Genomic DNA, 576716 nt, shown 5'->3' on the forward strand with positions numbered 1-576716 from the left:
TTATGGTTACTCCTACTTTTTGCTTGGTGTTATGCTGTTTCTGGGTAGTCTGATTGGGATCCTACTGATCAGGACCCCAGTCTCTGTGCTTTCTCCCTTAAATTGGTTATGGTGAGTACCTAGGTACATCCCAGATTGGCTACTGGTGTATCCTTATAAGCCCCTAGTATATGGTACTGAAGTACACAGGGCATAGGTACACCAGGAATCCTTCATGGGCTGAGGCATGTATTGTGTCACCCATGGGAGACCACTCAAATTGTGACTAAAGGCCTGCCATTGCAGCCTTTGTAAGCTGGTGCTAGCACCACTTATGAATGAAATAGTTTTCCCTATATCTGAGGTCACTGCACTTAAAACCGATAAGCCACCCCTAAAGTAGGCCTTTCAATCCTTAAAGCAGGGTTCTCGGTTCAAAGTGTGAGGGTGCCCCTGCATGAGCAGGACACCCCTACGGACTCCATTCTCCTGGGTTGTAAGTGCATCAGCCACATAACATATAGAGGGGCCACACAATGACCATCTCTAAACTGGCTGTAACAAACCCTGTCATGTTTTGTATCAAACATGTTGGAATCAGTATGATTCCATGCACTTTAAAGCTCCTCAGGGTGTCTTTCAGTGCCCCTGGTACCAGTCTTCCAGAACCGGACAGCAAGCTAGGGTTGCTGCTGACCAGGGACATGTTTCTGCTCTCCTGCTGCTGAGCCAAGCTCGAGCTGGGGAAGGCAGAACAATAGATATCCTGTCACAGGGAGGTGTGACCACCTCCCAGACAGGGTTTAGTGTATTGGGGCAGGGTGGGGGCGCTTCCCAGCACCACTGAGACTGCTTGAAGGGCACACTCGGTGCCCTCCATGCATACTCCAGTTCTAACCAGTTCCGGAAGCTGTTGGCTCCCGCGCTGGAATGAAACTGGACAAAGGACATGGGAGTCCTCCCCCCTGTCCAGCCCCTCCTCTGGGAGGGACCACTGAATCATCCCAACCCATTCCTTAGGGTACTTAAGGGCTTACATGTGGGTGGGTCCCTAGATTCGTCATGGGACAAGATTCATATCAACATACCACTTCATCTTCAAACCGTCTGGGCACGCTGGACTTTGCTCTGGGCACCAAGACTGCAACTGGATAGACTCCTGATGCTCCTGGTCTTGTCATTCTGCTCATCTGCTGCGACATCTGTGCCTGTGCTCCACACAGTAACCCTCCAAGGCATGTGGCCATCCACGACACCTGAAGGAATCTACATTGAAGTGAAGGAGTCACTTCCCTGTATCTGCAGGCACCGCAACCAAGCTGACCTGTCTGCGGCTCCTGGGCTCCCACGGACTCCGAAAGGCTCAGCAACACAGGTGGTGGTTCTACAACTCCCTCGAGGCCTGCCCAGTGTTGTCGTCGAGATTGAGGCCAGTATCCCTCGGGGGAACTGCAGGAACCAAACCCTTGTCCACCACGTCGACTTCCCATTGCAAAGGCTTGTTGGCTTCCTTCCTCCAAGATCTTCGGGCTTCAAGTAGCCTCAACCTCAAGCATCGGCTCTGACCAAGATCTTCATCCTCACCGCATCGCTTACACAGTGGGCCTGTATCCTTGATGAGCTGCTCGAGGTCCTTTTTTGACTCCAGTGCCACTGGCCTGGGGTCTTTGTGAGGGCCTTCTTTGATTCCAGAGGGCTTCCCTGATTGTTCTGGGCCTGCTCTGACCCTACTGGTCCCGACATTGCCCCTTTTTCGCTTGCCACGTTGGTTGCAGTTGCCAAGGATAGTTGGTGCTCCCAGCGGACACTGTTCCCTCAACTCTCGACATCCGACGTGGGACAGCTCCTGAACGATTCCTTGTCTTCCACAGTGTTGCCTGGTTCACATAGCTGCAGCTCCAAGGTCAACGTCAACTATCCTGCAGCACCCGACATCGGTGGGCATTCCTCTTCTGTGCCTCCTGGTCACTCCTAAGTGGCATAGACTCTGTCCCCTCTGCTTGCAGGCACATCTCAACTTCATTCCACCTGTGGGTTCCACCGGACACCTTCACCTTCTATGCCAGCACATCTTCCTGAAGTCCTCCATTGAGTTTGACTGTGGTTTCCGATGCCACTTTGCACCTATGCACCTGGCATTCCTGGTATTGGCATCCTGGTTCCTAGGGTATCCACGGCTGGGATGGCTCCCCAACCTTCTGTCTTCCACTGGGTTTCTTCAGGGTCCACTGGAAAGGGCCCTTCTTTAAAATTGCAACTGCAACTTACCCATTGACTTGAATTAAGCACTTGGTCGTGTTCCCACTCTGCAAACAGCCTCTGTGGAGTTCCTGGTTAGTTACTTCGGTGGTTCCTTGGGTCCCCAGCATTTATATGTTTTCTGGGTATCGTCTTGACCTGGGTCTGGTTCGCATCCCTCTATTTTAGTATATGGTTTGGTCCCCCCCTCGGTGACCACTGTGTACATTGTGCTAATTTCCTGTTTTCTTTGCAAAATATTGTGTGCATTGTGTATATCTCAGGGTAGGAGATATATGTATGTGTTAGTGAGTGTCTTATAATAAATACCTTTTTTATAAATACTTTGTGTGGTTCTTTTTCACTCACTCTATCCCAATAAGATGGCGTTCTAGTAAACAAGTTGCTTTACACTCCTTCAGGACTAAGACTGAAGGCTACTTTCCGCAGCTACCACTTAGAGAGCTTTCTAATGTTGTCTAAGACCACTAAAATCACCATAAGGGTTGTCTGGATTAGTGAAGGGTGCTACACTTACATAAGTGAACACCATATACTAAACCAGCCTCCTACATCATGTATTTAATGGGTTGCATGAGGAGGGCTTTCTTCATATGGGCACATTTTCCACGTGAAGTAAAGAAAGGGCAATTCTTCGAACAAACTAAAATGATTTCATCATTTAAATCCTAGAAATAATCTAGGCATTCTTTTTGAATGCCATAAAAGTCAGAAAACCACCCAAATTTAGTATGAAACATAGGGGGGCAGTTTTGCGACGTTCAAAATCTAATTGAGTGCATTTCCTCAGCGTTATGCCTACAACACATGTACTCACTTGATCTTATCTACCAGGAGCCCAGCTGCTCCAACCTCCAAAACCCTCTTCCTTCTCCCTCTCCTTCTCCCTTGTATCTTTATATGGAGAGAAAATTAAGGAAAACCGTTCTAAAATCTTGACTGTTTGTGAATCTGGACCTTGTGTACACACTATAGTCGACATCTACATAATACGTTCTTACCGGTTACTTATGAGGGCAAATGCTGCTGTGCTCTGATTAATTATTGACATTTTCGTTCCCAAAACAGAATCATTTCTCATAATTATATCTTTAAGTATACACTATCCCAATGGTCCTCGCCTGAGTTATTTTTTTCGCTTGCATTAAATCGGAGACTGATGAGGAGCTAGATGTGTTAGGACGAAAGGGTCGCTAGAGCTCAATATTTCAGACGACACCACATTGCATTCCTCAGTCAGAACTGGCCTTTTCCATGTTCAGGATCTTCTGCACCATTGATGAATCGCTCGACTGTTTGATCACATAATCTAAGTCCTTTGAATTTTTAGGAAGCTTTTTAGCAATGCGCATGAACCAGTTATATTGGGCACCTGCTCTACAGGATGGGCCTTTTGAGTCGACAAAGCTGCATGAGATGACAATTTGTGGGTAAACGAATCAACTACCTTAATATTGTACAGATAACACTAACACCTCTCCAGTGCAAGCAAACTTCAACTACAACCTCATGCGTGCACACATGAGCACATGCATATACACAAATGCACACCTACCCCACCACTGAACCTGTATTTGTTAATTTCTATTGAGTGGAACTTCATCTGCCCCACTAACCTATATTTTTTTTTTTCTAAACTGCTTATATCCTTTTTTACATTTATTTATTTTCATAGTTGGATGTATGCAAAAGCAGTCGCGGCTGACATGGTTCACAGGTGAATGGTAAGGGGGAGGGGTACGGGCGAGTGTTCGCGCATGGAGGGGGGGTAAATATTAATATTAAAACGTTCCTTTCCCGGGTCCCACATTTTCCAGGCTCCGGCTTTGCCGCCTGCTCCTGCTTTCCTGCCTCCGCAGGAACAGGAAGCAGGCAGCCTCCCTCCCCTCCCATCCCCTAAGCCAATCACAACGCTGCAATAGCAGCATTGTGATTTGCTGTGATTTGCTGGGACGTCGACCGCACAGGTATCTATGGGGAGACAATTTTTTCCATGTAGGCTGCATGCAGCCCTTCATGGAGAAAATGGAGAGCGCACATGGCTGGTTTGGTCAGCTCCAGAGGGCCGACCAAACAGTCAGGACCCGCAACATTGAGCTAGCCGATTCTACCCTGCCCTGTTGCAGGACTGCCCACCTGCCCGCCCACAACCAAACCCTTCTTCTGCTTTCTCGCAGTGCGAGAAGCAGAAACATAAAATGGTATTTATAACAACATTTTATGTTCTGCTTCTTGCACTGTGAGAAAACTGTGTTGCGATGCTCCCCCGCCCACATGGAGGAGCTGCCCCTGCGCAAAAGGGTCTAAAACTGGCCACAAAATAAGAAACAACGCAAACACTCTTCTTCAACCTTAACATTTTTTTTTTTTGCTGGCTTCAAATATTATTTCTTATTGAGCTAAAAAGAACACCAGTTTTTCGATTTTTGGCCCACCTTCAGCATTCTTTTGTGAACTATCGGGGCTAGGAACCATATGTGCCAGTTCGATTGGCCTGCAGCACAATGTACTCTGTTCTTTTATCTTGAACTAGAATGTACATCCAGTAATCACTGGCGGACAGTCCGTGCAGGACCTGGTGGTATACATCCTTTCATCCAGTGGCATGTCATTTAATTAAAATAAAATAAAAGTGCTGAATCACAGTAGCATTCGGTATGGGATTTACTGTTGTCTATTCAGCAGAAACAAATGTTACTTATATCACATTCCCTGCAAGCACTATGCTATTATCGTTAACAAGCTGCTGACAGTGTTAGAGGTTTCTTCTTCTCATTGTATCGTTCCTGCTTGTCTTTCACAATGAGAAGGCTTCATAAAAAACAAAGAGAGACATGTAAAAAGTGCTATTTTGCATTTTTCTTGCGATTCTTGCAGCTCCAACTTCCAGGTGCTAGAGTCACCTTGGCGTTTCCCAGTGACAAGTCAGAAAGTCATCAACTGCAATGAGACATTCTTCAAACATCCACAGAGAGCATGAATGAGAGTAATAGGCAGAAATCAAATGCTGGCGCTTCACTCAGCAGGACAAGGCAGTGCTGGATTCACATTCAGTCAGTGGGCTGGATCAAGTCACTCGCCACACGCAGTTCCTTCCTCAATGAACAAGAAAGGGACACTTTTCATCATCGTTCATGTTTGACATTGGCTTCGCTGCGTTCTACAGTGACCCCACTTCCATTGGGCGTCAACTCTTTCTTGCCACAGTCTTTGTCCATGTATAATTCCACTAAAACCGGGCAATGGTCTGATGCCACACCACCCCAAGACCAGTTGTCCGGGATCCAAGGATTTGTGAGGCCTTCTCTCACGACCGCCCAGTGACCTAAGAGAAAAAAATACGACACAATAACGATAAACATAGCCTTTTCATGGACAAAAAGAGAACAAATATTTCATCAAAAAATATAAATTCATAATTTGTTTTATTGTTTTCCACAACTGACGAACCTTCGTTTCCTGTTGAAAACAGTGAGTTAAAACTAGACAGGTCTCTTTAGTTCATCCTGTGCAGATGTTCACTTGTGTAATGCACTGGAAATAAAAATGTTCCCAAATAATGACACCCATAATATATGAACAGGCATCTCTGTTGAAAGTACTTCTTTTGATTAAGATAGGACAAGCGGGAAATGATTTGGGCAATCCACACATGGTTTGACACTCACAAGCGGTTTTTATATTTGTAAAAAGAAAATATTAATGTGAAATACCATCTGTTTTGTTCATATTAATTCTAGAATGAGATCTTGTGGCTTTGTACCATACTTATACCTACTTGGCTCGCACAGGTGTCCTAGACTGAACCTAGTGTCTTCACCATTCCCACTGGGTACAACCACTATAACAGTTATACTAAACAGCAGAATGTAGGTACAGTTAAACTCGAATAGCCCCAACAATGCATTTGTCTATAGCTGGACAACAGAAAGGGAACATGCAAACATGATGGACTCCAGGTGGACAGTTTCTAATCTATGGGGTGCTGAGACACAATTTTCGTCAACAATGGTCTATAGGGTAACTCAAATAGGGAGTCACAAACACACAAGCTCTTTCAACTCTTGTACACAATAGGGAACAAAAGACACCTGATTATTAGGATTTATAGAGCAATGCTCACATTCACAAAATCCCCCCTGAAGAGTTGAAAATGTAATGTGATGTAGACATTGGTCGGAAACTGGGGGAAGTAGAATGGTGGAAGGTACAGGAACATGTGCATAAGGTGTCCATTAAAGAATATTCTAAATATGTCCATTTTAACGATTCCCACAGAATGCACGTAACCCCTGGAAGATGAGTAAGGTATTTGAGTCTGTTTCTTCGGAATGCCCTAGGTGCACAGGTGAAGATGCAGGTTTCTACCACATCATAAGGGACTGTGCAATGATAAGATGCTTATCTGAGGAGAAAATACCTTTTCACACAAGGTGGATACCTACTTGGATAATATCCCTGACCTAAACCCAGGAAATTAAATGATAGATTTCCTGATGTGTCTCTACTACTCGCTAAAAGGTAAATCACATTCTGTAGTAGGGGATCTCTGTGTATAGTCATAATCTAGTGAATAGTCCCGCTCATGTGCGGGGACCCCGGAGCAATCAAAAATAATCTCTTAAGCGGTCTTCTTTGCAGAACTGCATAGACACTTAAGAGAGAATTAAAGACAGATAATGCAGCCTGTGCATGCAAGGCTAAACTGTCCAGTACTTCAACTAGAAATGCAAGGAAATTCCACCAATATCACACTTAGACCTGTCTGCCAGGTTTCACCATGGAGAACACTTCCCCCTTCACCAAATCCTTGGAATGATAGAGAGGAAGGACAGGACAGACAAGCCCCCATAGGCTGCCATTATGTGGCTTAAAAAGGGATACCGTGCCTTTAAGGAAACTTTCCAGAACGCTCCTGGTATCCCAGAATGCACAGCAACTCCCTCCACTTTCAGTTCTTTTTTCCGGCTCTTGCTAGCAGGACCCTGGAGCATTAAGCTCTCCTTTTGGGGTTTTTTTTCTACAAATTGTGCACTTTTAAAGTGTTAGAGTGTGTTCACTCGACTTGTTTTTGCCTCTTCTCATCTTTGCTGGAGTTTCTCTGGTGTTTTGGCTGCTCTTTTATCAAATATGCCTGCCTTATTTGATAAATGCCCCGAGTGCTCCAGGAAAAAGGCAAAATCGGATCCTCACAGGGTGTGCATCCTGTGCCTGCCTTCTTCTCATGTTCCTGAGGAGTGTGATATCTGTCTACAGTTCCCTAAAAGGACACTGAAGGACAGGGAGAAGACCAGGCTCCAAGGCTTGGAGCAGAGAAGGCAGCAAGGACAAGGTGGGTCTGGGCATGAAGGGGATCCTTCCTATGCCCGTGCGCCGGCCTCTGGGGGGCACCCCAGTAAGGAAAAGGCCAGAAAACGCCACCGGCCTCCGTCAACGTCGATAGCCTCGACGTCGGCGTCGAAAGGTATGACCACAGTCTGTTCCGCGTCTCCCCAGGGCTCTGGGTCGAAGCACCGTCGACGTTCGCCGTCGAGGGGACTGACGTCGAGACCTCCGACGAGGTCGAGGACTGATTCGTCGTCGAGCCATCATCGACGTCGAGAGGGGTCAAGACACCGGCGCTCGCCGTCGAGGCGACACCGCCGGTCACCTTTGACGTCGACACGTAAGTCAGTGACGTCAAGACGAAGATCAGCGTCGAGACGGAGGTCGTCGATGCCGAGGAGATCGCCGTCGTCGAGGAGACGATCGACGTCTAAGCGACGGCCATCGACGCCGAGCAGACGCTCGTCGACGTCGAGGCGACGTTCGTCAACGTCAAGCAGACGCTCATTGACGTCGAAAGGACGTTCAGCGTCGAGGAGGAAGCCTAGACGTTCTAGGACCAGGACGGAGTCCTCGGCTTCAGCGAGCACATGGTCGCGGTGGCGCCGTCGCTCGTCTACGAGGGGTAGGGCCTCAAGATCGCCCCCCTCTGGTCAGAAGAAGAAGAAAAGGAGAGTGGGACAGTCTCCGGGCTCGGAGTACTCTCAAGTTTACTCACCCTCCAAATCGAGGTTGCCTACACCTCCTCCTTTACCCGTGGATCCTCCTCCGCGTACCCCAACTACTCCTCCACTGCCTCAACCTCCTACTCCTCCACCACCTCCGGTTCCTCCTCACCGCCCTCCTCCACCGGCTCCGCCATGGTTTGCCTCGCTACCTCATTTGCCTACGCCGCCGTCCGAGGCCGCGAAGGTCGAGGTCTCGCTCAAGAGATAGGTCCAGGAGTCGCCGTCGCTCGTCTACGAGGTCTAGACGGCGCCGTAGGAGGGACAGGTCTAGATCCCGCCACACGGATTCGTCTAGTGCCAGGGACTACTCGCCGACCCTGTCGGACTCTCCTCGGACGAGGGTGTCCCCGATAGACGACATTGTCTCCTTCCAGGAGGTGTTGCTGCGAGGAGCGCTAAGCTGGGCATCACACTCACGGTGCCCACGCCCTTTACTTCCGTCGTCTTCGAGACCCTGCACAAGAAGTAGTTGTCTCGCCCCTTGTTGCTGTTGGTGCTGGAGCTGGTGGAACTCGCCATGGAGCTCTTCCTCACGCCTGCAGTTGCGAAATCAGCGCCTTCCAGGCTGCAAAAGAAGTATCGGGCCCCTGACTCGGATCCTGCGTTTCTTCGCTTGGTTCCTGCGCCGGACACAGTGATTGTGACGGCGGCGAGGAAGCAACACGGCACCACCCAGTCATCGGCAGTGCCTCCTGACAAGGAGAGCCGCTAGATGGATTCAGCAGGCAGGAAGGTCTGCGGGCAGGCCTCCACATCTATTAAGGCCGCGAGTGCCTCGGCCTTGTTGGGACGTTATGATCGGTCCCTCCGGGAGTCCCTAACACGGTTCGTGGAACTCCTTGCCCGGGATAACAGGGAGGATTTCCAAGAAATCCTTAATGAAGGACTGATGGTCTCCAACCAGGTGATCAGTTCGGTTGCGGATTCCTCCCTCCTGGCAACGCACGGATACTGCCATGGGGTCAACCTGAGGCGCCACGCCTGGCTGCGTCGGACGTCCTTGAAGCCCGAGGCGCAGCAGAGGGTTGCCAATCTACCCTTCTCTGGTGAGACCCTCTTTGGAAAACATGTGGACGAGGAGATGGCCCGCATGAAGGCGGAGGCCTTGACGGCTGTCGGATTGGAAAAGCCGAAGGAACAGAAGAAGACCTTCCGCTCATTCCAGAGACGGTACGGGGCGCAAGGTAGAGGGCAAGGTCGACAGGCTGGGCAGCAACAACAGCAGCGGCGCCCGTTCCAAAAGCGCCAGAGGGGCCGTGGTGGTCAGCAGGTTTCATCCTCGACCAAAGGCCCGGCTTGGTCTAGGCCCTGAGGTGCTTCTTCCCCCTCATCCGTTATCCGCTCCGGTGGGGGGAAGCATCCAACATTACCCGGCAGAGTGGGGAAACATTACTCAAGACAAGTGAGTGCTGAATATTGTTTGCAATGGATACAGTCTTTGGTTCACCAGTCCGCCTCCAGCGATTCCACCGGTTGGCTCGCAGTTCCGGCTGCGCGAGCTCCAGGTGGAGGCAGACACCCTGTTAAGAAAAAAGGCGATAGAAGACGTCCCTCTGTCTGAAAGGGGAAAGGGCCTTTACTCGCGCTTCTTCTTGGTGCGGAAGAAGGACAAGAACGAGTTCAGGCCCATTCTGGATTTGCGACAGGCAAACAAGTGGATTCGCATGCTGTCATTGCACCAGATTTACCCTCAGCTACAAAGGGGAGACTGGCTTTGCGGGATAGATCTGCAAGATGCGTACTTCTATGTGTCCATTGCACGGAAACACCGGAAGTTCCTGCGCTTCCTCTTCGGCACCAATCACTATCAGTACACTGTGCTACCGTTTGGACTGAAGTCTGCACCCAGGACGTTTTCCAAGTGCATGGCTGTGGTGGCAGCGCACCTGCGAAAGAACAAGGTGTTTGTCTACCCGTACCTGGACGACTGGTTGATCAAGGCCTCCACCTTCCAGGAAGCACAACTGCACTTCAACAGGACGGCCGTCCTGCTGAATCGGCTGGGGTTGCACATAAATATGTCCAAGTCTGTTCCGATCACAGTCCAGTGCCTGCAGTACTTGGGAGCCTCCATCAATATGCTGTCAGCAAGCGTGTCTCCTTCGGAGAAGAGACGCTTATCACTCCTTCGGAAGGCTCAGGCTCTCATAGCTGCTCCATCTACAACAGTGAGGACGGTGTCTTCTCTACTGGGGTCGATGGCCTTTTGTATCTTCCTCACCCCACATGCGCGCCTGCACATGAGGCTGCTGCAGGAATGTTTGGAGGATCAATGGGACCAGAGGACAGGGTGCTGGGACGACAGGATCCAGTGGTCTCTTCATGCCCAACAGTCCCTGAGATGGTGGTGCTCGGCAGATAATCTACTCAGAGGGGTTCCTTTCCACAAGGATATCCCGACTCAGACTATCGTGACGGATGCGTCTCTCCTGGGCTGGGGTTCACATTCAGACCATCTACAGATCCAAGGAACGTGGTCTCCGGTGGAGTTCACGTATCACATAAATTTCTTGGAACTCAGAGCAGTTCACTTGGCACTGAAGGCCTTTCTTCCGTCCTTCCAGACCAGCTCCTTGCTTGTACAGACGGACAATACGACCACGATGTATTACCTCAAGAAGGAGGGGGGCTCAAGATCGCGCACACTGTCACAGGAGGCGCAGGCGATCTGGCACTGGCTGCTAGCCAGAGGACTGACGATAAAACGGCGACTCATCTGCCCAGTGTGCAGAATGTCAGGCGGACGCCTTCAGCAGGTTGCTGCAAGAAAACCACGAGTGGGTCATAAACGACGAGGTGCTCGACGACATCTTCGCCATGTGGGGCACTCCAGACGTGGATCTGTTCGCCACCGCCGAAAACAGCAAATGCCGCGACTTTGCCTCGAGGTATTACCAACCGGGGACTCTGGGGAACGCGTTAGGATCAGCTGGTCGAACAGCTTTCTGTACGCTTTTCCACCCATTCTCCTAATTCCGGCGGTGCTCATCAAGCTGGCCCAGTCCCGGGTGCGGATGATCCTCATTGCTCCGGAATGGCCCAGGCAGTGGTGGTTCACGGGCCTGCTTCATTGCTCGATCCTGCCTCATCGGCGGCTGCCGTGTCGGCCGGACCTTCTCACGAAGTTCGGAGGGCAGATGGTGCACCCCAACCTCTCATCGTTGAGTTTGGCGGCATGGCTCCTGAGATAGTGCAATATGGCCACTTGAATCTTCCTGAAGATTGCATGGACATATTGAAGGAGGCTAAGAGGCCATCTACTAGGACCTCTTATGCTTACAAATGGAAGAGGCTGCATCTGGTGCATGTCTAAGAACTATGATCCGACGACCTGCATGGAGGATGTTATCCTTCCATACCTTCTGCATCTAGCTCAGTCTGGACTTAATTTCCATTCCATTAAGGTTCATCTGGCTGCATTGACTGCTTACAGAAAATGCCCTTCGCAGACATGCTTCTTCCAGATTCCTGTGATTAAGGATTTTTTGGAAGGGTTGAAGAAGGTGTTCCCTCCTGTTCGGCTTCCTTCGCCTGCAAGGGAACTGAATGTGGTGCTGTCCAGGCTGATGAAGGAACCTTTCGAGCCTATTCACAAGGCTTCGCTGCAGCACCTGTCTTGGAAGGCGGCGTTCCTCGTGGCCATTACATCGGCCCACAGGGTGAGTGAGATTCAGGCATTATGTTGCCAAGAACCTTATACTGTGTTTCATGCTGCTAAGGTTGTTATGCGTACTCACCCTAAGTTCCTTCCCAAGGTGATTTCTGATATTCATGTTAATCAGACTATAACTATACCGACTTTTTTCCAGAATCTTTCCACTCCAGCGGAAAGGTCTCTTCATTCCCTGGATGTTAGAAGGGTGTTGAAATTCTATCTGGATAAAACCAAAGACATTCGCAGGTCCGACCAATTGTTTGTCAACTATGGGTCGGTTAGAACTGGTCTGGCTACTTCGAAGCAATCTATCTCTAGGTGGATTGTGTCATGTATCCAGGTTTGTTATCAGAAAGCGAATAAGACCATAGGGGGTAAGCCTAAGGCTCATTCCACCAGGGGCAAAGCGGCCACAGCGGCTTTGCTTCGTAATGTTCCCATCTGCAAGGCTGCCACTTGGAAGTCGGTCCAAACCTTTGCTAAGCATTACTGTCTGGACACTGATGCCAGGGCAGATGCTCAGGTCAGACAGGTTTCGCTGCGAAACTGTTCGTATAATAGTGGTGTTGCCTTTTTTCTCCACCGCCGGGTTGTTTTTGGATGGGCTTGCCATTCTATTCACTAGATTATGACTATACACAGAGATCCCCTCCTACAGAAGGAGTAGTTTCTTGCCTGTAACTCGAGTTCTGTAGTAGGAGTATCTCTGTTATAGTCATAAGCGCCCGCCCTCCTCCCCGGTGGAGAAAGGAATGAAATGATGAATGCTACAGGCCTAGCCTATACACCTCCAAAAAGAACTGAAAGTGAAGGGAGTTGCTGTGCATTCTGGGATACCAGGAGAGTTCTGGAAAGTTTCCTTAAAGGCACAGTATCCCTTTTTAAGCCACATAATGGCAGCCTATGGGGGCTTCTCTGTCCTGTCCTTCCTCTCTATCATTCCAAGGATTTGGTGAAGGGGGGGAAGTGTTCTCCATGGTGAAACCTGGCAGACAGGTCTAAGTGTGATATTGGTGGAATTTCCTTGCATTTCTAGTTGAAGTACTGGACAGTGTAGCCTTGCATGCACAGGCTGCATTATCTGTATTTAATGCTCTCTTAAGTGTCTATGCAGTACTGCAAAGAAGACAGTTTAAGAGATTATTTTTGATTGCTCCGGGGTCCCCGCACATGAGTGGGACTATTCACTAGATTATAACTATAACAGAGATACCCCTACTACAGAACTGGAGTTACAGGCAAGGAACTACTCCATCGCCTGGAAGCCCCTCACAACACCATCCCTCAGTCAGTAAACACAACGGGGTGAATAAAAAGGGGCAGAGGCTGTGAATGCAGCCTTAAATAGATAGGACAATACGGACTACGTAAAACACAAATGGAACGAGGTGACGCAGATGTTTCTCTTGGACCTCAGGGAGAATGGCGAGCCCCCAATTCAGATACTACACACTTGATATAGGATTGATAATCAACCTCAGACAGTGTAACAGCCTGTCCTCTGCACAAAGTTACTCTGGATAATAATAACTATACAAGCCTGAATGAGGTTTAGGGGTGGCCACCTCTCAATTTACTGACCACTGGCTCTATCTCCTGCCCCCTATCCCCCACACCCAACGCCTGACACATCCACGGAGCACACACTGGAAGACTGACCAGCACACAGGGAAAGTGGATTTAGCTCCAGCACTCATCTACAGATCCACAAAGTTCTTAGTTCTGTTTCCAACTAGTTTCTCATGAAGCGTAGCCTTAGTTAATAGCCCTGCTCTTATGTTCTTAATCACTGTGGATCATGGGTAGATAAAACAACTGCAATGCAAAGTCTGAGTTCAGGGACATACTGCGGTAAAAGCACATACCAGGTAGAAGCTGAATATTAACTGAATGCAAGAATGTAAAAAGGATATGTTAAAGGAACGCAGAGTAATTACACTTACACCTCCAACATTTCTCCTTTAACATTTTCATTTGACTTTGATAGTAGAGTTGAGAATGCAACCCTCGCCGATATAATACTATTTAAAAATATCAGCACTAGAATGTTGTAACTATTTTCCTTACCACATAGCTGTGAGATAATGCAATATGCAAATACCAAAAAAATGTTTAGAAAGTGAGGACTAAGATGTCATAAAAGCCTTGTTTTGTTAGACTTCTTCCTATGCTATTTCACATTAAAAGATGCTACCTTGGCAAAAAATGTATCACTGTCTTTTGCATTTATGTATTGGTTGTGCTAAGGCTTGATGTGCCACCACGCACTAGTGGCTAGCAAATAATCAAGGTGGTTATACCTGGTGCGCATACGATGTAGATTTAAATGAAATGCACTAGCCAGTACCAAATCAGCACATACTAAAGCAGCCTGATGAACTATATTTAAACCCTCCACCTTCATCTGTCTGTGAAAATCATAACACTTTCTATGTTCCTGATCCCACTATAGGGAATTGAGAATTTGAAGGCTTAAACCCTGATACCTAGCTAAGGGATACCATGAAAAAAGGCATTAAAAAGGTGCAAACCATGTACAGTCACGATAGCTCAGCAGAGGAGAATGCGTGGAGGATTTAGACGTGTGAACCCAATTACAGCAAATATGAGATCATTAGATTATGTATGCCAGTGAAAAGAAAGGCAAAAGTATATTTATGCATAACTTTCATTCATGCCTATTTATTATACTTGTATAATATTAATCTATGGTTTGCCTTTGGTTTTATGGATTTTTCAGATACCTATCAAACTAACATTAAATGTTAATTATAGCAAGCGCTCAACTTTTCAAATTCTAATATCATATATTTCTCATTTAACTCTAACAGAAGTGTTAAAAGAATCCGATCTGTGCAGGATGTTTTTTTTTTTGTTAAAGCCAGGGATATGTTTCTTCTTCCTAATGACACAGCAGAACCAATAGTTTCTGAGTGTAAATATTTTAATTCAGTAAATGTGCAAAAACCTTTGAACTATATAAAACTTTTGTACTCAGAAGATACTGAGACACTATTGTGGTAAACAGTGATCTTAGGAACATTTAACGGCAGATATATTTATATACAAGTACAAGAATACACACCTAAACAGATCCTAAACGGTGCATGCTAACATTTGGTGCAACACAGTTCACAAAGAATGACTTGTGGCGTATTGTTTTCATAGTTGAACATTTTCAAACTTCAATTTCCATAGTGTACAGGAAAACTGTCTTTCTTTAGGCTTCCTGGACATATTTACCTGTTAACATTTTCTTAAGACTTCGACTGATCCAGATATTGTCCAGTGACTTCGACCCCTGAGGAGACTTTGTGCTGATATTTGTAAATGTGCTTGCAGACACTGTGGGATGAAACTTTTCTTTTCGAAACACATCAAACTCGCAGCAGTCTGGCGCAAGGCTAAAACTTCCTAATAGCATCAGATCTTTGTCCCCTAGAGAAAGAGAGAAAATTATATGAAAGAACCCCAGTAAGCAGCGGAATAAATAATCGACGTTTCTCAAAAGCAAGAATAATGCCATGCTGACTATAACATAACGGCCATAAGTTCTTTTTTATTAAAGTAGGTCACTCCACATAAAAGTGCAACATTTATTACAAAATGCCATACAACATCAAAAGCAACGAAAACTATTAATTATGGCAGTGTCAAAATGACTAGTTCCAAAATGTACAAGCAAAGCAAGAGTATATACGCCTAGTGGACATTTCCTGAAGCAGTGACATAATGGGAATGTGAAGTTTAATTCTCGGCAAGCCCAGTACTTCTTGGACTTGCCACTGAGTGTTTTTTAAATTAACCTGCTTCGACTGAACACGAAAAAAGCTATTACTAAGCCCTTTACAATATCACAATAAAAGTACATTACATCAGCTTTTTACAAAAAACATAGCACTCAGAACATAATAATTAAATAACTACAGATATGAAAATAAAACAGTAATAATCATTATAAACATATAAATATGTCTGTCAAATAAAACCACTAACACTTTACTAATACACTGATAAATGCTTTAAGATTGCGACAAATGTACTCCTAGAGTTGCAAGCATAACCTACAATTACAACTCATCTCATCAAGAGAGTTTGTCAACAGCTATATAGTTGAGGCACACTGAAGTATTATCTCACTGTGATTGGCAAGCAATGATGCTCCCTGAGGATGGGTACCATTTGGTGGTATTTCTTTAGTGAAATATCATCCGAAATGAGGTGAAAAGCACTTTCAGGGGAGCCAAAGAGATTTCTGGGTATTATTCGAAACTACACTAAAGTTGACACTCATTTGAGGAAAGATGCTGCTGATACATCACCACAAATATAATGGCTGATTTTCCATTTGTTTTGATACATATTTGCAGTTACCGTCTGAAGTTAAGTATGAATCTCTTAGACCTTACGTGCAGGAATAGAGAAAGAACCATAGTGTTTAAGTGAGGCTTAGAAGCGAATGTGACAATTGTCCTGGAGAACAGAAGAAGCTCTTTTTTGCCCAGGTAAAGCGTGAATTAATGAGTACTCACCTAATGGACACCAGACAGAGTCCGAGAAGTTTCATCCCATATATGTCATTTTAATGGAAACAATTATGGTTGCTTCCTAGCAGGCTAGTAGACAAGTACTACTCTGAATTACTGTAATCTCAAGATACAGATTAAATAACACACAATAATGGCTACGATTTTTTTTTAAAGGGCCACAAATGGAAAATAGCAAAGTAATGTATTCGCCGGCCAGCCTGGCAGTAAAGGCCACTTCTTTTTACCGGGTGTGAACGTGGTCAAGCAAGAGGCCATCCCACACAGTTCAAGAGTGCCAGTGGCTGAGGTTTGTTGGCCCACTGGCTCATGCTACCGCGGGCAGACGCAAAATGTGAATGAGAGGTGAACAGACGTGTAGAGAAAAGGGCTAACCCAGAGCCTCTCCATGCATGCATTTTGTATGCATTCGTATGATTTATTTTGATTACATGAGGCTGGTGAGAGTTTTAAAACTGGCTCCATGCCAGACCTAAAAATGAGCAGGGGATTCCCTGAGTAACAACATAAAACCTGCAAATTCAAGCAGTGGTGTGTGTCACATGGTATCTTCATTTTTAACTTAGCCCTTTGGTGAGGAGCCATAATCACACAGTGAACAAAGAGCTGAGCTAGAACCAATTACAGAGGGTATGTTTCCAAATTATGCGTGGATGCTCTGCACGGTTTTCGTCCAGTGTGTGTGTGCTGACTTCCCAGATATGGGTGGAGGTATTGAATGCCGCCAGGTATATTCAGGCAGGGTAGGTATACTGCTCATGCAGTGCTCACAATCATAAACATTACCCCCTCCAAGTCTGTACATCGACTCACGTGGTGGGAATTATTCCAAGGTTGGCAGGTGTTCGAGATCCTTTTGCCAGCCTTGTTGAAATCGCAGCCCTCCAATAAGGATCAACATAGAAAGCAGCTCTGCCATGTGCTGGCCCTGATGAAACTCAACCCGTCGAAGAAATGAGCCTTTCCATGATACCCGAGCCAAATTACATTTTGCACTATCAAAAAACACGAGTCACGAGGGCCACGCGGTCTATGTCTGATAATGCTGACTTGCTCTTGTTGGGATATATCTTAATTATGATGTTAATACTGGCATTTTGCAATGAGTATGTCACAGAAAACCGGAAAATCATTATGAGGGACTATTCATACACCCCTGTGGGTTAATGTAAGTCTGTGAGTACTTGCATAACACCAGTTAGAGGCCTTGTTCACAGGCCTATTGCATCCCCAGGCCTATTACATTCAAATATTTGTCCTGGCTTGAATTTTAGGCCTAGTCAAACACTTTTTATAGATTCCTAGCATACTTGGACAAAAAGGTTAGCATCTGGCATATTAACTACCAGATGTGATATCTTGAGTAAATAGTATTAGGCCCTGTTACGTGAGTAATCAGCATAATGTTGTGAGTTTTGAATTACATGAACTTCCACAAAATGATGCCATTACACCTCGTTGCATGATTATGCAGTGGCAAAATTATAGCTCAGGAGTGCGGGAACAATGACTGGAACGTGAGTCGCTGTCACTTGCACAAGGTGTTTTTGGTGCTATTTCGTTAGCACAAAATCTGTCCTTGCGCTCAAAATGGGCATGTGGACACTTGTCACACTAAAATATTGCGCTAAATGCCATATTTGTTTTCCAGGAAATTTCCCAGAATTACTTGAAAACAAATTATGCAGATTTCTCTATACCCTTTATTTATTTGCAGAGTTTTATATAGCGCTGGCTAGACCCGGAGGTATCAGAGCGCTTTACATGAGGATCAGCGAGTTACAAGTTACAAAATTACATCAGTTACATTTGTTTTAATGTTTTCCCCAACTGATGAACCTTCGTTTCCAGTTAAAAAACAGTGTGTTAAAACTAGAATGGTCTCTTTAGTTCATCTTGTGCAGATGTTCACTTGTGTAATGCACTGGAAATAAAAAAAATCCAAAATAATAACACCCATAATATATGAACAGGTATCTCTGTTGAAAGTACTTCTTTTGAATAAGATAGGACACGCTGGAAATGATTTGGGCAATCCACACATGGTTTGACAGTCACTCACAAGCTGTTTTTATATTTCTAAAAAGAAAATATTAATGTGAAAAATCATCTGTTTTGTTCATATTAATTCTAGCATGAGGTCTTGTAGCTTTGTACCATACTTCTACCTACTTGGCTCGCACAGGTGTCCTAGACTGAACCTAGTGTCATCACCGGTCCCACTGGGTACAACCTCTATAATAGTTCTACTGAACAGCAGAAGGTAGGTAATCATGGCATCATAGTTGGCAAACATATTTGAGTCACTTCAGGTACCAAAACTACAGACAAAGAATGGGAGGTCTATTTCCTCATCTTGAGTTGAGGGGGTATTTTGCTTCTGGATGTTTACTACATGTGATAGAAATCAGAACACAGTAATTCTTCCCTTTCCATCAGGTCTTCTTGCACCGAGAAAGATAAAAACCAAATCTTCAACTTGATCCAACGCGATGGTATATCAGGGTCTGAATGTCGGGGTGGTAGGCAAGGTGTGGGTCGGTCTTCAAACCAGGAATTATCTTATGGTGGCTGATTATACAGGAAAAAATGACTGATCAAGTCACAAAAGATTTCAGTGCCTCAAAGTATTCTGTTACAAACTTAGACTATGGAAGCTCTTTCTCAGAGCCAAAGCGAGAAAGAGCTTCTTTCATTTAAGTTTCAGAACCAATAGAACGATAAAGCGTTTTTGTCCAACCTTTTGGAATTTAGCACCGTGGAAAAAGGTGGCTCGGCACCGGGGGAAGGTGATCCCTTGCAGGGAGGCTGTTATTGAACAGGTGCTCACATCATTTTGGGGAAAACTTAAATATGAACTGCTTTCAGACCAGCTGTGTTGCATTCCTTTCAAGAGCTCAGAAAAAAGTTTAACATTTATCAGGAATTGTACTCAATTGATATGTTGTACCTCAAGGGGCACAAAGCACTGGAAAGGGATACTTAGTCAAATGACTGGATATACTGGTGTTGCGAAAGATGAACTGTATGATACACAACTATAGGGTCCAAAATGCAAAGCAAGATTAGATACAAAGAAAGTGTATTTCAGCCATGAGCTGCACCTATAAGTGATTGCTTGATGGACTAAGCGCTCCATGCTGTATTTTTAAGTTTTGCACATCCATTTATTAGGTTTTGCCTAGCCAATGCGTACGAAGTACGCATGCTCTAGCAAAATCTTATGTTTCTCTGTGGGGTCGGGTATCCGCCCCCTCCTCCCATTGGCTAGCTCCATAAATGGAGGCTAGCCATTGGGAGCCGGATCTGTCCGTCAAGGCCGGACCAGATTCGGGGGCGTTCCCGAGAATTTTTCTCTTTTGGCCACGTCATGCAGCGGTGGGCGGGGCTTTTTTTTGGGCTCGTCGAGGTTTGTTTGGGCCATTTGGCGGCCGACCGCCGGCCGAGGAAGTCCAGGTGAGTGGTTCCTTTCCTTTCCCGCCCCCCCCCTCCCGCTGGCCGTTCCTTTCCCGCTCCCCCCCTCCCGCTGGCCGTTCCTTTCCCACCCCCCCCTCCCGCTGGCCGTTCCTTTCCCGCCCCTCCCCCCCCTCCCACTGTCCGTGTGCCCATCGTCAGCGTCTCTCCTCACAGTACCTGTCACGGCCGTACTTAACCATGCGCTGCAGAGTTCACAGAAGCTGGTTCAGCACCGAAGATTTTCCAGCCCTTGCAGTTGTTGTAAGGTAAGAGAAAACTGCAATCCGAGTGTGAGTGAGCGGCACGCGCTCGGCTCGGCTCGGCCTTTCTGTTCAAGGCTTGCTTGCCTTTGACGGTTGAGCTGTGAGTTCCCAGGGAGGTAGCCACCGCACCCGCTCCAGCAGGAGTAGTGAGTGGGCGGGGTACCTACGGGTTTCTGGAAGTTGTGTTGCTGGAGCGTCCTGAACATGCCGGATACCGGCTCCTGTAGCCGTGCAATAACCTGGGATAACAAATGGGCAGACTTTGCTGTCCGGCACTTCAGCGCTGAAGGTGAGGCAGCATGAGAAATTATTTGTCGCTGCTTTTTGAGGGACTTGTTCCAAAAGGGAACGGGGAGCACTTGCTATTACAAACCAGCATACACCCTCCCATAACATTGCGAGAAAAGTGAGTTCCAGTTCATTTGCGGAATACTGCAACCTGCCGAACCTCAGTGGCATTTATTGGATACTCAGACGCTCGAGTTTGAATCCGTTGCTTTTCTTGTTCGACAGCAAGACGTGGCAAGCATCCTGAGGCCCTTCAGTGCGCAGGTACCTCAAGGGCATGCTGGTCAGGGTAGTTTAATTGGGAGTTAACCGAGTGCCGGGCTGTATAGTAGTTGCCCGACTCTACTGCCTAATACATTTGTGACTTAAGACAAGTAAGCTTGGGCATGTCGGGCTGTTGTGGACGCTGTGTTTTGTTGGGGGGAAAGAGTGGAGTTCGGGCCTGCGGTCTGGCGTTGGTTTTGCTTCGGTGACTCTGAGGGCATTGGTGTGGCTCATGGGGGAAGCAGTCGCGATGTAAGAGTGGCACTGGGCGGCGTGTTGGAGCCCTACATTCTCTGGGGTTGCTTCTCAGAGTGGCTGTACTGTTCCTTTGGTGAAGCGCTCTGACACCTTCGGGTAAAGTCTGCGCTATATAAAAACGCATAACATTTAAAAATTACATTCATGATAAAAAAAAAAAGTCCCCAGCTGCCAGTGTGACCAGTAGGTCACGACTTGCAATAGAAAGAGGCTGGGGGGGCACTGGGATTGCGTGGTCCTCCTCCCCAGTAAACACAGACGTTTCTTGTATATTCATGATTTTCACTTTTATTTGCTTATAATTTGTATTTTATTTCCACGCTGAACGTTGTGTAGTGACTCGTTTCAATACACCGCTGGTGTGGTTTTGGAAGTTTTAATTGTTTTTAACGGTGACATATCGTCGTGCATACACTCTGTCAGTTATTGGGAGACAGGGTGTTACCGGGAGAGCCCCCTTCACATTTAAACCATCTATCTGCTGCCCGGACTTGTGGGGTCAACAAAGGCTTGATGCTTAACGTAGGCAACGCGAGACAAAACGTACCTTTATTTGTAGCACTTTGTTGAGGACGGTGTACTTGATCAATTGTATCAGTGCTGTGATAGTTCTATTGTCTACTTGGGCACAAGGGATGTTTTTGGGGGTTAAATCTCTTTTCATGACCCTAAACTGCTATCAGACATAGCCCCCCTCCCTCCGTTTGCCCTTGAACGATGTTTATGTGCCTCGCATCAAAATGACAGGAAGCCCCCCGCCCCGCCTTCATTAGGAGCACTGGTCCTAGAGGGGGTGCTAGGCATTTGAAAACAGGTACTCTAGGTTGTAGCGGCGAAAGGGCTTCAAACACCTCTGTGCCTCGGCTTATCTCTTCTGTTTCATGTCTAGTGCTACCCTTTGTCCTCGCTGCCCCCTCCCTCCTTTTTGTTTTCGACGCCCCCTCCTCACGGGGTACCCCTGTTCCGGCTGGCAGGGGTCCTCCCACAGTTTCACTTGCTGGTTTGTTTCAATGACCCCTACTGACCCCTCCTTTAGTGCGAAATTCAGCTACCAGTTACACGTGTGTTTTTGTTTTTCAACCACCTCTTATTGTACGGAAATTGTGTTTATGGTAGGAATCTTGTACAGGAGACCTGGCCTATGTAATTTTACAGTATGGCTGAAAACCATGTCAACTAAAATCCTGACCAGTCAATTTGGCTAGTGGGTGGGACTGGTCCACTGTTTGTGCCCACAATAACTTGTTGTCGCCTGCTTGTGCCTCCGTTTTCGTGCCCCTGTCGCCTGCTTGTGCCTCCATTTTCGTGCCCCTGTTGCCTGCTTGTGCCTCCGTTTTCGTGACCCTGTCGCCTGCTTGTGCCTCCGTTTTCGTGACTCTGTTGCCTGCTTGTGCCTCCGTTTTCGTGACCCTGTTGCCTGCTTGTGCCTCCGTTTTCGTGCCCCTGTTGCCTGCTGTGCCTCCGTTTTTGTGACCCTGTTGCCTGCTTTTGCCTCCGTTTTTGTGACCCTGTTGCCTGCTTGTGCCTCCGTTTTCGTGACCCTGTTGCCTGCTTGTGCCTCCGTTTTCTTGACCCTGTTGCCTGCTTGTGCCTCCGTTTTCGTGACCCTGTTGCCTGCTTGTGCCTCCGTTTTCGTGACCCTGTTGCCTGCTTGTGACCCTGTTGCCTGCTTGAGAGTGCGAGTCCAGAGTGCCAGTGAGTGGCTGTGTATGTGTAGAGCTATGTGTGTGTGATACTATGTGTGTGATGCTGTATGTGTCTATAACAAGTTCAAACTGTGCACCTCTGTACCTGTGTATGTGTGCAGCTATGTGTACAAGAGCTAAGTGATGCTGTGTATGTGTGTGTGATGCTATGTGTGTATTATGCTATGTGTATGTGTGTAGCAATGTGTGGCTGTGTGTGTCTGTAGCTGTGTATGTGTGCAGATATGTGTCCAGGAGCTGAGTGATGCTGTCTGTGTGTAATGCTATGTGTGTGTGATGCTATGTATGTACAATACTGTGTGTGTGTGTGTGTGTGTGTAACTGTGTCTGTCTATATAACTGTGCATGTCTGTAGCTGTGTGTGTCTGTAGCTGTGTATACAAAGCCTGTCAATGTGTGTAGAGGAGGAGCTCTGTGTGTGTGTGTATAGCTCTGTGTACATATACCTATATGTGTGTATAAGTGCAAATGCAATAGGTCTCACATTTCGTAACTATAAAGCTATTTACTAGTCAACGACAAAGCCATTTGTTTATCTGTTTTACAAAAAAAACATGCACAAGCAAGTCTGGGAGTGTGCATGATGCGAGTTCCTCCAGATAATATTTGCCTCCAGATAATATTTGCCTCCAGTCTTACATTTAGAGCACGCGTTTTCCCAGACAGTCTTTGAAAGCTATTGAACGAAAAGAGGAGGAATCGAGACAGACTGTTTATGATAGCAATGGAAAGAGGGGACTTGGTATCGAATCCAACAGCGGCTATGATGCTATGGAACGAAAGGACAAAGCATATTGACCCACTGTTGACACTATGGAAAGAATGGCGGAAGTATCAAAGAAAGACAGGTGGAGCATAAGAACCGAGCTAGGGGATGCTCATCCATGAAAAAGGAGGCTGCTGTTCTTTCCATGCCCTCAGAAAGTTCTCTTTAGGCCACAGGCCCCTAGATTTGAAAAGGCTTGCTACCTACCATTTTTAGAACAAAGAAAGGGGCGTGGCAGTTATTTTGATGAGGAGAAAAGATAATGGGCCAGAAGGTGTGTGGGGGGCTCTGTGTGGGTGTGTGTGGAGGGCTCTGTGTGGGTGTGTGTGGGGGGCTTTGTGTGGCTGTGTGTGTGGGGGGCTCTGTGTGGCTGTGTGTGTGGGGGGCTCTGTGTGGCTGTGTGTGTGGGGGGCTCTGTGTGGGTGTGTGTGTGGGGGGGCTCTGTGTGTTTGGGGGGGCTCTCTGTGGGTGTTTGTGGGTGTCATTTGCGAGAGATAAAGCTAGTGGCATTGTAAATGACAATGCCATTTATTTATGTTAAAAAAAAACATAAATAAAAATAATGTCAAGAGCAATGCCAATAGCTCTAACTTTAACAAAGGCAAAACCATTGCATTGTACATGCTTGTCTATTCTTCTTATGAAAGGGATGGGGAAACAAATGTAAAACGTTCATTGTCTGAGGTCAACTTGCAAGCTTAGTGCTCCCTGCAGAAAGAGAAATGATATCCACAAGTGGGGTGGCTTAGCAAAAAGAAAGTGGCCACTGGTACACTGGCCTACTAGACCGGATGCCAGTTGTGTGGGCACTTGGGAGCTTATGAGGAGGATAGCTAGTAATGAGCAGTTATCAGTTTCCTCTGCAAGATTTGAACTAGTTCTCCATATGATTACCGTGTTAAACCACGGCTACTGGATAAATGCGATTATGCAGCCGCAGTGTTTTTCCGCAGTAATATGCCATATAATCTGTCAGCTGTTGCATAATTTACAGACTGGCAAAATATTTTTGTTTTTAACTCAAACTGATCATAGGTAATTTAAATTGCTGCGCACAGGATCCAATGTCAGGTCAGGCAAATGACTAAAGTTAACTGGTCATCTTCAGTAGTTAACTGCAGCAATCAAGCATTAAAAGAGGTTAAGTATTCACATATGGGAAAGGTCTTTTCTCTACAGCAGGGAATAAAACCCGTAACACTTTAATGCAATTCAACCAGGGCGAATTGAATGAATCCTTATTTTTCAACCAGTGTGAATTGAATAAATCCTTCTTTGTCGTAACTGGTTTTGTTTCACTATTACAATAAAGTCATGGTCAAACGACAGACAGTGTTCTCAAAGATGTAGTTAGTTATTGACAAGGCGTTAGACATCTGAGGCATTTTTTAAGCTTTAGAAACGTTCTGCATCTCTTTTGAGGGTCTAGTGTCTTGAAACCTAAGCTACATCCTAGTAGGGCGTAGATAAATAATGTTACATGTATCACTCTGTTCTGAAAAGCTGTTTTAAATGGAAAGAGGCGAAGCTTGATTGCTGCATAATTTGCCTTTCCTTCGTGCATAATTTAGTCAACCCTGCCACATAATGTATCCTCGACTGCTGCATAATTCCAGTGGCCTTAGCAGCAATACCTTTGCTTCCAGATGACAGTGAAGGAAGTGGGTGCACAATTAGAACCTCAAGTCTTCTAAAAAATAATGTGCTTGTGCACGTCAAGAGGATAGGTGTCAGGCTGAGTCACTAATCTATCTGATCCACGCTGCCCGTAAACACCAACTTGCATAACGATTTATATCACAAACACACTTTATTTAAAGCTTCTCCTTCTTAGTCATCTGTATAAAACACACACGAAATAAGTAAGTGGCTTATCATCAGCTTAGCATTTTCGTGATTTATCCAAGGGAGCACTATTTCATAAAGTAGGCAAGTGAAAAAACTGACATGGTTTATAAAAACAAGCGTCATTAACAAATGTAACTAATCCTAGAATAAACTAAACGAAAACTGTAAATGACGTCAAGCTCAAGTGCGAGAAGACAAGAACACACTACACTCCAGACAAAAATTCCTAAACAGAAAATATCTCAAATCCGCTACATTATTACACAGCAGTAAAAAGTAAGTCAGCACAAGTGTGTGGGAAACATAGTTTACAGCGTGCGTCATTTAACCCCTCCGCTGCGCCGAACGTTCCACACTGGTGCAGAACGTTCTATTGCGCGGGCGGGCTGGAACGTTCAGCGGACATGCGCAACACTACCGAGGTAGTGCAGGTGACGTACGCTGAACGTGCCCCGCACAGAAGGGGTTAAACACATTTTTTACAACCTGAAATCCATTACAAAGCATGCCATTACAAAACATTCCCCAAAGTAACGCTGCAGCGGAGTTAGAATAGTAATTTGCATTGTAATGGATTATGGGTTGTAATGACATGCGTTGTAATGTCATGCGTTGTAATGGATTTTGCATTGTAAAAATGTTGTTGTAATGGCACACGTTGTAATTGCGTGCGTTGTAACGTGTCCTATTCACAGCATGTATTGTCATCTGGTGTTAGAGAAAACAATTTCATAACAAATGACTGTCTAATAAAGATTCAAACTATTCCAACGAAAGTTGGGTCAGTGCACAAATTATTCATATAGTGTTTCTGACACCTGCCCGCAAGTAAGAATCACAGGCAGTTGGAATGCTCCTCAAAGTCACCAGCAACCCACTAAATAGAAGGGGGATGGGGAGAGAGTGTGTGTGAGTGTGTATATATATATATCTATATATATATATCTATATATATATATATATATATATATATATATATATATATATATATATATATATGACAAGATGAGCCACCAACCACCGGGATGGTTAGGTCATTTCAGCAACAGATAGAGTTAGCGAAGTGACTTGAGGGACGAGTATTTTGTGACTTTGCGTGAGCCTCACTCCCAAGTTTACTTAGGAGGGTGGCCCTTGACTGGCGTTGACGGACACCTAGGTACAGAAGACTAGAGGAATACAAACACTGGCAAAGCAAATTGGTCTGTGGTTGTCTGAAAGCGTTTTGGCTTTGTCAATGATTGTTTTGCCATGGCTTTAATAAAACATTACTGTGTCCCTGTAGGCCCATTCACAATATAAAAAATTTAAAATACATATATATTGTATGAGTCCCAAAAAGAGCACATTGCCTTAGTAGGTCCTGGCCGTGAAGGGAACTAATTCTGTGTGGATGTGCTCTTTGTGAAAGGGCTTGACTGGAATCCCCCATAAGTATGTATATTAAATATATAATTTTACAAAAACAAAAGGATTTGGCTAAGGGAAACCTAAAAATGACAAATGGATGACCAGATCTCCAGCAAAAGGCAAGCAAGTGCCAAATAAAGAAGAGATGACCCCAGGTCATTTTTTCCACTCAGATTACCATTTGGCTTTTTACATTCATGTTTTCTGCTTGCCTTCAACACAATCAAACATGTTACTTACCTTCAGTGACACTCTTTTTAGTGAAAACTCTTTCATATAAATAAAATATGTAGCAGTAAAATAAAAAGATTGCTTTCTGAATAAAATTGTGTATAAAAGATAAATCATTGAATGCATGCTGATTAAGGGTAATTTTAAGTTGCTAAATAGTCCCTCATGTATTGCAATGCAAACACTCCATAAGAGATAGAATGATACACCAAAGAGCCAGTCGCATGAGGTGAGAGAATAATCAGAGTCCTCTAGGATGAGCCAAAGCCCATTTGTAGATTTTAAAGAACTGGTAAAAATGTATCTCGCAGTTAGCTGTTCTGTCAAGCCATACATGAAAAACAAGAGCCAATCCTACTACGAAGGATTTGCAATAACATCCTTTCAGAAACTAGGCAAACATCCATACAGTTCTTAAAAGAGCTAAGGACGTACCTCTTTAAAGAGCATTTGATTGGCCTTCAATAAGAATCCTCCTTGATTCACTGGTCCCTGACCTGTAATCCCCCGTACAGCATCCTACTATTATACATGTTCTTAAAAGTATCCACACTACCTTCCTGATTGGGTCCTATGTTATCCTATTTGTTGTATATAGCATTCAGCTGCGTCCCTGCTAGGATAATGCTATATAAATCCTTATACCAGTACCAAAATTACGGAATGTCATGGGAGACACTTCACCGTGAAAAACATGCATTGACAAAAGAAAAGCAAACACAGTTACTGGTGCACTGCGTCCTAAGAAAGCTTTGAGTGATTTTAAGGCAAGGAAGGGGGCACGTTATATTACCAAAACGTATGTCTCTGGTTTATCATCCCTATATGTCACTTCTTCAATTTGGTAGGAAATAAGGATGACGTTCTTGGCACCAAAGTTGACACCAGTTTATGAATTCAGGTCTTGATGGAACATGTTCGCTACTTCAACTGAAAGTTGTCAATTCTGCTCAATGTGTAAGGACACTTTTGCTCATTATACTTGTACAGGCCCTCATTTTCAAATATAACTAAAAAAAAAAGTAGAAGCCTCTTTTGAGAGGGTTTAGTTTAATACATGTATCATTTGCACTAAGCAGAGCTAATTTGATAATGAAAACATGGTGAATACATATGTGGATCTTATAATTAAGCACATGCTGAAAAAAGTTTACTATGTTTTAATCTACTGCCTTGGTAATCTAACACTTTTTTCGTTTCTATACATGATAAGAACATAAGTTACTTACCTGTAAACTGTGGTTCTCCGGTATTGGTGCTTTTCATAGATTCCCATGTTCGAATCATTCCCCATCGTCAAAGTGGGAGTCCCACTGTACATAAAATGGCAATATATCCATAGAATAACAATAGCATAGCTAAAAAATCCATAAGAAGTATTGTAACACAGCAATCAAAGGGAAAAAACTTGTCACTTTAATAACTCGTCCAAGTCATTAATATAGTCCAAACTCCAGCCAGTCAGGCACAGCACCCTCTAGAACCTTCTCCCCAGAGGCTCAGACCCTCAGATTTTCTAGCACAAGAGTGTCATAAGAGTCAAGTAAACGAGGGGAGCCTCTGAGGGGAGGTGGGTGGGTCGCATGTGAATCTATGAAAGACACCAATACTGGAGAACCACAGTTTAAAGGTAAGTAACTTATATTCTTCTCCAGTAGTGGGGTGTCTTTCATAGATTCACATGCTTGAATCAGAGTAGATAGCAGAAATTCCAGAATTGTACATTGCAAACTATAAGTCAATCGTAATATAATATATATATATATATATATATATATATATATATATATATATATGTTTATGCAAACGCCCTGGAGCTTGGAGGCGCACTCGACGATTCTCTCCCTTCCAGGCTGACAATGCTTCCTGCTTAAGTAAGTTCGTGTGCTGTTTTCCTTGTGCCTACGCGTTTCAGGGCCATAAGCCCCTTCTTCCTGGGCTTTAAACAGCAACAATGAAATCCGCATTTTCACTTGAGGACATTTATTAACCAAGCCTCCCACATGGGCGTGTCAGTTTTACACATACCTGCGTGCATTGTGGGGCATGGAGTCCTATATGCAGATTGTCGTCATCATCTTTAAGTAAGTTCATGTTTGCGTTTAAAAGTTATTTCCTTGTTCATCTATTTCTCTCTAAGTGAGTCACGTTCTTACAAGACAGGCTTCGTTTAGCATGTTGAGAGTCGTGCCGTTTTTCAGTGCTGAACAGTTCAGAACGCCGGCCTCAGTCAGCTGGAAGAAAACAGTTGAATTCCAGCTGGTGATGTTGCTGCCTCCCACGGCCAGACACCGTGTGTTAATGTTTATGCAAACGCCCTGGAGCTTGGAGGCGCACTCGACGATTCTCTCCCTTCCAGGCTGACAATGCTTCCTGCTTAAGTAAGTTCGTGTGCTGTTTTCCTTGTGCCTACGCGTTTCAGGGCCATAAGCCCCTTCTTCCTGGGCTTTAAACAGCAACAATGAAATCCGCATTTTCACTTGAGGACATTTATTAACCAAGCCTCCCACATGGGCGTGTCAGTTTTACACATACCTGCGTGCATTGTGGGGCATGGAGTCCTATATGCAGATTGTCGTCATCATCTTTAAGTAAGTTCATGTTTGCGTTTAAAAGTTATTTCCTTGTTCATCTATTTCTCTCTAAGTGAGTCACGTTCTTACAAGACAGGCTTCGTTTAGCATGTTGAGAGTCGTGCCGTTTTTCAGTGCTGAACAGTTCAGAACGCCGGCCTCAGTCAGCTGGAAGAAAACAGTTGAATTCCAGCTGGTGATGTTGCTGCCTCCCACGGCCAGACACCGTGTGTTAATGTTTATGCAAACGCCCTGGAGCTTGGAGGCGCACTCGACGATTCTCTCCCTTCCAGGCTGACAATGCTTCCTGCTTAAGTAAGTTCGTGTGCTGTTTTCCTTGTGCCTACGCGTTTCAGGGCCATAAGCCCCTTCTTCCTGGGCTTTAAACAGCAACAATGAAATCCGCATTTTCACTTGAGGACATTTATTAACCAAGCCTCCCACATGGGCGTGTCAGTTTTACACATACCTGCGTGCATTGTGGGGCATGGAGTCCTATATGCAGATTGTCGTCATCATCTTTAAGTAAGTTCATGTTTGCGTTTAAAAGTTATTTCCTTGTTCATCTATTTCTCTCTAAGTGAGTCACGTTCTTACAAGACAGGCTTCGTTTAGCATGTTGAGAGTCGTGCCGTTTTTCAGTGCTGAACAGGCCCTGAAACGCGTAGGCACAAGGAAAACAGCACACGAACTTACTTAAGCAGGAAGCATTGTCAGCCTGGAAGGGAGAGAATCGTCGAGTGCGCCTCCAAGCTCCAGGGCGTTTGCATAAACATTAACACACAGTGTCTGGCCGTGGGAGGCAGCAACATCACCAGCTGGAATTCAACTGTTTTCTTCCAGCTGACTGAGGCCGGCGTTCTGAACTGTTCAGCACTGAAAAACGGCACGACTCTCAACATGCTAAACGAAGCCTGTCTTGTAAGAACGTGACTCACTTAGAGAGAAATAGATGAACAAGGAAATAACTTTTAAACGCAAACATGAACTTACTTAAAGATGATGACGACAATCTGCATATAGGACTCCATGCCCCACAATGCACGCAGGTATGTGTAAAACTGACACGCCCATGTGGGAGGCTTGGTTAATAAATGTCCTCAAGTGAAAATGCGGATTTCATTGTTGCTGTTTAAAGCCCAGGAAGAAGGGGCTTATGGCCCTGAAACGCGTAGGCACAAGGAAAACAGCACACGAACTTACTTAAGCAGGAAGCATTGTCAGCCTGGAAGGGAGAGAATCGTCGAGTGCGCCTCCAAGCTCCAGGGCGTTTGCATAAACATTAACACACGGTGTCTGGCCGTGGGAGGCAGCAACATCACCAGCTGGAATTCAACTGTTTTCTTCCAGCTGACTGAGGCCGGCGTTCTGAACTGTTCAGCACTGAAAAACGGCACGACTCTCAACATGCTAAACGAAGCCTGTCTTGTAAGAACGTGACTCACTTAGAGAGAAATAGATGAACAAGGAAATAACTTTTAAACGCAAACATGAACTTACTTAAAGATGATGACGACAATCTGCATATAGGACTCCATGCCCCACAATGCTCGCAGGTATGTGTAAAACTGACACGCCCATGTGGGAGGCTTGGTTAATAAATGTCCTCAAGTGAAAATGCGGATTTCATTGTTGCTGTTTAAAGCCCAGGAAGAAGGGGCTTATGGCCCTGAAACGCGTAGGCACAAGGAAAACAGCACACGAACTTACTTAAGCAGGAAGCATTGTCAGCCTGGAAGGGAGAGAATCGTCGAGTGCGCCTCCAAGCTCCAGGGCGTTTGCATAAACATTAACACACGGTGTCTGGCCGTGGGAGGCAGCAACATCACCAGCTGGAATTCAACTGTTTTCTTCCAGCTGACTGAGGCCGGCGTTCTGAACTGTTCAGCACTGAAAAACGGCACGACTCTCAACATGCTAAACGAAGCCTGTCTTGTAAGAACGTGACTCACTTAGAGAGAAATAGATGAACAAGGAAATAACTTTTAAACGCAAACATGAACTTACTTAAAGATGATGACGACAATCTGCATATAGGACTCCATGCCCCACAATGCACGCAGGTATGTGTAAAACTGACACGCCCATGTGGGAGGCTTGGTTAATAAATGTCCTCAAGTGAAAATGCGGATTTCATTGTTGCTGTTTAAAGCCCAGGAAGAAGGGGCTTATGGCCCTGAAACGCGTAGGCACAAGGAAAACAGCACACGAACTTACTTAAGCAGGAAGCATTGTCAGCCTGGAAGGGAGAGAATCGTCGAGTGCGCCTCCAAGCTCCAGGGCGTTTGCATAAACATATATATATATATATATATATATAAGGTACTCGCGTGCTGCATCGCGCTAAGCACTCTACGTGCCGTGCTATTATTTTAAATCGCCCTATTTGACTATTCTAGGACACCCCCGTGCCGCACGGCCACCAGCTGCTGCGTGTGCCTCCTCGCTGCCCCTGCTGCCGCCGTGTGACCACGCCCCCTGCCACCGAGCGGCGTGGTCTCCTGCGAGATAGCGCTGCACTCCTGTACCCCTTTTTTTCTGCTGTGTGCCCCCTGACTGTTGAGTAGTTATCTTGTGCATTTGTGGTCTTTATTTTGTTTTTTTGTACTGTGCTCGTTGTTTGCCGGTCCCCCTGTTTAGCGCTGTCCTCCCTGCCCGCTTCCCGCCACCGCCGCTAACCACGCCAACTTTTCTTCTGTACCCTCCCCGCTCCCGCCTCCCAGCTGCTCCGCCCTCCCTCGCACTTGGCCATATATGGCGACCGTGCGACGCAGGTGAGTGTGTCCTATTCTAGGACACCCCCGCGCCGCACGGCCACCAGCTGCTGCGTGTGCCTCCTCGCTGCCCCTGCTGCCGCCGTGTGACCACGCCCCCTGCCACCGAGCGGCGTGGTCTCCTGCGAGATAGCGCTGCACTCCTGTACCCCTTTTTTTCTGCTGTGTGCCCCCTGACTGTTGAGTAGTTATCTTGTGCATTTGTGGTCTTTATTTTGTTTTTTTGTACTGTGGTTGTTGTTTGCCGGTCCCCCTGTTTAGCGCTGTCCTCCCTGCCCGCTTCCCGCCACCGCCGCTAACCACGCCCACTTTTCTTCTGTACCCTCCCCGCTCCCGCCTCCCAGCTGCTCCGCCCTCCCTCGCACTTGGCCATATATGGCAACCGTGCGACGCAGGTGAGTGTGTCCTATTCTAGGACACCCCCGCGCCGCACGGCCACCAGCTGCTGCGTGTGCCTCCTCGCTGCCCCTGCTGCCGCCGTGTGACCACGCCCCCTGCCACCGAGCGGCGTGGTCTCCTGCGAGATAGCGCTGCACTCCTGTACCCCTTTTTTTCTGCTGTGTGCCCCCTGACTGTTGAGTAGTTATCTTGTGCATTTGTGGTCTTTATTTTGTTTTTTTGTACTGTGCTCGTTGTTTGCCGGTCCCCCTGTTTAGCGCTGTCCTCCCTGCCCGCTTCCCGCCACCGCCGCTAACCACGCCCACTTTTCTTCTGTACCCTCCCCGCTCCCGCCTCCCAGCTGCTCCGCCCTCCCTCGCACTTCGCCATATATGGTGACCGTGCGTACGCGCAGCATTGACGCGCAGCGGGCGCGCCGATTGTGCGCCAAAGGTAAGCCCGTCTGCGCCCGTCCGCGCCTGGACCGCGCCCAGCGCCGGAACCCCTGGCCCCGCAGACCCCAGCCCACCCACCGGACGTACGACGCCGCCACCCTCAACGCACTCAACGCCGGCCGAACCCCTGGATGCTACCGAGCCACCCCGAGACGCACCCACGGACCCTTCAGCTGCCGCTCCTGCAAGTTCACCTGCATCCGGACCTGCACTACACCCGCACCCACCAAGACCAAGACGGACAACAACAGCAGCCACCTGAAGTGCATCCTGCTCAACACCCGCTCCGTCCACAGACACGCCGTCGAGCTCTGGAACCTGCTCGACACCACAGACCCAGACGTCGCCTTCCTCACGGAAACCTGGATGAACGCCTCCTCAGCGCCCGACATCGCCATCGCCATCCCGGACGGCTACAAGATCATCCGGAGAGACCGCGTCAACCAGACAGGAGGAGGCATCGCCATCATTCACAGGAACACCATCCGCATCACGACCAACACCGACGACACCATCGCACCCGCCGAACACCTGCACTTCCAGATCCACGTCAACCCCAAGACCACCCTCAGAGGCACCCTCATCTACAGACCCCCGGGACCACGCACACAATTCAGCGAGGGCATCGCCGACTTCATCAGCCCGCTCGCCCTCCCCTCAGCCGACTACATCCTCCTCGGGGACCTCAACTTCCACCTGGAGAACAACGACGACCGCAACACCACCACCCTGCTGGATAACCTCGCAAACCTGGGACTCAAGCAACTGGTGACCACCCCCACCCACCTCGCCGGACACACACTCGACGCCGTCTTCTCATCCAGCAAAGACATCGCCTTCAGCCACGCCACAGGACTCCAATGGACGGACCACAGCTGCGTCCACTTCACCTTCAGAAGAACGACGATCCACCACCACCAGCAACAGGTTGCCCGAAGAAGCTGGAACAAGATCACAGCCGACCAGCTCGCCGCTTCCCTGAGTCAGCACCCTCCCGCCAGCTCAGCGAACCCCAGCCAGGCCGCCGCCAACCTCACGAAGTGGATCAGCAACTGCGCGGACGAACTCGCCCCTTTGAGGACCCCGCCCAGCAGACCCGGCAGCAAGAAAGCCCCATGGTTCACCGACGAACTCAAGAGCTCCAAGAAGAACTGCCGAGCCCTCGAGAAAGTCTGGAGAAGGGAACCAACACCGGAAAACATGACCACCCTCAAGCTTGCCACCCGGAAGCACCACCAACTGATCCGCGCCACCAAGAGAACTGCATTCAAGGAACGGCTGGACAACAACGCACACAACTGCAAGGAACTCTTCAACATTGTGAAAGAGCTCTCCAACCCCAACGCCGGAAACAACGACATCACCCCATCGCAAGACCTCTGCAACTCCCTCGCCTCCTACTTCCACAACAAGATCACGGACATACACAACAGCTTCAGCATTCAACCATAGCACACAACGACACAGCAACGCCGCCCACCACCACCCTCCGCGCCTGGACTCCGATCAGCACCGATGACAACGTCCGCATAATGAACTCCATCCACTCCGGATCTCCGACCGACCCCTGCCCTCACCACGTCTTCAACAAGGCCGACACTGTCATCGCACCCCACCTGCGGGACATCATCAACACCTCCTTCGACACCGCCACCTTCCCGGAGGGCTGGAAGCACGCCGAACTCAGCGCTCTACTAAAGAAACCAACAGCGGACCCCACCGAACTCAAGAATTACCGCCCCATCTCGCTCCTCCCGTTTCCAGCCAAAGTCATCGAGAAGACCGTCAACAAACAGCTGGCCGCCTTCCTCGAGACGAATGGATCCCTCGACCCCTCACAGTCTGGCTTCCGAGCCAACCACAGCACCAAGACCGCCCTCATCGCTGCCACCGATGACATCCGAACCCTGATGGACAACGGAGAAACAGCGGCCCTCATCCTCCTAGACCTCTCCGCAGCATTCGACACTGTCTGCCACCGCACCCTAGTGCAGCGCCTCAGCAACGTCGGAATCCAGGAGAAGGCACTGGAATGGATCGTCTCCTTCCTCGACGGAAGAACACAGAGAGTCCGTCTACCACCGTACAAGTCAGAGGCCACCGAAGTCATCTGCAGCGTCCCTCAAGGATCCTCGCTGAGCCCCACCCTCTTCAACGTCTACATGAGCCCCCTCGCGCCCATCGCACGCCAACACAACCTGAACATCATCTCCTACGCCGATGACACCCAGCTGATCCTCTCCCTGACCAACGACCCCGCCGCTGCCAGAGCCAACCTTCATGAAGGGATGAAAGATGTAGCCGAGTGGATGACGACCAGCCGCCTGAAACTGAACTCAGACAAGACGGAAGTCCTCATCCTGGGCTCCTCGCCCTCCGCCTGGGACGACTCCTGGTGGCCCCCCGCCCTGGGCACCGCACCCACACCGACAGACCACGCACGCAACCTGGGCTTCATCCTGGACTCCTCCCTCTCCATGACCAGACAAGTCAACGCCGTCTCCTCGTCATGCTTCAACATCCTGCGCATGCTACGGAAGATCTTCCGGTGGATCCCCACCGAGACCAGGAAGACGGTCACCCAGGCCCTCGTCACCAGCCGACTGGACTACGGCAACGCCCTCTACGCCGGAACCACCGCCAAGCTCCAGAAGAGACTCCAGCGGATCCAGAACGCCTCAGCCAGACTCATCCTCGACATCCCCCGACGCAGCTATATCTCCGGACATCTGAGAGACCTGCACTGGCTTCCCGTCAACAAGAGAATCACCTTCCGTCTCCTCACCCACGCACACAAAGCCCTGCACGATCAAGGCCCGAGCTACCTCAACAACCGCATCAACTTCTACGCTCCCAAACGCCACCTCCGATCAGCCAGTCACGCCCTCGCCGCCGTCCCCCGCATCCGAAGAACGACAACAGGAGGAAGGTCCTTCTCCTACCTGGCCGCCAAGACCTGGAACTCCCTCCCGGCCGACCTGCGCCTGACCCAAGACCACCTCTCCTTCAGGAAGAAGCTCAAGACCTGGCTGTTCGAGCAGTAGCAGCACCCCCCCCCCCCCCCCACCCCCCCAAGCGCCTTGAGACCCTCCGGGTGAGTAGTGCGCTCTATAAATGTCCTTGATTGATTGATTTTGGTTATTCTTAGTTGCATTATTCCTTGTTTTTAATGGGACTTTATAATTCCCCCTTACCTGCACTCTAATCGGCTCCCCACCGCTGCTTGGCGGGTCCGGTCCCTCGGGTGGGATTCTGTTTGGGCGCCATCTTGGAGTGGTGTGCACTCTGTTTGGGTGACATCGTCGAGCGCTCTAGCGCTCCGGCTGAGGCGAGGGACGCCTATTTAAAGCTCCCCTAACCGCGCAGCGGTTCTGCGCAGCGGGTGTGCCTTCGCTGTGCCTGAGTCGTGCCAGAGTCCTGCCCGTCTGCGCCCGTCAGCGCTAAGGAAGCGCGGGCCGTGGCAGGACTCTATGCCTGTTGGTCCTCAGGATGACATCACCTATTATCAGGTACCAAAGGGATGACTTGCTGGCTATTCGGGGATTGATCACTGCCTGTGCTCTCCCCCCAGTGGCGCCGACACGCGGCCCTTATCGCTGCACCTGTGGCGGTTGGTCATTGACCTCCCCTTCCCGCATCGGATCCTTAGATTTACCATCCCGGCAGATTTGCGTGCCAGGAGTGCGTGACCCAACCATCTGGAACTTGAATGTCAGGTCCCTGGTAAAACATCATTTGGAGATTTTTGATCTTCTCACTAACGAGTCCCCTGATGTGCTGTTTTTGACTGAAACCTGGATGCAGGACTCGGATCTCTCTATACTTAACTTAGCCTTCCCCCCTGACTACGCTGTGTTTACTCTTAACCGTGGTACTAGAGGGGGTAGAATTGTGATGGCGGTTAAGCTGTGCTACCCTTGTGAATGGAAGGATCTAAAGCTCTCAGGGTGTGAATGTGCCCGTTTTAAAATCTCTTTTAACCACCATTTTACCTTCTCGGGCCTTTTAATATACCGTCCTCCGGGCTGCGATGCTGCCTTTAGGGCCGCTCTCCCGGATTTTATTAGCACGGAGGCACTAGGATGTGCGAATTTTAATGTCCTGGGCGACCTCAACCTGCATTTTGACTGTCCTTCCTTGCCCGCTATCCGGACCTTTTTGGCTGATTTAGAAGCCTTACAGCTCTTACAGCCGGTGACTTTCCCTACTCATCGAGATGGGCATACTCTCGACCCGCTCTTTACTAATTTAGAGGGTATTAAAATATGTTGCTCTACCCAGCTGATCTGGACTGACCACATGTTGGTGAAAATGACTGTCCCTATGTCTGAACCCCTTTTTATATCCCAGAATAAAACTACCCTTACACGACACTGGAACAAATTAAAATTAGAGGATTTTTATCTTCTATTGGAGAAAGCACCCCGGGCCCTTTCACTAATGTTGACTGTGGTTATGACTCTTTCTGTGAGTGGATCTCCCGCGCCCTCGACTCTTTGATTCCTCTGGTCTGGTCTAAACGTCGGTCTAAAGACCATAGTCCTTGGTATGATAGCACTTTAGCTTCCCTTAAGAGAGCTTGCAGGCAGGCTGAAAGGCGATGAAGAAAATCTTTTGATCCTGCGCTTAAAGCCTGCTACTTTGTCAAAACGAAATTATATCATAGAGCGGTATGCAGAGCTTGTGCAGCTTATTATGCTCAAGAGTTTCTGAACAGCCCCAATCCCTCTAAACTGATATTCAAGGTATTAAAAGATCTTATGGCCAAAAGGGGTACTGCAGCAGAAATATGCTCGGACCTCCATTGTGAAAGTTTGGCATCTTTTTTCATCGAAAAAGTGCAAGCGATTTATCGCACTTTCCCGACCGACCCGCTTAATCCAGAACCAGTCAGCTGTTCTATGGATGGAAGTGTGGGCCTTGACACTCTGCCTCCCCTGTCTATGGATACTCGCACGGGTTCACACTCTGCAGCTCTGGGCATTAGCCTGCTTAATCTCCACTACGGCCCCCCGCGGCGGGATGCCTGGCTTTCACCTTGGGGAAGCCAGGACGGGTTCCCAAGGCAAGCGCCGAGATGCCTACGGGTAATCGAGCGCTATATAAGAACGCATAATAATAATAATAATAATAATGGAGGCATTTGATTTGCTGAGCCATAAAATTAAGTCGGGTTCCCCTGCGGACCCACTTAAACCTGTTCAGCTTAGGAATATGCTGCCGCTGTGTCGTACCCCAGTGCTATCTCTTATCAACCTGTCTCTGTCCTCAGGTATTGTGCCCATTAGGTGGAAACAGGCTGTAGTCACACCCATCTTAAAGAAGGCTAACCTGGATACTCTTAAACCTGAGAACTACCGCCCCATTTCTCTGTTGCCTTGGGCCACTAAAGTTGCTGAGGCCCATGTGAATGGTATCCTGGCAGATCATCTCGCCAGAGCTAACAACTTAGACCCCACCCAAAATGGGTTTCGTGCGGGCCACAGCACGGAGACTGCCCTACTTTCCATGGTCGAACACCTGCGCTCCGTGCTGGACACTGGTCGGACTGCGGCTCTCCTGCTATTAGATCTGAGTGCCGCGTTCGACACGGTTTCGCACGGGATTTTACTTCAGCGACTCGAGGAAGCGGGAGTCAGGGGGTCTGCTCTGTGCTGGTTTCGGTCTTTCCTCACGGATAGATCGTTCCAGGTTGCTATTCCACCCGGCAAATCTAAATCATACCCGTTGACACTGGGGGTCCCACATGGGTCATCACTGAGTCCCACTTTATCTGTACGTAAGACCGCTGGCTGCGGTCGTCAAGCGCTGGGGCCTGACAATGGTCTCGTATGTGGATGACACGCAGCTGGCGGTCACGTTGAGTGGGGACTCTGATCTGGAGGTCCTCAGGTTTTGCGACGGTGTACGGGCTGTGGCTAATTGGATGAATTTGAACTGTCTCCAATTGAACACTAAGAAGACAGAGGTCATGGTGGTGGGAAGGCAGGTGGGGCTGTGGAATGACAATTGGTGGCCTCCAGAACTGGGGCTGACCCCTTCTCCTGTAATGGAGATAAAAAATCTTGGGGTCTGGCTTGACCCGGCACTCAGTTTCACTTGCCATACCAAGAGGGTGGCAGCTTCTTGCTATGGCATAATCAGAGGTCTTAGGCCAATACTTAAATTTTTTGATGCTCCCACCAGACAGCTGGTGGTTCAGGCATCAGTGCTATCCCGGCTGGATTATGCCAGTTCGCTTTTGGCGGGGATCAATCAGGCCGAACTCTCTCGACTGCAGCGAGTGCAAAATGCTGCAGCCAGAGTGGTGGTAGGTTTGCCTGGGCGATGCCCGGTTTCTAAAACACTGCACTCGCTTCATTGGCTTCCTGTAAGCCAGAGGATTAAATTCAAGGTGCTCTGCTTGGCATTTAAAATCCTCAAAGGTACGTCTCCACAAATTCTGGCGAACCTCCTAACTCCTTATGTCCCTTCGCGATCCTTGGGCCAGAACCTGACGGTGGTTCCACGCTTCAGGTTGAGTAGAATTGGCGGCCGCTCCTTTCGAGTGCTGGCCGCGAAGTGGTGGAACTCCCTTCCTACTGAGATCCGGGCAATAGATGATCAACTTCAGTTTAGGCGGGCCATTAAAACTTTTCTGTTTGTTTAACTCCCGATCGCTTCTTTTCTTTTATTGATGTTGTGTTTACCTTCTCAGAGCGCCAGGACGCCCCTTCGCTGGGGCAGCTGTGCGCTGTACAAAAATAAATAACATAACAAACATATATATATATATATATATATATATATATATATATATATATATATATATATTTCACCAAGCTATTTTGTAGTATCAAACAGCCAAGCTCGAGCCCAAATTCTTTTCAGCGTGTTATTTATTCATATGCATACGTGTTGTAAGCGGGTGTGTGTCTCAAAAATAGGAAGTGAACGCTGACAAACACACTCTTCACTTACCGGCTACACGAGGAGGGACTGTTAACACAGTAACATGTTCTGACTCTGCCACTAGGCCAGCAAACCGATTACCGGTGAAACCGAGCCTTTTTGTAGAAGCTCACTTTGTAAACCAATCCCGGCCTTGAGAGTGACACACCCTTTTCACAGATACGCCCGAACAGCAATGACGTAAACGTAATAAGATTACGTAGGGTGTAATGGCTAACACTTTAACATGTGGGTAATGCAATTTATACAACACAGGGCTCACCAATGCAAACGATATAAAATAACTAAGTGTGGTATTTAAAGTATTATGATGCGTTCGAAACCCGAGCAATTCTAAAACATGATGATAATGTTTAGAAAACGTATAAATTAATGTGACATTTGGTAATTGATGCTTTCGCTAAAATGTTGAATCCATGTGATTGGTCACGTATACATGTGGGTGTAACCCAAGTCACCATGGTAACAAACCAATGCCAATTAGTGATGTTAATTATGACTCATGTGAGTATGTAACATGTGTATATATAGCGCAACTTGCAAGGGTCAGATGTTAGTGAGCAAGGCGGGAGTAGCCGCCGAAACGCGTCTGAGCAGAAGCTGATGTAAGAAATAAAAACCCTTGAACTAAGATACACGGAGTCAGCGCCTTCTTTGATGGTGAAGTTTGGTTGGTGTCAATACAAAGGGCTGGAGTCCTGGAAGCCCAACGCTGACCCTCCTCGTTCTGGCAGCACTGTGTCGCAAAGGACAATTCTGTGGTGAAACTTTTGGAGAAAAAGACACACAGTGCCCCCCTAAGGATCGAAATGCGAAGAGTCCCGAGGAACCTGTGAAAACATCTGAGACCGGCAACCTGGAGATCGACGATCGCTGGAGAGCAGTCGGGGATTTCTGGTAAGCCGTGACTCGATGCGATTAACGGGAACGGGCGCAAGGGAATGATCTAATGGGAGAGTGAGCCCAAGTGTGGAAGAAACTCAAAACCACACGGGCTGTGTATCTGTACAAGCGTCAAATTTATTGCAAATCAATCAGCATGGCTGCTGAATGGGAAAAGGGAAGAGAGGAGGCTGCAAAAGACATATTTACTGATACAGACACGGGGAAAGGCAATAAGACCAAACAAAGTGCTCAAACCCAACCCAAAGAAAAAGATGAAACTAAAGTACTTTTAAATGAGTTGGAGAAACTACGCAAAAAAAAAGTCGCAAAGTGGTGGGAAGTAAAATCATTATCCAGGTACCTGGATGTAAATAGAATTCCCAGAGGTCTAAGAGTACTAGTAGCACCCACTTATGAAGACCCCGACCCTGAAATGCTGCAAATGTGGGCAGAAAACAGTGCAAAATCGTCAGAAAATATGTTGAAAATACTGATCCAATTTGCAGCAAGCGACAGAGCGAAAATGATCACACGGATTGAGGAGATACTAAAAGAACTAGACTTGAAAGAAAATAAGGAAGAAATTGCAGAGAAAATGAAAGAAATCCAAACAAGATTAGATAAACATGAGGCGGAAATCAAAGAAAGAAAAGCCATTACATTTCAGAGGGACAGAAATGATTATTTAAACGGAAGGATATATACTTTCGCGAGAAAATTTGACCAGATAAGACAACAACCCCTACAAAAAACACAGAGTAATCAACCCGGGGCTACTGAACAGAGTGAAAATGAGATAAGCTCCGAATATGACACAGACAATGAAAGTAACCAAGGTGCAGAAATGCTTGGACCAGCACCAACTCCGGCACAGGAATTTGCTTTTTTACGCCTACAGCGCCTCAGAACATTGCGTCCAAGAAGTACGTTAAATCAAGGAGAAGGGCCAGGCAAAAGCAATCAGACCCAAAAACAAAAACAAAAAGCAGGAGAAGAAAAGACAGGAGATGGGGGACAACAAGCACAAAAGGAAGAAAAACAAAAGAAAAAACAACACCACAGATACAACAGACACCGATGATGGATACACACAAAGATAACACAGTCATAAATCTAACAAACATGGAGTTATCGAAAGAGGAATTGGAAATCTTATCTTTAGGTTTGACTTTCTGCAGTAACACGAACTTTGATTATACTCAAACGAGGATTGATTTGTTTTTATATGTGAGAAAACTAAAACTGCAAAAATATTTCTACAACACCAAAACGAGCACCACTGACCTAATGGCCAACAATGACACAACCGAAATGCTGAATGTAGAACACATGGAAGCACTACAAGACCTCATAGACCTGGAAATGGAAAATGAAAATGCAAACGAAGAGATCACACCGAGTGGGGCTGCCCTAAGTTCAGACATTAATATTTGGCAAACAGTGAAAACAGGTTTCAAACCTAAATCAATATTTGTGCCAATAATGCCGAAAGATGGGCTGGACTTGTTCGCAGAGTATGTGATAAAAGACCTAAAAGAACTTTCCATTGTGAGCACAAAACAACGATACAAACAAAATGAAGATCACACTAGAAGATATAATGCACTACTGGAGAAAATAAAAGCCAGGTCGGACATCGTTGTGAGATGGTCCGACAAAGGGGGAAACATAGTTCTCTGGCCGCTTGAAATGTATAACACAGAGGCACTGAGTCAACTACAAGACAGGGAATGTTATACGAGAATAAGTCCCACTTACCTGGTAGGCATTCAAGAAAGATACCACAACGAGCTGTATAAATGGAGAGGAAAAGGCCTACTTAGCAAAAGTGAATTTGAATTTCTAAAAACTGATTATCCTGTTACAGCGCAAATGTATCTAATCCCCAAGATACACAAAAATGACAAAGTGCCACCTGGAAGACCAATAATTTCGGCAATAGGGAGCCTATTCGAAAATACAAGTGTGTTCATCGATCATTTTCTTCAACCCAAGGTCAAAAAACTACCGGCATATATAAAGGACACAGGAGACTTCCTGAGAAAGATCTATGATATCAAGTGGAAAGAGAACTATATATTCTTGACACTAGATGTCCAGGCCCTATACACGAGCATTAGGCATAAGGACGGTCTGAATGCCATAAAACATTTCTTGGGAAAAAGACCTATCAACCAATATGAACATACCAAAATGCTGCTGGAGATGGCTGAGTGGTGCCTTACAAACAACACCTTTATATTTGATAGACTGTTTTATAAACAAATCCAAGGTTCAGCGATGGGCACTTGCTTCTCCCCCAGCTATGCGAATCTGCATATGGGCTGGTGGGAGGAGCAGGTGCTTATGACGCTGCATGGAGAAACAATGAACCAAAATGTTGTTATTTACAAGCGCTTTATTGACGACATTTTTATTTTGTGGGAGGGCAGTGAGGAGAGTGCAAAAAGTTTTACAGAACAGCTAAATGAAAATTCGTTGAATCTCAAGTTTACTTGCAATGCAAACAGGGAGAGCATACAATTTTTGGATGTAGAACTATTTGTAGAGAATGACAAAATACAAACACGCACCTATAGGAAGCCAACTGCGGGCAACGCAATCCTCCACGCCAATAGTTTCCACCCGACACCACTCAAACAATCTATCCCATACGCAGAATGCCTCAGGATGACACGCAACTGCAGCACTAATGAAGGGTTATCAGAAGCAAAAACTAATCTCTTTACGAGATTAAAACACAGGGGATACACTGACAAAACATGCAAAACAGCGGAAGTAAAATGCAGCGCTAAAAACAGACAGGAGTTACTATTCCCAGATGTGACAGAGTCTGGAGCCCGAGCACAGGAAAGGCAACCCCCCAGGTTAATTACGGGTTTCAATCGCCACCACGCTAACCTTCGAAAAATACTTAGAAGGCACTGGCCATTGATCCGTAATGACGCAACCATAGGCAAGATAATGGGTGATAAACCACTAGTATCTTTCAGGAAAGCCAGATCTATGCGTCAACAATTGGTTCACAATGCTCCAGCGATACAAAAACAGAAAAACTGGTTTCAGTCACAAAAAGGTTTCAAAAAATATACAAAATGCAAAGCCTGCACTCACGGGAAAAACACAACGAGCATTACTGTACCCTTCCGTAAGCAGCCCTATTCCATCAGAGAACACTACACATGCAAAACGGAATATGCCGTTTACGTGCTTGCATGTGTATGTGGTAAACAATATGTAGGGTCGACTATCCACCCAGTGCATGTAAGAATTTTGCAACACCTGAGGGCTATCACAAATAAGGACCCAGCCTACCCAGTAGCAAGACATATCCATGAGACACATGGAGGAGACGCTAAAGGTTTGACATATTTTGTCATAGACAGCATCCCAAGGAATGTAAGGGGCGGTAACCGCAAGCTTGCGTTACGCCGCCTGGAATCCAGATACATTATCTTACTGAATTCCAAGATCCCCTCAGGGCTGAACGCAGACGAAGCCCTAAGTGTGCACATTTAGAGCAGCCTACCTCTTACTTTACCCAAGTACCTTATAACAATGACCCAGATTGCGCCATCACTGTAAATAAATATTCACGATCAGTCACATGGAGTCTATACCAAAAAACCACACCAATCACTATATGATTATACACAGTCCCCGTATACTGTAACAATGATTTACCCACATCATATGAGGGTTTGCATTCAACACAAAGAGAGTTGTTGCGCACTTGCGCGGTATTTAACTTCCATACGTGTTGTAAGCGGGTGTGTGTCTCAAAAATAGGAAGTGAACGCTGACAAACACACTCTTCACTTACCGGCTACACGAGGAGGGACTGTTAACACAGTAACATGTTCTGACTCTGCCACTAGGCCAGCAAACCGATTACCGGTGAAACCGAGCCTTTTTGTAGAAGCTCACTTTGTAAACCAATCCCGGCCTTGAGAGTGACACACCCTTTTCACAGATACGCCCGAACAGCAATGACGTAAACGTAATAAGATTACGTAGGGTGTAATGGCTAACACTTTAACATGTGGGTAATGCAATTTATACAACACAGGGCTCACCAATGCAAACGATATAAAATAACTAAGTGTGGTATTTAAAGTATTATGATGCGTTCGAAACCCGAGCAATTCTAAAACATGATGATAATGTTTAGAAAACGTATAAATTAATGTGACATTTGGTAATTGATGCTTTCGCTAAAATGTTAAATCCATGTGATTGGTCACGTATACATGTGGGTGTAACCCAAGTCACCATGGTAACAAACCAATGCCAATTAGTGATGTTAATTATGACTCATGTGAGTATGTAACATGTGTATATATAGCGCAACTTGCAAGGGTCAGATGTTAGTGAGCAAGGCGGGAGTAGCCGCCGAAACGCGTCTGAGCAGAAGCTGATGTAAGAAATAAAAACCCTTGAACTAAGATACACGGAGTCAGCGCCTTCTTTGATGGTGAAGTTTGGTTGGTGTCAATATATATATATATATATATATATATATATATATATTTCACCAAGCTATTTTGTAGTATCAAACAGCCAAGCTCGAGCCCAAATTCTTTTCAGCGTGTTATTTATTCATATGCATACGTTTTTAATCTGCACTGAACACTTTAGTGATGGCACATTGTTTGTATTTTTGTAGGAGACATTGCTGTCTGCACACTGTGGGAAGGAACGACTGAACGACAACTTTAGCAAATATATTAATCAATGTACGGTGAAGAATTTGGTCATCGGATTTGTGTTTAATTAAGCCCACTGGGGCATGACTTATTTTGAGAACTCTTTTTGTAAACTAATTTTGTGCACATTAATGACACTGTCCAAAGCCCACTTGGGCACAATGTTTACTAAAGGTAATACGAATAGAAGCCTGGGGGCACTGTTCAAACGACTTTGGACTGGGAATATCGAATGTGACTAGGATGTAATAGCTTTAACCGATATGACCACTGTTCACCTTATGCATTGCGAAACATTCCAAGATGTCTGCCAATGTTCAATTTATTTTGCAGTGTTTGGGACGGGTAGTCCTACTTTTATTTCATTGTTTAAACACTTGATAAGGGAGGCACTAAACAAACTGATTTACCCGTGACCAAGGTGCGGCTGCACCGAAACGCGTCGGGTGTTGTTTGACACTGTTTATGAATAAATAACACGCTGAAAAGAATTTGGGCTCGAGCTTGGCTGTTTGATACTACAAAATAGCTTGGTGAAGTATTTAAGAGGGGTCGCTCCCTCGCTCGGAGCCCGCCGTCGCTTGTGGATTGGCGAAATTGTTCGAGGAATATATATATATATATATATATATATATATATATATATATATATATATATATATATATATATATATAACCTACTGGCAGTGGCCAGTAGTTAGGATCGTTTTCCATAGGAAATCCGCAACATTCTATTGGGAATAACTTTGGCGCCGAATGAGGGATCTGCCTGTAATTTTCCTTAACTTTGCCTCGCTCCTTCCCTGAAAGTCTCGGGGGGATCCGTCAAGCGGGGGCCGAGATAAAAGGGGGGTCCCAAAACGTGTTTTCCCCATGTTAATTTCCATAGGGCGGTTGGACTCACTTTTAGCCCGAACGGCTGAATGGATTTCCACCAAACTTGGCAAAATTGTAGGGACTGGTACCCCGATGTGCCTTTGCTATGTCTCAAGATATATGCTCCAGTGGTTTTTACGAAAATTAACTTTGAAAAAATATATATGGGGCTACATTGGGCTATATATATGTTAGAGCCCAAATGTAGCCCAAAGATGGCCACCAGAGACAAAAAAAAAACAAATGTAGCCCAAATATCAGCCAGATGTAGCCCAACTATAGCCCAATGACAGAATGTCCCAGAGTGTTCTAAAGAACAACTAGAGCGCTAACAGTCTTACTTATGACAAAAGTATGGCACACCTGAAGTCATCTTGATTGGAATAAAGTGTTAACACTTAAAACATTTAATTTGCAAATGAACAAAATAAGGGGGTTCATTTTGTCATAGAAATTATGATTAGTGCTGAAGAAAGAAAAATTAGGGCATATTTTGAGTGACTTCTCAAATCCTCTTATATTTCATTAAAAACATTCTGATATGCAGTCTCCCAAGATGGCCACCAGAGACAAAAGAGCCCAAATGTAGCCCAAATATCAGCCAGATGTAGCCCAACTATAGCCCAATGACAGAATGTCCCAGAGTGTTCTAAAGAACAACTAGAGCGCTAACAGTCTTGCTTATGACAAAAGTATGGCACACCTGAAGTCATCTTGATTGGAATAAAGTGTTAACACTTAAAACATTTAATTTGCAAAGGAACAAAATAAGGGGGTTCATTTTGTCATAGAAATTATGATTAGTGCTGAAGAAAGAAAAATTAGGGCATATTTTGAGTGACTTCTCAAATCCTCTTATATTTCATTAAAAACATTCTGATATGCAGTCTCCCAAGATGGCCACCAGAGACAAAAGAGCCCAAATGTAGCCCAAATATCAGCCAGATGTAGCCCAACTATAGCCCAATGACAGAATGTCCAAGAGTGTTCTAAAGAACAACTAGAACGCTAACAGTCTTACTTATGACAAAAGTATGGCACACCTGAAGTCATCTTGATTGGAATAAAGTGGTAACACTTAATACATTTAATTTGAAAAGGAACAAAATGAGGGGTTTCATTTTGCCATAGAAATTATATATATATATATATATATATATATATATATATATATATATATTCACTGAAAAAACCATAGGTTTCACACCAGTTATAGTTAGGAATTAGCATTTAAAAAACCTATTAAATTCACTGAAAAAACCATAGGTTTCACACCAGTTATAGTTAGGTGGAAATTTTACTCGCATAAAACCATTGAAATTCCCACGTTATAGTTAGTTGGACTCACTATAACTTGCGCGTGCAATGCACTGCTGATGACGTCACATATTACATCACTCATGACATGGTCAGTGACATCACTCATGACATCACTGATGACTACTCAAATTACATCACTGATGACATCATCCAGTGAATGTGTATCTTTCTGAAAAATAAATATTTTTTATATATGTATATCTAAAGGTTGATGGAAGAATAAATGGGTAAATAAATGTCTAAATGGATGTTTTTGTGTAAAATTGATTGGTTAACGGACTTATTAAATGTATCTTAGTGAATACATATATTAGCGAGTAATGTTTAAATATTTAAATATCTGTATCTGTGTCTCACTTTGTGTATAAGTGGCTGCATGGGTTGGTGAGTAGCTACATGAGTGTGTATATGGGTTATTAGTTGTTTTTTTGAGTATCAGTATCAGTGTCTGTATGGTTCGGTGGGGGATATGACTTAGAGCAGAGATGCATGAATGAGTGACTCACTATTTGTATGTATTTTGAAGACAGCATGTGTGCAAGACTGTATGGGTGGATGATTGTGTGTATGGGTGGGTTAATGAGTATGTGTTTTTATAATTGATTGTTTAAGAGAGTAAATATGTTTCCGTTTCTGTAGAAGTATGTGTAGTGGTGTGTATATAGCAGTATAATCAAGTAAATGTTTTTTGATAGTTTATTTGCATGTGTGAATTTGTGTGTGAGTAACTATATGGATGAGTATTAGTGTGTAACAGGATGTATAGGTGTATGAGTACATATGATGAGTAAGTACATGCATGAGTGACCATATAGAACTGTTGGTGAATGAGTGGATGTGTATGTAGATGTTGGAATTACCTAATAAGTTGTTGTAATTGGTATTGGTTTCTCCTTTAAGAAAATGTTAGTTTCTATTTTTGAATGTGTGTGTCAAAGGTTATTTTATGCTGATAGGAGGTCTGCCACTTTGTCACAAGGATGTTGTCATCAGTGATGTCATTTGAGATGTCATCAGTGATGTCATGAGTGATGTCATTGACCATGTCATGAGTGATGTAATATGTGACGTCATCAGCAGTGCATTGCACGCGCAAGTTATAGTGAGTCCAACTAACTATAACGTGGGAATTTCAATGGTTTTATGCGAGTAAAATTTCCACCTAACTATAACTGGTGTGAAACCTATGGTTTTTTCAGTGAATATATATATATATATATATATATATATATAAATATATACTCCACGTACACCAAGAAAATCCGCTGGCGCCAGTTCAGAGGGCGTGTCAACGGAAAACGGACCTCCAGGCACAGTCCGATTAATCTGCCACACTCCTTACAACAAGAGAGTCAACGTCCTGTCCTTGCAAACAATTAATTTAATGTCAGCCGGTTACTGTTTCGCCTGCCCAGCAGGCTTGCTCACTAACCTGTGCAGGAGGAGGGAAGAAAACAGAGGCTCACCTTACTTAAAAAGATAACATAGCACGGCTTGCCCCACCGCTGTGTCCGCATTTTCGGCAGCTTCCAGACAGTAGTGCTTCATTAAGGTGTGTCTGCTGGACCATGTGGCAGCTCTACAAATCAGGTGAAGAGGCACACCTCTAAATAGAGCAGCAGAAGAGGAGACTGCCCTGGTAGATAAACAACCTTTACAACGCAACTTTTACCACGCAGTGCCTTTACAACGCAACTTTTACAACGCAAACTATTAAAACGCATTGCGCTGGGGGGCGCTCTAGGATAGGGAATAGGTTTAATGTACTATCCAACACCTTCCCTACTATCCACGGGGACTGGAGTAGGAATAGTAAATTAAACAATTCACTATCCAGCGCCTAAAAGCACTATGCGTTGTAAAGGTATGCGTTGTAAAACATGCGATGTAAAGGTAGGCGTTGTAAAAGTATGCGTTGTAATGTCATACATCCGCCCTGGTAGAATGAGCCTTGACTGTTTGAAGTGTCTTCCCCTCTTGCTGATGACAAAAGGAATTGTACTAGATATCCAACGTGCAATAGTCTGTTTAGTTACTGGATGACCTATACGCATCCTGCCGTAGGCTATAAACAGTTGATCAGTTTTACGGACAGGAACATCTAAAGAGTGGAAAGTCTTTTCAGTCGGCGACTGTGGATCAGGTAAAAAAGTATTAGGAGGACTGGCGCATTTAAGTGGAAGACTAATACACAGCTCCCCCCACTGGAAGGAGACTCCCGGTGCACAGCTTGAAAAAGACAATCCTGTCTTGTAAATGTACTTCAGTTCATCCAAAATGTAATCACAGCGAATGCTTGGAAAGGTTCATCAATGATTTATTCCATACATCCGATTGTTTTCATAAATCATAAATCTTTCCAGATGCCTGGAATCGACATCATTCAAAAATCAAATTTTCAATTCAACATAACTCCCAGCATAACTCCCAATGCATTTCGGGCTGTACAGAAGCCCTTCCTCAGGGGATCGCTCTAAGAACATAAAGGAAAACAAAACAGTTTCAGTATCATGTGATACCAACTACAACCCAAAACCATAGTCTCACGAGTGTACCGTTAATACTGCATTAAAAATAAACCTAAATGCTCCTAAGTACTCTTGAAGAGGTGAATCATAATCAAAATTCGTGCGCATGCATAAACATATGTGTGAAGCACTCAAAAATGAAAAAATGATAACAATGATAAAAACGGTGCGCTGATATAAAGTATAGTCCAGTGTGCACGCTAAAAAAGATAAGCGCTGCCTGAAATCTCCCCAGACCGAGAGAGTCTCAATGTTTAAATTGCGCGCGGCGTGAGCAAAGTTCCAATTGTCATGCGATCCCAGTGCATCATGCCACTAAACCCAGTGATACCGCTATCAGCGTCCTCAACGCGAGGTACTTACATGCCACGAAGTGCGTGTGCCGGCTATGTGTGTCCACAGCGGGCAGCCTCGAAAAACGGGGCAGCCAGCAAATTAATAAGCGTCCAAACCCAAGGAACAGGATCATCTGACAACATATAAAGGTTTGAGACCATGCTACAACTGCAGTAATTGCAACAATTGCATACAAGGGAATGTTACTGGGATCGCATGACAATTGGAACTTTGCTCACGCCGCGCGCAATTTAAACATTGAGACTCTCTCGGTCTGGGGAGATTTCAGGCAGCGCTTATCTTTTTTAGCGTGCACACTGGACTATACTTTATATCAGCGCACCGTTTTTATCATTGTTATCATTTTTTCATTTTTGAGTGCTTCACACATATGTTTATGCATGCGCACAAATTTTGATTATGATTCACCTCTTCAAGAGTACTTAGGAGCATTTAGGTTTATTTTTAATGCAGTATTAACGGTACACTCGTGAGACTATGGTTTTGGATTGTAGTTGGTATCACATGATACTGAAACTGTTTTGTTTTCCTTTATGTTCTTAGAGCGATCCCCTGAGGAAGGGCTTCTGTACAGCCCGAAATGCATTGGGAGTTATGCTGGGAGTTATGTTGAATTGAAAATTTGATTTTTGAATGATGTCGATTCCAGGCATCTGGAAAGATTTATGATTTATGAAAACAATCGGATGTATGGAATAAATCATTGATGAACCTTTCCAAGCATTCGCTGTGATTACATTTTGGATGAACTGAAGTACATTTACAAGACAGGATTGTCTTTTTCAAGCTGTGCACCGGGAGTCTCCTTCCAGTGGGGGGAGCTGTGTATTAGTCTTTGAATTTCACGCTGAAAGGCCAGTCGGCGTTATAACCCTGGGAGCACGCTACAACCTTGCAATTGGTTTTACTGAAGCTTTATTCAGCTGTGCAAGTCTGCTTCCATTTTTTGCATTTAAGTGGAAATCAGAAGGTACTTTAGGGATAAAGGCCGGGTTACTGCAGAGCACCACCGAGTCTTTGGTGAATTGAAGATAAGGCGGTTTAATAGTAAAAGCCTGTATGTCGCTGACTCGTCGAGTAGAAGTAAGAGCTAAAAGCAATAAAGTCTTTCAAGAGATGAATTTGAGATCAGCCCTATGAATGGGCTCAAATCGGGACTTCATGAGTTGAGCCAACACAATGTTCAGATGCCAAGACGGAGGTGGACGTCGTATTGGTGGGAACATTCGAAATAAGCCTTTGAAAAATTGTTGTATTATTCTTGAAGAATAAAAAGAGTTGGAACCATCCTGTCAGAATCTGGAAATTGCGACCAGAAAAAACTTAAGGGTAGAGTGAGAGAGCCCAGATTTAGCTAATTGTAAGAAAAAGGCAAAAGTTGCTCCAGCGTAGAATGAACTGGGTGAACATTTGAAGCTTCACACCAAAAACAAAACCGTTTCCTCTTAAGTTTGTAGGTTTTGATAGTGGAGGGTGCCCTGGCGTTAGCAAGGACCTCCCTGCAGTCCAAAGGGATAACTAATTTGGCAAACTCATAGTGTTCAGGCGCCAGGCTGCCAATCGCAGAGCTGTTGGATCCGGATGGCAGACCTGTCCTTGGTTCGTAGTAAGAAGATCCGGAATTGGACGAAGCACAATCGGATTGCACTCCAACCGAAGAAGGCGTAGCTCTGAAAACCAAATCTGGCGAGGCCATCCCGGAGGCTACGAGAAGAATGCGACAGGCTTCTCTCCGCATTTTCCGAAGCACCCTTGGGACTAGATGAATCGGTGGAAAAGGGTAAGCATACATTTTGACCAGTTCATTAATAAAGTATTCCCTTACGACCTTGGTTGGGGAAGTCAACTTGCGTAGAATGGGCATTGGCGGTTCCGTTTGGTCACAAACAAATCCAGATTGGGGCGTCTGCAAACCTGAAAGATGCGGTCCAGTATTGGTTCATGAAGTTCCCACTCGTGATTGGACGAGATTGACCTGCTCAGGGAGTCCGCTAGAATGTTGGACACTCCCGGAACCTGAACTGTTTTAAAGTTATATGATGTTGAATTGCCCAATTCCAAATTTGCTGAGCTTGTAGGGATAGCAAAGTGGACCTCATGCCTCCTTGTTTGTTTACATGATGCATGCTTGTTGTGTTGTCTGTCCGGATCAACACTGAAGCTCCATGAAGAAGGGTGCAAAAGGATTTCAGCGCCAGGAATATCGCAAAGTAGTTCCAAGAAGTTTATGTGCCAAGTTCGTTGCTGTGTATCCCATTTGCCCTTGACTTTGAGGCCCTGAGGATGCGCCCCCATCTCTTGAGGGAGGCGTCTGTCCGGAGGATGAAATTTGGAGCGCCCACTACAAACGAGCGGCGTGCTGAGATGTTTGGCATGGGAGTCCACCATAACAATGCTTTTTGCATCCATAATGTGATGTTGACGACATCGTCAAAGGACCCTGAGACCTGTTGCCATTGTTTGTCGAGTTCCTCCTGTAAGGGTCACATTTTGAGGCGACAGTTGGGAATTAGAGGGATGCCGGAAGATAGCATCCCCAGAGGCGACTTGAACTGTCGAACAGAAATTGCCTTTCTTGTGCGGAGGAGAGATGCCAGTTTGCAAATTCGTTGTTGTCTTTCGTTTGATACAAACGCCTTTGCTTGCGGAGTGTTTATGATGGTTCCCAAGAAAGTCCGCACTTGAGAGGGGGTGAAGTGCGACTTCTCCAGATTTATGGAAAGGCCCAGAGACTGAAACAGAAACCGGCATGTTAGAGTGTGTCTGGTTCCAATTGTGAACGACTGCGCCTTTATAAGGCAGTCGTCGAGGTAGGGAAATAATTGGATACCAGCTTCACGAAGGTGTGCTGCCATTGGTGCCAAGACCTTGGTGAACACTCGGGGCGCACAGCGGAGGCCAAAGGGAAGGACCTTGAATAGGAAGTCTCTGCCAGCCACTCTGAAGCTCAGGAATTTCCTATGTCTGGGTAGGATGGGGACATGAAAATAGGCATCTTGAAGGTCCAGGGTTGTCATGTAATCCCCTTGAGACAGTAATTGAAGTACTTCTTGGAGAGACAACATCCGGAATGATTGTTTCTTGAGGAACTTGTTGAAGGAACGAAGGTCCAGAATGGGGCGCAACGATTTTTTCTTGATGAGGAAGAATCTTGAATAGAAACCTGCACCCTTTTGTAAATTTGGTACCACTTCGATCGCTCCTTTATTTAACATGACTTTGATTTGATATAAAGGTTCCTTCAGATGGGCAGGAGGAGGAACTCAGGGAGGAGAGTTTGGGGGAAATTTTACAAATTCTAGAGTGTGTCCTCTGAACACTATGTCCAAAACCCATCCATCTGTAGTTATGGCAGACCAGTTTGAGAAGAAATGGGAGATTCGCCCTCCAACCTTGGTTGGGTTGATGGGTAGAGTGGTTGGCAGGTGGCGGCTGTCACTGCTTTTTTGAGGAATCTCTGCCCCTGTAGGAAGATTTCCCTCTGTACTACTTATAAGAGGCAGCTGACGGTTGACTAAAAGACTGCTGCTGCTGGGAGGAAGAGTAACGCATTGTCCCTGTTAGGATTGGTACTGCGGGTTTGATTGTAGCCTCCTCGAAAAAAATAGGAGGAACCACGACCCCTCGCACCACGAAAAGGCAATATTTTAAATTGTAAAGTGCCAAGAGCATGTGCAGTGTCGGTATCCTTTTTAATCGCCTGGAGGGCGTCGTCAATGTGCTGCCCGAAAAGTGATTCTCCGTCGTAAGGCATATCGATAATTTTAGTTTGTACTTCCTGCCAAAAAGAAGTAGCTTTTAACCAGCCCTGCCGTCGGAGGACTGATGCCCCTGCTAGTTGGCAAAAACCAGTGGAAGAGACATCCACTGCCCAGTCAATGATATCAGCAGAGATCCGCTCACCCTCTTGGAGAATCTTCAAAGCTTCCAATTTAGAGGCTTCAGGCAACATGTCGATAAAGGGGGAAATGTCCGACCACATTTGCCTGTCATAGCTGCCTCGGATAGCAAGGGAATTAGCCGCCCGGACAGTAGCTGCCGCCATGGTGGAAAAAAAATTCCCAATGGATTCAAGGCGTCTGCCCTCTCGATCAGGAGGAGCCAACAAAGGAGACGAGGGATTCCTCGCACGACGTTGTGCCGCCTGAGAAATAACCGAGTCCGGCTTCGGGTGACCAATTAGACAGGCTGGTGAATTGTCCGGGTCTTGTCTTTCTTATCCAGGCATGGCAGGACTGCAGAAATGGAGGCAGAGGTTTTCATGACCCTCAAACCCTCCTGCCAGATGAAATCAATTATAGGTATAGCCCGTACCGGTTTCTGTGCTTGATCTTTGAAATCATATAGGAAACAGTCCTCTGTTTAGGTGACCATAGAGAGAAGGAATCTCTTGGCCGCTCTGTCCATGAGAACTGAAATCCACCTATATCAACAGGTGGAGAGTCAACAGGAGTTGGAGTGAAAGCCGAAAGAGCCTGGATTTGATCATTATACCACTCAGTAAGTAGGGATCTATCACCTAACTCCCCCTCTTCCCTGTCTTCATCAGTGTTGTGTGTGTCATCTTTGTTTTGAGATCTTGATGCCACCGGAGAAGCTGGAGGGGGCGGCCCTATGATTGATGAAGGTGCAGGAATAGGGGTTTGAGGTACAGATGAAACTGTCTCTGAAGGAGGAAAACGGCAGTAGTAATCATCAAGCATATGTTGCAAATTAGAAATGAGTGACACAGGCATCTGTGCTGTCTGATTTTCAGTCTGAGTAATAGTCATATTCTTGGTCATCCTCTATATCCTGGCACTTGATGAGAAGCTTCGAAGGACTACGAGCAGCCCGAAACCTATCATCCTAATCTGAATCCTTCTCATCCACCCCATAATCAAACAGTTCCACTGGAAGATTAGGAGATGCTTGAATTAGTAATAAATGGTCCATTAAAGATTGTCTAGGTTGAAGCAAGGGAACATTCTTTGGTTCTAAATGTGGCAAAAGAGCTGCTGAAGGCTTCAAAGGAACTAGAGGCATCAAACCTGGAGGTGAAACCAAAGATTCCGCTGATGAAACTGCAGCCGTCGACGAGAGACATAGTTAAACCTCTGTCTGTGAAGGTTTCATTGCCGTCGATGTAGCAACCGTCGACGAATCAACCGTCGAGGAAGCAACCGTCGACGAGGCAGGCGATGACGAAACAGGCTGATCCTTGGAGGGCATCGACCGTCTCCTCGACGAAGAGTCGTCCGTCGACGATGCTTCTTTTTCGTCAACGACGAAGAGAGGGAGGTGGTAGATGAATGAGTCCTCACCGTCACCGACACAAGCGTCGCCGTAGAAGACACCGATGACATCACCATAGCAGGTTGAGGCGAAGAGAAGCTGGCAGTCGTTGACGTAGTTGTGATGACAGAGGACTTTGTTGACAGAGGGATCAATCATGAGCTCGTCAACGAGATGCCAGGTTTCTGAGGCAAAAGTCTCTCAGCCTGAGATTTTGATGCCCGAGTCTTAGATCTCGGAGGCGTAGAGGGTGGAGACTGACTCTTAGGGAGAGCAGGAGCCCCTTTTGATGAGGATCGCTGGTATTCAGGCTTAGATGCGTGGTGTTTCTTCGGCACCTTAGCCTTAGGAGATGCCATCTACGCCTCACCAGCCCTTTTCTTAGAGGCAACAGTCTTGAGAGAGGAATCACTCTCAACATATGATCATGGGTTATCCTTCGTCTTGAGCTTCTGTAGCCACAGAAGAAGACGTCCCTCTCTGTCTCTTAAGGTCTTTTGAGGAAAAGTCCTGCATATTTTACAATCTCTCACCTGATGGTCAGGGTAGAGGCAGTAGATACACTTTTTGTGTGGGTCTTTAGAATGAAGTTGCTGTGTCCCACAAGACTCGGTGTCTGAAGAGTGATCTCTTTGTAGTAGACATTGTAGTGAAGATGTTTTGAAGAATTCCTGAAGAGAAAATTTGAAGTACTGAGCAGACCTCAGGGAGACTCCCTTCACATGACGCGCGGTAGAAAATCTGACGGTCTGAGCCTCTGGGGAGAAGGTTCTAGAGGGAGCTGATTGGCTGGAGTTTGGACTATATCTAATGACTTGGACGAGTTACTAAAGTGAAAAAAAAATCCTATTGATTGCTATGTTAGAATACTTCCTATGGATTTTTTAGCTATGCTATTGTTATTCTATTGATATATTGCTATTTTATGTGCCATGGGACTCCCACTTTGACGACGAGGAATGATTCAAGCATGTGAATCTATGAAAGACACCCTAATACTGGAGAAGTTCCATTCCAATATTTCATAGCTATTGTACATTTTTTAAAACTTTTGTTGTGTTGATTAAAAGTAATCAACAATAAACTGATTATGCTACACGCTTAAATGTACTCGAAAAGAACCTTCATTGTGAAAAAACATGACTTGCAAAAACAAAATGCAGCTACCCGTGCACTGAAACACACATCACTAATAAGAGACAATAATTGAATCTCTCATATACACTGCAAGGAGAGAGGTTTTTTTCCCATATAGCAGCAAAGACCACTGCCTTCTCCTATGCTCACCAATAACTAATCGCAAAACCTACCACTTCGCATACCACAACAACTTCATTCTTCTTATTGTATGTATGTACAAACATTTGCTAAGTATGGTACTAACGTTTCACCAAATGCAAGCAAGTTAAAAGAAAGGAAAAAAGAGCAAAAGCTGAAAACTTAAATATTGGAGAAAAAGTAATGAAAAAAGTGAATGAGAAGCAGAAGGAAAAGAAAAACAAATTAAATAAAGAAGACAAAATGGGAACAGAATGTGAGAATGAGTTGGAAAATAAACATGAAAGGAAAAAAAATTGAGAGAAAAGAAAGGAAAAGACTACAAAAAAAGAAAAATACCAGTCCATGTCAATAAAAGATTTATCGTATAAGAATATTTTTCCTCACTGGGGAAACAGATCATTCTTAATTATAGATCTCCACATTCTTTACCCCAGAGAAGAAATAAAGTGCAAACCATGGTTACCAAATTCACAAAGCTTAAAGTTTGTTCCACATGCCCACATCCCTGACTTACTTACAACAAAATTAGTAGAATGTCACACCTAAGTGAGGTATATGTCACACCCACAGAAAATATATGTTGCGATTAGGGGACCAAGACTTTGCGCTCCTCGTACTTAACCATTTATTACCTTCAAAGCTGCCTTAAATGGGAAATCCTCAAGCAGTCGCGTGCGGGTTTTTGTTGTTCATATGCAACAATAAGTACATACCCTTCAGTGCTTCTGGCAGTGTCTGTACAAATGTTGCTAATCTGTGGTTGTCACTGTGACTCTTTACTTCGCTGTCCACCGTGGCAGATGGGAGGTGAATGTTCACCATTGTGATTTCATTTGTTCCGATCTAGAGAGAAGGAAATGCCATTAAAAATACAGTGAGGAAAATAAAAAAATGCTCTGCCATTTTATTTTTGCTATTCGTTCCTTAAATGACAGACAGCATTCATGTTCATAGTAATGCATTGGCTGGAGGAGCAACCGACATTTCCTCCCTCAACCTGCAGCACTTGACCTTGAGACGGAACAGAGGGTGAAGGAACATTAGCTTTACTGGCAGTATCTATTCCTTCCCCCATCACTACTTTATTACTGCCACACTACGGCCACCAACATGTTTGGGCAGGAATGTATAGGCAAATGGTTGGGGTTACTGCTAGGCTTAAGGAGGAAACACATTCATCTCCTTGTGCTGGCTTGAAACCCCATCCCTTCCCTGCCCAGGTAGTCCCACTGTTGTGTCACCCAAGAGGCCTAAGATGGTGATCTACCTCCGCTCCTAAGCGCGATAACCCATAAGGGATGATTGGAGGTGCACCGGAACTGACAGACAGAGGGGCTGTGTCGACTCCTGCCATTGGGTCACCTTTGGAATTACAACCTCTCAATGAGCTGATGTTGGGTCATGGCGGAAGCAGTATTATAAAATAATTCAGCAATTCAAGCATCTGGCCACTGGTCACCTTTAAATGGCGTTTGTGTGAGATATGGGGGCGTTACGTACCAAAAAGACCAATGTTTTCAAGAATAGTCTTGATGTTCAGAATTATAAAATTAACACGTTTTTTAACTGCAACACGTCTTTTTACAGGTGCGTTCTCTTGTGTTTGCTCAAAACCATAAGTTTGTTCCACAACAATGGCACTAAAAACTGGGTGGACAGAACGCATCATAGCATTGCATGTTGCCAGTACTCATTTCAATGTTGACATTAAGAACATTGGATTTTTAGTTATCCATACAGGTAAACCCAATACCCAAACTGATCTAGAAAGGGCCTAAGATGGTTACCTTGAAATGTGCGAAATAGTGCTGCGGACACATGTGCCTCCCGTTGCCGTTCGTCTGTAGGTTGTCTTCCAGACTGGCCTCTTTAAGCTCTATACCCGCAGTCGTATCCCACAAGAAGCCACAATACCCTGCACCCTGAAAGAAAAGAAGAGCCGGTAATCAATTGTGCCTAGTGAGGCTTCTTGCTGCTCTGTCACCAGATTGTAAAGCTGTTAAATGACTTGTTCAAATTGGTATTTTAGTTAGTACTTTTATCAAATTACTTGTCATTTGCTGAGGCCAGGAGTACTGAATTAGCAGCTTCACCACATTATTCCTGCTCTTGGTTTTTGTTGTTAACTTTCGCGGAAGGTAGACATACTGGACCTCATAAGATGCAATGCATCCTTTGAAAATATTGTAATACCATCCAATATTGTGCCGATCAGTGTGTGAACTGAACTTGTCAAGTTTGTCTGGGAATGCTTGCCTGATCCTCCTTCGTGGCCATTTTTTTTAATGGGGTAAAAATATTCATTTTACAAAAACATTTTTTAAATATTTCATTAAGAGAAAGGCGTAAAACAATGCATTGCTTCTGGGTCTGGCACAACAATTGAGAGCATTATTTATCTGCTGCAGTAAATCATGCATGTTGTGCCCATGAAGAACTTGTATGGTGGTCCTTCCTTTATTGCTACTTTCATGGTTAGGTGGGCTGAGGAATCCATCTTAGGAAGCAGCCCACCATCCTCCAGACTTGCCGACAAAATCTCTTTGTCACGTATGGATAGTCCAACTGAGCGGATGACAAGGCCAGTGCACATGGAACATTATAAACCAACACTACAGGCTTTTTTATTTAATACCAAGGTAATCGATGAGTGAAGAACCATTTATGCACGTATCAGCGATATTTCCTATGTCCCACACAGTCTCTCCAGCTGAACAGATAATGAGGCATTTGCAGGCGTAGACAAACACTACAAGCACAGTACTGGGTGCATGGTGAAAAAGCTTTGATGTATGGTATAAAGCTGTTTAGGCACTTAATAACTACTTTTTTCAGATCGAAAATTTGGTTTTGAAAAAAGCAAGACACACAAGATATTTAATTAGCACAGTAACAAAGTGAGTTGCATTTGTCAAAAGTAACTTTGGAAAATAGCCTTTGTGTTCATCTTTGTGCAGTGTCACATCTACCATAGTGTTTTGCCCAAGGAATATCCTCCAGGTAGAACGTAGTGGAAATCACCCGGGCAAAACATAGGAGTGTCGTGTAGTTTCCACTTTACAGTAGGAACTGTGCGTTTGGGGTGGTGCCAGCCTGATTGCGCCCCCCCCCCCCCCCAGGATTTGTTGTCCTATAGACCAGATAGCTCACAGCGCCATCATAAGCACCCATGAACCTAGATAGGTGGCAAATGGCTTGGGCAACCACAGAATATGACAACTCTGACTACCCCAGGAATCATGGTAACAGATCTAGAACCCTTTCACTCAGGTACTCGTGCTCTCTCTCTCTGAGACATATACGAACAATACAGAGAGGGGTGATTTCAATATTTATTGAACCATCATAATTCTTGTATATAATATATATGTGCTGCAATGATCAATAGACAGGCAGATAAAAGTAATTAGCACTATAAGGACAGTGAACAAAGTGAATAGTTGCACCATTTTGCTAAAACAATGTATATAAGCAAGCATATAAAATGGTATATTGATATATATAGCATACTCCTATCATGCGTTCCTTGCTAAGTATCTGGCGTGTGTGTGTGTGTTCTGCCAAGAATTCCCTATTGGATGATCCAACCCCCATCACCTGAAGGGAAAGTATGTCGTTCCTGTCTTGGTCACGGTTGGACATCTCGCTTCGCAGAGGGATCAGTAAGCAGCTGGGCTAAGGTTTCAGCCTGTAGTGACCTCGCAATGACAGGAAGTGTTCCTCTGCCCCAAACTGGAAATGCTTGTTTGTTTATAACAAAAAGCATCCTTGCTTCCAAGCCAAGACCTTAGTCAAGCCACCATTGCTGTTACTAAGTGTAATTTGTAAGGAAATGCAGTTTCATGGAAACTAATCCGGTAATGTCACACAAGCAAATGTGCGTGAAAAGTCTTTTTTGCGAAGAAGGCAACTTAGGAAAATGTGTGAGTGTTAAATGGCAATGTTTCTCACAGGAGTGAATGTAAATTATGCTATTCTTGTAATGGATATAAGGTAAAAACCCAGCGCATACTTTTATGTTCCATGTGTGCTTTGCGGCCAACTCAGAGTGCAGAGTGAAGCCTTGTGCATTTTGCTTCATTCGTATACCGTACTGCACCACAGACCATTGCTTTCTTCTATCCTCACGAAGTATCAATAGCAAAACCTACCATTTCACATACCAGAACAACATCATTCTTACTGAATGTGCAATCATTTCCTATGTATGTATGGTAGGATGCTAACCTTCCATAAAATGCAAGCACACTAAAACGAAGGAAAAAAGAGCAAACGGTGAAAACAGAAAAATGTAAAGAATGAAAAAAAAAGAGAATGCGAAGCAGAAGGTTTGAACCCGACGGTGGTACTCGTCAAGCCACTTATTCCATATCGCAGAACTTTTGTCAACCGCAGGCTGATGCACAGCTGGAGAGAATGTGGGAATGAAACATTATATGAATAAACAGTGCAATTGTTATAATACATGGAAATGGGACTGAGAGATCATGTGCTTTTTCTTAGGTCTCTCCATTGCACCGCCATTTTTATCAAAGGGCCTGAGGGTGACAGGGGGCTTCATTGTCTCCCAGTCTGATTATCCGCTCCAGTGCTGCCCTAAGAACCTGCCAGGGCTGCTTTAAGACCAGCACACTGAAGCTAGCCTTTCTACAAGCTCAGCTTTTGCATTTAAAAGCCTTAACACATCTTGCCATTTTTGCTAACGTTTGGAGTTCACGAGTCCTAGCTCGGCCTGACAAATGAATGTTGTCAAATCAATACTGACGTCAGTTTCATTAAGTGCATGATGTTGTATGCAGAATTATCGAAAGGGAAATTTTTGAAATGCCCAGGTCTCATCATTTCTCTTCCTCAGAGGAAAAATCAGAAATGAGTTATTTCTTGGGCTGCAGCCAACACTGGCAAGAGGCAGTTTGCAGAATCACAGATTCGGGCAGTGCTAAACTTAACTTGGGGTTCACGAACTCAAACAGGCTGGAAAATATACTCAGTAATGTGCATTACAGCTGCCCCAGAAAAGCTGCCTCTCAGATAGCTACTGAAGCATCTAGAGAAATCTTTTATTAGCGTGGCAACGTTGTGCCGCACTGTACAACAGTACAGAAACTAGACAGCAGATTGGGTCCTCGCAAATTGATGTGAAGAGTGAGACACTGCACAAGGGGTTATAAGCAGTTGTGTTATGCTATGTTATGCTATGCCAGGGGTCTCCAACCTTTTCTGTAATAAGAGCTACTTATGTTCAATAAAAAATCCAACCAAACTACTAACATTATTAGTGATGTAGTAGTTACCACATCAGACAAGATTACATTAGTGGCCACCAAATGCAAAAATTACTAGCAGAGATCACTTCAGTGCATCAGACATGACTGCTAGCAGTAATGTAAAAATGCCTTGTCAATGTGGAATACCTCTATATATGTAATAAATGATAGCCATAGGTGCAATGTCCCTGGCACCAAATTTATATTATTAATTAATCTCCCCAATACTTTTTGATTTCTCACTCAAATATCAGCTTTAAATATATTTTGGAAATTCTACTGTTTCTCCACACACGAGCTTACGAGTTCTGTAAATACACCCCTTTTTGTTTCAAATGCACATATATTAATTCAACCAAGCATGAGCTTCTACTTTAGTTGAAGCGGCTTCACACAGGAGAGTTACTTCCAGGTAGCTGTAAAGCTAACTAGCTCACGAGCTACTAGTTAGAGAAGCCTGTGCTAATTCATGCCATATTATTGGGCGTTTTCTAGTTCATAGAGACAGCCAGGATCAGCCCCATGCCTTACTAGGATGGTGAACCATCTGCCTTCAGTGCCCCCCCAAAGAACAAGCCATTGTCCAGATTCACTATCTCAGGGGGTGGAGATTTCCACTACTAGGCCACCTGTAGAGAGGCAGCTCGACCACCAAATCAGTATAACTTCGACTATGGTACTCTAGGCAGCCAGTGAACGACAAAGAGCAACATCCTAGGAGGGTTAAATTGTTTGAGGTGGCTTAGAATGAACACAAGACTCTCCCCAAGCCCAGTGTGCAATGCGACGTGCATTAAACTTGACTTTTGCTTCAAAACGGGTAATCAGTGAAGGGCATGCAAACCTGGGGATATGCGATTAGGCAATATTAAACTCCAGAGAACCCTAAACACTCTGTTTTAACAATATATTTCAAGGGGTACCCGGTGGTTAAGCTGTAGAAAGGATGAAACCAAGAAAATGCATTTTTTTCTTTCTTTATCGAAAACAACATTGGTAAATGGAGAGGTAAGATCAACACTGAAGGCATAACCAAATAGTGAGGTTATTAAGGCAATCACTGCATGCATTTTTGGTGTCAGCTTCAAAAAGTGCAGGATATCTTTAGAACTCAGAAACCGAAACAGTCATCTTTGACCACAATTAGTATCGGTGGACTCAGAGATGATTCGGAGTTTAAGTTACTCCTAAGTATTTACCTTTTGTGACAGCTTTAAGGGGGCATATATATCAACAACGAGAGAGGTAGGGAAGGTCAGAGACACTCTCTTACACCCCAGTTAAGTATCAAACAACAAAAGAAGAGAGGTCCGGTCACACACAAAATATTTGAGCAAGGAGATAAGTGGGTAATATTAATCACAGTCACTCCGTTTGAGTAGGAAAGCCCTCACACACCGACCTGGTCAGTGTCATGCTTCATCATCGGGCCCCACCGAAGAGACCGAGTGTCTCTTCGGTGTGCTGCGACGCCAGAAATACTGCGGAGCTGGTCGTGTGGGGAGGACGTGTTGTGGAAATTGCTAAATTAAAAGTGACTGAGGGTATCGGAAAAACTTTTAATGAATGATCCCTAAGACACGTGTAAGTGGTATATGTGTCTGAATTTAAAGGCCAAGGTTTTTAGGATTTTGATTAAATTCAGCTAAATACCACAAGTTTTAAAATCAGTCAACATGTTTCTGCCTTATCTGTGGTATATATTCACCATAGCATTCTTCAGGACTATACCCCGGCGGTATGGACACTCTAATAGTCCACCCTGACCTGGGGACGTGTAAGTGAAAAAAGAAAAGTGAAAAAAGTGCTTAAAAATTAGAAGAGCAATTGCTCATTCCAAAAAAAACCAAAAATTCAGGGGTGTGTCAGCACTTTAAAACAGGGCGCTATTAGCACCATGGGTCTCGGGAGGAGGATTGGAGCGCGCTTGGCACATCGCCCTCGGCGCTCACAACCCGCTTGTCAACCTGCAAGATTCCTCTGAACCGGACCCCGACGTCGGGGTCCGGTTCAGAGGAATCTTGCAGGTTGACAAGCGGGTTGTGAGCGCAGAGGGCGATGTGCCAAGCGCGCTCCAATCCTCCTCCCGAGACCCATGGTGCTAATAGCGCCCTGTTTTAAAGTGCTGACACACCCCTGAATTTTTGGGTTTTTTTGGAATGAGCAATTGCTCTTCTAATTTTTAAGCACTTTTTTCACTTTTCTTTTTTCACTTACACGTCCCCAGGTCAGGGTGGACTATTAGAGTGTCCATACCGCCGGGGTATAGTCCTGAAGAATGCCATGGTGAATATATACCACAGATAAGGCAGAAACATGTTGACTGATTTTAAAACTTGTGGTATTTAGCTGAATTTAATCAAAATCCTAAAAACCTTGGCCTTTAAATTCAGACACATATACCACTTACACGTGTCTTAGGGATCATTCATTAAAAGTTTTTCCGATACCCTCAGTCACTTTTAATTTAGCAATTTCCACAACACGTCCTCCCCACACGACCAGCTCCGCAGTATTTCTGGCGTCGCAGCACACCGAAGAGACACTCGGTCTCTTCGGTGGGGCCCGATGATGAAGCATGACACTGACCAGGTCGGTGTGTGAGGGCTTTCCTACTCAAACGGAGTGACTGTGATTAATATTACCCACTTATCTCCTTGCTCAAATATTTTGTGTGTGACCGGACCTCTCTTCTTTTGTTGTTTGGAGCTTTAAGGGGGCACCAAGTTCTGTAGAACAGAAAGCTGTGGGTCAGATACCGCACCCATAACAGTAATGTTTTGGTTTCAGTGGGGAAGCCACTTATTCCACAACCATCTGTATGTAGCCAACAGGAATATATAGATGAGCTCGTTCTCTGACTCCGATGCTTTAAGCCACACTGCAGTGCTCAACTTTAGCGGAGAAGCAAGATGGCGGAGGGCCACTGCCCAGTCTTGGAAGGGCAATCCCAACGTATTCCAAGGAACAATCTTAGATGCCCATGGAGTTTCACTTCTGTATCACCATAGTATTGTTAAGAGGATTGAATGCAGCTGAAAAGTCTACTAATATCAGCAAACCAGCCCCACCGTTGTCAGTTATCATTTTCTGGACGTCTGGTATTCATTTGACCACCAGCTCTATGCCGTCTGCATTGGACAGAGACATTTATAAACTTTGGCAAACATCTAAAGTTGGTGGCAAATGACTCATTCAGCTGTTTTCCTAAATAGAAGCAAGACAGAATACAATCAGTTCCTAAAAGGCTGAGCTCCTGAGCATGGAAGAAGACAAGCGGTTTATTCACATAGCACGCACTTGGGGGCCCATTAGGATGTCGGGCGGATTGCCCCGGCCAGGCTGGCGGTAGCCACCGCCGGCCTGGCGGGGGCAATCCGCCGACATCCTCTCCTGAATTCCCCCCGCCATATTAGAATGGAGGGGGGGACCGCGGCGGACGGAAAGACCGTCTGCCGCTTTTCCGTCCCAGTCGCCTTGCGGCTGGGACAGAAAAGGATTAATATGGTGGCGGTGTATCATAGACACCTCCAGCCATATTATGATGGGCCCAAAGAGATGCCTTTCCGTGGCGGCAAAGGCATTCGGTCTTCACTCTGGGGGCCCCCTGCGGGCCCCCAGAGTGAAGGAGAGGTGGGGTCTGCACACGGGGGCGGGGGGTACCTGTGGTACCCCCCGTCATTTGCATGAACATAGCAGCAGGCACCGCGCGGTGCCTGACGCTTTTCTTATGCAAATGCATTGATGCATCTATAGCATTGTGGCGGGCGGTGCAGAGAGCATCGCCCGCCACAATGCTATAAATGCAGGATGTGGCGGGCACATCCTAATACCCCCACGGAACCCCCGCCCTAATGGCGGGCAGTCCCGAATTCCGCCAGGATGGCTGGCGGACAAAGTCCGTCCGTCATCCTAATGACCCCCTTGGTGTTCATTTTCCAATGTTATCTTACCACATTTGTGAATGGATGTTTAGCTGCAATCCCATTTATTCAATGGTTATCGCCATTTTGGTCTTCTTTAGTGTTTCTTCTTACATCAGTATTGTGCTATGCAGAGTAAAGGGGTCACTGATGCTGCAGCTCTCCACTGTGTTGAAGATACTTAGGGGGTCATTATTAATCCTTTTCTGCCCCGGCGACCAGGGTGGAAAAGCGGCGGACGATCTTTCCGTCCGCCGCGGTCCCCCCCGCCATTCTAATATGGCGGGGGGGAATTCAGGAGAGGATTGCCCCCGCCAGGCCGGCGGTGGCTACCGCCAGCCTGGCGGGAGCAATCCGCCCATCCTAATGGGCCCTCAAATGTACAATATGTATTGCTAGAGCAGGTTATAGCTAGAGCTTTGATTTTTCTGAAGTTAGCCAACCCCTCATGAATTTTATGCTCGTTATTCTCAGAAACATTAGGCAAACTTTCGGTATTTTGGGTTCTTCACGGTTTTCCCACCTGAGATAAACATTAAAATGGCACCAGACATTAAGATGGCGCCATAAGAGCACAGAATTCAGAGAAACAAACTGGCCTGGGTAGACAATCAGAGCATCGTGGACATGTCTTCGTGCAATCCCAAAACTGCTACCAGTTGCAACATTCTTCTTTGTGGTTTTCGATGATGAAAGAAAAGAAGAACTTGGTCTTGGTTTCATCATTTCTGCTGCTTCGCAGCCGACTAGCATCATCGCTCAGCAGAGCAACGTCAGTGACTGGGGCCAGGCTAGCGGCCAGCAGACTCATTTCAGCAAGGCCAATGGCCTATTATCATCCTGAAATTGCTTCACATTGAAAACCAAACACAAGGGAATCATTACTCCTTGCTGACAGTTGCCAAGCTGTGCATGACCCCAATGTCTCTTCTTGAATTCTCTTATTTTTCATAAAGGAACAGCTATTTTTAGCTCCTTTTATGGGGCGAGCTTCACCCCAGCCATAGTTCACTGGACTAGCGTCATCTACGAATTTAAAACACAGTTCAAATAGCAACATTCATCGCGGTGAGATCAAGAGGGGGGTGGCTGGGCTATGGGACTATATTGAGCATCAAAGCTAAATGCAAGCCGACAGGTAATGAAAGTGCTGCAGACTAGATAACAAGCATTGGTAAATCCAATAGGCCTCGCTCATCACAACGGGGAGCAGACCTATTGGAGTGAGCTTCTAGAATAGTTTTTCTTAAAGCCTAAGAATCTGTATGGCTGCTGTAAAAGAAATAAATATCTGACTGCACACCTAAATTGCAGAGAGTTTGCTTGGTTTCTGAAGGTTTCTGAAAAAACACAGGAAGACAAATTTGATAGTTCATATCAATATTCAATGACTTTTATTAAAAAATGAGTAGTCCGAAGGAAGTTCCTATGCTTATTGTAAATCATGAGAGGTTTCCTAGAAAAAATACGGATGTCTCACTACTTCTACAAGCACAGATAACCTCTATCAGGAAGTAACCTTCCCTGTCACCAGCTATGTTACTGGATATCAAACGTAAACGAGCCATGGTTCGGAACAGATAACAACAGCATGCGAAAGACGTGCTAGATGCCTGATCACAAGTGGTGATCCAGGATCACACAGGCCCTGCATCAATAGTGAGGGTATCCAAAGTTATGTGTAGGTTAAGGTCCAGGAAGCAAATGCACTTGAAGAGCATCAGTAAGAATCCCCCAGGAGTGGAGTTCAAGAAGAAGAAGGCAGCAAGGGTGGCGGGAACCTCACTACAGCTTCTGCAAGGGAGGAGAATATCGTTGGTGCACCAAGCCAGGATATGCAGCAAGGAATGGCTATCTTGGGCCATAAAACACGAGTGGGCGATGCAAAAAAGTTTAAACCCAGCCCATCCGCAGATACTCTGATCATGACGGTGAAAAGCAGAGTTTAACATGGAGGAGCCTCAACTGGCTCCGCTACAGGGAACATTTGAGTTGGTAGACCGTCTGCCACAGGACCACCAGGTCACGGTGGTGATACACCAGACAGGAAAAACTAACAATGGGCACCACACGCAGGCCAAAAGTTATACATATATTCTTGCTTTGGGAGTTTGCCTGTTGAAAACTGGTGGATACACTGTAGACTCAGAGATACCGGTCAGGCAGGTGGGGATCACAAAATAAGGTTGAAGGTCCTGCTCATGGTAAGGGATGGGGGATTTGCAGGCGAAGGTCTATGCAGCTGACCAGCAGGGTATAAGGAAGGCTATAGCAATATGGATTATCATTTCAAGGGAGGATTTTTTAAAAGAGTTGCATCTCGTCATCATAAAATGGACCACTGGATCCTAAATACTCATAACTCTGCTCACACGTAGAGGAGATTGACTAACACGTTGGACCTATTGGTTTGGCAACATTTCTAAGGGCTCAGATTTATACACATTCCTTAATGCAATCTTAGGTCGAGTTGGAAAGATTGTGATGACAGAATGCTTCAGACTATGTTGCAGGGACTACGAGTACCCCATGCACATTTGGATGTTATATCAGGACCTCATAAAAGTTTCCTTAAGTAGGGATTCGTGCCTATGATAAAGATTTTACCTACTCCTTAGCTGGGGATTCTAATTTTATTTCCGTTCTAGTGGAAACATGTGTACAAGCTGGTTCTAAGAGCTTGTCTGAATATGCACTTTGGCGTTACTACAACTTGCAGATTATGTTTTGTCTATGTTTTTAACCAGATGATGGTTTTTACCACTTTTCAGTTTTTAGTCAGAATGTGCACTTTTATACATTTGTTTGCTTGCCTTTGAAAAACATATTTTGTTTTCTTTTTATTGTGTATGGCTTTTTATATCTCACACAAAACGTATCACCAGTCTCCTGTGGAAAGCATGCTCACTTTCAGTGGAAAAGAAAGAGGCGTGTCAACACTATGCGAAATGACGTGGGCATGCACAGGTGGACTTATCATTTAATATCTTTCTTTGAAGAGGTTTGTGGATAAGATGATGGAGAGCGACATTTTAGTGTGCAGATCCATAGAAAGTACCTCATCATGGACGCTAACCAGGAACAGCCTTGACTACTAGCTGCATCCTGTGACTTAATCATTATCTCTGGCAATGCCCTTGGTCCTGCAAGCGGTACAAAAGGGGGTGGTGATGGACGGAGCATCTGAATCAATCAAACACTCACACCCAGTCAAAAGATCTGGGTTTGATCCATCACCGTTCTTTAGCCCACTCTGCCACCCCAGTTCAGACATGGTTATATGCAAATCAGTCTGACCCTGTGCCTCATGGGAACAGTCCAGCCCGAACTGCCAAGCCATGGCTTCCCAGGTCCGGAAACAAGCTTCTGAGGACCGGTTTCTGGCATTCCAGCCGTCTTCAGCCCGGCTTGCTTGAATCCAGTGGCAAAGTGAGCAAGGGACTAACGTCTGAGCATACCCTGCCACACTTATGGCGGCCAAAAGCGGTACAAAAGGGGGTGGTGATGGACGGAGCATCTGAATCAATCGAACACTCACACCCAGTCAAAAGATCTGGGTTTAATCAATCACCGTTCTTTAGCCCACTCTGCCACCCCATCGCCGTTCTTTAGCCCACTCTGCCACTTCCCATGGTCCTGCAAGCAGCAGCAGAAACAAAAAACACTGGCAAAGTCAATAGGTTTGGCTTTGGATGATAATGGGATGGGTGAACAATGCGAGCCTCCCAGCACTGACGGACGTGTTTCGGCACTACGCCTTCATCGACCCCAGGACACCCCCACGCCGCACGGCCCACCGCTGAAGGCGCGTCTCTGCCCCAGCGCCACAGGTCTGTCCCTGACCTCGGTGCCCCCTCGCTGCTGCGCGTTCTTTTTCTCCTGCTATTGCCCTTCTGTGCCTTCGTTTTATTGCATTGTATTTTATTTACTGCATTAGTGCTTTTTCTTCTGTCAGTAGGTTTTTGTTGCGCTTTCTTTCGTTACTGTACCCCTGGTGTGACCCCCCTCCGCTCCCCGCCGCTGCTCCCTCGCGGCCCCGCCCCCTTTTTTTTCTGTTTCCCCATTGGCCGCCCCGCTCCCGCCTCCCAGCTGCTCCTCCCTCCCACTTCGCTTTAAATGGAGCCCGCGCGTACGCGCAGCTGGCGCGCCGATTGTGCGCTGAAGGCACGCCAAAGGCAAGCCAGTCTACGCCCGTCCGCACCTGCACCACGCCCAGCGCCATGACCCCTGGTCCTCGAGGATGCCAGCGCACCCGACGGACCTACGACGCCGCCACCCTCCACGCACTCAACGCCGGCCGAAACGCCGCCTGCTACCAAGCCACCCCGAGGCGCACACAGGGACCCTTCACCTGCCAAGCCTGCCGATTCACCTGCCTCCGGACCTGCACCGCACCCGCCAAGCCGAGCACCAGCAAGAACCACCTCAAGTGCATCCTGCTCAACACCCGCTCCGTCCACAGGCACGCCGTGGAACTCTGGAACCTCCTCGACACAACCTCACCAGACGTGGCCTTCCTCACGGAAACCTGGATGAACGCCTCCTCAGCCCCCGACATCGCCATAGCCATCCCGGACGGCTACAAGATCACCCGGAGGGACCGCGTCAACCAAACCAGAGGAGGCATTGCCATCGTCCACAGAAACACCATCCGCATCACGACCAACTCCGACGACACCCTCACTGCCGCCGAACACCTTCACTTCCAGGTCCACACTGACCCCAAGACCACCCTCAGAGGCACTCTCATCTACAGACCCCCGGGACCACGCACACAATTCAGCGAAGCCATCGCAGACTTCGTCAGCCCGCACGCCCTCACCTCCTCAGACTACATCCTCCTAGGGGACCTCAACTTCCACCTGGAGAACAACAAGGACTGCAACAGCGCCGCCCTGCTGGACAACCTCGGACTCAAGCAACTGGTGAACACCCCCACCCACTACGCCCGCCACACGCTTGACCCCGTCTTCTCCTCCAGCAAGCACATCTCCTTCAGCCACTCCACCGGACTACACTGGACAGACCACAGCTGCGTCCACTTCAACTTCAGGAGAACCACGACCCACCACCACCCGCAACAAGTTCCCCGCAGAAGCTGGAGCAAGATCACCGCAGACCAGCTCACCACCACCCTCAGCCAGAACCCGCCCACCAACACAACGGACCCCGACGAAGCAGCCCGCAACCTCACACAGTGGCTCACCGACTGCGCCGACGAACTCGCACCACTGAAGAACCCTCCCAGCAGACACGGCAGCAGGAAAGCCTCGTGGTTTACCACCGACCTCAAAAGCTCCGAGAAAACCTGCCGCACCCTTGAGAAAGCCTGGCGCCACGACCAGACAACAGAACACATGACCACCCTCAAGAACGCCACCCGCAAACACCACCAGCTGATCCTCACCACCAAGAAGACAGCATTCAAAGAAAGACTGGACAAAAACACCCACAACAGCAAGGAGCTCTTCAGCATCGTCAAAGAGCTCTCAAATCCCAGCGCTTGTAACACCGACATCACTCCCTCGCAAGACCTCTGCGACTCTCTCCCCTCGTTCTTCCACCGCAAGATCGCTGACATTCACAACAGCTTCAGCGAACAAACCAAGCACCCAACCGCCGAACCAGCGCCCCCAACCAGCACCCTCTGCACCTAGACCCCTGTCGGCACCGAAGACACCACCCACATGATGAACACCATCCACTCCAGCTCCCCCACCGACCCCTGCCCACACCACATCTTCAACAAAGCCAACTCCATCATCGCACCCCAACTCCGGAACATCATCAACAGCTTCTTCGCATCCGCCACCTTCCCGGAGAGCTGGAAACATGCTGAGCTGAGCGCCCTCCTCAAGAAACCCACCGCGGACCCCACGGACCTGAAGGAAGACGGTCACCCAGGCCCTCGTCACCAGCCGTCTGGACTACGGGAACACCCTCTATGCTGGAACCACAGCCAAACTCCAGAAAAGACTCCAGCGCATTCAGAACGCCTCAGCACGACTCATCCTGGACATCCCTTGCCGCAGCCACATCTCTGCCCACCTGAAAGACCTACACTGGCTCCCCGTCAACAAGAGGATCACGTTCAGACTCCTCACCCACGCACACAAGGCTCTCCACGACATGGGCCCGAAGTACCTCAACAGCCGCCTCACTTTCTACACACCCACCCGCCAGCTCCGATCCGTCCCACGAATTCGGAAATCCACCGTCGGAGGATGATCCTTCTCCTACCTGGCAGCCAAGACATGGTAGTCCCTCCCCACTCACCTACGGCTGACCCTGGATCACCTCTCCTTCAGGAAACAACTCAAGACCTGGCTGTTCGAGCAATAGCGATCCCCCCCACCTCCCCCCAGCGCCTTGAGACCCTTACGGGTGAGTAACGCGCTATACAAATTCTTGTGATTGATTGATTGATCAATAAAGGAGTAGTGCGAAAACGAGTCTGTCAGTGCTGGGAGGCTCTGCACATTATAAAGCACTTTTTGTTATGAATTGCCGTGAGTGCTCTCCTTTTTGGCCGACATCGCTTTGTTCGCCCTTGTGGATAAACATTTAGCAGCCCACAATCGCTGGCGATTTGCACCCGGGACGCGTGGTGTGGCGGCGGTGACTCTTCGCTCTTTGAATATATATATATATATATATATATATATATATATATATATATATATATATATATATATATATAGCTTCCAAACTTCTCTCGTGTATCACTGTACGGATGGAGTGGTGCACTTCATTAAATAATTACAGCAAATCTACCTCCTTGGGTCCATTTCGTTTTTACGCGGCAAGCGAGGAAGGAAAGCGAAGTTCTGGTAAAATATATATATATATATATATATATATATATATATATATATATATATATATATAGCTTCCAAACTTCTCTCGTGTATCACTGTACTCACTGTGATCAAGGGCACCTGCCCGAAACGCGTCAGTTCGCTTTTGCTGCTGAGTTTGCCTTATTAAAAATCCTACTTGCCTTATACCGGATTCGTTTGGTCGTCTGTTTCGTCCTGGGGACCTGGGGCCACAGTTCGGCTATTGTCGTGCATATATATATATATATATCTTAAGGGACCCCACACGAGCGGGTCCGTATTTATTCACAAATTCCTTTCAAACAAGGACGACGACGCCTCGTGCAGTTAGTTCAAGTTTTATTTGGCCACCATCGAACGCGTTTGAGCTGCACAGCAGCCTTGCTCACAGCTCGGTGAGCAGGTCTGCTGTGCAGCTGAAACGCGTTCGATGGTGGCCGGATAAAACTTTAACTAACTGCACGAGGCGTTGTTGTCCTTGTTTGAAAGGAGTGTGTGGACATATATACATATATACATATATGCTAAGTATTTGAACTTTTGCTGTTCTATGCGACAAGATTCATCATATATATATATATATATATATATATATATATATATATATATATTACCTCTCCGATCCCATGTCACCCACAGTAACCCAAATGAAGTCGCACTCTCACTTTCCGATTTTCAGCAGCTGTATATTGATTTATTATTCCAATCAAAATCCAAATAAGGGTACAGGCGAACAACCTACGCGTTTCGGTATGCTTATACCTTGATCACGGTATATCATATAATCATATAATTTTAATATCAGAGTAATGTTGCTTCTTAGAGCACTGCTGCATTTAAAACAGCTCTGGAAACCCTTCTTAGTTTTAAAACACATCACAGAACAATTGATTCTAAATGGTGTAAAGCAAGGGTGCTACGGACTTTCACTTACTGTAACCTAAAGACATAGTTTAAAAACAGAAGAATGATTAAAAACAATAAGAAGGGATAAAGACTAGGGAAAGAAAAGCCACATTACAGAATTGCAGCTACTACTGGCACTGAAGTGCACTTCTTTTTAGGTGAAGGTGCACATGTGCTTTAGTCAAATCAGTTACTCACAGTGCAACAGAGCCAGTGGTTGAAGTGAGCTTACCCGTTGCCTCATAAAGAAAAATGTGAATGACAGTTAAACACAGCAGTTGATTAAAAGAACTGAGTAAAAACTCATCTTTATAGGTTTTTATATTTATTCATGAATTTTTGATTGATTGAGCCTGGCAAAACAATCAAAGCTATTCCTAAAAATGCAGCGAAGGCTCGATATTTACTTTCAGCATTTTCCACGCCTTTCCATTTTTGTGAACAGACGTCAGCGCGTCCCACATTAAGGTTGTTAACGTGGTCTACCTGTGGCATCTCATTTATAATTTGATGTGGCTTCGTGCGACTCTGCTGAGCTTTCGGCTGAACTGCGGTCTGACCCCGTTAGCAAAACACAATGAAGCATCAGCATTTTCATTAGACAAAACAATAGCGTCTGCTATCTCTGTGGAACAGGCTAACATGAAACGGTATCATGTAATAGCCTTGCAATATTTATGCGCTTGTTTGCTATCAAAGGGTAATCGTGTTACAAAATAAACAGTGCAGGGCACTTGCTTTTACGAGACTATAAAATTGGCAAATGCCTGTTTCTTGAACCAGGCGCTGGTCTGCGAGTTCCTGGACCCCGCCCCCCCCCCACCCTTGTGTTCAGATCTTGTTGAGAGAAACACCCGACTGGTGCCTATTAAAGCAATAGCAGGCAGCACGTGTTTTCAAGGTCGGGATGCTCAAACCACAGGCATTCGGCCTACAACATCTTGTCTTGGACTACAAGTGTGGGCCAACACACAACACAAGAGTGGGCGGTGTGACAGATCAGTTACAGACGCATTCTTGGTGCAAGCCTGCATTCCTGCACACAGAAGTGGGTGAAAGGTCGAGGGGTCAAGAAGGACGTACCTTGTGCGGCTGACCTGAGGACTTCTCGGAAACCACTGCCTTCCAAGCTCCCTTGGGGCCTTTCCACTTCCGGATGTTTGGCAGGGTCGGCTGGTTTAACTCCGTACAAAGCTGAAAAACAGATTGAAAATGTGTGCGTAAGGTTATGGTTTTCATGACGCACTTTTTGTACCTTCAACACTATTGTCTGATAGAATATACAGAATGCTTTCACTAGAGCAGTAACACATGTATTTACATAATTTACCAAAACCGCTCTAAAGACACATTTTTCGGAGCAAATGAAACCAAGCATTAGCAAGCCAATAGGTCTGCATTGGGAGCCTGCCTTTTTGCTTAGTTAATACTTGTTTTATCATGTCTTTATTACAGGGAGAGGTACTCGGACCTTTGCAATATAAACAAGCATTGGCCATACCAACTGGTCTGGCTTTAAAGAAATGTTGTATTGTAATGTGAAGCATTACAAGTAAATAAAAAGGGGATAGGTATGAATTTGTGTGGAAGCCAAGGACTGTAGAATAATATTGGGATGGGTTAAGAGGTCAGGAGAGAGTTGCACTAATAAGCCAGATCTAAAAATCTATGTATAATGACTGCCTTCCTCACATCTGCACTGCTGCAAGAGAAAAACACTATAAATTATCTATCTATGTAACACACTTTAATAGCATTACAATACCATGTGTATGTCTGTGAAAGCTCAACCTTAAGTAGCTAGCTAAATAAACACAATGGTCACAGCTGCGTAGAGGGCAAGAACTTGCTGTGTGGAACCACACAACATCTGCCTAATCAAAACATGTACTCCTGGCTCCCAACACCTGGGTGGAGGCCAAGCCCCGCTCTAGTGATGCTCACTTAACTGTCTGGCAGCAGCCGAACTATCAATCCAGACCGTTAAAAAAATGCATTGGCAAAAAGCAAACGTATTTTCTGTTTCAAGAAGTGCACACTGGAATAGTAGTTCAGACTGCTGCTGGGATTCTGGGTGTTTTTAGAGAGATATGCAGAGGCTCCAAATGCAAACTGGATACCTACTGTAAACAGGGGTGTCTAGCCCACCTTGTGATCTACCATGTGATGCTGGCCCCTCAAGTGGTGACCATCTGAAAGGAGGCAATATTATGTGACACACAATGACACTGTGTGTGGTGGCAAATCTGGTAGTCCTTATCACTGTACTACTTTGCATGGAAATGAGATACTTGTCAAGGAGCATGATTCCATCGCTCACAGTGACGTGTTCCAATGGCTAGCGCCAGGGCTCGAGTCGGGGTACCACACGAGTGGACGGCGTCCCCCCACTTATTTTACAGGGAGCTCGATAACTATAAACTGCAACTGAGTGCAAGCTACCTTTCGTGACGTCACTTCCTGTTGTGACGTCAGCGTCCCCCCACTTCTTTGTGCCCTGGCTAGCGCCTCATGCTGCAAGCTACAAAGGGTGGCAGAAAATGTACATAAAGCAATAGATAAAGAGGGTTGACTAAAAGCCCCTACATGTAAATATAGCATATATCCGATTTTGTTAAAACCAAAAGTTTTTTTATATCTCCAGATCTAAAAAGCATGGGCAAAGTCAAGGTTTGCAAGGTATTGCAAGGTATTGGCTTTGAGAATGTTTTAGCCATTGTGCAAAGTGCACAGCAGCTGGCGCAAGCGAGAGCAGGAGGCAACTCAGAAGGAGAAAGGACATTTCGATTTTCAGGAATCAGCATTTACATTTCCTCATCAGACTTCCACCCAAAGTAAGAGAGAGAGAGAAACACAGAAATAAGCGAAAGACAGAAACACAGTGACAAAAGGAGAAGGCCGAGATTAAAAAGAACCTGCTAGAGTGAGATAAAGGAGTGCATGGTAGTAGGTCAAAGATGCATGAGGTAGAATCAAGATTATGGAGCCCTGGTATTTGTCACCCCCAATATTCAGTGACGCTGGCTGCAGGCTTCTGAGCAAAACTTTGAGTAGCAGCATTTCTTGCTTTACAAATTAAGTACTGAGTGAGTGTGTGGTACTAAAAGAAGAGAAAGATGTCACAGGGGGGGATACATGTTCACCAGCCATACCCACTAAATATCTGTAGAGCAATCACATATTTACTGTTATGATCTCATATTCTATTAAGTATATTAAAGTTTAAAGGATCTTTGTTCTTCTCAGTGCATAAATAGGTGAGGCAAGGGGTAGATAGGGGATACCAGTCCATATACCTGAAGAATGGTCCACCTTAATGTCTGTTTTCCCCAATACATTTTAATTGGTAAAACCCAGCAATATTATTTCCAACACCCTCCTGCGCAGTACCCAGGTCCTGTTATTTCATTTACCAATTATTCCTCAAAGACAAACAAATTTAAAACCTCCTCTTGTATTGCCGCCCTTCTCCTTCACTGCACCTCAAGAATGACCCAATATCCTATCACACAAAAATCCTTGCGCTGGAGTACTAATATGAAAGTCTTTTCTAGTGATCAAGCACAGCCAAGCCAGATGCAAACATTAGCTACAAATGTCAATATAAACAGTTCCTTTAATATTTCAAGGATTTTTGTCTTTTAATGGGCTTTGGCACTCAGATCTGGGAAAACATCTGCTTATATTTATCATGCAGAATTACTTATTTTTTCTTTGCCAGTGGAGCCAGGACTTGATTCCAGTCTGCTTAGAGAGACCAGTAGTATCACTTGACCACCCACCTAGTCCTGCACTGGAGGTGGGGCCGTCAGTAAGCCTTTACTGACTACTCAGAATCCTTTATCTCAAACACAGTCTTAATAATACTCTGGATGATCAGCTTCAATCTTTATTGAAAAAGTTCGAGGACAATCACATTCCTTGCTCTGATCTTGTTTCCATCGTTTCTACTGTGCTTTGCAGGCTATAAGAGAACTCTGCTGCACACTCTTGAAATATGGGGATGTCCTTTAGAGTACAGACAACCCCATCGGTGCCCCTTCCAGGATGTTGTTAATGCACTTCACTGATAGTCGTGTCACAATCGTCTCCATGGGCAAATGCCAGGACTCTTATATGTCTGACATCTTATGATACTTCTCTAGGGATATCAAGATCTTATGCTGGTCTTCTGCCATGTGTCTGGTCTTTGGAGGCACTTATACTGTCTTCTCTACTTTGAAATGAAATTAAATTAAATTAAATGTATAAAGCTCTCTTCTACCCAGTGATATCTAGGCGCTTATGCTCTAACTAGGAGGGAAGTAGAAGAGGAAAAGATAAAACTGAAACATGGGAAGGAGAACAAGAAGACCAAGACGTTACTTATTGAATAGCAAAATATTTAGGGTTTTGCGGAAGGAGAGAAGCTCTGACTTTTTCTTAAGATCTGAAGCATAGAATTCCAAACCCTTGCTTTGCCCGATACAAAGCTTCTACCACCCCTGGTAGCTTTTCTAGCATTGGGAATCACAAGATTGAATACAGATAAAGACCGCAGGAATCTGTTGGTTACATACCACTGTTCAAAGTATTCAGGTCCTGAGCCATGTAGTACCGTAAAGGCAATGCAGAGGGACTTGAATTGGATCAATTTTTTACAGAAAGCCAGTGCCGCAAGGGCAGAGCATGAGATACTGACTGATATTTAGGGATGGCCAGCAGCAGCCGGGTCCGCATATTTCCTCTATGCCTTGAAGAATTCCAGGTGTGGGTTGTGGCTTATTTTTCCCATTCTCTTTGCACATGAGCCTGAAACTCTTGATAGGACTGTTTAGGATATTGCCTTATTCTATGATCCCCAAGCTTTTTAACTAAATGTGCAGCTATTTGGAATCTGGGCAAGTTTAGACATTAAACAACACCCAGTGCATGTGCTCTGCCCCCTAAATCAGGGCATGTAACTGGCTAACGTCAATTAACTGTGTGACTTTTAGGTAATGCCCCAATTACAAACGTGGCAAACTTCACTTATCGCACTGAGGGCTTAAGATTGCCTTTGAACTACGCCCATCAGATGTTTTAAAACTTGGCATCAGGACTTCCACTGCAACATAACCTTAGTTATGCCATCTTCAGTAATGCCTTATTGCCCAGACTGCCTAGGTACTAAGAGAATAAGGGAGACATCCAAAACATGAAGTTGGCAAGTGTCTGCAAGAACAGAATTCAAGAGAACTTCCCTACAGCACAGACTGAATCCGCTTTTCTCATTTTTAAAGGTCTACTTATAAAGATCTCATTGCGCTAACTCAGGACAGGTTTTGTCCACGTTTTTAGACATGTTGTACAGCAGTGTAGGCTACTGTGCAACCTGGCTTTAAAAAAAAGGTGATCTGACACGGCCAGCGTTGACCGTGCCAGACTGCTTTTTTAATTTATTCTACTTTAAGCCATGTTGCACAGTAGCCTGCACTGCTGTGCATCATCTCTAAAGGGATTAACAAACCCAATAGATGACCATGTCATAGTGCTTTTATTTTCTTTACTTTCAGCCATGTTCCATAGCGGCCGCGCAGCTGGGCATTGCAGCTAAAACAAATCATTTACAGAGCCAAAAGGTCTCACATATGCAAGACCTATTGGCTTTGCCAATGCTTGTTTTAACTCTGCACTTGCAGCTTGGGTAGCGCCAATCCATTTCTAGATGTGCACCACAAACTAGGACAGAAGAGCTGAGGGAAAGAAGCAATTCACCCATAAGCACATTTGTGCGCCCAGTGTTGGGCGTGGAGCTAGAAAAAGTGAAGCACAAGGAAGCCACCCCCGTTGCATGATTTTATTTACAGGCGATGTCGCAGGCACAGCGCAAGTGCAGGCTAAACCTAAAAGGTCACTTTTGACTGTGCTGCGACAGCCCTATCAATGGGCATGGCAATCACTTCCCTGCTGCAGGGACAGTTATATAGATTTAAATAGCCCAGAGCTGACCTAGTTTAGGTGTAAACAATCCTCATCATTCACTATATGCAAAACAAGGAGCCATCTGGGGGATCCCTGGCAGGAAGAAATGAGAAGTTAATCACAGGAACTTCAAACAACATTTATCAAATGAGTGTGGGGGGGTGAGTGAAGAGGACAATAAATGGTCAGACAAAAACACAAACATAAACACTGGAATTTACCTTATTGTTGTAAGGACTTTGATTTAGTGAACCCCTGCCTTTGAAGTGGGCCTGTTCCCAGCCAGGCAGAGACTACTCCAAATCCGAGATGTTCGTTCCTTGTTGAGAGAAGAAGGAACTTCAGTTTAACCAGAAGTCATGTAAACTGCTCCTAAATTGGCAGATTAACTCGTGTGGGGACCTAACTCCTGGACAAAAGAGGTCACTTTGGAAAAGGGAATTACAGGCCCAAAAGGACAATGACAAGGCTTTTGCTCTAATGTCGACAAGCACCGACAGCCTCCCAGACAAATTTGTGTAAATTCAGACTAAGTTGTGAATGGAGCTTTGGCTCTGTCCCTGAAGCAGTAGGGTAGAGACGTCTGTCTTCCACTTGAATCTGTGGCCTGCCTCTCCCCCCACCACCAAGAGATCAAGGACGTCTGTTATCATTGAAGTGCACTAGACTGCAAAGTAATTGGTGCTGACCCTGCTTTCCCAAAATGTGAGGCAGAGCAGTTTGGCGCCCTCTACTGGCTTGCTTTGTTGATGCACATAGACTAACTTTGGCAATGGCTTCAACGTGGTCTTCCATGTCTATTGTTTCATTTTCTTTATAAATTCATAGCTTCCAATATTCTGATTTTTGTTGCTTTTTAGGAAATAAGTCACGTATTTTAATGTTAATCTCATCCTTTGCTCCCCCAGGTTAATCATCCAAATTCTCCCATTAGAGCAGACTTGTTCTCCCTAGTTGTAGTTTCCGTCCACAAGAGATTGCTCCCTTCTCTGCATCTCCCAGGTGCCGGCCCCTAATCGGCTGAGACGGTTGATAACTATAGGACCTCCTTTTTCCTCTGCCTGTACACTATAAACAAGGCATCCCCTCAGTCTCACACCTGTCACCTTATTTTCTGCGAATAGGGAGTGACAACACAAATGGTAGGTACCACAATGACTGATACATTTACAATGATGTGCTTTGGAACATATGGCTTCTTTTCAATTAGTTATAATGAATGCACTGCTATCAGTGAAAACTGCATCTTTTCACTGAGTGAGGAACTGAAGAAAGTAATTCCTATTTTGATGTTAGCCTGTACTTATTTTACATTGCAGTTGCAATAACATTTGGACTGCTTATTTTTAGATAAGATATAAAAAACAATACAAGATTCAATCCAACAGTGAATTGCATTAGCATGTTCTCAAGCACTGGGTGTATAGAGCTAAAATGTGTTGGAAGACATATATACACAGTAAGTTATGCCTCGAAAGAAAACTACGTTTTTCTAAAACAAAATTATCCTCTTGTCTGACGCAGAAAATGTGAATACACACTTGGATCCTCAGTCCGAAGTTGACAAAAAAGTAATAACGCTCATTATTAAAAGCACTAAGGGACTGTTCAGTCTGAAGAAAGTGGTATATACGTGGTGAATAGTTACAAACAGTGAATATTTATAAGTAAACTCAGCGCAAACAATGACAGACTAAAATTGCGTATTATTTTATGGAGTCGAGAGGATGGTTATGAACTCAACAGAAGGAGGTCTGTAGGTAGGAGAGTGGAATCTGGTAGCCTGGAATATCGATGATAGCCGTTGAGTGTTGTGCTTTAGCTGTCGTAGAATGGAGTTCAGAGTTATTTTGTGAGGGTCATAGAGTGGCTGGATGTCGTAGAATGGGGGCGTATTGGACTGTAGTGGACTGAGTTCCTGTCTGGGAAATAGTGTGTTCAGTAGTGTGTTTGTGGCACTTTGACTTAGGGCAGGAATACACTATGCAGGTCATAAAGGACCTAGTCAATGTCAGATTTTCTGCCTATCCAAATTAGATACATGTGCATGTTATGATTAAAAAATGGAACTCGCTCACACATTGAGTGATTATACAAAACATCTGAAAATCTAGCTTTGATTCCTTCTCCTGGCCTACAATGGACACCCATCTTAGAGTGTGTTGGAATTTGGTGTTATGTGGTTGAATGATGGTGCCATATGAAAGCAAAAAAGACAGCCTTTAAATATGGAGATTTACAAAACAAAGGGTGAAAATTCTGAGACAAAATGGGAAACAAACTGCGTTCTTAGAAGTCTGGAGGTTGTTTTTAGGGACATGCATGATTCACGAGTTAGAAGATCTAAGCATGTGTAAAGAACATTACGTACAAAGATGTTGAGCCAGACTGATGTCTGAAAAAAAATCTTAGATTTTTCTTGAGCTTAAATAGGCAAATATATTTTGGATTCCATGGAGAGCAAGCATTTGTGTATGTGGTATACAAATTTAGCATAGTAATCCAGCAAACAGAAGTTGAACAGTGAATTCATCTTTTCAACAAACATAACATACAGAATATTTATTAAGAGCTTGAACTTACTCTAGAATCGCTAGGCCACTACTCAGTATTACAATCAATTGCACTTATACCTCAGTTCGATAACATATGCAGAAAACATCAACGACACAAATATTGAAAACGTAAACATGCAATTCTTTCATTTTTAAGTTCTTTATAATCAAGAGGTTTTTTTTAAAAATAGGTTAGTATTAGATTTAGGTTCACGGTTTAGGGTAAGGTTAATTTCAGACAGATGGCACAAAGCTAGGGATCACTTTAGGATTAGAATTAGACTTCGGTCAGGCTAAGGTTATGTATGCCGAGGCTAAGGATCTCAGATCAGGGCAAGTGATAGCCTTAGGCTTCAGGTTAGCAATGGCCATATGTTTAAAATGGGTACAGTAGATATTCTCTTGCACTAAGCTCAGGACTAGTGACAGCCTTAGGGTGAAGGTTAATATTAGTCTTAGGTTTAGGTCATTAGATATCCGCGGCAGCCTGTGCAGGTAAGAGCGGTGAGGCCCATGGGGAGATTTCGACAGATGACCCCAAGGGACAATTAAATAAATAAATAATGATCCCTCGCCGTCGTCTGTCGAAATTACTCCCCACCAGGCCCCACTACCCCACCGCTCTTCCCTGAACGGGCTGCTGCTGTTAGATATTCTCTTGTTTACATGCATTTCGAAACTGTATTTTCTGGATTGTGGTCATGACTATTATTATCATATTTTTAGGCATTACACTTCAGTATGTTGTTTGCAATCTAATGCTTTTAGTCATTCCTCTTTAGGTATCATGGCCGGCAGCTTTAAGTATGCCAGTGATCAGGATTGCACTGTTTCTGTATTCCAGTAAGTGACTGCTGTGTGAAAGGGTTGGATATTTTAAGTATATTAGCTCACATATGATATGGATGTTTTAAACTAGGTTTGTAGACATAAGATTATTTTAAGCATTTACACATAAACGTTTGCTGTCCATTACTTATATTCTGCCTTATCGGGAAGGATAAAAGACCCCAGAAAAGGGTGCAGTATTCTATCCTATTACTAGGACATGCTCATTCAATTTAGATGCCAACAATATAAAGAAAACACATTAAGGAAACTTTTGGTTGCCCATGCATCCCTTCACGAAGTAATGTTCATTATTTTCACAAGTAAACCAATTGCATACCAGTACTGACCTCTTCCTTTGTAACCCTTACATGGTTCCATTAGTTTCAGATACTGAATATCTATTCTGCACGCTTTCCGACTAAAGTCCCCTCAAGTTGATGATATATTTGGGAAAAATGGAGAGCTACCCACTAGGAGGCTACACACACATACACTGCATGATTATATATTCCATGAGACCGTTGATACACACACCACCTAATTTTTTGAAGAAAAAGATTGGAACAGCATCCGACAGTGGGATACTTTCAAGGTGGTGATGTGGGGCCTATGCATATAGACAGAGTATGGCATGATATACACACTGCAACACGAGGTCTTGGATCGAGAGAATGCCATACCTGAGGCAGAGGTGCAGGTTGGAGTAGGAACAGGACAAGCAGAAGAGCTCCCTGCTCCTACAGCTGAACACAAAGCCCTACTGGACAGGCTCGGGAAACGGGATCATATGAAATATGTAGCCAAACAATATGCAGAGGGAGACAGCGCACGGTTTGAGTTTGAGTTTATAGGGCACGTAAATCACCCGTAGGTCTCATAGCGCTTGCAGAGCTCAGTGAGAAGACAGAGGGACGGGCAGATCTAAAAGAGCCAGGTTTTTAAGTTTCTTCGCCATTTCTGGTGGTTGGGTTCTGCTCTGATGTGCAGAGGCAGAGTATTCCAAGATTCTGGGGCTATTTTAGAAAAATATCTGTCGCCCTTTCTAACCGTGCAAACTTTCGGGCAAGTTAAGAGATGCTTATGTATGGAACGAAGGGTTCTGGTTGGGCGATAGTCAGTGAGTTTTTTTCTAGATATTTAGGCCCTTGACCATTGATGGTTAAACAAACAGTTGGTTCTGTCGGGTAGGACAAATCTCTTTGAGAAATGCTAGTATATGCAAGCGATACAATCAAAAGAACTCTCTGATACACACACAACTGAGAAATCAATGCTCTAGTTGACAAGAGAAAACAAATGATATAGCCAGGTATTGAATTCAAGAGTGTTTATAATTAGAATTAGATTTTGCTTGTGCTGAATTACTTCATTCAGTGACAAAACAATCAATACAAATTACGACCATCACAAATAATTACAGTTCATTGACAAATTAGTGGGAAAAAAATGCTCCGGTGTCAAGGTATTTGTACAGTGAAAATCAACATATATAGTTTATACAGAAGAATGATAGGTAGGCCAAAAATTAATTGATCTCCAATGGATCCCGGTGCTTTGTAGGGGAGTCATGGAGTGTCTGGACCTAATTATAGCGTCGACGTTTCGACCCTGGTGCGCCCCAGTTGGCGTTCGCTTCGGGTCTTTATCAAGACAGAATGCAATTGGTGACAGTATGAATCAGGAATAACGATTTCCCTGATGTACAGCCACTCATGCGCAGGTCATATCTGTCGTGGAGACGATCAGGAAATACCTGGTCAAAACGGACTTGACCATTGATGGTTTTGTGGACTAGACAGCATACTTTGAAATTAATGCGTTTTTTTATGGGAAGCCAGTGTAGTGTCCTGAGACAGGGCACCGACGATGTGGGGGGCAGGGGTGGGGGGGGGGGAGATTAAGCACCATCCAGGCTGCGGTGTTTTGCAGGACCTGAAGCTTTGTCAAAGGCTTTAGTTTGTGGAGGCAAGCAGTGCATTGCCATAATCCATGCGGCTTATGATTAGGCCTTGGATTAGGGGCATGCGGGACGGTAGGGGGATCTATTTAAAGATTTTCTTGCGACTGTGCATCAGTCCAAAGCTTGTGTGTACTACTTTGTTAACGTGATCAGTCATGGACAGTTTGTTGTCGATTGTGACTCCCAGATTCCGGGCTGTGTTCTTGGGAGCAGGGCAGGGACCTAATGTCGGTGGCCACCATTCATCTGTCCAGTGTTTGTGAGCGTTTCCAAACAGCATTATCTTGGTCTTTCCGGCATTAAGCATCAAATAGTTGTTGGTCATCCAGTCCTTTATGGAGGTCATGCATTGTTGGAATCTTAGTTTGGTGTCCTTGGGGTTTGGACCAAGGGTGATTAGAAGATGTGTATCGTCAGCATAGGACACGGTTTCAAAACCATGTGCTCTAATCACTTTGGGCAGTGGTGATAGGTATAGATTAAAAAGCATGGGGCTCAGTATTGATCCCTGGGGGACACCCTTGTCGTTTTCCATGTGTATTGAGCAAAAGGACCCTAGTTGGACCTTTGACCGCCTTCCAGTCAGGTAGCTTTTGATCCAGAGTAGGGCTGAGCCTTCAACACCAATTTCTGCTACGGTTCTAAAAGAATACCATGTGAGATGGTGTTGAAGGCAGCTGATAGGTCGAGCAAGATCAGGATGGCGGATTGTCTTGCATCGAGGGTCAGCCTAATGTTGTCCTCTATCTCAAGTAAGGCAGTTTCAGTGCTATGAAACGCTCTGAATCCTAATTGGGATGGGTCTAGCAGCTTGTTGTCTTCTAGGTGTTTAACTAGTTGTTTATTTATTAGGGATTCCATGGCCTTACTGAAGAGTGATTCAGAAAAGGGGGTGGTGATGAACAGAGTGCCTGAATTAAGCAGACCACTCTTACCCAGTCCAAAGATCAGGGCTTGATCCATCACCGTTTTTTAGCTCACTGCCCCATCCCAGCTCAGAACTTGGCTATATGCAAATTAGTCTGTTCCTGTCCCAGTGCATGATGGTAACAGGGCAAACCAAACTACCAAGCCAATTCTTATACTGGGAAGGAAACAAGCTTCCGGGGACCGGTTTCTGCCATTTCAGGCGTCGTCGGCCCGGCTTGCTTGAATCCTGATGGTGCAATGAGCAAGGGACTCACATCTGAGTATACCCTTCCACGCTTATGGTGGACAAAATGATTCAGAAAAGGGGGTGGTGATGAACAGAGTGCCTGAATTAAGCAGACCACTCTTACCCAGTCTAAAGATCAGGGCTTGATCCATCACTGTTTTTTAGCTCACTGCACCATCCCAGCTCAGAACTTGGCTATATGCAAATTAGTCTGTTCCTGTCCCAGTGCATGATGGGAACAGGGCAAACCAAACTACCAAGCCAATTCTTATACTGGGAAGGAAACAAGCTTCCGGGGACCGGTTTCTGCCATTTCAGGCGTCGTCGGCCCGGCTTGCTTGAATCCTGATGGTGCAATGAGCAAGGGACTCACATCTGAGTATACCCTTCCACGCTTATGGTGGACAAAATGATTCAGAAAAGGGGGTGGTGATGAACAGAGTGCCTGAATTAAGCAGACCACTCTTACCCAGTCCAAAGATCAGGGCTTGATCCATCACCGTTTATTAGCTCACTGCACCATCCCAGCTCAGAACTTGGCTATATGCAAATTAGTCTGTTCCTGTCCCAGTGCATGATGGGAACAGGGCAAACCAAACTACCAAGCCAATTCTTATACTGGGAAGGAAACAAGCTTCCGGGGACCGGTTTCTGCCATTTCAGGCGTCGTCGGCCCGGCTTGCTTGAATCCTGATGGTGCAATGAGCAAGGGACTCACATCTGAGTATACCCTTCCACGCTTATGGTGGACAAAATGATTCAGAAAAGGGGGTGGTGATGAACAGAGTGCCTGAATTAAGCAGACCACTCTTACCCAGTCCAAAGATCAGGGCTTGATCCATCACCGTTTTTTAGCTCACTGCACCATCCCAGCTCAGAACTTGGCTATATGCAAATTAGTCTGTTCCTGTCCCAGTGCATGATGGGAACAGGGCAAACCAAACTACCAAGCCAATTCTTATACTGGGAAGGAAACAAGCTTCCGGGGACCGGTTTCTGCCAATTCAGGCGTCGTCGGCCCGGCTTGCTTGAATCCTGATGGTGCAATGAGCAAGGGACTCACATCTGAGTATACCCTTCCACGCTTAGGGTGGACAAAATGATTCAGAAAAGGGGGTGGTGATGAACAGAGTGCCTGAATTAAGCAGACCACTCTTACCCAGTCCAAAGATCAGGGCTTGATCCATCACCGTTTTTTAGCTCACTGCACCATCCCAGCTCAGAACTTGGCTATATGCAAATAAGCTGATAAGAGCAATTTGGCAGGAAATGATTATAAAATACAGTGCAGTTCAATACAATTCGGTGAGAAATTTAAAAATAAGATACTTTTCAAAACCTGACAGAGTCAGTGCTGCCTGCTAGTAGCAGTCTGAATGTCTCTCTTAGGATTTCGTTCTGGCTGCGCGTGTCCGCTCGGCGCACTCGCTTATGAGCAGAGAGTGGGCGGGATCACAAACAGCAGTGTGTGGAGCGCTGACCGTGCATTTCCAACCGGAAGTGAGTCTTTTTGGCGTTTTGCCCCTCTGTGCAATCGGCACATGCCGCGTCGGACCAGGGGGACACCATGGGAGCAAGTAGGCAAGCTTATAAGAGCAATTTGGCAGGAAATGATTATAAAATACTAGCTTGGCTGTGCGCAGATGTTGACAGACTCTTATATAGGCTGAAGAAGAGACATGAGAGGCCTCTATTACAGGACTACCTCGACAGGTTACCGAAGCCACAACTAGACCCCTTGCAACACCATTCTCTTGACAAACCATTGACAGTTGACGAGGTCCAACTTGTAATTGACCAGATGGCATGCAACAAAACCCCAGGGACAAAGGGACTACTTGTGGAGTTTTATTCGGGTATAGGAAGATCCTTACCCCAAGGCCACTTCAGATATTTCAGCTTGCCAAAGATAAGAGCGCTTTACCAACGTCCTGAGGGGAGACGTCCTCCCCAAGCTGGACCATGACCCGCTAGAGGTATGCTCCTATAGTCCACTTTCCCTTCTCAATACGGACTGAAAGATCCTTGGGAAGATAATCACAAATCAGTTGATGCTGTGCCTCACCACACTGGTACTTGCAAAAAAACAGTTGATGGACAGAATGTAGAACAATGTCATACATTCACCCCAGTACAAGGATCTGGGCCTAAATCCATCGTTTTTTTGCACTCCACACCACCCTGGGTTAGACACAGGCTATATGCAAATCAGCTCCGACCCTGTGCCTCATGGGAACAGTCCAGTCCGAACTACCAAGCCATGTCTTTCCCAGACCGGAATCAAGCATCCAAGGACCGGTTTCTGGCTATCAGCCTTCATCAGCCTGGATAGCTTGACCCCAGTGGTGTGGAGAGCCTGGGACTCACGTCTGAGCATACCCAGCCCACTCGGGGTGAAAATTGCAAAAAACACAGATGGACAGAATGTAGAAAAATGTCATACATTCACCCCAGTACAAGGATCTGGGCCTAAATCCATCGTTTTTTTGCACTCCACACCACCCTGGGTTAGACACTGGCTATATGCAAATCAGCTCTGACCCTGTGCCTCATGGGAACAGTCCAGTCCGAACTACCAAGCCATGTCTTTCCCAGACCGGAATCAAGCATCCAAGGACCGGTTTCTGGCTATCAGCCTTCATCAGCCTGGATAGCTTGACTCCAGTGGTGTGGAGAGCCTGGGACTCACGTCTGAGCATACCCAGCCCACTCGGGGTGAAAATTGCAAAAAACACAGTTGATGGACAGAATGTAGAACAATGTCATACATTCACCCCAGTACAAGGATCTGGGCCTAAATCCATCGTTTTTTTGCACTCCACACCACCCTGGGTTAGACACTGGCTATATGCAAATCAGCTCTGACCCTGTGCCTCATGGGAACAGTCCAGTCCGAACTACCAAGCCATGTCTTTCCCAGACCGGAATCAAGCATCCAAGGACCGGTTTCTGGCTATCAGCCTTCATCAGCCTGGATAGCTTGACTCCAGTGGTGTGGAGAGCCTGGGACTCACGTCTGAGCATACCCAGCCCACTCGGAAGCTTGTTTCCGGTCCAGGGAAGGCATGGCTTGGCAGTTCGGGCTGGACTGTTCCCATGAGGCACAGGGTCAGACTGATTTGCATATAGCCATGTCTGAACTGGGGTGGCAGAGTGGGCTAAAGAACGGTGATGGATTAAACCCAGATCTTTTGACTGGATCTGAGTGTTTGATTGATTCAGATGCTCCGTCCATCACCACCCCCTTTTGTACCGCTTTTGGCCGCCACAAGTGTGGCAGGGTATGCTCAGACGTGAGTCCCTTGCTCACTTTGCCACTGGATTCAATGCAAGTCGGGTGAAGACGGCTGGAATGCCAGAAACCGGTCCTCGGAAGCTTGTTTCCGGTCCAGGGAAGGCATGGCTTGGCAGTTCGGGCTGGACTGTTCCCATGAGGCACAGGGTCAGACTGATTTGCATATAGCCATGTCTGAACTGGGGTGGCAGAGTGGGCTAAAGAACGGTGATGGATTAAACCCAGATCTTTTGACTGGGTGTGAGTGTTTGATTGATTCAGATGCTCCGTCCATCACCACCCCCTTTTGTACCGCTTTTGGCTGCCACAAGTGTGGCAGGGTATGCTCAGACGTGAGTCCCTTGCTCACTTTGCCACTGGATTCAAGCAAGTCGGGCTGAAGACGGCTGGAATGCCAGAAACCGGTCCTCGGAAGCTTGTTTCCGGTCCAGGGAAGGCATGGCTTGGCAGTTCGGGCTGGACTGTTCCCATGAGGCACAGGGTCAGACTGATTTGCATATAGCTATGTCTGAACTGGGGTGGCAGAGTGGGCTAAAGAACGGTGATGGATTAAACCCAGATCTTTTGACTGGGTGTGAGTGTTTGATTGATTCAGATGCTCCGTCCATCACCACCCCCTTTTGTACCGCTTTTGGCTGCCACAAGTGTGGCAGGGTATGCTCAGACGTGAGTCCCTTGCTCACTTTGCCACTGGATTCAAGCAAGTCGGGCTGAAGACGGCTGGAATGCCAGAAACCGGTCCTCGGAAGCTTGTTTCCGGTCCTGGGAAGGCATGGCTTGGCAGTTCGGGCTGGACTGTTCCCATGAGACACAGGGTCAGACTGATTTGCATATAGCTATGTCTGAACTGGGGTGGCAGAGTGGGCTAAAGAACGGTGATGGATTAAACCCAGATCTTTTGACTGGGTGTGAGTGTTTGATTGATTCAGATGCTCCGTTCATCACCACCCCCTTTTGTACCGCTTTTGGCCGCCACAAGTGTGGCAGGGTATGCTCAGACGTGAGTCCCTTGCTCATTTTGCCACTGGATTCAAGCAAGTCGGGCTGAAGACGGCTGGAATGCCAGAAACCGGTCCTCGGAAGCTTGTTTCCGGTCCTGGGAAGGCAATGCTTGGCAGTTCGGGCTGGACTGTTCCCATGAGGCACAGGGTCAGACTGATTTGCATATGTCTGAACTGGGGTGGCAGAGTGGGCTAAAGAACGGTGATGGATTAAACCCAGATCTTTTGACTGGGTGTGAGTGTTTGATTGATTCAGATGCTCCGTCCATCACCACCCCCTTTTGTACCACATCACCACACTGGTACACCATTACCAAAACAGCTTTCTCCCTGGAAGGAATACGTTTCTCGATTGGAGGCATCTCTTTGATCTTATGAAGGAACACCCTCAAGTATCACCACTGAATGTAGCGCTTTCCCTAGACATCGGACAACGGATGTTGGACTTGCCCTACCTACAGGGAGGGCTACTCAGAATGCGGCTGGGACATAGGATTCTGCAGTGGATAGGCCTCATGCTGAGGAGTATTCAGGACCCAGGCAACGGCAGTTGGCACCGAAGCTACAGGCCAGCAACATCCAGACAAAATCCACCAAGTGATAGTCCCCTTCTTGGGGCACGACAAGCTCCAGGCCACCAAAAGTATGCGGATAGTCTAGATGCAGTCACTCCTGCCCTAATAATTCCTCATGTCAATGTCCCAGGTTCGAACCGGCATAGTATGGTTCCAAATCCAAACGTGACCCTAGCTGCTGAGGTATCGCCCCACTAGTTAAACCCACAATGGCCTCTGAAGATACGATCAGTTCAAAAGGCCACCTTTCAAATGCACAGGCCCTCTCTAAATTTTGTCCTGTCTGCCATCCTACCCCGGGAGATATTATAACAATTTTTAGTGGGGCCGGGACTTTGCCCTTTGGAATGCAGGTGCAAATTCCTTTCCCACATAACCATCCCAGAAAGGCCCCCTCAGAGCCAGAGGTCTGCAGATTCTCCTGAGCCCCTAGTTTATGGCCTACTATCAGGAATGCTTAGATGCGGCTGTCCCCCTTGCACCCAGTTGTGAATTAGGAGACAGACCAATAGGCACAGAGAGCCACGAGCAATGAAAGGTACAATTTCCCAAAAACTGCATTTCCATCCCCCTAATGTCGAACCCACATCCACTGCCACAGAGAATTCACCATTACGAACTCATCGATACAAAACACAAAACTGGTACTATTCTGCCAGTAGCAAATACTGCTCGATAGCCTTTGACTACATTCCCCCATAGTAATCCAATGTGAGAAGCAGGCCCCGTCGTACTAAACACACCACCTGGTGTCATTCACAACCCTTACATGTAACGCGCACATGCCCAACCTCTTCCCAACACTGCACTCTGTCACCACGGAGAACTTCGATCTAGCAGCCACACAGAGCCTAGACACGTAGCTCTTTTAATGCCAAGCCGAGTAACAGTAACCCGTGCAAACAGGCCGCATCAGGGCAAACCAGTGGTACAATTGATGAGCTACCTTTGTGGATGGCCTAACCAGTGCGGCAGGCCCACTGAAGCACATTTGAGATACCTGCCCCAGGTATAGGTCTTACCTCTTGACAAGGGACTTACAGCTAACTTGAATCAGCCAATTATGTACACACCAATCACCAGTATGCATATGACGAGCACAGAGCTTTGGCACAAACGGGCTCAAAGTCCTAATGCTAGCATCCAGAGCAGCAGAAACTGGGAAGGAGAAAAGCACAAATTTGACGGAAAGCAGCCTAGAAAGGGCCATTTCCAACACTGATCCAGTTTCGTCCTCATACATTTTTCGTACATACTGGGATGACGCATACGCTGGCCACAAAATATTGCGGAGGTAAAGTGATTTGTATTTGCCGTCCACAAACATGCAGCCATTGGAAACATGGCAGCTCCCATTGAAAGAGCTAATGTCATGTGATTTCCTGCATACAACTTCGCCATTAAGAAAGGCAGCCCTTGCCGAATCGCGTCTGGTTATATATATATATATATATATATATATATATATATATATATATATATATATATATATATATACTGGGGATAGCCAGTAGGTATATATAGTTAGGATTGATTTCCATAGGAAAATCGCAAAATTCTATTGGGAATAACTTTGGCGCCGGTTGAGGAATCTGCCTGAATTTTTCAGCAACTTTGCCTCGCGGCGCTCTGGTCCTTCTCTGAAAGTTTGGGGGGGAATCCGTGAAGCGGGGGCCGAGATAAAAGGGGGGTCCCAAAACATGTTTTCCCCATGTTAATTTCCATAGGGCGGTCGGTCGCACTTTTAGCTCGAACGGCTGAATGGATTTCTATGAAACTTGGCAAAATTGTAGAGACTGTTTGCCCGATGTGCCTTTGCTAGGTCTCAAGATATGTGCTCCAGTGGATTTTGAGAAATTAACGTTCAAAAAAATTTATATATCTGTGACAGCGTTCCGGTTAGCGCCCCGGTTCGCGTACCAAACGCGTAACGGAACTTCGCGAGGAGAAGCGGATTGGCTCTCCGGTGACTGTCAACATTCTAAACAGTCCGGAGCGGCCGCCATCTTGTCTCTCGGTAGGATCGAGAGACAAGAGGTGGAAATAAACGAAGGGGGAAATGAATGAAAGGGGGCAAGGTAGACCCCTCCTGACCCCTTAGGATTGATGTGGGGGCTATTAAAGGGCCCCGCGGGGCAAAAAAAAAAATAAAAAATCTAATTTTCGCGGTGGAACCGCTACCCGGTACGCGAACCGGGTAGCTCACCGGTAGCGTAACGGGAGTCCGCCATCTTGTGTTTCGGACAAATTTAGTCACAAGATGGAGGATAAACAATGTTGGGAATGGGTATAAGGGGGTATGGGACACATATCCTGACCTCCTAGGTTTTCTTAGGGTGGCTGAGGAGGCCCATATATGTAAAAAAAAACAACCTTGTTGAATTTAGAAAACCAAGACAACTATAAGGTAAGTATTTAGTACTCTTTCCCTTACATCTCTATCACATTCAACTTCTATTAGTTCCACTGCTTTATTTCCTTAACCCTCAGTTTCCTTCCTTTGCTTTTTCCCTCATTCCTTTTCTATTATTTACTTACTCAACTCCTTCCACTCCTTTTGTCAGTCCCTCTGTTCTCACAGTTCCTCACTCCTTTTCACTCAGTCCGTCTCTCTTACTCTCACTGTCTCTTCACTCTTTTACTAGTTGTTCATTATGCTTTCTCCCTGTAGTTCAAGCACACTATGTGATTTACATTTCTTTGCTGCTTCAATTACTTTTCTGTCACTTCTTCTTTTCTTCTTTCTGCTTTTTCTCTCTGTCATTCCACATGTTTTAACCTTATTCACTATCATACACCTTGTTTTATTCCTATTTACTTTCGCTCACTGTTTTTTTAACACCTTCCCTCAGGGTTGTTGTTTTAGTCCGGTTCTATCCCTACCTCTCATTCCACATCCTTTACTCTCTTTCTTTTTAATTTGAACATTCACTCACATTCTCAAAGTAACTCTTGCTTATTATTCTTCTACTCTCTTTTTTTCTTTCACTTCCTTATCTATTTTCTTTTTCTCAATTATACCCTCTTACATCTTTTCTTTGTCTAATTATCTATTATACAGTATCTCTGTGTTACTCTCTCTAGCTGTCTTTCTTTTAACATTATTCTCTCTGTCTCCTTCCCTTATACTCACTCTTTATTTATTTTTTTCATTTTTTTTTGGTTCGCTTCCGGTTCGCGCACCGGCGCGCGAACCGGGAAGCGAATCAAAAAAAAAAAAAAAAAGATTGCCAGAGTGCTAAACATTTTTGCAATTTTTTATAAATGGGAGGTAGTTCTGAAAAGAACTTTTTTTATTGTTTTATATTTTTTTTATTTTTCTGATTTTTTTTTAACAATTTATATTTTTTTGGTTGTTTTGGGGCGGAACAACGAAAAACAGGCATTAGAAAGGGCTCAACAGGAGCAAAAAAAAAAAAAAATGTACTTCTTGGGGTGTTTTGAGCACTTGTGGTTTTCAAATGCTCTATTAATTAAAATGATACTCCTCTCCCCATAAGAAATTAGTGCACCACAATAAATGCACACTAGCTTCAGGTGCACAAAATTCTTTTGAATACTTGGGACCGTCTCCCTCGCCTCTGGTCCCGATAGAGTTTCCTGTGACGATATACTGGCCACAGGAGTTGGTGGGTTATCCTGGAGGTGACGCACCTCAGCAACGCTGTAATTGATTGGATGCCACCTCTGCATGTGGCGGTGCATAGTATAGTTTCCAAAATTATACTTTTTGTCTGTGCCTCGGGACAGAACTGCATTGCAAATGAGGCATGTCACGTACCGGGCATTGACCTTTTTTTGCTCTCGAGGGTAAGAAAAAAATTGCCATATAAAATGGTCTATGTGGTGGGATTGCCGGGGCTCTTCACGCAAGAACTGCCTCGGCTCTACCTCCTCTTCCTCTTCTTCCTCTTCCTCTGGGTTTGGAAGGAACTGTGCAGGTGGTCCTTCCTTCCTAGGTGGTTGTGGTGGTGGTGGGGGTCCACTAGCTGCAGCTACTACAGATGCCATGACTGAACAAGCAGAAACAGGTCTTCCTCTCACAAAGATGAAAGTCAGAGTGAGGAAAAAAGGTGGGGTTTTCATCATTTGGGAAAAAAAATGTTCTAAACCAATGAAAAGTGTTATTTTCAGGTCACATGACCTGTCACGCTTACGTTACGCGTCCCGCTCCGCGTCCAGAGCGCTTCCGCGGTGCTGCGCTTCGCGCCTCGGGTCGCGCTCCGGAGCACTTCCGAGTGCGCTAACGCGGCGCGTCATATGACGCATTACGCGGCAACGCGATACGTCGCGCTTACACGACGCGTCACGATGTTGTTCTCGAGCGCGGCAGTTGTGCAAACAGAACGTTTCCCGGTGCGCGGATCGGGTCGCGGCACCAAATTGAACTAACGGGAAGCTACCCGGTGGACGGACCGGTAGCAAAACTAAAAAAAAATTATATACATAAAGAAATTATATTAATTACATATAAAATATATTTTTCCTTTAAAAGAAGAATACATTTTACAGCTTTTAATATTTGCTATTAAAAAACCATTGAAATTCACTGAAAAAACCATAGGTTATAGACCATATATAGTTAGGAATTAGCATTTACAAAACCTTGAAAATTCACTGAAAAAACCATAGGTTATAGACCATATATAGTTAGGAATTAGCATTTATAAAACCTTATTTTACTCACACAAAACCATTGAAATTCGCATATATAGTTAGTTGCACTAACTATATATTTCGCGCACTCGCAATCCACTGCTGATGATGTCACATATTACATCATTCATGACATGGTCAGTGACATCACTGATGACATCTCAAATGACATCACTGATGACATCACTGTTGACATCTCATTTGACATTACTGATCACATCACTGATGACATCATTCATGTGATAATACGATGAACCTCTTCAGACTCTAATATAACCTTATATACACTCAGTGTAAACAGACACTCACAGACTGTCACTCATCCATGGAGTTACTCACACACCTAGTCAGTCATGCAAAGAATCAATCACACCTCCATTTCCTCAACTATACAGTTATACACACCTTACTTATTCAAACATATACTAACACATATTTACTCTCTTATACAATCCCTGATACAAGTTCACAATGATCCATACAGCCACTCGCACATTCACTGGCTCTTATGCACAGTTATTTATATATGTCAACTCTCACATATACTGTGTTTCACATATGTTCTTACTTTGACATGTAGTACTGAGATATCCATTCACTCACCAATACACTCATGCACACAGTCAACCGCCCATACAGCTTTTTCCACATGCACTTTTGAACCCATACATCTAGTGAATCAACTGCTCACACATCTATGCACAGAGTCATACACCTCCCAACCACCCACACACACACTCAGTCTCCCATACAAATACTTGGGCAACCAATCAATAACCCATATAGTTACTCATATAGCTACTGATCAATCATGCAGCAGTTTACAGAACAACAGACATAATGATGCACAAATTAAGACAGTTTAGTCACTAACCCATGCACTCAGTGAGACACATTTAATCACTCACTCATACATTCAGTCATGCACCTACTAAATCCTTCATCCAGACATTTATACATCCACTCATTCTTCAATATGTAAGACATATTTTAACTTTACAGAAACATACAGTCACTGGATGTTGTTATCAGTGATGTCATCAGTGATGTCATTGGAGATGTCATCAGTGATGTCATCAGTGATGTCACTGACCATGTCATGAATGATGTAATATGTGACATCATCAGCAGTGGATTGCGGGTGCGCGAAATATATAGTTAGTGCAACTAACTATATATGCGAATTTCAATGGTTTTGTGTGAGTAAAATAAGGTTTTATAAATGCTAATTCCTAACTATATATGGTCTATAACCTATGGTTTTTTCAGTGAATTTTCAAGGTTTTGTAAATGCTAATTCCTAACTATATATGGTCTATAACCTATGGTTTTTTCAGTGAATATATATATATATATATATATATATTAGAAAGGCTGCTGCTCCAATATATTGTCGGTAAATCAATGGGGAATTTAGAGAAAATATGAACTTCTAAAAAAGAATTAGCCAACTATTTTGTAGACAGTCCCTGCATGCATCACAAAGGATTTGCACCTCATGAGCCGATAAAATTATTCTTCTGATGTTCTCTTGGTGTCTGAGCTCTTTAGACAGTAATATCACCGAGCTTGTGTGTTCTCTTGGTGAGACTGACTACTGTAAGTTTAGAGCGTCACTGTTAGGACTAACTGTGTCTGTATCGAGCATAATATATCATTTGGCCATTGTTGCAAGCACTGGCTTAGGAAGAAAATGGCAACTTTTAGCACAGAACTCGGCAAAATTGCTTGCTTTCTGCTTTTTCGTGCTCAGTTTCTTTCCGAACAAGCACTGGCACAGCCAACAGGACTAGAATTAATGTGAAAGCACAGCAGCAGTGGATCTTCGCTAGGGCGAGGAGCGTCATCCTCCATGTCGGAATTTGAATTTGAAAAATAAAAAATTAATAAAATGGGTTTCAAACCTGTTACATTATCGTTTTGTTTTTCTTGGGTCGGCTCTTGGGGGTGGGTCAGGGTGGTGACAGGCAGGAGGGGGAGTGGTTGGCAGTGAAGCTCTCACCTACCCTAGCTGCTTTGCTGGGGTTGAAGAGAGCAGGCAGAGGCTCCCAGTCTGTCCTGGAGTGCAAATCATAGAATAAAGTGGCTTCAGAATTGGCAGCAGGGCAGGTAGGTAGCCTTGTGTTTGCTCAGGTAGCCTGTGTCTGCCTGCAGCGGAGAGCAAAGACACAGAAGAGCGTGACGCGCAGCTGGAGAATGAGGGGTAAGTTCCCTTTTGAAAAAAAATGTATTTGTCTCCGTCGTCCCCCATTGCCCTACCTCCCGGATACCTTCCCCTGCCCCACCTCTTACCCCAACACGAGCCGCTCCTGAAGCACAGGCATTCCACATATGCTGTGTGTAAGAACTGGGACCGCCAGTTCTCCGGGGGGTAGCATGGCTCGAGCAGGAAGGCAGCCAAGGGCTTGTGTGTAAAGCAGCTACTTAATGCACACATCCAATGTAAGACACAGTGGCGCAATAATGGAGACCACACCAGAAGTTGTATTTGGAAGAATCAAGATCTTTTATATAAGCTTTCAAAAAGAGCGTTGCATTATTAATTCGTCAGCATTACATTGAGACATTTCATGAATCACGTTCCGGTTACATTCCCTATAAATGGGTGAACATTTCATTAGAATAATAACCAGTTCATCTAGCAGTGAAACACTAGCTGACCCTGCCTATCGTATCAAACTCTCTGACAGGCAACGGGGTAACTGTATTAACCTGGAGGATCCTACAAGAAGCGACTATAGTAATGCGTTTAAATATCACATCAAAACCTTTCATGGACGCTTTTCCTTACAGGTAATACAACATATCGGCAAGTACTTATTAGTCCAACCAGAAACTCCAAAGAACACAACCTTTACTTATTTGTGACAAGCCTTTCTTCTTGTGAATACAGGTCAGCTGCGACCTAGATCAGATCATCAGAATACTATGGAAGCCCACCTCTGCAAGAAAATTCAGTACAGTGAAGTGAATCTCCCTCTCATTTCCGGCTTGTACATATGGTGCACTAGGAGCAAATCAAGCTTGTAAATACGGTGCACACTAAACACTTTAGTCTTGTAAATACGGTGCACGCTAAACTTCAGGCTTGTAAACACGGTGCACGTTAAACACTTCCGTCTTGTAAATACGGTGCACGCTAAAAACTTCAGGCTTGTATATACGGTCTCTTGAGGCACAGTTGCAGGGGGGAAGGGGCCAACAGGGCCCAGTCTCAGAGCACCCCGGGGGAGGGGCGACCTCGGGCCTCTCGCGGCCTACCGCCCTCCTCCCCAGGGGGTTACCTCACTTCTTCGGCCCTCCAGGGCCCTTGCGTCGGGTTCAGCGGAGGAGAGGGGGTTCCAACCCTCTCTTGGCTGCCCTCGTCCCAGCGCAGTGCAGGCTCAGCTTCAGGGCACCGGCGCTGGGGACGAGGCAGGGGCCGGGTGTGCTTCGCCTCGAGGGCGCGCCAGTCAGAGCCAATGGTAGCGCGGCCCTCGGGGCGGGACGGAGGAGCACTCCTGTCACGTGGGGTGCGCACTGGCTTCGGGCCTACCGCGGCCCGGCTCACTTAAGGCGGCGGCCCTCTCCTGGCGTACGGGGGCCGCCGAGGGGGGTAATCTCAGCCCTGGACACTGAGCAAAGGCAGGCGGCCACAGGACAGGCCGGAGGCACCTCGGAGGTGTCGCGAAGGAGGCGCCCATGCCGCGATGATGACGCGGTCCCCTCAGGCGCCTCGGGGCTAGTCACAGCGCTCTACACCGATACAGGTGAGCCCATGGGGGCAACTGCGCCCCCTCACAGGGCAGGATGCTTCTTGAGGCGAGAAGCGCCTCAGGATCTCAGCGCTTGAACCACGGGGGTACAGTTAGCTCAGAGCAGGCAGTCTTAAATACAGCGCTGGACAGGGGAAGCGGAATATAGCGCTTTCCACACAGTTTAACCAGGACAGCAGAGCAGTTCAGTCAGGGGGAGGCAGGTAGGGCAAGGTGGGCCCAGTTGAAAGCAGGGGATGCGCAGGGCAGCACAAGTCCAGTACCTGGTCGATCACCCCAGCAGTCTCTGGTCAAGGAGAAGTAGACTTCTTGGTGCTTGAATGGTTCTGCGCCCTTAGTTGCTTGTTTCTTGAAGTTGCAGAAGAGGGGGGGGGGGGAATGAGTTGAGGGCCTGAAGAATTTCTCCTCAGTCACTGCAGATGGGCCCTAGGGTTCCCTACCACTGGGCCAGATCAGGGGGCTAGCTTTGGACACCTCACTGAGCTTAAGAGGCAGCACCTAAATCCTGTCACTCCCAGTAGCATAGGTTCCTCACTAGGCCCTCCCGCCTAAAACTCCTGCGTGGATTCCCCAGGTCAGTGATGCCCCAACTAACTAGAAAGTTTCCCTCCTTTTCCTTATATAGTGTCAGTTGGCAGTTGGCATTGGCAGTTGGTGCCTCCCCTATTCTGGAAGGTTCCAGGAGCTTCCCTCATTCTAGCTATGGGCAGGCTGGCAGGCTGGTATGGCAACATTGTTTAAGGGTACCAGCCAGCTCCTGGCTACTAGAGTGCGCCTATACAGACCACGCTGCAGTAGCAGGGGTCAGTGGCAGCCATGTTGGGGGAAGAGAGCACCTGCACCCTGGCATTGATTAGCAATGGGAGGGTGCCCAGAGTCCTAAAGCCAACAAAAAGTAGGTGTGAAAAATGAGGCAAGGGCAAAGAATACAGGGAAAGACCACCCTAGGGCTGACAGGTCTAACACTGTGTACATGTATTGCACGCCTAAAATGCTATTAAGCCTGCCCCATTGGCTTTTTTTTTTTAATAAGAGTTTTATATAGTGCGAACTTGACCCGAATCTGGTATCAGAGCGCTTTACATAGCACCAGTTGCATTACATGAGGACAAATTCATTTTTGTTTTGGTCAGGGGGAGATTAAGTGATTTGCCCAGAATCAATGGATGTTCAGGGTCATTGTGGTGACTCGAACCCAGTTCTCCAGTTTCAAGGTCGACCACCCTAGCGATTAGGCCAACACCTCCAATGCAGTGCAGAAAGTCGCTAAAAAGATTCTAGAGAGAATGCATGTGAGAGAGGGAACTGAATGCGACAGTGTGTTGATTTAGTAAACTTTTCTGATGTGAAACAGTCTCCTATGTACCCTAGAAGGCGGAATGATACATCAAATAATCAATAACGTTGGTTGTGACTGAAATGCGCCTCTAAGAGTAGCCTTAGCCAAACATATGAATGTTTTGAAGAATTGATAACTTGAATTGATAACTTTAATTGACCAATTTTTTATTATCAGATTGTGACTCAGAGCAAGGGAAAGAAACGCAACGTGAAATATAGGAAAAGCGTGTCAAGGAGTAAAAGTGGGGGTGAAAAGTTACCTGCAAGACTGAGATGAGGAGAAGTGTAGGGTGGTGAAAAAAGAAGCATGATAAAGAGTCAAAATTAGACAGCCTTGGTATTCGGCAACCCGGCATTTGGAGCAGATTATTCTTTGCAGCCCCGAAAATATATTTTTTACAAAGTAAGCAGAGTCCAGAAGCATTCATTTAATCTACAATGCAAGACCGCACCCAATGCTTTCAGTATAAATATCGTCAAGGCCATGATAATATCACAGAAATAACTAAAGATCAACTGTGAAACCATCTACATGATTATGCATTTCCTCAACGGGAGAACTGACTTTATAAGACTGTTTATTTTCCAGCAGAGATCCTGAACAGGGCGTAGCTTCCTGTCAATCCATTTTTAAACAAGCGAAATGTGTCCTGTGAACAGTAATGTCCTTGATCTGTACCGCATAAAATACAGGAAGCACTTGAGACCAGTCATTTAATTTATATTGTGAATGGCCCTTCAGATTGTTCTCTTCTGTAATTTTTATTCTGGAAATTGTATTTATTTTCTTTTTATGAAAACCGCCCACTGTAAATTGTATTATTTCCATTTGGGACCATTTTCAATTTTATTTATTTATTTATCGATTTGTTAAGCGCAGTTGCTGCCCAGGGGCGTCCAAGCGCTGAGTTTAGACAGAGACGAGACGGAACACAGGGAGAACTAAAAGGGCTTCCTAAATAGTATGGTTTTCAGTTTCCTGCGAAAAGGGAGTAGGTCGGGTGTGGATCGAAGATCAACGGGGAGTGCATTCCACAACTTGGCGGCGTTCAGTGAGAACATCCTGCCCCCCGACCTAGCTCTCTTTACTCTGGGTACCACTGCCAGAAAAGCACCGGAGGACCGGAGATTCCTGTTAGGGTGATAGGGGGTGACGAGGCTGGTGTTGATTGCTGATCCGGTCCTCCAAAAAGCTCGATGTGTGATACACAGAGCCTTGAAAGCCACTCTCTGTCTCACCGGTAGCCAATGTAGGCTTTCCAGTCCCTGTCTGACAGACTGTGACCGTGGGATTTGGAGTATGGTACGTGCTGCACAATTTTGTACCACCTGCAGCTTTCGAAGAGTCATCTCAGGCGCCCCCAGATGTAGGGCGTTATTTGAGTCTAAGCGGGACTGGATAAGGCCTTGTACTGCCACATTTTCAATGTTAATATAAAACAAAATGACACAGATGTACCTTAGGCAAACATGTTGGAAAATGAATAACATACCCATGAACTAGCATAATTTAAGAAGAATATTTCTGACTTTGAGATATATTCAACTACAAGATGTCTTCACCCTTGGATTTGAGAAAAAGAGCATTAGGAAGCAGCAGGTAAGCTGATGTGACAAAATGTACATTTATACCGCATCCAGTAGTTTCAATATATGCTGTTTCCACAATATCAACCAATCGCCCTCCAAAAAAATACTCCTCTTTCCGCCTGATGGACTCTCACACCGCTGCGACTGTGTTTGAGACGGATGTACTAAAAACCGTATATGAGCAGTGACCTAATGAAAACTCTATTGAATTAAAGGCTGAATGGAGGCTGGGAAAACCACGTGGAAAGAAGTTTAAAATAATAAAGGGTAAACTAAAGGGCAATCGGTGTAATACTTGCTAAAATCTCCCCCTGACAATCGCTGGAGGTTAAGAGATGATTTTTTTACAGGCCCTTGAAGTGGTGTCCAGCAGCATACAGGATGCTCTGAAGAGGTCCAATGTGAAGTCTGGGACGCCTTGAGCCAGGCTGTTGTCAGCATCCAACTCTACTCCTTTTGTCTACCCCGCCGCTTCTTCAGGCGCCTGACTCACCTGCTCTCTCTTCCTTAGGCTAACTCTCATCTTCTGCTTCTTCTTTAGGTCCATTCAACACTACTAATTGTGCACCTGTCCTTTCTACTGACTCAACCTGCTCTTGCACCCTCTCACCTCATGAACTCTCCCTGGCCTCGATTCTGGTCCTTCTTCCTACCTAAACCCGAGTTACGCTCCAGTGTTTTCTCACACTTTACCCTCTGTGAAACCTCATATCCTTCTGGCTCTTGAGTCTTCTACTAACCAACACCCATGTTATAATCTCTTATTTTTTGCAGTCTTCCTCCTGTTTGTTGTTAGCCCATTTTGCCTAGTGTTCTCCAGCCCAGTTTTCCTCCCTCAGCACCCATCGCCCTATCCTGAGCTCATTCATTGCTGAGATGAGGCTTGATGCTTAAAGTTCAGCTCAGGTTAGCTCGATCTTCCTTGACTTCCTCTCCTGCCCTCTCCTCTAGAATTCTTTAATTGCACATGATCTCACTTTCATTTACTTAGAATCTGCTCATTCATATAGTTTTAATTATTTGTTACAAGACAATATTATTACTGTTCATTTTGTATAGTAAAGTAACCTTATATACTTAACGTGCATAAGCATTCTCTAAAACTGTTAAACAAATAAAATTGTAAGGACATTTCTAGTTTATGCAACATGGCAAATCATTTTTTGCAGGAGTACTGTGGGTGTTTCCTGAGAGACAGAAGGACAGTTTTATTTTTTTGATTTAAGGGCACTGAAGGAGCTTAATTGACTGGGAGGTACCAGACAAGCCATTTATATTCAAAACAATTCCTTTTTTATTTGATCTCATATTACCGAGCTTACTTCAGGCACAGGTCCAGCCATAGAGACACGCTACAAAGACCCGAAACATATTGGCCCCCTGGTGTAATCATAGGACTAATTTGGTTTACAAATCTAACATTCAATCCCATCTCAGAACGCGATCCCAAATAGCTTTGGCTCCTTTATGTTCAGTTCCAATATCCCTTTTTCAGGTCCGATGAGCAGTTTCTAGCCATGTCTCCATAGAGGGATTTATGGGATTAAGTCAATTTTTACATATTTCCCTTCTGGCAAGGGCCAATAGATAGAACAGAAGAGATCACTGAGTAGCATCCAGGGAGTTGTAAGTACGTGGAATTGCCATGCACTGGCGAGCTCCGGCAGGGCCCCCATTAGCAGCTGGAACAGGCGCGGTCACTAAATGGGGAGCGTTCGACATGAAAAAATTCTGGGGAATGCGTGAACAACGTATCTAAATGCGATGGACAATGCTCCTGCAGGACTTCAAGCTTATCACTGAAAATACCGCACCCCTCCTGCTATTGCCACGAGCATCGCAAACGCTAATTGATGCATCTGCTCCCCACGGACGCACACAGAACCCACCCCTCACCAGAACAATACGGAGAGCCTAATTAAATAAGGAGCCACCATAAGCGGCCTCCTCCGAAACCCAGCAGAAACAAGCCGTCTATACACATTCCCCGCGAACACAAACATAGCAGAAATATACCCACCTATTCATATCACTCTCTCTCCGTACCCCCCTCAGTGTATCCCCAGTTAATACCCGACCTTCCCAGTTCAATAAGAGTTATTCCCCACTTACAGCCAATTCCCCACGTGTACATCCGAAAGAAATGCCACCACGAAGGGGTAGGCATCCATACACAATAGAACATACCACTCGCAATATAACCCAGTATCAACAGGATACTTGTTCAAAATGACTTTTCACTTACCAGTTGATACTGTGTATGTGAAATTACCATCATGTATATGTCTCTGCACTCATTTCAACTGACAATTATGTATTTTTCTTCCCTGACAAATGTTGAAAATCAAATAAACATTATTAAAATAAAAATCCAGCCAGTTGTAAGTTACGATACCAACCCCAAATAGAACCAGTATAAGATTGGCCCTAATTGAGACTCCGAAAATCCCCACCAAGGCCATTCTTACATTCTCCTAGAAATTGGAAAGCGAGGCACAAGAGAATAACATATGTTCATCATGTGCTTCAAGACAACCACTCCATCTACATCCAAGGGCTTGTTTTTTGGTGAATCTCGCAATCCTTTGGGAGACCAAAAAATCCTATTAAGCGTGAAAAATGGAGCCACTTTGGTGTTAATACTGAAACCGGCCAAGGACCCCAGAAATGCAGACTTGTATCGGCCTATTTTATTACTAACCTGTTTACCAGCATCCTCGCAAGTAGACTGGTATCTTTGGCCACCCAACTAATCCGCCCAAACCAGAAGTGCTTCATCCCTACAGGGCAGATTTATGAGCTCACACAGCAGCTCACTGGTACAACTGATCTTGCTACGGTCTATTCAGATCCTTTGGCTGGACGCAGCCAAAGCCTTTAATAGACTCTGCTGGGAATATCTGTGGGAGGTTCTGAAGGTACTGGATTTTAGTTCGAATTTTATTACCACCTTCCAAAAGTTATATGGAGCTCCGTCCGTACAAATTCTACTCAACGCGGCGTTGGCAAAGAACTTTAGCATCTTCATAGGTACTAGGCAGGGTTGCCCTCTTTCTCCTCTCCTTTTTGATATCTATAAGGATCCACTTGCACAAATGCTTTGGGGAAATCAGCGAGAAGTCATGCTTGTATCACGGTTGTATGACATCACAACGCATGCTTTTACCACGCATGCCATAACAACGCAGTTTTTACAAGGCAAGTCGTTACAACGACTTGCGTTGGGGGGCGTTGCATAGTGGAATAGTTTAATTTTCTATTCCAACTCCAGTCCCCGTGGATAGTAGGGAAGGTGTTGGATAGAAAATTAAGCTATTCCCTATCCTACAGCGCCCTCCAGTGCAAGTCGTTGTAATGACTTGCGTTGTAATGGTAGTGCGGGGTAAAAGTTGCATTGTAAAGGATGTTCCCCTGTATCACAGGGTTTTAGTACTAAGATAGATTTATATGCCAATGATTTGAATATTTATATGGCAGATCAAGATACGTCCATCCACAAGTAGAGGAATTAGCAGAAGGGTTTGGGGCTTTTTCTGGTTATTCCATCAATCAGACATCATGTGTTGGAATATGGTAGACCTGATCAGGAGCATGAAGCCAATGTTCAAATATATGCGTATATCTCTAGTCCACCATTTGGAAGCAATACCGGCTCATAATTTGCGGAGTGTCACTAGAGAAGTCAACATGTTGCTTAGTAAGTGGAGAAAGCACCCACTTACCATATACAGGCAGGTAGACCTGATTAACATGAGCATCCTACCTAAGTTTACATACCTTTTTAACTGTATCCCGCTGTCTATCCCTGAAACATTAATTGCAAAAATTCTGGAGAAAGTAGCAACCTTCACATGGGGTGCAGTAGCAGTTAGAATGACGTTGAAGAAATTGAGGGGCAGACTGGAGAAAGGAGGCTTGGCATTACCCGACTTGAGGAAATACTGTGAAGCATTTCAGTTTAAGAGCTACAGAATATTGCTAGGAACCCCAGATACTGCAACGTGGGGCTGGTTGGTGTCAGCAATGACTAAGGACTGGGGAAATCTATGACCTGCTTTATAAATCAGTGATCCGAAATACTTTAAAGAGATAGACTGAAGGCCCTAAAGGCTGTTCTTAGGCTTTGGTTTAAAATCAGGAGGGTATCAAATATTATTCTGATTATTCCCCTTTTTGGGATGTTCCATGTACTCCGGAGTGTCTACTGGATAGCTTGCCTCATCCTCTGAGGGATGCTGGTATAACAGTGTGGCAGGACCACCTTACGGTACAGGATCTTGTACCCTGGGATACATTGATGAGCAAGACTATGGAGCAGCCATTGGCGCTCAACATCCTGTGATTCTGGGCAAATAACTTAATCTCCCCGTCCCTAACAACATGAATGTGTCCCTGTGTAAAGAAACCGGTGCTCATGTAAAGCGCTCTGTTACCCTATATCTTCGGGTCTAGTTCACGCTATATAAAATTCTTTAAAACATTTTTAAAAATGAGAAAGGTATCTCCAGTTCCCATCTTCACCTCCTTTCACTGGCTTTTAGACTCAAGGCAATGAGAGAGTTACGTTAGTGAACTGGGAGGGATAGAATAGAGCTGTGACTCAACAGGTGCCTTTCCCTGCAGCCTTTCCTTGCACTGGCCCATGCAGCTATTTACCCCCCTGCAAGTGCCAATAAGGATGCGGGTGCTATGCCACACTTGCCTAAATAGGAAATAGGGAGCTGCGCCAATTATCAGGCACCTACCACGTGGCTCTGTCCTCCAGACTCACTGGGGTGAGGAAGATCATAGTGGAAGAGGAGCTACCACATTACACTATGTAACACATTACTGGGACAGTATTATTTGAAGTACTAATCAAATTTAAAACCGGGTACATAGAAATTCACAAGTGTTTCCTCTCATAACTTGAATGTTTTACTCTGTAATAAAATGGTTAAACTGTTCTTGGTTGTTATGTGGAAGAAAAAAAGGATTTATATAGTTTTTTAAAAATTTTCTGATGTTCAGGAATAAATTTGCGATCTCTGCCTTACCCTACCGGGACCCATTTTGTTGCCCGGCTCGAGTAAGACAATCAGCATGAAGGTTCCAATTTGAAGACCCTTCGTTCCACGGAGAGCCACCGCGTTAAAATGAATCAGGCTGAAGCTTCAATTATCCGCCACTGGGCGATAACATCAGTGTCAAATTTTGCCATGTGTTGTGATCTTTCATGTGAACTACCACATTAATTAGCAGCATAAATTCATGCCCACTCAGGGGAACAAAGACATTTTGGTAGTATGAAATTTTTACTTTTTGTGACTCATGGTTGAGTTTCCTAAATTTGGAAGGTGCTTTAGTGCTTCTTCAGCTGCACTGTTCTTTTTTAAAAGAAGTTCATATATTCAGGTTGCTCATATGTTTCTTTTCCTTTTCTACAATAATATCTTGTATGCAACAATGTAATCAATGCTTATCATTTCCCAAACCAATTTTACTCAGTCATCAGTATGTTTAACCCAATTTGTTAGACGACCATTTGGATGATGCAATTAGAATAAGCAAATGAGACAATAGCCATCTCTGATACCTCTGCCGTTGGATCGCATGTCATCAGACTTCATGAGCTCTCCAATCCTTCCATAATAATGACATTTCCCTCCTTCCTCTAACTCTCTCTGAAGTCTCCTACTCTCACCCTCCTCCCTTTAGCTGACCTTCCCCCTCACTATGAATCATTATGTTTGTTTCTCGTATCTTGTATATTACAAGGCTTAGCTTCTGACAATATTGTATTCTGCACCTAGAAGCTGGACCCCCGGCATTAACTGTGCATTAAAAATGTTATAAATAAATTCACTGTTGATGAATTAAGAATGTGTTTCAGGAACCAAAGATATAACTACTTAAGAGCTAGGATTGAGCCCGGTATCTCCCCTCCCGGAGTTACCAATACCATAGGCATAGAAATTTCTATTGATTACATGATAATTTGCGATTAATATAACAATTCTTGCATTTTCCCCCCCATTTGTTGATGGTCTTTCACCCACAGCATTTGAAGTCTCTGGGTGAAATGCTCTAAAGCCACGAAGTTGTTGCATTTATAATACTGATGGGACCAGTAACTTATAATATTAGCTCCTGCGGGTTTGGCACGACATTCGTCATGTGACCCTTAATCTGTTCGAAATTTGAGCAACAGAATTAATTGCACTTAATGTAGGAATGTCTCATATACTTTTGGCTATGTATCAAATGTAATAAAAAAAATGAACTCACCCAATGATTCCAGGGTGGAACCAAGGGGTAGATAGATCTTTACTTAATATTCCGATATTTAATGCAAGGGATGGCCCTCAAAAGCATAAGAAAGCATGGAGGGAATGTGAAGAGTATCATACACAGAGATACTATCCTAAGTTTCACAAGCGCAATCCAAGTTTCCAAGAGATGCCCCCTTCACCCTCAATCACCCTTCACCTAAACATAGCAAAGAATTATGTAGACCAACTCTGAAGACCTAGTATTCGGTTAAGTGTCTTACAGTAAGGAACAAATCTACTGTAGAAAAAGACGTGTCAAATGTGTCTCTGGTGTTACTCGTGATATTAAAATGATAAAAAAGAAATGTACTTAAAAAAATTGACTTATCTTCACATTTTTCGGGGATTAACAGAAGAAGCTACTCCAGTGTCACCGATACTCTGTTAGAAATGCCAGCAACAGTGCCAATTTAAAAAGCCTTTCTTTATTGTGCAAAGCAAGTAAGACGTAAACAGTGCAGCCTGCTGCTTTGCTACACATAGGCAATCCTGGCATTCATATATCGGAAAAGATCCACTGTTCCAGAGTGAGTAGTGCGTCTAAACATCAATGGAGCTCAATTGATTTCAAGCTAGCCAAGGAAGTCGCTTGAGGGTTTGTCTCATTGTTCTGATGTTGTGCCAGCCGCCAATATGTATTTGTGACTCATCTCCTGTTTACCTCCTCAGACAGTGGACTCATTCAATCAAAAGACCAATTTACATTGCTGCTTAGTTTGAAGCTCAACCAATCCAGAGCAATAAACTTCACAAATTGTCTTCATCAAAGGGAGTTCAGTGTAAAAAAAGACATACAGCCCCTTGAGTTCAGCTTTATTCTTAAACCAGAATCTAGTTACATTATTCATGATAATAGTAAGTCATGCAGAAAATGGCAGTGGAGGCATAGGTCAATAATTGAGGGTTCCATAATCACAAATGTAGCAATATTTATACAATCTGTTTCTGAGTTTCGATGGTGTCAGCTCACCCAGGTTTAGGCACAAGACTAGCACCATGGAGCAATCAACCCGTCAGCTCTTCCTCGGTTACAACTATAAGATAGTATTTTCCAAGGTATTATTGCACGTGTAGTAACTTGTGGTATTTATACAGCTATGGGCTTTGGTGATTGAAAGGAACAACCTATATCTGGCATATGTTTCACTCTTGCGTAGGTGTAACCTACACCTGCTTGGGTCATCAAATAAACGTTCATGCTTTAGCGGGTGAAATAAGCAGGGCATCTGAAAAACCCTTAGGCTTTTATATCTTTTATATTTTCGTTTCAAAATAAGTTTCCCTGATCCGTCTCTCTTTCCTACAGCTTTTTAAAATGACACTTACCCGCACAACCGGTTCTTTGAGGTGTAACTTGCTTATTCTGAAAAGGCATTTCTAATGCACCTGCCTCTGTTTATGAACACATTAATAAAATTCGAGAGTGTACTCACCGCATCTTCACAGGATTTCTGTGGCCTGATTAAGAATAGCCAAGTGTAGAAGAGGCTGAGAAGTAGGTCTATGTAAGTTATGCACACACACGTGCATTGAGTTAATTACACCCGTGTACTCTGCACACTTACACCATTAAATATCCCTTTGAGCATGATGGGTATGCAAAGTGTAGGCAGATTAAATAATTCTTTAGCAACAGGTCTGACTAATACCTGACAAAGTCCTTTACAAATCAGGCCCTATATTTTGACGAAAGCTTCAAAGTGGTTTGTGGGTCTGACAAATTCCTTTACAAATCAGGCCCTATATTTTGACGAAAGCTTCAAAGTGGTTTGTGGGTCTATTAAAAGGTATTACCCTAATCTCTGTAAACATGTTTACATGTGATTCTGCCTGTTTACCTTCCAGCCACATAAATGCCACTAATCGATACACTATTTTCCTATAAACAAAAAAGACATCTAGCAAATCTGGTTATAGTCTGGTGACTCTATTCTGTGCCAGTGGTATGGGAAGGTTTCCAATTCATGTGTAACTTTAAATAAACCGTAGAATAGGATTTATAAAAGTAGGATTTGTTCCCTAGTTAAGAACAAGTGTCTAGTTTTAGGGATTCTAAGAGAATCCCAGGAGTAGTCCTGGAAGTCTAAGAGTAGGTAGAATTTCAGGAGAATTACACAGCTGTCACTGTGTAAGGAATCTTATTAAACATCCCTGGTAGGTCATTTCGGAGGGGACTTAAATGTATATGTAGGCACTCTCTCTGCGTCCACATCGTACCACGGCCGGAGACTCAGGTTTCTACAATACACATGGGAACGAAGGAAATGACATGTACAGTTAAAAAAAAAATACAAAGAGGATTCTAGGTTCTACGTTTTAGGTTCTAAGTGCTAGGTTTAAAGGGCTATGTTCAAATTGCTAGGTTTAAAAAGCTACGTTTAAAATGCTAGGTTGAAAGTTGAAGCATTAGGTTTAAAATGCTACGTTCAAAGCGCTAAGTTCGAATTGTTATGTTCAAAGCGCTCGGTTCAAGGTGCTAGGTTCTGAGTTCTAAGGGTCCTAAGGTACAGTGTTTAGACAACCAAGTTTAGAGACAAACACACACACACACACACCACACACACACACCCACACACACACACACACCACCCAGCACTCTGCGGTTTACTAAATAATAGTTTTATCCATTGTGAAATCAGAACCACAACCCCCAGTTTCATGAGAACCAGGTAAAAATAGGTACTTGCAATTTCAAAGGCATTTTCAATGTTTAAACTGCAACAAATAACAGTGGGTGCCGCCTTCTTGATATTGTGGTTCAAATTAAACCATTAATTCAGTTCTATATATTTAATTTACCTTTACATCATCATTACATACATTTTTGTAATTGTATTAATAAGAAATATAAAGACGCTCAGGCTACAGTAAACCTAATTATTGAATGTAGACAGACCTTATTGCTCTCTCTCCTTTACAATTCACAGCGGAGCAGGTCACCCAGCAGACATAGGAGTCTGACAAAAGCAAGTGCCCAGAGCATCCATCAACTTGACACTTTCACACTCTTCTCTTTGTCTAAATCTTTCTCTTCCTGACTCCATATCTAAGTCACATAACAACAGGCATCCACCGCCAGAAGCCACATTCTGGCAGTTCAAATGGGAGTTCATAGTGCATTATAGCAATCTCATTTAGCCAAACCATTCCGATTTATCTAAATTTAAGATGGCATTAAGTATTTCCTATTTGGCACAAGTGAGAGCAGTGAGGCCCTTATTCTGGAGGCAATTGTTGATATATATTTCCTTATTTATTCTGGATGACAATATTGAGACAGTTTATAATCTTATAACGGTTTATAATCTTATAGTAAAAGACATAGGGGCAGATGTATCAAGATACCATTTTGCGATTCTCAAATAGCGATTTTTAAGGAATCGCTATTTGAGAAGTGCAAAAAGGTATGTATGTAAAAATTCGCTATTTAGCGATTTCTTAAAATTCCTTAATTGCGATTAGCAAATTGCTAATCGCAATTAAGGAATAATTTCCCATTCATTTCTATGGGCCAGGAGGCCCATAGGAATGAATGTGAAATTATTCTCAATTTGCGATTCGCAATTTGCTAATCGCAAATTGAGAATAATTTCAAGGGTGCAAGGGTGTCTTAAGGACACCCTGCTGCACCCCTGAATTTGACATGTGTGCGCATATGGCGCACATACATGCCCTAAGGGCATGTATGAGCGTCATATAACACCTTTAGAATTTAAAAAAAGTGCATTTTGAAAAGAATTCGCCAATTACCACCAACTACAAGTTGGTGGTAATTTGCGAATTCTTAGTCAAAAATCGCAAAACTGAAATGCTTAATACCTTTCAATTAAGAAATCGCAATTTGCCATTTCTTAAAAGCCTCGCAATATTAAGGAATCGCAAATTTTGCGATTCCTTAATATTGCGAGGCTTTTTGCATGGTACATTCCAAACCCCGTTTTTTTGTCGCAAACGCTGCTATTTTGCGAATCGCAGCGTTTGCGACAAAAAAACGGATGATACATCTGCCCCATAATTCAGACGGAGACCTAACTGTGCCCCAATAATTAAGTCTCAGTATATATTTTTCCCGGAGAATTTTTTAAGGCTCGGCTTATAATATACTGCAGGAAGCAAAATAGGATTTAGGGCCAGTTTACAAGTTCAGCGGTAAGCGAACAGCTGTTGAAACAGTGTCGGAAACACCTCCACACAGTTGGCGTCCACCCGCCATATTATGATGTTGGGGGTTTGATGAACGAAAGACCGTTGGAGCACTGCCGCCACTGCCAGTCATTTATGACTGCCGTGGCGATTGCAAGGGAAAGCAGCTGTAAGAGAACGGTACCGAGAAGTTCACCACTGCCCGATTTACGAGTTGGCTTTCCGATGAGCTGACCGTGGTGAGAAGATCGCCTGCTTTGAGTCCACGGAATCGAAGGAATTGGGATGCATACTCACCCATTTCCTTTTCTTCCCTTCAGTCTCTCACGTGGATCCCTTCCTCCGGTCCTCCCTTCACAGCAGCATCTTGACCCCAAAGAAAACTACCAATGTTGGGGCCGAAATCTAGGTAAGTCCGTTTTATACTATTTACCTATTGACTGAACTCGGCACTAATGGGCCAGGCTCCAACAATGAGAAAGTTCTTGTAGTAGATATGTTTACACTTGTCGTCCTGTGAACATATAACACTTGTGCAGTCAAAGTATACACACATGCATCAACACATACGAAAAAATATTCCCCGTCGTCAGAAACACCACCGCTGGGCCAGCGGTGACATCACAATAAGGCGGTCTTCTTGGAATCACTGTTGCAGCGGTACGGCAGTAAGACCACTGAACTCGTAATCAGGCCCTTAGTCTTTAAGGAACGGATTTGATTTTAATTTTAAATAAATCAAATAAACTTATGTACCAAAATTTCAAAAGCTGTATGCTGGGTGCAAATGTTTGTACATTGTGAATCTTGTTGTTCTAAATGTGGAGTGATTTACATTTAATTTGTGGTTTACTGATATATAAACAGAAATACCAAACATTCTAACTTTTAATGGAACAATTTGCTCTGGTTTCACTGCTCGGCTTAAATGTTGACTATAGTAGAGGGCCCAAGTCTCAAAAACTGGGGTTAGACTGCCAATTTCTTTACATACTCCACTCATTTTCCATACATTGCATTTTAATGTTCTTGTATTCCTGCCTTAGCTGTTTTCTTTGTAGCTTTGCAACCCACAGAAAGTGTGACTCATAAATGTGTATAGAAGTACGTCCTATGCACTTCAAGAAAGTAAATATTTTGTTAGTAAGCCATCAATTTGTGTGGTCTTGGGTGTTCTTCTGAATAAATGAGGTTGTACTCAGCTACTTCTAGGACAACACTCCTTAATGGATAAATCTCACGGTGATCCTAAAGGTATAAAGTATAAAGAGTTGTCTGCTCGTGATCTTTAATTAACGAATGAACAAAGTAACCACGCTTGCTCTCTGCAAGGTAGCACCCAGGCAAACAAAGCGCGAACATGGAAGTATTATTACAGATTGCGAATTGTCCAATTACGAGAAAAGCCTTATTGAAGCCAAGCTTCCAGCAGAAGAGCAACTGCATCTTATCCCTAATTACCCCCACCAATCTCTGTCTAGAATTAATGGATCTGCAAGCCCTTGAAGCAGCACGAGAACATGGATCAACTTCTGCTGCCTCGCTCTATTGTTTTGCACTCATGGTTATTTGATGAGCTCTTTCCAATCAAGATCTTTTAAAACAACGTTTGTTGTCTCCATGCTGCAATATGGATTTTTTTTCGTGAGACAGGTGAGCAGTAGAGTATCAAGACAGTAAATAATTAGCTAAAACATATACAGGTAAATAAAATACACAAATTACACACCACCAGTATGATATCCAGAATTCTGTAATTTATTAGATTTGATATCTTTTGACTGCCCTGTCAACTGGAGAGTACAAAAGAACACAAACTTTGACATTATGTAAATGTAATGGCTCCCCCAGCTGTTTCAACACTCTCACCATATTGAACTGTCCAGGGTCTTGGCAGTGTCAAAAATCGACTTATGCAGCAGTGTTTATGACTGATCACCAAAGAGAATGACCTCGAAGATAATAGAGTCAAACTTGGATCTAGTAAGTCAAATATCATCAGCAAATGAAAAGTCTATTTCACAGAGGAGAACAATTTAAGGTATGGGTGCCCACCTCTGTTACACTTTCTGCCAAAACATAGAAATCTCCCACAAAAGGACTAAGCCCAGGTCGAGAATGTTGATTTCATCCATTCAGAGCATTCAATTTCTCCCAAACGTACATTCCTGACACGGTTTGCACAGAGCTGCCTCGACTTATCTGGTTACAACAGCGGCATCTAAATCCTTTGACCCTGAGTAAAAACAGTTTAGAAAGTGGGTCTAGAATTTGTTAGAAGGGATTACCACATCTCTAAATAATCTGCTTCGTGTTTGCTAACAAGTTACAGCGTTTGAGGGAGGAGTGCATGGGAAAAGGAGGCTGGGATATGCATGTTTCCACATGTTCCCCTACAGCTGTTGTTTACTTTCTGTATGCTTTTGAGAAAGCTGAAGATTTCTTTTTATCGGGTAGGTCCGATGACATATTTTTACGGTGCTTTCTTAGTCCAGAAGTATAATCTATTGGCAGAAGAATAAGGGGAAGAAAAATGGATTGTAACTAGAGACTTTGTCATCAAAGTCTCCACCCTCGACCTGCAGAGGAACCCAGGAGCCTGACTGCCACAGTCATCAGTGAGTTGATATTTTTCCTCTGTTCGTCTTTGAAAGGGCGAGATTTTGATCGATACCTTATATCTATTGATCCAAACCTCGATCTGGTCGACTGAACCTTTGTTGCCTGTCTGTAAGGAAAGAAAGTGCACCTATTTCCAAGTTAGTTCACCCAAGAAAGGACTCTACTCCCAAAGATCACAAACAACTTCTAGCTTTCAAAAGTTTATTGTAAAGAAATGATAAGCTGCAAATACAAGCATCTCAGAATGAGATTCACGAGATACACAGGTCCAATTACATACATGTGCTCTCGAAAAGCCCTCAGACGAGCAACAGAAATCACTAACACAAGTTCTAAGAATAATAAAGCTATCAGCATAGACGCATATCTCTCCTTCATTTAGGTTGGAGGAAAACGCAAAGGTTAGGCTGTCCCTACCCTGCTCTAGATGGTATCCCTACTTAACCAAATCCCCAACCTAATAAAGGTGTCAGCAGTGAATGACCCCCAAGGGAAGTCACTCACTCTAAGTCTCTTGGTGAAAACCTATAGTTCTCCAGTCATGACCCCTCTCTGCCTACCCATCCGCTCTCTAAAGGGTCCTCAGGTATCTGCTCTAACTCCACCCAGGGGTGCTGTCCCTAATACAAAACAGTCAACAACATTGAGACGCCCCTTGCGGAACGCCCCTCACGTGGTGCAACTTCTGGCTTTTTCCATGATGCTTTGTCTTGGGCCTCATGCGTTAGAGTTGACCTTGCTTCTCAGACTCTTCTCCGGCCCGCTGATACCCCTCAAACATTCCAGAACCCTCCTCCATGTCTAGGCCGTCTACTGAACAGACCTCTATTCATTCATTTATAATTGGATCCCCCCTTTCCTGTTGCAGACAGATATCTGCCGCCAAGAACCCAACTCTCATATACTTCCAAAAAGAATAAGGCTTGCAACATTTCTCAGCCCAGACATGTACGTGTAAATCAATGCTAAAACATTTCAGGCCTACAATATTTCTCATTATGATTATGCCATTCAACTTCTTCATTTAATTAAAGCATGTTAATACTCTTATTCTATTATTCAACAAACATTTTATAAATCATGGCCCATTTAATGCAATGACCAAAAACCTTAATACTATCTGTGTCGTGAAAAGAACCACCTTCCCTTTTAGCTCTAGCTCTGGCCCTGAGGCCTACCACGTTCTGCGTTTAACCACCTGCCATCTTACATTTTAACAGCTTCACGACATGGATTCAAAAATAATCACATCTAATAAAATCATATAATGTCACACATTTCTGTATTAGTTCCACTTCTACTTAAATCTCTACATTTAGCTATACATTCAGAATATAATTGCAGATACTATTAGCACTCATGGCATTTCTCCTCATGATTTGTGCTTACTACAGATAAGTGTGATGTACTCATACATTTAAGTCAGTTTGCGCTCTCTCAGTTCCCCCCTTTGATGACCTCTCGGGGTCATCACTAACATTTAAACTGCAGTTATTGCTGGCATTCTCTGCGCTTCCAGAGCCCTCAGACTCCTGTACTGATTATCTTGTATGGCAGCCAATCTCTGCAGCTGTTCTCTTTGGGCCCTTTCTGACCTTCTTGCTCTGTACCATTTGAATACTCTCACCAATCCCCACAATATTATCCCACAGATCAATATTATGATGATAGGCTTTAGAATGTACCAAACAAAGCTTTGGCCTAAGGTGGAAAACCACCCTCCAACTGTACTCATTCCGTGGCCCACCTTTTCCCAGACATTTTCTCTACTCAAGTCTTCGATCTCCTTGTGAATATTAGTTATGTTCTTAATAACTTTCTCAAGAGGCTTCGAATTGTCTGGAATGTAAGTGCAACATTCCTGAACCTTCAAAGCCTTACAGACTCCGCCCTCTTTTGCTAAAAGGACATCTAAAGCAAGTCGATTTTGAAGAACCATAGCCCTTATCGATTGCATCTCTCCTTCTACCAGCATTAAGGACTGAGCAGTGCTGGCAGACAACCTGTCGACAACTGTTGCCAGTCGTCTAATTTTAACATCATTAAGGATTACTCCCAAAAGAGGGAACATAGCTCCAAAGACATCTCCAACCATTTCTGCATCGCCTACATCTCTCCTTCCTCTCGAAGATGCCTTGCCCTCAATGATCACTAAGTCTTGTGCATGATATATTTTGGGGAAGACAATTGCTAAATAACATGATCCATACCAGTTGTCAGGTAGTCTCACGTAAGCATTTCTTCCACATACAAAATACACATTTGGAATCACTTGCATTCCCTTTAGGAAATCCTTAGTGTAGTACTCTAAATTAAAAGCATGTTCACAGTCAACTTCACCCACGTATACATTTTCATAATACGTTTTGGCTCGGTGAAGACATAGCTTTCCTCTCTTCGCTATATCTAAAGCTATTGGACCACTACTACCCTTTCTCTTGTGTGACTTCTCTTCCTCGGTCCAATCTGTTTTCCATTGTCCTGATTTTTTCAAAATCTTTTGTCTCCTGTAACGATCATCCACCTGCCCTATGAACTTCTTCTCGACTTCTGACACCTTACATGTCAGGTTATTTCTACGGGCATGTGAAGTATCTAAGGTAATCCAAGGAATGAAGAACTTGGCCAATCTGTCTTCACTCTTCCAGTAGTCCCATTTGTTCATCTGCTTATAATTTGGGACTTCTGGCAACACTGAATCATAATTGGAGAAATAGTATTCAAAACTATCTCTCTCATAAAATATACTAAGCAATAAGCTACATGTAATGCCATATGTCAGCGGGAGGTGATGGTATCTAATACCCTCGTCTACAGATGCCGGCAACTGCATGCAGACATAACAATCCTTAACCTCCATGGCATCCACGTATTCATATAAAAGTTTAGCATAAGCATTCGACCTAAAGTCTCCTTGGGACTCGTCTACATGTAACCTGCGGGCTTCTGCAGCCAATAACGCTTTCTCTTGAGTGTTTTCCCTTTTCTCACCAGCAACAGTAGGTGTAAGCGTCACTACAGAATTCGCATCAGTTACCTTTACCTCTTCTTCATGTCCCTTTACATAAGAAATTGTTACCACTAAAGCTATTAATATTATTACTCCTACTATTAGTGTACCTATTATACATTTAGCTCTGCGGTTCGGGGTGCCGGCCTCCATTTCGTCAGACAATATAGCTCTCTCTTATCTTTAGCAAAAAGTTCTTTTCCTCTCGTTCCTTTACAGTCTCTTTTCAATCCTTTTGCCTTTAGAATCCACACAACTGGAGGCTGACAACCTTCTTCGCAAAAGTCCTTTAACAGTTCAAAAAGACAACCCTAGCCCTTCTCCATCAACTCAAGGGAAGTTCCCTAAAATTCTCTGCTTCCTGGGCGCTAGGTAATCTTCTTTTTCTCTGCTTGCTTTATTTACAAAGTCCTTAACAGTCTACTATCAGATTCGTGGTTGCAGCTTCAATAGCATAGTTCAGTATTTCCAAACGAAGATTGTGCTCTTCATGTGCTGTTATCGTTGTACCAAAATCGGGGAATTGCAATTCTGAAAGAAACATGTGTTTTAACTTGCTGAGGCGGGGAGGTCTGGGGAGCATGAATGTTAGTGACCCTTCTTGTTCGACACCGGGTACCAACAGTCGTATTTCCACGGTGATAATGGGCTCAGAACTGGACACCACCACCGCTCGGATCCTCCCTGTCTCCGGTTTCACAGACATTTGTCGCCAGATATGTCCACTCAGGTGTGGAGTATCTTCTGTTAGGCACACGCACTCTTCTTGACCTTCTTTGGTCCGGTGCTTCAGCGCCCTGAGCACCTTCTTCTGGGTCTGAGTCTTCTGATATCGGAGGAAGGGTTACCTCTGGAGTTGACCTCAGGCTAGAGCTCCTTCTTTGCGGCCAATTAGCTTCTCCACGTGCCCTTCTACTCCTTCTCCTTCTGGTCTGTTCTCGCTCTCTTTCAGACCTGTCAGGGTCAGACTCGTACTCCCAGCTGCTTTCTCCTTCTGTAGCGTCGTCTGTTTCGCTGTTGTACTGACCGTCCTCAGCTGGGTCTGACTCGTTCCCTGCTTCCGCTGGCACCTCTACAGCTTGGCTAGCCCCCTCTATGGCTTCTCGGTCCTCTGCTGGACGTCTATCCGAGAGAGGAGCTGTTCCTTCCAGAGGTGCTGGAACTCTTTGCGTATGTGACGCGTGGATCCAATTGGGCAGGCCTCCCACCTTCACTGAGTATTGGGCGCGCCACCCCTTCACTCCCGGGGCCCCCGTTTTCCAGGTCTGTTCTACCTCCACTCCGGGCCCAATGGGTGACTCCCCTACTCCCTCTACAGTCCCACTCCGGGCTGCTCTCCCCAGCCCCGCAGTGAGTCCGAGCTCGGCTGTCCTGACTTTCCCTTTCAGCTTCCGCAGCATTGATGCTCTTTTGAGCCTTCACTGCCTCATCCCACTGCTTCATGTACTCATTTAGCTCTTGAAAGGATTTTCGTCCAGATCCCCTCAGATCCATTGGCCATCTAGGGCCCCCAGGATCTCCTCCTGGGTCCCCTGCTGTGTGCATCGGTGTACTCCACTCTCTGGGTATCGGCATCTGACTTGGGGAACTAGTGGTATCGTTCCTCCTTGCCTTCTCTGCTCTTTCTCTGTCTTTCCGTACCCGTTCTTCCCCTCTCGCTCTCTCTTGGTCATATATCGATATGATAGGACCTATGGTAACAGGTACCTGTAGTGCATCTGGTAATGGGTAGGATGTGGCGCTTTCCGTTTCCGGCGCTCTTTGTACCACAAACCTCCCGACTACCTGTTGCACCTGATTAGGCTGGGACAGCTCTTTCTTTGGCTCAGGATCCCACTCTGAACTGGGAAGCGGTCTATGCTCTCCTGCATTGCCCCCCTTTTCTCCTTCAGTATTCTCGACCTCTCCCCCTGCTCTATTATACGGGGGTGGCCTGTCTGTCAATAATCTGTTTATCAGGCTGTCCTCTGTTTCGCTCTCATCATCTTCTTCTATGGGGCTTTTATTTACGGGCACCTCTAACACTGGGTACAGTTTATTTATTTCCAGGTTATGCACCCTCCATCTTTTAGCATCCGCATCCCACCTGGCATCCTGCACTGCCCTTACCGATCGTTTCACCCTTTCTTGTCGTCTGTTCATATTCCTTTCATGCGCTGCCCTAATCCATGCTTCAAGAGCTTCAAACTGGGTCGGTCTAGGCAAGGGTCTCGTTGAGGTCATGACTGATTTCAATCGATGTAACACCTCTAATCTGAACGTCCCGTACTTCGGGAACGTCAGTTCCTCATTTCCTTCAGTAATCTTACTCCACTCTGATATCCAAAGGATCGTATGCAACCCAACATTCACTGCCATATAACGAGCTGGCGTACCCTCCGGCGGGGCTTCTTCCCCTTCATACGATCCCCGCTTCTCTCTTTTAAACATTGCTTTCAGCCATTTAAAACACTTCATAATTATGCGCACAAAATCCAGCCTCGCTACTCTGTTTACTTCCTGATGACAATCCACCAATCCTGTCGCGGCTTTGCTAGCTTGGCCTATCACAGCGCGGTCTTTCTCCGGTCGGCCAATCACTGCGCGACACCACCTGACGTCACTTTTCTCCGCTTCGCAGCAGCACCCCTCCTTTCTCAACTCGTCTCCCGGTTATGCATGCGTCCCATTCATACACCGAAAAATGACTACTTCCGACCAAGCGGTCACTTCTCTCGACTGTACGTCCACAGTCTATCTGTAATTGTCAACACAACTGACGAGATGTCTATCGTCTCTCTGATAGGTTGCTTACACACACAGTAACTTCCGACCAGCGTCCGTTACTCACGCACTCACTCTTACGTTCCCCCTATCTCGGTCTCTCGGGTGATCAATGGTACCTCATGACCCCCTGCACACTAGTTGACAATTACTCTGGGTGTCCGATACACCCGAACCACTTAAGCTCTCCTTGAACTTAAGATTTCCACCGGTTGCGCGCGCTCACAACCTGTTCCACAGTCACTCTACAGACATTCAACTCCGCCAGACATTACAACATAGATACAATACAAAACACCGCAATCTAACACGCATAACCCTTTATACTCACTCTCGACCGATACTGCTGCTTTTTCTGTCTCACGTCATCCGGATCTTCTCCAGCGGGCTGTTCTTCCAATCATCGATCTCTAGGGGCCTTGGGGTAAGCTAACCTGGCCTAGGTCACCGTCCTCAAGAAGGCAACCATCCTCTATAGCTACCAACTGAAAGGGCGAGATTTTGATCGATACCTTATATCTATTGATCCAAACCTCGATCTGGTCGACTGAACCTTTGTTGCCTGTCTGTAAGGAAAGAAAGTGCACCTATTTCCAAGTTAGTTCACCCAAGAAAGGACTCTACTCCCAAAGATCACAAACAACTTCTAGCTTTCAAAAGTTTATTGTAAAGAAATGATAAGCTGCAAATACAAGCATCTCAGAATGAGATTCACGAGATACACAGGTCCAATTACATACATGTGCTCTCGAAAAGCCCTCAGACGAGCAACAGAAATCACTAACACAAGTTCTAAGAATAATAAAGCTATCAGCATAGACGCATATCTCTCCTTCATTTAGGTTGGAGGAAAACGCAAAGGTTAGGCTGTCCCTACCCTGCTCTAGATGGTATCCCTACTTAACCAAATCCCCAACCTAATAAAGGTGTCAGCAGTGAATGACCCCCAAGGGAAGTCACTCACTCTAAGTCTCTTGGTGAAAACCTATAGTTCTCCAGTCATGACCCCTCTCTGCCTACCCATCCGCTCTCTAAAGGGTCCTCAGGTATCTGCTCTAACTCCACCCAGGGGTGCTGTCCCTAATACAAAACAGTCAACAACATTGAGACGCCCCTTGCGGAACGCCCCTCACGTGGTGCAACTTCTGGCTTTTTCCATGATGCTTTGTCTTGGGCCTCATGCGTTAGAGTTGACCTTGCTTCTCAGACTCTTCTCCGGCCCGCTGATACCCCTCAAACATTCCAGAACCCTCCTCCATGTCTAGGCCGTCTACTGAACAGACCTCTATTCATTCATTTATAATTGGATCCCCCCTTTCCTGTTGCAGACAGATATCTGCCGCCAAGAACCCAACTCTCATATACTTCCAAAAAGAATAAGGCTTGCAACATTTCTCAGCCCAGACATGTACGTGTAAATCAATGCTAAAACATTTCAGGCCTACAATATTTCTCATTATGATTATGCCATTCAACTTCTTCATTTAATTAAAGCATGTTAATACTCTTATTCTATTATTCAACAAACATTTTATAAATCATGGCCCATTTAATGCAATGACCAAAAACCTTAATACTATCTGTGTCGTGAAAAGAACCACCTTCCCTTTTAGCTCTAGCTCTGGCCCTGAGGCCTACCACGTTCTGCGTTTAACCACCTGCCATCTTACATTTTAACAGCTTCACGACATGGATTCAAAAATAATCACATCTAATAAAATCATATAATGTCACACATTTCTGTATTAGTTCCACTTCTACTTAAATCTCTACATTTAGCTATACATTCAGAATATAATTGCAGATACTATTAGCACTCATGGCATTTCTCCTCATGATTTGTGCTTACTACAGATAAGTGTGATGTACTCATACATTTAAGTCAGTTTGCGCTCTCTCATCTTCCAAAAGAAATTACGGCAAACTATAAGAAGTTGCTACACACCCTTCTATTGGGCGTTACCTTCTGCACTTTCTTCCCTACCTGATTCACAGTAACACATTTTGTTGCTAGGTGCTGGGTCCATTACACACACCTACTCACGTGGGCCAGTGAAGGATCAAATGGCCTCCCGTTGTAAGACCCTCCATTTAGAAAACCCACAATTCCCAAATCTAAGTTTACCAACTAAACCTTAAGTACCAAGGAAACAAGTATTTGGTGAATGTTGTGTCATTCAAAGAGTGTGAAGCATTAAATAACATACATTTTGAACCAGCTAGATTACATAAGACGGGAAACATCCTTTACAACAAAACTTTTTCCACGCAGTACCTTTACAACGCAGGAATTACAACGCAAGTCGTTACAACGACTTGAGCTGGAGGGCGCTGTAGGATAGGGAATAGTTTAATTTACTATCCAAAACCTTCCCTACTATCCACGGGGACTGGAGTTGGAATAGTAAATTAAACTATTCACTACCACCCAGCGCCCCCCAACGCAACTTGCGTTGTAAAACCTGCGTTGTTAAGGCATGCGTGGAAAAAGTATGCGTTGTAACGACATACATCCCACACAAGACATACACACTGGGTGAACTGATTGTTAGGAGAGCAACTAATTTTTGATTGGTTGTTTTTTTCAACACTCACTGCAAATTATTATTAACACATGTTAATCAGTGAATCTGACATTACATGTAGCAAGATGGTATGCAATTGTGCCAAAAAGATTACATTCTAACCTCATTAGTCTCTGCATCACTACATCAATAATAATAAATAATAATCCACATTTGTATAGCGCACAATCACCCGTTAGGGTCTCTAGGCGCTGGGGGGCGTCGGGAAGATTAAGCAAGCTATTGCCCAGAGTCGCATGGTGCTGGGCTAACCTGCCGCCGGGGATCGAACCCTGATCCCCAGATTCCAGCGTCAGTCGCCCTGGCCGCGGCGCCACACCTCTCAGACTGAATATCAAATAAACTCCATTACTCAGTTTATGGATGCAACTTTACTAATAAGATTCATCATTCTGCAAGCACCCTACAACTCAAAGATAGGGTTGTTGTCACAATACTTGTTAGGCGAGTTATAGGACGTTTAGTTTGTTACATTGGGAAAAGTCGAACAAGAAGAACAGCTTCTTTTATCAGATCCAACGTCCTGAACCTGTGCATTTTTTGCAGAAAAGAGAGGGGAATCAGGGTGAGGGCAGAATATGCTGGTTCTGCAAGCATCCTATGTTCAATATGGCCTTGGAGCTATAACTTGTTGGGAGCTACAATTTTCCTCCTACTGCGGCATCAGTAGCCAACTGGGGTACCACTGAAAATATCTGCTCCAGCATAAATGTTATATTTAAACAAGTTATTCCTACAATTAATTTGTTACAAACAACAAGGCTCCTGTGGATTTCAGTACGGTCCAAACCATAATACGGTGAATAATGGCAACTAGATAAAATTTCTTAACTAATTAATACAAGTGGGCATCCTTATGCCACTTTTACCTGCATACTGTGCATCCAAATACTCTAGTAATATCACTCCACGGGTTCTGCACGATTTCTGGCCCCCAATTCTCTAGAAATAGCAAATGCACAGTGCAACATCACATACCGTCCTCGTGTTAGCATTGTTTAAAACTTCAAGAATATATTCTATAGCCACTACCAACAAAATCAAGCATGCTTTCTGATGTTCACCAATTTTCCTGGTGTAATTGGTCCTCTTTGTGTATGGGTTGCCATAGGTTAGTTTAGCTAGGAATTGTGGTACCACTCTGGCCTGCTGTTAGGTTAGTACAAAATGAGCACTGCATTGTTTCTTCCCCAGTGCCTTAGAAACAGGGACATATATATTGTTGAGCAAGTAGACACCAGATGAATGAAGGAGGGCTGTCCATTTACCTCTGCCTCAAGATCTTCCTCCTTCCCCTTTTGTACCGCTTTTGGCCGCCATAAGTGTGGCAGGGTATGCTCAGACCTGAGTCCCTTGCTCACTTTGCCACTGGATTCAAGCAAGCCGGGCTGAAGACGGCTGGAATGCCAGAAACCGGTCCTCGGAAGCTTGTTTCTGGTCCAGGGAAGGCATGGCTTGGCAGTTCGGGCTGGACTGTTCCCATGAGGCACAGGGTCAGACTGATTTGCATATAGCCATGCCTGAACTGGGGTGGCAGAGTGGGCTAAAGAACGGTGATGGATCAAACCCAGATCTTTTGACTGGGTGTGAGTGTTTGATTGGTTCTGATGCTCCGTCCATCACCACCCCCTTTTGTACCGTCAAGATCTTCCTCGCCATGATACACTTGAACAAGCACATACGCACCGGCAAACAGTTGTTTGATGAAAATGTCCTAGTCTGTTCAAGCTAAGTTCTGGAAAGGAATGTAACAAACTATAGCAATGTCTCATCAAAGGCATGAAGAAGTTTGAATACATCATCCAAACGCTGAAGGAAGTGAGCGGGCTACTCCTCTAAGCACGCATCTTCACATTTTTCAAGGCCAGCTGTTCGACATACAAGGCCACCAGAATGGGTACTACTACATTCCTGACTAAGAAACATCAGTCTGTGGTATACAGCGCCATACCAGGAACCAGGACATTGCCAGGTTAGAGTTGAAGAAACATAGGAGGTAATAGACAAAAAAGGCAGGTTTTCGCCATCTATGCACTCTGGTGGATCTGGAACCACATTCCCGTCAACATCAGAATGGATCCTACACCGTGAGGATTCCGAAAAAAACATAGACCCATTTCTTGAAACAGCTCTTCCTCCAAGGACAACTGGACCCTAAGTCTTACTCTAATCTGCCTTTTATTAACTATCATGAATCCTATTTTGGGGCTGACGTCCAGTGTTTAGAGTGCTGTTGCTCCCCAGCTAGGCTCACGCCATGCAAATGCCAAACCATACCAATGTATGCGGCTGCAAGCCCTCTTTGGCAAGCTCTTAGCACCATCCTGTGGGAGTGAACGCAGATGTGACATGTGCAAAGGGCTTTGTGGGTAAAACGGATCTCGCGCTGGCTTTGATTTGTCAGTGGCGACCAAGATTACACTGAAGAAATAATTTGCTGTACCCGGCACGGCATGTGGGAAGCAGTTTTCGGGTGTTGCCCCATACTGTCACCTTGCATGTGAGGTGTCATCCGCCAATCCTCTATCGCCATGCTAATAACTTTGGTGTGTTTTGGAGCTCTCCAAGAAGGCCAGTGGATAATCTGATGGAAAAGAGCAACTGAGCACTGTAGAGATTGCAGTGGTTTATTTTGCACATAAGTGCACCATGCGGCTGTCCTACTGAGCTACACATGGAATTTTAGAGCATTGTATTTTAATGATAACTTTATGTACCTCTGAAATGCTGGCTGCTTTGATTTGCCGGGGGCAGAGAGAATCCAAGAAGTGCTATTATTCCCACAAAATGTCGTAAAGCAGACAGAAGGTATGCATACCCACGCCACGCAATCAAGCAATCCCTCTACAGGCGTACCTGCTGGTGCACAGGAGAATGCAATTGATGTTTTCTCTGACTGCAAAGCCTGGTTTTTATTTCATTTGTGCACAATCAGTCAGCAGCTTCCTAAATCAAAGATAAAACGATTTTAAAAAATGGCAGCCTAATAGTTCGAAACAATAATCGTGCTACGCTAATTCACAGCAGGATCGTGCTTGCCCTTATGTATTAACTTCATACAACCATTATTCCTTATAACCTAGGGTAGAGGAAGGATATTCCAAATGCCAAAGCACGATAATCAAAGTGCATAGCTGCCAAAGTTTCATTTTGCTGTGTGTGACATTTTCATAATTTCAGTGTAATTATGAGTGAAATTTCAACAACTATGAGTGACATATTCTCATGAGCAGAATCAAGCAATGATGACAGGGAAACCTATAAATATCAGCAATTACGTCCAATAGAGCAACGAGAACCTCTAAGAAGGTCTTACAACGGCTGCAAAGTGCCAGAAATGGAAGGGCACTAAAATGTGAGAGAAGCCCCAGCGTGGAGCCTGAGCCTGCCTCACTGAAGCTGAACTCAACAATGCGCAGACTGCAGATAGTGACTGCAATTCAGAGCTCAGCTGTACCTTTGCTTACAGTAGAAGGGCTGAATGATGACATCCCCTAAAAGTAAATTAATAGGTAAAAGATGTGCGACAACATGACACTGCAGCATTGTTATCATTTAGAATGTAAGGAGGGGGAGTAGCTAACAGACAAACGTGGCATACACAAATTAGGGAGGCTCTCCCTCTGCGCCCTTAATATTTGACCACATATGGTAGAGACACATAAGGAACTGAAAAGACGCAGCATATAACTACGACAGACGAAGAAAACACAAACTGGCAAGTTATGAACCATAGTGCACCTGGGGAATGAAGATTTGTAGGCTCGGAAACCACAGGCCCGCCTAATTGGAGCTGGACATGAGCTGATGAGCCTGGAGCTGGGCAGATGGTGTGAGGGGTACTGAGGCCAGGGAAACGTGAAGAATGGGACCTGAGGAGGGACTGGCGGCCACATAATAGCACTCCTTCAAGAAGAGACCACGTGGCCTGCTTCCATCCGGACCTGCTCTCAGCATCACGGAAGGTAACATATGGTAGGTAAGCTGCGGCCAAGCGGGTGACACGCAAAATAGAGCTTTGCCCTCTGCAGGAGTCAATTAAGTGTTGGGGGGAGGCGGGCTGGCACAGGTAACTTTCAATTGGGTGTCGTGACCCTGTGGGACGGGGCCTGAAATGCATGGTGCAATGGTGATAGCACAGAACGTTTATTAAGCAATTGTGCAGACTGTAGACAGACTAGTGACGGCAGTGCAAATGTGCAGAGTTTTGGAAGAAGAACTTAGTTGAGTGAGACTTACTGTAGGTCAGCAAGCTCCCGGCCTGATAGATGGTACGAGCCAGCCACAACGTCACCCGGGCAGCACGGTTGCAGTCCAGAAGAAGACTCAACATGCTGACTCGTGCAGCAGTGGCATTCAATTTAACTCCAGACTGCACTGGACTGCAGTAGTGCGAGACAGAGGTTGCTGTGGACCATCATTAGGCCACACTGGGCCCCGGCCAGGCCTCATAGCACAACGCCGTGTGTAGCAAGCTCCAGATGCCCTCTTCTGGCCGAGCTGGCTGGCAAGTTTAAACTGTGCCGTGGCAGGGCCTGCCTATAGGTGTGTGTCCAGCTGTCCTCATCAGTACCTATTGGGCGAACGACGAGCATGACACTTGTGCCGCCCGCCATCACCCATGCCTTTGCACGGCGGGCGGCCATGTGAATCTCTCAGTGAGTGTGTCGCCGGTGAGAGTGAAATTATTCACTCAGGATCATTCTCGGCTCCCCGCCGCTGGTCTGTGGGGCTGGCAACTTGAACGCGGCACGCAAAGGGAGGATATTGCGGCGCTGCACATCGCAGAATTCAGACAGTCAGCAATGTCTGTGCACCTGGCAACTAGGACTCGTGGACTGACTCAGATTGAGTCCCACGCCGCTTCTGCTCACTTCCTCTTCCTCACGGACGTCACGTGACGGCACTAGTAATACAGTAATATACAGATTTATCCTGGGCCCCCATGGCGTGCCACATGACAGCCAGTAGCAACTACTGCTGAGGGCAGGCCCCACCCCCCGTAATTGGCAGCAGTGAGTGTGTCGCGGCGTTGCGGCGTCGCAGCTTCAGCCTGGAGCCAGGCACGCACGATACAGGCTGGGCAAATTGAATTTGTGACATTGTGGCGCTCTCAGCCACTCGGACCTGAGAGCAGAGGATCTTTAACTGTTTATGAACTCCGAGCCCAGCAAGCAGCTGCCGGCAGCACGTCTCTCGGAGCTGCAGAGCCCCGGCGCGCACAGGTGCTGCACAAGCGCCGCTGTTGGCGCGAGCTGGCGAGTAGCAAAATGCGTGACAATGCATTTCAGTGCGGTGATGCGGAACACCGCACTGAAATGCGTGAGCTTCACACCTGATGCGTGATGCTTGGCAGGACTGAAAGTGCCAACCCCTCTCCCCCTTAGCGAATCAGACAGCTAAAAAAGTGAGCCACATTTCCAAATCAGGCCAGTTTTGAACTAGTAAAGTCAGAATATACAAGGATTTTTCAAAGTATGGGAGGCAGTGGGCACGTGTTTGGGGTAGTATTAGGGAGATCAACAGTACAAACCGGCCTATTAGACCACAAAACAGGCCCACAAGCAGCCAAAACAACAGCTCACACACTAACCTGTCTGACCACCCCGTAGGGCACTGACTGATTACGCTACAGGCCAGCCCGACTTTGGGTTATTAGTAGGGAATTTTAAACTTTGCAAGCAGAAAAGTCTCACCCTACAAAGCCCCTTTTTGACACAGTCTAAATTACACACTACAAAATATTTCGTGAGTTTAGTTACCGATTTATTTCCCATACTGTCTATGTGTTTTCTCTGCAGCGCAGAGGAGAATAAACCTTCTCAAAGCTACTTCCGCAGGCAAGGAGTAATTCACTTTAAAGGGAGGGAAGGGAAAGGACACATTCCCACACCACAGGTGGTGGGGAGTATGTGGGAACACATTTCAAATTTTCCCCATGAAAAAAGGTATTTTTACCGCATGCGAAAATAAATCGGTGCATATTTTTACATTACAAAATGGAATGTAATAAACTTTTCTAGAAATACGCCTGGAAACCTGAGACTAGTGCTATTTTTCAAGGCCTACTTCTGGAAAGTTTTGTGATTTCCCCAAAATTGTAAATCTTCACTCCTGCAAGGTCAACCAGAACCTGTAGGTTGAAATGTACGGCATTATCCAAGAGTCAGGTCAAATGTCACTATATATATTTGACTTTGTCAGGCAAAGATAAATCTCCTTAAGTTGCTTAAGGATTGCTTGCTTGTCCCTCTCATTGGAGCTCATCTTCATGAGGTGATCCCCTCGGGGAATTAAGTTTTGTGGGTTAGTTAACGCCTGATATAATCAAATATATGGCAATACAAGAAAAGGAAAACACACATCCGCTGTCTTATGCAGCAGAACAATATTCCACTTGAAAGATTGCACACCACGCAGACCTGCCTAGGGAGCTTGAATGCTTACGTTCCTCAGTGGGAGCAACACATTTATGTTGCAAAAAAAATTAAGACCGGAATTGAAAAAATTGAGAAGGCACTGGGCAATCTCTCAGTCTTCCTTAAGAACAGCCACTGTGGAAATACCTTGAAAATAGATGAAAATTCAAGAAGACAGTCTCACATTTTGCAAAAGATTGAACATGTTTTTTTTTAAACTTGAACTAGGAACTCTCAAACTCCCAATTCCACATTTTATGCTGATTACCACCCCTTCACAACACCACACCTCTTGCCTGTCACTGCTAATTATCTTCCTTATATCACATTGAAGTGGTGGCTCTTCCGCTAAGGCGGAGGAGTGTCACCCCACTGCTTAAAGGGAAAAATAAAATGAAATAACGTATCGGTATTATCATTTTATTTTTCCTAATGCAGTCAGTGGTGGGGTGGGCCAGAGCAGGGGAGGAGTGGTCTCCGCACCATAGTGCGCTTGATCTGTTTGGCCGACCATTTTGGGGCAACCAAATAGGTCATGCGCAGTTACACAGTTAGCATGTTCTCACCAGGGTGCATTACACAGCCTGGTGAGGAACATGCACAGACCGATCACAACACTGGATTGCAGTGTTGTGATTGGCTATGGGGAGCCTGTGTGCCCGGGTGCTTCCTGCTGCCGGCCCAGAAAAGAAGAATGAAGAGGACCAGGATGGATGAGAGATAGCAGACGGCCGTTTCAGGTAAGCCCCTTTTTAGGTCTCGCCTGAGCCAGTGCATGCATTGCTCTGGCGTGACTTTTAGTGAGTGGGCTTCAAAAAGCCGACCACAGCTTTTTGTGTGGCCTAGAGCGTGAGGTTATGCGCACAGTAACATGCACAGGCGCCATCTGGCTTTTATCTCAGGGCCTTTATCCGTCGCTCTTCGAGGCACGCGAGCACCACTCGCAGACTCACCTCCTGCTCCCCCCTCTCAGTTAATAGTTAACTTTCGAGGCCGCGGGACCGCGCTTGTGTTTTATTTTTATTTTAACTAGAGGTCGTTTTCCAGCAAAATGGTGACCACATCCAATGCTCTTGCGGCACCTGCTTCACGCCATCCATGCTAGTTTGATATGTCATTTTACTGAAGCCACTTTCGCAGTGTGGCTGCCTCCTCCTCCCGTAGCCTTGGTGTGGGCCGGCTGGTGCTGCTGCTCTTCCCCTCCTCCCGGCACCCTCAGTAGTCCTGTGTCCAGCTGCTGCTCTGGTCTCCTCCCCGTGTCCTCTCCAGTCAATGTTGTGTTCTCCGCCTGTGCTATTGCTTTCTTTCCTTTCTCTGTTACACAGACCAAGCACACATCAATTACATTTAATTGATGTCGGTTTGCTCATGCCTTAATTAAACTGCTAGTTGATTGAAGTGCTAATTTTTTACACATGTAGCTGCTTTCCTCTCTCACCCACCACTTCTCCATGTTGTTATCCCCTCCGTCCTACCCCTCCGTTCTTCCACTCCACTCAGTTCAACTCTACACATTACCATGCCACACCACATCATTCAAAAACAAACCACATAATTACACAACGCACCACATACATCCAATCCACACCACAGATCTCCACATCATGCTACAAAATTCTACAGCACACCACATAATTAAACTCCATCACATATCACTCCACAACACAAAATACAATTTCACATAGTTACACTTCATTGCACACAATCCCACTCCACATAATTCCAGGACACTTCATACCACATAACTATCCACATAATTAAAATGCACAAAATTCCTGTACATTCACATTCACACAAATTCACTCCCGCCACACAATTCCACCACACACAATTCCACAACTAACAATTCCAATCCAACCAACATAATTCCACTCGACACCACGTACATCCACTCCAATCCTAACCAAAACATATGGGTAAAAGACACTGTCATTTACAATGCCAAATGCGAGACCTATTGGGATGTATGTCATTATAACGCATGCTTTTACCACGCATGCCTTTACAACGCAGGTTTTACAACGCAAGTCGTTACAACGACTTGTGTTGGGGGGCGCTGGATAGTGGAATAGTTTAATTTACTATTCCAACTCCAGTCCCCGTGGATAGTAGGGAAGGTTTTGGATAGTAAATTAAACTATTCCCTATCCCACAGCGCAAGTCGTTGTAATGACTTGCGTTGTAAATCCTGCGTTGTAAAGGTACTGCGTGGTAAAAGTTGCGTCGTAAAGGATGTTTCCGACCTATTGCATTGCAAATGCTTGTTTTACATTATATTCCTTCCTTCCTCCCACCCCATGCCCGATAGCAGCCGCTACTGTCACATTGTCAGTTTCCATTTACTAAAGAAATAATTATGCTTTTACAAGGGCCCGACATTTTGTTAAATTATTTTATAGACAATGCATTGTGCTGTAAACATTACAGTTGTATGAGATATTGCAATTCTCACATTCATTCACAAGTGGATTTTGTTCCTATTTAGCTCAGGTGGTTCTTCGAGCAGAGAAGAGCTCCATGCCTGCCACTAAGCATCAATGACCTGACAAGCTGTATACAATGGGTCATGTGAAATCAGTCTAAATGTCTATTGCATCGATGTATCTACAGTGTATATGTCTGTACAAAAAAGGGTTAAGACTGTAGTCCATGAGAATGTGTATAATAATATAGTGTAAGCAGCAGTGGTTCCTGTGGATACATTTATACAAAACTGGATACCTTATAACTCCGCATCATCAGGTTTTTGAGTTACAGGTTTCTATAAATACATGAAACGAAATCTAAAAATACAGAGAGATCAGACAAAGCAAAGTTTCTAGAAACAATGCTATTTTCCGCAGTCAATTCTGAGTACAAGGCATACAGGAATGTGCCACTGCAGTGCTCAAAATGTGCTCAGAATATTAGTAAGTAATAGCGCAAAATATATTTTGGTGGGGTCACTACAAACAGCTCTAACTCTGACATAAACAGTATTGGAAACAATATAATGTAGCGAGGGCTTCAGGTCAGACCCTTGCTCATAGCTGGATGGGTTCCTTATCTATCACAGTTCTCTGCTCTTGATTAGCTTATGTCCCTATTTTGTTTGTTCCACTCCAATTTCTTCTTTACTCTCTCTTTTGACTGGATGTCTTATATCCTTCCACTGCTGACATAAAGCATATTTTTTTGCCTCATTTGAGATTTACCACTGCATTGGAGTGTATGCTATGCTCCTTTCTCTAGTAAATCAAGCCCACCCTAGCAGAGCCAGCTTTTAGCGCTAGTGGCGCACAGTGCGACAATCTTTGTTGGCACTCCCCCACGACCTCCTTCTCCACTGATTCACTCTCTATCACCCTCCAATGTTGCCCCTCATCTCTCTAATCTCTCTAAAGCCCCTCTCTCATATGTATTTCATTTACTTTCTAGCACTACTCCTACTAGAGTGGGGTGTCAAAGTACTTTACATCGCATAGCTGGAACACAGTCAGTATTGAGCTTGTATAGGAGTAGAATAGATCATATGGATCTGCACAGGGAACAAACTAGAGGCTCTGACAGGGAAGTGACATGCTAGGAACCTTATCAACATTAATAATTTCAGTCATGTCACTAAAATATAAATAGGTAAAAAAAAAACAGGGGCTATGTTACGTCAAATTTTACAGAGGTGTAAAACATTTATAGAACCATTGGCTGTGCTCCACTGGCTCTGATCATGGTTGGGTGGCTCTTCAAAGGAGGATCATCCTCTAGCTTCAACACAGCTCACCACTCAAATGAAAAGAAGAGCCCAACCCGTGCTGAAGCCTGATTAAATTGGAGATCATACTAACTGTGAATTGCAGTAGGAGATCTGGGTGTAGCGCTTCCCAAGGTGTTTTTGATTCTTTTGATAAGACTGCCACAACTGTGGGTGCAACTTTCTAAAATCTGAGCCATTACAGGTTTTGGCTTTAAAAAAAACATGGAATGGTTGTGTTTGAGCACCAAGCCGTCACAGGTGCGCCTGGTCCTTGGGACACCAAGGTCTCACCACATAGACTTGATGAGCCGGTTCTTCACTGGGCTGCTTTCAGGTCTTCCTGCCCCAGTTCCCTGCAGCCCTACTTTTGTAGACAGCTCCTCCTTTGCCCAGGCATATCCCAGTACTCTCCTTCATCTGCAAAGGGGAGTAAGCAATCCAAGACCCCAGCACTTGAGCCCAGAGGAGCGTCTTGGTCTTCACTCCTAAGGGACCCTGGATTTGGGATGATGACTAAAATTGGCAACGTGACTAGTGGTTTCTGTCCCACATATATACTAATTTAGCAGACACATTTTGTGTATGACACAAGTCAAGTTCTGTGCCCGGTTTCATTCACTTGCTGATGTTTTTGCATTACTTTAAGACCAGTTAAGTCAGACATTGTTCTCTAATGTCAGAAGGAAGGTGTAAAGAACTGGGGTCTCCCTCCAGGCGATACCCAAAAGAAGACACAAAAGAGGGACAGGCTTCCCGACTTTACAACATCTCAACTTGTGGGTAATACTTCTAGTGAAGAAAGGTGGAGAAAGGGAGAACTACACTACACCACAGAGACTCTCTCTGTCTCCTATCCTCCACATCCTAGAGTCCGAGCACCCACTACAAAGGACCTCAAGAATGCTTCAGAGGAACCCTGCAATTCACATTACTTGCTGAGAGGCTCTCTCCAACTTCCATCATATTTACCACTCACATCCAGGGAATCGAATATTGACTGCCACAATCAAATACAGCATATACATTCCATGCACATCCAACCATACATACATAGGATTACCAAACATGTGGCATCCATGTTCCACCTGGGTGGATAACAAACTGGTTGCAGGGAAGTGACAGATTAATGTAAAAATAAAGGAGGGCAGTAAGCAACTCTCTCTGGTAGGTGTTAGGTTAAAAGACTTTCCGCTACCATCTGTTGCTGCCAGCACTGTTAGTCTTTCACAGCCTGGTAAGCTGATAGTAGTTACACTCAGTAAAGGAGGTTGCACACGGAGTACAGCTCTAGACAACAGAGCCTCGCCACGGTTTGGTGAAGCAGCAGTGCTTCACACTAGCCCACCAATCCCACCGGTGGCCTGTCTGATTGATCTGCCAGGGCTGTTTTGTGTTCCCAGTCTGGCCCTGGTGCTCATCGTCTGAGAGAGGGCGTTTGTGAGTTTATATGTTCATCGTATGAGCGGGTATTCTCGGTCTTAAAGAAGGCTGCGATTGCTTGTAGGTTAGCACCAACATACCAGCTAACTCACACGTTGCTCAGTGTGACGCACAATATCGGCTCCCATCACAAGGCCTACCGGTGAAGAGACGATATCACGAGGAGGCAGGGAAATCGAGCTGAAAACCACTGTAAATAGTGTCTTTCGAGGCTTTGAGCTGCCGACTTCCAATAAGCGGTGGAGGGAGGAGGGATCATAGGGGCGGGTGTGGTTCAAAAGTGCCTCTAGGTACTTCTCGGCACGAGTTCCCGCCCAGCCCTCACACAGTAAGATTGTTCTTCAAGTTGGCAGGTTTGCACCGAACTGATACACACATTCAGGTGTGTCACCAGTAGGGAAATATGGCGCCGAAGATGAAAAAACAAGACTGGACATTGAATAAAACATGTCTACCCCTTCAGGGTAAAAACATAAACAAGAGACTAGAGTTCATGGTGGTGCATGAGTACAGTGGGGAAGGTTCAGTAACAACGTTGCAAAGAACAAGGACTACACAGAACACACTATTCCCTATACAAAACAAAAATCAAACTCAGCACATTTCCTCAAACAGTTTGCAATTGTGCAGCACACTAGCAGGGCTTTAGGAAATCAGATAAAGCGCTGTGTAGGATTAATCTGCATAACTAGGGGTCAAACAAAACCGGCAAAGTGAAAACATCAAGGAAAGAGCAAGCTGCATTACACAAAATACATGTATCTGCGCGCGTGCAGGGCACTCGAATGCTAATCATTCCGAACCACTCATTCCTGCTTAACAACAGTCCTTTCACTAAACACACCCCCGCGCGCCCCCGTAAGGACAGGGATTATAAGGAGCGGTGATTACAATGAGGTTAATCTCGATCAAACCCTGCACCCGTCCAATCCAGGACGAGGTCACAGCAGAGCAGATGCGCCGCCCAGGAATTCTGCAGACGCAGCAGGAGTTTTCCAGCAATAAAACAAAGGGCCACACCGTCCTGGTCTGTTTATTTTCCTTCGTATGTTACGTACAGACCTGGGAATGTTGTTGTCGGGAGGGGCGTCATTTTTGGGAGGTTAAGTGAGGGTGGGGGAGGGACCCCCGGGACGTTCACATAAGAATAAGAAATGAAAAACAGAGCCCGAAAACCTCTCTGGTAACAGGAGGGTTTGAACCAAGCCCAGGCAGGAGTGTTTAAAACTATATGAGAAGGAAGCAGGGCGTTTGAGACGCAGAAAAAAACCTTCTCAGGTGGGGACGCTCCTGCAATAACTCCATAGCTGGGTGACACAATCATTTGGTGCCAAACAACAATTGCAATGATTTCACGGCACGAGTCCTAAAAAAATTATTAGGGGTAACTAATCAGAATAGCCAATCACATGGAAGTTTCTTAACCTGTCATCACAGGGTATGATGTCACCGCTCTAACATATCCCTCACTTAAAAGAGAACAGGCCTAATTTACAGTTAAAGCTGAAATGCAGCCCTAACTGTATAAATAAATAAACACGTTGGTTGTTTTCTTTTTCAAAAAGTTCATCGTTTTCTTTTAATGGGTTTGTTTCCTGCTGGGATTCCTGTAACAGCTTCAAAAACATTAGAGCGCCCCATATTCCCACCTCCTTGAGCAATGGAGGAGCAATGGTATGGAGCTGCCTCCTGGTTATGACATCCACAGACACACACCTTCTGGGCCATCCTCACAGAGAAATAGGTTGTTGCCAGTGGGTGGATGGTTGAAAACACGCTGAGGCCGCATTACAGACTACTACAGACCCCTACATTGTTTCTAAATACAAGCAGCTTTGGTGATGGGGCACAAAGTGACAGTTAACACCTCTCAGCCCGTTGACTTGGAGTAAGAGGAACTGGTGTTCCCTCTCTACAAAATACATGGAGAAGGGGGACTTGTTCCAACTTTGGCCACCATCACTTCTGTCCTACATGTATTTTATTGTAATTGTATTTATACAGCACCTCATACTCCACTCACTGCAAGGGGCGCATCACATTATCAGACGGGTGGCACGCTACACCGTGGGGAAGTGCTTGGTTGGAATGACGTTGTACTTGCTATGGGTCTATGTAGGAATGGTTTGTGTCATGTGTGAATGACCAGAGTTAAACAGATATTTTAAGCTGAAAAATTAATTGATTAATACCTATTTATTTATTTTTTATTTAGAATTTTTGTATAGTCCTACTTCACTGGGGTTTTGTAGCACATTGTTGGTTCTTTGTGAAAGCGGCTAGCCACTTTTAAAATTTGGAGACAGTTTTATTTCATAAAAATAGCTGCCAGCTAATTTTAACCTGAGCACACCTCTCACTTATCCTTCCTTCATCACACTTCATCACACCGCTATCCAAGAACTTGGAAGAGCTCCATATTTTCCTATACTAATGCACCACTAATTCTTTTTGGGTTCTGGAGTAGGGTGCTACTCACCTAAAAGCGCCTCGATGCTTTGTCAGGGGTAGTAAGCAGAATATAAATACAATTACTGTTTCCAGTTCCCTAGAAGGGGATTTTACAAGTCAGCATGACAAACTGTTAACCAGAAGTAATATCCCTGTTTCATTTATTCTGTTTCAAACACGAGAACCTGCTCATTCACTTTATTGAGAGTAACCCCACTTCACCTTATCAGTCAATACTGACCAAAAGTGACTGACGTCACTGCAAAGATATGTTTATGCACGTCTAGGGTACAGCCATTGAGAACACTTTTTGAGGATCAAATATATCAGTGGAGCTATTTCTAAAGCACACAGGCTTGGAGAGAACTGTACCTTACAGCTGGTCATCAAAAGCATGATACTCAGGAAAGAGAAAAGTCTGAACAGGACCTTACATTTGAGGCAGTTCATTTTGTGAGGGCCTCACATGACATATTTTATCACAACCTTTAGTGAAATATTTGACGAGAATACTTACTGAAGACATTTTCTTACAGAATGAAAGGCGTGTATGGTGTTAACCTTCATTTTGTTGACAGGGTAGAGAAGGGTGTATGTAAGAACAAAGCTAGCCTGGGTCACTTTATCCTGGAGGATGGCACCCAATATTCTGATGGGATTATTGGATAGTGAAGAACTTGTCAAAAAAGATGGCAAAAGGGAGGAAGCAAGAGAAGTAGATTAGATACTTGGGGCCTCTTCTAGAGTTTGGTTTTGACCACCAACAATACTGTCAGTGGTGCACAGTCAAAATATCGAGTTTGAAATATCGACCTACAAAAATATCGAGTTGGAAATATCGAAGGTACAGAATATCGAGGTCAAGAATATCGTTGGACAGAATATCGACCCTAAGGTAAGTAATATCGATTTTTGTTTATATCTATGTAAGTAAAATCGAAGTTACTAATATCAATATTTGTATTATTGTTATGTATTTTATTATGTATGTGTAATATTTTGTTTGTTAAGTATTTTACTTGTTTTAAATTATATGTGTATTATTTTTATATATTAAGAATGTTATTTTTAAGTACATTTTATGTTCTAGTACCGGAGCAGGTTTTTAGGGGAATAGGGTGGGAAGTAATTTAAATATACTACATTAATTATTAATTTTTAGGAATTATAAATTAATTTTAATTTTTGTGTTTATTTCTGTAGCGGGTTGTGAGTTTATAGGGGAATTGGATGGGTAGTAATCTAATTTTAATTAATTAATGATTTAATTTTTATTTTATTTATTGGTATGGATAATTACTTTATTTTTAATTAATTATTAATAGACAATTAATTATTTTAATTGATATCTAATTCTTTAAATTGGTAATTAATGTTTTTGATTGGCAAAACAATTTTAATTGGCATTTTTTTAATTGGTAATTAATTTTGTTAATTGGCAATTACTACTCTTAATTTGTAATTAATTTGTATTCATTGGAAAATATTTTTTATATGATTGGTAATCAATGTTTCATAAAAAGTATTATTTTGTATTAAAAATAATTTTATTGTTTAATATTTTTAAATTGTGAATTAATTTTAAATAATATTTTTTTTGCAATGAAAAATATTTTATTGTTCAATATTTATTATTTGGTTACTAATATTTAATAATTAATATTTATTGGTATTTATTGTTAATTCACTGTTAATTATTCAATTGTAATTATGTTTTTAATAATTATTAGTGTGTATTTGTAAATGACGTAGAGTTATTAAAACATTTAATTATTTAATATTTGAAATACAAAAATTATTTATAAGTATGTTATATTTAAATTCTGCGCTATCCAACGTTTTGCCTACAGTAGCACCCTCTGGAGCTGGAATAGTAATTTTTACCCCCACGCTATCCAACGTTTTACTTACTGTACCACCCTCTGGAGCTTGAATAGTAATTTTTACCCCCACGCTATCCAATGCTCTCCCTACTGTTGCCCTCTCTTGAGTTGGAATAATAATTTTTACCCCTATGCTATCCAACGCTTTCCCTACTGTGGCACCCTCTGGAGTTGGAATATAAATTTTTACCCCTACGCTATCCAACGCTTTCTCTACCGTGGAACCCTCTGGAGTTGGAATAGTAATTTTTACCCTTACGCTATCCAACGCTTTCCCTACTCTTGCCCCCTCTGGAGTTGGAATAGTAATTTTTACCCCTACGCTATCCAACATTTTCCCTACTGTTGCATCCCCTGGAGTTGGAATAGTAATTTTTACCCCTACGCTATCCAACGCTTTCCCTACTGTTGCCCTCTCTGGAGTTGGAATATACATTTTTACCCCTGCGCTATCCAACACAATTTTTATGTATATGTTTAATTAATGTTATATTATTGTATATGTATTATTTATTAATTGTAAACTTTATTAAATATTTTTAACGATGTTTATTTGGTTTATATTTACTTTATTTTACACTTTTTTATAATTAAAAAAATGATATTTTTTATTACGATATTTTTAACACCTATATTTTGGTTTCGATATTTTTGTACTTACCATGTTGTAGATAGGCTGTCGATATTCTTGTCTCCGATATTCCAACGTCTATTTTTTTGTAGGTCGATATTTTTTCAATCGCTATTGTGTCAGTGGGATGTATGTCAGTACAACGCGATCTTTTAGATCGCGGTACATGACAACGCTGCCATTACAACGCAAGTCGTTACAACGACTTGCGTTTGAGGGCACGGATTGTGGAATAATATAATTTTATATTCCAACACCAGTCCGCGTAACCGTAGGGAAGGTGTTGGAATATAAAATTACAATTTTCCTTATACAACAGCGCCATCCAGCGCAAGTCGTAGTAACGACTTGCGTTGTAATGGCATCGTTGTAAAGGCAACGCGGTGTAAACACCGCGTTGTGAACGATGTTCCCCGTGTCAGTGATCCACTGTCAGCCAGGTGGATATCTCTGTAGCTTCAGCTATGCTGCAGCAGCTCAACTGAAGGCACTGAAGCTTTGCTGAGGTCATGTTTCATGTGCCAGCTCTGCAATTTAATTTATTTTCAAAGAAACAAAAAAACTCTTGAAATAAGAACTTGTTACTGAAAAACAAAGAAATAAATCCCTGGCACGTTGGGAGTACATCCCAGTACACGTTGTCATGTTCTTACTGCTCTGTGACTGCCAGCCTTTCTCTTACAGTTCCGAACAGTAACAATGCATGACGAGCAACATCCATAGGGCTAAAAGGGCTTTACTTTAGCCCCCCCCCTCCAAGCCTGGGTTGATGTAGCTTCAGGACACACACATGTGGTGCTCAAGCATAATTTATAGGCTGATAACTCCTGTTACTGGCTACATCGGAATAAAGAGTGAATTTACAATAAGCCCAAGCCATGGAGATAGTGCAGTAGTGCTGAACCCAGATGTACTTCTAAGGCAATATTTTCAAGACAAAACGTTTCTTCATATGCATGGAGAATACCTGAACTTACTTGTAAATACAGGAAGTGCCTGACTCTAGCAGTGTTGTAGACCACTTTTCACATTTGAGGGGGTAAGAAAATGTATTATTAGTTGGGAAGGGGGTGAGTCCTTCTCTATGTAGTAAGTCCAAAATCCTGTCAGGTCATAAACCCAAGCACAATTAATAAACCTGGGCTCAACCCCTGGTAGTTATGGCAAAGAGAAGACAAATGTAACTTAAGAAAAAGTGTGAAAGTACTCAGCACTAACAAGCAATTAATCAGTTAAAATACAACAGACTAAAAATCCCACAACCAATTTCTAATAGCATTTGCAATGCAATAGATCTCGTATTCATGAGAGTTTGAAATATTGGCATTGTAAATGGCAATGCCTTTTGTTTATGTTTTTTTTTAAACTGATAAATAAAAGGCATTGTCATTTTATTGATTTATTTATGGGTTTTGTATAGCACCTTATAACAGGGTGGTCTTAAGAGGTTTCCTGAAGCGCAAATAGTCAGGGCATTGCCTCAGGTGTGTGGGAAGCTGGTTCCTGTACAGGGGAGCGAGGTAGGAAAAAGATTTCCCACCTAGTCTTGTTTTCCTAATACTGGGGACTAGGAGAAGTGATTTGTTGCCTGACCTAAGAGTCCTAGAGGGGGTGTAAGGCTTGAGTGTCCTGGAAATGTAGAGAGGGCCTTAATTATTCAGGGCTTTATAGACAATGCAGCAGACCTTGAATTTAACACGCTTGCAGATTGGAAGCCAGTGGAGCAGGGGAAGGGAAGGGGTTTTAAACGGAGAATTTGTGACGAGGCGTGCAGCGGTATTCTGGACCACCTGCAACCTGCTGAGGGATGACTCATTCGCAGAGACCAGGAGAGCATTGTAGTAATCGAGACGGCTCATAACCATGGTCTGAATGAGAGTTTTTCGGGTAAAGTCTGTCAGGGAAGGAAAGACTCTCTGTAGCAAGCCCAACACATAGAAGCAGGTGCTGGCAGTGTGGGCAGCATGCTCCTTTAATGTTAAGGCATGATCTAGGCCCAAGTTTTTTTACTAGGGCTTTAGTGTTAAGAGGAATGCCGAGAGCTGCCAGCCACCAATCTGTGGACCACAGAAGAGGGGCGTCTCCAAAAAGCATTATCTCCGACTTTCCTGCGTTGAGTTGGAGAAAATTACTTTTCATCCAAGCTGCAATAGCAGTCATTCGTTCAGAAAAGGTGGACAAAGCAGACTAGGAGGATTTGTTGAAGGAAAAGAGGAGCTGGGTGTCATTAGCATAAGAGACGGGCAGGAAGCCACGGAACCTGAGGAGGTTGGCCAAGGGGCAATGTAGATGTTGAACAATGTAGGGCTCAAACATGAGCCCTGAGGGTCGCCCTTGGTCAGTTCCATCATTTTAGACCGAAAAGGTCCTGGATTGACGGTCTTAGTGCAGGAGGACAGGAAGCTAGTCATCCACTGAAGGGCAGGCCCTCTAAGTCCAATCTCCTCCAGTCTCCTGAGCAAAATCTGGTGTGACACAGTGTCGAACGTGGCAGAGAGGTCCAATAGCACAAAGACAGTAGAGTGGCCACTGTCTAAGGTCATTCTGATGTTATCTGTGACCTCCAATAGGGCCAACTCTGTACAGTAATTGGGCTTAAAACCAGACTGAGAGAGGTTCAAAAAGCCATTATTTTCGACATGGGCGGATAGATGTTGAGTGATATATTTTTCCAAGACTTTGCTTAGAAGAGGTAATAGAGAAACGGGACGGAGATTAGAGAGTTCTTCCACAGGGGCCTTAGGATTTTTCCGAAAAGGATGACCTGTGCCACCTTCCAAACCCGTGGAAGATGACCCTCTTTCATAGAGAGATTAAGGATAGTGCCTAAAGGTGGAGAGAGTTCATTTGAAAGGGAGGAGGCTACTTTTGCTGGGATGACATCCAGGGGACAGCCAGATTTAACTGAACGAAGTAAGGCTGCTGCCAACTCAGATTACATAGGAGGAAAGCTTTAAAGCAGTTGTGGGGTAGCAGGAGCAGGTGGGTCAGGAGGGGGTGCAATCAATTGTTGGCTCCAGGGGGAGAGCGATCTTATCATAGATAAGGTCCATTTTCTGTGGGAAGTACTGGCCAATGTCGTCAAAAAGGGTTTGAGAGGTGGTCTCAGGATTTTCGTAGGCCTTTGGACTGGTGAAGGATTTCAGTATCTGAAATAGGGTTTTAGGAGCGTTCTGTGCTTTGATTAACTGTTGAGCTAAAACGTTTTAGGGCTCCTTTTATATTTTTGTGATAGGAGAGAGCATTCTTTAAATTATCTTTGTCCCTCGTTTCCTGGGACCTATGCCAGCATCTCTCCAGCTTTTAGCATTTTCGTTTTTCGGTGGGCAGTTCGGGTGAATACCAAGCTGTTTGATGGCGCCTGGCTGTATTCGAGAATGTTTTGGGGGGGGGGGGCGCAAGCAGGTCAATGGTCCTAGTAACCACCAAATTGAATCTGGCTAGTCCCTCCTCAATGTGGAGGCGTTCAGCTTCGGTTTCTGGAGGTTGGTGAGAAAGTTGCCTGGAAGCTATCTGGGGAGATCTTATGCCATTGTCTGCGGACGCTGGGGACATTAGCGATGGAAGTAGCAGTCACACTTGGGACCTGAGTAGTAAATTCAATGGACGCATGGTCTGACCAAGTCAGAGGTTGAGGGGGTTCACACCGGATACAGGAGGCGTTGGAAAAAATGATATCCAGTGTGTGACCACAGAGAGGGTCGGGCCATCTTTGAGCTTAGTAAGGACTAGCAATGCCAATAGCTTGAACTCTCACAAATGCAAGACCTATTGAATTGCAAATGTGTTATGAGAGAGTGTGTCCTGCCTTTTCCTGCTGGCAAGAGCAGGCAGGACAGAGTTCTTTGAGAAAATAGTGCTTGGAGGATGTAATTAAATCCTACCGAGCTACAACACACGTCCCAGGGACAATGATACATGCCAATAAAAAAACTGGACGGAGAGTGGGCGAAGGCTCACGTCCATACCTTAATACAGCATGCCGACACAAAGTGGCTAAAATCTATTAAGAGGAACCAGAGTTATGTTTTTTTTTTTAAGTTTCTACCTTCAGAATGAGTTTCTTTTTTAGAGCTCAAAATCCTCCAGCGGGGAAAGCCTGAATCTGTATCCGACCAAGTTTTCTCAAAATCCGACGTCTTGGAACTCCAACTTTTCAGCCATTCTGGAGGGTTCACTTACAGAATATCGATGTAAAAAATATAGAAGTAAAAAATATTGATGCAAAAATATAGAATGCAAAAATATCAACTCCCTATACTTAAACAGGTAAGTACAAACATATCGATAAAAAATATTGATGTAAAAACTATAGTTGTACAAAATAGCCATATGTATAAAAATAAAATAATGCATTTGTTAAATAATAAAATTAATATGAAAAGTAGATTTAATATAAATGTAAAAAATAGAACAAATAAACGTAATTAAAAAAGTTAAACACATACATAATAATGCATATATATATATGTTTGGACACGTGAACAAGGGCTTACGGGCTTGAAACGCGTTGTGTTGGGTCACTCTAAATAAATAACATCTTTGCCCACAAGAAAACCTCGGAGGTCTGTGTCTCTTTCCTCGCCTAATCCGCCGTGGGTGGAATCAGGAAGTGGTTCGAGTTTCCAGGATATATATATATATATATATATATATATATATATATATATATATATATATATATATATATATACTTTAAAACAATTACTAAACTATTAATTGTAACTGATTTTATAATTTTAAAATTATACAAAATGTACGAATATATATATATATATATATATATATATATATATATATATATATATATATATATATATATATATATATATATTACTTTTGTTATCCAAAGTGCCCAAAGCAATGGGAGCGCACTCAAGTTTCAGATGAAACAATTGGGGTTTAATAACAAGAAAAACGAGCTTCAGCATTCATATAGGGTACTTTTCCTTCTGACGCGTTTCGAGGCTCCTGCCTCTTAGTCATGGATGATTTGCATATTCTCCGCAGAGGACTCTGATTGTTTCACTCGCAGCATGTCTCATTTACATACCCCCTGTGGGCCTCGCTAAGTGCGTAGCATTGTCAAATGCATGCTAGGAATTGTAGTCCAAAATCAGAGTCGCTTTTAACTTTTACCCTCCGGTGGGCTCCGCTTTGTATATGCTGCATTAATCTTTTGTTACCCTTCAGTGGGCCATGAAGCTGACGCCAGTTCACATTATTCTTCTCTGTAGTGATGTAAATTAAGTCTAGGCATAGTTTCGACTCACAGTCTCTCATAGATTAAGAGATGGTGCTGCTCTCCACGGCAGGGCTGCTGTGTAAATATTTTTTATTTAAAGTGCCCAAAGCAATGAGAGAGCACTCGACTTTCAGAGGAAACCATCCGGTTTTAATCACAAGAGAAACGAGCTTCAGCATTCAAATAGTGTCCTTTTCCTGCTGATGCGCTTCGAGGCTCCTGCCTCTTAGTCATGGATGATTCACATATTCTCCGCAGATGACTCTGATTGTTTCACTCGCTGCATGTCTCATTTAATTACCCCCAGTGTACCTCGCTAAGTGCATAGCTTTGTCAATTGCAAGCTAGGACTTGTAGTCCAAAACCTAAGTCGCTTTTAGCTTTTACCCTCCGGTGAAACAATCAGTATTGAGACCGCTACGCACCAAAAGGGTTGTTAAATCAGACAAGGCTAGCAAAATATAGAAGTGTTTTCACATATATCACAGTTCTGCATGTTTGTGAATCTATACAAGGACCTGCTTCACTTGTATTTTTATTTTTTTTCAATTAAAGTTTCCTTACAGGACTGTGATTATGGTACCCACTATTCCTACTAGTTGCAGGTGGAGTAACCAGTCATAAAAACTGTATTTCATAGAAAGGGATGTAGCACAGGGATCCGATAGCACTGACGAAAGCCGGGAGAGAAACCAAATGCGGCAGAAACATGTCGACTTTTAGGCAGAACGGAGGGTTGATGGGTGCTTAATTCACTCACCTCACCACCATCCTTTGAAAGTCTTTACCTTTTAACCCTAACTAGGGCATCCAAAAATAAAAGTAGTATGAGGATATCCCTTAGTTAGTTTTAATCTTCCTCTTTGCACTCATCCTTTGTTTTTTTGGATCCTTTTTTCCTTTTCTATATGTTTGTACTGTCTTCCCCACTCTATTACTCCGCCTCTAGCATTGGTCTGCGCAGAGGCGTCGCAGCAGCCCAATGATTAAGCATGCCACAACTTGTTGTGGGTGAGGGCAGTTTTTACAAAGCACTGCACTTTGCTACACTTTGTACTTCTTCATAAAATTTGCGTTTTTCAAGACCTTACTTCTCTTCGTGTGTTGAGAGGTTGGTTGCTGGCAGGCTAATGCTGTTTAGCTTACCGAAGGTTCAGTTAGACAAAGTCTATCTTTTAAAAGTTACTTTTCCTAAATATTTATTAAACGTCAGAGGGTTTGATTTTTCAATAAACCTTAAACATAATGGTGAAATCATCTCTGTAGCTTATCTTAAAAAGTATCTAAAAAAAAAAAGATAGAATTATTATTTTATCTGAACTTCATTATTTCTAATAGGAATGTCTACAGCCCCTTAACATGAAAATAGCTTTTGGGGGCTAGTAAATGCTAACACTGATGCCTTGCATCAATAAATCATTGGTACCCTACCCTGTAGGCTACAAACACTACTTAGGGGTGACTTGTTCAATTTTTAAAAGCAGTGTTCTTTCGCTCCAAATAGAGTTATTTAGGAAAGTTCACCTGAAGGTTTAAAAGCTGCAGTAGTCAGTCTACACAGGTAGGCCTGAAACCATGTTGACTTTGTTAGTCTAGTGGATGCCACAACATGTGCTGCCTTCCTTAGATGAAACTTAACCTTCCATTCCAGTGGCGTATTTTACTGCAACATATATTATAGCCTTACTGAAAGTTGATATTCCAAATGAGGATTACCCAATTTTACCATGTTTTAGAGATCAATGCACATGCACTGAGGACGTGACAGCCGTACCTCAGTGCAGAGAGTTCAAATTCTAGCTATACAGGTTGGCAAAAAATGGGTGTGGCCACCCAAAAAGAGGGATTTTCTCTGCACCAAACAACACTTATATTTACTACAAATATGGTCTCACCTGTAGGCTTCAATTGAAAGAGGGCATAAAGGAATTTAATTTAACGTAATGCATATAATCTTCACTTTTATTATGAGCAATAATTGGGTACACTAAAATATTACTCCTATCCTAATATTTAAATAGTGAAACCCAAATGAAGTCCTCATCAAAAATAATCCTTTGAGCCAGTAAAACCACAGCGCTGGCTGACTGAAAGCGCCCAGTTTTCTTTAATATAAATAATACATTGTGTAGTTGCGTTTGCAACATTTGACCCAAAAAAAAAGAAAACATCCAGAACAATTACAAATGCATTCTGGATTAGGGCGCTGGGTACATCCTTTAAGTTAGACACTACATCTAATAACATGATAAAAAGTACAGTCTGTGAAAAGGACTTGTAGAGTCTTTCACATGGAGGTTACTATAAGCCACATAAAACAATCAGTCTAGAAAAACAAAAGAAGCTGTTCCAAAAGTGAATGTTTTGACATACAGCACCACCTGACCACATATGAAACAAATGCCTCAACCTGGCTCTAGCTACATTTTGCAGGTCATGGTACTAAATCCTGAAGAACACAAACACTGATGTGAAGATCAACTGACTGATCAAAATGATAATATATAGCAACTGCTCTTTATCACTTCAAACAGAGTCTTGGCAATAGTATCCACCCAAACACACAATAGATGAAGGTGAGGAATGCATGCCAATGGTCTAAGAATTGGCAATTCCTCAGTGTACCATTCCACCTGTTGTTTCTTGCCCATTATGCCACCTCAGATTAGACACAGCCATATGCAATTCGGCTATGGTCGTGCTCCAATAGAAAAAGACAAGTACGGCCTGCCAAGTCAGGATCTCTCTTTACCAGAACATAAGTAACTCAATACCAGTTTTGTCCTAGTTGGTCCTCTTCCGTCCAGTGCAGCTTGATTCCAGGGGCACAGTAAGCACAGGAACTGCGTCTTGGCACAAACTTGGCAACTTAGGCCGTTAACAAAAAGACAAAAGGAGTGGTGGAGGGTCCAAGGGGAACCTGTTTTTATAGACCAAATAGTACCTAGTCCCCCAACTTGACAATTAAACACACGGGAGGTACCAGCAGTCTGAATTAAATAAATCTAATGGAACCTAATAGTGTCCCACATTTATACTGAGACCATCAAGTTAGTCCGGAGAAATGACATTGTTATACCAGAAACAGTGAAAAGGAGAAGATACAAAGTCTGAAAAACTAGAAAAAGTACCCATCAGCCCACTCAAAAGTGGAATCTCGTCGTCTGGGTTATTTGCGTTGGAAAATGGTGTCCTGTAGGTTCCTCCTCAGGGAGAGTCTGAGGCTACCTAATTGCGGACCCACTGGTTGAGCATACAACCATCAAAGATGACAGTGTGTGAGCGGAAGGGGCAAAAGTTGCAGTGCTCTAAAGAAATAAAAGGAAAATAATCCAAGTGATTTAAAAATACCTACTTTGATGTCATAAGAAAAACTTTATTAGGTCTGTCCATCAATGTGGTATCATTAAAAGCAGTGTAGTAATAGCATGCAAGGAATTGCTATTCACCATGTGTGTTATTTGGTCAACATGTTTCAGCCTTTAGCGGCTTTCGTCAGGACCTATGATGTACTACTGCAACACTTACTCAATGTGATGTGATAAGTAATCTACACCCACTCTCCAATTTCTGAAAGAAAATTGGTGTATCTTCTCCCTAGTTGAAGGGAGAAAGAGCCTCACCTCACCTGGCAACTGCTCAGGGTAAAGGAGACCACGCACTCTCCGTCGTTGCCTCGGGTTTGGAACTGAAGAAGATACACCAATTTTCTTTCAGAAATTGGAGAGTGGGGAGTGCCTCAGGGCTCGTCCCTGAGCCCTACCCTGTTCAATCTCGATGTCTCCCCTTTGGCAAGAATTGTTGAGAAGTATGGTTTGCGCCTAGTGTCCTATGCCGACGACACGCAGCTGGCCATCTCCCTCTCACGTACCCCGGATCTTGCGGCGGACAATTTCAGGAATTGCATGAAAGATCTTGCAACCTGGATGTCCGCCAACTGTTTAAAGCTCAACGGTAGCAAGACCGAGGTACTGATTGTGGGTGGGACGCCGGCTGCTTGGTCGTCGGCTTGGTGGCCTTCCTGCTTGGGTGAGACGCCAGTCCCTTGTCGGGAGGCAAGAAATCTTGGGGTCTGGTTGGACACTGGCCTGACCTTTGACACACAGGCCGGTCGTGTGGCTGGGGCATGCTTCGGCGTTCTGAAGACTTTGAAAAAGGTGTTAGATCTTCTCCCGCTTGCAGCTCGCAGAACGTTGGTGCATGCCCTGGTGACATCCCGCCTCGATTACGGCAATCTGTTATATTTGGGTGCCACGAGGAAAGTCACCAAATGCCTCCAGGTGCTGCAGAATGCGGCAGCCCGCTTAGTACTGAGGCTCCCCAGGAGGTCTCCCTCCAAACTAGCGCTCCACGCTCTCCACTGGCTCCCAGTTGCCAGTAGGGTGGAATTTAAATCTCTTTCCACATGCCACCGTATTCTGAATGGTAAGGCTCCTGCTCTGCTCAGAAATTTGGTGACTGGGTATGAGCCCACACGCAACCTGCGCTCCTCTTCCACGGGTCTTCTGACGGTGCCTAGAGTAAGGAAGGCGCGCATGGGAGGTAGATCCTTCAGATACCTGGCGGCCAAGCAGTGGAATGCTCTGCCCTTATGTCTACGTTTAGAACCGTCAGAATCCATTTTTAGGAAAAAACTTAAGACTTTTTTATTTAGCAGGTAGACGACTGGGAGGGTGGGCGGATTGTTAGATCTCACTTATCACAGCGCGGGGACACGGCGGTGGGCGTACTTCCAAGCGCTTTACAAATGTCCAAAATGAAAAATATTATTAGGGTAATTGAGGAGAATGTAACATTCATTGTTCACTCCACAGCGTGCATAGTTTCGAATGATTCTGTCAAGCACGATTCAGTCGTTTAATTAATCTATCTCAAGCAGGCAGGAAAATAATTACAAAACCTATCCGTGTAAAGGACCTATTCAGGCAAGACCTGAACCCAGCCCCTTTTCTATTACAAATTGCATATGCAACTAAACAGTTTTTAATGTGCCTGGATAGTCTTGAGTAACACAATAAAAATAATTTCTTTTTTTTAAATGTATTATTATTTTTTAACGTGGCAAAGAAGTAGACATATAAAAAGAGACCTTGGTCATCATGGACCAACTGAAAAATCCCTTCAGTAATCCTCTGTTAGTACATTCGATGTCATTTCTCCTCCTACATTCCAGCCAATCAGAAGGCTCATTACCAAACAAGGTTCATTCATTTACGATTACTCACATAGTCCAAACCAGCTTCATTAGGTATTCTGGGACATCTTGAACCCTTCTCCGGAACTGTGTCAGAGTACACTTTCATCAACATACAGTATGAAATAATAATTGCATCATTTTTCGTTTATTTAATCCTGTACACAACAACTTTGTGTATGATGCCATGCAAAGCCACCCCAGCACCCACAAGAACATACAGGTGTTAAGGTTAATACACGTCCAACAAATAACCGGAGTCACTTAGTGATTTTTCTGTATTTTCAAAAACCAAAACAAACACGAGGTTGAGAAAATATCCCGTTCATTGTATTGTGACCTTGTGTTGTAACAAATTTAAAGTCCAGTTAAATTTACAGCCTTCTTATGTAATACAGTGTGCGTTGTTTTATTTAGATCTTTGATTAAACCACCACTAAATTGTGATGGAAAAAAAGTAAAGTAAATCACGCTGATTCATACTGCACATCACAACAACAGGAAGACTCCACAAATAGAACTGTGATACATTCTATACTTAGAATAATTAATGCCTGTCCACTCTTTCCCCTACGTACTCTTATGTAGTTTTTCTCTGGAGCACAATGCACTTTCTAGTTTAAGTAACCAGACAAATTATGAAATCAATCAGTGTTATGAAAAATTCAGTTGTCACAATTTGTTTCTCAGAATAACTTCCTGTAAAGCTACAAACAATCGCTGGCTCTAATTCCAACCTACTCAGAGGTCAACATTTCTTGGCGAGCCCAGTTTCACTGGGAATCTAGCCAGAAGGTAAAAGTTACCTTGTCCAAGTCTGTATCTCTCACTCTAAAAATGTTCTGGGTTATATACATTTAGCATGGACTAGTTAGGCTTGGAAGCAGAAAAAAAGAGAAAAAAAAGATGTGATTCCCAATTTTCATTATTGTGTGGAACTATTCATGAATTTGGGCACCAGCAGGTACCAACAGCTACCACCAATGAAAATCAAGAACGTAGATAAAATAATTCCAGAATATTGTATGTACTTGTTATTGTTCTGGAGGAAATTCAACATGTTTGGTGGTGGGTCGTTACACCCATTAATTAGGGCCTACAATGCCAAGAGTATACCGCTAATAACATATGGTGCCAGAACTCTATTTCCTTTACGAAGAAGTAATTAGATTTAGGAGGGACCTCGTGCCGCATGTTAGGATTAAGATTAACAACTTTTACAAACTTCGTTTGTTTAAAATTAAAATTGGTACTATGTTGGGCAAAAGCACTTCAACACGTTCTAAACTAGCTTCTCTTAATCTGATACTCCCCGGAGGATAGTATTGCAGAATAGATAAAAGTGTGTTGACCTTTAGATTTTAATAAAATGATATGTAGAGTATACTTACAATGGCTTTCGGACAACCCTTTTAATCCATTAGTCTGTTACTATGTCATTCATATTTTCCTTCTGTCACCTACAGCATACAGCATTGGGCAGTGGTTCAGCCAACTTCAGCCATTGGTTAAAATTCACAAGGGGTGATGGCATTTACCCCTTTCACAAGGAGCACATCCACATACAAAGTCCTTTGCACTTAAGGGTACTCCCCTTAAGTGCAAGGGACTACTGTGGCAATGCTCGCATCTTGAGACCCAAAAATATTTTTGCATTTAGTCTGTGTTTTTTTTAGATTGATAGAGGCCCTACAGCGTCCCCAAGAATCACATTTTGCAAAAACCATGACAAAATAAAACAATCACTGACAAAGCCAAAAGGCAAACGGCTGGCTACCAATGCTAGACCTATTAGCTTTACCAATACTTGTTAACTTATTGTAATAATTTAGGCAAGTCAATTTGGAGTGGCATTTTATTTATTAACTGTGTTTTTTTTAATCATACAGGTATATAGGGTTAGCTGTAAAATGTAATAAACTTTTCTTCAACAGCTATTTTTTAACCATGAAGGTTCATCTGGTTATTTTTAAGCTTCAACAAACTATTCTTCAACTGCTACTGCCATTCTGGAGGTGCATGAAATAAACCAGGTGTATATTCAAGGATTTTTGTAAAAAGCACGTTGCATTTTTTTTAGTACTGAGCAAAGTGCTAGACAAAAAACGATCTTGTAATATCTTGACACAAATAAAGGTAATTCCCTGCTTCTAAAACGAACTGGCCTTTAGTTTAATGGAACCATCCAACCTTCTGTACTTTGTATGGCTGGGATTTATCCACGCATTTTTAGCACCCGGATTTTCGGGAGCTGTGTGGGCTGGGGAGAAAGAGTCTTACAGAAGTACTTAGGGAGACTCTAAGACAAAAGGAAAGGTGAAGTACTGCTGCGCAAAAGAGGGCATTGCCTTCGCAAAAGACAAAAAATGTAAAACCGGAAGTAGCACATGGAGATCTTCCAGTCGCAGTCCGGTGACAAAAGGATTTGTTATGGGCAGAACATTCTAGCGCGTGCCTGCCAAGGAATTCATCTAAAGATGTCCAAGCTCCTAGGAAGTAGCAGGGTTCCTGTAATAATATTGTTTCACTTATTTGGAAAACAGTTGAATCAGGACATTCCTGGTAGTATTTGTCATATTTCTGCACGGATCATTCTTCAAGCTACAGAAAAGAATCATAAATTCATTTAGAGTTGATGTATGACAAAATGTAGGGTTCCATTTTTTTTTTTGCCCCTTCATATTCACTAGAGTTAAGATAATTGGTTTCTTGTCTTAGCTTTTCTCTGCCTCAGCTACGGGAGGTTACTTAGGGAAGGAAGCTTCTAAACTTCACACTGCCTGCCCCTGTGCTTCTTTAGATGTTATGTGTATGATGATACTAGAACTGCCTGATGGAAACCCCAGATGCAACCCCTGAAGTCAATACTACTAATATCCCAACGATATGCTAAAATATCTTCAAAGATGGCTCCTCTGTTCTGTGTATTTATCTCAATCAATAACCTCAGTTAGTTAGATGTATGGATTCAATCCCCCACTCAAGTGAACAGCAGAAGCCTCACACTTCTCAAGTTTTAATTTTTCATAGAAATAAAACATTTTCATACATTTTTTAAATCTCAAGATAATGGGTGCGTGTTAGAAAGGGCACCCACAGGTTTTTATAATTAGTGATATCGCTCTGCAGTTTAATGGTCATTGATACACAACATGCCTACCAACCATAATCAATACAAAACGTAACTACCGCACATTAAGTTGCTTAACCTTACAAATAAAGTACGAGTATATTTCACTTTTGTTTGGTGGTTGCCATTTTTTGAACACACATACATACAAGAATAAAATCTCTGACATTGAAATGGCCTTTGTATATCCTTTTCGAAAAGTATTGTTTGTCAAAGGTTAGGCTTCCGAATCCCAACGAACCAGAATACACGTTTCTTTAACTGGACTATACCTGTGAAATCTAATGTCTTTCAGAATTTCCTGAGAAGTATGGAACACCGGAAAGGTTCATCCATAAGACAGAGGCCAATGTTCTCTTAGAAATGATCAACAGACCACTAGCACTGGTCATTGTGGGTTGTATCTCCCCCTTCCACTCACTAACAGCTGTACCAACCTCTGATCTAGTAAAGCTGGTTAAAGAGCACATTTATAGGACAGGGAAGGCAGAGCCATGATGAATTTCTTAGGAAGTGTGATCTGTGGGCCTCGTAGTCCAAAAGTAAATCCCTTAAGATTCTGGAACTGCAACACTACTGCAAAAGGTGATGCATTTAAACAATAAATGAGGGATTTCCCTTCTGATGAAGGCAGTCTGTAGCCACAAACTTTGAAGTAGTACTTGCTGGAACAGAAAGCAGAAGAATGTGTTCTTACCGCTAGTTGTGCATATTAGATAGCTGGACATTTGTACGAAACTAAATGAGCCCAGCTTACGCAATCCTTTCACGTGGGTCTTAATAACTGCGAATTAGTAAGAATTTCTCAACGGGGTTAGGTAAATCCTCTATGACATAGAAGCACCAAAATCTTGACCCATCTGCTCCACGTGGACTGTGTAAATTGGTAGGCGGGTTAGCGGTTAGGAAGCTGTGTCTGGGAAATACGTGATTTCCTGAGCCTTTCCAGTGATAAAAGACAGTGGCTCCATTATAAAAAAGACCAATGTGTTAACATAAACCATGTTTTGCCATTATGAAGGTTTGATTGGCAAACTTCCAATGAATGTAAATGCATCAGTACATCTTAGAGTATGGCTCCAGGTTGTGTGCTTGTAGAGTATAACTACTACTGCAGACACTGGGGGTAGGAGGGCTCGAGACACGAGTACAATGTGACAGACAATTAAAAATAGATCTGCATTCCTGATATAGAACAATAAGGCAAAATACTCTTACCTTCTCTAGAGCATCTCTGTCAGACAACTCTTGCACAGCTAACAACTTGATACTATATGAGAGAAAACACAAAATCACTGTATTTAATTCCGGGAAAATAAATACAAAAAACATTTATTGTAATGCCTTTGCTTCCTCTACCTCCATTTGGCACTACACAGTTTTTCATTTCACCATTCACAATTCTTGTAACGAGTTTAGTAGAGAGTAAGGCTTTGGAAACCAATGTTTAGTTATCTCATTAAAAGTATCCACCTCAAACTGCCATGAACAGTAACCGCAAAATACTTCTCTGTTTTTTCTAGCATTGCATTTGTAGCAAATGCGTTTTCGGAAATGACACAATGTGAGGCCAGCCAGACTGAAATTCCTAAAAGTCACTTTAAACCAAATATCCTTGCTTCTGCTCATGCACAACGGACCCTGTCGTGGGGCTTGGAAAGCCATACAGAACACAGGACCTCCTGAAAGTAGATTTCCACACAGGACAGGGAGGGCTGAGAAATCTGCGCCCCACCAGCCCTGAGCGCAGCCCAGAGGGAGAGGCCCAATATGTTACATCAAAACAGATGGTTTGCTGGTGCAGAGAAATAGTGATCCTAGGGGCTGTGGCATGTTGGAATATTTCACAAGTTTCTCTGCAGAAATGCCTTCAAAGCTAATGGCTTTTTTGTAAATGAATTTGAAAACCTCAGTAGTAAAATTGATCGTTTTGCCCATGTTTAACAAAAAACAAAAAACATTTGCAAGGGACAATCCATTAGAACACCCATGTGGATGGCGGGGCTAACATACTGCGATAGGAGTCTGGAATTCAATCATTTTTCAGAGCTGCTTTTGGATGTGAATCAATCCCTTTCCTGCGTTGCCTACACTATTTATGGTTTTTCTAGGCTTAAAAGCATTGTATGCCAAAAATAATTTCCAACAGACTAACAAAAACATGTTTCCCCGGGTTCAATGCCCCCCAACCCTCCTCTCCCAGTCTCTCTTTATGAAACAGATTGTGAATAACTGGCATGCTATAAAACAGAAACTCAAGAAAAAAAGTTAATATTCACTAGTTGTACAGCAAATAGAGTGGAATACTATCAGGACGTTATACTCTGCAAGTTACATGCCAACTATATGTAAAATGTGCAAAACCAAAAAACAGAAGAAAGAAGGAAGAACGGAAGGAAAGATAGAGGGGCAGAGGTGAGATGACAACCCCATGGAATTGTGGATCTTAGTAAATCATTCTACACTATACAAAGTGCAAACACCAGGAGGCGCCAGAGTTCATGTCCTCATGTATGAGGCCACCCTTCTTTCTTAGTTTGTCACTGTAGCCCCTGCTCAACCTCTGCATAAACTGGGAAAATATATTGGCCATTTCCTTAGTAAACCAACTCTTACTAAACCAACTCTCACCTTATGCCATTAATTACCCTTCCATTGTAAATAATGACCCGCAGCAAGGTTTTAAACTAGTTTCCAACCCATTCCTGCTAGTACAATGTCTATGTTGATTACGTCCGGTGTTATATGTGCTTCCCTATGCAAGCTGTTAAGTGTAAATTACTATTGTAGGTCGTTCGTCTCCTGCTTTATTCCGCTTTTGAATCTTGCAAGCAAAGCAACTTTTGGGAATAAGTCGCAGAATGTCAGCTTAGGGGGAGAGGTAAGGTCCTGCTTGTACCTACTTGTTAACTCCTTGCTTTAAGAGTGTACAAGTGCATGCCAACCTCTACCTGCTTTTCACAGTAACAGCCTAATTTACAAGCCAATTGCGCCACCGTTGGCTCACTTTTTTTGATGCACCGGCAGCACAATGGGCGTGCCCATATTTACAAAGCCACATAAAGTCACCCTGCTTGACTTTTCATGGCATTGTAAATATGGGCACCATTCCACATTACTCTGTGTGAAAGGGGCGTTCCATGGGTGTTGCTGTGGGTGTTCCCAAAAGCAACATGTCAACATCCATAGAACCTGACACATCCACAGATTTACAATGTTTTGTAAACCTGGAAATGTGTCAGAATCCTACACCTCCCCGGGGAGGCATAGCATTGACGCAACGAGGAGAACTACTTTAATTTCTCCTAATTGTTTCCTCTTTCTATGCATGGGTCATTCTGCAGCACACATAGAAAGATGAAAATGCCATTAAATGATTGTTTTTGTGCAGGAAGGTGTGCCTTACTGCACTAAAACAATCATCCTGCAATGCAGGCACCCTTGCAAAATGATTCCAAGGTACCTGCGTTAGAGCATGGCAGCCAATTATGTGCCAGCACAGGGGTAAGAAAACGGATGTATCATATTGCTGTTTGTACAACACATTCCGGTGCTTTGAAAATGACGCACATCGGTGCAGCTAAATGGCTTGCTGGGTGCGTCATTTTCTTGTAAATGAGGCACTTAGTGTGTGTGACATGCTAAGTGAATGTAACATGCTGTGACACAATTTCATCAGACATCTCTTCACTGATTATTTTTAGTGTGCTAGCACTCTGAAAAATACTGTATTTATGCTGAAGGAATAGGGCATTGTGCAGAAGGTGACATTACACATCAAGTGTTCTGCATCCAGAAATGTGTGTGTCCCTTTCTATGCATCATGATCCAAGCATGGCACATTGATTCTCTTATGCACATGAGAGGCGGCGCACAGTGATATAAATGAGCACTTCTTAGCATCAAACGGGTCCTGTAGGACACAGGGCACCAGCACTTTCTATTCCGTTTCAAGCACTGACGGTGCAGCAATTTAATCACAATAACCAGGATTGTGACAGAAGGCCACCTCAGGTACGTGTACAACTCGCCACCATCCAAATGCCGCTACCGGCCTGTGTTGAGCCTACAGGTCATCTGACATATTAGTGTAACTAACTTACATCCTTGATTTTTCCTCCATGATTTATTCTCCAATTTAGCAACCTTGAGAACACAGTTTATTTCCACGCATCGTGCAGAGGCCCGTCCTCCTGCAGATTTATGAGCTCTGGAAATGCTGGCTCAGAGTAAAGCGTTGCTGCTGCTGATGCAGGAGTCTGGATGACACGGTGTGATGCACGAGCCCAGAGCGCGCGGGCAGGAGATCAGCGCATGCGCATCGCACGCCGAGGTTGTCTTCAATCTACTCGTCTTCTTCACACTCGAAGTGTGGCAACTAACTGTGCGCCGGGAAACGTCACCACCACGAAGAATGACGCGTCCAGGAGGAAGGAGAGGCCACTTTTCAGGATAAATCACTCTAGTCTAGGAAGTGGGTTCTTTATTCGAAATACAAATACAACATGGAGCTTCAGCTTTTAACGCGTTCCTGACACATTTCACCAAAAACTCTGTTGCTTGCACAAAAGATTTCTCTTCATGATACTGGAGTATTTAATTTGTGAAGGTGAAAGGCAGAATGTCTTTAGGGCCCAGGAAATCTCCTTCATTGGAGATAGTTATTTGATGATTAAAATTCACTGAAGATGCAGCGTGTCATTTAACACAGATACAATAAAACATTCTACAGGTCTCCCTACCAAGAGCTAGACGTATAATTATTGTACGTATAGTTAATATAACGTCTGCTTTGAATTCCACCAATATCCAGTGATTGTATTGTAGTTGCATTTATATAGTGCTTCAAACCCTTGACTAGACATCAAAGCATATTAGCGGATGCTAGGAATGGCGCCTCATGTGCTGTGATGGGGTGGAAGGGTGCTGTATTACAATTTCATCTCTGTGTGAAGGGCTCTGGTGTGATGCACACAGTGTTTGGTGGTCTAATCCATCAGTAGCAGATTGACCATCTATAACCACCAATCACTGCTCTTGCTGGCTTCCAGGCACTTGGTCTTCAACAATAGGACCAATCCCATGACCCCACACTAAAAGACAGGGCCCAGCAGTGCTGATGACCAAGGAAGTGGGAGAGGCATCCTGGCATTGGAAGCTATCATTAGTTCTACAAGGCCAGCTGGTAAGGGGTCGTTTGTACGCCAAAGAATGTTCACGGAACTCTTCCGAAGATTGGTCGTATTAGGAAAAATCGACTAACTTGTTTCAAGTGAGTTTATGGCCAAAACCATATTTTCAAATTTGGGCCATCCTCCAACATTTGAGGCAGCAAGAGATGAAGCGAGTCCCAAAGTATTCACTTTCCTGCTCTCCTAACTACAATTTCATGTCCCATTTGTACCTGAAAATATGGCAAGGAGAAAACACACAGGAGAACACGTCACCCCACTCATTCACGTCTCTGGCGAGGGGGGCGCTGAACGGCACAAAGACTTCACTTAGTCCCTCGCCGTGGGAATATAATTCCGTTTGCCTGGGAAAAAATTACCTTTCCTTTAGAAGGGTACGCAGTGACCTTATAGGTTCTCAGTCACCCCAGTTCATTAAACATTATGGGGATGCTAAACAAAATCATACAAATGAATTTTACAACAATTCCCAACAGAACTTGTTTCATCACACAATAATCCATGTACCAGTTTTGACACAAGTCCCCAGCCTGTATGTTTTTATACACGTAGCTTTAGGCCAGGGCAAACAAACCCCCTCAATGGTGGCAAATCAGCTCATAGGCCTGGGCGGTGAACTCCACTCCGTTTGCAGAGTGTTCTACACTCCACGATCCGCGGAGCTTGCAGAGTGCAGGAAAGTCCGCTCCGCGGAGTGCAGCAGAGTTTTTTCCCCACTTGCGCTCAGCGCGAGCTGACGCTCTGGTAGAATTTCTACTTAAGGGGCACTGCACTGCGCCACTTGCGGAACTCGGCATATTTTTTTGTCCTCAGGCCTTCATCAGGGTTTTTTTACACTGAAACACACAGGGTTATGACAAAGAGGAACATGTACACCCCGTAGTTGGCCTGCCCACTGAATCGCTTTATACCTTCCAGATCACTAATGCAAGGGAGCCACTGCCAGGACCTCATGCCTTCCAGTAATCAGCAAATAGGCCTGGTAAATCTGCAGCGGGATCCACAGTCACTTGAGTTACCCGCAGGACTTTAAGTGGGTTGAAAAGCTGGGTGGTCTCTCAAAGGTAAGCTAAAAATCTGTGCTTAGCATATTGTGTCGCCAGACTGGTATTTTGCTGTTTCTGGCATTGCATTCATAGATCTGATACAACAAGTAACATTATAACTACAACAACCCAGGACTATTGGCTTTGTCAATGGTTGTTAGATGCATAAAATAAATAAGCAACAGCTATGGCTTCATTGTATATAATATTGAAAATGCTTCAGTTCTGAAATGATGAGACTGAGAAAGAACCAAAACGAGTCTCTTTGAAGTTGCATCAAAGGCTTTAAGCAGTGGTACTACTGCCGACGATTTTTTTTCTCACCCTGAGGGTGATGGGAAAAATGGAGAGCCTGATAGGGACCCGTCCTAGCATCAGTTTTTAAGTACTGCCGGTGCTTGGTTATCTGTCCAGCAGCAGCCTTATTCTGCACTATCAACTTACATGTACCTTATGTCATCTGAGAACTAATAACACTCTACACACTGTATACAGAGAGCAGATTCAACTCATTACCACTCCCATGTCCCACTTCAAATGCTGTACAGACAGATGTGGACTAAATCCAAACAAGAGAGGACAAAGAAGAGAAATGAACGTGGACAAATTTGAGTTGTTGACTGTAGCTTCCGTTTCACTTTTTAAAGCTTATTGCGCAGGGCTTTGAAATGGTCAGGACAAATTTGTACTCAACTAATCAATTAAACATAAGTAAATCAACTAAATCGTGGTCATGCAGGCTACTGTCAAACATCTGAGCTAGGTTATCAGAAGCTTGAAGATAGGGAGTCTATCCCTTATAGAAGAACGCATGTGTGCTTCTATATCATGGATTCTGAGTAGCAACATATTTGAATGGCAGTTCTACGAATCTACCCACATTTTTTAGGTCTGGCTTAAGAGAGTAGCGGTCTGCAACACCTACTGTTATCAATTTCTTAACATATACACAGAGTGGGAGTTAGCTTTGCTCAGGGGTGTGTCTGTTGTGTCATTCCGCCTCCTATGGAATAGCTTGCATGCAATGCATCAGGGACTATTTTATATCTTAAACGTACACTGAGATTCTTTATCTCCAGGATTCATTTTAAACAGAAAGAAATCTTTATTTCACGTCAGTATGTTTTGCCAATGCTTGTTACCAGTGTAGTCATATTTTCTTAGTAGCCCATTTCAAATGAAGGTCCAACTACCATAAGTGATTGCAGTTTAAAGCAACTGACCACATATGCAATGAAATTCGTTTTATTTATTTATTTGTATACTTACCTCCATTAGGCCATAATCCGAAGTTTACAACCCCCCACCCTCCCCTCCCCTGCCCTGCGTCACTGCCCGGCAGCACTCCCTCCAGGAGCCACTACTGCTAAGAGGAAGAGACGGTATGTGTACTGGCGGTGAAACAGTTACAATGGAGGAAGTGGTGTTAAAGCGCCAAGACGTGGCCAGCACTGGCTGTGTCATTGCACTTTTTTTTGTATATTACGGAGGGAGGGGGATCAGCAGTCAATTCGAATGGAGGGAGGGGCGTCGTGGGCAACATGGAAAATAGAGGGTGTGAGGGGGCTGGAGGAAGACGGATAACGGAGGGATGGAGGGGCAGGTGCAGGCACCAAGTCAACAGAGGGTGGGGGTAATTTTGAGGATAAGCAACAACACAGGCATCAATAAAAGAAGGGCAGGTGGGGGAAAGCAACAACATGAACAAGCGCTAGAGCTACACAAGGGGCGCAATCTGGTAGAGTACTTTAACCGAAATAAAAAAGTAGCACCTAGAACAGGTGCAATGGAAAGACACAAGTAATGGGTCCATGCTCCACAGGAGGGAATAACCCATAAAGAGGAAGGAAGCCTAAGGCGGCTGGCTAATAAGAAGCAAATACATGAGAGTGGCAATGAGGCCAACCAGTGATAAGTAGTGGGCGCCCTCCAACCTCACTGATAGACAACACAATATCTCCAAGAGACAGCACATGCACTGTCTAGGGGAGACCTAAAAAGTGCTGGCATGGTTCTTTTCTAAAAGTCAATAAATAGTTTGGTCCTTGATGACGAGAAATCTAATGGAGGCTTAAATCATGTAATATGTTTTTTAAATAATAATAATCCACATTTGTAAAGCGCAAACAATCACCCGTAAGGGTCTCCAAGCGCTGGGGGCCGTCAGGAAGATTAAGCAAGCTATTGCCCAGAGTCACATGGTGCTGGGCTAATCTGCCGCCGGAGCCGGGGATCGAACCGTGATCCCCAGATTCCAACGTCAGTCGCCCTAGCCGCGGCGCCACACCTCCCCATAAATATGTTGCTGCGAGAGTGTAGCCTTTACAATTCTTGAAAATTACAAAGCATTCAAACTCATGATTGCATCTGATCATTTGCAGATGTTAGTATCAGGCCATGATGAGAACTTCAACAACAATATTTTAACATATTTCTTGATTTTTCAATTACGGACTCAGACAGAATTTGCACAGAATTGTTACACTTTTCTGAAGCAGGCATTACCTACTTGTCGGCTGGCCAGTTAACCATACCAAGATGGTTTTCTTAAGGAGGTTTTGAATTTAAAAATCACATTGCTGTATAAACACACCTCACATCGAAGTACTGAACACGTACAGTTCCTCCCCTCTCCTCTGCACAGATGCACGAGATGCAGAAACAAACTAGCACATCTCCTTTCGGTACTCACTATGACCTTTTACTAGAATAACAATTGTTTTCTCATATGTACTCGTCATTTGGCCTGCGTTTTAGCTGTACTGCCCACGATTCTTATCTGTTAGGAACCCACATACTCTCCCCTGGGCTGGTTCTTGCATCGATCTCGACTCTGCCTGCCACCCTCTTCAGTGAAACACAGTTGTCTCCAAAAATTATAAAATAAGTAATTCTTGACATCAAATATTCATTTTGGAATAAATCACTTATAGTATATAAAATGTTTATACCATTCTTTCATACTTCTAAAACGAGACTTATTTTATAACCGTGGGATACTTTTTTCTGCATTTCGAGCCTTTTGCTCTCTTATCACGTGACTATCCCCTTCAACACATTTTAGCATAGCTGGGGATCTTTTTCAAGTTGTTTCGAGATGAAATTACTATCAGTCATCAATCCATGTTATGACCAAAAGAGTTTACCGAGCAATTTCTCAACAACCAACACGTCCGCGTTCTACATCCAGGCCATCTTGTTTCTAAGAGCAACTTATTAGACTTTCCCTCCCACCATTATCCTAAATAATCAAAGAATGTACAGAATTATAAGAATTTATGTTTTCGACTCAGATTTGTCAAACTCTTTAAATGTATACAGAAATTAAACTTATCTTTTGGGCGATAGTTTACATTAGTTCACCACTTTCGGTTTCAAATATGTTTGTCACAACAAAACTTTGTTTTAAATTTAAGTTTTTCACATTGAAAGGACCAGGAATTTTTCAACCCTCTATAAAGCTAGATATCTGAGAGTTGTTAATTTATATCAGGTCGATCATGCACTGAGGTAATGTACTAGAGGGTTATAAGACTTTTAGACTGCGAGATTTACTTATTTTTCATAAACATTTTCATAATATCAGAATATGGAGAACGAAAAGAAAAATTAATTCATTATTACAAAGTCCTTGCTTTCCCATACTTGCTCACAAAGTACCAAGAGGTCTTGCAGTCATCACCAGCATGCTTGCATTATGTACATAAATATATTGTTACCCAGTTGGTGTTGAGCAGACAAATACATTCCCAAGTTCTAAAGGTTAAATGGTGTCCCAGCAAAACAAGAAAACTAAGCCTATGGATGACACAGAATAATTTTTGTAGCTCCAAACGACTGTCAGTCTCAGAACTACATTTTCGGGTTAAGTAAATTCCCAGTCATAGCAGAGCATGATCATGTCAAAATCCCTTAACAGCCAATGGGAACCAGTCATACACTTAGGTTGTTGGCCTTCTAGTAGTGTACCACAACGTATCAAGCCATGCCAGGGGGACTAATCTAACGGCTCATGCCTATTGATGACAAGAAGATGTCTACATAAAGTGGCTATAATATTCAGACATCTTGGTAAGAATGCATAGTAGTGTCCTAAAATTCTAGGGTATTTCTGGATTTTGAGTGACTGAAAGAGTTGCAACGATATTAGGTAGCTTACCAAGCACTCCTGAAACTCAATCTATTTGGCAGGCCTCCTCTTCAACTGACTGCCTCTAGAAGTCAGCCTTCTGAGATTGCCGACCCACACCCTAGTGGCCCAGTACATATGAGCATAGATTACCAATCTCTAACTGAAGAATGGCATATGTTCATGTGCTTCTTCTACGCACTGCCTTTTCAACCAGATCTACTTATCATTGGTTAGAGCCATGATGCATGTACACACTGGGGCGCCTCAAGGTCCCTACATCTGTCACCTGGGGAATCCCCATTGGCTTCATACTGTCTTATGTCACCTTCAGCCCATATATTTGGTGTTTGCCAATTAAACCCAATTCTGCTTGAAAGTGCTCTCTGTTTCAGACATCCAACGCCTTAAACACTGCCTTCACCTTATCTAGATCTGGATGTCCACAGCCTACCTGAAGCTCAAATCAAAGAAGACAGAATTCCAGTTATTTGATGAGAATAACAAACACAAAATAGTAAAAAATAAGGCTCAATTATATGAACCATGACAGCTTCAAATCCCACCATTCACTTAATGCCAAGTCACTTGGACGCACCTTGGAAATCAACCTCACCCTATAGGAACCCACTGTCAAAAAAACAAAGATGGCCTGGTACCAGCTTTCTTTTCTGAAGAAAGTGAAACTGCTTCTTTCAAAAAATGACTTCAGAACTGCTGTTTAATCCCTCATACTTTGACATTTGGAGGCAGTAACATCCTGCTCTAGAGTTTCCCAGACTCCACACTGACACATCTTAAGGGCACTCTGCACACAGCAGCATGCCTCATTGAGGGCCTGAGGAAAAATGATCACAAAACCTCCATCTTGACTGACCTCCACTGGCTCCTTATCTAGGCATGCACCCTCTTCAAAACTATATGCATAATTTACAAAATAAACCAAGACCAGCACCCCCTCTTATCTTGCTGAGAATGTCACCAACTCCAGTGGTTCTCGGCACACCCACTGCCAGAACACCATCTGACTGCAGCCTAAGAAGTTTAAAAAAAACTCAAGACAGCAGGCCTTCTTTATCTAGGAACCACAGATCTTGAATAACATCCTTGTATGCATCAGGACCACCCCAACACTGCTCTACATTTAGGAAAGAGTTGCGGACTCAGCTACCACTCATATCAATTGTTCACTTTATGCTTGTCGTTGACACTGTACATTGCTCCTCTGCCTTTTGGTAGGTTTGCACTACAGAAATACCAGATTATATAAATACATTCACGGAATGAATGAGAGTGTCTGTAGTGTTCACTTGCAGGATAGGTCTTGTGATGCTGTTTTATCCATTCCTGTTCAATCATGCACACACCAATGCTTTTCATCAATAGGTAATATCTGAAAGTAAGGCAATTGTATTTTACAAAGTCCAGACTAACTAGACCATGCTTAAGTACAAACCTGAGGGATTTCACATATATTTGATTGAATCCAAGCGGTAAGGTTTTTAGTATGAATTGGTAACAGAATGTGTAAACAAATGCTAGCAAAAAGCGGGGTAAGAGGCTGTGAGAGAAAACATTTAGAGACAATATAGATGGGTCCTTGTATAAAGGTGCATATATGTGCAAATATATAGTTGCCCTTTTAGGAGGCATTGTGTTCCCTGACCGCTTTACTCAAAGTGCATTTTATGCAAAGTATTTTTCCCATACAGGTCAACTACTGTCCATGGCTCTTTAAGGCCTCTAAATCTCTACTGGCTCTTAAACTTGATGGTAGAAGGGTATTCTGATTGTACATAGGACACATCCCACACCAGGGTGAGGAAACCTGTACAAAAACCCCTGGAGCCACTTTACTATAGCTCTTGATACTTTCCTATCTTCGCCAATCCTGCGCCGGGGCTAATATTGCAACCCAGTTGGAATTCTGGTGGAGGGTCCAGTTTACCAAGGTCAATACACCCCTCACTATACTTCTATATTACACATTTAAGATGACGGCCCACTGAGCATCAACGAGCATACCACTCAGCAGTGTTTAGTCCTAGAGCAGCGCTGCGTATATCATGCTTCAACACACAAGATGCTTTGACCCTCAGTGCTAACCTCTACCAAATATAGTTTCATCGCCATGCGGCGTGTTTGAGACTACTGACCTTGTTCCCAATCCTCTGGCTTTCTTTCCTGCACCTCCACTTCCTTTGTATCATACCCAATGCCTTTGCTCCACTGATCTCTTTCCTCAGTGTCACACAACAGCCACAGCAGTCTTTGTGAGACCGACCTGCACCAAACCCTCTCTGGCACAGACAAACATGCAGAACCCATCATATTTCAGGCAGAAACCCCCACACACTGCATGCAGAGCCCACACCACAGCAGACAGAGGCCACACACAGCCTCCAAAAGTGCACACACCGCCTCCCCACTGGAAGAAGCTCTTCATTGTAGGGGTGGTATCGGCTATTTTCCAAGTGCTGATGTTTCTGGTAGGAGTTTTCATTGTGCTTGAATATTTTCAATAAATGTTTTCTCACACACATCAAGAACCATATCTGGGCCCTATTTGACCAACGTGAATGTTATCCTGAAGAGGAAAGGGAACCTACAATCCACAATTTGACATTTAATACATAGACAAGCATTGGCAAAGCCAATAGGTCTTCGTCAATTTGAGGTATTGGCTTTGGCATTACAGCAGCGCAGATGCTTTGCCATGTGGCTAAAATTAATATATGAAAGTGCTAAGATGTAGCCTGAGCTAATACACTTTTTAAAAGTGCATTAACACTGGATGCATCATAGTTATTTTATTAATATTACTTTTAGCCATACTGCACAGCAGTCACGCTGCTATACATCCTGGCTTCAAATCATTTCCAAAGTCAGCAATGCCCATGCAGTACAGCCTGAATAAAAGGCAATGGCAGAACCAATAATCTCAAAGGTGAGACCTCTTGGCTTTGTCAATGCTTGTTAGGTCTCAGCGCAACACACTTGTGATTCTGAACAAATTAGTTCAACTCCCCATGTAAGAAAAAGAACAAAATATGCGGGTTTGCAAAAAAATCCTATTACATAAAGAAGGCAACTACGTCCATGTTCATGTCTTAGTTAAAATACAGTCAATAGCAGATAACATTTATTGTCACAATAAAGCTAGATAACATCTGTTGTCACAATACACATCCATTTAAAAGGGGGAAAGGCTTCTTTGAAGTGCACATGGAAAAGTAAAACATAGCTGCAATTAGCGAGAGGTACAACAAGGACAACAGGGAAGAAGAAACAAGCATTTGCAATTCAATAGGTCTTGCATTTACGCTAGTTTAAGCTATTGGCATTGTAAATGACAATGCCTTTTATTTATGTTTTAAAAACAAAAACAAAAATAAAAGGTACTGTCACTTACAATTTGAATAGCTCAAACTCGCGTAAATTCGCAACCTATTGCATTGCAAATTCTTGTTTAGGTAAAAGTGCATGCCTTTCACCACAACAGAACCAAGCCTCGCATGAGGTGCCTGGCTGCAGCCCTGCCTGTGCCCCATATCTGAACTGTTTGAGGTTGGGGGTGTCAGGCCGTGGAAGCTGCTTAGGCGGAGCTTGTGCGGTATTGCTCTTCAGGACACCAAGTGAACTTAATTCAGGGGCAGAGGGAGGCAAAAGCGCACATGGGGGGATGTGGGGGGGAGGGGCTGCAAATTAATTACATAAAGCAGCACAGCCGCTAAAGTGAAAGCGGACCGCGCTGCGAATTAATTAAATAAACAAGCGCAGCCGCTAAAGTGGGCGGACTGCGCTGCAAATAATTAAATAAACAAGCGCGGCCGCTAAAGTAAAAGCAGGCCGCACTGCGAATTAAAAAAAATTAAACAAAATAGTGCTCACAGCCAAGATAAAGCAGACCCTGTAACATGACAAGTAAAAGGTCCAGTCCTTATGCGCAGTAACAAAAGGAGACAAGGCGGTGCCAAGGAGGGACTAACAAACCTATTTACCAATCAGAAGCCAGCATTCAAGAAGGACAATGACACAAAGCCAATGACAAATATGGGTAGAGAGTGGGCAGGGCTTCTAGTGCATACCCTAATACAGCATGCCTTGCAGAGCCAATAGTGCATGTGTGCTGCCGCTAGGCTCGACCTAAAAATAAAAGTAGTACCTCAATCACAGTACAATCAGCGGAAGGACAGCAAGCAAGCTGAAGTAATCAGTACTTGGTCCAAGCTCCAGGCCAAAGATGAGAAAAAGAAACTCGCATGTGCTGGCCAATTAGAAGGCAGCAAAAAAAAGAGTGAACGTGAAGCCAACAAATGTTAGGCAATGGGTGGGCTGCAAGCCCCTTTTATTATACATATCTTTCACAAGTGAGAGCACATACAGAGACTGCGCTGCGGCAGGTAAGACCTTAACCCCTGGAACGCTCATGACGAGCTGAGCCACGGTGGTCGTGTGCTCATGACGAGCTGAGCTCGACATGACCGTTGGAATGTTCGCACGCTGGGCTAATTCCCCTGCTGTGCGAATGTTCTACACAAACGGGTGTGGTCATGACGAGCTCAGCTCGTCATGAGCAAACGACCACCGTAGCTCATGACGAGCTGAGCTCGTCATGAGCACTGGAGCGCTGTGCGTGCCCACCTCCCCCCAGCACAGCGGGGGAATGAGCCCCGCATGCAAGGGGTTAAAATAGACTGAAAGAGCAACCATTAACTTTGTAACTCTACATAAACATACTTATCATCTCAAAACGTCAAAGAGGAGAAAGCTAAAGGAAAAGGAATCCAGACATTTCTAAATACTTTCTCAGAAAGGGCTTTCCGGAGGCCTATCACATTAGAGAGGATGCAGACCAGCTCCAATGCTTCACCAAGTTTCTGTCATAACGTTTGAAGTTCATTAGGTATGTAATAAAAATCATTATGAGAGAAACAGACTCCAGATGTCGTTAAACGGCAGGAGCTGGTCAGTAAGCTTATAAATCAGGCTCTCGGGTGCAGCCATCAGAGCCACCCAGTCCTTGCACATGAGTTCCCATAATAATGTCCATCTTCTCAGGATTCACAATATTGCCACTGCAAGAGCCGAGTCAATGCAGCATTTCCTTTGATTATTCATCCCTGCAATATTTTGAGTATCATGAAGGTCTGCTAACACAGGTGAAGAGGAAACCTCTATTCTCAGGAAGAGTGTACCACATTTGTGACATATTGGGGTTGCTCATAGATTATGGAGAGTAACTTGCAGTCTGCAAGTAATCCAATACCAATCCTGTAGGATCTTGAAAGAAATACATTTAAGGTCGACTTCTTTGAGGCCTTTATCATAGGTCTTGATAAGGGCTGAGCAATCCCCCTCAGTGCACGTTATCTGTAACCTTGCTTGCCACTTGCCTCTGAGATGATCTGTATGTTTAGAGCAGCCCATGCCATTGCAGGCAGAGCCTCCCACAGACACACACTACACAGAGCCCACACTACTACAGATGGAACCCACTCACACAATCTGCATACACGGCCTCCAGAAGCACACATAGCCTCCCTATGGCAACAAACTCTTCATCCTAGGGGAGGTATTACTTATTGTCCAACAGAGGTTTAATTGTGAAGAAACATTTCTTTCTTCATCTCTTATGTCCATTGCTGCCTCTCTTACTGTAACAAACAACGTGTACAGCTTCTGAGCTCCTCTCGGCCATAGTTCGATTTGCAGGGGCCCCTGGAGGTATGTTTATATTTGAGGACTAAGAAGTGACTGAAAATGAGATAACGCTCATGGAACCCACTCACGACCTATACGTTTCTGCCCTACTTTCAGCGCATACTTTGGCTGCACCACCACCCTCAAGAGTATTTCTGCTCTTGACCAGCCTGTGTAGCAGCAGCGGCACAACTCTACATTCAAATTTAAGTTGTGTGTGTTTGTGTGCGCTCTGGCTTCATGAGTGCACCTCTGTTGTTGACTATGTATGCTCATGTATGTCTGAATTCATACAACTCCTGTGCACGTGAGTATGCATGTGTGTTATCAAAGCACACAGCGACAAGCAGACATCAATGCTCTGTCCTAGGATCCGCACATTAAACACAGAACTATTGGCTTTTCCAATGCTTGTTGTATCTATGTTTAAATATTTGCTCAGGCACACGCAGCTTTCTTTGGATTTCCACCTAATTTTCCTTCATTTAAAAATCGTTCCCCTATAGGATATGATTTGACAATCACTGGCAACTGATGCAATAGAAAAATCCCCAAACGTATATTTTTGCACTACCTTGGTTTGGATGGCTCTCAATTGGTTTCTGTCTGCCTTAACAGTGGTGTGCAATAATATACAATAGCATTTAAATAGATAAATGCACTGCTTAATTTGTGCCTGTGTTTTCTGGTGCTTGGCACCAGCACGTATTTCTCAACCACGACATGTATTCCTGAGAATCCACCACATGGTGGAGATGTCAGTCTACTGATGAGGAGAGCACATCCATAGATTGTTTAAAATGTCAATATACATATCTAAATAAAAATAAAAATACCTCGTCCAGTTTGTTAACAGCTTTCGTGGCATGGGTTAACCAAAAAAGAGGCATTTATGTTTTGGTTATAAAAGGCAACAGTGTCACTGGCATTAGGCAGCGCTCACAGGTTGCACACGCTGCAGTGGGGTGCTGTGAAATATATTGGGCCTTGGCACTTATGTTTTTGTTTTTTGTTTTTACAAATTAAGCACTGAATAAATCTACATGTAAGAACGACTGTACTTTGCCTACTATCGTTCATCCATGTCGTCAAGGTCCTAAACATTTGTACCCAACTGTTTGGGTCACTGACTCCAACAGCAAAGTATGATTTGTCTTTGTTTTAACACTGTTGTAATTGGTCCCGCTATCTATGAGTTTTATTTAACAATATAAAGCTTTTGCTGAAAGTCCACAATTAAGCATTATTATCCTTCTGCTTAGGGCGTTAACAGCTGTTAATGGCTTGTTCTCCAATTATTTGCCCGCTAATGGTGAAGGACATTATAAGTGCGAATGGCTATTAACAGCTGTTAACGCTCCACAGTATGTGGGCAATAAAGCTTTTAGAACCTGTACCTCTGGCCTTACAAGGCACGTGTGGACACAAAAAAACCCTGCTCCTGACTTCTTCGTGTCCCTGCTGCACATGCGCAATAAAGTTGGAAAGCAAGCAAATAACAATAAACAATGGTTAATGCCAGCATTTTGCTTGGCAGGGCCAATCTCAGCATTCCATACAGGGTGCTATAAGAAACTGAGCTACGCCCTTGTTTAATAAAGACAAAGGCAACCGTGGTTTACTTGGAGTTATTTTAACATGCAATTCAACTGTTTCTCTCAGATTTGATGTTCACCTGAGTACATTTTTACTACAACTGGCATGGACACATTGTGATCGAAAAGCTGAAGATGTGTTTCTTGCCATATTCAACTACTGTAATTCTTGTATCCTTGTACACACACACACACACAAGCAAACAATGACGGACAGACACATACAAGCACGCGCTCCCTTATTTCAATACAGTGTAGTCCTGTTTTTTATCCCCATCTGACCCAATTGCCTCGAATCAAACAAAGTTTACTTCCAACGTTGAGCTCCTCCTCGATCCACACATGATGTGCATGATGGAGATGAGATGGGCATTCAAGGCAGCATGCCTGTTAGTGTTGTTTTCCTATTCACTTGTACGCTGGGCGTAAGAAGCCGCATCAGGCATAGGATTGGAGGGACACTCTTTGGAGAGATACAATTATGGTTTCAAGTTTTGAACCAGAGTTGGAAAAGGTCATTAAAACATACAAAATCTAGTTGCATGACTGTTCAGTTACCATAGAATTTAGAACCTACTGCTATCTTTCATATAAAGATTATTGGATGTGCTTCTGGGTCCCAGCGGTTTTATATTAGTGGTCAACATGTGCAAAAACAGACTGATCCTTTTGCGGGTGCTTGCTTCGAATAGTAGAAACTTTTTTTTACCATTTCATGCAAAAGTCCCCTCCATGTATAGGGAGAACCCATGAACGTAATAACGATTGCAAATGATTCCCCAGACTTCCTTAGTTACAAAAACCGCAGTAGTTTCAGTGCCAAACAACGTCACTTGCTTTCAAGGCAAACATTTGATGTGGTCTGTTGTCTTGCAATGTAGTAAGATGACACTTCTCTTTTTTTACTTTGACCTAGAGTAACCATTGTGAATAAACACGAAGCTGAGAAGAAGGCCTCAGGCAATCTGGATTGGTACCAGCAGTCGGGAGTGGTTATACGTGGGTAACCCCATATTGAGTTACTTTTGACGAATGTGTGACTAAAAAGGATAGCACCCTCTCCTTGACCAGGAAGAAGGTATCCCCTAAAGTCTAGGGTTAACGTTTAACTTAAATCCAGTATCAGGTAGTTTTCACCTGAGATTCTGGTAGCCTACACATTATAGCAACAGTTGTCTATGTGGCTATTAGGGCCACTGAGGCTAGTTAACGGCTCTATAAGCCCTGAAGAATTCCCAGGACCTGTTAGGCTATAATTGATGGGCAGAAACATGTTGGCAAATAAGAGACGGGTCTGAGTCATAACCCTCTCTATACCCGTAATTGTTTTAGATATTCCGCGGGTCCTCACCAATAAAGGTGAAATACCGAGGAACCCTGAACTATTTTTAGTAAGTCTGGCACCCGCCTTGTCCATTAGTCCTTATCTAAGAACTCCCTCCTTCCTTAGAGTCTTCGAGGAGGTTGAGTCCACCCTGGTGGCATTGACCTACCACGGTGGGGAGAGGATGCTGATGATGAAGCTAGACACTATTATGTGTGTGAGGTTTCCTCTTCCATAAAGGATGACTTTCCTCATAAGCATGGTAGAAGTCCTGTGATGCCTAAACTCTGGATGATTGATTGTTTCTGTAAGATTACGAAACAACCGATCTTTTAGCTCTCTTTTCGTTTCTTGCACTGCTGAACTCATTTTTGTGGTTACATTGATGCTCCAGGGGACGTACGGGTGCCTACCCTCCACCTCTCTGTTTATGTGTTAAAGGTAAGATGCCACTTCTCATTTTTTACATTGACCAACAGTAACCATTGTGAATAAACACGAAGCTCAGAAGAAGGTCTCAGGCAATCTGAAAAGAGACAGAAGACATACTGTACAAGCTGTGCTTATATGCAGCATTGTCTAACAGAAGAATGAATGGCAAAAACATTTCTACAGTAGCCACAGAAGAGACCTTGATCATGTGTGTCCGCGCCTCCTGCCATCCCACTCCGGAGTGGGGCCTGCCAAGCCATCTCTTCTCGGCCAGTGGGGCCTATTCTACTTTGCATATGGACACAATTGTGCTGATTGGCTCCTACATCTTGAATTTAGCGTTTCCTGTTGTGGCACTGATATTCTCAGTGTATCAAAAACAATGAGAGGAGTATCCCCTATGAAGTTGAAGAACAGACGTATCTGGAGGACCGGTTTTTGGCAAGAAGGAGCAAATTCATCCTTTTGTTTAAAACCCCTCACTCACCACCTAGTGGTGACATGCTTCATCATCGGGGTCCACCTTGGCGTCCTAGCGACACCAAGGTGTGCTACGACACCTGAACTACAGTGGAGCGGGTTGTGACTGTAAGTGCAGAAAAATAAATGTTAAAAATTGTCCTGGTTGTACTCAAAAAATGTAATTTTAATTATAGAGCAACTGAACAATGTTTAAAAATACAAAGGCGAGATCCTGGTAGGGGGGTTATGACCAGAGGATCTCTATATGTGTTGGGTGGTCAACATGTTTCTACCTTAGGGGCTATTGCCCGGTATTCATCAGGACCAGAAAAACAGGTGGACAGGAGGTGCGTGCTCCCTAAAAAGCACACCCGTGCCTTGATCCCCTGTGTGCCTACTGGCAAAATGGCCCGTGGTAAGGGCTGCTCAATAAAATAAGTGAGCAGACGAATTTGCGAAAAAGGGACTCGGATGTGAGCTCTCTGCGCTTCAACAGGCAGGGCGTAGGGTCAATGCCTATAGCGTAACATATTAGTTACTGGCAGGAAAGATCAGGTTCGACCTACTCCTCGCGTCCTCTGCTCGGCTAACTAGCTCGGATGTGAGCTCTCTGCGCTTCAACGGGCAGGGCGTAGGGTCAATGCCTATAGCGTAACATATTAGTTACTGGCAGGAAAGATCAGGTTCGACCTACTCCTCGCGTCCTCTGCTCGGCTAACTAGCCGAGCAGAGGACACGAGGAGTAGGTCGAACCTGATCTTTCCTGCCAGTAACTAATATGTTACGCTATAGGCATTGACCCTACGCCCTGCCCGTTGAAGCGCAGAGAGCTCACATCCGAGTCTCTTTTTCGCAAATTCGTCTGCTCACTTATTTTATTGAGCAGCCCTTACCACTGGCCATTTTGCCAGTAGGCACACAGGGGATCAAGGCACGGGTGTGCTTTTTAGGGAGCACGCACCTCCTGTCCACCTGTTTTTCTGGTCCTGATGAATACCGGGCAATAGCCCCTAAGGTAGAAACATGTTGACCACCCAACACATATAGAGATCCTCTGGTCATAACCCCCCTACCAGGATCTCGCCTTTGTATTTTTAAACATTGTTCAGTTGCTCTATAATTAAAATTACATTTTTTGAGTACAACCAGGACAATTTTTAACATTTATTTTTCTGCACTTACAGTCACAACCCGCTCCACTGTAGTTCAGGTGTCGTAGCACACCTTGGTGTCGCTAGGACGCCAAGGTGGACCCCGATGATGAAGCATGTCACCACTAGGTGGTGAGTGAGGGGTTTTAAACAAAAGGATGAATTTCCTCCTTCTTGCCAAAAACCGGTCCTCCAGATACGTCTGTTCTTCAACTTCATAGGGGATACTCCTCTCATTGTTTTTGATACATTTCCTCCCAGGGGAATAGGAGAAATCTCTAGTTCACTTTTAAGTGAACGAACTCCCTTACTCTCTTTTTTGTTTGTAACAACACTGATATTCTCAGACCATTGATTTGCAGCATATGTGGCATCAATGTGCAATATATTTTCCTTAACGAGACCTTACCTGCCAGTGCCTTCACCTTCACCTCTCGCTATGACACTTCATGTAGACTACACAGTGAAAGGACTGATTAAGACTCAAAAAACAAAACAGAGAACACTACAGTCAGCTTATGGAACCCTGTCCTTGGGCACTGTTGATAGCCACTGAAGGTCCCTGCTATGTTAGATCATTAAACCATCTGAACAAGTTTGACTTTGACTTCCATGGGATAGCTAGTTAAATGTTATAGCTGGTGTAACAAATGTGGAGAACTTTGCTAGTAATCATATAACTGGATGACATGCCTTTTCGGGCCTTGCGGTCATTTTCTAATTGATTCCCAAACTGTGCGCCGCGGCACCCCGGGGCGCCGTAATGAGGTGCCAGGGGCGCCGCGCGCACGCTGTGGGAAATTGCTACCAACGGCCCTCAGCCGTCAGTCATTCGGCGGGCATGGCTTAGACACAGTTTAATGCTGTGTAACTTGTGGTTGGGGGCAAGGGCGCAAATAAAGCCGCATTTTGGGGGTGGGGGGGGGGGGGAGGTGCTGAGCTTTAAGCAAAATGGAGAGGGGATGCCAGAAGTTGGTTTTCTACAGGACGTTCTGGCCGGGCAGCTTTTTTCCCAGGACTGCAAGAAGGATGGTTTTCAAGGCGCGCCCCGCCCGTGCAGACATAAATCTCGGGACTGGTGAGGGACGGTATGCATCCTGTGCTCAAGGACAATGAAGGGGCTGGAGGCTATCAGAACTTTCTGGGATTCTTTCACTTTCAAAGCTGCTTCCCGCAGCTCGTCTCCCCAAGATTTGAGTCACGCTCCCAAGCGCTAGAATGGCAGCAGTCGGGTGAGTTAAGCACCATGCCTAGTGTTGACACCTTTCCAGGATAAGTGTACTTGTTGTTTCAAGAGTCTGCAAATGCTTAAATGTGATACCAAATAGAACTAAAAACAAAATCGAATTTATTAATTTGGAACTCGCCATTTCTGTACTTGTTTACTTTTAAGTATTAGCCATGGATCAGCGCTAGAACACATTTAAAAGTGCTTTTTATTTATATTTGTTCTTTGAAGTATATACAGATAAAACAAATATTTACCAGCTTTAGGTGATTTTTTTGTACCCGCGGGAAGAACACAATATCTACCCTCTGTTCTTTTCATACCTGTAGCAAATGCTTACTTGCTAGCAATAAAGTGCAATGGCATGGGGATGTGAGACGTTTTATGGTGAATGATTTACTTTTATATCTACTGGCCAGATAATAAGTTTATATCAGTATCCTATCCTTCCATTTCAAGGGTTTTGAACAGTATCAAGATATTTTGGGGCTTCCTTTTGCTCAAATGGGTTTAATTGCTAATATTTATGTTTTCCTCGTCTTCATTGCTTGACTTTGCTCGTGAGAAAGTGTCACTCATAGACGTTAAATGTCACTCATAATTACAGAGAAGTTATGAAAATGTCACACATAAGCAATAATCTGAAACCTTGGCAGCTATGGCCCTGAAGCCCTTTCAGTCCAATGGGTGTTGCGCGGGTGAGCATAAGTGAGTACATGGAGGGAGCGCCTGTTGGAGGTATGGCTGGAAGGCTCAGGCAGGAGGGTCGGGAGGTAGGAGGGGTCTGCCACTGCTTGGGAGAAACTTCCAAAACTTTAAATTTTCAGGTAAAAGTAATGAAAAGTTAAGAGCCAGGAAGGGGCAGAAAGAGGAGGGAGCACAGGAGGGAGAGAGAAGACTAAAATAGAAGAGAGGCAGAGAGGAATCCATAACACTTAGAACACTTTGGCAATCCGTGTGATAATAGGAAATGCCAACAGAGTGCGCACCAGCCTCAGACTGAATGGAACCCAGTCGAGAAGAGGGAGGGAAGAGAAAAGACAAAAAAAAAAAAAAAAGAAGTGTGTGGGAGTGAGACACACACATAAGGTGAGATTGTGAGAGAGAGAGCGAATAAGGAGAGATAGAAAATAGAAAGAAAAAGGCACCAAGAAATAGGTAAGAGTGACAGAGAGAGAGAGACAACTACACAGAAAAACAGAGAGATCAAGACAAAAACAGGAATTGTGAGAGAGAAAGTCTTCGAAGAGAATATAGAGCACTAAAGACCAACACGGACACCCAGGCGCTGTGGAGGACATGAGCCTGTTTGTTAGAAGAGCGCTAGAAGGGGGTTAGAAGGGGGACGCTGATTTGTGGGTTTGTAAATCTGTAGGAAGGGAGGTCCGTCGTGCAGGTAATGTCTGGGGGTGGTAGGGTGGGGGAGGGGCTGGCTCTCCCTGATGTCTTTCCTTCTGCTCTGAGGTGGGATCAGACATCACCTCTCAGATGACCTCAGCATCCCAGGACATGGTGTACAATGATGCGGTGCTTCAGATAACCCGGTGGCTGCCTACTGGGGCCCTGTGGGTTAATATAAGACTTTTACATTGGATTTGTGCCGCTGCTGGCAGCCAAGCATTTCCTGCAGCTCTGGTGTAACAGCCTTTGTGGCACATAGAGGGCGCTCTCGCCGCATACTTCTGCATCATCACCCGAAGCTGATTTGTTAGATTTCAAGGACCTGTAGGCAGGGGCTTCCATCACCGAGATCACGGCTCTACCTCAACGAGCTCTGTGATCCTCTGGTAAACGGGGATCCTTTCCAGAGAAGCACAGGGTGCAGGCTGGAGGACTGAGCACCCACCTCCCCTGACCACCCACTGCAAGGTGTGCCACCGGACCACCCACACCAAGGTGTGCCACCTGACTACCCACTGCAAGGTGCAGCACCTGACCACCCACAGCAAGGTGTGCCACCTAACCACCCACTGCAAGGTGCACCACCTGACCACCCACAGCAAAGTACACCATCTGACCACTCACTGAAAGGTGTGCCACCTGACCACCCACAGCAAAGTGCACATCACCATTAAAGTGGCAGCGGCTTGAAACACAACGAAAGTTGATGCCACAAATGCCAGGGTCAGCACCATACTCGCAAGCTCTACAGCACACTTACAAACACGCTCTCACTCATGCTCATTTTACAAACACGCTCTCACTCATGCTCATTTTAAACTCACTTACTCACACTCTCTCACTTCCATTCTCACACTGATTCAGTGCTATGCACTATCACTTTCACTCACTTGCCCTCATTCTCAGTCTCACTCATTATAAGTCACAATAGCAGTCACTCACTCCAGTCTCTCACTCACTTTCAAACACACATCTGCATGCACACAACGTTTGACAGATTATTTTTGCACTTCCATGTAGCTGCCTGCCCTGGTTCACTCCAGCTCCTCTCTTGCTAGCGGTGAATGAGTTCTAAAGCCAGGCACATAGCTTTCTCCGCATAGGCCTGCGCGAAGCCTTTACGCAGGTACTGGGATGCATAGTCCTTCACCTGCATGCATCACTCTGGGTCGGTGAAGCCACTCATAAGGAGTCCTCCTTTTTAGTGCAAAAATAATAATGGTGATACGGATTACGACAGACAAAACTCAATGTTCCATTTTCTCAGAGCGGGTCTCAGTACCAAAAGCTACTGAAAGCAGCAGCTGGCATAAATAAGTGTTTTGGATCAGGCACTCTGTTGGGAAAAAAAACGATGGATTGGGATGCAGCCAAAGTGATTGCCAGTGGATGAGATTAATAATTCAAGCATTCCAACCATTGTTACGTCCCAATTACTTTAAGGAAGACATCAGGAATTGCTCCCGAAGTCGGACTTACATCCCCCGCCCACCGGTAAAAAAATGGTGGGGAGCCACGGCCAACTGCCGATTAGGTCAAGGGAGCCACAGGACAAAAAAGTTTGGTAACCAATATGTTAAAGGGCATATCCTACGCCAGTTGGTGAGAGGGTGGATGTGAACATGTAGGAGACTTATTTTCCACAATACGTTCACATCTGAACAAGCTCAGGAACAATTCAGCGTGGGAACAGGATAGTTTCTATAATATGCTAAACTGGCGCACGCCTGTCCGCATGATCCGGAACTCATGCCCTGAGAAGCCGCAGGAACATGCTGTTATGCAACAACTGCTTATGTTGAATGGCCATAAACGGTTAATAACACACCTTCCCACGGCCTTGGTGACTGATAAGGGAGGTAAGACAGACAGGGCAAAGACTACTGGAATGGAGCTTGCGAGGTAGCAATTGACATTAGCTGAGTGGAAGAAAGTGTACAAACAAATCAAACAGGTGTGCCAATGCATGGTTGAAGCTGATTCAATTTCGTTTTCTACGCAGAATAAACTTAACACCTAGAAAGTTGAAGATGATCTACCTTGCTAAGCCCTCTGCTTGTAGGAGATGAGGGTTGGCTTTAAATGACTTCCTACATATGTCATGGGGCTGCCCAAAGATAGTGGGTTGCTAGGGGGAGGTGGTAGAGATGCTGTCACGCCTCATGGGTCTGGCACTAAAAGTGTGCTTGCTAGATAAACTAACAAAGCAGAAGCGTCATAAAATGCAAACTCACATGATAGCTCTAGACATGGTGCTGTAGAATGGTTGGCCTTCTGCACTTCGGATGTAACAGCTTGGAAAAAAGATCAGTTGGAATGGGCGTTCACAGGTGAGCAGCATATGAAATTGACCCGGAGAGATGAGAAAGTCACGGAAGACACAGAGAGATGCTTACAAAAGTAATGGATCCCCCAGTAACAGGCCTCCCTGAATGCACACTGATCGGGGATTGAGACATTGTTCTGTATAGGTGTGTGGAAGATAGGGGTTGATAAACATTACCAATAAGAGAGACCTGACTAAATATTATTGTATAAATAAAGGATGTATATTGTCTGGGGCGGTGGTGGTCTACCATGTAATCCTGTTTGTTTTTATGTTTTAAGATCTCAATAAAACCAATTAAAAAAAATAATGGCATATCCACCTAACATATTGTAGGCCCACAGCTCTGAGCTTTGCTTTAAAGTGTTATCCAAGGCCCGGCCAACCTGTCTAGTGTTAAAGGGTCCATTGGCTTTTATTGTGCCTGCTGGGGGCAGAGGCTGAAAATACCAGGCAACATGATCCTCAACATTTTGTTTGCCCCTCAGAGCTTTGTGGCTCCGTTTCCAGACAGCCTACCCTGCCCACTCTTTGCTTTTTTGAGTAAAACGTGAACGTTCTTGGAAAGTGGGCTCAATTAATAAAAGGTAAAACAAATCCTAAATGTTGCCCAATTTGATGTGAATGGGGAGCATCAGTGCAAGCTTCTCGATACTGACCACTAGAGAGTGTCACCAGGCGGCTTGAGAGAGACCCCAGTGGAGCCCCTGGGAGTGGGGTGTATACTGTATCTCACGGGTGGACCGCTCCATAGGAGGTGACATCTAATGCAAGGATGGCTGCACAAGGCAGACTCAACCTCGTGGTGCTCTCTGGGGTTTTCAGCGACCTGACATGCAAGGCACAGCTGGTCCCAGCCTGTCAACACTGCCGGAACTACTTCAACTCTTCTGGAAGGAAAACATCAGACGCTGCACCTTATCCTTGAACTACCCTTTCTTCAGCTCAACTTTTCAACCATTAGAAATGATGTATGGTGAATGGCGAGGAAAGAAACCCCATTTAAAGCAGCTTTGTTTCGGAGCTATCCGTGAAAAGCACCGAGGGACTATAAAAGTGCGCAACCTATCAGAGGAGAAGCATTGAAGTGAGGATGAAATGCTGCTCTTCAGAGCCCCGCCGCGAGACTGCCTGTCGAGGCAGGACGGGAGCTGAAATGTAGAGCCGGGAGTATGCGGGTCACGTAGTGTCTTAAGACCCGTCGCTCAGGCCCTGTGCCAGCTGCGGTGTGCCAAAGGCTGCTTTTAATGAGCCCCGAGCTTAGCTAGTGCTGTGACATAAGACGCCCGGTGCATGCCAATGGCAGTGCATTGCAAGCACGACGTGTACTATTTCGGCTACCGAATGTGGCTTTCACCGAGCTTCACACAGAAATCCTTTGAATTGCTGCCAAATGCTGCAGCGTGGCAACACCCCAAAACCCACCAAAGGCCACGACTAGGAGCAATCAAAAGGACCGAGGACAAGCGGAAGGCGAGAAAGAGCATTCATGTTATTTCAAAGTGTTTCAAACCAACTTCTGTATGTGAACGGCAATCATGGGGAGGCTGTGAAACCATGTCCACGGTGGAACCTGGCAGCACAGGCCAACAACGTCTTATTCATCTTTTCAAAATCACACTGGCCTCCCACTGAAAAGATCATAATGGCATAACCAGAATCTTACAGCAATGTCAAAGGACAATGCCAGCATCTAGATGGTTGATCAAAAATCCATCGTGAGTAAGAGATAGGGTTTTTGCTGGATGCTTTATGATACACAGTTGAACAATAGCCTGCTTCTTTATCTGTTAGCCATGAACGCACTGAAGAAGGCGAATCCACTGCAGTTCTTAGGTCTTGCCTATAAGAGATATTGTATATAACAAGGGGCTTGCAGCCAGCCCATTGATTGCATTCATTGGCTTCATAGTCACTCTTATTTGTGGCATTCTAATTGGCCAGTGCGTGAAGGCTTCACTTCCTCTTCTTTCAGTTGGAGTATGGTCCAAGTACTGACCCAAGTATACGTATTGCTGCTTCCCCTCCTACCTCCTTGTCCGTGTTGCTTCTTTTCCTCCCATCCCCAGTGTCCGTGTTGATGCTTTCCTCTCCTACAGCCTTGTCCATGTTGCTTCTATCCATCCCACCCAAATGTCTGTGTTGCTTCTTCCCCTTCCATCTCTCTTTGTCCATGCTACTTCTTCCCCTCCTACCCCTTACCCTCTTTTTGTCCGTATTACCCACCCCCACCTGCCATTTGAAAAAAAAAATGATATGACACAGCCAATGCTGTCCTGTTGCCTTTTCCCTTCCACCCTGTCTCTTTCTGTCAGTGTTGTTCATAATCCTGTTGTCCATGTTGCCCACGCCCACTTGCCATAAGAAAAAAGAACAGAGCTAACTCATGGCCAGCTCTGTCCTGTTGCCTTTTCTCTCCCACCCTCCCTCTCATTGTCAGTGTTGCACTGTTGCTCGTTTCTTCCCACCTATCTTCCAATTGTTCGTGTTGCCCACCCCCGCCCGCCTGCCATACACAGTGGCCGTGTCATAGTGCGTTTTTCTTATAACATTCAGCTAAGCTGCAGAGCAGCAATGATGCTCTGCAGCAATGATGCTCTACAGCATGGCTAAAAGACATTGGCAAAGCCAATAGCTCTTACGTAGGCAAGACTATTGACTTTGCCAATGCTCTCTTGCATAGGCAAGACTATTTTCTTTTCTTGGACATTCCAAATTGTTCCATAGAGTTGAGATACAGCAGTTATGGACTAACAACAGCTATAGAAAAAGCCTCAAGTGTTAATGGCATTCATTATAACCCTACATTATAATACTTGGCTTTGAATGTAATTGTATTTACTTGGTGCCCATTCGTTGAAAGCTTAACTTCTAGCCTGAGGTGTTTGCCCCCACACACACCTCCACACTGCTGGTGGGAGAGACACTGGGTTTATTTACTTATTGTCGACAGACAGCTGGTGCTGCTCCTTGTTATTCTTAAATCAGTAAGATGAGCATTAACTTTAATAAATCTAAAATGGTAGGTTTTGGTATTTTAATTAAAGAATAACCAGATATGTTAAGAGTACACTTATATCTAGGGCAATCTGTATAGCACGAAATTAGCTGGAAACCTATGGAGCACTGAACAGAAAGGCGGAGGCCCATTACGTTAAAAAAGTTTCGAAAGAGAAAGCGAGTGTACTTAACGAGTGAGGCCATAGTGTTACAAAAAGGTTTTTAATTGTGTTTATCTTAGGAAAGTGCTAATAAAGACGATAAACAATGTTCTGAAAAAGATGCACTCAATTTAAGGAGTTAGAATGTTTCTCAATGGAGTTTTGGGCTATAATAATAATAATGTGGACAGACGTATGAGAGTGTTGATGATCTAGGCGTCCATTATTTCATTCAAGACCAGGTTGGGCAACATTAAATCATTTTGTATGCCTACACTGTAGATAACTATGTGTCCCTTTTCATCTCTACAATACCAAAGAACTCCCATATTGCTGCTAGAGCCCACCCAGATGTTTTAAGTGTGGGCAACTAGCTCGTGCAGACAAGTCGACGGGCGGCATGAGCTGGTAGGGTGAGGGAATATTAATTAGATGGAATGGTGTGATGGCAGAGCGGAGGCAGAGGGAATCATCCAGGATAGGGGCATATAACTCTAGGAAGAAGAGGCTGGTACATTTGATCCAGTGATGTTATAGGATGGCGCATGTCTAGGCTGAATAGCGCATAATGGTGGCTACAACATAAATTATTTGAAAACGTAAATAAGGTTTGCCTCAGTATGTAGAGAGGAAGAAGACGTGTGAGAAGTAAGGCTAGTGAGTTGAAAGGTGTTCTATACCTTACGGATTTGTACTAGTTCTATCTTCTTGCAATTAAATGGAGGAACACCCAAGGTATAGTGACGACCACTGTGTGAATGATATCCCTAAGTCCTAATGTTTTTAGCCTTCTTCCCCAGGGATAAGAAGCTATAGAGTTACTTTAGAGCTATCCTTGAGAAACTATAAGGACATCAGAAACCTCTAAGAGTGATAATCTGCAGAAGAATTTGTTTGCACGTCAACACCGAGTGGGGGGAAACGAGTGGCCCCATGGGTTCACAGCTAAAGGGGTCACAGTGGCAGGTGATTCACAGTCCCACCCTGCCCTCACAAGAAACCGTTCAGGCTTCTACGATGGCGGCACCAGGTAGGCTTTAGGCCTTGTGGATGGATCCTGGGCACAAGTCCTAAAAAAAGAAGTAGGGGGACGCTGTCACCAGAAGTGACGTCACGACAGGAAGTGACGTCACGAAAGGTGGCTTGCAAAATTGAGTTCATTGCCTCCCGTGTGTTTCCAAAATCAATAGAACCACCCCCTCCCCACCTCACACCAATGAGCGCAGCCATGCTGTGCCAGTGATCGCATGAACATAGGGGGGGATGTCACATCCCTAACTTAAAAGCCCCTCCGCCCCTTCCTCAGAACACCTTCTCATCTTCCTCGCACTGAAGAGAACGGGACTCTGCTATTCCCCGTTTTCTGTTTCTGGCTCCCCTAACCCTAGTTTCCCCCCGTATTTCTCCACCCCCAGCTTCCCCCTCCGCTTCTCTCTATTCTTCTAACTTCTCCAGGAGCCCAGTCCTGTATCTGTTGCTCAGCCAGCGTCTTCTTTTTTTGTTTGTTTCAAAAACCTTTATTGATGGTACGTAACATTAGACACAGCTCATTGCCTACATCCAAAATCGGCCGGCAGCGTTGTTTGTAGCAGATCCTTTCACAATCTAGTTCAACAGAGTGTGCAAACACAGCAAGTTGCCTACATCCACTCTGGGCCGGCCGCGTTATTTGAGACAATAGTTCAACAATTGCTTGTGCTGAGTGATAGAAGGCATATATACTAATCGACAGGGAAGAAACAAATACAGCAAGGCTTTACATTCTGATCTGCAGTAGTATATTCAATGTCCGCTCAAGGTGCAGTGCCATACAGGGAGTATCGCAGCATAACAGAGTACATATGACATTCTCATTCTTGCAGGCTCAAACAAAATGCCAGGGAGCACTCTTAAACCCCTCCAATCTTCTCTCACCCTTGCATGCTCAAGGCAATAGTGATCAAACAGTGCCAACAATGTCTCAAGCTCTCATGGGCGCCCGCGGGTGTCCCCAGCGCATAGTGTCCTGCCCATAGATCCTCAAGAGGATCCAGCCTCCTGTGGTCTCGCCAGCAAATAAGTCGTAAGCGGCAACCAAATGTCTCTATGCCTGGACGCACACGGTAACAACTCAGCATAAATGGCAGATTGCTCCTGACAATGTATCATATCGTTTAGCCAATCCTTAAATTTGGGCGCTCTTCCTCTGCCCCATCTACAGGCTATTCGTCTCTTAGCCAACAAGAGCGCGAGGGCTATGTATCGGCGATGTGTCAGAGGTATGTTTTTAACAAAACTGAGCAATGTCAGCAGTGGCGTGATCTCTACGTGCACTCCGGTCATCTGGGTCAACGCTTCAAAAACATATCCCCAATATTCATGTATTTCCGGACAATGCCAAGCCAAATGCATAAAATCAGCCCGCAGTGCATGACATCTATCACAGTTATCCGAGTCCTGAAGATGGTGTCTATGCATTCGAGCCGGTGTGTGGTATAGTCTATGTATTTGTAGTGTATAATCCGCAGCCTACTGCTGGCCGATATCCGCTCAGTCCGCGAACAACAATATTCCCAATGTTCATCTGTCAACTCAAAACCCAATTCCTCCCCCCAACTCAGCCGGCGTCTTCTTGCGTCCACAGTCCGCAGATCTCACCGCCCCCTCGATTGTCCACAATGTGCAGCACCGCCCCACCTCCCTTCAAATGCCCATCTGCTCGTGGAATGTGCCTGCCTTACTGCTGCATCCTCTCTGGGACGAGATCAAAGCTCCGATCTCGTCTCAGAGAGACCAAAAAGTGAAGTCCAGCTGTTTAGCAGGGGGGACGGTATCCCCTCCGGTAAAAAAAAGTGGGGGGACGCCGTCCACCCGCGTGGTACTCCGACTCGAGCCCTGGATGGATCCTTTGTGTGCACAGACACAAAGAGGAGCCCCTGGCAACAGAGCTCTGCATGCTTTCCCCATCGCCGAGTGACAGGGAGTCTCTAGGGAAGATCACCAAACCGGGGGGCGTGGCCAACTGACGGGCATGGAGGACGTGAGCTGAAAGAGCTCCGTCTCCTACCCTGACACATAGGCAATTATCCTGGCTGTTCCTGGCCCCACGGAACTGCGGTGTCCACCTTGGTGAAGCGGAGCGTGTCTGGAGCCTGCAGCGGGGATCGGAGCGTTGAGTACCTGCAGGGCGCTGCCGATACCAACGCTGATTCTGCACGACTACCGGCCTTGAAAGAAAAGGGGCGGAGTCGCGACTACTGGATGACGGCCTTCAGGGATATTGCGGCTGGACGGAATCCTCGATGCTATTGTGAGGAGCCGATCTGCAGGTGGAGTAGAGGCCCCTGATCGGAAGAGTTGTGGACACCGGCGGAGGCGAGTGCGGAGATGTTGCTGCCTTACAGCGCCACAGCAACGGCCCAAGTACACAAAATGGCGGAGGCGACCGTCCATCTCCAATTTCAGCAGGAGCGAGGACGGAGACTAGCATCGCTCTGCTGAGGGAACGAGCACGAACTATCACTTACCAGCGCTGGGGTTGGTGGGGACAGCGGACATTTTATTCATTCCCAATCCCTTTGCTCAGAGATGTGGCTGATTGATAGCTTATACCGCACTGCGTAGCACGACCCTGGAGCCTGGGGAGAGACGCTCCTACTACTATGCTGGTCATCTCTACTCCCTGCCACTCGGGACTGTGTAGCATTGTACTGTGGCACCTTATACACGCAGGCCCCGCTTTGGAGATGTGCACTGCCTCTTTGTGGCACTAGCTGGAACACTGTTGCATAGCTGCCCTATGAGTCCCTGCATCCCAGCCTGCCCTGATCAGTGAATACACAAACTGGGTGGAGTGACGCCCTTCACTTGTGGTCTGCCCTGGAGGTGGGGGGGGGGGGGGACACGTGGCTGCATTGGTGATGCGGTAGAAATTGAGCCTCTGGGACTGTTCGGAGGAGTACTGGGGATACTGCGGCTGGCATCTGTCAGGGCCTACCGGGTATATGCAACCACGGATCAGTAAAGGCAAAATAATTATAATTATAATTGTGGCCTGAAGACCTTGCGCCTATAGGAGAGTTTGGTGCACTCCGAAGACCTGTGCTTTGCTAGGTGTGTGGACTGTGCGGAGCAGTACCCTCAAGACCTCCCCAAGGGATTCCCTGAGCAGAGGCAGATGTGGGACCGCCGAGACGCTATGGGACGCACCAGAAACAAGCAAGTGGACGCCACCGCTGATGGCACACCGCAGCTCACATTTGGCAGTGATCCCTCCAACGCTTCTGACAATGACGTGATACCTCCTCTGGTGTAGACCCGCATGATGCTAAGTTGGACTTGATCCTGAAAGAAATCCGTCACTCACGTACGGCGCTGGAGTCACGCATAGACACGATGTCCACCAGTCTCAACTTACTACAGGCGGACCATAAAAAGCTGGCCGATAAGGTCAAATCAAATAAATTGGCACTGGACGACCTTATACCACAGCAAATTGAGCAATCCACCCAACTTGAACAATTCCAGCGACAACTGAAAGGACTGCAGGACACGGTGGACGATGCGGAACGGAGGTCCCGTTGTAATAACGTTCGAATACTTGGCATACCGGAATGCAGTGAGGGATCCAACCCAACACAGTTTGTGGAAGACTGGCTGAGAGACCATGTGGCGAAGGAGGGCCTAACGTCTATGTACAGTGTGGAGAGAGCGCACGAGTGCCTTCCAGGCCTCCACGACGGGGCACGCCGCCTCGCCCGATGATAGCACGCATTCTGCAGTACAGGGACCGCGACAATGTCTTGCAGGCTGACAAGGAGAACACTCCTGTGCATTTCGAGAACAGGACAGTTTAACTTTACCCGGATTTTACTTCGGCGGTCCAGAAAGCTAGGGCTACGTTCCTGGGAGGGAAGAAGAGTCTGCGCGATCGCAACTTGAAATAGGCACTACTTTTCCCAGCTAGACTGGAGGTTGTCTATGGTCAGAAGTCATACTTTTTCGAGAACCCTGAGGAAGTGGCGGCTTGAAATAACTTTTAGACCAGAGACTTCTCAAACTACACTGCCATCGGAACAACTGCATCAAGCCTCCCCAATACGAATGACTGGACTACCCCGATCGGGACATGGCGCTCCCGTGGCTGTTATGGACTCTGCCCCCACATCGGAACAGATCACGACTAGCCAAAAAGATGCACTCCTCACAGCGGCGGCTTTGGCGGCCCATGATGCCCGGGCTGCGGCGTCCTCGGAACACTCATCTCTATGCCGACACGGTTCGCTCTGAATCAGGCACTAGCATAACGCTATTTCCTTCCATTACTGCCCAGGTTGCCAGAGGCTTCTGATGATATGATCCGGGATATCTGGAAGTGGTAATGTATACAAGAGATGTGTACAGTGTGTAGCGCTACCGATGTCTGCTTAGTGGGTCCAGACTACATATTCTTTACAGGGAGGTATGTCAATGTAACCAAGACATAGTTAAATGCATGATTTGTTTTTCCGAACTGCTGCAGTTCAAGCCTTCACCCCCCCGGCGACTGCGATGACGCATTTCTTGTTTGTAGTCCATGTTGGACTTTTGTTCTTTGTTTGGTCCTCTGCAGTTTTATGGGGGAACCTAGTATTGGGGTGTTTCCGTGTAGAGGCGTGCTCAGCTTTTCAACAGTTTTTATATACAGGATTCCGGTATCCACAGGATACACTGCAGTTACACTTTTGACACCATGATGGCATCACATAATACGTACACCTACTATACATGGAATGTGAGAGGGCTGAGCTCAATTCATGAAAGACACCGGGTTCTGGCACAACTTAATAGAAGGAACGTCGCAATAGTCTACTCACAAGAAACTCATCTTAATGCTGGTGAAGCAGCCAAATTGCAGAGAAAATGGAAGGGGCAACTGTTCGCAACAACATATTCGGCTTTCTCCATGGTGCGGCAGTATGGATGCGAAACACTGTCCCTTTCAAGCTCTTAGAGCAAAAAATAGACATCAACTGTAGAAATGTGCTACTACATGGCTTACTGGATGGGACACATGTGGCCATGGGCTGTATATATGCACCGAACATTGATCACAATAAATTTCTAGCTACGCTGAGTGCAGCTGTGACGGATTGGGCTGCGTATTCCTGGGTGATATGGGGCGATTTCAACTCTGTGTTAGATATCAACTTAGGCAGGTCACATCCCCCACTACATGCCACTGAAAGCAAGAAACAAGCGGAGGCGCTTAGGGGCTGTACAGAAGGCTGGGACCTACATGACGCATGGCATGCAAGACACACAGCGCACAGGGAATACTCCTTTTATTCACCACCACACCGACAACACACTCGGATAGATAGATTCCTATGTTCCGGCACCCTACTGGGGTCCATTACCTCAGTGCTCCATATGAGAAAAACTCTGTCAGATCATAAACCTGTGGAATTAACTATGCAGGGGGGCAGGATTCCAACACCGATACCGACTTGGAAACTACAACCCGAGATGCTGGAGGATCAGGTCTTCCTCACTACTCTCTCAGAAGTGATAGTAAATTACTTCTCGGTGAATAAGGGGTCTGCTAGCTCCCGTCAAGTAGAATGGGACACCTTCAAAACGGTCATCAGGGGGGTGGCAATTAGCGCTAAGACAGGAGTGCGACTCGCCCTTGTAGAGCGACTTACAGAGAGGGAGGGCAGGTTGGCCACACTGGAGGGGGTGGCTGCAGGGACGAACGATCAATTGACACAATTGCGAGAGACTAACATTCAATACGCGGAGCTACTTGAGGAGTTACGTGTTGTGGATTACAGGTTATATACACAAAAACAACACACACTAGCTGACAGGTCAGGGCCACTGCTGGCACGGTTTGTCCGGAACGCCCCCTTGCCCATCCCCATACTGGAAATCCGGAACGACATGGACGTGGTGGTAAACACACAATTAGACATTAATACCGCGTTTAAAGACTATTATGAACATCTTTACGGCCCATTGGCCGGTCTTACGGACACTGACTTTGCATCGTTCTTTGATGGTTTACGCGTCCCCCAACTTACACAGCACCAGCGCAATGACCTAATACAACTAATAACAGTGGCAGAAATAAGGCAGGCGATGAAGGCGTTACCACGTAATAAGACCACAGGGAATGATGTCCTCCCTGCCGAATTTTACGCAATATATGCCGACTTGCTAACTCCTCATTTGCAATGTCTTTATCACAAATTGCTGGAGGAGGGCGGGCTCCCTGCAACTACATTGTAGGCGTTTGTGGTTTCACTATTAAAGCCCGGGAGGGATGCTTTGCTTATTTCAAGTTATAGATCATTATCACTCCTCAACACGGACTATAAAATCCTGAGTAAGATATTGGCCACTCGCCCTAATCAGTTTATTCCCGCGCTGATACATCCCGATCAGTGTGGGTTTGTACCTGGTAGTAACAGCACTTAACATTAGACGGCTACACCAAGTTATGATAGGCACACACGGTACAGGAATCACAGAAGGCTGCATATCCCTTGACCTGAAACAGGCATTTGACTCCCTACGGTGGGACTATATGTTCTATGCCCTTGCACGCTTTGGCTTTCCTGAGGAATACACAGCATGGGTGAGTTTACTGTATACAAACCCCACGGCGCACACACGCACGGGGCGGCACATCTCAGAACAATACATATTGGCTCGGGGGACAAGACAGGGCTGCCCCCGTCACCGTTATTGTTCATCCTGGCGCTGGAACCACTCCTACACAGACTCCGCGCTTTCGCAGGCTGCCGGAGTATAATGCGTGGTCGTACATTCCACACTGTCTCGGCTTATGTGGAGGATCTCATTCTTTACATCTAGGATATGGGTGCTGACCCTCATCCCATGCCCTCCATGGTTGAATCGTTCCAGGGTGTCTCTGGTCTGGCAATCAATTGCCGGTAAGTCATACGTGTATTTATTTGACGGCATTGAGCAGAAAGGATTTTTTCGGTACGGTCCCTGGGCCTTCCACATAGCACCGGACACCTTTAAATAGCTCGGGATACGGATTTACCGCAACAACTCGGACCTTCTAGGTGGCAACCTGGGCGTTCGATTACCGCTCTCAATTCCCAAATCCAGTTCTGGGTCTCACTGCCCTTGTCGGTGGCAGGCAGAGTGGCCATCACAAAAATTGTATTATTACCACGTCTCCTTTACTTCTTTACCAACCTGCCTCTACTTGTCCCCACGGGGACCTTTAAAGTGTTGAACTCTCTAGTGACAGATTTAACATGGGGCACAGGGCATAGACGTATTAGTCTGGCAAAGTTGTAACTGCATGCGAAACACGGCGGGATGGGAGTACAGGACCTGCATGCCTATTGTTATGCCAGCCAGTTGCAATGGCTGGCGTACTGGCTTGCTGGTCGCAATCTGCATGAGCTGGATATGTCATCACGAGATAAGAGATAAGGGGATCATCCACATGCTTTTACTACCACAAGCCCCCCTATCAACGTCGGTGCCCCACTTAGTGAAATTGGCTATTACTTATTGGCGGAGTGCGGTGAGATATACTGGTCGGAAAGCACCGTATGCCACCACTATTCCGCTGCTGGGTATTCCCACACGTTCGGGAATTACCTCTCACCGTGCCCTGTAGGCATGGACCGAAGCGGGCATCACTACACCAGGAGAATTCTTTGCGGGGGTGTACTAATGACACATGAAACGTTTGTACGTGTTCATGGTGCCCCAGATACACTGTTCCACTTACACGCACATATTGCCAGGTATATACGCACCACATGTTCGCCTGAAGATTTTGAACCACCTACTACTACGCTGCTTACCATGCAGTACCTGATGGGTAACGGGGCCCGACTGACAAAATGGCTAACTCACGGGATTCGAGTCGAGAGTACGTTCTCATTACAGCTGCTGCGTGACAAATGGAAGGGGGACGTGGGCCGTACATTTACGGTCAAAGAGTGGGACACTATACTGGGGTTCCCCAAGAAGGTCTCCCGTAATCCCAAATTTAAATGTATTCAATTGATGCTGTTACACAGAGCGTATTTGACCCCACGCAGGCTTAGTGTTATGTTTACAGGGACGAACGATGACTGCCCGCGCTGTCACGCGCCCAATGTGGGATTGGTACACATGGTATGGACTTCCCCTAGATTGGGTCACTACTGGGCGACGATGTCCAAAATACTGGCGGCGGTGGCCCCGGTGCGCCAGAACGACACTTTGGAATATTGCATACTGGGCCTGGGACCCCGTGAAAAGAAGGGCAACCCTGCCTCTCGTTTTGCTAATCTTGCGCTCCTCCTAGCCAAAAGAGACATAACCACAAGATGGAAGGCCACTATAGCCCTGTCCTTACAGGATTTGCATACCGAAATGTTGAAATGGGGAAAAGCAGAGGGGACTGAATTGAAAAGAGAGGAATATAGAGGTATAAGGAAAACATTGATTTCACTGAGCTGGCATGCAATGCTGGAAGAATACGCTGCAATAGATATTTTGTCCTATTAGGATATGTTGGGGTTGTTGCGGGGGGTCTGGTCTGCGGATATGGGACACTTGGGCTCCTCATGTTGCCTGTGCACTGTGCTGGATACGCTCACAGGACTGTATAATTCAATCATGACGGACTTTGAAACCAAAATACACACAACTGTGAATAGGGAGGACACGCTAATGCCATTGTTGGGTAATGAGGGCCAGGCAGGCGGGGAGGGAAGGGGGTGGGGGATTGTTATTTGTTAAGATGTTTTTATCTATATTACATCCAGGTAGATTTTACAATCAGCCACCTGTTTTGCCACAATTTTAGCGTGCACGGAAATACTGTGAATGATCTGTTATGCTATATTGTTAGTGTATTTATCACGACACCGGCTCATTGTATGGTGCCTCTTGAGGACGATTATGGGTGTCTGACATTAAAAAAGTATATTATCCTATACTGGTTGTTGCCATGTCATAGTATGCCATGTGTTCATATGTCCTTATATACTGCTTTGCGATGTCCGACTCACTTTACTGTAAAATTAATAAAAACAAATTTTTTTTAAAAAGATCGCCAAACCAGTAATGTCAGTGTTGACCTCAAAGACCTTCTGCAAACTGACAGATTCAGTGATCCGGCAACCAAGGCTGCCTGCACTGTCTGTTTTCAAAGTCCATAGTTATTATCATTGAGCCCTAAACTTCATTTGGACCTCTCCCAGCCCAGAGCCCTAAGTTGCCACCTACACCTCCAATGGAACTAGATTAAAGAGGTTAGAGAGTCCAGTCCGCCATTGAATATAACGCTGAAGTAAGAGCTTTAATGATCTGAATGCACAGGCTGACCACTAGGCTTCTCTCAAACCTTCAGAAAACAACGAGAGAGTAAGGGTATAAATATTCACTCTTACACCCCTTACCAGATTCGTAATAAACAACAGAAGAGTGAAGAAAATGGAGAGGAAGAAATAACAAAAACAAACACAAAAAGCGAAGGGATGAGACAGTACAATTTAAGAACCCTCACTCACCAACCTAGTGGTGACATGCTTCATCACTGGGTTCCCACCGGAAAGACCTAGTGTCTTTCCAGTGTGCTTCAACGCCTGCTTACAGCGGAGCTGGTTCTTGTGTTTGTTGAGGGTGTATTCTGGCCAAATTTAGCTAGGTGAGTGCAAAAAATGGGGGTTTAAAAAGCGCAAAAACGTGACTTTCAACAACTTTATTAATAGTCCGGTTTGCACTGGTTAAAAACAGATTTAAATGGACCCAAAGGAATGGTCTCAAATGTTAAAGACCCCTAGTCCATAGTGAAAAACAAGGTTTGGTCGACATGTTTCTGCTTTCTTTGAGCCCAAGTCGCTCAGCTTTCATCAGGACCATATAATGTGATCCTCCGGTGGTGTACACGCACTAAGGTGCACCCTGCCGTGAGGAATTTGTGTGAAAAGACAAAAAAAGAAAAAATGTTCTTTCTTTTTTTTTTTTATATAATATACTTACGGCTTAAAGCCGTTCGAAACAACTACAGCAATTTTGCTGGAGTCGGATACCTGTAGGAAAAAACGTGTCCAAGGTTAGAATGAAACAATCTTAGCTCATATGGTACAATCCCACATAATACCACTCAATCCCTTCACCTATTCGGAAAACACCTGTGTGGTGAATTAATCAGTAGAGTAGCTAATCCCAATGGCGCGAGTGAAACAAGCTCATGTTACAAACTGCTCGGCCTTCTGTGAATTAGTACACTGTGTCCTGCCTCCAAAATCATGTGGCTAGACATAGTATCCAACTGTTTTATAATTTGACAGCGTGGAACTATCTCAGACAACAAACAACAACAAGCTTAAAATGCACTTTGGGTAATTTACACGGAAACAAGGAGTCTCAGAAAAGCTCCATAGGAAAGGACAGAGTCAAATAAATGGAAGTCAGGGAGGTCACTGTCTAAACTCACAAGAGGAGCGTCAGTGCTAGTCCTCATGGGCGAACGCGGTGAGGGGTTTTCTTCACGCCGCTTGTCTAAATGTAAACAGCCAAAAAGGACAACTAACTTCAAATCAAATAAAATGTTCGCGTCTGAGCGCGAAGAGCCGAGTTAGTAATGCAGTGTCTACTCAAGAGTTCTCAAACGAGGTTCTCACTTACATTTCAGCAGGCGACTCCCCGCAGCATAACTATTCGAACACCACCGCGGCCCGATCTAAACACTGAGTTGACGGCGCTGCTTGTAAACATACTTCCGCATGAGCACGTGACCGCATCACGTGATCACGCCGTGCTGTTAAAGGGCCAGTTCTTTTATTTCTCTAACAGTATTGGTATGATACATCTAATAAGTATTCATAGCGTCTTGACACCCATAGGAATTTGTATTTGAAAAATGCCATAAATCCCTGATACAGCTCCACGCAGTTACGCGTGTTGCAGAGGCATTTATCTAATGCAAAAATGAAGTCATTTTCCTTTGCAGTGACAAAGAAAGAAAACTTATGTGAAGACAGGGGATAAAGAGGTAGACGCCCAAGGGGGCGTCCCCATAGGGATTATATATCCACACAATGCTGGCGGTGACTATGTCCATGACGTGAGATATCTAAAATCGCCCAACCATTATTTAGGTAACTGCCTTATTGAAATGGAATATTATTTGCAGAAAACAATGTAATTATTATTTCTTGTGAGATGTTATTTCATATATACATAGAGTTCCATTATAGTGGATGTGCTTGAAACGCCTTAATGTCTCACAATGAGGGGCCAAAGGGGAGGTGACAAATTCAGTTGAAAATTGAGTGGTTCTACCCATGGTGAGAATCTAATAAGTGCAAAGGTCTAGAAATTTTGTTTTGCTGAACAAAAATTCAAGCTGTATTAACGACGTAATACCGATCCCCAAGCGATATCGTCGTTAAGAAAGAAATCACACACCGAACGACATGCGTTGGACTATCGTGGAACAGGTTTTTGGTGATGAAAAGACTCTATTTGAGAAGGAGCAGCGATGGATTTATCGTTTGTCAAGCCATCGCACAGGTCTTAACGACGATATCGCTTGGGGATCGGTATTACGTCGTTAATACAGCTTGAATTTTTGTTCAGCAAAACAAAATTTCTAGACCTTTGCACTTATTAGATTCTCACCATGGGTAGAACCACTCAATTTTCAACTGAATTTGTCACCTCCCCTTTGGCCCCTCATTGTGAGACATTAAGGCGTTTCAAGCACATCCACTATAATGGAACTCTATGTATATATGAAATAACATCTCACAAGTAATAATAATTACATTGTTTTCTGCAAATAATATTCCATTTCAATAAGGCAGTTACCTAAATAATGGTTGGGCGATTTTAGATATCTCACATCATGGACATAGTCACCGCCAGCATTGTGTGGATATATAATCCCTATGGGGACGCCCCCTTGGGCGTCTACCTCTTTATCCCTGTCTTCACATAAGTTTTCTTTTTCTTTGTCACTGCAAAGGAAAATGACTTCATTTTTACATTAGATAAATGCCTCTGCAACACGCGTAACTGCGTGGAGCTGTATCAAGGATTTATGGCATTTTTAAAACACAAATTCCTATGGGTGTCAAGACGCTATGAATACTTATTAGATGTATCATACCAATACTGTTAGAGAAATAAAAGAACTGGCCCTTTAACAGCACGGCGTGATCACGTGATGCGGTCACGTGCTCATGCGGAAGTATGTTTACAAGCAGCGCCGTCAACTCAGTGTTTAGATCGGGCCGCGGTGGTGTTCGAATAGGTACGCTGCGGGGAGTCGCCTGCTGAAATGTAAGTGAGAACCTCGTTTGAGAACTCTTGAGTAGACACTGCATTACTAACTCGGCTCTTCGCGCTCAGACGCGAACATTTTATTTGATTTGAAGTTAGTTGTCCTTTTTGGCTGTTTACATTTAGACAAGCGGCGTGAAGAAAACCCCTCACCGCGTTCGCCCATGAGGACTAGCACTGACGCTCCTCTTGTGAGTTTAGACAGTGACCTCCCTGTCTTCCATTTATTTGACTCTGTCCTTTCCTATGGAGCTTTTCTGAGACTCCTTGTTTCCGTGTAAATTACCCAAAGTGCATTTTAAGCTTGTTGTTGTTTGTTGTCTGAGATAGTTCCACGCTGTCAAATTATATAACAGTTGGATACTATGTCTAGCCACATGATTTTGGAGGCAGGACACAGTGTACTAATTCACAGAAGGCCGAGCAGTTTGTAACATGAGCTTGTTTCACTCGCGCCATTGGGATTAGCTACTCTACTGATTAATTCACCACACAGGTGTTTTCCGAATAGGTGAAGGGATTGAGTGGTATTATGTGGGATTGTACCATATGAGCTAAGATTGTTTCATTCTAACCTTGGACACGTTTTTTCCTACAGGTATCCGACTCCAGCAAAATTGCTGTAGTTGTTTCGAACGGCTTTAAGCCGTAAGTATATTATATACAAAAAAATAAAAAAATAAAAAAAATAAAGAAATTTTTTTCTTTTTTTGTCTTTTCACACAAATTCCTCACGGCAGGGTGCACCTTAGTGCGTGTACACCACCGGAGGATCACATTATATGGTCCTGATGAAAGCTGAGCGACTTGGGCTCAAAGAAAGCAGAAACATGTCGACCAAACCTTGTTTTTCACTATGGACTAGGGGTCTTTAACATTTGAGACCATTCCTTTGGGTCCATTTAAATCTGTTTTTAACCAGTGCAAACCGGACTATTAATAAAGTTGTTGAAAGTCACGTTTTTGCGCTTTTTAAACCCCCATTTTTTGCACTCACCTAGCTAAATTTGGCCAGAATACACCCTCAACACACACAAGAACCAGCTCCGCTGTAAGCAGGCGTTGAAGCACACTGGAAAGACACTAGGTCTTTCCGGTGGGAACCCAGTGATGAAGCATGTCACCACTAGGTTGGTGAGTGAGGGTTCTTAAATTGTACTGTCTCATCCCTTCGCTTTTTGTGTTTGTTTTTGTTATTTCTTCCTCTCCATTTTCTTCACTCTTCTGTTCTCTCAAACCTTCCCACGATGAATAGGAGCAGAACCTTGACCAGACTACGGCTGCCGGTTTGTGCTTCCTAGACAGTTGACAGAGGGCAGCATTAATTCAATCTAAGTAAGTCCTGAGCACCCACAGCAGACAACATTACTCGCATGCCTAAATAAAAAAAGTTATGTTTTCCATGGAAAAGTTAGAAACATGCAGAGATGACTCAGTCAAAAATATGGAATAGTAATGCCACCAGGGACATCTTAAGGACTTTGGGAGCCCTGGGCCAAACATATTTTGCGGCCCCAGTTCGGAACAGATTTGAATTTTTGATCCAGTTTCTGTTTTGCCGGTTCCCTGACAGTGCACAGACACACTCATTCAAATTCTAAATGTGTTTACATTTAATATTCAGGGATAGTGAGCTGTGTTTTCAATATTTTAGCACAGCAGCAGCTCATTAATATTACTACAAATCATCTCTGTGACACCCTCACATTTCCCATAGGTGAGGCCCTGTTTTGGTCAAAAAGAATCTTTTTATGGATGTTGCAGGAAACAAACACATTTCTCTGCAAACGTCTGTAATAGACTCTCACACATCACCCACAAAATAAAATTAAAGGAAAACATATTTAAAACAATCTGTTTAAGAATTGTTCAAGAAGGTCATCAGGGCAAGACTCTCTGCAGAACAGAGCTGGCTCTATCAGCACGCCACCCGAAAGGCCGGTACCCCGAGCCAGGACCCAATTTACCCATGCCTTAAAACGTCTGTGTTTGCCACTGGTAATTACTTGAGACGAATCAAAATCCATTTTGTTTAGACCACCATCCTACCACAAATTAGACCCAGACATATGCAATTCAGTCTCGGTCATACCTGAAGAAGGTGAACACATTTTGATTCTAGTCCAGCATTGAGACAGTTGTAGAAATACAGCTTACTTTTCTACAGAGACACAATCTAATTGAAGGACTCAACACCAGGGGACTAAGCCAATGAACTTTACACCGACATCTACCTCACGGCTACCTCAGAGCTACCTCATAGCTCGAGTGAAGAAACTTTAATAAGACACTACCTCGAGCAGCGAAGGAAACCATCACAGCGAGAAACAGCAGAACTAATAACAAGACGATGAACATTTGCAGAGAGACAACCAATCTACCTCAGGGAGTTGCGGACAAAGGAACTTTGTTGTCGCACACCCAATATGCAAGTAAGGGGGGGAGGGGGAGGAGGGGGGTGCGGGGTACACACACATGGGCTGACAATATTTTCTTTTCTTTCCCTATCTTTCTACACCCTTTTTCTTCTTCAAGAGAGAGCAGGCAGGGGAACCAAGTACAGAACTAAGACAAGTAGGAGGCCAACAGGGAAGCCAGCCAGGCAGGAACGAAAATGACACACAACACGAACCATAATCTCAAAACGGACATAAGAGTAGTATCAATGAATGTGAAGGGCCTCACCTATTCAAACTAAAAAGTGATATTTATGTCCTGCAGGAGACCAGGCTAGCTGAAGAAGACATAGACCGCCTAAAGGCAGGATGGATAGGTCACGTAATAGGGACACCTGCAAAGAACAAAAAAAACGGAGTCATTACTATACTTAGCAAAAAGTCAAAACTATCACCAGTCAAAACAAAGAGAGACGAGGGGAGGTTACTAATCACTAGCTTGCTCAGGGGAGAGGAACCTATACATGTGGTAAACATCTATGGACTCAATACAGAGGAAAAGGCATTCTGGGAACAGACAGGCAAGGAACTAGAAGCGCTACCTTTGGGAGAACTGCTAATAGTAGCGGGCGACATGAACCAGGTACTGGACCCAGCCATAGACAGACACCCACAAAGACACAGCCTGAATACGCAGAGAGGCAACCCACTACAGGACCTCTGCGCAAGACTCAGACTAGCAGACCCGTGGAGGCTACAAAACCCAGATGAGAGGGAATATACCTTTTACTCAAATCCACACAACTCATACAGCAGGATCGACTATATACTGATGTCAGTCACTCACACACACCTTATAGAACACACGGAGATAGGCCCAAGAGCGATCTCAGACCACTCTCACATCTGCCTGACTCTAACGGGCAGACACAACGAGCAGCCCACACGAAGATGGAGGTTTGACGATGACCTCCTCAAAAACAGCAGCAGCAGTACTGAAATAGAACTTGCACTCAAGGAATACCTAGCTAACAATGACACAGCAGACATAGGAAGAGAGACACTATGGGACGCAATGAAAGCTACTGTAAGAGGGACCATAATGAACATTAAAGGAAGACAGAACAAAGAAAGAAACAAAAAGATAATCGACTTAGAAAGCGAAATCAAAAGATTAGAAGCAGGTCACATAATCAATCTATCTAGAGGACAGGAACACCCTCACAACACTAACAAAGAAAAAGTACGAATTAAACAGGATCCTTAGTGAGAGGGCAGGCACCTGGATTAACAAGTATAGAGCAATAAACCTATGCTCGGCCAACAGGGCAGGGAAGGCACTTGCGGCATACCTCAAAGGCAAGCAGAGGCAGCACACAATAGCAGCAGTCAGAGACAGCACGAACAAATCACACACATCGAACAAAGGAATACTGGACACTTTCAGAGACTTCTACGCACAGCTATACAAAAAAGACGAACCGCTAAAGGCAGATGGAGGGAAGGAACTACTAGGGAGCGTCACAACTCCAACCCTGTCGGAAACACAGAAGGACATACTAGACTCAGAAATAACTGGAGATGAGATAGAGAGAGCAGTCAAAAGCCTGAAAGATAAAAAAGCCCCTGGGCCTGACGGTTTCACAGCCAAGTTCTACAAACACTACATCACAGCACTAAGGCCAGCAATGACATCAGTCTTTGCGAACTGCATACATAAAGGCCGCATGACGCCGTCAATGGCGGAAGCCAACATTATAGTGATCCCCAAAGAAGACAAAGACGCACAACATCCGAAAAACTACAGACCAATCTCACTTATCAATGTTGACTGCAAAATATATGCCAAGATCCTTGCCACCAGGCTCAACACATACCTTCCATCCCTCATACACTGCGCACAAGTGGGATACCTGAAGAACAGGATGTCCCAAGACAACACAAGATTGCTGTGCCACGTAATCAACCACGCGGCCAAAAGCAACAACGCGGCGGTCATGATCGCCCTCGATGCGGAAAAAGCTTTCGACAGAGTGTCTTGGCCCTACTTAGACCAATGTATGCAAAAATTCGGACTGGGCCAACACTATAGGAAGATGGTAATGGCACTGTACAATGAACCCAAAGCCCGCGTGGTTGTGAATGGAGGCACATCGGAGCTACTAGATCTCAAACGAGGGACGAGGCAGGGATGCCCGCTATCCCCAGGCCTCTTCCTACTAGCGATTGAACCCCTACTGAGCATGATCCGCTCAAACCCTGACATTAGAGGCATACCTATAGAGGGGGAATCCTTCAAATTAGCAGCGTATGCGGACGATGTCCTCATTGTAACAGAGGACCCTGAGAGTTCCATTAAAGCACTAATGGAGACCATAGATCGGTTTGCGCAAGTGTCGGGATACAAACTTAACAGAGAGAAATCTGAATGCAAACCACTGAATATACACACCAACAAGACGGTACTGGGGACCTCAGGTCTAACATGGCAGAAGAAAGCCATTAAGTACCTGGGTCTCCTGTTCGAGAGAGACTTGCGGACCACAGTAGACCAGAACGAACAAGCAATCTTACACAAAATAAGGGAGAAACTAGAGGGATGGTCACCAAGATTTACTACATGGTGGGGAAGGGTGGAGACCATCAAAATGATGGTCACCCCTATGATCAACTACACGCTCAACATGCTACCACTAACCAACACACCTGACTTCCACAAGAAACTGGACAAACTACTAAACACATTTCTATGGAGAGGGAAGAAACCTAGAATCAGCCTTCAGAAACTCAGACTTCCCAAGGTTCTAGGAGGTCTGAACATAACGAACTTCAGAACCTTCCAAACAGCCTGCTTGGCAGCACAGGGTCTACACTGGGTATCACCAAAGAACGATTACACCCCGGCCTGGCTCTCCCTAGAGCGGAGACTACTAGGAGGAATGGAACCCGTGGCACTACTCACAGCGACAAAACACCCCGCGATTAAACAGAACGCAATCCTCAGGAACACACGACTGGCACTACTAAAATTAGACAAACTACTAGACATCAGCGTCAGACAAACTCAGCTAGAGTCGCTATGGCACAACCCCAGAATTAAGTACAGGAATAAAACACTGGATATGCACACCTGGTACAGGCAAGGCATAACAACGGTGAGCCAGCTACAGGAGACAGGGAATCAGACATCGTTTGACAAACTCAGACACCAATACAATTTCGACAACATAGAGCTCTATAACTTCCTTAAAATAAGAGTGGCAGTAGCCAAAGCCAACATAAACACGCTCGCCCTATCAATAACACAATACGCTAATATCCTGAACATCACAGGACACCAGGTAGCGCACATATACAGAGCCATGACCCCCAAAACGTCCAAAATGAATAACAGAACTTTAAGCCAATGGGAAGAAGCAGCAGGGAGAGAGCTAAGCGAGAAGGAAAGGGCAGATTTATGGTCCTCCACATCAAGGAGGAAGGTGACAACGACCCTTGATCAGACAAAATTCTGGCTAGTGCACAGGGCCTACTGGGCCCCAGCACGGCTTGCCAACATAGGCATCAGAGAGACCGACTCCTGCTGGAACTGCAACAGGCAGAAGGGGGACCTAGCACACCTCCTCTTCCACTGCGCCAAAACAAAGAAGTTCTGGCACTCCATAATCACTCTAATCAATGACATGACAGGAGCCACACTATCAATGGACTTCCACCACCTAATTCTGGGGTACACTGACCCTTCCATAACATCCGAAAATGACAGAGACCTGATTGACCTCCTGCTCACAGCAGCGGTCAAAACGGTGTTGAATAACTGGAAGGACACAGCAAAGGCCACCTTTAAAGCCTGGTTCAACTGGGTCATTTTCCTAAGGGGAGCCGACACCATAACGTCCAACAGCCAAAGGGACTCAGGGAAAAAGAGCGAGATATGGCTGTCACTAGACAACTACTTGTCCTCTCACAAGCCACCCTAAACACCCAGACCAGACAATACTACAAAACGCACACATGCACCCTACTCAACAACATAATGTGCCTACGTCTCTCTCTACTCGGACACCTTTCTTGTTTTGATCTTCTATCTCCTCACATCACCAGGGGGGCAGAAAGATAACCATACTGGTTTGCAAAGGGACACGGGGGGAAACTGGAACGTGCAAGAAAGGAGAGAAGAAGATGAAACAAACTGTAGAATGGACTGTCAAGAGCCAAACTAATTAAAGCCAATGTATACAATGCTTGACAACCCCCCCTCCCCCCCGGCGCTTTTTCTTTCTTTCTTTTTCCCCATGTGTTTCACCCAGTACCATGTAAATATGCTCTTTATTTTCAATAAAAAATTACTGAAATCAAAAAAAAAAAAAAAAAACGAAGGACTTCAACCAATGGAACTGAAGTTCTGCAGTGTGGCCACTTTTGGTCAAACCAATAAGATGAAGTCTAGTATAATGCAGACTGATTTCATATTTCACTGTGACAATGGAGCAAACCTCTCAGTTGTCCATCAAAATAAATATCTGGGATTTATTCATCTCCGTATATATTTCTTCAGTCGACACAATCAGGATCTCTGTTTTGATAGTTTAATTTTAGCCCTTGCTTGACATCATGCCAAGTGGGCATGAAACCATTTCCCAGCAATAGTGTATTCTGTTCACTCAGAAAGTGCAACCAGAGCCAGGAGTCAAGCAATATATAGCAGGACGGATACCCAGAGAATCCAGGCACACTTCCAACTAAACCCTCAACGACAGAGAGTTGGAAGAGGATTAAAATAGCCCTTTATCTCTTCCTGTAAACAGTTACACTCGGAGTACCGACCACCAGTCAATCAATTTCAGAGTAGTTCACGGCTGAAACTGAACACATTTATATCATATGAGAATATTAAAAGTCACAATAGACCAATGGCTTGACCCAAAAATGTTGCTGCTTTAACAATGGCCAAGGAAAAATCCCATTAAATTTTTATTCCACACTTCATCGCGCAAAAAAATATTGTAAGGGCATTTGAAAATATGTACCAATGTCCCACTCAGTATTCCTACCATTGAATCAAATGCAATCAAACATCCCGCTACAAACGCTGTATGTGGCTCTTCCCTATGCCTTTGGAATTGACGACATTGTGGTTCCTTTCCTGGCTAAAAAACTCAGCACTTGACTAGGTCTGCATTTCTTGCAACAACAACAGGTCGCCAATCCTGTAAAGATCGTAGGGTCTTGTTAATGTTGGAACGTGTTTTCAGCCGTTTAAAGTGCCCTGATTTTGCTAACGCTCTGAATCAGCCTTAGTTGTATACATTTCTAAAGCTGCACTCCTGACCACTGTTTTTTCCTACTGAAAAATCATTAGAGGCCATTGAATCACGGCGAAAATAACTTATAAACATTTACTGGAACATCCTGTGCCCGACTTTCTGAGATCATCAACTTGGAAATGATCCGTTTAAGATATAATTCAATTTGTGGGTAAGATATGAAAAGTAAAATGAAAATCTCACAGTGGTCCTGAGTTAACATTTTTACACCAGCTGCACTCAGTGTAGATGATTTTACTGTTTTTCGATTTTTTGGTAGTTTGTTCATTACCGGTTTCACATTTGAGAAGCTCAGTAAATTATTCGGTTGCAAATTTCAAAACATGAAGTCTTACTATAGCTCATCGGAGCTCCTAAACTATTCGTAGCTTTCTCCTATCTCTATCTCAATATATGAAATGAGTCATTCCATGCTTTACTATTTTTAGCCTGCACATTTAATTTCAAACCAAATATGTCCAAATCAATTTCTGGTTAGGCGGCCGCCGTAGTACGGGTAAAGGTCAGACTACTGCACGTATGGGCTCGTTTTTACACTGCAGGTGGAAAACAAGAGCTCTCTCTCCATAGCCAGAACCTTGAGAGGAGCTGCAATTGAGCAGTCAAGCCCTTACTGTTACATGAATGAACACTCGCTTGCCCCTCGTTGTTCATGGGTGAGGGAGAAGTACCACAAAGTGTGCAAGATATCAGTATCGAGTAAGGGGAGCCATTCTGAGAACATGTCAGCATGTAAAACACTGCTCAAAGACTTGTAAAAATAAATTACTACAGATTTCTAAACAACACCTTCCACTAATAGAGGTTTTCACTTATTAAAATGTTAATTGATTTGGCCTTCTTTATAATCTTACTCTTCGATTTTTCATCTTACTAGTATTGAAAACAAGCACTGGCAATAGGCCTTGTTTTTGGAACCTATTGCCTTTGTCAATGCCAGGGCCGGACAGGCCGTATCGGGTGCTTTCTCTGGAGGATGGAAGGTTGGGGGCTGATTTTGCACTGGTGGTGGGCCGGTTTGGTAACTGGGGGCCGGTTTGGCAGCAGTGCTGCAATATCAACCCCCAGTAACAAATGCATCAATGCTTCACACTTGCCCACCCCGCTCCCCCGGGAGGGCTGGTCTGTCAGAATTGCCAGGGCTGCTTTGGGTTCTCAGTCCGGCGGTAGTCAATGCCTTTTGGTGATGCTGTCTAGCATTGCCAAGAAGCATTGGTTTTCGATGCTGTGCAGCATGGCCAAACAAAAAGAAAAAAGAAAAAAATGGTTCAATGACATGGCTGTCAGAGGCACATGAGATGAGAGCTGAGAAACTCTTATTGTCATGAGATGCTGAACCAAAAACAAAAAGTAATTGATTAAAAGCGAGCAGTGGAAGGACACAAGTCAGCCAATCAAGAGGACGGCAAACAGGATATACTCTAAGGAAGGGGCAAACACAAGATGGAACAAGATGGACAATGAACGCCATCAAAAAAGAAGAAAGCACCCGGATAGAGACAATAAAGACAAATAATGGTAAGCAAAGAGCTGGCTTAAGCCCAGTGTAAGCTCTTGGTAAGCAGACAATATGTCTTGCAGCTTGTAGTGCCTGGTATGTGATACCCAAAAGGAAAACACAACCATTTAATTAAAATTGGAGGAGTGTACGTAAATATTAATCATTCATTTCTCCACGTGGTATTTGGAGTGATTCACAAGGTCCTATGGTGAACTACTATCAAAGAGTGAATCTAGGTGAGGAGTGGTGGGTTCCAGTCAAGGAATTCGACTATTTACTATGCCACAATGTAGTGTGCTTCTTGAGGTATATTTACACACAGAAAATTGTCAAGGCTTCACCACTTCTAACTTTTTAAAGTTGTATTGCCTTTCTTTCTCGATTTTTTATTATTTCTTTTTATCAAGCAGATACATAGGGTAATCAATAATACACAGTTAGTAATCATTATTCCATCAACAATATTTGTTTGTGTTGCCTTTCTCCTGTTGTTCAATCATTTACCTCAATTTTCTTTGTTGTGTGCACAGGTTTGGGTGTGACCCACTGATCACTGGGTCCCTGTGAAAACTCTAATTTGCATGTGCCGCCTGTAGGGTCAGAACCTTTCCGTATGCCTGTACTAATTCCGGTGCCAATCTTGACTTCCTTATTTTAACTGTTGCCTATATTTATTGTACGCATTCACAACGAAGTACCATCTGGTTTTGTATTCAATTATCTTTTATTTCTTTATTTCTTTACTTCTTTTATGATTATATGGAGAATTCCAATTTTATTTCTGTACATGAAGTCCTTTACTTATTACAGATTAAATTACCTCTTTAAATCACAAATCCCCAATGCATTTCGGGGATTTACTCTTCTTCTGTGGTTTAATTCATCAATCAGAAGTAAACGTTTTTGCTGAAACAATTCCGTATTCTTCAGCAACAAAGTTTACTTGCAGATTCACAAAAACATCCACTAAGCATTTGAACATATAGGGCCGTATTACGATGTTGGGACCGTTGCGGAATTAGGACCGAATGACCTCCGGACGGCGGTCCCGACTACAGTATCGCAATGTGATGGGTGCGGTCACATACTTCCATTTATCTATGGGAGCTTGTGCTGCGGCCATAAACTGGCCGTAGCACAAGCTCCCATAGAGAAATGGGAGAATCTGTTCATCCCTGAACTGCGTGGCAGGCACCACACAGTGCAGGAATTAAAAGGGGGCACCATAGGTGCCACTTCGGCCCCCAACCAGAGGCCGCAGGGTGAAGGGAGCCCTGCTAGGGGCCCCCAAAGTCGCTTTACGACAGGCTTTTCAAGTCGGAAAGCCCGACATGGAAAGCCATTCGGAAACCGACATAGTAATCCCGATGGCAGAAACGCTGTCCATTGAGATTATGAGGAAGCCTCCAACTGGCCGACAGGGTCCTTGAGCCCACCGGAATCCAGCCGAAATGACCGTCCGTTTTCACTTTCGACCGCCTGCATTGTAATGCGGCGGTTAAAAGTGAAAGCCACGATGTGAGTCGGAAAGCCTTTCCGAGTCACCTCGTAATGAGGCCCTTACTTATGAATCACAAAGATGGATACATTTCCCTCAGCCTGCCCCTTGTTACTCGCAACTGATTGCAATACAGCATTTGTGCATTGTGGTTTCTGTCTTTACAAACTCTGTCCCTTTAAATTAAAAACAGTAATTTACAACCGATGCCCAGGCTGCTGGCACACGACGCCTCTTAGTTCCCATTTTGACCAGTTACCAAATAAAGAGACGGGCGCTGGAAGCGGGAGTGCAAGAACAGAGTTTTATTTCTCATGAGGAGAGCCTGTCATTTCGGACATACGCACAATGTCTTCAAGAGGTGCTCTAACAAGTTTCTCTGAGGCTCCGTCTTTTATACACAGGTTTATGATGCACAAACGTTCCTTATTGCAATAAAGAAACTTTGAAGTACGAAAAGGCATGTTTGGAATCCCAGCTTCAGGCCTATTCCCACACCAGTCGCTCGGATGTCGTTTCCCCTCCCAAATGTAACACGTGATTGTAATCTTGCAGCCGGACATTCCAACAGGACACGAGGGCAAGAGGGGGGGTGGTCAGATCTAAGGTTGGGCAAGCAATAAGATCGGGCACTTCGGTTGGTGTATCACGTTTTGCTATGCGGGGCCAGGGGGAGTCCATCCATGAGGCTTTGTTTTATGACTTGGGACCGGGTCGAGAGGCCAGGTGTAGCCGGGGGGGAGGGGGGGGGGTCATCAGAAGAGGGGAAGGGTGTTCCTGGGAGGAATGAAGGGGGTGTCGGTCAGGCAGGGGTGTCACTTTTAGAGCGGGGTCGCGCAGAGGGAGAGGGTTTTATGGCCTATGCATAAGAGACCGGGGGTTGTCGGGGATGCTTGCGAGGCTGGGGAGTGAGGGGGAGAGAGAGACGCTGGCTATCGGGAGTGGGCAGAGAGGCCTTGGTGCCTGAAATGGCTGTCGTGTACATGCGTGCATGGGCCTATTCTGGCGAGATGATGCGGGCAATGCTTCGCGGTATTCGTTCTGCTTACAGCTAGGGGTATGGTGAACACAAATGAACGCCGCTTATGTACATATACAATGTCATTTTCCACAGTCGCCGCTTTTTAACATAAGTTAGTTCATTTCCGTGTTTATCATAACTGACGGGGTGTACATATAGCCATGGGTGGTCAATGAAATAGCGTTTATTAATACTGGCGGATTGCATATAACTATGTGCAGTCGATGCGATAGACGAGGTGCAATACAGATGAATTAACATTTGTCGTGTTATGTACACATTATGGAACCATGTTCTGACTCTCTCTCCGGCGGTATCAATGTACAGTTAAAAGTGACCGATGAAACATTTTGAAAGCAATACAAAGTGGTTGAGGGAGGAATTCAGTTCAATACAAGCAATTAGTCCAGGGGGGGGTAGAAAGTCCAGAAAGGGGAGGGGGGGGGTCTTCGCCACAGTGTCTTTTTAGCAGCGAGCCATCACTGGTAGGTTCTAGTAGTTCGTTTTCTTCCGTTGGCGCTGTTGAGCACCGGCGGTGGAGCTATAGGTCCAGCTCGGATCCATCCTTACACGTCGCAGGGTGCGATCTGTCCTCTGCTGTTAGACCACAGTCCTGTTTCCTAACTAATCTTTTTAAGGGTGCCTCATGCTGGGCACCTGCATTTCTTTCTCCTTTCGTGGCAAACTCTATTCTACCTAAATGCTGTTCTTCTTCTCAGAGTCAAAATCCATGTGAAAGAAAGGGGGGGTTGTCGGATAATCGAGGGAAGAGAGGGCGGAGTGGGATCAGATCTTTGAGACAAACCAAGGGAGCAAAGGATAACGAGCAGGCAGGCCCATCAATCGGGCTCAAAGGGGCGGGGACTTCTGGCACGCGTGGGTCAGCAAGCAGAGGGCTTCAAGGCAGCCCTCCATCCTTTCATTTTCCGTGTTCGAGAGTGGTGCCTCGTCCCGCGTCTCGTTGCTCTGCGGCTCTACCTTTGGTCGAGGTCACATGTGCTTCATGATCTGCGGCTAGGCTGTGCGTCACGTCCGGCCCCTCTCCTCCGGTGATTGTGTATCTTTGAATGGGTACAAAACAAGCTTTAGAGAACTGGCAGGAGAAGACATTTATACATTTCAATTCCGCCCCCAATCTCAAGTAGCTGGGGATACGTTCATCGGTCACGGTCAGAAGTTATCACTATGGAGTATGTATGTGGGCATTTCTACTTAGGTTGTACCAAGTCTATTTGGCGTTCATTCATGGCGTATATGGAGAGAAAACAACGTGCGAGGTCAAGTGCACTCCTCTTTGCTTTTTAACTCTTTATCGATTTAGTCCATGTTTACAATGTTTGGCGTGCGCTCGATAGCGGTCTGTCCTGGAACCACATGGTGAATAGATGCAAGTGAGATTGAAGCGGGTAACTTCAAGTTTGAGCGCGCCGCATTTGCCGGAACGGCGTATATCAAAAGTTCATCAATCATTTCACATTTCAATAATAGGGCGGAGTCCCGAGGAACACCTATTAATGACGAGCATGTTAGAAAGTAGCGTAAGAACTCATTTTTAGAAACTAAAGGCTGCTCGGACCTCGTTTGAAGGTATGAAATAACTGAATTTCCCACACTTGCAGTATTATTATAACAGGATAACATCTATGTGACTTTGGTTAAAGGTTTTTGCGCTTTTTTAAGCGCATAGAGGGAAAATGTCTATTGGAAAATGTTTATCGCTACGGGTAATAAGACTATGTGTACAACACAGTTGGGACATGTTCATACGTAACAGTGATGTTTGTTTAAATTTGTAGTGATCCCCCTGAAGAAGGGCTACATTATAAGCCAGAAATGCATTGGGAACCAGCAGAATCACTAAAGATTTGTTTGAAAGTACAAGCATGCGACAGTAAGAAGTTTTTAACACAGCTGCCGTGTAGAAGCAGTGTCACTTTCTACGGTCTACCCTGTAACAAGCACAACTGAGGATACAATTTGAATACAAAATAAAAGGATTAAAATGTGAAATGATTGATGAACTTTTGATATACGCCGTTCCGGCAAATGCGGCGCGCTCAAACTTGAAGTTACCCGCTTCAATCTCACTTGCATCTATTCACCATGTGGTTCCAGGACAGACCGCTATCGAGCGCACGCCAAACATTGTAAACATGGACTAAATCGATAGAGTTAAAAAGCAAAGAGGAGTGCACTTGACCTCGCACGTTGTTTTCATATCCTTGTCCTAAATCAAGTTGCACCCAAGATTACCGAGGACAAAACCTATAGAAAGAACCATTACCCATCTACTAAACCCAACTCGTGGATACTTTCGAACCGTTACAATGTTGCTATACCTCATTACAGACTTATTTCTATGTGTGTTTCCATCTATAACGTTCTGATTGACATGTATTACACAATCTAGGGAGGGCGGGGTACACGAATGTACTATCTTTAAACCAAGGTTACAGTATGATTACAATGTTGCATACGTTTTGAAGAAAGTGGAGGGAGAATCGGGGTTCTATACATGGCATTATGGGACCCGTAGTATAAGGGTGTCTCCATCTACCGTTTCATTGGTCAAAAATAATAGGGCGGAGTCCCGAGGAACACCTATTAATGACGAGCATGTTAGAAAGTAGCGTAAGAACTCATTTTTAGAAACTAAAGGCTGCTCGGACCTCGTTTGAAGGTATGAAATAACTGAATTTCCCACACTTGCAGTATTATTATAACAGGATAACATCTATGTGAATTTGGTAAAGGTTTTTGCGCTTTTATAAGCGCATAGAGGGAAAATGTCTATTGGAAAATGTTTATCGCTACGGGTAATAAGACTATGTGTACAACACAGTTGGGACATGTTCATACGTAACAGTGATGTTTGTTTAAATTTGTAGTGATCCCCCTGAAGAAGGGCTACATTATAAGCCAGAAATGCATTGGGAACCAGCAGAATCACTAAAGATTTGTTTGAAAGTACAAGCATGCGACAGTAAGAAGTTTTTAACACAGCTGCCGTGTAGAAGCAGTGTCACTTTCTACGGTCTACCCTGTAACAAGCACAACTGAGGATACAATTTGAATACAAAATAAAAGGATTAAAATGTGAAATGATTGATGAACTTTTGATATACGCCGTTCCGGCAAATGCGGCGCGCTCAAACTTGAAGTTACCCGCTTCAATCTCACTTGCGTATATGGAGAGAAGTCAGACTCCTATCAACTGCGTATTTCCATCAACCTCGAAATCGGATCCTACGGTAGAGACTCGTCTTTCTAACCCAAGCCCTGGCAATCTTCTATTATCATGAGAGAGGGACAGAGGCTAAACATTCTTTTCTCGGGGAGCAACGGTTAATCAGGGTCATCAGTTATACTTCGGGATATGGAGCTGGGGTCAATCGGGAGAAACGAGGACGCTTTGGACATCCGTACTTGGGTGCAGAGAGGTGGGGCAATCTGGGCATTGGGGATTGCGTTTCTAACAAACTGAGAACAGAAGGCCACTGACAAATAGTCCCCCTAAAAAATAAAAGCCAGATTAGGGGACATCAGTCGTCTTACCTGTCCTTTCCTTCTTAGCCAATTCAAGTTCCATCATTTTACAGAAAGGAGAGGTAGTAATATGGCAAATTACAATTTTGCCGAACACCTTTGTGTTCAGAAACCAATTAGGCTTGTGCCGGCGGGGCACAACGTTACCACACAAAGGAAGAGGGAACAGGGGAACCCTCAGAGAGAGAGAGAGAGAGTCGTCCGCATTTTAAACGAACTATTCGGTACACGTCTGACATGGAGAGAGAGAGAGAGAGAGAGAAACGTGTACAATAATAGGCCATTTAATGCGCACACAACACAGAACAGCAGGGGTCAAGTTATATAGAAACACAGACTGAGGGACGACGTAGATCCATACATTACGTACACATGAATTCAGGCGGGGGGGGGGGGGTAGTACATGCATTATATACAAGAATCCAAGACAAAACATAGAACAGTACTTGGCCAAAAAGATTTCTTCCTGGATGCTGCGCATCCTTAGTATCCTACTTAATTCATCTGGCTGCCTTTGCTGGTGGCCTCTGTTGCAAATACTTACACCTTTGTCAATTGTTCGGGAACTAACCTGGTCGGGATGATACTCACGGTGGGGTCTTCGAATCATTTTTAGTGAATGGGTATCCAGGCTGAGGCAACGGAGGGTGTCAGTCGGGAAAACAATGGGGCAGCTTTGAGTTTCATGTCTATGAGGGTGCAAGAAGGAGGTGGTAAATCTTAAACATTTGACAATTTTCCTAGTCTTCCAGGAGGAGGGCACTTGGGCAAACCTCACCCCGGAACATTCCTGAACTTTTCCCTATTTAGTCACCGTATGAATTTACTCATGGGTGCACGTCCTTCTTGGTTGCATTATTTGGGGTGCCGGTTGGAGTCATATTTCATCATACTGCAATAACCCGTCAAGTTTCTGCTTCAGGCCACCCTCCCAGTCGCTGGGTTCGGAGAGAGAGAGACAGTCGTTTCTAAGTAAGGGAGTGCTATATCTTTGTTTGTTCGTCGTGTATAGGCACCATGTTCAGACCCCTTTTCCCCATTCCATCGGCCGTTCGATCATCACTTAAGTCATACATAAAACATTTCTCTTATCAATCCAAGCGTGTGCAACGCGTATTCAGTCGAGCTATACACATCAGGGCATACACGCGTGCATTCATATCACACAAATTCGTCACGTTCTCAGGGGCAGTCCCCATAGACAATATACAATTTTTCCGTGCGGAACCATGGCGTGTTGCTTAGGTTTTCTCCATACTTTGGTCGACGTTCCGATGTGTCCTGCAGAAAGAAGGGAAAAAGAAGGGGTGGGGGGCAGCGTTTTAAAACATATCAGCGCGCATAAACCCGAAAATGCCTTTACTTACCACATACTCGACCTATCTCCGCGGGTTGCAATCCCTTTCATCTCGGCGTTTAAGCCCAGAGGGACCGGTAGTGCGGGAGAGATAATCTTCGATGGACTGTGTATTGCATAGATCGCCCAAGTGTGGTATTACGGATCGTGTGTAGGGAAGGGTCAAAACAGAGGGCAGTCAGTGTAGAGTGGGGGGTGAACTCGTGCTCTCCTTCGAGGAGGAGGGATGGTCCACAGTGGTACAGGGTCGTTTTTGTTCCCTAGGCAAGGAGACTAGAGGGGCTAGGTGGCATTCCTTCGGAGTGGCTTAGGGGCATCTGAATCAACTTCCCTGATACATGTGGCACATAAGGTAAAGGCTAAATACCGGGACCTTTATCGATTTCTTTACGTTGCACAAAAATAAAAATATATAATAAAAAACATATACACAACAAACCTGGACCATTCACATTTGCGATATTTCTGTGTACTCTGCTTTTTAACCTTCAAGTAATCGAGTGGCTTTATTTCACCTGTATTTTACTTACATCGGAAACAGTGGCCATTTATTCGAAACTTACCAATTTAAGCGCTACAACTAAGTTTGCTTTTCACAAAACCTTTATTTAAAAATGTTGGCGCACAAATACGGGTCTACAACCACGTGGGCCAGCCACGGAGCAGACTGGAACTGTACATGAGGGGATATTTATTTGAACGGAGTCAGTGACCGTTGATTTCATAAAGGTGCGACAAGTGCAATAAAATCATATCGAAAATTCATTGTGGGTAAGTACCATAAGTGTCGAAAATTCGAACTTTCAATAATACCGTAATCAATGACGCGTCAGAACTTAATATCAATTCATTGTCCAAGTGTTCAATCAGTACCCATCCCCTCCCTCCACGTGCTTCAAAAAAACTGCATTCATATCTCATGATATCAAGGCTGAGCAACCGGAACACAACAGGGAGTTGCGAGTTTCATTTGTACCGGCGCCATTTTGGGCGAGGTCAGGCAGGTCCAAGTATAGTCAAAATGTCTCCACCAACTCGTGGTTGGACCAGAGCCTCTTTCGGCAGTCCAAAAGTTTCATTAAAGGGCACAGAAGGGGCCGCCGATAAGAACCATCAGTCAAAGGGGGGAGGGAGGCAACAAACTTTCCTACCGGGTCATACTGGTGTTCCACCGGAACTGATCAAATTGGTAGTCGGCAGGATTTCGGTCATTCAAACTGAGGCTGGCGCCAGCATGAGAGCGCCAACGTCTCGTGGCTACGTCTTGGTCGTTCCGTGGGCAATCATGGCAGTCATTCTCCATCGGGGGCCCGCAGGGGTTGGGGGCCCCTGCGGCTCTCATAGAATCTTCAAAGCTGAGGAGAACGCCTCTGGACGGGGGGGGTTCATTTTCTAGCTGGCAGGCGATCTGGCCATCTTTGCACGCCGGGTCCAATCTTGCAGAGTCGACCGCCATTTTACGAGTTCTGCGGCAACCGACAGTCGTTGGATCGCAAGGGCAGACGGACTCCAGCCTGTCGGGCGTGGTGTTGCACGGCAAGAGTGGACGAACCCTTGTCGGGTGAGTGGAGCGTTGGGGGTGCAGCTGAGGGGCCTCCACCTGGGGAGGTGGGAGAGGCTCGTCCGCGCCGCCTCTCCCTCCCAGTGCTCCCCGCGCCGTCTCCCGGCGCTGACTTTCGTGATGGCCGGACCAGGCGATGAGAGAGAGGGGGGGGGGTCGGAGGCATAAGCAAGACATCCCCCCCCGTGGCCTTCAAGGTGCCAGAAGAAGAGGATGGGAAGACCAGTACATCCCGGGCCATCCACCCCTTCTCTCCGGCCGATGGCGGCCAGCCGGGCCCTGCCCTGCACGTGTCGAGGCCTCGTCTTCCGGATGGGCGTGACCGTGGACCTGTTGCACTTCGGGAGCTTCCGGAATGGGGGTAGGTATCTGCTGACTTGTATCTGTCTTATGTTACCGTTATTGGGCGTGGCGGGCGGTGGGACAGACATGTTTGGAGCAGTGAGGGGCGGCGGAGCCTAGCTACCTCGTGGCTGCTGTGATGTCAAGCTTGGCTTCTCTCACCACTTTCATGTTTCTTATTGCGGGCTATTTCTAACGTTTCTTATTTCTAGCGAAATCAAAAAACTCATCAGTGGCCTACTGATTTTGCTCGATTTCTTTTTCCTTCCTTTTCTAGTGTGTTTTTGCGCTAAAGTTTCTGTTAACAGGATACGGTGATTACTTCATATTTTACATATGTCCTTTTTATTAGGGGCGCCCTCCGGTTGAGCCAGATGATCTGCCTCTAATAAATGGTCCGGGTGGAACTAGTTTACCAATCAGTTGGGAGTAGATAGGCATGTCAGATTACAACGGGGGACAAAGGTCCGCATTACCTACCCTTCACTACTTGCAAAGACTAGACAGAATATTTCTATTCCACGTTATTTGCAAACAGAGAATACCTCAAAAGAACTATTCCTTGAACAATAAATGTCCAGACAATCAATCAATCAGTGGGGAGAAAAACAGGCATGACGGATTACAACGGGGGACAAAAGTCCGCATTACCTATCCTTCGCTATCTGCAAAGGGAGACAGAATATTCCTATTCTTCTCTGTTTGTAGACAGGGAATATCTCAAAAGAGCGATAATCGATAAAAATCGATAACAAACAATCAGTGGGGAGAAAAATAGGCATGACGGATTACAATGGGGACAAAAGTCTGCATTACCTACCCTTCACTATCTGCAAAGGGAGACAGAATATTCCTATTCTTCCCCGTTTGTAGACAGCGAATGTCTCAAAGAGCAACAGAGCAACCAATCAATCAGTGGGGAGAAAAATAGGCATGACGGATTACAACGGGGGACAAAAGTCCGCATTACCTATCCTTCACTATTTGCAAAGAGAGAGAAACGTTCCTATTCGTCGCTGTTTGCAAATAGAGAATGTCTCAAAAGGACCAATACTTCAAGTAGCAACCAAGGCTAAATGAACCAATCAATGAACAATACCAGTATTTAAATACCGATTCCAATATAAATAATCAATCAGACGTAAAGACGTCCTACTTAACCTTACCCGGACCGGACCGTGTGGACAGTTCTTCGCCTTCCCTTTCCAGCGCCCGATCGTTCTCTTACTCCATGTTTTTACCGCAGCATTCCTGTGGGATCCCAGTCAGGACAGTAGGTCACTTGAGAGAGGTCCGTTCGGAATCGGTGAAGTTCATTCAATCGGCACCCGGACGAGGGCCCTCTCAAGGCAGGTATACTCCAATCGTTCAGATGTTCACCCCATCGTACGGACCTCTCTTACCGGACCTTATGTCGCTGATGGGCCCCGCGTTGGGACGCCAATTGAGGAAAAACAACCCAATTTACAACCGATGCTCAGGCTGCTGGCACACAACGCCTCTTAGTTCCCATTTTGACCAGTTACCAAATAAAGAGACGGGCGCTGGAAGCGGGAGTGCAAGAACAGAGTTTTATTTCTCATGAGGAGAGCCTGTCATTTCGGACATACGCACAATGTCTTCAAGAGGTGCTCTAACAAGTTTCTCTGAGGCTCCGTCTTTTATACACAGGTTTATGATGCACAAACATTCCTTATTGCAATAAAGAAACTTTGAAGTACGAAAAGGCATGTTTGGAATCCCAGCTTCAGGCCTATTCCCACACCAGTCGCTCGGATGTCGTTTCCCCTCCCAAATGTAACATGTGATTGTAATCTTGCAGCCGGACATTCCAACAGGACACGAGGGCAAGAGGGGGGGGTGGTCAGATCTAAGGTTGGGCAAGCAATAAGATCGGGCACTTCGGTTGGTGTATCACGTTTTGCTATGCGGGGCCAGGGGGAGTCCATCCATGAGGCTTTGTTTTATGACTTGGGACCGGGTCGAGAGGCCAGGTGTAGCCGGGGGGGAGGGGGGGGGGGTCATCAGAAGAGGGGAAGGGTGTTCCTGGGAGGAATGAAGGGGTGTCGGTCAGGCAGGGGTGTCACTTTTAGAGCGGGGTCGCGCAGAGGGAGAGGGTTTTATGGCCTATGCATAAGAGACCGGGGGCTGTCTGGGATGCTTGCGAGGCTGGGGAGTGAGGGGGAGAGAGAGACGCTGGCTATCGGGAGTGGGCAGAGAGGCCTTGGTGCCTGAAATGGCTGTCGTGTACGTGCGTGCATGGGCCTATTCTGGCGAGATGATGCGGGCAATGCTTCGCGGTATTCGTTCTGCTTACAGCTAGGGGTATGGTGAACACAAATGAACGCCGCTTATGTACATATACAATGTCATTTTCCACACAGCGAAGAAAAGGTCAGTTGCTACATTGCGAGATGGGGAGAGAGGTGAGCTGTGCAAAATGTACAAACATATGGCACTTTTCAGCTCTCTCCCTGCGCTGGCGCACTTGTGGTTGCCTAGCGCCAACACAGGCACCCTTGCATCATTGTGCAAGGATGCTTACATTGTGGACAATAATGTTTTTCTGCAGGAAAGGATGCTTTCATGCACAAAAGCAGTCTTTGGAGGCTTAGCCCATGCTTCACCCATGTAATACCTGCCCAACGCAAGGCAGCGCAAGGTGCTCTATTGTGTTACTTAGCAGGTGAATAGTGATGCAAAGCCATGCAAATATCCATTTGCTTGGCTTTGTAAATGTCATTTAAGCACTTGCATTGCCTTGCATCAACTAGCATGATGCAAGGACAATGCAAGTGGTTAGAAAATCTGTACCTCTGTTTCTACGATAAGGTAGCAATCTGGAGAGTAGACAGTGGTCCTGGGGAAACGTTATCTGCTTCCCCATTGGCTGCAGCAGCCGCAGATGAAGTAGAGCAGGTGTGTAATCGCAGGCCTTACCTTGTGAACGCTTAGCATCTGTCCTTGGAAGAAAATACCCATTCATATGTGCAGCTGCAGGTGGAGTAACAAACATTTTCAAAATATCACTGAACTAGATTAGCACAAGTGTATACCTCCATTTGCTAATGGTATGCGATGGCATACAAAAGCCTCTTAAAATGTCATTAATGTTCACAGTATTTAGTACATGCCAATAAGGATTTGTAGGTTAATTTGGAATATCAAATATTATATACATAAATAAAGTTACTATTTTTATTATGATAATCATTTATTTTTCATATAACGATTGCTGCTGCAGCACTGCCATTTCATAGCACTGATAAAATGAACTAATGATGTTATGGACTTCATAAGGAAGAAAGGCCAGACTGGCCCTGCGGCAATTCGCATATGTGCCATGCAGTCTGAATACAAATCTCATCGACCACTTGTCTCACTGAACCGCCGACTGCAGCGCCAATGACTTCTATGTTGGCCCTAGACGACGCAGCCAACCCTTTGAGGAACCAGATAAATAGGTTAAATGTTTCAAGGCGAGCAGTAGCTGTCAATGATCAGCCCCTTTGCGCTGACGTTGAGCTTCACGGTGTCAAGCTCTGCTCTGCACAACCCAGCAGGAACAGAAAACGGAGACCCCACACGACAAACACATTAAACATCACAATGTACTTTAAAAAAAGACAAGCTTCCATTAAGCGTTACCGCGGCTCACGACAGGCTTTTTCAATCTGCTTATAATAATCCACATTTTGTAAAGCGCACAATCACCCGTAAGGGTCTCTAGGCGCTGGGGGCAGTCGGGTAGATTAAGCGAGCTATTGCCCAGAGTCCCATGGTGCTGGGCTAACCTGCCGCCGGAGCCGAGGATCGAACCCTGATCCCCAGATTCCAGCGTCAGTCGCCCTGGCCGCGGCGCCACACCTCTTCCACATGCTTATCGATATATCTGGCATAGACTCTGAAGGCGGAATGCAACAAAACACGAAAACTTTTCATTTAGAAAGGTCCACAATGAAGGGTCTGTATCTATTGAGAAAAGCACGCCCTAAAGAGAGCGGTGATGACTAACTGTACAGGATGCCGTCGCGAACACACACTTCTGTTCTTGCTGACCCTGGAACAAACAGACCTAATAAACTCCGGCTTGGAAAAGGTTTTCCTTCTCATTAAAATGCCTCTGGCCTATGTACTCTTTGGGGCAGGTCTGCTAGAGGGGTGCATTCATTTTTCGGTCAGATTGACAACACAGTTGCCTGCCGGACCATATGTATCCATACGAAATAAAGTTCTGAGAAGCCGAGAGGGGTTCATTGGCTCATTGGATCCACTCACTTGAGATTTTCACTCCAACAATCGTGTAATGTGCTGCCACTTATAAAAAGGTCCCATGGCAGTGCATGCGCTTAGAAGGGTCCACGAACTGCGATGGGGTATGTTGTGTAATCAATAAAAATACAGAAAGTGCTGCCATTGTTTCATTAGAAGCAGCATTTCATGGTCAGCAGCAGTATGGCTGACTGGAAGCTGTATGACGGCTGACTGGAAGCTGTATGACCGATGCCTGTCACAGACATGACCTGATGACTGCATATTACCTGGTTTTGGTTCAGAGGTATAGACATTTTAAGACCTCCTTCGTGGGAAGCCACTGCATACGGTCGTGTGATGTCTGGAGGCTGAGTGACACCGGCATTGATGAAAGATGTCACCCCCAACCATAGGTTGTTGGGGGTACCTTCAAAATGGCAGCATTCATAAAAACATTATCGCAATTGACAGTTTCACTGGTATCTCTTTTAGCGATGGGGGAACCTGCCCTTGGTCCCTATTAGTCTGGCAAAGGAGATGAGAACGACTTGCACAGCCTCTAATCAACTGATCAAAGCTGTTCATCGTGTTCTAATTCTGCCAGCTCACTCGCACACTGCAGAGTATGTGTTTGAGCGGTATTGGCTTCTGATAAAAGCAACTATTGGCAAAGCCAAAAGGTCTGGGCAATCCAAGAGCTATAGGAGTTGGCAATGCTAATTCATTTGTATACAGTGCTGGGGTTGGTTTAATTGATATATGGATTCTCAGCTGAAGAAAGGTCCCGTAGGCTAGTGTTGGCCCTTATAGCACCACTGTGGGTCACACAGCGTTCGTCAGTGTTATTGGTATAAAGTCAGCCTGCTCTGTTTTCATAACCTTGGAGTCTTTCTTCCATGTGCATGACCCAGCTAATTTTATGGTGGACATGGAGCCGTTCACTTTTGAGTTGCAGTAATCGTTGTATTGCACTCGCTGCAGGAACACACCTAGCACCGGTAGATTTTCATGTAAATCATGCATAGAAAATGTCACACGGGTCGTACATTAGTGGAAGTGTGTTAATCTGTGTGCATCGCGCCATCCGAAATCCATTATCTTTCTCTTTATTTACTATTTTGAGTAATTCAAAAGATTTAGAAAAGAGATCAGTCCACAGTTTTCCATATGTGGCACGCTTCTTTCACAGAAGCCATTTCTGCGCAGTAAATAAAGGTGCGCGCGGGAAGCATGTCAGCAGTCGAGATATGGGCAACGCATTCATTAAACCATTTATCAAATAATGTATGCCAATTGACTAGCTTTTACATCGCTCATTATGTGTTCTAGTAAATGAAACCTGGGAATCCTTTGTCATGAGCGCTTGTGCACAAAGCAAGCAGCGATGAGGGAGGGGGCGAGGAGACGGGGCAAGCTGAGAATAGGGAGGGGGTTCTGCGACGGGCAAGCAACACAGGAATGCACAGAAATGTGATGAGATAAGAACAAGATTTACAGGCCTGTTTAGAGAAATGACCGGAGCAAATGTAAACACGAGTGCTTGTGACAAGAACTGTTCACCAAAGAAAAAAGTAGTCCCAGAAACATTTCCTAAAATAGCTGCTGTGTATGGATATTTGTAATTGTCCCTGCTCTCCGGGAGGGCTAAACACAGGAAGAGGCATGACACATGCATGCCATGGACAAATGGGGATAAAGAATAGAAAAGCGACGAAGGAGCCACTAAATGGGAATCTCATGGGTGGGCTGATGCCCACAAAGTAGATATAACAAGTCTCTTTTGAGACAGTACATGCACGGTCTAGAGCGAAGACCTAAAAAGGGACTTATTCAAGATCCTTTGTGTCACAGATAAAGCCATACATAAAACGACCTTATTTACCTTAAACGGCCTGTCTACATTACCGAGAAGCTGTGCTTCTAAATCCTCTTGAGCAACCTACACTCAGCTAGCCTTTTCCAAGCTCACATCCCTTATTATTACTCAAGCCAGAATGGACGGATGCTCTTTCTTCTTTATGGATGTCATCAGATGGAACAAACGTCCCTTGAATCTTACTTGAACTTCGGACTGCCCATTTTTAAGTAAAAACTAGAAACGTGGTTATTTAAAAGTCCCTTGTAAATTTCTAGCTGTATTCAGGACTCTCCAGGCTCTCTCTTAGCGCCAGTGCACCCAGAGTTGGTAGCTGTCTGATTTAACATCCAGAACATAAAATACCCAGAGGGAAGAGGTGGCCACAAGTAATTATTGGTAAAAGGGGATCTTAATATTGCCTGAACAAAGAGGACTTCAGGATGATTTAAGGATGGATAACAGCAGTGGAGTCAACAGCTCCCTCCTTCCATCCAAACCCACCCTCCTCTATGAGACCAGCACAACTATGTGCCATGCCACTCCTTCACCAGTTCTGAAGCTGTCCGATTAAGAACTGGGCAGAGGTAGTAAGTGGAGGCTTCTATGCTGCCTCAGATACAGCAGAGATCCAACAGCAAAGTTGTGCATCCACCACCATGGCAGGCGAGGAAGTGAGATCTCCAGTTCACAGGAGACAGGAAGCTAATCCTTACAGCCTGCCAGACAATGCTTCAATGCTATTTTGGGGCTAAAGATCGGTGTCAGTCTGAATACTAGGCCAGGTTGTAGCTCTGCAGGGCTTTATACGAGGATCAATCAACAGAGACATAGATTATGCAAGTTTTACATAAGGTTGATCCTTGGAGTGGAATCTGAGCACAAAACTGGAACTACTACACCCTTATTTTGTCTAATCGTTGTATGTTTACCTAAGTGTGCTTATCGGCAACTGGTAAACAGCCACGTAAGCACTGCTCTCCACCCCACGCATAAATTACTGTTTAGAATGATGTGCTGCAACGAATGTTTAGTAAATATGCCTAAATATGAGATACACTTTCAGTCTATTGCAAAATGTTTACAGTCCAAGATTTCCTGAAAAGGAGCATATCCTGAAACGCCTGAGGTCAAAACTTTCCAGGCCCAATGCAGATTATTTTTTTGGGCTGTGTCCATTGACCCTGTGTTTATCGGTCACTTTTCTCAGCTGGTATGCAGACTATTGCATTTGGAGAAATTCCATCAAAATAAGTGGAATTATCTGTAAAGACCAAGCAAGGATTGAGAAACATTTTTGTGAGGCAGTTGAAATGCTAAGTAAAGCCAGGTAAAAAAAGACTCGCATTGGCTGCCGGGTATGCTTTATAGATGTTATCCTTTGCATTGTGTTTTCTGAGTTTTGATAGAAGTTGGAATATAAATGAGAACCATTCGCATTCTTTCTTAGCCATTGTACTTTTAACAGGCACAACTCTGCATGAACCCCCCACCTGACTGCTCTCTTGAGCCATACAAAAGACATTTAAAAAAATCTAACTCTATCCCTCGATAGCTTAATTAGCAAACAGGATTTAAGGTCTCTCCTTTGTTATTCCCCATTTCCTTCAAGTTTCATTGCCATAGGGATTGTTTCTCCTCAGGATTTTGTTATACTAACACAAATTCAAGTTGTAGGCCCATTCACATCAACATCTTTTCTTTAAAGTTAAGTGGCATGCTATACAAAAATCGAATCATATTTCCTACATATTACAGAGGTGCAATCTGTCCAAAAAACCCGATTATTGTACCCTTAATAATTTTTGCCTTCCTTGACCAATCTGCACAAAACCCAGTGAAAAAAAAGCTGGGACAGCTAAGACATTGCAAAATTTAGATAAACTGTTAAAAAATGTTTTAAAGGGAGAAGTGTGGCTCACTGGTTAGAGGAGGCAGACCTGGAAGCAGAGGTCAGCCCGGGACAAGGGTTCAATTCCCGGCTCGGCGGGGTCTTGAGTCCTAAAATGTCCATGGACTCGACAATTCTCGCTCCGGTGCCTACTCGATTCATGGGTTCACACTCTGCGACTCTGGGCAATAGCTTGCTTAATCTCCACAACGGCCCCTCGCGGTGGGATGCCTGGCTTTCACCTTGTGGATACCCTGCCGGGGTTATCTCACAGGGGAATACCAGGACGGGTTCCCTAAGCAAGCGCTTAGAAACCGCTTGGTGATTTGCGCTATATAAATTCCTGTACATTTACATTTACAAAGGGGGGCCAAAATAATTTTCTTTCACCAATATAGTGGGATTTTCCATTGAAAGTGTTTGTGTAGGAGTAACTCCGAAACCTCAGAACAGATGGCCACCACATTTTTGAAGCATAGTGACCATTAGACCATTCTGTGCCATTTCTTAGTTTAATAAAAATCTGTTCAGCTGTTTGGGAAACATAGGGCAAAATATGCATGTCCACTTGCTGTGTCAAAGTATGTATATTTTTCAAAAAGTTTGGGGGAAAAAATCTGAACATGCTCAAAGCAAATGCAACAACACAATCAGACTCTCTCATTCCTAGTGAAAGTACTGCTCCCAGTCCCCGAACTAGGCATGTGCAGAAAATACGTTCCCTCCCCCCTTACAGTGAGCATGCACATCTCTCTCTACATGGGCAGTAGAGCATCAGGAGTGTTTTCCTGACATTGTTCACAAATATGGGAAGAAAACAAAAGAAGAAAAAAAGAAGCAGCACGGCGCGTGAGCAGATACTGCAGCAATTGTAAATGAGCAGGTAAACCTGCCTGTTTATGAATGCCCTTCCCCAACCTTCTTGACAGGGCAGGGAGACATGAAAAAAGACATTCGAACCCCTCCATCTTGCCTGTCCAAGACAGGTGGAGCTAATCACAGGGTCTCCTGCCTTTCCACAGGGTAGAGCGAACTAATGAAGGTCTTTCTGGGACTTCCCTATGGGCTAGGGAGAGGGATGGTGAACACAACCTCCCACCTTGGTAGTTTAGGAGACTGATTATGTTGGCAGTGGATGGAAGGGTAATCCAAAATGATACCGACGCAGCTTTCTCGGTTTAGGCCCCCTTCCTCCCCCGCCTTGGCATAGTGCATGCTGTGGCCTACACAAACAGACCCCTTGCATTGCACAAGGGTGGTAGGGTGTACAACTGTTCTCTGCAAAGGGACCATGTGCAAGGGGGAATGCAGATTTTGCCCCACCTGCCTTGCCTAAGTGTTAGAGAGAAAGTTGACCCCCGCCGGAACACTGCTGAATTGCAGGGGGGACTATGCTTTTAACCCCTTCGCCTTGCCATGGCGGATTGGGAAACATGCTTCTCCCTTGACTTGCCAATTGACATGAGATGCTTTTTGATAAAATCATAGGAAGCAAGGATGCCATCCAGCCCACTCTTGATTGGCCTCAACACTGCAGAAGCCACAGATGAGTGAGCCACCTGGCACCTACCCCTTGTACTCAACTGGGAGAAGAACAAAGGAGTGGGTGCTAGGTTCCCCCCAACATTAATATGCTTGTCTTTGTCATTTGTTTAAGCCTCTCTAACCCTTGTGCTAGGCAAGTGAGTGGACATTAATGAAGATCCCCCCCCCCTGCCCTTGGGCAAGGCAGAGGAATGGCTCTAGTGCTGCCTTCCCAGTTACCACCGACATTTTTGGATATCTGTCCGGAAGTTTGCGAATGTAGAGAGAGGCCAAGTGCTCTCAGCACTTAAATGCCATAAGATTGATGTCCCTCACAATTCTGCAAGCCAGCGTTTGCTGTGTGATCTAATGTAAACTTTCACAAATAATCTGACTGGCTGCTCTTCTCATATTAGTCTGCACAGGGCCTGGACCACGTTGCTGCTTACCCCTAGACTTGTTGCCACAATCGAGATTCTTTCAGTTTTCTCTTGCTGGTTGGTAGTCATTTTAAACAGGTTCCTTACAACGACAGGCACCTCTACGTTCACAGTTTTGACTTTCATAACCTCTGCTCTCATTGGCCACTTTGACTGCTACTAGTGAAAAGCACACTTCCAATATGGCAGCCATAGATGACTAAGATTAGGTATGGATGAGTATGTTGGTGCATATCATAACAGGCATAGTGTCTCTCTGATAATTTGTTCTGTGTACTTAACACAAGACTCTACAAATATCTATGCTCTTTTCCTCAGGATCTCCATGCTTGCCAACTGTGCACTCTTGGAACAGTGCTTGCTGACTCTCAATCAATCAAGGAATTATAATGCCCGACTACTCTACCGTGAGGGTCTCAAGGAGGTGGGAGGGGCTGAGTCTGCAGTCCAGTTGAAGAGCCAGGTCTTGAGGTCCTTCCTGAATTGCGGTAGCAATGGTGATTGCCTGGAGTGCAGAGGCTGGGAGTTCTAGGTCTCTGCAGCGAGGTAGGAGAAGCGTCTCCTGCTGTGAAGTCTAGTTGTTGTTACTTTCTGTCTTCCTACAGGACCCCACAAGAACTCTCTTTAAGGACACAGACTCTGGCAGCATTCTTACCATAAAATCCCACTCTGCCTCTCAAATATTGTTCTATATTTGCAATGAGGTGGAGTGTGGTGTTTGCTCTTAGCACCACCTAGGACATTCTTACTCACTTTGCTACTTGATTTTATCAATGGAGCTAAAGCGGAACATATTTTAAAAAAAATTGGAGTCGCCGTCAGACCACAAGGTGGCTATATTTTCCAAGTGTGTCCTGTAAAGATTGCCCAATGTGCACATTGGATTGTTGTAAGTGGTTCCATTTTAGTGACAGCGAAGCCACTCTGCATGTTGTGGGAACACTGAAGAATACACTGGAGAAATTGCAATTTCTCGTTTGTCCAGGTTTTTATATAACAAAAAATCATGCAACACACAACTAATGCAAAATGCGATATGTTTACATGTTTTGAATTATACGTTTAAATAGAGGTAACGGTTTAACACTTGTATGAAGTGTCCTCGGACAGGTACATCCCGGCATGCCCACACACCTCTTTTGCTGTCAGCGGCGAAGGAAGAAGCAAGCACAGTGCAATAAAGTATCTCCCACTTCAGCACGGGACCCCCTTCTATAAATTCAACTTGTTTCCCAAAGCGTCCGCGAGGCAACACAACAAGCTACTGCAGGTCACCTCAGCGTGCCCGCTAGTGAACTCTGTACACAGTGACCCATTTGAACTGAGGTAACACTGAAGGAAAAGATGCACACAGTACTCCCAAAAGGTTACTAGAGTTCATTGCCGGAGGCTAGCAACGTGCTAGTTCCGATAAAAATAGGAATTTGCTACGCAGCACATCATATGCCTCTGTCTTCGAAGGGCCCAATCGTGCGGCGCTCGTCTTCAGCTGGGGCAGTTCTGGCTGTTGAAGGTGCCATCGACTTCACGGTGCGGCGGCTGATGTCACAGGCACGCTGGACGACGCAAGACGCGGTCAAAACAAGGCCACTCGCTCCAGAAACTATCTGTAACAGTGAAGAGAATTTTGCAGCTTTTCACTAGCGTGTTACGTCATCGTCTGCGGCTACCAAATCTGATTCACCTCCACACACTACGAAACTAAACCAAATACTTTTATCGACTACACACCAGCAAATCAAGGGATACATGATAGCGCTATTCAAATGCACATGGCATAATATAAAATATCGATTATCTGTCTGGCCCGTTCTCATCTCCTCCCTTCCAGTCTTTAGTGCCCCAGTGTGGTACCTACCAGAGGTGGAGTTGGTAGAGGATTTTCAAACTACCACACGGGGGATCCCATAGAAATTGACTGGTCATGGCTACCTCTCACAAAACAGACGAGTCACCGTGCCACTAGACAAAACAGACACCTTGCAATAACCAGCAGCTTTTCTTCATCCACACATGAATATGGAGTTGCAAAAAAAAAAAAAGAGACCACTTGTAAATTCGAAAAGGATTCCTAAAGATGGACTGTCAGCCATCAGTCATGCCGTCCCCCACCCCCCCATGTGGCAACAAACACGCATACTGTGGAAAATGTATGTTCTCTGACGCCATGCAGCCTTTCCTGTAAGAGAGAAAGGCAAACAAGAGTTGAGGGGGCGAACGGTCTTTATTATATAAGTTTATTTATTTATTTATTTATTTATTTATGGGATTTTTAATGCGCAGCTACTACCCTGAGGTGTCTAGGCGCAGTGAGATACTCTAAAATACAATAGTCAGGACACGATCTTATACAATAGTCAGGACACGATCTTATGATCTTATGAACCTAATGGGCAGAGGAGACTCTATACTTTCTATTTAGATGATACTTAGCCAGAAAATTAAGTCAAGGAACAATACAGTTTTATTTGGCCTGAGTTTGTACTTGCAATGTATACGTCTGGATGGGTCCTGTGCAGAGCTTTAGGGAAAAGCTGGTTAAAACATCATTGTCTTTAGCCTGTAAAACTAAATCCTCAATTGGTATAGTCTTCAATAGAAAGACTTAAAAATGCATAGTATACTGATTCAATGTTAGTCTTCTCAGTGTCATTTTTTTCTGCAAGCACTACTTCCTTCCTCAGGAGGGAGGCTCAATCTGACTAGGCAGTGATGCAGAATCTCTTTGCTCGACAACTGTTTATTACATCGTCCTTCTTCCTCAGTGCTACTTAGAATGCCATTTAAGACTGTGGATTAAACTATTATGTACAGGATAAAGTACCCTCGTAGATACATGATAAGGATATTGCAACTCACTGAGAAGTTCCCTGGTCACACAAAGGAACGAGGCCAAAGGTCAAGTTCCTTTATAAGGCGATGTAACTCTGAGGTGACTTGGAATACCCTTTTAACATATAGCAAAGTGAGAGAACATGACTCTGGTCCATTGGCATGTGGGGGCTGCACGGCATTAGGGCAGTGGCGTAATGATAATTGAGGGGGCCCCCCTGCTAGGTACGTGGAGGGGCCCCCTCCGGACTCTATTAGGAGCTCTCAGGCCGAAGTGCAGCGCTGAGCTTGAGGCCCCCCCGCACTGCGGGGGATGCGTGGGTCTGTGTTACGCCCCTGCATTAGGGGACTTGTTCCCAGGGGATAAGCTCCTGATCTTTGCGGAGATGCAGGTGCAGTTTGGGGTGGGGCCAGGGCAATTCTTACAGTATGCTAGGCTGACCAAGGAGATGAGTGAGATCCGGCTGGGATTACCTGCCACTCCCCGATTTCTGAAACCTTAGCGATCCTTCTGGAGTCGGGTATGGTTGCTCATGGGGTGTCCAGATTATACAGGGCATTAAAAGCTGAGGGACAGACGCTGTAGCTGCCAGCCCGCGAACAGTGGGAAAGAGTTAATACCACACTGCTAACGGATCCAGAGTGGGTGCATGTCAAGATAAAGTCTAGTAATGCCTGATTTCAGCAGACACATTTTAACTTTCTGCACTAAATTTACTATACCCTCGGAGACTGTGTACGATCTACCCAAACCAGCAATCGAAGTGCCCAAAGTGAGGACAGGAACATTCAGATTTATTATATATGACATTGACCTGTGGAGGGATGCAGGGCTACTGGGCGGATATGGCAGCGACGTTATGTGGGATTACTGGGCTGTCCATTGGCTGTCCATCAATCGGTCCCTGCACCTCTCCTTGCTGGGTACCATACTATTGCCTAAAGGGAAGAGAATACAGTTCATGTTTGCATTGCTGGGTCTGGCGAAAAGGCAGATAGCAACTGGATGAAGGCGACAGGTCCAGATACTAACACTGGGAGAGAGAGATCTGATAGAGTGGGCCATAGTGGAGAAAATACGGATTAAAATGGTCCGCATGGACGAGTATTTGGCTGATGACTTGGAGGGCTGGTCATCAATCAGCAGGGTTTTAATGGTGGGAGTGGGGAGGGGGAATGGGGTGGCTAATGATACCATGCATGAGTAGCAACTATGTGCTTACATGAGTCCTGGTGACTGGCCCATGACGAGTAGTATGTTATGATGCATGTCGCAATTTTTTTTCGCTTCTGTTTTGTCTAAAAAATATCACAAAAGTATTTTTTTTAAACAAATAGTATATTATTTCTTATAATACATTATAATATATGGTCACACCATCACCCTTTCATAAACCACTTAAATCATTAGTATTGCGTCCATTCATATGAAAGAAATACTATTTCTGAATGAAAAGTCGCCAAATGACATATGGTGTGTATGGTGTGAGTTCAGGGGCCAAGCTGGAGTGGAAGCATGCACCTACACTGCTGTACAAAGAATTGTGTGGTCTCACCACTGGGCAGCAGTACATTTAAGAGTTGAAACACCTGGGGAATAGGAATAAAATAGACAGCAGCATTTACGGTTTATAGGAGTTGGACAAGGACCGTGTGCGCCCAAGTGAAATAAAGTAAGAATATATAAATAGATACATAAATAACGAGCAAAAGCCAAAAGGTCTGTCTTGCATTTTTACTATAACAGTTAACAGCCTGCTGCCTCTATGTGAAATTATAAAACAAGAAAGGATTATTTTCTGTATACAATGCACTTATGAGATAACGAATATAATGTGTGAAGATTAAGTGTACTTTGCTTCCTGTTTCATTGCAATGCAAGCACTCCATAGGAATCAGGATATTAAACCCAACAGCCAACAGCATAAGGTGAGAAAGAAATACCGCCTGCACTGAGCCACGGTCCACTCTATGTATATTTTGGTTACAATAGATCATAAAGACAGCTGAGTTGTCCAGCCACACCTATAGAGAGAGGCATTAGTTGGAAGATCCAGCATAGCTCATTGTCAGTCTATAATCCACTCATGCCTTTGAGATGTCCACAGCACAGTAACGATTCTGCCTGGGAAGTCCTGAGAGAAGACCAGGTAAGAAGGAAATTCCTCCACGACAATACTGAGAAGCAAAGTGTGCTCCAGCACCACGGGAAGATAGGAGACAGACAAGAGTATGGAAATCCTTATATTTTTTTTACGGTACACTTAGGTATCAATTGGAAGTGTTCAGATGCTGAGCCCCGGGGAAGACTGCAGGTGACTCAAAGATATTCCAGCAAAGTCCAGAATTCCAGGCCATTAATAGAGATGGTGGTAAGAATAGAAGAGACATTCCTAGGAAGGAACAGAGAGCAAGGATCTGAAGGAAGCTAGTTGTGGAGAAGGAAGCATAAGGCCAGGTAGGTAAAATATAATTTCAGTATTTAAGCCAAAAAACTGAGGTACTGTGCCACCCATCCTTAGAGGAAGAAGAAGAGTTTGAGAGGCATTAAAAATTAGTTATTTCACATGTTTTCTATTTACGGGTATTTCTGAAGTACTCTTGTATGCCGGCAGAAAAAAACCCGATGGATTTAGGCCCAGATCTCTGTACTGGGGTGAATGTTTTACATTGTGCATCAATTGTTCTTTTTGCATTTGTCACCCGAGTGGGACGGGTATGCCCAGATGTGGGTCCTGTGCCCTCCATGCCACTGGAGTCAAGCTAGCCTGGCTGATGAGGGTGATGGCCCAAAACCGGTCCCGGGATGCTTGTTTCCAGTCCAGGGAGGATCTGGCGTGGCAGTTTGGGCTGGACGGTTCCTATGAAGAACAGGGTCAAGACTGATATAGCTGGGTCTGAACTGGAGTTGCTCGTGGAGCAAAAATGCAATAGATTTAGGCCCAGATCTCTGTACTGGGGTGAATGTTTGACATTGTGTAACATTCTGTCCATAAATTTCTCTTTTTGCATTTGATATCAAGTGAAGCAAAGAAGTACAGCCTGTAACGGGAAACAGAACTCTCCTAAACACATCTGAAGATGTAGCTATAAGGACAATGGCATTATTGTTTATGGTGACATAAAACAATGTATCACTAATGCAGTTGTTTTTTTTCCTTTTCATAGAATCGCCTTTTACACGTCTGGTACTTTGGTCCATGTTAATTCTTCTGTCAGTGAAGGATGTGACAGATAAAGAGACAAGAGTAAATCGCCCCTTTCCCCCCAGACAACAATATAATAAATAAAATCAGCAAAACAACTGGCAAAAATATTTTCAAGAATTCGAGGCGTAGGCTACAATGAGCCCCCTGACCTGGTTATCAGATGATCAAGTGAGAAAAATATGTTATTCTTCTCCGTTATGCCTGATTCAGTGCTTGAGAATGGCGGTTCAGCAGCACATCCTGCTCTGGTTCATCTTAGGGCAGGAAAAACAACCGTGGGACACGTCCACAAAACGATCACGTTGTTAAAATCTATTTATAATGTTGGATGTCTCCTTGCTACGTCTCAGAGTGCCACAAGATTGCCTCTCCACCAAGATGGCTTTCTTCCTCAAGCGCACAGAAGGTCCTTTACTATTGAAGCTCGCCCCCACTGGCGGCTGGTTATTTGCTATTCAAGTCAGGCTCTTTGGAACCATTTTGTTCAGTACCTGTGACATTCTGGAGACACTGTCCTGTTTGGTAGGCCCTCTTCTTGTCCCAGGACTGGCTGGCGGAGGATCTGCCACAGGATATGCCTCACAAATCTCCCAAGATAACAACAGAAAATGGTCTCCATTATGAAGAGGGAAACAAAGGTGCAAGCAAAGGAAAACAGGCGACAAGCAGCACATGGCATAGAGAGTCTGAATTTAAATGGGATGGTATATATGTGTTAAAAAGTGCAAATGCAGCAAAACAGGAACAGTATCTCGTGGACAAAGATGTCAGCCAAAACCAAGCGATAGTTTTAACTAATATAGCTGGGTCCAAACTGGGGTGGCGAAATGAGGTAATGAACGATGATGGATTTAACCCAGATGTGTGACTGGGGTGAGTGTCTGAAAAGTTTCATAGCTTCGTCCATCATCTCCTTGTGTTTGCTTAATTTAAGTAATACCACATATCAGCACACTCAGAGACTTGGCAATGTAATCACATCACACATGCAATAACCGCATGTGTAAGCAGGCGATATTCCACAGGAACTAACGCCTGATGCAAAAATGTACATTTTAAAGCTCTACAACTCAAACAATTCCACCTAAACTCACGCACCACACCAGTCATAGCAGCTGAACACGTCAACAGTAGCGGTCGGTAGTAGGTGTTTCTGTAGGGCGGTGACGTGGGCAGGGGGAGGGGCAGGGTGGGGGGTAGTAATGTATGGATTACGGAGTTTTACAGTTAAGTAAACATTTAAATAAATAAAACTAATTTTGTTGCGCGCACTGCATCACCAAATGTGATGCAGTGCGCGTAACGAAATTTGTTTTATTCATTTAAATGGGTATTTACCAGTAAAACTCCGTAATCCATACATTACTACCCCCCACCCTGCCCCTCCCCCTGCCCACGTCACCACCCTACAGAAACACCTACTGCCGACCCAGGGAAGGACGGGAAAGCGTTGCAATTGTTTACGTACAGTCCATTTAAAATGAGGGCCTTAGACGTGACGTTTCTAGCTTTGTGAGTTACCAAAGAGATAGGCATTCACAAGTGAGCACTTTTCCCAGGATACGTCACACTTTCTATTATGCTTTGTAAAGCGGGTCCTTTTACACTTCCATGGGAGTGACAAAGGGAAATAGAAGATCGAACACAAAAAAATAAAAGGGACGGATAATCATATGTTACTTCGATCGTATGGCTAATCTAAAAAGGTTCCCACAGAGAAATACAAAAATTGGCATAGCATTTCATGTGACCAGATTACACAAGATTCAGCTAAATTCTGCCTAATGATTAAAGGATTCAAAAGATGTGAGACAAAACACTTTCACACGGATTTCGCGTTTCTTTTTAAATGTTTGATAAGTAAACGCCTAAGCACTAGACAAGAGCTATCGGTTTAGACTTCACAATACTGGCCTTGAACCCAGGCACATTCCATCTCTTAAGTCAGAGCCCAGCATGCTGTGGAAGAAGGTGCCAGGGGCATCGGTGACTGCTTCATGCCCCTTCGCCGGGCTACTTGTTTACAGTAAGGCCTGGAAAACTTCGTGTTGGGAAAACCATTGTACTAGAACCGACTTTTGCTACTATGCACAAAGACCGCTCCCTCAACTTTCAGAAATCAATTCACACTGCAGGTTAAAGTCTTCAAACGGGATGGGTTTCAGACTTCTTAGCCCACGATTTTGGTTTTTCACGGCAACCTCTGATAAAAGCAAAGCGGCGGTCATTTGGAAGTGCTTTCCACCTGGACAGTACAACAGCAGGGCGTAACATACACGAGCAGTAGGGCCCGCATATGTTTACTGTCTATACCTGTACCATTTCCTACAGCTGCGCTCCTTTCTCCCACAGTAAAAGCTATTTTTAAGTAAGATGCGGTGCAAAAAGGCAGCCCGCGACTGTGTGTGTCATGGCATGAATGAAGAGCCAAACAAACATGCTATAGACCTGCCAACTCACACGGTCTCACAATGTGTCACAACATTAGGGCTCCCATCACATGGTCACGTGGTGAGGAGACGATAACTCACAAAGCAGAGTGGATTTCCAGCTGTCTTTTGAAGGCTTTGAACTGTCTATTAAGGCGTGTGAAAATCCCTCCAGAACATCAGCAGGAGCCTCAGCAAACTTTTTTCTCTGATGAAGAAGAGGGTTTCGCAGGGAGAGAGGGCAAAAGTACTCATCGGCACGCGCCCTGCCAGCTCCAAAGTTCCATCCCCTCCTCACACAGTAAATATTCTTTTTTAAGTTGGCAGGTCTGATGTTACTCATACTCTTTTCCTTCCATTCCCTTTTCTCAGACTTTAATATGTCAATTTTGCCATGTTGGAGCATGAGCAAGCTAAAGCAACAAATACTTGAGATACTTTTTTAGGTCTCGGCTAGACACTGCATGCGCTGGCTCTTCGAGACATGTTGTTTACAACCAGTGGGCTTACAGCCCGCCCACAGCTTACTATTTGTTAGCTTGAACGTCGCTCTCATAACCTTAGCTCCCATTTGTATTGGCATGCCTGCGTCACGCATCTTATTGGTTTGGCACTCGTCTTGAGCGTGGACTCTTGAGTGCCAGAGACCTTGTGGCTCCCCTCCTCCTCGAGGGAATTTCTGAACCTTCCTGAGCTCTCTTGGTCCGGAAGCTTTTACTCTTGCTTGCCTGACCCTGACAGCAATCACCATGAGTGTAGTGATGCCCAAGGGTCACAAAGACCCAGAAAAAGGACTAACGACTCGGGAGCCAGCCTTCATCTTGGCCCCACTGTAGGGTGACCATATTGACTATGGCGCTCATTCAATACTACACAGCGGGACACAATCCAATGTTATGTTCCCTTATTTCAGTTTAGAAAGACAAGGTAAATATGGGCAACTCTAATTCTCTGCTATGGCTCCCTGGGGTGGTGGATTTTGAAGGTAGAACACCTTTTGATTTGGCCCTGACCTTCAGACACAGCCTCCCAGTTTAGAAAAACAATGGACCTCCTACAGCCAGTACTCAACTTCAAACTCTGCAGAATCAGCTGACAAGGGCAGTCATTTATTAGGTTTTGGACACCCTAGAAAGAAGACTTGCTCAAGAGAAGCAGCAGTTGATCTGACCTTGATGGCAAGCCAAGAGTAAGCTGACCAAGACCTGCATGGAAGATGATTTGAGGAAAGTGCTTGACCAGCACACACGAAGAAATGCAGTCCATCTACCCAGACCGAATCTGAGAAGTAAGAACCAACAACTAAATCATGGCAGGGTCAGGGACATGCTAGAGACACAGAAGTGCCTCTGCCAGTGAGCCTGCTATGCATCCTGGACCTGCCACCTATTCACCTGCTGCACAATGTGATAGGAGTAACAAGACCTGTGAACTTGTGGTGACAGGAAAAGTAGCCTTAAGAATGTCACAGTATTACCTCCATACCTTTGTGCTAATCTCGAATGATCCTTCCTGGGAAAGAAGAGATCTGTTAGAGGCTCACCTATCTATCCTGCACTTAAATCCATTAGCTAGGGATGCTTGTGCTGAACTTGGAACCATTAACATCACCCTTCTATGACTAATGTCTCCTGAGTTATCATAGTTCAAATGTTTGGCAGCATCTAAGTGCTAAATTTGAGTGTCCCTTTTGGTCCCAATGGTTGCCACGTGTCCAACCGGTGCCTACTAACCCATGGAATTCTCTACCACCAGAAAATATGACCATTGTCCAAATACAAGTTCCTACACATCCAGACACCCTTAAGTGCAAAAAACAAAGTGCAAATCCATCCGTCATGATATCTTGGAACCTTGAACATATATATGTTTGGTTTGGACTACTTACAGGTCCTCTGAATTGTTTTTGGTTACTCCAGTTGCTTGAATTGGAGGTTGGAGAGCCCATAAACTACACATACAGGCCTTTATGTCACGACACAGACACATATGTCATGACACAGAATGTGTAAAACCCTTTGGTTTGATTTTGCTATACCTAACGTCCAGTTTAATAGTTTGGGATCCAGTTCAACTTTGGGTGAGGAGCTACTGGGACGATTGAGCAATCTCCCTAAAAACAAGATCTGGAAACAGCAGCAGGACAGTATAGATGTATCACAGTATTCATATACATTCTTTCTATTTAGGAAGCGGCGCTTCCTAAATAAGCATGGCGCTATCTATTGGTGGTGCTTGCTGCCATCTAGCTGGCCCAGAAGGAGGTGAACAGCGATTTTACTGGATCTGCACCCAGGGCGACGTTCCCGGAAATCAGCGGCCTCACCGCGGCCTAGGAGGAGGATCCAGTGACTGGAGGGCCCGCGCTACCGGGAGTACGCAGCACAGAAAGGCGCGGGCCGCTGCGGTGACCCGGGCTATCTGAGACTGGCTGCACCGACGGAGGCTCGCTCCGACGAGGTCCCGCCATAAGAGCTGCGGTGTTCATAGCGGCGACGATTAAAAGACTAAGCTGCCTTCTACGGATTGCTATGCATGCCTCCTGCATATTGAGCATTTTCCGAGACATCCAGGCTGTGGGGTGAGTGTAACAAGATGGCGCTGCCAAGTATAAACGTGAGACGGGAAAACCAGGTGGTCGTGGGCTAAGATGGCAGGGTTGCCTGCGGCAGTGAATACTAGACGCAATGTTATTGCCTGCGTGTTCCCCACACTGAATTGTGAGTGGCTGATCGGATATACTCATAGTACAGCTGGGGAACTCCGTACACTAAGCACTTTACGGAGAAAAATGGATATAAAATACATTTGGCTAGGCGAGGTGTTGGCAAACAGCGAGCTGTGGAGTCCCATATCTGCCATACATCCTGATTGGTGCAGTGCGAGCTCCAAACTGCGGAGAGAGCTGTGAGGTGGGTCTGCTGCATTGCTTGGGCCGGCGCTGTGGACGGCTAATCAAGGGGATTAAAAGTACCAGAAACCACCGCAGAACTCGTTGCTGATTTGCGACCAAAACCCCCCCCCCCCACCAGGTCCCCTTGTGAACTGCTAATTTAACACAACCCCCCCAACCACAAGAAAAAAAAAATACAAATAGATATATATATTGGACTGAATGCCTACACTGTTGGCACTGGTGCTGCTGCTTGACCCGAAGAGGATCGATCCGGTGCGGACATCTGACTGCTCCTGCTCCTGCATCATAGATAGAACAGCCCAGACTTAGCCCCACCATCTTAGGGGGTGATCACTAGCGGAGGGTCCCAAAGAAGTGCAGGCTTTCCTTTATGGCTTTGTTTGAAATGGCCTGCCTGAACCGACTACCCTCTGACGATTTTTGTATGAAGCGGCCTGCCTGAACTGCCTGCCCGCTGAGGATTTAGAGACACGGATTGCCTCCTTGGAGTCTGTTCTTCCGCATTTAGCCCACACATGTGACTGCCTAGTTTGCCCTATCACCGCATAATTGGTGATGCTTCAGAATGACGGTCAAGTGATGTGTCTGGGAACTGATGGCGCAAGATGGCGGAGCGCAAATGGAGCCACCATTTTGTTTGTTTCTTGTCCTCTCCCTCGGTCATTGCTCCTCGGCTAGAAGGCCTTATCTCTCCCTCCTCCAGGTCCCTGTCTCTTCTATAACCTATCTCCCTCCCTCCCGCTCTCTACCCCCTTGGATGTCTTTTTTCTCTTTTCACTCTGTTGAAAAGTAACATACAATCGTTTTTATCCTAACCATTGTGTTTATTGAATCCTGAGTAAATGTACTATTTTGTATAGTTACAACTCTAACCACTAGTATATATAGTAGTTCTTTGTACTTGACATCACCACTTTGTGATTCTGAGCTTTTTGCCTTTGCATTCATCTCCAGAGTGACTCTACAACGTATTCTTTTCCTTTTCTGCTATCCCTATCTCTTCCGTGTGGGACTCTTCTAGTTGGGGAACATCCTTTTCAACGCGGATGTTACCCCGCAGTGCTTTTACGACGCGTCCTTTACAACGCAAGTCGTAACCACGACTTGCGCTGGAGGGCGCTAAAGGATAAAGAATAGTATATTTACTATTCCAACACCTTCCCTACTATCCACGGGGACTGGTGTTAGAATAGTAAATTATACTATTCACTATCCGCGCCCAACAACGCAAGTCGTTGTAACGACAACGCGTTCTTAAAGACGCGTTGTAAAGGCACGCGTTGTACCGTCATACATCCTTCTAGTCGCGGACTCCCTTCACTTGTCCTCTCTGACCCTTGCCTCTCGTGGATCCTGCCTTTTTCTGGATCGCTAAATTATCCGGATATTGTAGGTGTTATCTTACTGTAATTAATGCAATTTTCATTTGCCGTTTGTCCCCCCTCTGTTGGCCTGCCAGTTCCCCTTTTTCCCCTTGATTAAGCACTCCTTCTCCCCTTGTTGGGGAAAGATCTAACATTTTTACTCTGGAGTCTCAGCTGTTTGTGGTTCCCTTGATGCTGTGGACTCTCCCTGAGACAGTACACAGCGTCAAGGGAACCACACACAGCTGAGGCATTGTACGGCGTCCCTTACCAAAGCACTCCCTCTTCCCTTGTTGGGGAAGGATGCAGTAGGTAGACCTTGGAGTCTTAGACACCGCTCTGAGAGTCAACCTCGTAAAACACACTCCCCCCTCTTTTCATGCTCTCTCTCACCATCCCTTACCGCTTTCCCTCTTTCATTCTTTGTCTACTTCCCCAGCTCCTATCCCCTCCCCCCTCAATCTCTCCCCTTGCCTGCTACGCCCCCTACCCCCCCTTGCCCTTTAACCAAGCCCTCCTTCTCCCCTTGTTGGGGAAAGATCCAACTACTTATACTCTGAAGTCTCAGTGATCCCACTGAGAGAGTCCACAGTGCTAAGGGAGCCACTCAGAGTTGAGGCTTAGTATGGCGCCCCTTGCCAAAGCACTCCCTCTCCCCATTTTGGGGAAGGATCCAGTAGGTAGGCCTTGGAGTCTCAGAGACTCCTCTGAGAGAGTCCCCTGTGTTAAGGGAACCTCTCTCATCTGAGTTGGGGGAATGATACCACTTCCCCTGGGATCACAGCTTACTGGACTTTGGACGCAGCTTTTACTCGTCTACCGGTATGTGCCTCCGTCACCTCCCACTCTTCTTCCATGCTGTGTCTCTCCCCCTCCCCTTCTCTCTCCCTCCTTCATTCCCTGTCTACCTCCGCTGCTCCTACCCCCTCCCCCCTGAATCGCTCCCCTTGCCTGCTTTTTCCCTTACGCATATGACCTTATTGTTTGTCTCAACTGAACTTGTAACTATGTAGCTATGCTCTAATAATTGTGTAACCTTTGTAACAATGTAACCTGCAACTATGGTCTGATACTCATGTAAAGCGCTCTGATACCTTCGGGTCTAGCTAGCGCTATATAAAACCTTTCAAATAAAAAACAAATAAAATAAATAAATTGAGCCTTACTTGCTAAATCTGGTTAGTCTTGCAGATAACTGAGGCAATCCCAGCCAGAGTACAAGGCAATGCCTTTGTTGTGCAATTTGCCGTGTGCATCCTGGAATGTAAATGGGCTACGCACAAAGAGTAGACGGAGAAAGATCTTAGAATACTTAAAATCAATAGATAGTGAGATAATAATATTACAGGAGACACACCTTTTGAAGAAAGAGTGGGAGGATATAGGGAAAAACCTGAGGTGGGTGGACTCATATGTATGCACTAATCAAGACTGTGTCACAAAGGGAATTGCTATTTTATTTAAAAATTCTTTGAAAGCTAGATTAGAATCCGTAGAAAGGGACCCTAAGGGAAGATGGGCGATAGCTAACATTAGAGTGCTCAATCATTCTCTATCGGTGGTGGGATATTATGGCCCGAACCTAGATGACCCTTCCCCTCTACAGATTTTGTTTAATCATTTAATCTCTGCACCAGGTCCACTTATTATAGGAGGGGATTTTAATATTATCCCGGAACCCGAAAACTGACCGTTTTCCAAGGGGGAAACAAGCAAACCTGCCAAAAATGAGAGAATGGTTGAAAATCTATAAAAAGGGACCTAAACCTAATTGACGTTTGGAAAGAAAAGGGAGATAAAATAGAGAACTTTATGTTCAAGAATAAAAAATTAGGGATTCAATCTAGAATAGATTTTTTTCTAATAGACCAAGGTCTGTTAGAAAAGACTCAACAAGTGGTTCATCTACCAGCACACCTTTCAGATCATTCAGCGGTCCAATTGACACTATCACTAAAAGAAGTAGTGAAACCCCCAAGATGGACATTGGACCGCACGGTTCTCCTAAATCCTGATAATATTACTAAACTTAGGCAAGAAACGAACAGCTTTTTCGAGATAAATAACGAGAGTGCCCCATCTCATGTAGTTTGGGACTCATATAAAGCAGTGACCAGAGGAGTGATTCTGAGTCTTGCCTCGCATAAATCAAAAGAGCTTAAAAGTGAGATCCAAAAGATAGAAGATAAGATTAGCACACTAGATCAACAGATCTTAACAGACCCTGGGGGGCCGGAACTAGAATCAGAAAGAACTAAGCAAAAAGACAAACTGTCTGAGATCCTGGAAGATAGAATCAAAGAAAGATGGGATTGCAGTAAGTTGGCCCATTATGAATACGGGGAAGGCTGTGGAAAATTACTAGCATGGAAGACGAGAACAGAAAGGTCCAAAAATAAAATCACATACATAGACCCTAGTAATCCAGCACATAATGGAGCAGAAGAAGAAATAATAAGGCAAGAATTTACAGCTTTCTTTGGGAACTTGTATTCTGAGGACTGTAATCCAACAAAGGAAGAGATCAGTAAATTCCTAGATACACAAAATCTTCCTAATTTATCACAAGAAATGAAAGATGAGTTAAACACCAAAATCACTACGGAAGAAGTAATGGGAATCATAAGAAAGCTAAAAAGAGGTAAGGCTGCTGGTCCAGATGCCCTTCCAAATGAGCTATATATTAAACTAATGGACATCTTAGTGACTCCTCTTACTTCCCTCTTTAATAAAATCTTTCTGGAAAATTGCAGCCTCCCGGAGTCTTGGAATGATGCAACTATTACAGTCCTCTTAAAACCAGGCAAAAGTCCTAAGAAGTGTGAATCTTATCGCCCTATATCTATATTAAATTGTGACTACAAAATCTTCACCCAAATAATGGCAAAAAGACTTGGACGAGTAGTGGGCACATTGATTAACTCTAATCAAAAAGGGTTTGTGGCTGGAAGAAATCTACAAGAATTAACTCATGAGCTAATTGGAGCAGTGGATATAGCTATGAGCGAGAAACAACCTCTGTCCATAATTACTGTCGACGCCGCAAAAGCGTTCGACAGAGTTAATTGGATATATTTAAGTGAGGTGTTAAAAAAGTTCGATGTAGGAATTAATATCTTAAAGATGGTTGAAAATATTTACAACTTACCTAAGGCCAGAATATTAATAAATGGGGAGCTGACTGATCAAATTTCGATTAAGAGGGGGACAGGCCAGGGGTGTCGCTTATCCCCAATACTATTTAACCTATACTTTGAGCCTGCAGCAGAATGCCTTAGGAATCACCCTGATATTGCTCCCTTTTCATACCAAGACTGGCGTAAAAAAGTGTCTCTTTATGCCGACGACCTCATGATTTTCACCTCTGATTTAAAGGAGGCTCTCATAGCTACTATGGAAACATTAACAAAGTTTGGGAAAATATCGGGCTACTTAATAAACAAGTCCAAGACAGAAACCATGACTTGGAATGAGAACTATCAAAGCCCTTATAATAAAGAAAAAATCAGATATTTGGGCATCGACCTGGTCAAAGATCTAGATACGGTAGCACAAGTTAATCTCCAGAAGATACAGGGGGAAGTCAAGAGATTACTGAATATATGGAAAGGTCTACCCCTGACGATCTTGGGGAAATCGAACCTTCTAAAAATGTCAATCTTGCCTAAGTTTACTTTTATTTTTGGTGCAATTCCGTTAGAATTCAACAGGGAAGTCAAGAGATTACTGAATATATGGAAAGGTCTACCCCTGACGATCTTGGGGAAATCGAACCTTCTAAAAATGTCAATCTTGCCTAAGTTTACTTTTATTTTTGGTGCAATTCCGTTAGAATTCAACAGGGAACACATAAAGAAAATCCAGGGAGAGTTATCAAGTTTTATATGGTCATCCAAAAAACCCAGAATTGCTTGGACTAAAATAAGGAGAAGGAAAAACCAGGGAGGGTTAGCTACCCCGGACATCCTGGAATATTGTAGAGCATTTCAATTTAAAAATATAAGAGTTATGTTAGGTCCATATGAAGACTACCCTCTATATTTACAGAAGTTAACCAAGAATACTAGCCACTTCCTTTTTAAATTCGGCCACCCGAAATTTTTCAAAAAAATTAAATTGAAGACGCTGAGGGCAGCCACCAAATCTTGGTACTGCATTAGATCGACAGTGAATATCCCACTCTATAGTGATAAAGCTCCAATATGGAACTCACCCACTACACCGGAATGTCTTAAAGACTCCCTTTCAACTCCCCTAAAAACAGCAGGAATAAATACATGGGGACAACTGCTATATCAGAATAACTCTTGGAGTGGGAGATTCTGAATCAAACCACGAATTCCTCACTCGCCAAATTTAAGTATTACCAACTCTTGAGCTGGACAAAGTCCGTGAAGGAAAACAAGACTGGCAATATCCTACTGGAAACAAAAATGTTGGAAAAACCCTTCAAGAAGGAAATATCATTCTGGTATTGGGCTCTCATAGTTGCTGGGGAGGAGGAATTTCGGATACCGGAGAGAATTTGGGGGAAAGAGCTGCCAACGCTGGATACGAACTACCTATGGCAAGTATCAATGAGCAAATGCTGGTCAATAGTAACATCTGCGGCATTAAAAAGAAACCATTTATATACCACCCACAGAGCTTATTGGACGCCGGAAAAATTATCTAAATTCAGCGGAGCTACTGTGAAGTCCTGTCCAAAATGTGGTTTATTGAAGGCAAATGACCTGCATATGTTCTGGCAGTGCCCCCATCTCGACGGTTTCTGGAAGGAAGTGGGTAAGACTATCGAAGAGGTACTGGGAATGCGGCTAACTGTGAGTATTGATTTAATATTATTTGGGGTTTCTGGCTCTCCTTCAGTAGTCAAGTTAACAAAACATGAAGAAAATCTAGTGTTTATCTTGATTCTCTTGGCTAGGAGAGAGATCTGTTTAAAGTGGATCACGCCAAGCCCACCCACTAAGGGCGAGTGGCTCACGTCAATTTTCAAAATGTACAACCTAGACAAAAAGAAGAAACCATTTTCTAAAAAATATAAATTTTGGGAGCTATGGGAGAATCACCATTCTGGTGGCTAAAGATTTAATGGAAATAGGATGGCTATTTGGTTTTTTTTGTTGTTTTTTTGTTGTTTTTTTTTTCTTTCTCCTAAGTCCTATGATTAATGCAAGCAACAATCCAACTGGTTTGAAGGCCAAATAGAGAAGCCAGAATGGCTAGCTCAATCAACCCCGGAGAGTAACCTTCAAAATAAGTAATTGGAAGTAAGGGGCCCCAAAATTCCCAGAAAGAAAAATTCCGGGATCCACCAAGAAGGTGGTAAGGCAAGAGAATAAAGGGAAAGTGGGACCCTGATATCTCCTTACTTAAAAGTTGCAAAATGAGGTTTAAAAAAAAAAATAATAATAATAATAAAAAAAAAAACATTTGCCGTGTGCTGTGGCTGCTGAAATGAGCGACCCCTAGGGGCAGCAATAACTTACCTGACACGCCGTGAGGGGAACGGCTTTGCAGTTGCCGGTCACGCCGTGAGGGGAACGGCTGTTGCCACCGACCGGACTACCACTCCCAGCAGCCCGAGGGAGGCGCGCTGCAACCACGCCACGCCACCAGCGCGCCCGGAGGCGCTTAAGTAAACGGAGCGCCCGGAGCTCCTGGGGGCAGCAATAACTTACCTGACACGCCGTGAGAGGAACGGCTTTGCAGTTGCCGGTCACGCCGTGAGGGGGAACGGCTGTTGCCACCGACTGGACTACCACTCCCAGCAACCCGAGGGAGGCGCGCTGCAACCACGCCACGCCACCAGCGCGCCCGGAGGCGCTTAAGTAAACAGAGCGACTCTCGCACCGCGAGTCACGCGCGGGAGCATTGCGGGAGAAGCCCGGGACAGTCTGTGACAGTCCGTGGCAGGCCGAGACAGGGCAGGGCCACGGACCCTAGATCTGGGACAAGCGTTGGTGCATTTAAGGTAGCTGGCCTCCGCCCTTGGCTATTGAAACTGTATTTGTACTTCCTTAGCCGTGTTCACGTCCGTGTGTGTCCAAAACTGTGCCCCTATATCGCATTTTATCTGTATCAGGGAACTATTCCCTGTTTCATTAAGGCTTTCGGATTTTAATATTAATTGTGAGTTTTGTGAGAGTTGACTATGTCTAAAAGCAACAACGTAAACACCCGTCCAGCCCTAGCTACTCTTGACAATTATCTTGTCAAAGTAGTAGACAAAATCAACTAAGAACGACGACTTTCACTGGGGCGTTGGACCCCCCCTGCGCCTTTGCCCAATTCACCCAAGTCACCTATATCTCTTTCGACTTCTTTAGTCGATGTTAGTTGTAACTCTGAGTTCCCTGTACTCCCACCCATTGCTACCACTATAGAACTTGAGCCTAACTTGGTCACGCCCGAGTCTCCTTCTGATACAATAATATCAGACTCCCCGGCTGCAAGAGCGCAGAGGGTACTAAGATCTGGGTAGGATAAACATGCAAAAACGGGGGGGGGGAACATATTACAAAAAGATTGGAACCACTATCTGACAGTGTAACAAGTGACCCTATAGCTGTTATTAATAACCCCCAGGTTAAACTAGACCCTGAACAGTTACCGCTGTTGATCAGCATCATTGATGCTAAGTTTGATAAACTCATCAAACCCCTAATGGATAAACTCAACACCATCTCGGGGTAGGTATTGAGACTGGGAGGCCTTCTGAGTATACCTACTAGGTCTAATGATAGCCCTGAGGTCAGCTCTAGGGTTAACAACTCTATAGTAGAGATTCCAATGATCCCCAAGGAGGGAATATGTTCAGTCATCGAAGCTGCACCCAATCCTGTGTCTCCGTTGCGTTTAAAGACTCCTACTGCTATAATCCCAGCAGTTAATTCAGAGCCGGTTAAAGAGAAGACCAGGCGACATGGTTATTCGCAACCCAACCTACCCCCAGACTGTGCCCCATATGTGGCAGTCCTGACTAACGTTCCACCAGTCAGGGAGTCAGGGCCCTATGGCAACTTGGAAACACATGAATCCCTGAAGAATAAAACTGTGGGTTGGCTTAACCGAGAGTGTGGTTTCCCAGTAGCTCTGTCTGATCAGATCCTAACTACCACTAGAACTAATTGGATAGGGAAATCGCACAAAAATATTAGTGGCGACTGTGTAATAGTTAATTTTAAAAATCCCCATCTTGCCACTACCTCTCTGATCAGAGCTACCTCCCACCCACCAAATGACCTGGGAATTTCACTCAGACCTTTGGGGTATTTCTACAGACATCTATTTGCTCAGCCCACACACAACTTTGGGGGGAGAAGAGGTTGTGCTGTTAGTATGCCCAGTGGTTTCGAGTTGGCGACCTCTAATCGTTACCATGCCCTGAGTGGTTTAGACTCCAACGATTGACTGAACTCTGACCAGGTTCCCTCGTTGCCTGATGTAAAATCTGGAGAGTTAGATGGGAATGCTGATGGACCTCCAGTCATTGTAAGTGTGCATCATGTTTGCCGTACGATATGCAGTACAGTGGGTGAACCTGCTGGGTGTAATGAGGATCTTTGTGTAATAGACGGGTCAACTGTAACACACTCTAATTCTAATGATATTTTGTACAATCATTGTATTAGCCCATCTAACACTACTGTTGAAACCATGCAACCAAGCTGTTATATTGCCAGTTGGAATGTTGCGGGCTTAATGTCCAAAGAGGACAGTTTGGGGTGGAAAGAATTTGTTGGTCTTTTCGATATTATTTGCCTCCAGGAAACATGGTGTAAAAATTTTACAGGTTATGACGGTTTTGTTTCATACCAATTGCCCGCTATGGCATCAACCTCAGGTAGAGCCATGGGAGGGCTGTTGGTTTTGATTTCTGTTAAAATCCCTATAATCGTTAAAAAACATGTTTTAGTGGGGGCTCACTCAAATTTTATGGCTATCACAAGATGAGGGAAGAAATATTCTCTAATCAATTTTTATAATAATATTTTCGACGGTACCAGGCACCTGGTGATTAATGCTTTGGAGAGTGCCTTGGTTGATATTATAGATGGTTCGAATGTTATTTTTGAATTTATTTTGGTAGGGGATTTTAATATTGCTGTCTGCCCCTTTTCTTACCAAAGCACATGTGGGGTCACCAATCGTGTTGGGGATGCCGACCTCCATTTTCCTCATAACATGTACGGGGAATCTTTGAACAACTTGTTAGCAGCACATGATATGGAAATTTTGGAAAATGAGAAGAATGATTTAGGGGAAAGAATCCTGACCTTCATAGGTAGGGGGGCAAACACTGTTATTGATTTTATATGTTTGTCTTCCAATCTTATCCCCTGGAGTTTGGCCCCAAGGGTCGTGGACGTCATGCTTAGCGACCACAACTGTATCACTATTGAAGCAATGCTCTGGAAAGAAAAACCTGTACCGGATTCAGGTATTATTGCTAACATTGAACCCCATAGACCTAACGGTACTAGGTTAAGGTGGAAAGGGGATAAAGCGGAATTGACATCTGATTTTATTATCAATAGCTGCTTAGTAGAAATCACCGCGATCCTTGAGCACGCTAACATTACTGTTGATTTTATTGGACATTTCTCAAGAATTAATTCCATCATTGACAATAAGTTTACTAGAACAGCTGGGTGTAAGAATAACCAACGAAAGGGATGGTTTGACCATGCATGTACCATCGCGCTAAAAGAGCTTAAAGAGGCTCTAGCAGCCAAACCAAGAGTCAGGAGTCAGGTGACCCAGCTTAGATTAGATTATAAGATGATACTAAAGCGAAGGAAGGCGGAGTTAGGGCTTGAGGCCTGGGATAAACTGAACCAGGCAGCAGAACTAAAAAATTGTACACTATTCTGGGCCACTATTAACTGCCCGTTTATCAAAGATGAGAAGGTACCTGAATTAACATCAATGGTCAGTGTGGAAACCTGGATTTCCCACTTCTCTAATATCTTTGACTCTGATAAAGCCTTGGGTTATAACAGGGATGGCTGGCCCACTGTCCCTCTGAACATTACTATTACCGAGGTTATAGATAGCATCAACGCTAGCAAGGGTGGAAAGGCTCAGGGACCTGATGGGGTCCCCATTGACGTATATAAGACAGCCCCCGAGGTATGGGGCCCACTGCTGGTTAAAGTTTTTAACGCAGCGGTTTGCTATGAGATACCCCCAACTTGGGAAGAATCAATTATCATTCCCATTTTCAAGAAAGGTGACCGGGGAGATGTTAAAAATTATCGTCCAATCTCCCTATTGGATTCCTCTGTGAAAATTATGAGCCGGGTACTTCTGGTTAGACTGGAAGAATGGGCAGAAACCAATGGGATCCTGGCTAATTTCAGTTTTGGTTCAGAAAAGGGCGCGGGACTATTGAGCAATGCTTAAATCTCGAACTTCTGATTGGGAAATATACCCAGGCCAAGAAAGGGTCTATTTATCTCTGTTTCGCAGATTTGAGCAGCGATTTTGATATGGTGGACCACGCAATTCTATGGGCAAAACTGATAGAAATGGGGGCACCTGAGGGTATCGTCTTTTTTTTGGCCCGACTGTATGTTAAACTACGTACTAGCGTTCGATATGGCTCAAACGGGGAGTGTACCACCAAATTTAAGATTGGGAGGGGTATAAGGCAGGGGTGTGTTTTAGCCCCCTGCTTTTTATACTCTTCATTAATGAGGTGGACTCGGTTTTACAGACAGTAGTGGCAGATGGCCCGAGAGTTAATGATTTTAACATTCCCGTTTTACTCTACGCGGACGATGCCGTGCTGCTGTCTAGGACCCCGATAGGCCTTCAACGCTTGATGGATGGGTTTTCACAGTTTATTAAGAGTAGAAAACTTGTGATTAATAAAACTAAAACCTATGTCATGGAGTGTGGGCCAGGGCGGAGTAAACCCCAATCTTATTTTATAGAAGGCCAAAGGGTCCAAAAAGTCGACAATTTTTGTTATCTTGGGATTACCTTCTCCAAGAATTGTAGCTGGGCCACTGAGCATAAGAATGTTAGGACTGAGATGATGAGGAGCGCCAATGGGGTGTTTACCTTTGCCACCAAATTAGGGGATAAACGGATAAAAGACATGCCTAAGATCTTTCAGTCCAGATGTCTTTCCGTTGCCCTTTATGGGGCAGGAGTCTGGGGCCTGGCCCCAGTTGGGAGCCTCCAGGTGGAGGAGAATGTATTTTTAAAAAGACTTCTGTGCCTGCCAAAATCTACATCTAACGACTTAGTCCATAGAGAACTCGGAATCCAATATTTGAATGATTTGATTCTTCTGAGACCTCTATTGTTGTGGCGCTCCATTTGGCTGAAAGAAGAGACATCTTTAACTAGAGCCATTATTCATGATTGTCTCACTGTTGATTACCATTTAAAGATCCCATGGATTAAATATATCATCAACAGCTTTCAGGGGTTCTATGGCCTTAACATAATTACTGATCGATATGGGGCTTCAGACTTTTCAAAGTCTGAAATGAAGAACATCTTTTTGAACCATAAATCAGAGAGGCGGGCTAGTGTGGAAGGCAAGCTATCCACTTGTGTGTTCTATAGCAGCTTGAATGATACAGCGGGTTATCAGCCATATTTGACTCAAGTGACCAGAGTCTCCCATCAGTTCGTCCTAACAAGGCTAAGGATGGGGATTTTACATAATCTGGTTGCTTTCCCAACTCTGAATATGCATCCTGCTGGTCCTTGCCCGTGTGATAACATTTCTGCGCAAAGCACTACGCACTTTCTTCTATTATGTCAATTGTATGGGAATTTCCGTAAAACTTTTTTAAAACCTATTTTTGTTAGGTTTGGTGTTAGAACAGTTCATGATTCTATGAAATTGCTTATTAATCTGCACCATCCTGATGTTTGTTTTTTTACTGCTACTTTCCTGCTTAAAGCAATCAGTGTGAGGAAAAGTATGTGTTTTTAAATATTTATTCTGTCCCCGCCTGTATATTATGTTTTCTTTTAAACATTGATTGTCCAACTGTAAAATGTAATTATATGTAAATGTTAGCTTGTACCTATTATATGTGTGCTTTTATGGACATGTTTTTATGCTCCGAATAAAGCCTTATGAAAATAAATGAAATGAGCGACCCCTAGAGTTAGCAGTACCTCATCATTTTAATTTGCGTGAAATAATGTCCAAAACCCTGGACTTCAGTGTAAGGAACAGAACTTACAAAGAAAGCTGCCAAGTAATCACTCCTGTGTTTTTGGGGGAGGAGGGCAGGGGCTGGAGCAGAAGTTATTAGGTGAACATTCTGTTCTCTTAAAGAAACTGTGCTAAGAGTTGCAACTGAGTTCACACTGACTGCAGTCTTGGTGACCCCTGTATAGTACTTTGGAACAAGCATTGGAAAAGCCTGGCTTGCAATAGGAGTCCTGGCTAAAACATTTAAAAAAGGTTTCTGCAGAAAAAAAAGATGCTTATTTTCGCTATACATTGTATCTATGAGATTAAGCATTTAATGTCTGATGATGGGAATACTTTTGGGATGTACAATTGTCCCATATGTACTGTAATGGAAGCACTCAATAAAGAATGGAATAATAAACCAAAAACCGATAGCATTGGGTAAAGGAGAAATACTGATCTGGATGAAGTCAAACTCCACTCTGTATATTCTAAACTGCGGTAACAATAGGTCAATCAAGCCATACCTAAAAAGGCCTTCACACGTTTTCACACAGTACTGACGGGCAGCGCTGAGGTGTTGGAAGAGGATGGAAGTCCCTGGGCACGTGCTGATCGCTCCCCTTCTCGCCCCCACACAACACTTGCCACACAGGAACGGCCCCAGTGCCAAAAGAAGACAGACAGGGACAAACCCGTTTTTTGGATTCAGCTATACCGGTTGGAGCACCAAAAGGTAGAACGTGCATCAGACAAGCAACAATAGGCCTCCATTCGACACCAAAATCCTGTGACACCACTGGCAGCCATATTGGAAGGACACATGAATGTCCAAGTACTACACCAAAGTAAAGACTATGGGCCACATGCATCAAGCATTTTTATGTATGCAAATGGGTCAATTATCAGAATCGGCCCATTTATGAATGCAACAAAAATGCTTTTCACATGTACCAAACCCTATTTTGCGATTCGGTAACAGGTTACCAAATCTCAAAATGGGTTTGTGATTCGGTATTTGGAAGGGACATTTTTAGGGCATCCCTTCCAAATACCAAATCGCTGCAGAATGTATGAATGTGACCGTAAATGCGGCCGCAAAACATTATCAATTTACCACCAACTTCAAGTTAGTGGTAACCCATTCGCAAATGGGTAGGGGGTCCCTGGGGCCCCTTCCCCTTTGGGAATGGTTGTAAGAACTTTTTAAGAGAAGGCAGTGGTCACTGCCTGCTCTTAAAAAATGAAAAAAAACAGTAATTATTATTTTTTTTAAACGCAATCTGTTTTTCATTAAGGAAAAAGGGCTGCATTAAAAAAAAAAAAAAAGATTTCTTTATTTAAAAGCAATTACGGACATGGTGGTCTGCTGACTCCAGCAGGTCACCAGCCCCGTGATTTTAGCGATTCCTAGGGGGTCGCAAATTGCTATCTGCCTCATTAATATTAATGAGGTAGGTCAATTTGCAACCCTCAAGGAATCACTAAATTAAACTCTATGAGTTTCTTACATTTGTAATAGCGATTACCTAATTGCGATTCACATAAAATCGCAATTAGGTAATCGCTATTACAACTATTACAAATGTTGATACATGTGGCCCTATGAAAGCTGGTTAAAAACGTCTTAATGCCGTAAGCCAGGGTGCTCAGTTTTTTCATCCTTTCTGATACGTATTACTGATAGAATCCTAGAGTTCAAAACTGAGATTATGATAGTGCATACGCGTGCATAATGAAGAGTCACACACTGTGTGATGGCGTTAATGTGTCACCATATTTTTAGTGGTCATTTTTGTAATCAAGAAGCACTCACAGTATATTCACCTGATGTGTTTTTTTTTGTTTTTTATATACGAAAGGAAACTGTCCTTATGTAAATAAAGCAAAATGACTCTTATTTTAATTAATGAAACGGTTCTTACTAACGAAAAAGTTATTAAGTAAAGTGTTATCTCATGCCCTCGCTATTTAAGACTACTAATCAGTAACCGAATATTCATAACCAGCATTTCCTTGGTTCCCTAACATGCAAGAGGTACAGCTGCAAGAAAGATACTTTGACACGCATCTTCTTATGCCCTAGAAGATCATAAACGCACAGCTGTGCAACAACGCGCCGTGCACGCCACAGTTCATATGAGCAGGCGCACTAGTGGCTCTGCAAAAAAAATCTGAAATTTATTGTGAATGATTGTATCTTTTCCTGAAAATCGTTTTTTCTGCTGAGTTGAGGGAAGCAGACAAGAAGCCTTTGTTTCTGCTGCTGCTTGACACGGCCATATAAAATGTGTTGAGCGCCATTGCGACGTCTCCTAAGGACAGTTTGTGCATGACACAAAGGGACCATTTCAACTTGTGGACTCGGCAGTAACTGAGAGATAACGCATATTCAGCAGAAACAGAGTATTGAACAACAAAACAGAGGAAAAACAAGCCCCAACGAGAAGAAGCACAATACCTTTCCATGCTTTCTGGAGCATAGGTCAATGCAGTCATCTTGTACAATGAAGGCACGTGCCCTTGTCAGAAAAAATAAGCCAATAGAATTTAATTTGGGGAGTTGAGAGGGGAGGAGGAGAGATTTTCATTGTGCTAAGTCTGACACACATTTTAGAGCTTTGTCGTGATCTTTTTGAGAGGCTCCCCATACTATCGATGTGGTTCAGTATGTAATGTACAAAAGAAAGAGTGCCAGAATCCTAAGCGCTGCTCAGAAGACCCCAGTCAGAGCAAGTAAACATTGGTGTGCAGAATACCATGCTGCGTAGTCTGGAATCCGCCTCATGCCTCTTTTATAGACTACCAGACACTCCTTGACCCTTCATTTCACTCCTACAGGTTTTTATTTGTCCCTTTGTGTCGTTTTTTTCATCTTTCTCTTCCTCTGTAATTCCGATTTGTGCGTTTTTTCCTCTCTTGCGCTTGGAAAACATCTGATGTGGAAAAATAAATTCCGGTCCCCTAAAATAAGTGCTGATGCTCCTCAACGGCAACCACTGGTTCAGATTAAGCACTGTATTTGAAGGCATTAAAAAATCAGACAGCATTCTTGATGATCTCCAACCTGATGAGAACCCATAACTCATCCTCTTGTATGTATGTATGCATGTGGAATTTCTATAGCATGAACCTAGCCAAATGTCACACGTTCAAAGTCCAGAATAAAGTCAAGTCGTGATATGAGAGGTAGCTGGTTTATGGACTGATGTATTGTTCTTTAAGGAGGTGCATCTTCAACGCATCCTGATGAAAAATGGGGTGTTGGTCCAACATCCTTGTCTTGTCCTGGAACATTCCCACACAGGTTGTGAATGGAGCCATATACCAGGAATTTTCATGCAGTTCCAACTGATTATATTATTCAATAAAGTCAAGTTGTGAATATACGTTGGATCCACAGTGGTACATCATCATATTTTCGATCAGTCTTTCTCAATAGCTGTGTTCAGTGTCTCATGTCAATGCATAGTCAAACCTTTCCTTCTGAATCACTTTTTGATACAACAATGAGCAGGTGCACCCAAAGCACCAGTCCTGTTGGTTACCTATCTGTTGATAAGGTAGTGTGCAGTTCTTCCTTCGTTGCTCCTTCTCACCAAAGTGCTACTCACCTGTGATACCGGACCAGTGGGAGATGGTTTCATAGAAGTGAAGCTGAACACATTAGTCTTTCATCTTCCCCAGTCATTGAAAAGCTTAGGTTATTCTTGGAAGATGAATGACTAGTCATACCTACATCATTTTTTCCTTCCATGTGGAAACTGAGTAGTTAATGCCATGTGATGGGATCAAATATCTTATCAAAGGAGACGTTTACATCTCTGCATTTAAACATCAGTGACATATCGAAATGATTTAAAAGTCTTTGCCATCCAGAAGTAGACAAGGACATCCCACGACGGAGGGAAACTTGACTTGCCAAACCTCCAATACATTACTACACTTAAGCAGGAGAGCAATGTTCCACTGCCCAGGAGAAATGTATGCCAGGTGGTCCTCTATCATTATATTGATATTGAGAAATGGGGATTTTTGTCGTTTTATTTGTCATCATGAACATGCATTCATCACTATCCCAAGAAGACCTCTTCTATGTGATGCTTGAACTGGAGGAATTGCTTGTGCCACTTTAACAAAACAAAAAAACACTTCTTTTGCTTTTGATGGCTCTTGCACGTTCAAAAACCAGTTTAATTTTCAACTTTGAAGAACTGCCCCTAAGCCCTTACAGACCACCTGAAAATGATTCTTTTACCATATCTTCTCCATGTTTTCCCCTTGGCATGGTCCATCATATGGGTGACTGCCTTCACTGGCTACAGTTTCTCTAGCTCTCCATGAACACACACTTTACACAACCTTGATTGTGTAGATTCCAACACGTACTGGACCACTTATGCTTGGTTCCTTTGTGTGTAATCATAGAAGTGCACATAATCATGGAAAGGCATTGCAAATGTTTATGAATACCTACAAGGTTACTACTACTTCCAGTATTCAGCTCATCTGCATGAACAATGGCACCACCATGGAAACACCAACTATTAAAGGCCATCTCTGCAGACAAAACTATGCCAATCCTGTCTCTGAGTCAGGAGTTTTTCAAGAAGTCCATGCATTAGTCTGACTTGCATCTGGAAAAGGTTTGTGACACGTGCCTCTAGGGTTTAAACAAATGCCTTGATAAAACAACAATATGAACATATACCTCAATTATATACATTTTTTTCCATGTGCTCGAAGGCACAGGAGGCTAATTTTCTTAATTGGCATACACGTGCCAAAAGGGCAGAGTTCACTTCCTGTTTAGCAAGTATGCATTCAATGCAGGGAACTGGGAAGCAATGAAGCAGTCGAACTCTGCATAGATATGACAGAAGACCGACTATAGAGTTTCTCATCGGTGATGATTACAATGTCAGCTTTTGTTTCATGAAATCACCTGGGGCCTTATTAAAGATAAGGCGCACTTTCCCAGTTTGCGCCACTGTGCACCTAAAAAAAGCTGCGCTGGGGGCAAACAGAGAAAAGAAGCCCATTTACATTGAATGTGCTGCACCCCGGGGCAGCCGCGAAGTCATGCTGCCTTGGGGCAGTGTGTTCAAGTGAAATACAGAGCAGATTTGAAGCAGGCACTCCGTGTTTCACTGTGCAGGAGGGTAAGGGGGAATCAGAGATGCCCTTGCAGGTGGGTGCCGTGAGTGACTGCACCCGCCTGCGGGGGAATGTCTGGGGGGTTCATAGGGCCCCCTTTCCTCCTCCAGAGGGCTGCCATCAGGTAGTGAAGTCAGTGCACCACGTTTTAGGTGGCACAATGTCAGTGCGCCTCCTGACAGCTTCTTTGCCTCTGCGTCCACGCCTATAATATGGCGCAGAGGCAAAGGGATTCCCTCATTTGCATGGGGCCACCCCTCGCAAATGATAGAACACCCTCTGGTGATAGCGGTGGTGCTATATGTGCACCAGCTTTATCTGTATTACATAAAGGGGCGGACAAGCGCCTGGGGCCATTTCTGCAATACCAAATTTCCCAGGGGGCCCGCAAAGCGACCACACATACCTGTTGCACCCCTGGGGCACTTTGTATAATACGGCCCCAGGTGTTTTGGGTTTGAGAGGGGCTTGATAGAACAGGGTTGACTGCTATTGCTTCACATGTAACAAGAGGCACCACTTTGTATAAAATAAGAGATGTTGCTAAGCTCAGGCTATCCTGGTGCTATCTGAGGTCACGAGACAGGCAGAAGACCAGCAAAGGCTACCGGAGGGCATGAACTGGAAATGCCGCAGGGTTTTAGATATGTGTATGAGAAGAGGAAGAAAAGGCAAAACGGATCGCAGTCAGCGACTTAGCTAATCAAAGGTCCTATGACTCGGGTGAAGATTTTCGATTGCTTTGTGGTATTTCTAACTCACACTTCTGCCTTTGCGGTGTGGAACTTTCTGCTTAGCCTTAAAGATTCATGTCAGCAGGCATCCCACTTGGGGGATGCAGTCTCTGTTTCTCCCACTTTTTATTGTCCTGTGTTTTCCATGTCCCTTGCCTTTACCGGTTTCTCCCAGTTCCTCCAGTGTTCCCCAAGTCTCCCATGATTGTGCTTGTCCCCATTATTTCCTGATCTTGCCAGGTCTTCTTCCCTCTGCTGTTTTCCCCCAGGTCTTCCTTGCCCATATTCCCCTATGGTCCACCACGCCGTGTGAGAGCTTGCTATCAGGGACTGGCTCATCTGCAGATCTACACCCAGATATTTCAGAAGTGTAAACCAGGGCAAGCAAAGGGTATCTTATCTAGTCCATGAAGTACGTGGTGAGGAACCGCTTATCTCAGTGCAACTCGGCCACAGTCCAATCTGTTACATGAAACTTTCATCCAGGTTTCTTTTTGTGCCCATTTTGTAAACACATATTCCCCGCAGAAACCTGGTCGTATTCACAAGACCAACCGTATACAATCATCCACACTCCACCATCCCCAAAAAATGATCACAAGCCAGGTATTGTAAAAACATCAACTTTTTTTGTAAATGGTATGCTTTTACAGAAGTGAAGCTGCGTAAAGTGCTCTGTAAAATGCCATTGATTAAGGGTGCACGTGCCCTAGTGCATTCACGTGGGTGTCACATTAGAACATTTTCACCGGACAGCAAAGGCAATTTACCCCTCCATTTTGAAGATGGAAGTCTCCCATGGAACTTTGTTTTATCCGACACCACAATTTTCTATATAATGGGGCAGGGTGGTGGCAAGCACCCACAGGGCTTGGGAACCACAGAAACAAACACACCAGGACATGATAGATATTTTTATAAGGGTTGAATTTTAACCATCTGGAGCACCACCTATAGTTCAAAAATACAACTGGAAACTATAAATGTCCTTTAAAGAAGCAAACCACTTAATGCTTACTTCTACCTACACCTTTATAAAAGAGTAATACCATTACACTGGGTGGTACCATTTTCATTGGGTCTTTTTTATTAAGGAAAGAGACAATTGTAATGATTTAGTGTCTATTGGTTCACTAAACATCTTTCTGGCGAACCCCTTCCTTTTCAACAAATCTACAAACTGGAGCTTGTTGCGTGAAAAGTACTAGCCTCGAAGCTCTGTTTCTCAACTTGTGTTGTATGGTTTTGTTACATTGTGACTAACCTCATTACAGTTCCTGATTGTTTTATTGGTGTCCTGTTCAACTGCTTCATAATAAAACAATGTGAAATGAAAACAGAGGAAGAGCACTGCAGTCTCTGCAAACATTTACAGAAGCCACTACTGCTTTATTATTTTACAACCTATGAAAAAGGCTGCTGGTGGAGAAGGATATGTATTCAAAGTGCAAACAGGTTAGAAGAGATATTTATAAGGCGGCCAACGCCCAATAAGGGTCAACAGAGGGGTAACTCGCACCGACTCAGATTTCCAGAGCAGGCAGCTCAGGATGTGAAAGCCTGTTTTATGGAAGGCCTCCAAATAAGTGCCTGTTTTTGTTGGGGTTTTTTTGTTGCAGTTTTATATAGCGCAAACTTGACTCCTAGGGATTGGAGTGGTTTACCAGTTACATTACAGAAGGACACATTCACTTTTTTAGGCATGGGAGAGTAAGTGATTTGCTTAGAGTCACAGGATGTGGAGCAAACCCCGAGACTCGAACCTGGTTCCCCAGTTCCAAAGTTGGCACCTCCGGCTGCTACCCACATCCTCCACCCAATGTTTCAGTTGAATTCAAATTGATACCCAAACTTGGGGGCATGGGCAAGAAAGAGTCACTGTGATGAAGTAGAGGATAATAAACTTCAGATGTGCTGAAACACTGTTGAGAGGTGGTCTTGCGCCGCAATAAAAGGCTCCTATATGCTGGGTGTCGGCAGACGTGCTGGTTCGGATTCTGGGATTGACAATAATGACACTGGGAGGCATGAAAAGGAGGCATACACACGTTGTGCCCCACGACGCTCATAGGTACGCTGGTAGGCCCCAAACAATGACCTAGGTGCATAGGATTTGGGGGCTGTTGTTATGTATACTAATATAGCGCACACGACTCACTATTGAAGGGCCATCTCGGCGCTGTGCAGAACAAAGGTAAGACAGCTGATCAAAAGAGCCCAGGTTTTCAAAATTCTCTCTGTGGATCTGCAGGCGCGCGCTATCACAGATTGTTTTGAAGAGTCTCACAGCGCTGCAGATGCGCCAGCGCCCACCCCTTGCATTCTCCAGGTGCTGTTGCAATTGTGCACATAGTACCGCATAACGACGGCAAGGCACGAGTTAGTTCCAGTGTCCGGATGCACGCAAGGAGCCCGGCAACATTGATTATTCACGCATAACTACAACTTTTCTTCAACCTAAGGTGACATTTCACATTGTTAATGTACATGCAAGTCAAAAACTAATATGGTTTGAGCCACAGAATAGGCTTATTCACATTGTGCTAAAATGAGTATATTTCCGTGGACCATGTTTAACAGTACATGTTTTTGAGAAGCATTGCTGATGCAGACCGACATTCCACGGCCGAAGAGTGTTTTGAGAGATTGAAAAGAATGACAGTAAATTGGTCACTTTTACGTCAAAATGATGTTGCATATCTGATAGCGTAACCTAGTGGATGCACTCATGTCTGGATAAAATATGATATTTGATTTTAGTGGGACGCTTTGTAACTGAACAACAGCCGAACACGATCAAAGGAGTTTGTGGTGCGCCTTTACTTCCGGAGATGCAAGTAACTACACATTTCATCTGCTAGCAGCCCTGATGCCTTAGCCAGAGTACTTATTAGTTTTAAAACATGACTCTGCAAAGCACAATATATCACATGACGCGCCAGACGCAACAAGTTGGCAAGCCAGAGTCAGCAAGATTCAACAACACAACATACCTGTTATTCCAGTTATGCAAAGGATGGGGCATGTCCTTCTATAAACGGATTTATCGTTTACTTTGTATTTGCCTGTTTTTAAAGAAATCCCAGACTCTTGCACGTGGCTCACAAACTCAAGAAAAAACGTTGAAACATGCCATTCTGTGACGTGCCGCTGTTTGGGGCTGGTGTTTGTGTGTGTTGGCGAGTGAAGGGGGAAATCTATAGGTATGTAGGCACTACCGTATGAATTTAATTAGCGCGGAATTAGAAAGTTAGTGCAACAACACTGTTTACCTCTGTCAGTGGGAAGAGTCCAGACCTGAAAGCATTTATGCTACTGGCTCCGGAAGGCGATGAGATGTCAACGGAGTCTATTTCCACCTCCATATTTTGGTCACTGGCACAAATAAGCCGTTTGCAAAGCACTGATCGTTGCTGACATTTTTTAAAGTTTGTGATCTGTAGTATTTGCTGGTGATAGTGAGACTAGGCTGAAGGATAACTTACAGATATGCATATATGCATGTGGGTTACCAAACCAAAACACAACTGGGGTGCTAAAAAACAGGCTGTAATGAAACAGGGCAGACTCTGCTGGTTCCACCCCTGAAAACACAAAATGGAAGCACGATAAACACAGACATGTAGGTGGCTGTCCAAACACAGACAACGCAAGCTTTTGTCAGGATCGTTGTGCGAGAGGTTAACTGCAAACTAGTATGTGCATTTGCAACCCTCCTCTAACTGGTATAAGTTTGAGAGTAGGTTAAACCATCGATTGTCAGGGTAAGGCTGCCACATCTGTCCCTTCTTGTGGTGGTTCCCTATTAGAGAAGCTGGGATTAGAAGGCCTCCGTGGGGAGACATTGATTTGAAAGAAAGGTCTATGGACTTCCCCTCATGAGCCAAGACATGCCACTGGATAAAGAACCTCCCTGGGATAAAGAGCAAAAGTTCTTCTTCTTAAGAGCCTCCAATTGTGCAGTCTACTGAAGGCTGAAGTGGTTCAAACCATCTAAGTTATTGTAAAAATATTTGGACTCACTTGCTGGCCAGCAACTATCACTTAGAACGGAATATTGTATCTTAGAAGGAAGGAAGTCTGACTAACCTACTGATGCAACCCTCTGTGGAAAGATGTTTCCTGCAATTCTGCATGAATACTTGCATGCTGTCTTTCGATTAATCTGTAGTCCTTTTAAGAAGGAATTTGGGAAGGAGAGCCTTGGCTCCCTATATACAAGTTTACCACTTTTGGTTGGACCACAACTACCTCTTTGGACTTCAAATCCCATTGCTCTATTGACAACCCTGAATCCAACTATGCTCCTGGACGGCATCAGCCCCAGTGTGATAAGCAACAAATGAAACATATTAGCAAATGCCAAAACTGAAAGAAACATCACAAAGTTTCTTAGATAAATAGCAACCCACACTTGATACAAGGAGAGTAGCAATGAAAAACCCTGGCCATTTCATTGACCATCTAAGAGCTCCATCTATACTGTGAGTGGAAGAGCAGTCTTTGACACAAAAAGCAGATGGCCAGATTATTAAAAGCGAAGAAGGGACTACTTCATTGGTGACATCTGCATCATCCTGTGAAAATGCTTTTGTCATATCCTCTGCAACTACCCAGAGATATTCAATGTGACTCGCGCCCATTCCTTGCAATCTCTCTGCTTCATCACTACCAGTCAGACTCCTGGTGACCCACGTCAGCCGCTCCTTCAGCTCGTCTCCATTCATTTGATAAAGAGAGGCCTTAGATTCTTTCACCGCTTGAAGTGGACAGGCCCTTCTTTCGAGCTGTTTAATAAAGGGTCAGCATGTGTACTGTCCAGGTAACAACACTATCTGATTTCTGCATGCAGTGTTGCTCCAATTTGTTTGCCAGCACTGGCTATCTGAGACTGCAGTGCAACTCTAAAATGAAGGAGGCGTGCTTCAAGCAGGTTTCTGTCTGCTCCCCAGTGAGTTTGTAGGCTGTCCTTGTGTTAAAGCCCTCGTACTCTTATTGCCTGCTCACACCCAGTTCAGAACCCTCTCCGTACACTAAAGGGGATCATACCATCTATTTCCGCACATTGTTAACCACCGTCCCAGGCATCTCCTCAGCCTCACAATGCGCCAGCATTGTTTCCTGCCCCAGTGTTCTCACCAATAAGTCCCAAATGACCTTACCTTCAATCCCTCTGCCATTTTAAGGGTGCCAGAAGGGTTGAAGGCCTTTTCCCTGTTAATGAGGCCTCCAAAGTAACAACAGTACCACAATGGAGATAATGACAAATGCCAGATCATGTTCTCTATGTGATGCCTTTGCTGGTCCCTCCCAGTAAGGTGAGAAATGGAAGGGGGGAATCATTACTTTGGAAGTTTTTCAGCATAGTAGCTTTCAGTAGTGGTCGTGGAGCACCTCAATGAATAAGAAATGTGACGGTGAAGTGGGCTCAGAAAGTGGCAGATGTTATGTGCTTTCAAGACCAAACACCATCAAGGCAGCAGAGAGTCCAGCATCTAAAACAACCGCAGACAAACATCACATGCGGAAGGCGTCACATGGAGGGGAGCCCACAAGGGCAACAAAAGGGCCTGCATCCACTAAATTAGTGACAAGTGGAAAACTTGTTGGATATTGACAGGAATTACAAGAAACTGAACCGAGTAGAAGGCTACTTAGAAGAAAGAAGTATTAAACAATCTCTAACTAGCACTGACGAGTCCAAACACTGAAACAAGCGCAAGCTGTTGACTAAGTCATGTCCCCCCATTGCAAAGCTCTTGGAACTTGTGTTAATAAGTGTTAACGCATACCATTAAGCCTTCTATTTCGAAATATCCGAATGTAAAAATGACTTGGGTGCTTAGTTTTACAGGCTGCTCCCAAAACAGGAGCATGCACTAACACTAATTCCAACATTCTTCATCAAATATCATAAAGAAAATCCAGTCAAAGGACCTCGGGGTCTTGCTTTGGAGTCAACAAAACATAGGATATTTCACTCCCACTGATGAAAAGGTGGATACTTCCACTTTAAGAGGCAGCACAGAATAAAGAGGTGGGGGGGGGGGGTATAACTTGGATGGAAATCAGAACTCCATGAACAGTAAGACAATAAAATAAAGGTCGGAGAACTCTTTTTGCCTTATAGTTATTCCAGAGGATGCAATCAACGCAGGAGAACTCTTATTCTGCAAGCTCTTGTATCACCACGGCAGGCGGTGGAGGCCTGGCAATGCCTAATTAGGACCACTCATTAAAAAAAGAATTAATTTTCCCTATGCATCGTCCCTCGAAATCCCCCCTCCCCTGGCCCCACCGCTGTTACCTGCACGGACCGCAGCTGCCACTCAAGCAGTCACTACAGCAGTCTTGTCCCTTGCCAACCCACAGCTCAACTCTGCCAGTGCTATTCATTGTAATACGGTGAACTGCCCCCGTTTGCGCCTGGCGCACCTTTGGAAAGGTACACTTTGGCGCAAAGGGGGAAAGTGTGCCATATTCATCATATGGCCTTGTTTGTTAAAGAAACATCTTTTTGGATTTTAAAGAGACATTATATTTTTGCTTTTGTTGCATGGTGCCTGTAAACATGATATTGCTCCTGAAGATAAGTGGGTCAGGGCATGTTTTGTGTTTCTTTACCCTTACTTCTGGTAACTTGTAAATACATTTGTGCTCTTTGGTTTAACATCTTTCTGAATCTTAGCGCACAGTCATGTAAACAGCAGCCAAGTGCTACTGTTCACCAGGGAAAGGCATGAAAAGGTCAGGCAGGGCACAAGCGGCCCCAGGCCGGATAATGAGTATCAATGTAGATATGTCGGGCGGTTGAACACATTAAAAGTATTAGATCACGTAAATGTTGCTGTTTGCATACTGCTAAATCACATTTCTTAAATATACTGATGATCCGCTAAATGTAGGTATGCAGTCAAAATCCAAAGAAAACTAAAAAAAAATCAAACGAACACGATTTTGATATTTCAGCGTTTTTAAAAGTGTTCAAACTGTTGAACTACATTGGAGGCAAAAAGAACGCGGACAACAGTGTGACAAACTATATTTAAGAAAAGAGCAAAAGCAAAGTTGCTGAAGAAAAATAGCAAAAGAAAGAGTGTTAGCTATAAAGAGATAAAGAGAAATACGGTGTATACATTTGTAAATAAAAGAAGAATATAGCAGAGGGAGAACGATCCTTATAGAAAACAAATCAGAATATTCCTGGTATTTCTGAAATCTTTATTATTTCATTATATAGTTTAAGATAAAACTTACATGCACGTCAGATAACTGCGATCTGCTTCTTCAAGTATTTATGCATTATGCATCAAGGTGTTTTAGGGACATGGTAATTAATAGTCGTAAGCAGGGTATATTTACTTTTTTAATTAGAAAGTTCTCTAAGGCATTTGCCTAGTGGTACAGGCAGATAATTATATTACCTCACCATGGCAAGACTCCAGGACAGATACTATTTGGCACCTTCAAGTAGGGTTGGGATGGTGATGTCACCTATGGGAACTATTGTGACTCTCAGGGATGTTATCTTTGTGATTATTCTAGGAAGATGGAAACCAGCAATATTTACAGCGCTTCACACACAAGCACCGGACTGGCACATCCTTTCGGTGTGGCTCTTTTCTCACTGAAGTATAGAGATCACATCCTGACCCATGACTTGGATAAGGGTAGGGTGTCTAGGGGATCTTTAGCATGCTTTCAATGGAGAGTCTATAACTGTGACAGGAAATTGAGTGCCATGGTGGGCCGTCTATTCAACCAGGAGAATCGCCTGCTAAGCCTTGGATCTAGAAATTTGAAAACTGTCCCCCTTAAAAGGAAGTGAATGTTCAAGGTTGTTACTTCATAGGTAGTCACTGTCAAAGTCTGTTTATCAATGGGTACTTAACCCTGTCCCTGCTGCCGTTGGCCGTCTAGAGCACCCCCTCCCCAGTGCTTCGCACGACCAATGGCCGACGCATCTCCGCACACCCTTTAGAACGCCCGCACCGCGTTAATGTCCACACTTGTTCCTCAATGAGTAGTCCATGTTCAAGCCTGTTTCTCCACAGGTAGTCAATGTCCAAGCCTGTTTCTCCAAAGGTAGTCAATGTTTAAGATTGATCCTCCATGGGCATCCAATGTTTACATCTGTTCTTCCATCTATAGTCAAAGTTCGACCTTGATCCTCCAGAGGCAGACAATGGTCAAGCCTGTACCTCTATGGGTTGTCTTTGCTCCAGTATCCCTTGGCCTCATGTTTCAGACTGTACAGACACTCCTGCTGAGCTCGCATTTCCTGCAGCACTAGCATCATGCTAGCAGTTAGTTTGGAAATTATCTAGTAAAAGCTGTTCTCCGCCATTCGGTCATCTCGCTAATGGAGCAATATTTTCTGTCCTTGTTGTAATGTTTATCCTTACTATACGCAGGGCAGGTAATGGTTGATAGACTGAGAATGGGGAGAGTATTTGGAAATGGGTGCGGAATAGGAAGTGGACAACCAGGAAGAGGATTAGTTGTTGAGGAACAGAGGACATTTTCATGTGTGCTGTGTCAGACAAAGCTATCAGAGTGGTGCCTCGCTGCTGATGCACACTTTTTCATAACTGGCTGGGGGAATGGATTTGGGCACAAACAATCCTCTGCATTTAAGAGCAGCACGCCAACTGGCTTGATTGTCACCTCAACTTTCTTGTCTATTTTAGTGGGAGCATTTTCTTCATTTGTTAGAACAAAATAGGTATTATGGGTAGTGGGACGTCTTCAGTTAGTGTTGCTAGTAAAACCACAATAGAATTAATCTGATAGCACAGCATTGTGTGTGCCAATATCATTTGCCCAACAAGAAAAATCTGGGGGTGTAGAGTGTGTGTATGTAAAAAAATGTAAACACAACAATAATTTAAACAAGCATTTACAATGCAATGGTCTCGGCATCATTAAAGGTAGAGCTATTGACATTGCTCATGACATTTCTTTTTTTTTTTCTTTAAATCATAAATAAATGGCATTGTCATTTACATTGCCAATAGCTTAATCGTTAAATAAATGGCATTGTCATTTACAATGGGCAAGTGCAAGACTTTGTTTGTAATGTAAGCCATGCTTTCGCAGTACTGTTGAATTTCATTATCCTCGCCTTGTGCTATTTTTCAGCCGTATATAGCGTGAGTTTTGTGGAATTAAGCATAGTGTAACCTACCTTTGTGTTTTGGAACCTTGTGTAACAAGACATGTGTTCAGCTGTTCTTTGTTTTAGCTCCTGTGTGTCAGTGTACCGTGTAAGCGCACAAGCATACCCTGCTCTCTCTGGAACAGTCACTCTGCACTCAACACTCTGCCCTCAACGGCACTCTGCCCTCAACGGCACTCTGCCCTCAACAGCACACAGCCTTCAACAGCACACAGCCCTCAACAGCACACAGCCCTCAACAGCACACAGCACTCAACAGCACACAGCACTCTGCCCTCAACAGCACTCTGCCCTCAACAGCACTCTGCCCTCAACAGCACTCTGCCCTCAACAGCACTCTGCCCTCAACAGCACTCTGCCCTCAACAGCACTCTGCCCTCAACAGCAATCTGCACTCTGCACTCAACAGCACTCTGCCCTCAACAGCACTCTGCCCCCAACAGCACTCTGCCCCCAACAGCACACAGCACTCACCAGCACACAGCACTCACCAGCACGCAACACACAGCACTCTGCACTCAACAGCACACAGCACTCTGCCCCCAACAGCACTCTGCCCCCAACAGCACTCTGCCCCCAACAGCACTCTGCCCCAACAGCACTCTGCCCCCAACAGCACTCTGCCCCCAACAGCACTCTGCCCCCAACAGCACTCTGCCCCCAACAGCACTCTGCCCCCAACAGCACTCTGCCCTCAACAGTACACAGCACTCACCAGCACACAGCACTCACCAGCACACAGCACTCAACAGCACTCAACGGCACTCAACTGCCCTCTGCCCTCAACAGCACTCTGCCCTCAACAGCACTCTGCCCTCAACAGACGATATATGGCCCTCTGCACTCAACAGCACTCAGCCCCCAACAGCACTCTGCCCCCAACACCACACAGCACTCACCAGCACATAGCACACAGCACTCAACAGCATACAGCACTCTGCACTCAACAGCACTCAGCACTCTGCACTCAACAGCACTCTGCACTCTGCACTCAACAGTCCTCTGTTTCGGGTCTCTGCGGCCCATGCCGCTCGTGCGCTGAAGAATGTGGGCCAGGGTCAGCAGCTGGGTCGGGTCACTGGTGTAGAGCGACTTTTTATGCATGCGCCCAGGGAATGGTGTGGCGGATTTGGCGTTTTACTGCCTGTAGACTGGGGTGGCTCAATCACAGGGGAGAGCGCAGCGGCTTCTGGAAACAGAAGGGGTCCAGGATGATTGTGTGGCCCAAAGCAGCCTCAGAGACACACCAAGGATGGGCGCAGCCAGGCTGGCACTCTTTTTGATGTAGGGCTAGCGGTACTGAATATGTAGCCTGCTATGTATTGTAGCTGCTGTGCCTGGAGTCTGTGCGCTAATAGAGACCAGTGCTGGTGCAGTGTTTCAGGTGTTTTTGCCTGTCTACAATGGAGGCGGCAGTCCCAACGGCAGGTTTGTAATCCTGGAGGGGCCCGTTGCTGGTGAATGCACAGGCCGCTGAGGTGTCGAATCATCAAGGGTGGGGGAGGCACCTAGGCTCCAGTAACATCTTACCCCACTTATCTCCCTCAGGGACCTCAGCCAATCGACTGGATCACGCTCGGTGAGCTCGCGCGGGCACTATCCACGCGGAGCCGTGCACAGCGAGGTGGCGCACATGTTAACTGCGGGCTAACGATCAAACGGATCACTGCACCGCCTGCCTGAGATCTGCATATACTGAGGAGGGGGCAGAAGGCATCGCCACGCTCCCAGCACATTTACCACACCACAGTTCCTCCCTCAAGTCGTGTCCAGTCCTCGGGCCTGTCCTCCGCTATAGGATGCAGTCGGGGTCGGGAATCGCGGTCTTCCATGTGGCGATCAGCAGTTTGGAGCCAGTGTCGAAATGAGGCGACATTCGTATGTCTGGCGGTTCTGTTCTTGCTATGGTGCGGTCATGTTTAATGGGGGATATTTGCTGATTTGCTGGTGTAGCCAGCGGAGCTTCAATGCAATGCGGCCATTATGGTCCACGGCTTACCCGCCCCCCCACCTCCCTTCTGGCGACTTTAATGTGCTTTCTCATCATGCCATAGCACATTAGAAGCCAGCCATATTATCTTTGCTTGTATTTATTGGTTATAGTCTCTTTTCGGGTGCCATTGTGACAATTTGGACTGAGGAGTGCCCATCTGTCAATATAGTGTGGGTTGCAGCTCAGCAACAATCATAAAACGACTACGAAATGAAAAAAAAAAAGCCTCGGCCTCGCGCGCGTGCACCACTGCAGGCATATGTATGTGGCCCGCATCGCTATTGTTTAGGCACTAATCAAATGCTACAGCTGGCTGCGCCGCACGACGCCGACATAAATAAGGTCGGCACTTTCACACTCACCCCTTGCATGCAACCATTGTAACTCCACAGACCACACTTTGTCCCCAGCAGTCTCTTAGTATCGCGGCCGCCCCGGAAGTCAGGCACGGTCGCCTGTGACGGGGGCGGGGCCACGTTCAGACCGGAAGAGGAGGCAGGCGGAGTCGTTGCGTGTTGCGTCTCGCGGCCCGGGGCTCCTGTGAGCGGTGTAGAGCCCCTGGGCCGCGCCAGCAGGAGTTTGGGCGCCGCGTGCTGAGGTAAGGTAAGTTCCAAAAGGCTGGAGCGGGATTGGTGCACTTGTGTGTGTGTGTGTATGCTCGTGTGTATGTGTATGTATGTGTGCGACGGTGACGGCGGCGGGCGGGGGGGGGCCTGGGTGCACTTGTGTGTGTATGTGTCAGGGGTGGTGTCTGTATGTATGTATGTGCGTGCATGGGCGCTTGTGTGTGTGTGTATGCGCATGCGTGTGTGGTGCTTGCGCTTCCCAGGAGACAGCGCCTGGCCACAGCGCGCGTTCCAGTTACAAATCGCCTCGAAGGATGCGCGCGGCCGGGACTGTCTCCTGGGAAGCACGCTCGGTGACATAAGATCTCGGCGGAGACGCGCTTCCGCGCGTCTTTAGCCGAGACCTAAAAATGCTGAACACAAAACAACGATTGGTTGCAATGTGATGATTTACTTTTATGGAAAACTGCATACATCGATCAGTTGTCCATTGTGCTGATGAAATATGAATTCACAGGAAGGGAGCTGCATTTAAAGTGTAAAGAATAAAAAGCAAGGACGAGGAAAGCAAAAGCAAAGGTAGAAAGTCATTGGGAAAAAATGGGTGACGGAAACTGCGAGACTACACAAATCAAGGCATAAAGGTCATTTGCAACTTCCTCCCAAATGAAACTACGTTTTGAAAGCAAAAATGAACAAATGTGATGTGAAGTACATTGGTTTTATAACGTACAAAATGTATTCATCAAACTATACTGTCTTCTGGACTATCTTTGGAGGCCTGCACGCCAACGACAGTCTTCTAATGGCTTCTCTGCATTTCAACATCGGTGCATTCATTAGAACCCATCTTTAAAAGACAGCATGGTCATTCCTGGCGTTCCATGCCTAGCACAGTATGTGGATTAGCAATTTAGCAGAACAGAGGCTCGCCCAAGATAATGGAAGTCTGCTTTGACCACACTGCCTCTACTAATAATGAGAGGGGAAGTTGTCTAAGAGGAAATTCTAGCAAATCAAGAGAATCCCTCCTTAGCTAAACCAGAAAGACCAAGGGGCTCACAGGGAGAGGTGACGAGAGAAGGGCAACAAAAGGCAAGCTTATTCACTCTTGTGGTGCCAGCTTAGCAACCTCCAAAATACTTCACCTCTCACATAAATACAATGCCAGTCTAACAAGCAGTCATGACCCAACTGGGACTCATCCAACTGGTCTCATCCCCCATTGGGAGCTAGAGAGAAGCCTGGAGTGTGAACCCCTGCTCAGAATTCTCTGCCTTAGCAGGAGTAGGTGGCATTTGGGCCTTTTAAAGAGTGTGGAGTTTTTGCTCAGATTTCCAGCCTTAATTTCTCATCCTCTTCCTTCCTTGTTCATCGTGGGGTGTACATGTTTAACAGTCACAGTATCCTTGAATTAAAATATTTTTTAAAAGGTACTACTGATGCCACCAATTCACATTATTGTCTTTTTGGGATCCTTTTACTCATTAAACACCATCTTTGACTGGCGAATGCTGTCATGTGGAATACTTAGCCTTCTACGATTAACGCCCTTTTTTGGTGTACACGCACGCAGCTTCAAGCTGTCCGCACAGCTAGGAGGGTACTGTGTAGCTACCAGTGCAGTTTAGTCCTTAATAAAATTATAATCTGCACATCTTTCTCTCATTTATCATTACCCATCACGATGCCAAGCACAGCGTCCAATAAAAGAATGAAAGAACACATCCTGGTGGACATTACAAATAACATGAAAACACTTCCCAAAAACGTTCAAAATAAAACCAGCAACCTTCCAAATACACAGTCTACACGGTGAAGCTTACTATCTGAATGGATAAGTGATTTAGCATATGGGTAGGTAGGGTATACAAAAAGTACCATACAACACAGTGCAATACAATACAGCTTCCACAAGCATCGGGTTCATGCACAGAAAGAAAATGACAAAACAGCACGCTATGAATATTATTCACATTGATAGAAATTCTGAAAAGACGGCGTCTCTTAAATCTAACTACTGCTAAGCCAATTTGCAATACTTATGTACTCCTGGAAAACAGGGAAAAACTTAAAAGTACATTTTTGGGTGGATTCCGTATATATTAGTTTGGACAAACAAAAACCCTTCAAATGCTATTCATCAAACCCACCAGGGCACTTATTGTTCTTGGCTCTGCTAAATAATTTGAATCAAAGCACATAGCGATACCTAGCGCTCCACTGCCTTCCTCCTGTAAAATGCTAGGATGCCTTACTAGGTGCCCCTTGTCTGAATGTAGGCGGACATTGACTTCGGCTTCGACAAGCTACAGGTACGCATCTACCACAACAAAATAAGCAAGCATTGTCAAAGCCTTGGCAAGCAGATGCAAGGGTTATTTTTATTGCAAAACGTTCCAAAAAAAAAAGGAGAGAAAAATAAATGATGCACTTCCTAGATGTGTGAGCAAACGTTTGCAGTACCAATTGTAACTTAAAAGAATAACCATCAGATATAATTTAATGTGCTTAGAAAGGGTTAAAAAAAACTTTTAGTCCCAATGCACACAAAAGGAAAATATGATTCTTATTGGCCCAAAGAAAATGTACTATTGGCTATGAATTACAGTAACCTGCAAACATAGCATAAACAAACAACAAAAACGAGAAAAAAATAAAGAATGGAAAGAAAGGTTGTTGGGAAAATAATGTCCCACCAGCCTAGGAACTGAAATGCATTTCTTTCTAGGCAAATGTGCACATATGAGCACGCAACAAACGTCACTCACAATGTACGAAAGCCAATGGCTGCAGTTCGCTGACCCATTGCCCCATGTTTTAGGTTGGAGTGACTGAAAGCAAAATGTGAATGACAGATGAACAAACCGAAAGACAAAGAGAGCTAACCCAAAGTCCTACTATTGATTTATACATGATTGTATTTATAATTTATGTTTTTTACACAAGCCGGCAAAGCAGCTGTCTCTAGGTCAGACTAACATGCACACTGAGTCTAGATTTTGCTCGACCATGGGAGGGTCAATAGAAGGCTCACAATGATGGATTCAGGCCGGGTCGGGGTAGTAGAAGTAGCTGTGATCCGGATTTCAGATGTAAAGTTTTACTAGCTTTGGAAGAACGCAAACAAAGATTTTCTTATTAACAAATGAGACTCTTTGTTGAACTCTTTCAGCCATGGCAAACTTCAAGCCAAAAAGATGACTCCAGTCAAACTGCACGTGCAGGAAAATAATCAATTCAACTCACTCAACATTCGCTGTAAACGTGTAGTATTTATGCAGTTTGCACTCGATTATCTATTTCCTTCACATCACTCCGTAGGTATGCGAGATGTTCCTGAATTGTTTCTAGGTTGGAGATACCAAAGTTCCTCGGGCAGTATGATTATTCGTGACTCATTTATCTGAAACACGCTGCCTAATGTTAAGCCAATCATCTTGCTAAGAACTGTGCAGAGGCGTGGCCTGGTCCTTGATCTACAACTTGTCAGTTTCACAACCCTAATTTTCCAAAGGCCCAAATCCATAATATTGAGTACATGTGACTTAGAGAATTAGCTATAGCTGTATTCGGAGCAGTGAAACTAATACAGACACTAAACGGTTGACAGCAAACAATTGAGAGCAATTTTTAATATTTGAAAATGTTAAGGTTTTGATTTATACATGATTGTATTTATAATTTATGTTTTTTACACGAGCTGGCAAAACAGCTGTCTCTAGGTCAGACTTAAACATGCACACGGTTACTGAGCCACTGAAAACTCGAGCCAGGCTTTAGCCAAATGCCTTGCTCTGGCTCAGCGCAAGGTATTTTAGGAACCTCAAGCCAGGGATTTGGCTTAAGCCTGGCTAGAGCTTTCCATGGCGCGTCCACCTCTGTTATTTTCATAAGTACTATTGCAACTTTATGCCCAGTGGGATTTGTGGCCTGGTGTCTGCAGCTGCCAACCAAGTATTACCTGGAGCCAGGTTGGAATTCTGGCCTCACCTCTGCATCCTGTGAATCCTGGCAAATCTCCTTATGCCAAAAAAAAACTTGCAAGTAGTTTGAATCTGCTGTGTTATGCCTGTATGCAAGGTTAGCTATACGTAAAACTTCCCAAAATACAATGTGGATTCTGTCTTGTTACACAAACTCTAATTTCATCCACCAAGAATTAAGCACACAGTATTAAACTTTAATGGCAGAGATACCAGCCTAGTAATTGAATTGCACAGAATGAAATTCGGCAGCCTGGGCTCATTCCCAGTGTCCCTGCTTGACCAAATTGTGTGATCCTAGGCGAATACTTTATTTCACTGAGCATCCTTTTTTGTTCATTATCACATGAGAGCCCCTTTAAATACTTTACAAAAACCCTGCCTTGTGTTTGAATTAATAGCCTATAAAGTTGCTCCAGCCATAAAAAATAATCTAGACCCCCATATCTTGTATAATTGACAACTGACTTGCCTCTTAGTTGACTAACAGTATTGTCACCAGGACGGAGGTAGGAATGTTACTGAGTTTATGTTTTAAAACTCCTACTTTTAATAAAACACTTTTCAAATAATCGTATGTACTGACGTGAAACGCTTCCGTGTGTTAAAGAAATGTGTGTTGCATGATTTCCATGTCAACTATTTTCAGGGCTTGGCTCGTGTACGGGCTCTTGGAGCCAAAGCCAAACCTTGACTCATCTCTCCCACTTAATGTGTTGGTCTACCCCACCCCTAGAAAATAAACCGACCGTGGCGGTAACTCATAAAAACTTTCGGGGCAGATTTACTAGCCCCTTGCGCCACTTTTGCGTCACTTTTCCTATGTTAAAAGTGACGCAAAAGTGGCGCAAGGGGCTTGTAAATGTGCCCCGTAAATGGTAACAAGAGTGCACCAGAGCAGTCGAACAGACGCAAAACAATCCAAGTTTTTGACGTGCAGTCTTTTTAGGCCAAGGTTACTAAAAGGCCTGGCCTTGTAATAGGAGACATACCCCATTTTGCGATTACTTATTAGCGAAAAATAAGGATTCGCTAATAAGGAATAGCAAAATGCTATGCATGAAGAAGTCGCTCAAAAAATAGCGATTTCTTAAAATTCCTTAATTGCGAGTCGCAATTAAGGAATACCTTCCCATTCATTCCTATGGGCCTAGGAATGAATGGGAAGACAATCTCAATTTGTGATTCTCAATTAGAGAATCACAAATTGAGATTGCAATTTCAAGGGTGCCAGGGTGTCGAAAGGACACCCTGTTGCACCCCTGAAATCTGCATATGGGTACATCTTGCACACACACATGCCCTAAGGGCATGTTTGTGTGTAAAATGGAACTTTGAGAAATGCACTTTAGTGCACTTTTCAAAGTTTTTGCAAATTACCATGAAGTTCAACTTCATGGTAATTTGCGCCCCCTATTAGCGAAATCGCTAATTTTTAAACTTTAATGCATTGCATTTAAGGATCTCAATTTGAGATTCCTTAAATGCAATAGCAATTTAAGTAATCGCAATTTTGCGATTTCTTAAATTAAGATTTTTGCATTTGGGATGATGCATCCCAAATGCAAAAATACCGGTCGCAAAGGGGCAGATTCTGAGAATCTGCCCCTTTGCGAGCGGATTTTAGCTTGATGCATCTGGGCCATAGTCAGGGAGTGTGATCTGTGGATGTCTAGATTAAAAAGACAGGCCCATTATTTTGTTAAAACACTTCTATGGTCAATTACTGATTTCTGCTGAGGTGCGCGATAAGTGGACGCCGAACGTGTGACGCAATCGCGGACACACGCGTCCGGTGACTGGTCCCTGTCTCTTAGGTCACTCAGGAATGAACCTCTTGCTGTCGTAAAGCATGTTTGCCTGCACCAAAAACGGAACGCAATAAACACGTGCGTCGGCGGGCTACGTTTTTTCATCATATGAGGCACTCGGTGGGGAATACAAAGCGCCAATTAGAAGAAGGGGAAACTAAAACACACTGCACTGACTAAATCAACGAAATGGGCTCAGGGATCACTTCCCGGCTGCGTTACCTGCAGCTGTGTATGTTCTCGCTGTCTAAGGGCCATATGTATCAAGCTAATTAGCATTCGCAAAGGCCGAAATTCTACGAATTTCGGCCTTTGCGAATGCTAATTAGCAAAATGGTATGTATCAAACATGTTTGAGGCAAAATAAGGAATAGCAAAATTTGCTATTCCTTATTTTGCGATTGCACTTAAGGAATCGCAAATTTTGCGATTCCTTAAATGCAATGTATCAAACAAAATCTATGCAAAAAATGCCATTAAGGATTCGCAGATTACCACCAACTTCTAGTTGGTGGTAAGTTGTGAATTCTTTTCAAAAAGCTTTTTTCCAAAAAACCAAAGGTGCCATATGACGCCCATACATGTCCTTAGGGCATGTATGTGCGCCATATGCCCCCAAATGTCTTTTTCAGGGGTGCAGCAGGGTGTTCTTGAGACACCCCTGCACCCTTGAAACAATTCCTAATTTGCGATTAGCAAATTGCTAATCGCAAATTGCCCCTTCATTCCTATGGGCCTCCTGGCCCATAGAAATGAATGGGTAATTTGCGATTAGCAATTTGCCAATCGCAAATTAGGAATGGTAAGGAATCGCTATTAAAAAGCGATTTTGTACATACATACCGTTTTGCGAATTCCAAATAGCGATTCCTTAAAATTCGCTATTTGGAATTCGCAAAACGGAACTATGATACATATGGCCCTAAGTGTCGACAGCACGTACCACAGAGCTCCTGACAGTTTAGAAAAGTGCTGGTTGGAATAAAAACGAACACAATAAGCAGTTACCGGGGGAGACACGAATGTGAATGGCAGCATGCAGTGGCGTGCGTTTCATGAGTCACTGCAGAGGTCACTGACCGACAATAACATCATATAGAGCTGTACTGGGTGAAACCAGTTAGGAACAGAGATCTCCTCGGAAAAGCACGCGTGAAGCCACAGCCTAAGCCGGTGACGCCACGAAGTGCAAAAAAAAGAGAAGAGCTGGCGAAAGCAAGAGGTGGCCTGGTGGGAGGCAGTGATGTAAAGTGCAGCATACGGTGTGGAGCGTTTAACAAGTCACTGCAGAGGTGAATGACCAGCAAAAACAGCTGGCGGTGCTGAACTGAGAGCAGTCTGCGGACCGATATTGCCTCAGACAAGCACGTGTGACGCCGCAGCAAAAACAGTGACACCACGAGGTGCAAAGAGAGAGGAGAAGGAGACAAGGCGGAAGAGACAAATGACTAATGGCACAAGAAATGGCTAGTGGGCGATCTGAAATTGAAAGACCCACCTGGGAAACTCCGGACAACTACCATAATACTGTGTCTATCTGTGCCCAGAACCACGCACTCCACACCGTCCCGTTGCAAACTACCAGCTTTGCCATAACTGATTCACATCTTTAAAGGTCCAGACTGTGTGACCACTACATGTGACCACTACATGTGCTCATTCGTGTCCTTCGACCACATGAATCCATCAATATTTTTTGTCCCTCCTTACCCTCCCCTCTCCCGCTCTTGTACTGTCCATCTGGATAACCCATATAAAACTTCAAAACATTATAAGAGGGCTAATTTCTAAATGCCCAAAAGAGGACGAGGAGACAGCCACCTATAAATATCTAGACTTGGCTGAAGGACAAGCGATCACTGGCAGGTCTTCTCAAGGCCCAGCGCACAACCAGCCCTTCTCATATCTTCTTCCTTTCCTCTGCGCCTATGTGCAGCAGTGGCATGGATGGAGTTGAGGCAGCAATACCTGTAAGAAACTGATCGGGTCATCCCGCTCTGTCATTTGGGGGCTTAGACGTCGAGGCACCAGGAAGTATACCTCTAACCCTGCTCCTGGCTGTAGAGTGCTTTTTGACAGGGATATTAGGCTCTCCGAAGTTCTGGGAGTGTAACAGCACTCACCCTCCAGGAACACAGGCACATTTACATTCCCACATCAGAGTTATTTCCTCCTGACACACAAGCTCCCTGAACCAGCCATAGCAGTGGCATTGCTAGCTTAGTTCCTCTTAATGACAGAACACTTGTGTAGAGTGGAAAGCAGGTTAGGAGACAGGTGCGGTTATAAAACAAGAGAGTTAGTTTGAGGGTAAGATTTTAATAGTCCGCTCTGGACTTTAATATAAGTTGTTTACGAGTCTGAGCATTTATGCTGAATGCCTTACTATTCGGTGACTCATTTAAATTCTGGGTCTTTCATTCCACCAGAGATCACGACTTCCAGAAAGTTGTTAGTATGGGTCAGTGTACATCTATCATGCCCAAGTCACAAGCGAGCTAAGCTGTGGTTCAGTGCATTTGATTGCCCGTAAGGGTTTAGAGCACGGTTCCGTTCTGCACAAGGCACCAATTGTATTGGACCACCAAGGCCTCAAGGTATTCAAACACAGCTTCTTATTATTCATTTTCTGGGAAAACTGACCTCATGGTGTCCAGAAAGCCCTAAAACCAAGCATGTATCACTTTTGGCAAACAAATCCCAAAATTCCATAGCACAAGATTACGTGAAAAAGAGGGCCTGGTTACTGCACGGTAGGGCTAAAAAGATGTTAGACACTGCTTTATTTTGAGGTAATCACTGCAAGGGGAGGAAGCGATCGAAACAATGCCTCCTCTCCACAGCCATCTTGAAAGGACAATCTCAGCGTGTCTCTCGCTGCTAAATTTGTAAGTGTCCAAGGTTTACCAATAAACGAGTCTTGTATTGGCATTCAAAACAGATATCAGTTAAGATTGATTTTTGACGTGGATACCTTTCACAATACCCCAAAATTGCTACAACAGAATATGTATGGAGACAAAAAATGTGCTTGGTTATTTTTGTATATGACTCAAATTGCCTCAGATTACATAAAACGGGTAGATTGCAACGGTACTGTGTTACTAGAAGCCAATAAATTCTCAAACAACCTCAGCCTTCAGGAAGATGGTCCTTGTGCATACGAAGGTTTAAAGATAAAGTAATAGCTAGAGGTAAACATTTTATGTATTGGGTGCTCTATGACCTGCTACACTGCTACGCGTGCAGCTCTTCCTGTGCCAAGTGTGAGAGAAGGAAACGTCACTAGAGTCTAATTGTCCAGAGAATATATAAATTGTGAAAGTCTACATTTTGTTATGAATTAGCATCCTGGAAATCTTATCACCACCGAACCAATCCTGGCAACACAAATACACACGCACTCGCAGACAACTGATCAGCTTTGATATATATTCATGTGATGAATAAGAAATCTACATCAAAATGGAATGCATGCCGCCTTTGACCATCTACCACTAACAGCTGTCAGTAGAGAGTGCAGCACATAGTCTGCACTATCTCACAAAATAGTGGTTACAGGGGCAGGAAGCCTGTTTATGTGTACTCCAGAGCATGCCTAATTCCGCACTTGAGCCCACCTAACTGCAGAATAAGCCCAACTATCCCAGAGAGTAGGCCAATGTCTAACATGAACTTAACAGAGAATGTACAGTGGAGTTTCAGGCATTTCTCTTACCTGTGCCATAGAATAAAGGCAACCGCACCCCATAAAATAATTCAGCCTGTACCAGTGAACGGCACCTATCTACGCCAGCGGTCAAATGGGCAAATAAACTGATAATGACATAAAAAAAAACTTTGCTATTCCAAGGACTAAGTCTACCTGTGCCAGAGAATAAAGTTAACTGTGACCAGGAGAACAAGATAAAGGGTGCTAAATAATCTTTCAGCCTGTCCCTGTGAACGGCATCCAGCTAGGCCAGAGGTCAAGCAGGACAATAAACTGATCATAATATAACAAATACTCCGCCATTCGAAGGAATACTCCTAACCGTGCCAGAGAATAAACAACTGCACCCTAGAATCAATATTGGCATGACAGATTAAGGCCAAATGTGCCAGAAAAAAGAACCAGCCATATCAACTAAAAAATTAGTCACGATGTTATGAAATAACTGGCTCTTTCCAACAAACAATTTGCACATCTGCCCAACAGTGCCGTAGAACACACCCAATGAAAATATGAAAGGGCCACGGAACTGTGAAATGTCAGATTGCAGGTGGAGGCGAGCCTAGCTCAACGTCTTTCATTCAGTGGGACCAACAACTTTTCTTCCATCGCAGTCCATTGAATAAGCCACTTGGCTACAAAAGATAGTTCAGTACTGAGCACCCAGAAATGTACTCACTATAAGGAAATTATTCCGTTATGATGTATTATTACTAGTGTTAAAATCACAGAGATTAAATTCCCTCAAATCAAATACCCCTGCAGTGGGAGTAAGAGAAGTTGAATGCGGCTACAAGTAGTACAGTTTAGAGCAGAGAGATTTCTCTAGCCGGAAATAAACCCTCCGATCCTTGTGCGACTTTAAAAAAAAAACCACATAGCTCACTCACTACTCAATACTTTTTTTAATTTCCTGGGTTGTCGCACAGATTTACCCATACTCATTGAAGATGTTGCCCGAGACTCTGACCGCCAGTTACCCACGGCTCACTCGTATACCCATTAACAATCTGAGGAGTTACATCTCTCCAGGCCAAATGGAAATGAGGTTTCTGGAATGCACAGCATTCCTTCAAGAAGGTAATTGTTTTTGCATTTTGTAATCATTTTGTGCCGTCACTCTATATCACTCCAAGGCTGCTGCCTTACCGCTCCATAATGAATCCCTGCCTTGACGCCACCTGAAAGAGAAGGAGCTCAACAGCTTGATTATAACAGCCAACGATGACCTAGTACAAGAAATTAGTCCAACCGCAGGTTGAAACTCATGTTGTCCACCCAATGACTATCAAGCTATCGCAACAGCAAATGCATCCACAATTAGTACGGTACAGAACTTTGAAAGGCCGAATGGCATATGTCTAATCATTACTAGGGGAGAGGATGTAGCCAAGCGGCTAGGGCGGTTGATCTCAAATCTGGGGAGCCGGGTTCAAATCTCGGCAATGACGCTCAACATCGTGTGATTCTGGGCATTTCACTTAATCTCCCTGTGCCAAACAAAAAAAATGAATGTGTCCTTGAGTAACGCAACTGGTGCTCATGTTAAGCACTCTGATACCTATGGCTCAAGTGCGAGCTATATAAAACTACGAGAAACAAAAAGAAAAAAAACGACACTGATTCTAAAAGTAAACAAGATAGAAGCAGCCAAGTACATACTGTATAGCTGCCAAGGTTTCAGATTGTTTATGTGTGACATTTTCATAATTTCAGTGGAATTATGAGTTACATTTAACGACTATGAGTGACACTTTCTAGCAAGCAAAAATCAAGCAAAGAAGTCGAACGAAACATAAATATCAGAAATTACAACCATTTGAGAAACTAATACCTAAGAAAATCTTAAAACTGCTTTAGGGCACCAGAAATGGAAGGGCCATAATCGACATGACAAATAGATTGAACTAACGTCAAATACAAACAAGGCCTATTGGTGTTGCAAAACCTTACTAACAGTATCACGGCCACTGTCCTCCCACCACCATAAGAAACTGGAAGCTCTGAATGGCCACTTGACTTACCACTGGGCTACCCTTTAAAATGATGCAGACACTGTCAGGTGCTCCATATATTGCTGCTTTGTTGCTGTCGCGCTCGGTTGTTGGGCAGACAGGTGTTTTTGTCTCAGGTCTGCGGCCAGCCTTTTCTTTCAAGGACCCAGTTATCGATACTGGAGTCAGACCTCTGGCAAAGGAACTTTGAGGTGGTGAACAGGGCTCCAGCTGACAGGTGGTCGCACTAAGCTCTGACTGGACAAACACTGTGCCCCAGGCTCCTAATACAAACACATGTGACAGGAGGACAGGAGGTAAGTGATATATTGTTTGTCAGTCAACAACCATGATTTCCGATGGGCCCCGGGCCAGCAATGCCTGCCAGGCAGCTGGCTTGGCGGCCGAGGAGGGTGCCTGAGGACCGGCCGGTTGTGCAAACCAACAATGTAGTGCAATGCCACAATGAGCTCCTCAACACAGTAAAGAGCACTGCAAGGGGTCATGAAGCGTGGGAGTTGCTACTTGTCTCTTGATGGCAGCGCAAAAAAAAAACCACAAACCTTACGTCCGCCAACGTGTTTTGCCAACCTGGGCTGATCTGCTTGTGGTGCTCCGTCTCAAGTTACCAATGGAGGTGGTGTCTTTGCCAGATAACCAGAAACTCTAAGAAGAAGAATTAGGGTGAGAGGCACCAGCGCCATTCTCTCAGCTGCTAATTATTCAATATAAGCCTGATAGTCTGCGTAAACTGTGTGACCTTTACCGGCCAATCCATGCTGTTGTGCCATGTTGAGGCACCCTAATACTGCAGCACAGCAGGCAGCGGCACTAAAGAAACATAACCGCCGTGCCGCAAGATGTGCGAAGCCCCAACAACACACTGGAGCCTGCCTAGTATTGCAAAACACAGACTGCCAGAAAATGAGGGGCAAAATCAATCTGGAGAGCACCCTCAGAACTCATGCCTCTCTCTGTGACACGACTGATTAACAGGACCTGGCCCAACACCACTGTGAGAGGCTCCAACAAAATCATGAACAGTTAGCCAGTGCAGATCCAGTATGTCTCCATGGCCAGTCAGTGAGCACCCACTTATTCTGCAGGCAGTGGCAGCTGCCTGATCGCGCACTTCCATTGGAATAAATTGTGTTATTATTAAAGCACACTGACTCTCTGGTGGGTGGCAAGTGGTTGGTAATTTACTTGAATGATCAGGCCGCAAGCCAACCCTGTGGAAATCATATCGGTTTGCAATGTCGCCCGCTTTGGTCCAGGTTGCCTGTCCCTAAGAGTACTATGTCTGTTCTGACTCCTGGCAGGAGGCTGCACTGCAACCAGTCAGTGTGACACAGTCATGACTTCGACAACGTCCACTGCACTCTACCTCGGGCCGGCTGGGCTCTGTTCAGCAATATTGAACTTGCTGCATGCGGCAGCCATAAGATAAGCACCACAGTGCAGGAGCCCGGCCAGGCTGCTGCAAGCACTAGTAGTGATAGCAGCAGACAGCAGTGCTGCGAGCGGAGCCAAGCACTATGTTTTGCGGCAGGCGCCTCCCACAAACCAGTCAGCTGCCGGGCTTCCTCTCAAAACTCTCTGTGGCGCCAAGGCCTCGGCCACACTTAAACTTAATGTATCAACCAACCTGACTGGCCCTGGCTGTCTCTGTACTAGATACTGGATACTTTAGCACAACTGGAGTGCAGCACCCCAAGCTTGCAGGAACAGCGAGTGCAGCCACAGGCAGCATCTGTGTCCGCTGCCACACACTCAGTTCCAGTGCTTCAGACGACAACGGAGACATATAGAGATATGCATGACAATGCATTTCAGTGCAATGATACGTAGCACCACACTGAAATGCTTTAGTCTAACGTCTGATGCATGGTACTTGGCAGGATTGACTGTTGACTGTGAGGGACTGCGCCACTAGTGTGTAAAAAGATATTATGGAAAGGACCGAAAGGAATATCATCTAACAACTAGCAAGTGGATCCGTAAAAAATGGAAACCATTGTCTTTTGAGCCAACATTGTTTCAACATTCTGGGACCTGGATAATTTGAAGATCAGCCTTGAAGTCCCAGCATGCAATGTTATGGTGGCTCGCACACCTGGGCTGTGTCAGTGTCACATGATTTTGACTCTTTTGGTTGCTAGGCAACAAACCTGGCAAACACAGAAAAGAAGAACTGAGCTGCTAGCTGGTGGATACCTATTGGCGTGGCTGTCTTTAAACACCTATAATATCATATCATGGATTATTTGATTACAAGATGTGACTAAGAAAGATTAGGCCAGAGCTACAGAGCATATCTGCCACATTCATGAAAGCCAAGCCAGTGAGAGCATTACCAGCATTCCCCTTCCTTTATCAAGTATAAACAGTTGTTTACTGTTGAACGTGCACAACTTTAGGTGAACACAGAAGGAAGATTCGGATGATTCAACAATCTAACCACTTCCTAGTTGCAAGATACAAAAGCAGCTTCCTCTTTCAGGAAGACGTGCCAAAAACTACCTTCAAATTTTAAGGGTCATTGTTTGAATTCAGAGTATGTGCAACTGCCACAAAACAAGTTAGCTTTAACTTAAGAAAGTCAATAGTCTACAGTTTGGTGAATAATGTTTCTGATCTGAAACACTGATCAAATAATGGTGGATTTTATTTGTGGGTTTAGCTGGATTCACATAGTTTAAATCACATTTTCCCAGATGTGACCCAAAAACCAATAAATTAGGTATTTGTTTTTTCATTGTGCTCGTCAAAGGATGCATATGGACAGCACACGAATGGGTGTCCTTAATATGTGGCAAACTGCACGGTTTTGCTCCACCACTGGGTGTCCCCCTACAGCTCTGCCTCACCAAGCCATATGGTACAGAGATTTCTCCCTCTGTCTCAAGGGGGCTTTGGCGCTCAACAGCTTGACTTGAACATCTAACTCTGCCCTTGCACAATAGATTTGTCAAATTGTAGATTGATTCTCATAAGCAACATTACTTTAAGCGTTTCCAATCTCTACCAGCAGAGCTCCTCCATCTAGAAGGATGGCCTAACTGCATTTTTTTTTAATCCACCTTTTAATTTATATTGCCAATAAGCGGGCTAAACCGGGATTGTTATCATTGGTCAACCCAGTGAAGTCAATCGCATCACAACTGCAGCAGGACATTAATCTGCAACCTTGAAAGTTGAGACCGGCTAACCCTGGATCACCATGCTTCTTGAGTCTACAGTCTGTACAGTATGATTTTCACACTGTGCTGAAAGAGGGCTGAGGATGCTTGCTTTTTTGACAGAGGAGGTGCATTGACAATGGAGGTTTAACGCTCAGGCCAAACATATTGTAACACAGTGTAGTGATAGTCACCCATTTTCATAACAAAGCATGCATCTACGTTATAAACTGGAGGTTCAGGGACTATTCACCAAGGCTGTATCTCAGTCTCGGCGTTAAGTTCAGTGCACTAAAAACTCACGGGGCAAATAATAAACGTTGGATTTGGGCAAATGCAGTAAAACATCCACTGAACACATTTTTTTAAAGACACAGACACACACTTCAAGATAAGAAATCTCAACATACGCTGACACACATTCAAACATAGCGATTCTAGATGGTTATTAACTGACAAAAAGTGCGCCCATAGGGCAAGGAAAGGTGCAACATCATACGGATGAGCGTGAGGCCCTATAATCAGGGCAGGAACAAACATTTCACAATTTCAAAGCTGAGTAATCAGCTGAAGAAAGGCTCAGAGTTGAGATAGTTGGTGCAAACTAACACTACGATACACCAACAACAGCAATGTCCACTCTGACTATCACTGACTCAGCAATATTGCTATTTTCCTTAAATTAATTTAAATTACACCAAAAATGCATAAAAGCATGTTTTTTCTTAAGAGGAACAGGGGTTGGAATAACTGTAAACAATAAAGCAAAGGCGAAGTTGACTTTTTTAGATGAATCTCATCAATTTGTCAACAGTGCCAAGACCCCGGGCTTACACAATCTTCATTCCCACAGCTTCTAAACTCATAACAGCCATAAAACAAAGACAGCCTGGCCTGAGTGAGCTCCACAGGTTGAACCCCTTCCTACTGGAAACAGTTTTCTGAACTGGTATCCAGGCGCCAGAGAGCTTGCATTTCGGCACCTCGTATCCTTCAAGGAGTGGATTGTCCCATCAAAGGACGCCGAAGCATGGCGGACCCATACGACACTTCAAGATGTCCATAGGCTCTCAGGGCATGCCCGCTTAACACTTAAAGCATGCGGCATTGCCTTAGAGAAAGTCAACTGTGCCACCCCAAAGCAGGTGCGGACGAGGTGTGAAACCTATGGCGGAACACACAAGACCTGCTCCAGCATCATCACATTACACATGGAGAAACAGAGAAAAGAGAAGATGAAAGTCCACCCTTTCTCCTGCTGTGCTGCTAGTCTGGAACTCCATCCCAGCTCAATGGGGGTCCTGGGGGGGGGGCGGCCGACCGAAGGGAGGCCTGCCCCGCCCGGGGGAATTTGGGGCCGGGGAAAGGAAGGGGGGGGTGGAGCTGGCGCCGCCCGGGGACGGGTTTGGTTGTCCAGTAGCTTTTGGGCTGGGGTGCGGGGCTTGGTTGGGCTCCTTTTGGGCTGGGTTGGGATATCCGGCCGGGGGCGCGGCAGAGACACCATTTTAAGTGGTGTCTCGGCCGGCGGGCGGGGGTGGCGGAAGAAAATTTTTTTGAAGAAAAATTTTGTGGAAGAATGGACTTACTGTAGGTAGGGTACAATGGGACATTTTAGGCTTCGGTGAAACGGGATTTCCCGGCAGGCCGGACATTTCGCAGGAGGTATGCTGGACACATCGCTGGACGACGGTGGAGCTCGGGTGAGCAGCATGCGGCTCCACGCGGCCGAGCGGATGGGCCGGCTCTGCCTGGTGCGGGCGGTCGCGCTCCCACGTGGGACTAGGTGAGTCCCAGCTGCCCCTACCCGAAGGGTCCCTACGGCCGCCGGGGTTTCGTTTTGGGGCAGCACACTTGTCACTAGTATCTTTACTGCCTCATGGATTTTGGTTGCTCGCAATATTTACTGCCTCATGTATTTTGTTTGCTCACGAGTGTCACTATTGCCTTATGTAGCGTGACGTATGCTGGGTAATATGTCTTTGGTAATGTTTCTCATTATGTTTCACCTCATGGATTTTGGTTGCTCGCAATATTTACTGCCTCATGTATTCTGTTTGCTCACAATTGTCACTATTGCCTTATGTGACGTGACGTGTGCTGTGGGATATGTTCTTTTGTACTGTTTCTCATTATGTTTCATTTCTGTCCCGGTTGTGAGGCGCTTTGGCGCCTTCGGGAGGGGCCCGCGCTGCATAGTAAAGCATACGTACAGGAATACTTAAATAAATATTTCCTGGGGGGTGAAAAATTTTAGGTGTGTGCGCGGGGGGGTATGGACTTTTCGGTGGTGTAGGGGGATGGGGGGCGGGAAGAGACGGGGGGAATGGGTGATACAGGGGGGAGGTTTGCCAACCTTGAGAGTGGGGGAGGGTTTGCGGACAGGTGAGTTTATTACGGCGCATGTGCATATTCCTACTGTGCATGGTTGGCAAATAGGTTGCGGTGCGTGCAGTGCCGCTGGGCTGTCGGTCCGCTTTGTGGGTGCGGGGTGTGCCTGCCACGTGCCGGAGGTAGAGGAGCGGCGCTCCGCTGCCACGGGCGCTCGTTTCGCGCTCTTGAGCGCGGTCACAGCCTAGCGTGGAGCGCGCCACTGTCCTGACAATGCTGGTCGGGGGGCGCGTTGAGAGACTATCGAGACCTGCGAGGTCGTTGAGGCGTACTGGTACATGCCTCCGGGGAACCTTTTCTTCAAGTAAATAGTCTTTTTGTTAAAGAATTTTTCCAACTCAGTTTTATTCCATTTATCTGTGCACCTTCTGTAGGCTAAACGACGAGCGTTTTCCTTTCTGAGCACAGCCCAGACATTTGAAGGGCAGATACAACCAACAGTTGTGGAATTGCAGAAGGGGCCGGATTATTGCTTCCTTCCAGCAGGTGGCTTTTCAGATCGCTAACACTGAGCAGGACTATCTTTGCATGCAGTGAACTCGTGGCTTTTTTCGGCGTCACGGCATTCACACGGACCACTGCTTCAGGTCGGTGTATGATCCATGGCGACACGCAGAAGGATTAGGGCGGAGGTGTAGAACTCAACATAATTAAATCCAGAAATAAATAATTAAATAGGAATACAAATTCTGAGGACGCGGGTACTATAGAATTGAATCCGTCACTGGTGGTCCATATGAAAGCTATACCCGTTCACAGTGTGCTGGTGTTTTTAGGCTGTTATGGTCTCTGACATTAGGGGGCGTGACTGTAAGATGGGAGACAGGAGTGACAAACTTTTCCGACAGGTACCGCAGAATGACTGCGGGTCTCGCCGCCGCACCCGCGGCTACACATTCAACACACCTGGTCGGACACAGTGACGTTTCCTTAATACAGTGCTGTTTCTGTGAATCTCGCCTGTTTCGCTGCCCGGGCCGACACGGTGCTCCACTCGCTGGGCCCTGAAGGAAGTTACTCGTTTCTAGGCACCTGCTTTCAGAGGGTGCCTTTTCTGTACTCGAGGCTGCGTCACAGACACCGCCTTTGAGGAAAGGGGCCGGGCCGCAAGTGTGCAAAGGGTGGGCAGTAGAACTAAACACGAACAACTTGATGCGGAGTGTCAACAGGGCGGGCTGGCCACGCCATGTCTGTTTTTAGGCCTGACAGCGGTTTGTGTATTCTGCGCGTCCCCGTGATTTCTGCGTTTCGCCGCGGTCACGCACATTTAAATCACGCGCGAACCCACAGCAGGTACCGAGACGGGTCCCTGTCGGGCCCACCATTTTCGTCCTCGCTCTCTGAACGGAAAGAAATCTTACCCTGCCGCAGTGCACTGTTTTTGCCGTAACTTTTATTTGTGTGCAGTTAAATGGGGTTGAACTCGAAGTGCCTTACCTGAGCGGCAACAAGGACATATTTATTTAATTCTGGTAGGCTCTGGCGATTAATGGATTTGCTCAGAACCACTGTACCTTGAGCTGATGATGAGACTCCAACTTGCTTCTTGAGCGCCAAAATTGGTAGCTCTCTAGCCGTTATGCCACAACCACTCGCACAAGAACCAAAGCGTTTTCAATAGTATGTACAACGACGCCATGGTGTTATATATGCATGTAGTATATTTACATTATCCAACGAACAACCTTGGACAAAGCCAATAGTCATGGCTTGTTGTAGGTGTAAGGTTACTGGTATGCTATAAGTGGAGGCAATAACAGTTGCAGCAAATATCAGTTAAGATGAGCACATTTTGGTATTTATACGCGGGAGACGACGGCAGGGGTAGGTTTGTCTAGACTGTCTGGGAGGGCTACACGTTGCTTGGGGCGGCCTGGGTGAAGGTCTGTGGGGGGGATGGAGTTGTATGTAGGGACACGGGGGGCATGGATAGGGGAGTCGTTCGGGCCTCATTCGGGCTCCGGTGCAGCTTTGTCGGTGACCTGGGGTTCTGAAGAGGGGGGAGTCTACCCGTCTCGCAGTGTCGGGGGCTTTTGGGCGGAGCGTACTGGATCCTTTTCTTGCCGTGAGGGTGAACATGGGGGCATCTGTTAGGTGCTGACTACTTTTGGGGTGTCGGCCTAGGTGCAGGTTTGGGGGGCCCGAGCGGTCGGTACGGGCGTATAGAAGTGAACAGGGCAAGCGTCTCGGTTAGGCAGCGGGCATATCAAGGGCATTTGGGAGTCGTGCGCGGGTGAGAGGTACGTTCTTTGTAGTGGGCTTTTTCCTCGCGGACAGGCTCTGGAGGGTGTCGCACTGTGTGGAGGACTTCCCTCTGGGCGCCAGAGAGGACGCACGGTCCCCTGTTGGTGTGGTCATTCTCCGTAGTGAGCTCGACTCCATGGTCAGGGAGCACGCCCGCTGGAGGACAGGGGGGTCGCAACGCGCGGTGGGGTCTGACGCGGAACGGTGACGCAGCCATGTGGGGGCAGCAGGGTATGGTAGGTGACGGGGGTGTTGGGGGGCACTGCGGCAGGGGTTTTTTCCTGGCGGACGGGCCCCGGTGTGGGACGCACCATCCGAAGGGCTTCTCTCTGGTGGGACGGCCGGTTTCGGCGGACTGCCTGCAGGCGCTGGGCGGCTTCCCAGGCCTTGTGTTGACAGGGGGGGGCCCTGGGCGCCAGAGAGAGGGCACGGCCCCGGTTCAGTGCGGTCATACTTCGTAGGGAGCTCGATACCGCGACCGGGAAGCACGCCCCGGGGGTGACGCTGACTGAGGGCATGGCCCTATACATTTAGTGAGGAAGGGCATGGCCCTATACATTTAGTGACGGAGGGTATGGCCCTATGCATTGGTGACGGAGGGCATGGCCCTAGGCATTGGTGACGAGGGCAGGGCCCTATGCGTTGGTGACGAGGGCAGGGCCCTCTGCGTTGGTGACGAGGGCATGGCCCTGTGCATTGGTAAGGGAGGGCATGGCCCTATACATTGGTGACAGAGGGCATGGCCCTATACGTTGGTGACGGAGGGCATGGCCCCCTACGCTGGTGACGGAGGGCATGGCTCTATACGCTGGTGACGGAGGGCATGGCTCTATACGCTGATGACGGGGGGCATGGCCCTATACATGGGTGACGGAGGGCATGGCCCTGTACGTGGTGAGGGAGGGCATGGCCCTGTACGTGGTGACGGAGGGCATGGCCCTGTACGTGGTGACGGAGGGCATGGCCCTATGCATGGGTGACGGAGGGCATGGCCCTATACATTGGTGACGGAGGGCATGGCCCTGTACGTGGTGACGGAGGGCATGGCCCTACACGGGGTGACGGAGGGCATGGCCCTACACATTGGGACGGAGGACATGGTCCTATGGTTAGGGGGGCGGACCTGCCGGCGGTAAGAAGGCATTGACCTGACAGCACTGTGTTTGAGGGGGGTCCGTGGCGCGCCATATGGTTAAAGGGTGGTCCTGCCGGCTGGGTCATGCGGCACGGACCGGGTTTAAGCGGTGGGGAGTCCTAGGGGGGGGTCGAGGACCGTTAGCACGTCCCTCGAGTGGCGGTTCTTCCTAATATATGGGGGAAGAGTAGGAGAACTGTTTGGATTATCGGGGGGTAGGTCAAGCACAATAAAGTATTTAGCTAGGTGGAGAGGAAAATTGACGTTATGCTAATTGTTACTGTTTGTGGATTGTGGGAATCAGTTAGGGGAGGGGGTGGGGGTGAGTCAGGAAATTACATATTTATGAGGTTTAGATTGTGCGGCGCAGGCCAAGGTTGTTATTGTATAGGATGCACCTGCTTCCAATAAAGCGGCCTTTATCACACCTATATTGAGTCTCGGGTCGGTGCTTTTCTCCCCCCCCCTCCCTTTCCCCAATGGGGGTACTGGGGGGGGTGGCCGACCGAAGGGAGGCCTGCCCCGCCCGGGGGAATTTGAGGCCGGGGAAAGGAAGGGGGGGGTGGAGCTGGCGCCGCCCGGGGACGGGTTTGGTTGTCCAGTAGCTTTTGGGCTGGGGGGCGGGGCTTGGTTGGGCTCCTTTTGGGCTGGGTTGGGATATCCGGCCGGGGACGCGGCAGAGACACCATTTTAAGTGGTGTCTCGGCCGGCGGGCGGGGGTGGCGGAAGAATTTTTTTTTTTTCCTCCCTCCCTCCCTGGGTCATGTTAAAGGGGGGACCCCGAGGGCGGGTTTTCCCCTTTTCGGGGGTGTTTCGTTGTCAAGGGAGTTTGGGGTTGTCGGGGGATTTTGGGCGATGTTTCGTTGGAGGCTGGTGCATAGGGGGTTTTATGATTGGGTGGGGGGTTTCGCATGTCGCTGGAGCAGGTGTGGGGTGCATTCTGCATGTAGGGGCGGTTCTTCCTAATATATGGGGGAAGAGTAGGAGAACTGTTTGGATTATCGGGGGGTAGGTCAAGCACAATAAAGTATTTAGCTAGGTGGAGAGGAAAATTGACGTTATGCTAATTGTTACTGTTTGTGGATTGTGGGAATCAGTTAGGGGAGGGGGTGGGGGTGAGTCAGGAAATTACATATTTATGAGGTTTAGATTGTGCGGCGCAGGCCAAGGTTGTTATTGTATAGGATGCACCTGCTTCCAATAAAGCGGCCTTTATCACACCTATATTGAGTCTCGGGTCGGTGCTTTTCTTCCCCCCCCCTCCCTTTCCCCAATGGGCCCCAATCTAACCTTATCAAAACTCCACTTCCAAGGAGAGTAGGAGCCACTTCTCTTCAAGTAACACCTGTTGCAGTGCAACCATCATGTTATCAGCCCATCTCTTAAAATAACCCCCACCCCTCTTTCCCAGCCCCACCTGCGGATCAAGGGCAATCCCCGCCGTGTGCAGCTCTCCACTGCACTGTTGCCTGGTTAGCGCCATGTAACTTACACAGAATGTCACACTGCCCAGAGAGCGCATGTTTACAAATTGAAGAAGAGTGCAGTCACAATACATTAACACACTTGTGCTTATATCTGTCCCAGGCTGAATGCACTGTAGAAATGCATCAACTGAGACCAACCGTGATTGAAATAAAGCCTGTCGTCCGTTACATTCTTTTAATTGTTATATTTCGGAGAGCGTGATGGACGTTGCCCTCTGTGACCCTGTCAGAGCTGGCGCTATTCAAACAGGCATGAACGTTCCACCGCACCTGCCTCCTCCCTCTGCCTAGCAGGGCCTCAGATTTCCCGCCCTTTATCACCCCTCACGCGCTGGCTGGCCTCCTTTTCCTGCTCGTACACGACTTCGCTTTTATTCCGAGAGAGGTCTTGGAATAGCAGATTTTGAAGAGTGATTGCTCTGCGTGTCTCTGCAGAGACGACTAAATAAAGAATACATTTTACAGGAATCCATTTGCTATCACCAGTTGCCGTTTTCTACAGAGACAATAAATCCTGAATGTTTTGATCCAACCAAACATCTGTGATGTGTCTAAGCAGCACATGGGGGGCTTGGGGGGGGGGGCAGCCGACCGCAGGGAGGTCCCCCCCCGGGCTGTTTGGGAGGGGCTAGTGGGGGGGGGTGTTTGCGGAGCACCTACCTTGGGCTCCTTTTGGGCTTCTTTTGGGCTTCCCTGGTTCCTTCCGGGGGAGCCCAATTATATATATTGCCCTGTCTCCGCCCCCCTGGCCACCATTTTAGGCTGAATGACCTGGTGGCCGGGAGCCCATTAGTAAATTTAGTTTAAAAAAATTTGGTGTGTGTTTTGTTGCTTTATCATGTCGGGAGAAGACTATCGCGTGTTGGAGGCAATCCGCCTCTTGAGCGAGGCTGGGCGCTTGGACCTAGTGTTAGGGGACGTGGCTGGGCCGTCGCGGCCTCAGCGGCAGGCCTCTGCCCGCGTTGCTGCGGTGGTGGCGGCTTGCGTTTCTCCTAAGAGGTCCCGGAAGGAGGCGGTAAGTGAGAGGGGCCGCCCGCGCTCTAGGAGGGCGGGCCAGGATAATGTTGGGCCGTTGAAGACTGCGGCGGTTGTGTTGTGCGAAGCGGGAGTGGGGGAGGGGGGGCGTCGGCTCCTCTGGTTCCTGTGAGGCTGCCGGTGAGGTCGCTTTCGGTCCCCGCTGCAAGAGGCAAGCGGTCCGTTAAGCGTGGAAGCAGGAAGCGCTCTGCTTCTGCCTCCGTTTTTCCTGACGGGGAGCCATTGGGAGACGCGTCGGCGGTTGGCGCGCATGCGCACAGGGAAATTATCGCGCTGAGCGCTGACGGTGAGGGTGTGTTACCGGCTGAAGTGCCGGGTGGCCAAAATTTTGAGCAGTCAGGCGTGGGGGCTCAGGGAGTCGTCGATGAGGTGGCAATACTGGATTCCAGTACAGGGGCTGGTGGTGTTCGTTTTTCGACGCCAGCTCGAGTTTCTGCGGTACATGTGCCTGGTGGTGATATTGTCCGTGATGGGGTGCGATCTGGTCAGCTGGCGTCTGGAAGTGCTTTTGTGCCTTTTAGCCCCCTGTTGTTTTCCCCCCCTAGTTCAACTCGTGGAGAGGTGTTTTCGGTGCTCAGTGGGTCTGTGGGTGAGGGGGAATGGGCGCAGGTGGAGAGGAGGGCGGGGGCTGTATTACAGGGACAGGAGGTTGGTCATGGTTTTTTCGGTACCCCTGCAGATCTCTCTGGGTCAGGTATGGGATTCATTGACCCTTCTATGGGAAGTGGTGTTTTATCCTCTTTGCAAGGAGATGGCGGTAAGCAGGTGGGTGCCAGGTCTTGGGAGGGGTTAGATGTGTTCCCTTCCTGGGCGGAGGGGGTTCGTGATGCGGGCAAGGTTGCGCCCATCAAGGGGACTGATATGTTGAGTGGCTTTGGGGGCACTTTGAGTTTTCCGGGTTTGCCTGTAAGGGGTAGATCGTTTGTGAGTTTGAAGCAGCCCAGTTCTGATACCCACCGGGAGGGGCGGGCTGGGCAGGAGTTGGTTCAAGAGATATTGGATTGGAGTAGTGGTGGTGAAGAAGGGACACCGCCCCCTCATCGGCGGGGGTTGTCTGTTCGGTCTGCGGGGTCTGTTGCTCGGGAGGCTGGTCAGTTTCAGTTGCAGGATTCTAGGTTTTGTGTGGCTAGTGGTTTTGATAGTTTTGGGCATTTTGGTGGTAAGGGTCCCGGCACATCAGTTCAGCCTTTTTCTTCACAGGTCAGAGTGCGTCGTGGAGAGGCAGACTTGGTAGGGTGGAGTGCGGCCCATGGGCACCAAGGAGAAGGGAGGGTGGAGCCTGGCGCGGCATACCCCGTACCGGCGAGGGATCCCGTCGCGGTCAACGTAAGCAGGTCCGGCGCGACCTCGTTGGCCCCAACATCTTCGGCTACGGATCTCGGCGCGGTCAGTAGAAGCAGGTCAGGCGCGTCCTCGCTGGCACCAACTTCTCTTTCTTCAGGTATCGGCGGGGTCGGCATAAGCAGGCCCGGCGCGTCCTCGCTGGCCCCAATTGTTGGTTCTCAGGATCTCGGCGGGGTCGGCAGAAGCAGGTCTGGCGCGTCCTCGCTGGCCCCAAAGTCTGTTTCGCATCACAAAAGGGATTTTTCATTGGATAAAAGGTGTACAAGTGGTCAACGTTTGGGGGAGTACAGACGGGTCCAGTCGGCTCCCCCGCCTCGTGTCTCAGTCAGGGCTGGTAAGGCCCATGTTGGTTTTCAAAGTCCGCCAGTGGCGGCCCCTCCTAGGTTGGAGGACTCTCTAGTGTTGGATTATGGTGAAGAAAGCCCCGAGGAGGGCGAGTTACGTGCCGACAGTGCACGGGGGGGTGTTTTCATGTTTCTGATGATATTTTACAGGCACCGGTGGCGGTGCGTCCAACATCTGCTGTTCCCCGACATACTCGAGAGAGCGGCCCCGTGGCAAGGGTTCCTCGGACGAACGTCGATGTGGAGCATCTGGCATGGACAGTGCGGCCGGCTCAAGTTCCTTTACTCCAACCAGGTGAGCAATCTGGGCCGCGAGCTAAACCGATTATGGTGTCTGTAGGGACAGGTGGTGAACCGCTTTCTGAAGGTTTGGCCCTTAAGTTACACAAGGGTCGTTATGTCAAAGATCAAGGTGTGGGTACGAGTGACGGGGGTCTGGGTTCCAAGGTGGATTCTAGCACTGTTACTGATCCCACGGAGGTAGGTAAGGATCCCCCACATAGTAAGGAACTTAAGATAAAGAAGCTACCTTACATGGGCGTTACGAAACCTTTGGGCGCTCATTTAATGTTAGCTACTAAGGAAAGGATTTGGAAAGGTGAGTACGTCGAATTATTGAAGCTTTTACATAGGGAAGTTCGCTCCAAGGAAGGGTCTAAGGAAGAAGAATATGAGTTGGCCAAGCGCCCTAAGGTTCCTTTGACGATCGAAAACTGGACAGCGGCATTTCTGATATATGCTAGCGTGTACTGTGAAAAATTCCCTGAACGCTGTGTTGCCATTTTTAAATATATGGATGTGATCAGAAAAGCGCAGATTACTGGCAGTGGTTATGCCTGGTCACAGTATGATGAGGAATTCCGAGCTAGGATGGCGTGGGATCCTGAGGCGAAATGGGGGGAGTTGGACAATGATTTGTGGCAACACATTATGGGTTCATCGGCTGGTGGTAAGACGATTTTTACAGCTAGCGGCTATCCCTTACCTTACCGGCCCTTTCAGGGGAAGCCCACTCGGGGAGGGGTGGGTGCAGCAGAGTCAGTGCAATCTGCCAATGGGACCTGTTGGGATTTTAACAGAGGTTATTGCCCCAGGGAGTATTGTAAGTTCAGGCACGAATGTTCCCAATGCGGTAAACCGCATCCATTGGCCAAGTGTTGGGGGCCTCGGGTTTCAGGGAGTCGACAATGGTCACAGCAGCCTGCCCATGCCCCAGGTCCGGCACAGCAACATCAGCCTCACAGGGGGGGGGGGGAAAACACTTCTGGAGCTGGGCCCAAAGGCTCATACTCCGGTTAAAATTTTTCAACTAGCGGTCGCTTTGAAGGGTTATGGGAATGCTGAGGCTAGTAAGTTACTGTTGGATGGTTTTCGAGAAGGTTTTCGTCTTGGTTATACAGGGCCGCGGTTGCGGCGGTGGTCAAAAAATCTGTTGTCAGCTAATGAACATCCTGCTGTGGTGCAAGACAAATTGGATAAGGAAGTGCGTGAGGGGAGGATGGCGGGTCCTTTTGATGATTGGCCCCTGGAGAATCTTATCGTTTCCCCTATTGGTGTAGTCCCTAAGAAGGAGCCTGGGCAATTTCGTTTAATTCAACACTTGTCATGGCCGGAGGGCTCTTCGGTTAATGATTTTATTGATGGCGAGGCTGCTTCAGTGTCTTATTCTTCAGTGGATGTGGCCATGGCCCTGGTTGTGTCTGCCGGCCCTGGTGCGGCGATGGCAAAATGCGATATAAAATCTGCATTTCGTTTGTTGCCAGTACATCCTGAGGATTGGGATCTTTTAGGTATTCAATTCCAGGGGAAATGGTATGTTGATAAGGCTTTACCAATGGGTTGTTCCATCTCCTGCGCATTATTTGAGACTTTCAGCACTTTCCTCCAATGGTTTTTCACTGACACTTCAGGGCATCAGCTTGTAACACACTACCTGGACGATTTCTTTTTTGTGGGCGCTCCCAATTCCTCAGCATGTCAGAATGCTTTGCGAACCTTCCAGACTCTGATGGAATTCTTAGGTGTGCCGTTGGCACCGGAAAAGACAATGGGCCCCTGCGCGACCATGTCTTTTTTAGGGATTGAGATTGATTCTGATTCTATGGAGGCACGTTTACCAGTGGACAAGAAGGTACGAATGTTGGAACTATTACATGCCATGTTGAACAAGTCAAAAGTGACAGTGAAGGAAATTCAAGTGCTCCTGGGCCATCTTAATTTTGCTTGCAGGGTGGTCAGGGCAGGTAGAACTTTTTGCAGGCGGCTAGGTAGAGCTCTATCTGGTCAGTTTTTACCTCACCATCACGTCCGCTTGTCAGTAGGTGTTAAGGAGGATCTGAGGATGTGGGTAGCCTTCTTACACTCTTTCAATGGAATTCCTCTGTACAGGGAAGAAGATTGGGTCTGGGAAGTCCAAATTTTTTCGGATGCTGCGGGCAGTGATGGCTTCGGTCTTTACTGGCAGGGTAGATGGTGTGCTGAACAGTGGCCTTCTACGTGGAAGAATGGAGGCAGGAGTATTGCATTCCTTGAGCTATTCCCGGTGGTGGTTGCTTTGACTTTGTGGGGTCATGAGCTGGCTCACAAAAAAGTGCTGTTTCGAATTGATAATAAGGCTGTGGTGGACATTATCAATCGGCAGTCGGCCAGGGATGCTCAGATTTTGAAGCTTTTGAGAGTCTTTGTGTTGGGGTGCTTGACGTATGACATCAGTTTTAAGGCCTTGCACATTCCTGGGGTGGACAATGACATTGCGGATGCTTTGTCTCGTTCACAGTGGGAGAGATTCCATGGGCTAGCCTCGGAGGCGGACAGGATGCCGACCCCCATGCCAGAACATCTTTGGACTGTAGGCGAGACAGGGTCGTTCAGTTGGTGGTAGGTTCACTGGCAGTTTCCACTAGGTCCGCATATACTTTGGCCTGGAAAGAGTTTTTGGAGTCTGGAGCTAGCTGGCGTGTTCCCGGTTGGAGACGTTCTGAGGATGTGGTGCAGTTCATTCTTTGTTTGATGGACAGAGGTCTGACACGTGTGACAATTGCTGGTAAATTGGCTGGTATTGCATTCATGGGCAAATTACTGTGGGGATATTCTCCTTCGGCGGGGGAGGTTGGTAAACGCATGCTGGAAGGTTGGTCAAGGGAGCGGGGTAGGGAGAAGATGGTACGTCAACCTCTATCATGGCAGGTTTTGGCTCTGGTTTTACAAGCATTGCCCTCCGTTTGTTTGGATGAGTTTGAGGTTTGCCTCTTTTCTACTCTCATGGTGTGGATGTTTTTCGGTGCTTTTAGAGTGTCTGAATTGTTGGGTTCTAGAGTTACTCTTGGGGTGGGGTGGGGGGATGTTCAATTTTTGGAGAATGGTTTGCACGTTTGGCTGGCCCGCGCGAAAACTGATCAGCAGAGCAAGGGGAGGGGTATTTGGCTAGAGGCATCTTCTCCTTCTGAGACGTGCCCACTACGGTGGGCCAGGCGTTTGATGACCTTCCCGGGGGCGGCCACTACAGGGTCTGTTTTTCAACATTTGGATGGTTCTAGGGTGACTGAGTACCAACTGCGCATGTTGCTGCGTAAGGCTCTGCGTCTTCTGGGTCTGGATGAAAGTCAATATGGTACACATTCTTTCAGGATTGGGGCGGCAACGGAAGCTCATAATAGGGGTTGGTCGCAGCAGGATATTATGTCTTTAGGGCGTTGGTCTTCCAACTGCTTTAGGCGCTATGTGCGGAATACTCATGGTGCTGCGCCTGCGTCTGCTATTTTTCCTTAAAGTTTGATACTGCTTTCTTTTTCAGGTTCGGTGGCCGGCCCCCGTTCATCTGTCATGACGATCTGGATTGTGGGGCATTCCTTCATAAGGCGTGCGGAAGCTCAAGCTATGAGAAGTTATTTTGGTCCCACGCTTGGTTTTAATGCTCGATTATTTAATATTGTGTGGAAGGGGAAGGGGGGAATGATCTGGAGGGAGCTTATTCCGGCGTTGAATTCCTGGTTGGTAGGTGGTGTTTGCCCGGATGTATTGCTTTTGCACCTCGGTGAAAATGATCTTTGTGGGGTGAAAGGGGTTGTCCTTTTGAGAACTATGAAAAAAGATCTTTCTCTCATTAAACAACAGTGGTCGGGCTGTCACGTTTTATGGACCGAATTGATCCCCAGAAGAACTTGGAGGGGTGCGCTTAAGCCCAGGGCAGTTGATAAAGCGCGTAGGAAGTTGAATTTGGAGGTTTCTCGTTTTTGCAGGGATTTAGGTTTCGGGCGGGTGTCCCATAAGGATATTCGCTATGACACTCTGGAGTTTTTTCGCGGTGATGGTGTTCATCTGTCTCGAATTGGGATGGATTTGTATTTATTGGAATTGCGAGAGGTGCTTTCTAGGTGCTTGAAAATTCAGAATTTTCTTGGTTGAGTTTTTCTTGGTTCTTTGTTCTTTGGTTTTGGGGGGCAGAAAGAGAGGGGTGTAATTCTCCCCCCCTCTTTTCTGGGTGGCGGAAATTGGGGGTTCGTTGTCAGCAGGGACATGAAGGTTGTTGGGATTTGTAAAATTGGGCTATGGCTGGAGAAGTTTAAATAGTTGTTTCATGGGGTGGTTACACTGTTTTGGTTAACGTAAGTTGTTGGGGGGCAATTTTGGATTGTGATGTTATGCTTTTGGGTTGGGATGATGTTTAAATGATTATGCAGGTTTTGTATTGCTTGAATTGTAATTATGTTGTGCAGGGTGGGGGCGGGGTTTGTGACGTATTAGGGGCGGGCCTGACGTTTGGGGTTTTAAGGTAATAATTTAATTAGTGAGGATTAGTTTTGTGAGGCGTTTGCCAGGGTTGTATTATTGTGAATATGCACCTGTTTCAATAAAGCGGCCTTTTTCACACTCTCAACTTGGTGTGGTGTCTGCTCACCCCCCCTCACCCCTCCCTCCCAAGGGGGGTTTGGGGGGGGGCAGCCGACCGCAGGGAGGTCCCCCCCCCCGGGCTGTTTGGGAGGGGCTAGTGGGGGGGGGTGTTTGCGGAGCACCTACCTTGGGCTCCTTTTGGGCTTCTTTTGGGCTTCCCTGGTTCCTTCTGGGGGAGCCCAATTATATATATTGCCCTGTCTCCGCCCCCCGGCCACCATTTTAGGCTGAATGACCTGGTGGCCGGGAGCCCATTAGTAAATTTAGTTTAAAAAATGTTCCCTCCCTCCCACCCTTTTTTAACCTTTTTTCTAATTTATTAGCTTTTTCTGGGGTTTCTTTTTATGGTCGTTTGTCGGAACAGGTGGATATGGGGTATATATTTTGTTCATTGTCGCTTGGAACAGGTGCCGTGCGGAAATTGGGGGTTCGTTGTCAGCAGGGACATGAAGGTTGTTGGGATTTGTAAAATTGGGCTATGGCTGGAGAAGTTTAAATAGTTGTTTCATGGGGTGGTTACACTGTTTTGGTTAACGTAAGTTGTTGGGGGGCAATTTTGGATTGTGATGTTATGCTTTTGGGTTGGGATGATGTTTAAATGATTATGCAGGTTTTGTATTGCTTGAATTGTAATTATGTTGTGCAGGGTGGGGGCGGGGTTTGTGACGTATTAGGGGCGGGCCTGACGTTTGGGGTTTTACGGTAATAATTTAATTAGTGAGGATTAGTTTTGTGAGGCGTTTGCCAGGGTTGTATTATTGTGAATATGCACCTGTTTCAATAAAGCGGCCTTTTTCACACTCAACTTGGTGTGGTGTCTGCTCACCCCCCCTCACCCCTCCCTCCCAATGTCTAAGGCGGTGCTGCACAGAATTCTAATAGTTTCTGCAATCTTAAAATGGATGGAAAACGTGCCTTTACTCCTAATAAGCCAGAGGTGGGGTGAGGAGTCTAGAAGGGGTAAAAAGGTGTAAAAGAGAAAACATGTCATTCAAACTTGTGCATTACTTAACATGTTACGAACCCGATGTGCTTTGTGGTGTTTTTTTCTACCTCCAGGCATCAAGTTTGCTATAAATCGTATTTAAAAACAACCCCCGAAGGTCAATAAGGATTGATCTCATCAAATGTATAAGCCCCCCACCCCTTTACGCATCTCCAGCAACTGGCCCATCAACAAGACCCCCCTTTACTAGTGTACCCAATACCAAATAATGTTATCCCTTACCCGACATAGCTCTTATGTATCCATAATCCTACGTATGTCACTTGTGCTATAAAAATACTAGTACTAATAAGTACAATAAAGAATCACTGCAGATGTTACAACATATAGCAAACCCAAGATTTTTTATTTCGACTATTAAAATAATTGTTCCTTTTTTATCCAATGTCCACGCTGCAGCATATAACTATGATTGAGAAAAGGGAACATCCTGATTGACAGCATCTCCTGGCCTGTTTTCAAAGTGTATTCTAATTTGCCTTATCACCCAGACAGAGAACTAACTTTACTAAAGCACAGAGAAAATCATAGTCACAACATAAAATGATACGTATGCAAAGATTGGCAAAACATTACTATGAACTGGGGGTGCCTCAGTAGCATGGAAAGCTGGAGTGTGTGAAGACATATTGGTGAAGCTAATCAGATTAGTGTGTTCACTAATTTTTTTTACATCCGTGTGTCCTGAGTTCCAGTACTCATAGTGAGCGAAACCTAACGGGAAATGAGATCCACTACATTTGTTTTCACTGATGTATACTTACACTACTTTAAACATTTTTTTAAAACTATTTTAATTCTTATTTTAACCAAACCTCTCTCTCCTTTCCAGGATTTATTCCTACCACATCCTCTCACTGCCAGTCAGAGTTCTACTACTTTTTTATTTCGTGAGACTTTGGCCTCCGCTTAGTATTTCCCCTGTTTACACCCACATCTGACCTTGGAAACAACATAAATATCTGAAGAAAGAATACCAATAAGACTTCAAAAGAAGGACTGTTCCAGAAATAGTAAAATATGAAAAACCAAAGTAACTTGGGGTGAGGATAGCTGGCCATGAGAAGATTTAAAAAAATCAATCCATGCGCCTTTTGGGTATCAAAATAATAATACGACAATTGAAAACGCCTTGTGCTGCATTTACAGGGATGCAAGATATTAAGTGTATGTTCCTTAAAAACTTTGGGGGATATGTACAATGAAGTGGTGGAGCATGTGGTTAGCCTCCTTGGCTTAATGACACGCTCCGCCACTTCGGAAACGCAAGGCTGCACCACATTTACAAGAATGTGGTGCAGCCTTGCGTTTCCCTCTGCGATGGCGCTAAGTTTAAACACTTAGCGCCAACGCAGGCACCCTTGCACCATAGTGCAAGGGTGTCTGTGTGCAGGGGAGGATTGTTTATGTGAAGGAAGGTGTCCATTTCTGCACATAAAAAATCCTAAATTGCCATTTTGTAACTTTCATGTGTGCTGCTTCCTGCAGCACACATGAAAGTTACAAAATGTTTTTTTTCTTTCAAAAGGTTTGTTCATGTATAGGAAGGGACACCTTCCTGTACATAAACAAACCATGGCATTTTGCTTTTTCCATGTGTGCTGCACAAGGCAGCACAAATGGAAAAAGCACAAGCATTTACAATGCAACGGTCTCGCCTTTGCAAAAGTTAGAGCTATTGGCATTGTAAATGACAATTTTTTTATTTATGTATTGGTTTTGAAAACAGATAAATAAATGGCATTGTCATTTACAATGCCAATAGCTTAATCTCTTGCAAATGGTCAGTGTGCAGTTTACCAATCACATGCTCGAAAACAAGTGTTTTAATAAAAGGGGTGCGAGCAAGGTCTGACAGTTGTGACATACACTACTGTGTACTCACCCTTTATTCTGAGTTCTGGTTTTCCTTTCTTCACTGTGGTCATCACTATGTCAACAACACCCGCCGATGGCAATCTGTTCAAGCGACTCTTTATTCCTTTAACAGAGATGATGTACAGGTTCTTGGCCCCTGGAAAAGATGTGCTCCCGGAAAGAGAAGCCACGCTCGGACCTTGTCCTGTGCTCAAGGAAAGCAAGCAATGCCCCAGGACAAACAATGTTCTGAAAACGGAACTACGCTCCAGAAACGTAACCCAAGGTTCAAAAAAAGAAGATGTGGTCCCAGACGAAAGATATGCTTTGGATATGGTCCTGTGCTCCGGCAAAGAAAGGCTTGCTTTCAGGATAGGGTTGTGTTCCATGAAAGGACACCAATTTAAAGGACAGTGTCATGTTCATAGGGCAGTCTCGGGTCCCAAAAATTGAGCTTTGGTAAAATTAAGGTTCCCTGCCTGCCTCAGGAAGGACACTGTGCTTCGTGGAGGAAATGGAGACCTGGGCACGACTATCATCTCTTCGAAGCTGGAATGCTCCAGGCAAGCTGCAAGCCTTTCTTGGCGGCCGGGAAAATCGGTCCCGAGTCCTGGACTGTAATCCAAGAAAGCAATGCCGGGAAGGCACCCTTGCTCTCTGGACAGGCGTGTGCTGCAGGAGAGGACGTGATGGGTGAGGATGTTCTGGTGATGGCGCAGCACTCAGTGGCAGACCACCATGCTGCACGACATTACGAGGCTCCGGGGGAGATTGCGGTGCCTTAGAGATGGAAGCCAAGGGGTCCGTGCCTTGCATCTGCAGTTTGGGCGCTACCTTCTCCTGTGTAGGCTGCACACCGCCTGCCTGGAGGTGACCGTCCCAGTTTCATTTTCATGGCGGGTTTATATGGGTTCCATGCCATGCAGTTATTGTGGTTTCCAGACGGTGTCCAAAGTTTTCCGAATTCTAATCTTATGTTCACGTTTTGGATAAATGAACTCCGTCATTATTGTACACTATTTAAGCAGTATTATTTGTGTTGTTAGCAACATGTGTATAGAACAATACCGTTGTTTGTGTGATGCTGTAGCGCCTTCTGGTCGCGTACCTTGCCTTCTATCTGGCAGTCGTGTACCAGGTTTATTGAGGTTTCTTCAGTGTACACGCACCGTATTTAGGTGAGAATGCTGTAGTTTTATAATAATACAATGTGCTTTTGCATAGCTCCTAATGCAGCGGTTCATGCCGTTTCCAAGCCCTGTAAATTTGGGCATTTTGTTACTGGAACCGACCTTCTGTGCGGTTTGCAAGTGACATTCCTGTGTCCTGGTTATGGGGAGAGGGGCACTCTTGGGCTGCACGCTGTAGCTTTCTCGGAACCCCCTTCTCATCACCCTGCAGGCCCACAAACCAGAGCTAGCCCAACGCCTCCCTGCCAGAGCCCCCCCCCCAACCTCGATGGCTCCCTCCTTTCCAGCCATCGCCCCCTCCCCCCTCTCTCCCACTTGCTTCTATCCAAGAGAAATTGGGTTACAGGAGGGATTCGGCTGCAGGAATGCGCGGAATGCAGGAAACACCGAGTGATTTACTCTTAGACAACATTATTTCAACATTTAATTGAAAAGTCTCCTTTTTTATATTCCAGGCATTACCGGTGGAGCCGGGGTCAAAGGGCATTCTTGCCCACCCCTTTCACCACAGGTGGAGGTGGGCGGTGTAGCGGAGTCTCTCAGGTGGCTCATGTTCCCTAACCTCTGAAGGGTTTTTATCGGATAACAGATTCCCAAACATACACCCAGCAAGGCATTCTGGGGCCCCCTCGCACCCGGGTAATAAAGACATGGGGCGAGGGAGTAAGGGGACGATTTGAGCTCCTCTGAGGCCCATCTCCGCAGCCGGAGTTGCTCTCATCTCTGCAAAGACCATGTACGAACTCACTATGCCATTATTTACCTGCCCTCTCGCAGGATTACTGGGGCGGGGGGGGGGGGTAAATCTGCCATTACAAGTAGCTTTGGATGAGGGGTGTCAAAGGGCGGTTGGAGTTTGCGGGTCTCAGCGGCACCGAGGTCCATTGCAGAGCAGTGGGCAAGGGTCCCGTCACAAAACGGTGAGTGTGACGAGGGGGTGTTCTGACGTTGGTAATGCCCGTATGTTGAGGTGTTACCCCTTGACATCCTAGACCCCTCCACCCCCAGCGCATTCACAGGTTGCGGGCACAAACTCCTGTAACAGCTGCATGAAGGGCCCGAGGCTGCCCAGCAGGCGACTGTGAGACCGAGAGAAGGAGGAGGAGGTGCAGGGGAGGGGGGTCCTGGAAAAGGACGTCCAAAACAGGGGAGGGGGAGAGGAGGATGAGTTGTGGAGGAGGGAAGTGCGGGCCGGGAGAAGGAGGAGGAGCGGAGACTTCCGGGGTCAGAGAGGGATCGGAGAGTGTGCGAGCCGAGGGAGGCCGAGGTCAGGGGCAGAGAGCAGAGGGCTGCAGCCGCAGAGAGGAGCCCGGAGCACGGCGAGAACTCAGGACCAACAGGGGGTCGGGCGGCCCCAAGGACTCCCAGATCAAGCAGCAGCGAGAAGTGCGGGGCTGCCCAGCGAAGCCGGAGGTAGCGGCTACGGACACACACTCTCCGCCAGGGGTCGCTCTGGAGAGCTACGGAGGACGGGGACCCGCAGAGGGGAGACCCGGGCGCGCTGCAGCCGGAGACCCGCAGGAAGCAGAGCAAGACCCGGAGGAGGGACCGGGAGAGGGCGCCGGGCGACCGGGCATGGATGGGTGCGAGCCGCGTCTGGATATAGGGTAAACTGCACCGCAAGGGGCATGCGCGTCACATTTCAAAGGCATCACGGTGTGGATGTGTTACATGTGTCTCTGTATGTGTGCGTGTATGTGCGCTCCTGTGTGTGTCTGTGTGCGAGGGAGGGGGGAGTGTCTCTGTCTGCGTGCATGTATGTGCGCTCGTGTGTGTGTGGCCACATGCATGCAGGGGGAGGTGTGCCTGGGTATGTTTGCGCTTCCCAGGAGACAGCCAGGCCAAGCGCGGCGCGTGCCAGTCGGCGCGTGCCACTTTCAAATCGCCTCCAAGGCGATGCGCATGGCCAGGATTGTTTCCTGGGAAGCAGACACGCCGACAAAAGAGCCTCGGCGGAGACGCGCTTCCGCGCGTTCAGCCGAGCCCTAAAAAACGAGGAGAAATAATTGACTTCTCCTCGTTTTGCCAACTTAAGACCAGGATTACACAACCTAAAGGGACGGGCTGCTCTGTAGAATGGTGATGTGACTGGTTAAGAGAGATATGCAGCATCTTGCCTCAGGAATGGAGCACACATCTTATTAAATGCTGACTCACTATCTGTTCTTTTAATTGGTAGCCCACTCGCACTGACAGAAACAAAGTGTGTTTGTACAGAAAGCACTTTGAGGTACTGTTTGTTGTGATAGCTATGTGACCCGTGTCATTGCATGCCTGGCGGGCTGGAGTCCTCTTGTTTTCAAAGGAGATGTTGCAGTGATTAATTGCTTTGAAGCAACTGAAAACAGATGCTGATAGGTCGGCATGGTAAATGAAATGACAGAAACTTGTGAAGTGGTTGCAGTGAGGGGGAAAAAACATCAATGAATACAGCAACATGAAAATAAGGTACCACAAAAAATAAATGCATGTTTAGCGCAGGAAAATAATAAAGAACGAAAACGAATGAGTTGTATTTTCTTGTAATGTTAGCCAATGTAGACATTTAGTGCCTGGTTACGACCCTGGTGGAAGGAATACTCCATCACACACGTGCCGCTTTGAGATAGCCTTAGAGCAACATTAAATGCTATAGGCAACCAATACAACTCTCAGTCTGTTTGTATGGGTGATTATGTCTATGGGTGTCTATAGTTCTGTGGGCCTGGCTGCCAGTCTCTCTGCTGGTAAATGTATATGGAGGATTATATATACGTGTGTTGGTCTGTGTGCCTATGAATGTATGCTTGTCCATTTGCATAGTTTCACGTATGCTCATCTATGGCAATGTGTGCATAGATGCTGCTAGTCTGCATGTGTGTATGCACAGTATAAACGTCAAACCCATTCTGTCAATATGAGTTTATATAGTGCTTCTAGCCATATTTTGTTTTCGGTCTCAAATTCTGTCATGGATCATAAAGTGTGCATCCCCTGAAAGTGTAATTATTCAACTATTCACTTAGCTTCAATCTCCCCCGCAGACTCAGGTGTCAAGCATGGAGAGAGTCAGCTTTTTATCTAAGTCCTGCCTCAGCACAACTCTGCATATTCATCCTTGTAATAAGTTGACTCATAAGGGTTATCAAGAACTAACAGCACATGATATATGCATTAAGAAATAAAAAGCAGTATTCATGCCTATTATACTTTCTAATTTATACAACTCTAATACATTAAGAGGTGTGCTGATCTTGTTCAATCCAAGTTGAGAGCTAGCAAAATGAATAGTCAGAAGGGGCCTTAGGGCTGAATTTGATACAAGTTATTTGCTGTTTGTGAAGGTTATACTGGCTTTCCACTGTAGGACTGTGGCTGAACTATAACAGCTATATGTTTAACAAGGGGATCCCATAACTTTTAGAGAACCTTGGGTAATCTATTATGCTAAAGGAACAATGGCTCGCTAGGACCTTAGTCTCAGTAGTGAAGTGAAATGTTTCCGTAGTTGAAGACAAAACATTTATTAAATTACCAAGGCATATTAAGAACAGGCAGAAAAAGATGCTATATTGAAATTAATTTATTCATTGCATGTTTTCATCAATGTTATACTTTTTTTCAAAAGATCTGGTGCTTACTCTTAATCGAAAAGGGGGTGCAGTAAAAAGTGATAAGAGGAGGTGTCACTTGTGGCTTAAATCTACTTCAGTCTATATGAGACATATAACAGCATACTTATATCAACTCTGTTCAAGCTGTATAAATCCATTTTAAGGAGTCATATGTCTTTTTATGTGTGTTACACTTTACCTTTTGCCTCTGTATCACTTTTCACTGCTCCCCTTTTCACTTAAGTGTGAGCACCGGAACTGTAACAGCTCCATGGAGGTCAGTGCCCAACCTTCAGCATTTAGATGCAGTCACTGAAACACTAGCCAGATATCATCACTTGTCACAACGCCAGCAGGGTCTGTAACTGCACTCATTGATATCTGTTGTTTCATGCCAACCCTTGATTTCCAAGCGGTTCTTTTTATTGGCAGGCACTACAGTATTTTTCGAGATCTGGCATTAGCCAAGACATTTTGATTTTACTAAAATTATATATATACTATACTTTTCGATTATTTTCAACAAGCCTTCTTCATCTATTGGTTTGCTATTGCGTCTTAAATGATGATGACTGGGTGGAGGTGATGATGGCCCCTTGGGCTTTAGTGATATCAATGAGATTACGCTGCATCCAATTCAAATACATCCATACGATCTACTGCCACCCTGAACACCTCTGGCTCATTCATGGTCCGGGCCCACGACCCAGCATGTCTGCGCTGTGGGACTGCTCCGGGTGCTTTTTACCAAGTTATTTGGACATGCCCAGCTGCGCAGGCATATTAGATGCTGATAACTGGTCACATGGGCCGGATGCTGGGAATCCCCCTGGAACTTGATCCCTAAATAGTGCTCTTGGGGATAATGGAATCTGAGGGAGACTCCAGAGCTATCCGGGCACTTCTGGAATTGGCGTATCTCGTAGCCAAAAGAGATCTGGACAGACAATGGAGGATGGGTAGTCCCCATCTCTACAGGAGTGGGTTCAAGGCATGGATTCCTGTGCCACTCTCGAAAAACTGGCATATATAAGGCGAGGGGTGTTCCACAGGAGTTTGATCGAATCTGGTACGCGTGAATTGAGAAGTCTGACTGTTGATGTTCGGCTCAAATGTCATGGCGATGTGTGCCTCCACCTAGGCAGTTGTGATATATATTTTTGATGTCTCTAAGAAAAAATTTCAGTAACGTGCTTGATTTGTCCACTGTTTTCTACTGGCTCCAGTTCCAAATGTGTTCATGTTGCTAACCAATAAAAGCAATAAAATGTGTCCAAAAAAATAAAATCAATTTAGACATGTGGTCTATGACATCCTCTATATAGACTTTTTTCTGTACCTGCTTGCCTCTTTGTGTTTCAGGTGGTCAGAGCTATGTGTGGAGGTGTTAGTCATTTTCTGACTTGGCCTACTACATGAGCAGAAACAAAAGAACAGAGCAGTATGTTTTGGGGTCTTTTTCTGTTTCCTTTAACTGAGCTAGTGTGCGCTTGGGTAAGTTTGACCGGGTATTGGCTGTGCTGCGTGTGATGGGAAAATGCATTGCTGCCGCCTGTTCCTAGTGTTTAATTTGGAAAAACAAGCACAGGAGCTCAAGCCTGGAGCTGACAAATGCCAGGGAGACCACCATGTTTGTCTGGTCTTGATTTCTTCTTCAAGGTTTTTTTGACCCTCATGCTCTTTTTCATCCTTGCTTTCTCCTTTTGGCAATGTTCTATATTTTGCTACATTCTTCTTTCTCCCTTTTCTGATGCTCAAGGTCAAATTCTGAAGATGAAGAATAAGTGCTGCTTCCAAACTGAGCGCAGGTGTCCACCACCAGCAACCATCTGCATAAATTAAACCTATGCTTTTGAAAGGAAGCTTTGTCTATGATTGATGTGGGAGAGATGTTTGCACTCCTGTCCGTGTGATATGTGCTTTACATTAGAAGGAAGGTTCACATAGTTGACCGGAGCTCCCTCACTTTGCATGTCAGGACATCTAGGCACATACTTGCAATTAGAGCACTGGAAGTATAAACTCCAGAATGCATTGTGCCATCGGTTAAAAAGAACATTTGAATTGCTGAAGGTGTCACTCATGGTTTAAAGTTTCTTGGCAGCTGCATAGAGCTTTTCTGCTGTTTGTGCTGCATGTGTATATGTGAAGTATTATGTACTTGCACAGAATGCAAGAAAAGTAATCTGCAATTGTATCTAGTACAGAATAAGGCAGGTAAACTAGTCTACTGCAATCTAATGACTATCAAAATATAGAAATTGTATTCTAAATTAGGGTAACAAAATAAAAGGTGCACAACAAGTACGTGAGAGGTTTCAAAATATGAGGCAGTATGGACTTCACCATCGAAAAGGCACTGGTGTACTGTGCCCATCAGTGGAACTCCAACAGTGATAAGTTTTAGAACATCCCATGCTGATATTCAGTGCGTGATTGGTTGCATGCTCTGTGCAACGAGGAGAAGCTTCCAATGCCTCACACTGTTATGTAGTGGTATCTACATAGAACATTCGATACCTTTTGCAAGACAAAGTGTGCCGTAATGTTATTTCTGCCTCAATGAAGCTTGAGAAGAAGGCCGTACTGAACATGCTGACTCTGATTCACAAAAGAAACGTACAATTAATGAGTACGTTTACAGTTTTGAGTATGTTTACTATTTTTCAGTATTCACAAACTTTGAGTGTAAGTTACTACTACGAAAAACAAAACAGTAGTTAGTCCAGCACTACACATGGCCAACCACTGCTACTGCAACAGCCTCCATAGAAAATAATGAAGGAAGGGACTTAAAATAAAACCCCATAGGCAACGAAGTTAATATAAATCACATTATTTAAAATACTAAAAAATATAAATAATGTGAAAAACTATATATTTCACATTTATTAATTATAAAATATTTTAACAACCTAGTTTAAATTAAAAAAAGAATGTACAAATAAATTGTATTTAAAAAATAATCAATTAACCCCTTGAACGCGGCTGGAATTCCCCCGCGGTGGGGGTGAATTCAATGTGTGCGCAGTTCGAGCGGCCCCTGGCCGTCCAACGACACGCCCAACGTGACGCTGGATGTCCCCCGGACACATGGAAAGGGTTAATTAAAATGTATTCTATATATCACTTTTAATGATTGTTAAAGCCCATAAACAACTTTTTTTTCTTTGGGTGGGAATATATTTTTTATTATTTTTACTATTTTAATAATTTAATTTAAAATTATTTCCCAAGGGGTTTTGTTTTACATTCCTGCATTCATTATTTTCTATGGGAGAGTGCAGCAGGGCCGGTGGTTGGCCATGTGTAGGGCTGGACTTACTACTGTTTTTTAGTAGTAACTAGAGTATTAAAAGTAATCAAAAGGGTAAACGTATTTGAAGGTGTAAGATAGCTTTGTGAATCAGCCTCACTGTCTTTCCAGATACTACCACCTCTTCTCTTGGCAGCTTTCATCATAATTCCAAATGCCACCTGTGAGTAGATAGATTCCACAACTGTTCTGATTCTAGTGAGAGCACCTGTGCATGCAGGGCTGGATTAACCATTAAGCAAAATAAGAATGTGCTTAGGGCATCAAAGGAAGAAGGGCACCACAGAAATGTTCCACTGTCGGATTTACCATGGACCATATGGTGCAAAACTACAAATGGTGTATCTGAACCTATAAATCAAGTGGAAGTATACAAAAATCAACATTATTTTCCACCTTACTATAACTTTTGTTTCATTTCCAAAAATACAATTTTATTTTATGGTTTATATTTTGAATTAGATATATATGGGGCACCAAAATCTTTTGAGTGCTTAGGGCCTCTAAAGGTCTTAATTCGGCCCTTTGTGCATGCCTTTAGCACTGTTTATGCAGCATTCATAATGGGACATGGTGCAAAGTGACTTTTCCCAACAATGACTTTGCTCTAATTGAGAATTTTAGACTCTTATAGTTGTGCATTGTTAGAACTGGGCTAGGGACACTTGTATCTGTCTCGTCAGACTCATGTTTCCCAAAAAGTACATGAATACTGACATAGAGGGCTTTCGGGCAGCCCTCCTCATCCAATGGTGTGCTTAAGTGCCATTCACACTTTGCTTCAATCCACTACAGTATAGGAGCATGGGGCCACGGAGCAGCCCACTTCATGCTGTCTGAAGCTGCGAGTGGTGGCATGAAGCATGATCTCATGTGCACTGCCACAACACACGGACTGCACTTCAGTGTGAGTGAGGGCTAATGTATATGGGGTGTTAGGTCGCTCCTTTGTTTTAATGTGCTTGCCAAGGTTGTTGCGTATGCTTGCAAAGTAAATAAACACAAAAAACATAGCACCCTTGCCAACGCCACATCCATGGACTTTACCAATGGTTGTCTTATAGAAAAACAGCAGGTTTTTGCTCTGTTGCTAAACTCCGTGTGTAATATGCACTGCATCAATTCCTCATTGCTTCCTTTCATTTTACGAAAACGTAATGTTATCAATTTTTGCATGAGAGAAAAGTTTATGTGATCTGGCGCTTCGTGCCATTTGCCCGGTGAAAGGGTGTATACTTCCTGGTGGGCACGCATCCAAAATGTCAACACCTCCTGTTCCCAAGCAATTCCTCGGGCGTCCACGACGCGTTCAGAATGTTGATGCAACGCGCAGGCTTCCCACAGTACCCAAGACTGCGACTTGTCACTTGTGCGGGGGGATTTAGCTACTGAGGAGGGAGGCGCGGGGGTGTTACATTACCGAGGACCGAGCCTCAATAAAAATGATTGTCTCCCTTCGTATTAAAGATTACGAAAAACTACCGCGCGCTGTGGGGCTGTGTTTGCATTCTCTGGCAGGCCTTTCTGAATTAGGAGCGCATAAAACCCGAGGCATAGGTGCACGCTGTGCTATACTGCACTGCTTCTCAATCTTTCCACAGGCTGTTTGTCTTTAGCAACCCAATCTCGGAGGTTCTTGCATCGTGTGTTTGTGGGGTGGTAGGTAACACGGCCCGAACTTTTTAGTATGAACTCAAATGTGCTGGTTAAAAGCTGGGCGGTAAAGCCGGAGTTATTACTGCAGTGTGGCAATAATATAACAGCTTTTAGGAGGCACTGTATTACCCAGAATTCAGAGATACAGAGACAACAATACAATAAAACATGTAAGTCACCGGGTGCACCTTCATAATCACACACTTTACTGCACTTTTAGCCTCGCCGTTACCACACTAACAAACGATAAAGGCCAACCTCACTCTTATTCTCTGGGCACTGAAGGCCTCCATCTAGGAGTTTGAATCGTCTTCCATTCCAGTTCTTTTGTCATGATCAATGTGCAGTACTCCACTTCTCTCAGCTAGGTTTTGCCAGATAAAGGCCTAAACATGCATGCATTACGCCAGCCCTGATCTGCATATATTACACATGCCCTGTGCTGCATATATTACACATGCCCTGATCTGCATATATTACACCAGCCCTGATCTGCATATATCACACCAGCCCTGATCTGCATATATCACACCAGCCCTGATCTGCATATATCACACCAGCCCTGATCTGCATATATCACACCAGCCCTGATCTGCATATATCACACCAGCCCTGATCTGCATATATTACACCAGCCCTGATCTGCATGCATTACACCAGCCCTGATCTGCATGCATTACACCAGCCTTGAGATGCATGCATTACACCAGCCCTGTGCTGCATATTTACACCAGCCTTGTGATGCCTGCATTACACCAGCCTTGTGCTACATGAATTACACCAGCCTTGTGCTGCATGAATTACACCAGCCCTGTGCTGCATATATTACACCAGCCTTGTGCTGCATGCATTACACCTGCCCTGTGCTGCATGCATTACACCAGCCCTGGGATGCATATATTACACCAGCCTTGTGATGCATGCCTGGGATGCATGCATTACACCAGCCCTGGGATGCATGCATTACACCAGCCCTGGGATGCATGCATTACACCAGCCCTGGGATGCATGCATTACACCAGCCTTGTGATGCATGCATTACACCAGCCTTGTGATGCATGCATTACACCAGCCTTGTGATGCATGCATTACACCAGCCTTGTGATGCATGCATTACACCAGCCTTGTGATGCCTGCATTACACCAGCCTTGTGATGCCTGCATTACACCAGCCCTGGGATGCGTATATTACACCAGCCTTGTGATGCATGCATTACACCAGCCCTGGGATGCATGCATTACACCAGCCCTGGGATGCATGCATTACACCAGCCCTGGGATGCATGCATTACACCAGCCTTGTGATGCATGCATGACACCAGCCCTGTGCTGCATATATTACACCAGCCTTGTGCTACCTGCATTACACCAGCCCTGGGATGCGTATATTACACCAGCCTTGTGCTACCTGCATTACACCAGCCTTGTGGTGCTACCTGCATTACACCAGCCTTGTGGTGCTACCTGCATTACACCAGCCTTGTGCTGCATGCATTACACCAGCCCTGGGATGCATATATTACACCAGCCTTGTGATGCCTGCATTACACCAGCGTTGTGCTGCATGCATTACACCAGCCCTGGGATGCATGCATTACACCAGCCCTGAGATACATGCATTACACCAGCCCTGAGATGCATGCATTACACCAGCCTTGTGATGCATGCATTACACCAGCCCTGGGATGCGTATATTACACCAGCCTTGTGCTACCTGCATTACACCAGCCTTGTGGTGCTACCTGCATTACACCAGCCTTGTGCTGCATGCATTACACCAGCCCTGGGATGCATATATTACACCAGCTTTGTGCTGCATGCATTATCCCAGCCCTGGGATGCATGCATTACACCAGCCCTGGGATGCATGCATTACACCAGCCCTGGGATGCATGCATTACACCAGCCTTGTGCTGGATCCATTACGCCAGCCCTGGGATGAATATATTACCCCAGCCTTGTGCTGCATGCATTACACCAGCCCTGGGATGCATGCATTACACCAGCCCTGGGATGCATGCATTACACCAGCCCTGGGATGCAAGCATTACACCAGCCCTGGGATGCAAGCATTACACCAGCCCTGGGATGCAAGCATTACGCCAGTCCTGGGATGCATGCATTAGACCAGCCCTGTGCTGGATCCTTTACGCCTGCCTGGTGCTGCATGCATTACATCAGCCTTGTGCAGCATGCATTAGAACAGCCTGGTGCTGCATGCATTACATAAGCCACGGACTGCATGCATGCCAGCCTGGTGCTGCATGCATTACATCAGCCTTGTGCTGCATACATTAGACCAGTTTTGGGCTGCATACATTACACCAGCCCTGTGTTGCATGCATTACACCAGCCTTGTGTTGGATCCATTACGCCAGCCTGGTGCTGCATGCATTACACCAGCCTTGTGCTGGATTCATTACACCAGCCCTGTGCTGCATATACTACACCAGCTTTGTGATGAATGCATTACACCAGCCTTGTGATGAATGCATTACACCAGCCTTGTGCTACATACATTACACCAGCTGTGTGATGCATGCATTACACAAGCCCTGTGCTGCATATATTTCACCAGTCTTGTGATGCATGCATTACACCAGCCCTGTGCTGCATATACTACACCAGCTTTGTGATGCATGCATTACACCAGCCTTTTGCTGCATGCATTACGCCTGCCTTGTGATGCATGCATTACACCAGCATTGTGCTGCATGCATTACACCAGCCTTGTGATTCATGCATTTCGCCAACCTTGTGCAGTATGCATTACACTAGCCTTGTGCAGCATGCATTACACCAGCCTGGTACTGCATGCATTACATTTGCCACGGACTGCATGCATTACTCCGGCCTTGTGCTGGATCCATTACGTCAGCCTGGTGCTGCATGCATTATGTCAGCCTTGTGCTACATGCATTAGACCAGCCTTGTGCTGCATACATTACACCAGCCTTGTCCTGCACGCATTACATCAGCCTTGTCCTGCACGCATTACACCAGCCATGTGCTGTACGCATTACACCAGCTTTGCGATGGATGCATTACGCCAGCCTTGTGCTGTATGCATTACACCAGCCTTGTGCGCCACACATTACACATGCATTGTGCTGCATGCATTATGTCACCCTTGTGCTGCTCCAATTACACCAGCCTTGTGCTGCATGCATTACACCAGCCTTGTGCTGCATGCATTACGCCAGCCTTGTGCTGCAAGCTTTAGATCAGCCTTGTGCTGCATGCATTACACCAGTCTTGTGCTGCGTGCATTATGCCAGCCTTTGTGCTGCATCCATTACACCAGCCTTGTGCTGCATGCGTTACACCAGCCTTGTGCTGCATGCATTAGACCAGCCCTGTGCTGCATGCATTACGCCAGCAAGGTGCTTCATGCATTACCGCCAGCCAGGTTCTGCAGGCATTACACCGGCCTTGGGCTGCATGCATTACGCCAACCTTGTGCTCCATGCATTACACCAGCCTGGTGCTTCATGTATTACATCCAGCCTGGTTCTGCAGGCATTACCCCAGGTTGGTGCTGCATGCATTACATCAGCCTTGTGCTGCATGCATAAGACCAGCCTTGTGTTGCATACGTTACATCAGCCTTGCGCTAGGTGTAATTTCTGAGAAGTACATAAGACTAAGGGGTTATTTGATTCCTAGGAGGGCAGAAAGCCTACCACCTGAGCAGGGTCTGTGCTCCACCCCTCATGACACAGGCTGCCTGGCATTCCCAGAGATGCCCGTCTGCTTGGCAGGGATCTCTATGCCTCCAATGCACACGCAGGTGCACTGCAGAGACAGCAGTTTGCAAGTGGGCACTAGGACTTTTGGTCCCGCTCATCGACTGTAAACACAAAGAGAGAATCTGTTTTAGTAAGGAAACCCCTCCAAGGCAGTGGGAGATATCTCCCTTAGAGTTAGGGCCACTGTTGTATCTTCACTGCCAGGCCCACAAGGCCCTGCAAAGCAGTCTAATGCAGGGACTTGCAATCATGGTTTCTGTTCCCTTAACAGAACGGTGTGCCCACCGGTGTGGCTAGTTGCCCACTAGTGAGCAGGTCACCAGGTGATGGGTCTCCGCTGCCAGAGTCAGCTGAAGCTCCCCCGGCGGAAGTCCTGCTTTAACAGAGAGAGACCCTGTACCTGCAAGAAATGTGCATTGCTAAACTAGAGCTGCAGGGCGCTACATACATGGTTATTATTGTCATCACTGAACAAAGAGGTAGGTACTCATCATCGAAAGAATGATAACTAACACAAACACACCCTCATCTGCTCAAACTGGCTTTCCCCACCAAAGTGACCAGCAAGAACACTGACTTACCTGACACCACAAATGTAGTGTTCAGCTGTCCATCACAAACACCGCGCACTGGGGGGACACAGAGTCCATGCCTTAGCCCAGGTAAGCAGCTCTGGCCACAAGCCAAAAAGTATGTTTGGTTTTAATATAAAATATAATATATATATATATATATATATATATATATATATATATATATATATATATATATATATATATATATCAGGAGCCGCACTCATCTCGTCCCTTCTTCGCACAGAACACATGTTTTCCAGTTGTCTCTGCCCCAGGATGTCCATTGATCTGAATGTTTATTTGTTATCTCTGCTTGTCAGCAGCTGCACGTTGTAAGTACCATAAAGTCCGGGTTGGTCTTCAGAGTACACTGACGCTCTTAAGGCATGTTCGGTGCTTTGCAAGCCTAGGTAAATAATTAAAGTAATATTCTATACTAGGGACATGGAGATACTGATATTACAGTAACCTCTCAAACATGAAAGCGACCCGAATCACGTGCACTTCCGCTTGAGCATTCAGTGCAGGTGGAAACATCAGGCAGCGTGGCAGTTCTGATGCGCGCGCCAGAGGTTTAGGACCCGAGGCGACAGGCATTCTTTGAGCAGTCATTCGTACTCTCAGCACTGCTGCTGCTGCATCCTTCATTCCATTGGGATGCTAACATTACAATGAAACCAATTTTACAAGGTCATAAGGAGTAGTCATTGTTGATTTTTGGAAGCTACATTTACATTGCATGAATAGTGCTCCCAGAGTGTAGTAACCATCAACAGCCAAGTCACTAATACGAATAGGAAGCCTACATTCCAACACTCCAGCCTATAGCACATCACCACCAAAGTCGATACTGTCAGTTAAAAAGGCAAACCCAACATCACTCTTACCTGTTCTCCAGCAGAGTCATGCACACCACCTCTCGCACCCCGGGGTTGGTGGCCTTCTCCAGGGAGCAGTCCTGCAGGTTCCAGGTGGCCACCCGGACCACCGGCTGCCCGTCCCGCACCCCCGCGAACACTTCCACCGGGGGGCGGGTGGAGATGAGCTGCGTGGGGCCCCCGGGAGGGAAGTCCAGGTCCTCGCTCTGCAAGCTGAGCGACGTGGGGCTGGGGTGCGGCCTGGCGCTGAAGTGCAGCCCCCCGTTGTTGGTGGCCGTGGCGGTGGAGGGCGGCCGGGACCTCTCCACCGACACGTGGTGCCGGATCCGCTCCAGGAAGGAGGCGCTGACCGAGCCCACCCTGGCCAGGTCCTCCACGCTGCGGAAGGGCCCGTGCTCGGCGCGGTAGTGCACGATGCCGCGCGCCAGGGCCTCGCTCACGCCGCGGAGGCTCATCAGCTGCGCGGCGGAGGCCGTGTTGAGGTTGAGTCTCGCGGAGGCGGCGGAGGGCACGCGCTGGTGGTGCTCCTTCCTCAGGGAGGCGCTGGGGGAGCGCTGGCCCGAGCCCCCCCGGCCGGCGCCGCCCACGCAGATCTCGAACTTCACCTGCTCCAGCTTGGCGGCCCCCACCCCGCTGACCAGCGCCAGGTCCTCCACCTTCTTGAAGCCCCCGATGTACTCGCGGTACTCCACGATGCTGTGGGCCACGGCGCGCGTGACCCCGGGCAGCGTCATCAGCTCCTCCTCGGTGGCCGCGTTGATGTTCAGCCGCTCCGGGTTGGCCGCCAGGATGTTGCTGAAGTTGCAGGCCGCGCTGAACTTGCGGCCGCTCTGGCAGAAGTCGGACGGGTCCCTGGGGATGGAGCGGTGGCAGCCCAGGTTGCCTCCCATGGTCCGTCGCAGGGGCGAGGGGTGCACTTCCACGGGCTTCAAGGTCCAAACATCCACCGGAGAGGGACTGGAGGGTTCTGAATCGAAATACAGTATTTCATTTGAAAAATAAGATTCTCTGGGGAGCTTCGATTAAAGTTAAAGGACACATAAGACTGGCCAAGGTGTGAGGCCAGGGTTTTTCACCGTTATTAATCAAATAGCATGGCTAATAAAAGTTGTGGGTCAGCACACTGGATGCTAACTCGTCCAATGCCGTCTTCTTAGCCACCGATTCGATGATGTGCAGATAAACAACCGATGCATTCAAATGAAATGCTCAAAGCTAAGCTGCAGGGAGCGGGGTGGGACTCTAGCTGACACCGCGCGTGCTGCTGGCACCATAAATCACTAACACCCCTCAAGATCTTTGCAAGAGTGGCACCGGCTGCGTCTCCCAGAGTCAGTGAAGCCGGGTCAGGGTGACTGGCACGCAGCTTCTGTGGGCTGCCTGCTGGGCGACTGCAGAAGCCGCATCTCTGCAGCGTGTGGGCTTAACCTGCGGCAGGGTCGTGCACGCACCTCACAGCAGGTCAACTGTCTCTCGCTGCCTAACGATGCCAGGCGCGTGCAGCGAATCCGAGCAAACCAACCACTTCTGCAGCTCCTTTCCGAGCGACGTCTGCCGGAAATCAGGTTTCAGTAGCTTCTGTCCTCGCAGAACACCACGGGACACTTTCCCTCGTCTCTTCAGAGGGCGCCCGCACCGCAGGCTCTCTGTCAGCCACCGTCGAGCAGCTTACTGTTTTAAAGTGTGTGCAGCTTGTCCCTGCAGGCAGCAGAGGCGGTGCCTATCCGGCAGGGGCGGGGCGAATACAAAGTGAACAGAGCCTCGGCCTCCCTCCGCAGCCGGTCACATGGGCCACACCGGTTGCTGACTGGATCTGTCCGATCAGCGCGTGCTGCACACTGCCTGTGCCACCCAGCTGGGCGGACTGGCGAATGCCTTCTTGCTGTAGGCGGGCAACTAGAGCCAAATTTCGGGTGGGGGGGGGGGGGGGGGGGCTGTAAAATATTTCGGGGGGGACTAATTCTTCCTACCATAGACCGAGTGACTGAAAGAAGGGGTGAAAACACAACAAACGCCTAATTACAAGTAAATGGTCTTTTAAAGATCTGTTAAGTACTCGGGTGCGGCTGCAAATAAATGCTCGCCAGCCCGTCTCCGAAGCTGTCTCCGCCCGGGCTGACACAGAAGGAGGGGGGGCTGAAGCCCCGTGAGCCCAATGGGTGTTGCGCACATGTCTTCTGCATGCAGTAGGTGGAAGGGAGAGTGTAACTTAATGGAAGGCCATTATTAACTGCCGCTCGAGCTGCTTGTCCTAGGACCTAGAATAATACGCGAAGCAGAGACAGTAGAGCATTATGCCTGGTGAGAGAGAGATTTTGAGGAAACTTTGGGAGGGAGGGCGAGGGGTGGGAGAAAAGTAGACCAAAATGGTTTGAGTGTGAAAAAGGCCGCTTTATTAGGAAACAGGTGCACATTAAAATATATAAAAACCCTGGCAACGCCTTACAAAACTTTACCTCACTAAATAAATAATTAACTACAAACCCCGCCCCCCACCCCCTCCCCTAAAATTCTTTGGCCCCTCCCCCACCCAACAATACAGCATTAAAACATTACAACAACATTATAAACATAACATCATCAATAAAGCATTACGTCAACAATCAAATCATTACGTCATCATTTAACCCATTACGTCATCAACACCCCAATCACATATTGAAAGCCAGGCCCTCGATAACCAGAAACCCTGCCTGACCCTTCACCCCTGTCAATACCCCCCAAAACCTGAACGGTCAAACAATGACCAACTTCCCTTGTACCTGTCAATCAATGAATCCGACCAATACTCACTAAAACTTTACAATAAACCGCACCGAGACAACAAAAACCCCGCCACCCAGAAAGGAAGGGGGGGGAGAGGAAAGTACACCACCTCCCTTTCTGCCCCCCCAACCAGGAAAATAGAAGCAGAAATGGACAAAGATCAACGTTGCATTGCTAGTGAACGTGCCAAAACTTCACGCAACTCTAACAAATATAGGTCCATCCCCACTCTGGACAGGTGAACACCATCGTCCCTGAAAAATTCCACTGTCTCAAATTTAATCTCTCGATGAGAAATCCTGCTGAAACCAAGACAACGGCAACATCTAGAAACCTCGGAGTTTACTTTTTTCCTGGCTCTGTCAACAGCTCTGGGATTGACCGCTCCTCTCCAAATCCTACGCGGAATTAACTCAGTCCAGAAGACATGGCACCCAGCCCAAAACTGCTTGATAAGGCTCAAATCCTTCTTAATAGCTCGCAACAATACAACACCCTTAGTGGTACAAAGATCGTTCTCCCCCAGGTGAATCACCAGAATATCAGGACATAGCCCGCCCACCATATTGTTGTTGAGACATGGAATTAACTCTTTCCAGAGCATACCACCTTTCCCCTTCCAAACCAAATTGAACATGCGAGCATTAAAACCCAGAAGCTCTCCGAAGTAACTCTGCGCCGCCTGGACTCGGGCCAATTTCACGAAGGAATGCCCAACTATCCAGACTGTCACCACAGGAGAACGAGGCCCAGCAACAGATCCTAAAAAAGAAAACAGAGTTAAAGCTCATGGGAAGGAAGATGACGCATGCGCCTCCTCCGCTTGACTTCTCACGTAGCGCTGAAAGCAGTTTGAAGACCAACGCCCCAACCTCATGATATCCCTTTGTGTCCAACCTCTATTAAAGGCTTCAGTTGCAGCACCAATCCGGAAAGAATGTGTACCATATAAGTTCCCATCCAGACCCAAATGGAGTAAAGCCTTCCGCAAAACCATGCGAAATTGGTATGCTGTAACAGGAGTGCCATCAATATGCTGGAAAACAAGCGCATCATTACCACCCCCGCATAAAGAACGCCAGCGCCGCGCCAACAGTAAAGGGCAAGTAATCCTCGGAGCACGCGCCTGCAACCACACTCCCTTCCCCTTCCTAGTCTGATCAGTTTTGGAGCTGGCTAACCAGACATGTACCCCCTCATCAGAACAAAAAACATCTCGCCAAAAGAGGCCACACTTACATTTCGAACCCAACAACTCTGAAACCCTAAAGGCTCCAAAAAACATGAATGCCATTAACATGGAAAATAAGCATGACTCAAAGTCATCTGAACAAACCGAAGGTAGAATAGTTATCAGCCGGGCCAGGATCTGCCAAGATAAAGGAGCCCTGAATCTAGTGGAGTGCCCTTGCTCTCTGGCCCAACCCTCCAGCATTCTCCTGCCAATCTCCCACGCTGAAGGAGAATAACCCCATAACAACTTACCCATGAAAGCTATCCCTGCCAATTTGCCTGCAATGGTTACCTTGGTCAGACCTTTATCCATGAGATCTAAAATGAAGTTTACCACATCCTCAGAACGACGACAAACCTCCTCACGCCTACAAGCGCCTGACTCCAGAAACTCCCTCCAGGCCAGAGAATAAGCAGAACGCGTAGACACAGACAAAGAACCTACCACCAGTTGTAAGACCCGACGTTGCCTACGTGCCACAGATGAATCGGCATCGGGTCGGTGCTCTGTCTGCCTCCCTCGCCAGTCCACGGAATCTCCCCCACTGTGAACGAGACAGAGCATTCGCAATGTCATTGTCCACGCCAGGAATGTGCAAAGCACGAAAATGAATGTCGTGTTTCAAACAGCCCAGCACGAAGACTCTCATGAGCTTCAAGACCTGTTCATCCCTGGCAGACTGTCGATTAACAATCTCCACAACAGCCATGTTGTCCACACGAAAAAGCACTTTCTTATGTGCCAAGACCTCCCCCCACAGGGTCAAAGCCACCAGCAAAGGGAAAAGCTCCAAAAAGGTAATGCTGCGACCACCATTCAACCACTCATCCGGCCAACGTTCCGCACACCATCTTCCATTCCAATACAGACCAAAACCATCACTGCCAGCTGCATCCGAAAACATTTGCACATCCCACTCGAAGTCAACGTCCCGAACCAAAGGAACACCATTAAAAGAAGAGAGAAAAAATGTCCACATTCTCAAGTCCTCCTTGACACCAGCAGACAAGCGAACACGATGGTGAGGCAAATGTTGACCTGCAAGAGCCCTGCCCAATCTGCGACAAAAAGTCCTTCCTGCTCTCCCGACCCTACAGGCAAAATTGAGATGGCCTAGTAACACCTGAATATCTTTCACCAACACTTTCCGTTTTGATAACATGGTTTCCAGCAAATCCATCATTTTCACTTTTTTATCCTCAGGCAAGCGAGCCCGCATTGCCACAGAATCAAGTTCAATTCCCAAAAAGGACAAAACAGTGGCAGGACCCATAGTTTTCTCGGGAGCCAAAGGAACTCCCAGATCCTCCATGAGCCCTTGGAAAGTGTCCAGAGCAGACTGGCACTCCGTGGAGCCCGGGGACCCGACAAAGAAAAAGTCATCTAGGTAGTGCGTTACCAGTGAGTGACCAGACTGATGAGTAAAATACCATTGTAAAAAAGTACTGAAACACTCAAAAAGAGCACATGAAATAGAGCAACCCATCGGCAGAGCCTTGTCCACGTACCATTTCCCTGAAAATTGTATACCTAGGAGACACCAGTCATCAGGATGGACGGGCAACAGCCGGAAAGCAGACTTTATATCACACTTGGCCATCTCAGCAGCTGCGCCCGCGGTCACAACAAGTGATATGGCAACGTCAACTGAGGAATAAGAGACCGAAACAGCATCTGGATCAATAAAATCATTGACAGACGACCCTTCCGGCCATGACAAGTGTTGAATAAGCCTGAATTGTCCCGGATCTTTCTTCGGGACCACTCCAATAGGTGATATTATCAAATTAAGGATCGGCCAATCGTGAAAAGGGCCAGCCATCCTTCCTTCATGCACTTCTTTATTTAACAGGTCTTGCACTACTGCGCCATACTCAGACGCTGATTTCAAATTAGCAGACCATCTCCTTTGTCTGGAACCCATGTAACCCAACCGGAATCCAAATTCAAAACCATCTAACAATGTTTCCCTCACAGCTTCATCATCATAATCCTGAAGCGCAAGGCGCAATTTCTCTAACTTAACCGGCGTATGAGCCCTTGGGCCCAGCACCCTGAGTACCTCTGGATCCCCTACCCCCTGAGAACTGTTTGGACGTTCCTGAGCCACTCGCACCTGGCTGTTTCCCCTGTAGCCCTCCCGCTGGCTGGTTATCCCAGCATTTGGACAATGGGTGCCGCCTACCGCAACCAGAGCATTCGTGTCTGAACTTACAATACTCCCTGCTACATGACCCTTTGTTGAATTCCCAGCATGTGCCCATTCCAGACTGTGCGTTAGAACTATTCCCCACCCCTCCCCGGGTGGGTTTGCCCTGAAAGGGCCGGTAAATTAAGGGGAGACCACTAGCTGTAAAAATAGTTTTACCCCCCCGATGCAGATCCCATGGTGTGTTGCCATAAGTCAGTGTCTAGCTCCCCCCACTTGGCCTCCGGATCCCACGCCATCCTGGCCCTAAACTCCTCATCATATTGAGACCAAGCAAACCCCCCGCCAGTAAGCTGTGCCTTGCGTATAACATCCATGTATTTAAAAAGAGAGACGCTGCGCTCAGGGAACTTTTCACAGTATACACTCGCATAAATAAGGAATGCAGCCGTCCAATTTTCAATGGTCAACGGAACTCTAGGACGTTTTGCCAACTCAAACTCCTCCTCCTTCGACCCTTCCTTGGACCGGACTTCCCAGTTCAGAAGCTTAAGAATTTCAACATACTCTCCCTTCCAAATACGTTCCTTTGTAGCCAACATCAAATGGGCACCCAAAGGCTTTGTCACACCCATATAAGGCAACTTTTTAATTTTCAATTCTTTGCTGGCCAATGGCTCTTTACCGCACTAGAAGCATCAGTGTTAGTACCACTCTCCACTTTACCTGTGACTTCCATAACATCATCAGTGCCCACAGCAGTGTCTTTAACGTAACGTCCTTTCAGCAACCTCCCTTCCCCAATACCAACATTGCTTTCCCCTCCTGTGCCCACAGACACCATAGTAGGTTTGGCCTGTGCAGCTAATTGCTCACCTGGTAACAAAGAGACCACTCTCGAAGGCTCCACTCGTGGTGCTGAACCCGATGCATCCTGTCTGCGAGGCGCCCTGACCGACGGGCTGTGCTCTCTTTCCTTTTGTACTGGACTTTGCACCGCTTAGGCCTGAAAAACACTACCAGACACATGAGAGGGTTCCCCCCCCTCTACTTCCCGTAACTCTCCTTCCTCGGGACTATCTTCATCATAATCCAGGACCACTGAATCAAATCCAGTAAGCAACACATCACTACGGGCCTTACCTAGCCCGGTATCAACAATAGTACATTTTAGTGGTTGTGAAGAAAATCCAGGGGGGGGGAGCAGACTGTACTCGCCTGTACCTCCCCTTGCGCTGACTCTGTGGCTCCATAGCCGCAGGTAAGGTAGGGCACCTATACCTGCTGCTCGTAGGGGCCAGCGGGGTCACGCCGGACCCTCGTGTGCTGACCGCGGCGGGTTCCCTCGGTGGAACAGAGAGGGCCGCGCTAGGCATTCTCCTCGCTTCACCTCGGCGCAAGTGGACTGGACCGCGCCCTGCCAAGTCTGGACCGCCGCACCTATCCCTGTCCTGAAAAGAAAAAATTTGGACTGGTGTGCTAGGGTCCCTAAATACCATACCTAAACCAGACTCTGTCCCCCGCAACTCAGAACCAACATTCCTCATTTGAGACCTATCTAAAGAACGTCCTCTAAGACCGTCTCTCAAAGGCACCACCCTGACCGGAGAGTCACCTATCACCTCTTCATCCTCACTCCAATCCAAATTATCAACCGCCACCGCTGAAGAAGAAGCCCGAACAGGAGCCCCAGCACGCCAATCGTGAACCTCACTCTCCCTCTGTAATCCACTCTGCGCCAAACCTGTAGCACCAAAATGTTCCCACCCAGGAGAACCAAACATAAAAGAGGGGCCTCTTGCATCCCCAGTCCAACATGGGACGTATCCCTAACCCCTTGTACATGCCCACCACTCATTTGCCTGAAAACCCCTTCATGCACCGACATCGTGCCAGGTAAACCCACACCCCCTGCACTCAGTACACCAGGCTGGCAAACCCCTACAGGATTAATCACAACTGCCCTTTCAAGCCCCGCCAACCCTGGACCAGGCGCAGGTCCTGCTACATTGATATCACCAGAAGAAACTCCACGGCCCACCTGTGATACCCTCCTGCCCTCCCTCTGAAAAAGGTCATTCACCTCCTGAAAACCAGAAAATCCAAAGCCCCCTGACCGTGAAGTCTCCTGCCCCAAAACAACACCAGAAAAAGAACCCCCTTCACCCATCTGGGCCCACTCTCCCTCGCCCCTGGAACCCCCCCCCCACAGACAAAGCAGCACCCACTGAAGAACCAGGAGTAGAAAACAGTAAAGGGCTGCCCAAATTACCCCCCACCTCGCCCTGCTCAGTGCTAACATCATGGGAAGAAAAAACCTGGCCAGCATGAGATTCAAAACCCCCATGTCTCTCCAAACCCCCATGTCTCTCCACCCCACCTGCTACAGACCGGCCTGACGCCATACTATCCACAGCACGTATCCCAGGTACAAAAAGACTAGGAGGGGTTAATAAAATCCGGGCGCCTGTGTCAAGGTTAAGCTGTGTCTCTGCTACAACCCGCTCTGACACATGTAAATGAGGCTCAACGTGCCCCTGGACTGCACCATGACTATCTGCAAATTGCACCGAACCTCTGCGCGCTCCTCGAGCAGCCACACCGAACTCAGGCTCCAAGCGACGCTCCCCTAGAGGGTCGGATGCGGAGCGCTTCTTGCTCCCTCTCCGCCCCCCCCTCCCACGCTTGGTCGCTGAATCAAAATCAGCAGCGAACGTTTCAACGTTCACAACACTTCCCGCCCGCACCGCTGAGGAAGACAAAGGCACGCCTGCTTCACCCGACTGCCTGGGAGCCTTGGCAGAGATCGCCGGAGCTCCTCCCGCCCCAACCGCCACCTGAGCCCGCACAACAGGGGCCGGCCGCGCTTCAATCGTGCAGACCACGGGAGCGCCGGACGCCACCGGAGCTCCCCCCCCCCCCCGCCACACGCGCCTGCAAGGAAGGGGCCGGTTTCCTCGTACGGGACCGGCCCCTTTCGCTTACCTGGCCTGAACGCCTCTTCTTAGGCGAGGAACACGCCAGCACAGCAGCGGACACACCGGCGGAGGCCTGGCGCTGGGGGCGCGCCGGCCCCCCTCCCACCAACAAGTCCATGCGACCTGCTTCCGACAGCAGCCTCATGGCCTCCAAAACACGATAGTCCTCCATTATAGCAATATAAACAGCCACAGGAAACACTAATGAAAATACCTAAAAGCACCTAATAACTCACTAGACACAAAAAACGCTAACTAACCTCCTAGCCACCAGGTCACCAAACCTAAAATGGTGGCTAGGAGGCGGGGAAACATGAATTTATAATTGGGCTGGCCAGCCCTACTAGGCCAGCCCAATTCGAGAAAGTTCTGGCTACTGCCAGAACCCCTCGCAGCCCTCCCAAACTGCCCGGGGGAGGAGACCTCCATTCGGTCAGCTCCCTCCCCCAAGCCCCCCATCGGGGAATTGATTTTCCCCATTGATTTACATTAAAGTGGAGGAGATTTTAACCTGAAGACTTATAAAACAAAGCCATTTTGGGCTTAACATATTGTGTCTCCTTCCTGAATAGGGATAGTTGGCATGTTTAGTAGAGGTTTGCGTTGAAGACTCCTCCATGGGCCCCAGTGGATGCTACAGCGGGGGTTGTCACTCACTCACCTAACTCTCAAATTGTAGGAGCAGAAAATATGTCTGATGCTAAATGTACTTCCACTTCAAATTATTTAGACAAGTGTATGGAATGAATCACATTTTACCACCTTATCTAAATACAAACCTATTAGTCTTACACTGAAAATGAGACTGGCATCTTCAAATACCTAGTTTATTTATTTTTGCATATTTATACAGCACAGACTTGTGCTACAGCACTTTACAATAAAAATATTTAATTACATGGAAGTTACAGATGGTTTAAAATGAACAAATACTACAAAAAATAGTTGCAAAGTTCGAGAATTACTGAAAGGTAGACTGTAAAAGAAAACCAAAATGTACAAGAGATATATACAGCAGTGAAAAGGTTGAGGCAGTATAGATGTCTGTGCCAAGATTATTTGCAATGCTTTAGCTATAATATTGTTGGAGGAGAAGGGCTATCAGGTCTGATTGAAAGTCGCCAGGGAGGATGTTGCAGGTATTTAGAGGTAATGAGTTCCAAATTCTGGTTGTGCTACCTGAGAAAGATTGTGCCAAGAGCCGTTTCTTTTTAAAGGATAAGGGTTCTAGCATCATTCCTTTGGTGTTTCACAATGGTCTACAATGCTCAACATCGTCTCTTACGCTGACACCCAACTGATCCTCTCCCTCACCTGCGAACCCAACATCACCAAACACAACTTCTAAGAAGGTATGAAAGCCGTCGCCATCTGGGTGAAGAACAGCTGCCTGAAACTCAACTCAGAAAAGACAGAAGTCCTCATCCTTGGCTTTACCCTCTCCACATGGAACAACTCCCTGTGCCCATCCGCCCTCAGAATTCCTCTTACCCAGACGGACCACGGCCAAAACCTCGGCATCATACTAGACTCATCACTCAAAATGAACCGCCAGATCAACACCGTTCCTCGACCTGCTTTAACACCCTCCACATGCTCCAAAAGACTTTCAGATGGAATCCAAGCGAAAAAAAAAAAACAGTCACGCACGCATTCATCACCAGCAGACTGGACTACAGCAACACACTCTATGCCGGAATCAATAAGAAACTCCTTCGCAAACTCCAGACTGTCTAGAATGCCGTAGCCAGACTGATCCTCGATATCACCCATCGAAGTCACATCACCAAACACCTGCGCGATCTCCACTGGCTGCCAGTCGAAAGAAGAATAACCTTCAAACTCCTCACTCATGCATACAAGGTGCTTCACAACACTGGACCTGCATACCTGAACAGTCACCTCTCCCTTCACGCACCCAAAAGACACCTGCGATCAGCCCAGCTTTCTCTAGCCACCGTCCCTCGTATCAACAAGACTATGACAGGAGGAAAGTCCTTCACCTATCTTGCAGCCAAAGCCTGGAACACCCTACCCATCTACCTCTGGCAATCTCCCACATTGCCCCAGTTCAGGAAGGACCTCAAGACCTGGCTCTTCTGATGACCCCAGCACACTACGGAGCCACCCCTACATCCCTTCCCAGTGCCTTGAGACCCTCACGGGTGAGTAGTTGCGCTTTACCAACCCTAATTGATTGATCTATCGAATGGCCTAGAGCTGGCTGATAGTTTTAGTTTGTCCGCAGGTAATGAGGAGTGAGCAGAGCTTAATGGGTGATGCAAGCAATCTTGTAAATACTTCTGGCTTCAATTAGGAATCATTGGAGAGTGATCAGCATCAGTGTAATGTAGCCATTTCTGGACATGGTGTTGATTCGGAATGTAGGTTGAGCCTTTTGTCTAGGATGACCCCTAGAGAGTTGGCACTCTCAACAATGGTGGATTTGAGTTGAGAGTGATTGTGTCGCCGTGAATTCCTGTGTGGCACTGGGTATGTCTAACTGATAACAATGGCAATGAGTTGTCTGCCTTTAGATTCACACCATGAAGAGGGGTATTCATAAACATTGATTTATACATTTAACATTATTTCACAGTAATTAGCCTAAAGCAATGTTAGATAAAGTCTAGTGAACGAAATGCACTAGCTCAATCTTGGAGTAGGATAGGCAGTCAAATAAAACAAACACATTTATGTTATACAATTTATTAGCAGAGATGACAAAGGATAGTATTACTTACAGGTGTGTGATACTGTGTCTTTCAGGAGTTGATAACTGTAGCATGTGCCTTGTAGACTGAGTACAACATAAGTACCATGTCCTGGAGGCCTGGGAGCAGGGGCATCATCAACCCCCCCCCCCCCCCACCCCACCCCCGATTTAGCAGCTACAGCAGGGGTAGGGTTCAGAGGGGCCTCTTCTGTATGCAGATTGACAGATAAAGGCTCATAATAAACATGAAAGGGTGGGAGGGTGAGTGAGTGGAAGGATGGATGTAGAAGAGTGAATGGTGAGGAGATGGATGAGTAAAAGAGAGATGGATAGATGCATGGATAAATGAGGGAACGAGAAAGAGGATGGATGAATCGATGGCTGAGAGAAAGTATGGATGGATGGATGGAATGAAAGGGTGGATGGATTAGTGAAAGGATGGATGTAGGGATAGATGAATGAAAGAATGGATGGCTGAGTGAAAGGGGGTAGATGGATGGCTGATGAAAGGGTGGACGGATGGATGAGTGAAAGGGTGAATGGATAGACGGATCGGTGGATTCACGGATGGGTCATAGGGTGGATGGATGAGAGAAAGGGAGGATGGATGGAGGGAAAGGTGGATGGATGAACAAAAGGATAGCTGGATGATGTAAAGGATGAATGGATGAAAGGAGGATGGATAAGTGAAAGGTTGGATGACTGAGTGAAAGGATGGATAGATGGATGTAAAAGTTTGAAGATGGATGGATAGGTTTGGATTTGGATTATGGAATGGATGGACATACAGACTGGTGAAAGACTGAATTATGGATGGATGACAGAATGTAAAGGTGAAATGGTGGATATAAGTGGAAGATGGAAGAATCAAAGGATGAATGAATAAAGGCTTGTATGGAAGAGACAAGCAAGCTCTTCTGGGGATGGTCGCAATGACTTGCTTAACTTGCTTTGTGCCACAAGACCTTTGGTTCAAAGTGGGGTGTATTTAATTTCTCTGGCTACTCCCTTGCCTGGGAGGCAGTAAAATAATCGTACTCAGAAAAGGAAGGGTGATGCTAGGAGTGGTCTAAATGGCAGTTGTTCAAATGAGCCAGCAGCATTTGGCTGCCAAACACCAGGAGCTGCCATGGTAGGTAATAAGGTGAACCCTTTTTCTGCCCTTCCAACTTTTAGAAATCAAGCACTTATAGAGAATGACATATATACGTTTTTGTCCTGCACTCTTTTTCCGTCTCCTCTTTGGTATGTTTGCTTTTTAGGCCACTTCTAGGTGTTTTCATCTATACCTGCATCTCACTATCTTATGCCCTTTATTTTACATCAATTACAGTACAGGGTATAAGAAACACATCTGTTTTACGTGAATTATTGTTATATGGTAATTGGCAACTTAAATAACCTCTCAAAACTTCATAGATGCACATTCTCTGCAATACACAGTTCCAAGACTGGGATGTCCTTTCCTAATTATGTTTTTAGTTGCTCACCACTCATGGAACTGTGAGAGAAGAATTTGCTGTTCCTGCATCAAGAACAACGTGTCTCTTTTTAATAGCGCCATCCCATCTCCACTCTCCCTCCTCCCCTGTCCCGTCTCCCCCCACCCCTGCTCTACTCTCCTCTCCCCTCCTCTCCCGTCTCCCCCACCCTTCCTCTACTCTCCTCTCCCCTCCTCTCCTCTCTAATTGTGGCGTTAGTTTTTCTCAGCAGTAAGTGTAACAGTTTACCACTCGGATTTACACCGTTCATTTTACAATTAGCATTTTTCTAGTGGGAATTTAAGCTGTTTTCCATGCATTGATATCCTTTTAGCTTGCCATTGATATTGTAAACCCATATCCCAAAATCACTATTCTTTTAAATTCCGAATGCCCACAATGAGTAGTATGTGCAGGAGCTAGGTTTACACACATATGTGTGCTTCTCTCTACATCTGGGCCGATATGTAAGGTGGATTATAAATTCTGCTGCATACGAAAAATATATTGAATCTTCCAGTTATTTTACAAACTCCAGTGAGCTTTGCATTTGTGCTTTTGTGCCGATGTTAAAAGATAATAAGACATATTTAAGACAGAGTTTTTTCTGCGTCGCACAAAGTAAATAGAATGAGGGAGTGTTTTTTATTTAACTCTACTAAGTATTCCTTGCGAAAGACATTGTTGTCTCGTCTATATTTCCCATGCTACTCATATTGGAAATTGGTCCTACTTGCAAAGTTAGGTTTGCCAGCAAGCAAAAATGTTTTTCTGTGTTATAAAACATTTGCCTTTCTGTGTGCACTTCCCTTCACACTTGCCGGTACCCTAGAAAAAGTGTCACTAGCTTTATGTTGACAAATTCCACCTGTAAGCAATGACAATAAAACGAAGCAGGCCTTCCTTGTTAACTAATGAGCAACAGTTTATCAGAAGCTATCTCGCTTGTCTAAAGACACACTAAATCCTGCCAGAAAACAAATCAGAGCCCTCCCTTTTGTTTATTTTCTATCTAACACCTCCAGGAACTGTGAGGCAACCCCCCTCCCCGCTCCCCTCGTACCTCAGTGCGATTCCTATGTGCTTAAAATGATAAGTGGTATGGACAGAGGCAAAGAGTAGTGTTGCCAGTTCTTCCATATCAAACAGGTTTCTCATAAGTGTCACCCTTTAGGTGTATAGTTGAAAGATGTTCAGTAATTGCTGGTGGAACCCAGTCTCTTCGTGGAAGAGGGGTGAACTAGATTGTATATGCCAAGGAGTCAAACTCCTTGTTGAACTTGTGATTCCTCAACTCGTTTTCTAAGGTTCTAAAAGCCTGGCTGTGTTTTTTCACGGAGGGTTTGAATAATTTTCGGATTAAAACTTTGATGATTTTTCCTTAGTGTTTATTTTAATTGAAGTGCACTTGGACGAAATGCCTGATCTAATGATTCAACTGAGAAAATAGAATTTGGATGAACTTTTGCATACATATATTATACATCATTTTGAATTTCAATCTTTGCTCAAGAGGAGCAAATGTAGTTCTTTCAGGTTCAAGATATTAGGATTAGTTACCTAAGATTCAGGCAAAGCTAAGCTAGCTTTATTTGGGAACACCTGAAGACATTGGAGTTCCCTTTTCAGCTTACAACCACACGTGGAGTTAGTTTTTTTGGATTATTTTATGGCTTAAATTGTATAAAAGTGGTTCGTCTCAAACACACCCAACCATCGTACCAGACAACCATAGAATCATTTTGTAAACCACGGTTTTAACAAAATTCTCCTTTTTTCAAGCACTGTGCAAGTTATTAACAACCTTTTTTAATAGTTATTAACTTTGACTATATGGTACACCCACTGAACGAGACCCTTTGGTTTAGGCAGAGGTATTGGACAGGACACCTGAAATAGCATCAGTGACTGGGGTTGCACAAGTATTGCTGGTGGTGATCAGGCTATATCATCAGGGTTTCTCCAAACAGAAGACATCTTAAATGAGAGGCTGGGGCAGTCCTTCCACAAGCATAAGTGAAGAGAGTTAGAGATTAGAGAACTAACACAGTAACTCAAAATGATAGTCAAGCATCCCTTACAAAATATGGAAAATATGACACAAGACTGCTAAAATTTTACTTAGGCAGGCAGCCTTAGGAATATGCAAAAGCTGAGTTGGGCAGGATCTCCTGCAACAAAGTGGTGAGGCCCAAATGCTTTGGAGGGTCTGCTGAGGTCTAAGGCACGCCTCTGAAAATAAGCCTCAGAAGACAGGGAAGCGGCTAGTTAATGGGTCGCATCCTAAGCACTACTTAGAAAGACGTGGGCCCTTGATTGGTGGGAAGAGAATGAGTTGTAAGAGATAAAGAACATTTACAAGAAAGAACATCCCTATTCCACACTAGGAAAAATGGGTTCAGGAAAAGATGTGCCCAGAATTTTGGGTACATGGCTTTAAAGAAAAGGTAAATCAATAGCCAATGGCAATAGGGAAGACACAGCTTCAAATGAATTTGAAATTGGCTTGACAACTGAAGGAATACTTTTAGAGGAGAGGAAAAGTAGAAGTGAATAGCAGAAAGGAGAAAAGATTCGACTGGCTGGTCGACGAAGAGAATGGTTTCCAGTGTGTAGACGCATAGCCAGTGATGAGTCCTAAGCCAAAGCATTAGAGAAATTTGATTGGTACAGGCTTCCTAAGCATTCCTACATACACTAGATTGTCTAGGTCAGTGGAGAGGAAAGGTGCATCAACAACCAACGTGTGAAAGGTTGGGTAGAACTGGAGTGTGCTGTGGAAAGAGCAAACACTGTCCCTGAGTAGAGACTAGACGGATGGCAGAAGAGAACTATTCACAGTATTTGTCTAAGTTTTTTTTATATTAGCGCGATCTATACCCGAAGGTATCAGAGCGCTTTACATGAGCACCAGTTGCATTACAGACGAACACAGTCCTAATTTTTTGTTAGGCACATGAGATTAAGTGATTTGTCCAGGATCACAGGATGTTGAGCGTCTCTGTCAAGATTCGAACTAGGTTCCCCAGTTTCGAGGTCGACCACTCTAGCATTTTGTCCACATCTTCTCCCAAATTGACAAATCCATACATACCCTGATTGATGAATGCCAATTTTATCAAAAACAATAGGGATTTGTCTTAGTACATGCCATGGGAGGAGGTCACAATGCAATTGTCTCTCTTTTTATCTACCCCCCTTTAATTCTCCTCGCTTACATCTTTCTCTTCCTTATCCTGTGCTCAATGTTGTTACAATTTTCCTATTCTTTGAGGGTTAACACGTCTCCCTTTCCCTTTGCTTTGTACCCACTCCGTCATTTTACAAATATTTCAGTCCTCTTGTGCCCATTTCATACCACTACCTTTTTTTTAATTAAAGGATTGAGATTTGAAGTCCCCTCACATTCCCCTGGACTCCTAATTCAATCACCATATCATTCTCTCTGCCAACTTCTCCTACTCCAACCTTCAACCTTATAATATTTTGCAGCACTGCGCCATGTTGTTTTTTATTTCATTGTTGATTGTTTACCCAACATTACTCCCTACACATTTCTCCAGGGTCCCCGCGTTAATTGTAGCACCATTTCACTGTCATTTCTTTCTTATTCTCCTATTTTCATTTCTCCTCTTTACACATTTGGTGACCACGGAAACGGGAAATAGATTGTTGCCACCTTCTTTACAATATTTAATTTGCTTTTTACTGCAACTGAATTGTTTTAAAATATAAAAATATTTGAAGTTGTAATCTTTTAGAAATTGTCAAAAAATTCCTTACACTTTGAATTAATTAATTTTATTGATCGTGATGCAGTTAATTAACACCTTTACGTGATAAAGTAATACAAATAGTAAAAAAGAAAACTAATAAAACAGGTACACATACAAAGGTACCTTGTAAAAACATCTTTAAACACACGCTGTTAATGCCGTCCAATGCCCAGGATGCCACATTTAATCCTCTTCAAATTCAATAGTAAGATAGTAATGGCTGCTGCACCCGCTAATTGTTAGTTCAAATAGTGGACTCCAGTGCCATTAGTCTGTTCCAAAATGTGTCCACAGTAGTGCAAAGACACAAAAGGTAAATGTGTCCGTGCTTAGAAAGTGCAATAGTGCATGCTTGGTGAGCACTACTGTGGCCCTTGGTTTCAGTTCATAAAGTGCGCTCAAGTGCAGTCAGAGTATTTCAACAATTATCCGTAACGGGACATTGACTTGCAGTATTATGTTAAAATCAGACTACAGGGCAACCTGCTGCACACTAAAACGTCAATGTTTTCTGCTCTTTTTCTTAGCTTTTGTTCAGCTGCGGTATTCATTGGGATTCTTAAGGTTCTTCTTGGCTTTTACTCCAGACGACTGTGGACACCAGTACCTTAATCAAATCCTTGTGGACCAAAGTTTGAGTAATTTCTCAGTGATGGTGATACATTTCACCAGGCAGACTATTACCTGAGCACTTGAGTCTTACAAGCAAAAAAGGAGGGCGTTTTGACATGTCCTACTTCTGTGGTATAGAAGATGTTGTGCAGGAACTTTCTGCGTTCATCTTGCATTAATGGACATATGCACAATATGTGCAAAAGATTTTCTTCATGCTCCTGACATAGTCTACAGAGTATCGACCTAGGTTTTGGGGCCTACTTTGGCAGTGCGTTGCTTACTGATAATAAACCAAACCCCAACGCTAGAAACCTGGATTTATGAAATCCTTGATTGACTGACTGACTGAAATCCTTGATTATTTCAAGCAAATATTTCTGTGGATTCTTCAATTTGTAAATGTTTATACACCTCCACGAGTGTTCATTCATTCCTTGCACTTCTTTGTATTCTTTCACTTTTCCTCCATACCCAATAGTTACCAACCTTTTCTAATTGTTTTGTTTAGCTTGCCTTGTTTTAAGTCAATGTGACAAACAACTGGACACTTTATAGTCCAGATGGCTTTTGGTCAACTTGATCTTCATTAAGTTTCAAATTTGTCTGTCTGGGTCATCAACTCGGCATCCTCTAAGTTGCTGTTTTCCACAAAAACACACTATTCGTATTATGAAGCACTTCAAAGCCAAGAACTTTATTTAATGCCATCATAGTATTTTCTCTGTCTAGTCTCCAGTTCTATATCTGCTCCCTGTCTCTTAAATCTCTTTATCACTTGTGCTCATTTGTATCCTTTATAGATTACAAAAGAAAATAATCCACAAAGTGCAATTATCACTAAGGGTTGCAAAATGCTTCCAATAATTTCACTACCTAGTTTCCAAACCATCTGCCTATAGCAGAAAATCCATTCCCTATTTCTGCCCAAGCACCTGTTGCTGTTAACACTTTCAAAGCTTTCTTTCTTTCTTTATTTCAAACGTTTCTTCAAATCAGTAATGTTCCTAATGTATTTTATCAAGTCCTTAGGCTTGGGCAACCTGTAAAATGCAAACTTTCCACTAATCTTATAAACTCCTGGAAAAACAGGATCTGCTCTATCTAAATATAATCCCCAGTTCACTCGAACTTTAAAAGTTTGGTCACATTTACTATTCCCTTCAAAATTTGTGTCAGTTGAGGATTTCCTACTGAATATACATAATCTCCCTTTGTGTTGCCAATATAAAGCTAACGCTGCTATGTTCCCCACAAATCTATGCTCACTTTCATCTTTAACCCATTGTGGCACTTTTGAGTGATTTGTTGCCTTAGCCAATATATCTCTTCTTCTGTCTTCTACTGAATCTATGAATTTCTTTTCTACACCTGTTTAGGAACAGTTTAAGTTGTGTCTGTGTGCATAAGCAGTGTCCAATGTCATGGTGGGTCTAAAGAAATACCCAACCATCTTAGTTTTTTAGCATCAGACTGTTGATTCAAGTGCTTCAGCACAGGAACGTCTGTAAAAAACAAGTCATGGTTTGCGTAATAATATTGAAAATGACCCTTTGCTTAGAACAAACTCAATGATAAGCTACAGGTAACACCATATGTCAAGGGGTGGTGATGATATTTTAGCCTGTCAGCAACTGATGCAGGTAATTGCATACAAACGTGGCAATCCCTAGCATCCATAGTATCAACATATTCATTAAGCAATTTTAAATAAACATCCAATGATTAATCTCCTTTAGAAGCATCTAGATGTAATTCTTTCTCATCTATTGCATGAAAAGTATTGTCAGTAGAAAGTGGTGTTTGAGGGGCACATGTAGTTCTAAGCTCTTCTACTTATGAATATTGGTATAAACTCAAAATTACAAGTAAATCAGCACTAAAATCACAACAATAAATACTCATATACATATGCAGTATGCAGTTAGTATTTGCGTTAGTCTCCATGAGTTCTTTGGTGGCAGACCGTTTGACTAAACGATTGTTACACAGTTGTTACCCTTAGTTTTCACTTGTACAAAACAGCAAAGCAAAGTTCAAATGTCTTTTGCAGTAACCACTTAACCGCGGCGGATGCGGCGGTTCAGCGGAGTGGGCGGGGCTGCGTCGGCAATTGGACGTGCACAGCACTACAGAGGTAGTGCGCGCGACGGCTGTTGGCCGACAGAAGCAGCGAAGGGGGTAAAATATGTACAATGAACTTCGTGAGACTTCCTTAGCCCTATTCCGTGTTCTTCTTCACCAACTCGGGCCTTGGTGTTCTACTTTGTAGTTTGGGAGAATATATTAACTTCTATCTCTAATAAATGCACAGTTCAAACTTACTAATGATCATTTCCACAATACGTCGACTTAGTCTGTATAGTATCAATGCAATTTCAAAACGCCGTTCAGCCGCAAAGTTCAGTTCAAGGAGGTTCAATTGTCTGAAAATTTTTATAGGAAATGGTGAAAAAATGTCTCTCCCAGTAATTGACTGCTGGGTAAGTCCATTCAGGGGAAGAGTACCTCTGACAGGGTACTCCAGCTCTCTCTGATCTCTTTACTGTTGGCCCTCCTTCATTACTGTCACTTAGGCTAAATCTTTTAGTATTTTTTGGGATAGTGTGTGGTACATGCACTTCAGACAGACTGCGTCTCCCTCTTTCCTGTCTTCTTGGCCACCAGTCTCCAGGTACAATTCGTGTTACAGCTGCACTAGGCCATTCGCCAGGGTCTGAATCTGGCACAGTCAACACCACAGGATGATACTCTTCTATACCGAATTCATTTGTTGACTCTCTAACACCCCTCCTTATGCTGAATAAGTGCTTTCCTAACTTCTTGCTGGTACCCAACAGCTTGACTAACCTGCTTCCTTGTGCTGAAAACACTCCTTGAAGCCAGGAGACTTGGACCACAGCTGAGACATTACAGACTATATTAGATTTGGGGTCTCTAGTTGGCACAGGTAGGTACTTGTGACAAATAGGGACCTTCGCCTCTAGTCAGGGTAAGGGGGTACACTCCTAAAATAACCCCTGCTCACCCCCTTGGTAGCTTGGCACGAGCAGAAAGGCTTATCTCAGAGGCAGTGTGTAAAGAATTTGTGACCACATACAGTAATCAAGTGACAACACTACAGATGGACACCACACAGGTTTTATATAAAAAATAAGTATTCTTTATATAGACTTATCACAAGACCGCAAACGACAAAAATCTACAATACTATACTTAAAAATGGTAGTTTTAGCTTACTTCAGTCCAGTTCTTAAGATACGACACTTTGCGTCAATGTGCCTTATGATGTGTTGCGCTTCCACAACAAGCAATGTTGCAGTGATGGAAAATGAGGCAAAGTTCCAGGGCAAAGAAATAAAGATGTGAAGATCTTCCAGATGCGGCACGCTTCTCCGATGATGCGAGAAGTCTCGGTTCGATGCGTCAGATGCAGCGGCGACACCCTTGTTCAGCGATGTGACAGCAACAGTCTCAGCAGAAGCACTCTTCTCCGACGTTGCGAGAGGCTTCCGCACAATGTGATAACTACAGCGGCGACATCCAAGATGCGACGGCAGCAGCTCTGACGGCGGCACGCTTCTCCGTGGATGCGAGGCGCTTTTATTGATGCGGTGCAATACGACAGCTACAGCTACGACATCCACGATGCGACGGCAGCAGCAGCGACGGCGACACTCTTCTTCCTCATTGCGAGACACTTCTCTCAATGCGGTGCAATACGACAGCTACAGCGGCGACACCCTCCTTCGGAGTTGCGAGGGCAGTAGCAGCGACGGCAACACACTTCCTCTTCGTTGCAAGACGCTTCTCTTGATGCGGTGCAATATGACAGCTACAGCACAGACATTCACGATGCGACGGCAGCAGCAGCGACGGCGACACGCTTCTTCCTCTTGAGTCGTGCTTCCAGCTCCTTGTGACACGCAGTCCCTAAGAAGTCCCAAAACAGGAGCAGGCACTTCCCAATGAACTCTGGGAAGCTGGGGGTTGAAGTCTGTTGTCCCTGAGACTTCAGCAGGAGGCAAACTCTGTTCCAAGCCCTTGGAGATCCTTACAAGTTGAAAATAAAGTACACAAAGTCCCTTTCTCCTTCCTTTGGCAGTCAGCCAACCACTGCAGGCCAATCCCCCAAGCAGCACTTCAGCTTAGGGATAGTCTCTGCTCAGTTTCTTCAGGTTCCTCTCCTCAGTAAAGGTTTCTTCTTGTTTGTCCTAAAGTGATCTAATTTCTTGGTATCAGGGTCCCAATATTGATACCCCAAAAACCTTTGTCCTCTGAGGGCAGAGGGGTCTTTGTCCAGTCCAAACCAGTTCGGGAGCACTCTGTTTACATGACTCCTTCTTTCTTTTCACAGTGCAGGGCAGAAACATTAGACGCCCCACAGGAGGTGGAGCTAGCATTGTGGAGGGAAAGCACAGCCCTGGAGCACTTTGTTGACATGATTCCTTCTCTCCTTTCACAGTGCACAGCAGAGACATTCGACACGCCACAGGGGGTGGAGCCAGGACTGCGGGGGCAGGCACAGTCCTATTCGGTCCCAGGTGCAACTCCTCCCTCCCATCTAGATGCAGATCTCTCTATTCACCACTGGGCGGACTCACCCTGTCTCCTGGAATCCCCCATCCCTGTCACTCAAGCTCCAGACAAGGAATACACAACCTAGCAGAGGCAGGCTAGGATAATTGGACAAGAAAATACCTACTTTCTAAAAGTGGTATTTTCAAACACAGAATGTTAAAACCAACTTCACTAAAAGATGTATTTTATCATTCTGAGTTCAGGCATACTAAACTCGAATTTCTACCATGTTCCCTGAATCAGTTAAGATTATAAGATGTAATAATCTAACTGCCCATTCTGGCCAATGGAGAACAGGTAGCCTTGCAATAGTGAAAAACAAAAATGGCTGTAATTCACTATTAGGACATGCCACACACACCAGGGCATGTCCTACCTTATACTTACAATGCACCCTGCCCTTGGGCCTACCATAGGGGTATCTGATATGAAGAAAAATGAAGGTTTAGTGACTGGCAAGTGGCTGCACTTGCCCAGTCAGCATGGCAGTACCAAACTGCACACAGGCTCTGCAATGGCAGACCTGAGACACACTTTTACAGGCTGCTTCTGTGGGTGTCACAACCAGTGCTGCAAGCCCACTAGCAGCATTTGGTTTACAAGCCCTGGGCACACTCAATGAACTGTACTAGGGTCTGACAAGTAAACCAAATCAGCCAATCATGGAGTCACTAATCCATACATTAATTTATAATAGGGAGAGAATATGCACTTTAGCACTGATCAGCAGTGGTAAAGTGCCCAGAGTCATAAAACCAACAAAAACAGGTCAGACAAAATAGAGGGGGAAGTCAAAAAGTTCAGAGATGACCCTGCAAAAAGTCCAACAGACTGTGCAAGCAGCTCTCAGGTTTCCATCATGGTCTCGTAAGCAGGAGCCATCAACAAACAGCACATAATCTGATTCAGGTAGTGGCACATCTTGTATGTCTGTCTCGGCTTGCTGCATAGTTCAGTAACATCAAAACAGCCTTGCTCAACTTCACATTCAATAATTTCATTCCCATGGATGGGTAATACGATAACAGGATTTAGCACGGTACATCTCCTTAATGTCACATTCTTGGCTCCAAGGATGACTTACTCATACTTGGTAAGCCAAGCATTGGTTTGGTGCTGTGTGCTGTTACATGCCAACAATACCTCAACTGAATAGGGAACAAAAGCAGTCAAGGGGTGACCCATAACAATGGACTTACACTCTTGATGCTGACTCCTGTGGAGGCCATGGCGTTGAGACAGCTGGGCAAAGCAATAGCTATGGGGTCAAGTGTAGCAGAAAAATATGCCACAGGCCTGCTGCCATTCCCATACATCTGGGTTAGCACTAAAGAGCACTGCCCTCTCTCACACTGCAAAACAAAGAAATATTTAATATAATCAGACATTCCTGGTGCAGAGGCACATAAGAGACATTCTCTCAGCTTTGAGAAAGCATGCATGCAGCTGTCATCCCATAGTAATAGATCTGACACGTCTTCATACATCAGACCCTGTGAAGTCTTAGCTCACCATTCGCAAGAACATCCTCACTTCTCTCTGTGTTGTTGGCAGAACCATTTTCAGAATCGCAGAGATTCTCCCTTGTGACACCTTCCTTGCTCCCATCTCAATGTGATGTCCTAGATACACGACTTCTTTCTTACAGTACTGCAACTTTGTCGGGGACAATTTATCTCCATTCGCAGCTAAGTGGTTCAAGTGAGAAATTGCTCTTTGTGGGCCAGCCTCCTGCATGTTTGACTCCACCAATAGGTCATCAGTTTATTGCACTAAGACTGAGTAATAGGGCATCACATTGGACTCCAAATTCTTTTTGAGTATCTGATTAAATATCGAGGAGCTCTCTGTATGCCCTTGTGTTACTCTGCGCCATGCCAAAACACGGCTACCGAAATGGAAAGCGAAGAGAAACTGACTATCCTCATGCAATTGTATAGAAAAGAAATGTAAATTGTAAATTGATACTTGTATAGCGCACTACTCACCCGCAAGGGTCTCAAGGCGCTTGTACGAATACCGCTGTGGAACCCATCCTGGCTTTCCCTGTGAGGTGTCCACTCCTGGGCACCCCCAAGGTGGAGACCAGGCATCCTTAGCGTTGTGGGGACCGTTGTGGAGATTAAGCAAGCTATTGCCCAGAGTTGCAGAGTGGGACTCCATGATTGGATTAGGCACCGAGGCAAGAATTATCAGGTCCGTGGAATTTTGAGCCCAAGACCTGCCGAGGCAGGGAATTGAACCCTGGTCCCGGGCTAGACCTCTGCATCAGGGTCTGCCGCTCTAACCATTGAGCCACACTTCTCCAAGAAGGCTTGATGCAAATCACTGACAGAGAACCACTAGGCCTAACATGGAACCTGAAACAAAATCACTGCTGGATTCGGTACCACAGGACAACATAAAACAACAATCAAATTTACCCTTCTCAAATCCTGCACTATGCAGTACTTGCCGCTGGGTTTCTGTAAAGCTATAATGGGTGATTACATCGGACTCCCCATAATCTCTTTCAGAATGCCTTGCTCAATCATTGAGTCAATCACAGGAGGGATCCCAGCATTGGTTTCAGAGATCAGATTATATTATGGGATTCTCGGGTACTCAGCACTTGGCTGCACTTTAATGCTGACTGGTTCAACACCTTAGATAAGTCTGATGTCTTTACCTGAAAAGTCCCAGAATCCAAGTAACACTGTGTCTCTCAACTCTGGAGGCAAATCATCTTTTGTCAACATAGGGTACATTCCAGCTTCTAATCTGTGTCTAACAAGTTTAAAGGCAATGTCCTCATTATTAGGCCTGGGCGGTAAATTCCGTTCCGTTTGCGGAATTTGGGTAATTTCGCGTTCCGCGGAGAAGCGAAATTGCCCAAAATTCTGCGTTCCGCGACTTCGCGAAATTTTTTGCTTGTTCGCGTTCTCACATGCGTGTTCGCAAGATATTTCCCCCCGAGCACACAAGCAGTAATTGCGAACAGTAAAAAAGCATTGTGAACAAGCAATTCCGCGTGTTTGCGGAATTTCTGCGTGTTCGCAGGGATTTTCTACCGTTTCGTGGAGATTTGCGTAACGCAATTCCGCAAATTCCGCCCACCTCTACTCATTATGGACTTGGAGTTTTGAAGACCCACAACCTGGCCTTCTCCCACAGTCTGTGCCCAGTTCTGCTACCATCAGTGCCCACTCTGTACAGTGCAGTGCCTTCAGTCACACATTGCATTCAGTCCTCTCACCCCCTATACCTGCTGTGTGTGAGCTGTAACCTTCAACCATGACATTTACAGAACCCCTCATCCCACCACCCACTGGGTATGGTTTTTGGCCATACCGAGTGGGTATTGGGATCAGACTACGACCTTCAGTCAATGAGTCCATTCCCCCCCAATCCCATGCCAGCTGTGCATGGGGTATGGCTGAAGGCCCATGCAACAATTCAGCCACCGCTTGTGGCCTTGATGCTTTGAGTACAAGGAATGGAATTCAGCCACAGCCTTCATCATGTCCTCCTGCACCCAGAGTTTGCTGGATCCTAGATACTGTATATTGTCCTACCCTGCACCAAGTTCTCCTTCTATCAACATACAGTAGATAGAAGTAGCCCTCTGTCACGTCCTGCATCCACTGTTCCTGCCTCAGTGATTTCTGGACGCTGAGCTTGGCATTAAGCCACACCCTGCACCCATTCCTCCCAATGTGAGCTCTTTCAGCTCACAAGGCTTGGGATTGGGCCACGCATTATGTTCCCAGTCTTCCAACCACCCAGTCTTGAATGATAGTGGAAATGTCCTATTGGTAAGCCATGCACCCGGTCCTTCCCGCCTCATGTGCCCTTTGGCCACATTATGTGCACCTGCCTTCCTGCTTCTCTATCTCTGGGTATGACCATTGGCCACATACTACTTCCAATACCTTCACATCCCAGTGGGCACACGATACATTTTGTCCACATCCTGCATCATTCCTCCTACCCCCATATGTCCACTAGACACATGGCATGTCTATCAGCCACACACTGCATTGAATGTTCCCATCCTATTGCCAGCTGGGCAAAGGTATAGCCCAAGGAGGCTCTCTGCACAGTATTTTCCCCACCCCTTGTTCCCAGTGTTCACAGGCCTTCTGCCTTGACCATGCATGGCACCAGGTCCTTTCACCTCTAGTGATCTGTATGCATGGCATTGTTGCAGTACTATACCCAACACATAGTCTGCCACTTCCATCCGTCTCTGTCTACACGGTGAGCTTTTCATAAACTGGCAAATTTGGGAGTATCTGGAAGCCGTCCAGTTCAAAGTGTGTTGGGGTGGCTGGCACAGCTCGCTGGTTGGGGTGTGGCCACACGGGAGAGGGTGCGCGCAGGCTGCCTAAAAAAATATTAAAATAACACTTACCTTTCCTCTGGGATCCCGGTTCTTCTCTCCTGCTCGCCTGTGTCCGACTCCAGGTCGGAACAGGAAGCAGGCAGCCAGGCTTCCACTCCATAGCCAATCACCACGCTGCAATGCAGCGTGGTGATTGGTCTGAGAGACTGGAGGGGTGGGCATGTTCTCCTTGCAGGCTGTAATGCAGCCTACACCTGGGATCAAGGGCGCTCAAGTCAAATGTACATATCCTTTTTTTTCAAATATATTTTTATTGAATCTTCAGTACAGAAACAAGTACCATAACAACTGTCACCTGCAGAGAGATGCCTGAGGCATACCAGTCCAAGTAAATCAATACCACTGTTCAGTCAAAAGTAACATTCACACACTATCTGGATCGCAGGCCTGCCAGCCAATGTTGTAAACTTATAAGCTCTGTGTCATTCCCAAGGTGACCTCCCTGCACCCCTCTCGGTTTGCTGCCCGGGTCCCTCTTTGATCTTTAGGGGCTCATGTCTTCCACAGCTCTCCAGGGGCCCCATACCTTCTCTTGAACTTCAGTGGGCATCTCCGTGCCAGATACACCAGTTTGCAGCCCTCATGTACCATTCCAGGTTCATTTCCCAGGCCTGCAGCACGGGATCTTAGCTTACCCCCAGTATCCAATCACATCATGACATGCAACCATTAGAGTGACATTGAAGAACAAGAATGCGTAGCGGTCCAATGTTTGTCGTCCCCCCGGTATGCCCAGTGTCACCAGCTGTGGAGTAAGTTCCAACGTAAAGCCCATGACTTCTGATATCCTGCGACCCGCCTCCCTCCAGAAGCCCTGAATCTTGAGGAAGCCTCACAGCATGTGTACCAAGGTTCCTATCTGTTGGCCGCTCCTTTAGCAGAGATTGCTGTCAGATCTACACATATAGTATAGCTGGGTCCTCGTGATGTAGGTCTGTGAAGTAGTTTCAACTGAATTAATTGGAACCCCGCCGGTATGGCCTTCTTCAGTGGTTAGTGGCATGCCGCACCCCAGCCATCCTCCTTCAGTCTGCCAAGGTCTCTTTCCCACTTGTCTCTGATGCTGTCTAACAGGGGGAGACTGTTATGTAGGAGCATTGAACAGTTCCACGTGTCTCAGCAGTAAATGTGTTAATTAATGGTACCGGAGATACTGACTCGCAGTAAGTTCATACTGCTCTTGCAGCTCAGTGATATATATCCTCTTGTCCTCCCACTACACATCACCCAACTTAGAGATGCGAAGAAGGTTGCATTTTTTATGACCATCTATCTCCTGCAGCTCTCCTCAGATGTCTGACTCCTACAGGGGGGTTTCCGTCACCAGTTTCCATTTCCAGTCCATTTTACAGATCACCCTGTGCCATGTTTTAATTACTATAGCCACCAGTGCGGGCAGTGGCATCAGACCCCTGCTCCCATAGAGGTGTCTAACATAGCTCTGTGGTTCCATCGCTCCCCTGTCTATCAGTAGGGAGGGTTCTTGTTGTATGGAGAATGCCCAGTCATTTATCACTCGCAGTTGTGTTGCCCAAAGTATATCTGTTAGACTGAAAACTTGTTCACTTTGTGATAGAAAGCTGAAAGTTGGTCCAGACATTCATCTTTGTAATAATAATCATATAAGAGCAATACCCCAAGTGGATGTTGCCTATGGCGTCATATAGTCTAATTGAAATCAAAGATGGACGACACATTTTCTGATTTGTGTCAATATTGACACAAATGTTCATGTGTACACGTCAGTGCATGTCATGAGCATGCCCACATTGGATCCAGACTGTGACATTGCTACAGCGGAACACCAAAAATCATTTTTTAATCAGTACTCACCATTTTCCTGAAACCTTCAAATACACAACCATTCGTCAGTGGGGCCCATAACACAGCACTTTTACTCTATTCACTTTCAGCTTGGTGGAACGCAATGGAGAAATACTGTAACATTTGGTGGAGTGTCTAAACCTATTTAAAAAGTTATTATTTACACCTACAGTTTTATACACTTTACCATGGTTTTATTCAACATTTCAATTTTTATTCAGACGCACCACCATAGTGGCAATGGATCTGCTGGAAAAAAAATTAGGCGTAGGAAAATCACAAGACCAGCTTTAATATTCCATTTTCCCAATTTTATTAAAAGCAACACTTTAATATGTCTGTCATTTAGGCATTAATAAATTCTTTTTTTAATAAAAATCTTAATCTTTATTTAAAAAAATGATCATTTTATTTAGAGCTCAGAAAAAGTCGTTTATTTAGAAATCAGTTAAAAGTTTAGCAAAGAAAAGATAGTTCCAAATTCATTCTCTCCTAACATCCCTAACTAACGCCCTCATCTTATCCTTATATCCTGAAAAGCAAACAAGAGGAAAAAGTTAAAAATCTCTTACATCCAGGAATCGATCTTCAGTCCAGCAGCACTTCGAGAGGAAATCGAAAGAGCGACCCCCTCTAAGTAAAACCAGGGGTTTTTATACACTAACTTCCTAACTTAATCTATCTAAAAAGTAGCTAACATCACCAATTCGGGTTCTGATTGGACAATTTGGGGTGGGTGAGCATCTTCTCACCATTACAACATCGAATTCATGGTGAATCAGCAGAATCATAATAGTCTTTTGTTTTAAACAGTCTCTGGCCTGGTGACTTTCTTGACTTGCAACGTCGAGCAATGTTCTCACGTTCAGAACACTTGACCGTCCATATTTTGGCAATCATCCTAACTTCAGGGTAATACAGCCTTGAACTTCCCATCCGAGTACAGGCAGCTCACTCTTGCTGGCAGGCTTTAGGCACGCATGCGCAGTCCAGCATTTGCTCACAGTTAGCCAGAGTAACCGGATTTTATAGGCCTCAGAGGCCACTTTTGGAACTATCATAGAAACAAACACAAATTCATGTTAATTTTGGTAATGAAAACCCTTCTGTTTACCTCCCACCATACTAATGTTTCCCTATTAGTTATTACCTAGCAGGTAAGCCACATAAATGCATTTTATACTTACATATCCGATGACTTTTAGCACAATAACGTGTACCATAAGCACATTCATATTGCGTTTACTTATCTTTAAGCTGTGCATTAGTTCACAACACAATAACAACACAAATTAGTTAATTATTTTGTTCATGCATGCAAAATTAGTATTCCCCAAATGTTCGTGTACTGTGCATCTTGTACTATGGTTGGTTATTTTACCACAACACATCGTTAGTAAATATTAACGTTATGGAACATTGATTTCACAAGGGGTACACAAAATTTAGTTTTGCCACCTTGCTCCATCAATTCCCTCATCTGGTGATTTTTTTTTATCACCAAACATCTCAAACATTTTGGAAAATTTAGCAGAACATGTTTTGAATTCTTCAGTTTAGTATCATCTATACTCCAGTATCGTTCTCCTTTGAATCTTTGAAAATCTTCTCTCTTATTTCTTCCATTGCTATATCATTCTTTTCTCTTTCCCTTGCTTTTCGTTCTTGATTTGTTCTCTTTATCGCTTTTCTAAAATCACTTCTCCCTTTACATATACAACATTATCTTATCAGGAAAATCACTATCACTAAAATTGTTATCGGTATTAATATTTTACCTATAATTGAACTACCTAATTCGTGGAACCAATGCTTAATTGCTGAGAAACATTTGCCTAGCTTTTCAAGGACACCTTCAACCTCCAGTGGTTCAATTTCTTTATGCAAATCTGTAATATTTATAATATACTTTTCAATATTCTGACTTTTATCTGGGATATTAGTACAACAATGTTGCACTTTTAAAATCCCACAGACTCCTCCCTCTTTTGCTAAAATTATATCAAGGGCAAGTCGATTTTGCATAACCATAGCTCTCATAGCAACCATTTCAGTATTAACCACCAGGAATCCTCCTGCTGTGTCTGTTGATAATCGATCAACTATTGTGGACAATTTTCTGATTCTATTTGCATTAAACGAAATTCCCACTGCTGGTATCAGTGCTCCAAATACATCACCTATTATTTCTAACACACTCTCTCTTCTTTTTCAAATTAGAACTTTACCTATCTCATGCTTTCCATTAGTACCTCTATCTACATGAAACATTTTAGGAAAGACCAAACCCACATAACATGTCCCATACCAATGGTCTGGTAACCTATAGTAAGCTCTAATCCCACAAATAAAATACATTCCAGGAAAAACAGGATAATCTCCTCCTTTAAATCCCCAACCCCCTATAATTCTAATACAAAATTTCCTTAACATTGGGCTCTGACTGTTTCCAGGCGGGATACGGAAGTAGACCCAGACACCCCGTTGGGTACAGCTCGAATTGTTTCCCCCCATTAGAAGAATCTGCGATTTCTAAGTTGTCGAAAATCCCTCTTACTCAACTCCACTAAGTAATACTGCTAACGTACACCCCTTACCCCTCGCTGCCTCAGATACACATGGCTCAATTTCTCAGGTTGATGGAGCAGTTGAACTGACGGAGATGGAAAAAGAAGAAGGGGATAGATTTAGTTCCCTATTTCAGACATTGAGAGATGACTTGATGAAAAAATTCGAGATTTCTGAGAGAAATCAGAAGGGTTTGCATGATAGATTTGACCTTCTAGAAACTAAACTGGAGGGAATCAGCTCTAGAACTGGTGTTTTGGAAGGTAAAGTCAAGGCAATCTCAGAGACCACGAAGGAAAACTCCAGAGACATTGAGGCATTAAGGGCACAGAATCGCACTTTAACAATGGATATGGAGAGATTGGAGACACAAACTAGGCGAAATAACCTTAGGATCCTTAAAATCCCTGAGGGAGAAGAAGTGGAGGACATAAAGGGGTTCGTATGCAGATTACTCCGGGAAGATATTTTAAAAGACAGAACAGACATTAATTTAGAAGCTGAGATCCAACGAGTACACAGAGACCCATTTAGACTGCATTCAGACCGTAAGACACCCAGGAAGATTCTGGTATATTTTCAAACGTACCGCGTGAAAGAGCTGATCTTGAATAGATGTCTGGCATGCACTTCCCTGCACTATCGCGCTAACCCCTATCAAATAAGATCAGACATTGGAGGCAAAACTGCTCAAAGACAATGGGAGCTTGGCTCTAGAATGCCAGAATTGCGTTCATTGGGGGCTCAAGTACAAATGAAATTCCCGGCTCTCCTTAAAATAATGTGGAACAATAAAATGTTCTCCTGTCATTTCCCAGAGGAAGTTGATGAGTTACTAGTTAGAATGAAAGAATAGTCATTTAATTCTTCTTTTTTCATTCACTTATTTGTGAGTATATTCCTAGAGGGTGTTTAATAATAGCGAGGGGGAAATAAATAAATAAATAAATAAAAAAAAAAAAATATATATATATATATATATATATATATATATTCACACAAAAAAAAGAGGGGGGGGCAAGAGGGACAGAAGATATATATATATATAAAGGAAAAAAAAAAAGGGTTTTGCTGAAAGACCTTACATGATATGGGTGTGGTGGGGTGTAGGCCTCCTAAAGGCGTATCGACGCCCATCAGGAGGGAAGGGTTCCTCGGGGGGAGGGTGGGGAGAGTTTATAGGGGGAAAGGGATAAAACAGATAAAAATGTCCTCATATGCCGTAAATTTGTATTTTCTTAAATTTAAATGTAATCACAGGTCACTATTAGTTTTGGAGGTAGGGGTAGCTACACCAGACAATGGCCCGTTCTAGTAGTAAAATCCTCTCCTGGAACTTAAATGGTTTGGGGAACCATAAGAAACAACAAACTGTTTGCGAGTTTCTGAAAAATTCTGGGGCGTGTATATCTCTTTTACAGGAGACTCACCTGGGAGCAGAAGAATGTAGAGATTTATTTGTTAGATATAATTGGGTTCAGGAGATCTTGTGCTCTAAACAAACAGGTGTGACTAGAGGGGTTGCAATGGTAGTGAGGGCCAATGAAGGGATTAAGGTTTATGACTGGAGTACAGACCAATCGGGTAGATGGTTGGCTGCAGTTGTTTTAATTGGTGGTATTAAATTTCTGTGTGGGGTATATTATGGTCCGAACGAAGATAAAGCTTGTTTTTTACATAAATTGGAAAAATATATGTTATAGCATACAATTCCAGTTATATTAGGAGGTGATTTTAACCTCCTATTAGACCCCCAACTGGACCGCACCTCAAAAACCAAATATAATCCTCCCAAAAAAATCTCTTTTAGCTTTAAAAAATATTATGAAAGACTATACACTAAGAGATATTTGGAGAGCTAAATATGGAGACCTTAGAGAATATTCTTTTTTTAGTAAAAAATACCACCAGTTTTCAAGAATAGATTTTTTTCTGATAGATCAATCTTTTTTAACTAACACCATTTCTGTCTCTTACAACCCGGTGGGTCTGTTAGATCATTCTGTGGTGGAGCTACAAATAACCCTCAAAAATAAAATATTAGAAAAGAGATGGACACTTGATAGAACGATCCTATTAGATGCTGAGGTTAGAAATAAAATTAAGGAAAGCTTAGAGGAATTTTTTAGGTTTAATGAGAACACTGCTTCAGACCACATTATATGGGATACATTTAAGTCTTACCTAAGAGGAATTTATAGCTCTCAAATGATCTTAAACCGTAAGATTAAAAAAGATAGAGATATCCAAGAGTTCAAACTAATTAAATTAAAAGAACAGCAACTTCAACTTGCGGTTTTGGAAGATAAACCCAATATTTCAAGATTAGAGAAGGAAATATTAGAGTTACAGACGGACTTTAAAACAAGAGCTGAGAAAATAATCCTAGACAAATGGGAAGTAAGTAAGCTTCGAAATTTTGAATATGGCGAGAAATGTGGGTCCCTGTTAGCATGGAAGGCCAGGACGGAGAGGAGCAGAAACAATATCAAATCTCTAATACAGCGTGGGACTAGATTGACCTTAACAGAAGATATTGAGATCAAAAGAGAAGCCAGAATTTTCTACGAGGAGTTATATCAGGAGAAGATCGGGGGGCCGCAGAGAGAACTGGATAATTGGTGGGCCTCAATAGAACTGCCTCAGATAAACGACCTTGATAAAGCTTTTTTAGCTACTGAGATAACAGAGGGAGAGGTTAGGCTACAATTGAAGAAGATGGCTAGAAATAAGCCCTCTGGCCCCGATGGACTCCCGACAGAGATTTACAAAGACAACGTGGAAGAAATATTGGTCCCACTACAGAGACTTTTCAATAAAATTTTCATTCAGGGAGAGCAAATTCCTTCCTCCTGGTTAGATGCCACAATTTCATTGATTGCCAAACCAAACAAAGATCCGGAAAAGATAGAGTCCTATCGGCCAATTTCACTTTAAACTCAGATTTAAAAATCTATTCTGGTATCCTGGCATCAAGGCTTGCAAAAATAATTAAGATAATTATTCACCCAGATCAGCGGGGATTCATACCAGGTCGCCAACTGAATGAGCTGACTTTCCAAGTGATTGGAGCAATAGACACCGCAATCGAAAGGAAAGTACCACTCACCATTGTAGCTATAGATGCGGCCAAAGCATTCGACCAGGTGAACTGGCCCTTTCTTTTGAAATCAATGATAAAATTTGGCTTCCCAGAGATATTCATCAAGGGAATTGAAACTTTATATAGGGGCCCAAGAGCCAAGATTTTGGTTAATGGAAGTCTTACTGACTGGTTGAGTATTTCTAGAGGGACAAGGCAGGGCTGCCCTCTATCTCCCCTCCTTTTCAATATTTACATTGAACCTTTCGTATGTTCCTTAAGGAAAGATCCAGAAATAAAACCATTTAAAATAGGAGAGTTAGAACTTAAGACAGCTCTCTATGCTGATGACTTACTCTTATATACCTCTAATCCAGAGGAAGCAATACCAAAACTATTTAGATTGGCCGAAGACTTTGGTTCAATATCAGGGTACAGTATTAACAGGGACAAAACTGATATAATGAGCTGGAATAACCCTGTACCTATTGCAGAAGCAAAATCTAAAATTAGATATTTGGGGGTTTATCTCACTCAAAATCTGGACGACACCCCCAAGACTAGCTGGTTAACAGTTGTAAAAGAGATCAGAAAACTCTTGACTAGATGGAACACCCTTCCGTTAAACATATTTGGTAGGGTGAACTTAGTTAAAATGATAATTCTTCCAAAAGTTACCTTTTTGTTTAATTCTATTCCTTTAATCTTTAATAAAAAAGATATCTCCAACTTGCAAGGTAGAATTGGTACTTTTATTTGGGCTACAAAATGCCCCAGAATAGCTTGGAAGAAGGTCAGAAGAGGATTAAAACTTGGCGGATTGGCACTTCCGGATTTACTTTCTTATTGCTACGCCTTCCAATTTAAGAATTTTAGACTCTTAGCCAACAAATTGGATTCTACCTCACACGGCAGACTTTTTCAAGCTATGTTATCAGACCTTCCATATAGTGCAGATTTCATTTTGTTTAAATTTGGTGACCAAAAGTTTTATTTAAAAATTTGACTAAAGCTTCTACGGACTGCCTTAGATAATTGGCAATGGATGCGGAAAATTATAGGTATCCCTTATTATCACTCTCAAGCTCCAATTTGGGACTCTCCTCGTACTCCAGAATGCTTATTGGACCAATTAGCTTTACCGTTGAAGAAAGCTGGCCTTAAAAAATGGGGGGACCTCTGCGATGTTTCAAGATTATTAAGTTGGGAAACACTATCACGTTTAACAGAGGGTACCATCACAAGGTTTAAGTTTTACCAACTGTCTGCATGGTGGGGTAGCCAGAACTGGAATACGGAAGAGGAGAGCCTCCCGCTTGACTTAATAACTAGGCAGAAGGGATGGAAGGGCGAGACTGCTGAATGGTATAAAATCATAGTGGGAAGTAAAGATAAAGATAATCTGGAGGCTGAAATAATTAAATTATGGGATCCCCCCGCAGTACAGATCTCGGATGATATAATAAGTCTGGTTAGATTCTTTCACAATGTCTCAGAAAGTTATTAAACCTTCGAACCTGAGAAGAAATCACCTGTTCACAATGTACAGGGCTTATTGGACTCCGGCGAAACTTACCAAAATATCAACAGTTCAGTATTTCTGCCCAAGGTGTAAGTTTTCTGCAGCAGATGACATCCACATGTTTGTCGAATGCCCTGAATTAGGTGATTTTTGGAGACAGGTGTGTGGTTTTTTGGAAGAGGTACTGTTATTTCCTATCATATGTACTCCCAGACTAGTTCTTTTTGTTTTTTTATCTGATTATGACATAAATAGCTGTATATCACAGTTTATCTTCTATGTAGTTGTCATCGCTAGAAGAGAGATCTGCAAAGAATGGAAATCAGAACTCCCTCCAAAATTTGCTGACTGTCTAAAGAACATCATGGCGGTGAGTAGATTAGATTTACTATGTGGAGGGGTAAAGTCTGTTAAGCTTTGGTCTGCCTTGAAAACATGGTGTGAAAAATAACAACAAAAGTCCAATGATTATGGCAGAGGTTAAGTGGTCTCGTCCTCCCTTAGTAGCAAGTAACATCGGGAAAGGGAGTTGGACTTGAATTAACCTTACCTCTGGGCGATCTTCACTGGCTATCTACAAACACAAGGGTGGTTAAGGAAGGTTTGTGTCAGTGGCCTGAAGTACGTCTATCTAGAGCTAACATCTACTGGTGGCATATATGAGGACACAAAAATTAAAAAAAAAAAAAAATAAGAAACATTGGAGCATCTGTATTAATTGCTACATTCACATTTTTATCCTCAATATTCTCATCATCAAATGTAAAGTATTTAGATTTTGCATGTTTTATTTTCTCATTTCGTTTGTAAGCAATCCTTCTTTCCTCAACCATATTTAAAAATGCCTTCTCTTCAATTCTCATTTTGCATGTCAAGTTATTGTTAAAAGCATACTCATGTGTCAACTCATCTAATTCTAAGAAATATTCTCCCATTTCTTTTGCAGGTTTTCTTTTATTCAACGTACCATTAATTTTTAATTTTGCAAATATTTCATCTACATTGGAATAATGATATTCCAATTTCCCTGTCTGATAAAACAAACTTGCAATTACACTACAAGTTACTCCATATGTAAGAAGTAGGTGGTGATAGGTCACCCCTTCTGACACTGATGCTGGCAATTTTACACAAACATAATAATCATCAACAATCATAGTTTTAATGTACTCAAGTAACAACTTTGAAAAAGTGTTTTTCGTAAAGTCACTAATTGACTTATCTTGATGCAACTCTGGTTTGTACACATGGATCTCATGAACTTTTTCTTTCTCACTTGGCTTATTTGAACTCACATTTGGTTTTAATTTCGTTAAATTGTCTTGGAAAGGAATCACAATAGCTAAAATTACACACAATACAATCAACAATCCCATACATTTTGAACAACATCTACACCATTTTCTAAAAATAGAACATTTCGTTTTATGATTATTCATTGCCATTTTTCTCTAACACAGTTTTCTTCGACCTTATGTCACTTACAAGTTGCACACTACTCAGTTCACTAACAAGTTTTATTCGACCTTGTGTCAACTCCGACCTCTTCTATATTTACAATATTCGTCACACAGGACTTTGAGACTTTTTACTTTAATATTATATACTTTGAGCACCTATCTCTTTTCTCTAAAGTTGACTTCTTTACTCACTTTTCCCAATCGTCTTTGGGTTGTACAGGTTTTCTTGACTGCTATTAACCTCAACAATTGGTGGTAGGACAATGTACATCCACTCAGGCGATTTATACCTCTGATTCGGACGTCTTACTCTTTTTGGCCATTGAATAGTCTCTATTTTCTTTCCCAGTGTTTCTTTCTGGCTAGTAATCTCATTCACTTGCTCTTCTGGTTCTTTTGTTTTGTTCACTATTTTAAATCTCAATCCACCGGTTTCCTTAGGCCAGTTGTCTCCTTTGCAGACTTTCTTAGTCTTTGGCTCTACTGTGTTATGCTCCACTCTCCAAGCTCTTTTTCTTGGGCTTTTTCTTAATGGAGTTTCATCTGCACTGTCATCAGTTTCACTTTCAGTATCTTCAACTGTATCATTGATTATTATTTTCACAATGTCTTTGTCTTCATCAGACTCAGTTTTCTCTTCTGCTACTCTGTTAGGAACACCTTCATAACTGGTACTTGGAATCTCATCCTTATCGTGAGTTACTTCCTCTTCCCCAGTCTCAGGATTTCCGTTCCTGCTTTCAGAGTTTTCAGCTTGCTTTTTAGTTTTCTCCTTTTCAACAGCTTTCTCTTCACTTTATTTTGCGTTTTTACTGGTGTCTGTCTTTACCGATTCTCGATCTTCAGATTGATCTTCTGAATCTGGTATTTCCACACTCTCCCTTTCAACTTCACCTTCAGATGCCGAACTGGCTTCTGATAATTCCAGATGTCGACGTTCCTGTCGATCTTCAGTACCTGGAGTTTTTTCTGCTTCAGCTTCAGAATCAGAGTCAGTTGTACTTTCACCGTCGTAGGGGTATTCAGGTTCAGGCACACTAATGGTGTGACTAGCATGAACCCACCTTTTCAGTCCAGCACACTTAACTGCAATAGTACTGACCAAGATAACTTGACGTGGCCTCTGCCACCGAGGTACCAAGCAATTTCTCCTGCGATGCACTTTCACTCGAACCCAGTCTCCAGGGACTAGATCATGAGCTGGATTTTTCTCTTTGGAATTTGACTCAGTTCCCTCCTGGTGGAGCACAGAAGTTACCACATCTGACAGATTTTTGCAGTAATCCAGTATGATGTTATCCTTAATTGCCAACAACTTATCAACTGGTACATAGGCCTGTCTCATCACCCTACCCATCAAAATCTCATGTGGACTTAATCCAGTTTTCCTGTCAGGTATGCTTCTCAGTGTCATTAAAACAAGTGGCAAGGCATCTGGCCACTTAAGTCCTGTTGCCAGACACATCTTTGCAATTCTGTTTTTAATTGTTCCATTCACCTGTTCAACTACTCCTGAAGCCTCAGGTCTGTAAGCACAATACAGCTTCTGGCGAATGTCCAGAGCTTCACAGATCAGCTGCATAAGTTCATTTTGGAAATGAGGGCTCCGGTCTGACTCAATCGTCACCGGGAACCCCAATCGTGGTATTATCTCACGCAAGAACAGTTTAGCAACAGTCAACCCATCGTTTCTTCGCGTGGGGAAAGCTTCCACCCATCGGGAGAACAAACATATTATCACAAGAATATATCTAAGTCTGTTGCATGGAGGCAGTTCAACAAAATCCATCTGAACCCTTGTAAATGGACCACCATCCCGTCCTATGGTTCCCAAACTTACAACGGTTCTCCTGTTAGGATTGAATTGCTGATGTACCAAACACCTTTGGCACAAGCTTTCAGCAATCATCCTGAACTTGGGATTATAACAAGTCTGTCTGAAGAGATGAATCATAGCATCTCTGCCAATGTGGGCCTGACCATGGTACATTCGGGCCATGTCTGAGATCATACTATCGGGCATTACTGGTCTTTCATCTTTGTAAACCCAAATTACATCTTCCTCTCTTTGTCTGCATCCTGATTTTAGCCAAATGTCCTTTTCCTCTGCTTCTGCCTCTTCCTGCATCTGTTTCACTTCCTGCCAAGTCTCAACTACAGTGGTTAGCATTAAAGGCCTCCGAACATGTTCTTTTAACTTCTCTCGATTGATTTAAATTTGGATTTTAGCACAATGCTTTGCAATTGCATCTGCGTAATTGTTTCCACGAGTAATGTAATCCTCACTCTTTTTTTTTAACTGAACACTTTACCACTGCTATCTTCTTAGGTAACTGTATCACATCTATTAGTGTCTTCACAAATTCAGCATTTCGAATAGGTGTTCCTGCAGAGATCAAATAACCTCTTTGGGACCAGAGCTGCCCATAATCATGAACAACTCCGTAACCATATTGACTGTCAATCACTATAGTTACTTTCACCTCTTTTCCCAGTTCACATGCTCGTATCAAAGCAATCAACTCCGCTACTTGAGCAGAATGAATTCCTTTCAAACAAGATGCTTCCCGCACTTCTGCCACTGTACAGACGGCATATGCAGCACTTAGAACACCACTCTCTGTTCTCAAGCATGATCCATCCACAAACATTACAAAATCTGATTCAGGTAAAGGTTCATCTCTAATGTCTGGTCGAGGCTTTGAACAATACTCCAGAACATCCAAACACTTGTGATCAAGCTCACCTTTCACTTCTGCCTCTATGGTCTCAGGTAACAATGTTGATGGATTGACATTCACACATCTGGCAATGGTCACATTCTCAGCTCCCAAAATTATTTCCTCATAACGGGTCATTCTGCTATTAGTCATGTACTGTGTCTTTGCTCTAGTGAGGAGAATCTCCACAGAATGAGGTACATATACCCTTATAGGAAATCCCATCACTATACCCTCACTTTGCTCCAGACTTACACTGGTTGCTGCTACTGCTTTCAGACAACCTGGCAAAGCTTTTGCAACAGGGTCCAAAACAGCTGAGAAATACGCAATTGGTTTTCTCAATTTTCCATGTCTTTGAACCAATACTGACAAAGCACATCCTTCTCGCTCACTGCAGTGCAGTTCAAATTCTTTCTCATAATCACGCATTCCTAAAGCTGGTGCTTCACACAGTTTAGTTTTCAGCTGTTCAAATGCTTCCATCTCTGTTTTGGTCAGAACAATAGGGTCTCTGATGTCTGCTTTTGTCAATCTCTGTAATGGTTTTGCAATCAATGAAAATCCACTAATCCACTGTCTGCAATACCCTACCATTCCCAAAAACATTCTCACCTGTCTTTGAGTTTTAGGTGGCTGCATTACTTGTATCATTTTGATTCTTTCAATTGTGACCTGTCTGATTCCCTTAGCAATCTTGTGACCTAAGTATTGTACTTCATTTTGACAAAAATGCAATTTTGATGGAGACACTTTATGTCCCTCCTCAGCCAAATGATTTAACAACGCTACAGTATCAGTTACACATGCATCCTTTGTTTTTGATGCAACCAAAAGATCATCAATGTACTGTACTAACAAAGACTCTCCAGGCATGCTCAGATTCTCTAACGATTACTTTAGTAGTTGATTAAAAATCGATGGACTCTCAGTGTACCCTTGCAGAATTCTACACCTTCTGGAGAAGTGTGGCTCAATGGTTAGAGCGGCAGACCCTGATGCAGAGGTCTAGCCCGGGACCAGGGTTCAATTCCCCGCCTCGGCGGGTCTTGGGCTCAAAAATTCCACGGACCTGATAATTCTCGCCTCGGTGCCTATTCCAATCATGGAGTTCCACTCTGCAACTCTGGGCAATAGCTTGCTTAATCTCCACAACGGCCCCCACAACGCTAAGGATGCCTGGCCTCCACCTTGGGGGTGCCCAGGAGTGGACACCTCACAGGGAAAGCCAGGATGGGTTCCACAGCGGTATTCGTACAAGCGCCTTGAGACCCTTGCGGGTGAGTAGTGCGCTATACAAGTATCAATTTACAATTTTACACCATGCTAGGATACGATTCTGGAAACGGAACGCAAAAATTGGTTGGCTTTCTGGATGCAACGGAACAGTAAAGAACGCATTGCACAGGTCAATCACAGTATACCATTCTGCATCATGAGGTATTTGGTACAAAATCACTGCTGGATTCGGAACAATCGGACAACATGGGACAACAATTTTATTAACCTTTCTCGTGTCTTGCACAATTCTAAAAGTTCCATTTGGCTTTTTCAATCTCATAATTGGTGAATTGCAAGGACTGCTTTCTATTTTTCTCAGATTTCCCTGCTCAATCATTTTATCAATCACTGGAGTTATTCCTTCAATTACTTCTGTAGTCATTTTATACTGAGGTCTATTTGGGTAACTTGCACCTTCTTTTACTGTAACTTTCACAGGATCAACCCCTTTCATCAAACCTATATCTTTTCCAGTGAAATCCCACACTTTTTCTTTCACTGTCTCTTTTAATTCAACAGGAATCTTTTCTTTGTCAAAAACAGGAAATAGTTTATCCTGCTCTGCCTCAATCATGAGCATTGTCATTTTATACAAACTATCTTCATCTTGAGTTTGCAATTCTATGCCATCCGATGAACAGTATATGGCACAGTTCATCTTTCACAGTATATCCTAGCCTAGCAAATTAACGGGACTTCTATCGCACACCACAAATCGATGCATGTCTTTGAAGGTTCCGATTTCTATTTCAACTGGTTTTGTTAAGGGAGTTGTTATCTGTCTATTAGCTACACCTACAACTTGAATGGTCTCTCCAGAGAGAGCAAGATTTTGAACTTTCACTGATCTAACAGTAGAACGGGTAGTACCAGTTTCCACTAGGAATGTTATTTCCACATCATTCACTTTTCCGCTCACAAATGGACCTGACTGATCTACCTCAAGAGTGGCTCCAAGTACACACTCTTCTTCCTCTCTCAGGCACCGTCAGAAACTTTCATCCGGCTCACTGCCATCCTCCTCTTGTAACCAATACTGAGGACACACATTCACTCTTTGCGGTCTTTTTACCTGTTCACCTCCGCTGAATCCTGTCTCTGCACTGTATCTCTGCTGGTTTACACTGTATGGCAGTGGCGGTTGTGGCACCTGACTTTGTTGATTTGCTATCTGCTGTTGTTGCGGTTGCTGCTGATTTACCTCAAACTGCACCTGCGAATTCAATGATGTATTTTCTTCATTTAGTCTAGGCGGACATTTACACTCTCGTTTCCAATGCCCTAACTTGCCGCAATGGAAACATGGCAATTTATTTTTCAATTCATCAATATTCCCTACCAATTTGGGTTTACCTTTAAAGCTACCTTGATTCCCTGTAATCTTATTCTCCATTTATGCTACTTGTTGTTCCGCTACCTTCACTTGTGCCCACATAGCTTTCTCCTTCCGCTTTTTCTGTTTCGCATCAATTTCCTCACTGCAATATTTTGCTTGTCTCAGTACTTTATCTACTGAGCTCGACTGCCATCCTATCCTGCTGTGTCTAATCATGTCTGAAATTTCTGGTCTTAAACCATATACAAACCTATATATGAAATGACTCATGTCTTTTTCATTCAGTTCCTCATTACCACTATACTGTTTGAAAACTAACAACAACCTTTCATAAAATGAATGTACAGTTTCTTTCGGCTCTTGTGTGGTCCTGTCTATTTTCACCCAATCAGCTCCTTTTGGTGGTATTTTATTTTTCAGCCATACTATCACTTGTTCGTATTTTCTCATTACATCTGGTGATGGAGCTCCTGTTACTTTATTTCTGGGAAACTCTTCTCTTGGCCAATCTACAGATATTTTACATTCTGTCCATAAGTCTGCTGGCACCACTATGTCAAATAGTCCATCCAAATCAATCCATAAGACTTTTGACACTTTTACAAATCTGTCTACCTGTCTGTACCATTCAACTGGTTTCTCTCTCAACCTAGGAAAATCATTTGTGAATGACAGTATGTCTTGTCTGCTCCAAGGAACATGTACATATCCTCCTCCAGGTATCTCTCTCATAGGGAATTCAGTTGCCACTGTCTCTTTTTCCCTAATTGGAAAAGCTAATGTGGATTTATCACTTGTTTCCTCTTTCTTCTTTGCCCACTTAACCCTACATTTACTTACATCTCACCATTTTCGCAGCAGCACAATCAAATCTTTTATCTGGGCTAATCTTCCAGCAGTATTCATGTTCTCAATGTCTCTTTCTGCAAAATCTACTCAATAGGTCTTCTGCAATGATTTTATTTTTGAAAATTCTATTCCACATTCACTTGCCACCTCTTCTAGCTGATCATACATTGTTTTGGCCTTCCATGTTATGCTTTTACATAAAAACATGAGCTCATCATCCGGGTATGTTTTCAGTCTGTCTGTTCCAATAGTTCCAATTATTAATTCTTCCATATCTACTTGTAATTTTGCCACATCCAGCACTTTTGATTCTTGCTCTTTCAATTTTAAAGTTTTAATCCAATCACTTAATTCTTTATCTGATGGTCCTATAGGTGTTTGCATTAAAGCTATTTTATCTACACTTCTCTCTGGGGTTGTAGAGTCAGATTCTGCTCCTGTCGGGTATCTGCATAACGAACTTTGATTAAAAGTCAATTCTGGTGGATTCACATTTACATTCTGCCTTATTTCTGACAAATCAGGATACATATTCTCTTTTACTTTCTGCAGACTTTGTTGTAATGGAATTGTTAAGCTTGGCTCTTTTATTCTTTGATTTTCGAATACAGGTGTCACAGGTCCTATTGTTACTGGGACAGTTACGGCTTCCATATTGTTAGTAAGGTTTTGAATCAGTTCATGTGCAGAACGTTCATAATCAGAAATATCTGGCTGCTCATCATTTCGTCTTTCAGCACTTAGCATAGTTTTGTGTGAGTCATTACTTTGTACAGGAGTACCTGAAATTCTAACTTCTCTTATCGGTGTACTTGGGACATATCTTGTCTCTACTCTCTCAGGGAAATCTCGAAAATTTGATGGTTGTCTCGGCGTTTCACTAACTCTCTCATCTGCTATTGGAGCATTCGGGGTAGTCCATAAAAAACTTGGTTGATATGGTGGCGGTCTCCTATTTAATATTTCTTCTAATACAGCATCCTCTGATTCGCTTTCACCATAACTTTGATTCCCTGAATCCCCTTTTTTTTTCTTTTCTGTGCTTTTCCATCCCTCATATTCTTCTACTAATCTGACTGGATACATGCCATCGCACATGCTACTATTCCTCCATCTCCGCATTCTAGTCTCATGTGTTTCTCCCCATAAATCTTGACCTTTACCTCTTGGTCTGATATGCCTACTCAACCTCTCACTTTCTAGATCATGCATCTCATCCTCCCACTCAACCAGTGCTTCAAATTGAGTTGGTCTAGGTCTCGGTTCAAGTTTCATCATTTTGTCTCTCAAATTTCTCAAAATTGCCAAATCAAAAGATCCTCCTTCTGGAAAAGCTAACACACCATCATCCTTGGTATGCCGTACCCAATTCTCCAACCAAACACACGTATGGTAACCATATTTCGATATCATATAAGAAGCAGGTGTTTTTGGTGAAGGAAGTATTTTTCCCTCTCTCGTAACTACCTCTTTGTCTTTTACAAACATGTTCTTCAGCTTTTTAAACCATGAAGGTTTCTTCTTGCCTTCGTCATAATAGTAATAAGACATTTTTCTTTACTTCTCTGTCTTTCAAAAGATTGCGTACTATTCTATTGCTGTTTCCGTAACACCAGCCTATCACAGCGCGGTTCGCACTAATGTACCAATTAGAACACGATACGTCACTATAGTGCTTAACCAATAGCTTTTGATGCTTTTCGTGATGCACCAAACAGCTCCTACTCCGTCTTGGTCACGAGGACCAATCCCAGCGCGACACTTTTGACGTCACCAGCGCTCCGGCTTCTGCAGCGCCAACTGACCCCTACTTTACAGTGTTTTTCAAGAAGCCGTATTTACAAGATATTTTACAAAATCAGTTAGTAACTTACACAAAACAATACCATTTGCCTGTTTTGCTAATAAAGTGATAGATTTCTCAATCATACAAGTATTCTGTAACCGGAGTAGACAACGCTTATCTCCTCAGAATTTTTAGACTCCTTGATAAAGTAGCACTACCCTATTTTACCCTTCTATCAGGCAATAACGAACGTGTTTCTCCAGGAAAGCACATACAGAGATCTTTTTCACCTCTTTAGAGACAATCCCTGAGTTTCACCAGAACGCGTATTGCATTTTCAATTACACACGTTCATACAGAAAACCCTATTCATATACACATGAACTCTGTATCACCAGTAGGCAGCGCTTCCTTCTAACCCACCACAGAATTCCTCTTTTGTTAGTAAAGTAGACGCCGCTCTCTTACCCTTCTATCAAGCTCGGGTTAAGTTCTACTACTCTCCCAGCAGTAAGTTTTAATCAGGATACGCAATGATCCCTGTACTTGAAGGCTAAGATTTTATAGACTGTCCTCACTATACTTTTATCCTTTCACACCTAGGGCCAGATGTAGGAGCCCAAATACCGGTCGGTAACGGCCGATTTCGGCCGTTACCGACCGGTATTTGGGTTTTCAGATGTAGGGGGCTGAAAAATACAGAATCGTATATTTACCGATTCGGTAAAATTACCGATTCGGTAAATTACCGAATCGGTAAATATACGAATTCTGTAATTCCAAATGTAGGTGGCACAGTTTACAGTGCCACAGGCCCTTAAGAGTCGGTATTTTACCACCCAATCCTATTGTGTGGTAAAATACCAAATTCAGGTGTGCAATGTGACACACAGACATGCCCTTAGTGCATGTATGTGTGCCACATGTCACACAAGCCTGTACTTGGGGTGCTAGAGGGTGTCAAAGTGACACCCCCTGCACCCTTGCAGGATTCGGTATTTACCGATTCGGTAAATACCGAATCGGTATTTCCCTTTGATTCCTATGGGCTTCAAAGCCCATAGGAATCAATGGGAAATACCGATTCGGTAAAAATTACCTACATCTGCCTCCTTCTAATTTACCGATTCATAAATACCGAATCGGTAAAATTTGGTATTTATGAGTCGGTAAATTAGATTTACCTACATCTGGCCCCTAATGTCCCTAAACAGTGATATGCGACAATACCACTGCAGTATACGACGATACTCCTTTTTTGAAACAGACCAATGCACTGTGCGACTTTACTTGCCACACTTCCTCTGCCTGCAGACAGAGGCACTAGCTTCACGCAACACTTGGAAGCCTTTTCAGAACTACATATAACGTAATACGAACTTAACAGATGTTAGTCATAATTCTGTACATCAAATTCTATATAGTACTTTATACATAACCCTAGCTAATTTCCTTAGCAACCACTACTCTGCTACCAAGATATAACTGCTACAGCGTAACTCCAAAAATAATTTTTTAATCAGCACTCACCATTTTCCCGAAACCTTCAAATACACAATCATTCGTCAGTGGGGCCCATAACACTGCACTTTTACTCTATTCACTTTCAGCTTGGCTTCAAGGAATTTGGTGAAACGCAATGGAGAAATGCTGTAACATTTGGTGGAGTGTCTAAACCTATTTAATCAGTTATTATTTACACCTACAGTTTTATACACTTTACCATGGTTTTATTCAAACATTTCAAATTTTATTCAGACGCACCACCATAGTGGCAATGGATCTGCTAGAAAGAAAATTAGGCGTAGGAAAATCACAAGACCAGCTTTAATATTCCATTTTCCCAATTTTATTAAAAGCAACATTTTAATATGTCTGTCATTTAGGCATTAATACATTCTTCATTAAGTAAAAATCTTAATCTTTATTTTAAAAAAATGATCATTTTATTTAGAGCTCAGAAAAAGTCGTTTATTTAAAAATCAGTTAAAAGTTTAGCAAAGAACAGATAGTTCCAAATTCATTCTCTCCTAACATCCCTAACTAACGCCCTCATCTTATCCTTATAGCCTGAAAAGCAAACAAGGGGAAAAAGTTAAGTCTCTTACATCCAGGAATCGATCTTCAGTCCAGCAGCACTTCGAGAGGAAATTGAAAGAGCGACCCCCTCTAAGTAAAACCAGGGATTTTTATACACTAATTTCCTAACTTAATCTATCTAAAAAGTAGCTAACATCACCAATTTGGGTTCTGATTGGACAATTTGGGGTGGGTGAGCATCTTCTCACCATTACAACATCGAATTCACGGTGAATCAGCAGAATCATAATAGTCTTTTGTTTTAAACAGTCTCTGTCTTGGTCACTTCCTTGACTCGCAACGTCGAGCAATGTTCTCACGTTCAGAACACTTGACCGTCCATATTTTGGCAATCATCCTAACTTCAGGGCAATGCAGCCTTGAACTTCCCATCCGAGTACAGGCAGCTCACTCTTGCTGGCAGGCTTTAGGCACGCATGGGCAGTCCAGCATTTGCTCACAGTTAGCCAGACTAACCGGATTTTATAGGCCTCAGAGGCCACTTTTAGAACTATAATAGAAACAAACACAAATTCATGTTAATTTTGGTAATGAAAACCCTTCTGTTTACCTCCCACCGTACTAATGTTTCCCTATTAGTTATTACCTAGCAGGTAAGCCACATAAATGCATTTCATACTTACATATCCGATGACTTTTAGCACAATAACGTGTACCATAAGTACATTCATATTGCATTAGTATTCCCCAAATGTTCGTGTACTGTGCATCTTGTACTATGGTTGGTTATTTTACCACAACACAACGTTAGTATATATTAAGGTTATGGAACATTGATTTCACAAGGGGTACCCAAAATTTTGTTTTGCCAACTTGCTCCATCAACATCATAAGTATAAAACCAAAATAGCCGCCAACATCATGTAGAAAACTTTAAATTTGAAATCAGTTATAAATTCTATGTAAATATCCCTACTTACTGACATGTATAAACATTATATGTATTACATATTAATCTTTACCTTTATTTTTTCTTCAGCTCCAACACAGTAGCTCCTTCGTCATTTCATTTATGGAGTGGAAGAACACCTCTGGGACCTGAAAAGGAGTGTTTTGCAGCAGAGCGAAACATTTTGGGAAGTTGATCATTTTATCCTCTTCAGCGCGGCGCAAATTCTCGCGCTGTGCTGAAGGTTCTATTGGGCCTATGGACTCATGACGGAACGGTTCCGTCATGAGCACAGGCCAACCAACGCTCATGACGGAACCGTTCCGTCATGAGGATCGAAGGGGTTAAATAGGGCTGCTATGCCCATCAGGGTGAGTGGGAGACTCCTCCAATGCCCTGCATCCACTCGGTATGCCTCTAGGATTCTGGTCATGTTTTTCCTCAAACATATCACACAGTCTATAGTTATGAAGATTCCTAGGTACTTGAAGCCCACTGTTTCCCATTTGAGTGGGTCGTTTAGCTATTTGTGCCAATTTATATGAAGTTCTGAGTAGAACCTGAATATCTCCAGTATCTCCAGCATTCTGGTGTTGGAGCATTCTGGATCTGCCAAGTCGAGGACATCTGCACTGAGCGATATAACATTGCCCTAACCCAGGTCCCACCATACTCCCCACAGCATTGCCTCTTTCTGTATCCATGTAACAAGGGGCTTAATCACCATTACAAAAAGTAAGGGAGACAGGGGACAGCCTTGTTGGGTACCAACGCTCAGTCTAAACTCACCCAAAAATGCCCCTTTCACCTTGGCACTGGGTCTGTTTACAGCAATTTCATCCATTACAAACAGGTTGGGGTGAACCCCATCTTGCCCAACATCGCCATCAGGTAGGGCCACTCTAGGGAATCAAACACCTTTTCTGGTTCCAGTGACTTTAGGATTGCTCGTACTTCTATCCACTTGCTCTGCGATAGGCATCCAGCTAGCCTGTGTAGGTTGTGCCTCATTGCCCTGTAAGGTTTATAACAAGTACTGGGACTTGAGTATGCTGCACACTGCTCACTTGGTGGTTATCACCGAGATATAAACACTTCATATTCAAAATCATATATTTTTATTCATATATTTAAAAGAAATTGTTGAAACTCACATGTGAACACAACTATCCACTTCACTCATCGGTGAAATTAACACATCAATTCATCAATGCATCAATATGTACAATGATACATCGCCACGATATCCAATTTCTATTGCACAGCATGCAATAGAAGTTGGATATCGTGGCGATGTATCATGCACTAACACTGTTTCATTGAGGATCAGCTGGAGTTTTTATACAGGATCAGTAGATGCAAGTGGCAAATATATAGGATACAGATTTACCCCTGAGGAAGGGACTTTCTTGGTCCCGAAATGCATCGGGCATTATAATGAATGTTGCATGATTCAGTCAAAACAATGTTGTTTATAATCATCTGTATGTAATGAATATTGTACATATTGATGCATTGATGAATTGATGTATTAATTTCACTGGTGAGTGAAGTGGATAGTTGCATTTGCTTTGCTGCAGCACCCTAGAGGAAAGTATACAATCGTGTTTAAATTGGAGTGCACCCCCCATCATATAAATGATTTCATTGCCCTATATGGCATAAAAGACAATTGATTGGGGGCCATGATGGTGTCCACTATTTGCAACACACGATTGGCAAGTACTTTTGCTAAGATATTAGTTTCCCTATTCAACAAAGAGATTGGCCTGTAAGAGGCACAGGTCTCTGCAAGTTTCCTCTTCTTGTGGGTAATTAATATTACGATCCGCCTTAGAACCCAAGGAAGTCGACCTTCTACTTTTGCCCTGTAAAACAGTGCATGGAGCGGGCCCATCACTTGTGGTTGACGCACTTAAAGAATTCAGGCGGAAGGCCATTCAGGCCAGGAGATCTACCCTCTTTCATCTGCTTCAATGCCTCTGATATTTCCCTCTCCCTGACCCCCTCTTCCAGAGCCTGGCTCAACTGTGTTCCTAGTTGGAGGGCTAGAATGTCCACGATTAATTTCTCTAGATCAGAACTTTCTTCCTGTAAATGTCCATCAAATCTGTTGTGAACTCTGAGGCTATAGTAATTGGGGTTTCTGGAACCTCCCCCTTCTCAGTTTGTATAGCCTGAATCTATCTCTGCCCCTCCTCTGTTTAGGATAACCATGCTAGGAGCTTCCTCGCCTTGTTTCCCAGCTCATACATTTTGCCTTGTTTTTATTCTAAAAGGGGCCCTCACCACCTCTTGGAGAGTGCTTCTCAGTTCCTCCCTTGTCTTCACTATCTGGTGGGCTAGGCTCTGGGAGGGGGATTCCACATATTCTTCCTTACAGAGGGTCAATGTGCACAAGGGTGGCATCACTGTATCTTTCCAGTTGGTGTTGTGGCACCATAAAATAGTCTAACCTGGACCGTGAGAGTGTATTGTTTGAGACGTATGTACTGTTGTGTCCCGCTGTTTTTTTCTCGCCACACATATGCTTCCCCAAAGAGCCAAGGAAAGAGGCCAAGTCCTGTCACCTGAAGCCATCTCCCTATCCAGATCCCCCTGTAATGTTTAAATTGAGGTCTCCCTCGACAAGTAATAGGGCCTCTGGGGTCTCTGCGATTCACCCCCCATTTTCCCCAGCCCCTCGGTCTGGAAACCTGTGGGGATGTACCATGACACAATTATCAGGGTCTCTACATTCCATCGCCTGATCACCCCTGCATGACACCCCAACCTATCTTCCCCAAATGGGTAACCTGTAGTGGGAGGGATTTGCAGACCATGACCCCCACCCCCTGGATAAATCCCTGGAGAAGCCACTATGAACCCATAGTTTGCATATCTCATGGTGGAGGGCTCTGCATTTGTTGCCCCCATGATGAGTTTCATGCAGCAGGATAACATCGGGGTCATGTCTGGCCAAGTATTTCACATTACCCCCCTCTTCAACTTGTTGTCCAGGTCATTGACATTCCAGAAGAGTATCTTAATAGTCATGCCTGGAATTGCACTGTGTGGTTAATGTTCTGCTATATTAGATATGTTACTGTAGCGTGTCTATGCCTGAGATGCCAACCAGTGTTTTGCTTAACAACAACCCCTTTCCAACCCTCCCAACAATCTTGTGCCACAGATCTAAAACTGTCTGCCACCCCAATGCTTGAGGCTCCTATCACCCCAAAAAATGAAGCTGGTAAATCATTTCAAGCAACAAAACTAATCTCCCACGTAGGAATATCAGTAAAGGGTCGTGGCCTGGCAGAGATGTTGTGAATTGCCACCTATGTGGCTGTCTGTTCCATGTCTTCCCCCGGTCCACCAAACAGTATATATCGAAGGGGCCCCAGTAATTTTCTGAACCACTCACCCAATAATATTGGCTGTTATCTGAATGACCACTGGTAGGGCTATCTCCTCTGGGTCTTCCTGCTCTGCAAGATCGCGAGTCACCTGCCATGTCCTCCAAGTCTGTAACTAGTGTTGCCCACCTGTTTTCACAGTTCAAGGATTGGTGTTGTATTTTCATCACAACCTTCAGCGTCTCAGACTTTGCCCGGTCTTTGTTTGGGGTCACCCGCACAACCTGCGTGATTTACATATTGGTTTCTGCCTCTGACACTCTGAAGGCTGGTCCCTATCCCTCACACCAGGGCGATGGTGGATCTTGTCCTTTAGCTGGCTCCATGTCTCCACAACTGACACAAAAAAGTGGGACCCTCCTTCATCAAAGACCTGTAGTTTTTCAGGGAAAAACAGTGCTTTCTTGGGATTCAGTTTCTGCAGCTGGTGCTTGACGTTTTTTCTTTGATGCTGGACTAAGGTGGTGTAGTTAGGGCATATGCTCACCATTCTGCTGTCCAGTTCCCAAGGGCTGGGAGCCCATTTCACTTGCAGGATATAATCACAGTCCAGAAGTTCAGCAGTCTGGCCACTATCAGCCTAGGTGGTGCCCCCTGTGCCGGCAGCCTGCGTGGCACTCACCACTGTAACCATTATTGATGTCAGTACAGACACCAGCCAGTCCTCCAAAAAACAGCTCCATACAGGGAGCCTCATTAGATACACATTATTACCAGGAGCGTAGCTTGATCAGTAAGGTTGTGGGGGAGGGGAAGCTTCAGATTTTCCAACAATCCGCCTACCATATAATGTTAAAATACATTACATGCGAAGCAGGGTTCATGAGAGAGAGGTAAGGGGTAGGGAAAAGGGAGAGGAATACGGATTGGTATGAGTACTAAGAGAGAAAACACAATATTTTGTAATAAACAACATTTTTGAGGACTTTCAAAACAGAGTGTGTGCATTTGTGTCTGTGCATTTGTAAGCATTCCTAGCAAAATCTGTCAGACATCTCAGCATACCCAACTGAAAACACCTGTACCCAACAATTTACATTTATTACGGGGGTGTAACACTACAGTCCCCCCCCGAAGCTTTGCCCCTGATTATTATATCTCGACTACCCCTCAGCATTTTCCACCTTCTCCATCAGCTGTTCGATAGTTGTAAGCATGGTGCAAATCTTTTTAGGTATCGCCTGAGCCAGCGTATGCACTGCACTGGCGAGACATTTAGTGAGTGGGCTTTAAAAAGCCGACCCCAGCTTTTTGTGGGCCTAGAGCGTGCGGTTACACGCACAGTAACGCGCATTCATCGCATCGCTCCCGGGCACCCTTACAGTGAATGATCAGGCGCCATCTTAATTTCATCTCGCTTGATCACCCAAGCGCGCGCTTCAACGCTCCTCCCCCTCCCCCACCACAAAGCGCGTCTTCCGTCTATCGCTCATTCTCCCTCAGTCGCCTCTCTGCTTGATTCACTTCTATTTTTCTCTATCTCATAGGATTCTTACCCCCTTGTAACATTCTCAGCAACAGGGAGACATATTTTACAACCTCACTACAAAATCAAGGCGTGCTTTACCCTGGCTAAGAACCACGGCGATCAGCCAATGTCTACGAACATCAGAAACACATCCTGCTCTCCTCCCCCCTCCCCCACCACAGAGTGCATCTTCCGTCTACCACTCATTCTCCCTCAGTCGCCTCTCCTGCTTGATGCACTTCTCTTTTTCTCTATCTCATTGGATTCTTACCCCCTTGTAACATCCTCAGCAACAGGGAGAGATATTTTACAACCTCACTACAAAATCAAGGCGTGCTTTACCCTGGCTAAGAACCACACCGATCAGCCAATGTCTACGAACATCCGGCGCACATATAAACTTGAGACGCTTCGGCAATGAGGAACACAGCACCAATTAGAATGCGGTTATAATCATGCTATTGTGTTACAAAAATAGTACAGCTTGTGGCTTCACGTTAGTATGAAACTGAAAACTCGCCTCTTCGAGAAACGCTACCTCGGGTAGGATGACTTCCCCTCCCTTATACTTATGCCACTTCGTCAGCCACAATCAGCACTCTCCTCCCCGCTTTACACTCCAGTGGCGCCGAGCTGGCCAGCTCTCCATTACTTGCCATCTAGGTTCACGCAGACAAGCTACAACAACGTGGTCTCAGATCGGAAAACTAAAATGAGGCAAAGTGAGGCGATTTGCATACGATCACGTAGTTTGTCAAACATCTTTTTATTTATAATGTTTAGGTTAAGGTTTTGCTACATAAGATTGACACAAAGCACCACTTATTTTTTAAATGGTTTTCAATTGAAGTGCTGACGGTATATACAAATCTAGTGTCTGTTATTCATTACGGGAATAAAATATGTTTAATTCCCTACTATGTACGTATTGCTAAAACGCTTTACAAATTAAATATCAGCATTAATTATTCATTCTTGCACATTTGGAGGGAGTTCTTTACCACTGTGACTAGCAAACCCACAGCATCACTCAGCAACACCACAGCATCACTCAGTGCCACCACAGCATCACTCAACGCCACCACAGCATCACTCAGCGCAACCAGAGCATTACTCAGCATAACCACAGCATCACTCAGCACCACTACAGCAGCATTAATTATTCACTCTTGCACATTTGGAGGGAGTTCTTTACCACTGTAACCAGCAAACCCACAGCATCACTCAGCAACACCACAGCATCACACAGCATCACCACAGCATCACTCAGTGCAACAGCATCACTCAGCGCAACAGCATCATTCAGGGCCAGCACAGCATCACTCAGTGCAGCCACCACATCACTCAATGCTACCACAGCTTCAGTCAGCGCAACCAGAGCATTACTCAGCACAACCACAGCATCACTCAGCACCACAACAGCATCAATCAGCACCCTCACAGCATCACTCAGCGACACGACATCATCACTCAGGGCCAACAACAGCATCACTCAGGGACACAACAATATCACTCAGCACCACCACAGCATCAGACAGCACCACAACAGCGTCACTCAGCACCACGACAGCATCACTCAGGGCCAGCACAGCATCGCTCAGCACCACCACAGCATCAGTCCGCACCACCACATCATCACTCAACACCACCACAGCATCACTTAGGGCCTCACTCAGGACCACCACAGCATCACTCAACGTCACCACAACATCACTCATCACCACCACAGCATCACTCAAGAACACCACAGCATCACTCAGTACCACCACAGCATCACTCAGCAGCATCAAAGCATCAAACAGCATCAAAACAGCATCAGTCAGCACCACCACATCATCACTCAGGGCCACTACAGCATCACTCAGGGTCACCACAGCATCACTCAGGGCCAGCACAGCATCACTCAATGCCACTACAGCATCAGTCAACACCACCACAGCGTCACTCAGCACCACCACAGCATCACTCAGGACCACAACAGCATCACTCAGCACCACCACAGCATCAGTTAGCACCACCACATCATCACCCAGCAGCACCACAGCATCACTCAGGGCCACAACAGGATCACTCACCTTCACCACAGCATCACTCAGCACCAACACAGCATCACCCAGGAACACCATAGCAAACTTTGCCTACAGAAAATTAACAGATTATATAAGTCGACTATCAAAAAAGCTAGGAAAAGGTACTATTCAGACAGAATTCAAAACGCCAGGGCCGTTTCTACCATTAGGCCAGACTAGGCGGCCGCCTAGGGCGGCAAAAGGGGGAGGGTGGCAAAAATATGAGTTCTCCCCACGCCCCAACACTAAGCATGCCCTGCTGTCCTCTCTTCTGGGCCCCAGCAGTTCAAGAAGCCCCTAGAACTCGACTGCTCAAGAGTTTTTAATGTTAGTTTCTCAGTACATCCTGTTTCTAGGGCCTGTGAGTCCTCACACTCTCTTCCTTTCCTATCTCCTTTACCTGTCCCTCTGTACCTCTCACATCCCTCCTCTACTTACTATTCATCTTTTAACATTTTGTGACTTACCAGCGCCAAGAGCAGTTTTGAACAACACGTACCGCTACATAAATACACTGACAATTCCAGGAGCCTTGGTTTTAGTGAGAAAACGCAAGCGTAGGTGTTCAATAGGCCGTGAGCTCTACACGATTACCTATTTTAATATTAATAGTTTCAACATCCTGTAAAGTAATCAAGATAAAGAAAAGGATTGTGTTTTATGCTACACTCCAAGCGAGGGATAAAAGTACTGACCAGCAGAAATGCATTTGGTTCGAAGGAAGATTTAATGAAATGTGCTCATCTCCGCCATCAGGGTCAAACGTGTGCACACCATCTCAGATCACGCAGATCTCCGCCATCAGGGTCAAACGTGTGCACACCATCTCAGATCACGCAGAGGCAAGAATGGAAGGAATTTTGAGAGAGGACCAAAAAGTTGTAGAGATTTTGGAAACAGTTCCCCCGGATGTGCGTGACAAGTCAGGAGTGATTTCTGCTATTTAGAAATACTAGATTTTTTATAAAATCATGTTATTTAAACGCAGGCTCTAGTCAGTGTTCCCTTTAATATTACTTACCCCTTTTGTAGCGCCCATGCTGAACTGGGCTGCTTCTTCATGCTTAATGAATATTTAACTGTGATAGTCAGCGAAGCTCGTTTTATTGCTTCGAGAGTCGCTCTCTGCTACTCAGAATCCATTGCATCAACTCATAATCACCTCAGAGGCGCTACATTAATGTTGTTTACTGAAAAACTCAGAACCTCCAAAAGATTCTTTTGGTAGTTCTAAGTTTTTCAGTAAACAAGAGTGCAGAGAGGGCGACGTCTTTGGGCGCTATGATGTCATGGGTATTCGATATCCAATTATTAAATTCCTTTGCATTTAAAGATAAAATTAATAGAGTAAAGCAAGATACCTAGGTCCGACGCCCCAGTAAAGCTATCATTTTAGCCCATGAGCAGGTTAGAGATGGAGGATTAGTATTTTTAAATGTATTTTGAGTGATAAGGGTGTTAAAAGACAGGGACAGCTGCGTGATGTGACCAAACAAGAGGAAAATGCCTTTTGACACTAATCAAATTATGCTTGGTAGCGTTGGGTTTGAGAGTGTGTGCAGCCTCTCTGTTGCATATTTAAAAAGTTGTAGGAAGCCTGTTGGAGTCTAGAAGTTTAGTAGCTTCTGGGTCCTGGGAGTTTTCCAGGTGAGAATTGAAATCGTCAACAATAGTAAAATTGGGACTTTGAATGATAAAAGGTGCCAGCACGGAGAACATGAAGTGAGTAAAACCTGATCTGAGGCCTGGGGGAGGCAGCTGTGCCTGTAATGGCATTTTTTTAAAACATTTATAGAACAACTCTACCCAGCTAAGGTGTTGGTGCTCTTACACAACAGCAGAATTTGAAATGCCAGGACTTAAGAACTAAAGTAAACCAGTTACCTGCGGTAAGAGATGTGTGAAAATATCCAAAGTGGCAGAAAGCAGGAGGGAGAAGAGGCGAGAAAGCAGTAAAGTGTAAAAAGGTGAATAAACAGGGGGCAGGTTTGGGCAGTGGGGAAAGTAAGGTGCAACTATTGAGAGCAAGGGAGGGGGCAGCATTTTTCAATTCTCGCCTAGGGTGGCAAAACACCTAGAAACGGCCCTGCAAAACGCTAAATGTGCAAATAAAGAATTCTATAAAATACTCAATGAATTTCGAAAACCAAATTGCCTAGAAGGAACGCATCCTGTAACTCAAGATTTCACAGACAAACCTGCAAATCATAACACAGACAAAGCAGACACGTTGGACTCGTACTTAAAACAGAAACAAAGCACCAGCACTAACCCTTGTACAAAACAACTATCCAAGAATGCTCTAATCAGTAGCGGTTTCTCCATGGGGGCTTTTGGGCGCCGCCCCCCCTGCTTTCTCGCCGTGCGAGAAGGCAGAAACAAATGGTAGTTATTGCCGTAATATAACTACCATTTGTGATTTGTTTCTGCCTTCTCGCACGGCGAGAAAGCAGAACTTCCTGGTTTAGAGTGGGGGTGTTACTCGAGGGCAGGGGGAGTATCTTGGGGGAGTGGCTTGCCCACTGTTGTTAATACTGACTGTTTGGGCAGCCTGAGGCCGCCCAAACAGACAGTATTAACAACAGAGGGAAAGCCACTCCCCCAAGCCACTCCCCCCTGCCCTCGAGTAAGAGAGAAAATGACGTAGCCTGGGGCAGCCGGCCGCACCAATCAAAAACGCGGCGGTGGAGAGGGAGGCTGCCTGCCGCGCCGCCTTTCTGATGACATGCTGCCTGCAGGACTTGAACCAGGACGCGGGAGTCGGGACGGAGTCTCTACGGACGGTAAGTTTATTTTATTTTATTTTATATATAATATTTGTTTTGTTTCCACTTTCCAAACCCCTCCCGCCTCCCCCCTCATCCCGCGAGTGCGACCCCATTTCCAACCCCCCCCACCACCGGACTGCTGAACAGAGAATTTAAATTACTTAAAATGAAGCAAGCCGGCATCGCGTGTCTCCGGAATACTTTGCTACGTTTGTGGTCCGGGCTCGAGTTCGCATTTTGAACTCTCGTTTTGCACTGTTGTTTCCCTGCCATTCAACCGTACGCCTTATGATATTATTTATATGAAAAGCCTCAAAGTCTTTGGGCAAATCAGAGAAGGCTTTTGTAGACGGAGCTGAAAAAAACGTGAATTCTTGCCCTGAAGGACAGACTGCACTTTCTATTCACCACTTGCAAGGAAATCTTGGGCTTTCAAGTGACCTGCGAGCGAGGGTTTGGAGTGCACAAAGGTCGGCATTCAGATTTATATGAAAAACAAGCGAAGGCACGTAAAAAAGACTTTCTTCTTCTACCCGCTACCAGTCAAAGCACCCCTCTCCTTGTACCTCACATTCAAGTGTTAAAATATATGACCACTAAGGGCGTGGGTTCGCGAGTGGTTCCTTGCGGCTGAAGTGCATGGAAACTGCTGGAATACATATTGATTTGACCCAGTAGCGTAGTTTGGATGGCACATGAGGTGAGCCCTGGTGCGAGAAATGAAAATGGCATTTTTGACTGCTGATCGAGGTAGTAAGATACAGCAAATACGCCACTGGGTCAAATCAATATGTATTTCCAGCAGTTTCCATGCACTTTCTCTGAGAAAATCAGGGATCAGGTTGCTCACTATGCTAAATTGCGTAGTGCAATCCTGTCTGTGGGCTTCCGCCTCACCACTTTTTGCAGCCACCAGCCGCCACTGGCTCTAATCAAGCCTCTCTGTTCCTTCTAACACATCTCACACGATGAATTTATGGACCTGGTCAAAGCAAGCAGGCCTGCCGGCAGCCCTTCTGACCTCTGTCCACCACAAACTTTCAAGACAATTCTCTGCTGCCATTCCAGTAAGAAGAATCATCAACGATTCTTTAACTACTGGAATATTTCCAGAAGAACTGAAAAAGTCATACATACGCCCTTTACTGAAGAAAACAAACTTGGACCCGCTGAACCCTGACAACTACAGACCCATTACAAATGGACCATTCCTGGGCAAACTGATAGAAAGAGCAGCGTTCGCCCAGATGTCACAATTCATTGATGAGAATGACATACTTTCAGATTTCCAAACAGGATTCCGCCCGGGAAGAGGCACCAAATCTGCCCTCCTTGCCATCTGGGATGACCTAAAGAATACAGTTGACCGCAACGGGGTTGCTGCGCTACTCCTCTTGGACCTCTAAGCTGCCTTAGACACGGTTGACCATGACACTCTGAAACAAAGACTTTATGAAGCCGGCATAGAGGGAACTGCTCTAGACTGGATCGCGTCCTACCTTCGAAACAGAACTAATGTCATCCATACCCCACCTTTCTCGTCCAAACCGTACTCCACAAAAGCAGGGGTCCCTCAAGGTTCTATCATCTCGCCCATGCTTTTCAACATCTACATGAAGTCTTTACCAGTACTGATCAATAAATTTCACCTCAAGTGCTACAACTATGCAGATGACACGCAAATACTCCTTCAACTGGAATGCCCCAAAGACATTGGAAAATCACCAATTTTCAGCTGTCTCAGAGCCGTGGATCAGTGGATGACTTGGAGCCATCTCAAATTGAATGCTTCAAAAACTGAAATACTCATGTGTGGCGATTGGCAAAATTACAACCCGCTTGCCGCATGGCCTGATGAACTGGGATCACTGCCTAAAATATCAAAGGAAGTAAGAAACCTCGGAATGACCATGGACTCTAAGCTGTCGATGAATGCCTAAGTGGATAAACTATCAATATCAAGCTTTGCTACTATAAAAACGTTGCGACGAATTTTCCCTCATTTGGGATTTCCACACAAGGTCCAAGCTACCATCTCCCTTGTTGTATCCAAACTCGATTACGCCAATAGCCTCTACCACGGATCACATTTAACAACCATGAAAAGACTACAACGGATTCAAAACTCGGCTGCCAGGCTACTCTTACATATCAAAACACGAGACCACATCCACCCTGCCTTGAAAGCTCTGCATTGGTTACCGGTTGCCAGAAGATCAACGTTTAAGCTGCTTAGTATTACCCATAAAGCAATAAATGGAATAGGACAACTCTTCATCAGGAATAAAATCACCAAACACATTCAACAAAGGAACCTCCGCTCTAAAGGAGCATCTCGCCTCAAAATCCCACCAAACAAGAAAAAAAACATGGGTGGCACATCCTTCTCTGTTCAAGCAGCCAAACTATGTAACTCTTTACCCCCCAACATAAGATCCACCGACACCCACCTTATCTTCAGAAAACTACTCAAGATTTGGCTCTTCCCCACATAAGTACCATACGCAAACAGAAATTTACAGCATATCCCTCTGTATATAAGCATTTGTTTTCACTATAGATATGTACCTATCGTTGTGTATTACTTTATAAAGCATGTTAAATAATTATGTTGTTAAGAGAAAAGAAAAAAAAATAATATTAATAAATAAATAATAAAATAAATAAATAAAAATCATCTTTGGTCTACATGTACATACTTCCATTGTGCATCTATGTACCTTCTATGTACTTAGATCTGTGTGTCTGTTATTTTTTCTCGTGAAAAAGCATATCCAATGTACTACCCTATTTCTCAACCTGTGCCTCTATCAATATATTTAATCTAAATATACTTACTTCCTTTATGCATCTAAATACTTTCAATTTACTTATGGATCTGTATATTTATCACTTTCTTCTAATTTAGCATTTCCAATGCACTACCCTATTGCTCAGCCTATACTTCGCTCAATATATCTTCTAGCCCAACCTTCTGACTCATCTCAAACTTCTTTCCACTACTCCCTCCAATGCACTACCCTACCTCTCATCCTATACATCTATCAATATATCCTCTACAACCACTCTCTCATTTATCCCAAACCCCATACCACTACTATGATCGCCAAAATAACCCTTTCTAGACTCTCTCCTGCTCTACCCCTCCTTGCATAATCTGACACCTCTTTTTACTATACCGATCCCCTAAAACAAACCTTTCTAAACTCTTCCCTCTGACTCCTCCCCTCCAAAACTCCCTTTTACTCATCCACAAGCCTCTTCCTACTGCTAAGACCTAAACCAAAAAAAAGCCTTCACTCTTATCCCTCCACTATCATTTTCAATCAAAATTAACAGACTAACATGTTCACTTCTCAAATTCCATATTCAACTATACTAATATACTGCCCAAATAACTGAATGACATATCTACTACTCAAATTACTTCATATTTATACTATACTCATTTTCAACACTAATCCTTTATGGGTTCCGGAGTGGGGTGCTACTCCCCAGAATAGCGCTTCAACACCCATCAGGGGTAACAAGTGCTATATGAATGCAAATCTTTCTTCCCCTTTTATCCCTCCACTATCCTTCTCACTCCAAGTAACAGACTAATATCCACCACTGAAATGACCTCATATTTCACCATATTAATTCACCACTAATCCTTTATAGGCTTCCTGAATAGCGTGCGTCAACAATACAAACCTTTGTCCTCCTCTATCCTTTTGCTATCATTCCAAATCCAAATAACTGACTAACCTATCCACCACTTAAAATGTACTTGCATGTTTCCCTATACTAATTCAACACTAATCCTCTATGGGTCCTGGAGTAGCGTGCTACCCGCCGAAAAAGCGCTTTGGCGCCTCGTCAGGGGTAGTAAGCGCTATATAAATGCAATTACAATACAATACAATACTTAGTAGCACCACAGCATCACAATGCGTAACCACAGCATCACTCTGCAGCACCACAGCATCAATCAGCCTCACTGCAGCATCTGTCAGCACCACCACAGCATCACTTAAGGCCACCACAGCATCACTCAGGGCCAGCACAGCATCACTCAACACCACCCCTGCATAACTCAGGGCCAGCACAGCATCAACGACACCACAGTGCTTCTTACACTTTTTAATTACTACTTCTCAGCATGCTGCACAGCAGCCACGCTTCTCTACAGCACAGCTTAGGAACATTGGCAAAGTCAATAGCTCAACATAAACACTTATAAGGCCCCCCAATGCATAGCCAATAGGTCTCGCCTTTGGGACATTAAACATGTTTAGTTATCCAGCACAATATCCTCCATTAAACAACATCAAGTGTTGCATGGCTAATCCCTTATAAGGTCCCAAAAGCGAGACCTATTGGCTTTGCCAATGCTTGTTATCAATGTCTGCAATCGTGTGCTCTATCCAGGACACCGTGGATTGTCTCCCCCCACCCTGTCCACCAGTCTCCTATGATCAGTTCACATGAGCCCCAGGTCGAGTGCCACTACATCCATCTTAGATTCCAGGGCTGCTTTGGTATCCCATATGGCACCCAGAATTGCTATTATGGTGACGTCTACTCCCAGATCAGTCTCCGCCAATCCCTGACTGCACAACTCCTCTCTCTGGTGGAGAGGATCTGCTGCTGGCCTCATCTTCAGGGTTTTAGGTTGCACCATTTCCTTGATTCGGGAAATCCACTCAGTGTGCTGCAGGTCCTGTCAGTGACTCCCTGCACCATGGTTAGCCTCCACCTCAAATTCCACAGGCCCCCTCCAGGCTCTGCCAAATTGCATCTAGTCCACTGGGGCTGCGTTTCTCTGGAGCACATCACGGCCCCCCCAACTCCAGGCCCCAGCTCCAGGGGACCCGCTGCCCAGCCCCCTGTGGCCCGGCCTGAGCAGGAGTAAGGCCTGCCCGGACAGAGACTGCACCCCCTCCCCCCCCACCCCCAAGTCATGCTTCCCGAAGCACCACATATGCTTTACTATCCTCTAGTTCTGTGCGACAGTAGCCATTCAAGTGCCAACAGCAGCTCCAGGGGTCCCGGCCCTTGGCTCAGGATGTTTTCAGTCCTCCGTGGCGCCCTACAACAATGCCTCTTCCCCCTCGTGGTGCTGGCTGTGAGTCCTAGATTGTTGCAGACTAGCCAGCCCAAGGGTGGGCCCTGGCGTCCTCCTCTGCCCCTGCCGAAAACGACAAAACGTAGTCTAACGAGTCTCAGTCTGTCTTTCTTTATTCTGGGCATTGGTACAGTTTCCATATCATTTATGGATATATAACCTGAGCAACCATAACACTCATTGCAAGCATCACCTAGTATCGATTAAAGTAAAGTCCACATTTGTAAAGCGCACAATCACCCGTAAGGGTCTCTAGGCGCTCGGGGGCCGTCGGGAAGATTAAGCGAGCTATTGCCCAGAGTCACATGGTGCTGGGCTGACCTGCCGCCGGAGCCGGGGATCGAACCGTGGTCCCCAGATTCCAGCGTAAGTCGCCCTGGCCGCGGCGCCAAACCTCTTCGACTGTAGCAACAAGGTAAATAGAGAACTCGGTCGATTATGTTTTTTATTATTTCATATTTCATTTTAACCATGGCCTTTGGAAAGACTATGTAGAAGAATATGATCTGGTTGCACTTTTTCAGACGTCTAGTATGAAACAATGGGTGCTGTGGACTCCACACATTTATAAGCATAAGCCATCTTCACCCAGTGCTATAAATGGAAATACAGAAGTGTGGGTACTCAGGAATATATGACGTTACAACGAATTCCGTTGCAACGCATGCCTTTACCACGCATGCGTTACAACGGAATTCGTTTACCACGCATAACATTTACCACAATTACTAGCGTGGTGACGTCATACGTCGTTAAGAGAAAGCGGAAGTTTATTTTCCGTTTTCTCTTTAACGACGCCGATACCCGACGTGACTTCAGGTGAGTTTCTTTTTTTACTTTTTACCTTTACCACATATACCTTTACTACAAACCTCGTAGTAAAGGTATGCGTGGTAAAGGCTTTCGTATTAACCACGCATGCGTTGTACTGCATGCGTGGTTAAAGATTTCGTTGTAAAGGCTTCGTTGTAATGGCCGTTTCCCGGTACTCACTATACAGAGCAACTCTTTGCTCCTGAGAAGTGCTAGTACTCTTTCATTAAATGTATTGCAACAGTGCCGAGAAATGCAGGTACTTTCCCTTTCAAGTTTGAGAAGTGCAGGTACTCATTACTGGACTGTATCTGGCCATTTAGAGCACTATTTTCACCAAGATTCGAACTCAAGTCCCTACCGAAGCAAGAGATCATGAAGCTTTTAAAAACAATGAACGAATCAACAAACAGATTTGGGGGGAGCCATGTGTTGTGCTCTGTCCAAGTAGGACAATGTCTCAAGTAGCAGGGATATACTGCTCATGCTTTTGAAAACAAGAACCATGAATGCCCATATGATAAAACTACTTTGAAGCACATGCACCTGTTGTAGTCATATAGCAGCTTTTCCATACTTTTCAGAAAATACAAACACTATGTTACTGTCTATACTATGGCGCAGAGGGAAACAAAGGCCCAGAAGATTGTGCAAAGGTTTTCCGACAAATTAATATGGAAAGAATATCACAAAACACAAATCGTGTTTTAACTATCGAGGTGTCAAAAATATCATGGGTCACAATATCACAGATGAGATGATTATTTTTTTAATATTTGTAATATTGTTAACAATATCAATGTGTGCTATTTTGTTGTAATTTATATCATGTTTATGTGCATTTGTGCACTTTTTGAATTAATATTTCGTATTTGTTTTCAAAATGTTTTTTTTGTATAATAATTTTAGGTTTGGGATGTTTGGCTATAGGGGAATAAGTGGGGAATAAATTATACGTTTCAATTTTAAATCTGTAATTTTAAAACTTGCTGTGTGATTTTGTTTTAAATTTTGCAATGTTGTATTTTAATGAAATTATAGCTTTAATTTTATATTTTTTTATTTTTAATTATGTAAAATTCAAATGGTTACATGAAATGCTTTAAAATGTGAATACAAAAACATTTTTACATTTGTTTAATATCTGTAATAGATTGGTTTTTCTATTTATATTTCATAAAATATTCATTATACCGTTCTATTTAAAGCTATTTTTTAAACTATTTTTAAAATAATATAATTGTAAAATATTTTTGGGGTTTTAGCTAAAGGCGTTTTTCCCTCATTGGGAGTTAAAATATGATGTAATTTAAATTAAAAAAGGAAGATATTGTCAAACATGTTTTTAATAAATTTGAATGCATTTTTAAAACATGAATTATACTTTTTGGTATTAAAGCTATGGGATATATCTATCTATCTATCTATCTATCTATCTATCTATCTATCTATCTATCTATCTATCTATCTATCTATCTATCTATCTATCTATCTATCTATCTATCTATCTATCTATCTATCTATCTATCTATCTTACTGGCGGTTGCCAGTAGGTAGTTATAGTTAGGACCTATTATCCATAGGAAAACCGCAATATTCTATTGGCAATAACTTTGGCGTCGATTGAGGAATCCTCTTGAAATTTTCCAAATCTTTGGCTAGCTCAGTTCCGCTCCTTTCCTGAACGTTTGGGGGTGATTGGTCAAGGGCGGGCAGAGTAAAAATGGGAGTCCCAAAACGTGTTTTCCTCATGCAATTTCCCATAGGACCTTTAGACACGGCTACAGCCCGAACGGCTGAACGGAATTACACCAAATTTGGCAGATAAGTAGTCTTCAGTTCCAACTTGTGCCTTTTGCTTATATGGTGTCAATCTGTTAAGTAGTTTCTGGGAAAATTATGATTAAAGTCATTTATATATCTATGGGCGCGGTGGATCCGCTGATTGTGCGAGGATTGGCATCGTAGCATAAGCGCACCGTCCCGATCACACGCTCAATTCTCATTGGCTGTCAAGCGGTTGTAAACATTCGAAACCAGGAACTGTTGGCAGCCATTTTGTGCCTCAGTAGAAGCAAGGATGACAAAGTCTGTAAAATATGTGTGCAAAATGTGAACAGGAGCAGGGCAGACACACCCTTACCCCCTAGGCCTGCTCAGGGGGTCTCATAAGGACCCCCTAGTGCAAAAAAATAAAAAAACATTTTTTTTAAACAAATCGCAGGATGCGCGCAGGATCCGCGCATTTCGCCGCCGAAAAAAATGAAGCATGTATTTTTGAGATATACATCAAGCCTATGTGTTTAGATCTCTAAAAAGAGCCCTTGTGTTTATTGATAGAGTTTAGTACCTACAAGTAAGTACCGATGCAGAGTCTAAAGTTAATGAGGAAGACTCTGTTCCCTTCATTTGTAAAATGCACTCCACTCCATCTGTCCTATAGATGCCATGCATGTTGAAACGCAGAATGTTGTGGTATATGGACCCATTCTATAGTCTCAGAGAAAAGCAGAAACAGATTTATTAACATGTTTCCTAGCTTTCTCAATCTGTGGACAAAATTGATTGGACCAGTTCCATTTCTGCCTTTGGCATATGTTAGAATAGACAAAGACAGTTTGGGGGAAAAGTGTCATCAGTTCTCCAAAGGTGTCCTTAATAAGCATTTCCAGACCTACCCCAGTCAAAGTGCCTAGGTCATTGCCACCACAGTGCACAATTATGAGGTCAGGGTGTTGGAGATGTAAAAAGGATTTCACCGATGGCATCAATTGGTGCCACTTTAATCCTCTCTGTCCAATCCCTTTAATGTTTACGTTTGGTAAACCTTTCTGTTCTGCGTACCTTTGGCTCCAGAAAATAAAGATGGGTCCCATAATCCACACTCGAAGCATGTTGAAGGGAGGTGTGGATGCACTCAGATGGTCTCTGTAAATGAAGTGGCAGTTTGAAAGCTAAGGTTTTTCTAAAATGGTGGATAAGATGCACTGTTGAAAAAAGAAAAGAAATGATTGGTTGTTTGACAACATTCTTCTCTGAAAACTAGGGTGCATGTTTCTGTTTTTTAAATGCATGATTCTTATTGGTTATCAAAAAGTGATTGAAAAAAACATTACGTAGGATAAGCTGGTATATTGAGAAGTCAAGCACACTTGCTGTTTTTATTAGCAACATTGTGCGATGAACTTTTGATCTGTGTGCTCAGTTAACTGTTTCATGAAGTGTTTCTATGGTAACAGGAAGAAGGCAGAATGGGGGTAGGGTGCAAATGTATGTCATTTGGAAAGAATTGAAATGTCTAACCAATAGAAATGTGTATTTGGTTTTGAATTAATGTGGGAAGCAATGTGATTTGATGTGAAGGTGTATATGTGTTGAAAATGAGAGGGAAACTGTCATTCTATGGTTCTGGTGAGAGGTGTTGAAAACAGAGATTCTGAATAAGAAAATCTGCTGTGTGACTGACATACTTCTTATTCTACAAAACAATTGGAAAGTTGAGTTATTAATTTGTGAGGGAATGTATGTGGTGCATTTTGTTTTTAATCAGAGTAATGTGTTTGTGCTAGTAAAGTGCAGGAAATACTCTTTTTCTCTAGAATGTTATTGTGAGTGTGTGTGCATTTAGAAAGTATTCTGAGATAAGAATTTGTTTATTTTATATGTTTGCACACAGATAAATATGCTGTTCTAATGTTTTGGTAGAATTAGAAACCAGTTAATTTTTATGTATTTGCAAAATGAGTGAAGTTTCTACATTAAAATGCAGTACTTATTCTACACTATGAAATGTGTTTTGATAAAATAGAAGGGATAGTGTTGTTTGTCTAGAATCACACAGTGAGTCTGTGCATTTAGGAATCACTCTGAGGGAAGTATTTTGTTAGTTTATGTGTTTCCCAACATGTTATTGTATAAAAACGTATTGTGTTCCTATATTTTGGTAGAATTAGAAAATAGTCATTAGTTATGTGTTTCCAAAATGAGTTTAATATTAATAAAAAAATACAGTTCTGAAATGTATGGAATGCATGCTTGATGTTTTTGCAGAAAAATAAGTACATGTAGTCTTGCAGTGACACTTCCACCAGTATGATGTCCAACTCTACCTAAACACCACTGCACTACTGTAAACCCTTAATCTATCTCCAGCATGACTACTTACACTACCTAGTCACCACTTTATTACCCTAAACCTTAAATCTACCCAGCAGAACCTCCTACACTACCCAAACACCAGTTTATTTCCTAGAACTCTACCCTACCACGACCCCCTACAGTGCACAAACACCACTGCACTACCTCAAAGCCTAAAACGCAATCCCTAGCATGATCTCCTATGGTACATAAACACCACTGCACTATGCTAGAACACTACCGCAGTATGACTCCTTATACTACCTAATCACCATTTCACTACTCTAAAGCTTAAATTTATCACAGCAGGACCCCTTACACTACCCAAACACCACTGTAGTATCCTACCACTGTATTTATAAGAAACATTGTTATTTGTCTAGAATCACACTGTGAGTCTGGGCATTGAGGAATCACTCTGAGAGAAGCATTTTGGTAGTTCATGTGTTTCCCGACATGTAATTGGTTAAACACGTATTGTGTTCTCACATTTTGGTAGAATTAGAAAATAGTCATTGGTTATGTGTTTCGAAAATGAATTTAGTATTAATACTAAAATGCAGTTCTGAAATATATGGAATATATACTTGATGTTTTTGCAGAAAAATAAGTACATGTAGTCTTGCAGTGGCACTTCCACCAGTATGATTTCTTACACTACCCAAACACCACTGCACTACTGTAAACCCTAAATCTACCTCCAGCACAAGTACCTACATTTCCTATTCACCACTTTACTACCCTAAACCTTAAATCTACCCCAGCAGAACATCCTACACTACCCAAACACCAGTTAATTTCCTAGAACACTATCCTACCACGACCCCCTACACTACACTAACACCACTACACTACCTTAAAGCATAAAATGCTATCCCTAGCATGAACTCTGATGGTACATAAACACCACTGCACTGTGCTAAAACACTACCCCAGTATGACTCCCTATACTACCTAATCACCATTTCACTACTCTAAAGCTTAAAGCTATCACAGCAGGACCCCTTACAGTACCCAAACACCACTATAGTATCCTACTACTGTATTTATAAGAAATATTGTTATTTGTATAGAATCACACAGTGAGTCTGTGCATTTAGGAATCACTCTGAGAGAAGCATTTTGGTAGTTCATGTGTTTCCCGACATGTAATTGGTTAAAAACGTATTTTGTTCTCACATTTTGGTAGAATTAGAAAATAGTCATTGGTTATGTGTTTCGAAAATGAGTTTAGTGTTAATAGTAAAATGCAGTTCTGAAATATATGGAATGCATGCATGATGTTTTTGCAGACAAATAAGCACATGTAGTCTTGCAGTGACACTACCCCAGTATGATTTCCTACATTACCCAAACACCACTGCATTACTGTAAACCCTTAATCTACCTCCAGCATGACCAACTACAGTACCTATTCACCAATTTACTATCCTAAACCTAAATCTACCCCAGTAGAACCTCCTATACTACCCAAACACCATTTTATTGTCTAGAACACTACCCTACCACGACCCCTATACTACACAAACACCACTGCACTACCTTAAACCCTAAAACACTATCCCTCCCATGACCCTGTACACTACATTAACACCAACACACTACCCTACAACAGTACCCCAGTACAATCTCCTACACTACCTATTTACCAATGCACTACCCTAAACTCTAAAACACTACACCAGCACGACCCACTGCAGTACCCAAACACCATTGCACTACCCAAAACCTTAAATATACACCAGCATGACCCCCTACACTACCGAAACACTTCTGCACTACCCTAAAACACTACCACAGCACGACCCTATATACTACATAAAAACCAGTGCTCTACTCTAAACTCTAAATCTACTCCTAGTGGGACCCCCTACACTACAGAAACACTACTCTACTACCCTAAACACTAAAACACTACCCAGCACGACCCTGTACACTACTCAAACACCATTGCACTACCCTAAGTATTAAATCTATCTCAGCACGACCTCCTACACTACCCAATCACGACTGCACTATCCTAGAACACTATTCCAGCATGACCCCATACACTACCCAAACAGTACTGCACTACTCTAAAACACTACTCCAGCACGACTCCATGCAGTACAAAAACACCACTACACTACTTTAAACTCTAAAACACTATCCCGATTATGACCCCATTCACTACATAAACACCACTGCACTACCCTAGAACAGTACCTCAGCACGACCTCCTACACTACTCAAACACCATTGCACTATCCAGCAAGACCCCCTACACTACACAAACACCACTGCACTATCTTAAATCCTAAAACACTATTCCTAGCAGGACCCTGTGCACTATATAAACACCACTAAACTATTCTAGAACACTGTCCCAGCAGGACCCCCTACACTACACAAAGACCACTGCACTATCCTAAACCCTAAATCTATCCCCAGTACTACCACGTATTTATTTATTTATTTTATTTATTTATAACGTTTTGTATAGCGCGAACAAGACCCATGGGTATCAGAGCGCTTAACATAGGAGAGGTAGAGGGTTAACATATATAAAAACAATTAAGGAGAGGTAGAGGGTTAACATATATAAAAACAATTAAAGTACAACATCTGTATATTCGTAACACATGTGACGTTCACGTTAAAATATGCTATGGTTAAAACTTATAACAAAAACTGGTATATATAATAAATATGAGGTAGCTAGGTATATGTTCAAATATGGTGTTGTTCTCAAGATCGGTCAACATAGCCATTAGTGGTAGCCTTTAAGTTGTTCTCATATCATAGAATAGATTTTCTTTATAGTATTGATTATGCTTCCCTTACTCGTGCCATAAAAGAACTGTATTAGGTCAGTAATATATCAGACCCGTGAACAGAGATCTTCACTACGTAATGTATCTATTCATCAGCAGGCTCTTCACTTCCCGCTTGAATGTTACCAGATTCTGGATCTTCCTGATATTTGGAGGGAGTGAGTTCCATATTCTGGGGGCAGCTCCTGAGAACGCTCTGTCATAGGTTTTTTTCTTTCGGAAGATGGCTGGCCGTAGCAGCAACTCCTTTGCACTCCTAGCTGGTCGGTTGCCACCGGACAGTTGAATTTTCTTGGCTAGATACCTTGGGGTGTTGTCGTGTAGCGCTCTGTGTGTGATACATGCTATCTTCATTTGGATTCTGGCTTCATAAGGTAGCCAGTTTAATGCTTTCAAGTGAGGGGATATATGATCGTATTTCCTGGTTCCGGTGATAAGTCTAGCCGCAGCGTTAAGGCAGGCTTTTAGTGGTGCCGTAGACATTTTTGGTAAGCCCGCTAAGGTGGTGCAGCCATATTCAATCCTCGAGATAACTAAGGATTGGATTGCCAGTTTGAGGTCCGCTTCTGAGATGAAAGGTTTCAATTTTCTTAAGTAGTTCAAGTGAAAGCGGGCACTTTTCGCCATTGAGTTAATGTGGGCTTTCATGTCTAGATTCTCGTCTAAGGTGATACCTAGTGATTTAGCTGAATTGACCAGGGTTGGGGTGCAGTTTAGGGCAGTCACGACTTTCGTCCATTCCTTTATTTCTGTGTTGTTCCTTGGTGGTGAGATTAGTAGGAACTCTGTTTTATGTGCGTTCAGCTTCAGATGGTTTGTAGTTAACCATTGGAGTGCCATTTTTAGTGTCTCATTCATTCGTTCTAAGTCTTTTAGGGATGCGATCTTTAAGTAAATTTGCGTGTCGTCAGCATACATGTGATAGGATAATTGAGACTTTTGGAGAATTTCTGTGAGTGGTTCGACGTATAGGTTAAAAAGGTCTGGGGATAATGTCGATCCTTGAGGGACTCCTATTGAGATAGGGCATGGAAGTGAGATTGATTGGTTAACCAGGAAGCGCTGCGTTCTGTTCTGTAAAAAGGATTCGAACCATTTCAGCACAATTCCTGACAATCCCATCCTGTCCCGTAGCCTAGTCAGTAATGCCTCATGGTTAACCGTGTCAAATGCCGAAGACAGGTCAAGGAGAACCAATAAGCATGCTTGATTTTGGTCAAGGGCCTGTAACGCATCATCAATAATATGGAGGATCGCTGTTTCCGTGCTGTGCCCTGCTCTGAATCCTGATTGGCATTCATCTAGCAAGGAGAATTTGGTGATGTGTTGGCTCAGTTGGTTATGCACGCATTTCTCAGTCAGCTTAGCCAGTAAAGGGATGTTGGTCACTGGGCGGAAATTGTTTGGATCTGATGTATCCGCTGTGGGTTTTTTGATTATGGGAACAACTTGACCTGTTTTTAGGCAGTCGGGGAGGATCCCTTGTGAAAGTGAAGCATTTATTATTTCGGTCCATATTGGAATCAGGACGTGGTTGATTTCTTTTACGCATTTTGCAGGTAGGGGGTCTTGGTAGTGGTTGTTTGGTTTGATTCCTGAGAGCATCTTGGCAATCATGTGCTGGTCGTACAGTTCGAATGATTCCCAACTTGCCTTATTTTTTGCCTTAGTGCAATCCGTTGTAGAGTCGGTCTCGTTGGTAAACCGAGGTTCGGTGGGAAGGTTCCCCGCAGCATTTCTAAGCTCTACTTCGAGTGTTTTGGCCTTTTAGGTGAAAAATGTGGAAAATTCATCACAGCTTAGAGGTGTTTTTGAGTTTTCTTCCACTGATTTGGCTACTTTGTTTGATTGCTCCTTTAGGATTTCAAATAGTTTTCGTGGTCTGTTTTTGGCATTATCCAGTTCTGATCTTATAAATTCCTTTTTTGAGCTGATGATCTTTTTATTATATTGGTTCCTGATTTTTCTGAGTGCTTCCAGTTCAATGGCTGACGGGTGTTGTCTCCATTTTCTTTCGGCCATTCTCAATTTGTGTCTATCTTCGTTTAGAGCTTCGTTAAACCACGGATTTTTGGTCTTCTCTGAGATTCTTTTCAATTTTAATGGCATGGTGTTGTTGACAATATTTTCGACCGCTGCTAAGTAGTGATCCGTCAGCTCGTTGACGTTCTCTAGGTTGTTAGGTGGCTTTAAGTCTCTTTCGCAGCTTTCGACCAGTAGCTCCATGTTTGCTTCTTTTGTGTCTCGAGTCCATTTTTTGGCCTTAACCCCTTCGACGCTCATGACGAGCTGGGCTCGTCATGAGGTAGCCTCCTCGCATGCTCATGACGAGCCCAGCTCGTCATGTAAAGTGCGAATCCGCAAAATCCAGCGTACGGGCGGAAATCATGCCGCACGCATGCGGTTAAAAGGTTGTCTGGTCCTGCCTTTTCCCACAGTGGGTATCACGAATGTTATGGCGTGATGATCAGACCAGTCACATGGCGTTATGGCGCGGATTGTTGCATCTTTTTTTCTTGATATAATCCAGTCTAACGTCGCACCTTTTGAGTGTGTGGGTAGTGTGCACGCTTGTGTGAGGTTTAGTTCAATGAGGAAATCTTTAAGCGTGTTGACTAGTTTGTCATTGCAGTCCTCCCAGTGAAGGTTGAAATCTCCTAGAAATATGTTATTGGCATCGTTGTTAGAGTTGGCTGTTATGATCTCCATTAATTCTTCTGTAAACTTTGCGTTGTCTCCTGGTGGGTGGTAAAATGTATGCAAGTTGCATCGTTGAGTGTTGGTTGATCTTATGTTAAGACCTAGATACTCACAGGATTCTAGCGGGTCGGCCTGGATTTGTTTGACCTCAATGTCAGATCGATGAATACAGGCTATCCCTCCCCCTAGCTTTCTGTGTCTATCAAGTCTCAAAATGTTGAATTGCGGTGGTACTAAAAGATCCATGGTTGGGGATGAAGATTCCGTCAGCCATGTTTCTGTAAGGATTGCCAGGTCAATGTCATTGTTGATGATGAGGTCTGCTATGTCCGATGCATGTTTGGTTGCCGATCTACAGTTGATTAGAAGACAGGTCAGAGGTTTTTCTTTGTTATTAGGGTTCGTATTTTCGGCTTCGTTTGGTGTTAGCTGTATGTGTCGTAAGTTGTGGGGGTTGGATGTTCTATCATTTTTTCTTAATGTTCTGTTAGAGTCTAGTGGTATTGTTTTGATTCTTTTCTCTCCCTTGTGGTCCGATAGATCATATGTTTGGATTAAGGCCAGGGTTTCCTCTTTGGATAGTGATTTTATCCTGTCTGGTCGGTTGTCTCTCTGTATTAAGGGCAAGTCCATCTCGCTACTCTTTCTTTGAAAAGAATGTACTAGGTTTTGGATATTCGTGACTTTAGAGTGAGTGTTCACCATTATCTCTTCAATTTTCTCAATTGCCTGTAGGGTATTAATGGTGGCTTGGGGTAGCTTGCTCACTAGTTTCTGAAGCATATTAATGTCCTTCTTGTTCTGATGTGTTCTCTTAGGGATGGCAGATCTATTTGTCCGCACTACCCTTCTCCTTTTCGGATCAGATCTCAATACCGCTGTCATTTTCTTTCTTTTCTCTTTTTGATTGTCGGTTCCGTAGCTATTAGATGTGTCGCCGGTGCTGGATAAGTTCTGAGTTGCTAGGGAAGTGTTTGTGGGTGAGGGTCTGCATGTCTCTGTAATTGTACTAGCGAGAAGTATAGGAATGTTGATGTTGTTAGCAAAGGCCTGTGTTGATGGGAGTTCATTCGCAGGTGGCGGTGTGTGCAACGCAGGTATGGTGCTAGAGAGGGTATAGGATATAGGAAGGCTGAAGTCTTCTGTCTCATCCAATTCCTGGTTGTCATATGGTACTACATTCGGTGCCGATGTATGCTCTACGTGAAGGACCTCATAGTTTGGGAGTAGGGACAACTCTTCTCTTAGTAGCTGATGTTGTTCTTTGTTTGCCTGATGGGTAGGCCTCTCAGTTCTTTCAGCCGCGGTCTCCGGTATTGACAGTACTGGTTCAAATAGAGCTACCTGGTTAGGGCTTTGACCATGCAAGTTCCTGGATCTATTGGCGCCTCTGCTAGCGATATCGTGACTGTCTAGGGTGTCTCCTAGTGGGGTCAGGAGAAGTTGGTGACTCGGGTCTTCCATTGAGTGTTTTACCATTTGGAAAATCTTGGTAAATCTCTCTAGATCTCGATTTGCTGCTTGTATCAGCACCATTCCAGATTTATATATATCGTGATGCTAAGTTCAGCTCTGCATACGTACACGTACACTACCGATTCACTAAACTCTAAAACACTACCCTAGCACGACCCTCTACACTAATGAAACACTATAACACTACCCTAAACCTTAAGTCTACGTCAGCACGACATCCTATACTACTGAAATACCACTGCACTACAGTAAATTCTAAATCTGTACTGTTGCAAAATCATAGTGACTGTTTATGTACCAAGTAGTAATCTATTTACTAACGTAAAAGTGATCCAATTATGAATTCACTCAGTGTCTTTCCTTATAGCATTGTAATCATTTAGTAAATATGCATGTAGTCATACAGTGCTTCAGGTTCTAGTGTTATGGAGTGCTTCAAACTGCTATGCATTATGTATGTAGTGCTCTTATCACCTTCACGGTTGTGCTTCAGGCCTACAGTTTTTTAGTCAGAATTTGTATGAAATGTGTTTGTCTATCTATACTACTATTATAAAGAGAGAGCTGAGACCTTTGAGGCGGGTAAGCTCAAGAAGTACAGCACCAATCACAACACCCAATACAGCATTGGAAAGGGCAGTTGTAGCAGAAAGAAAGACATAGGCTATACAGATGCCCACCATATACATTTGAAAGGTAAAATAACCTTACCAGCAAAGTAGTCCCTTGTGGGCGTGGGCGTGGGCGCGGCGCGGCATTACGACAACAAAAAAGCCTTCCTTCCGTGTGTGTTGGGCTGGGGTCGTGTGCTGGGGGCGTGGCCACTGGGCACGGCAATCAGCAAGGGGTGTGGCCAATGGGCGCGACAATCAGCCGGCAGCAATCGCGCGAAAATAAGCGTGCCTTGACGGCGTGTGGAAACCAAACATGTGCGTTGTGCTGGGGGAGTGGCCAAGGCCAATGGGCACGGCAATAGTGCGGGAGCAAGGGACGTGGCCAATGGGCACGGTAATCGGACGGCAGCAATCACGCTGCATTCCTACATCATGGTGCCAATAGCGCACCTGGGCGTACGTGTTCCTTGGCCGTCTGCGTTCAGCTGGAGGCATGGTAAATAACCGTTCGCTTGTGAGCGTGACCCTTGTGCTGGGGGCTTATCACACATACTGTGTGCGAATGCACTGTGTGCGTTGTGCTGGGGGCGTGTCAGACATACTGGGGGCGAATGCCGTGTGTGCCTTCTGATGGGGGCGTGTCAGGTCAGGCGGCAGCTGACGCGACTAAGCGTGCCTGCTGGGACCATAACTTTTGAACTGACTGTACTTTCACAGCAGCGCATCGTCTCCAGCGCTGCTCTCACCCACTCAACTCTCTGCATCAACGACTTTATACCACAAGCACAACATCAACCACAACTGGAGCCGGCCCTCAAGTGGGGGCTGATGCGACTCAGCGTGCCTGCGGGGACAATAACATTACAAATGACTGCACTTTCTCACACGCTTACCTACGTCAGTGGAGTAAATACACACTAGAGACATCTGCAAATACTTCTTACTCAGAGGTGCACACAGTATATGCACACACATGCCTAATATTGTGCCACTTCATGCTTTTAAAAGTCCTCATTACACCATTTAAAACGCTGCCTGATATTTCATACCTGGACAACGTCGGGACGGGCTGCTAGTATAGTAATAAAAATGTATAATTATTTAAAGTTTTTAATAAATACTTATTTATGTTTATTTTTTACAGATACTATTTATCATCGTTAAAATAAAGTTATCATGCCACAGAAAGGAAGAAGAAGAAAAAGTCAGAAAAAGGATATTTATTTGAAAAAAAAAACAACCACAAGTATTGGAAGACCAACATAATGTGACTAAAAAGACAACAATTTCTGGTAAGACTACAAAAGATTTCATAAAAAACATTACTAGATTCAGAAAAAAAATCCAAATGTGCAAAGCAGTGAAAATGTTCCAAGCACAGAAAAAGTGCAAAGAATAGGAAAGGCAAGAAAGGCAATGTAAAAACAAAGGATACAACTTATAGTAAAAGAAGAGAAAATCCATATAAAGAAATTCGCCAAAAATTATTTTAAAACGTAGTTGTCCATAATTTACTGAAACACACAAAGAAATTTAGAAAGAGAACACAATTTTACAAAAAGGAGAAGCATATCCAATCCATTGTTGAAAAGGCTTTTGAAGTAAAGAGGAAACTCTTCATTTTAGTATTGAAGAGAATTCGATCACTAGATAAACCAATCCATTTAATGAAGGCCAAAAGTAAGAGGAAAAGAGTAATTAACAAAATTAATTTTTGTGATATTTTTTAGGGCAATGGAAACAGTTCAAGTTCTGAGCCTTTTTTTAATGAAGAAAGTTATTTACAGAGAGGGAGGAGTCCAGGATGAAGCCCAGGTTTCGTGCGTGGTCCGTTGGCTTGGGGGTGGTGCCCAGGGCAGGGGGCCACCAAGAGTTGTCCCAGGCGGAGGGGGATGATCCCAGGATGAGGACTTCCGTCTTGTCTGAGTTCAGTTTCAGGCGGCTGTTCTTCATCCACTCGGCGACGTCTTTCATTCCTTTGTGTAGGCTGGCTCTAGCGGTGTCGTTGGTGAGGGAGAGGATCAGCTGGGTGTCGTCGGCGTAGGAGATGATGTTAAGGTTGTGTTGGCGTGCGATGGCTGCGAGGGGGCTCATGTAGACGTTGAAGAGGGTGGGGCTGAGTGAGGATCCTTGTGGTACGCCGCAGATGACTTCCGTGGCCTCGGATCTGAACGGGTGAGGCGGACTCTCTGGGTTCTTCCGGCGAGGAACGAGATGATCCACGCCAGTGCCTTCTCTTGGATTCCGATGTTGCTGAGGCGATGTATTAGGGTGCGGTGGCAGACAGTGTCGAACGCTGCAGAGAGGTCCAGGAGGATGAGGGCAGCTGTTTCCCCGTTGTCGAGCAGGGATCTGATGTCGTCAGGGGCTGCGATGAGGGCGGTCTCGGTGCTGTGGTTGGCTCGGAAACCGGACTGTGAGGGGTCAAGGGATCCGTTCGTCTCGAGGAAGGCGGCGAGCTGTTTGTTGACGGTCTTCTCGATGACTTTGGCAATGAAAAGGGAGGAGCGAGATGGGGCGGAATTTCTTGAGGTCGGTGGGGTCCGCTGTCGGTTTCTTCAGGAGGCCGCTGAGCTCGGCATGCTTCCAGCTCTCCGGGAAGGTGGCGGTGTTGAAGGAGATGTTGATGATGTCCCGGAGTTTGGGTGCGATGATGGAGTCGGCCTTGTTGAAGACGTGGTGGGGGCAGGGGTCGGTTGGGGATCTGGAGTGGATGTGTTCATCGTGCGGGTGGTGCTGACTGGGGTCCAGGCGCAGAGGGTGGTGGTGGGGGGCGTTGGTTCGGTGGCTGGGTGCGTGGTTGGTGCGCCGAAGCTGTTGTGTATGTCGGCGATCTTGCGGTGGAAGAAGGAGGCGAGTGAGTCGCAGAGGTCTTGCGAGGGAGTGATGTCGTTGTTTCCGGCGCTGGGGTTGGAGAGCTCTTTGACGATGCTGAAGAGTTCCTTGCTGTTGTGGGTGTTGTTGTCCAGTCGTTCTTTGAATGTTATCCTTTTGGTTGTGCGGATCAGCTGGTGGTGTGTGCGGGTGGCGTTCTTGAGGGCAGTCATGTTTTCTGTAGTCTGGTCGTGGTGCCAGGCTTTTTCAAGGGTGCGGCAGTTTTTCTTGGATGTTTTGAGTTCGTCGGTGAACCACGAGGCTTTCTTGCTGCCGGGTCTGCTGGGAGGGTTCTTCAGTGGTGCAAGGTCGTCGGCGCAGTTGGTGAGCCACTGAGTGAAGATGCGGGTGCTTCGTTGGGGTCCTTTGTGCTGGCGGGAGGGTTTTGGCTGAGGGAGGTGGTGAGTTGGTTGGCGGTGATCTTGCTCCAGCTCCTGCGGGGAACCTGTTGCGGGTGGTGGTGGGTCGTGGTTCTCCTGAAGCTGAAGTGGACGCAGCTGTGATCAGTCTAATGAAGTCCGGTGGAGTGGCTGAAGGAGATGCGCTTGCTGGAGGAGAAGATGGGGTCGAGCGTGTGGCCGGCGTAGTGGGTGGGGGTGTTCACCAGTTGCTTGAGTCCGAGGTTGGCGAGGTTGTCCAGCAGGGTGGTGGTGTTGCTGTCCTTGTTGTTCTCCAGGTGGAAGTTGAGGTCCCCTAGGAGGATGTAGTCAGAGGAGGGGAGGGCGTGCGGGCTGATGAAGTCTGCGATGGCTTCGCTGAATTGTGTGTGTGGTCCCGGGGGTCTGTAGATGAGGGTGCCTCTGAGGGTGGTCTTGGGGTCGGTGTGTATCTGGAAGTGGAGGTGCTTGGCGGCGGTGAAGGTGTCGTCGGAGTTGGTCGTGATGCGGATGGTGTTCCTGTGGACGATGGCGATGCCTCCTCCGGTCTGGTTGACGCGCTCCCTCCGGGTGATCTTGTATCCGCCCGGGATGGCTATGGCGATGTCGGGGGCTGAGGAGGCGTTCATCCAAGTTTCCGTGAGGAATGCGACATCTGGTGATGTTGTGTCGAGGAGGTTCCAGAGTTCGACGGCGTGTCTGTGGACGGAGCGGCTGTTGAGCAGGATGCACTTGAGGTGGTTGTTGCTGGTGCCTGGCCTTTTGGGTGCGGTGCAGGTCCGGAGGCAGGTGAACTTGCAGGCTTGGCAGGTGAAGGGTCCGTGGGAGTGTTTCGGAGTGGCTCGGTAGCAGGCGGGATTCCGGTCGGGTTTGAGTGTGTTGAGGGTGGTGGCGTCGTAGGTCCGTCATGAGGGCTGGCATCGACAGGGGCCAGGGGTCCTGGCGCTGGGTGCGGTCCAGGCGTGGACGGGCTTGCCTTCGGCACACCTTCGGCGCACAATCTGCGCGCCCGCTGCGCGTGACCGCTGCGCGTGACCGCTGCGCGTACGCATGGGCTCCATATGAGGCGAAGTGGGAGGGAGGAGCAGCTGGGAGGCGGGAGTGGGGCGGGCAATGGGGTTACAGAATAGAAAAGGGGGCGGGGACACGAGGGAGCAGCGGCGGGAAGCGGGGGGGCACACCAGGGGTACAGTACTAACGGGCACAAAATAAAATGTACAGAAAGTAAACAGAATACAATTACGAAATGCACAAAATTAGGGCAACACTACAATACTAGCGAGGCACAAAACAATTAAACAGAGAAAAAGAGATTACCGTCACGAGATGCACAAAAAGATGGCAACAGCGGGGAGAGAGGGAACGAGCAGCGGCGAAGGGCACCGAGGTCAGGGGCGAGCCTGTGGCGCCGGGGCAGAGGCGCGCAACAGCTGGCGTGCCATGCGGCGTGGGGGGTGTCCTGGTGTCAGGTCACACTCACCTGCACCGCGCGGGCTCCATATGAGGCCAAGTGGGAGGGAGGAGCAGCTGGGAGGCGGGAGCGGGGCAGGCAATGGGGTTACAGAATAGAAAAGGGGGCGGGCCGTGGGGGAGCAACGGCGGGAAGCGGGGGGCCCACCAGGGGTACAGTTCTAACGGGCACAAAATCAAATGTACAGAAAATAAACAGAATACAATTAGGAAATGCACAAAATGAGGGCAACACTACAATACTAGCGAGGCACAAAACAATTAAACTGAGAAAAAGAGATTACCGTCACGAGATGCACAAAAAGATGGCAACAGCGGGGAGAGAGGGAACGAGCAGCAGCAAGGGGCACCGAGGTCAGGGGCGAACCTGTGGCGCTGGGGCAGAGGCGCGCAACAGCTGGTAAGATGTTAGTGGCAGGATATTGGCAAGATGGAGAGGGAATAAATAGAAGCTGGTGGAGAAGGAGCGGCTAATAGGTAAGGGGAGGAGAAAAGGGCTGTAGGTGGAGTTGTTAAATTAGTGAGCGAACGATAACTCGGTTACAGAAGGAAGAGCCAGAGGAGGAGACTGGGTTGGCAGTGGGAGGAGAAGTGGTTGTTAGGGGCGTAGAAGAGGATGGCAGGAGGCTGGCTCTAATTAACAGAGGGTGGAATGGGGGAATCCGACCGCCGGCGGAGGTGATTTGTTGCATGCAGTTGACACCAGTGGTCGAGCTTACGAGGTTAGAAATGGTTGTCCAATTGACAAAGAGCAAATGGTTCCTAGAAATGCAGAAGAAGTGATAGCTGATGAAGTTCTAGGCAGACGTTCTAAAGCCCCAGAGTACACTTGGGACTGTAGTAGTATTTGTAGTGTACGACAAGAATCTATTGATAAATTGCGTAATTTCTTACAACCTTATTGTAAAAAAAGTGTTAAACAAAAGATTAAGCTGTTGCAAGGACTAGACCCTTTCAGAGTGCGAAAACATACTGGTTTGCAAGGTAATTCTCTGGCTTGTCATTCTAGGAAAGTATGTCAAAGTGTTTTTCACCATTTCAGGATGTTGGCAGTGCATCATACTCAAATGCGGAAGTTAGTGAGAAGATTGTATTATGCAAAAAGTCCAGCACTAAAGTTAAATGAGTTGAAGAGTGCTCTTTTGCATGGGTCAGTTTCAGATGTGAAAAAGGTTTGTGATGATATTGAGTTTTGTTACTTTGGTCCTGAAGAAGAGAGTGCAGAAACTGAGACATTAATAGAAGAAAATGTTGTAGAGAATGTTGAACATAGTTGTACACAAAATCTTGAAAATGAAATTACAAAGTTTAAGGTGATTCCAGGTGAAAGGCCACATTTTTCTTGTATTTGTTGTCGCCGAACTCATTACAAAAATCAGACTAGAAGTGTTGATCTGTATTTAAAAAGTGAAAAAAAAATAATGATACATGGAAGGAATTTGCAACTTATTTGTTGGTAGGGAATTGTTTTGATTTGGGTTCAGATCAGCGTATTTGTGAATATTGTTATAACAAATTAGATGAGAATAGAATGCCTCCTAGAGCGGTGCATAATAATTTAGAGTTAGTTGCTATTCTTCCAGAACTGACAGATCTCAATACCTATGAGTCTATTCTCATTCAATGTGTGCACCCGTTTCAGGCTATTGTTCGTATGGAGCCTAAAACAGGTAAATTGCCTCCTTCAGATTTACAAAGAGGATTATAAGGAAGAGTGGTATATTTACCGTTAGATTTAAAGGAAAATATTGAAACTATTTGTATAGACAGTGTAGAAAGTGAACCACTAGTTATTCTTGTTAATGGTGTGCCATCTAAGAATAAGAAAATCTGGCAGGAGTTAGTGGATGTTAGGAAAGTGCAAAAGGCAACATTGTATTTGATAAAAAAAACAATACATACTATAAGAATGTTTATATAGGAGAAGAAGAAATAGTTATAGCAGAAGATACTGAAATGTCAAGTGGACAAATTGAAAAAGTGGACATGTCAAGATGTGAAGAAATATATGAACATTACAGTGTGCATCCACTTCATTCAAAAGAAGTGATGGGAAACACTATTGATTTGTTCCAAATGAAAAAATCAAAAGGAAGTCCCATGAGTGTATGGGAAGAGAGCATGGAGGCTTGTTGTTTTCCACAGTTGTTCCCAACTGGAAAAGGAGGACGGTATGATGAACGTCCTGTGCAGATTATATGCAGAAGATCTAAGATTTCGACAATGTATCCCTTATATATTTCATCTTTTGTTTGAAAGTGGTTTGTCTAGGCTTTCATATTGAGTTAACCATATTCTAAAATCTGAAATACATCTGCAAAATGTATCTGCAAAAGATGTTATGGATAAAGTGCACCAGAGAGATGATCATCTAGAATCTCAGCTCATTACTTTAATGGCATGTCAGCGTGGGACTAATGAATATTGGTACCGTCGTCATGGAGAACTAAAATGTATGCTACGGAACTAAGGAACTCCAACATGGTTCCTTACCCTGAGATGTGCTGAGTATGCTTGGGATGATTTATTAGAATTTCTTTGAGAGGCAACTTCCAATATAAAAAACATTGAGTACAAGACACCTGGATAATTGTGCTCTCTGGATCCTGTTAATGTATGCAGGTATTTCAATCATAGATTTGAGGCTATGATGTCTTTTATCTGCAATAAAAAAAATCATCTTGGAGAAGTTGTGGATTTCTTTTGAAGAAAGGAGTATCAAGCAAGAGGTGCTCCTCATATACATATGCTGTTATGGATTAAGGACGCTCCCAAATTTGGAACAGATGCGGTTGATACTGTTTTGAGTTTTATTGAACAATATGCAACATGTGCTGTACCCAAAAGCACAGAAGAAAAGCACTTAAGAGCACAAGTGTTATGATTCCAAAACCACCGATGTGGAAAATACTGTAGGAAGAGTGAACAGTTTTATTTCATCTTTGCGACATACTATCACAAGAAAGTCTCCAAAAAATACCTACACCTTAAGAAGAAATGAAGAGTCAAAATACATAAATGACTACAACCCAGTCACTTTGTCCATGTGGAATGCTAACATGGATATTCAATATGTTGCGGACAATTCCATTGCTGTTCCTCGATATGTAACATCTTACATTACAAACTCAGAAAAGACTGAATTGAAAGAAATGTGGAAAGAGATTTCTAAGTAAGAAATTATACAGTTTCAGTTTGAAGATGTTATTGCATCGAGAGATCGGAGCATATGAATGCTCAGATCGGTTTTCATCTGCAAGTCTATACTCCAAATCTACAAGAATCATTTATGTGACTCTAGGTCTTGCAGCAATGCGAAATCGAGTACTGAAATCTATACAAGAAATTGAATATTTAGCAGCAAAAGATCCAGAAAGTACAGACATTTTGAAAATGAATATGTTGGATACATATTACTCACAAACAGAAGTCATCATCTTGAGAACATGTGTCTCTATGAAGTGCTGCAAAATTACACTTTTAAACGCAATACTACAGAGAACATCTATGATGGAAAATATGGAGTCATTGGTTCCGAAGGATGTTTGTTGAAACAAAGAAAAGAAAATTTGATTAATCACAGGAAGCTGAGTTGTGACACTGCTGATAAAAGGGAATTTTACTATTTAGCTATTTTACAACTATTCAAACCATGGCGTTCAGAACTGGAATTACTTGGAGATTTCCAGAGCTATGAAGATTCCTTTAATACTTGTAAAGATAGCATACAATGCAGTGCTTTTGCAAATTATGTGAAAATGTTGAAGAATTAAATTGATCAAGAAGCTACAATTGCAGCTGAGATTGCTAGAGACAGTTCTCAAGACAGTCAAAGTTCTGCTGCGCTGAGGATCCACTAGGACAACTAATTGTTGAAAACAAAGCAGCAATTGCCATGAATGAGATGGAAACAGCAATGTATCAAGCTCAAGAAGATGTAACAAACTTAGCAAACTTGGAAGAACAACTAAATGTTGAGCAAAAACAAATATATGAGCAAGTGAGACAACAGATTAACCATGGATTACTTCATGAAAAGAAAGAGTGCTCATGTACGTCACTTCAACCTATCGGAATGTACGTGAGTGGACAAGTTGGAACAGGATTTTTTTTTAAAGTAATTACAAGTTATCTACAGAAAACAACTGAGTCGCATTTGTCTTGTGTTGTGACTGCTCCAACTGGGTTGGCAGCACACAACATTAAAGGAATTACTTTACATTGTTTACTAATGCTACCAGTAGAGCATGAAGACAAATTGGAATACCACAAGCTATCTGGAGAAGCTTGCTGTGAAGTTTCAAGAGTCTTGAAGAAAATGAAACTTCTCATTATTGATGAGGTAAGCACGGTATCAAACGTAATGCTTGCCTTTGTGCATTTAAGAATGCAGAAAATTCTTAAAACAGAGCATGACGTATTGTTTGGAGGAAAACATGTCATCGTTTTTGGGGATCTACTGCAACTCACTCCTGTAAAAGGACTATCAGTTTTTAAAACACTTGCACATGAAGACACCAGAAAGTCTCTGGGTAGTGTTGGAAACATGAACATTTGGTAATATTTTGAATACAAAGAACTCATTTCAAATATGCGACAGGCAAATGATGTTGATTATGGAACTATTCTCCAAGATATAAGAATTGGACTTCTGACAGAACATGGCAAACAAGCTTTACAGATTCGATTACTTTCCAATTTGTTTCCAAATGAAAATATAGTTCCTGAGAAAATATACATGGAAATTGCAGATAAGAAATCTGTAATCTGCTTAATGCCAACACTGCTTGAGTGTTCTATATTCAACAAACAACTTTTGAAACTGGAAAATGAAGAAATAATAAAAATGGAAGCCATCGATAAAATAGAACATGAAGGAATCACTATTATTTTGACCGAAAAATTGAAGACAAAATTGGATTCTTTAGAAAAATCAATATCTAAAACTGCTGGTTTGGAAAAGAATTTATATGCATGTTGGAACTGTCGGATAATTTTAAGGCGTAATTTGGATGTAGAAAAAGGTTTAGTTAATGGAGCAATGGGCAAAGTTGTGGATTTTGTTAATTATCAAAATAAAGACGGTATTGAATTCTTAAAGATTAAATTTGATCAGATTGAAGAAGTGAAACAAATTGGTCGTTGTTCTGTTCGTTTTTTGCTTGTTAAAGATTTATTTGTCCCTAGAAAACAGTTTCCATTTTCTCTGGCATATGCAGCGACTTTTCATAAATCTCAAGGTTTAAGTGTTGACAGTGCTTTGGTGAACATTGGAAATTCTGTGTTTAAAGAAGGTATGGCATATGTTGCTTTGTTGCGAGTCAGAACATTATCTGGTTTGTTTTTGATTGATTTTGATGATACTAAGATGACTGCAGATGCCAACTGTGTCAAAGAGTACAATAGGTTAAGAAGAACATATGCTCCTAATTTAGGTCAATATCCTGTATTTGAAAAGCGTGTGGTTGTCAGAAAAAGAAGGTATGAGAATATCTGTACTGAAGGTGTAGAGAAGGGAAAAAAACAAGATAATGTTGTGATTGCAAGCAAAAAGAAAAAGGACACTGTTGAAGAGATTGTTGGTTTTCAGTTTGAAAATAGTTCTGGTGTCAACTGTATGCTAATGTAGTGGTCAATGTTGTTTTTTTTCTTGAAGGTTTGCAACAGCAAATTATGGACAATCGGGATAAAAGATTTTGTTCCTTCTTACATTCTCTTTATGAAAAATTGAGAACAGATCAAAGTAAAATACAAAGTGTTTCTGATGTTCGTAATCTTTTGTATTAATGTTCTGGTTCTGCAAAATTTACACAAAATATCCAACAAGATGCTCAGGAGTTTCTAATGTATATGCTTACAGAATTGGAAAATGAAGGTGTAGATATAGAGAATATTTTTGGCCTTTGTTATAAATGGGAACATCAATTTGAAAATTGTATGTATACATGTAGCACTAATGTAGGCACTGAAAGAATTTTATATTTGACATTACTGGATTGTAAATCAGAGTCTTTCAGTAAATTAGTTAAAGCTGCAAACCAAAACATGGAGTGTAGGCAATGCAAATCAGAAATGTTATCAACATTATTTATCCAAAGATATGGAAAATATATCATTTTAATGATGCAACGTTGTACAGCTAACGGAAGAAAATTGGACACGTTAATAAAGCATTTTGTTGCTACACAACTATCAATATCTTGAAGGACTTTTGTAGCAGTAGCAATAATTTTCCACAATGGTCCTCCAGTAACATCTGGACATTACACTGCTTATCTCAAAAGTGAGAAAGGCTGGAGTCTTTGTAATGATGCTGAGTTGGTTTTCAAACAACTTTGACTTTCGAATTGCCAAATTCCTATCTAATATTTTTAAAGCCAAAGTTTTAGGAAGATAATTCAGCCTCTCAGGAATTTATTGTTATCTTTTCATAGGATTATTATTGGACAATTTACATAAAAATTACTGCAATTTGGCCTCAAGGAAATGTATTTTTTTGAGTTATGGACTTTTTGTTGCACATTGTCTCGGTGTATAATTTTAACTGGCATTATTTATAGTGTTTATAAATTTAAGTTATAACATTTTCTTAGCAGTAATCATTTTATATACGTGTGATTTGTATTATCTAGTATTTTACTAAAGATGATTTATTGTTTTTTTAAAACAATCTAATTGATTGTTTTTTTTTGCCCGCTGTTATGTGATGAGTACGATTGAAATCACTGTTTCTAGTGAAATTCAATATATTCTGAGAACAGCAAAAAAGGCAAAGAAATTACTTTGTGAAATGTTAAAATGATGCTGTGCTGTTAAAAATGTATTATTATATGTTATAACTATTTTTTCTTTTTTTTTACAGATCTTAATTTTAAATATCAAATTTAGCACCATTTAGATTATAAAAACAAGTGAATAAAATGTGTACTGTTTTTTACGTGTATTACTGTTGAGGTAAGTTTTAGTAAGTCTTAAAATGCACAATGGGCTGTGTTTCCACACAGTTGAAGAAAAGGAACATGGATGGACAAGATTTCTGTCAGAAAATTGTAATGCAAAAAGGTATAAAATAGGGGACAGCTTCAGAACCTATCTGCAAGATATATGGTACAGTACAGAATAGACTAATATGGTTGTTTTGCAGGTCTTAATAATTTCAGAATAAAAAAAATGAAACTCTTTAACTTAAACCACATCAATCAGTGTTTTTGCATATGTCATATTAGATCGCATCCCTTCCCTTCAGTAATATATAATAATGTCCTATCCGTTTCCTAAAACTTAAGTAGTTGTAAATGTATGTTATTCTTTGTTATCAGTACACAAATGTACTCCTTTAATAACAATTGGCCTAGCCATTAACTCTCTTATTTATAAGGTGAGGAAAAGGCATTCTGTAAACCTTTTCTTTTCCATGTAAATATAATCTCATCATACACAGTACTTTGCGTTGAAAAGGTGTTCTATAGGTTTTGCTGTGCGTGTTTGCACAGAACACTCATAGAACAAGACACATCTCCAGATTAATCAGAAATCAGAAATCTGGACATGTTTGTGAACGCTACACCATCCTCCTATTGGTGTAGCAAAGCACAATGAGGAACATTGTTTTCACTTCTCCTCATTTTTTCACTTTCAGTATATGCTGCAATGCACAGCCTATATTGAAGGAGAAAAATGCCTTTACTTCGGAAGTACCACAGCACGCTGTAGTTAAACAGTTTACAGTGTTATGCTGCAGCACTTCCTTCTAATTCTGCACTTATGCATTCACCACACATCAGAAATCTATTTTTATAGTCAATTATGTAATACACATACATTCATCTCATTTTCACACACTAGCATACTAGTTTAGATCTTTCTTTAACCAGAGTAGTTAGTTCTGAAAATAACTTTTTTTTTCTTTTTGTTGTTTTTTTTGGGTGGAATTTTTAGAACGAACGAAAAAATGAGAACTGGGAAAAGAGAACTAAAAACTGGGAGGAGAGGAGAAAATAAATCTAACAATGGTGGTTGTCAACAGCTCGACACACCAGATCCACCGACTGCTCTCCATATGCTATCAGCCATCCACATTTTACACAGCGAATTCTAAGTTTCACAAATTGAGGAAGAATATCAGGGTGTGTGGTAGAGGTTGATGGTGTTGCTCCACCTGTACTCGGACCTTCGGATGAAGCAGGAGGAGCCTTTCTCAATCTCCTTAACTCCTCCCTTACAAAGTTGACTGGATGCTTAGATTGCTACTGCTTCCGCATACTTGCAGTTCCGTAAGAGTACTTTTTGTTGGGGTCTCCCCTTGAAAGCACTTCATTGCATATGCGGCAGGTAACTTTTGTTGCACCCACCTTTTTTAAGCCTGGTGGAAAGGTGAAAAATTTCCAGACAATGCTGGTATATTTTTCTTTTGGTGGAGGTTCAGGAACAAATTCTTGCTCTGATGAGTTCTCTGAATCAGAGGATGATGGTGGATTAGCAGCCATAGTATCTTTAAATGAATCTCTTGTCCAAAAAAAGAAAAAGCAGCAGATCTTCTCAGGAGGTCTTTACCTAAGAAAAAGTGATTGAAATGGGTGGGTCCTTTAATAGTTTCAATAGGAAGTGTAATGAACCAATCAAATCTCTGTTTTTGAAATCACATGGGGTGCGCGTAGGTTGCGCGTAGGATGCGCACACTCAGTACGGAGCCTGCCTGTAAAGTGCTCGCGTCCAGTGCGGCTTCGCAAAATTGCATTAAAAAGTGATGTCCTGTTTAAGAAAGTTAAAGAATATTATTTTTATAATAACCTCAGATAAACTCTTGTCTTAATATTTATATTAAATATATATAAATAAGTTTTCCAACATTAAAGAAATTGCGGAAGCCGCACACCCATCGCGTCCGATATGCATATGACGTCACGCGCTACCGCGTGTCCGTCATGTCGCGTTATATGTACATCTCGCGTATGCGCCAGGCGTCGTGCACAGGTCGCATAGCAACCGTGTTGGAGAAGTCGTACCCGTCGCACACCCTACGCGGATCCTAGACAGCGACCCTAAAATGGCGGACACGTTTTGCGCAGTTAATGAGCATGTTGTTCATAGTGTGCGCAACTCCCAAATAAATAAATAAATAAATAAAAATATTTTAAGTATATTATGAACAATATATAATAATGTAAAAAAAATGTTATGTAAATCAAATTTAATTAAAAAAAGTGTAATGTAATTTAAAAAATAACATCTAAAAATAAAAAGATTAAAAAAATGTAGTTAGAAAATATTAAAAAACTATAAATATATTTAAAAATTATGATTTACAAAATCTTTGAAATTCACAAAAAAAACATAGGTTTTGCATATGTTATAGTTTTTTTTTTAAAACATCTTTTTATTATAGCGAAGGCACAGAGAAAAGTAGCACAGAGCATAACGGTATTGGAACCAGCAATATACGACCAAGAAGAAACATGCATCCCCAACGGTCTTACACAGCCATATATGGCCCACATCCCGGAGGCTGGGCGGCGACAGAACAAATCGTGGTCATAAGCAGGGGATTTTGCGGTCGTGCTCCAATAATATAGAACCCAAAAGTGGCTTCGCAATTTTTTGTCATCACACATAAGCATAATAGCAAACAATTCAATAACAACTATTAACCCCCCAATGGCATCTCTATTACTAATTCAATAAAGTAGGACATGTGTGTGAGGGCCAGGTATGGTCCACATAACGGACGGCGGTATCTACCTATGGGGATCAGATCAATATCCTTACAAACATATCAAAGTCTCTGAGCGCGGCCACCGCATATGTTATAGTTAGGAATTACACACCAAGCAAGCTGCCAATACTGATAAGCAATTCCTACACCACTAAATGATAGATGCAAGGATATCAAGCCAAGCAACCTAAAGCTTATTATTAGCTTTTATTTTCAATATTCAAAAGATTTGTTTTCATTTAAGAAACATTTAGGGGATATATACAAACAAATGACAAAACATATAATGGCATGAAATAAATAAACCCACCTCATTTCATTCACACTCACTCCCAATTAATCATTCGTACAGGCACAACCACATCTACACATTCGACGCCCTCAACACACACTACATAATCCTTACAGGCCAGTGTAATTATTGTGAAAACAGGCCTGGCCACTACCCTAATCAGTGATGTCATGAGTGATGTTACTGACCATGTTATGAGTGATGTAATATGTGACGTCATCAGCAGTGCATTGCGGGCGTGTGAATTATAGTTAGCTGAACTAACTATAACGGGGGAATTTCAATGGTTTTGTACGAGTGAAATATCCAGCTTACAATAACGTACCTGAAACCTATGTTTTTTTCAGTGAATTTCTAAGGTTTTTTAAATGCTAATTCCTAACTATAACATGTCTGAAACCTATGTTTTTATTCAGTGAATTTCAGAGGTTTTTTAAATGCAAATTTCTAGCTTTAACGTAACTGAAACCTATGGGTTTTTAAGTGAATTTCAAAGCTTTTTTAAATTCTAGTTTCTAACTATCCTACAGAGGTAGGACATGTGAAGAAAGAAGAAAAACACACATAAAGAAGAAAAAGAAATGCAGAAAGAAGCAACAGAAGGACTCACAGATGAAGAAAAGTGCAGGAAGAAGGAAGATGTGCAGAAAGAACAACAGAGGAGCAGAAAGAAGCTTTGTTGAAAATCATGCTGTACCCTCAACTGTTTCAGATGAGTACTGGTAGTAACTGACTCTGACTAACCAGTCCTAGAGCCAGTGCTATGCTAAAAGACACTTAGAATACAGTTAAAACACCTACATACACTAGAGAACACTATGCGTTGGGGGTACCCCTGTTATTAGCATGACCTCCTCTGTAAGCCCCTAGTATATTATAGGGCAGGGGGATTAAAACTACCTCTTAAAACGCGCCACAGGGCACGTTTGCACACTTGTGAAGGGAGGGGGGGCTGAGCTGACGTGTGCAAACACGCCTTGTGGCCGTTTTAATTTGGCGGATAAAGTCCCCTTGAATCCTGAGTGTCCCTTGGGTACAACTAGCCCACCAGGTATCTCCAGTTAGCACCACAGAGCAGCGTTGCAGAGAGGTGTAAAAATCGGCACGGCCTGGACCACCTCTGTGCTACGCAGCACAGTGGCGCTTACTGGAAGCACTTGGTGGACTAGTTGGCCCCCATGGGCGCTCAGGATTGAAGGGGAATTATTTCCTCAACTTAAAACGCATCATAGGGTGTGTTTGCACACGTCACCTCAGGCCCCGTCCTCTCCCTTCCCCAATATGTAAACACACCCTGTGGCCGTTTTAAATTGGGAGATTAACTCCCCTTGAATCCTGAGAGTCCCTAGGGGCAATTTAGCCCACTAGGTACGTCCAGTAACCACCATTGCAGAGAGGTGTAAAAATGGTCACAGCCTGCACCACCTCTCGGCAACGCAGTGCAGTGGGGCTTACTGGAAGCACCTGGTGGGCTAGTTGGCCCCAAGGGTCCCTCACGATTGAAGGGGAATTATTTCCCAACTTAAAACGCGCCACAGGGCATGTTTGCACACTTCACCTCAGGTCCCGTCCCCTCCCTTCACCACTGTGTAAATGCGTCCTGAGCCCAATCTAAGTTGAGAGATTAAGTCTCCTTGAATCCTAAGGGTCCATAGTGTCAAACTAGTCCACTAGGTACCTCCAGTAAGCGCCACAGAGCTGCATTCCAGAAGAAGTGTAAAAAGTGGCATGGCCTCTGAACACCTGTCTGCAACGCAGCTCCCTGGCGCATACTGGAGATACCTGTTGGGCTAGTTGGCCCTCAGGGACCCTCAGTATTAAAAGAGAGTTAATCCCCCAACTTAAAACGTGCCACGGTACGTGTTTGCACAGTGGTGAAGGAAGGGGGAAGTTGCCTGAAGTGACATGTCTGCAAATACACCCTGTGGCGCAGTTTAAGTTGGGGAATTAATTCCTCCTCAATCCTGAGGGTCCCTGGGGGCCAACTAGCCCACCAGGTACCTCCATTATGTGCCAGAGAGCTGCGTTGCAGAGAGGTGTTCAGAGACCACACCCCTCTTTACAACACTCTGCAACGCTGCTCCGTGGCACTTACTGGAGGTAGCTGGTGGGCTAGTTGGCTCCCAGGGACCCTTAGGATTGAAGAGGAATTAATTCCCCAATGTAAACCGCTCCTCAGGGTGTGTTTGCACACATGTCAACTCAGGCCCCACCCCCTCACTTCAACACTGTGCAAACGAGCCCCGTGGAGCATTTTAAGTTGGGGTTTAACTGGCGCATACTGGAGGTTCCTGGTGCTCTAGTTGGCCCCCAGGGACCCCCAGTATTCAAGGGGAATTTTTTCCCCATCTGTAAATGCGCCAGGGGGTGCATTTGCAGAGTGCTCAAAGGAGGGGGCGTGGCCTCCGGCACAATGCTGTTTTTTTTTCAGAAGGGGGGCTGTGTTGCCCCCCTTCTTTTCCAAGTATTCTTGGCCCTGGGTACCCCATCCCCCAGGGCCTTCCCCTACATTTTTTTCTTATTTTTAAATTTGGGAAGGGGGCCGCGTGGCCTCCCTCCCGAGGCCAAAATCTGCCCCGGGGACCCCATCCCCCAGGACATGGCCATATTGTTTATTAATTTTTTGGGGGGAGGGGGGCTGGCTTGCCCCCTCCTTAGGCCTTTGTGCGTGTTTTTTTAAATTTATTTTTTAATTTTGGGGAGGGGGGCCGTGTGCATCCCCGGGGCTGGCCCTCTCCATTGGGCACTGTGGGGGGTCCACAATCCCCTCACAGTCCCTCCGGATCCCCGCATCCCTCGGGAGCCGGCATTGCTTTTCCACATGGGGAGCTGCTAAGATGCAGCTCCCCGTGTGGAAAAGCAATTTGGTTTGAATTTTCTCTTTCAAAATTCAAACTAAGTTTGCTATGGCAGGGCGGGAGCCGCACGACTCCCTCCCTGCCATAGCAAACTACAGTATCCCAGGGGGAGGCACCCCGGGACACTGCAGGAGCCGGCCCTGGGGAGTGGCGGTCACCAGTGCCACGACAAGGCTCCAGGAGGGGGGCCACGCGCCCCCCTCTCACATTCTACAAAGCCCCGGGGGTGATGGTTCCCAGGGCTGGGGGGGTCTGAGAGCCCCCCGCACTTAATTTCAAGAAGATTAAGGTGGTGGCGGTCCCCGGGGCTGGGGGGGCATGAGAGCCACCTGCACTTAATTTCAAGGAGCCCCGGAAGTGGCAGTCCCCGGGGCTGGAGGGTCCCTCTGGCCCCCCTTTACATAAATAGTATTGCCCCCGGGATTTGGTCCCCAAGGAAGTGCGGCAAGATCCGCGCACCCTGTGCGGATTTTGCCGATTTAAAAAAAAAAAAAAGTTTGGGGCCCTGGGGGTCCTTGTGGGACCCCCTAAGCAGGCCTAGGGGGTTAGGGGGTTTCTACCCTGCCCCCTTTTTGCGTTTTTCGTGTTTTTTTCTGCTTTCTCGTGCCTCGGTTCTACCGAGGCACAAGATGGCTGCCAACACTTCCTGGTTTTGAGTGTTGATGGCCAATTAGCATACAGCTTGTTAACAGGAGGGTGCACGAATCCTGCGCGGCCAAAGAGATATATATATATATGATTTTACTTTTTATTTTCTCAGAAACTACTGAATGGATTTACACCATTTAACAAAAAGGCACGAGTCTGAACCAAGGACTACCTCTTTGTCAAATTTGGTGTAATTCCTTTTTCGCAGTTCGGGCTGTAGCTGAGGCAAAAGGTTAAGGGAAAACACGTTCTGGGACCCCCTTTTTTCTCTGCCCCCGCTTGACAAATCACCCCAAGACTTTCAGGATAGGAGCGGACCGGAGCGGGCCATAAGTTTTAAAAATTTCACGAAGATTTGTCGACCGGCACTAAAGTTATTTGAAATAGAATGTTGCAAATTTCCTATGGAAAATAGGTCCTAACTAAAACTACCTACTGGCAAGCGCCAATAGGTTACATATATATATATATATATATATATACATATATATATATATATATATATATATATATATATATATATATATATATATATATATATATAATGGTATTCCCAATTTACCCTATTTATGTCATGTGGTTTACTTTTTGGTATAATTAAAATGACTATCTTTAATGTGTTACTTTTTGTGCAAAGTCTGTTAGATTTTTGTGGGAGAAGTAAGTCTGAGCCTCTTAATGTCCAACACTTTCCCCAATGTCGTTCACTGTGGAGTGGAAATATTAAATGTGACCCCCCCTCAAAGTCCAATACTTTTCTAAATGTGGTTAGGTTTTAGAGAAGGAATGGTAAATCTGAACTCCCCCAAACTCCAACACTTTCCCCAATGTGTGTTAAGTGTGGAGTGGAAGAAGTGAATACCCCCCCACTGCCCTAAGTCTAACACTGGTTAACTATGGATTGCAATATTAAATCTGAACCTTCCCAAAGTCCAACATTTTACCCAATATTTTTAAGTTTGGAGTGGGACTAGTAAATCTCACACTTTTTCCAGTATGGTTAAGTGTGGAGTGGGAATAGTAATTCTGAGCACCCCAAAGTGCAACTCTTTCCATAATGTGGTTAAGTGAAGAGTCGGAATAGTACATTTGACACCTTACCTCCCCGAGGGTCCATTTCTTTCCCTAGTGTGGTTACATTTGCAGTGGGAATAGTAAATCTAGTTCTTCCAGTTCTTCCAAAATGCAACACTTCCCCAGTGTTGTAAGGTTGACAGTGGGAATAGTAAATATGAACCCCCAAAACCTAACACTTTTCCTCAAACTTACTTCGTAGTGGTGCATGCAAGTATAAGAGTCTTCCTTTCTAGGTTTGCAATCCAGGAGAATGACATAGTTCTCTTTTAATTATTCTTCAGGAAGCATTTTATTATGCTTTTTTGTGGCCTTTTTAAGCTGATTTTTAATTGGAAAAGATGTTCAATGTGTTAAGTGTTTTTAAGTTTAATTTGATAGGTTGGTTGGAAAAGAGTTTGATTTCTTTTGCACCATTTATGGTAAATGCAAGCTAGTATTTTTGCTATTTAATTATTGTATGATAATTTTATTTTTACACATTTTTTAATGTTCATATATATTTAATGTGATATAATTTGTTTTATTTCGAATTTCATCGGTTTTCCAGTGTTTGATATTTGTTTTTCGAAATTGTTGTCATGCTAACTTAGACCCTGATTATGATGGCGATGAAACGGGTTCACGCCATCATAAGGCCAATTAATGCCCGTCAGATTGTGATGGCGGCGGGGTGCTGGAAAGGTGGAAAGGCCAACCGCCACTGATCCGACAGAGGCAATCGTTACGATTGCCTGTCGGACCGTCCCGCATCCTCAGAATGGGGACGGTGCCTAGCAGGCACCGCCTGCCAGATTAGGATGCTGGATCGCCCCCAGCCTTACGATGGCGGTTCACCCGCCATGGAAAGGCTGGCGGGGATTGACTTTGGGTGCCCATTGCGGTCCCCCCTGTGCAGGGTCAGTGTTTTGCTACACTTGGGGGGCACCTATGGTGCCCCCTACATTTCGCTGCACCATGTGGCAAGCATCGTGTAGTGCCTGCCACATAGTGCAGGGAAAAGCAAAACCTGCCTTTTTAGCATTGTGGTGAGTGCTGCAGCCAGCGGCACCCACCGCAATGATTAAACTGCCTTTTGCGTCCTCCGAGGTGGTGGCCGCATTTTCATATCATATGTGGGATCGTTGCCTTATAGGCTGGCAGTCCCCATCACCGGGACGATGGTGGACGGACTTCAGTCCGCCCGTCATCGTAATGACCCTCTATGTTTTTTTATGTAGGTGATAGTTATCATTTCTTTATTTTTGTGATCGATATTTGTGTCTTTATTGTTTAAATGTAGGGTTGCAATATTTATGTTTTTGTTATTTTTTGGTCAAAATGTTATATGTTGATATTGTTTTCCTCAATATAGTATTACGCAACCCTGTGCAGAATGGGACTCATATACAAAAAATGTAAAAGATATTGAGAATAAATGACCCGCAGTGTGGGAGTGGGTGGCAATGTTCACTAATAATCTGACAAGTACTAAAAACCTTTTCTATGTACTTAGAACACCTACATAAAACCCAGAAGAAAAGAAGTTGGAAAAAAACACCCACCTATTTTTAAGAGAATTGTCATCATACAAAACTGTGATTAATACTTCAGGGTGCAAATATAATGCAAATTACTGAAACTAAATATTGTAAATATATTTACTATCTGGTATAATCAGATATATGCCAGAATAACATGAGAAGGGTAATTTAAAACAAATCAATATATTTACACTCAGGGCATGCACATTTTCTAAAAAGGCTGGAGTAAAAAACACCATTGCTTAGTATTTTCAGAATTCCCCTTTTACACTGAATACTGAGTGATAAGAAGAAACAATAAAGTTAGCTTTGGATTCAGTTTTAATAAACAAGGACTCAAGGTATAGTGGCCAGCAGAAACATGTATAATAATAGATATCATTTTGTTTTCTTTGTCACTACAGAAGAGTACTTTCTGGGCAATAAGTAACAGAACAATGTCCCTCCCTATGGGTCAAAAAATATGAACGCAGGTATTTTTTCAATTGTACGATTGTTCAATCTTTTTCAATATGCGGCCTCGCTCACTGCGCAATCTTCACTTTCATCACTCAATATTACTTATTTAATTATTGTCTCCATGATATGGATATTTCGTGGCAAAATGATGATCACAGAACAAATTCTGTCACACACACACACGCATATATATATATATATATCAGCAAACTAGTATCCAACGCAAATGAAAGCGCCAACAGATGCAACGGATTCCAATAGTAAGCTGTGCCAAATTTTGGGTGACCATCTCTTTTGAAAACCTATTTGAAGTATGTGTAGGTCTTGGTCAAGCCTGCTTTGTCTAATGTACTTAATGTGTAGTTTTACTTAGTATGGCATAATATTTGGTCAGATTGTTTTGTTTACTTGATTCCCCAAAATTCCCTATAAGAATGTAAAAAGTAAGCGTAACTTTTACCGCTTCTCTGTAACTTCCCCTAAGTTTGACCAATCTTCACAATACATTCAAATATCAAACTTTGACAAATTATTTTTAGGAAAAGCGAACAGAATCGTAATACAGAGCAAAATATATAAGTGATCAAAAAACTGCTTTCCCAATAGACTACACACTAATAGTACATACTAGAACCAGGATGGAATTGCGGTAAGAAGTGAAGGGTATGTTTTTTCCCTCATGAACTTCATGCAGTTCATCCTGGTATCAGCAATATCTGTACAACATGCAAAGTTAGAGTCAGTGTTGGAGGTGGAAGGCAATACAATATTGGCCTAATTTTGAAATGTAAAGAAAAAGGTTGCGTTGGTTGGCCACTAGTCCGGTAGGTGGAAATGGCAGGGCTCTGTAAAGGCAAGTACTGAAATACACTTCCTAGCCCCTTTGCTGCAATCCCATAAATGCAGGGAAGTCATGAAAGGCATAGAGGCGGAGTGCCAGCAGTGTGTGCCTATGGAAACTTCGAAGAGGTGCACTAGGAAGGGAACCTGCATGAGTGCCAGACTTAGTTATGCAGGGGACATGGCACTCAGCTTTGATGTAAGACTTCTTGCACAAAGTAAGCAGATTGTTCATGGTGCAAAAACCAATTCATAGCATTGCCCATAAACCCCACCAAATTAATTTGACATGGAAAAGAAACATAAGTCAGACTCTCAGGATATTGCAATTTTGCAATTTGCAAAGAAATCGCAAAATCAGCACTTGTGTAAAAATTCTGCGATTTTAACAAAAAAGGCGGAAAAAAAATGTTATTTAAAAAACACAAATAGCCTGATCCTTCTTGTAGTGCCCCAACTGGACAGCTGGTGAGTTATTTGGCCACCTGCTGTTATCAGCTTGCAAATGCACAGGCCCTCCTCCTGTGCTAGCAAACCTTGGCCTGGACCCCTGAATATCTCATCTGTCCCCCTTCCTCCCTACTTCCATTTGTGTTGTGCCCACCACGCTCCTGCCCACCCCTTGACTATTCTTTACCCATCTCCCCCCCACCCGGAGTTTTATATACTGCAAACATGACCCGAAGGTATCAGGTATCAGAGTGCTTTACATGAGCACCAGTTACGTTACACAAGGACACATTCTTTTTTGTTAGGCACGGGGAGATTAAGTGATGTACCCAGAATCACAGGATGTTGAGCGTCATTGCCGAGACTCGAACCTGGTTCCCCAAATTTCGGATTGACCGCCCTAACCGTTAAGCCACATCCATCCCCTCCTGCGCACCTTTGCCCTTGACTCCTGTGGCCAACCCCTTTCTACTCCACCCACCTCTGTCTCTTCCTTCATCCCCAGGATACTCATCTATCTCCTCTTGCGCGTCCCCTCTCCCCACTACCACCACAAGTCTCCTGTGCCCTCCCCATTCACCCCCTGCTGCCCTGTGCACCTTTGGAAGGGGTGCTTTCAGATGCCAGCAAGCAGATTTGAAATTCAAATCTGCACTCTCTGGCACCAGACAACCTCCTATTCTGGGGCGTGGTGCTGTTGGACACTCTGCCAGGTCACAGACTGTGACTTGGCATGGTGTCCAGGAGTGACATACCATGACATATCAAAGGAAGGTACTGTTATGACAGGCAAATTTTTTACCTGCCGCAAAAATAACGCAAATTTAGCTTTTTTGGGTCGCAAAATACTGGGGGGGGGGGGTCTTATAAGTATGTAGGTAAGTTAATCTTCCTTTTGGTTTGTGGCGTATCTCACATGCAGTTTCTGCGCACTTCATGACTTTAAAAAAACACAACTTCCCTAACTGCAAGATAATCATGTGGTTAGCAGTGCTTTTTTGAAAAATAATAAGAGCCAGTGTCCTGACCAGAAGGCCACTGAAGCTTGCACCACCCATCGCCCCTGTCATCACTGCCAAAACAGCTACTAGCCATCTCTCTCGCCTGCAAGTGTGACAGTTCAGATTATTCGAGGTCCCTAAAGCTAAAGGAATGGCTGGGGAGACAGGTATTAGTCATTTTTATGTCTAGTGTTTTCACAAGCAACCGTTCTGCTCATCTATAATAACATTGATGGAGAGGTGTGGTGCAGCGACCAGGGCAGCTGACTTCGGAGCACAGGACTCATGGTTTGATCCCCGGTGGTAGATAAGCTCAGCACCATGTGACTCTGGGCAATAGCTCACTTAATTTCCATGATGGCCCCCAGCGCCTTGAGACCCGTAAGGGTGAGTACTTTGCGCTTTACAAATACAGATTTATATTTTAAAATTTTTACATTAGCAGCGCCACCATGTGGTAGACTGTCATAAGTGCAGTGTTGACAATTAAGGCCGAGCACCATAAACCAATTAAGTGAACCACCGGCTCAAATTAAGCACTGTTGGTTGGCTAAAGTTTTTAAAAAGCAGGTGAAAAAAAAAGCCAATGGTAATTTTTGTGGGAGAAAATCCCTTCTTTATGCAGAAGAATTCTTCCACAAAAAATAGTACTCACAGAAAAAATCTCCTAGAAATAAAACATCTTAGGGAAATTTTACTCCCAGGCGAAGTTGTACAAAGTCCGCAATTGCGCTAATAGATTTTAAGCTTGTAACAACCCTGCCTTATACCTTTTCTAGGTTTCCTTCTTTATATTTCATGTATGGAAACTAGAATTTATGTCATCTGGCGCTATCCAATACAGAACAATCTGTACCAAAATATGAGACTATGCAATTTTAAAGACAGCCATCAACTCAAATCATTACTCGGGGATTGTCTTCTAGTGATTTTTATGCGTGTATTTCTTTCCATATTTCTTGATTGATTTTTACTATGAATGCACATGATAACAGTATTTAAGTTAATCCACTCAACAAAAATATCCGGATGATATGTCAACTCCCAATCTTATCAGTTGCACTATGGCTGATCATTGATAACACTTTTCAGTGTAGGTCTCATCTACAAACAGCCTGAAATGTGTTAACGGGACTTCCCTTCCTCTTTAATTTGCTTTTACTCGCTTTTTATTATTTAAGTTGCATCTCCAAGATTAATGTCCACAACAATGAATAAAAAATAAAAAAATTAATGTTCTCTGTGACATCATGACGCATGTTCGATAATGCATGCGCCCATATACTTCATCACATAAAGTAAAAAGAACTAGCTGCTGCAACGTCATGATGCATAAATGCTAATACGTTTTGAATCATGAACACATATAAATCATCATGCTGGGTCCAACCATTTTCATTCTTTATTTTTTGTTTTTGCCAGTGCTGTTCAGTATTCACAAAAACTTGTGACATGCATTGCAGTTTTCTGCTGATGTACCCCATCCCATTTTTTATGCACATTTCTCAATTATAAACCCCTCTAATGTATTATTAATTACACATATTTATCATACAATGTTTGCTTTATTATAGGTCGAAAGTGCCTCAATTGCTCAAATATCAGATAACAATGTGGATTATAATATGAGCAGATTTTAGTGAACGTGTAGCAGATTTCATATGCTAATTCTTGCATTTTACACTATCAATCACAAGATCTGACCTTTCAAAATAGCAAAAATAATTATTTGTCTGATGCAAAAAGGTCTTCAATGAGAGACTTTTTCAGCGTCCCTTGAGAGCTTTGAGTGAGCTGAACATTGCAAACATCCTGTCTGAAGGCCACAGGCTGAGGCTGCCAGCTTTAGCTGTATTTTTTATGACTCGGAAACCTCAAAGCACAGCAGCAGATTGGAAACAACATTATTATGCAACAAAGGTATGTTTGTTAGAGGCCATCTGGAAACCCATATGAGTGCTTTGGTGTTAAAGAAGATGTAACCAGGGGCTAAAATGGGAGTTTTTTTTCCCCATAGGACAGTTTTATCATTCAGTGCTTTGATCTAATGACCACCATCAAAAATGTTGCAATTATTTTTGATATTTTGTTATAGCTGATCATTTCCCTATACACATCATCTTCAGGTATGATATGTGAGGTACATGGGTTACAATCCCAGCCGCAGCCCGTGCAGGTAAGAGGTGGGGTCGGGTGTGGGGGGTTTTGCAGACGACGATGGAAAATTAATTATTTCTTTAATTTACCCTCGTCATCGTCCTTCGAAATCCCACCCAACCCGGCCCCACCACCCCACTGATCTTACCTGCACACGCCGCAGCTGTACAATCCGCCTGGCTTCTTGGCTCCAATTTGTAAAAGGACTGCAACTTACACTTTTTAGAAGGTTTTGGATGTCTAAAACTGGGCAGTATTTGCTGGAAAAACTGCAAAAAAACATCAAACCTTTTTCTTTTCTTTTTGCTGATGCTGTTCAGCATTGACTCAGGTAATTGTAAAGCCTAAAGGTCAGCTAACGCCTTTCAAAGGTGAAATGCATTGGATTTGCCAATGCTTGTTTCTGTGTTTTCCCAGCATACACTACACTCATTCACAAACTGTTAGCAGTTTTCTGTATTCTGAATGTGTGCATTCTAGCCATAAGTATATCCAAGCCCGTAAATAAAATTTAACAAGTGTGTAATCTATGTATCTTTATAATCATCCTAACATTACATGTATTGTGCCCCCTGTGATCATATCTCGCATGTATTCGATTCCCATTGTTTAAAACCTGCAAGCGAACCAACCAAAGTGACCGCAAATGTAGTGGTGAATAAGAGGCTCCTGAAGTAGTACCAGTGCTAACAAGGGATGTCCATGCATAGTACAAGAATGGATGCATCTATTTATTTATTTATTTGCAGGTTTGTATCGCGCTGGCTTCGACTCCCGAAGCAGTATCTCCGCGCCTTTAGGCATCTACAACATATGTTTTTGGGGAAGAGCTAGTTTAGCAGCCGTGACCACTACTGTACAACATTCAATGTGTAGTGCGCTGGGGGCTCTGAATGGCTTTTTGTGGGGTGTATTTGCATTGCTGCATCATGATGGCGGTACCCCCAAAGGCGGCCACCCAGTCTCAGTTTAATTGTGGTAGTGTTTATTTTCTCATTCAATTCAATGCAAGGCTGTCTCCTGACGGGAAACATCCTTTACAATGCAACTTTTACCACGCAGTGCCTTTACGACGCAACTTTTACAACGCAAACCATTACAACGCATTGTGCTGGGGGCGCTCTAGGATAGGGAATAGATTTAATTTACTATCCAACACCTTCCCTAGTGTCCACAGGGACTGGAGTTGGAATAGTAAATTAAACTATTCACTATCCAGCAACCCAAAGCGCTATGCGTTGTAAAGGAATGCGTTGTAAAAACCACGTTGTAAAGGCATGCGTGGTAAAAGCATGCGTTGTAATGTCATACATCCCTCCTGACGGCCGTGCAAGCGCTTACGCAGCACCTTACTACATGCTTTAGACTTTGATTTGCAAGTGCAAATATTGCCTGCTAAGGTGGGAGAATTCAGCTAAAGAGAGTGTGTGGTTTCCCTTTCTGAATGTCTGTATCATGCTATATTCCTCCTCAAAAACATTTGATTACACATTACTTACAAAGATGTGGAGAGTGATGTAGACTGACTTTGTGGCTGTTGCAAGTGAAGATTTTCCTTTGTGTTTTCTGTGGAGAAGTTACCTCCCAATATACTGCTAACATTTTTATATTTCAGATTGGACTTCTTATGTCACTAATTTCTGAAATGCTGCTTGGAAAGAGAGGTGCTCTGCCGCACTAGGGGCCTCGTTTACAAACTATTGATGCACAGCAGCAGCTCAGCAGGCCCTCCTGCTGCGCTGCGTGCGTCAAAAGAAAAGGGAAGGAATGCGCTATGTCTACAAGATATGGCGCATTTCTGTCCATTTCCCCTACGACGGTGCACAAACAGCAGCCATGCACCAACGTAGCAACCCTTGTGCCATGGTGCAAGGGTGGGTGCCTGCGTTGCGGGGGTGATTGTTTTTGTGCAGGAAGGGACACCATCCTGCACAAAAATAATCATAGATGACATTTTCCTCTTTCTATGCATGGTGCAGAATGTAACAAGCATAGAAAGAAGAAAAAATGGGGATTTTCTCCTCGCTGTGCCACTCCTAAGCTTCCCTTGGGAAGGTGTAGGAATATGACGAATTCCCGGGTTTACAATTCCTCGTAAATATGGGAATGCTTCAAATACCATGGGTGTTGTGTGGGAACACCCAGAGCTGCACCCATGGATCACCCCTTTCATGCAGTGTTTTGTGTAAAAAGGGCACATATTTAAAAGGCGTTGAAAAGCCACGTAAATTGGCTTTACGTTGCATTGTAAATATGCACTGGCACATGGGGCTTTGGAATTTTAAAAAAAGTGACACTCCAGTGGCGCAAAAGTGCTACAAAAGTGCTGCTAGAGCCTCGTGAATGAGGCCCTTGGTTTCCAACCTTTCATCTTGACACTGGTTGATGACAATTCTTCTGGATGTTAACTTTTTGAATGTTTTGATGTTGCTTTCAATGTGATCTATGAGGAAATCCATGGCTGCTGCTCCATCTACCTGAGTGCAAGTGTTTTGAATTTCACCTGATGGTTACATTGTTTTTCCCTCAGTATTATGTAAATGTGATGTCTAGCTGGGTTTTGTGAGTTTTTATGTCATGATAAATAGTTCAAATCAATTGATTTGAGTGAAATCTGGTTACAATGAAAATGGTATTGACATTGACAGGTTGACTCTTATGGTTAAAATGTACATAACCTAGGTCTAACCCGTACCTACCCTTTCGTTATTCGTCTTTCTAACATTGTCCTGAACCTAGAGCTTAACCATCCTCCTAACTTTATCGCACTTCAGCCATACCCTAGCCATAACCCATGTCTAACCCTAATTCCATCCTGCATCCTAACCTAAGGCTGACTTTTACTCTACTGCTAACACTAATCCACATTCTCTCACCTCAACACTATTTATGCTCCTTTATTCAAACTTACTTTCCTACCTTCTATTTCTTTCCTCACTAATTACCTTTTCCAACCATTTGGTTCCAACTGTCTCTACTTCCAACCAAAAAATTATATATAGCCACTGGTTGCCTGCTTTCTTTTTGGTCAGTTTACCAGAGTTTTTAAATTGGCACCTTTGACTCTAAGCATTAATGATTGGCCTCCAGCTGCCCCGTTTGCTCGTCAGCCTTTAGAGCCCCCCTGGCCTGGTCATAGCTGCTGTTTAGGGGCTAGATCAGAGTTCTCCAAAGTCAGTCTTGGAGGGCCGGATTAATTCCCGATTTTTAGCATATCCCCATTTAGATAATCTAGTTATTTTAAAAATCTGGCATAGATCCAGCCCTCCAGGACCAACTTTGGAGAACCCTGGGCTAGATGTACACAGCCTTTTTTGAGGTTGCAAATGGATTTGCTGAATCAGGCTTTTTGCAAACGCAAAAAGGCATTTTCAAATGTACAAAGCCCATATTGCGATTCAGTAGCCTGTTACCGAATCGCAATTTGGGTTTGCGAATCGGTATTTGGAAGGGGCGAGTTCAGGGTGTCCCTTCCAAATACCAAATTTGCTCTTTACCGCCAACTCAAGGTTGGTGGTAACACATTCGCCAATGGGAATGGGTCCCTGGGGGACCCCTTCCCCTTTGAGAATGGCTGAAAAAAGATATTTTAAGAGCAGGCAGTGGTCCAGTGACCACTGACTGCTCTTAAAAAATGAAATTTAAACATTTCATTTGATTCTTTTTAACGACATTCTGTTTTCCTTTAAGGAAAAAGGGCTGTTGTTTTAAAAAAAAGATTGCTTTATTTAAAAGCACTCACAGACATGGTGGTCTGCTGACCCCAGCAGACCACCGTCTCCGTGATGGCAGCGAATCCTAGTGTGCCACAAATTGTGACCAACCTCATTAATATTCGTGAGGTAGGTCTGTTTGTGATCCACTACGAATCGCTATTTGAGGAATAGAGGCTAAATAACCCCTTTGAAAATGAGTAATTGCGATACTCAATTAGCAATTCGCAAAATAACGCTTTATCGGCCAGATTCATCAATGTCCCGTTTTGCGAGTCCTTAATAGCGATTATTAAGGAATCGCTATTAAAGACTCGCAAAACGGGATTCATGTAGAAATCGCAAAAAAAATTGCGATTCCTACACCTTCCTTATTTGCGATTAGCAAAGGCCCATAGGAATGAATGGGGAGTCATTCCTTATTTTGAATGGGGAGTCATTCTTTATTTGCGATTAGCAATTTGCTAATCGCAAATAAGGATGCGATTTTAAGAGTGCCAGGGGTGTCCAAAGGACACCCTGTAGCACCCCTGAAATGAAAATGTAGACTGGTGTTGCGCACACACATGTCCAAAGGACATGTGTGTGTGTAACATACAACTTAGAAAAATGCACTAAAGTGCATTTTTCTAAGTTTTCGCTATTTACCACGAAGTCAGACTTCGCGGTAAATAGCGGCCAAAAATTGCGAATTCGCAATTCTGAAATGGTTCATGAATTGCATTTAAGGAATCTCAAATGCGATTTTTGCATTTGGGATGATGAATCCCAAATGCAAAAATTGCGCTCGCAAAGCTTTGCGAGCCGGATTTCCTTTCATGAATCTGGCTGTAAGTATTGTTAGCTCATCTTGCCCAAGTTCCTTCTGTAAGTACTGGGGAGGGCCGTGGGCGGAGAGATGGGGGAGGGGAGGTCCAATCTCACTCTGGGAAGTGGATTCATCTTATTAAAAGCACCTAACCTTTGATGTGTAGTAGAAAGGGAACGGGCAGAACATATTGGTGTGTGCTGAAGAACACTGTATTCCAAACAAATGGGCAATGAAACCCAAAAGGCACTGCCACAGGCGAACGCCAGGCAAATACCGAGGCTTAGCATCAGCTAATAGGAGAAGCATGCCTGGGCTAAATTAGGATCAAACATCAAGCGGAAAACCTATATTTAACCTCAATTCCCGGAGGCTGGCAGAGGTAAACGTTGTTTGTTTCAGCCACCGACTATCTATCTCCTTTCTGCTTTTTGAGATAGTTAAATGTTATAAAGCCACTTGCTATCTTTAGACAGTGATATTTGAGTTCTTTGCTTAAAATCGACTTCCTGTAATACCACTGTCCTGGAAATGTTTACTAGCAGCTTAGCTCTGCTGATACTGTGTAAGGCGACAGAATGCTATTAGATAATTGGAGGGATGCGCCCTCCTCTTATGACACAACACTGTGTTCTTAGGAAGCTGCTTACATTCTTTACTACCGTCAAATATACATAGGATTTGCACAGGTGGAAACATTTTAATGCACAAAAGAGAGAAGCGATGTTTAACATGACATGTCAACTAGCTTCCATTGTGCATCACGGTTTGTTTTCAAGCATTTGCAGACATGCCTGCAGAGCAGACCAACAAGCGTACATAATCCTGTACATCATTGCTGGATAAAGTGTAACAGAGGGCACACAGCGATGAAGAGGAGAGGGGCACAGAGTTATGTGCATCTGGGAAGAATTGGAGATTAGAGAAACACCACTGGGTGCCAGTGGATGATGCATTTCACAGGAGTGCTCAGTGATGCACATCAGGAATGTGAGAGCTGTTTTCCTTTTTCTTGCTTTAAATGTATTAAAAACGAGGTTTAGGCTAACGTAAAGTGTGTTTACACTGTCCTCCATCTTGAATCACTGTCATAATATACCACGTAATGACTAGTACTGTTGTTTCTTGTTCTATGTAAAGAATTGCAAGTTTGGTCTAAATAAATAAAGAGCATTCCCAGAGACTTCTCCCAGCATCGTCCCTAAGCAGGGACGTTCCAACTGTCCCAGGTTATTGATAAACAATGTATTGACTAGTATGCCTGAATAAACAGTGGGAACAGCAAAATCCAATGCAATAGTACTCGGAGAGAATCCCTGAACGTATTCTATAGTAAATTGTTTCTGCTGGCTTGTTCCTCATTGGTGCCTATCCTAAGACCATGTACATATGTAGAAATATATAAAAGTCTTTGTCTTAAGTCCCCCTACTTCCCACCAGAGGTGGCTGGTGACATTTCAAAGTGATAAGGCATAAAGGTTTAGAATGAGTGCCCTGTGGCGAGCCAGCAAAGTGAGCAAACCCGACTGTCAAAAGAGGAGTTCGTAGGGATTCTCCCCAGGCAAAATGTTTGAAAAAATCATGAGCAAATGGTGCCTTTTCACGCTAATTTGAAAAAAGCAAGAAGGTTAATAAAGCAATTCTAGTAAGGACATCATCCGCGCACAAAAAAATGTAAGCCTGAAACGCATGATATAGGCTGATACTATTTTGCATATTATGGAGTTTAAATTTGCAGCAGAATGCACTTTGTCCCATATATATTTTTAGCTACCTGCTATGCGTCTGCTACTCTGTCTCTCGATGTTGCAGTACCTGATGCTCCATTTGTAGGTCGAGCCTAACGGCAACGCGCATGCACTGCATGCTCTTCGTGCTCTGTGAGACTGCTGTAGCAGAGTATGGGAGAGAAGCCGCGCCCACTCTCATCCCATATTTTCCATTGGCTTGTGTCTTTCATAAATGCTGTCTTCGGATTCGTTAATAGGCTAGTAAGTCCCTCCTTAGTACGGCCTTGTCTTCATTCATAACCTCCCATGACTACTGGCCCCGTTACTTTGGTTGTTACTTGGGACCTGTTATTTAGTCTGTAAGAACTATTTACTTTATTGAGTTTCTCTCACTGCAGGCCGTACATGCGCTGCTTCAGCTGAAACCGCGTGTGTGTTTTATAAGAAGAACGGCCCCGTAACAAGGGGCACCTGCTTTGAATCACTTTAACACAGCATTGTCTTGTCTCTGTTTCAAACCCCCCCCCCCCCCCCCCCAAGTAAAATGGATTTAGAAAGGATTAGCGAATTAAGTAATGCAATTCCAGGTAGCACATAATCCTGTGCTAATGGAATAAAGCTGTCAACAGCACATCTGTGTTACATGTCATCTGTACTAAAGCCACCTGACAGGGTGTTTTCAAAAGCTGTTTTTATTAACACCACCATCACCAATACCACCACCACCAATACCTCCACCAATACCACCACCATCAGTACCACTACCTCCAGCAATACCACCACCACCAAAACCACCACCAAAGCCAATACCACCAATACACCCACCAGTACCCACACCAACACCACCATCAACACCACCAGTACCACCACCAATACCACTACCACCAATACCACCATCACCAATACCACCACCACCACCAATACCACCATCAATACCACCAATATCACCACCAATACCGCCACCTATACCACCACCAATACCACCATCAATACCACCAATACCACCACCTCCAATACCACCACCAATACCACCACCTCCACCATCAATACCACCACCTCTACCACCATCAATACCACCGCAAATACCACCACTAATACCACCAACACCACCATCTATACCACCACCACCAATACCACCACCACCACCAGTACCAATACCACCGCCAATACCAATACCACCACCAATACCACCACCACCAATACCAATACCACCCCACCAATACCACCAACAATACCACTACCAATATCACCACCACCACCAATACCGACACCATTACCACACCACCAATACCACCAGCAATACCAACACCACCACCAATACCAATAGTACCACCACCAATACCAATAACACCACCAATACCACCACCACCAAAATAGCACCAATACCACCACCAGTACCCCACCACCACCAATTCCACCACCACCAATACTACAAATACCACCACCACCAATACCAGTACCACCACCACCAATACCACCACCAATACCGCCACCACCAATACTGCCACCACCAATACCACCACCACCAATACCAGTACCACCACCACCAATACCACCAACACTGCCACCACCAATACCACCACATCCACCAATACCACCACCATCAATACCACCAATGCCGTCACCAATACCAGCACAACCAATACCACCACCACCAATACCACCACCACCACCAATACCACCACCATAAATACCAATACCAATACCACTACCTCAGCACCTCTTGCTCGCTAGTAATAGCAGGGGCATTGTGCGAGGCCGGAGCTGCAGCCGAGACCATCCCTCCCTCCCGCCATGCCTGCCATAAAGCACAGCCCGCCCTGCACCACAAAGTGAAGCCAGGGCCCTACTACAGCTGGAGTGTTTTTTGTTAGGCCAAAGATAGCAATGACATTACGCAAAGCCACACTGCACACTCAAATCACGGAGAGGGCAGGAAATAGCACCCCCTGCCGCTCTTCCTCCTGAGTCACAACAGCGTAATCACAGAGTGAAAGGTGTTGGAGCACGTTGTTAGTGTTTATAACTTGGATCATATGTAACTCTCACTTCACACTTTGTGTCTGTGTAATTTACAACACTCATCTTCTTTACTACACTATTTATCACTACTTGGAAGACGTCGCAGGCAGGTCTCTTCCTCTGATAGTTACAATCTACCAAGCTGTCAAGAAGGCCCTTTATTGCAATGCAATAGGTCTTGCATTTGCGAGAGTTTAAGCTATTAGTATTGTAAATGACAATGCCTTTTATTTATTTTTTAAAACCCAAAACATAAATAAAAGACATTGTCATTTACAATGCCAATACCTCAAACTTGCGTGAATGCGAGACCTATTGCATTGTAAATGCTTGTTCTTACAGGTACCATGCTCATGGGCCTGTTCTAGTCTACATGGTTACCTTGCCAGAAACGTGTTCGTCATGGCCAATTATATGTAGTCACTTGAAATGCAGCGCTCTTAGCTATAGTACTAGATATAAGCAGTTCTGTTTCCGATGCATATTAATCATGCAAACGACTGATAAGGTGATTCCAACTTTCTGCAGCAGAAAACTAGAGGTGTGTTCATGCAAACTATTCAGGCTCATTGCCATTTAAAATGTTGCTTGAGGACAATGAGTGCTGTAAAATTAAGGCACACAAAATTGATTTTATTTAATATGCCTCAGCCCTCTTCTCCTGCTTATCTTCTCTGACACTACCAACACCAACCGTAAGAAAGGGTCTACTCTCATATCACTCAGAAGGGCTGAGAAGTGTCTACCGCCCTTGCTCTCTTTATTGCTAGAGAATGGTCGGATTACAAGAACAAGCATCAACATCAGATTTATCAAACATCCTTACAGCTTCAAATACATCTATCATCTGCAGATATGAGGACGTTTTAGGAAATATAGTTGTTTTTTCATCTGCCCTAGAACATAAAGCTCTAATGATGAACACCAAGAATAAAAAGATCCAGATCTGGCGGGAGGACGTTCACATACAACGCATCCAAGACCTGGAACACCCTGCCACTCCACCTTAGAGCTAACCCTAACCTCACTGAGTTCCGCAAGCAATTAAAGACCTTTTTGTTTGCATCCTCTTACTAACTGTCTGCCTCCCCTCCTTGTCCTTGGTAGGCTCTGGTTATCCTAGCGCTTGGACGCCTCCGGGCAACAATTCGCGCTTTACAAATTCACAAGTTTACAAGTTTACAAGTTTACAAGGTGCATCGTGACGTACAAGCCGCAGAGTGGCCACTTGGTAAGAACCATCTGAAAGTGTTGGCTGTGTACGTATTTAGTCAGCAAATGGGTTACTGCATAAGGTAGTTATATTAACAAAGCAAATCTGTGGTGGAATATAAAGGAAACAGGTAACATTAATGCTTTACTGACTAAGGTGACCAGACCATCAAATCTGCAATCCACAAAGCCCACGCAAATATTGTTTGTGGGTGTCATTCTTTCAAATCACGATGCTTAGAGAGAGCAAAAAGTTTGTTGAAACATTAAAGTTACCTTTCAGAAGAGTGAGTGAGTGAGTGAGTGAGTGAGATAGATTTATTTTAGGTGACACTCAAACCTGAGGAGCTTCCTAAATTGACAGAATGCTGAGCTGTAGGATGACAGTTCCAAAACTGATAATATCACCACGCTGAAAGAGGTTCAGTTAGCAGAAGAGCTTCCACTCACTGGAGGTGTTCGCCCATTACCAGCAGTAACTGATTAAACAGCCTGCATACAGGAAGGTTCGGATTTCCCGCCATTCACAAAAGGGCACTAAACAGGTATGTGACTCAGGCACCATTGAACTTAAAAAGTACGCAAAAAAATGAAGTATGAATGCACATGTTTGTAAAGCGCACTGTACCAAATGTATTACATTAAATTAAAACTCCCCTTTCCCGTGCGATCCCCCTCACCCACGAGCCATGCCGGCCGTGACTGCATCTAGGCACATGCAGGGTAACAACGATAGTCGCTGAGGCAAGACACCAAAGTCCAGGAGGGTAGTAAGGCAGGTTCTAAGACCTGGGCTCCTTTGTAGGCCCTGCACTCACATAAACATGCACTTTAACCAACATGTACACACATATGCGCACAGAGCTTAGAGACACCTATGCACACCAGGAGCGCCCATTTTTTGCACAGGCCCCTACACCCACTCTAAAGCCCCCTCCCATGCACACACAGTTGTATACCTCCTGCACCCGTCTGTAAGGGGCTTGCATTCTGATCCGTACGACAGACCTCCGAACCCACCCAAAGCAATAGTCACAGAGGGAGGCAGTCTATTTTTTTCTCACCAACTTTTACACTCTTTTCCTTACCCTCGTATTAATGTAATATTAATATGAGATCGAGAAAGTATCCTTGAATATTCCCCCAATATATCACTTATGAATGGAAAAGTAAAATGAGATTAACACTAATCAATCAATCTGTACGTAGTTTAGTGGACACATCAAAAAAACAAATGACTGACGTAAAATCTACAAATTCGCTGTTATCAAACCACAATGCTCATTAATGTACCACCACCAAGAGTCTGAAGCACCCTTGTGGTGCGAGGCAGCCCTATGCTGTACCATAATGCATGTGAACTCAATCAAGCCATGTGTAATTAAGTAAGCAATCTTGACAGAAAAAAGGGCTACATCAGGGCATCATGCTTCTTCATTATGAAGAGCAAGTTCAACATGGTGTAAAGTGCATCGTGTGTGCAGTGGCTTGTCCCTGAGAGTGCACCGCCAGTGTTCGCGGGTTTTTGTCCGAATCACAACACCATTTCAAACAATGCCAAAAATGATGTCTCTAAGGAAAAAGCAATCCAAAGAACAAAAAATACAAATGCCAGACTGATCTCCTTGAAAGAGGACGTATCCAGGGAGCGTAGTCACATAAGAACTTTGCAGTTCCCTCTTGGAGCCATGGAGGTTCTCTCCAGTTCCATGCATAACGCGAACCTATAACCAATCCTGCAGCTGCTCTCATGCTGTTTCCAGCATGAGAGAAGCGTCAGTTTTGGATGGAGCAGGCTAACCTAGCAGTCCTTTTTTGACTGGGTGCCTGTGTCTGCAATCCCACAGCTGTTATGTATCTGCTGGATTGGATTGGCAGAAGTGTGCATGTCGGGCTGCCCAAAACAGCCAGCCAATCCAACATGAGTACTCCACACTTGTCATGCCATCCTGCTCCTGTCAATCAGCAGTAATCACCCCCGCCCTCACATTATCCGGGAGCAAGCACATCCTGGAAATGATGGAGACCATAATATATTCATTGTTGTTTTACTGCTGTGCTCGCAGCAGGCGTGGCAAGGCTCCTCCATCCTATAGGATGAACTGCTGCTTCATCCCACTTTTAAATGGCAAATATTGCTGGATTTCATATAGAGCTTTACTCAGTTCTTTGTACTTATGAATTGTACGCTTTGCTGCTAAACTTATTGATGGCATATGTCATGTTTTTTGCCTATTAATTCTGTATATAAATTTACAAATTAATGAGGTCTGTTCATCTTAGATCGTTGTAATTATATTGATTCCTCAAAAAGGGATCTATCCATTAAGCCCATATGCTTAAAGAGACAATCGTAAAGTTTTCAGAGTCCCCAGCTATATTAGGATACATATGGGAAGCACAATATCACTGTGCTTATTCCTTGTGCTTCCCATACATATCGTAATATAGCTGGGGACTACGAAAAACTTTACGATTGTCTCTCCAAGCCTTTGGGCTTAATGGATGGATCCCTTCTTTAGGAATGTATATAATTCCAATGATCTCAGATGAATGGACCTCATTATTTTCTCCTCTCATGTGAGGATGAATATTCCTTATTCTTTCTTGTGCCCTCAAGAAGTCCACATGTATGTGGATGAAATGCGTTGGCTGATCCTTTTTTGATATACATTGACGATTCAACAATAAAGAGAAGAATCTTAACTATTCCCGGAATATTTTAGATATATCTTAAACTAGACTTACATTTGTAGAATTGGTGCACCTCTGCTTTGCTTTGTTTATTCTTTTCTCTAATTGATTTGCATTCCGCCTTTCATCAAATTCCCCTTAGTGTTGAGTCACAAGAACATACCACATTTGTGACTCCGTTTGGTGCATTCAAGTTCCTCAGACTCCCATTTGGTTTGGCTTCCGCTGCTAGTGTTTTCCAGAGGCTTATGGACACCCTTTTCGAAGAAATTCCTGGAGTCTAAGCTTACCAGGATGATATTCTGGTGCATGCTAGCAGTGGTGAGGCCCACAATGACACTGTCCAAAGTTCTCTCTAAATGAATCAAGGCGGGTATGACCATTAGACATTAGAAATGTAAGTTTAGTGTTCAAGAACTTGACTATTTAGGACACACACTGTCCCCAGAAGGTATCAAACCTAAATTGTGTTTAATCAAGGCTATTCATGAGGCTTCTCCACCTAAAGATAGGGGTGCTTTATGTTTGTTCTTAGGGTTCGCTGAATATTATGCTAGATTTTTGCAAGGGTATGCTCAAATTAGAACCTTTGAGAGCATTACTAAGAAAGGGTTCATTCATATAGAGTGAAGAATTACACAACACTTTTAATAAGGTCAAATTCATCAATGAGCTGGCTCCTGCATTACAACCTTTTCAAGGTGAATTTAAATGCTTTTTGAATTTAGATGCAAGCTTGTCAGGACTGGGTGCTGTACTTGGGCAATGGGTTGGTGGCAAGGAACACACCATTGCATTTGCTTCCAGAGCATTACAACCTGCAGAAACACGATACAACACTATTGAAAGAGAAGCATGTGCATGTCTCAGAGCTATACACAAGTTCAGATAATACATTTGGGGTCGAGAGTTTGATGTTTTTACAGATCACAAACCACTAATGTACATCCTCAGTGGTGGTGGAACAAATAAGGTGCCGGGCAGGTTAGTACATTTATTTTCAACATTACAAGAGTATCATTTTGCCATTAAACATCTGCCTGGTGGAATGAACTTTAAAGCAGACTGTTTATCCTGCATGTCCCTGGAGTGTGAAGAAAATGATACAGAAGATACTGAATGTGCGGTTGCAGCAGTGGATGCTTTAATGGAATGTACTCCTATTTCTGAATGTACATCAAAAGAGGAGTATGCCAAAGATCCCAGAATCAATAAAATCAAAGAATTTATTGTTAAAAGGTGGCCAGAGAGTAGAAAGCTTTCTGGTAAAATTAAAAATTTCTCTTTCCTGGCACCTGAACTTTCTGTTGTTGATGAGATGGTGATGTGTCATGAACTGTTTATTCCTCCAGAAAGTTTGCGCAAGGAAATCATTCAGACATCCCATCATGGTCACTTGGTTGTCACCAAAATATGTCAGCACCTTCGACAATATTATTGGTGGCCTTTTCTGGAGAGTCATGTTAGATCAACCATTGAACGTTGTGCGGAATGCTTACTCTCTGATAAATAGTGGAAAACCATTAACAGACCCTTACATCCGGTACCTCTTCCAAGGGGCCCCTGGGATAAAGTTGATCTAGACTTTTCTGGTCCTTATGAGGTGTTGCCCACTGATACATTTTTTAAAATCTTAATAGTAGATTATTTTTCAAAATGGATGTTTTATTGGTTTTGTGACGGTCCCACTAGCGATAAAGCCATAAAAAGTTTAGAACATATCTTCAAATTGGAGGGACCAACGAAATCAATTGTCACAGACAATGGTACCCACTTCATTTCTCAAAGGATGTGTAAGTTTTTAGAGCACAATGATATTCAACGTCTCAAAGTAGCTCTTTACTCACTTTCTTCCAATGGCCTAGTCAAAAGGGGGAACCGAATGGTCAAAGAGGGAGTTCAAACCTCAATATCGTCAGGTTTGGATGTTCAAGAGATCTTAAAGCACAAATTTTGGTCATGTAATATCACACCTCACAGTACCACTGGGGTTGCATCTTTCACTTTGCTCAGAGGAAGAAATGTGCACTACAATTTGTGTCCCACTTGGCTTTCTATCAAGAGTAGCCAAGAAATTGAGTCTTTGGATTCAATTAGATCCAGGATTGAGGCCAATCAAGATGCTATGAAGTTTCATTTTGATTCTGGCAAGCATTTTAAAAATGAACCTTTGAAGGTGGGTGATTGGGTTCTAATCAAAAATCCAAAAAGGGTCATGAAAGATATGTCTAGGTACTCTTCACCTGCACTTGTCAGTGAGGTAAGCAAAGGTTCTACCTTTGAGAAAACCGAGGTTGGTGGAATTAGAGGAGTTTGGCCCTTCTCACCGATTCACAAGCAGACATCTTTAAGAAACGTTCTGCTTCTAATACGGATAGTAATCAATCTTATAGTTGGTTGCATGATACTGTTGTTTCTAACTCATTTGCTGGCCCAACGATGTCTAAAGATGTTTCTAGTACACTCCAAGATATGTTGTCCCCTGAGACTTCCTTGGGTAAAGTGACTGCCAACAGAGAGAATGTTCGCTCTAGGAAATTACCTTGTAAACTCAAGGATTATATACGGGAATAACTATGTGAATTTATATTTTAGGCTGCAAGACAATTGTTTGTTACCCTTACATTTTATTTTTGTGTTCTGCAAATTTCTGTATTGCATGACAAGTTATTTTATGTATTAGATTTTCCTCTTTCTGTTGTTTGTTGAAGAAGAAAATGTTGTGACATATTGCTTGCCTCACCTTCTGCGAGGCAGGCACATGCAGTCTCCTCGAGACTTACATTTTCAGTACAAACATGTTATTGTTCAAGTAATGTTCCAAGTTCAGTGGCGGATCAGCAACTGCGGGTCTCCCGGCAACAGTTCAGTTGTTGCGGAGATCTGCAGGGGTCAGACGTCCCCGGTCATGAGTGCTTTCTCTGTGAGTAAACCAACTTAAACTTACCTTGCCTGCCTCGAACTCATTCACTTCACTAATCTTCTCAGAGCCATCCCTTAAGGTTCCATTTGACAAACAACTGCATTTAAATACAACATTAAACCTATGTGGTTTTGCTTTCAAATTATCATCTAGATCGTGCCTGCAGGATCACTGTGGGCAAACAAGACACCCACCCCTCTTATCCTGGTCTTCATCCACTTCAAGTCTGACTGCGCCAATAGGCAGCAAGTGGTTTGAGCAAAGCCCTCACAAGCGCATGTCTTCAAACATTGTTACTAGATTACAATCCCTCTAGCTCATAGCTCATAGTACCATCCACAGCAATTATTCCTCGTTATTATCCCACATCAAAGGAGGACATCTAACCAGGAATCTGTGGGTCAGGTTTCGCCCTACTTCAATTACCGGGAACTCTGTCCCACAAGAAAGACTGAAGTCAAAAATTTTAATATTTATTTTTTACTTCACATGTGGATTTTCTGAACTGATGTATTTATGTAGGTCTAACCGAAATTGTTTACTGGTCGCAAATTGTGACCAGTATTTTGTGACCAGTAGGTAGTACATCAGGCGTTTAGCTTTCATAAACAACTTGGTCCAAGTCTCTTTTTGAATTGGATAAATTCGACTGAAATTCTAAAAGGAATATCTACAAAAAAATAGAACTAAAGCAAATTATGTTTAGGAGCAATTGCCCTGACAGCCAAAGGAACTCAACATTTGTTATTTTTAGTAAAATATTCTACTATTGTCAGTGCTTCAAACTGGTGGCCTACTATAGCTGATGAATGCACATTATTTTTTGACCTTTGGGAGACATGTTTCAGATATTAGAAACCAACAAACTAAATATTCATTACACTATGGTCTTTTACTACTCAAAAGTATCCATTTTTTCTGTCTCCATTTGTGATTAAGACTGCATGGGCCCTGTTTTGGGGAGATTTCAGTACAGCATGCTTTTTGTTTGTCTACTAGTTGACACCCGTCAACTCACCACTGTTGAACTATCACTTTCCAGTGCTATAGTCTATTAGCCTATTGCTTCTCTACCTAAAAATGTTCCTCAAATCATTCTGTTGTGATGCAAACGAGGTCCATATGAGGTTGTAGAATAGCTTAAATGAGTAGGTTTCTTAAGTCTTAGTTACAGGATATTCAGATGGTAAATAGTAGATGGGAAGTTCAGCCCCATCAGGAGCAGCGCCCTTGCTGCTCATCCCACACACTCCAACTGACACTCTCTCAACCACACCAGGCACTCCAGCATTCCATTACCTTACCAAGCATGCCAGCGTTCCACAACATCACATCCATACTGGCTGAGCAGCAGGGAACAGGTAACTACGATCATGACGTTGCGCTGACACATTTTCAAGTCTTTGCCTGATATTTGTTTTTATGTATGTTTTTTGCCACTTTCTGTGCTGGGATTCACCATAGATTGCGGTAGCAGCCTGCTCGGAGTCCAATGGTCAGACCGTGGATTGCTACCTTCTGTGGTCCACTACTTGTTTTGGTTACTTGTAAAAATAAAAAATCCAATTCAGCTCATTCTGCATACACGACTGACACGCAGGCATACAGAGGACTTGCTACTTTATACTGCTGTGTGTTTAATCAGGAAGCCTTTTAAGGTTGGAGATCTTCAAGCATTCACAATTTGGCAAAAAAGTTTGAGTGCGAGATTGCTCATTGGTGACTATACATGTCATTGTTGAATATTGTTCTATTTGCTCAAGACATGTTTTGGTGCTCTAGTGTTGTTTAGTTTTAAAGTCAAAATGTACCGATTATTTATTAATATGCTGGAGTATGGCATATTGGGTTTTTCTTACCAAGTTATTTTTGGGTGTGAGGCTTTACCCTTGGTGGCAGGGGTATGATGTGTTTTATGCGCCTTAGCTGCTGCCACTGTGTTCTAGCTTGATCATAATGATTTTATCACTCAATGTTTGTAGAGTGTGTGGCATTAGGTATGCTGAATTTTGGTAGTGCTGTAGGGTCGTCTACCCTAGTACTGTATTGAGGGGTTGTGTACCACAGTACTGTGTTTTAGGGTCGTGTACCCTGTGCTGTTATTTAACCTGAGACTTGCAGTCCTGTCAGGTGTGCGAGTTGTGTGAGTTTAGGGGTGGTGTACCTTGTGTGGTTGTTTTGCTTTAGACTTCCGGCCCTGTCAGGTGTTCTATATGTGGTGTGCAGAAGGGGATGAGTGAGGGAGTTATACCTCTGCGGTGTCCTTGATTCTCCCAGTCCTGCATAATATTACAGTGGTGTAATTTTAATGTGTTCAGTATCGTAGGACTGTTTTGATATTCTCCTGTTCTAATTCCTTTCAATTTGCAATCAGTTAGTTTTAAATTGTATATGTTTCTTTCATGTTTATGATATCAAATGGTGCGCACTTCCATTGTACTTTGTTGTAATATTATTATTGTTATCCCTAAGGAAAGGATATGTGTTGTGACTTTTATTGTTACTTTGCATCCTTTCCCTTAGTTCCCTATTACCTGCTGCCCAGGCAGTATGCATGTGATGTGTGTGGAATGTTAGAATGCTTGATTAGGTAGTGGAATGCTGGAGTGCATGGTGTGTTTGAAGAGAGACAGTTGGAGCGTGTGGGCTGAGCAGCCTGGATGCTGATCCCGGTGGGGCTGAACTTCTTCTCTTACTTACTTACCATCCTAACAACTTGTAACTAAGCTTAATAAACCACCTACAATATGGCTATCTCTGGACTTTTTGACCGCAAAACATTCCTATACAGCTATTAGCAAATGTAAACATTGCGGGGGGAAGCATACTGTATGCCTGTCACACCTGTTCTTCTAATACATTCTGGCAGATACAGTTGTCATTGGTTTCCACACTCACAATAAGTCAAGTATTTGCTACCTAGTGTTCGTACGCCAAATGCTGGATACTCTTGGACACGACACCTGTTTCAATGCAACTGGCACTCTTTAACAATCCTGCAGTGGCGGCTCCTCTGCTAAGGGGGAGGAGCGTCGCCCCACTGCTTTGCAGCAGTGAAATAAAAAAAACATAAAATGATAACTCGATCTTATTATCATTTTATGCTTTCCTGCTGAAGCAGCTTTGCGGGATGGGGCTGGGCTACTCACACAGGAGCAAACAGGGGGAGGAGTGTTTTGCGCACTCCAGGTGTGCAAGAATGTTTGTGCGACCGTCTCGCGCCGGCCAAACAGTTATGCACACTTTGCATGTTCTCCATGCAGGCTGCATTACAGCCTGGGAGGAGAACATGCTCATACTTTCACTGCCTGTCTGAGCGCTGAACCATGGCACTCAGACCAATCAGATTGGCTATGGGGAGCATGGGTGCTTCCTGTTCTGGCCGATAGAGATGACGGACGAGAGACAGAGGAGAGACGCGGCAAACAGGTATGTTTTTTTAAATTTTGGTTTTACTTCCCCTCACTCCCCACCCCTGATCTGTGCCAGTCGCCACTGCAATCAGTGGTTTGGAAGAGCTTGGCAAGCCATTTTCAGTAAATCAGCTTCTTATTTTCACGAATTATTATTTCACTATGGACCACATGTATCAACCTATTTTGCATTCAGAAACGGTGCGAATCGAAAAATGTGACCATTTGCAAAAGTACAATACCCTTTCAAGATGTATAAAAGGCTTTGGCAGTGTATTTTAGGTAATCTGATTTTTTTTCGATTGCCTAAAATTGCGACTCCAAATAGGGAATCATAATTTGCGATTCCCTAAGCTCATGTACCAAGCATCCCCTAAATGCAAACTGGGAATTTAGGAAATGCCAAATCCTTTGACTCCATGTGCAATTTTTGAAAATGCATATTTCAAAGTGCCATGTAGCGCACACATGCACCTAGGGCATGTGGCTCCTGGGCACCCTTGGTTTTGCATTACCTAATTTACGATTACCAATTAGGTAATCGCAAATTAGGTAATGCAAAATCATTGGCAGCTATGGGCCTTAGGCCCATAGGAAGTAATGGAATAGCATTTCCTAATAGCGATTCCCTATGTGCAATTGCGACTCTGTATGAATCGCTATTAGGGAAGCTCTATTTTCTTACATACCATTCTGCCTTCCCTAAATAGCGATTACCCCAAAATTAGCTGTTTAAGGAATGCAAAATGGTATGTATGAATATAGTGATTTCCTAATAGAAATACAGCTATTCCTACAGAATCGCAATCGCATTTAGAGAATCGCTATTTGGAAATGCTACTCCAAAAGTAATTCAGTATATCAGGTTCTGTACCTTTCCAAGAATTAAGAAATGTAAACGGGGGGGGGGGTTTGCTCACTGCAACCTGCACCAGTTCTCACAATCGCTTCTGGTAAAGGCAGTCCTCAATTTTATTTGTGCTCACAGTCAATCGTTTCCCATCCATCTTTGGCAAAGCTTATGCTAGGCTCCTTCTGTTTCAACATATTTACCCATAGACACAAAACAGTGAAAACCTATTCATCAGGCCCTAGATATCCTTGTACACATTAATGTTAATTGGCAGTCATCGGTAAGGAATAAGCCTGTGGTTTAGGGGGTGCTTGGCAAGTCACTTTCAGCATACCAGGTTCTGTGGCATTTCAACCATGCATGTGCATCAAGAGGGTTGGTCAATCCAACACCTTAAAAGAAAATGAAACATTAGGGGAGGGGAGCACACTGCCTGCCTGTCTCCCTGCACGAGTTCTCCAAATGCATTCTCGTTCACAATAAACCAAGGGGGATATTCTCAAGAATGTGCGATAATCATCGCCAAAATTAGTTAACGTAAACTTCCATATCGCCGTCTAGTGCGGGAAAATAACTCTGTGTTAACGTCCTAATCACAACACGGCAGTAACATGCGATAGTCTTCCGATAACACATCAAATGTCCGCGATAAAATCACCAGGACTGCGATAAAAATCAGAACCCGAACGTGAAAAAATGTGCGATGTGCCCATCTGCGTTAAAAAATGTAGCGATAAGCAGCGCCACGCCTGCAAGTCCCCCAAGTCAGGTGTGAAAAATCACTATTAAAGCGGAAACAAAAAACACAAACAAAGCACATACAACTGTCAAGCACCATGGAGGTAGCCGGAGCAAGTACAGAGGACAACCAGAACCCCACAACCCCCACGGAGGACCAGCCTGGGATCATCATTGAGGAGACGGTGGCAGCAGTTGGGGGACCGGACACTGCACAACATGACCTGAGCCAGCAGCAACAGGGTGAGTAACAACCAGGGACTAGGGGGACGGGGGAGATGGGCACAATGGCACACATGCACAAGTGAGTATAGCACATCTGTGCACAAACCATGCCCAAGAGTCACAGCTCCGACCACAAGCCCAATTTACGCAAGTCTGCAACATGTCAGCACTGTATGAGCACAGAAGTGAAAGGCACACTGCCTGAAAGGGATAAGGGCCAGCCAAATCAGAGCCGAAGGGGCAACTCACCCACAATGGAGCACACACACCTAAGATGCAGAGCACCCCAACATTGACAACAATGTGGTACAAACTGCAACACTTTCACCACAGAGCAGAGGATATAACTGCTGCCGCTTGTGTTTAGAACATGGCCATTCGCATTTGGCATAGCAGGAAACTGTGAGATGACAATGTACAACTACAACCTCACATCCCTGATGACGTAGAAATGCCAAGTGCCCCCTTCAAATAGGCGTCTCCTCATAAACAGTCACAATGTACATTGCCATGTAGTCTGACAGTAAACTTGTACAATGCGTGAACATACATGTGAACACAATGTCAATCTGCATTTCCCCTTCACATTGCAGAAGGAGAATCAACACTTCCTGCAGAGGAGACCCAACAACTCAGCACTGATGATGAAGAGGACCTCCCCAACATCTACACTGACGCACTGCAGCAGCTCAGGGACAGCTCCGGCACCCCACCTCCAGGAGCAAGTTAGCCCAGCTGCATCCATGAGACCCAACTTCCTGCATAGACCACACAGCAGGAAGCACCCTTCACCATGGCTGTCTCCCAGGACCCCCACGACCAACACATGGCCTTCCAATGCGATGTGTTAAGGTGCCAGGAGGAGATGTCGGACCTGCTGCGGGTTGGGTACAACCTCATGGCAGCAAAACTAGACGCCATACGTGGGTGTCTAAGTCCCATCAGGGACCACTCATAGTCCCTAGCGGACACCCACTGTCCGCTCCTTGCTCTACAACAAGCCATGGCTGACATTGCTGGAGTCATGACTCTGTGCCAAGAACAACTGTCTAGTCAGAGAGGCCCCAGGGATGTCAGCAAGGAGTTTCGTTACATGCGAATGATCTTGGGGACCATGAAGCGGATGCAAGCCTCACAAATGGCTGCCACGGCTGCACACCAGTGAGATGTAGCTGTGATCTTCTATGACCTGCAGACCCTCGTCATGGCATTTCCACCACAAGGCTTGGCGCAGATGGATGCTGGTGCTACCACTCCATCCACATCTCCTCCCCCTGAAGTATCAGTGCCACACAGTGCAGCAGACATTCCACCTACGGCCCCTGATGGGTCACTGCCACCCACTGATGCAGACAAAACACCACCACCCACATGTGAGGCACATGACACATCAGAGGACAAAGATAATGATGAATCTGGCTTTGTGGTAAGAATGAAGTGGTAGCATTCATCTCCACCATATGGCCGGGTTCAGCTTGGTTCTGCCCTCTGCATCATGCCCTGGAATAACACCTCCCACTGTCCCACTATAGACTGAGCAACACTCACCTTTGACCTCAACATGGACTGCCATATTTGCTGTGGTTACCAATGACACAGCAATCACACTGCGGGCTGTAGTCTTCCACTCCCTATGAACTTGTCAATCCTGAGAGGACTCTGGCTGGCCCTCCACGTGCCAACAATGTAAAGTGGGGTTTGCATGGCCCTGTACTGCTCCAGCTTCAACACTCCACTGAATGTGAATAAAACATTTCAATTCACACAGATGTGTCATGGCCATGATCAATCAAGAATCAAAGTATGGATGAATGTAGGGACAGTGATTCCACAAAAAGGTACTCCCTGGGTAATGCTATCAATGTTCTGGTATGGCCGTGCCCAGATAGGCATTGAAACACACATTGTAATTGTTATGTTATGTTATGTTATGTTATGTTATAGGTGCTTATATAGCGCGCAGCTGCCCCAGCTAAGGGGCGTCCCGGCGCTTCAAATCAACACTCATCACAGTTGAACACAAGTGAAGGTGCTTGGACTTTATTAGCATATGCGTGTCAGTATGGGCAAGATAAGTGCCACAACATGCAGACCGATGTAGCAGTGTGTCAGAATGAAGAACGTTGCCAAGCGCCGCTGTCTACTCCGGGGGAGTGCCTCACCTTTCAAAGGTGTGTGCTGCCCGCTGATGTATTCAGAGTCCAGGCGAATGCAGCCATGTCCACTGTTGTCGTGGGATATGTGACCAGATCTTCAAGCTGCAACAAGGTGTCGGGACATGTGCAATGTGTTCCAATCTGTTGTGGCTGCAGGTACATAGTTACTCGTCCATGAAAGCGATTGCAGCTTTGTAGGCTAATATTTCCAACATGAGGTCATTGTCGACTTCATCAAACAAGACGGGAAGTCCATCCATTAGCAGGTCCGGACAGATGTGCTGCGTCCACCCCCTTTCACCAACTTGAACTACAGCCTATTAGGGGAGCAGTTCAATGTGGTCACTGCACACAAGGATTTGTGCAATCTCCCATGTCCAGCTGCCAGCATGCATGCCAAGTATCAAGGCATCCCATAAACGGGTATCACTGTGACCCTCCTGGTTGTGTGCCAACAGGGGGTGCACACACGTGTCAAAACCCAGTTCATCTACAGTCCTGTTGGATAGGCAGACATCCATGCACCACTCGATTATGCATGATCGACAATGAAACACAGGCTGAATGTAGGTGACGTTGGCAAGGTGGAAGCTTAGCCGGTAACTGATCCGCATCATTGCCAGTGGCAGTGCCCCCAGTAAATGCTGCATACATGCACGGTACAGTTCCACGTGACAGGGGTTGTGCATGTGTTCGGGATATTCTGCCATTGCGTCAGTGGCTCTGGTTGAAGCTGCACTGTTCTGGCCCACGCCAGTTCTATGGATGAAATGCCACAGCTTGGATCAATGAGTTGTTTTAGTGTACAACGGTTATACGCCTGGAATGGTGTGGGAGTAAGTGTGAAGGCCATTCCATGCAAAATAACTTCAAGCAAGGACTTCTGTCTGTGGGGTGTGTATACGTTGTTCCTTTGTCGGGCTGTGCGTAGTGTGGGAGTCATCATCTGCTGCTATGGTATCTGTCAGGGAGTGCCGGGCACATGCAATTCCGAGGTCAGAGGTGCAGATCTGCTCCCCCCTGATAGTTCAAACAAAGGAGCTTTCATCCCTAATGTTAGTTTGTCATCTGCTTGCATTCAGGAAATGTAATGTGGCTTGTTGGGGGTGGGGTTGGGGATGTGTGCGACTTTGGGATTCATGTTTGACATGTCTTGCATGTGACATATGAGCGGCATCACTGTGTGTTATGTTGCCTCACAGCTGCTCCTCCCTCCCCCTGAACCCATTTACTTATGAGCGCTGCGCGATTGAATCACTTGCACTCCTACGGCACAGTATTGTCATGCCTGTCTGCGCATGTCCACAAGCCTGACAACAACACTGTGATGTTGGCTGTTGAAGGTGGTGGGCCACGTGAGTGTAGGACTATGGTAAGCATAGGGCAGACACAGATGTAGAGTACATGCCTGGCTGAACTGCCGCTGCTAATGTGGCTAGGCATTTGGCTCATGCTGCGGCAATACAGATACACACAACACTTGGCATGTATGATCCTGTCTTGCGCTCCTTCATTACTCCGTTGGTGCGAGCCCATCCTCGGGAGCATGCTACATTGCAACATTGTCGCTTACAGGGAGGGATGACTTAGCTACATGTCCAAGCATTTACCCACTGCCTGAGGTGACATGGTTGCGTCCGCTGTCCACAGCACAATGCAATGTGGTAGGGCTCGGGGGCATCATTCATACATAATGACCACACGGATACAATTGGATAGGTAGTAGAACTGGCTACGGGCACATGCGCCCGGCCCCTTTTTATTACCAGGATCACATAACAGTGATGCCTGTGCTGGATGGGTGTGGGGTGAGTCTGAGCCAGCCCTTAGGGAGTGGTTGGTGCTGGCAACAACTTGAACAGTGATCACTATTAAAGCGGAAACAGAAAACACCAACATAACACAAACCATAGGTTGTGGTACACAGAGTTAGTGGCACCTGTGGTGCTCAGCGGGTGCGCAGCGAGCGATGATGCGTCGTTCGTGAAGGTCAGAAATGGATTGGATGTGTGTGGGCCTTGCTGACCGCAGTGCAGGCTGGAGGCAGAGGTCAGCAGAGGCCCTCAGACACGTGGCGTTGGCTTGTGGTGCACAGAGTTAGTGGCACATGAAGTGCTCAGAGGGTGCGCAGCCTGCGATGATGCGTGATCCGGATGGGCCGCACAGGGAGCAATGTCTGATGCCTACTGACTGCGTCATCTGCAATCGCGACTCGATCTGAATTGAGAGCCCTGCTGACCGCAGTGTAGGTCAAAGGCAGTAGTCAGCACAGACATAACTCAGCGGTGCTGTGCCCCTGGGTTTGCTGGGGGCCTGTGTCGGGAAGGCGGTCTCGTGGCAGGGTGAGGGGCGCAACCCAGGCAGACGCGTTTGCCTTCCTGTAAGTGAACTATGCCCGGAGCTCCGGCCTATTTAATCACACTCCTACGCTGGACTGGCGTACGTCAGACCAGCCCACTCTGCTTATGCTTACAGGGGGGAAGACACAGCTAAATGACCACGATCTTTCCCTCTGCCTGAGGTAACATGGTTGCTTCCACTGTCCACAACACTACGAACACCAGCAGTATATGTCCACATGGACAGGTCTGTGCTCTGCATACCCAGGTCTGTCCAGCACATCACCTCCACACTTGGCATTGTGTGTATTCTTATTCACGGGAGACTTGCCTCCTTCACACATACTTGGTTCCCACCTCTCCCATTCTGCTATTGTGTGACTGAGGGGCCATGCCATTTTCGGAACGTCTGCTGTCTTGTTCTGCGCTGCCTCTGTGGTTGTCGGAGGGGGGGAGGGCTTGGGGGTGGTAGTGGTGGGTGTTGTGGCCCTCTTGGGTCTCCGAGCTGCATGATCAGCGTCTCCATGACATGTGTTGGTCTTCAGATGTGACTCTGGGCTGCTCCCTTTCATACTGCAGGTAGTCGTCCTGCTTAACACCAGTATGTACTTGAAGTAAGAATAAAAAAATGGTTGATTCAGATTGAACTACAAGTCTTGTACCCACATTGCGTTTAATCCTAATGTGCTATGGTCAAAAAAGAAGGATTGAAGAGAACAGTATTGGCAATTGTTTAGTTTTCTAGCACCAGTAAAAGGCAGGTGTTAAATCCCTGCTGCTAACACGCCTTATTGCCTGTTTTTGGATTGCATCGCAGATCTGGCTGGTCATTAAGAATATCGCGAAGTGGTGCTTTTTTGTTTTTTTGCACGGGATTGCCTACTCTGCATATCGTTAGTTGTCGCTCTCATCCGTGGAGATGTTTTTTACAGAAGCTATCGCTGGTAAACTGGCGATATCGGCAGATTGCACCAGCTTGAGAATGGCTTGAGAATGGTGCGATAATTTTTTCGCCACTTTTGCTGTGCTAAAGTGCCGATAACTTGGCGATAAGTCCTTGAGAATATGCCCCCAAGTGTTTAGCAGACTGACCCGCCTTTTTCTGCTGAAGGTGGGCAACAACCCGGGAACATGAGTCCAAGCAGAAATGTAAGCACCAGCTGCGTTACACTGGTGGCAAACATTTTTCTACCCGTGAGTAGTTAAAAAAACACTATGGCCTGATGCAATGGGAGAACTGGTGCTGACTTGCTGGCAGAGTGTTATATCCTCCTTTTATTGTTGAATTCCATTTGATTGACAAGCCATGGGATGCATCTGCGTGCTTTGGAGTCTTATTTTTCCTGGTTTACTACAAGTGACACTTCAAACACCCTCAAACAAACCTGCTACTTTTTTCTGAAGATGGGCAACAGCTTAGAAAGACGTCCAGAAGTGAAAGTCCCTAACTGCGCCACAATTTGGGCAAATAATTTACTACTTACTTCAAAAAACGTTATGAACTGCATTTACTGTGATTCAGTGGGAACATTGGTGCTAACTTGCTGGCAGTGTGCTCCCCCCCCCCTTGAATGTATATACAACCAGTTGAACACATATATTTTCTATACTGAAAAATGTTCATGATTTAGTATTGTTTGGAAAAGATTTTCGTGATATCTTTCCTCTATTTGTGTTATTTATTTCTGGTACAAACATAAATGTGTTTCATCTGGAGGGACGTTTTCAAGAATGTACGGCTTTAGTACAGAGTGAATGATTCTAAAGTAATCTATTTTGAACTTTTTAAAAACAAGTCATATGTCACAGTAATCCAAGGTAGTAGAGAGTGATCTTATGCCCAAAAGTAGACACTTAGGCCCTGATTCACAAAGAGCCTCTGCAGTCGTGGCGGGATCTCTGCAATAGGAAACTGCGGTGCATCAGGGCCTTAGAACGTGACATAGAGTAATGCCAGAGACTTGAAAAAATCCTTCCAAGTTCATGTGCGTCTCCCAAAGGTTTTGTAGTCTTGTGAAAAAAGTTTGGAGACACCGGTTCATCATAGCTGAAGTGCTATAGACTAATTGCTATTTTTTCCTTCCTAGACAATGTGAATACTAGAGACTTCAGTGCTGGTAATCTTGTAAATTGCTGTCCACCACCAGACCACAGTGCACCAAGGCCGCAACACTTTATGTCCTTGGAATATGTTCAGTATTACAGATATGGATGGTGCAGCTTTGCTTGTCCTTCTTGACCTGTTGGCTACATGTGAAACAATAAACAATGGGAACCTCTGAAAAAATCCCCAATAGTGCATTGCGTTTGTCTTTATGAATCTAACTTGTTTAGAGTTCTTCTTTACAAATTAGATCACTTTTGCCTGTTTTTCTCCTGTCATGCCCAACGGGTGTCCTCCGAGCTCTTGGGGGCCTTTGGCAAGTTTTGCTATACTAATATGTCTTCAGCATTCTAATATTGAGCGGTAAGAGGTGGCTTACAATCGCACACTGAGATATTTTCCCTCTACTGCAAGTTTAATTTCCTGCTTGCAGACTCACACCTACTTTAAAATCAATTTGTATTACGGGATATAGAGGCTACGACTATTGTTATAATGTTAATATTGAGAAAGTCAATGTCAATATGAATAAAGATACATTCATGTATAAAAACAAAATTGCAACTTTCTTGACAAATTCACTTGTTAAGAACTCCACATCAACCCAACTCAGAAATACGTAGTTAGGCAGGCGCAGATACCCTGGCCTGAGGTCAATGATTGACAGGTCACAGGTGGGGTGGCATCTAGACGGTAGACAAATGCGCGAACAGGAAACCACTGATCAATCGCACAGAAAGGTGCAGCAACACCCCAAAGGTCCAGGAAGATTGGCTCCAATAAAGCACACTTGGCCGGAGGGGTACGCGCATTCCCTAAACACCATAAAGTCAAATGCCACATGAAGTTAGGAACACTTAGCCAATCAGGACAAAGCAAACAAAGTGCAAGACATGATCAAGTGCTCCTCATCTGGATACGTTACCCACAGGCCTCATTGTGTTCACGCAAGGTTGAGGCCCACCTGGATTCCTCATTGAATACAATCATTTATGGTTTCAAAGACAGCAGTTCATGTTCCTTACCAAAAAAGAGTCACCTGAACTATTTTATGGCATTCAATACATTTTATAAATACCCATGTCAGATCAATTGTAAGTCGAGGCAGTCCTCAGACCCTATACCTGTAACTGTTCTCACTGCCGCACTGTTTAATTAAACAAACTGCTCCTGTTTTGCCAAATGGCTCTTGTCTCTTGTTTTTTCAATGTTTTTCATGTTCAAGCAACAATACACTAATATCGTTGACATGGTATACAGGGATAAAATATTGAAAGGTAAGTCCATGTAGAGGAAGTATTGATTTCCATGTCTATGCACCTTGAAAAAATGTATACTGTACAGGTACACACGTGTGGTTAGGTATAGAAAATCTATACTTACATACCTTTCGATATTTTGTCCTTCGACATTCTTTTTTCACAATATTTGGTACCATTGAGATTCCTACCTTGATATTCCAGGTGGGCACCTTAAAGTCAACCTTTTCCCTGTGACTCCAGTATCAGCTTTGGTGCGAAGCAGGAGCATGTACAGCTTCTTGCAACAGCAGGAAATATTCGTTTAGCTGTCTTGAGAAGTGAAGATAGCCTTCAGCCTTCAAGCCACTTTTTCTCATACAATAAATGCAGAGAGCCTCAGCTTTCGGGAGAAGGAGGCTCCCTTGGACTTGTGGCCGCAGTTTCTGCCAGTGATTAAATGAGGATCTCATTTACATGTGTTCAGGTGAATCACCTGTCTAGTATCTCAGGCCCAGCTGGTTTATAAGTGTTTACAACGGACAGTATTGGTATACAATTTATAGGGACAACCATAAGAGCAAGGGGCATATTTATATATTCATTTTCGCAGTTTCCTACAGCACACAAAAGCCCCTGGAAAGCATCAGACCACTGCAGAGTTCTGAAGAAAAGACAAAGGAAGTAAACACATGAATTGGCTAAACAAAGAGAGAGAAAGAGAGAGGAAGGGGAGGCCTGCAGGTCTGAATGAGTTGTGCACACCGGTGTGATTTCTGTTACTGTAAAGGTACAGAGAGCATTCTAATAGTGAGAGTTATTTGCAAAGTATCTGGGGGTCTTTCCCATGACTCCTTTGTAGGTAAGGTGAGCTCTTTTGAAAATGCAGAGGGCTTCAATTGGGAGCCAGAAGAGTATGATGAGAAAGGAGTTGATGTCCCCAAAACAGCCAGTGACAAAGATTAGCCAGGCTGCTGCATGTTGCACTGCTTAAAGTAGGACCAGGAGTTATGCTGTGTCATTTATTATTTTTAGAGTGCATTCACACTGGGGTTTCTTGGTAGTGTGACTGAACATGACACATAACAAAATAAAACGCAATCACAGTTTAAACTGAATGAGTGAAAATGGAAGCTCTAGATCGCATTACGAAGTAGGTTAACTGAGGAAGTGAAATCTAGAGAAATTACACTTTATTCCATTGCCTACCTGCATCTACCAAGAATGCTCTTATCCCAAAATTAACTGTGCGGGATTTTGGAATATTTGACTGGAACTGTCTAGAGGAGTGACAAGGCCGTTTTGGCCGATGGATATGGAATTTGGGAGTCAGAAATGGGGTGCATTGCCATTAATACCACGGTGTACAGTTGTTAAAACTTTAAAAATGTATCCTTTCACGATGGGCAGCCAACTGAGGTGTGTAAGACTAGTTGTGATACGGCCTTGTCAGTGAGCACCTGTATTGAGAAAGGCTGCTGTGTGTTGTTTCATTTGCAGTCGTCTGATAAGTTTATCCGGAAAATCCTGGTTGGACGTTTATTTGGAAGCTCAACGTAGCATGAATTGCCATTGAAGGCAAGATTGTATTAGAGGCAATTCAACAGGATGGGTGGGCTGAGTCTTATAGGGCAAGATCTTGAGTAGCTTTCACTGTCAAAAACAGACAATTGCTATTTTGGAAATTTGGTATTCAAACGAGAGTTCTGAGTCTATGCAGTTACAGTTTAGAAGGGGTAAGAGGGGTTTCCATTACCTCTAGTCAACTGGAGGGATCCCAATTGTTGGTCTCATTACTTCTGATGAGTTGCTCTGTTGTTTGATGGATAGAACTTCTGGATGTTTCAGGCCATCCAGTGGCAGGCCGTGGTAAGGACATGGAACAGGGAGCTTTGGGATGGGCCTGAGCTGTGTTGGAATGATGACATTCTGAAAAGTCTAAGGGCCGTGGCCCGACCACTGCCACACTGCGGACCCAACCTCAATATTAAGAATGTGGCGGTTGGAATGCCACAGGACTGCTGCAACCGCCGGTGAACAAGGATCCCACGGCCGTTGCGCAGCCGACAGGATCACTAATATGCTGGCAGTGCCCCATCGTCACTGCCAAGCATATTAGTAACTGCCTGTCCACCACCATCTTCATGGCGGTCAGCCTGCCATGAAAAGGGTGGCAGAGAGGCAACAAAGGTGTCCCTATCTGGGCCTCCTGCCACTCCTGGACCTGGGGGTGCATGCACGGGGGGACATGTAGTGCCCCTCCCCCCCCCCAGTTTTGCATTCCCAGTTCCTGCCTGGTGTAGCATGTATGCCACACCGTGCAGGAAGGTGAAGTCGGCGCTCTGAGAGCGGTGGTCTGCATGATAGGCTCTTCTATGAGCCTAACAGACCGCCACTGTCAGACCCCTTTAGGACCGCCCACCAGACCAGGGTTTAATTCCTAATCTGGTAGCCTGTCGCAACATGTCTTTTGGGGTCCTACAGCGGATGGTGCACTGCACCGTTTGCTTTAGGACCAGCCAAGTCATAATAAGGCCCTGAAAGTAACCTGCATATCACTTGCATATAGGTAGAAAAGGTCACCTGTTAAATTGAGGAATTTAGCTAACTGGGTCATACAGATGTTAAATAAGAGTGGAAAAAGACTAAACCGTGCAGGACACTGCAACAAATGGATTTAAGATAGAACCTGAATTGTGGAAGTAACATGGTCAGCGTACCAGAAGTAAGAGAGGGTTGTGCTAACTTCACGGATAGATGGTTGCACTCTAGGAGCCTTATTTATGAAAGCCTTGCGCCGATGTTACGTCACCGTTTCCCATTTTAAAAGTGGCGCACCGGTAGTGCAAGGCCTTCATAAATAAGGCCCCAAATTCCTGTTTCTTGCAAAAAAGATGGTGTGGTTGAAAGTTTCAAAGGCCACTGACTGCCACCAACATGTCTAGTATGACAAGTAGGGCGACGCCTCTGTTGACAACCAATAGCGGTAGATCGTCCAAAGCAACAGAAGTTACAACTAGTTCTGTGCTGTAACCTCGTCTGTAGGCTGCTTGGAAAGAATTGAGCAGTTTATTTGTTTCCGCGAAAGAGTGTAGCTTGTTAAAGATTAGCTTTTCAAACATTTTATCTGTGAAAGGCAGAAAGGAAATGAGCAGGAAGTTATAAGGATCAGAAAGAAAATTTTAGATGCACTTTGGTCATGGTCGATTTCCATTGTTCTGCACAACTACGTGCCTCAAGGAGAACCTAAACTGGAAGCAAGTTATGAGGCAAGCAGTTTCATGATCTGGCAGAGGGTTTGGAGGTGGAGATTGATTCTGATACTTAAAGCATGGTGTTGCCTCTAAATGAGAATCTTCTTATGTGGGGGAAGAACAGGGAGCAGCAGGAGCAACCGCCTCAGTTTGAGGTGCAATGTTCTACTTTATCACTACCTATTTTGATAAGGGAAAACTCTGCCAGATCATTACAGAGTTTTTGTGAAGGCATCCTTCAGTTATGGCATGCTAAAGAGCTTTCAGATCCTTAATGGCACTAAATAGTTTTTTGTTTTGGTTAGCGGCAAGACAGGTGAGAGTGAAGTAGTTATCTTGCATAGCCAGGCAGATTAGAGGGCCAGTTCACAAAGGTAATCTGAGATAAAAGTCTAACTTTACAACTTTTGGCACTCACAGTTATCCTTTATGAGTCGTATCTTTACGTCTGCAGTCGGGCCAGAATCACCACACTCGGGCCGTACTCTCCGCACCAGGCCGCACTCTCTGGCTCGGGCCAGATGAAGTGTAATCAATGGGCCAGAATTTTTACAAAAGGGAAAATTAGGAACATGTGATAAATGGTAGAGGAAGTCATGAAAATCCGTTTGGGCAGGGAAAAGGGTGGTGGCCAGACACTACATTATATATATAAAAAAGTTTGCTCCTTTGCATCATGGTACAATTTGCGCTCCCCTTAGTGTTGACTGTAGTCTTGATACTACAGTCAACGTTGAGGGGAATGCAAATTGTGCATTGCATGTACCATGATGCAAAGGAGAAAACCTTTCTGGGATATAATGTAGTGTCTGGCCACACCCTTTTCCCTGCCCAAACTGATTTTCATGATCTCCTCTAACATTTATCACACATTCCTAATGTTATCTTTTGTACAAGATGCATTCTGGCCCTTTGATTACACTTCATCCAGCCTGAGTCGGAGAGTACGGTCCAAGCCGGAGAGTACGGCCCGAGACGGAGAGTATGGCTGGGGTGCATAGATTTCGGCCCAACTGCGGTCGTAAAGATACGACTCGTAAATGATCTCTGTGAATACCAAAAGTCTTAAAGTTAGACTTTTGTCTCAGATTATCTTACTGAATCGACCCTTAGGTGTTTATAGTTGGATAGGGTTGAAGTGCACTGGCTTTCTGTGCATTCTTGAGTCTCCATTTCAGTTTCCTTTCACCCCCTGCAAGTTTAAACTTAGCAAGGTCAGAAGTGAACCATAGATTGCCTTTTAGGCAAAGTTTGAAGGAGTGAGTGTAGGTCTTAGGTGGTAATATAGTCAATGGCGGTCCATCACTGTGAGTGTTAGGCTCCATCACCTCTTCTCAATTTCCAATGCATAATGAGCATCTGTCAGGCTGAGCAAAGGTCAGCCTGACAGACACTCATCATGTCAGGATCAGGCAGCCGCATGCTGTACATCCACTGAGGCACAGGAACCTGGCAGCCTGAACTAATGTTTGCCAGACTGAAGAGCTCACAGCCCTGAAGTGAAGTTATCAGCCTGGAAAAGACTGGTGAGGATTGTCTCCCTGAAGACAAGTGGGGTGCACAACCTATAGAGTCAGCTCTGGGTACTTTAGATTCCAGCCCTGAAGTGCCCAGGGCTGACTATCAGAGAGGCCTCACACCACCCCTTCCCCAAGGTTTTTCAGAATAAAGTGGGATCAGCAAGTCTTGCTGATCCCAACCCAGCGTTTATGAATTTGGGAAGGTCCTCCTCTCTTTGGCTGCCAAATTACAAAGTTAGCAACTGAAAGAAGACAGAAGCATCTTCATCTTTCTGTTGCTTGCCCAAAGTCTTCGTCTCCAACCAGGGCCGGACTGACTACCGGGCCGTTTGGAATGCCTCCGAGCTGGGAGCTGATTGCACTGCGTGGGGGCTGATTTCGTTCATGGAGACCTGCGTGTGCTTCAAAATAATTAAAGCAAAACGAATTTCGTTTAGCACATCAGCCCCCAGCTCAGCAGCATTCAAAACTGCCCGGTAGCCTGTCCGGCCCTGTCTCCAACCCAGGCTGTGTTAGCTTGTCCTTCCCACCAACCTCTGGTCCTCAGGTAAGTGCTCAATTAAATGTTTGAGTAAATGTGTTAATGTTTGGTATTTATGTGTGTGTACAATGCTTGGTAATGGGTTTATAAGTGTGTGGTGAATGTATTTGTGAATGGATGGTGCAGAGTGTGCTTGTGGATGGGTGGGTGATTGTAGGTATGTGTGCATGTACTGTGGCTCCCTCGCCCCCTTTTTTACAGTTAAGCAGATACCACTGAATATAGTGTCAAAAAGATGACATCCTCAGTGCCATTGTTTAGGGGGGTCTTAATAAAAAAAGGCTTGAAATGGTGTTCTTAGCTTAAGGGTGGGAAAATACTCTTCATCCTCTTTCAATGACTTCAGATTTGATGGGGGGGATGTCATGATTTGAAGACCGCCGGCCTGATTCACAAAGGTAAACTTACACGTTTGTGTAAGCTTATAAATGTTTGCTATTCACAAAGGTATTTTACTAGTAGTATATTTACGTCTGCGGAGTCTCCACACATAAAAAGATAGGATGTAAGATACCTTTGTGAACAGAAAATGTTCGTAAGCTTACAAAAAAGTGTATGTTCACCTTTGTGAATCAGACCCTGTGAGTGTGAAAGGAATGGCAAAATGATCTGGTCAGGGGATAAAAATGTAAGGGCCTGAGTCGCCACTGATGTCAGCCGTACAGAAGATTGTATCAAGAAGATGACCTTCTTTAAAGGTAGGTTCCGTTTTCACTAGTAGTGAAAGATTACAGACTAAAAGGTCTTTTAGAAATTTGCTGGCAGGTGGTACTTAGGTAGCCATGTGAGGAGTGCATGCCCATAGCCCAGTCTGTGCAGAATTAAGGTTTGGAACATGAGGTCATGCCTTTTTGCAATATTATTGATATATAGGTCGAGTTGAATCTTGCTGTCAAGGTTAGCACCCATTGGCTTAACATTTGATGTCAGAGTGGGAGTAACACCCAATGCTGAGATGTTTGGATGGGTCAATCAGGTTCAGACTGAGGGAGAAAATAAAACTGTGCCGCATTATTAAATTGGATAGTAAAAAAGGACCACATGTGCAAATCAGGGTTGTGAACTTGTAAATACACACCGTATAAGTGTTTTGCAAGGTTTGGATGACTTCATGTATTTGTGCTTGTTGCAGGTGACACTGATGGTAATATCAGCGAAATTAACACTAAAAAGCAGCCCACCAGAAAATAAAACTGACCCACGACAGCCAAAAAAACGGCTGGCCTATAGAAGGGGTGGCTGCTCCATTGGAGCGGACAAGCGTCGCCCCACTTAAATGCCCCCAATTCTCGAGATGAAAAATAAAATGTAATTCATCATTACCATTTTATTTTTCATCCTGACATCCTCCTGTCCTGAATGAGCATCAGGACGGGTGCGACCTACTGTGAATGACAGCAGCAGGGACTGGGAGGAGTGTGGGTTGCATGTCTTTTTGACCGGCCGTCTTGCGATGGCCAACCAGACATGTGCACTCAGGGCTGGCTTTAGAGCTGGTGGCGCCCAGTGCGAGACACATTTTTGGTGCCCCCACATCATATGAACGCCTCCTCGGATTCTCTCACTACCACCAGGCATAAGTGCCCCTCATCTCTCCAATCATAACTTATTGCTCAACACAGCGCCTCCCTGAGGTCGGCGCCCCCTCCACAGGTCAGCTCCCAGTGCGGCCGCACCAGTCGCACTGCCCTAAAGCCGGCCCTGTGTGCACTTTGAAACCTTAAGACAGCTGGGTTAGACCTGCTGCAGGCCTCCATAGCTCTGTCGAGTGCCGAGAAAGGCCTCTTTCTCCAATCAGGGCACTGCTCTTGTGCTGGTTAGAGCAGCGCCCTGATTAGTCAAGGGAGTTTCCTTGAGGCCGGACTGCAGCGCGACGAAGCCCGGAGCAGGAGGTTCTATTGTCAGGTAAGTGTTTCTTTTAATATATTTTAAGTTTATATTTCCACGCCCGCCTTTTTATTTTGAATTTTTTTTCTTGTAAATGAACGCGTACGCAACTGCCTCCGCCCTTCCCGTTGATACCAACCGCCACTAGCGTTCAGGCTAGCCTGGCCATGGGGTTAGTTGGGATAGCTGAACTGAGGAGGAGAGCGGTGACACTGAATATCACTGCACCCTAAATTCAATCTGTAACGAGCGACTGCTTCAGTGAATAAACATTCCTTCTTGTGATTAAGATGACAGTAAAAATAGACTGCCTGTGCTGAAGCCCTCTCCTTGTAACGCTTCTGTGAATGTATATGCATTTTACCCACTTAGTGAACACACACCATCATGCCCAGGAATTTGTTTCTGCTAGGAACGTGCAACATTGTGAACCGATTAGGCTCTACAGCACTTTACACTTCCCATCATCACATTATTTAATTATCAGGGCATTAAGTACTTGGAGAGCCGCTTCCGCAATGTGCCCTGTGAACCTCAGTGAAACGGAAACAAAAGAACCTGCAGCCATTAGCAGGACTCTGGTACACTCCTTAGGTTACCGTCTACTTTAACTCACCACATAAAATCACTCAAGGGAAGTGCCCTGGTCGGGGAAAGCAACGGTGTTGTAAAAAATACTGTAGTTAGCATGACTATGTAACTCCAGGGGGCTCTGTGCATCATTTTGAGATTCCCAATTGCAGACACTTTCCCAAACCTAGCTAATTTAAACTCCCTGCAGGGTAGTGTGACATTTACTTTAAGGCAAGATATGTTATTTACTGCCAAATTCATCCCAGTTGCTTTTTATTTGAAATATCACACAGACAAACCTCTACCAGGCTGATTTTTTTGTTTTTGTTTCAAAAACCTTTATTACCATGTACACTAAGAACACAGCTTTTAAAGCCTACAACCTGAAGGCAAGTAATTTCAAAGCGTATGATAATGTTAACACAGCCTTGTAACCGATACCCATCACGGTCCGGTGGCGATGAAAAAGGTATCTCATGCATATCCATAGTTCTTGTGAAACATATATATACTTTAAGCATCATATTCTCATATGTCATCAAATAGAATTAACCAACCTGCAACCCAATCTTGCCTACCATACACCCATACTACAATACAATATATCTTAAGAAATCTCCTAACATATCTAACTTGCGTCCTTCCCACTCCCTATCACCCTAATCCTGTCAATCTCCATTCCCCACATGGATCAACACAAAATGCCCTCCGGTCCTCTACCCCCCAACACACAACCACCACACACATACCTCCTCTACACCCATCCCATAATTCAATTGGCACCCAGATCTGAACCACCCTGTCCCAGCCAGTCCACAAAAGGTCCCCAGATATCTACAGGTCGAGACCTACAGGGCAAAAGATCCCAATAATTCGTCAATTGGTCTCTGCAATAAATAGCCGACCTTATCCAGCCCGCCACCCCGGGAGGGGCCCCCTTCTTCCAATGCAAAGCTATCTGTCGCTTAGCCAACAGTAACAATAGAGCAGTCAGCTTACGTGAACCACTAGGAATTTCCATGACAAAGCCCAGAAGTGCCATGAGCGGGTGTACCCGCAACTCCAATCCAATAATGTGCCCTATGTGCCCAAACACTTCCACCCAGTACTGCGCCACCTGACCACAAGACCAAGTCAAATGAAAGAAATTTGCCTTCGCTTCCCCACATCTCCAACAGTTAGCATCTGCCTGAAGGCCCATGTGGCAAAGTTGCATGGGCGTTCGATATGTTCTGTGTAAATAGTTGAAATGAATGAGCATCAACCTTTAGTTAGGTGACAGGTTCTCAAGTTGCGAACAGCAAAAGGACCATTGTTTATCCGTTATTTCCATGCCTGTTTCCCTTACCCACTCAGCCTTGGAATCACACATGGGCGTAGGAAGTGTGGGGGACGCGGGGGACATATCCCCCCCAGATTTTTGAGTGGGGGGAACACGGGGGACAAGGGTGGGGGGGCGAGGGGACACAACAATTTCCCCTCTCCCTTCTGTTGTTCGCAGGGCCATTAGCGCGTGAAAGCGCTACCTAATGGCCCTGTACTTGACCCGTGACGCACCTCCCTGCAGTCAAAGAGGCCACCCGCCCTTTGCCCTTTGTTATTCTGCAGTCAGGCTGTTACTACTGAAGATCTTCAGTCACACGCATTCAGTCAACCTGTATCTCATGTCCCTCCTCATGTGTTTTATTCCCATAATCGGCGGATGTTTACAAATGCGCCTCATAAAACACTCATTTAAAAGTGACCGTCGTGTTTAAAAATAGGCTTTACTTTGCTGAGCCCTAATTTGAGTTTTAATCGAGTTTCGTTGATTAGCTGGTGGTTCCTCCAGCCATCCGCACTACTGGGCACCTCTCCCAGTCATCCAATGAGGGGAGCTAGCGCGACGCCCCACAAGCAATCATGACAAACAAATGTGGGTGTTCGCACTTTTAAAGATAAAAGGTAGAGCACAGATGCTTTTGCTCAGTACATTAATATTGCAAGCAGTGTGCCTCTGATCGACTCATTCGAAACAGAAAATCAAGGTTACCATGCACATGCTGCATCTAGTGCCAGGGACCCTAAGGTAATGGAGGCTCAAATGATGTGCAGAGTAAACTAAATTATGTGAGACGTAAAAAATGTAATTACTTTGCATGATGTAGTGCGGTTAGCACACTAGCAGATGCACGTAATACGCATCCACACATCCGCAGGCCAGGCGTGGCCTGCGGGGGTCAATAAATGGAAGGCGTGCGCTCGGGCACGTCACTTCCGACGAGAACCAAGTGTGTGGGCTGTTGGCTGTCGCTGCGCGTGTCCACCCCGGCGCATGCGACCAGGCCTAATTATCAAGGCCCACGCAGGAACACCACATTGGCGACGAGCGGAGGGGGCCCAACCCTCGCCCGTTCACCGTGCATCGAGCGGTGCAGCCCGCTCGCTCCTGCGGTGCACACCGCGTGTGGCCTGAACCTGCTGGCTACACTACGGGGCCGCCGTGCCTTTTTCCTGCCCGCCCCTCGCCTGCCAGAGGGCGCTACCCCCCCTCCAACGCTGCCCTGGTGAAGAGGGGTGAGACGGGTGCCTGCCGCCACGGCCGCCGTTCCTTCCCGCTCCGCACGGCGGCCGGTTGCCATACCTCACGCATCTCGCGTGATACGCGAGGTCGACGCGCCCTGCGTTTTCCCACGCATTGGGAGTGAGTGGAGGGACGATTCTCCTGCAACGGGCCCTATCATCTGCCCTGCCAAGCGGCCGCCGTGCATGTCCTGTGCAGGAGTCTGCTGAGACTTGGTGTGACTGGCTGCTGCTGCCGAGTACTGTTATCCTGTGTGGAGACCCCTGCTGCTGCTCTGACCTGCATCCCTCCACTGGCCAAGGGGCGCGTGAGCCCAGACGACAAACAGTGTCTTCTTCCCGCCAAGGTACACGTGGTGCTGCGCGCCTGCGGAAGGGACTGGAGAGGTTCTAGACTCCGCCGTCATGGGGGATGAAGACGCAGGGGCTCCCATCATCAACATCCCTTTCCAGCATGCTGCCGCTGGGGTGTTGCCGCCATTCAGTGAGGCAAGTGATCCATCCACCGCCTCACCCCGCTGGAAAATTTGGTTGGAAAGGCTCGAGAACTACTTTGTAGTCACGAGGGAGACGGACGACGCGGTGAAAAGATCACTTCTTCTTCACTACGCAGGGGACGAGATCTTCAGGCTCTTCAAACACCTCCCCAACCCGACGGGGGTGACCACCTACGCTGCTGCTGTTACTGCCCTAAACAACCATTTTGACCCTCAACTAAACGTGGACTTCGAAGTCTTCAAGCTAGGGCAGGCCCGTCAGCGTGAAGGAGAATCCATGGACCAGTTCCACACTCGAGTGCGGGAGCTGGCTAGCTCCACGGATGAAGACCAGCCAAGAGCCATACGGCGCCAACTAATCCAGGGATGCCGAGATAAGACACTGAGGGGCCATATCCTGCGGAAACCAGGCATTTCACTGGAGGACATTCTCATCCTGGCCAGAGCACATGAACTTTCAGACGCCAGAGCAACGGCGATGGAGCAGGCCTTACACAAAACTCCCGCCAAAACGGAAACCGTCAAGGTGGAGCGCGCCGACGCAGTACGACCACGACCACGTGGCCAGGCGAAGAAGGGATACCGAAGAGACACTCCTCAAGGCCGCTGTGGATACTGCGGACATGAGCCTCACGCAGCCAAAGACTGCCCCGCTCAAGGTCAAACCTGCGGGAACTGTGGAATCCCCAATCATTTTGCGTCGGTCTGTCGCAGAAAGAGCCAACCCAGGAACTCCAAGAAATCATGGACACCCACCAAAGCTGTCCGCCAACTATCACTCACGGACCCACCCCCGGAGAGAACGGACAAATTCTTACCAATAACCTATGACGAGTCAGACTCGGAAGACGAAGAGGCGTATGTAATCTCCTTTGCCCGGGAGCTGAAACTCAGACGACGACCACAGCCAACATGTGTAGTACAGGTGGGAGAAAATGAGGTAAAAGCTATCATTGACACCGGCGCCACCGTCAACGTCATGGGGCTGCAAGAATTCAACAGATTGCGTCCTCGTCCGGAAGTCCTACGCTCCAAGACTAGAATCTTTGCCTACGGAGCAGACACTCCCCTCCCTCTAAAGGGGAAAATTGTGATACCCATACGAGCTGACGAGGCTGAAGTGACCGCGACGATACACATCATCGACCGAGAAGCCGACACGCTGTTGAGCAGCCACACCGCGGAGGACTTAAAGTTGATCGCTTTCGCCAACCGCATTCGGAACCACCAGGTGGAGGAATTACTGGAGCGATTCCCTGAACTGTTCAAAGGTCTGGGCTGCATCAAATGCGACCCAATCAAGCTCCATATCGACAAGTCCGTCACTCCCACAGCCCTACGCCATCGGCGAATACCATTCCACCTGCGGCCACTGGTGGAAAAGGAACTTGAAAAACTGGAGAACATGGGGGTCATTGAAAAGGTAACAGGACCCACCCCCTGGGTTTCACCTATGGTCATAGTCGAAAAGCCTAAACAGCCTGGCGAGATTCGGCTATGCATCGATATGCGGCTGCCGAACACAGCGATCAGAAGGGAGAGGCACCTAACACCCACGATGGACGACATCATAGCCGATGTGAACGGATCGAGGTGGTTCTCGAAAATCGATCTCAATGCGGGCTACCACCAACTACCCCTTGCCGAAGAGAGTCGCTTCATCACGACTTTCAGTACCCACCTTGGCCTCCGGCGGTACAAACGCCTCAACTTTGGAATATCGTCGGCAGCGGAGGTATTCCAGAACACCATCAGGGAACTGCTGTCTGGACTGCCGGGGGTACTCAATGTGAGCGACGATATCTTAATTCATTCCGCCACCGCATCCGAACATTACAAACAACTACGGGATGTGCTAAAAAGACTGAGCACCTATGGAGCAACCCTCCACAAAGAAAAGTGCCAATTTTTCCAATCATCAATTGAATTCTTTGGTTATGTGTTCAACCAGGAAGGGGTCCAAATTGATCCGAGAAAGTCCAAATCCATCAAGGACGCCCCAGCGCCAAAATCCCCAACGGAGGTAAGGAGTTTTCTCGGGATGGCCACGTACTGTGGCCGCTTCATACCAGGACTGGCAACCCGCAGCGAGCCCCTCCGAGCACTTACGAAGGCGGACGCCGATTGGACATGGGGCCCGAAGGAACACGATGCGTTTCAAGGCATTAAAGACGCCCTCCTTGAGAATGCAACGCTCTCATACTTCGACCCCGCCAAGCGGACCGAGGTCATCGTGGACGCAAGCCCAGTGGGCCTGGGGGCAGTCCTGACACAAGAACATGAGCCCGGAAAATGGACGGCGCTGGCTTTCGCCAGCAAGGCGCTGACCCCGACCGAGACCAGATACGCACAGATAGAGCGAGAGGCCCTGGCAATCAAGTGGGCCTGCAGCCATTTTCATCTTTACTTACAAGGACAACCATTCGTGATGGTCACCGATCATCAACCCCTAGTGCCGCTTTTCAAGGGCACTGCTCCTCACCCACCACCACGTATCGAGAGGTGGGTGATCCAGCTGCAAACCTATGACATGGAAGTGGTATACAGACCGGGAGCCAAAAATCCAGCCGACTACCTATCGCGCCACCCACTACCCCAAGAGCCAGTAGCTGCAGACGGAGACTGTGAGGAATATGTCCAGTGGGTAGCACTCACTTCCTGCCCCCAATGCATGACCATCGAAGAAATCAAGGAGGCGATAGTGGACGATAACCCATACCTGAGGTCGTTGCAAGCAGTACAAGAGGGATCCTGGACGGACTACCTACACCCCCCCAACACCTGGACAGCCGCAGATAAGGAAACCCTCACGAAATTCTGGCACATCCGCCATGAGCTTAGCGCCACGGAAGAAGGCATACTGCTGAGAGGGACCCGCCTAGTAATACCGAAACGTCTCAGACACCGAGCTACCCAGCTCGCCCACGGGGGCCACCAGGGTGCTACTAAAATGAAGGCGCGCATGCGAGAGAAGGTGTGGTTCCCTGAACTAGAAAACACAGTGGAAGAATATGTCAAGAATTGCATGTCCTGCCAATTAACTAGCGAACCAGAAAGGCCGGTCCCCATAATCACTGAGGAAGCATGCACGACCCCGTGGTCCAAAGTCAGCGTGGACTTCGGAAGTTTCCCCGGAGAGGGCCACACCCTGGTAGTCATTGACTCATACTCTAAATACCCCATTGTGGAAAGAGTGCCATCCACGGCGTTCATACACGTGGGGCCAGTGCTCGAAAAAATATTTTCACTATTCGGATTCCCCGGCGAGATCAAGAGTGACAATGGACCGCCATTCCAAGGAACAGAGTTCGCCACGTTCTTGAAAAGTAGAGGCATCACCCACAGGCGCATCACCCCCCAGTGGCCACAAGCCAATGGAGAGGCCGAAAGGTTTATGCGAACTCTCAACAAAATGTTCAGGATCGCAGTGGTAGAGGAAGCTGACCCGGAGCAAAGATTACATGAGTTTCTGAGAGAATATCGAGGAACGCCCCACTGCACTACTCAGAAGAGCCCGTGGTCACTTATGTTTCAGGGCCAACGCAGAGACCTCCTTCCCATCGCCACAGGACCGACGTCGGTAGGGGTTGACATGAGGGAGACTCAAGAACGCCGACGCCGGAACAATGTGCGAGCGAGCCACCGGCGCAGAGCGATACCAAAGCAATTACATCGAGGAGATAAGGTTGTCATTAGGAACAGACGCCCGGGGGGAAAATTCCAAACATTCTACGAACCAGGCCCGTGGACTGTCACCAACACGAGAGGAACTATGGTGACGGCCAACAAGGGGGGGGAAGAAGTCTCGAGAAACACTTCATGGTTCAAAGTGGTCCCCCCTAGCCCGAGAGTAGAATCCGAAGCCATGGATGGAACCAACGAGCCGCCCCGAGTCGCAACACAAGAGGAAAAGGACGATTCAACAACTGAGACACGAGGGCCGGTGCCAGTGCAGGGAGGAGGACTGTCAATCATGTCCACCCCCATCCGGAATCCATCGCGCAGCGGGGAACGAGAGCCAGGCCGCACCCCGCGGTACAGTCTGAGGCCTAATCCCCGTCCAAGTCAAAGACTAAATGACTACGCCTGCCAGCTGAGACCCTGAAGTCGTCATCAAGGGGACACGCAAGTACAGAACGCCTGGTCAACAATTATTGTGATATTCTGAATAGCATTGGGTTGAACATTTTCAAAGTTTTGTGTAGTTGGATAGAGATGTAGTGCGGTTAGCACACTAGCAGATGCACGTAATACGCATCCACACATCCGCAGGCCAGGCGTGGCCTGCGGGGGTCAATAAATGGAAGGCGTGCGCTCGGGCACGTCACTTCCGACGAGAACCAAGTGTGTGGGCTGTTGGCTGTCGCTGCGCGTGTCCACCCCGGCGCATGCGACCAGGCCTAATTATCAAGGCCCACGCAGGAACACCACACATACTATTCAGTAATTGTAAAACATGCAGCACACAAGGCACTTACGGACTCACTCTAACCCACGTGTGCGATAACCAGGTCAGAAACCGGACAAGACCCCTGCTCCTCCTGTGGGTGACCCGTGTGCTATCATAAACACACAGTATTTACCAAACCTACGCCACCAGGTGGTCCATGTGTGGAGTAAAAGGGTCACAAAAAGAGACATGCCTCCTCAGCCCCGCCCCCGCTGGTGTATTTATATTTTCAGAAAATGTAACCTATGTCCCTCCCACTCGTAGCTATAAAACAGTCCCCCAGCGTGTGACCCGTGTGTGCAGTAATTATTGATTTTTGGGTTATAACTCAGCTATCTTTTACCCCATTGTTTGATAAGCTGCGGATCAGTAAGATGCTCTAGCAGAATGAACAAGCATTTCTTTTTTTGTGCCTTAACTCAGTTTCGATTTTAAATGCCTGTGTTGTTTGTTTTGATTTTCCTGTTGTGTGACTGATGACGCACAAGCCAGTACCCCCAGAGTATAACTCTGCTGCTGAAGCCACGTTACTGAAGTGCAGCCACCAACACCTGTCTACGTTAGCAGGCCAAACTTCTGAGGAGAGTGTTCCCATACCTGCCAGACACGCACAGAAAGACCCTAGTTCAGGCATTAGTCATAAGCAGATTGGACTACTGCAATGGCCTTCTCCTATCATCCAACGAAGGCCAACTCACCAAACTGCAAGTAGTCCAAAATACGGCGGCGAGGTTAGTTCTAAATGTTCCACCTAGAACCCCCTCCCGACCTCTGCTTCTAGAACTACACTGGCTCCCCGTGCGGCAACGTGCTCAGTTTAAAATCCTTTGCTCCATTCACAAATGCCTGATAGGAATGGGGCCAAAATACCTGACTAAAATCTTTCAACCCTATGTCCCTGGGCGATCATTACGCTCAAGCAACCTTCAGCTGTTGCAAGTGCCCAGAATAAAAAAATCCAGACAGGGAGGCCGAGCCTTGGCACACACAGGCCCAGTACTCTGGAACTCTCTCCCCCAGACACTGAAACAAATCACCAATCATTTGTCTTTCCGGAAAACCCTTAAAACCCACCTTTTTCGCCAATAGCTAACTCATACCACCCCCACCTAGTCACTTCTGAGCTCTCACCCGCACATTTATGCTCTCACACCAGACAAAAGCGCGGAGATACCCCTCCGGGGGTCTATTCAGGCGCGATACAAGACCATAAATAAATAAAATAAATAAATAAACTGTGGGAAGTAGCCCAGAAGGCCAGTTCATGGCATAAACACATCACTCCAGCAAGTGCTCAACCCTCTGAGCTTTCTTGCTGCGGACACCCTATCTGTACATTGTAGGAGACAGAGACTATTCCTATGGGTAAAGAAAAAGAAAATTGAAAAAATATATTTTAAAATGTCGACTTTACCTATGAGTTTCTCTCTAAAATCACGGAAGAAAGTGTGATTTCGTGCCGCTTATGGAAACAAAGGCCAGTGAGCTGTTTAGTAATTTCTCAAAGTTGCAGAGAAGCATCTGGGGACATTTTAGGCGTCTGGGGAGATTTTTAGGCATGTGTGGCTACCATCAGTCCCCAACCCTCTCCCCCAAACATATGGACTTTAAAAGTATAGTGTCTATTTTATAATGCAAATCACAATCAAATTCAATTCAATAAAACTTTATTTCGGTTATATTGCAAACCATAAAAAGTACACATACTGTATAAAATCATGTCACAAGTAAATGTACATGTCATATAAAGTGCCAATAGTGAAATAAAGTCTACTTTCTTCCATAGAGTAGGATCAAGACAAAAATGGGGTTATAAGTAATACAAAGTTCACAGTGAGTCATTACTGGTCCAAACAATTTCTCATTTTGACAGTCAATTTTAAAAATTCCTTAATTTGGAGGATACAGTCGCTATACAAAAGTTGTAAGTACATTAACGTAGTCTGATTTGTAAAAAATTCAGTTTTTTTTAAAGTGATACTAGATAACGCTTGCGTGGGAATTCATAAAACTTACATAAAAATATAAAATGCAGCATATCCTGTGGAGGCTTTCCGTCGCAGCCACAGGGAGCTGCCAATTTATTAAAAGTGTCTGATTTTGGTCTGATCAGCAGATGATGAAATATATTTAGCCTGAACCTTGTTAGGAGATATTTTTCATGGGAGGTCAATGAGCCAGCCAGATATGGTTCTATAGTTTCACAAGTTTTTAGCATGTCACATTTCCTCACACTTTGTTTCTGGAGCTCCACTTCCTCTCTCTGCATCCTCCTATCCAGGAGGAAGGCCCGTTTGATGGGCTCCAGATCCCCTCTTGTGATTTTATCACAATCTGTTGTATCCAGTATGTATTATATCTTGTATTTAACTGCCTGTGTCTGCATATGTGCACAGAACTTTAATAAAGAACTGCCTCTGAAAGACTTGATTAATATCATGGTACACATTTGTTTTTAACAGTACAATCAGGTTACAAGGGCACCATACTAGGGCCCTTCCTCTCCTGGTACCTTTCTACAGTTTTAAGATCTTATTAGAGTTTCTCGTTGCCCAAATGGGTGTAATTGCAGATATTTATATGTTTCCCTCGTCTTGATTTTGCTCATGAGAATGTGTCACTCATAGTTGTTGAAATGTCACTCATAATTACACTGAAATTATGAAAATGTCACACATATCAATCTGAAACCTTGGCAGCTATGTAAGGCTTGGCCAGTCTGGGAAGGGCAGAGAAAGAAAACAACTCTGTCTCTTTTCCTTCATGCCCAGAGAAGGCAAGGACAGTGTCCGCTTCTCCTGCTCTGCCTCTGGTAGCTACCCTCCTCCCCCCTCTCTCTCTCTTTATTCCTCCCTCTCTTTCTGTATCTTTCTCGCTTATCCTTAAGTGCTGATTTCAAAAGACAGCTGTTACATACACTCTCTTGCCTCTCCTTTTGTTTATTTGTTCCCCCGTGAAATGGATCCAAAAACGAGCAGAACACTTTGGCTGGAAATGTCCTCCTTTTCTGACAGGGTTCTATTCCAAAGTACAACCTTGGGCGGAGAGAAAAAAGTATCAAAATAAGAAAAATAATTAAATAGCCAAATAAAGCAATACAGAGTGATCAGCAGACAGGCCAGATTGTTATTTACACCCATGCACCTTAGCGCTGCTTTACAGAGTTTTCCAGTGAAGCGCTACTTTCTTTTTATCTTCTTTCTTTGAACAACATTGTTTTCCCAGAGTGGGAAGTGCACCATTCTTAAAGGTACTGCAATACCTGGTTGAAGGGTGGACTGGAAAACGTTTAATATGAGCGTTTTCAACTGTTATAATTATTTTAGCCTATAAAATGTGTACAGCAGCTCTGTGTTGAAGGATTTGGTCTTTTTTAAACCAAACTGCTTACATTTTGAAAGGATATAAGCAATGGACATTGAAACGGGTCCCATCCTGGTCCTGTAGTCATATCCTGGACTTTTCAGGCAAAATCCCTTACTAATTTCTGAATAATGAGTTTAAAACCGTTAAGGTAACCACGTTGTTACATGCTGCTTACATTTCACATGCTTTGCTCATCCTTGCATTCGGTGTTTGCTTTTTACAGGGTGTTGTTACGTTTTTTTCAGGCAGCATTTTAATCTTGTCCAATGCATAATTTGAATTGAATCTCAGCACAATTGAGTTGTAGCTGAAGGCAGTGCCAGTTTCTCCCAGTGGGGCAGTATGGTGTTCAGATGGGGAGAGGATGTGGCACTCTGGCCAGAGCTGCCGAATTTGGAACTGGAGCACCATTTTCAGCCTTCATGACCAGTCCATCCTGACAGAGCTCATTCCGATGCTACACCTTAGAAGGCCCAATAGACCTTAGAAGCCCTGGTGTCTGAGCACCAGCAGGTGGACCCTAACGGTGGCAAGTGTGGGTTAACCTTGAAGGCCTGTCCACCACGTGAGCAGGCATACGAAGAAGCACACACTAGAGCGACAGTGACTCTGTCACTGAGGTCACAAGACCCTTGAGGCCAGTCCACCTCGTCCATTGGTACCTCCATTGGACTTTTTCAGCTCTAGTAGTACAACTTACCAGGGGTTGGTAATGTTGGATTTGCATGCACATTAAACTTAGGGGGTGATTATAATGGTGGTGGGACTGCCACATCACCGCGTCGTTGACAGTCCCACCGCCATTGATGACTGCATTACTGCCCGCTATATTACAATATCGGGCGGTTGCTGGCAGTCGGAGAGACCAATCGCCACACACACTTCTCCCTTCCATAGGGAAGGGAGAAGGCTGGGATCCTTGTGTCTTGCAGAAAGGAGAGACAAGTGTGTATCTGCTCTTCAGGAAGGATATACAATGCAGAAAGGGCCAGAATAGCCACTCTGGCATTACCTTTGTGGGCTGCAAGCTAATGATGCTTAATTTAAGTTGGTGTCTGCAGGTGAGGCGTAACTGTATTCTTTGTTAGAGACCGGTACATTATTTAAACCATCAGACTAAAACCGAACAAGAGAAAGGCATCAAGAGTTGTTGGCAGAAGGAGGAAGGGAAATATGGAAAACAGAGAAAAAGGAGAAAGCAAAGATGAGAAAGTACCTGGAAGAGTGAGATAATGTGGAGGGAGGGTATGTTGGTGGATTAAGGAGGCAGGAGATGAAATCAGATAGACAGCCTTGGTATTCAACAACCCAGCTCTGCCACAGATTCCCTCACTACCACCACCCTTTAATAGTGCTGCCCAAGTCTCCATAACCACTCTCTTAGATGCATTTAATTAGTTATATAGCGCCACTCATACCAGTGCAGGGTGTCAACACTTTACATCATTCACACTACACAGAGGCAGTCAATCATAGGTGTGTAAATCTGTGTATAGGAAATGTTAAATAAAACTACAGGGTGTAGGAGTCACATGTCATCCATACTTGTAGACAGTATTGTTTAAGAGTGCTAGGTCTAGATGTTGGAAAGTGAGTTAATAGTAGGAGCAAATGTATATCTGTCCCCGGCAATAAGGACACTACCTCAATATATAGCTCCGTACCAGTCTTCCAAAAGTATTCTCATGCTCAACCCTTGGTTACTTGGCTGTGAGCAGGTATGTAAAGCATTAAAAAACACCAATTCAGTAAGTAATTAAGACACAACACACAATAAAAATCCAACACCAATTTATAAAAATACAAAATATTTTTTTATTTAAAATGAAAAAAATCCAATGTACGGAACCGGGAATATGACTTTTAAAAATTTTAGCATGATGTAGCACATAGAAACGTATATCCCCTTTTGGTACATCTGGTCACGCTGGACCTGCTCAAAGTCAAAGTTTCAGACCGACCATGATGAAGCACTGCGGGACTACTCCTTGCGGTAGGTCTCGGTCAAAGTTTTTACCTTCTGACTTAGAAACTTTTCCGGAGCTTTTCTTCACGGGGTCCGTAGAAGCTCTCAGCCAGCCCTGATTCGCTGAGGGTTCGCCGGCTTGCCTTGCAACGAAGTCCCGGTCAAACTTATGGAAGTCCAACCTCCGAAGCTTTCCAGCCGTACGAGCTAGGGATGCAGGCTGGCACACAGTTGATGGTGGGTGGCTTGGCTCTCATGGTTGGCCCCGGTCACCTTTTCTAAGTTTGGAATTAGAAATGTTTGCAGAGCTTTTTCTTGCATGGTCCCTCAATGCTTTTCACTAGGCCGGGTTCGGTGAGGGTTCACCAGCTTGGGATTCCGCCTATGCCCGCCTGGAGCTTTTCAGCCAGAGGAACCTGGGCGGCAGGCCAACTCATGGTTGATGGTTGTTGGCTTGGCTGGCCAGAGTGAGTCGGTCCACTTATGGAGCTTTTTACCAAAGTTGCTCCAAACGTCTCCAAACCTCTTGAACTTCTTCGTGAAGTTTTCCAAAGGGTCTCAAAGTGTCCAAAACTTACTCCAAGGGTCCGGAATCTCCAAGATGGTCCTTGAAATGGACTTCAGTTACCACAATCCACTTGGACAAACCCCTTTCAAATTAACTGGTAGTTCTCCTGGCTGGGGGTTCTTGGTGGTCCAGGTGTGCTCTGTTAACCTTCAGCTTGCATGGAGTCCACTCTTTAGTCTTTTTGAAGCAAGGTAGTCCATAGGACTGTAATTCCAGATTGTGCAACAGGCACAATCTTCAGAGTCCAGGGCTTGGTTGGTGCAAATCAAACTCCTCAGCAGGGACCCTTCTTCTCCCAAGTTTGAAGCAGCATCATCTGAGAGGCTTTGTCCCTTTCAGATACTTATTCCAAGTTCTTTGGGTCAAGAAGGAGGACACTGCTGTGAAATGAGGTGCAGGGGAATGCTCCAGGGTATGACCACATCCTCTAAAGTGTGGCATTATTTTCCCAAAGAGAGCACAATTTCTCCAAAATTCATCATGGCTGATTTTCCAGCAAAGGGAGCAGAACTAATAACTGGACCAGCCTACAGGATGGCTTCATCTACCTAGGTCCACTCCCCTTATACCTGGGAATTCCTCCTTAATCCCCTCATCCGACTGTGGGGAGAGAGATGTAAATGAAAGTGATTTCCCCAGCTTGTCTCCTCTATCCCTTGAAGAGCATTATGTACTACCCCTCCCCCTGGCTCTGGCATTCCCATGACCAGCAACCTCTACTCCCAGACATGCCTCCTAACTCCAGGGGTCATTTATCACCTCTTAAAACAGCCAGTCCAATCCACTTACCTCTGACAAATCAAGGCAGGGAGCTAGAGGGCTGAATTGTGGCTTCCAGACAAGAAAGTCTTATAACTTCTTGTCTGTACATTTTAGAATAAATACAACAATACCACATTGTTGCATTTATCATTAACATTCTTCTGAGTCTTTTAATCCTAGTTGTATGGCTTTCCTTTCTCCAGTTATTAATGAATAACCTCTTGCAACGTTAACCTATGGGCTGGGGATCTGCAATGGAAAAATTACCTGGCCAATTGATCCAATACCAGGGTCTATATGAGGATCCTCCTTATACCTACAGGACCCCCCACCTCTAGAATACACAGGAAAGACTTTAGGGGTTCTGATTATAACAAAATATTGCAGATCCTCACTTCACAGTGCTCCTAGCACAAAAGCCGATTTTGGGCAGCACTATACTACAATGTAGGCAGTGAAATGTGCAATTTCACTAAACCCAGGGCATATAACACTCATTTTATAAGGGTCCTCCTTGTAGATACCTTACCTCTAACCCCTGGGACACCTAGGGGAACCCCTGGGGATACATAATATGCCCCAACATTGTAGTTTATCAATTTGTAAGTGCCCCACACCCAAAAGTCAGGGCACAATTTGCATTTTAAAAGCAGTCCTTCAACATGGGCCTGCTTTTAAACTGACCTCAGGCTACAGCAGTGCACACATGCAAGTGCAGGAAGGGCTGCTGGCCTCTAAACCACTATGCCCTAATATATACTAGGGACTTAAAGGTAGTTTAAATCCGCATGCCCTATTATGTACTAGGGCCTTTGTAGGAGAGGTCATGTCAATCATAGGGGTACTCTAACCCATAGTGCACCTTAGTGTATGTAGGTGTTTTTACTGTATTTCTAAGTGTCTCTTTCAACATAGCACTGGCCCTGGGCCTGGTTAGTCAGAGGCCAGGGTCAGCCAGAGTCAGGTACCACCAGTACCAGTCAGCAAAAGTTGGGGATTGCCCAGGGCACAGATCGCTTTGCAACACTAGAGAAGCACAAACCCAGAATTTAAAACATAACACCATGGTTGGGGGTTCTCTTTAATAATCAGAATTGATTTCCATCCTAATGAACCCATTTTCCAACCTTAGGATAATGAAAGACTGGGTAAAAATCATAACGTTCTAATCTATACCTTGCAGTTTTCATGCATCTCTTTGATGGCGGTTCATAGCTCACTGTTCAATGTTAGGATTTTAACTTATAAACTGCAAATAGCAAAAGAATCTCTCAGACAAAAGCAGTAACTCACTGACCTATTTACATTATATGCATTTTTTGATCTGCGTGGTACATGTTCTTTGCAGCAGGCATATTAACACGTGGTTACGTTACCATGTGACAAAACTTCCAGTAGTCAGACCTCTGATCTCTCTCAATAAAGATCATTAATCACCGAAGTTATCTTCACATTTTTATTGTTGCCTGAAAATTGCTGGAGACCAGGAATGCAGCAGCAGGTACTTTTCAAACCATAATGCACTCACAAACATGACGCCCTCACCCGAAATCAGCGACCTTTTTTGCTTGGTGCATGAAGATGCAAGATTCATATACATTTTTTTTAACATTAGGTCTGATTACTATGTGAATGTAAATAACAATAAAGCATACATGCAAACTGTGACTACATGCCTGCTTTTCTCAATATTTCACTTCAAAACTATGCGACTGTATTTGTTTAACGGGCGGTGATTTGTATAGGGTCAATGGAAAATCCACAAGGTTGTCTCTGTCCCCCCCAGAATTTTAGTGTCTCCTACGCCCCTGGAATCACACGTTATAATAGGTGAATTTTCCTGCGTAATACGATAAATACGGGTAATCAGTTTACAAGGGGAGCCATTAGACAGCAGGTCCTCCAATGCCGGCAGAGTGTTTGGTGCAGCCGGAAACTGGGGATAGCGAGCCTTACAAGCAGCCCTCAGTTGATAGTATAATAACATGTCAGAAGCCGAAGGTATCTCAGGTTCACACATCTGCTGTAATGTCAAAAACTCGTCGTCCGGGTATAGATCCCCTGCCACCTTCAACCCGTGTCTGCCCGCCCGCTCCGTCCCTGCCTTGTCCTCCAATGGTCCCAGCAAAGAGTTGCCTCCCAACGGTTTTGACGGAGCATATAGCTCCGCGATACCAGCCCTTTTAGCTATTTTCGACCAGACCCATCTCGTGGCTTCAACCGTATTAATGTCCGACGGAGATCTTTTATATGGGTGATAAATAGTTGTGTTAAGTGGGGTGGGAGCAGCAATATCAATTTCTATAGCTACATGCGGCTGGAATGGGATAGGATGCTGCCAATAATGTAAGTATTGTGCCTGCGCACTATATGCATACAGTTCAAAGTCCGGAGCTGCTAGCCTACCCTGGCTGATGGGTAGAGTAAGTATCTTCCACGACACCGTAGGCTGCCTTCCAGCCCAAACCAGCTCCAGAATCCCAGACCGAAGTCGTCTAAAAAAGTGGTTATTTAGGGGCAAAGGGATGTTCACAAATAAATAAAGTAATTTAGGTAAAATTACCATTTTAGTAATGGCTATACGTCCCGTCAAGGAGAGGGGCAAGGTCTTCCATCTTTGCACTTTGACTTCTATCCAGTCCATAACTTTGCCATAGTTAGCTAGCCATATTTCCTGTATGGATCAACTGAACCAGACTCCTAAATATTTAACACTATCGTCCGTCCATGTGATGGGAAACTCCGTATCACATTTGGCAGTGCCATCAGTTAATGGCAGCATCGTTGATTTGGTCCAATTTATCTGTATACCTGTGAGGCCTCCATATCTGATTAACTCCCTCATAATGGGGTCGAAGTTTTCTGCAGGGTTAACCATGTAGATGGTCATATCATCTGTGTACATAGACACGAGTAGGCCCCTAGAGGTAAATCCAATGCTACGGTGAGTGTGATGCTGTCTTAGACGGGCCGCCAACGGCTCCATAGCAATAGCAAATAAAAGAGGCGACAAGGGGCAACCCTGCCGAGTGCCTCTTGTGATGTCAATCATTCCTGAAATCGGGCCATTCACCCTCACCCTCGCCACAGGGGCAATATATAGAAGCCGAATTTGTTGTATAAATAAAGGGCTAAATCCCATGCGAGTGAACAGTGCATATAAAAACATCCACTCTAGAGAATTGAATGCCTTGGTGGCATCTAACAGGGCCGCCACCGCCTGTACCCGCGGGTCCAGGTAGTGGAGTAATCCACATAGAACTCTTAGATTATGCGACGTTGCACGACCTGGTACTAATCCAGATTGATCCGAAAGTGCTATCTGCGGCAGCATGGGTTTCAGTCTTTCCGCCAGCAGTGTAGCGTAAATTTTCGCATCTAAGTTTATTAATGAAAGGGGACGGTAAGACTCCGGACTTGTTGGATCTTTATCTGGCTTAAGGAGGGTTATGATCATTGCCTCTCTGAGGTTGGGCGGCAACGTACCTGCTTCCATGGCCTCCAGGTAGACCTGATGTAGCCTAGGAGCTACAATTTCAACATATTCTTTGTGAAAAGCAGCCGTTAACCCGTCAGGTCCCGGGGCTTTATCTGCTGGCATGCCAGCGATCACACCCTTCACATCTTCTACCGTAATGGGAAGGTCCATGTATTGTCTCGCACCATTATTAAACCATGCCAGAGCAATGGTATCCAAATACTCACTGATGTCCGTCTCGCTGGGGTGAGTGCGTGATGTGTATAGCGATCTATAATACTCCGTCATTGTTTGAAGTATAATCTGAGGTGATCGTACCACCTCCCCATCCATACCCTGTAGTTCAGTAATGTACTCTGCCCCCCGAGGTGTACGCAACAATGATGCTAGTGTTTTCCCAGCCCTATCTCCCTCACCATATCTTCTGGCCTGTGCATATTTGTTAAGGTATGCAGTTTCCCTCTCCGCTTCCTCCTGAAACACTGTTACTTTCGCCCTCAATTCCGCCTGAATGGAGGGAGAGGCATGCTCCCTATTTCTCCTCTCCAAATTAGCAATGTCACCCTCTAATCTGCCCAAAGTGTCCCTGATTGACCGTAGTACTCCTGTTTTTAGCGCCATACAGCTGCCTCTTGTCACTACTTTGAACGCTTCCCAAAGTGTTCCCGGCGACTTCACCAAACCTTCATTCAGCACAAAATATTCAATCAATTTCTCCCGCAGCTCTTCCCTGAATACTTGGTCTAAAAACACTCTAGAGGGCAATCGCCAACTGAATGGTTGCACATATTGTGGGGGAATGGACAGCTGAAGTCGCACCGGCGCATGGTTAGAAAACGTCCGTGGCAGCAGATCAGCAGCCTCCACTCGGGAGTGTAGATCTTTGGATAATAACCATTAGTCAATCCTCGACCAGGTGCCTCTATGTGCAGTTACGCACGTTCCGTCCCGTGCCTCCGGGTGCAATATTCTCCACGTGTCTACCAAGCTTTCCTCAACCATAAAATCTCGTAACACCACTGCCGCCCGAGGGTGGTGGTCACGTGTCACTCCCTGCCTGTCAGCTGTAGGAGACAGAACCACATTGAAGTCTCCCCCCCACAGTATCGCTGCAGGCCCTCAGGACTGAATCTTTTGCCCTAAATTTTGAAAAAAGGAAGGACTATCTACATTTGGGCCTTAGACATTTACAGCCAATACGAGGGCACGGCACAGTGAACCTAATAACAGTATGTATCTGCCTTCTGCATCTACGATCGATGTATGTGTTTTCCACCGCAGCCCTCTACGTATCATTATGCCCACCCCTCTAGCATAGTTGGAGAACGGGGCTTCTACAATTTCTCCCCATCTGTTGTGTTTAAGCATGTTGGTATTAGTATTTGCTAAATGCGTTTCCTGCAATAAGCAGATATCCACCCCACGGCGCAGCAATTATGAGTGAATTAACCTCGCCTTCCTGCGGTCATTAAGGCCACGTATGTTCCAAGATAAGCAAGTTACTTTCTGCACAGGTACTCCCAACAAATATTGCGTACATCAGCGATCATTCTTCTCACCACACTCAGCGATCCCAGGGGAAGTGTAGATATAAAGTCACACACAGTCAAACGGCCATTAGCAACCCAAATCACAGAACCAGAGCGCGTCAGTATATTCAGGCAAGAACAATACTCCCGTAAATAGTGTAGGCATAGGAGGCTGTGAAACCGTAAGACCAACAAATGCCCCCCCCCCCCACACCAACCTCCCAATCAGGTTGTACAGTGACCTCCCCACAAAACAATCCCCAATGAACACTCAACTCTACATCCCTTCCCACCCCTCCCACACCAACCCCCCAATCAGGTTGTGTAAACCCCCCCCAGTGCCCCTACCAACCCACAGTACAAAAATACAGTCCAAAATGCGGGATACATCCCATGGCGCGTGCAGGGTGGCCGCCATCCTCCCCTGTACTTATGACAGGGTGGCCGAGCTATTTATGCCACGCACGTATCTCAAGGGCCAACCCGCTTATATGGCACTCCCGTGAATCTCAGTAGAGTACTCACGATCCGAAGAGTATGGGGCACTCCAATACAGTTACAGATGTCGCATCTCACCAGCCAGGAACCTAGTGTGACACAGCCGTTCCCTCGTAACCACCAGCTAGGTACCTCATCAACACGAGCAAATACCGTATTTTCCGGCGTATAAGATGACTTTTTAACCCTTGAAAATCTTCTCGAAAGTCGGGGGTCGTCTTATACGCCGTGTGTCGTCTCATGTAACTTAACGCTAGCTTTTGTAATTTTGTGATTTCGTATTTGTGCTCGGACCATGGGGGCCCCCTGTAATCTTTGTACCTGCAGATCATAAGAAGACAAAGAGGACACCTAAACCGGCCTGTGTTTAGTGAAATGTTACAGTCCAATAATGCTACGAATTAGTACATTATATGTACAGTTAACAGCGTTTAAAGAGTGTAAATTAGCATAGTGATTAGTACTCCGAACGCTATAATTGTATTAAACTTCAAATGGGCCATTCATTGTAGAGAAAAAACAAATCTCTTCTCTCAGTCCTGCAACTTTAAAAATCCACAACACCAGGCATTCTAGAATGTTTCTTTGTGTGGTAAAGTCTGCGCTATATAAAAACGCATAAAATACGTAAATACCGGTAAATAAATACCTAAATACCTGGTATACGGCGTGCTGTAACTTCAGGGACAGACGCCGTAATGAATTACCCCAGTTTGGTGTGCTTTGGAAGAGGGGTAGTCTTATACGGCGAGTATACCCCAAACCCTATATTTTAACAAGAAGAGTAGGGGGTCGTCTTATACGCCCAGTCGTCTTATACGCCGGAAAATACGGTAGATATATATCATTCAATGTCACTGAGTCTCTCTTCCGAATGTTCCTCCTCTGCTGACTTCCGCTGCCGTTGATCTTTCACCAGCTGTTTAGCATAATTTAGCGCCCACGAAGAAGGTGGGCTTGCCAGGGCCCTGGACCCTAAATTTGGCCGAGTATATCAGAGCGTATTTCGTGCCAGTCTGCTTGAAGATCTTTTTCGCCGGGATGAATTCCCTGCGCGCTGCTTGTACCTGTAAGGTGAAGTCTGGATAAAGCGCGATGTCGTTTCCATGGTATTGTATCGTTCCCTTTTCCAGGGCGAGGCGTAGTATAGTATCCCGGTCTCTATAATTAAGCACACGTGCTAGTATTGGTCTAGCTGGTGCACCCGGTTTGGGCCGCGGTCCCAGAGATCTGTGAGCCCTTTCAATAAGGAACATGGGGGAAAGACCGGGCCCAAATAGGTCCTTGAGCATAGTCTAAACATATTGCTCCATATTAGGAATGTCTGACGATTCCGCAATACCCGTTATGCGTATGTTGTTACACCTCGACCTCGCCTCCAAATCCTCATTCTTCTGTTGGATCAGCGCCAATACTTTATCCATTCCTTTCACCTTCTTCTCGATGTCTGTTTGGCCTTCATCCGTCTCCGTCACACGCGTTTCCAGCACGCTGACCCGTCCTTCCTGCTTGTCCATCCTCTGCGTAATGGGGTCTATGCGGTCAGCCAGCGTGTCCATCTTCGAATCAATGCCCTGCAGGCTTGTTTTCAGCTCCTGGAACATGGTCAGGATGTCCGCCGCAGGAAGCTGTCCCTGCGCTCCGTCAACCTCCGGCTCCCGTTCCGTCGTCGCTGTGTCGGTCTGTTTATTTGTTTTTTTGTCAAACGTGATTTTAGGCTGTCGCATTTCTGGTTTTCCCATCTTGATGTGATATAGTAGTTCCTCCACCAACTGGCAGCCAACACAGCAGATCGTTATAACCTCCCCCTGCAGATTCACTGCATCGGTGCGGCCACAACCTGTAGGACTATTAACTTTACCGTACGTTTCAGTCGTAACCTTCCTGCCCGCAATGCACAAATTTCCTGCTGCCCTCTGAAAAGACTACTAATTGCTCCAACAATCAAGGGCAGTCACCCACTACACTGCCCAGTCAGACGTAGCTGTCATTCAGGGGCACCAGTCCACGGCCCCTCCTCTCCCAGAGGACTTCAATGCAGAATAACAACGATATGGATGCAGATCTCCATGTACAGTCCCCCCGGTGCGCAACAGCGACGTGCAACGCACCTGTTACGCAGTTCAGCTACGCCGGTCTGGTCCCATACACCAGCAGTGTGGCAATACGCTCCCCTTAGGCTGGCTGATTAACAACAATCCGCCGCTCGTTCAGGGCAGGTCCGGGATATGCCCCAGCCGAAAGGAACAGAGCAGCTCCGCGACGCACACCACTTGCTCTTCCTATGTCTTCAGCACCCTATGAGTATACCTGAGTGCGAAATCCGGTGCACTGTGCCACAAAAACAAATATATCTGCACCAGGTTTCCTCATATATCCAGACACCACTGGTGCCAGTGTCAGTGCGGTACTATCTCCAGGCAGTCTCCCCTACAGTCATGCGCCTGCGATGTTTTAGGAGCAAGATAGAACACTCCGCCCCATCTTCAGCCAGGTTAGACCAGATAGTTCTCAGTACCGGGCACTAAACATGGGCCGCTGTAGCGGTCACAAAATGGCGGCCCCAGCCGTAAATGTGACCGTAGGATCGCACCTCATGTCCACCTTATGCCTCAGGTACAGCGTGGTAAGGGATTACATAGCATTCCAGCGCTTTGGAACCATCTAAATAGTCCCATCTTTAATACAGCATGTGGGCATTTACTGCAAGCACTCACACTGCAGCCCCGATCGTCCGGCCGCTCCTCCTCTGTTTCCCGTGGCCTCCTCGCAGAGCCTCCCGCAGCTCACCGCTATTTATTTATTTATTAAGCTTGTAGAGCGCGACCGCTACCCCAAAAGGGTTTCCCGGCGCTAGATAAGGTAGTGTGCCTGAGGACCGAGGTCGCAGACGTACTGAACACTTTATTGATTGAACAGCCAGGTCTTGACGGCTCTGCGAAATCGGGCATAGCTGGGTTCTGTCTGAATGTGTAAGGGGAGAGAGTTCCAAAGTTTAGGGCCCAGAAGAGAAAAGGACCTACCACCCATTCTAGTAAGTCTGAATTTAGGCACGCTAAAATGCCGTTGAGTTGACGATCGGAGGCGGCGTACAGGAGTGTAGGTGTGAACAAGGAATTGCAGGTAGCGAGGGGCGGTACCCCATTTTATTTTGTGCATGTAGCTCAGGGTTTTAAACTTGACCCTACTCACCACCCTGATTCAATGTAAGTCACGGAGGTGACCGTAAATGTGATCAGTTCTGCGAACTTTACATAGCAGTCTCGCAGCAGCATTTTGCACCAGCTGTAGACGTCTTGTTACTGCCTTGGTTGCCCCCAGATAAAGGACATTGCCATAGTCCAACCGGGATGTTATGAGGGCATTGACCACAGACTTCTTGGTGTCACAGGGGAGCATCCAGATTATTTTCTTTAGCCATTGCAGAATGGTAAAACAGATGGCCGTCACGCTGTTTACCTGATGCTGCATAGTTAAGCCGTTGTCAATAGTAACCCCCAAGTTACGGACATGGTCAGAAGGCAAAGGGAGGGCACCCATATCCAATGGCCAATGCTTGGAGCTCCAAAGATCTTGTTTTTGACCAAGAATTAGAACTTCTGTTTTCCCTCCATTCAGTTTGAGAACATTTTCGTTCATCCAGTTGGAAATTTTCTTTAGGCCTGACTGTAAGAGGGAAGTGGAAACTTGGTCTGAGTTAGAGAGGGAGAATGCGATCTGTGAGTCATCTGCGTAGGTGAACAGAGTGAGACCTTCTTGTTCAGCAATGTGGGCCAGAGGTGTTACATACAGGTTGAACAAAAGGGGGCTAAGTACCGAGCCTTGGGGCACCCCATAGGGAGACTCATGAGTTTTGGAGGTAGCTGTATTTGAGAAAATTTGGAAAGTGCGGTGGGTAAAAAATGATGACAGCCAGCCCAAAGCCGAACCGCAGATGCCCATTGAGGAAAAGTGAATTTATCAGTATGGTGTGAGAGATAGTGTCGAACGCTGCGCTGAGATCAAGCAGAATCAGCACAGCTGTGTCTCCTCTGTCCAAAAGATGACGTAGGTTTTCGGTAACGCCCAGCAAAGTTGTTTCGGTAGAGAACCCAGGGTGAAAACCCGATTGGGAAGGGTGAAGAATGTCGTTGGCCTCGATGAACTGGGCCAGATGGAAATGAATGTGCCTCTCTAAGATTTTGGAGAAGGCAGGCAGAAGGGAAATGGGACGGAAATTAGAGAGGATTCTAGGGTCTGCAGAACGCTTTTTTAAAAGAGGAGTCACCATCGCCGGGACAATCGCATTATTTGAAGAGAGATTGAGGATTTTGCAGATCCTAACAAGCTGGGGCGTGTCCAGTAATTTAAGTATCGAAATGGGAAGTGTATCGGCTGGTGAGCCCGATTTCAATTTCCCTAGAATTTCAGTAAGTGCCTCTAAGCTGATGTCAGGCCAAGAATTTAAGGCATCCTGAGTATGGGATAGGTGGGCAGAAGTAAGGCAATTTGAACTACTAGGACAGATCGCCTGAGACTGCAAGGGTCTGTTGCAGTGCTGTTTAGATATATCCTGATAGATATTTTCTATCTTCTTTGTGAAAAACTGTGCAAGTTCTTCACATTGGTTGCTGCACAGGGAGGGGGGTATAGCAGTAGTTTGGGAGCCCGCTAGTTCTTTAACTAGACCAAAGAGAGTTTTAGATTTGTTAGTAGCCTCCGCAATGGTCCTAGCGACATAACTGACCCTAGCCGTGGTGCATGCCTTGTGATATATCTTTAATTCTTTTTTGTAAGCATCCCCGGATTCTAGGGAATAGTCTTTCCGCCAGATCCTTTCCAAACGTTTGCATTTGGACTTTCCAGCTTTAAGTAAATCATTGAACCAGAGTGCTGGTTAATCTCCCGATCCGGCAGCCGTGTACATCAATTTAGACACCTCCAGCAGGCCGGCTGTCCCGCGCCTTGCACAGTCTCGCCTCTGTCCGCCCCAGCCGGCTACGTCCCCCAGGTCACCTCAGGAGTCCCAGCCGTCCACGAAGCAGCCACTCTAGGCCCCGGTCTGAGTCGAGCACGCAGGCCTCGTCTCCGGAGCCGCCGTCTCCACCACGCTTCCTACAGGCCTGAAAGCTCATTATTTTCACCATCCGGCAGAAGCGGAGTGCCCCAGCAAGCTTCTGCTAGCAGGCAGGACCGAGACACCCCGTGTTACATGCGGATTTCTTCCGGATATTCGGCTCGGCCGGCAGAGCTGCAAATTCAAGCAGCCATTCCTCTATGTGACCAGGCCACGCCCCCCCTCTACCAGGCTGATTAATCATTAAGCCCTTCACTATTATTGTGTCTGTGACAGAGCCACTTTCAAAATTAAATTAGGTTGGGTAAAGATGTTTACACCTTTCTATTTGATGCACATTGATGGAGCAGGGGTATTTGGACCTCAATCTCTCGGTGAAATCATCAGATTCCCCCAATGGCCGTATAGACCTGTGGTTTACTTAAAGCGTTGAGAGGGAGCTAACATCGAAAATACATTCCAGATACAGTGAATTCAAAGGGGCTTTGCAATGATGACAGAGAGGACGGCATTCCAACCATAAAGGTATATTTCCAAAGTAATTAGTCAATCAACAAATTTGGCAATTTTTCAGAGAGTATATTAATACAGCCATAGTATTCAGGTGCTCAAGTATTCTGAATCTAAGTATTATAAAATACAGTATAACAAACAATATGTAAAGAATGCAAAATATCCAAATAATGTGTTCCATAAAGAAACCCACACAGTATACAATAAAGAATAAAGAGCGATTCGAGGATTTCTAACAGGGAAGGGAAGGTGGTGTCAGCATTCTATGAACCTCAGTATGAAAGAGAGTCTAGCATGAAGCTTTCAACTTTGGGGAAAACCCAACAGAAAGGTCTGCTCAGTCCTAAATCAGGGGAAAATCCGCTAAAACTAATTATGGAAACACTTAAAAGCACAATCAAAGGTTCCAGAACATCCATCTCTTGCTCCCACAGTTCAAGACCAATCCATTGAAAGCCTTTGCAGAGAACGTCTAGACTCCCCTAAATTCCCACTCTCATACAATTAGGTACACATCTGCTCATCCTGAGAGTTGTATTTTCCTAGCACACTGCCGGGTACAGGTGGCTCCATTCACCATCATCCCTTCACAACTCCCCCCAGCTTTCTCCTGCAAGGCCTCACTATCAGTCACATACTTAAGAATCAACACTTTTCTAGCTAACGAGGAACCTGATAACACACCAGCAAAGGAAAGAAAAAAACGGCACGCTGGCAAGCTTAAAATGTGAAATTCTCAGCTAAGACCCAAAGTCAGGCTGATTTAACTTGAGAATCAAAATGGATGCATATTACAGTACAGTTAATCCTTAGCAGTCAAATGATGATATTACGTGTGAATGCATTCAGAAACAAGCATTTACAATGCAACGGTTTCGCCTTTGCAAAAGTTAGAGCTATTGGCATTGTAAATGACAACATTTTTATTTTTGTGTTGGTTTTGAAAACAGATAAATAAATGGCATTGTCATTTACAATGCCAATAGCTTAATCTCTCTGCCTAGGATGACCGGATGACTCCATGTCACGAGGACATAGCTTGCCTGATAACAATGATATCTACAGACAATGTCCAGAAGGGGTACCTCAGTGACTGCTCTGATGCCTCCCTGAAGCTCCTCTTCCCGCTCTTCCAACCTTGCTCCCTCTGCCAGTCTGATCACACAACTAGATTCTGTTATGCCAAGAAGAAGCTTATGCCGAGAGCCCTGGCGTGTCCCAGATCCGAGTGTGAGGATCTCGCCAGTCTGAATTCGGCACTTTTGTGATGCATTTTGGGGCTTGTAGAAATTAAGTTCACTTGTTCACTCAATTGTAAGTGAAGGACGGCATGTACAAGTAAACGCTGCAAATAAACTGGATGACAAAGAAAGAATGAGAAAGGAATATAGGAAGGGTTAAAGGATTGAAGTATGAAAGAGCGGAGCAGTGAAAGGAAAGTGTTAGGGAGGGAGTGGGGGTGAAAAAAGTACAGACGGACAGGACGGGGTTGCGGATGCTGAGATGGGGCTCGGGAGCATAGGGTGTGGCGTAACAGGACAGTGGGGATGGCAGGGTTTCCGGGGCGGGGGAGGCGAAGGCTCGGAGCTGCCGTCTTTGGAGGGGGTGCGGTTGGGTTGGGGTCTCTGCGTTGTTTACCGTCCTGCGGATCCTGGGCAGTGTGATTGGTCTCCTTGGGGGGCTCATGTGGAAGGGTGGACACCATGTTTAGGCAGCCTGGGGAAGAGGCAGCGAGGAGTTTCATTGCTGAGTTAGGGGGAGCGCTGGGCCGCATTTCTGCTGTTTTGGCCGCGGGAGGTTCGTGGTCAGGATGGAGGAGACGGATTGGGGGTCGGGACGGAGGCAGCAACGTGATGGCTAAAAGAGTGAACATAACGGGAGCGATTGAGAAGACTACCTCTTCCACCGGCCTTAATAATGTTTAATTGTCTCACAGTTTCAAAATGTAAATATCTGAATATCAATTATTTGTAACAGAATCATTACTGTTACTCAATCACCCTCAACAGTTATCAACAGTTAACGCTCAGTGAAGAATCAAAATACTGTCTGGATGGCAAACTATGGGAATTGCAGAAATTTTGTTTACAAGTTTAAGCCTCGCACCTAATCACGTGGGACACGCCATGCTAGGCAATCCCCCCTTTAGGGAATCTCCCCCCACCCATACATTTGTAGGGTTACAATAAGAAAAAAAACATTCCGGAGCATTTCACGTCCTCTGTAATTACCATCATTTCGGGGTTGTATTAAAACACTTCCGGACAACCTACATTCACATACAGTATACACCAACCTTTTGTAGCGTTATTTACCGTGATGACAGATTTGATGTGGACCATGTTGCAATATGATCCGGCCCTCGAGTTCCAAATCAAACAAGCTGTAAACTGGTACTCAACACCGGTGAAGTGGAGCTCTGGCTACCGGATGAACTAGAATAATATTTAACTCAATGGTTCTAGTACCAATGTTGTTTACTACACTACGCAACCTGTGCCAGCGTGCTAATAAACTCGTTTTCTAAGATCAGCCAGCTGTAGTTACAGCGCACTGCATGGTTTATGCGTGTCCACGGAAACAACCAGGTAACAGGTGAAGCTAGAAATGGGTCTTCCCCTTCCAAGCGCTATTTCATAACCATAAACCAGGAAAAATGTAATAAACCTTATGGATTTGCCATCCCAGAGAGAAACATACGACACATTGATTTTGTTTTGCAACCCATGAAGACATGGCAACCAACCCTAATCAGGCGGGAGGTTCCCGAAAAAGGGGCTTACAGTTACTCTTACCTCCCTCCTCCCTGCAGATTACTTCCAACATCCGATTACGTTCGCCTTGCTTTCGACTCTGAACAGCTTCAACAAGCATTTACAAATGTGAACGGGCACACGGGGGGGAGGGGGTGGGGGGGGTCACAGACAGCGGGAGGGGGGCGGGCGAAGATAGCACAGTCAGCAAGCACGAACAAGGGGGGGTGGGCAGGACAGCAGCAAGAAGTCAGTGATATACACTTTATCGACCTTAGAAGAATGAAGGTTGGTGTTTTCCCACAGCTATTAAAACTCACCTACAAGTCCTATACATCAACATGTTGTAGTCCAAACAGGCAGGAGTGGTTGAATTACTGCATCACCCATGCCACGCTGCTGCGACCACTTGGCGTGCCACTTCTTTCACCCAACTACACTAGTACCCCATGACCTCAGCAATCCTCTTTCTGCATCCCATGCTGAAGACCCACCATCTCCTTCTCCCTCCCGTGCTTCATACGCACCAGTGAGCACCTCTCCTGTCATTGACCTCTCCTTCCACAGTGGGTGACCCCCCTCCCCGGGGCTCACCTGGACTGTCAGAGGCTTTCTGGGCCAGCACAGAGTGGCGGAGGAGGCCTCCCTGCGGGGCTCGGTGAGCCGGAGGAGCGCAGAGCCTCTGATAAAAGCGGCGGCCGGTGGCACGCGAAGGGCGCCCACACTACGGACACAGCACCAGAGGGCACGCGACGCCATGACTGCTCCCACAGTGCACCCCACGGAAGAGCAAGTCAAGGAGGGTAGACTGGCCGCGGAAACAATAGAGCTCGGGAGGCGTGTACAAAACAGGAGATAGAGCGTCTCCCAGACTAGAGCAACTACAGAGCGGTGAAATAGAGAGTCGCCTCAACGGCTAGAGCGTCTCCAGCAGAACCGAGCTGGTGGGATAGAGCGACTCCAATGTCAGTCACAACTGTCGTCCGCTTTCATCGCGCTCCTTGGCCGTTTACTGTGTAGGTCTGCACAGCCATGAACCTGATCGCTTAAAGTTTTGCAACTTCTTAAAAAAATAAAAACATTTCCGAAATTGTCAAGGCATCAATTCTTCTTGTAAATGGCCGTAACTGTATTATGTCCGTAAAAGAAACAAGAAGACAAATTCCACTGCCACTTTGCAAAGCCAGTCACGCCACACAGTCTTCCCGTCAGCGTGTTTGGGGGCGGGAACCTCAGAGGCTGCTCGTGTGTCCGGAAAGTTCTTCCGTGCCTTTGATCACTGTGCGGCCCTGACAGAGATGCCAGCCAGGCACTCTCATCGGCTGATAGGAGGGGGGGCGGGAAAGCACACAGAGAGCGGGAAAGGGGCGGGGAGGCACACAAACAGCGGGAGGGGGGCGGGGAGGCACACAAACAGCGGGAGGGGGGGGCGGGAACGGCCAGCACTCACCTGGACCTGGACTTTCTCTGACGGAGATCGGCCGCACAATGACCAAACCAAACGGACTAAAAAAAAAATAAACCCCGCCCACGGCCTTGATGACGATGCGAAAAGGGTGGAGAGGGGTGGAGACGGAAAAAAATGCAGGAACGCCCACGAATCTGGTCCGGCCTTGACGGACAGATCTCTGTTCCAATGGCTAGCCTCCATTTATGGAGCTAGCCAATGGGACAGGGGGGCGTATTCCAGAGTCCTTACTGAAATCAAGAGATTTCTCCTGGAGGCGGAGCTTACGCTCCGTTCTCCAGCCGAAACCTAAAAATGATTAAATGCATTATCATTCAGTTTAGTACAGTTACATATGATCTTCTTAATGGCTAAAGTAATGACCTATCAAAAGTCTTGTAAAAACGAAGCACTGATTATTGAACGTTAAACACACATTTGAATATATAAATCCCAAGTAAATGCATAGAAAGTAAACAGAAGGTGGAGCTGAAAAGTATGCGACTCCAACGTCAATACAAACGACAGGCTCTATTCTCAACAGCCTCAGAGTAAACATTTAAGTCTGGTCAGAATCAAAGGAATGTTCCAGCGAATCTACAAGCATTGCAGATTTGCAGTAGTACCCACATGCATAACTATTTACGCATATGGATATGTAACGTGGTTATTACGCCCATGACACTTTTCCTCATCTCAGTCTTCACTCCTCCTGATGTCTTCCTAACTCATAAGGAGTTTTTGTGGGCATTGCTTTCAACAACTACCTTATTCCTTTTAGCTTCACTTCTGCATAGCCTCATCCGCAACCAAACACACAGTCATGTGTGTATGCCACACCCTATATGGCTTCTTCTGCAAACCAGCTATCGTTCGATGAAGACCAGCCTTAAGGCCTTCTTTCACCAAGCTTGGCAACATGGAAGTGAGGGACAGTAGCATGCCTGTGAGCAGCTAGTCACCTTATCAACACTAGTACCAACAGGGCAATTCCCCTTTTCTCCCAATAACGTAGATCTTTGGGTATGTTGGGTGGCTCTTGAATACTAGCATCAGGTGACTACTGACATCAGGATGGGGTGAGGGCCTTTCAGTTGCACGGTTAAAATCCTTTGAGATTAGGCAGCTGAGTTCGCCCTTGCGGTCAGCTTTCCAAAAAAATTAAACCTTCTGCCTGATAGCCCAACCGGAAAATCAGGTATTGTTTGATACCCACAAATCAGTTCATTGGCATGAGTAAAATTTGGAAATATATGATTTGTCTTACTTCCATAGGGTCACAAGGTAGGCCTACATCGTAGCTGACATCTAGACCCTATGTTTTCGGCAGTGGCAAACGTTATGTGCAGGTGGAGACCATAACACTTGGACGCGTGCATGTTCAATATCACACATTTGAGAAACCTAGATCAACACCTTTATGGGTTTTTCCATTAAGCTAGTCAGTGAAAGAGAGCTCTGCCGCCAAATGATAGATTGGTTAGGATACGTGGAAATTGGAAACATATGGCTTTGATATGTTTTCCTCTGTCACACAAGTTGGTCTGCAACCAAAGACCGTTAACTGCCAACCCGAATTTTTAATTCGCACATTCGGCAATGCAAACTTATTGATAAAATATATATGCTCCTGAAATCCTCACACTCATGAAAGGAAATGTATACGTGTGAGGCTGAAGGGAAATAACATTCAGGGTCATATTTTGAAGAATAACTAAAAATGGTAATTTTCTGTGCAATCTGCCAGACAGCCAATCAGGAACAGGTATGACTGCCACCTTTATATAGATTTTTTATTTCGTGCAATCAGAAAATATATAATTATGCTATGTTTCCCTGCAGCCAACAAGAGTTGTCCAAAGAGGGAGGAAATGTATGTATGTATGTATACTTGTAAAGCGCACTGTTACCTCGTTACGTGGTGTCCTGGCGCTGTATACCGCTGGGGAACCCGTCCTGGCTTTCCCTGTGAGAGGGCACCCCAAGGTGAAGCCAAGCATCCCCGGCGTTGCTGGGGCCGTTGTGGAGATTAAGCAAGCTATTGCCCAGAGTTGCAGAGTGGGACCCATGGTTAGCATAGGCACCTAAGCGAGAATTATCGGGTCCGCTGGACATTGACCCAAGACCCTGCCGCGTCGGGAATTGAACCCTGGTCCCGGGCGACCTCTGCTTCAGGGTCTGCCGCTTCTAACGCTTCTAACCGGTGAGCCACACTTCTCCATGTGGCCTCCATACAACTTTCTAACGCCTATGTGCTTATGAAAATAAGAGATAGTGGACGCAACGGTATGCAGCAAGCCACCTTGCTATTCTGCATCAAAGGGAGAGAAACAACACATTTGCCAATGCTGATGGTTACTAAATTCTTGTTCAGTCACAATCACACGTGACACTCATAGTGACTGTAAAAAAAGATTTTTTTTTTACATTTTAATTTTAATTTTAATGTTATCAATATGTTTGAAATGTACTTTATCTTTTAATTTATTTGTTTATTTTTTTCTTTCTTAGCTCATTTTTTGATTCATGAGACCCGCAAACTAATAACATTACACCTTCATGTTAATAATACACTGTTCACATAAATGACATTACAAAGACAACATATTACTTAAGTAACATAAAACATTCAACAGGTGAACTAGCTCTGGTTCCAAAGAGTGAAATTGTATTAAGTGAAAAGAGAGGAAAAAAGTGAGAGAAAAAGAGAAAACCCAAGATGGGGAAAGTGCAAAGGCTTATAGTTGCCACGCAAGGTTTCCTTGAGTGGCTTGATAAATGTCATTTAGGTTTTGTGTCAGCCATGCTTCTTCTTGCGCGGCGAAAGAGCGCCACAAATCCTTGATAAACATGGGCCCAGTATTTACAGCTATGCATGTCAAGAATCAGAACCAACACACTACAAATATCAAGTATCTGGGACCCCTTGCCTTTCTAAAATGTTCATGTATGAGGAGGTCTCACACATGCATCTCTCGAGGGAAGTTCCATGCAAAGAGTTTCACTTTGGGGTGTACCCCTGGCCAGCCTATCTGGTCCAGTACGTAAAAGCACACACTGCTAAAATCCGGTGGCCAGACAGAATAACAAATATATGGGTACTTTTCCCTATTTTCAACGAAAAAGAGTGGGGTGCCTACCTGGAATCTATCTAAAGGAGCATTTGAAAGGTAAAGTTGTTGTTTTAATTTTAAGTGGTCCACAACACCTATGCACCTACATGAATGCTAATGTCTCTTTATGTAGGAGGCCAAAGGGGCAGGTGAAGGGAATTACCCATTTCCCCTTGGGCATTTTCATATGCTAGAGGTGTAACAGAGAGATGACGCATTTCTATCTGTTCAATATGCCTTTTATTTTTACACTTTATATACGTTTTTTCAAGATACAACAAATAGAGGCACCTTATGGAGGGATAAGACATAAGATTTCAGTTGATAATTATAATAGTTATTTCTCACCACCGGGAATGTTCTACTACAATTTGGCAAAAGATCAAAATGTGGCTAAACACAGTCATGGCAAGTTAGTATTCACAAGAAATGGTCACTCCTGTTGCTTATCTGTGTTAGTGCTAGGCTCATTCAAATCTACTCGTTATGTTTTTGTAGTGCCAGGTGTTTTAGAGAGGAATACATGTATTTAGCTTGAGATGTAGAGGGAGGGAGTGTGGCGCATGTTTCTGAAAAATCATTGTGTTAGATAAGGTCTTTAATCCTCTCCTTTACTTACGGGAGAGGGCCTCTACCCCATCGCCTTACCCCTTTTGGCCAGGAGGGGAGCGACAACAGTAAATCTTCTCACAGGGATGGGGATGTTCTTTATGCCACTAATGCAGAGTGGTCAAATCTATGTTGTATCATTTCCCCAAACTCAGACAATACTTAACTCCAGTCTCCAATAGCACTACACTCAGACCGAAAGTGTGTGGTCTAGCAAGCATGCAAATAAAAGCTGCATGAATCTAAACTGTACTCTGTGGCTGCGATGTAGGAAGGAATTCCCAGAATTTGCCCATTATCGCCTGTCCTAGGCCAGCCTCCAGTTGGTGACGAGAGCCACTCTGGACGGGAGTATACGGTCCCATAGATACAGGATATACAATGTTGTTAGTTTAATGTGTTTGCCAGTAGTTTTACTGCCTGTGCGGGAATAGTTCCTCTGGGTAGTTTGGGAGCTATATTTTCAGTGTTTTATGTAGCATCCAAAACAGCAGGTTTGCAATTGGTCGGAAGCACACTCAGCATCTCTGATCCCTTCTAGGTCTTACAATGCCCCAACAACAAAGAGGTCCTCTGAGAGTAAGATTCCCATCCTGGCTAAATGTTGCCTTGGAATTTTAACCAAGGTCTGCGGTAGCCCAGGGCTAAGTCGTATCAGGACTTGGGGGGGGGGGGGGGGCTGTGGCAGCTGGTTAATTAAAATAGTAATAAGGGGGGCACACACATGCACACTCACTTCCACCCACCCACAAGCACACACTGGCGCACATACTCACAGCCATCCATTCATAAGCACACACATGCACACATACTCACAGCTGTCCTTGTACAAGCACGCACTCGTGCACATACTCACACCCACCCATCAGTTCACAAACATACATGAGTGCCCATACTCACACCCATCTTTGCGTATGCATACACATGTGCACAGACTCCTACCCACGTATTCCTTCACAAGCACACAAGCACATACATACTCACTCTCACCCATTCACTACCACATACATACACACACCCCTTCACAAGCACACACATGCAAATACTCTTACATTTATACATACACACGCACCCAAATATTCAATGAAGTAGTTACCTGGCGTGCCGTGGCAGGGAAGGCAAGACCAGTGAGTGTAGGTGGGGAGAAGCACAACGCCCTAAGAATGAGTTGGAGGCTTCAAGAGGAAGGGAAGAAGCAAAAGAGCCCAGAGTCTCCCCTTATTGGCTGATCTTGTCATGGGCCAACCAATGAAAGGAGGACCTTCCCTAACTCATCAAAGAGTGGGGTGGATTCTATGAGAGTTGCTGATTCCACGCCACCTTGTGACTTGGGAAAGGATGGTGTGAGGTGACTCTGATAGACAGTCAGCGATGGGCACTTCAGGGCTTAAACTTAATGCTTCGAGGGTTGACTCCTTAAGTGATGCTCCCCCATGTCATTAGTGGCAGGATCCTCACAGGGCTTTGCTGGGCTGACCATGTGATTGCCCTAAGAGCTATGAAAACTTCAGCCCCGCAAACCTTGGCTCAGGCTGATAGGTGCCTGTGCATTCAGATATGTAAAGTGCCTGGCTGATTTACCCTGACAGGATGAGTGCCTGTCAGGCTGACCTTTGCTCAGCCTGAGAGACACTCATCAATGTTTTGGAAAAGGTAATGTGGAGTCCCAACGCCCTCACTGATGGGACGCCACTGGGGACTTCCCATGTATTGTACATTATTGGCAGTCCAAAGCAAATAAATAGTGAAATGCAGAGAAACATGTGAGTACATGGTCCAGTGATGGTATGTGTTTATCTACATGCAATTCCTATAAACCAATTGATCGTAAATAAAAATTAATTTTTTTATCTAGCATTTGTATCTACAGTTAGCTTCGTACACATGTACCTAATTAGTGTACTAATGCTTCTTTGTTGTAGGTCTTCCTGAGCGTTTTCATAGTGCATAATGAACATTTGGTTAGGGATGAACAGTGAAGAGAGCGCCTGCATGTATCACACACCTTGACTGGGCCGGCTGAGAAGTAATGCAACACCTTTGGCGTAGGAAGTACTGGGGAGTTTTGCATGAGCTCATCAAGAGACTGAGAACTCTGCACACTGGGGACAGTTCCCAATATAAACTATACCTCACTGAGCAACCCTAATCATGGATGTCAATCAGGGTGTGCCAGGAGTAGGGCTTGCTCTTTGCGACCCCTGCCAGTACCCTTGCGACCTTCGGCTTCAACAGAAATGGCTCACTGATTTATATTTGCGTATTAAAAATAAAATAAATGCAAGGCAAAGTTTAACATACTTAATAAAGCCTTTTTGTTCTCTGCTTCTCGTTTGTCAGATAATAGAGCTTTATGGCTTTACTTTGTTTGAATTAAGGCCTGTCCTTGCTTTTAGTTTTGTTCATCTGATATTATGGAAGCAGTTAAATGATAGAGGTCACAAGTTCAGCCAGGAAGAAATAAGCTTGTGTGGCGCCACAGAGAAGGCTCTCTGATGCATTTAGAAGAGAGTCCTTTTACTTCATCTCTCTACATGTACCCCAGGGATGAATCTAGCTTTCCAATATCCAGCTCTTGGAACATTTGCCATATGGGGTTAATAGAGGTGGTTGCTTTGAAAGGAGCTAAACATAGTGGGGCTAGCAGCAACATCACGGTCTGTGACTTAGTCTTTGCCAGTATCCGTGACTGAAAAGCCACCAGCTGTACCTGTTTAAATGCCAATGAACCAAAGCTGTCAGCTTGAGCCAGAGACTTCAAAAGCCAAACCAGTGGGTCTTGAGCAGGGCTGTAGTTGCTCCCTTCTGCCTTTATGCAAAATGATAGACTTTTACTGATATTTTACATGTATTAAATAGCAAATGTTGTTTCACAGCTTAGTAAGGTTTAGATGTCTGTATCTATAATGTATTTAGAGTTAGCATGTAGAGCTCTAACATATATATGAAAAAGGGGTTAGTAAATAAAATATGTACACATTGGGTTGTTTGGGTGAACACTCAATATATTAAGACTAACAGTGTAGAAATATTTTACTAAATGTCAGATCCAAGGTGGATATTCCAGCTGACAAATGACAAATGTTTTGGTGCAGCTTGGGCATTGGATAATTTTTAAAACATATATAGTATATTTCTAGATGTACATGAGTATTTCTGTGTATACAGTTTGGCTCCTTTTCTTGCCTTTTTAATGAACATCTTTTGAAATATCTATGAATATCATATGAAGGAGGATAAAGTTAGATAAAAACCAACCTACTTCCTACAGTACAAAGTGTTATGATGGGTATCTTACTTGGTGCTCCGGTCCTACTGCTTCTCGTGGGGTTGTCGTAGCATCCATGGAATTCTCCTCAGGATTCCAGGGAGGCACTGCAATCTCGGAGAGGCAGTTGCTGGAGGCAGCAGGCTGGGATCCCCTTCCTGCGAAGAGAGCAAATAAACTCACCGTTTGTGAACTTCTTCTGTGTCCGTCTTCCTCCTTCATACTTGAACATTTTGGCGACGATTGCCTGATTTTCGCCTGTGGGGAACGAATCCACACTATCCTTGTCCATCATAACAACGGTCTTGTTCCTGCAAAGTGTGACGCCACGCATCCTTCACTGGACCCATGTTCAGGTTCCTTTCTACGTCCTTCTCTTAAGGTTCTGTTTTTATCCTTTTTCTCATTTTCCTCCGGCAAGCTGTTGTGTGCTGGTGCACGTCCTTCATTATTCAGGGCATTGCTTAGCAATCCTAGTGACTCTATCCTGTCGCTTGCCAACCGCAATGTTTCGCGTTGCTTGGCAACATCTGCCTTGGTTTGCCATTCACAACATCAGCACGTCCATTTGACTTCATTTTGGGCCTTTTTAAGTGACGTGTGGCCATTTTATATATTTATGCCTCCCATCAAATCCATGTTGCCTTGCTCTCCGTAACGCCAATACATTGTTGCAGCTCAAAGTTCCTCAGCTGCTTCACTGCGCTACTTGGTTATTCATTCATACGAACTTCTTCAGCTTCTGTACGCTGTGCCTGCACGCTTATTGCGGTTACTTAACAACTTTGCAGAACAACACGGTGATCTGCATACCATACATCTTACTTGTTCTTGCCTCTATAGAACCCAGTATATTTCGCCATATCGCCATAAATCTTGTTGGTGTTCACCATATTAACTCTGCCTACCTAGTTTTGTTCTCCCATCATTTTTGCAGATTTTCACAGTGATCTGCACACTTTTGTCCTTTTGTGGCTGCGTCTGCTTTCTTGCTCATCATTTTCCTGCAGTGATCCGCACACCTTGTTTGTTCTGGTCAGATTAAGCTCTGGTATTGAACCTTCTTTATTTATTTATTTGTCCTCCATTTCACCATGCTGCGAGTCAAATGATTTCTCCACCTCCTGTATTTCTACTTGAAGGCGAGACGCCATCCATTGAATGGGAGGAGTGGATTGGCATTTTTGAAAACTATCTTGAAGCCATCGATGGCCTACGATTCCAAGCGTCCAGGAAGAAAGCGTTACTGCTTAACTCATTAGGCAAAGTAGGCCAACATATTTTGACATTTCTACCTGAGTTCATGGGTGCTGATGGTGAACCCTTTTATAATCCCTATATTGAAGCAAAACAAAGACTTACCAAATCCTTTGGTAAACAAGTCAACATAGTTATGCACCGGCATAAGTTCTATACCCTTCCCCAGAAAGAAAAAGAGACAGTTGATCAAATGGTCACTCGTCTACCTGAACTTGCTGTCAAATGTGACTTTGGTGCCATGACTGATCAACTCATCAGAGACCAGTTGATTTTTCAGTGCAAAAACAAAAGGATGCAAGAAAAGCTTTGGACTGCTAAGAACCCCACTCTACTTGAGGCATTTCAAATGCCAAGGTTGTGGAGGAGTCTGATAAATGTATGCAAAAAATGCATACCTTAGTGTTAAAAAAAGAGGATACTGTAAATGTTGTTACAAAAAAAGATTTTTCTGTGGACAATGAGTCTAAAAGCAAGCAATCTACACCTTCTTCTTCCAAGTTTAAGTCTAGATTGCCAAACAACAAAAAAAAAAAAAATTCTACAGCTGTTATCGATTTGGCAGCCTGGCTCATGCTGTAGATTTTGCTGGTTGCTTTGCTAGAGACAAAATATGTAGAAAATGTGGGAAATAAGGTCACATGACCAAAGTTTGTAAAAGTTCTTCTAGAAACAGTGTTGCCTTTATTGTTGAGGAATGTGTTGCTCCTTATATTTCATTGTGTGTTGAAGGCAATTGCCCAGAGCTACCTTTATTTTGAATGGTGTTGCTGTACCACTAATAGTTGATCCTGGCTCTATGTTTACCATTATTCCCTTTCACATGTTTAATGAATGTTGGCCTAATGCTACTCTCACTAATAGTGATATTTCTCCTAAAGTGTACGGCGGTGAAATCATTTCTATCAAGGGTGTCTTGGATACCATGTTCGAATTCAAAGGTAGAAGTGCCATGGGTAAGGTATACATCTCAAGTGATGGGCTTGCTATCCTTGGATGGGTACAACCGCATGACCTTCATATTATTATTGATCCTAGGTCTTCTGAACAAGTGTTAATTGTGGAAGACTTCCCCACCATTGAGTCTATCTTGTCCAAACACAGGGGCCTATTATGATTGCGGTTTTCCCGCATCCTCCGGGCCGCCGGAAGCCACCACCGGCCCGGAGGATGCGGGAAAACCGCCGCAGAGCCTAGAAAGACCCACTGCCATATTAGGATGGCTGGTGCGTCTTGCAATCAGTCCGCAGTTTTTCCGCCGCGGTCGCTTTCCGACCGCGGCGGAAAAGCTTTAACATGGCTGGCGGTGTCTATCAGACACCGCCAGCCATATTAGGATGGTGTAAAATGTATGCTTTTCCGCGGCGGCTTTTCCGCCATGGAAAAGCATACGGACCTTCACTTCGGGGGCCCGTTGCGGGCCCCCTGGGTGAAGGGGGTGTGGGGGGTGCACATGGGGGGTACCTATGTACCCCCTTGCATTTGCGTGAACAAAGCAGCAGGCACCGCGCGGTGCCTGCCGCTTTGTGCACGCAAATGCGGTGCATGCATTTTTAACATTGCGGCGGGTGCAGCTTGAAGCTGCACCCGCCGCAATCTTAAAGATAGAGGATGTGACCGCCACCCTGGCGGTCACATCCTAATCTGCACGGAGGGAACGCCGCAGCCCATGAGGACGTTCCCTCCTACTCTGGGGTCGCGGACGGACTCAAGTCCGTCCGCGATCGTAATCGACCTCACAGTGAGGTTTTCCGAGTGGATTTGGGAGATTAGTAGGATATGTTCACCAAATAAAGCTCAAGGATGATGCTCATCCTGTCAAGCATGCCCTAAGGAAGATCCCCATCTCCATTCGCAAAGAGGTCAGGGAAATGCTCGATGACATGCAAAAACAAGATGTCATTGAACGTGTGGAAGTATCGGAATGGCTTTCTGCAGTCGTCATTACAAAGAAAAAGGATAGCAAACTCTGCTTATGTGTGGACCTCAGATCTCTTAATCACAACATTATTGTTGATGGTTTTCCCCTCCGCAACATCTCTGAAAAGGTGCTCTTGATTGACAAGGCAAAATGTTTCTCTAAGCTTGATCTAAGGTCAGCGTACCATCAAGTAGCCCTACATCCTGATTCACGCAAATTAACAACGTTTCTGACCATGGAGGGGGCTTTTCAGTTCAAGAGGGTCCTTTTCGACCTTGCCTCGGCCACTAGTGTATTCCAGCGCATGATGCACAGTCTTCTGAAAGATGTAAAGAATACACATTACTTTCAAGACGATATCCTTATCACTGGCAAGGATGAAACTGAACACAACCTTACCTTTGCCAAAGTGCTACAAATTCTGCACAGAGCAGGCTTGACCTTAAAAAAAGATAAGTGCAAATTTATGTTGAAAGAGGTCATCTACCTAGGTTACACCATTTCGGAGGGTGGTGTCTAACCCAAAGAAGATCTGCTGAAAGGTATCAGGTTAGCATCTACTTCCATTACCAAGGACCAGCTCAAGTCCTTTATGCGGTTAATTGAATACTATTCGAAATTTGTCTGCAACTTTGCACATAAAACTGAAGCGCTCCGCATGCTACACATGCCTTTCAAAATATCAAAGATGAAATTATCAGTGCTGGTATTCTCACCCCCTTCTAGCCTGGCAAAGACACCTTCATCACCGTTGATGCCAGCGCTTATGGCATCGGTGCTGCCCTTCCCCAAAATGAATCTGGTGTGGAAAAAACGGTGGCATTTGCTTCACGCATGCTCAGTAGCTCGGAACGCAATTATGTAGTCATTGAACATGAAGCCTTAGCTGCAGAGTGGGGTGTTCAACGTTCTCGCACCTATATGTGGGGTACACGCTTCACCCTCAGGACGGAACACAAGCCTCTCATTAGAATACTTAGTCAAGGTGGTGCCAGTAAAGGGTCCCCCCGTTTGATGAGGGTTGCAGAGAGACTGCAAGAGTTTTTGTACAATCTTGAATACCTTTGCGGTTGGAAGAATGTCCAAGCGGACTGTTTATCAAGGTTACTACTTATAGTGGAGGAATATGGAGAGCATGATGAGGAGGTGGTGTGCGTGGTGGCAAGCATTAAGGATGTGTGCACTGAGGAGTTCAAGTCCATCTCTAAGGACGAGTGGCATCAAGCTGCCATAGGTGACCCTGACTTTCGTGAGCTTGTCAATTCCATTTGCTCTGGTTGGAGGCGTCAAGGTGATGTCAAACCCTCCCTACGCAATTATATCAAATTGCAAGATGAACTTAGTATTGGTATCACAGATGACCTAGTCTTGAGGGGTGAGAGCTTCATTCCCCCTAGATCACATAGGAAGAAGCTTTTTCTGTTGGTTCATGAAGGGCACCTATGGCAGACCATCACCATGAAATGCCTTAAGAACAGTTTTTGGTGGCCTGGTCTTGATGAAGATGTCAGAACGTGGGTAGAAGGTTGTTTTCTATGTAAAGAGAGCAAGAAAAGGCTGAAAGTGTGTTTGCAAGACATGGGTTCCATCTCTGCTGGTCAGGGTGATGCTCCGTGGGAGAAATAAAGTTTGTTTGGACTTCATTGGTACCATGGAATTCCTTTCTTATGATAAACGCTTTGCCATGGTGTAGGTGGACATTTCCTCTAGATAGCTCATTGTTGAATTTTTAAGGAATATCACCACCAGTACCGTCAGCAAACACTTGAGGTCCATCTTCAAGAGGGAAGGTTTCCCGCACATTTTGGTCACTGACAACGGTACCCAACTTACGTCTCATGCCATGCGCAGTTTTCTCCAGGATAATGGCATCAGAAACATGTCTACCTCTCTTTACAACCCCCAGGGCACTGGCATGGTTGAGTGCATGAATAGGGTTGTAAAGGGCTCTATTCAATTGGCAGTTCAAGGTGCTTGTCACGTTCAGAAGTGTGTGGAAGACATGGTATGGTCTTACAATACTACCTTGCGTGGTGTCATAAACGAAGTTCCTTTTACCAAAATGAGGCGGAGGATACCGAAAACTAAGCTTTCTACCCATTGGATGCGTGAGAGTATATTTATCTTCGCTCCTGTTAAGCTTCCTGGGAAGGGTAACAAGATAGAAACTGGGGACTTTATCAAAGAACTTAGGAAGAATATGGTATGAACAAATTCTCTGATCCCATGAATGTAAGAGAAGTACATAGGTGGCACATGGTATTAGAAAATGGTCAGAAATGGTACTTGAGGAGCGTTGCCCTGTATATGAAAAACAATGACAAAATGTGTGACATTTCTGTTCAGAAAAACATTGGCTAAATATGTTATAGCTTTTGTCATGACAAACCTTTTGGTGTGGTTAAACAACCGTGTGTTAAACAACCATGTATCTCTCTGGTACCGAAGAAGTTTAAGGATTATGTAATGTATTAATTTTGTTGTGCTGTGATGTTATGAGCTTATTGTTCTCAACTCATTTTCTTTTGTTCTTGTTCATTGCCACATATTTGAAATGTTTACTTTGTTGCTTGTTTCTTGCTCTGTTGTAAGAAAAGGAGATGTGTTGTGATGGGTATCTTGCTTGGTGCTTCGGTCCTATTGCTTCTCGCGGGGTTGTCGTTCAGTCCATGGAATTCTCCTCAGGATTCCAGGGAGGCACGGCATTCTTGGAGACGCGGTTGCTGGAGACAGCAGGCTGGGATCCTCGTCCTGAGAAGAGAGCAAATAAACTCACCTTTTTGTAACCTCTTCTGTATCCGTCTTCCTCCTTCATACTAGAACACAAAGCAACTGGGGCACAATGTTTCTTCTTAAAGCACATAGGCACTTCACTTTGTTTAAATCTAATCAGATGATCATATCTATCTCTGCAGTTATGTACTTCAATAAAAAAATCTCAATACACAAATTCAACTGTTCAATCCATGCACCGCCACTAAAATATTTCAGATTTTGATGAATTTGAGTCAGTAAATGTCATTTATTTCCCCAAGAACCCTATTCTGATACAATTTCCAAAAATGTATGGGTTGTCTGAGAGCTCCACATGCTAAATGCTTGCTGCATACACCTTGGGAAAAGCATGCATTCCCAGCTGCAATTCCCAGAGAAAAGGCACAGGATCTCACTATGCAATAACTACTATTATTACTAGATCTACACAATGATCTTGAGTGTGCTAGACACATACCAAACACTAAGGGGCTCACTGGGATGGCGGGTGGAGGCACAACCGCCGTGCTGGCGGAAAATGCCCTTTTCCGCACTCCATCGGCGGTCATTGCGACCACCGTATTATGATGGGCATTGATAGCCCATTTTCCAACTGCTGCGGTGTTTGAGGTTCCCGCCAGAAATCTCTGTCCGCACCGGTCGCGGATGGAGCCAATTGAGAGGGACCTCCGTGCGGAATGCGGTGAAGACCGCCGGTCATATCACGATGCCTCAAACAGCCCATCACACCGCAGTGGAGAATCCGGCCAATCGGGGATGGCGGTGACAATACTCCGGATAGCTCCATGTGTTCGTGACCGCTGGATAAACGGTGATCTTTGGCCTTTCCGCTGCAAATCCGACCGCTGCAGACGGATTTTCAGCTTTTCTGCCAGTGAATCCTGGAATCCGACCGCCGCAGTAGGGTGTTTCAGGCAGGGCATCCTAATCCGACCGCTGGTTTTGCCGCGGTACCTGCGGTCGGTACTTTTCCACAACCACGGCGGTCGGGATGCTTTTCCGCCCACCATCCTAATGAGCCCCTTAGTTGATGTAAAACCATACTATCACATTTATCAGAATATTAGGTCTGTACGTGTATGCTACACAACACAGTTATTAAACTGAGCATGATGCCGCTAGAATAGACACATCAATGTCTTGAGCACACAGTTGGTTGTTAGGTGCAGAACCCACCGGATTTGGCATGCATTCTGAGCCAAATGGACATGCAAATTGCATAGAGGCTAGTTCCTAGGAGGGGAGCCTACACAGATATTCCTAGGAGGATGTAATAGGGTATGTGAGACTATGTGTGGGAATAGGATGATTATGCCTGAGCAGATGTCAGAACGGTAATGCTGGTTTATGATTGCCTTGACCTGGTCCACCTTGCTTACACATCTGCTGTATAATGGCAACACCCTATTTAATATATGATTGGTAACTCGAGGGTACTTTATCTGCTCTAGTATTATTTCCATATGTTTAGTTATTCTTGCTTTTACTGTAGGTGTTTTGGTAGTTAAGTGATGCCACTTACTATAATGTCATGTGTCAAAGGTCAAATGGCATGAGCTCATGTGATGTCATCAGGGTCAGAAATCATACGAGGTCACTACCTGTGAAGTCATCAGGGGAGAGATCAACAAGCACTTCTGCTACTCAGGCAGTTTATTAAATTGATGTCAGTGACCCTAATGAGGTGTGATGAGGTAGGAGTTCACATGCAACTGGGCAGAATAGCTCAGAGAAATATGCACTCTTGAAAGACTAAGAGCATGGAGGGTCGTTTCCTCTTGCCTCTTTAGTCAACTTTAAAGAAGCTGTCACTCATCATCAGCCAGGCCTGCTTGAATCCAGTGGTACAGTGAGCACGTGACCCAAATCTGGGCATACCCTTCCCACTTAGGGTGACAAAAGCAAAAAGAACAGATGACAGACAGCATGATGAAAAATGCAAACATTCCCCCCCAGTCACAGATCTGGGTTTAATCCACCATTTGTTCTGCTCACCACGCCACCCCAGTTTGGACCCAGCCATTTGCATATCAGTCTTGGGGACAGTCTAGCCTGAATTACCAAACCAGGTCCTCACTGGACCGGAAACAAGCATCCTGGGACCGGTTTCGGGGAATTGCCCCTAATCAGCAAGGCTTGCTTGTTTCCAGTGGCACAGTGAGCATAGGACCCACATCTGGGCATACCCTTCCCTCTTAGGGTGCCAAACGCAAAAGGAACAGATGATGGGCAAACATTCCATCCATCATATGTTCTTTTTGCACTAGTGACCCCAGAGCACTTACTGTGCCACCCACTTAAGAAGCCCTATGTCTAAGGTCTGCCATTGCAGCCTATTTGCAGTTTTAAACTGCCAATTTGACCTTGCAAAATAAACCTTTTGCTACGCATAAAACTCCCTTTTGAATAAATATGTCACCCTTGGGGTAGGCCCTACACAGCATGCTGTGTTGTATTTAAAAAGTTGGGCATGTACTTTTAAGTTTTGCATATGCTGGTAGTGAAAAACTCTCAAATTCGCTTTTCACTACAAGGGCCCACATTTCCTGTAGGATATCATTGGGTTACTTTATTAAATGTAATAAGCGATAACTTTTGTTTGGGAGTCGGAAGAAATGTCATGTTTTGTGTCTAGGGAATTGTAGTTTAAAATCTTCTTTAATGGTAAACTCAGATTTTTAGAATTCAGAAAATGCCTCTTTTAGAAAATTACATTACAAAAACAGTGGTCCCTCACAGGAAGGATAGGGGGAAAGCAATAGACATACAATGAGATCTATATTGTGTTGTCCAGCCGGACAAGAATATTTAATATTTGGTAAATTAAGACAAAACAATAAAGCGGAAGTACAAACTCTGTAACAATAAGAACACAAAAAGGAAAAAGGGCTCAGTTTGTGCTGCTTTACCTTACTCAAGATTTATGAGGCCACTAAGAGCCACGCAATGTGGCTGTGCATGGCTTCATAAAGCTGACTCCGAGCCTTGCGTCACACATGTACTACTTTGCGTGCAGTGGCGTAACAAAACTTGAGGGGCCCCCCTGCAAAGTGCAGGCAGAGGCCCCTCCATGCTCCGGACCCAGCCTGTAGCTCTCAGCCAAGGACCTGTCAGTGTTAGAGGGGGCCCTCGGAGCTCAGGCCCCTCGCACCACGGGGGCTGTGGATCCTTTTGTTGCGCCACTGTTTGCATGGTGAAACGTGACACAAGGCTCTCATAAATATGTATTTATCTTGGAAGCATATCTTAGAGGCAAAAGAGGCCTCTGTTGAGGCGAGTAGGCTATAAATATTTAGTGCACTCAGGGTTCATGTCCGGACCTAGAGGTGTTGGGTAGGTATGGTCGAACTCACAAGGCTGCTATGCAATGCTGCAGCAAATGGTTTCTGGCACGGGTAACGTATTACACTCTTTTCAGTCTGTCTCCCTCCAACACAACAATTATCACTTCTATTATAATGCAGCTTCTGGAAGGGATGCTGATAGTGACAGGACAGCTGACAGATCTGGCAGCTTACCAGGTCCTTGTCTGCTAATAGGAACGCTAACAGGGATACACATTTTAAAGCAATTTTACTGAAGCACTGCGATTGGTTGAGCTGTGAAGAGAAACCCACTCTGGGGCAAATAGTACTTTTGTTACTCAGATGCATAGAGCAGCTTTTCGGGATTTTACTGATTTGAATTAATTCTTCACTGTAGGGGATTCTTGAGAATCGTAAAAGACCCAAAAGAATGGAGTGCAGTCTTGGCACCTGAGATTTAAGGGACAGACGGCTGATAGAAAAGAAAGAGACACAACGGATAGTAACTGTAAAGACAAGTATTGACAAAGCTAATAGGTCTCTCCTATGCAAGAGTTATTGGCTTTTCCAATATGATTTAGCGATGTTGTGCACCAGAATGGCTGCTGTTCAGCATGGCTAAAAGTTAGTGGGGTAAAGGAGAGTGGTGTGAAGTGGAGTGGAGTGTCGTAAAGTGTAGTAGAGTGGAGTGTTATGGAGTGGCATGGAGTGGCGTACACTAGAGTTGAGTTTCTTGGAGAAGAGTGAAGTGAAATGGAGGTTCATGGAGTAGTATACAGTGTTGTGGAGTGTTGTGGAGGGAGTAGAATGTTGTAGAATGGAACAGCTTTGAGTTGAATGGAGAACAGTGTCGTAGAGTTCAGTAGCATAGAGTGTCATAGAGAGGTGCTGAGCAGAGTGGAGTGGCGTTGAGAGTGTTGTGGAGTAGAGTGGCATGGAGCGGAGTAGATTGTCATAGAGTGGAGTGGGGTAGTGTTGTCATGGAAAAGAATGGAGTAAAGTGGCATGGAGTGGCATTGAGAGAGATACCTAAAGTGTTGTACAATTGTATACTGTTGTAGTCCTACTCTACTCCATAGAGTGGAGTAAACTATCTAAGTCGCAGCAGACCAACCAGTTTAGGCCTGACAAAGCCTTCTGTAATAAGATGGCTAACTTTTTTCAAACAAAAGTGCAACTAATCTACGGTGACCTCCTCCACTCAGGTTGCTGCCATACCTAATAGGCTACCCTAGGAGGAGAATTCCACTCAGAGCTAACTAACGAGTTTTCTGACCCTTACACAAGAGAAAGTGAATAACCTCCTTTAAACAACGAAATTAGTCTGTTCCTGTCCCAGTGCATGATGGGAACAGGGCAAACCAAACTACCATGATGCACTGGGCCAGGGACAGACTAATTTGCATATAGCCAGGTTCTGAGCTGGGATGGGGCAGTGAGCTAAATAACGGTGATGGATCAAGCCCTGATCTTTGGACTGGGTAAGAGTGGTCTGCTTAATTCAGACACTCTGTTCATCACCACCCCCTTTTCTGAATCGTTTTTGGCCACTATAGGTGTGGCAGGGTATACTCAGACATGAGTCCCTTGCTCACTGCTCCATCAGGATTCAAGCAAGCCGGGCCGACGAGGCTGAAATGCCAGAAACCGGTCCCCGGTAGCTTGTCTCCTTTCTGGTGAAGAATTGGCTTGGTAGTTTGGTCTGCCCTGTTCCCATGATGCACTGGGCCAGGGACAGACTAATTTGCATATAGCCAGGTTCTGAGCTGGGATGGGGCAGTGAGCTAAATAACGGTGATGGATCAAGCCCTGATCTTTGGACTGGGTAAGAGTGGTCTGCTTAATTCAGACACTCTGTTCATCACCACCCCCTTTTCTGAATCGTTTTTGGCCACTATAGGTGTGGCAGGGTATACTCAGACATGAGTCCCTTGCTCACTGCTCCATCAGGATTCAAGCAAGCCGGGCCGACGAGGCTGAAATGCCAGAAACCGGTCCCCGGTAGCTTGTCTCCTTTCTGGTGAAGAATTGGCTTGGTAGTTTGGTCTGCCCTGTTCCCATGATGCACTGGGCCAGGGACAGACTAATTTGCATATAGCCAGGTTCTGAGCTGGAATGGGGCAGTGAGCTAAATAACGGTGATGGATCAAGCCCTGATCTTTGGACTGGGTAAGAGTGGTCTGCTTAATTCAGACACTCTGTTCATCACCACCCCCTTTTCTGAATCGTTTTTGGCCACTATAGGTGTGGCAGGGTATACTCAGACATGAGTCCCTTGCTCACTGCTCCATCAGGATTCAAGCAAGCCGGGCCGACGAGGCTGAAATGCCAGAAACCGGTCCCCGGTAGCTTGTCTCCTTTCTGGTGAAGAATTGGCTTGGTAGTTTGGTCTGCCCTGTTCCCATGATGCACTGGGCCAGGGACAGACTAATTTGCATATAGCCAGGTTCTGAGCTGGGATGGGGCAGTGAGCTAAATAACGGTGATGGATCAAGCCCTGATCTTTGGACTGGGTAAGAGTGGTCTGCTTAATTCAGACACTCTGTTCATCACCACCCCCTTTTCTGAATCGTTTTTGGCCACTATAGGTGTGGCAGGGTATACTCAGACATGAGCCCCTTGCTCACTGCTCCATCAGGATTCAAGCAAGCCGGGCCGACGAGGCTGAAATGGCAGAAACCGGTCCCCGGTAGCTTGTCTCCTTTCTGGTGAAGAACTGGCTTGGTAGTTTGGTCTGCCCTGTTCCCATGATGCACTGGGCCAGGGACAGACTAATTTGCATATAGCCAGGTTCTGAGCTGGGATGGGGCAGTGAGCTAAATAACGGTGATGGATCAAGCCCTGATCTTTGGACTGGGTAAGAGTGGTCTGCTTAATTCAGACACTCTGTTCATCACCACCCCCTTTTCTGAATCGTTTTTGGCCACTATAGGTGTGGCAGGGTATACTCAGACATGAGTCCCTTGCTCACTGCTCCATCAGGATTCAAGCAAGCCGGGCCGACGAGGCTGAAATGCCAGAAACCGGTCCCCGGTAGCTTGTCTCCTTTCTGGTGAAGAATTGGCTTGGTAGTTTGGTCTGCCCTGTTCCCATGATGCACTGGGCCAGGGACAGACTAATTTGCATATAGCCAGGTTCTGAGCTGGGATGGGGCAGTGAGCTAAATAACGGTAATGGATCAAGCCCTGATCTTTGGACTGGGTAAGAGTGGTCTGCTTAATTCAGACACTCTGTTCATCACCACCCCCTTTTCTGAATCGTTTTTGGCCACTATAGGTGTGGCAGGGTATATTCAGACATGAGTCCCTTGCTCACTGCTCCATCAGGATTCAAGCAAGCCGGGCCGACGAGGCTGAAATGCCAGAAACCGGTCCCCGGTAGCTTGTCTCCTTTCTGGTGAAGAATTGGCTTGGTAGTTTGGTCTGCCCTGTTCCCATGATGCACTGGGCCAGGGACAGACTAATTTGCATATAGCCAGGTTCTGAGCTGGGATGGGGCAGTTAGCTAAATAACGGTGATGGATCAAGCCCTGATCTTTGGACTGGGTAAGAGTGGTCTGCTTAATTCAGACACTCTGTTCATCACCACCCCCTTTTCTGAATCGTTTTTGGCCACTATAGGTGTGGCAGGGTATACTCAGACATGAGTCCCTTGCTCACTGCTCCATCAGGATTCAAGCAAGCCGGGCCGACGAGGCTGAAATGGCAGAAACCGGTCCCCGGTAGCTTGTCTCCTTTCTGGTGAAGAATTGGCTTGGTAGTTTGGTCTGCCCTGTTCCCATGATGCACTGGGCCAGGGACAGACTAATTTGCATATAGCCAGGTTCTGAGCTGGGATGGGGCAGTGAGCTAAATAACGGTGATGGATCAAGCCCTGATCTTTGGACTGGGTAAGAGTGGTCTGCTTAATTCAGACACTCTGTTCATCACCACCACCTTTTCTGAATCAGCTCTGATAATGGCCATGGATGAGATTTACAGACAGGTGGGTGGGGGGGGGCAGGACCATCCTTATCCTTTTAGACCTATCAGCATCATTTGACACTGTTAATCACAAGATGTTAGTGCGGCTGAGGGCTGTGGGGATTGGGGGACGGCCCTGTGCCTCCTCACATCCTTTCTAGCTTTTAGGGAGCAGATCATACACTGGGACAATCTGCAATCTGACACTTTCCATCTCCCATGCGGGTGCCGCAGGGATCAGCCTTATCGACGACTCTATCTAACATCTATGTTACTCCATTGGCCATACTCGTCAGAGAGCATGGTTTCACTTTGGTCTCCAATGCGGATGACTCTCAGCTTATCATATCCATATCTAAACATCCGGAGACCACTGCCATCATCTTCCATACCTGTCTGACCAAAATCATGAGCTGGATGAGTCAAAACCTTCTTAAAATGAACACAGATAAAACTGAGTTTATGGAGCTTGGTAAGGGCCCAACCCTGTGGAATCAAACATGGTGGCCAACAGAGGCGGATGAGTGTCCCTGTCCGACAACTAAGGCCAGGAATCTAGGTGTGATCTTTGACAACTAACTACATTTTGCAGGCCAGATAAACCGCCTAACGTCCTCCTGTTTCTTTTTATTGAAGATCCTACGCAAGATTTTCCCCTTTATTCCTCAGAAACTCAGGAAAATTGTGGTAGTAGCTCTGAAATAGGCTACTGCAATGCACTCTTCCTGGGTATTGACAAGGCCCAGATGACTAAATTGAAATCCTTACAAAATGCAGCTGAACGATTTCTATTAAACATTCCTAAAAGCCATCCTACCTCTGCTAGTATAAGGTCACCACTTTGGCTCCCTATCCAGCAACAAGTGGAATTCAAGGCCCTCTGTCTGGTTCACAATGGCACTATACAGAGGAGGTGCTGGTGACATTCAAAAACTGATCTTATGGTATTCGCCCACGGGAAATCTTAGATCCACAGACGCGGGTCTCGTACAAATCTCCAAAATCCGCAGAGCAAGATGGGGAGGCAGGAGTCTATTCTATTGTGCAGCTACACTGTGGAACAAGATGCCAATTGCTATGAGACTGCAGCCAAATAGGCAGCATTTTAGGAAATCGCTTAAATCCTAGTTGTTCCCTTCCAAGTAAGTTGCAGGATCTAATGGAGCAGACCCCCCTCACACTTCCCAGCGCCAAGACGCCACGGAAATCGAGCACTTTATAAACTTATTTTACATACTTACTAAAGTGCTGTAGAGTGTAATAGCATAGAGTGGAGTAGAGCAGAGTTTAATGGAGTAGAGCATCATAGATTAAAATATCATGCAGTGACGTAGAGTTGCATAGAGTGCAGTCGCATAGAGTAGAGCAGTGCACAATATATTGCAGTGACATAGAGTGAAGTGGCATAGAGTGGAGTGGTGCAGGGTAGAGTGGAGTAGTGCAGAGTAGAGTGCAGAGTTGTAGAGTGGTGAAGAGTGCAGTGGCATAGAATGCAGTAGAGTGGCGTAGAGTTGAGTGGTGCAGAGTAGAATGCAGTGGCATAGAGTGCAGTGACATAGAGAGCAGTTATGCAGAGTAGAGTATCAGAGTGCAGGGTCATAGAGTGCAGGGTCATAAACTGCGGGATGTAGAGGGCAGGCTCATATACTGGTGAGGAGTAGAGTGGTGCAGACCGCAGTGACGTAGAGTAGGGTGGTGTAGAGTGCAGTGATGTAGAGTACAGTGGAGTAGTGCAAAGTAGAATAGAGTGCCATAGAGTGCAGTCATGCAGAGTGCAGTAACATAAAGTGCTGTGGCATAGAGTGCAGTTGTGTAGAGTGGTGCAGAGTACAGTGGTGAAAAGAAGAGTGGGGAACAGAACAGTGATGTAAAGTACAATGGTGTAGAGTAAAAAAAGAGTGATGTAGAGTGCAGTGACATAGCGTGCAGTGGCATAAAGTACAGTGGTATAGAATAGAATGTTGTAGAGTATAGTGGCTTAAGTGCAGTGGTGCCAAGTAGTTGCTAAAGGCACAGTGGCTTAGGGTTGGTTGCTTTTGAGTAAAGTGGTGTAGAGTGAATCTGTATAGAGTGAAGTGGTTTAGGGCAGAATGACATAGCATAGAGTGCAGTGGCAAAGAGTGGAGTGGCGCAGAGTGGAGTAGAGTGGCATAGAGTGCAGTGGTGTGGAGTAGAGTGTTTCGGAGTACAGTGAAGTTGAGTGGAGTGCTGCAAGATAGAGTATAGTAGTGCAAGGTAAAGTCAGTTGCATAGATTAGTGGCGGAGAGTAGAGTAGAGTGGCATAGAGCAGAGTAGCACAGCATTGATTGTAGTGGCGTAGAGTGGAGTGGCGTGGAGTAGAGAGGCGTAAAGTGCAGTACCATGGAGTTCTTGGCGTAGAGTAGATTGTTTCAGAGTAGAGTGAAGTGGCGTAGAGTGGAGTGGTGCATAGTAGAGTGGAGTGGTACAGAGTAGAGGTGTAGTGCATTGGTGCAGAATGCAGTGTTGCAGAGTGGAGTGGTGTAGAGTGTATTGGTGCAGAGTGGAGTGGCCTAGTCTGCAGTGGTGTAGAGTGCAGTGGCGAAGAGTGCAGTGGGACATAGTAGATTGGGGCAGAGTGCACTAGCACAGAGTGCAGAGTAGAGAGGCATAGAGTGAATTGGTGTAGGGTGCAGTGTCAGAGTGCAGTGGTGCAGAATAGATTAGAGTGGAATAGAGTGCATTGGTGTAGAGTGCACAAGAGTGTCATATTGTTCAGTGGCATACAGTTCAGAGGCAGAGAGCGCAGTGCTGCAGAGCAGAGTGTCATAGAGTTCAATAGTGTAGAGTAGAGTGGAGTAGAGTGCAGTGGCATAGAGTAGAGTATAGTGGTTTTAGTGCGGTGGTACAAAGTAGATTGACATAGAATGCTGTGGCATAATAATAATAATAATCCACATTTGTAAAGCGCACAATCACCAAATGTATCGGTTTTGAGTAAAGTGGCGCAGAAACAGTGGAGCAGAGTGCAGTGGTGCAGAGTGCGAATGGGCAGAGTGCAGTGGCATGCTGTGGAGTGGTGCAGAGTAAAATGGCATAAAGTAGAATAGAGTTGCTTTGACTGCAGTGGCATAGAGTAGATTGTTTCAGAGTAGAGTGAAGTAAACTAGAGTGGCCTAGAGTGCAGTGATGCAGAGTAGAATAGAGTGGTGGGGAGTGCAGTGAGAGTACAATGGCATAGAGTGCAATGGTGCAGAGTATATTGGCATAGAGTGCATTGTTTTTGAGTAAAGTGGTGTAAAGTGCATTGGCATAGAGTGCAATGGCGTAGAGTGGGGCAGAGTAGAGAATAATGGTGCAGAGTGGAGTGCAGTTGTGCTGAGTGCAGTGGCACGGAGTTTATTGTTTCGGAGTAGAATGCAGTGGTGCAGAGTAGATTAAAGTGTTGTAGAGGGGATTGCCATAGAGTGCACTGGCGTACAGTGAAGTAGTACAGAGTAGAGTGCATTGGGTTAGAGTGCAGTGGCATAGAGTGCAGTGTTGCAGAGTAGGGTGGCATGGAGTGGCACAGAGTGGTGTAGAGTGCAGTGGTGTATTGTAGAGTAGTGTGGTGTAGAGTGTATTAGCATAGAGTAGAGTGGAGGGGTGTAGAGTAGAGAAGTGTAGAGTGGAGTGGTGCAGAGAAGAGTGCAGTGACAGTGTGGTATGGTGTGGCGTAGTGTGGAGTGGTGCTTAGTAGAGTGCAGTGGTGTGGAGTGGTGCAGAATAGAATGGAGTAGGGTAACGTGGAGGATGCATGGTGTGGTAGCGTAGTTTCATTACAGACAACTCATCTTCAATTGAAATGATCATTACATTTGCACTCACATACAGTTTTTCTGATAAAAGTATAAGGTGCACAAATGATAATGTAGGGAAATGTTATCACCCAGTGTACTCCTTTGATCATCAACACAGTTAATTTACAGACATTTACTTTTTGTTGTGTGCTAGAAAAAAAATAACATTGTACAGCCTTCCCTGAAGCAGACCCCTAGTAGCCGGCATGGTTGTCAAATAAATCCTCTCACTTTGAAGTCAGAGAAAGAAAAATAAACACACAGCTCCCTGGAAGATACAGCCTGACATTTGACCTCTCTTTGAATGCACAGCAAATGTGACAAAATAAGAACAAGATTTAAAGTCCTGTTTATAGAAAGCAAGTTTGTGGAAGAATACAGTAAACAAGGTTTGGGCAACGGGGGGACGAGCTGGGCATCCTAAAGCATATAAAGCCAGCAAATAGAAAGCCAGAAAATGTGAGTTGCAAACCACAAAGCCAATGGTAAGCAACGGAAGGAATGCATTCCTTGGTCAACTTTCTGATTGTCCCCAAGATGTCATTAGAAAACCAGACAGATGTGCTGTCCGATAGGCTGCGACATAAAAAAGAGGGATCAGCCTGTCAGAGGTAGTGTTCTGGGAGGAATGTTAGACAGTTGTGAGGAGGCAGGCCATGTCAGAGGAGACAGGAAAAAGGAGAGAAAGGCTACATTAGCTGAGTGGTAGCTTCTTGAATTGGAAAATATAGATCTGGAGATAACATAATATGTGTATTGGTAAAGCCCACATTCGCACAGAAGGGTATTTTGTTGTTGAATAACAGATGTTTATTGTGTCCCAGCCTAATGGTACTCATTTTATCGGCCGCAGAACGATAGAAGGCTGAGTGGACCAGCAGGGATTTGAACATGTGAGCATGCGGTCAAACACAGGCCCCTACTGTGGATGCTTTAATCCATAAGACACCAGACCCAGCTGGAAACAGTTATAAAGGTGTGCTTCATAGGCTGCACAAAGGACAAAAGAAGCATTGGCTAAACCCGTAGGTTTTGCCTATGCAAAATGTATTGTCTTTGTCGATGTTTTTTTACAAGTTACACAGCAGAGCAAGGTGGTGTGCAACATGGATTAAAGAAGAAAGAATAAGGCGCTATGACATGGCCAGCAATGACCCCATCATAAAGCTTTTTTTTTTACTTTAAGCCATGTTGCACAGCAGCCCACATTGCAGTGCAAAATGTGGTGAAAAAAGCGCTGTGGATTGGGACAAGAGGAAGGAGGTTGGGAATCATAAAAGAGCTGGAAAGCGGGGTTAGGAGAAACAGGGGTGGGTTAGAAACAACAGAAAATCGGCAGCGGGCAGAGGGCTTAGAAACAAAGGAAAGTGTCAAGTCACGTCAAAAATGCTTTTATTGATTCTTTAAAAATCGTAAAAGGATGGCAAACCATCATAAAACGCAAAACATTAATCAAGCATTTTTTAAAACATAAGAGAGAAAAAAAAGCCTTAGAGTCGTGACCACAGTTAAAAAGCTGGCAAGTAGAACAATAGATTTAAAAAAAGTCAGCCAGCAGGTTATTTGTTAGCTGTTTTGCTTAAATCATTTTTTTCCAGTTCCTTTGCAACAAAGGAAAGTGGGAGGGTGGGTTGATGAGCGCACAACGAGGGCGGGAGTGGGTTTTGAAAGAACAAGGGTGAGAGGTTGGGTTTTAAAAATAAGGGAGATTGGGGAGAGGTTGGGGGTGAAGGAGAGAGCCTGAAAAGCCAGAAAATTAGCACCCGCAGGAGCCTGCAGTGCAAGGACAAGGGCCACAAGAAGCAGTACTTGATCCATGTTCCACAGCAGGATGAAGACTTGACACCCAGGAGGAAGCCAGAGGCGGGAAGGAGGCACTGACCGTAAGAAGCAAGAAAAATAGAGTGAAGTGGGAGCCAGCCAATGGTAAGCAAAGGTTATTGATGGACGGGCTCTCAGTACCTTTTAAGAGTTTTTTTTAAATGCAAAAGATTGTGCAGGTGAAACCTAAAAAGCAATATCGATCTTTGAACTAAAATGCTGCATATGCTCACTATAGGGCCACGCACGTTGGCTCTATGAAGTTGAGAATGAAGCTAGGAAGCTGACTGCATGGTTTAATAAATGTGAGGAAGGTGGTTGGCCTAACGGCTAAGGCGCTCGACCTCGGACCTGGATTCGAGTCTCGGTAACGACGCCAAAAAAAACCCTGTGATTCTGGGCAAATCACTTAATCTCCCCGTGCCTAAAATGAAAGTGTGTCCTCATGTAACGTAACTGGAAAAAATGTAAAGCGCTCTGATAACTGATTCGGTTCGGTTCTAGTTCGCGCTATATAAAACTCTGCAAAAAAAAAAAAAAAAAAGGTAGGAGATGGATAGATCCAAGGTAGGATAAAGATTGAGCAATAGTAACTAGGAACTCACAGATACACACGTTCGCAGCATACTCTCAAGGGCTCTACACTGCCAAGGTGGGAGTCAGTATAACAGATCTCCTGGAATTGTAGATGCATATGAACCACATCGACACTGCCAAGGTGGGAGTCAGTATAACAGATCTCCTGGAATTGTAGATGCATATGAACCACATCGAAGACCGACAGACACTGGTGGAAAAGGTCACAGTGGAGAAATTTTTTGGAGCCATCATTCGACTACAGAATGGTAAAGCTTCCGGGGCTTAACTGCTTGCCTCTAGATTTTTTTAAGGGTTGTCTTGGAACGACACATGACTGTGGATGCTCGAATGGTCTAGAATAGCTAGGGATCTATCATGGATCTATCACACAACTTTAGACGCGCGGCTATTGTCCGTATTAATAAGGAGGCAAAACCCAAAAGCGAGCGTGCTTTGTATAGGCTGGCATCACTTTTAAACACATAAATAAAAAACCTTGCTAAGGCACTGTTAAACTACCTCCATGGAGTGATTAGATGCTTAATCTACCCAGACTAGTCGGTTTCATGCCGGAAAGGAGCAGCAGATTGCATCTTAAAAGACTATTTGGGTGTGGTATACTTGAAAATGAATGCTGAACCAACTGTGGCTCCCTATTTAGACGCTGCCAAGGCCTTTGATTCAACTGAATGCATATCTGATTGCTGGTTTCAGCTGCTGTATGTGGCCTCAGCAGCCTATAGAGTCCTCACCAAACCGTTTAGTTTGGGTTTAGACATTTATATGGGGTGTCCACTCTTGCCAGTGTACCTTGCTTGGAAATAGAGCCTCTGGCTCCATGGATACAGAAAGATTCTCTTAGAAGGAGGCCTTTGATTGCATTTCTCCTGGGAGGAAAAAATTTCTCTTAATGTGGACTATGTACTGTTATCTCCATGTACTGTTATATAGTGTAAATCCTGAATCCTTCCTGAATATAATTTTCATAATAATGAATTATGTATAAACTGCGACAAGCCTGTGCTTTTTTGTGTGACCTCCTTGCGGTGGAGACCGACTCTCTGTATTTATTTATTTTTATTTATTATCAACGTTTTATATAGCATGAACAAGATCCCTACAGATATCAGAGCGCTTTACATAAATATGAAATGAGGACAAAAGAATATTTAACAAGGCAATTTGTGCAAATGGCGAACAGTGCAAGGTAACAAAATGTGAATGCGTGGTTGGTTCAGACACTGTAATACAAGGGAGAGATAGACAGTCAACAGTATATCCACAGTTTAAGTTCAAGTGAATTTAGCCAAGAGGATCGATTTGAGTTCCTTTTTGAAGGATGCAGTGGATGAGATAAGTCTTGTTTCTGGAGGGAGGACATTCCAGATCCTGGGTGCCATCCCTGAGAAGGAGCGTTTATATGTTTTTTTCTTGTGGAATCTTTGTGGTTTCAAAGGTAGAGTTTCTGCGTTTCTTGTGGCTTTTGAGCCTCCAGAAATAGTCAATTTCTGAGCAATGTAACTGGGCGAATTGTGATGTAAGGCCTTATGAGTAAAGCACGCGATTTTCAGGTGTATTCTGGCTTCGTAAGGTAGCCAATTCAGAGATTTTAAGTCAGGAGAGATGTGTGAGCGTTTTTTTGATCCAGTGATGAGCCTTGCTGCAGCATTGATAGAGGCTCTTAATGGTGTGGTTGTTGATAGGGGGAGGTTGCAGAGGGCGGCACTTCCATAATCAATTCGAGGGATAACTAGCGCTTGGACTGCAGTCCTAAAGTCGTTGGCTGGGAGGAAGGGTTTCAGCTTCCTCAAGGTATTGATTTGGAAATTAGCTCCCTTCGTTGCATTGCTGATATGTTGTTGCATATTGAGATTGCAGTCGAGGGTTATACTTAAAGATTTTGCTGAGTCTACAATGATAGGTTGAACGTTGAGTGCATTGAGGTGTTTAAGCTAATCCTGTGCGATGGGGATTTTGGAGGGGGGTGCTACTAGGAGGAATTCTGTTTTTAGCGCATTAAGTTTGAGATGGTTCTCTGCCAGCCATGTCTGTGTGTCCTTGAGTGTTGAGTTGAGAAGTTTGATGTCTTCAGGGGATTGTAGATGGGTATCGTCCGCATACATGTGATATTGCGGTTATGAAGGAAGGAGGTGAACCATTTGAGTACTATCCCTGAAAGACCCATTCTGATATTCAACAGTTCGAGTAAGTTCTTGTGTTTGACCGTGTCGAAAGCTGATGAAAGGTCGAGTAGAATGAGGAGGCATGTACAATTTTGAGCAAGAATTTGAAACGCGTCATCAATTATGTGTGTCATGGCTGATTCTGTGCTGTGGCCTGCACGGAAGCCTGATTGGTGTCAGTTGAGGAGGTCAAAATGCTCGATGTGTATTGTCAGTTGTAGGTGAACAAATTTTTCTAACAATTTGGCTAAGGTAGGAATATTAGAGATAGGGCGATAGTTATTAAAGTCAGTAGGGCCAGCTGTGGGTTTCTTTAGTATGGGCGATACTTGTCCCACTTTGAGGGAGACAGGGATGCATCCTTGTTGAAGAGAACTGTTAATGATTTTGGTCCAGAGCATGAGAAGCCATGGGATACAGTCCTTTAACGCGTTCGCAGGTAGAGGGTCCGAGAGGTGATTGGAGGGCTTCAGGGTACTAAGGATCTTGCCTACAGATTCTTCCGTGTAAGTATAAAAGGATGACCATGTAGCATTGTTTTTTATTTTAATGGATGTTTGCTGAGGGGGCTGGAGTATAGGCTTAGATCAATGAGGAGATCGTTCTTGATATTATCTGTTTTTAGTTTGAAGAAGGTAGAGAATTCTTCACAGGATGGTAGGGTGCTGGATGTGTTATGTAATCGTTGTGGTTCATCCTTGGATTGTGTTTTGATAAGCTCAAATAGTGATTTTGGTCATTTTTTTGCTTGGTCTAGTTGATGGCTAAAGAAGTCAGCTTTCAATCATTTGATTTTGCTAAAGTAAGCGTTTCTCTTTTTCTTTAGTGTTTTAGGTGCATAGCCGACGGTGCAGATCTCCAATTGCGTTCAGCTAGTCTCATAGCTCGTCTATTTTCGATAAGCCGACCGTCATACCATGGTTTTGAGTTTTTGGAGGAGACTCTCTTTAACTGAAGGGGGGCAACTTCGTTGACTATCGTGGTCATTGACTTGAGGTAGTGGTCGGTGAGAGCCTGAACATCGTTGTTGCCGGTGGGGGGAAGGAGAAGATTGTAGCTGGGAGAGGGTGACGAGTTGGGATTGAGTTTCTTCAGGTCTCTTTTCCAGGCCTTAGGTTTGGTGGATTGGGCCGGGCAAAGTTTCACATATTCATTGATGAAGAATGTGATCATGTAGTGGTCAGACCAGTCACAGGGTTGGATTGAGTCTAGTTGAGTGGCGTCACCTTTGAAAATGATGAGGTCCAGGATAGAACATTTGTCGTGAGTGGGGCTGTTGCAGATTTGGGTGAGGTCTAAGGTGTTGAGGAAGTTTTTGAGACTATTGACCACCGAATCATTGTGATCATTCCAATGAAGGTTGAAATCACCAAGGAATATTTGTGTGTTTCGTCGACCCGAGTTCGTTGTGATCATGTCCATGAGGTGTTCAGTGAAGGTGAGGTTGTCTCCTGGTGGGTGGTAAATAATATGTAGAGAGCATATTGGATTATCCTCACTGCTGACATCGAGGCAGATGTGCTCACAAGAGGAGAATATGGGGGAGACGGCTCTAGTTACTGAGAGGTTACTCCGGAGAATACATGCTATTCCACCTCCTGTCTTGCCGGTGCTGTCTAATCTGATGATGTGATAGTTAGGGGGAACTAGAATGTCAATGAGGGGGAGGAGGATTCTGTTAACCAGGTTTCAGTGAGTATAGCATGGTCTAGGCCAAGTGCGATAATGAGGTCGGCTATGTCAGATGCGTGTCTAGGGGCAGATCTACAATTAAGTAGTGTGCATTTGAGCCGCGGGGTGATGAGGGAGGCGGAGGGGTGCAGAGTGAGGGTGACTTTTTAAGATTATTAGAGATGGTACCTCTATTATTTTGTGTAGGGGGCCTGTGAGGGTTGGAATGGATAGTAAGGATGGGAAGGTGTGTGGTGGCTGTGTGGGCCATGGGAGCGGTATCATAGGAGTGTAGGAGGGCACGTATGTCGTACTGTGTCAGTGGATTGATGCATCGGATAGGGCAGGTGGAAGAATTATGTGCAGGAATTGAGGTCGAGTGAGGAGGGTTGTGTTTGTGTGAGCGTGCAGGAAGGGTGGAGGGCTTGCGGGATAAGAGGGTACTAGGTAGAGAGGGGTGTCTAGGTTGAATTGAAAACAGTTCTTTGACAGTTTGTAGCTCGTCTTTAATTTAGAGAAGGGTGGACATAATCTTGTCCAGAGTGGAGTTAGGAACGGTAGTGGTGGGGGTGGTGGAGCATGGTATAAGTTGAGGAGATTTGGCTCGGTTCGGTGTGAGAACTGATAAAGGCTTGGGGAGAGTATGGGGAGGAAGTGGGTAGAGTGTTGGGTATGTGTTAGGTGTGGGTGTAGAGGAAGTGAGGGTGGGTGGTGGAGGAAGAGGAGGCGAGGTAGGAGTTTCAGTAGTGTGTGCGTGGGTGACTACAGTGATAGGGTGAGGGGGGAGTGCCAGGGTAGGGGGAGGGTGGTATAGGAGGCAGTGGGACTAGATGTGAAGGAAGGCGGGGTGGTAATGGAGGTGGGTGGCTAGGTGTGAGAGGAGGAGGGTGGTGATGTGAGAGGAGGAGGGGGACTAGGTGTGAGAGGAGGGGGAGTGGTGAGGGAGGAGGGGGGCTAGATGAGAGAGGAGGCGGGGTGGTGATGTGAGAGGAGATGGGGGACCAGGCTTGAGAGGGGGCGGGTGGTGATGTGGAATGAGGAGGGGGGACTAGATGTAAGGGGAGGGGGGTGGTATTAGAGGAGGGGGGCTAGATGTGAGAGGAGGCGGGGTGGTGATGGGGAGGCTAGATGAGAGAGGGGGCGGGATGGTGATGTGAGAGGAGGAGGGGGGCTAGATGAGAAAGGAGGCGGGATGATGGAGAACTGGTGGCTAGATGTGGGAGGAGGCAGAGTGGTGATGGAGGAGGGGGGACTAGGTGTGCGGGGGTAGTGATGTGGGAGGAGGAGGGGGTTGCGTTAATGTGGGTAGGAAGTAAGTAAGGCTTAGGTGGAGAGAGGAGATGTGTGTTGTAGGGTGGGGTAGAAGGGTTGAGAGAGGCGTGCGGCTCTGGGCATCTAGAAGTCAAGAGGGTTGGGGGTGGGAGGGTGAGGAACTGAGTAGGTGATGAAATAGTATGGGTGTTAGGAGTAGGGGTAGGTTGGGAAGGAGTAAGAGGATTAGATACCTGCTCCTTAATAATGGGAAATATGAATAGGTTAAGGCTACAGTCCGTGGACAGAGTGAGAATAGTGCCGTTATTGTAGATAGTGATGGTTGCTGTTGCTTGGAAGAGTTGTGATGTTGCAATAGACATCAGAAGACTATGTGCCGACTTCCTTGTGGCGGAAACCGTGAGTAAGGTTAGGAAGGCTTTCCTCCATTGAGCTCTACGTTTAGTGTAGAAGATGATGTCAGTGGTCGTGACTCCATTTTGAAGTGAAGAATAAGGGTCTGCAAAAGGGGTTTCTGGTTGGGATTTCAGAAAGTTGTGTTTGAAACTTTTGTCTGATTTTTTTGTGAGCTTGGGGGGGCAAATGATTTTGTAGGTGTGGGTGCCTGTGAGTTCCATGGTGAGAATTGTGGGGTAGGTGATTGGAATGCCTGAGTTGGGACTAGTCTAAGACTAGTCTAAGATGGCCGACACCTTAGGGAAGAAAGAGAGTGGCTATATAGTCCTTTGTCTGTTTCCATGACATGTGCGAGGAGGAGTTGTCCTGTCTCAGTTTCTCTATCTTTCATGGGATGAGGAGATAAGTCATGTTTCTATTATGATGAATAGGTTAGGGATTGTGAGAGGGGGCGAGTAGTCCTGCTTCAGTTTCAGTGGAGTTGGGGAATCAAGTCCTATAACTGTTTTGATGATCCCAGTAAGGCAATGTTTTTACCAGGGCTACGTGACGGTCATTGGATGGGGGAGGTGGATTGTTAGATGAGGTTTATGACCACAGCCATTTTGAGATAACAAAGGAAAGAAGTCATGTTTCTAGTGGGGATGGTTTATGACCACAGCCATTTTGGGATGCAAAAGAAGTCATGTTTCTCCTGGGGATGATAGACAAAAAGTGAGAAGAGGGGACGAGCAAAAATAGGAGAGGCAGCAGGAGAGCAAAACAATAAAAAAATAAAAATAAGGAAAAACAGTACCTTCCTGAGGAGAGCTCCGTAGTTCCAAGGGTCGATGAAAAAGGTAGCAGGCAAAAGTGTTGCCAGGCCTGCGCACAGGCTCCGTGGCAAAACACCAAAAATGAACACCGATGAATATAGAGACTTTTCTTGGGGGGCGGAGCAATGCAGAGAGAGCGCTGCTCTCCCGTCTTTTCCGCGTCGTCGAGTAGGTTCTGTAATAGGTCCACAGTCCAGATGACCAAAACCCTGCGAGGATCGTGCAGCAGAACAGCAGAAGAACAGCTGAGAAGCACGCAGCAGAGCAGCTGAGAAGCGGGACGCCCGTTCCTCGCCTCCACTGCGGGCCTTGAGCTTTCGCCGCACAGAACTGAGAGGAGGGGCAGCCGCTGTCGTGCAGGCACGGAGGAGCCGGGCAGCAGCAGAGGGGAACCTCGGGATCCCGTCACTCGGCTCTACGGAGCAGAGGGCGATCCTCGAGAGCCTGCCACGTCTGCATCCAGGCAGTTAGCGTACCCTGCTCCACCACCGACTAAGCGCCTCCGCTGCTCCAGTCCTAGGGGCAAGGGTCAGCAGGGAAAGACCATCACGCCGGCAGCGCGTCGTCTCAGCGATGGACCAGCTGAAGAACACCACGGACGACCTCCCCTTCAGGAGGGGGGGGGCAGCCCGCTGCACCGGACCATTCGTGCCAGCCGGCCTCTCCACCTTCCAAACCAAACCACCACTTCCGATGTTCGTCACGGTCCTCAGCGATCCTGGGTAAGATGATAGGAACGGACAGCAAGGGCTTTAATTATTTAGGGATATGAGTCACGGGAGACAGAAAGATTTTCCTTGATCGCAACTTGCCTCAGCTACTGGTTACATTTAAAAATGGTGTACATAACACTGTTGCTCGTCCCCCCTTTCAACTATATACAACATTATAGTACTCAGCAAGATCAATTATGTTCTGCAGAACATACCCAATTACGAACCAAACAACATATTTAAGAGCCCGAATGGGACACTTTGCATTCTACTATTGGATGAGGGTGGGGGGCATCCAGAATTTATCTGAGTACACTCAGCAGAGGGGTGAATGATGGGGGAATTGGACTTCCGGACACACATAAATGCTACTGTGCATCATAGGTGTGGGCACAAAATGAGAGGGCCTTGCGGTCTCGACAAGAACCATCTCTTAGAGGAGAAAAGCAAGTGATGGGCAACCCTGGATATTTGGCAGTTATATATGGGAAAGAGAAGGTGGATCACTTGTACGAACACTTGCTTAGAACATGGGGCGGCTCTGGTTTGAATATGGAGCGGCTCTACTGAGTAGCTTTTTTGCGGTGGGTATAGCTTGGGAAAACGTATGTGCTGGATACACCCCACTGTGGGAAGTTGACAGACTTACGGAGCTGAAACATCTACCTTACCTTTGCCGATGAGATTTGATTGGAATTACAACGCTGCCTGGCTTATGTGGATTTAGGGCTTTAAAACATTTACTCATTTTCAGGAACATGTTGAACTAGTTGAAACAAAGGTTTTCACATACTTACAATTTAGACATGCTATTAAACTACACACTAAGGGTGACAAAGTGGTTCGGGAATGCTCACCACTGGAACACATATTACTGTCTGAGACTTCATCACAAAATAAATCTTAATGATTCAGGGAACTTTAATTAATAACACTTTGTCACAACTAGAAGGGAACCTAGACTTAAGAGAGGTGCAACACACCAGAGAAATGGCCATAAGTGGTCATAGGATGAGATATCAAAGATAGCCTTAAGTCCCTATAAACTCAAACTCTACATCTCTACATCTGCTACATGCTGTTGTTTGCCAGACCTAGACTCCCGTGATGAAATGTTGTATCCTCTGCATTGCTGTTGTCTTAATTAATTAATTAATTAATAGCATTTGAGGAGTGCACTGTGACCAGACTGCTATCCTGGAGCTGAGGCGACTATTGTCCAGGTAGGGGAAACGGTGACATCAATCGCAGGTACTTTGTTTTGGGATAAAACCAGGTCTTCAGAGTTTTTCAGAATTTCTACAGGTCTGTGTGTGATATTAAGTTAGAGGGCAGCTTATTTCATTATTGAGCCGCTTTAACTGAAAAGGCTGGTGCGCCTTGGCATACCCTTCAGAATGAGATTTGCTGTCGCACAACGTAGTGGCCTTCTCGGATGTATCTTTATAATCTACCTTGCAATGGTCTTGAACTTCTATGAGAGTAATACTTAATTATCCCTCGATAATTGTTACAAGAAAAGTAACAAAATACAATTATTTTACAAAAAAAGTTCTAAACAAAGCATCTGTCGTGAAGCCTCCATCAAATTTTCTCTTAACTAAGTTTCCCTCAACATGTTCAAGCCACCATCGCCCTAGTGCTTTCGTATCTTGATTATCAAACCAGGGCTGCAATGTAGTTGCCTGCAGCCCCTCAGGTGCAGGGGGGCCCATCCTCCAGTAGCACCCATTCAGCCTAAGACTTATGAATTTCTGTCAGTCTTAGGGGCCCCCTACCACATTTTGAAGGGGGTCCCCATCATTTTATGTTGTGCCACTGGATCCAGGGAACTGACCTCTGAGACTCTCTCTACCTACTTTGCAAGTTTCTGAGAATCCATAAAGCGACTGCTAGACAGCTCGTCGATCTATCTATCCGGACTTGCGTCTCCATCTCTTAAATCCTTACACGTGCTTCCGGCAGATAGATGCACTACATTTAAAGCAATGTGTACCCCTCTGCCTTCATAACAAACTCTGCACCTAGCACCAAACAAAATCCTTATGTGTTTAGTTGGCCCATCTCTTGCCCAGCCTTCCCTGTAGAAAGTAGCAAACTGGTGGAAGCTTTGTTCAGATGGATAAGCTGTGCAACCAGTGCTTAATTTGAGCTGGTGGTTTCCGGTGCTCAGCACCGGCACGTAATAGTCAACATCGGCGCATATGGCAGTCTGCCACATGGTGGCGCTGTCTGCCTAATTTAGGTATGGGCACAACAACAGCCGTTTATTAATTGAACATACAATACCAATGACTAATAACTGCCACCCAAATCATTTTTATAGTTTTGCGGGCTTGAATACTACCAATTGTCAAACCTATGTAACCAGGCAGGCAACTGCAACCATCTCACACTTTTCCACAAGACTTCATCCTTATGTGTAGCTAGCAGTTCACCACACCATGGGCCCGATTCACAAAGGAAAACTTACACTTTTGTGTAAATTTACTACTTTTCGACATATATTCCTTGAAGGATGCACAACTATGGTTTGAAAGGCAAGCTCAAGCAACAATATTAATGTTTAATGCACGGACTTCCAAAAATAGAAACCAGCATTCATTAAATATTTATACTTTGCAATTCAGGTTAGAGAAAAAAGCTTCACTTGTTTATGGAGAAGCTATTTTTGCTGAACACATAATGCATTTACGATAGATTTTCGACAAAATCCTTGTTAAGTGAAAATTTTTATTTTGGGACTTCCGCAGAGAAAATATGTTGTAAACTAGCAACCCATTTCCTGGTTTAAAAAAAAATAGTGAGTATTGCACGTTTATCTAAACAGAACATTTTAAATAACACAACAGTTGTATTTTTCTATTTTTTTTATTGCACATTTTTCAGTGTCCATTATCTACATCTACATATAGTGCAGTATGCAAACCATGAACATTTCGAGCAGTTTCCCATAACCAATCGTGCTACATAGACATATATGCCATACGGGCAACTTTGATGCATGGCCAGAAGCGTCTAAGCATAGATGAAGCATACAATTCCATCATCAATGAAAAAAGAAACCTGTTCGTAACTACAAACTTCATAACTAGCCCGCACCTGCACCGTATACTAGGATACACGATGTGGTGATAGAGCATACATTTAGGTAGTCATGGAGCTAGGAAGATGAACTATATCACTCCTTGTGTATAGCGCCTATCAAAAATAGCTAACAAGTTAATGGTGGCAGCGGCTGTAACATGTTAAGGGGGGGTAGTGGTCGTCTCTCAGACCAACTCGCAGTTCCTCCAGGAGAGTGTCCCACCTGCCGGAAATAGGGGGCCCTATTTATGAAGCCTTGCAACCGTTTTGCGCTTCCGTTGCGTCACTTTTTGTGACGCATCGGCGGTGTAAAACATGCCTCCTGTTGCGCCCTATTTACAAAGTGACATATCTAAGCCGATGTGTCACGTCGTAAACCCCTGCGCAACATTATACCTGCGTCAGGTATAATGTATGGAAGGTGGGCGCTCCCACGTAAGTAAGCCTCGTAGAAGTGATGCAGTAAAATCTACAAGATTTCACTGCGCCACTTCTAGGCTGCAAATGCGTCAATATCTTACACCTGCCTCACAGCAGGCGTAAGACTGATGCAGGCCCTTTCACATGGGGCTTGCCCCATTTGAAAAGACCCATTGCTGGAGTCGCGTCACTTTTGTGACACACTCCAGCAATGCGTCACTTTTGCACCTACAGATATGTCAGAAATACTGACGTATCTGTAACTCCTTGCGACATCATACAGTAAATATGACGCATCCATCATGTCGCAAGGAGGACGTACTGAGAAGTGACGCATTGCTGCATTCACGCAGCGATGCGACACTTCTCATAAATGAGGCCCCCTGTACCTGCGCAAACACCTTGGGGCAGATTTACAAGGCCCTTGCCCCACTTTTGCGTCACTTTTAACACGGGAAAAGTGCCGCAAATGTGGCGTAAGAGGCTTGTAAATCTGCCCCCTAGTGCGCCGACATGGAGCGTGCAGGAGGACTGGGTGACTTCCATCTTCAGGTGATCAAGAACTTGGCAAGGTCTATGCATCCTACCACTGCCTTGTTTTTCTTGGTCCCGCGCAGCATTCCTAGCTGGCACGTCTCCCAGCTTTGCAATGTGCAGTATCCTGTGCACCGAGCTAAATGGCGCGAGACTCCTAGCCAGTAATGGGAGAGTGACGGGCAGGTCCTGAACATATAAAGGAAGTCAGCATCAAGGGTAAGGTAGTGAGGCAGGCAGCATCTGTTCCGTGAAAGTACCACTTGATTTTTTGAGGGGTGAGGTCAGCCCTCTGTACAATATCTAATATTATATTAGCTTGAAGCGAGTATTGCGGGACACCAGTGCAGGGTATGCCAGGATGTTCTGCGATCCGTGAAAGGGCGGCCCAATTCAGTGTCCCAGTGTTGTTGCATTGTAGTAAGTGGCACTGCGGCATGTGTGCATAATGAATGGGCTAGCCATCGTGCCAGGTGATGGTCGTCCCTATTACATGTACATATTGGATTGTTAGGTGCATAGATTGTTCCTGCTGTAAGGCACCCCAGTGTATTCCAATTCACGGATTGAGGGAAGTGTACAGCAGGGATGGGCACAGAGTCCAGTCTCTGCAGTTAGGTCCTCTATTGAGAGAACAGCTCAGTCGCTGTACATGTCTCTCAGGCTATCGAGCCTAGCGTTGTGCAAGGACCTAGTTCTATCTGGGAAGTTGCTACGTTGCCCCGTGGTAGCACCGGGACATAAGGAGTTACCAATCGGGTGCGGAAAAGGCTTCTTTGGAAGCACACAACCTGCATTAGGGGGAAGTGGGAGAAGTGTTTCTTTGGAGAGGGTGTGAAAATGGTGTAATTTGCGCGCTAAGTCCCCCATGGGAGGGGCGGTCGCGGTGTCCTCCATTTGGCAATCCCCGAGCTATCCTGCTACCCATTGTAGTTGGGAGGTGATCCAGCGCTCTCACCAAAATATTGCACAAATGACACTATTTACTACCACAAAACTTACATTATAACACTAGGCCCATAACAACAATAGAGCGCTTGAATCATGAGGCGATAAGATCTAAATATAGTTGTTTAAACCATCTGCAATAATCAAGACCAGCTTGTCATTTTAGAAAGTTTATTTTAACACATCTATAAAAACTTAGGTTTTGGTATTTTATTAAACAAGCATTAGAAAATGTCATAAAGAAAGATTTATTCAGTATTAATTAAAAGAGCATAAATCAAGAATTATTATTCATTAGCAGGAATAAGTATAATTAAGCATTTCCCAAAATCCTAACTATATCTCTGTCTCTACCCTCATCACCTAGTAAGAAAGTAATTAATAAAAACTCCTGTCCTCACGTGTAAAGTCCATCAGCATAACATCGTCCTCCAGATTTTCTCGAGCGTAAGCCAACTATGTGTTCTCTGAACCTATTCTTATACCCTAATTTTAGCTGAGCTAACTATTTTTCACATTCCAGCAGACGAATTCTAGTTCTCCATTGGCTGAGCCACCTCGTACCACAGTAAACTGTGACACCTCCTTCTTACATGCCCGGGCAAATTCACTTGTCCATTGTTCATTTAGAAGTCTTGGCAGCTCTCCTTAGACTGCTACATTTTGTAGCGACAACTTCCTTTTTAACCTTGAGCTTAGTCAGCTCTGAACTCCCGTGGCACGTTAGCAAACGTTAGCAAATTTCTCCAAAAAGTCATCTTTTTAGCAGTTCATTCCAAAACCTTTCAAAATAAAAGCTCAGAGGCCTTTTCCATCCTTCTTGGAATTATTTTCACTTGAGCCATTTTCATCATTAGGCCTCTTTCAGAAAGCGTCAATTTTCTGCGCCACTGTCCCTGCGCCACTTTTAAAAGGGTACTATTTTTCCTGCAGCCATCTCTAAGCTTCACTTGTAAAACTATTATATAAACAAACACAAAGAATAATTAATGAAAGAAATACAGTTTGTTCTGTTGCCTCCCATCATTGCTAATTATTAACCCATTAGTCTAAATTACCTAGCAGTAAAGCACAAATAAAGCAGCATTTTATATCTACCTGTCTTCATGAATCCATAAAACCTTATGTGCACCTAGAATAGTAGAAATGACATCACATAGACAAGGGAAGCAAAATAAGCACATGCCATTATTTTAAAAACAGCTGCTATTAGTTATGACATGACAATAGACAAGATTAATGTATTATTTTCCACATACATAAGAATGCAACATAATGCACATTTATGAGCACATATGTTAGTTTCCCGCGTGTTCTGTAATGTAATGTATCTTTAAACTAGATTGAATTATTATACACACAGCACAAATTGTTAGCATTATTAATTTATTTATGGAAGTGTGACTTCATGGGTTTAAACAAATTTTTGTTTTCTATCCCGCTCCATCAACTCCCTCATCTGGTGATTAACAAATCACCACACCACCACCCAATATTTTAGCAAAGATTTTATCTAATATGAACATGATTCAATTTCACCTGTGTTAGTATTTCTAAAGACTTATCTCATCAGTTTATCTACAATTCTCATATATATATTTAAGAAACCCCTCTAGTTCTATTTCTTTCTCTTGTGTATCATATGACTAAGCTTCAGCAAAAGTGTTGCAAAAACTATAACTAATAAATTGTCAGTATCTTGCTTGTCATATTGACCTTAAACTTCTCCTTGTTAATTTCTAAAAGAACAATAACCTAAATTAACCAAAGCAGAATTATATTTTCATTAAGCTTGGAAAGAAAAATAAAACAAAAATTTAAAAAATTTTACCTAAATTTTCTAAAAATTTCTAACATCACCCCCCTTTTTCAAATTTTTTTTTTTTTTTTTTTTTTTTATATACTCTTTAAACCTTCTAACAGTTTTTCTTCGACCTAATGTCACAAATTAATTTTTCAGCTAACAGAATTTCTTCGACCTTGTGTCACCTAACAAGATTTCTTCAGCCTTATGCCAAAAACAGAAAACCTAAAAATTTAACAGGTATGTACTTCAATCATTGTCACTATTCTTTTCAATCACTTTTTGACTGTGACTATTTACCTCCATTACAGGTATCATTTCTATTATCTTTCTTGCCTCAATCTGTTTCTTTGATCTGTATCTCAATTTGAATTTTAGGCCTTCATTTTCTTCTGGCCAGTTATCACTTTTTCTTGGTATTTTCTTCTTTTGCTTGGTCACATTACATTCTGTTCTCCAAGCTCCTTTTCTGAATTTTCTTATCTGAGAATCTTCGTCATTCTCATCAGTTTCAGTGTCAGAAATTTCAACTTCAGACTCAGGTACTTCTTTACTCGGCATCTTCACTCCGTTAGGAACTTCATCTTTATAGCTGGTACTTGGCAATTCAATTTCTTCTTCAATTACCTTCAACTTCCCAGTTTCAGAATTCCTGTTCCTGCTTTCAGAGCTACTTTTCTGCTTTTCAATACTCTCCTGGTCTTGAATTACAATCTGATCACATTCTTCTTCTGCTTCTTTTTCTGGCAGATTTCCATCATTTTCTGAGTCTTCTGTCACAATTTTCAAGTCTTCTTCAATCAAGGCTTGTTTTCTATTCTTGTTCACCAGATGTCGACCAACCTGTCGATCTTCAAGATCTGGATTCTCTTCAGGCTCTTCTTCAGAATCTGAATCAACAATTGTGACACTATCCTCATCAGGATTTTCAGGTGTAGATACACGAAAAGTATGGCCAGTGTCAATCCACCTCTTCAGTCTTTTGCACTTCTCTGCATTTGCTGTGACAAGACTGACTAGCCTCCTTTAATTAGTCGGAATGATACTTTATTGTGACGCTTTTTGATTCGCTTTCTGATTGTTTGACAGCTGTTTTTATTCTTTGTACAGCGCGCTTGTCACATACATCAGTTTTTAATTTAGTAATATAATTAAAACGAAGGGAACAACAGTGGAGGCTTAGCTAGTTACTCCATAACAACGCCTCAACCAATCAGGGGGCAGCTTTTCGTTATCAATGCTGACGCTCTAGCCAATCCGAGCGCGGCAATTCTGACGTAAGCAGCTGCTGCAGCTGCAGGCTCTCTCCCCACACGTTCCACTCGCAAAACCAGCCCCTCCCTTACAATTTTCGATCGGGGCACATTTTAATGTTTTTAAACTACGGAGAACAGTTTATTATTATAATTAAAGTGTGGAATGTTTATAAAATGAATATTAATTGCTTTTTACTTATTTTAACGAGTTTAATAACGTGGAATACTTTAATTATTGCCTAATTAACACAAAACATTCTAAAATGCTCCTGAATGTTTTAAATTAGCACAGTTCACCTTTTTAGACTTTTCAACTATGCTGAACACTTTTGAATTCAATTTTATTAGCGTGCAGAACTTTTAAATGTATTTAAACACTGCACTTCATCATAAAAGTCTTAGAATGGTACAGACTTTATCCTAAACTTTCCTAAGTACCTTAAAATTACTTTTGGTACATTTTAGTTAATACATAAAACGAACTCATCTGTTTGTTTCACTATTTAGGATAGTTTTACATGCATTCAAGTATTCTCATTCTCGGAATATAAGGCGCTATTCCCATAGAATATTTTTCATTTGCCAGTAGAGTAACTCTTACCCTACCCTTCTAACACGTAAAATATGAACTCATTTTCCTCTGAACCCACCGCGAAGTGAAAGTTCTAAGAGTTCCACTTGAACATACCTTACAAAACAATCACGCACTTTCACACTGAAAATTCCCTAACTTCAGACACACATGAAATCCGTACAGGACTCTCACCTGTTTATAGAAATCATGCACCGTTAGCAAAATAACACCGTTATCCGTACAGGGCTCTCACCTGTTTATAGATATAAAACATGTACCCGTACAGGACTCTAACCTGTTTATAGATAATCATGCACCGACATTACCCTGCCCTTCACTCAAGCTTGAATATAACTAATACTCTTATCACAGTGAGTTTTATGGAAGGCGCTTTGTCCCTATTCTCATGCTGCTCTAATTTCTTAGAAAACCCTCACTATTCAACATTCACACCTAGCCCTAAAACTGTGCTGCTCGGCGACAACACTATGGTACACGGCGATACCTCTTGTGATACTCGGCGATATCACTACAAACAGAACAGATGTCTTGTGTGACTGCCTTCTCATCACACAAACAGTACCGGTACAACTCACATATACCACAAAACAAACAAACTTAACATGTGTTAAAATTTAATCCTATGAATTTACCTACATATATGTATCATGCATGTAACATGTATGTCAAAAACAACATATATAAACCGTCCGTGTCATAAAGAAAGATTTATTCAGTATTAATAAAAAGAGCATAAATCAAGAATTATTATTCATTAGCAGGAATAAGTATAATTAAGCATTTCCCAAAATCCTAACTATATCTCTGTCTCTACCCTCATCACCTAGTAAGAAAGTAATTAATAAAAACTCCTGTCCTCACGTGTAAAGTCCATCAGCATAACATCGTCCTCCAGATTTTCTCGAGCGTAAGCCAACTATGTGTTCTCTGAACCTATTCTTATACCCTAATTTTAGCTGAGCTAAGTTTTCTAACTTCGGCACTCCTAAACCACCATGATCAGACTGGATACACAGATTTTAGCAAGTGTCACCCTTCCACGAGTAGCATACTAAATAAAGTTACCCGTCAGGCGCTCAAAGGAGTGAAGAAGAGTTTGCTTACATATGGGGTAGTACAATATGCGTGGCAGCATGCCCATCGTCGTGAGGACTATACGGCTGACCACTGTAAGTGCTCGGGTCTCCCAGCATGACATCTATGCACGCAAGGAGGACATTGCAAGGGTAAGATTTCCATCCAGGAGATTAGAGGGAGTATGATACATCCGCATGCCCAGATAACGGAATGTTGTGGGCTGCCCTGCCGAAAGGGCACCATTTATCTAAAGAGCAGTGACAGGTGTTGTGGCAGTAAATGGGAAGAGGTAATATTTAGCCCATTTAACCCTGAGGCCCAATAACTCCACATAATTCGAGCAGCAATACTCGCAAAAATGTGAATAATTCAGAGAAAGGACATTGATTGAATATGTGCTAAGTAAGGTTCTTGAAACAGTGTGTTTTTGAATCATGTAAGATGTCTGTTAATGTTGGGGTTTGATTTTTATCACAAAGTATACGATTGTTCAGGGGGATAAAATGCAGTGTGGGAACTGTAGTTCACAGAGGAAATTAACAAAGACATGTGATTAAGAAACGTAAGAAAAGGGGAGGAGTTGAGAGGGTTAAAATCAGGGAATCCGGTGTGAAAAATTGGGCGATGTCAGGCGCACGTGATGCGGCAAGAATAGTCATGAAATGAGCAGGTACGCGGTACATGTAGGTTTTGAAATCAAAGGGTTTGAACGCTAGTTTAGAAACAACAGATTTTCTGTAAGAAATGGGTGGGCAGCTCGAGAAATTCCGGCAAAGGACCTTTGATGAGTGGTAAACAGTGAGGTCTAAAGAAGATGTAAATGTGGCATGGCTGAGTGGAAAAAAAAGGGGGACTGCCATAACATAGCATACAGATTCGAGGAAAAAGTAAAAGTTGAACTGGATCCGACACGTGATTAGTAATGGTTACTCGTAGCACTGTCTTGTTTGGTTGGTGAAGGGTAAATAAAAATCAAATGAAGTGGTGGGCATATGTACTTCTATTAGAAGCCACAGTATATAGATTATTGAGCGTAGAACGTTACTTATTTTAATTCAATGAATGAAATGGCCAAAATGTAATATATATATTTGTTAATTCACATTTACCCCTGAGGAAGGGCTTTTATATGCCCGAAATGCATTGGGTTAATAAAGAAGACTGCTTGGAACCAATTTGTGCATTTTTGTGATCGTTATTTGCGAAGAGGCTCGGATGGGCACACGTGATAATGAGAAGCTGAACAAAAAAGCACAAAGTTTTGTGTGGATTTTCGAAAAATGGCTTGGAAACATGATGAATTTGGCGAAATACACTGGATGAGTTTGAGTAAAAAGGTTAAAGGATTAAGGTTAAAAAATGAAGGTTAAGGATCTAGTATCCATTCATGCAGTGCAACCGGGAGTGGAGCGCCAATCACGCTCCCCACATGCATTATCTCCATACGTTGCAACAAATGCGTTGGCATTCCTATTTGTTCTCAAATTACAGCTTTACTTTCCCAAATGGAACGCCATCTCCTCCCCATGATTTAGACCCCTCGGATACTTGGTAGAGAGGTCTATAATATACCTCGACTCCAATCTACGGAGTCGTCTTAAGCCGTCGCCACCCCTGGCATTTGGTGGGGCAATATCAAAACCAAAATATTGTAGTTTGTTTCAGTCCCTACCGTGTACCACAGCAAAGTGGCGGGTCACCGGATAGGCGGAATCCGCCTTGTCGATGGCCCTGAGATGTTCTAATATCCTCAATTTCAGTTCCTTGATTGTGCTACCAATGTAGTGAAGGCCACAGGGGCAGAGCAAGCAATAGACTGCATATTGAGTGCTGCAGGTGATAAATTTTTTAATGTATATTCTCTTCCCTGTCTCGGGTATCATATACGATAGGACCCTTTTACTGCCCGCACAGGCCTTGCAGCGACCACAAGGATAAAACCCTTTCTGTTCTTTAAGGGTGTTGGTCTTCGATATAGATCTCTCCAGGTGACTAGTGACAAGCATGTCTCCTAGTGACCTTACTTTGCTGAAGGTTATATATATATATATGCGAAATTGCGAAACTCATAAAATTAGTAATTGTTTTTAAAACCAGAAATAGGGGGCCATATATATATATGGCCCAGTATTTCTGGTTTTAAATTTGTTTTAACAGTTTTACGTGTTTCGTGAATTTGCAAATCTATGGAATGGATTGAAGAATTCATCCAATCACACATCCAAACCTTGCCTTGCCAGAAAGGAAGCAATGCCCGCTTGCGCTGTGCATGGTGCTGTCCATGATGATTGCACAGTGCGGACAAGCATCTGGACTGGAAATCATTGTGAACAGCATTTATCAAACGCACTCCACCTTTTGTGGAGCTTCGCGGAGGGCAGCAGAGATTTTTTGTACTTCGAAGAGTTCTGCATAAGTGGAACTCTGCAAACTCTGCCCAGGATTGACGAATTCACCCAATGACACCCTCAAACCTTGCCTTTTCATTGGGTACATTAGGACCCGATGCATGTACATGTAAAACCACACTCAAAACTGTTTTTTCTCCAGTGAACTCTGTAGAAAGAGGATTGAGAGCCAGTCGTTCTCTGCTTTCATAGAATGACTGAAGCTTCCTCTTCTATCCAAGATAGACATCCAGAACTTGTTGAGGATGAGGAGGAAAATACAGCACCTCCAAGAGAACAAAGGACTTTCTGGAAGCATTTTACAATGCATTCAGAGGAAAAGTAGGTTACAGATAAATATGTGCAGCGCAGTATTTGCGGCAAACAGTCTTCCAGGGCCCTGCAAAGAAGTATTCATATAGAACAAGTTCCATGTGGAAGCAGTTAAAAACTATTTATGAAAGAGTGTACAACCGGATCGTGCAGGAGAAAGCAGTTGCAGGAGGACAGTCCACCTTGATAGCACCCTTGAGAGAACCTTCATCAGCTGCAGTCATTGCAATCCCAGCTACCTGCGAAGAACTGAATGAGATGCCACATGCTTGTTGCTGTCAAAATGTCTTTGCATCCTGTCACCACATAATGTTTTTTGAAGACCGAAGTGAGTTGCTTCTTTGCCTTTCCCTATCCTTAGCCTTTTACTAACCTGATTACTTTTTGTTAACTTCTTCACTGCTGGGCCTCCCCCCCCCCCCCCCCCCCCTTGTGCTAAGCTTTTTTTGGCTATTTGGGGTAGTTCGTGCTTCAGCCCCTATCACTTTTTGTCCACGTAAGGTATCCACGACAAATGTGTGTCCTTTTCTTCCAACATCTTGAGGATTCTAAAAGTACCCAGGGTTTGTGGAATCCCCTGGAGGGAACCGAGAAATTGACCAAAATACAGCTAATTTGTTTTTTTGGGGGGGGCAAAATGGGAAAAAAGTGCTGCAGAAGAAAATGTCTGGTTTTTCCCTGCAAAAGGTATCAACAAAGGGTTTGTGGTGCTGAAATCACCATCTTCCCAGCTTTCAGTAACAGGCAGACTTTTGTCAGAAAACCAAAACGTTCAACACAGTTTTGCCATTTTACTGGTACATAGCCTATTTTTCCTATTTTTGTGCTTTCAACCTCCTTCCAATTAGTGGTAGTAAAAGGTGTGAAAGCAATAATGGATCCTGAAAATCTATACATTTCTGAAAAGTAGACAAAATTCAAATTCAGCAAGGGGTCATTTGTGTAGATCCTTCAAGGTTTTTCTATAAAAACTAATAATTGAAATTAAACAAAAAATGAAATTGAGTTGAGAAAAACAGCCATTTGTGGCAATGCTTTCACCTGTAACTTCTTCAAAGTATGGCAGATTTTTTAAATCAATATAATGTTTTGTCCGCAGGACGCTTCTAGTTGTGAGGATATATAGGACTTGTATGTCCACCAAGAACCCGAGGTTCCCAGAGCCAATAACTGTGCTGCATCTTGCAAAGGTTTTCTATTGTGGACCGGGTATATAGCAATTCATTTGGTAAAATATAAAGAGTGAAAAATAGGTACCAAGTAAATCTATATATTTTGGAAATGGGAACAAAATACAAAGTTTAGAACCAGTGGTTAGTTATAGATCTCCGAAATTGTGGGTACCCATACAAGCATGTGAATTGGAGGAACATTTTTATAAAATGACATTTTTTTACACATTGTCTTATATTTGCAATGCAGAAATGAAAAGAAAGTCAATTGGTAATAACACTTTTTCTACTATTCTGTGTTTCCCTAAGTCTGCCTGCCTTTGACAGGAAACAGCCCAGCACGCAACGTGGACACCACATTTTTCCAGTGAAAACTGGCCCTTTTTTTGCAATGTGCTTAGTTGTGGATTTGGGACCCTAGCTCTGCCGGCATCTAGGGAAACTAAGCAACACTATACATTTTTTAAACCTAGACACCCAGGGGAATCCAGGATGGGGTGACTTGTGTGGCTCTCACTAAGTTCTGTTACCGAGAATCCCTTGCAAACCTCAAACTTTGTCACAAAAAAAATCCACAGTTTGTTTTGGGCCCTTACCTGTCTCAGGTACTTGGTCCACCCACACAAATAAGTTACCATTTTTATTAGTAGTCCTAGGGGAATGCTGGGTGATAAGAAATTTGTATCAGTTAAGGTTTTCAACTAAGCTACCTTCTATTTTGCCTTCTAGTATAGTGCCTAGAAGCTACATATTTTCTTTAATCTTATATAAACTCGCAATTCTTTAATATAAATATACTTTTTTTATACTACAACCTAATTACCATACTTGTGAAAGTTCTTTGCTGTTCTACAACTTTAATTTTAATTTCTGTTAACATCTGTTTTCATTGGACATCTCAAGTCAGAACTATGGCAATCCTCCTCCACTCAAGCTAGCCTGGTTGATGAGGGGTGTTACCCCGAAACTGATCAAAAGATTTTTGTTTCCAGTCCAGATAACACCTGGCTTGGCAGTTCGGGCTGCACTATTCCCATAAGGAACAGGGCCAGGGCCAAGACTGATTTGCATATGGCTGGGTCTGAAGTGGAGTGCCGAAGTGAGCTAAAGAACGATGATGGATTCAACCCAGATCTGTGGCTGTGGGCGAGTGTCTGAAAAGTTTCAATGCTCCGTCCATCATTTGCTTGTGTTTGCTTTGTTTGCCCTAAGTTGGCAGGGTATGCCCAGATGTGGGTCCCTTACTCACTTTGCCACTGGATTCAAGCTGATCTGGCTGATGAGTGGTGTTACCCCGAAACAGGACCGAGGATGCTTGTTTCCGGTCCAGGGAAGACCTGGCTTGGCAGTTCGGGCTGGACTGTTCCCATGAGGTAAAGGGTCAAGACTGGTTTGCATATGGCTGGGTCTGAAGTGGGGTGGGAAGTGAGCTAAAAAGATGATGGATTCAACCCAGATCTGTGACTGTGGGTGAGTGTCTGAAAAGTTTCAATGCTCTGTCCATCATCTCCTGTGTTTGCTTTGTTCGCCCTAAATTGTCAGGGTATGCCCAGACATGGGTCCTTGCTCACTTTCCCACTGGATTCAAGCTAATCTGGCTGATGAGGGGTGTTACCCTGAAAAAGGACCCAGGATGCCTATTTCCGGTTCAGGGAAGACGTGGCTTGGCAGTTTGGGCTGGACTGTTCCCATCTCAAACAGGGTCAGGATTGATTTGCATATGGCTGGGTCTGAGGTGGGGTGGCAAAGTCAGTTAAAGAACGATGATGGATTCAAACCAGATCTGTGACTAGGGGTGAGTATATGAAAAGTTTCAGTGCTCCGTCCATCATCTCCTTGTGTTTGCTTAATCCTCCTCCACTCTCTGTACAAAAGCAGCTAAAATGCTTACCTTTCAACATGTGCTCTTATTTATACTCTTGTACTTAACAAATCACAGGCTTTCTTCCATCTTTTATTTTTGCTGTACCACCTTTAAAAGATAAGTATTTTTTTAACGCTTTCCATGTTTCCAGGGAAGAAACCCAATTGTTTTTCTGTGAATCCGTGGATCCCACGTGGCGCTCAGCACGGTCCTCTGTGTAACTTCGCAGTGGACACATGGATACACACGGAAACCTGTTGAAGCATTTAACAATCTGTGTGAGTGCCTGTGTGGTTGTGTGAGTGAGCAAATGGGTATGTGAGTGGATTCATGGGTCTGTGAGGATCTGCATGGGTCTGGGAGTGGGTGTGTGAGTACCTGCATGGGTCTGTGAATGGGTGTGTGAATGTCTGCATGGGTATGCCGTTGGAGGTGTCAGTGGCTGTGTGGGTCTGTGAGTGGGTCTGAGAGTGCCTGCATAGCTCCGTGAGTGGGTGTGAGAATACCTGCATAGGTCTGTGAGTGGGGGCGTGACTGCCTGTGAGGGTCGCTAAGTGGGTGTGAGAGTACCTGTGTGGGTGTCTGAGTGGGTCAGTGCACGAATATTCATGAATCCATCACAGATTCACACGGGGCTGCACTGAGCCTTGCAGTGGATCCTTGGATTCCCGAAGTGGATAAAAACCCCTATATAACTCAATTTCAATTTCATACCCAACATAGGTCCCTCTGACACTCCTCTAACAGATCCATGGTGGCAGGGTACCTCTACCCAGACATTTTTGATCATTTTGCTGATACATTTTAAGGCCCTACGACTGTTCCCCTATACTTAAAAGGGCATCGCAACCTCCTGGTCAGGGTGTTGTCAGCCAATCACTGCGTTGCTGATGGCGCGTGACTTCCTAAATCTATCGCAGGGGATCCGCAGAGGGTCTGTGTTCCTAGATATACTATTTAGTTTTTCCTTTAATAACTCCGCAACTAGTGAATGTATTAACACCAAATCATAAAAAGGGTTCTTTCTGGACAAAGAGCTACGTCTATGCCAAATGTGGTGTAATTCCATCCAGCAATTCTGGTTCAAAATCCATATGAGAAATTGCATTGTAAACACACATTTTGTGAGCCCCCCTCTCCTTTTTCTTGGGCCCCGCTTGAGAGATCGCACGGAAACTTTCCATGGAGAACTACACAAACCGTGCCACTTTTTGTGTGAAACTTTATTGTAGATTCGTCAAACGGCGTCGAAGTTATAAGCAAGCCAAAACAAAAAATTATTTTCCTATAGAAACTAGGCCTACTGGCAACCACCAGTATTGTATATATATATATATATATATATATATATATATATATATATATATATATATATATATATATATATATATATAATCACAGAAAAAACACAGGTTTCAGGGATGTTATAGTTAGTTGGACATTTCACTCGTACAAGACCAGAGAAATTCGCCTGTTATAGTTCGTTGAGCTAACTATAACTCACGCCCGCGCAATGCACTGCTGACGACGTCACATATTACATCCCTCATGACATGGTCAATGACATCACTGAGGACATCTCAAATGACATCACTGATGACATCATCCACTTAATATCGGATGCACCTCCTCACACTCTAATCATACATCTACTCAAAATTACAGACTAACATTTTCGAAACCATAGACATACCAATATCAGTTAGCACATACCCGCTCACAGAGTGGTGTAAAGTTGAGGTGTAAACAACAGCAGCATTTTACATTTCTTCAATAAGTCGTCTAGGTGGTTGCACTGTTTGGCCAGATCGCATGGTCTGAGGTAGTTGAGATGCACCCTGAGTGGGCACCACGTGTACAGGAGCTGATGATTGATCTGGGCCGTCAGGTGGGGCAGCCCTATCTGGTATTACAGGGCCGATGAATGTTGAGATAGATATGTCTGAATTATGAAAAATCCCTTGTGATGGTTTTTGGGAAGGTTGCGCCATTATCATATGTCCTTTGCTTGTCACAACTCTCAGAGGTTCAGCAGCAAACAGAGGATCTGTTTTCCACTTCTGTTTTTGTTTGACAAGAACCCAGTCTCCTTCGCCCAAGATGAGTTCCTGAGTTCTCTGACGCTGGTCAGCATATGTCTTCATTTGATGTTTTCCAGCAGTGTCAGTGGCACAAACCTCGTCAGCACTCTACGTTTATTGAATGGTTCACTTAGGTAGCTTGGTTCTTACAGCTCTCCCAACCAGCAAGAATGCAGGACTCTCAAAAGTGGTGGTGTGAGGAGTCGAACGATAGGCATGGAGGGTTTAACATAAGGCTGATTCAGCTTGATTCCCTCCATGAATCCATGTTCAATTCTCATGATAGGAGCTCATAAATCGTTCCACACCACAGTTGGCTTGGGGCCACAAGGGGGTACTCTTTTGGAGCTTGACAGTTTAGTTAGAAACTCCTTGAACTCCTTGCTATTGAACAGTGGTCCATTGTCAGATGCTCCTTATTGCAAAGATGTCATCTAACTGCTCAATAACCTTGTCATGTTTCCTCCACCAGAGAAAAATGGGAATACTGGTCAATGACTACCATGAAATGATGTCCATTCACTAGAGGCCCTAGGAAATCAATGGCTATTCTTTTCCACACAAGTGTAGGAAGATCAGAAATGGTTAGTGGATGCTGGGTCACTTTAGGGGAAAGGTAATTATATAGGTGTCGCTTCCCCTTTCAACTCACTTGTCCAAGCATTGGAACCACACTCTATCTCTCAGGGCTCTTTTGGTGGCACCAATGCCACGATGTCCTTCGTGAGTGAGTTCAATGACTTGCTCTCTGAGACTTTTGGGTATGACGATCCATGAGCCTCTCAACACAGTGCAGTTTAGTCTTTAGTGACAGACAGCTCATCCTGTACATTCTTGAACTTTTTTGATTCAACACCATCACTTAGAGGTCGAACAGTTTGTCACCATGACTGCTCTAAAATAATGTCTGTAAGGGCAAGTATGTCTTTATCGGCATTTGTAGCAGCAACAATCTGTTCAATAGTTAAAGCCGCTGGCGTGCTGGACCTTACAATGAAGTTGATGTACTCTTCAGCGGTTTTCGGTGTCGAGCCGTGCGAATGCAAGAGCATTCGTGAGAAGTAATCTGTAGGATTTTGGTTCTTATATAGTTGTACTCCTGTAAATGCAAACCCCACCTCTCAATACAAGGGGGCATCTTAGCTTTCTGGTTTTCTAGATATGGTGATCAGTGCTTGGTGGTACGTCACACTCGTGAAATTTTTTCCATAAACAAACACATGACAGTGTTCACAGGCCCACACTACAACTAGACTCTCCTTTTCTGAGTGAGGATAGGCATGCTCTCTATCAGACAGACTTCGGCTAGCATATGCCACAATGTGTCTCTTAGCATTTGGCTATCCATTATGCTGAGCAAGGATTGCTCCCAGCCCTACTGTGCTTGCATCAACAGTAATCTCAGTGTGCAATTTAGGATCAAATTAAGCCATCTCAGCTGCATGTTCAATAGCATGCTTCATCCTTTTGAAGATTTGGCCGCATTCAAAGGATCATCGAAACTGGGCATTTCGTTTAGTTAGGTCTCTCAATGGAGCAATTACTGTGTACCTTGAACAATAGCTAGCCATGACCAAGAATGATTGTAGGATGGTGAAATTTTGTGGGGGTTGGGAGGCTGACACTGTTTTTACTTTATCTGGGTCAGGAGACATTACATATATTCATATGTCCAAAGAACTGAGTTTGGTTTTGTGAAATTCACACTTTTCTGCATTTAGAGTGAGATCTGCATCTGTATGTAACTGGCACACTTGTTTCAGAGCCTTATCATGCTCCTTCTGTGTTGTCCCAAATACCACTAAATCATCACTGTAATTGAAAGCTTGCGTAACAGGTTGAATTCTTCTAACTATGACATCTTTGAAATATGTCTGCAGCAGATGACACTCCATAGCACATTTAGGAGACAGTGAGAAGTTCAGCTGAATGTAGTACGCTGGTGAATAAAGACATCAGTTATGAGCTCAGTGTGTGGCGTATTCATTTTGCATGCTACCGGGCTGGGGAGAACACAGCAATTAGCTATGAGTGCAGGATCTGTGCCCCGAAGAAGCAAGACTGTTCTCCCTGAGAATTTGCGACTCAACAGCAAACTGCTTGTGTGTGTCATGGGTGCCTCAAATTTCTAACTGCTTCTCTTTCACAAAACCCCTGCATAGATTGGAATGGATGGCAATTTCCAAATAGCATCCAAGTAGCTGGAAGTCAGTATTTGCATGCAGATGAGGGGTATGGGGGTGTGGGGCGGAAGCTTATTAGAACACTAGAAAGTCTCACAATACGGCCCCCTGGTGGTGGGCACAAGAGTGCAAGGAGCCAATGGTGACACACATCTTGTTGAATTTGCAAGTTTTCCACTTCAAGTCATGAGCTATTTTCTCATATGCGAGCAGTTGCCACAGTTTCTGAAGCCACAGTTCAATAGTTGGAGATGTTATCTCTTTCCATTACCCCAAAATAGTTGTTTAGCAGACAATAGCAAATGCAAGATTATTTTTCCTCTGGCTGAAAACAATGGATGTGTACTAACTTTTGGGATCCACAAAATTATAGAAACTGGACTTTTATTAATGTCTCTTGCCTCAATTCGGGCTACATTATTGAGAACAGTTTCCCAGAGCAAACCAAGTTTGGAGCATAACCATAGTATGTGCAGATTCATGCCTGATTTCCCACATTGTCTCTAACATGCCTCGGGCATGTTTTATCTATAGCATGTAGTGACACAGGGATGTAATGCCACCAGTATTAAATCATACAAAGAGTTTGTTGCCCCTGTGCATGGGAAAATTGTTCTTTTGTTCTTGTGTACACCGCATCCCAGCTTTTCTGATCCAACAGAACCCCAGGTCTTTCTCCCAACTTCCATGATAAGCAACGTCTTGTCTTGAGAGTAGTATATATTCTAGAGCAGTGCTTCTCAAACTTTTTAGACACTTGTCCTACTTTTTAGCATGACTAACATTCTTAACCCACCTAGCTTTAATGGACATGTGGCGGGAGGATTTTTTTATGTAACTAAAGTGTTGTGTGGTAGTGCACTGTCATGTACAGACATTTTCTGTTGAATTGGCTGCTGAATGTTTACAGGCATAGCGTTTTACTGATAAAACTATATTGTACACAAAAGAAAATGTGTGGTAGTCGGGTTTCAGTGAATATTCATCATTTGCACATCACCAAGAAAAAGTGCCTCTATTTGTTTTGACCCTATTATTTGTTTCTATCACACTTCAGAATTACAAAAATAAATGTGCTTCATTTTGGCTTTTGGAACAGCTGAATGTGTACATTGCCTTTCCATATATTTACATTTTGCTGTCTGTTGCAAAAGATTATATCCTACAGCCTTTCCTTTCAGAGTCTCTGTACCCCAGCAAGATTGTCACATAGTTCACTTTATTTTACTTTCCTGGACTGCAGTGTGAGGAATTTTTAAACACCAATCAATGCCCATGTTAAAAAAACACTTAAGCCGTCAGAAGACAGTCTGATATTTGACCTCTGTGATTAAAGCACAGCAAATGTGACAAGAAAAAAACAGAATCTAAAGACATCTTTATTTATTGCTTGGACTTTCACAGCACCAGTGGGTCACAACACACAGTTTGGGAAAACCATTCTAGAGACTAGGAGAATGCTGTGCTCCGTGATTTATTTGAGCAAGTGGTTTCTGGTGCTGGGCACTGGCACTTAATTCGCAGCATTGGCACTTATGACAGTCTGTCACGTGGAGGGCTGTTTGTCTGATTTAGAGTGAGCACAAGTTTGTTTACTAATTCAATAAACGTTAAAAATGATTAGCTGCCGCCCATGATAATCTTAGAGCTTTGGGGTCCTGGAATAGTCTGAATTGTCACACTTGTAGGAATGTGATGGTTAGTAGCTGGTTTGGTACTGTCATTGGCAGGGCTGGCAGGGGCAATGGGTGGTGTAGGCTGCAGTGGCCTCCCGATGAGGGCCCTGGCTCTAAATTTCTTACAAATTAAGCATTGGTTGTGCTGTTGTGAGAGTTCAGAGCAATTTTTCAAAAGTTGCTATTGATCATGTAGCAGCCTCGTTTATGTGTAGTTGTGAGATTGTAAGTAATAGTATGTCTCCCTCTCATCATTTGACATATGATTTTGAAGAGCACATTGCCCCATCACGATAAGTCCTGCAGCCAGCCGCAGCTCTTGCAGGTAAGAATGGTGAGGCGGTGGGGCCGGGTGGGAGGATTTCGACAGACGACCACGAGGGAAAATTAAATAAATAATTCATTTTCTCTCGTCCTCGTCTGTCGAAATCCCTCCCCACCCGACCCCACCGCTCTTACCTGCATGAGAGCGGCTGCCTGCAGCCGGACACATCTCTGCGTTTTCCACACCTGGAATCAAATTCTGTCAAAACCTGGGGAATATTTTGCATTCCTCACTACAAGTGTTATGAGGGTGGGAAAGAGGTCAGTCCCTTGTAGTGGATCTGCAAGTTAATATAAATAAAACAAAACAATGGTAATCAATAGAAAAATCAATGAGCGGAGAACCTGGCCTTGAGGGTGCCTGAGAATACAAATACTTGGGATTAATTATTGACTACAAAGGTTCATTCTTTGCTCACAAGCAGAACATTCATGCACAGGCCCCGGCCTTACTATCAGCCTTTATACCAATATATAAATCTGTAAATGGCTCACTACTTGATCCAGTGGTGAAAGTAAGTAATTCTAAATTGCTAGCTGTGATTAGTTACAGCTTTGATGCCTTGCGAGGGAGAGAAGCATCCACTCTAGATAAAATTGACACTAAAACTTATAAAGAACGATTTTGTTTACCAATATCTGCATCCCCTGCTTAGGTCCGATTGGAGTTTGATGCTGTTAAACAAGTCATTGCAAGGCAAGGGACCCTTTTAAACTAATGTCTAACCTTAGATCAACAAGACTATTTAATAAACTCTCTGCTCTGGGCTGATTGTCACACAGTATGCCAACCCCCCGCTAGAATGCATATGAGAAATGCCTTTACCAATCTCGGAGGGTGAGAACTTGGAATGCACTGGTCACTTTACAAGTCTTTAAGAAATCTATTACTAAGAACATGAGAATATTGTCATGAAACAAGGATCCATTGGCTTTAGCTAAATAATCTCATGCTTGGATGGTCATGAACGGTTCCACAGCACTGCTCGGCCATCTGTATTATTCTGCTAGATCTTCAAGTCATATATCCTAATCCTCATCTTACTACTGTGATCTCCCAAATAACACTTTCTAAACTCTTCCTTCTCCCGATCCCACCTTTCTCCTATTTAGTTAACAGACTTGCATGTTCACCACTCAAATTAACTGATATTTCCATATACTAATTGTTAGACCTGTCAGCCCCTGTGAGTTCCCTCACAATTATTATTTATTTTGTCCCCTTTGGCATTCCAGTGAATCCAGTTATGTATTTTCTTTTTTTTAATGTCCACCAAAATTTTTCCAGTGTTCTCGTGGGGGCTAGGTGTTTCTTGGGCCTATTGTTTTACCAAGGCCTAGTTTTCCTCACAGAAAGCAACTGTTAGAACATGATTCCTAAAATGGTGGCTACTAACTGCCATAACGGTCACCTAAGGGTGGCAGACCCATAGGCTAGCATGAGGAAGGTTCCAGAACCAACTAGTAGCTTCCAGGGGTCTGAGGCCAGCCTATAAAAGGCCAGTGACCAGGGAGCCATTTGGGGACAATATTGGAATTGACCAGTGCGGAGAGAGGCGACTTGAGGAGGAGGATATCACAATAGTAGTGACAAGATCGACCTTTGGGGCCGGCTGTTGCTCTACTGGGAAGTGACCCCTCATAGGCTGACCAAACCCCACTGCCACAGCAACCATATTAAGAAATAGAAGACTCCGTGGCAAGTTTTATAACCATCAGTGACTCTCGCAGCGTGGCTCTCAAGTGACCTGTGAAGACCTGCCCTGAAGGCACGTGTGCAGTGGAAGCGAACCTGGACACAGTGACACTCTGAATGGTAAAGGAATCAGGGGTCAAGGAGTTAAAACGGCCGCGACTGCAGCACATGAGCCCGGAGTCCACATTGTGAAGAGAAGCGGCGGAACCGGCTGTTGACCTTACCCGAAGGAAGCGCCACTGCCGTGTGGGATCCCTGTCGTGGGATCGGAAGAGGAGGAAGAGCCCAGCTGAACCGTGTTGCCATCCGGAGGAACCTGAGGTAGCGTCGGAAGAGGCGGGGAGACTGCAGGAGGAGGCCGGACGGGGGCGGAGCCTTTGTGCCTGAGGAGAGCGTCTGCGAGGATCAGGAAGCGGCTCGAAGTGGCGGACTGAGGCAGCGGTAACGGAGCAGCGGTTCAAGGGAGAGACAGTGGCCGCCGACAGTCGTATAACGCAGCACAAGTGGGCAGAGAAGCCAAGACACCACAAGTAAGCGTGGGAGAGTGGTCGGGCGGGGAGGAGCAAACGAGTCCCTGCCGGAACTTACCCCAAGTAGCTGAACAACCGGGGACACGTAAGGAGACAGCAAATTACCTGTGTGACACTCATTTAGGAAATATAGCAAACCCGAGACAATCCTCTCAGTGAGGGGGTGATCCATGTGAGAAACTACCTGCCCATAACGGAACTTGTGAGGGAGAGTAAGCTGGAAGCCGAGGGGCTTCAGGGAAACGGGAGGTAGCGAACCAAGTGGGGATCACCAGAGAGTTCTGGGGGAACAAAAGGTGATTGGTGGTGAACATCCTGGAGGGTGGAGGACACGATATCCGAAAGGCTGGCAGCACCTGTGTTTACTCTGATGGGCTCAGTGGTTTAATAAGTTCGTAGGGTGTTGAGAGCTGTTCTTCAGGGATGTAATATCTTGCTTGTCTTCTCCAGTAATTCAACTACTCGCACCAGAGCCTAATCGTGATTGTATGAAGCTGTGCGGGGGGGGGAGCTGCACCTGGCGAAATGTAATGTACCAGATATGATTTATTGTAAAGAAGCCTGTTTAATTATAAACCCGAATAGATGGGGAATGTAAGGGATTGCAACTCTAAGTTGTAGGGATTTCTCAACGTGACCTTCATACTTGGGGGTAGAGAAATACTAAAATTGCCAAATGAATTTTGCGATGAACCAATAATTGAATGTGATAAGGTTAAATGATCTGAAACTGAAACCCGGCTCTAAAGAAAAGAAAGATACATCAAAGAATTTTATAAAAGGAACCGGTATTTTTCTAAACTGGTGTAGTGTCATTATTTTGGTTGGTCATTCACTGGGTTACTGTGGGTGAGATTGTAAGCACTACACAAAGCCTCGAGGGGGTTTAGCTGATGCTGCTCTGTGCCAGGCTACCCTATGTAGTCCAGAAAAACCTAGGTCTAACATAATTGGTGCTTCAGCGGTGGGATAACGGGTTTGTGCTTACAACCACTTATTAGTAACACAGTGCTTACCACAGGCCTACACCTGGAGTTTTCTCCTGGCGGACTTCCTAATTACTACTTTTGTTTTTTCCAAATTTACTCCTGGTGGTGGGTGAAGGTGACCCTCAGAGTTTCCTATCCTTGTAACTTACTTCGGGGTGGTTGTCCACACTTTTCACTGACAAGATGGAATTCGAAATGTCAGAGCTGGAGACCTATACTGTGGCACAGCTCAAGGATTTCTGTCAGGAAAGGGGAGTGTTCGTTAGGCGAGGGGCCAAAAGAGAAGAGCTCCGTACTAGTCTGCGAGCCTGGGTGGAAGCGCACACGGAGGGAACGGTAGAGGAGGAGGAATCGGACAGAGGTACTGTCATTGATAGGACTGCGGAATGTCCCCCGGGGGTGGGTGAGATGTCAATCAGCCCCAAGGCAACCTCAAGGGAGGGCAGCAGTGTGTCATCGAGAGGGTTGTCAGAAACCGAGTTAGCTGACAGGAGAGAGGAAAGACTGTTAAGGTGGGAAATAGCAAAAATGGAGTTGGAAGAAAGGAGGGAGGGGAGGAGGTTGGAACATGAGTCCAAGCTGGAGATGGAAAGGAAGAGGTTGGAACACGAGTTCAAGCTACGAGAACTCGAATTCCAGGCCCCTAACATCACTCCAAATGGTGGCAGCGAAATCAAAGAATTAACCAGGGAATCCAGACCCTACCTACCTAAAGACATAGTTGCCAGCTACAGCCAAGGGGATGACATAGCCAAGTGGCTGGCTGCCTATGAGGTCTCCTTAAGAGCCCATGGGATTCAGGAGAAACACTGGGGGGGTGGATTATATAAGTATATGCCTCCCACTGGTCGGGATACATTATTGGCACTAGAACAAGAGAAGCAGACCCACTACCCCACCCTGAAGATGGCGTTAATCAAAAAGTTTGGGCTAACCCCGGAGAAGTAGCGCCAAAAGTTCAGGGGGAGCCACAAGTTAAGCACCCAGAACTGGATGGATTTCCTGGACTATGCAAGAAAGGCATTGGAGGGTTGGGTGAAAGGCAGCGAGGTAGGGGACTATGAAGGTTTATATGACCTCATACTCAAGGAACACCTACTCGAGAAATGCTTTCCCGAGCTGCGACAACACCTGGTGGACAGCAAGCTGACCAGCCCCAGGAAGCTTGCTGAGGAGGCGGACATCTGGGCTAGTACCCGGGTGTCCTCGAAGGGGACTGGAGGGGATTCCCAGAAGTCTGGACAGGGCACCCCCCAGAAGAAAGAGGGGGGAGATAAAAAGCGGGAGCTCTCTAAAGGTCCCCAAAACAGTTTCCAGGGAAAGGGAACAGGTTTCACCCCTAAGGCTAACCCGCCCAGAAACCCTCATCCTGGCCAAAGCCAGCAGCCAAGGGTTGTCCACTGCTTTGAGTGTGGTGGTGTTGGACATTATAAGGGAGATGTCAGATGCCCAAAGAGACCACCCCCTCCCACCGGAGGCAAAGCCCCGGGAGTAGCCAGTGTAGCGCTCGGGGAGGAGTTGCCCTTAGATAAGGGGGGTGAGTGGGCGGGTGTCACCTTAGTGTCCCTGGGAGAACGGGAGATGGTTCCTAAGATTCAGGTGCCCCCAAATACTACCAAGTATGGGCAGTGGATCACCATCAATGGCCAGAGAGGGGAAGCTCTGAGAGATACAGGAGCCAGTATGACTATGGTGAGAAGTCAACTGGTGTCTCCAGAGCAGGTGATTCCCAATGTACTCCACCCCGCCGCGATGGCTGACGGCAGAATGGGCCACTACCCTGTGGCCGAGGTTCCCTTTGAGTGGGAAGGGGTTGCAGGTTCACTTCGAGTTGCCGTAAGCCCTGCCGTGCCAGTTGATTGTCTGCTGGGGAATGACATGGAGCACAATGCTTGGAGGGAGGTGGAATACCGGACTCATTCTGAGATGCTGGGTACACCTGACTGGGCCTGTGTCAGCACAAGCTCCGCGACTACCCGGAGGGGGAGTTCGCTTACGCTGGAGCCTGGAACAATCGCCCAGCCAGCTGCCAGAGAAGAGAAGGACAGTAGGCAGGAGGAACCTGCCTCCACATCTCTACCTCGTGAGATAGATAGGCCACCTGCGAAGGTGGAGCTGGAGTCCACGGAGGAGAATGTTACTTCCTTGAAGAACCTACCCATCCCTGCTGAGTGGCATGTGGAGGGAGGTCCTTCCAGGGAGGAATTCTGCAAAGCTCAGAAGGAGTGTCCTACTCTTGAGGGGCTGCGGCAACAGGCCAAAGCCCAGGCAGCAGGGAACGTTGTAGGGAACTACCAGATTTACTGGGAGGATGGACTTCTCTACAGTGAGCCCAAGGCACCCGGACATGGTTCATCCAGGGCCTTGGTGGTCCCTCAATGTTTTAGAGCCTTTCTTCTAGAACTGGCTCACGAGATACCCTTGGCAGGTCACTTGGGTCAGGACAAGACCTTTGCCCGGCTTGTCCCCCACTTTTACTGGCTTCGGATGAGAGTGGCGTCTGATACCTACTGTCGGACGTGTGTGTCTTGCCAAGCCAGTGGGAAAACAGGGGTGAAGCTGAAAGCTCCCCTGGAACCACTTCCAGTCGTTAGCACCCCCTTTGAAAGGGTGGGCATCGACATTGTAGGGCCATTAGATCCACCGACTTCAGCTGGTCACAGGTTCATCCTGGTTCTAGTGGATCATGCCACAAGGTACCCAGAGGCAATTCCTCTGAGGACCATTACTGCACCTGCAGTGGCAAGGGCTCTGATGGGGATCTTCACCCGAGTGGGTTTCCCCAAGGAGGTTGTGTCCGACAGGGGGACCAACTTCCTATCAGCTTATATGCGGGCTATGTGGAAGGAGTGTGGTGTTACCTACCGGTTTACCACTCCTTATCACCCACAGACCAATGGTCTTGTGGAAAGGTTTAATAAGACCTTGAAAGGCATGATAAGAAGTCTGCCTGAGAGCCTGCAGAGGAAATGGGACGTCCTCCTACCCTGTCTCTTGTTTTCCTACAGGGAAGTGCCACAGAAGGGAGTGGGCTTCAGCCTCTTCGAACTTCTGTATGGGCACCCTGTACGGGGTCCTCTCAGCCTGGTGAAGGACGGATGGGAAAAGACTCCCAGGAAGCTTCCCCAGGACGTGGTGAGCTTCATGCTGGCCTTCCGGAGCCAAATGGCCAAGTTGTGGAAGCAAGCTTCTGACAACTTGGAAGCCAGCCAAGCAGTAATGAAGGAGTGGTATGACCACAATGCTCACCCAGTGGAACTGGAGCCTGGACAAAAAGTGTGGGTGATGGAACCTGGAGAGCTAAATGCCCTCCAGGATCGTTGGACAGGCCCCTTTGAGGTATTGGAGAAAAAGGGTAAGGCCACTTACTTGGTGGACCTTAAGACCCCGAGACAGCCCCACCGGGTGCTTCATGCCAATCGCCTCAAGCCACACCATGAGAGGCCCGAGGTCGTCTTGATGATGGTGACCGATGGAGCAGAGGAAGAGGAAAGCGAGCCTCTCCCTGATCTTTTCTCGTCTCAGGAAAAGGATGGGTCGGTGGAGGGAGTGATTCTCTCACCATCCCTGACTCCTGAACAGCAGAGAGATTGCCGCCAGATCCTGGAGCAATTTTCCTCACTGTTCTCCCTTGTCCCGGGAAGGACCCACCTGTGTACCCATGATGTGGACACAGGAGACAGCCCACCTGTGAAGTCTAAGATCTACCGGCTATCAGACAAGGTGAAGGCCAGCATCCATGGTGAAGTAGCCAAGATGTTGAAGCTAGGAGTGATTGAATCTTCCAATAGCCCTTGGTCCAGTCCGGTGGTTTTGGTACCAAAAGCTGCCCCACCGGGCGCCACACCTGAATTAAGATTCTGTGTGGATTACCGAGGACTAAATTCAGTAACAAAGACTGATGCTCATTCGATCCCCAGGGCGGATGAACTTATTGACCGGCTGGGAGCTGCCCAATACTTAAGTACCTTTGACCTTACTTCCGGGTACTGGCAGATTTCCCTTACTGATGGAGCAAAGGAAAGGTCAACCTTCTCCACGCCTCAGGGTCACTACCAGTTCTGCGTGATGCCCTTTGGGCTCAAGAACGCCCCTGCCACTTTTCAGCGGCTGGTGAACAAGGTCCTTTTTGGTATGGAAGCTTTTTCTGCTGCTTATCTGGATGACATTGCTGTCTTCAGTAGTAGCTGGGAGGATCATTTGCAACACTTGCAAGCTGTTCTCCAGGCCCTGCAACAGGCTGGCTTGACAATCAAGGCCAGCAAGTGTCAGATCGGTCAGGGGTCGGTAGTGTACCTAGGCCACTTGGTGGGCAGAGGGACGGTGCAGCCCCTCCTGGCGAAGATCGAGGCTATCATGGCCTGGGAGCCCCCCAAGACCCAAACTGAGGACCGAGCCTTCCTGGGCCTCACTGGTTACTACCGTCGTTTCGTGAAGGGGTATGGCACCATTGTGGCACCCCTCACTGAACTTACCTCCAAGAAACAACCTCGACGGGTAGTCTGGACGGAGGCTTGTCAGCGAGCCTTCGTGACTTTAAAACAAGCATTGTGTACTGCTCCAATACTTAGGGCTCCTGATTTTTCCAGAGAGTTCATTGTCCAAACAGATGCATCAGAACATGGCATTGGGGCAGTGTTATCGCAACTAAATGATGAGGGCTTGGATCAACCCGTGGTCTTCCTATCCAGGAGACTACTCCCCAGGGAACAGAGGTGGAGTACTATAGAGCGGGAAGCCTTTGCGGTGGTTTGGGCTCTGAAGAAGTTGCGTCCATACCTGTTTGGCTCGCACTTCCTGGTTCAGACCGACCACCGACCCCTTCGTTGGCTGATGAAGATGAAGGGGGAGAATCCCAAGTTGTTGAGATGGTCCATCTCCCTACAGGGAATGGACTTCCGGGTGGAACATCGGCCTGGAGTGGACCACGCCAATGCAGACGGTCTCTCTAGGTATTTCCGCCTTAGTGATGAGAACTCCCAAGGGGTTGGGTAGCTCTCCCCACTTTCAGCTGGGGGGGACGCATGTTAGACCTGTCTGCCCCTGTGAGTTCCCTCACAATTATTATTTATTTTGTCCCCTTTGGCATTCCAGTGAATCCAGTTATGTATTTTCTTTTTTTTAATGTCCACCAGAATTTTTCCAGTGTTCTCGTGGGGGCTAGGTGTTTCTTGGGCCTATTGTTTTACCAAGGCCTAGTTTTCCTCACAGAAAGCAACTGATAGAACATGATTCCTAAAATGGTGGCTACTAACTGCCATAACGGTCACCTAAGGGTGGCAGACCCGTAGGCTAGCATGAGGAAGGTTCCAGAACCAACTAGTAGCTTCCAGGGGTCTGAGGCCAGCCTATAAAAGGCCAGTGACCAGGGAGCCATTTGGGGACAATATTGAAATTGACCAGTGCGGAGAGAGGCGACTTGAGGAGGAGGATATCACACTAGTAGTGACAAGATCGACCTTTGGGGCCGGCTGTTGCTCTACTGGGAAGTGACCCCTCATAGGCTGACCAAACCCCACTGCCACAGCAACCATATTAAGAAACAGAAGACTCCGTGGCAAGTTTTATAACCATCAGTGACTCTCGCAGCGTGGCTCTCAAGTGACCTGTGAAGACCTGCCCTGAAGGCACGTGTGCAGTGGAAGCGAACCTGGACACAGTGACACTCTGAATGGTAAAGGAATCAGGGGTCAAGGAGTTAAAACTGCCGCGACTGCAGCACATGAGCCCGGAGTCCACATTGTGAAGAGAAGCGGCGGTACCGGCTGTTGACCTTACCCGAAGGAAGCGCCACTGCCGTGTGGGATCCCTGTCGTGGGATCGGAAGAGGAGGAAGAGCCCAGCTGAACCGTGTTGCCATCCGGAGGAACCTGAGGTAGCGTCGGAAGAGGCGGGGAGACTGCAGGAGGAGGCCGGACGGGGGCGGAGCCTTCGTGCCTGAGGAGAGCGTCTGCGAGGATCAGGAAGCGGCTCGAAGCGGCAGACTGAGGCAGCGGTAACAGAGCAGCGGTTCAAGGGAGAGACAGTGGCCGCCGACACTCGTATAACGCAGCACAAGTGGGCAGAGAAGCCAAGACACCACAAGTAAGCGTGGGAGAGTGGTCGGGCGGGGAGGAGCAAACTAGTCCCTGCCGGAACTTACCCCAAGTAGCTGAACAACCGGGGACACGTAAGGAGACAGCAAATTACCTGTGTGACACTCATTTAGGAGATATAGCAAACCCGAGACAATGCTCTCAGTGAGGGGGTGATCCATGTGAGAAACTACCTGCCCATAACGGAACTTGTGAGGGAGAGTAAGCTGGAAGCCGAGGGGCTTCAGGGAAACGGGAGGTAGCGAACCAAGTGGGGATCACCAGAGAGTTCTGGGGGAACAAAAGGTGATTGGTGGTGAACATCCTGGAGGGTGGAGGACACGATATCCGAAAGGCTGGCAGTACCTGTGTTTACTCTGATGGGCTCAGTGGTTTAATAAGTTCGTAGGGTGTTGAGAGCTGTTCTTCAGGGATGTAATATCTTGCTTGTCTTCTCCAGTAATTCAACTACTCGCACCAGAGCCTAATCGTGATTGTATGAAGCTGTGCGGGGGGGAGCTGCACCTGGCGAAATGTAATGTACCAGATATTATTTATTGTAAAGAAGCCTTTTTAATTATCAACCCGAATAGATGGGGAATGTAAGGGATTGCAACTCTAAGTTGTAGGGATTTCTCAACGTGACCTTCATACTTGGGGGTAGAGAAATACTGAAATTGCTAAATGAATTTTGCGATGAACCAATAATTGAATGTGATACGGTTAAATGATCTGAAACTGAAACCCGGCTCTAAAGAAAAGAAAGATACATCAAAGAATTTTATAAAAGGAACCGGTATTTTTCTAAACTGGTGTGGTGTCATTATTTTGGTTGGTCATTCACTGGGTTACTATGGGTGAGATTGTAAGCACTACACAAAGCCTCGAGGGGGTTTAGCTGATGCTGCTCTGTGCCAGGCTACCCTATGTAGTCTAGAAAAACCTAGGTCTAACACTAATCCACCAGTAATCCTTTTTGGGCTCCTGAGTAGCGTACTACTCACCAAAAAGTGCTTTGACGCCTCATCCTGGGTAGTAAGCGCTATATAAATATTATTGTTTAGCCTATCTGCCAGCTCCTGACCAAGCGTCTAGGTGGGCTAAAAAGAGGGACAATATATTGTGCAGTCTTTGCAACAAACCAGATACCTGTATTTGTCTAACCCTTTTGATCAAAAGACAAAGACTGTTAAGGCAGCTGTTTAAGATAAGAGTTAGATCTGAATGTTCCGATTTTAAACACGCGCCTTGTGAAATTCCTGATACTGGCAGCAAAGAAAAGAAATGCTAGACTATCTCAAATATCCCCTGACATTTTACATTTATTATACTTTTGAAAGATATTGGATTTTATCATTTAAATCTTTCTAATATGAATTTTTGCCTAATATTTTAATTAAACAGACCCAATGGCCCCAGGACTCTAACATCACTCTTGTTCTGGGTAAGACATAGAGTTTTTGACACCTCTGAAGTTTTGGAACCCAAAGGACCACCCACAGCAGACTTGCCATTAGATTTTGTTCTATGAAGCACCATATCTTGTCTTTTTCACCCAGGAACCATTCTACCACATAATACATTTGCACAGCATCGTAATTGTGGCGTATGCCAGGCAAATCCAACCTCCCCTGTTTAGAGGGTGTCTTGGCAACTCGGCTATGCAGTCACAGTTTTTTCCCCTCCTACATCTTGTAGCTGTGGGATCTCAGCCTTCTAGGAAGGCAATGGCAGGGACTGAAATGCGCAAGGGACTGAAAGACGTATAATATCTTCTGGAGGATTCACATTTTAAATTATTCTACTCTCTTGAGCCAGGATAGGTCATGGTAGCACCACGAAAATATGAGAGCTTTATCTGTCTTAAATAGAATATTAAAATAGCTTTTAGTGAATTCATTCAGGTCTTGGGTTAAAAGAATCCCCAGCCATGTGAGTCTCTATGTGTTATTTGGAAGAGGGTCTCAGTCTGTAAAGTCGTAGCTAGTTTTTGTCCCCCAGCCAATATCAAACCAACCAATTTACTGAAATGAACTTGGAGGCCTGCTAGTCAATGATATTCCTCCAAGACAGAGATCAACCCCTGGATGGAGTAATGGAGTGCTCTGGGAGTTAGCAGGATGCCATCAGCAAAGGTCAAGACCTTAAAAGTGAATTTCCTGGTGGTCATATATTTTTGGTTAGAGTGATTCAAGGTAGAGCGCTAAGAGCATCGGCATAAGGGGACAGTCATGGTTCATGCCATTCTGGAACACTACCCTTGGGAGAACTAGCCATTTACTAGCACTTTAGCCCACATTAAGGTGTAAAGTGCCTCGACTCAGCCTATGAATCTACTCTCAAAGTCGGCTCTGACAAGCGTCGCCTTCCTCATGTCCCAATCAACCTTACCAAATGCCTTCTCTGCATCCACAGATGGCATTATCTCCTCCCTGTTTATCATATGGAAACTTCTTACGATTGTAAGTAAGACTTGTGAATCCAAAATACACGGTGCCAACAGGTCAGGGGCAACAAACCCAGACAGCAAATAACCCCTGTAAAGGTGCGGGACACGCCTCACACCATACAAGTAAGTCCAAGTCCTGTGCAGACGTATCAGAGTAATAGGTCCTAATAGCAGAACCAAACAATTGATACAATGTTCATGAAAACAAAAGTAATGAAGGTCAAACTCCAGAATTGCGTAGAGATAAGATTTATAATTCAATCTTGATCAGTACATATGACATAAACCAGCCGACACGTGTTTCGTCACACCGTTTAGAAGATGTGACTCCTCAGGGCTGTACGTTTCTAACGTAGAAGAGTGATTCGCAGGACCGGTGTTAATTCCAACCCCGCTGCGACAAGTTGAGGATCGCCACCTGGATCGTCCGGATTAGATCACCGCACCGACCCGTGTAGTCCAGTGTAACTATAAATACTTGCATTTTATCGATCACCTTTGACTTCGTACGCATCCGTCCTCAGTCTCTCCCATGCCGGTACGTACCGTCCAGCAGGGAGCCGTTACCCATACCTTTTCTCTACATCATCCTCAACTTGTCGCAGCCTGGTTGGAATTAACACCGGTCCTGCGACTCACCCTTCTAAGTTAGAACGTACAGCCCTGAAGAGTCACATCTTCTAAACGGTGTGACGAAACACGTGTCGGCTGGTTTATGTCATATGTACTGATCAAGATTGAATTATAAATCTTATCTCTACGCAATTCTGGAGTTTGACCTTCATTACTTTTGTTTTCATGAACATTGTACCAATTGTTTGGTTCTGCTATTAGGACCTATTACTCTGATACGTGTGCACAGGACTTGGGCGATAGGATACACATAAAGTGGGGGTCTTTATTAGACTTCATGATCAAAGTGATAGTGGCTTCTGCCATAAACTGTGACAGGCCCCGGTGCTGGTTAAAGCTATTGAACACTTTGACAAGGAGTGGGGTTGAGTTGCCTGAGTATCAAAATGCTGCTAGAATGCTGCGGTATTGCCATCTGGAAGCCTTGCCTGATTTTCAAGTGTTTAATCACAGTAATGATTTCCACAATTACGATAGGTTCTCCCAGTTGCTCAGCCTCAGGGGCAGACATGGTGGGAAACCAGGCCTTCTCTAGATCTCATTTGATTTTAAAACCGGACCAGACATGATCAACGTGACATTCGGGAAGCCATATTTTTAGTGATTGTCGATGACACAAGATATGGTAAGAGGACAAGTTTTTTTTTCTTCACTGGATGGGTACTGTAAACTACCAAAAGGAAGTTCCACCTAACGTTGGTATTTTTTTGTTGTGTTGAATTTTATAGAACAACAACTGATAGTCCCCTCGCATCCACACTGATGGACACAAAGGCCCTCTTTTTACCAGCATGCCATGCAGATCTCGATATACTGGTAAATAACTGCCTACAGCAAATCTCTTCATCAAGTGTAATAAAGATTCTGTCTCTTCTCCCTTCACAGTTAAGATCCTCTCCTCCCAAATGATAGTACATTGTATGCATACTTACGACCATGCATTCCGTTCCTTCAATGAATTTTGGGTTAATTGCAATTGAATCTTTAAACAGATTGATACCATCTGGCCACAAATAGGCGCTTACTTGTCTCTTAACCACTATACAAGTAAGTTTCTCTGAGCTAACCCATTAACACACTTCTTGCACACTTGTATTTAAGACTGACGGAATGCTAGGTACCTTTTATTGTAATTTTTTGTATTGTTCCCAGGGGCTGTGTTTCAGAAACTTTGCATGAGTAAAAATACAAGTCACAACATAGTGCGCCTTTTTCTGCTTGCGTAACATGGGATGAAGCATGCTCATTTTCCCTTAGTCTGTATTACTGAATAGTTTTCTGTCAGGGAAACTACGAACGAATGGATTGTAGAGACCTTGCTAAACAAATACAACGTATTAAGTATTCATTTTATATGTTTCATATGTAGTAATAAAGACATTTTAGTACACGCCCACTCAACAAAATAGAGCAAGAACGCATCATGCATAGAAAGAGGAAAAAACAAAGAGAAAAAAAATGTTTCTCCTTGTTATTCACCATCTGGAATTCACACCGATTTCACGCCATCCTAGGTTTACAAATTTAGTGGCCAGATGTGAGAGGTGAGGCAGGTGTTCTATGCCATAACTGGCTCATTAGATGAACTGAAAAATAGACCAGTTTAACATAAATGATTATTGTTGGAGTAGACAATTCTGCTGTGCCACAGATGAGCATTTGATATGATATGACTCGTGAAGTACAGTAAAAATCATCTGAACGCCAGCCTATTGCAACATCAGGCAGCAATCAGCCCTGCAATTGTAATACCCATTTGCATTAAGTCTGCTTCTAGGGCAGTGAAGCACAACATTAAAAACAGAAAGAGGTTTTATGATCTAAACGCTTGCTTGTACAGTAAACGTAAGATCACCTGAGCACATACGATGCTCCATAGAATTATGGCGAGCATATTCAATTACCCACAACTAACACCCGCCAAAAATGTGTAGCAAACATATTTAATTACTGACTGAAGCTCCACTCAGATTGCATACTTGAACACTTGCCATTCTATTTGTAATCTTCCCCAGGGGTCAAATATACCACTTGCCACTTTGTAACCTTTGTTGAGCAGGTCAAATCATTTCCACTACACAGCAGTCACGTACACATGTAATGCTTTGAGATAGTCTATCAGAATACACTTGTATGTTTTGTGCCTAAAACTTTTTTCGCAGAATACCACAAATTACGTTGTTAATTCAACAGAATAACTATTTGAGGAGTAAACTTGCATGATTCTGTAACTCGACACATCTCTCCTGTCACACACCCATTGCTCATCAGTCATGTATCCTTTTAAATAAAATGCAGTGCTTGCAAGAGACAACCTAACTTAAACTCACGGATAACGATTCAGCAAAATACTAAGGGTGGCGGGGTGACATCTCCCACTCTTTGACAATAATGGCATTGAAGGAGGTGACATCATATGACCTTTGACCATGAGTCTTCCCAGAAAATGATGTTACATGACTTTAACCCTGATGACATCACAAAAATTGACATAGCTTAAATGTCATAATAACTGCATGATTAATAGTATATCACAACACAGACAGACAGATGCCTAATTTAGATTTCACCTATAATAGGGTGCCAGGGGGAACATTACTCACTTCTCTTTGAATTACTTTAAAAATTCAGTGTTAGTCTGAAGAAGATATAGAGCCACAAAACACAGAAGTGCATTAGAAACCTAAATTATTTATACTACAAGTTATCATGATTTGAGCTTCATTAGAGTATTTCACAATAAGAAATCTATTCATACATCACAGGGAGAGGATAAATAGATGTTAAAAAGACACAACAGTATTTATGTTCACATTAATTAATTGATAGACCATATGTTGAAGGAGAACTATGTTGGTGGCTTAAAGTATTCCTTACTGTAAATACATTTTGATTTGTCATCATTTGCTTGGCACTGTCTCTCCTGTGAAACAAAGAGGTGAAGTTTTATTTAAAATACATACTTTTTCATGTATTAGCAGTAAAGAAAGATGTCAACAAAAGGTGTTTGTTTTTAGTCCATTTTTTAGTTGATCAGAAGGGTGCACATTGCACTGCTGAATTTAATTTACAAATCTAAAGTGCAATGTCCCAGCCATACTAAAAGATGCAGAAGTAACTACAGCTCATCAGTTGTTAGTCCCGAGAATGCTCCATTCTAACATCAAGTGGCAGTTCTACCATCTGGAGTGATTTGCGATGTTCTAGGAATGTGTTTGTTTTGAGGAATGAATGAGTATGTCACCTTGAGCGAGTGCAGGTATGACTGATGGCTATGATTGTTACGGGTGAGACATATTTAATTTTTTTATACTTATAGATATTTTGTATGTATCTAGTTATGCGCTGTCTTGGAATGTGATAACTGTGTTTGATATCTCCTGTGATTTTCTTCGTGAGACGCCGGCCACACTTTTTCAGATGTAAAGGGAGGGATGGTGTCTAGAGATCCACGACACAAGCACCCTAATCCTTTCACTGTGATCATCTTCCATCTGGAACGAAAGTGTTTTATGGCTGTTGGATATATAGGGACGCTGATAATTTTGCTTACTTGCCGTGAGGGGAACGGCTGCTGCTTCTTGTTGCCCCACCAGCGCGAGGGAGACGCCGTGAGGGGAACGGCTGTCGCGCCCACGCCAAACTTCGACCTCAGACACCGGGGGCCCTGAAACTACACCTCCCAGGTGCCCCGGCGGCGGAATCACGTCCCTGACGCCACCTCTGCGCCCGGAGGCGCCACAAAAGAGAGGAACGCCTCTCGCCCCGCGAGTCGCGCGCGGGAGCGCCCGGGGCGAAGCCCGGGCAAAGGGCGGGCCCTCTGTGGCCCTCAGAGGCCTGAGGAGACTGGACTGGGCCAGGGACTCTACCCCATAGGATCTGGACATCCATTGTGCTGTTGCACGTGAGACATTATTTTATTTTTTATATTTCGGACATTTCTTAGGAGTAAGTAGTGGTCATTCCTGTGTGTAAACTGTGTGCCATTATTGTCTAAAATGTCTAAATCAAAAACGGATAAAGTTGTAATGGGTCCCGCCACCCTGGACAATTATTTGGTTAAGAAAGTAAACCAGATAAACAATGATAGGCGTGCCTCTTTAGGGAAGGGCACTGTGATAGTGGACTTACCAGAATTGTCTCCCACTAGTATGACCCTAGACGTTGAGGAAAACTTGAGTGGTGTTACTGTAGTAGAACAACCATTGCCTATTATAGTGAGTGTTGAGGTTCACTCAGATCAACACGCCCTGCTAATAGAGGACACGGGTGTGCCAAATGAGGCCGAGCCTGAAATTAGACCTATGAGAACTTGTAGGACAGCTCATCAAAAAGAGGTGGGGAAGCATAACGCTAAAGCAAAAAAAAAAAAGGATGGGAAGGTACCTCATAGCCCTGCCATAACCCCTTTTGTATTTACAGGTAATAATGACAATGGTCCTAACTTGAACTCTGATCAGTTTGCTTCTCTAATTAAAAATCTAGAAGCAAAACTAACTATGAAGATAGAGGAGTTAATTAAACCACTAACCCACAAGATTGAGACTTTGGTCACAGAAGTGGCCAGGTTGGGTGGTTTGTTATCTACACACCTGAGCGCACCAACTAATGGTAGCGCATATTCGGGTGGAAAAGGGCAGGAAGTAGTGAAAGCCAAAGACAGGCTGAACAAGGGGAAGGGGAACACTGTTGCAACAGCTGCCATTGGGTCTGATGCATCAAATACATCGGCCGCCCCTGTGGCAGCTGTTCCACGGACACAACCTAAGATAGCCCCCCAAAGTGGTAGAGCCATTGGATCTCTCAGGTTCAATCGATACCTAAATTTCCCACCAGATTGTGCACCGTTTGTGGCAGTGTTGACCAATGTTCCACCTTGTGGTACCCATCCCGCCTCTCCTTATGATGAATCCCACGCCTCTTTAAAAAATAAGGTAGTGGCGTGGCTTAATAAAAATTGTGGCTTTCCCATTTCCTACTCAGAACAGATAATGGCAGTAAGGCGTGTAAATTGGGTAGGCCCTTCCAAAAAAATGGGAAGTGGGGATTGCATAGTTATAAATTTTAAACATCCCCAGCATGTGGCAACTGTCCTTCTGAGAGCCTCCTCACTAGTCTATAATGAGAATAGCATTTGTGTGCGCCCACTGGGATACTTCTACGAACATTTATGCAAACCTACACCCCAACAAAGACTAATTAGGCGGGTGTTTGAACCACAGACACCAGTCCAGGATGCACAATATATATATAACATCACCAATCCCTGTGGTTCAGTTGGTTTGAATGAAACCTACAACAGGATTAATAGTGTTGGCCGCTATCAGTATGGGTCTAATGTTAACACACAGAACAGGTACGAAGTGCTATCTGGGCTTGAGCTGTGTGATTGACAGGAGGCACCTGCGGCTCAGGGTACTGTGGCTACAGGTGAACCTATCCATATAGAAAACCCTCAGGTTATAGCATCAGGATGTCATGTTGTTTCATGGAACATTGCAGGCCTGGCTGCCAAAATGTCAGATGAAAATTGGGTCACCTATATAAAACAATTTATGATCATCTGCCTTCAAGAAACATGGGTGATGGGGTGTGATCTTTTTCTGGAAGGGTACAAGGCCTTCTATGTGCCAGCCACACCTTCGATAAAGGGTAGGCCTAAGGGGGGACTTGTAATTTTTGTCTCTATTTTAATATCTTGTGAAGTACAAAGAATTGAATCACAGCATACAGGTATGATGGGCTTAGTTTTATCCGGAGGTAACTGCCGGTTTGGCTTGGTGAATTTTTATAATGCTAACCAAGATAGTGCAGGCATGAATCAAATTTTTATTTTAAATTCTTTTGTCTCTAGATTTTTGAAAGATCTGGGTCATAACCTCATGATTATGGGGGATTTTAATGTGCACCCTTGTGGTGATCCGCTGAAGAAATGTTTATCAGAATTGTATTGTGAACGCATGGGTGGTCTCCATATGGAACACACTAAGGAGGGGGAATTATGTAATGATTTGCTGAATAACTTTGACCTTTCCCTGGCTATGACACTCAGGGACCCGTTAAAATGTTTTGATATCCCTACTTTCAAAGGGCATGGCAGGAGTACCTTTATAGACCACATATTTGTCTCTCTGACAATGCAAACTTTTTTAGATTCGTTTAACATCGACTCAAGTGAATACAGTGACCATAATCCTCTAACAATCTGTTTAAAAGGTTCCTGGGAAAAAAAGGTGAATAAGAATAATAGCCTAGGTAGGCTGGGAACAACAGATGGGAGGAGGCGACTTAAATGGTCAATGGTCGCTGCGGATAATCTCTATAAAAACATTGTTTAAAGTTGTGCGGAGGATATCAAAGACTGTACCATTGACGGGGGAGATCCCAGGCAGGTCCTAGCTGCTTATCAAAACGTATCGGAGAAGGTGTCAGAACTATTATCTGTCCCCAATAAGATCCAGGTGAAAGTAGGTCCGAGGTGGTTCAGCCATGACTGCACTAAAGCTGCACGCAAACTTAGGTCTGCTTTGTCAGCTACCCCGAGGAATCGGGAGGATGTAAAATTCTGCAGAAAGGAATACAAGGTTGTCATTGCTTCCCGTAAGGAGTTTTTAAGAAGGGAGGCCTGGGATGAAATACTTGACCCCTCCACCTTGAATTGCAGCGCCAAGTTCTGGGCACTGGTCAAAAAACCTTTTTTGGTAGAGGAACCAGGTGACGGACTTGACTGCTGCATAACTAAGGAGGAGTGGGAATGTCATTTCAAAAACCTGTACTATACAGCGGATCCCATAACCGTTGATGTTGCCCCCTCCGACAGGGGAGGCGATATTAAATTTGACAAAAGGGAGGTATTGGATGCCATAGAGGGTCTCACAGCAAATAAAGCTCCTGGACCTGATGGAATCCCACCGGATCTCTATAAATCAGATCCAGACTTTTGGGCACCCATTCTGGTGGCAGTATTTCATGCTGCCACTATGGTGGGTTGTCCAACGTCTTGGGGATTGTCAACTATTGTCCCTGTCTTCAAGAAAGGAGATAGGGGAAGTGCTCTCTGCTATCGCCCTATATCACTTATAGATTCTATGGTCAAGATTATGGGGAGAATCTTATTGCAGCGTCTAACAAATTGGACTGCCGATAATAATATTATGTCAAATTCCCAATACGGCTTCTGTGAAGGCCGTTCCACTATAACACAGTGCCTTAATCTGTTTCTCATACTAAATAAATATACTGTTGTACAGAAGGGAGCAGTACACCTTGCCTTCATGGATCTGTCATCGGCCTTCGACTGTGTTAACAGAGGAAGGCTGTGGCAGACCATGAAGGACAAATGTGTCGATAGGGGGATTGTGGACTTTTTGGTGGATTTTCACAGCGATACCAGAGCCAATGTTAGGTTCACATCCAACGGGGAAACCACGGGAAATTTTTGTATTAAAAAGGGAGGGCGCCAGGGCTGTATCCTGGCTCCATTCCTTTTCAATTTTTATATCAATGACTTAGATGCCTTGCTACAGGAGGTAAAATCAGATTGTCCTAGAGTCGGCAGGAGGGGTATTCCTGTACTTTTATACGCAGATGATGCGGTTTTAATTTCAAGAACAGAAAAGGGTCTCCAGGCACTTCTGAATGCTTTAAATAATTTTATGATTAATAGGGACCTTAAGGTCAACAATTCTAAATCATATATAATGCATGTTGGCCGTCAATCAAAAAAGAATTTCATTTTTAAACTAGAGGATGTCCTGATCCCCATCACTCATACATTCTCATATCTTGGTGTTTTATTTGACACAAAGCTCAGTTGGGCCCCACATGTGGCAAGAAAGAAGGGGGAAATGACCAGAGTAAATGCCTCCATTTTTAACTTCGCTACTAAACTGGGGAAAAAGCCAAACGCTGCCATGATGAAATTATACAACGCTAAATCGATAGCCACTGCAGTTTATGGCAGTGAGATATGGGGCTATGCCAGTGGCGATCAGCTACAGATCACAGAAAACAATTTCTTAAAGCGTCTGCTCTGTGTCCCAGCCAGTACATCGAATTTAGCAGTACATGAAGAGCTGGGAAGCCAGTACCTACCCGACATTGTTGGATTAAGACCACTGACATGTTGGGTAAAATTATGGTTAAATCATGATATTCCGTTAACCCATCAGATAGTGAAAGATCTTGTTTCGCATGATAATGCAATGTGTGTACCCTGGCTTAAATACTTGAAGTCCCAATTCTTGAAGCTTGGACGCTTGAACTTGTTTGAAAACCCGATTGAGATAGTAAAGGGTGATGTGGCAGCAATTAAGAGGGCTTTTTATAAGGACAGAAGGGCCCAAAGAGAAGAAGTCGAGCTATTGAAACCTAATGTTAGGAAATATGTCATGCTAAGAACTTGTGATACTATGGGACTATACCTAACATGCTCCTTTACTTCGCATGAAAATTTTTTGCTGACACCGTTCAGATTTAACATCTTTCATCACCTTTTAATCAGACCAAAGTTGGACATTTTTAAGAAAACTGCAGCTCCCTGTGGCTGCGACGGGAAGTCTCCACAGGATATGCTGCATTTTATATTTTTATGTAGATTTAATGAATACCCCCATAGACGCTACCTTGTTACCCTTTGAAAGAAACTAAATTTTAATCAAATAAGACCTGCACTTATGTATTTACAGCTTTTGCACAGCGACAGTGTCCTTCAGGTGATAGAATTCCTAAAACTAACTGTGAGAATAAGAAAAGGTTTAGATGAGTGACTATATACCCCTGAAGGATGATGCACTAACGCACTTTGTTGCACTTCAGTATTATCTGCACTTTAACTGTGATTTTGATTTTGCCTACTTACTCATCAAAGAAAATTGTATGATCTATGAAATATGTATTATCTGTCCCGATGTAACGGTGATTTTATTTATGAAATGTTCATTGATTTTGTGCTTTTACGGATTGAAATATATCCGAAATAAAGTCTTATTGAATTGAATTGAATTGTGTTTGATATCATGAAAATAAAATAAAAATAATTTTGCTAATTTATCGTTTCCCTGAATTTTTGAACTTATGTTATTGTCAGCCCCAGGTGTTGGTATGCAATACTAGGACCCTTCCCTTGGGTCTTTTGTAATTTTAATTTTTGGGCGGGTGACCGTTGTTAGTGGTGGCTTTCCTGAATTTTCCCCTGCCCCACCTGCCCATTATTCGTTTGCAGGGGTCCCCCTTTGTATTGGTAATACAAAATGGAGCAAGAGGATGTGCCATAGAAGAAAATGATTTTAAATGTGTGTGAGTGAGTGATCGTGAGTGACAGTGAGTGACTAACAGTGAGAATGAATGAGTGAGTGAGTGAGTCTATTCCACACTTTATCGACTTCAACTAAGATGTTGACCTAACCCACACTGATAGCATGTGAATCTGAATGAGAAGTTCTTGTTGAAATACCAAAGCGATGTTGCTCAAGTGGCTGGGGGTGCATACAGGATTCTGACAGCAGGGTGTGGCCAACGGCCATGCCTTGTGATGTCTAGCGGAAGCAGGACAAGGTGCCAAACCCTGCTCCCATAACTTTCTGAGTGTAGCCATAGGTCATGCCCTCTAGCTTCTTCTGGAAACCTGACGGAGTGCAGTGTGTGGCTGAAGCCACGTCCTACTCCCGGGGTGTGCAGGGAATGGCAAGTGTCATACCCAAAGGGCTATTGGAACCAGAAGTCCCTCTTGTGCAAGCTTCAGTTAATTCAAAACCAGACTGCTAGGCTAATAGTTCAACTTCCAAGAGGGAATTCTATCACGCGGGTGACTAGGGACCTCCATTGGCTGCCGGTGGCACAGAGATGCATATTTAAGGCTTGCTGCACAGTGTTCAAGGCGCTGCATTTGAGATGCCCATGCTTTGTGAAAGCTCGCATTGTAAAATATTGTCAGACGAGAGAACTACGATCAAGTTATCTTCACTACTTACAAGAAACTCAGGATTGGAGGTCGTAGGTTCTCTATTGCAGCCCCACGCCTCTGAAACACACTTCCATTGGAAATGAGGCAGTCATCTGTCTACACCAAAATTAGGCAACTGCTAATGAAGTGGTTGTTTACACAGGCTTATAAATAGTAGTGAACCATTACTTTTCATTATCTAGCGCCAAGAGACCTACCCGGTGATCTTGCACTCTATAATTAACCAATAACATAACATAACTTAACAGAAGTGCAGGAAACTTGGATCCTGCTGGGTATGCTGTAGGCTCTGTTGGTCAGGAACAAGGGGCAGGGTTTTCTGGAGCTGGCTCTACAAGGCCCTATCCATGCAAAGCAAAGGGGGTTCCAGGGAACGTGGAACTGGCTGCGGGAATTATACAGGGAAGTCCGTATCCTCAGCCCACTAACTATAGGTTTACCACAGGTCTCCATTTTCTCTGCACAACTTTTCCTGTTCTGGGCTTTTCATGCACAAATCATTGTTTAGGCATGGTATTTTAACTGTTCCTATTGACATTAACCTGCCCTCCCAGAATACATGGATTTATTAACGGAACATATAGGACTTTAAACAGCAATGATGCAGAAATGCTGAAAAGACTAGACCAATGGTCAGGCTCAGAAAGTTATAACGTTGGTGCAGTGAGCGGAGGGCAGGGCATGGCCGAAGTGTAGACCCATGCCCAGAGTTTATCTGGCATTGGCGATGGACGTGCTTAGCATGTTGTGCAAGAAGTGGTCCTGAGCACAAGGCCTGGCATCTACTAGACATAGTCAAAGGTTGAGCCCCATTGGCTCTTTTGGAAAGGGTTGATAAGTTCACTCAGGCCCTGCAAGCACACTCTCATGGGCATTGGCAATGCTGCAGCCCAATGAATTGTGAACTAAAAGGCCACTCATCAGCTTCAGCGGCATCACTGATGATGACCATGTTGTTGAGGTATGTGGTCACCGGAGGGATGTCATTTCCGACGTTGTCTGTGACATCAAGTCTGGCGTCTGGAGCAGCCAATGGAAAGGAGCTGTGGGTGCACACCTCACCATAATTGGTAAAGACCCACAGCTCTCAATTTAAAGGGCCTGTTTGATATAAAATCTATTTTTATATTTGAAGTGCGTTGCCTTTCAATTATATTTTCAATCAAATCCAAGAATGACGTCCAGCATGACTTTTGTCCCCGGACCTCATTATTTTTCGTTGGGTATGTCTCTGTGATGTGACAAGAATGTAATGGACCGATGCTTCCCTTCACGTATAAAGGGCTTCACTGAGTTGCTAAAAATTGACAGCAAAAACAAAGCATTTTTTAAATTTATAACTTTATGCGTTGTACAGGATTTACAGTGCACAGTCAGTTGCATTGCAGAAGCACTTTTGGCAGCAGACCAGCGCCTTCATTTGAACTCGGGCCTCCATCAGCAAAATATTTTCTGCCTTCCTCAACAAACCCCACCGCAGTGCTCTCATCTCGAGCCCTGTGATGTAATTTGGCTTTGAGGAAGTGACTCTTGATTATTTAATGCACTTTCATTTCAGAGTCTCAGGGCTTAATCTTTGTCTTATTTCCCGTTCCTCCTTAATGCACCGCAATCTAGTATTTATCTTTTGCTAATGAAATTGTGTAATTATGGGACCATTTCATTATTATCTCCATCACACGTCTGCAATGTTTATATTTATTTTTCTGCTGTACCTCAAGCAGCTATCAGATTAGCAGAATATCAAACTCGCCAAGTTTTTTGTTTTTTAAATAGAGAACAATTAGTGGCTGTACCACACGTCATTATCGCTGCTATTGATAGTCTGTCATCTCTGTTGTTTATTAAGGTTGAGCTAGTAAATTCACCCAATAGTACAATCTAATCATGAGTTCATGATATTCACCATGAATACATAAGCGATCAATTTACAGAAAAAGTATTTCTATTGGATGTTTCCATATTTGTATTGCTAATTCTGAAAACAGGACTGCGGCTTAATAGTGGTGGCTCCCGCCATCCTAGCCCTAATTTTCATCACTAAAACTGCTTTGGAGGCATTTGGGTATGGCTTCCCACATGACTACAATTATTTTATTTTTGGCAAATTGCTTTATTCACTTATTGTTCCTTTTTCCTTGTGCACTTATTTTAGCTGTCTAAATTGGAAGTCCTTACAACTGGAATTGCGCTCAATGCCTGTCTTAATTGTTTAAAAAACGAACCTGTTCAGAGTGATAGAACGTAGTGGTGTTTCAAGTAGATTGTGAAATTATTTTCATTGATGAGATGAACAGCCGAAGAGAGGCGAGAGGACATTGTACCACCTCCGAGGATTGCAGTTCAACCATCAACCACCGTCATACAAAACGTTTCATACATTTCAGAGCCCTTTGTGGCGTAATGCAAAATGATGAGTTCCCCTGCAGAATGTGAGTGCCTAATTTGAGCTGGTGGGATCTGGTGCGCGGCACCGGCATTTAATTGTCAACACCTGTACTTATGGAAGTCTATCACATGGTGGCGCTGAATCCCTATGTTAGAGACAAGCTCAACAATACAACAACAGTTGTTTATTAATTAAATATGCATTAAAAATCCCTAATACCTTCTGCCAACGCCATTCTTTTACCTTTGGGGGCCTGGAATAGTCAGAATTGTCATACTTGTAGTAGTGCAATGGTTAGTTGTGTTGTACATTGCAATTGGCAGTGCTGACAAGAGGCAATGGGCAGTGCAAGCGGAAGTGCCCTCCTGACAATGTCCCTGGAGCATATTTTTTCGTAAATTAAACACTTCATGGGGAGCCTCTCACAGATATTCATTGCTCTTAGGCAGCTACGGGTCCCCTGAAGGGGTGGGGGCGCCCCTGCTCAGCAGGGCCTGCAGAAGCCTGCATTATATCCTTGGCCTGTTAGCTCAAATATTCCTCAGATTTGCTGTTTCACCATCAAATCAATACCAATATAACATCTTGAATGATTTACCTATGTTTCACATAATGTATGCCTGGTACTAGAAACATAAAAGGAAGAAGTAAAGGAGAGGAGCGAAGGGTGAGGGTGGGGAGAATAAGGTCATAATTGATAGATCAGACTTAGATTCAAAGCAAGGAGGATATGTTAGAACATTTTTTAACAAATATTATTTTATAGGCAACAATGACAGTTTTACAATTTGTAACCAGAATCCTTATGCATCTCTATTATACGACGTACAGTACATCTGTTTTAACACTTGAACAAATGCACCAAAAAGTCTGGTCCCTGCAGTCAGCTTAGGATGAAAAAGATGTAGTTTTGTCATTCCATTGTTGCGTCTCATGGGGATCATGAAGTCAGGGCAGTGACCATTTAAGGCATGAGTAAAGTGGGCATTTTCCTAGGGCCCCCACCTTCCAAGGGACCCACTGGTAAAGTGAACTTTATTTCTAGCTCCCTTCTGAGTATTTTTGTACCTTAAACTCCAATGTATAATTGAATATTGTTAGGCAACATAGGGCTTGAATAGGCACAAAATGAGTAATACAATGTGAAGTTGTTCTGAACAGGCCCCTGGATAATATTTATTGTCCCGGGCCCCAAGATCCTTAAGAAAACACAGAGTCAGGCCAGTGATATGTTGTCTATGCTCTGTTGTTCACTCTGGTAGCCACCTCAGATTCACCCATCGAGGTCGTCTGTCCCATGTGTCCCCATCCTATGCCATGCTTTAGTGGTCAGGTTGGCCATCATGCATGTTTTTACCCATAAATGTAGGCATTAATGTGTCCCTTGCCTGGGCAGTCAGCTTTTCTCATCTCTCTCTTGGCCTCCATGTCTAATAGTGTACTCAGGCATGACTTCATGATCCCCATGAGACGCAACAATGTCAATTTTAAAACTGCATCTTTTTTTATCTTAAGCTGACTGCAGGGACCCGAGTTTTTTGTGTTAAGCAAGCATTTAACTCGGTCAAGGAGTGCACTAGCGACTCAGTTCTATTTCTACTGTTAATTGTGCAAAGCATTTGAAGCCCTCTGTGAATGGGTGGTAATTGTAACCTGACTTCAACAACTGTTGAATCATAACTGCTCTCGATGTCCCATACAGTAAAAACTGCCCAGCTGGTATCTCATAGTCTCTAATTAAGTCTTGATAACCCCTATGGGCCCGCCCTCATAAGGATTGCCTATCATCGTAAGCCTTTTCTGGAGTCAGCACCTGTCTCCCTTGGCATTGAGGACCTGCTGCCCCATCAGCAGGAGCTCTGGTGCGCAGGACATATGCATGTGCACCCTTTGTATTTAAAATCCCCAACAGTTCTTGAGGTTTCTACAAGGACCATAAGGTCTACAAAATATTTGACATTTGAGTGACCAAATCAATCTTTCACAAAGCGTACTTGAAAATAATGTATCAACTTAGGTAAAATAGTCTTCATCAGCAGTTAATGAATATAAAAATGCAAACTATATGAAAATATTCAAAATAATAAAAATCTTAAAATCTGCATGAAGGTCCAAGACAGAGCTTTACATTTTCCAATCAGTAGAACTCTTACCGGAGTTACAAACACGATTTTATCAAAGTAGAATTCATGTAATGAGGTTTAATATTGCTAAATATTACCACTGAATATCTTGTAGAGCCAAGGAGGATCATGGGCTAGGTTGTTCCGTAAGGCAGATGCTTAGCAGAACGTATAGCTAGTACAACTGGACTGTTTATCATTGTTTACATTAGTCTGAGTATTTATTTCAGGATTTAGGCCTCTTTGGAGTGACGTGGTGTAGACATTTTGTTGGATTGTTGTCTGTGAATACTGTATATGTGTGTCTCACTTGCACTAAACTGGCAATCCAGATCCAACAGGAGGGATGCTAATATCCTTACTTCCTTACATCCTCTACCAACCATGAAAAGAATACTATGCTTGTCAGCAGGAGATGTGAAGAAAGGGTAGGGCCTGGCTCATCCTGCGATGCACTCAGCTGGTTCCAACCATGGAGACATCACTGGAGCCCATGCTGGACCTCCTATCCTCCCGAGAACAATGCAGGCCAAGGAACCGAAACCTTAGATCCCACACTGTTCCCTGGGGGATGAGAGGTTTAAGATCAAATAAGAAAGGAGGGCTAGATGTAGGTAAATGTTATTTACCGATTCATAAATACCGAATTTTACCGATTCGGTATTTATGAATCGTAAATATGAAGGGGGGAGATGTAGGTATTTCCAGATGTTGAAATACCGAATCGTTAATATTCGGTATTTACCGATTCGGTAAATACCGAATCGGTATTTCCTATTGATTCCTATGGGCTGTGAAGCACATAGGAATCAATGGGAAATACCTATTCGGTAATTACCGAATCGGTAAATACCGAATTCTGCAAGGGTGCAGGGGGTGTCACTTTGACACCCTCTTGCACCCCAAATACAGACAGACATGCCCTAAGGGCATGTCTGTCTGTCACATGGCATAGGTGTGCATGCACACATGTGCATGCACACCTGGATTCGGTATTTTACCACCCAATTGAATTGGGTGGTAAAATACCGAATCTGAAAGGCCTTTGGGACTCTGAAGAGTCCCACCTACATTTGGAATTACCGAATCGGTAAAAATACCGATTCGGTATTTTACAGAATCGGTAAATTTACTGAATCGGTAAATTTACCGATTCTGTAAAATGAAGGCCCCTACATGCAATTCTTAAATACCGGTTGGTAACGGCCGAAATCGGCCGTTACCGACCGGTATTTAGGCTCCTACATCTGGCCCAGAGAGACTTGCAGTACTGGATCTACTCAGCGGCTGTGTGACACTGCTGAGATCTTCTATGTTTGCGGGGTAGATGTTTACTGGACCAGAACTTCTGGCTTTACGATGCACTGGAAATAACAAGTGGAGGCAGTTATCATCAGTTAACTAAAACGTCTCTGCATACAATGAACATATATTAGCTTCGGTGACACACTCTTACAGGTTTCATCAGCAGCTCGGCATGAGAGCAGAATAACCAAAATCACAGGTTGGATGTGGCACCCCTAGGAATGAACTTGAAATACAGATTGGAGTCATTGGCACTCCCAGGGATAACCTCTGAACATAGGTTGGAGTCACTTGCACTCCCCAGGATACACTTGGAGCAAAGGTTGGAGTTACATGCACTCCTAAGGATTCAATCAAAACACAGGGTGGGGAAGAAGGGAACATGGTGGCTAGCTGAGAGCGCTAGCCGGGATTTTCCCTCTCTTGGGTGTTATAATCATGCAATTTTGATGTTTGCCACTGGGAAAGTTTAAACACATATCTTCGGGTTCGTGTGTAGGTCCCCACATGATTCTGGGGCACTTCTTTGATTGGCATTCACTAGCGGGGTCTGAGTACCCGAATACCAGACAAGAATCAGCTCTCGCCTCAGCAGGAGGGTTGTAGTGAGCGCAGTGAGCGCGGTGGCTCAAAGACTCTGGGCAGAGGCAACACTGAGGCTTTCCACAGATTTGTTTCCTGGGAATACCAGACAGTATTAACACTGACTGGGGGTTGTCTCTGATTTCTTTGATGACGGCGCAGGAGAAGAAGAAGAAGGAGAGTAATGAAAGAATGTGCCATATGAGCTCAGAATGAGGAGTCTGGTCATGGGACATTGGAAAACCCTGAGACACTCCTGCACTCCCAACTTCAGGCAGGAAAACAAGAGGAAAAAGGTAGGAGCAATTGGGGCAGGAGATGCTGTGAAAGCTGATTTGGGGAGAGTGAATAATAGATGCGGGTTGAGAAACAAAAATACATGTTTGGAGGGATTGACTGATGGCAGGAGTCAGAAGTTAGCCCTGATTTCTCCTCCTGTACAGACTATCACTGGGAAAGGAGAAGCTAACCACACTGATTAAGGTACAAGAAACCCTGACTTTCAAATAAAAGCACCTGGTCCTATTTTGAACTCTTTACATTGTTCTGTTGACATGTATAAGCCAAAGAAACTGTAATGAATGTGGCTACATCCACTGACTGCATTAGGATTATCCCCTCTTTAACATCTTTCTTTAAGGTCCAGTCCAAAAAAGAAGTTTACAAACCGTCTCTATTTCATAAACATTGCTTGACAAACTTGTCAGGCCCACAACAAGAGTCTATTGTCCCCATGGAAACTGATAAGAAGAGCAAGGGGGAAGACATGGCAAGTTTTGATTATGGTAATAGATGTCAGGTGTTATCAGGGAAAGGGTAGAAGTAGACCAGGCTGGCGAGATACAAACACAGACCTATGCTGCACAGTCCCAAGGCCCCAAAGGCCATACAAGAGTTGAAAGGATTCTAGCACCTTTAACAGAAGCGATTAGAGGAACATTTTTTTTTTTTTAAAGCAAGGATACAAGAGGCCTGTGATACTCTGGAGTGTAAAAGGAATGCTCTAATGGAGAGAATGTGCATTATGAAAGACTGTCTAGAGGAACTTAATAGAGAGGTTGAGGTTAACTGCAGAGAGATCCAAGCGTTAAACACAGGAGAGAAAGAACTCCATGATAAGATAGAATCTTTGGAAAATAACACAAGACGAAATAATGTAAGAGTATTGAATATTCTTGAAGGCACAGAAGGAGATGACCTTAAATAGTGTTTATGATAAAGTTGTTTAAGGAATTTACTCCTTTTGTTGACTCCAACGAGTTTGAAGCAGACATACAAAGGATCCACCGTGAACCTTTTATGAAGAATCTAAAGAGGAAAAACTGTGGAAGGATCCTGATGAACTTCATATCATACTCTCTAAAACAGCAAATTCTATCTGAGGCCCTAAAAAATGTCAAAAAAGGCGAGTGGTCTTTCCGTGTTTGGTCAGATATCTCCATGGCTACATAGGATAGACAGGCGGAGCAGGGGACGTTTTTTCCAAGACCTTAGAGTGGTGGGAGTCACTGCCCAACTGAGATTCTCCACAACACTAACAATTATGTGGAATACCGAAATGCATCACATAGGAGGCCCAAAGGAGGTGGGAAACCTAGTGGAACAGATTAATGCACATCAGAAATTAAACTAAAACTCAAAGGTCTCCAATGGGTATAATGAGAATACCCAACATGAATTAAGGGAGGGCTGCAATGGGTTCCGACACAACAAGAAGGTGGATAGATAAGAAATCCAACAGTGGGGAGCATCTGGGAGAAAATAAAAAAAAATGTAGTCCTCTTTCGCAAAAAAGCAAAGCAAAAAGATGAAGGACTAAGAACATTAAAGAAAAAATTGAATTCCCTAGAGTACAATGTGAGATTATTATTATTATTATTTATTGCATTTTTTGTGCGCAGCAGCTACCCACAAAGGGTTTCCCGGCGCAATTAGTAAAGATGTTGAAATAAGGCTAAGGTCAGGAGGAGTGTTTAGATGTTGAATAGCCAGGTCTTTAAAGCTTTTCGGAAGCTCATGTAATTGGTCTCATTACGTGTTGAGAGAGGCAGGGAATTCCAAAGCACAGGTCCTAGGTAGGAAAAGGATTTGCCGCCCATACGAGAAAGTTTGATTTTAGGGATAGCAAATCTCTTTGCTGTGGAGGAGCGAAGAGAGCGGGATGGGCAATATGGGTGCACCAGCGAGTGAAGATATTTAGGGGCTTTGTCAGCATTGATTTTATGCATGAAGCAAAGTGCTTTAAACTTGATTTGACTTTCGACCTTAAGCCAATGAAGGTCCCGAATGTATCGAGTGGTGGGAGTGGTACTATGGATTTTATATAGCAGTCTTGCTGGCGAATTTTGGATCGTCTGTAGTCTGCGAATAGTAGCTTTCTTTGAACCCAGGTAAAGCACATTACCAAAATCAAGCCTAGAAGTAATTAAGGCATTGATTACCGTTTTCTTTGTAGATTCAGGCAACATCCAGCAAATCTTTTTTAGCCACTATAGGATGGCAAAACATGTGGCTGAGGTTTTTACAGCTTGCTGGTGCATATTGAGGGAATCATCAATAATAATGCCAAGGTTGCAAGCCTGTGAGACTGTAACGGGGAGTGTGCCCATTTCCTGAGGCCAATGGTGAGGGCCCCATAAGCTTTTGTTTTTGCCGAGAATCATGACTTCCGTTTTCTCCCCGTTTAATTTGAGAAAATTGTTCTGCATCCAACCCGCAATTTTGATAAGACCATTTTTGAGTGTGGAGGGAGTATCAGTGTTTTCGGAAGAGAGGGAAAAAATCAGCTGAGAATCGTCTGCATATGAGTACATCGATAGGCCTGAATCTTCCACCACCTTAGCTAAAGGGCTCATATACAAGTTAAATAATAAAGGACTGAGTATGGAGCCCTGTGGTACACCATGTTCAAAGACATGAATGTCCGAGCAGGCGGATTGTGAAAAAACTTGAAAAGTGCGTTCATTCAGAAAGGAATTAACCCAATTAAGTGCAGAACCACGGATACCTAGGGAGTGAAGTGTGTTGATTAATACAGTATGTGATACCGTATCAAATGTGGCACTTAAGTCTAAGAGTACAAGGGCCACAGTCTCTCCCTTATCCAGCTGGCGGCGAATATTCTCTATGACTCCCAGTAAGGTGGTTTCTGTTGAGAATCCTGCTCTAAGCCTGATTGACAAGAGGGCAGCAAGTCTTGGGCAGTGACAAACTCAGTTAGGGTGTGATGCACATGCTTTTCCAAAATTTTTGGAAATAAGTATTTACTACTAAGTGTTTTAGCTTGGAATGTGAACGGCCTTACAGTGAATAGTGGAAGGAGAACAACCCTGGAGAATTTAAGGCAATCAGACTCTGATATTATAATACGACAGGAGACTCACCAATTACGAGAGGCCTGGAACAGTTTTCTGCAGAAACAAAAATGGGCTGAACATTTTGTGTGCACTTATCAATCATGCTGAGTAAAGAGTGTGGCAATCCTGATTAAAAACTCCACCCAGGTAACTTTGGGGGAATGCATTGTATATTCAGGAGGTCAATGGCTAATTGCAAAAGTAAAAATCTACAGGGCATGGTAGGCTTTTGTAGGATTTTATGGGCCAAATATTGATGATCTCGCACCCTCCGAGCTATGTACTGCTAGCTGCTGGAGGTTAAAATCCCTATAGTGAGAGGAGGAGATTTTAAGGTATTATTTGACTTCACTCTTGATAAGCCCACTAAAAGGGGTACAGCAAGCTCCCCTAAGATCAGGATGTGTGTGAGGCAGTTGATGAAAGACTTGTGAAGTAATCGATTTCTGAAAACAAAGGGCCGGTAGAAATAAAGGCTTTAATTTTTATTATAAAAAATATGGATATGCTTCCAGAATCGATTTTTTTCTTGTGGATGCTGGGCTAGGTAAAAAAGTCAAATAGATAGGTCACCTCCCTGAACACCTCTCAGATCACTCCTCAATGAAATTAGAACTCCTCCTTGACAAAATATCAGTTCCCCCTAGATTGTCTCTAAATGGAACATTGCTGCTGTACCATGCAGTAACTGACCAGCTGAAAAAAGATACAACAGATTTTTTCAAAATAAACAACAACTCTGCTCCCCCACATACAATCTTCGACACTTATAAGGCTTTCATTAGGGGAGGAATAATAAATCAGGCAACTTATAAACATAAAGATACTAAGAACAGATGAAGAGATTTGGAAACTAGAATTGAAAGACTCCAGAGAGATGTGGAGATCATCTATAGTGCTAAGGATCAGAGTACGTTGGACAATAAAATTAAAGAAGCAAGAGCTGAATTAGCAGAATATCTGGAAGGAATATTACAGGGCTAACGGGAGGCTAGTAAACTAATTCACTATGAATATGGAGAGGGCTATGGGAAATTATTAGTCTAGAAAATTAAAGTGCGACACAGCAAAAACACCATCAAAGGAATTGAAATCAAATAATGTGGTAAATGGTACATGGCTAATGTAGCTATACATCAGGGGGTCACCAGTGTTTTTCACAAATTATATAGAGATGATCTAGGAGCCTCCGAAGACCAGCACTGGAGATGGCTCAGGGAGGATGCCTTTCCGGCACTTGAATCTCAATTAAAACAGAGCTTAAATCAGGAGATTAGCATGGAGGAGGTGAGAGGGTTATCAAGGCATTAAGGAGAGGATAAGCATCTGGCTTATCAAATGAACTATATATGGTTCTAAAAGATGAGCTAATTTCAGTTTTTACCGACGTATTAAATGGCCTTTTTTCTGAAGGCCACAATTTGCCACATTCCTGGGATGAAATAACGATTAGTGTAATCTTGAAACCTAACAAGAATCATAAATCTGTTGAATCATATAGATAAATCTTGCTATTAAATAGCGATTATAAGATTTATACACAAGTGTTAGCAAAGAGATTGGAGAGTGTGATCAGGGGCCTATACCTGAAGATCAAAAGGGCTTCATAGAGGGAAGACAACTCCACGAGCTAACACATGATGTGGTGGGTTTGATCGATATGGCTGCAGAAAGAAAAATTCAATTGACAATACTAACTTTTGATGCCGCTAAGGCATTTGATAGGGTGAGTTGGCCATTCAAACACTATGGGGTCGATTCCGATTCGGGAAAAAAAAACGTCCGGCGATTCGTATTCGGAGCCGTTTCCGTACAATTTGTAAAAAAATGTCCAAATTGCGTTGTACGATCCGTTTTCAAAGATTCCGTACGAATGTGTACGAACCGTACGAAAAACAAGCTAAAAACCGTACGACACGGACTCGGCTAGTGAACCGTACGATTTGTAAACATGCCGTACGACCCGCCAAGTACGATCTGGAGCCGGGACCTTGAACGCTATTCGTATGGGAAAACGCCGTCGCGTATGAACTGCGATTTCTACGCAAAACATCACGTATGAGCGAGCCGCACAATCAAATAAAAAGTGAAACCCCCCCTCAACGAAGCTCACACGTACCCCGTAAATACGTCGCGTATAAGAGAGCCGCAGAATAAAGTATGAAAACTAACCCCCCTCAACGAACCGCACACGTACCTCCGAAATACGTCGTGTATGAAAGAGACACACAATAAAGTACGAAAATTAACCCCCCCTCAACAATCCCCACGCGTACCCCCGAAATATATTGCGTATGGGAGAGACACACAATAAAGTACGATAACGAACCCCCTCAACGAACCCCATGCGTACTCCCGAAATACGTCGCGTATGAGAGAGACACACAATAAAGTACGAAAATGAACCCCCTCAACAAACCCCATGCATACCCCCGAAATACGTTGTGTATGAGAGACACACAATAAAGTACGAAAACGAACCACCCCTCAACGAACCCCACACGTACCCCCAAAATACATCGCGTATGAGATAGCCACACAATAAAGTACAAAAACGAACCCCCCTCAACAAACCCCACGCATAGCCCCAAAATGCGCTGCGTATGAGAGACACACAATAAAGTACGATAACAAACCCCCCCTCAATGAACCCCACGCGTACCCCCGAAATACGTTGCATATGAGAGAGACACACAATAAAGTACGAAAACGAACCACCCCTCAACGAACCCCACGCGCACCCCCGAAATACATCGCGTATGAGATAGCTACACAATAAAGTACGAAAGCGAACCCCCCTCAACGAACCCCACGCGTAACCCCGAAATACATCGCGTATGAGATAGCCACACAATAAAGTATGAAAACGAACCACCCCTCAACAAACCCCACGCATACCCCCAAAATACGTCGCGTATGAGTGAGCTACACACAAAAGTACGCAACGAATCCCCCCACAAAAAAACTCACACGTACCCCTAAAACAGCACAAGGAGTGTGCAAACGAGTCGCACAACACCATAAAACACATCTCCTGGGTACAAACCATAGCTAAACAATGTCCTGGCCACAACCAAACTGACAAACAGAGTACCAAACTCAGATACCCCTCATAACACATCCACCAAAAAGTCAAACTAAGCCACACCCACAAATGGACCAATAAAAAGGGCTCACACACACAAACCATCATCATTTGCAACAAACACATTTACCTAGAGGCTGACAACACACCAACTGCACGCATCCACCTTCACACATACCACCAATCACATTCAGATCCACACCCCCTCTTCATATTGAGACCCACCCCCATCCATACACACCCTCACCCCCCCAAACACATTCACCCCACGACATGTCAGGACCAAAGAATCCAAAGTTCACAAACCAGGAGATGGAGATCCTTGTAGATGAGATCATCAGAGTCGAGCCACAGCTGTTTGGCGCATTGGTCAGACAGACCAGCATAGCTGAGAAAACACACATGTGGGAGAGGATCGTCAATAAGGTCAATGCTGTTGCACCCATCAGGCGCACCAGGACGGTTTGCCAGGCCAGGTGGTACGATCTGAGGAGGATGGTCAAGCGGAAGATGGACGAGGACTACGCCTAGAGCCAGTACACTGGAGGTGGTGGCTCCCGCAGACCTGTACAGTACCAGCCCTGGGAGGAGAAGGTCATGGCCCTGCTACCACCGATGGGAGTACATGGAATTGAAGCAGTCGTGGAGCCTGGTGAGAATACAAATAACTCATGTAAAATGGGGGGACTCCCAGCATAGGCCACACATATGAGGGGTGGGTGCACAGGACTCCCAGCAGTGCCCAGACATAGGAGGGGTGGGTGGTTAGGACTCCCAGCAGTGCCCAGACATAGGAGGGGTGGGTGCACCGGACTCCCAGCAGTGCCCAGACATAGGAGGGGTGGGTGCACCGGACTCCCAGCAGTGCCCAGACATAGGACGGGTGGGTGGATAGAACACCCTGCAGTGCCCAGACATAGGAGGGGTGGGTGCACAGGACTCCCAGCAGTGCCCAGACATAGGAGGGGTAGGTGGATAAGACTCCCAGCAGTGCCCAGCCATAGGAGGGGTGGGTGGATAAGAATCCCAGCAGTGCCCAGACATAGGAGGGGTGGGTGCACCGGACTCCCAGCAGTGCCCAGACATAGGAGGGGTGGGTACACCGGACTCCCAGAAGTGCCCAGACATAGGAGGGGTGGGGGGTTAGGACTACCAGAAGTGCCCAGACATAGGAGGGGTGCGTGCATAGGACTCCCAGCAGTGCCCAGACATAGGAGGGGTGGGTGCACAGGACTCCCAGAAGTACCCAGACATAGGCGGGGTGGGTGCACAGGACTCCCAGCAGTGCCCAACAGTATGGGTGTGGGTGCAAGGCCTGAGGTCCAGAAGGCAGCAAGGGGGATGGTAGGAGGGTGCAAGGGGGATGGTGAATATGGTTAAACTTTGGCCACCCCAAACACCAATACTGTATACGCACAAGCCCAATTGCACTCATGCCATATGATCCAGGTACCCACACACATTGACCATGCTCATTGTACAGGGAGTGAGAAAGTACTGACAACATAGCTGACACTGGGCCAGGGTGTATGCAGCACAAGGCCCTCCTGTGACCAGTGCAAACACTAACATTAGGACAACAAGGTCAGATATCTTGCACAGTAACTCACAACCACGGTCATGGCAGCATGCTCCACGGGGGGACAGCCACACCATGAGTGAGGCACAGTTGCACATCACACTCCAAATACCAGCACAGCCTGTCACACACACCCCTTACCTAAACATTGCAAGCTAGGCCAGGCAATGTAGTGCCCCACTGTCACAAACGTCATGTAACACAACAAATCACGATCAGATGAAGCATTCCAGCAAGAAATGCACAGGACTGATTCACAAGTCCCTTGCATTCATATCACGATGCCGTAGCTACACCTTACTGACACAGAGGAGCCAAAAATATCAGTGCAATGGTGCTGGGTATTGACAAGGTGATGCACCTGTGAGATGTACAACATTCTAAAGCACTGCGCCAGAAGTAGGTGTACTGGTTGTGGTGTGGTTGTGGTGTGGTGTGGTGGGCAGTGGCTGTTCGTCACGGCACAGCAACACCTCCCAAAAGTGGCTGATTGAAATCTTAAACATTTCACTCTGCCACTTGTATGGGCATGCTGCCTCAAAACCCTGTGCATGACTGAAGCAGACGTAAGGATTGACAGAGCGTTGTGCAGATAGGCCCACACAGAGCATTGCTGGATCTGCGTTGTACCAGCAACACAACTCCAGTAATGTGCCACTTCTATGGCACAGATGCGTGATGCAGTTGTTCCCTATTTCTACCATGGTGATCTGCAGTGTTAATGTCTTGCATCCATGCTGGCATAGCTGTGCTGCACAATGACAGCCAAATCCCTGCTGATATGTCTGGCTGTGCCATTCATTGTAAATAGACCCTCACATTGAAATGAGTCATGAACACAGATCAATGTGACATCACAAGTGAACAGTGAGCAAAATTAAAAGCAGGTGTAACGGTGATAAGGACTATGTACATGAAAAGTACATATTCCATTAAATGCCATTAACATTGTCTGTCTCTCAAAGCCACAGTGCAACGTGCGCAATCTAACCCCAACCAGGGGGAAGATGGATCACAGTCCCAGGCTCCACAGGACCCTGACCCCACTAACAGTGACTCCTCTCACCACTCCATGGATGACCCGACCAACCTGGCACCTCTGGATCCCAAACCCGTGCAGCAGCTGGATCAGGGGCATCTGCGCCAACCACCACACCCATTCCTGCCACATCCCAGCAGACAGCTCGGAGCCCTGCCCACAAGCCACAACTGAGCCAGTCTGACAATGAGGGACAGGGTTTGCCGGGCACCCAGGAGGTGGCAGACAACACCACCACTGTCAACCCTCAGGGGTCCCGGTGCCCTGATGTGCCCACAACAGCAGGCCTGGCTCGTGTGGGCAGGGGTGGTGGGAGTGGCTCAAGGCGGAGGCGAGAACCTGACCAGCAAGCTGCAGGGCCCGGTATGTCTAAATTCAGAAACTTCATGGAGGACTACCGGCGGGACACCAGGCAGTTCAGCCAGGGAGTGGGGGCCCTCATCGCTTTAAAAAACCAGCCAGCCGAGCAACATGCCAGTCAACGATGAGAACTTGGACAGATGGAAGCAACACTGCCTGAGCTCTTGGCGGTGCATAGGGACATTAGCCACTCACTCCGTTGGATTGCTGACAACATGCAGCACTCTCCCTGTGTCACCAGGCCTGAAACATCGAGGCAAAGACTCCAAAGAGGCACAGGGAGGGAGGAGGAGGTGGAATCATCCGACGGAGAGTCCCAGGCATCGTCAAGGTCTGCACATGAGGGTCCCCCATGGAAGGTGGGACGTCCACGGAGAAGACGTTGAGAGGCAGAGGGCCATGCGCATTTCCCAGGTCACCTGGTCTGGCATCTTGCCATTGTGTAACAGCATCACCTTATTGACTGTCTGACTCTCCCACATGGACTTGCTGGTCGCAGTGTCACCAATGATGCCAAACACAGTGGTATTGACTCTGTTGACTAAAACTGCAAGGCATCACATCTCCCTCTGTGAACTTTGGATTCCCCACATGTTTGTACAGCACCTAACCCCTACTCACAATTCACTCACAAGATGGAGAATTAAAACTAACAAACACAATATTTATTGATGTTGATTTATTTTTGACGTGAGTCAACGAAATACGTGTAGGGATATCTCAAAGTATGCCAGAGTGCTGAACAAACTCAGGCCATCCATACAGTGGGATCTGAGTCTGGTTCTGGACACAGATAGGTCACAATGTATGATCAACTACATCCATGGAGGGAAATACTCACACGTGATGGTTACTATCTGGGGGGGTAGGCTGGCTTGCCATACTGCTCTGACAGACAGTTACAGAAGAGTCTCATCAAGGTGTACAGGTCATGGGTAATGTGTCTGTCTCCAGTGAGGGACTACCTGGTCTCTTTGTTGTTGTGTGCGAAATATCACCACATGCATTTGGACTGTGGAAGTGATGAATGTTGCACAGGGCAAGGCAGGCTGGATGGACTACAGGCAACAGGGTGTTGGTTGGGAGACGTCCATATATTGTGTTTTTGGGCCAGTGGTTGTGGAGTGCCTGCTGAGTGTGGCTGAGGAGCATGCAGGTGATCCTGAAGTTGACAGTGGGACTCTCAATCAGGATATTTGTAAAGTACACTACATACCTGTGAGCATTTCAAGGGGCTGGGGGGAGGGGAGGGGACTGCTACTGATCGAAGAGTCAGGTCTTGAGGAGTTCTCTGGAGGCCAACATGTCCTGGGTCTGACGTAAGTTGGTTTGGAGAGTGTTCCTGGTATAGGCAGCGAGGTGGGAGAAGGATCTTCCGCCGGCGGTGGTGTTGCGGATGCGTGGAACTGTTGCGAGGGCGAGGTTAGCAGAGTGGAGGCTGCGGGTGGGGGTGTAGAAGCTGAGTTGGCCGTTGAGGTATGCTGGTCCGGCGTTGTGTAGGGCTTTGTGTGCGTGGATGAGGAGTCTGAAGGTGATCTTCATGTTGACGGAGAGCCAATGCAGGCCTCTCAGGTGGGGTGTGATGTGACTGCGTCGGGGGGTGTCCATGATCAGTGGTGCCGAGGCATCCTGGATGCGTTGCAGCCGTCTCAGGAGCTTGTTTGTTGTTCACGCATAGAGGGTGTACCCGCAGTCCAGTGAGCTGGTGATGAGTGCCTCGGTGATGCTTATTCCTGTGTCGGAGGGGATCCATTTGAAGATCCTGCAGAGTATTCGGAGGGTGTTGAAGCATGACGCGGAGACGGCATTGACTTGCTTGGTCATGGAGAGGGTGGAGTTGAGGATGACACCCAGTTTGTGTGCGTGGTCGATGGGTGCTGGGGCTGTTCCTAGTGATGTTGGCCACCAGGAGTCGTCCCAGGATGATGGGGTGGTGCTGAGGATGAGGACCTCCGTCTTCTCTTAATTCTGCTTCAGCCTGCTGACCTTCATCCATTCTGCACCGGCCTTCATTGCCCTGTGGAGGTTGGCTTTGGTGGTGTGGGGGGCATTGGTGAGGGATATGATCAGTTGGGTGTCGTTGGCATAGGAGATGATGTTGAGGCTGTGTTGTCGAGCGACGTGGGTGAGTGGTGCATTGTAGATATTGAACAGCGTCGGGCTGAGGGATGATCCCTGTGGGACGCCGCAGATGATCTCGGTGGTATTTGAGCGGAAGGGTGGAAGGCGGACGCTCTGGGTTCTGCCGGAGAGGAAAGACGTGGTCCAGGCCAGGGCCTTCTCTTGGATCCTAGCATCGTGGTGGCGTGTTGTTAGGGTGCAGTGGCACACCGTGTCGAAGGCTGCTGATAGGTCCAGAAGGATGGGTTCCTCTTTTGTCCCTCAGGATCCAAATGTCATTGGTGGT

At 44.8% G+C, this 576716-nt stretch overlaps 1 protein-coding gene across 1 annotated transcript; it reads right to left on the bottom strand.

Annotated features, from left to right (window-relative positions):
• Positions 1–4884: 4884 nt before the first annotated feature.
• EEPD1 (endonuclease/exonuclease/phosphatase family domain containing 1) lies at positions 4885–316100 on the bottom strand. The gene is made up of 7 exons (XM_078688223.1): positions 314384–316100; positions 155713–155764; positions 75360–75470; positions 59129–59263; positions 58055–58184; positions 15190–15384; positions 4885–5563 (listed from the first exon to the last, which is right to left on the bottom strand). The coding sequence occupies exons 1-7, from the start codon at positions 315262–315264 to the stop codon at positions 5364–5366; spliced, it is 1704 nt and encodes a 567-aa protein (XP_078544349.1). The 5' UTR covers positions 315265–316100; the 3' UTR covers positions 4885–5363.
• Between the last annotated feature and the right edge of the window lie 260616 nt (positions 316101–576716).

The sequence above is a fragment of the Lissotriton helveticus genome, chromosome 4_1 (assembly GCF_964261635.1).
Source record: "Lissotriton helveticus chromosome 4_1, aLisHel1.1, whole genome shotgun sequence".
Classification (NCBI taxonomy): Eukaryota; Metazoa; Chordata; class Amphibia; order Caudata; family Salamandridae; genus Lissotriton; species Lissotriton helveticus.

Bases quoted from the DNA above. Each gene is read 5' to 3' on its own strand.
- EEPD1 (XM_078688223.1), bottom strand. From the start codon at position 315,264: ATGGGAGGCAACCTGGGCTGCCACCGCTCCATCCCCAGGGACCCGTCC. The intron at 155,765-314,383 runs GTAAGAGTGATG...TCTCTCATATAG, and splicing joins ATGACTCTGCTGGAGAACAG to TATCAAGTTGTTAGCTGTGC. The intron at 15,385-58,054 runs GTATGTACTTAT...CTCTTTCTCTAG, and splicing joins ACTGCCAGAAGCACTGAAGG to GGGACAAAGATCTGATGCTA.